Consider the following 549,072-nt stretch of genomic DNA (forward strand, 5'->3'; position numbering starts at 1 on the left):
GGGAGGGCAGTGATCAGGTTCCTCTCATCTCTTGGTGTCCAGAGCTTTGTATACAGTAGGTGCTCAATAAGTACTGAATGAAGAACTTGTCCACACCCACCCTGCTTCACTCCCAGCACAGTCTGACACAACTTCCCTCTCTAATGTAAGTCCATCATGAAGTGTGCAATGACACACGTGTTTCCAGAACCAACACAACAGCAGCAGCAGCACTTCTTGAAAATTCCTGACTGCAACAGAGTGGTGGGGAGGTAAAAAGGGGCCTGTGATTCATGGAGAAGTTTTCTCTGCTCAGAAAACTCTTGCTCTGGAGCAGGGACTACAGCTCTTAAAACTCCCAATGCCAAATTTAATCAGAATCCCTGGCAGTGAGACCCAGGGAACAGTATTTTTTGTTTTCATTCTCAATACACAGCCCATGTTGAGGTCTACTGTAACCTGCAACACAGAAATTTGCTCTAAACAAATTCAATGTGGAGTGACTCTGGATTTTGTGAAGGACTCCTCACTGGAGGTCCTTGGAATGCAGAGCTCCCCAAGGGACCATGAGAACGTTCACACCTTTCTCTACATCTCCTGTGGAGGGCAGGTGCACTGTCTGGGACTCTGACTGAGCTGGGGTTGCATAACTGTCAAGCCTGCCATAGATTTCTGGGCAAGACACTGGAACACCTATGTCCTCTCTCTCCACTCCTAGCTATGACCTCAAGCAAGTCAGTCCCTCTCTGTGGGACTCAATTTCCTTATTTGCACAAAAAGATTGCTCTAATGTCCTACAGCTCAAAAGTGTTATAATTCACTCTAGCCTCTCAAGGTGTTAAGAGGTGTTGTTATAGTTGTCTATACCAAAAATTTTTAAAAATCTTTTCATGTGTGGCAAGAATAAAATTAATTTTTAGGCTGTGAGATTTGAATTCTTAGCTGTTTTTTTGGCCACCTAATTAATTTCATCCAGCATTTGTACCTGTATCAATACAGAAACATTTACTTCCTGTTTTCTGAGGTGTGTGCTGGTGTGAAATGAATTATCCTAACTTGTATTTTCATTAATCAGAAAATAATTCTAGGTAAAGATGAAGTGCCTCTAAAAGAAAATATGTTCAACCTTTACCTAATAAAGCATTAAAATGAATTTCTTATATTTGAATTCTATTTAGATTTTGCCATAGAAGCAAAATAGCTGTCTGAGTCAAGTGGTTTATTCTTTTTTAAAAAGGGACAGTGACTTTAAGCAGTACCTGTTTATTAATCAGTCTTCCAAGTGAGCAAGAGGCAATTGAATGTAGAACAAATGGTAAGCTAGCACTACAACAGCAGTCAATAATTTATCCTTATAAGCTTCCCTGAAGTTCATTCTGTCTAGAATAATAATAGGTGACATATCATGCTTATTATGTGCCAGGCACTGTTCTAACTGAATGTATTATTAGTTCATTTGATCTTCACAACTGCCTTCCTGGAAGAATACTGTATCATCATCCCTCTTTTTTTTTTTTGAGACAGAGTCTTGCCCTGTTGCCCAGGCTAGAGTGCAGTGGCGTGATTTCAGCTCACTGCAACCTCCGCCTCCTGGGTTCAAGCGATTCTCCTGCCTTAGCCTCCTGAGTAGCTGCAATTACAGGTGTGTGCCACCATCTCAGACTTCCAAAGTCCTGGGATTACAAGCATGAGCCACTGCGCCAGGCCCATCATCCCTCTGTTACAGAAGAGGAAGCTGAGGTAAAGTAACTTGTCCAAGACCATATAGCCAGTACTTAACCATTGCACTGACTGCCTTGAGAAAGTTTATAAACAATTTTGCAGGTGAACAGATTCTGATAACTGAATGTAGATTTTTCGAGAATTATTCAAATTATTTAACAAGCCTGTACAATGCCTAGCATTGTGCTGGGACTGAGTAATCCCAGCACTTTGGGGGGCTGAGGTGGGCAGATCACGAAGTCAGTGTCAGGCCTCTGAGCCCAAGGTAAGCGATCGCATCCCCTATGACTTGCACGTATACGCCCAGCTGGCCTGAAGTATACTAAAGAATCACAAAAGAGGCCGGGCGCGGTGGCTCAAGCCTGTAATCCCAGCACTTTGGGAGGCCGAGACGGGCGGATCACGAGGTCAGGAGATCGAGACCATCCTGGCTAACACGGTGAAACCCCGTCTATTCTAAAAAAAAAAAACTAGCCAGGCGAGGTGGCGGGCGCCTGTAGTCCCAGCTACTCGGGAGGCTGAGGCAGGAGAATGGCGTAAACCCGGGAGGCGGAGCTTGCAGTGAGCTGAGATCTGGCCACTGCACTCCAGCCTGGGCGACAGAGCAAGACCCCGTCTCAACAACAACAACAAAAAAAAGAATCACAAAAGAAGTGAAAATGCCCTGCCTCGCCTTAACCGATGACATTCCACCACAAAAGAAGTGAAAATGGCCGGTCCTTGCCTTAAGTGATGACATTACCTTGTGAAAGTTCTTTTCCTGGCTCAAAAAGCTCCCCCACTGAGCACCTTGTGACCCCCCACTCCTGCCCACCAGAGAACAAGCCCCCTTTGACTGTAATTTTCCTTTACCTACCCAAATCCTATAAAATGGCCCCACCCTTATCTCCCTTCGCTGACTCTCTTTTCGGACTCAGCCCGCCTGCACCCAGGTGATTAAAAAGCTTTATTGCTCGCACAAAGCCTGTTTGGTGGTCTCTTCACACGGACAGTCAGGAGATCGAGACCACGGTTAAACCCCATCTCTACTAAAAATGCAAAAAATTGAGGGGGGCGCGGTGGTGGGTGCCTGTGGTCCCAGTTACTTGGGAGACTGAGGCAGGAGAATGACTTGAACCCAGGAGGTGGAGCTTGCAGTGAGCCAAGATCACACCACTGCACTCCAGCCTGGGCGACAGAGCGAGAATGTCTCAAAAAAAAAAAAAAAAAAGGTCTTGCATGATGCTCCTTGATCAAAGGGTTACTGGACCATTAAGTCTGGATGATGTCCTAAAGTTTACTCTGCTTTGGGAGATTCAGAATTACTTTAAAGGTTCTGAGAAGCCTTACAGGAAAGATATCCACGTGCTTACCTCAGCTTCACTAACCACATTTACCTCTGGAAATTCTCCTCTCCATCTCCTCTGCTCCACCTCTACTTCCTTTTGTAACACCTATAAATATAAGAGTTATTGTACCAAGCACTTAAGGCATCTAATGAGCATGGCTTCCTAAGCCTAAGAAGTGTGATGCTTATTATCTGCTAAGCGTTATACTGATGCTTTGAAGAACGGCTCTCGTTTCACAGCAGCTGAGTAACTTAACAAAGGTACGCTAGTTACTGGTAGAAAGGGGATCCATTGGGAGGGTGTGACTTCAGAACTCATGCTAATCCTAGCCACTACTCCATTGGGCCACCCTATATCTAACAACAGCTGAACATCTTACTTGGATGGGAATCTACCCTGCCCCATAACATAATGCCGTCAGCTGTGCTGCAGGCCCTGCTTTGGCCTCACATCATGGTTCTAGTCTTGCTCTCTAAAGCCAGGCCCTTCCCTGTCTCCCAGTCCCAGCAATTGTATTTCTGCCCCATCATTCACATGCATGTCTCTTTTTCCTTGGTACCCAGATCCCTGAGATAGGGGTCTAGCTTTGAATCTCAGTTGAATGGTTGATCCTTAGAAGCTGCAGCTGAATGTGCCTGATGCTAACTGCCTGTCCTTCCCATCTCCTGCTGTGCCATGCTCACAGGGCTCATAGTGACTCTATCTGGGCTTTCCCTGTGGCTGTTGGAACCCTGGTTATTGTAGTGCCAGTGCTCGAGGAAGCTAAACAGTTAGCTGAAGAGGCAGAATTCATGAACAGGAAACAATGTACAAAGTGCTAAAGGAAATGGAACTAACAAAAGTTCAAGACGGCCTGGGACAAAAAAGAAAAATAAACTTGAGCTGGATATGAAGGATGACTGATCTTCCAGTAGAAGGGACCCAATAGAAGAGTTTGGAGTGCAGGCAATTCTGCAGGGACAAGGATTCAAGAACAGGGCTGAGCATGTGTTGGAGACAGTGGGTGGAATCACCTGACTGGTTCTAATATGCTGGCTGGAGTGTACAAGAGTATGGTGGAACGGAGGATATGAAGAAAGGCTGGGAGCTCACAGAAGGTTTCCACTTCCAAAGAAGGCAGCATACCACAATAATTAATTGTACTGTTTCCTTCATATACAAGACTGAAGTCAAAACTGGCTGTCACTTATGTGACCTTGGAGAAGTCACAACCTAAGCCTGTTTCCTCATCTGACAAATGGGGACAATAGTACTAATAGCTATCTCATAGGGAACTGAGGATGCAATGTGAATTGAGAATGGATATCTAAGGCTTAGCACATTGCCTGGTGAGAGCATAGTACAGGGAGCCTTCGAGAGGGCTTTACCAATCCATAACAACTGTGTACAGGTTAAAAGCAGCTTCCTTTGTGGAGAACCATGAGTGTCCAGTTGGCTCCTCAGGAAATTACACGGACAACCTGACTTGGTTAGACTGCAGTACTTTCGTACTTGTTTCTTTACTTGGTCCTCCAGAGTGCTGCCACCTGAAGCCTGAGCATTTCCTGTTCTGCAGCCGGGACTTGTCACCTAGACAAGTAACTGGGAACTTTATGCAAAACGAAGGGACACTTCCCAAATGCTGAATGCTTGGTGCCTGTGAGAAAATGTCACCTTCTATGGAAAATATAGAAGGCTATCCATGCTGGATATATAAGGGTCTGGGGCCCTCCTTTGTGACCCAGAAACTTAAAATGAAAATGCATTCTTTGGCGGGGCACAGTGGCTCATGCCTGTAATCCCAGCACTTTGGGAGGCCGAGGCAGGCAGATCACCTGAGGTCAGGAATTCGAAACCAGCCTGGCCAACATGGTGAAACGCTGTATCTACTAAAAATACAAAAATTAGCTAGGTGTGGTGGTGCAGGCCTGTAATCCCAGCTACTTGGGAGGCTGAGGTGGGAGAATCACTTCAACCCAGGAGGCAGAGGTTGCAGTGAGCCGAGATGGCACCACTGCATTCCAGCCTGGGCGAGAGAGCCAGACTCCACCTCAAACAACAACAAAATGCATTATTGAGCTGGGCATCGTGGTACATGCCTGTAAGCCTAGCTCCTTGGGAGGCTGAGGCAGAATTGCTTAAGCCCAGGAGTAAAAACAAAAAACCCCAGCATTCTCACTCACTTTTTAAAGATTAGGGGACCCAAGGTAAACCATGCTGTGCTTCCTGCTTAAGTCCTATCCTCAGGTGAAGTCAAAGTTTACTTTGAAGGGAAAAGAAGTCCCCAAAGGTCAACAGAGAGTCTGAGAAACTGTAAAGAGATGGGAGGGCTTCCTGTCCACTTTGCCTTGGGACCCAGGTTCTGGGGTCAAGCTGAAAAGCTCCTCTGAGATCATCCTGTCCAATGGCTCACAACCATTTCCCACCTCTGACATGAGTTCCCTGTGGCTGTGACTCAACTACGGAGAGAAAGGTGGAAGTGTTGTTTGAAAAAGCCCTTCAGGAACGTGAAAGGCAGGCTTGTATCCTCCTTTGAGACTCACCAATTAGCAAACCTGTAATTTTACAGCTGAAGATCTTGAGGTCAGAGAGATGGAGTCTGCCCCAGCATTAGGATCAAACAGGGCCAGCACTAAACTCAGACCACCTGACTCCCAGTCCCTGACCCTTCCTCGACTTTCATAGTCTTTTATGGCAAAGACTGGCAATTCTTCCTTTGGAATTCTCTCCCCAATCTCCCACTCACAATATGAGCACAAACACTCCTAATAGTACACCTGGTAAGTGCTCCTGATACTCTACCACCAGACCTGTTCTCACAGAACTAGCAACGGGCATCCTGGCCGCACATGTGAGATTCCTGAATGAAGAGTCTAGACACTGGCTGGGTTACAATGGCCACTTTCAAAGTGCAGGCAACTTACTTTTGCCTGGTTTTAGCAGTGGCTAACAATGCAGGATCAAGTCTGGCTTTAGAGAGCCCTTGCTATTTCCACATCCTTGTACTCATTTGTGAGCCTGATAATGAGTATGCAGTGTCAACAGTCCATCCTAATGAGCTGTTGCAACTCAACAGCTAGGGCAGAAGGGGACTGGCTGAGGAATCTGTGTGCAGTTGGGTAGCTCACTGAATTCTCATGGTCACTCTTCCCAAATTCTCAGGTTTCATTTGAAAATTAGCCCATCGAGGCTCCCAAAAAATTTATCCTAATATTCCCAGGAAATAAAATTTGAGGCCTACTAAACTTAACTTGGGAAGTTAGTTCAAGATATCACGGAATCAAACCTCCAGGCAAGAGCATTTTAGGTCTAGTGTTCTCTGAGAACAAAAGTAATAGTTTACATTAACTTTACCTAATTGTAAATAAGCGGCCTATGTTTTATACTTAAAAGTAACAACCCAGAATACCTTGCCCACCCTAATATACCTCCTGAAGAGAGTATATAGCGTATCAGTTATCTATTGCTGTGTAACAAATTAAACACAGTTGCTTAAACCACAAACATTGATCATCTCAGTTTCTGTAGGTAAGATATTTGAGTGGGTTAGCTAGGTGGTTCTGGCTCAGGGCCTCTTATGAGGTTGTGCTCAAAGCATTGGCTGGGACCACAGTCATCTGAAGTTTGACTGGGCCTGGAGAATTGCTTCCAAGATGGCTCCTTCACATGGCTTTTGGCTGGAGGCCTCTGCTTCTCACTTCTAGGTCTTCTCCATGGAGTTGAGTGGCCTTACAATATGGCTGCTGGCTTTCCCCAGAGTGAATGATCCAACAGAGAGTAAGGAGGATGCAATGCCTTTCATTATCTAGTCTCAGAAGCGACATACCATCCATTTGTTGGAAGGGAATCACTAAACTCAGCCTGTACTTAGGGGGATTGAAGTGTCCTGTCTTAAAGAGAAGCATGTCAAAAATTTGTGGATAGGTTTTAAAACCACCACAGATGGCAAAGCATTATTTCCTTATTTGTTAACAATAACTTACCAGTGCTCACCCTACCTTCTAATATTTTCAGATTAATGCTTTTTAAACCAGCATGGTAAAGTATCTGTCATGTATTCAGGTAGAGAATTAAAATATACCAATATCTGAAAAGGCAAGTCTGCTTATGATAAATTTCCTGAAGATTAATTTCACATCATTAACCACAACCCCTCCCCCAAAAAGCTCAAAATATTTCTTAAGCAAGAGAGGCTAAAGGTAACTTACAAAGGAACAGAATAATCATAACTGCATTAACTATCTTTCTTTTTGCCAAATATCTACTAATATTCACTTCTTTCCTTCACAGAAGCCAATCCATGGTAAAATACTTTTATTCCATTCCTACTTAAGGAATACATAATCAATATAAAAATTGTACATCTTTTTTTTTTTGGAGACGAGGGTCTTGCTGTTGCCCAGGCTGGAGTGCAGTGGTGCGACAGCTTGTTGCAGCCTTGACCTCCTGGGCTCAAGTAATACTCCCACACCTCAGCCTTCTGAGTAGCTAGGACCACAGTCATGTGCCACCATGCCTGGCTAATTTTTTTTTTATTTGTAGAGACAGGGTTTCATCACGTTGCCCAAGCTGGTCTCAAACTCCTGGGCTCAAGCAATCCTCCCGCCTCAGTTTCCCAAAGTGTTGAGATCACAGGCGTGAGCCACTGCGCCTGGCCAAAAAATTGTACATGTCTTTAATGCGGGTCATACTGTACTGTAATTGTTTCCACCTAGTGGATGAAAATGGTACTAAGAGTTTGAAAAATATACAAAACTTCCCTCAGGTACTTCATGACTTACACATTTCCGTAATTTCTTACAATCATAACACATACTTGATGTATATAGGTAGCTTATTATCTCAATAAATCCTACAAATTCTTCCTGTAAAGCAAAAACTCTTTGTTTTATAGATATAAATTTTCATATTTACTGCCACCTTTGGAATTTTCCAGGCCAACAACCTGGAATATTGCTTAAGAACCAGGAAATAAGCCAGTCTCCTGGCAGCCAACAGGTGTCACAGTGTGCACATACTAGAGCCCTGTCAGACTGACAACTATAAACGCAGAGAATAGCTGGATGCCTGGCACATGAAACTCAATGAAGACCTGTTAAAGGAACCAATAAAGCTCATGCATTTTATTCCAAAGGAGTTCCTTCGGAAAAAAAAAAAAAAGAACCTAGTTCCTTTTCCCTACCTTAATACACAAGTCCTAGAAATCTTTCAGTATGAATTCTAATCTTATAGCAAAACAGAAGAAATGACTCAAGAAAGTTCATTTTGGTCAAGGTGTTGAAATTGACAACTGACAGCAAATAAGAAAAGTGCTGGAAAATACACAAAACCAACCACAGCATTCTTGGGGCTAGTCTGGGAACAAGCAATACAGTACAATTTGAGTTTATGATAATAACTGTGGGGTTATCAAGAAACGATTATTGGTCGGGCACGGTGGCTCACGCCTGTAATCCCAGCACTTTGGGAGGCTGAGGTGGGCGGATCATGAGGTCAAGAGATCGAGACCACGCTGGCCAACATGGTGAAACCCTGTCTCTACTAAAAATACAAAAATTAGCCGGCGCGGTGGCACACACCTGTAATCCCAGCTACTTGGGAAGCTGAGGCAGCAGAATCGCTTGAACCCGGCAGACAGAGGTTGTAGTGAGCCAAGATCATGCCACTGTACTCCAGCCTGGAAACAGACAGAGCGAGACTCTGTCTCAAAAAAAAAAAAAAAAAAAAAAAAAAGAATGATTATCATATACCATTTAAGAATGTAACATATTTTTGAAAGATGTTTAATAAACACTTTTTAAGTTTCATTGCTTAAAAGGATGGGCTCTTAATCATTTGGAAAATGTGGTTATTCAGAACAATCAGTTTCCTGAGGGCTCTGAACAATAAAAGCTTAATAGCATACTTTGAGCAGATTTCAACTAAAAAAATAATTTCACTAGTGTTATACACACTAAAATAAATGTTTTCAGTACAGTCACTCACATGAAACAATAAGGGTCCTCAATTAGCTGTGTTTTCTTTCCTTAATTTTTTTAAACAAATGAAGTTTTTTATGGGATAGCCAGGGTAGAGTAATCCTTAGCTCCACCCACCATGCACATATAACTCCATTGACATTAAATAAGCAAAAGGAATATTCTTGCTTGGAAAATTCAAAATTTACAGGAAGTTTAAAAAGTGAAATGTACAAGTCTCCCTCCTAGTTTCTATGTCCTCGACATTCAAACAGAACAACACAGACACACCCAGTCCCTCAGTCTCCTTCCTCAGCAACAGCCACTTAACACTTTGAGATGTGTTCTTCAAAAACAAGTATTAATGCACATAAACACATGTCCTTTTGGAAATACAGACTCCCGGAATTTACCCATTCCCCCATCATCAGTTTGCACTTTAAAACACAGGGTTTTTGGTGGATTTTTCTTAAGATGAGGTCTCCTCTTTTGCCCAGGCTGGAGTGCCATGGCACAGATAGCTCACTGTAGCCTTGAACTCCTAGGCTCAAGTGATCCTCCTGCCTCAGCTTCCCAAGCAGTTGGGACTACAGGCATGCACTGTTGCACCCGGCTAGCACAGAATTTTTTGTTTTTTGTTGTTGTTCTCTGTCTTCAAGTTCTGAAAATTAAGCTAAAAAAAAAAAAAAACCAAAAAACAAAACACCAAATTCTACTTCACAGGTTTACTTTGTGTTAAAATAAAACAAAAAAGCTACCAAGCGTATCCCAGTTTCAGGTATCGATGATTTTTCCAACTGAAGAGAAGAATAATTTCTTTTTCTCCTACAAATCTTGGTTTTTAACTATAACTTAGTCTTTCAAAGGGCAAGTCTGTCATATAATATTAGTTCAAAATTTAACTGAATATCTACTATGCACAAAGCACCATGTGCTATGTACAGGCTAAGACACAGCCCCGACACACGGAGAGCTTGCTGCTAATACCATAAAGGAGGGAAGGAAGGCAGAAGAGAGAGAGACTGAGAGGAGACAGAAGGAAATGCTATCATAGATCACTGAAGGCTGAAGATGAGGCTGGGGCAGTGCCCAGGTTAAATGGAAAAGACAGCAAACAGCTAATTGGAAACAACACACCTAGCGTTCACTCCTGCTTGCTTCTCAGCCTTCTCCCTGCTTCCTCTACATTCTTCCCACCTATCCTAAGCTGTCTGAGCTTGATTATCTCCAAATGATTTTGAACCCTCCTTGACAACAACAGGACTGTGAACTTAGATTAGGACAATAGTGCTTAAGCCCTGAAATTACAAAGGAAAGCCTAACAATAAACTGATGACTGTGCAGAGACTTTTACATGTGATTCTGCTTCTGTAATTCTTCAAAATGTTTTCTTCTTCCCTAAGGTAGGGTGGGGTGTAAAACCACGGTGGTCCCACCCATACCATGAAGGTAAAAAATTAAATTCAGATGCTTTAAAAAGAGTTGAGGAGGGATTTAATAAAGATACATGCTCTTCTAAACTCTAAAACCACATAACTCTGGAGAAGGTGCATATTCATCTGTTCTTCTTCAAGGCAAAGAAAACAGTATGACAAATACAACTTTGGCTTAAGTACCTTACAATAGTAATTATAAAAAGTCTATGTTGGCCGGGCGCGGTGGCTCAAGCCTGTAATCCCAGCACTTTGGGAGGCCGAGGCGGGCGGATCACAAGGTCAGGAGATCGAGACCATCCTGGCTAACACGGTGAAACCCCGTCTCTACTAAAAAATACAAAAAAATAGCCGGGCGAGGTGGCGGGCGCCTGTAGTCCCAGCTACTCGGGAGGCTGAGGCAGGAGAATGGCGTGGACCGGGAGGCGGAGCTTGCAGTGAGCTGAGATCTGGCCACTGCACTCCAGCTTGGGTGACAGAGCGAGACTCCATCTCAAAAAAAAAAAAAAAAGTCTATGTTTTTCAATCTAAATGAGCCAGAACTCTAAAGAACCGACTAACTTGTTCCTCCTCTCATCTCCATGGCTGTGGTCCTTTCGCAGAAGTAACAAAAGATCAAAGCAGGAGAAAAAGGTACAAAAGGTCAGCATGAGTAATATTTTCCCAGGCATTTACATATGTGAACATTATTTGCAAATATTTTAGGGAAATCTTTTCTTTGCTTTTAGGCTCAATCTGCAAGGACACTCAGCAGTATCCTTATGAAAACAGAAACAATATGAAACTGAAATGGTTACTATAGATGTGATATCAGGTTTTCCTAATTATATGAAAAGTCTATTAGTAAATAGCTTAGACTGCTTCTAGCTTCAAAATGTAATAATTTTAGATGTGAAAACTATCCATTTCTGATGAAAATTCTGGACAACATTAACATTGAATAAATATTTATTGTGATTTTTTCTCCTGTGGCATAAGGTTGTTTATTTTTCCTAGTTCTCCAAATGACACAGTTGCAGAACCTCTTTCAGCTGGTCTTGCCTGAAAATAATAAGGATTAAAGATATTAGAAATAGATAGATAATACACAGTCCCAACTAAAGTCATTAATGCTGTCTTATATTACCCCTTCCCCCCAGTTAGTAACAATAATCTGAACATGAACCCACTAAGAAAAGTGATCCACCTTAATAATGTTACCTGTGACTCATGATATTTCCATCCTATCATGTAATAGATCTGATATGTGGCAGGTACTGAACCATCCTCATTTCTGTACATTTCTAAAAAGACAATAATGGTTAAAGTCTGAAAAAATGCAAGTAGGAAAAAATTTCTCCTCAATAAAGGTCATGTTCTTCAAAAAGAAATGGGTACAGGATATTCATAAGATTCTGAGAACAACTTACATGAAAAATTATTAATACTTAGGGTAAGGAAATCGTAAAGGCTGTCTGGAAAAAGCCACAGGATTTGTGTTTTGAGAGGAAGGACACGAAGTCTGAGGGAGCCTTAATGGGAATGGAAAATACATTGGCAACGTGAAAGGAATCAACATGATACAGCACAAGTGCCATGGTGAGGCAGGTGAAAGAGTGGTCATCCCTTACCTCTGTACACGGCCGCAGCTGCCAGCATTGTGTCTCGATGCAGCAGAGCTTTTCTATTCCAAGAACAGTTACTCTCACCCATACCTACAAATACACTACAGGTAGTTTGAGATAATACAGCAAACGCCCTGAACAGCTCAACACCACAGACTTAATCCCATCTCATCTACCTGTCCTCATTCTCTAAGGGTCATGTAAACCTAAATCTCATTTCACTTTCAGATTATAGCCAGGCTTCTTAGTGACTCCAAAGCGAAACTACTTGAAACTTTTTGAATATTAAGACAGGCAAGTGACATTTCAGGAGGCAGCCCCACAATGCTTTACTTGCCAGCAATGGTCTAAAGTAAGCCCGCTGGGCAAAACCCAGGTGACTGCCACCCCAGGTGAGTTGTCAGTAGTTGGCGAGAACTTTACCAAGGATGTCACATCTCATGCTCCTTTCAGCTGCTCTTTGGAGGAAGACAGGTCAGTGCCACAATGCCTCACTCCTAAGCCATAATGTAAGTATGATTGTGAAACTTGGAAGATGGCTTTGAAACTCATTAGATAGTTACCAAAGCTACTATGTGTTCTCAGATTTACAATATTTTACTAATTTTCACTAATCTCACATTAGGAAATAATTATGTGCATTCTTTTAGAGGCACTTCTCTTAATGTTTTAAAATTTTTAGACTTCTTTCCTTCAAGTTGATGGTGAAAAACTAGGTTAAGCATTATCCTATTGTTCATTTAAGATTAATGTTGTATATTTGATTTTTCTTTATACAAATACTTAAATTTACTCTGAGCACATTTTAAGCCATTCTACAAAATTAAAAGAATTTCAGAAATAAAAATCCTTCATGTGTTCTCTCTATTAAACTTTACTACATGATCAAATGTTACCTTAGTTTTGTTTTTCTACTTTCACTAATCAAGAAATGAATAAACTTAGCAATATCAGTATTCTTTCAGTTTAAAAATAATAATCTATCACATTTTCAATAGTCTTATTAAAAACAATCAACAAATTAGCTGCACCTAAACCTTTTTCTTCTCTTCAATCTCAAAAGATTTCTACTATTCCCTAAAATAATGAATCTCTGCTACTAAAATCCTGTAAGTGCAACAGCCCCAATTCATGAAGAATGACAGACACAAACTAGTAGGTTAATTATCATCAAGAAAAAGGTGGACCATATTCTTGGTGTCATGAAGCAGCTGGATGACCTCGTGACAATCATCTGTGGTCTTCAAAGCCACCAGACTAGATGCTCCTTAAAGGCTTCTAGTGCTCACATTTTAACCATATCAAGTGACCAGAGGGAAACTGGGTCTCACATTGGAAAAGTCTGTTGCTCAGGTATGGTGCTTTCATTTTTGCTCAACTTCTTGCTGCTATGGCTTAATTATGCATTAGTTATGGACAACACCAGTAGAAAAGATAAACATGTGATGTACTATAAATTCTAAAATGCCTTCTAAACAATCAGTATTAGGATATACTAATTAAGATTAGTAGGTATAACACTCTCTGAAGGTCTGACTTACATCAGCCATACAGAAATTCAAGAGCACTACCGCAGAGCACAGGGCGTAACAGTGCAGCACTCCAACCTTCCCTCACAAGCCACTCACACTGCCACACTGAACCTCCCTTCTTGCTGAAGCAGTGTGAGGTGGTGGAAAGAGTGGACTTTGGGATCACACTCCCAGTTTTAACTCTTACATAACTGGGGGCAAAGTCATTCAACCTCTATTGAATTCCAGTTTTGCCACCTATAAAAGAGTAACACCTCCTAATGTATCATGGGAGACCTCTACTGAAGACCACCCAGGGAAAAACTGAAACTTTGGGACTTCCAACTCGCCCTGGGCTTTGAGATAACAGAAAAATCTGGCTAGCAGGTTAACTGTTTAAGACTCTCACAGTGTTTTTAAGGTGAAGTTCAACTGCTTATTAAAAATAAACCTAATTTATTATGGTTTACTAAAAACAATACTGAGTATTGTTTAAAAAAATAACTGAACTTACCTTAAGACCACTGTGAAAGCCTCGAAAATTTCTCATGCATTCATCAGCTGATATGCAGCTTGTTTTGTAAAATTAGGTCAACATTTTGGACTTTTCTTCTGTGAATTAATAATAGCAGCTTCAATGAGACACACCACAACCATTAAGAAAAAATATATACCACAAATGTAAAATACCAGAAACAAATTTGGAAGTAACATGATCTTCCAGTCAGCAGAAGAGCACACCTGAAAGTCTCCCACGGTCTCCCTGCCTCCATCACCGCCTGACTATGCTTCTTCCCATCTCATCTGCCTCTGACTTTTTCCATGGGAGAATGGCTAAGATTTCAGCATACAAATCAGGCTGCTTAACTAGGTTTAAATCATGGCTCTACCACTCACTAATTATTATCATCCGGAACAAGTTACTTAACTTCTGTCTGTGCCTGGGTTTCCTCATACATTTAAAAAAAAAAAAAACAGATTAACTATGTTAGCTCTAGTCTTCCCTTCCTCATAAACTATGCCTCATAAACAACGCTGGAAGGTGACCTTTCTAACACACACAAATCTGTCTCATTTTCTCTACTCTATGCAAAATTCTTCTAAGACATTACAATGTTAATCTGAAAAAAATGTAGAAACCTTTGATCCTATATCATTTCCCATCATCTCCCCATTCTACATACTCAAGGAATACTGGATTATGGTACCATTCCTTAATCAGGAGAGTGAAGGATGTGCATATCCTATTCTACCTCCATGTGGATGCAATGTTAGCTCTCTTAAACCTCAACCCACCTTTCATTCTCCGGGCAAACTCATTTTTGCTTAGGTGCTGCCTCTTTTGCAAAAGCATTCCTGACTCCCTAAGCAGATTTAGGGCCTTTTCCTCCTGTGTTTCTCCTTGTACTTTATTATAAATGATTTCATTTTCAGTTGAATGTATGAGTCTGTCTCTATCTTTGTGTGTTTCTTCTTCCCTACTACAATATAAGCTCCCTGAGATCAGGAACTATGTATTTCCACCGTTGGCTCAGCGGTTGGCACATGGGTAGATGCTCAATAAACGGTAAGCGAAGGTATATAAAACCAACCTGTTAATTATTGTATCTATTTTATTATCATTTTATAAGTTTAAATAATTCCTCTTAATATTCCTAAGGATAAGATGTATCAAAAACTAAGACATCTGATTTCTGTAACAGATGTTACAGTTAAAAAAAAAGAGAAGCACTAGGAAAGCATCTGAAAGTATTAGACCATAGATCCTGAAAATATATGGTCTATTTAAAACCTTTAGGAGACTCACACCTGTAGTCCCAGCACTTTGGGAGGCCAAGATGGGTGGATCACCTGAGGTCAGGTGTTCGAGACCAGCCTGGCCAACATGGTGAAACCCAGTCTCTACTAAAAATACAAAAATTAGCCAGGCATGGTGGCATATGCCTGTAATACCAGCTACTTGGGAGGCTGAAGCAGGAGAATTACTTGAACCCAGGAGGCAGAGGTTGCATGAGCCAAGATCGTGCCGCTGCACTCTAGCCTAGGTGACAGAGTGAGACTCCATCTGAAAAAACAAACAAAACCTTTAGGAAAAGAGGAGGTTATCAATTTGGAAGGAGCACAAGGCGACCTTCTGGGAGACTGAAAATGTTCAATATTTTGGTCAGGATGATGGTTAAAACACAAGTAGCTGTACCTTTAAGATTAATACATTTCGCAGAATACACACGTTAATCTGAATTTAAAGAACCACATACATATCAAATATGCAGTATAGGACTCTGAATTCAAATTGTGACTACAGATTCAGTGTGACCATGGACAAGATACTTAACTTCTTGATGCCTCAATTTTCTCACAGGTAAAATTAGAGTATTAGAAAAACCTCAGAGAATTAATTGCACTGAGCACAGAGTTAAGTGGTGTACATATGTTGAAATCAGTGGGAAGTAACCTTTTCCAACGGATAGGTCTAATTTCTAGTATTTTTCTCTTTTCTTTCTTTTTTTTTTTGGGACAGTCTTGCTCTGTCGCCTGGGGCTGGAGTGCAGTGGCCGGATCTCAGCTCACTGCAAGCTCCGCCTCCCGGGTTCACGCCATTCTCCTGCCTCAACCTCCCGAGTAGCTGGGACTACAGGCGCCCGCCACCTCGCCCGGCTAGTTTTCTGTATTTTTTAGTAGAGACGGGGTTTCACCGTGTTAGCCAGGATGGTCTCGATCTCCTGACCTCGTGATCCGCCCGTCTCGGCCTCCCAAAGTGCTGGGATTACAGGCTTGAGCCACCGCGCCCGGCCTTCTCTTTTCTTTCTTGAAATGAATCATGAACACAGACTCTATAGCAGAACAAAAATAAATGCTGTATTTGAATAATATTTTTATCATTAGAGCCCAAGTGATAAATCATCAGCCCACCATCATTTCTCAACCCTTTGGATACGGTGGCTCCTTGATTACATCAGGTAAGTCCTTGGGATAGTGCTGGGGAAGGGGTGTGTGTGGCTTATTACTGATCCTCTGTCATCTTGGCCATGCATGCTATTGGCTGCCAATCTCTCTATTAATGAATGAAAACTGACGACAATGGTAAGATTTCAGTTACACATCTTTCCGTTTGCAGAGTGACAGAAGCTCCACACTCAGAGGAGGCTGCATGATAGGTAAAATGAACCTTGTTACGGAAGGGCAATTACAAGAAGGAACAGGGTCAGTTCAGACAGTGCCAGGGCAGAGTCAAGAAGCATGAGTTTGGCAGCTAATTCTGCCACTTGACAGGCAACTGTTCTCTTTGGCCCTAATTCTTCTCACTCGTAACTTAAGGAAGCAAGTACAACAATGCTCACAAAAGACTATAAATCTGTAAGTAAAGACTAGATACTTATTTGTATAATCCTCTTTCTTTAAATCATCTTACAATTTTTCAGGATCCAGATGAAGGCTCCCCTAGGTAAGTGTAGTTCTGGATTCACAGAATATACCTTTAACCTCTCTAGCTTCCCCCATTCATCGAAACTATTTTTGATGTTAATTTGTATATATAAAATAACCGCCTCAAAGGAGGCGGTTATTTTATTCCCACAAAGGAGGCAAGTTGAAGCTCTCTTTTGAGGAAACTGCTTCTCTAGCATGCCTTTCAAGTAACTGAGTTTATTTTTGCATATCTAACCTCTTTCAGAGTTTGGTCTATGTCTTTCTTACTCCTTGAAGCCTCTTCCAGGCCATTACTTCTCTACCCCATTAAACACCTTCACCCTGCTGAGGCCCCACACCATAAGGCTGTAATCTTCTCCTGACTCCTGCTTGCTGTCTGACATCAGGTTAGCCATTCCCCTCATTCATTGAAAGGTTTGGCACTTGGCTCAGTTTTCCTCTACACTCCCAGTACTGCCACCATCCTGGGTGACTTCATGTTAATAATCAGCAAGTTAAGATTTTAAAATCTCATCTCTAATCAACCACTCCATTACGCCACCTCTGCCTTGATACCTGAGACATGTCCCAAACTAAGTTATCACTTGTAACTGCTTTACTTCCAAAATCATCAAATATCTCATTTTCTGACCATATCCTCCTGTCCCTCCAGTGTGTGCAGGAACTCCAACCATGACCATTCCCTGACCACCTTGGAATCACCTGGGCACAGCTCTTCTTTTTCCTCCCAATTTATCGGCTCACTCTTTTTTGTTTCCACTTCCCTTTTCTTCCAGCTAAGATTCTTTAACCTATTATTTCAATTATACTCCTAAAATTATCTTTTACCTTTGTCACAAAACCCCAACCCAAACTAATTCAACTACCTGATTTTTGTGCCTTGTCCTGAGCTACTACCTACTGCTGATGGTCAGTTCACCTTCTCATTCCCTATAATGACTACTTCAAATGGTTCCATTCACTTCTCAAAACTCTGACTCTTTCATTCTTAGCATATATTACTTCCTGTTTGACCAAAAAAAAAAAAAAAAAAAAAAAAAAAAAGATCCACAAGATGGGAACTTCTTGCTTTCAAACATAAACACCTACACATCCTCTGGTGCTATCTGTTCTCCCTTCCTGCTATCTGCTATAACTCTGCCTCTCCCCTTAGCAAGGTCAACCCCTCCACTGGCCCTTGTATTGCACCCTTCCCACCTTCTCAGACACCTGTCATCATCAATTATCTTTTCCCTCTCTTCTAGAGTCACCTCTTCCAGGAAAGCACTTACATTCTTATAGTCAGCAGTTAAATAAAATCAAGTTTTAGAAAAAAAAAAAAAAAAAAACTCATCCCAACTCCTATTCCTCTCCTCTCTTCTGACACCTGTAACCTTTCCATCCTTCACCTCTTCTTCACCACCAGACTTCTTGAAAGAACAGCACACATTCACTGTCTCCAGTTCCTCACTTTCCACTTATTCCTCAACCTACTCCCCTTCTACTCTCCTCGCTCCAACAAAAGAGCTCTCACCAGGGTCACCAATAACCTTCTTGTTTCTAAATCTAGTGAACAACCTTTTCAGTTCATAGTTTGCTTTTAATGCTACTAAGTGCTCCCTCTGTTTTGAAACACTCTTTCTTTCCTTTGGTTCAGGCAATTCTACACTTTTCTGGTGTTTTTCTGGAACACCTTGCTGGCTACTCCTTCTCAAGTCTCCTTGTAGGCTCAGACGTAGTCTACCCACCTGCTAAAGGCTCAGTATCAAACTACTTTCTCTATTCACTCCATGTTCTTATCCTAGGCAAATGCTTTGAATGTCACCTATTCACAACTGACTCCCAACTTTTTAACCAAGCCAGTAGCTTCCTCTGAGCTACCTGCCCACATACTCAACTGCCTACTTGACATAACCTCTTAGGTATTTCAAAAGCACTTCGAACCCAATGTATCCAAATGTAAACTCAAGGGCTGTACCTGCCCACACCTGCTATTCTTCTATTGTTTCCTCTATCAGTGAAGAATACCATCTCTCCATGTGAGCTAAAACTCAGCAATTATGCTTCAAATGTCTTTCTCCTTCATCTGCCTACATCCAATCCACCAGCAGGAACTGCAAAATTTACCTCCTAAACATCTCTGGGATGCATCTGCTTCTCTTCATCTCCATTGCCACCACCTTAGTACAAACCACCATCATCACTCAGCAAGCTTTACTGATACTAATCTCACTACTAGTTTATCTGCCAATCTACTCCTTTCAAAATCCAAGTCTGATATTGTTATCTCTCTAAGATGCCTCAAGGAGCATTTTAAGATAAGGGCAAACAATTTTATCAAGGCCTATAAAGTACTTCCGCATTTGATCTGTGACTTCTGTTGACCCACAAAGGTCATCACTTAACTTTTTCCTTCTTACTCCCTGTACACCAAACAAAATGCCCTTCTTTCAGTTCTTGCTATGTTCATTCTCACAGGATGGCCTTTGCATATGCTGTTCTCCTTGCCTCGGACTCACTTGCTTACTCTGTCTACCCAGTTAATTCATCTCCATTTTTTTTAGAGCACAGCTCAATTGCTACTTCCTCAGATAGGACTTCTTTGTCTCCCAGATTGGGACATTTCCCCCTGACAAAACCCTACTTCTAAACCAACCCAACTACCTTCCTTCTTGAGCCTGTATCTCAGCTGCCAACTGTGGCTGAAGGAAGTCACCAATGTGTTCTATCATCCTCAAGTGCACTTCAAAAAAAAGTCCCGCCATCTTTTGACAAACAGCAGTGGCACTATATGCCTCTACTTCAGAGCACTGACCACAATTCTAATTTAACACTTATCTTTTTGACAGCTGCCTGGTGCCGGCCTCCTCCATTTTATATCAGAAGCTCCATGAAGACAGTCTGCTTTCTCCTCAACAATGGATCCCTAGTGCTTTGTCCAGTGCCTGCCAAAGAGCTGGCTCTCAAAATGTCTCTCTCAAATGGAGTCTAAAAATTCTTTTTTTTGGCCTACCTTTCCCAATGGAGTCTAAAAATTCTTTAAAGTACCTTACCTTGTAAATCTTCCATCAATTCAAACATTCCAGGATAGTTAACTTGAATTTCATCAGTGTCCTATTTAAAAAGAAAAAGAAATATTCATTTGACATTCATGATACAAAATTCCAGATTTAAAAAGAGGCCACAGAGACTACCCAGACCAATCTCCCATGCTAACTAAAAAATCTTTACAATATTCTTCACAGATGTCATCTGGCTTATGCTTGATTTATAAAGGTCTCTAATTGCTGATTAAATATCCTTTATTGTGACAGAAATCATCCTAAAACTCCATCATTGGTTCTAGTTCTCTCCTTGGGAACCACACAGAATAAAAGTATTCTGTACCCTACAAACCATCACCCTCTTCTCCAAGTCTTTGAAAACCTTCAGGACACAAAAATCTGTAGCCTCCCGAGTAGCTGGGACTACAGATCTGTAGATCCTTACATGTTCTGACTACATGTCCCTGGATAGTGTCAATATCAATCTTTCTTAAAATGGGGCATCTAGAATCAAAATATTTCATTCTACATCTAGTAATGCAGCCAATAGGAAATGAGCACATTGCTGATACATGTGGAGTTTGTTTCTCAAACGAACAACTGGGTAATGACTTCCTCTTCTTTTTGAAGCCTGATACAGGACTTTACTGTTCGTACAGTGGCAGAGACCACTGACGCTCTCCAAATATCCAGGTGCTCCTTGACACTTCCTAATCTCAAACACATATTTCTTTTGGCCAAAGAAAGGAGAGGCAAGACAGTTAAGAGCTAGAGCCTTTTCCAGGCCATCTCTTGCTGTGATGACCTTATAGAACACAGGGCCAGATAGCACAGCTACAAGACAGAGACGGGCTATCCCACCGGCATGCAGTTGTGATGTGATACAATTTTATTGTGTTAGGCACTAAAAGTAGGAGTTTGTTTTTATTGGAAACTAGCCTAAAATAAATTTTTTTTGTTTTGTTTTGTTTTAGACAGATTCTTGCTGTGTTGCCCAGGCTGGAGTGCAATGGCACGATCTCTGCTCACTGTAGCCTCTGCCTCCTGGGCTCAAGCGACTCTTGAGCCTCAGCCTCCCCACTAGCTGGGATTTCAGACACACACCATCACATCTGGCTAATTTTTGTATTTTTTTTGGACGGAGTCTCGCTCTGCTGCTCAGGCTGGAATGCAGTGGTGCAATCTCGGCTCACTGCAAGCTCTGCCTCCTGGGTTCACGCCATTCTCCTGCCACAGCCTCCCAAGTAGCTGGGACTACAGGCACCCGCCACCATACCCGGCTAATAATTTTTTTGTATTTTTAGCAGAGACGGGCTTTCACCGTGTTAGCCAGGCTGGTCTTGATCTCCTAAGCTCGTGATCTACCCGCCTCGGGCTCCCCAAGTGCTGGGATTCCAAGCGTGGGCTACGGCACCTGGCCGGAAACTAGCCTAAAATAAATCATTAATAGAGGACTGGTTAAACAAATTAAAGAACATGTATTCTATAAAATACTGTACAGTTCTCAAAAAATAAGGTAGACACATGTCTGTAGGAAAAAATCTCCGAGATATGTTATTGACTGGGAAAAAAAAAAAGCAAAAGAGGGTATGTAGTATTACATAAGTGGGTTTAAATGACTTAAGTATACTCTATGGGTCTATGAAAAAAAATTGATCTGAAAGGATATCTAAGACACAGCTAACAAATCTTTGGGGAAAGGGACCAGGGTTTGAGAAGTCAGGAGGAGGGCCAGGCACGATGGCTTATGACTGTAATCCCAGCACTTTGGGAGGCTGAGGTAGGAAGATGATGAGGTCAGGAGATCAAGACCATCCTGGCTAACATGGTGAAACCCCATTTCTACTAAAAATACAAAAAATTAGCCAGGCGTGGTGGCACACGCCTGTAGTCCCAGCTACTTGTGAGGCTGAGGCAGGAGAATCACTTGAACCCGGGAGGCAGAGGTTGCAGTGAGCCAAGATCACGCCACTGCACTCCAGTCTGGATGAAAGAGTGAGACTGTCTCCAAAAAAAAAAAAAAATTAGCTGGGTGTGATGGCACACACCTCTGATCCCAGCTATTTCGGAGGCAGAGGCATGAGAATCCCTTGAACCTGGGAGGTGGAGGCTGCAATAAACAGAGACCTCACTACTGCACTCTAGCCTGGGCAACACAGGGAGAAGTGATGAGGAGAAGACTTCATTTCACTTTACACCTTACTCTGTATCATTCTCTCCATATATTCATTTTTATTCTTCTTTTAAAAAAACATATACACGTATCAGGTTGTATATGCTTTTTAATGAGACCTCTGGGTAGTGAGACCATGAACATTCTTATCCATATACTTTTCTATATTAACAAGCTATTTTTAAGAGAAGATCCTAAGATTAAAAACAAAATTCCTTCCAGGCTGTTATGTGGCCATTAAGCAATATCCTTTGAAAACAATTCTTCAATGAAACCAACTAAAAGCACTATCTCTACCTCAATCAAAAGAATGCCACAACAGCTTTGCTGAAGGCCTTATCTAAATTAAAGGCGACTATATCTGCACCATTCTTTTTTTTTTCTTTTTGAGACGGAGTCTCACTTTGTTGCCCAGCGCCCAGGCCGGAGTGCAGTGGTGCAATCTTGGCTCACTGCAACCTCCGCCTCTCAGGTTCAAGTGATTCTCCTGCCTCAGTCTCCCAAGTAGCTGTGACTACAGGCACGTGCCACCACGCCGGGCTAATTTTTTTGTATTTTTAGTAGAGACAGGGTTTCACTGTGTTAGCCAAGATGGTCTCAAATCTCCTGACCTCGTGATCTGCCTGCCTCGGCCTCCCACAGTGTTAGGATTACAGGTGTGAGCCATGGTGCCAGGCCTTGCACCATTCTCTTAAAGTACTACCCTGGTAGTTCAATTCTAAAAAGGAAATCAGCTTTACTTAGAATGCCGATTCTCTGAAAATAATTCATTAAGATGAAAATACAATATTAAGATATAAATACAACTATGATACTAATTTGACTCGATTTCACTTTAAAAATAAAAATCCATTGTAGCGTGAAAGTAATATATCTAATGTATGCAACATAAACCTGTATAGCTGATTATACAAATGCTTTTTTGGATGGGAATTTTTAGAAAATGAATTAGAACACATATTATTATTTTTTTTTGGAGACAGGATCTTGCTCTGTCACCCAGGCTGGAGTACAGTGATGAGATCATGGCTCACTGCAGCCTCAACGTCCCAGGCTCAATCCTTCCACCTCAGCCTTCCAAGTAGCTGGGACTAGACAGGCCCAGCTAATTAATACATTTTTTTTGTAGAGATGGGGTCTCCCTGTGTTGCCCAGGCTGGTCTTGAAATCCTAGGCTGAAGTGATTCTCCCACCTAGGCCTCCCAAAGTGCTGGGATTACAGGAGTGAACAATAGTGCCTGGCCAGGACACAATATTAATACAGCACTTCAGAAACAAAACCATATACATGCCTCAAAGGATAAATGTAATGATTCAAGAACATATTCTTATAACTTATTAAATCAGCAACTCTCTAACTGTATAAAGAAAATTCTACACCAATATTTTTATATTAAAGTATTAGTCATTAGGGTCATTTTTAGAGAATATGGATAGTATTTTGAATTAGATTTCCCAATTAAATGTAGGCTTTTAAACATTTTAATATCAGGTTAAACATTTTTAGTAGAAGTCCTTCTAAAACTCATTCTTTACAACCATAGAAAACCATGTGCAGTTCACATAATTTAACTTTCTTCTGGTGATCAGCAGAAATCCCATTTTTTTCCTAATGGGCAATAACTTTTGAGTCCTGTAATATTGATGACTAACCTGTATGACCTCATATAAATTTTTTAACATCACCTCATGACAATGTGCACCACACCTCTCCACACCATCCCAGTCCTACACTCCTCTATACTTTTTAGAGGCTTTACATTCCCGGAGATTCTTTTTTCATCTCAATAACAGGTTGGAGACACAGCAATACAGAAGACGATTCTCAAGAGGATAGACTGTAAAGGAGATTTTTCCCATATTATAAGTAAAATAAATGTTATCGAAAAGGTTTTAAATCACTGGTTCCTAATCTATTTTTAGTTACATGAGGTCTCTCAAGATCTGATGAAAACCATGGGTACTTTCCTCCATTTATGAACACCACCACCACAAATTTTGTGTACAACATCCCAGTGTTATTAAACCGTCTAAAGTTTACCAACAGCCCTGCTATAAACCCAAAAACACCAGGCAGGGATTTGTTTTGTTCACTGCTGTATCTGAAGTACCTAGGATAGTGCCTGACACATAGAAGGTACTCAGTAAATGTTTGCTGCAAGACTGAATACATAAATGAATTTGTATAGAAGGATATTCACTGCAGCACTGCTACTACTGGCAGAAAGCTCAGAACAAACCTAAAGGTCATTTACAGGGAAATAGTTAAGTAAAACTGTGGTACATTCATACTAGGAAATAATATGTGGAAATTAAGAAGTGCAAACATATCCACACCAATTTAGAAAACTCTTATATTAACAATATATTAAAAATACATATACTGTTAAGAATTTAAAAAGTTTCAGAAATGTATGAATACATATGACTGTCTACATATAATAAAGTAGTTCTTGTTAAAAAAAAAAAGTCTGGAACGTTACACACTAAACTGATAATAGTAGCTACATCTAGGACAGCAGTTCTCCAGGTGTGGTTTGGAGAGTCCTGGGGTCCCTAGGACTTTTTTGGGGTCCACGAAGTCAAAATTATTTTCATAATAATACTAAGATATTTGGCTTTTTACCTCTTATTCTACAATGGGTTATTGCAGAGGCGACATGACATGACACGTGGTATATCAAGAGACTTGAATGCAGAAGCAGACATGAGAATCTAGCTCTCTTACTAAGGTACACATTAAGTGGCAAAAATGTGAAGCAATACCATTCTTCTCTTTCAATTATTTTTGTTTTAGAAAATATGGCCGCGCACTGTGGCTCACGCCTGTAATCCCAGCACTTTGGGATTTGAGGTGGGCAGATCACTTGAGGTCAGGAGTTCAAGACCAGACTGGCCAACGTGGTGAAACCCCATCTCTACTAAAAATACAAAAATTAACGGGGCGTGGTGGCACGTGCCTGTAATCCCAGCTGCTCGGGAAGCTGAGGCAGGGCATATCACTTGAACCCGGGAGGCAGAGGTTGTGGTGAGCCGAGATCCCGCCACTGCACTTCAGCCTGGGTGTAGCTTAATAGTTACAACCAAAATATATTTATGTGTTATTTATACAATTACAAATACAAATACAATGATCCTTCAACATACAATTGCCTGTATTAACAATGTTTATTTTCATTACAAAGTAGAGCACTCATATGAAGCAGTTTTCTGATTTCTAGCCACACAACCTCTCAGAATGCAGTTTCTATGGACTCAGGCCACTTAAAAGTTAACAAAAGGTCAATCCTAGACACAGGTGTGAAGCCTTCAGGGTTCTCTTCGGTTCCCGGCCTAGTCCTTCAGCCTGTTAATTCTTCCCGTCCCTGGAGGCTCCTTTCCAACATCAGGGGCCCTGCTTGTCCATGCCCCTTGCTTTCTATCAAAACAAGGAAGGATATGACACAATCTATTTTTGGTTGGTTGATTTCATGAATATACCCACACAAAATCATGCCAAACAGCTATTTTAGTGTTTAAGCTTATCATCTCTAATTATGTAGCGAGATGCTTTCTTCATCAAGAAGTTCCTATTTCCACTAATCAGGTTTAGGGATGTTTCTAGGCCTGAGGGGTTTGGAAATTCATAGTGAGTCCACTGGACTGATCGCTGAAGAGAGTAATGACATCCTTTAGAAAGACTGTTAGTGGGCCGGGGGCGGTGGCTCAAGCCTGTAATCCCAGCACTTTGGGAGGCTGAGACGGGCGGATCACAAGGTCAGGAGATCGAGACCACCCTGGCTAATACGGTGAAACCCCGTCTCTACTAAAGAATACAAAAAACTAGCCGGGCGACGAGGCGGGCGCCTGTAGTCCCAGCTACTTGGGAGGCGGAGGCAGGAGAATGGTGTAAACCCGGGAGGCGGAGCTTGCAGTGAGCTGAGATCCGGCCACCGCACTCCAGCCTGGGGCGACAGAGCCAGACTCTGTCTCAAAAAAAAAAAAAAAAAAAGAAAGCAAGACTGTTAGTGCACAAAAAACCCTTCAAAAATATCAATGAATACAGGAGCTGACTTTTTTTGAAAAGATCAACAAAATTGATAGACTGCTAGCAAGACTAATAAAGAAGAAAAGAGAGAAGAATCAAATAGACACAATAAAAAAATGACAAAGGGGATATCACCACCAACCCCACAGAAATACAAACGACCATCAGAGAATACTATAAACACCTCTACGCAAATAAACTAGAAAATCTAGAAGAAATGGATAAATTCCTGGACACATACTCTCTCCCAAGACTGAAACAGGAAGAAGTTGAATCCCTGAACAGACCAATAACAGGCTCTGAAATTGAGGCAATAATTAATAGCCCACCAATCAAAAAAAGTCAAGGACCAGATGAGTTCACAGCTGAATTCTACCACATGTACAAGGAGGAGCTGGTACCATCCCTTCTGAAACTATTCCAATCAATAGAAAAAGAGGGAATCCTCCCTAACTCATTTGATGAGGCCAACATCATCCTGATACCAAAGCTGGCAGAGACACAACAAAAAAAGAGAATTTTAGACCAATATCCCTGATGAACATCAATGCAAAAATCCTCACTAAAATACTGGCAAACCGAATCCAGCAGCACATCAAAAAGCTTATCCACCATGATCAAGTGGGCTTCATCCCTGGGATGCAAGGCTGGTTCAACATTCGCAAATCAATAAACGTAATCCAGCATATAAACAGAATCAAAGACAAAAACCACATGATTATCTCAATAGATGCAGAAGGGCCTTTGACAAAATTCAACAGCCCTTCATGCTAAAAACGCTCAATAAATTCGGTATTGATGGAACGTACCTCAAAATAATAAGAGCTATTTATGACAAACCCACAGCTAATATCATACTGAATGGGTAAAAACTGGAAACATTCCCTTTGAAAACTGGCACAAGACAGGGATGCCCTCTCTCACCACTCCTATTCAACACAGTGTTGGAAGTTCTGGCCAGGGCAATCAGGCAGGAGAAAGAAATCAAGGGTATTCAATGAGGAAAAGAGGAAGTCAAACTGTCCCTGTTTGCAGATAACATGATTGTATATTTAGAAAATCTCATTGTCTCAGCCCCAAATCTCCTTAAGCTGATAATCAACTTCAGCAAAGTCTCAGGATACAAAATCAATGTGCAAAAATCACAAGCATTCTTATACACCAGTAACAGACAAACAGAGAGCCAAATCAAGAATGAACTTCCATTCACAATTGCTTCAAAGAGAATAAAATACCTAGGAATCCAACTTACAAGGGATGTGAAGGACCTCTTCAAGGAGAACTACAAACCACTACTCAATGAAATAAAAGAGGACACAAACAAATGGAAGAACATTTCATGCTCATAGATAGGAAGAATCAATATTGTGAAAATGGCCATACTGCCCAAGGTAATTTATAGATTAAACGCCATCCCCATCAAGCTACCAATGATTTTCTTCAGAGAACTGGAAAAAACTACTTTAAAATTCATAGTGAACCAAAAAAGAGCTCGCATTGCTAAGACAATCCTAAGCCAAAAGAACAAAGCTGGAGGCATTATGCTACCTGACTTCAAACTGTACTACAAGGTTACAGTAACCAAAACAGCATAGTACTGGTGCCAAAACAGAGATATAGACCAATGGAACAGAACCCTCAGAAATAAAACCACACATCTACAACCATCTGATCTTTGACAAACCTGACAAAAACAAGAATGGGGAAAGGATTCCCTATTTAATAAATGGTGCTGGGAAAACTGGTTAGCCATATGTAGAAAGTTGAAACTGGATCCCTTCCTTACTCCTTATACGAAAATTAATTCAAGATGGATTAGAGACTTAAATGTTAGACCCAAAACCATAAAAACCCTAGAATAAAACGTAGGCAATACCATTCAGGAAATAGGCATGGGCAAGGACTTCATGACTAAAACACCAAAAGCAATGACAACAAAAGCCAAAATTGACAAATGGGATCTAATTAAACTAAAGAGTTTCTGCACAGCAAAAGAAACTACCAGCAGAGTGAATAGGCAACCTACAGAATGGGAGAAAATTTCTGTTATCTACTCATCTGACAAAGGGCTAATATCCAGAACCTACAAAGAACTCAAATTTACAAGAGAAAAACAACCCCATCAAAAAGTGGGCAAAGGATATGAACAGACACTCCTCAAAAGAAGACATTTATGCAGCCAATAGACACATGAAAAAAAATGCTCATCATCACTCACCATCAGAGAAATGCAAATCAAAACCACAATGAGATACCATCTCACACCAGTTAGAATGGCGATCATTAAAAAGTCAGGTAACAACAGGTGCTAGAGAGGATGTGGAGAAATAGGAACACTTTTACACTGTTGGTGGGACTGTAAACTAGTTCAACCATTGTGGAAGACAGTGTGGCGATTCTTCAAGGATCTACTAGAAATACCATTTGACCCAGCCATGCTATTACGGGGTATATACCCAAAGGATTATAAATCATGCTGCTATAAAGACACATGCACACGTATGTTTATTGCGGCACTATTCACAATAGCAAATACTTGGAACCAACCCAAATGTCCGTCAATGACAGACTGGATTAAGAAAATGTGGCACATATACACCATGGAATACCATGAGGCCATAAAACCAAACACCGCATGTTCTCACTCATAGGTGGGAATTGAACAATGAGAACGCTTGGACACAGGAAGGGGAACATCACACACCAGGGCCTGTCGTGGGGTGGCAGGGAGGGATAGCATTAGGAGATATAACTAATGTAAATGACGAGTTAATGGGTATAGCACACCAACATGGCACATGTATACATATGCAACACATATACATATGTAACAAACCTGCATGTTGTGCACATGTACCCTAGAACTTACAGTATAATAATTAAAAAAAAAAAAAAAAACTGTTAGTGGAGGGAGGAGGAAGAGGGCAATCATTCTCTCCAGATGGCTGTCTCTTGGAAGCCTAGTTCTAGAAAATGCTAGGAGTAGAGTGATGGGGAAAGAGGAAGGCAGGAGCTAATGTAAGCTGGTACTGGTACTTCACACCCTTTATCTCTTTAAATACTAATAGCCACCTGAGGTGAGTAACATTTGCTTTTTTATTTTTTTCAGACGGGGGTTTCACTCTTGTTGCCCAGGCTGGAGTGCAATGGCGCAATATCAGCTCACTGCAACCTCTGCCTCCCGGGTTCAAGCAATTCTCCTGCCTCAGCCTCCCGAGTAGCTAGGATTACAGGCATGCGACACCACGACCGGCTAATTTTTTGTATTTTTAGTAGAGATGGGGTCTCACTACGTAGGCTAAGTTGGTTTCAAACTCCTCATCTCAGGTGATCCACTTGCCTTGGCCTCCCAAAGTGCTGGGATTACAGGTGTGAGCCACCGCACCCAGCCACACATTTGCATTTTAAAAAGAAATAAATGCTCAAAAAAGTAAGTTACTCAAATGTCCCTATCTAGCAAAGAAATAGTGTAAGGATCCAAGTTACTCCTGTTGGACACCAAAGTCTCACTGTCCTACTTCATCACTTTACCATGCTGACTTTATGGTTATTACTCACTGACTGCCTGTGGGTCTTCTCTTGATATTTCTCTAGCCCTAATGGAGTACAGCACCCTGTCCTACCTTCTCTAGCCTTGATCTCATCGTAGGCCTTGAGAACACACATTCTCTCATTTCTGCTTCATATGGCACTGTTTGCAGGTAGTTGTTGGTGGTAATACTACAGGTTCCCCTACTTATCCCCTTTTCTTCCTATCATCTGGAATACTCTAAGGCCCTTTTTACACCTAATTCTGGATTTGAAGATTCTGACTGAGTTGTATGTTTAGAAATTTGTCTTGTTATCTATGATACATTTTTTGAGCTACTTTTTAAGGTAACAAACAATAAAAAATTATACATTCCTACTTCATGTCAATTAAGATGTGTTATACAAACTAAGCATTGTCAATCAGAGCTTTTCCCTTACAAAAAGAAGGAAAAGGGGGAAAGAAAGAGTGCCATAAAACCATGAACACATACAGTTTTCTATCTTTAAAATGAAAAGAAGTTATTTCTGAACTGTGTAAGTAATGGGTTAATCAAACTTGATAGTTACCACAGTCAGAGTATTAAAGCCAGCTCTCCCAAGCAGATGTCCCAGGTCATTGACAGCAGTGAAAGGAGAAATGTGTGGAGAAAATCCTCCTTCCCTTTCTGTTTCCGCTAACTGTAAGGAACACCGAAGTTCATAGAGTGTGTCGCCTCCAAACATTGCACCGATAAATACTCCATCTGGTTTTAAAATATAATGAATCTGTAATAAATACAAGACAACAAAATGATTCAACTTTTTATATATATAAATGTTAAAAAATATATAGTGTCTAAATCAACATTTTATGACAACCATTCCTATTATGCCAAATTAATAATCACATAATTCAACAAATAACATCTAATGCAACCAACTGTCAGAAAATCATGATGCATAATATACTTGGAAAGACAACTATATATTCACTAATATTAATGCCTATAAAAACATGTTGTCTGTTTTCAAGTTTTCTAATAGGTACAACTTAGTTTTATAATCAGAAAAATGCTGAAAGAGAAAAATATCTTTAATTGGGGTAGACTGCAAAAATCACAAACCTCCCTGTATCTATGGCCTCTGAAATGTCATTTTCTAACAACTTTCATCAAGATAGGGAGTCTATTTCCCCTCCTCTTGAATCTTGGCTGGCCTTGTGACTTGCTTTGGCCAAAAGAATGCAGTGGAAGTGACAGCGTGCCAGTTTCAAGTCTAGGTCTCAAATGTGTTGCATGCTTCCACCTGCTCTCTTGGAGCCCAGCCCAGCCACAATGTGTGAACAAGCCTGAGCTGGCCTAGCGGAGGAGGAGGATGTGGAGCTGAGATCAACCAGCTGTGCACACCGAGGCCCTCCAAACCAGCTAGCTCCCAGACAATCTGGCAGCTGATCACAGACACATGGATGAGCCAAGCCAGACCCAGATTTCCTAACCAAATCCAACCTCAACTGCCAACCCACAAAATCGTGGGCTACACAGTTGTTGTTTTAAGCCATCAAGTTGGGGTGCCTTATTATGCAGAATAAGCTACAGAGAACTCATTTATGATTCACAGCATTAACCTAGAAACATATTAGTTTTCTTTAAAGAGAAGTAATTAATTTATTTTCCAGCTTTAAAACAAAACCAAGTTCTAATTGGTAGCTTAAGGAAAATAATGGCCAGAGTGAATTCCAGTATCACAGATTTTGCTCACTCTGACTACAAGCCGTAACTAGTTTGAATGACTATTCTCAGCAATGAGAACCATTACAGGAAAAGGTAGATTCTGAAGTAAACCAGAATCCAAATCACAGTAGGCTCTTCTAATAAAAGCACTGTCTTAAATGTATATTTAATATATCATGAAGCTATTAAAAGCAGTATTAATAATTTGTAAAGGCTATGGTTCCTTCCCTTCTTCACCTTTAGTGTTGCTTCCTCCTGTCATCAAACTCTACTAAACCAAACACCTAAGACTTAGTCCTCAGAAGTCTGCAGCCCCCACTCTCCCTCAAACGACTTATCAACTTCCATGATTTCACAATGACCACTTTCCAATCTCTAACTTCAGCTTGGCCATCTTCTCAGAAGTCTAAAATCATCTTCAACTGCCTATTCCCTGGACATTTGTCTCTCAGCACACTTACCGGCCCTGCTCCCTCCAACCACCACAAGGAAAACACCTACTTATCAAATCAATTCCCCTGTCCAACTGCCATATTTCTATCGCTATCTTCTATTCCCTTTATCTGACCATCAACATTCCTTCCCCTACTTTTACTAATCCAGACTCAAAACTTGAAAGTGAGCTTTGCCTCCCCCGTTTGATCTTCAGATCTAATCAGCCACTAAACTGTTGATTCTTTCTTTGTAGAGTCCTAAATACTCTTCCTTTTAACTCCTACCATTACCACCTAGATTTAGTTTATCTCCTTCTTGGACCACTGAAACAGTCTCCCTTCAATTTAACCAACTGCTCCAGGCATCAGTTTTTTGTTTGTTTGTTTGTTTGTTTTTGAGACAGAGTCTCACTCTGTCGCCTAGGCTGGAGTGCAATGGTGTGATCTCAGCTCACTGCAACCTCCGCCTCCCGGGTTCAAGAGAATCTCCTGCCTCAGCCTCCCAAGTAGCTAGGATTACAAGCACCTGCCACCAAACCTGGCTAATTTTTGCATTTTTAGTACAGGCGGAGTTTCACCATGTTGGCCAGTCTGGTCTCGAATTCCTAACCTCAGGTGATCCACCCGCCTTGGCCTCCCAAAGTGCTGGGATTATAGGCATGAGCCACCGCATCCGGCCCAGGCATCACTTTCTAATTAGCAAAACAAATATATCTTGCAGAGCTATTTAACACAAATATAAAACAGAGCACAGCAACTGGAAACTGGAAAATTATACACATTCAGATATGGCCATTATTATTTTGCCCACCAGCTTTGTCATGATGTCATTTTCCTCTTCAAAGTGCTCCAGTGGCTCTGAATTGCATAAACTCCAAATTTCTCAACCTGACACTCAAGTCCTCCTAAATACTGTCCCAATATATCACATTTCATTTCCCAGCACCATACTAGTCCCCCAAACAGGTTTCCTTTTTGTTCCTTAATGCTGATGAGGCTCTTCTGTCTCTCCACCTATCCTGCGATTTTCCCTTCTTAGAATGCCTTCCCAATCCAAATTTCACCTACCGTCTAAGGCCCTGCTCAAGTACTTTCCTCTTGAAGCTTTTCTAGGCCACGTCAAGCCACAGTGATCTTGTTCTCTCCTTTGAACACATACTTTTTACCTGCCTCTCACCTGTCTATTGAGACGTGTCAATCGATAAAAATTTACCTAGTACTCTCTGAGTATAAGGCATTGGGAAAATACAAATATAAATAAGTAGGTTCCTACTTACAAAAAGTTTATAGGCAATTAAACTATAAGAAACAAGAAGAAATCCACACAGAGAATGTCTTATGATATCAATATTATTTTGCACAGTTCCTAGCCTGTTGATAAATATTTAAAACTTATCTGTACAATTAGATTTCTTAAATTCTCAGGGAAAGGAGAGTTGCCCAATGTACTACTAATACGCCTAATGGCACTAGGTGATTTCACTGATTCCTTTCCCAACTGTCAGACCTACAAGTGAATAGTTTGTGAAAATGGAAACATCTGTAGGTTTCTAACAATAAAGAAAATAACACAAGATAGTTGAATGAACGTAAGTTTTCTTACCTGCTCAAGTGCTCTAGGAAGGTCATTCACCCAGTGCAAACTAAAATATGAGAATACAGATTTGTTTTAGCTTAATTGGCACAATTAATAAAATTATCACCAGGTTAATGATAACCCATAAAAAGGTGTTAATTTTGAAGTTTAAAATTGCATATCAAAATCCACTGATTGTTTTCATGCAAGTTTTAAAATTATAAATATTCCTAGAGGAAAACCTTCTTTGTGTCACACCAGAAAATTCCCCATGTCAATATATCACTTTGCTTAACTGAAAGAATCTGATATGATTATTTTCTAATTATTCATCACTGAATTATGTAAAAGTCATTCCTACTAAGGCATTTTATCTAAACAGTGCTATTCTGAGACCTTATTTGCAAAAACTAGTAAAAATGCTCAAAGAAGCTCATCAGTTAAATCAATTAAGCTACAGAAATATAATATTCTTCTAAGTCAGACTTTCTTAGGAAAAAAAAAATTATCTGCAGACCTAAATTTTTTCAAGGCAAATAGTATAACTCATCAAAAGTTTGATTCTGTGAGTTTTCCAATAATATACCATTTTTTTAAACATCAATTTTTAAGACTTTATTTTTAATTATTTTTTGGAGCAGTTTTAGGTTTACAGCAAAATTAAGAGAAAAACCCAGAGATTTTTTTACATACTTCTATTCCCACACATGCACAGCCTCCCCCATTATCAACATCTCCAGAGTGCGCATTTGTTACAACCGATGAACCTATACTGACACGTGATTATCCCCCCAAGTCCGTAGTTTCCATTAAGGTTCACTCTTGGTGTTGTATATTCTAAGGGTTTGGACAATGTATAATGTCATATATCCAAAATTATAAAGTATCATAGAGTAGCTTTACTGCCCTAAAAATCCTCTGTGCTCCACCTATTCATCCTTCCCCAACACAACCCCTGGCAATCACCAATTTTTTTCACTGTCTCCAGAGTTTGCTTATTCTAGATTGTCATAGTTGGAATTATACACCATGTAGCCTTTTCAGATTAGCTTCTGTCATTCAGTAATACGCATTTAAGTTTCCTCCACATATTTTAATGGCCTGACAGTTTCTTTTTAGTGCTGAATAATATTCTGTTGTTTGGATATAACAAAGTTTATCCATTCACCTACTGAAGAACATCTTGGCTGCTTCCAGGTTTTGGCAATTATGAACAAAGCTACTCTAAACATTTGTATGCAGGTTTTTGCACGGACATAAGTTTTCATCTCCTTTGGGTAAACACCAAGGAGCATGCAATCGCTGGATTGTATGGTAAGAGTATGTTTAGTTTTGTAGGAAACAACCAAACTGTCTTGCAAAGTGCCTGTACCATTTTACATTCCCACCGATGAACTCCACATCCTTGCTGGCATTTAGTGTTGTCAGAGACCTGGATTTGGGCCATTCTAGTAGGTGTGTGGTACATCCATTTTTTAAGGTGATAAAAACAAACAAAACCAGAGCTATAAACATTGAAACTTAATCTCTTACATTTTCTTTTTCTTTTCTTTTCCTTTTTTTTTTCTGAGACGGAGTCTTGCTGCTGGCCAGGCTGAAGTACAGTGGCACAATCTTGGCTCACTGCAACCTCCACCTCCCAGGTTCAAACAATTCTCATGCCTCAGCCTCTTGAGAGGCTGGAATTACAGGCATGCAACCATGACGCCCGGCTAATTTTTGTATTTTAGTAAAGATGGGGTTTCACCATGTTACCCAGGTTGATCTTGAACCCCTGGCCTCAAGTGATCCACCTGCCTCGGCCTCCCAAAGTGCTGCGATTATAGGTGTGAGCCACCATGCCCGGCCCTTGAATTTTCTTTTGACTCTACTCTCACCTACAGCGTAGTCATGTGTGACAGCAAAAGTCATACTCTCAGTCTCCTCAGAGTACGGTCACACTTTCCTGGTAGAACTGCCTCCCCTATGCTGAGTTTCAGGACAGAATTGAATGCCCATTTCAAACCATACTGTGTTAAGCTCATATTTATCCTTCCTAAAGCTTTTCGACTTTAAAAACTAAGGAGCTCATATTACATACTCTGTCATACTTACGGGAAAACAGAAAGCAACAGAATTAGTCACCTGCAAATAGCAAGCAGATGAGCTAACGCAAAAACTCAGGTTCTGACTCCCTGCCCAGGGTTCTTTATAGACCGAGGTTCCGCATATTTTTCATTTCATAACAGAATGTGAGTTTTCTAACTTTGTTCAGCACATCTAAAAAACCAGGGAAGGAATTACACACTTTCGAAAACATCAAGGGTGACCAGCTTTCCCAGAACACAAGACTTTCAGGCCAAAGGTGGCAAAGTCCTGGGCAGATCTTGATGACTGGTCACCCTAAAAACAGTTATCAAAAGAGTTGAACTGGACATGGAGAGCCTGTTGAACTTTTGAAAGGAAACCTATTTGACTATAAGAAGATAGGAGAAATAAGATACCACAAAGATATTTTTTCTCTGTTAGACTCTGAGTTATTTGAGGACAGGATCCCTATCTAATTCATTTTTGCATTCACCCAAAACATATGGCTCAACGCCCTTGTATCCTATAACCTATTTGATACACACTGGCAATACATGTTTGTGTAACATATGTGGAGGAAGATAGAAAACATAAAGGGAAAAGAGTAATCTTGAGAACTACATTCTGGTGCAGAATTATTATTATTATTATTAGAATTATTATTATTATTATATATAAGACAGGGTCTTGCTCTGTCACCCAGGCTGGAGTGCAGTGGCATGATCATGGCTCACAGCAGCCTCAACTTCCCAGGCTCAAGCGATCCTCCTGCTCAGCCTCCCAAGTAGCTGGGACTACAGGCGTGTGCCACCTTGCCCAGCTAATTTTTTAATTTTTTGTAGAGGTGGCGTTTCACTGCTGCCCAGACTACAGTGAACTCCTGGGTTCAAGCAATCCTCCTACTGCAGCCTCCCAAAGTGTTGGGATTACTGGCGTAAGCCACTGTACCCGGCCAGAAGAGTTAAGGCTAAAGGAAAACTAGCTGTCCTACATTTGCCAGAATGAGTTTATGATTGCTGGGAGCAGGAGTTTGAAAGAGTATATTCTATGCTCTCTGGTGGAGATAATAATATAATATAATATAATATAATATATATAATATAATATAATGCCTCAATTTCTTTTTTTTTTCCCCAACTTTCCACAACTTGCTCAACTCATCTGTGATAGAAGGGTTTTCTTCCTAACACAACTTATTATTTTGGAATTACGCTAACATTTGAACACAGGAGCCAATATGTTCTTTCAAACTCCTGCTCCCAACAAGACCAATTCCAAAATATTAAGATGCATTGGGGAGAAAAACCTATCACAGATGAACTTCAGGAAGTTGTGGAAAGTTGAAAGAAAAAAAAAAAAGTTGAGGCATTATATCATATTATCTCTACCAGAGAGCACAGAATATTTCCTTACTAGAGAAATCTCATAGTTTATAAACCAAGATAACTGGTTTGTAGTTTTTAAAAAAGTTATTAAGAATGTATTCCATTATCTATTTGCTTTACCTTGTCATAGCAAAACTTTTTTTTTTCTTTTTTGAGACAGAATCTCGCTCAGTCACCCAGGCTGCAGTGAGGTGGCACAACCTTGGCTCACCTCCGCCTCCCAGGTTCAAGCAATTCTCCTGCCTCAGCCTCCCAAGTAGCTGGCATTACAGGCACATGCCACCACGCCCGGCTACCTTTTTTGTATTTTTAGTAGAGACGGGGTTTCAACGTGTTGGCGAGGCTGGTTTCAAACTCCTGACCTCAAGTGATTCGCCTGCCTTGGCCTCCCAAAGTGCTAGGATTACAGGTGTGAGTCACTGCACCTGGCCTCATAGCAAAACTTTATGGCATGAATGATCTACTTATAACACACGGTTTTTAAAAAGTGGATTACCAACCTTAAACTGCTAACCACCAGGTCAAATGTATTTTCTCGGAAGGGAAGGAATTCTTCATCAGCTAAAACGCTGACAGTAGGAATTTCTGTTTCTAAGGAATTTTTCTAACGGTAAGAAAACAAAAGATTAAAAACACATTTATGTAGAATCTCAATTACTAACACAATCACTGTTTGTTAAATTGAAGTCAATGTTCTATTTACTTGGCAGTTTCTACCCCTCTTCCCAAAAATAGCACAGAGAAGGCACCCAAAAAGCATTTCTTAAATGACTTAACATCAGCCAGAAAAAATGGCTAATTAGTTGAAACAACATAAACAGGATACCCACCTCACACCAAAACAAATCTCAGAAAGCTGAAAGTTTGGCTGGGTGTGGTGGCTCACACCTATAATCCCAGCACTTTGGGAGGCCAAGGCAGGTAGGTCACTGAAAGTCAGGAATTCGAGACCAGCCTGGCCAAAATGGTGAAACTCCGTCTCTACTAAAAATACAAAAATTAGCTGGACGTGGTGGCACACACCTGTAATCTCAGCTACTCGGGAGGCTGAGGCAGGAGAATCGCTTGAACCCAGGAGGCAGAGGTTGCACTGAGCTGAGATTGCACCACTGCACTCCAGCCTGGGCAACAGTGCAAGACTGTTTCAGGGGGAAAAAAAAAAAAAGAAGGCTGAAAGTTTTAGTGAAACAACCAAAGTCCTAGAAGAAAATATGGATGGACTGGACATTTTACCCTTAGATGAAAAAGCCTAGGTAAACATAACTCAAAAGCCAGAAACTGTAAAGGAAAAGATTGATATATTTGATGATAAACTAATTAAAACTTTCTATTAATACAAATCAATAAACAATGTAAACAACTGAGGAAAACATTTACAACATACATTATGCAGGATTAATATCCCTAAAAACCAAGCTCTTACAAATTACCTAGAATAAAAACACACGACAGCTAAAGTAGATAAAGGACAAGGTGCAGGCATGTCACAAAATTATTTACAAAATTCACAAGAAATACCAATAGTCAAAAGACATCAGCAGCTGTCAGACTGATGAAGACAAAAAGGCTGGCCCAAGGAAAAAATAAATCAAACATACAATATGGCTTCACATAAGGATTTTCACTGCAGTGCTGGTTATTGAGAAACTAGAAATGTAACTGCCCTTCAATAGAAAGTTTAGCTAAACAAACTATGGAGTATTCATATATTAGAATACCATGTGGCCATTTAAAAAGATGATATATGGCACACATATGTATGAATTCACTGACAAAAAAATGATGTGCTATAAATAACATGGAATATTAGCATAGTAATGTTCATACACAATTGTGTGTTGTGGGGGCGGGGACAGTTACATGTCTGCAAATGTGGAGACCAAGTGCCACCAATGGTTGCCTCTGAATGGTAGGACTAGGGGTGATTTTTCCTTTGTCCTTGATATTTCCTGTATTAGTTCCTTTTCATGTGTCAGAAAAGATAGTTTGAAGGAAATAAAAATAAAGAAATTAAATATGAAAAATCACGAGATTAGAAACCAACAGTATTAAAAAGCCACCTACCAAAGCATTTTCTGCAATGTCGACTTGGAAGAACTTTCCAATAGTTTCCTGCAATGGAATAACTAAAGCTGAAACAAACAAATCCAGTCACAAACAACTGCTGACATTTCTAAAGGTAAAAGTATTAATTATATTTTAATTTTCAGCTTTGTAAGGGTATTTTTCTGCATAAAACCAGTATGGTACACAAACACTTTTAATAACACGTATCCTTTGTTTATTTAACTATATGTAATAAAATAGAGAACATGAGCATGCGTATTCAACATCCTGAGTTTACTACACTGGGTGAGGACTTCTATCTAAGTTTTCCATGGCATAACATGCTAAGAGCTAGTTTCCCCACTCTTGTGCCACAAAGGACCTGCAAAGGGTTTCACACCTTTCAGTTGTTTATTCAGAGTTTATAGAGTAAAGAAAGACTTACAGATACAGAGGCTTAGGGGTGAGGCTTAAGTGCTTCCATTTTCTGTGTTTCACCTACCCTCTCTCCCTTCCAAAAGGAAAGGAGACTACGCTATTTCTGCGCCAGAAAAACACTCTTTCCCCTCAACCCTCTTTTCTCCAGGATCCTGCTCCCTCTACCTCCATCTCTATCACTCTTTAGTCTCTGTCTTCTGTGTCTCCTTCCTTCACCTTACAACAGGCACAAGCTTTCCAAATACGAAAAAACTCCTCCCTCCACGCACCTTCTGGTTGTTTGGTTTATTATCCACAACTCTACTTATTCCTAGCTTCTTTCTCCCCATTCTGGGTATCTCTTTGCTTTTACAGCTCTCCTAATACTATCTGCAGTCTGCACTCACTGTTCCCAGTCCTGCTTCACCCGACCTCTTTGAAGCACAGCATTGTCAACAGCCTCCTAGAAGCTTCTTCAGAACCTTCTACTCTGGCTGCTCTCTTCTATTAGAGAAGCCAATCCTTTTTTACTTTACCCACACCCACTTCCCTGCCTGAAACTTGGAAAGATTTCACGCTACCAACATGATGTTGCTAAATATGGAGCTGGGAAGAGATGTGCTCAATGGCTCTCATGAGCCAGCTCCAGCACACTCCCGTGAGGGGTGAAGAATTAGATCAATAGGATTATCTATCCCTGTCTCTCACTTGAAAATTCGAACTAGGAGACTTCGAGATAATAGCAGAGGTCCCTGGAGTTGGAAGAACATTTAGACTTCAGGGTGGGGGCAGTGGTGCGCTGGCTCTTGGTTGGGGACTGCTTTGTATCATTTGCCAACTTCCATGGTATAAATATTCCCACCAGGGCTGATGTCAAGCTATCAATATGATGTCACAGAACAGAGGTTGGGAAGAGATGCTAACAATTGGCTCTCACAGGCTGGCCTAAGCTAGCTTCAGCTCACCATTGGGTGTAGCATATTCATATGGGGCCACACACACTGATGAACACTACTACGGATAGACCACAGGGAGTAAAAAGAATGAAGGCAACCAGACAGCATTTATGTAATACCAGAGTGCATGTGAACCGGAAGAACGTTGTTCTGGTGTTTCAAAATTCCCACCTCTTGTGAGGCCTGGCTCTGTTTCTGGATCCCTGAGTTACATAGGAGCCTCTCCGTAACAAATGTTTCTGTGTTTAAACTGGCCTCAGTGCATTTTTGCTTTCAACAATCAAAAGATACCTTACTAAGACACTTTCCAGCTTACTATTCCTGGCATCTTTATTGGCTCTTCCTCTTTCTCCCAACCCTAATTACAACTGCAGAAGGTTCTTTTCTATATTCTTGCCCTAGAGAGTTACCTATTTCTATGGTTTCAGCGGTTACTTCTGAAAGGGACTTCCAATCAAGAACCATAGCCTCCCCTTTGACAGGTTTACCTTGCCTTACTTAATCCTCTTACCAACCTTTTGAGATGGGTATTACTGATCATATTTTATAGAAACTGAGGTCTAGAGCAATTGATTGGCCCAGGTCCAAGTATACACAGACAGTGGCAGAGTTGAATTTTGAAGCCCTATCTGACTTCAAGTCAATGGTCTTAACCTCAATACCCCAGTTCCAGTTCCACATTTCCTACTACCTGCCAGCTAGTTATACTAACATATTCCACTGCCATCGCAAACTCGACATACCTAAAACAGGAATGATCCCGTGCTCCTTGCCACATCACATCCCTTGAATTTTCCAGTCACAAAAGGCATAACTTTAATTCTAAAGTTATCTTGCAATAGTCATTTAATAAACCTTCATTGTGATTTAGGTACTAGGATTTAGTAGTGATAAAAAATAAGCAAATCCAGCAAGAGAAGACACCAAATAAACATACATCAGGTGCTTGTAAGTGCTATGGAAACAAATAAAGCAATTAGTCAGCAGACAGCAGGGGCACTATTTTCTAAAGTAGTCACAGGAGGAATCTTTGATGAGGTCAGCTGAGTAAAGATCTGACAGGCGAGGAAGAGAGACACATAGTTACCTTGGGGAAGAGCATAGAGCAAAGCCCTGGCCTGTTTGAAAGACTGCAAGGAGGCCAGAGTGGCTGAAAAGTTGGGAGTGAATGGAAGATGGGATCAGAGACATGATAAAAAACCAGAATCCTAATGGTCTTATGGATTAGGACTCTGGATTACTACTAAATTAAATGAGAAACTAACAGTTAGTTCTGAGTAGAGGACTGACAATGATTTGTGTTTTGAGAGAATTACTTTGCCATGACAACAGACTGTCAGGGACAAAGGTAGAAGCATGGAGACCAATAGAAGGCTACTGCAATAATCTAGGCAAGAGGTGATGGTAGCTGAACAACATGGTGATGGTAAAGGTGGTAAAAAGAGGTAGAGTTTGGTTATATTTTGAAATGTATATAAAAGCTGCTGATGGATTAGATGTGGGAAAGAAGGATATAAGACGAATCAATAAAAATGTTTTTTGGCCTGAGTAACTAAAAGAATAGATTTGCTCTGCCTACCATATCTGATCACTCATCAAGTTCCGTTGATGCTTCTAGGTCTCTCTCATATATCCCATCATTTATATGTGTTGGCTCTCCATGGGTGGCAGGCCTTTATTTCTCATGCCTGCAATGCCTTTAACACAGCCTTCTAATGGGTTTCTCTATCCTTTCTCTTCCTCTTTCTCGAATGCCATCCCCAAATTAATCTTCCTTAAACATCACTATATCACACCCTATAGCATTCTACCTCTGTGTCTTTCCTCCTGCCATGCCCTGATTTCCAATGCTAGGAGACACCAACTCAAATTCTTTCAAATTCCAGGTCAGATTCTGTGCCCTCTGAGAAGCCTTGACCACATGAACCCCTACTGATTTTTCTTTTCCCTTAATTCCTGTTGCACTTTAATGACTGCACCATTTCTATGGCATTTACTATTACCAATAATAGTGTTTTAGGAGCCTCACCACCCCCTTCCTCACCCTGGCCCAAGTGTATGTTTTTATCTAAGCAGATTTTATGTAGAAATTTTACTTTATGGCCAGGCACAGCAGCTCATGCCTGTCATCCCAGCACTTTGGGAGGACAAGGCAGACGGATCACCTGAGGTCAGGAGTTCAAGACCAGCCTTGCTAACATGGTGAAATCCCATCTCTACTAAAACTACAAAAATTAGCTAGGCGTGGTGGTGCACCCCTATAATTCCAGCTACTCAGGAGGCTGTGGCTGGAGAATCATTTGAACCTGGGAGGCAGAGGTTGCAGTGAGCCGAGATGGCGCCACTGCACTCCAGTCTGGCCAACAGAGACTCCATCTCGGAAAAAAAAGAAATTCCACTTTCATCTTTGTGTCTAGCACAATATCGTATACACAGGAGCCAAAAGAATAAATTAATGTCTTTATGATCTGAATTATAAAGTGCAAAATAAAATGTTATAAGCACTAATAAAGCTACTTATATTTAATCATACAGAAAGACTTCTAGTCAACTGATAAAATTAATATTTTTCTAGCTAAAAGTTAGTCACATTTTCTGTATGGATGCCAATCTGATTTTTATGGTAATTATAAAAAATGTGAACAAAGTGGGAACAAAGAGAAATATCTTATACAGATTCAAATAAATTATCAGTAGAAACACAATATACAATGGATTCAGAGAAAAACCCTTTAAGAAAAAAATACTAAAGAGGGGAGAAAACCACCATTGTTTCTACCACTTAAAAAAAAAAACAAATTAACAATTCTGATATAATTAAAATCTAAATATGTTGCAAGCTAAACTGATTCCTAGGAAAGTCTTTCTTTAAAATTAGCCAATGTTACTTTTCACAGTAAATTAAGTCATCAAATACATATACCTTATTCAAATATTGTGCAATGTAACCTCTTCCACAACCAAGATCCAAAGCAAGGGGGAAAGCTCTAAAAAAAAAAAAAAAAAAAAAGACACAAAGGTTATGCTCTGTCCATGATACAGTCTATACGTTAAGAATTATTTTTTCTTAAGTAAAATCATTTCAATAAACACAACTTCCAGAAGGTTACATCATCTGTCTTTTCGGCCTCACCTTACAAGCTATATATACCAGAGCCTACAATACAAGGCAAGTCTGTCTGCTAGCTATTCACAGGACCTCATGATGAGCCAGCTTCCCACTAGCTGTCTCCATGATATGGACTCGAAGAACAGATCTAATGAGGATATTTTAACTCAATAATACATCCAGATAAAGAATGCAAAGAAGCTAATGTAAATTAACCTGAAAATAATTGACATACTTATCAATAATTATCCCTATTTCTCAGACTTGTTGAAGCAGTGGAACACTTAGAAATCATAATGTGAAATACCATAAGGTATTAATGTTAAACTAAAAAGAACTTAAATAATAAACTTTTACTGAAAACGTACCAGGTTCAAAGTACTGTGCTAAGTGTCTCAAGCTAAGTAAGCCAAACCAAGTACCTCAACTAATAAGCAGCAGTCAACACTTCAATTCAGTGAGTCTGAATCCTGAGCTGGAACTATTATCCTCCATGCCATGCTGTCTTCTCTAAATATACTATGTTATGCTACATTGGTACAGACATCTAATTGTAGGCCATAGGTTTTAAAACAAAAAACCTATAACGAGAAAACTTAATTTATCTACTAAGAACATTCTTCCCGAAAAACTGGAACAAAAAGAGCCCTTTGCAATTTGTTTTTAAAAAGCTTTGTCAAAATTATAGTACACGGCTGGAGAATCCCTGGTGGTAGATAAACTTATTTACCTAATGCCCTATAACTTGATGATGAACACAGGCAATATGGCACAGTTAGGTACAGAGGCTTTGGAACTAGTAAGCAAATCTTCCATTTTTGGAGCAATCTTTCTATTACTCGCTTTTGGCCAAATGAAGTGGATTCAGGCTTGGAGATAGATACGAGTTGTACTTCCACACATTCTTTTCTTTCTTCAGGCAACAATGAAGAAAACATTTGCTCTCCAGACAAGAAAAAGGAGTCTTACAGAGTGATTTAAATCACAGTCTGAGTAAATTCTTCCAAGTTCTGCCATTTCAGATATCAAGTTCTCAGCATTTAACCTGAATTTCCACTCAAAAGCTGATGGTATTGTATTATGATCACCACCACTTACCTGGGTATGTCATATACACGGTCTGCGATCCGACTTCCAACCTGAAGGATTAAAAGAGGCGTAGGTTAGCCGGGCGCGGTGGCTCACGCCTGTAATCCCAGCACTTTGGGAGGCTGAGGTGGGTGAATCACAAGGTCAGGAGTTTGAGACCAGCTTGACCAACACGGTGAAACCCGCCTGACCAACATGGTGAAACCCCATCTCTACTAAAAATACAAAAATTAGCCAGGAGTGGTGATGCACACCTGTAATCCCAGCTACTCGGGAGGCTGAGGCAGGAGAATCGCTTGAACCCAGGAGGCGGAGGTTGCAGTGAGCCAAGATCAGCCAAGATTGTGCCACTGCACTCCATCCTGGGTGACAGAGCAAAACTCCTTCTCGAAAAAAAAAAAAGAGGCATAGGTTAACAAGGAAGTAACACTCTTTCTCCAGTATTCAACAATCCACGGGTTACCTGTGTTTTAAAATAAGTACTTCCCTTTATCCCCTTTTCAATTTCACCACAGGAACTTTCTTCTCAAATCACCAGGAAACAAAATTGAGGCAAATTACTCCAGAAGTCAATTTTATGAAATCAAGACAAATATTCTTAAAAATACACACACACACACATATATATGTGGTCTTTACATTCCATGTGACATGAGATCACAAGGATGAAAAGCAAAAGGAATACAATGGGCACATTATTGTCCATGGATATTAGCATGAGGTACATAAAGTGAAAAATTAGTTGGGGTTTATTGTAGATGAGTATGTAAGTGGTCACTTAAGAAAAGCTGTATTATTTGATGACTAACAAATTTTGTGGAACTCATAAATGAACAACTTTTCTGAGTGACACTCGCAAGTTAGAAAAAGCCAAATCTGAGGAAAGTGCACCTCCCCTGCCCCAATCCTATCCCAAGTTAGGAGTCATAAGATAAACACCACCTTTTGCTGGCCTAGCTTCATCTGGTAGTAATATAGATGTGGGAGTCTAGTATTCCCCACATTCCATTCATTTCCTCATAAAGACCCCAGAGTTGTTACTAGGACTTAAAAGTTCCAAACACAGATGTACTTGCTTTTTGAGAGAAGGGAAAGGGAGAAGGGAGTATAGATGTTTTTTCCCAGGAGTCCACTTTGTACATCATTCCTAATATGAACACCCTATGTTTATTATAAAAAGAACTCTTCATATACTTTATCTTATTTGTTCTAGTCCCACAAATTGACAAGGCCTCAATCAAGTTGTAATCCATGTACTTTTTTTGGAGGAGAAAGGGCTACAAGCGCACATCTTCTAAGTACATGACATCAGCAGTGTAGTAGGTGCACCCTCCCTTACAAATGGGATCCAGAAAATTTATTGGTAGTAAACTTCCTACCTATACTAGACATTACCAGCCTCTCTAAGACTTCCTGAGAAACAGACACCCTATCAATCATCCGATCACACCTGTGCTTGCACAGAGCTCTGCTCAAGCTAGGCGTTCAGTAACTGTTGCATTTTACTTGACTCCAATTTTGTTCCACTCCTGAATAAAAATTTACTGAGGCCTGAACTTGGGAATGCGTGTCCTGAGAGTAGAAATCCTCAGTCTTTGGCCCATCTGGGCAGGGAGAAAAAGGATTCTCAAACGAGCCGAGACAAATCAGAGATCTTAATTTGATCTTCCTAAAACATAAATCAGATCACTGATTAAAAAGAACTTCATGGCCGGGCGCGGTGGCTCAAGCCTGTAATCCCAGCACTTTGGGAGGCCGAGACGGGCGGATCACGAGGTCAGGAGATCGAGACCATCCTGGCTAACATGGTGAAACCCCGTCTCTACTAAAAAATACAAAAAACTAGCCGGGCGAGGTGGTGGGCGCCTGTAGTCCCAGTACTCGGGAGGCTGAGGCAGGAGAATGGCGTAAACCCGGGAGGCGGAGCTTGCAGTGAGCTGAGATCCCGCCACTGCACTCCAGGCCGGGCGACAGAGCGAGACTCGGTCTCAAAAAAAAAAAAAAGAACTTCACATTCCCCTAGAGCAGTGCTAACAAAAAATGAGAGTCACATATGTAATTTCAAATTTTTCAGTAGCCACATAAGAAAGTAAAAACGAGAGAAATTTAATTTCAAATTTTAATTGAAATTTAATTTTAAATTTATATTTAATATATTTCATGGAACCCAATATATCAGAAATACCACTGCCAACATGTAATCAATATAAAAGCTATTAATGAGGTATTTTACATCCTTTTTTCATACTAAGTCACTATACTCGTGTGTATTTTACACTTACAACATCTCAATTGGACTAGTCAACTTTCAAGTGTTCAACAGCCACATGTGTGGCCGGCAGTTACCACACTGGCTGGACAGCGCAGATACAGAAGAAAATCCCACGTCCCTATCCTTCAAGGCCCTGATGATTTGGACCCTCCTGACCTCCTCTCCCACTCTCGCTCTCTGGAGCTTCACTGGAGGCCTCTATCGGCCTCAGAGACGTTGCCGAAATGCATGAAAGCACGTTACCAATATCCGAAGCTAGGCCTTGCGTGATTACAGTACAGGCCGAGAGAGGCAAGGCTGCTAGTCAAGGTCAGACGGCGAGGTGGGGTGAGGTCGGGGCCCAGCTGGAGCTCGCGGAAAGGAAACCAAGCCTCCGCGTCGCCCGCCCCGCCGCCCCGCGGGCTCACCTCCTCCTTCAGGTAGTCAAACTTCGTAGGCTCCGGCTGCCGGGCCGCCCAGTTCTTCTGTTTCCTTTTCAAATCCCGGTCGAAGATATTTAGCGGTCTGAGCGAGGTGCTCCCGCGGGGAGAGACACCAGAGGTGACTTCCCTACGGCCAGTCTTCTCCGCTGAGAACCTCGCCGCCCAAGGTCGCCAACATAAGCGCCAGAACCCTGCGGGCCGCACCATCTCCAGCTGCTACACCAATTGCAGGCACCTTTCTGTCGTGCGCATGCGCCAGAGCGGCTTTTGCGCGTACTCCGAAGATCACAGAGGGATCGTGCAAGTAGTTTGGCCTACTTCGCTTGCCATTACGGCGGAGCGCCACGCGGAGGATTGTGGGTGTGGGTTCCCATGTGAGGCTCGGGAAGGACTCTTCCGGACGGTAGGTGGGGATGAGCTCGAGTTGAAGAGCTCGAGTTGAAGAGCTTGAGGGGGCGTAGGGGTGGCGCGGGGGAAGAACTAGTCTCTAACAGGATCTCCTTCGGATCTGCGAGGGGTTTTGCCCCTCCTCCTGAGCCTTTTCGGCCTCATTCTTCAGACTTCATCGATCCTTTTCAGCGTTGCTTGTCAAATCAGTTTGTTAGCTGCCCCCCTGCGGTACGGGAGGTGGGAAGGAGACCCTCGTTCAGGGGCCAGCCTTGTGTTCGCATTAGAGAGCGGGCAGAAGGGGAGGGTGGGCTACGGGGCTGTGGGCGCATGTCGGAAGTGAGGTCCTGTCGCCTTCCCCTCTCGAATTATCTGACAACGAGTGCTTTCGTTGTAAACATTTACAATACATATATTACTTTTCCTTGTTGAGGTGGTACCTCGTAAGATTGCTCGGAGAGTTAAGTGCTGTAATAAATCGAAAGATGTTTAAATGCACCAGCGATAGCTTCAGTTTTTCCTGGTTAGTGTAATTAAAAGGACTTGATTTTTAAATAAGGAATACTGCCCTTTAATTTTTTTTTTTGTTGTTGTTGCGCTTAATAGCGACTTTTGGCTCTTTGCAAAATTCCCATGCAGAGATGCTAAACCATTAGGGACTATTCACAAGGGAGCAATATTAATTTATACATATATGTATATGTTCTAGTGTGTTTTGGGGGGATCAACTCATATGGGCCTTCATCACTTGTAGGATAAGATATTATAGAAATAAGTGATATTTATTAACTAGAGTGAGACTTTACGTGGAGACTCAAGTTTACTGTTTTACTTATTTTTAAACTTTTTATTACTTTTGAAGGATGATTGGATTTAAGGAGGGAACTTTGTGAGCTAAACCTGAGTTGATTTTGGTCTGTTTAGTTAGCATGCTAGCTTTATAGAACTAAAGGCTGTTGGCAGTAGCAGGAGATAAGGAGTAGCAGAATGAGAGCAGAATGTGAAGAAACAAATGAGGCCAACTGAGGCTAGGGAATCTTACTCTTTTTTTTGGTAGACAGGGTCTCGCTCTGTTGCCCCAGCTGGTGTGCTGTAGTGCCCTTAGGTTCACTCTAGCCAAGACCTCCCGGGTGGAAGTGATCCTCTTGCCTCAGCCTCCAGAGTAGCTGGGACGACAGGCGCCCACCATGCTGGGCTCATTTTTCTATTTTTTGTGGTGTTTTACCATGTCACCCAGGCTGGTCCTGAACTCCTGGGCTCAAGTGATCCACCCGCCGTGGCCTCCCAAAGTGCTGGTGAGCCACCTCGCCCAGTCTAGGGAATCTTAATTACGTTTACTTTCAATTAGTAACACATACAGGTATACAGATAGAAATTCTAAGTGAGAACAATGGACAAATATTTGTTACCCTCCATAAAGCCCTGGGATTCTGCTTTGTCTGCCTTAAGTTTATTTCTCTAAATGGTCTGTAATGGAAAGACGATATTTTGGTATGTTTATGCTTTCTTGCATGTGACCCAGAATAATTGGAGATATGAAGTTAGACTTGTTACCTTTATTTTACATACATTAAACTGAGAATATATTGTGAATTTATGTGTTTTAAAACATTTCGTTATGGTACTAACCATTATTACCATTAAAACATTTGTTGTATTTTTTAGTATTTGGTGTCTTCAAACATTTGGTCAAGATTAAAAATTTAAAATGTCATCCAAACAAGAAATAATGAATGACCAGCGGTTTAGACGGGTCGCAAAGGACCCGAGATTTTGGGAAATGCCAGAAAAGGATCGAAAAGTCAAAATTGACAAGAGATTTCGAGCCATGTTTCATGACAAGAAGTTCAAGTTGAACTATGCCGTGGATAAAAGAGGACGCCCCATTAACCATAGCACTACAGAGGATTTGAAACGTTTTTATGACCTTTCAGATTCTGATTCTGATCTCTCTGATGAAGACAGCAAAGCATCAAATCAAAAGAAAATAAAGAAGAAAAAAACCCAGACTAAAAAAGAAATAGATTCAAAAAATCTAGTTGAGAAGAAAAAGAAAGAAACCAAGAAAGCTAATCAAAAGGGTTCCAAAAATAAAACTGATTTAGATAATTCTGAAAGAATTAAAAAAATGAAAACCTCATGTAAATTTAAGGTAGATTCAAACATAAGTCTGAAGAACGATAGCAAAGAATTTACACAAAAAAGTGCGAAAGAGAAAAAAAACATTGTTCAACGTACTACAGACTCTTCTCTCGAAAAACGAAGGACATTAGACTCGGGCACCTCTGAAATTGTGAAGTCTTCCAGGACCAAGCGTTCTAAGACAAGAGGAGAAATGCAATCAGGTAGATTGGAAAAACTTAGAGATTCTTGGGTGTTGCATTATTTATTTTTATACTGATCTTTCAAAAATGTAAACACATTAATAAGTATTTTCATAGTATTATGAAATGGTCAAATGCTTATCTGGAAATACAAAGCTATAAAAGAAATATGCAGTGATTATTAATTTTTGATGTGGCGCTAGAAGACAGACATGAGAATTTGAATCTTGAAGTTAAACAGTGATTTTGATTAGTGGTGAGCCCTAGTGAGAACTATATTCTCTAAACAGATGTTGTATGTCATTACATGATAAGAGATGTGTTTAAAGAGGGTAAGTAGGCCGGGCACGGTGGCTCATGCCTGTAATCCCAGCACTTTGGGAGGCCATGGAGGGCAGATCACTTGAGGTCAGGAGTTCAAGACCAACCTGGCCAACATGATGAAACCCCATCTCTACCCAAAACACAAAAAATAGCCAGACATGGTGGCACACGCCTGTAGTCCCAGCTATTCGGGAGACTGAGGCAGGAGAATCGCTTGAACCTGGGAGGTGGAGGTTGCAGTAAGCTGAGATTGTAGCACTGCACTCCAGACTGGCTAACAGAGTGAGACTCTGTCTCAAAAGTAAAATAAAATAAATAGTGTAAGTAGGACTCCATCTCAAAAATAAAATAAGAGGGTAAATAGAGTTGAATACTCATTCATTAATTTGTTCAACTGCTTATTAACTAGTGTGTGGCAGACAGAATATGAGTAAGGCATTGTCACCCATCTCAGGGCTGTCGCTAGCTTATATGATATCTTTATGCAAATTAGAAAAAGGCATGCTCTCTGGACACACCGAGCTCCCAGGAGTCACACTTTGGTGAAGAGATGGCACCTTTGAAGCAACAGATTTTTTTGCCCCTGAGCAGACATAGCCCCCTCCAGAGTGCATGGCTTGGTAAGTGTAGGATGGCCTTGATTTTAGCCCTTCTTGTCCCTTAATAAATGCCCTTGTGCAGATAACAGCATGCTTAACTTTGTGCAGTGGCCCCTGTCTAAAGCAACATTATCCAGCAGAAATACATAATTTTGGATTTTCTAGTAACCACGTTAAAAAGTAAAATGAAACAGGTAAAATTCTTTTAAATAATATATTTTATGTAACCCAATATATCAAAATTATTTCAATATGTAATCAATATAAAAGTCAATGTGTATTTTACGTTTTATTTTCTACTCATTTCAAACTAACATCATACTATTTTCATATTAATGTCAAGTTAGACAAAACGCATTTCAAGTGCTCAGTTACCACATGTGACTACTGGCTACCATATTGGACAATTTAAGTCTAAAGTAGAAGAAAGTCAGAACCATAATACAAAGTGCAATAGTAGTAAGTGCCATAAAAGATGTTTAGCAGAAAGCCTTGGAAATCTGGAGGAAGAAGTCACTCAAGATGTGGTAGTCAGAAAAATTCACAGGGGACACACTACTTTGGGGTGTGGAAAAATTTAAGTTTGAGGACCACAGTGTTCTACATGGAAAGAACTTTTTGAGCAAAGATGTGATTGGGCATGTTCAGAAGAGATCAGTAGTCCCATTTGATTGAAGGGCCAAAATGAGTAGCAGCTAGAAATGATTGTTTGGAACTAGGTAAGAGACAGCTGGCTCTGTTTTGTGTTACGTGTTTACTAAACTTATTAAAATTTTATGTCACCTTCAGCAGCAAGCAATTTTGAGTGTTGATGTTGCTGATAGTTGATGATGTTCAAATGAGCCAGACCTGTCATTACAGGATCTAAGGAGGGGTCTTGATAGGTCAAGAGGTCTTGATAGGCCTAGAGGTCTCGATAGGCAGATATCACACTGGGAAAGTAGAAAGTATCAGGCAGTGGAGTGAATTCTGAATAGCAGGGACTAGGGAGTCAGTGGTGGTATCCCATTTTACATAAGTGAGCAGCAGACCTCATGAGGCATGGGAAGAAAGGATAGGAATCCGGTTACTGAAACTGAAGAATAGGATTGGAATGGGACCAGCAGCAAAGTTGATTTGGTGTTGAGTTAGTGAGGTAAGTTAGTCTAGGATCCACTTCATTTGGGGCACTGAATTAATATAACATGGCTGTATAATCCTTTAGATTGATTTTACAGACTATTTTTACATATCTTTTCTCATTTAATTTTCTCAGTTACCTTGAGCAATGAGGCTGTATCAGTGAACAAGGTTAAAGTGACTTGTGTAAGGACATGGAGACCTGGAACTGCAACTCAAGTCTTCTGATTCCTTCTACCCCACTATGTTGTTTGCAGTCATTTTGTTGGTTCCACAGTTTAGGAAAGGCATTATTCATGAATAAGGATTACGCAGCTCCGTATATAATCTTCTGTTCATTATCCATTCATCAGTTATCATTACAGCAATTACTGTGTGCAAGGGACTGTTTAAGTGCTATGAAGTAAAGGTGATGTGAGGACTTGGCAGTGTGATATTTGTCATTATAAAATGTTCATGCCTAGCACTTGCACTCCTAAATATCTGTTTTACATAAATAATTGGGTGTGTGCAAAGAATGTGCATTGCAGCATTATTTTTAAAATAAAATGGTAACTGACTGGGCATGGTGGCTCACATCTATAATCCCAGCACTTTGGGAGTGCAAGGTGGGTGGATTGCTTGAGGTCAGGAGTTTGAAACCAGCCTGGCCAACATGGCAAAACCTGGTCTCTACTAAAAATACAAAAATTAGCTGGGCATGGTGGTGCACAGCTGTAATCCCAGCTACTTGGGAGGCTGAGGCACGAGAATCACTTGAACCTAGGAGGTGGAGCTTGCAGTGAGCCAAGATCACACCACTGCACTCCAGCCTGGGCAACAGAGCGAGACCCTGTCTCAAAAAGTGAAAATAAAAATAAAATGGTAACATCATTAAGAGATTGATTAAATGTTATATGCAAACATCTATGATCTGTGAAGTTTTAAAAATAGGTTACAAAATAACAAATGATATGACCAGTTACTTAAAAAAAATTAGTATTTAAATCGGAGAAAGCAAATTTAGAGATATGGTAATATACTAAAATAACCAGTTATCTTTGAATGAAAAATTAGTAGTCACCTTTGTTTCATTTATTAACCATATTTTCCTAATTGTTTTTGGTTTCTAATGATCATTTATTATGTTTATAATTGGAGGAAAATGGTAAAGCAGTTTTTTTTTTTGAAGTTGCTGGATAAGTAGTAATATTTACTGTCACTACTAGAGCAATACCGTCTAGGAGTAGAGACAGCTATTTATATTTGTGTAACCCCACATTGTCTTGCACAAGGCTGTGTACATTGTGGGCTCTAAGCAGATACTTTCTGGGTTTTGTTTTTTGTTTTTTTGTTTTTTTGTTTTTTGGAGACAGGGTCTCACTGTACTGCCCAGGCTGGAGTGCAGTGATGCAATCACAGCTCACTGCAGCCTCAACTTCCTGGGCCTGGGTGATTCTCCCACCTCAGCCTTCCGAGTCACTGGGACCACAGGTGCACCCCACCATGCCCAGCTAATTTTTGTATTTTTATAGACACAGAGTTTTGCCATGTCGCCCAGGCTTGTTTCAAACTTCTGGGCTCAAGATCCTCTCATTTTGGCCTCCTAATGTGATGGGATTACAGGCGTGAGCCACTGTACTCAGCTGCAGATACTTATTGAATGAACAAATATTCTGAATGTAGTTGATATTGTTAAAAACATTAAAATAGAAGACCTCTTTAAGTCTCTTACGCAACACTTTATTATAATACAACCCAAAGCGTGGTATGTATGCCATTGTCATAAGTGAGAAGATTTTTGATGATACTCAAACTTTTAAAATATTAATAGTTATGTACTATGTCAGTATCTTAGAAAACGATGTAATTACCCCATCACTTCTGTGACTTCAGGAATATTGCTTAGAACAAAGCTAATTTTTAGAAAATTCTATTAAAAAATATATAAATGATATTTAACAATCATGAAAATATGATATAATAATTGACAATTGAGAAATATTGCAATACTAGATAGACTGGGTCTGTAAGATGTTATTTCTAAGCTTGTTGCTTAAAAGTGAATTCTGCTTACCTCGTAACTTTCAACGTTGTGTTTTTCTGATCTCATACACAACCTGTGACAATGCCTTCATTTTGGCGTTTTTTGCTTCTATTGGCTAGTTATTTTTTTTATTAACCCCTGCTTCCTTGTGGTGGTAACATAAAAGCCCATTTCCTGCTTTTCCTTCTAACAAAATACCTTTTCATTCAGTTAGTCTCAGGTCAAATTGTATCTTTGTGAAGCCTTTTTATAAATACTTCTTTGCAGGCAAATTTAGATGTTTCTCACTGTATGGTGATTGAGAAGATAGGTTTATAAATGATTAAACTGTTACCTTTTATTTATGAATCCATCAAGAGCATGAGATCATGTTACAAATCTCTCTTTTCCCTTATCCTAGCTCAATTCTTTGTATGTAGTAGATAATAAATACTTGCTCAATGAATGATTATTGTAAGATAATAGGACCAAGAGAACTTAGTTCCAATTTCATTCTTAATTCTCCAAACTTAGAGCTTGTAAGCAGAAACATAAGCTCCAATTTAAAGATGAATAAAACGTATAAGATATATCTACATACCCAGTAGACAGAAGTTTGTGATTGCTTTAGAAGTAGGAAATGAGCCCTTTCCGAGTTGTGAGGACTAAAATTTCCAACTTAAGCAAAAACAGTCTTTTAATCTTGGTGTATCGCTAATCATTACAGGTGATTACAAAGTTCAAGACCTGGCAGAAAAGTTGTAGATATTATTTCTCTGTCTTTATAGGTGATCTCATCCACATCACAGCTTCTGTTGTCAACTACAAATGAATGAGTCACTGATCTCCAACCCAGACTTCTCTAAGCTGTATACTCTTATTATTGATTCTTTCTTTTAGATGACTGAGTGGCACTTCATATTCAACATATTCAAAACTGAGCTCATGATTTCCCTCCACCAAACAACTAGTTCAAATCCAGTGTTCCCTTTTCATCTAATCCATCTTCTTAGCTAGCTGGCTGTGAAAGCTAAGAAGCTATGACTCATCTTTGACACTTCCAAAATTCTCATTCCCCATATCAAATCTCCAGTCAGTAATTATTATCGGTTTCACTTCCTAACTGACTCTGAGATCCATGTACTTCTCTGCATACATACTGCCACCCAACTTAGTGCTACCTTCGTTTTTTGCCTTGTGTACTGTACTACCTTTGCTATATTCACATCTGTTCTTCACTTTCCCCAGTCAAAGTGATCTCCTCAATATGCAAGTCTGAGGATGACAATAATCCAAAAAAAGATGACATCCTGTTTTTTGAAAATAGCAGTGTCTTCCCAGTGCTTTTAGGAAAAAATCCAAGCTCTCTATATGGTTTTTAGATAGCTTGGCCTCTACTTAACTCTTCATTTCCATTTGTTACTTGATTCTGTGCTATCTGTGATCTGGATATGATTGTTGGCTTTTTCCTATTGGCAGATTTTTACAGGTACCTTCCTTGCTGTTTTAAACAAATTTCCATCTATTAGTCTAACTTTTGACTGTTTAATCCTCTTCATCCTTCAGGTAACAGCTCAGTTATCACTCACTTAGGGACCCTGTTATATCCCCTTAGAAAACATTCTTTCTTGAATATCTTAGTTGTGATTTTAACTTTTTCTGTGTATTGATTTTATTTGACATCTATTCATATATTCTTTTCACTCAGCTAGAAGTTTCACTGAGAGCACTGTTTGCCTCTCTTTTGCCAACTATTGTATATTGAGCACTTAGCACACAGGAGGCACACTGTTAAGTATTGAGTGAATGTCTGGATCTACTTGCATGATGTAAGCATGTGTTAGGATTTCTGTTAAATAACTTGGTTAAGTGTCTACTGAATTTGTATTTTCCTTTACTCTGTTTCATGGAAGTTATGGTTAGGATTTCTATCATAAAAATTGACTAAGCATTTACTGAATTTATATTTGCCTTTACTGTGTTTCATAGAAATCATATTTTTACTGGATTTGATATCAAAATAATTTGGATTCAGTTTAATTCAGTGTATATCTTTTCTTAATTTCTTTCCCCTTTAATATTTTGCAGTGGTTCCACCTATAATGACAAGAGACAGTGATGGTTATGAAAACTCGACAGATGTTGAAATGTTTGACAAAGATGCTCTGGAGGAAGATTCAGAAAGTGTTAGTGGAAGTGATGAAGAATCTGAAAGTGAAATTACAGGTGTTGGTAGAGCTTCAGGTGATGATGATGATGGAAGTGAAGATGAAGATGAAGAGGATGAAGATGAGGATAGTGAGGATGATGATGAAAGTGACAGTGGCCCTGATCTAGCAAGGGGTAAAGGAAATATAGAAACTAGTTCTGAAGATGAAGATGATATGGCAGATTTGTTTCCAGAAGAATCTGGTTTTGAGCATGCTTGGAGAGAATTAGATAAAGATGCTCCTCGTGCTGATGAGGTAACCTTTTGAATAAACAAGATTATTTGTGAAAAACACAGTACAGGGAGCTTTTATGGGTGGTAGAATTGGTGTCATTAAGTGGGAAAAGCTTATTGGTAACAGTATTCTTGATGATTCTGATTAAAATTTGATATGGAATATAATTGTGTGAACTAGAAGATGTCCAAGCAGATAAGGAAGAAGCTCTACATGAATAATTAAAAGTTGCATGAAATTTTTAATACTTGTTTTGGCTAGTAGTTTATATTTCTGTTTGTACGGCACCTAATAGAAATGTTGCAGAGTAACATACTCAACTTCCTTACTCATGCATGCATGGCAAAATAACCTAACAAACTTGGTAGTTAAAAAAACAGCTCATGATCATGTTCTGATTTAACAAGAAGCAGGTAAGAGAAAGTGCTTATCTGTTACGATTTTACTGTTGTTTGACTCATTTGAAGTTCTCTTTTATATACTGAATTTCACTTAGATAACTACTATACTGTTAATTTCAGACCATAGGGGACAGAATTTATTACGTTTTTAGAATCTTTATCTTTCAAGTATTGAGAATGATATGGATTATGTACTATTTAATTCTCATTTCTCAGATTACATGTCGATTAGCAGTTTGTAACATGGACTGGGATAGATTAAAGGCAAAAGATTTGCTGGCTCTGTTCAATTCATTTAAACCTAAAGGAGGTGTTATATTTTCCATCAAGGTGAGAAATCATTTCATTTGGAAGTAAATGTTTCTAGGCATTTTAAGTTAAATCTGATTTTTTTTTTTTTTTGCCATAGTTTTCATTTTTAGGAAAATAATGTGGAAGTTGTCCAATACAATTGAATGTGAAGCTTATGTAACAGGTATAACTGTTAGAAAAGAAGAGGTGAAATTATTATTATCGATAGGTTATATGCTTGTTTACACATTAAAAACCCAAAGAAATAAAAGCTTAGTAAAGGGACAGGGTATAAGAACCGTGTTTAAAAATAAATTGCATTCCTTATTGCTAACACTGGCCAATTAAGGAAAAAAAAAATCTATACTAGAAACAAAACCATATAAAGTACTTGGGAATTACCTTAATAAACACAAATGACCTATGTGAAGTAAACTGTAACACTTGATAAATTTGAAAAACTTACATAGATTTGGAGACACCTTATTTCAAGCCAACCTAATGATTAAGAATCCAGGCTTTGCATTATGACAGACCTGGGTTCAAATCTTGATTCTCATAAGTGTTATGTGATCCTGGACATTTAATTAATCTCTCAAATATGTTTACATCTTTCTAATATATCCAAGTGGATATATAACAATAGTATTGGTGGTTGTAAGGATTACGTATAAAGGAGCTCACACTAAGTATTTAGTGCAGTGCCTGAAATAGTCCTGCCCTCAATCATTGTTAGAGATTGAGTCTTCCTTATCCAAAATGCTTGGGATCAGAAGTGTTTTGAATTTCAGATTTTGAAATAAGATTGCGTTATATATACTTACTGGTTGAGCGTCCCAGTTCCGAAATCTAAAATGCTCCAGTGAGCATTTCCTTTGAACCTCATGTTGACAGTCAAAAAGTTTGGAATTTTGGATTTTGGATTTGGGATGCTCAACCTGTATTACTGTTTAAATATTTAAAGATGTTATGTCTACAGTTCTAGTGTAATTTTGATCAAAATCCCAGTTCAAGTCAAAGTTAAGAAAAAGGATACCGATAATCATCTAAAAGAATAAACAAATTAAGAGTAGCTAATAAAGTTTTTAGAAATCATGTTAATATAAAAACTCACCCTGTCGCTTCTCAGCCTTTTGGCTAAGATCAAATATAAAAACTCACCCTACAAGTTACAATATCTAAACATTCTATGATGCTATGAGGGTTGACAGGTTTGAGTAAAAATGGGACAAATTGGTAGAACAGAATAGAGTTTATATGATAACTTAGATCAAAATAGGCTGCTTGAATATTTGGACAAATGAACAAGTCATTGGATGGAGAACTTGATTCAGATCTTTACCTCTTGATAGCCCCAACGAAACTCTAGATGAAGCAAAGGAAAAAAAATTAAAAGTCAAGCCAAAGAAACAATTTTTAAAACCTGTGTTTTAGGCGATAGTAAGAATTTCTAGACTTAGAAAAGAAGAAAAAAAAGAATCAAAAGATGCGACTATATATATTATAAACTTATGTATTAAACCTATTGTGTATATATATACAATTAAAGTTAGTAAGGAAAACTGGGATCATCTTGTTGACAAGTTGCATATTTTTCAGAAGTTCAAAAAAGCATGTATTCATTAACAAATGTGTATTAAGCCCAGTAGTATCAAAGCGATGTCATTACTACACTTATTTCTTGACTCTCAAAGTAGGCAAGATTTTAGAAAATACCACACCTGGTGAGAGTGAATCCTTTTTCTTATATCGAGACTATACCTAATCTGTATAAGGTTGTCATCAGTTCTGTTCTATTTCTTTAAAAGAAAGCACTGGGTAAGTGGTATGACAGAGATAAGTTGGTTATTACAAAATTGATTTTCATTATATGTTTATTTTTCTGTATTTCATGTAAACTATTTAATTTGCTCACTTTTCATGTATGTGTTTATATTCAGATTTCCTTGAGCTTAGCGTCTTGTTTTGCTTTTAATTTTTCCTTTGGGTCTTGGAGCCATTTGTTTTCCAAGCCTCGTATCTGTTAGTCTCCAGCCAAAGTGATCTATTTTTAAAGAAAATTTCTCGGGATGCTCTAGCTTCCTATAGTGGATTTGGAAGTGAGTCACCCTTGCTGTTTTCATTGAGTCAAGTTGTGACTTTTAGAGTTCCTGACCTCGACAGGTCTAGATATTTGTGTAAAGGAATGTACAAATTACATTGATCCTATTTTTTCTGTTTAGATATATCCTTCAGAGTTTGGAAAGGAGAGGATGAAGGAAGAGCAAGTTCAAGGACCAGTAGAGCTATTAAGTATTCCTGAAGATGCCCCAGAAAAGGACTGGTATTAAATCACTATAGAAAATAAAACTAAACCTCATAAATTCATGTTATTAGTTCAGAATTCTGGTCATCTTGATAGTTAAAACTAAAGTTTATGCTTGTGCCATTCATGGTTAAAACAGGTTGCAAAACAGATTTAAAGTCTGTTAAAAATGGTACATTATTCCAAGAAGATTTTTGTTTGTGTATATTTATATTTCTGTATTCATGAAAATAATTATTGCAGTTTCTGGAAAACATTTCATGATTAAACTGATTTGGAGTTCTTTTGAATTCTTTCAGCCTCGTTGCTCTGAATTAGTACGTTTTGCTTTTTTTTTTGAGATATCATTGAAGCTCTGTTTGCTTTCAAATTATATGATTTTTCTTATTTGAGAATCGAATAGAAAAGTGAAAGAATGATAAAACCTTTTTTAATCATCATGGTGCAATATAGAAAATAATTTAAGATAGTTTTTAAGCCACTAGATGGAGCTATATTTACACATAATAAAAATGAGGGTTAAATAGATTTAATGACAGAAGAGAGCAGATGAAGATCTTCAAAGAATGTGTTGTATCAATGCTTTGTGTGGAACTTAAAAAAAAGGAATGTGTTGTAGTTAAGCAAAATTAAACTTATAGACTCTAAATATTTTGCAAGATCAGGAACGTCTTTGTAGCTAATGCCTTGCTAACGTTTTATAATAGAATTATCTTCATTGGTTTTACTTGAGAAGGTGGTATGTGATAGCAAAATGAAATAACTATTCTGTGAGTTAAATTATAGATAAGCACATATAATTCCCACAGGCTCCTTTCCTAGATACCATATTCCAATCCAAATACTTGTACCTTGTGAGACTAATAAGTTGAGCTTAAGTAATGTTTATAAAGACAAAGTCATGAAGGAAAGATGGCTTGGTATGAAGGCCAGCTTATAATATGTTTTTCTTGAAAGAATTACATTTATTTTTTAAAGGGAAATGTTTGTGTTTCTGTATAAGTATGCTTAATTAGTTTTTCCCACTTTAGGACCTCTAGAGAAAAATTGAGAGATTATCAATTCAAACGACTGAAGTACTATTATGCAGTAGTAGACTGTGATTCTCCGGAAACAGCTAGTAAAATTTATGAGGATTGTGATGGCCTGGAATTTGAAAGTAGTTGTTCTTTCATAGATCTAAGGTAATCCAGTGTATGTATTACCAATTTAGTCTTTTAGTACAACATAATTATAAGAAGTAAAATATTTGAAATGCTAGTGATCTCTGTTTTATATTCTAAAATGATTTTTTTTGCTTTTGGGTTAACTCTATTGCATGGAACATCACTCCTAAGAAAGAAGACAAGAAAATGCTAAAGTATTATGTATGAATCATCCCCACATCTTTTTCCTTTCAGACATATTGGCTCTGTTTTTAAGATGGTGTACCCTACACAATGATATTTCCTTGCAACTGCTTTTTAGAGCTAGGAACCAAATAAAGTTAACTTTAAAAAATGCATGGAGGAAGGGGCGGGGGAATTTGCTAACAGACTGTTATCTCTAGATCCATGCTATCCAGTATAGTAGCCACTAGTCATATTTGGTTATTTTGGTTAAATAAAACTTAAAATTCAGTTGCATAGCCATATTTCAAATAATTAATGGTTACATTTTGGACAGAGCAGATATAGAACATTGCCCTTGTCACAGAAAGTTCTGTTGGACAACACTGCTCTAAATGTAAATGACTAAATGTACAATTAGAAAATTCTAAAAAAAAAAAAAAGAAAATTCTAAGAATCAACCTTAAGCTTTCACTTGTTTTCAGTGACACCTCATGTATATGATACTTTGTATTCACAATGCTTACCCTTTAATAATTATATTTGATCTTTAAAATATGATATAGCCAACTGGGCATAGTAGCTCATGCCTGTAATCCCAGCACTTTGGGAGGCCTAAGCAGGAAGATCGCTTGAGCCCAGGAGTTCAAGACCAGCCTGGGCAACATAGTGAGACCCTGTCTCTACAAAAAATTTTAAAAGTAAAAATTAGCCAGGCATGTTGGCACATGCCTGTAGAGGATTGCTTGAGCCTAGGCCGTTGAGACTTCAGTGAGCCATGATTATGCCATGACCCTCCAACCTGAGTGATGGAGCAAGACCCTCTCTCTAAAAACAACAACAAAAACATGTAGTCAGTGACTGTGCTGTCAAGTCTGGATCTTTTTGAAATGTGAGGGACCCACATGTGCTTGCACCTGACTCATTAATTGACTCCTAATGCAAGATTTCTGTCTATACAGCATTCTTTTAAATTTAGAGGAATTACAGAGTTATAGCTTATGAATTTCAGAAATTTATACAAAGATGAATTCATTAAGAAATACACAGAGGTTATGTCTAACATTGTCTCTTAAACGTGTGTCTTTTAGAAAGTTATATGTATGGTTGTTTATCACTGCAGTGTATGTTTAAATAAATTTTTTTCTTTACGTCTTAGGTTTATACCAGATGATATTACTTTTGATGATGAGCCTAAGGATGTAGCCTCAGAAGTGGATTTAACAGCATATAAACCAAAATATTTCACATCTGCTGCAATGGGAACATCAACGGTATTTCTTAACTTTAAAAAATATGTAGCTGGACTCTATTGCTTTTTGAAGAGAGTTTGTATATTATAGCATCTTTAAAAATGGAAAGTATTAATTTTTTGTTATTATTTTTTCTTGAGACAGAGTCTCGCTCTCTCACCCAGGCTGGAGTACAGTGGTATGATTACTGCAACCTCTGCCTCGCAGGATGAAGCGATTCTCGTGCCTCAGCTGCCCAAGTAGCTGGGTTTACAGGTGTGCACCACTACACCTGGCAAATTTTTGTATTTTTACTAGGAACAGGGTTTCGTCATATTGACCAGGCTGGTGTCAAACTCCTGACCTCAAGTGATCCTCCCGCCTTGGCCTCCCAAAGTGCTCGGATTACAGGCGTCGTAAGCTACTGCTGCCAGCCTCAAAGTATTCAAAATTTAAATGTATGGGTACAGATAGAGATGAGACACAAGTGTGTCTGCATCTACCATATCTGTGAACCTATTTTCAGATTCTTGTTATGCATTTAAGCCTGTGTCAGCTACCTGCTGATATTTCTTTTTTCTCTTCTGTCTTTCCTATACACTCTTCTGTCTTTCCTATACACTCTAATACATCAGTTATTAATATCCTAGGGAATAAGGGGAAGTGGATAATAAATTACCTCGCAGCACAGTTAAACAAAACTAGTGAAGATTTAAAATAGGAGTACCTTTTTCTGCAGATATGATTCAAAACTGTAAAAAGAATTGATGTGGAATAATTAAGATATAATAAATGTCACATTAATGCTTTGTAACAAATAACCAAAAGGTTTTTGTCTATTGAAATAGTTTATTACTTAGGTGACTACCTTCTCCCTTTTCTTTTTTTTTTTTAAATACAGAGTCTTGCTGTGTCGCCCAGGCTGGAGTGCAGTGGCACGATCTCAGCTCACCGCAACCTCTGCCTCCTGGGTTCAAGTGATTCTCCTGCCTCAGCCTCCCCAGCAGCTGGGATTACAGGTGTGCACCACCACACCCGGCTAATTTTTGTATTTTTAGTAGAGACTGGGTTTCACCATCTTGGCCAGGCTGATCTTGAACTCCTGAGCTCAGGTGATCCTCCCCCCTCTGCCTCCCAAAGTGCTGGGATTACAAGTGTGAGCCACTGTGCCTGGCTCCTTCTCCCTTTTCTTTTCTTTTTTTGGAGACTGAGTCTCACTCTGTCACCCAGGCTGGAGTGCAGTGGCACAATCCTGGCTCACTCCAACCTCCGCCTCCCAGGTTCAAGTGATTCTCCTGCCTCAGCCTCCCAAGTAGCTGGGATTACAGGGGCACGCCACCACGCCCAGCTAATTTTGTATATTTAATAGAGACGGGGTTTAACCATGTTAGTCAGGCCGATCTCAAACTTCTGACCTCTGGTGATCCACCCACCTTGGCCTCCCTTCTCCCTTTTCTTTCTTCCAATAACCCTTCTGTTCACAGCTGTACTCTGCAATAGCCCCACTAGCTTCCCTCTGCTTTTCCTATGTGATAAATCACCAGGCTTCTCTGAGGAGGGACTGGTAGCAGAGAGAATAGCTGTGTCTGTCACCTGCTGCACTGTGGTGGGCACTCTATGGCATTGATTAGTTACTGGGTGTAGTAAAACTCTACCATTACATAGTAAGCAAAGTCTAAAAAATTCAGTCACATGAAATTAAAGTCATGTTATTTTCAGGACCAAAATAATGATCAGGGCCAGCCTGTCAAGCCAGCCAGTGTAGAGTTCCTGGGTCCTGGCTGTATCATCAACATCTATCCTAAGTGCCAGCAGTGGTTTGGTGGTTATCTGCTCAGGCTTAATTATCAGAATAGGGATCTTCTGAATCCTATGACTAGCTGGAATTTCTGAGACAGGTGGCAGTGATTTTAAGGATCTCAATTAATTGCTGTCTCTTGCTATCCTTGTCTGGGGAGATTGGCCTGAGGGGAATAAACAAAAACCAAGGACGTGGGATCTATCCTATGATGAAGATAAAATATCTAGCAGGGCCTTATATGTGAATAGGGGCTATGTAGAGGACAGGAGCCAGTCATCACCACATCAGTCATGTCCTAGATGAATTCATGTATCATGGAGGTTTAAGCTATTTCCAACTAATAGATGCTTTTCTCATCAGTGGTTCTTAATCTTTTTTTTAAATGGACCCCACTGAGTTTGTATTGTTTTTTCAACAGATTTCATATAGTTTGCAGATCTCCTGAAATCTTAGAACTCCGGTTGAAAAACATGTTTTCACTAATTCATAATGTTAACTTTTTTTTTTTTTCGAGATGGAGTTTTGCTCTTGTTGCCAAGGCTGGAGTGCAATGGCGTGATCTCAGCTCACTGCAACCTCTGCCTCCTGAGTAGCTGGGATTACAGGCCTCCTGATTCTCCTGCCTCAGCCTTCCTAAGTAGCTGGGATTACAGGCACCCGCCACCACGCCCGGCTAATTTGTTGTGTTTTTAGTAGAGATGGGATTTCACCATGTTGGCCAGGCTGGTCTCAAACTCCTGACCTCAGGTGATCCACCCGCCTTGGCCTCCCAAAGTGGTGGGATTACAAGTGTGAGCCATCATGCCTGGCCCATAATGTTAAGTTTTTTACCAGTACATTTTCTTAGTTTTTTTTCGCCGTAATTAATTTATACACTGGTTAATTTTTAATGCCAGTAATGGAGTATCCTGTAGATAGCAGAGAATGGGGAGAAGGTACAGATTAATAGAAATGGTTCCCTTTTCACAAGTAGAATACTATTTATTAATCATATCATTCATGCATTTGTTTTAATGTGTCTTAACTTCTAACTTACTGTTAAACATCCAGGTTAATAGTATATATTCTTAACAAGTTTGAGTTGACATTTCCATTTTCGTGTGTTATTTTTTCTTATTCGTTGGTGAAAGGTGGAAATCACTTGGGATGAGACTGATCATGAAAGAATTACAGTGCTCAACAGGAAGTTTAAAAAGGAAGAGCTTTTGGACATGGATTTTCAAGCCTACTTAGCTTCCTCTAGTGAAGACGAAGAGGAGATAGAAGAGGAGCTACAAGGTATTGTTAATCTTTTAGTGACCATTAATGGACATAGGTCTTTGGCAGTAGCTTTAAAGGGAAGGCCAAATTCTGTCTGCAAATATGCTCACATGCACAGTATTATATATACCTATAGATAGTGATTGATTTAAAAACAATATCTTTTCTTTGCCTGAATTTCTTTAATTATAAACATTTTGTTTAAAATCCCAGCCTAACCAAGCATGGCCTTCTAGACTTGTTCTAATGCATGTGGTTGCACAGTTTCCTAGTAAACCAGTAAAACAATCTTTTAGGCACCCCCCCCACCCATTTGCCTTTTTAAAAATAAGAGCATCATTTAGATTGATTAAATATTTTTACAGTCCATGTTTTCAACTAGTTAAAAAGTAGACTCTCTGTTTCTATAATTATTCCTTTGACTGCTTTTAAAGTTTTTCTTTTTGTCTTTCTGCAATTTTACTATGGTAAGTATAAGAGTAGATTTCTTTTTGTTTATGGAGCTTGAGGTTTGTTGTTGGGTTTCATTTATTTGTAGAGTGGTATCTTTCTTCAGTTTTGGAATATTCTCAGCCATTATGTTTTCAGATGTTGTTTCTTTATCCTTTTAGGACATCAACTAAATACATGTTAGAGCTCGTCATTATATCTTGCCTATCTCTACTTTTATGTTTTTAATCTGTTGTCTCTGTACTGCGTTCTGGATGTTTTCTTCTGACCTATCTTCCAGATCACCAATTGTCTTTTCAACAGTGTTAAATCTGCTGGTAGACCTCTCCATTGAGTTCTTAATCTTGGTTGTTACATTTTTTACTTATGGAGGTTGTATTTGGCTATATTTCAAGTCAGAAACACTACTTTTTATATTTTTTACTCATAGTCTCTGATAGTTTTAATATTTCATGTATTTTCAGGTTGGTGTCTTATTTTACAAGGTATTTCTCTCTTGTTTACTTGTGTGCCTAGTGAACTTTGTGTGTTATTTTGATATTTAAAGTTAAGGTATCTTTGATCAGAGAATAATTTACTTTGGTTGGTTTAGAACCACATTTCTCCAAATGTTAAGACTTAGGTTCTCTGGCTTCTGCAGGTGATTAAAGTCTGTATGAGGGCTGGTTTACTTCAGATTGACCATATCCCTGGGAGTATATCCCTCTGGGTGGCTGCTTAAATCCAAGGTACTAATTGAAATTCCCTCTTTTGTTTGGCCTTTAACCTTTGTCTTCTTGGTTCTGAAAGGCTGCTAAAACCACAGTTGAGTTTCATGGCTCTTTGTTCTGTGGATCAGGAAACAGGAAATGATCTCAGAGCAAAACAGGTCTTTAACCCTGGAGTCATCCCTCTAATATTCCCTTCTTGTTTTTGACGTAGTAAGTCTTCTCTAACTTGACAGTTCTTTGAAACTTTTCTTTCTTTTTTTAACCTCTTTGAAGCTTTATAAAATATTTAATCCAACTTAATTCCAACTTAATGTCTTCAGTGAAAGAGTTAGTCTGAAGTACTTAGCTTGCTGTTAAGAAGTTCTCAAATTATCTTTATCTTTATTCAAGTTGTTTTTGTTTTTTGAGTACTGCTGTGTCACCCTGGCTGGAGTGCAGCGGTACAATCTGGGCTCACTGTAACCTCTTCCTCCTGGGTTCAAGCGATTCTCCTGGCTCAGCCTCCTGAGTAGCTGGGACTGCGAGTGCTTGTCACCATGCCTGGGTAATTTTTGTATTTTTAGTAGAGATGGGGTTTCACCATGTTGGCCAGGCTGGTCTCGAACTCCTGACCTCAAGCGATCAACCTGCCTCAGCTTCCCAGAGTGCTGGGATTATAGGCATGAGCCTCTGCTCCTGGCCTTTTTTTTTTCTTTTCTTTTCTTTTAAATGCTTGAAATGATTAATGGTGTACAAATGACTCTTGAACAACACGGGTTTGAACTGTGTGGGTTCACTTATGCCTGGGTTTTCTTCTGCGATTGGCACCCGTGAAACTATAAGGCCAGCCCCTCTTCCTGCTCCTCCTTAGCCTACCCAGTGTGATGATGACAGTGAGGATGAAGACCTTTACAATGATCCACTTCCATATAATGCATAGGAAATATATTTCTCTTCCTTACGATTTTCTTAGTACCATTTTATTTTCTCTAGTTTATTATAAGAATACAGTGTATAATACATACACAAAATATGTGTTAACTGACTGTATTATTTGTAAGGCTTCCACTGCACAGTAGACTATTTGTTAAAGTTTTGGGAGAATCAAAAGATATATGTGGATTTTCTACTGTGCCTGGAGTTGGCACCTCTAACCTCCATATTGTTCAAGAATCAGCTGTACTTTTAAATGTATATGCTCTTTGCTTAAAATAGCTCACTTTGTGGAAATAAAGCCACAAAACCCTTTTTCCCTGTATTTGATCTGTCTCTGTTTGGAAATTGGTTGCCTGGTTGTAATTTCATGTCAACTTTTGGTTGATACTATCTGCCTAATATCTTCACATCTTCATTCTTCTTATCTAATAGAAGAATTCCCAATCATGAACAATTATAAGAGATTTAATGCTGACAGAAAGTGAAGAACCCATAAATGTTAAACGTAGATATAAGTATTTTAAATCAGCAAGAATGAATATTCTCTAATTTGTGGCTTAACATTTTTCATAGCTTTTTTGTTTTCCTTTTGTATATATATTATTTTTATAGCCTAAATATCAAATTAAATAAATCCTAAAATGTTTCTTTAGTATGACCATAGTGCGGTTAAACCTTGAGTTTCCGAGATCCCGTGATTGGTCTGTCACTGTTTCTTTTAGATTCCTGAAGACAGTGCTTCATTTTTCTAAGCTTTTCATAAAATACTACTCTTTAACAGTATGGAAAATCATGTTTAATCATTCTGGTTTCTTTGTTCAGACATCTCATTAATACAACCACATAATTGCTTAAGTATTTAATACTCTTTGAAAATGTGTATTTGCAATGGGAGTTAAGTTGGATGCAAAGGGCCTCACGTTTTTTTTAAGGCCTTAGTGGCAGATGCTTGTTAATTTTTTTTGGCATTCCAAATAACTGGATGACCATTTTATTTTTTTATTGTTCACAGAACAGCTGAGTCATTTCTGCAATTATCCTCTGTATATGTCTTTTCTCCTCATAGATATGGAGAAAGACATAATGATTTATCAGTATTTCTTTTTTATTTGTATGCCTGTATGGGCATTTAGAACTTTTCTGAAAATTCTGAATAGTTTTTCTTCACATCAGCTGTAAAATAAAGGAAAAAAAGATAACTGTTTATGTACACTTGTGAAGATTGGATACAAGTTGTTCAAGTAGATTTCTGTTTTGGGAGAACCGAACTAAATTTTAAAATGACATTTTTGACATGAGGGCAGCTAATATTGTGAATAAATAAATAAGCAATAATTTGTTAATACATTCTTATTAAGAGCTTGGGCTCTGCTGGTTTCAGTTCTTAACTTCACTGTACATAGGTTAGGTTTACTGAAGCCCCTATATTTTTCTTCCATAACTGTGAAAAGAGGATCTAATAGTACCAGGCTTATGGTTGGAAAGACTGAAATTATGTACCTTGTATCTTGTATTTTTATTTCTGAAATCTTTAATAAATAGGCCGGTCGCGGCGGCTCACGCCTGTAATCCCAACACTTTGGGAGGCTGAGGCGGGCGGATCATGAGGTCAGGAGATGGAGACCATGCTGGCTAACATGGTGAAACCCCACTCTACTAAAAATACAAAAAAATTACCCCGGCGTGGTGACGGACGCCTGTAGTCCCACCTACTCGGGAGGCTGAGGCAGGAGAATGGCGTGAACCTGGGAGTTGGAGCTTGCAGTGAGCTGAGATTGCACCACTGCACTCCAGCCTGGGCGACAGAGTGAGACTCTGTCTCAAAAAAAAAAAAAAGAAATTTAATAAATAATGGCTTTTTGTTTGAGATACACCAAGTTTTTTTAAAGCATGTAATTTTCTTCTGTATTTTAATTGATTACAAATTTACTATAATCTGTAATTTTGTACCTCTCATAGATACATCAGCATATTTGAATGCCTTAAAGCTACTGAATGTTTCTGGTTATTGTTTATAAGAGAGCATAGCAGGGTGGCTTACTGTTAGAATTATTATTTTTTCACTCCTGATATAGTATTAAGGCTTTCACAAACTAGTGTCCTTGAATTGGGAAAAAACAGAGCTACATGACTTACCCCACATTTTAGAGCTTCAGAATGTAAAATTTCAGTACTGGAAAAAAATCAGTTTAAAGTAAGCTATCAGAGACTTACCACTAAAATTTCAACCTGGAAGGAGCTTGTTTCTAGTTATGTTTTCAGAAGTAAGCTTTTAATAGAAAGAAATACTTTGCCATTTGTTAATGTGTTCCTGATGTTTTATCCATTGAATTACGGGATACATGACAGAATTCCATCCAACATTATTATTGTGGCACAAAGCACAAACAGGAAAAAAATGAATTTCAGCTGTTTGAATGAAAATAAAAGTGTGACAGGATGGAAAGAATGTCCTGGACCATTTTTTATTTATTTTAAGAAAAAAATTTATATACATATAGAAATATTTATGTAACCAGTTTTTTTCCATATCACCTTTTTAATATATAAGGACATTGATTATATGAACTTGCTGAAAAAAGAAAAAATAAATGACTTTTAAAAATTAAAAAAGATACAAGGGCAATCTGTTGACACTGAAGTTTCCCAGCTAAATGCTTAATAATGTCAGACATTTTTGGTGAGCAGTTAGCCATAGGTTATAGAGGAGAGGGACTTCATTATTCTGCTAGTAGAGTTTCCTTTACTTGAGACAGTCAGTTCAGTAAGTCTGTATGTTTTGCATTAAAACCCAGGTTTCTGATTTGTTTTTGATTTGGAGACTTGCAGTGGAAATGTAGAACAAACTTTTTGGTGTGTTTTTTTTCTTGGGTATTTGTTGCCTGTGAATTTTATACTGTTTCTTTGTATTTTAATTATTTTTATAGAACTAGAAAGTGCAAATATGAATATTTTTCCACACAGTGAAATTAATTGAAGTAACTCCTAATTCATTTTTATTCTTAATGTATTAATGAGATCGTTGGAGTAAGCGTGCTTACTCAAAAATGGAAAAGTTCCAATATTCTTAGGTTTGGATTATAAACAACTGCCTTTATCTCTTCTCTTCAGTCTGAATAGCTGAATCTGCAAACCAAATTCATCTCAACAGTATTCAGCCTACATTTATTCAGCATAACATTTTAAAGCCACTGTGCTGGATAGTGGAGGACATAAAGAGGGATAAAATGCCATCGTCATTATCTTGCAACTTATAGGAAAGAGAAGCCCAAAGATGATATGTAACTGCAGAGTTATTATCCAATATAAATTTTAATGAAAAGGGGGAATTCCCAAGCGTACTACTGTGACAGTGCCAATTTATATTGCAACTGATTTTTATTCTACATGAGACCCTAAGGTCTTTCATTTAGTTTTCAGAAATTTAAGTCTGATTTTGATATCCTGTGGTCTTAGCAGCATCTCTTAGAAGAGAGTGACCATAAGATCTGAAGACTAGAGTTAGAAGTGAATTGTTTCTGTGTATTAAGTGAACTTTTCTTTTCTTCAGGTGATGATAGAGTCGATGTAGAAGAAGATGGGAAAACAAAGAAAAGTCAGAAGGATGATGAAGAACAAATTGCTAAATACAGGCAGCTCTTGCAGGTTATTCAAGAGAAAGAAAAGAAAGGCAAAGAAAATGACATGGAAATGGAAATTAAATGGGTTCCAGGTAAGAATTAGTTACTAAATGTTTTCTCTTTTTCCAATTTCAGTATATTGAGTACATTTTAAATATGAAGGAACTGGAAATGTTTTGGTGAGGACCTTAACATTGTATTTGCATACACCATTTAACGAACTTAATGACTAGCATTTTAGACTCTTACCAGCTTATTCTTAATTGGTTTCTTCGATTTACTAACTAAAATTATTCCTGTTCATTTATCAGAGTAGCCTTTCCTAGGTTTGAGCCTGTATTCTCAAGATATAGAAACTTGAATCCAGGCACCATGTATTCAAAAGTTACTACGCTTCTTTTGAATATGTTTAATTCTTTTTTTTTTTTTGAGACGGAGTCTCACTCTGTCGCCCGGGCTGGAGTGCAGTGGCCGGATATCAGCTCACTGCAAGCTCCATCTCCCGGGTTTACGCCATTCTCCTGCCTCAGCCTCCAGAGTAGCTGGGACTACAGGCGCCCGCCACCTCCCTGGGCTAGTTTTTTGTATTTTTTAGTAGAGACGGGGTTTCACAGTGTTAGCCAGGATGGTCTCGATCTCCTGACCTCGTGATCCGCCCATCTCGGCCTCCCAAAGTGCTGGGATTACAGGCTTGAGCCACCGCACCCGGCCTGTTTAATTCTTAAGTGACCTTTTCTTCCATAACCCCCAATAGTCCTTAATTCATGAGGTTTCCCTAACACAAAATATGTAGTACATAGTCTTCCATCTTCAGTCTTGCTGCAAATAATCAAATAAATATAGCATAGTAGAGTAAAATAATACTAATACAAAACTAATTACAACCATGTCAAAGCTAAACAAAGATAAAAGCTGGGATAAATGAGATCATTCTCTAGTAAACAGCAGTTGCCCCTTTTTCATGGTTTCACTTTCTGCAGTTTGTTACCCAGTATAGTGCAATAAGATACTTTGAAAGAGAAAGAGGAAGAGAGATTATATTCATATAACCTTTATTACAGTATAATTGTTCTATTTTATTGTTGGTGTTATTTATCTCTTACTGTGCCTAATTTATAAGTTAAACTTTATCATAGCTATAGATGTACAGGAAAAAACATACTATCTATAGGGTTCAGTACTATCCACAGTTTCAGACATTCACTATGGGTCATGGAATGTATCCTCCTCAGATAGTGGGGGACTACTGTACACATTTTTTTCAACAGTGCTGGGCAAATCACCATGGACTTTTGCAGCCAATACTGTTTTTGTAGGTTACTGCTGTTTATGTTATATATATGTATAACTTTTAAAACCAGATATATTTTTGGATAAGGGTTCAGTTCTTTAGCCTGTGTTAGTCTCTAGGAGAAAGAGTACTAACCAGTTGTAGGAATACCATTGCTTAAAACTTAAAAGTGTTCTGTTATCAATTCCATTTTTATAAGTAGCATGCTTTTATAGTGGAAATAAAACATTTTTTTACATGGGTTTTTGTTTGGAAAAAAATTAGTGTATTTTGATATTTGAGGATTGACTGGCTGTTGTAGTAAATTTGCTAGGGTGGTCTGCTGCATATTCCTACAGGAATGAAGTGCTGTGTTGCAACCCATTTGTTTTAAATGTTTGGCTTTTGCAGGAAGTAGTGATGAGAACAAATGAAGTTTACTGTTGTATCATATGACAAGTGGTTGGGAGAACTCAATTGATTTGGCCTGGAGAGGAAAAGTCTAAAAAGTGATTTTAACAGCTATTTTTAAATACTTGCAGAATATGTAAATGGAGACTTAATCTCTTTTATTACCTCACAGGTTAGCAGTACTGCCACTGGATAAAAGTTGAAGGAAGGTAGCTTTTAATGTAATAATATAAAGAGGAATTATCTATGTTATTAGAATTATCTCACAAAAGAACTGAAGGCTGCTTTAAGGGGTTGAGCTCTCTGTGTCAGTAAATCTCCACAATAAGGCAACATAATCATACCACTCAGAGATGTCTGTGAAGAAATATTTTACTTGAGTCCCTTGACTTTACGATTCCAAGAAATGTTAAATTCTGTCTTTTAAGTTGAATACATTGTAGTTTAATTCTAATCTTAGAATGAGCTTACTGAATATATTTTAATATGAGCATTTTTAAATTGAAGTGTTCAGTTGTCTGTTTGAGAAAGCAGATCTAAAATAAACTGGATTGAGGTGTTCTATAGCAAATATTTCAGAAATACATAATGCCAGTTATAAGGTACAGATATATGATATAGGTTCCCACACTGAGTGGACCACATCTAGATTGCATCTTTATTAACATAATTATGAGACTGGGCACAGTGGCTCACGCCTGTAATCCCAGCACTTTTTTGGAGGCCAAGGTGTGTGGATTACTTGAGCCTCAGATGTTTGAGACCAGCCTGAGTAGCATGGCAAAACCGTTCCATCTCTACAAAAAAAATACAAAAATTAGCTGGGCATGGTGGCGCACGCCTGTAGTCTCAGCTGCTGGGGAAGCTGAGGTGGGAGGATCACCTGAGCTCAGGGAGGTTGAGGCTGCAGTTATCTGTGATCATGCTACTGCACTCCAGCCTAGGCAACAGAATGAGACCCTGTCTCAAACAAACAAACAAAACATAGTTACCTAGGGCAAATACCTAAAAGTGGTATTTACACCTGTTATCTGTAACTGGAAAATATAAGCAATGCTTACGTTTCCTGGGATAAACCCCAACTTGGTTATGATACCTTATCTTTTTGTATATTCCTAGCCTAATTTAGTAATATTTTATTTAAAATATTTGTACTTGTGGCAAAAAGGAATATGATCTGTAGTTTTCATTCTTGTATTGGTTTTTGGTATTAGGGTAATGTTGACCTTATGAAGTGAAAATGTAAAATGAAAGAGTATCATCTGTAATTCCACTATCCTAATTCAACCACTGGTTAAGAAGATTACAGTTTAATTTACCATTTCTCTGTTGTTGAATATTTGATTAGGTTTCTAGTCTTTCACTATAGTGGACCTACAACATTGAAAAAAAAAAAAAACAGGACAGATCTCAAACCCTAAAATATCAAGCTTTTCTTAAATCTCTTCATTTTCATCAGCAGCCAAGTAATTGGCTTGCTTTTTCAGGGCCTTTTAATTTTAAAAACTTTTAAAACAAAGGTGTGTTGTTCGTCTCTTCCAGCCTAGAAATGTTTCCAAGCATGCCAGGACTAGTAGAGAACAACCAGGCTACAATGAGAAGCTGATGCTAGTATTCAGGCTTAACTCACCAGTTAGTTACGTGACTTCCTTGCTCACACAGCAACTTTACATGTGCTGTAGATCAACCTGTGGTTCTCTCACAAGCTGTTAAAACTACCAGTGTCAAAACCGCAAATGTTACATCTCAGATGCCAAGTATCTGGGATGTTATAAATAACCTATAACTTTTTCCATATTTTGAATTATTTTCTTAGGATAGTTTCCCAGAAATAGAATTACTAAGAAAGGGCAGAATACTTTTTGTGTCTTTAAGTTATTGCCAAATTGCTTTCTGAAAGTGTTGTACCAGCTTATAATACCTTCAACAATCAGTAAGAGTGTCAGTTTCACAGAATTATCGTCAACATTGGATATGTATTTTTTACTTTTAATTGAATAGGGGAAAATTGATAATGTATGATGAGTTTTCGAAAGTCTTAAACTGTAATATTTTGAAGGCCCCTAATGGGGTATTGGTACATGTACGCATGCACATACAAGTGTAAAGGGCTTTTCTGTGTAAGATATATATATATACACACACACACATGATCATTGAACACACACACATGATCATTGAACAGTCTTTCTGTACCTCAGTTTATTCGTGTGGAATTTGGAACTAATAATACCTTTTTTGCTTAGAGATACTTATAAACGTTATAAACAACAAAGTACTTTCATGACGTGTGTATTTCAGTGAATTTATGTCTTAAGAAATGTGTGTTTTTGGTAACAGTTACCCTGAACCTCAGGACTTTTTTGATGTTATACTTCAGTAAACCACAGAGGGTCAGTGTGAGATTATACCATATCATTCATTGGTTCTGTAGCTTGAATCTCCAAAATATTAACCTCTTCAGGAAAATAAGTGCTCTTAATCACTAACATTTGTTATGGTTTTGTTTGATTTTTCCAAAGAAATTCTAGTTTAGACTATTTAAACTTTCTACCTTTTTACATTGGGTTATACAGTATAGTACATGAGGAGTTTAATTTCTTTTAAGGGTAAGTGTTAAGGGAACTGATAGGTTCGTGGGTATAACAACTGGAATGAACTACTCTTTCTATCAATATTTTAGTTCCTATGGAAATGTAATAATACAGTTTTATTAATTAAGATTACAAATAAGTAAAAATGTTGAATTATAGAATTTTTAAAGAAAGTTATTCTTAATTATTTTGATGTATGTGGAGCTATATTTCCTATCTCAATGCATTGCTAAAGGTATCCTGCCAACTTAACTAATGGGTAGATAAGGTGATGCATATAATTAGCCAGTTGGGCCTTCATCAAGAAATATACCTTGCTGGGGAATTTGTAATACATGTATAAATGAAGTGTAATCAGTTTTCTCTCTTTATATAACTTCCCATGTATTAATAGTCCAGTTAATCTACATAATATTTTTTGTAGATAATGCAAGCTGAATATAAACTATATATGAAATTCCATCCAGAAATAAACAAATAATGCCATGTTTCTTTGTTTATAATCTTAAAATATTAAATATGATGAAAGTCCTGTTTTTCTTAGCTATCTCTGGCTTCATAGATACTAGTGAAATGGATAGCTGGTCTTTTTTCTACTCAGCATTCTCCAGAACCCCAACTTCCCTTCATTATTCCGTCAAGTACTTACTGAACACCTACCCTGTGCCAGGAATTATTCTATACACTGTGTGAACAAAACATAAAAGTCCCTGAACTCACAGATCTTATAATCTGGTGAAGGAGAGACCAAACAGGTGACAGATATATAAGAAACATATTTGACCAGGATCTAAAGGAAGTAGAGGTCAGGGAGTGATCCTGGCCCAGGAAGACTGTGTGAGCAGAGGAAGTAGCAAAGGAGTGTCCTTGAAGCTATACTTTGTCTCTTATGTTTGAGGAATCCAAGGAGAACAGTGTGACTAGAGTGGAGGAGAGAAGTAACTGAGATCAGAGAGGTAGTTTGGAGCCAGACATGAAGACCTTGTAGGCCATTATAAAGACATGAATTTCTGTGACTGAGATGAGAAACCACTGGAGAGTTTTGAGCTCAGGATCAGTCAAATCTGACTTTTATGTTTAACAGGATCACTCTTGCTGCTATAGATAAGTAGATTTAAGTGGGGGGCAACGACCAAATTGGGGAGATCAATCAAATGGCTGTTGGAGTAATTTTCAGATAATGAAGCTTGTGGATGGAACATGTTTGCAAGGGAGCATCAAGAATTCTTTTTTTTTTTTTCCATACATTGAGCTCAAGATGCCCGTTGATACCTAAACAGACATGTCAAGGAATCAGTTGGGTATACAGTTAAGAGTACAGGGCTGGTGGAGATATAAATTACAGAATCTTCATTGCATAAATCTCTGAAAGTGAATAAGAACAACCAGGTAGTGAGTATAGGTAAAAAAAAAAAAAAAAAAAGGAAGGTTCAAAGGCTGATCCTTGGAGCACTCTGGCATCTAGAGGTAGAGGACTTGAGCCTGGACCATTCCGAGCAGCTGGAGAGGCCATCAGAGAAGCAGGAATTCAGAATTGTGGGGCATTCTGCCTGCCAATAAAGTAGGCATTTCAGTGAGAATATGGGTCAATAAAATGCAGACTGAGAATGACCATTGGATTTAGCAGTGTGAAGCTCACTGGTGATATCGAATGGTTTTTGTGGGATGATGGGGAATGAAAGTGAGTAGTATGGTTTGAAGGATGGGAAGAGAGGAATTGGAGACAGTAAATACAGGCAACTCTTTTACTAAAATATTTGATAGAAAGTTGCAGGCACCATGACACTTTTAAAAAAAGCACTTCAAAACGTAACTTCCAAAAACTAAGACATGCTTCCATTATAAGCATGATGCCATTTTCACTCCAAGGGAATTGGTCAGAACTTTTAAAATAACCAGATGTTTAAAATTTTGAATCGAGTATAGGAGAGGGCATTAAATGGAAAACCTGAACTTAAAATAAATAAGCTAAAAGAATTTGTAGTTTGCCTCAGATTTTGGTGGTTGGGAGGAAACCAAGTCACAGTGCACTCTTGTAACTTGTAAGAAGTCACAGAGCTAGTAAGTGGCTAGAATTTTAAAACCTAAGCGTGAGCTCCTTCCTTGAATCATCCAGTTAACAGATTGACTCTGAAGAGTTTGTAAGGCAATAAGCTATAACTTCATCCTGTGCAAAAAAGATTGGAGTGATGTTTGAAATGTGTAAAATAAAAATGAGAAGCAGTTAGAGTTATCTAAAAATGATGCTAATGCATTTCCTCCATATGATTGCTGCTTATTTTCTCAGTGCTTCTTGAATTATTTGGTAGACTGTTTTCTTTCTTAATAATATTGATTTTTATTTTATTTTATTTTATTTTATTTATTTATTTTTCGAGACCTTCCCCTGTCTCCCGGGTGGGAGTGCAGTGGCGCTATCTCGGCTCACTGCAACCTCCGCCTCTCAGGTTCAAGTGGTTCTCCTGCCTCAGCCTCCGAAGTAGCTGGGACTACAGACGTGGGCCACTATGCCCAGCTAATTTCTGTATTTTTTGTAGAGATGGGGTTTCACCATGTTTATTGGCCGGGATGGTCTCGATCTCTTGACCTTGTGATCCACCCACCTCGGCCTCGCAAAGTGCTGGGATTACAGGCGTGAGCCACCATGCCCAGCCTTATTTTATTTTATTTTTTGAGACAGAGTCTTGCTCTGTCACCCAGGCTGGACTGCAGTGGTGCAATCTCAGCTCACTGTGAGCTCCGCCTCCCAGGTGCACGCCATTCTGCCTCAGCCTCCCGAGTATCTGGGACTACAGGCGTGCGCCACTACGCCCAGCTAATTTTTGTATTTTTTGTAGAGAGGAGATTTCACCATGTTGGTTGGCCAGGATGGTCTTGATCTCTTGGCCTTGTGATCTGCCCGCCTTGGCTTCCCAAAGTGCTGGGATTACAGGCAGGAACTACCACACCTGGCCGATTTGATTTTTAAAAAGTGACTTTCCAAGAAGCTTTTTAAAAAGATTTAATGCAAAAAGCAAGGATATTTTTATACTAGTAGTTTCAGAAAGTGCTATAATTGCAGTGCCTTATGAAGTTTCAGGTTAATTGATCTGGTTCCCTCCCACATCCCCCCACAGGAATCCAGTTAAAATGTGTAAATCAGCAAGATCCTCTGGTTGCAAAGATCTAGGATGATTCTGTTAATATGGTCCTTCCCGCTGTTTGCATATGTAGCCACTGTTTCTACACCATACTGTTAATACCTTTTTTTTTTTTATAACTGTGCCTTAAACTTGCAGTCTGCCCCAAGTGAGCTCAAGAAAAGAAAACTTGTCACGTGTATTGTTTTCCCATAGCCCACAGCTATGCTGATTTGTATGAATTCTTTGGTCTGGAAAGCAAAACTTTTGCTATTCTATTTGTGGTGGTCCTTCATCATTCCATCTGTATTCTAACTGCCTAACTAGTAAGCTGTCACTTTTCATTGCACGTGTTCCTCCGTGTGTGATTTTGACAGAACTCAATCATACTACTTGCTTTAACAGTTTCATTATTGCAAAATTGAAAAGTTGGGCCCTGATGTTATGCTGTAGGTTCTTCGTAAAGTTTTGCTAAATGGATAACATAGTAACCTTTTATTACATTTTCTCACAGATACGTTTTTGAGTATAGCATCTTTGTATCTCTTCTCAGTGTTATTTATTTATTTATCTTTTTAAGAGACAAGGTCTTGTTCTGTTGCCCAGGCTGAAATGCAGTAGTTCAGTCATGACTCATTGTTACCCGGAACACATGGGCTCAAGCGATCCTCCTACCTCAGCCTCCCAGGCATCTAGGGCCACAAGTGTGTGCCACCATGTCTACCTAGTTCATTTTTTATTTTTTGTAGAGCCAGGCTCTTACTACGTTGCTCAGGCTGGCCTCAAAATCCTGGCCTCAAGCTGTTCTCCTTCCTTGGCCTCCCAAAGCGCTGGAATTACAGACATGAGCCACCATGCCCTGCTTTTTGAAAGCATTGTATTAATTTGTTGTGCCAACTGGAGAACTTTCTATTGTTTAACTTTTGAAAGCTCAGAAATACTGATAAAATTATACACAAAATAAAATCTAATTTCTACCATAGTTTCAGGTTTTGGAGCCAAGTAAAGGATAGGGCGTAAGTACTTTACTTTTTTGTTTGTTTGTTTTGAGAGGGAGTCTTGCTCTGTCGCCCAGGCTGGAGTGTAGTGGGGCTGTCTTGGCTCACTGCAACCTCTCCCTCCCGCGTTTGAGCGATTCTCTTGCCTCAACCTCCCGAGTAGCTGGTACTACAGGCACACGCCACCACACCCAGCTAATTTTTATTTATTTATTTTTTTTTTGTAGAGATGGGATTTTACCAAGTTAGCCAGGCTGGTCTCAAACTCCTGACCTCAGGTGATCCACCCACCTTGGCCTTCCAAAGTGCTGGGATTACAGGCGTGAGCCACAGGGCCCAGCCTGGATAGGGCATAAGTAACTTTTCTGTAGATCTTTGGTTTGATACAAAATTTAATCTCACTCTGGGACCATATTGCCATTTTGTGTCCTCTGAAAAACTTGCAACCTTTCTCAGTGTCTTTTCAATTAGACTGTTGTAGACAGTTGCTCACTGTATTCAATATGCAATGGTAATTTTTGGCATTGAGGTCCGTGGTGAAGCCAGTAAAACCTCCTGTGGCTTGAACTGGTGGCTGGGCAAACTGAATCTGCTGGTTTTATGTGGGAGTGAGAGGGTACTTTCCTTCCTCAATTTAATCTTCACTGAGGGTGGGTGGTGGGATAGCTGTCATCAAATAGCTATCAAAAGATATACCTGGCTGGGCATGGTGTCTCATGCCTGTAATCCCAGCACTTTGGGAGGACAATGTGGGCAGATCACCTGAGGTCAGAAGTTAGAGACCAGACTGGCCAACATGGTGAAACCCTGTCTCTACTAGAAATACCAAAAATTAGCCAGGCATGGTGGCTCTTGCCTATAGTCTGAGCTACTTGGGAGGCTGAGGCAGGAGACTCTCTTGAACCCCGGCAAGTGGAGGTTGCAGTGAGCCGAGATCATGCCGCTATACTCCAGCCTGGGTGACAGAGCAAGACCCATCTCAGAAACAATTAAAAAATAAAATACATAAAAAAGATATATCCTTAGCTCAGTCTACTCATTCAGTGATGTGGAAAACTTTTATCTGTAAAATTCTTTAGCATGACCTTGAAAACCTGATCCTGTGTGTGCCCAAAGATGAGTAACCACTGAGTTCCCATTGGTGTTTGGAATGATGTGCTTTCGTAGTAAATTGAAGCATACACTTTAGAGGTATATGCTTTCCTAATAATTTGAAGTCTGGGCCGGGTGCGGTGGCTCACACCTGTAATCCCAGCATTTTGGGAGGCCAAGGCGGATGGATCACAACATGGTGAAACTCTGTTGCTACAAAAATACACACACACACACACACACACACACACACCACACACACACACACAAAATTAACCTGGCATGATGGCAGGTGCCTGTAATCTAAGCTACTCGGGAGGCTGAGGCGGGAGAATCAGTTGAACCCAGGAGGTTTAGGTTGCAGTGAGCCGAGATCATGCCGTTGCACTCCAACCTGGGCAACAGAGCAAGACTCCATCTCAAAAAAATAATAATCGCAAGTCTGTCTCTGTAGGACTTAACCACACTTTTCCTAAGCATTGTCAGCTTAGAGCGTCATAAAACATATTTTGTTTAGGATCCCATTGCTGTAAATGGGAATTTTAAAAATTTAATTCTTAGATGCATAATTTTGATCCAGAAGAATTACATTTTAAAATATCCTTTGAGGGGCCAGGTGCAGTGAGTCACGCCTGTAATCCCAGCACTTTGGGAGGCTCAGGTGGGCAGATCATGAGGTTAGGAGATCAAGACCATCGTGGCTAACATGGTGAAACCCCGTCTCTACTAAAAATACAAAAAAAATTAGTCAGGCATGGTGGCAGGCGCATGTAGTCCCAGCTACTTGCGAGGCTGAGGCAGGAGCATGGCGTGAACCCGGGAGTGGAGGTTTCATTGAGCCGAGATCACGCCACTGTACTCCAGCCTTGGGGACAGAGCAAGACTCTGTCTCAAAAAAAAAAAAAAAAGATCCTTTGAGGGAGGAAGGGGAAGTTTGCACTTACTGGTTGCCTGTGCTGCATCAGGAACTATTCTGGATGCTTCACACACAATATTACATTAAGTTATTCAAGGTGGTTAGTACCCCATTTGCAGAAGAGAAAACTGAGGCATAGACTTGCTTAAGATCATAAAACTAGGAGACAGAAGAACTGTCACAGATTTTTAGTAGATTCTGTCATCAGAGAATTGATAAGAATAGAAATAGAGCTTTATAAGACAAGCTGTGGAAAATGCAGTCATACCCTGTATAACAACATTTCAGTCAACAGTGGACTGCATATACAACAGTGGTCCCATGAGAGTTATAGTACAGCTGAAAAGTTCTTATCAACTAGTGCTGTCATAATGTTTTTGCACAACACATTGCCTTTTTTATGTTTACATACACAAATACTACTGTTGTGTTCCAGTTGCCTACAGCATTCAGTACAGTAACATGTTGTACAGGTTTGTAGCCTAGGAGCAATAGGTGATACGTATAACCTAGATGTGTAATAAGCTGTAACATCTAGGTTTGTGTAAGTATACTGTCTTAATGATGTTCACACAATGATAGAAAGGTATAACATTAGCCTGGATGTGTAGTAAGCTATACACCATCTAGGTTTGTGTAAGTATACTCTGTTTTAATGTTTGCACAACAATAAAAATGCCTAACACATTTCTCAGAAAGTGTTCCATCATTAGCTGACATGTGACTGTATTGAAGTCCTAAATTTTAATATTAGTTTGATTCTCTATTACCCTTATTCTATATTTTCTCTCTCTCTCTTTTTTTTTTTTTTTTTTTTTTGAGATAAAGTCACCAGGCTGCAGTGCAGTGGCACCATCTCGGCTCACTACAACCTCCACTTCCCAGGTTCAAGCAATTCTTCTGCCTCTGCGTCAGCCTCACGGGTAGCTGGGACTATAGGTGCCACGCCCATCTAATTTTTGTACTTTTAGTAGAGACGGGGTTTCACCATGTTGGCCAGGATGGTCTGTCTCTGTCTCTTGACCTCGTGATCTGCCTGCCTCAGCCTCCCAAAATGCTAGGATTATGGGCATGAGGCACTGCGCCCTGCCCTTTTTTTTTTCTTTTTTTAATATACAACTCATTTTTCTCCGGTATACTCTTTCAAATACTGTGTAAAGGACACTGCCAGTGAAGTAGGCAGTTAATTACAAATACAAAAGTTGAAAGAGTAAACCTTAAAGGATCACTATATTTCAAGGATTCCCAATCAGCCTACCACCAGTGGATGACAAATTAGCCACAATCTTGATCCCTTTCATCCTTAGGCCCACCAGAGCCCCTAAGCTGTTTTCTTTGGTTGCTTCCTCCGTTTTCTCTATCATGGTGTACAGACATTGTCATTGTGTCTACCATGTAGGAAAATGTTTGGGAAGGTACTGCTTTCTTAGTAGTTATTTGGAAAGTCTTTTTAAAAGTAGAGGAATTATGGTTAACTTATATAAACTCACTCTAATAAATATGGAAGAAAATATTTAGATTGCAACAAGAAAAATCAAGTTTGAATTTAGTTGTGACTGTTATAAATGTTCTTAAATATTTGATTGCTAGGGAAATTGAAGTGTTTATCATTTCTTTTTGTTTTTTATAACAAAGAAGTTTTTGAAATTGACTTAGAAATGCTGTTTTGGTTGTACCCCAGCCTCAGTATATCCTTATATATTCATAGCTTCCGTGGACGGGAAACTTCCAAGGAGGAAAACGATTAGGCACCCGCGTTTACAGGTGGACTTTTCAAATGCAGTCTGTAGGGCCTGCTTATAATGAAATTTGGGATAGCATTAACAGTTTATTGTGATTATGGAAAGAGCATAGAGGCCTTGAAGTCAGAAAATTTAGGTTTAAGTTATCATTTTTGATGGGGATTAACTGACAAAGAGGCAGGTGAAAGCTGTTTAGCACACAGTTGTCAAAGGGTAAACATTCTTTTACTGTCTTTTTAAAAATGTTTATGCTTCATTGTGAGGAAAAAGTCATAAAGAAATACAATATATATGTATATATTTGTATATTAAAATGTGTATTTAAAGTTTAAAGAAAAATAAAATGGACTGGGCGTGGTGTCTCACATCTGTAATCCCAACACTTTGGGAGGCCAAGGCAGGTAGATCACTTGAGGCCAAGAGTTCAAGACCAGCCCGGCCAGCATGGTGAAACCCCCATCTCTAATAAAAATGCAGAAGTTAGCCAGGCATAGTGGCGTACACCTATAATCCCAGCTACTCAGGTGGCTGAGGCATGAGAATCTCTTGAGCCTGGGAGGCGGAGGTTGCAGTGATCTGAGATCATGCTACTACATTCCAGTCTGGGTGACAGAGCGAGACTCTGTCTCAAATAATAATAATAAAAATAAAATGAACACATGTAGCCACAGACATTACCAGTGTCTGCAGTCGTCTGTGTGACTTCCCAGTTATGTGTTAATCATTCTTTTTCTTTTCTATGTAGTTTTACCACAGATACATCTATCCCTAAATAGTCTATATGTAGTTTTGTTAATTTTGAACTTTATAAAAGCATCCTCTGTGTATTCTTGTCATTTGCCTTTTTAAAATGTAAACATTCTGGGCCAGGCGTCATGGCTCACGCCTATAATCCGAGCACTTTGGGAGGCTGAGGTGGGCACATCACCTGAGGTCAGGAGTTCGAGACCATCCTGGCCAGCATGGTGAAACTCCGTCTTTACTAAAAAAATACAAAAGTTAGCTGGGTTTGGTGGCAGACGCCAGTAATTCCAGCCACTTGGGAGGCTGAGGCAGGAGACCCGCTTGAAACTGGGAAGGGAAGGTTGCAGTGAGCCAAAATCGCACCATTACACTCCAGCCTGGGCCACAGAGCAACATACCATCTCTAAAAAATAAAAAATAAAATTAAACATTCTGTTTTTGAGAGTTAGCCATATCCATATATGTGTATATGCTTCATTAATTTTCATGGCTACAGAGAATTCCATTGTATAACTATATCACAATGTATCTGTTCTATTGCTAATTATTATACTTTATTTCGGTCATGAAACCGTGCCTTTGTGAATATTCTTGGACTTATCACGAAGATATGCATGGAATTTCTTGGATATATGTAGAATTTCTTGGTTGTAACATGCTCATAATTACCTCTACTAGGTCATGCCAAAGTGTTTTCCCAAATGCTTGTGTCATCTTATACTCTCATCAGTAGCATGAGTTCCCATAACTCTTTATCCTTACCTTTAACTGATATTATCAGGCTTTTTCTTTTTTGCCGTTTGAGTACGTAAGTAATGGTGTCTCATGGTTTTAGTATGTGTATTCCCAGATATTGAGAGTTCCTACTATGTACCAGACTCTGTTCTTGTCATGGAGTATTGAACAGAGTAGACAAAGGTCCAGGCCTTCAGTGGGCTCTGCATTCTATTGTGTGTGGTCTGGGGAGGAAGAGAAGTTAGTAAGCCAATAGGCAAAATATATGCCATCTCAGGTGGTGATTAAAGCTTGTGGAAACAAAAGCCTAAAGCCTACATGGGGAATAAGAAGTTTATGGTGGGAATGAGTAGCAATTTAAATTGGACAGTCAGGGAAGGCTTCACCGAGACAGTGACACTTTAACAAAGACCTAATAGAAATTACAGTAGTCACCATGTGTTATGCTAGGAAAGGACATTTCAGGGAGAGGAAACAACAAATACAAACGCCCTGAGGGGGAACGTGACTGATGTGTCCAGGAATAATAAGGAGGCCGGTGTGACTGGAACACAGTTAGCCAGGGTATGGAAAGCAGAAGAAGAGGTCAGAGAGGCAGCCAAATCACAAAGCGTTTTCTACACCCCTGGATGGACTTCAGCTTTCACCCTGTGTGAGATGGGAAATGGAGATGATGTGACCTGACTTCAGTTTTTAAAGAAATACTTAGGCATTTACCTGGTTACTAATTGTTTTTCCTCATATGTGAAATGTCTATTCATGTATTCTTTGTTTTATTGATTCTGATTCCTAGGAGTTCTTCATATATTCTGGGCTGGTTTTTTATCAGTAATGTGCTTTGCAGATGTCTCTTCCTGGTTTGTGATTTTACTTTCTTTATATTGTCTTTTGAAGAACAGAAGTGTGATATGGTCAAATTCTTTAAACTTAACCTCTTTAAGTATCTCTGGTGTACATAATTGGAGTAATCATAATCTATAGATTAAGACAGTCTCTCATCAATGGTCCAGCATGGGCCTCTTTTTATTGATTGGTTGGTTTGTTTGTTAGAATGAATAAGTGAACCCACCACCCACTACGAAAGCTAGAACCTTGCAATAACTTATATTTACCTGTTTGATCCTCCCCTGCCACTCTATACTTGAGGAAACCATTATCCAGATTTCAGTATTTATTCATTTACTTTCCATTGTATATAGGTTTTTGAAAATATTTAACTGACAAAGATTGAATATATTTAAGCTATACAGTGTGATGATTTAATATACATATACATTGTGTAATGATTACTACGTGATATTAACACATCCATCACCACCCATTCTGTACACTAGATCCCAGAACTTATTCATCTTGTAACTGAACATTCCTATTTTTTGACCAACATCTCCCCATTTTCCCCACCCTCAAGCAAACCCTTGACAACCACTGTTTTACTCTCTGCTTCTGAGTTTAACTTTTTTAGATTCCACATATAAATGAACTCTACTAGGTATTTATCTTTCTGTGTCTGGCTTCACCGAACATAATATGTTCTCTAGGATCATCTGTGTTGTCACAAATGGTGGGATTTTCTTTTTTGTAGCTGAATAATATTCCATTGTATATATTTACCACTATTTATTAATTCATCTGTTGATGGACACTTAAGATTGTTTCCCTATCTTGGTTATTGCGAATAATGCTGCAATGAACATAGGGGTTCAGATGTCTCTTCAAGATACTGATTTCATTTCCTTTGGATATACACCCAGAAGTGGGATTGCTGGATCTTATGGTAGTTCTGTTTTTAAGTTTTTGAGGAACCTCCATGCTGTTTTCCATAATAGCTGTACCAATTTATAATCCCAACAGTGTAAACACCCTCACCAGCATTTGTTATCTCTTGTCTTTTTTATAATACCCATCCTAGCAAGTATGAAGTAATACCTCATCATGGTTTTGATTTGCATTTCTCTGATGGTTAGTGATGTTGAGCACCTTTTCATATACCTGTTGGCCATTTGTATGTCTTCTTTGGAACACTGTATATAGTTTTATATCCTTGATAAATATTCTTAAGAGATATGGGTACATCAAAAGGAATGAAATGCTGATGCATGCTACAACATAGATGAACCTTGAAAATACTATGCTAAGTGAAAGAAGACAGTCAAAAAGACCACATACTTTATCAAAAGTATCCAGAACAGGGAAATCTATAGAGACAGAAAGTAGGCTAGTGTTTGCCACAGGAGGGAGGGTCGGGGACAGGGTTTCTTTTTGAGGAGATGAAAATGTTCTAAAATTGTGATATTTGCACATATCTGTGATATTAAAGTTGTTAACTTTGTTAATGTGGGAGGAAGTGTGGGTGTGTTTGGGATACTTTTAAATCATTTTGGAACTGATTTTTTTTTTCACTTTATATTGCTAAGATTTATTTTGTGTAGCTGTAGGTCATCCATTTCTTTTGTTGTTTGTTTGTTTTTGTTTTTTCTTTTTGTTTGTTTGTTTTGAGACGAGTCTTGCTCCGTCACCCAGGCTGGAATGCAGTGGCGTGATCTCGGCTCACTGCAAGCGCCGCCTCCCGGGTTCACACCATTCTCCTGCCTCAACCTCCCCAGTAGCTGGGACTACAGGCGCCCGCCACCATGTCTGGCTAATTTTTTGTATTTTTAGTAGAGAAAGGGTTTCACCGTGTTAGCCAGGATGGTCTTGATCTCCTGACCTCGTGATCCACCCGCCTCGGCCTCCCAAAGTGCTGGGATTACAGGTGTGAACCACCATACCCGGCCCATCCACTTAACTTCTATACTATAGTTTATATGTTCATTCTCCTGTCACATTTCAGTTGTTCTTAGGTATTACTATGATGAATCATGCTGTTGGGAACATTTCTATGCATGTGCCCTAGTACAGGTTTAAGATTTTCTGGGTATTTGTGTAGGAGTATAATTGCTGAGTCATAAGGTATATGAATGTTGAAATTTTTTTTTTTTTTTTTTTTTGAGACAGAGTCTCACTGTCACCCAGGCTGTAGTGCAATGGCACGATCTTGGCTCACTGCAACCTCCGCCTCCCGGATTCAAGCAATTCTTTTGTCTCAGCCTCCCAAATAGCTGGGATTACAGGCGCCCGCCACCACGCCCAGCTAATTTTTTGTATTTTTAGTAGAGACAGGGTTTTGCCACATTGGCCAGGCTGGTCTTGAACTCTTGACCTTAGGTAATCCACCCGCCTTGGCCTCCCAAAGTGCTGGGATTATAGGCATGAGCCACCATGCCCAACCATGAATGTTGAACTTTATGAGGGTGGTGATATTACTTGACATTTCCACCAGCAGCGTTTGATTTGCATTTCTCTTGTCACCAATGAGACTGAACATACATGTTTCCTTCTCTGTGAAATACTAGTAGATGTTTTTTGACCATTTTTCTGTTGTACTGTTTGTGCTTTTCCTGTTGGCTTTTAGCAACTCTTTATTTACTTCTGATACTGATCCTTTGTCTTATACAAGACAGCAAATATCTTCTAATTTGTAATTCCTCTCTTCTCCCACTTTCTTCTGTCATCTAATGAACAAGAATACTTGATTTTAATATTGTCAGATTTATCGTTTATAGTTAATATTTTCTGCTTTGTCTGAGAAACTCTTTTTTGTCCAGATGAGAAGAGTGTCCCCTTTGATTTTTTACTGAAAGATGTAAGGTTTGGGACATTTAAGTCCTTGATCCATCTGGAGTTGTTTTTTTTTTTTTTTAATATGAGGTAGGGACCTGATTTTATCTTGTGCCATATAGAAAACCTTTTTTATCTTGTTCGGTTTGTGGAATAATCTCTCCTTTCCTCTAGTAATCTGACATGTCACCTCTCACGTACCGGAGTTTCAGAACTGTGGGTTTGTTGCTTGGCTCTGTGTTTTACTGGTCAGTTGGTCTGCCTATCGTAGCCTACACCAGTACCACACTTCAGAAAACTGGATGAAGAACATTGATGACCACCACATCTAGCCCACCTCTAGGCCAGTGGGTATGGGGGTTCTGTGAAGAAAACAAGCTAAAATACAACCCAACAGCAACAATTGAAAGGACTGTAGTATGCAGTATCCTTGGTAGAGGGCCAGGCTTCAGTTAGAACAAGATAAAGAAAATGTTCAGAGATATAATGAGATTCTGCTGATGGTGTACTGTGAATTCTTCAGAATTTAGTGGTAGAGAGTTGGCAGGGAATGGGGCAGAAGAAAGGATGTATCGTTACCTTCTGGGGATGAGAACATGGGATATTAGGGGGAACATGATGATTAGGGGCTTTTTGCAGTGACCAAAATGAATAGTGAGAAAAGGCATAAAGAGATTATTCCTAGTGGGATGATTTCTGGGGGCAGATTGTGATAGTGAGGCTGTGAATATTGAGGATTAGGGAGGGAAGGGTATTATCTTGGATGCACCAAGCCAATCCCCCTCTTAGCCTCTTTCTGGGAAGGGGCAATTTTACTGTGAGCTCACAAGACTTCTTGTTGACTCCTGTGCAAGTCAGGAAGCCAGTGTGACTAAAAAACAAGTATTTTAATCCCTCGGGGCCCACTTTTGAATCCTGTCAGGAGAGATGTGGTCTTGCCCTACAGTGCTGTCTTGGGTACCTGGCTTTTAAGATATTTTCATTGTCTTAGGTGTTCTAGAGTTGCACTCTGAGGTAGGTCATTTTTTGCTGGTTAGCTTTAATCTTGCTTAAAATTAAATGCCCAGAATTCTGAAGATTATCATCTTTCATTAGTTCTGAAAACTTTTCCACCATTTTCTCTTGAAGTATTACATTTTCCCAATCTTCTCTGTTTTCTCCTTCTAGAAATCCTGTTTGATATGTGTGGTACATTCTAACTCTGAATCTGGTAACTCATATTTTCCATCCTTTTGAATCTCTACATCTGGGTAATTTCTTCACTTTTGTTTTTCAGTTCATTAATTCTTTCTTTACCTCTGTCTGGTGTGCTGTTTATTTTTTTTTCTAGTCTTATCCTTTTGTTAGTCTGATCTTTTGATTTCCTCTTTTGTTTTTTAAAAGTGCTGATTTATATCCTGTATCTGATAATTCCAATATTCATAGTCTTTATGGTTCTTATCATTTGTTTCTGTGAAATTTGATTGTGATCTCATTGTTCTTGAATCTTTCTTTACCTAAGGGAATTGCAGAAGCCTGGGTCAAAGTACTTCTTTTAAAAAATATTTGCCAGATTCCTAAGGGCACTTCCAATCCAACACCAATTGAAGCTGAGTTTTTGGATTGGATTATTTTGGGCCACACAAGTAGTGTGAATTCCAGCCACAAACCCAGGGGTTTGTGGTTATAAATTCTATGGGGAAAAATGTATTTTTACTTCCCTCTTTCTGCCCATAACCAAAGCCCAAACAGGCATGTGTTCTCTCTGATTTGTAAGGGAAGAGACATCACCCACTGAGAGCACCCTTAAGCATCTTGGCTTAATGTAGTGGTCTCTGCTGGGACCTCCCACCGTGATCAGGCTTCAAACTCTGTGTCTTGGCTTCTTGGCCAGCAATCCATTACAACCAAAGATCCCTATAAGACCATAGCAGATTAGTGTTTGTCCCCAAGGGAAACTCCTTGCATCTAATCTAGTTTAATATTTCTGTTTGAGCTTTCTTACTGTGACTGGATTCCAAGAAATTCTTTTTGTTTCTTTACATTTAAAAGTGTTCATTTATTTTCTACCTTGTCTGTAAACATGTATAAAAATAACAATAGAACAAGTAGTTCTTCAGTCTTCTTTGCCATAAATGAATTAGCAGAATGGCTTCGCCAGTCTTGGCCAGAATTTTAGTTTGTCAGTACTAGGATAGCTTGATATTGTGTACATTGTGATTACAAACTACTCGAAAGGCAAAGAAAACATACAAATAAAGTACAGGCAAATACAGGAAACAATAGCTCCCTAATGAGGCCCAAATGTTGTTTTGTATTTGAAGTTAGTTTTTAAGAATATTTGATTCTAAGAAGGGGCAGCTTGATTTACAGTAAACTGAATACGATTGTAAATGGAAGACATCATTTCAAGGGAGAGTAAAGGCGATTTGGAAGAAGAGTATGATAAGCCCAAATTCAAGACAAATGTAAAGCAATTTCTGCCCAGTTAAATAGCTTTTAGACAATCAGCAACAAAAAAAAGAATTAACATGTGTTCATTCATCGCATACCTTGGGCGATACATTGCATACCTTTTTATGGATACTTCATTGAATGTTTTGGAAGATACAGAATTGAGGGTTATATGAGAAGCAATCGCCTATTCTAAGCAGCTTCCTGTCCCCTTATCCTTATTATCCTATGACTGTGTGTGTTGTTTCCATATAACACTATTCTCATAGTGTTAAGTGCATCCAAAGAGTATTTGTTGGCTCTGGCTGATTGGTCATTTATGCTATTTACTATTGTTCACAAGGTTAGTTGTTATTTTACTTTTTAATTTTATGCATTGTTGTTCCTAGACTGTAAGGTTGGGAACAAATTTGACTCATTTTTTTATTTTTATTTGTTCTTTTATTCAGCAGACATTTATAAGGTGTGTGCTGTATGTCACACCTTTCACTGGCCACTAGAGTTACCGTCAGGAGAAGAACAGGCTATATGACCTTTGCCCTCATGGAGCTTGCAACCTATTAATAATAATTTTTTAAATTCCACAAATAAATATATAATTGCAACTGTGACAAGTGCTAGAGAATAGAAGACCATGGTACTGTAAGAGTTTAGGAGAGCCTGGGCATGGTGGCTCGTGCCTGTAGTCCCAACACTTTCGGAGGCTGAGGCAGGAGGATAATTTGAGCCCAGGAGTTCAAGACTAGCCTGAGCAACATAGTGAGACTTACATCTCTACAAAAAGTAAAATAAATTAGCTGGGTATGGTGATGTACACCTGTGGTCCTGCTACTCAGGAGTCTGAGGTGGGAGGATTGCCTGAGCCTGTGAGGTCAAGGCTGCAGTGAGCTGTGATTGCACTGCTGCATTCCAGCCTGGGCAACAGAGCAAGACCCTGTCTCCAAAAAAAAAAAAAAAGTTTAGAAGAGAGGGATTTACAGAAGTTTATACAAGAAATTGTAAGATCCTGAACCAAGTTCAAAACACTTCAGATCTTCACATTTCTTATTTGAAAGATTGATCACTTGGCTTATCCAATATGCTTTAAGGATATCTTATGCACATAGTCACCCTACTTTACCAGGGAGGAAAAAATGGCCCTGACAAAGATCCTGTTTACTTTTCTGGACCAAATATCCTGTGACCCCTGTTATGAGAGTGAATGTATTGTTCCTTCTCCCCAAACCATTGGAGTGGAGAGTTTGAAGGAGTGCCATTGATGACACTGTTCTTCAGGGCATGGCCAGTGGTTTACCTCTAAAAAGCCAAGCGTGGTGGCTCATGCTTGTAATCCCAGCACTTTGGGAGGCCGAGGTGGGTGGATCACCTGAGGTCAGGAGTTCAAGACCAGCCTGGCCAACATGGTGAACCCCATCTCTTCTAAAAATACAAAAAGAAATTAGCCAGGTGTGGTGGTGTGCACCTATAATCCCAGCTACTAGGGAGGCTGAGACAGGAAAATCACTTGAACCTGGGAAATGGAGGTTACAGTGAGCCAAGATTGTACCATTGCACTCCAGCCTGGGTGACAGAGCAAGACTATGTCTCAAAAAAAAGCCTTATAATCAAAGTGGATTCCAAATTTGGAGTTTTGGTGGCAGTAGTGATGGCTGGTTAGATTTCAAAAGCTACTTTTGGAATTGAGTGTTACACAGTCAGGTTTAAATAAAGAGCGCTAGTTTCAGCCTATATCAGAAATGTTTAAATGTACATTTTGTTTTTATGACCAAAACCAATTATAGTACCTAGTGGAGTTATTTTAAGTTATTGATCTCCTGCCCTTTGAAGACTTTTCAGATATTTTAAATGAATAAGGTAGGAGGAATGTATACTGTTATTTTTGTGGGTTTTGCAAGGATATTTAATATTTTTATATGTATGCAAACTGCCAGAATAATTCTCAATGGATTGTGCTTACATTGTTATTGTCATAATTGAGTCATCTATGTTTGTGGTTGACTTTGAGAGAGATTTTTGCCCCTTGTTTGTAGGATTATTGATGTTATTTTTAACTAATTCAGAAGTCCTTGGATATGCACTTAAAATTTTTTGACAAATTTGTGCAAAACTAAAAACAGTTATAATGAAGTTGTTTTTCAGTCACATAGTGGCTGCTCTCAGAGGCTAAAACTGTCTCTGAAGAATGTTCTTGTACTTATGCCAAGAGGCTTCTGGGATGGGCATATTTTTAAGAACTTAGAACATAAACAACTGTGATCTGTGGTAAGAGATTTAAATGACCTCATGATGACAACAAGAACAAAGCATTTTTTAACTTATCATGGTGGTGTGTGAATTCATTTCCATGTGTTTCTTATGCTACTATTTGGGTGTATTAAGTGAGAGCCAGGCAAAAAAATTACAGACTGTATTAAACTGAAGATACTGTTTCTTTATTGTTGTAAACAAAGTACCAGAAAAACATTATTTTCTAAGAATAAACATTTCATGAATTATTTTAGAGCTATAAGTCCTTTTCTTTTTTTGTTTTTAACCACATGAACCACTTGGGGATGAAGGCCGTTTATTTCGATCCTACAGTTTTGATTCATTTTCTGTTGGAGAGAATATATTCCAAACATGAAAGATCAAACAGTTGGCTTGAAATAAGAGTCTTTCCTTTAAGACAGATCAATTAAGTGTTTATTAAGTATTTACTATGTGTCTGGCACTATGCTAAATATTATGGAATACTAAAGAAGGTGACTTTAAGCTGCTTTTGGTCTAGTTAGAACAAAGGACTGCTCAGATGAAACGTATAAATTAAGAAGACATTATGTAATCAAGCACCAAATAAGATACCATCACTTATGTGGTTCAAATATTGACATAGCCCTTTTTTTTAGAAATGATTTTTAATCATTGTCTAGAACAGTGATTCTTAACTAGAGGTAATTTTGCCCCCCAAGAGGATATTTGGCAATGTCTGGAGAAATTTTTGATTGTTACACCTGGGGCTACTAGCATCTAGTGGATAACCAGAGATGTTGCTAAATAACTTCCAATGTACAGGATAGCCCGTCACAGCAAAGAATTATCTGGTCCAAAATAACAATAATGCTGAAATGAGACAATTTCTGATGTAGAACCTACAAATGTCAGTGCTGGTAATCTTCAAAGTTATGGTAATGGACTTTCATCTTCCCCCAAGCTAGACCTGTTCAGCTCCTATAAATGTTCTTTACCTTAAGCTCTTGGATCATACACAGAGATGATCTTTGGATATCATAAACCCCCTGAACATTGTATGCAAGTTTTTCCAGTACAGTGCTAGAGAGAGAGTCCATAACTTTTATCAAAACCTCATGCTACCCATGCCTCCAAAAAAGGTTGAGACACATCAACCCAGTCCTCTAGTCATCTAAGAGACAACAACACAGAACCCTCCTTAGCATCATGGTGATTTAGAAGAAGAGCTTGGATCAAAATCCGAAAATAACTTTTTTGGTGAAAGAATTTCTGTATTAATTTAGTATTTTGAAGTAATAAAATCTTAATGCATGAGGAAATTATAGTAGGATACTTTCAAAGATTATTAAACATCATATGTAATGATATATTACTGTACATTTAAAATTTTAGACTGAACTGATTGCTCACCTACAGGCAGAATACATAAATTATTTTGTTATTTGAAATCAACTTGTTTTATCAGAATTTGCTGCTTTCTCTCAAATGAAGATCCCAGTTTACTTTTCTTAGATGCTGTTTATCTGTTGAATCAGAAATCTAAACATGGTTTTATATTACACATTTCTCCTGAAAACTGTTTACTAAAGTGAATTGTGTTTTTCTCATAAGAAACATTTTTAAATTGAGAATTGCCTTCTGATTTCGCATCCTGTAAGTTAGAGATCCTAACAGCAAGTATGTCATAAAAACAAATCTATGTTACCTTGGGTGTGCATGTAGGTTAACATTAATACTTTTCTAAGCTATAGAAATTTGGAGATTAAGTGTTGGGTTAAAAACCAAGGAAGGTCTTAGAGATCTATTTCAGCTGTTTGAAACTCTTTGAAGATCAAGGCCCAAAAGCACTACTTTTAGTTGTTTTATATATTTTTACTTCTACCAAATGAAGTAGAAGAAATGAGGGGGAAAAATCAGTGCATGTGGGAGGAAAGGGTTGCATACTTCTGATCTAAACCATTCATTTTGCAGATAAGGAACCAGAGGCCCAGAGTTTTAGATTTTATTATTGGGCTATATATTTCTTCATTCTGTAGGTCGAACTAGCATTTTAGATGTATCTGATAATAGTAGAGAGGATGACCAGGAATTCAAAATTTAGCTGTGCAGCTTCCTACCTCCATGTTCTTAGACAAATTGCTACATGTTCTCAGTCTCTATATACTCATCAGCAAAAGAGAATTATATTTAGTATAGTTTCTACTTTCTTAGAATTTGGAATGTGTCTGAGAAGATGATCCGGACTGATCACGTCTCATTTTTTTTTAATGAATTTTGTGTCATCTAAATATTTGAAGATCCACCCAAGTATGTCCTCTAAACACTACTACAAAATAAAAAAACATCTTTATTATCAAAGGGGACAGCACAGTATTTACATTTCCTTTATTTTGGCAATAATGAGGGTCTTTGTAAACTGATAGATCAGACTTAGGGCTTTTTCTCCCACCTTCTTACCCCTTCTCGTTATTGCATAAGATACCTAGAAACGTGAATTGGGAACAGCAGATTGTAGGAAGAAAGACTTTTTGAGATGAAATATAAGAGCAAGTAGCAGCATTGAAAGAACTAAACCATATGAAATAGAATGTGAACTTGGTGATCCTTTTGATCTTTTCTCTGTGGCCTCACAGGAGTGCTTGAGAAAAGATTGAGAATCCTTTACTCATGGGATAGTTCAACAGGGATTCCTTACTAAACAATTTTTGTTCAAAACCAGTAGTTTGCAGAGAACACAGACTTTCACTTGGATGACAGAAGCACGTGGGGTAATTAAAGACAAGAGAAACCACTTGTCTTTTGCTACAAAAATTAATTAGTATCCTGAGAAGAATTAGTTCAGAAGTTTTCTTAGCATCTCAAAACAAAAAAGTTTAGAGAAATGAAGCCTGAGCCTAAATACAGTGTTTTTCTTTAGTTGCTTGATCATGTATCAAATTGCTAGGTTTGTTTGGTGGTTTGTTTTGATTTTGTTTGGTTAGGTTTATTGTTGTTTGTTATTAGGAAATAACTTTTATACAAGTTGGTCCTATGTCAGTGTGTGATATTGGGGTATTACAGATGTCTACCATTGCATGTTATCTTTGTTACTCTACTAAATATGCATAAATTATATTTTTCTTTATAAATTATATGTTTAAGTGATTGCCAGACAATAAGACATTTTAAGCTAAACTATTTGGATTTTTTCCTCAGGTCTTAAAGAAAGTGCAGAAGAGATGGTCAAGAACAAATTGGAAGGAAAAGATAAACTGACCCCTTGGGAACAATTTTTAGAGAAAAAGAAAGAGAAAAAAAGGCTGAAAAGGAAACAGAAGGTATCAGCGATAATTTTGACCAAATGTTTATTGAATACCAACCATGTATCAGATGGTACCAGGTGCTTGGGATCCATTATCTCAAAATGTAACCACTTACTGAAGTAGGCCTTGTCATCATCCCAATTTTAAGAAAGAGGAAAGTGAGAATGCAGTAAGTTAAGTATTTTCAGCATGGCCACCTAATGGCATGCAAAGCCCAGTCACAGTCCAGAGCCACTTCAACTGCTGCATTCTGACATTTTACATCTACATACCACCTACATAAAACACATAGTTCAGTTAATATCTAGATATAAGCAGTATGATTCTGTTCGGTGTTTCTGAGCAAAAGAGGTACATACAGACTTTTTTTCCTTGAGGATATGTGCACATAGAGGTTTTTAACATGAGTGAAATTATGCCATACTTTCCATCTCTCAACCTGCGTTTTCACCTTGCAATATTATCTTATGGCTCATCTATCACCTTATTGTCATTAAATTCCTTTATCAAGAGTATTTCCTGGGCGGGTGCGGTGGCTCATGCTTGTAATCCCTACACTTTGGGAAGCCAAGGCAGGTGGATCACCTGAGGTCAGGAGTTCGAGACCAGCTTGGCCAATATGGCAAAACTCCGTCTCTACTAAAAATACAAAAATTAGCTGGGCGTGGTGTCGCGCATCTGTAATCCCAGCTACTTGGGAGGCTGAAGCAGGCGAATCACTTGAACCCAGGAGGTGGAGGTTACAGTGAGCCAAGATCGCGCCACTGCACCCAAACCTGGGCGACAAGGCAAGACTCTGTCTCAAAAAAAAAAAAAAAAAAGTGTTTCCTCTGTGTTAACATGGTGTCTGTGGACAATATAATTTGACTCATGTTGTTCAGGGAATAACATCTTTTGCAGAGTTTTCCAGAGTCCTCAGTAATAGCACAGATCACTTAGGTTTTTGCCACTAAAAATGCTCTTGTCACTGAAATGCAGCATTCTGGTGGTGGTGTGCCTTAGAGCGTTATCACTGATAAAGACAAAATTTTGCAACTTGGGGAATCTTAAAATTATTAATTCTAGTCCAACCCTGTTTTACAGTTGAAAAAAAAATTAGCTGATTAGTCTGAGGTTACATAGCATACCAGTGGCCAAGCTGAGACCAGAATCCACAATTACTCAGACCAGTGTTCTTTCTTCTGTTCTCTACTATACTGTTTCTATACTGTGTGCTCTTATAATGCTTTCGGTACAGCTTTGACTTTTAGTGCTGTAAAGGTAGAGAGATGCAGAGCTGGGTGATGCAGTGGAGTAATTTTTATACTTCTATTGTAGTCAGTGTTTGTGGAAATGGATAGTAAAATGGAGAAATTGGGTGTTTTGGGAAAAATTCTTTCAGACTGTGTTTTTCTTCTGCTCTCACATTACAGCTGTCAACACAGAAGAAGACTTCTGTGACCAAATGGGTAGGGAGATTTCTCCACACACTAATCAGTGGACATCAACTGGGTGTCCTCCAATTCCAACACTACCTGGAGATAGTTTCAGATCCCATAGGTTGGAGGCTCAGTCCCCGAGACTGTGTCCACCCTTTCAGACACCAGTCCGAAGTCTGAACATCCAGAATTTCCGACTGACTGGCTTTAAGTTGGGGTTCCCATGACCCCCTCTTTAGGTTCAGTTAATTTGCTGGAGTGGCCACAGACCTCAGGGAAACACACACATTTGCTGGTTTATCATAAAGGATATTACAAAGGATACAGAGGAAATAGGATAAGGTATGGGGGAAGGGGTGTGGAGCTTCCATGCCTCTGTAGGCACTCCACCCTCCAGGAACCTCCATGTGTCTGGCTACCCAGAAGCTCTGTGAACTCATTTCTCTTGGTTTTTTATGGAAGCTTCGTGATGCCAGCTGTTTTCCCACAGAGTACAGGGCAGGACTCTGTCTGGGAAAGGTCTTAAGACACACAATCAGAAAGGTGAGGGAAGAGTACAGTCCTGCCCTTAAGACCGAACACAAAGGACTGTAGCAAGGGCTAAGGAACTTACGAGCCAGAACCCATGTATGAAAACAATATACATGTAACACCACATGGGGTAAGAGCCCTGCTCCCATTGTTGTGCTGACTAACTCTCTTCTTCCCTAGAACTCCTTTTCAAACTCAATAGGCTGCAAAATATCTTTTAAATGAAATAACTCCACAAGTGTTAAGCTGTCTGTTTACTGGAAATGTCTCAAGTGGGGCCTTATGGGGTCAATAAAGTAGTCACTCTGAGAATTGTAGCAGGTATTCTGTTTGATTTTCATTTGCAGGGAGCTTCAAGCTTATGCTTTTACTTTTTCCGTTCATTTGGGCTAAGTCTGGACTCGTTTGTCAGCAGCATTCAAAATATGTTGTTGAGTGTCCAGGGTGTTCTATACCCTACAATACTCAGTACTGGACTTGACTCCAACAGATCCTTTCCGACTCCGCAGGTTCTTTGTATATAGAAGAGTTTCAAGAATTTTCTTCAAGTTAAAAATATTTTTGCCCCTTTGTCCTTCAGTGGTTTCAATTTTGATACTGAAAAATTATGACTGAAGAAATGAATACATGTTATATGCCATGTTATCTAGTATTTTGATCTAGCTGTTGTTTAGATCTATAAGCAGTTAAAGAAATGTGTGAGTAGATACATAGCAAGTATTCTTCGTTAAAAATATGGTACTGCTGAATCCATATAGTAGTTTGGTTAAAAAAAAAAATTCTTAGAAGCACTTATTCTGGCTGGGCGCGGTGGCTCATGCCTATAAACCCAGCACTTTGGGAGGCCAAGGTGTGCTGATCACGAGGTCAGGAGATCAAGACCATCCTGGCTAACACAGTGAAACCCTGTCTCTACTAAAAATACAAGAAAATTAGCTGGGCATGGTGGCGGGCGCCTGTGGTCCCAGCTACGCGGGAGGCTGAGGCAGGAGAATGACGTGAACCCAGGAGGTAGAGCTTGCAGTGAGCCGAGATTGTGCCACTGCACTCCAGCCTGGGCAATAGAGTGAGACTCCATCTCAAAAAAAAAAAAAAAAGAAGCACTTGTTCTTGGCCGGGCATGGTGGCTCACGCCTGTAATCCCGGCACTTTGGGAGACTGAGGCAGGTGGATCACCTAAGGTCAGGAGTTCAAGACCAGCCTGCCCAACATGGTGAAACCCCGTCTTTACTAAAATACAGAAAATTAGCCGGGTGTGGTGGCAGACGCCTGTAATCCCAGCTACTTGGGAGGCTGAGGCAGGAGAATCACTTGAACCTGGGAGTCAGAGGTTGCAGTGATCTGAGATCACGCCACTGCACTCCAGCTTGGGCGATGTGAGTGAAACTCTGTCTCAAAAAAAAAAGCCAGAAGCACTTGTTCTTAAAAGTACATTAATGTCAAAATAAATACTCTTTAGGGCTTGAGTGGTTCTTTTTGCATGCAGGATGTTTAGCAATAATGGCATTCTAAATATTTTTGTTTAAATGGCTAGAGATGTTTTAGATTCCTAGAGATAAATTCAGTCTGGTTAGCCTGATCTTAGTTCACGTATGTTCTATTTATTTTATAGATTTGATTGCTTTATTTAAATTTGCTAATTTAGTAAAGAGTCTGTTCAAATTAGATTAGGAAAAATTTAACCAGCAGACTTACTTAAAAATAGCCTGACAGTTTTTAGGGGTAGCTTATAGATAAAACAAGATAATTGTTAAAGTTGGGTGATGAGAACAGAGGGTTCATTACGTTGTCCTAAACAACTTTTATGTCTGTTTTAAATTTTCATAATAAAAATTATTTTCTTTAATTAACCAACAAATAAATTGTTGTAACTAGTAATTTAAGAGATAATTCACAATGCACTATTTCAAGTTATTCAGTCACTGTCATTTTTCAGTTTTATGAGAGAAAAGGCCACCTCTCATCACTGATCACTCATCTAAAAGTATCCTTCTCCTTCAGATCTTCTCCTTCAAATGTCTGCATCACTTTGTCTCTCCTAACCCTTCCTATCTTGAATTATTTTTATTTGTGTATTTGTCTATTTATGTATTTATGTGTCTGATTTTCTTTAATAGATAAAATTTTTGAGAGCAGAAACCATGTATCTGATAACTTCCATTTCTCCCAAAAGGCTTATGTGGTTTCTTGCATTTATTAAGTATTCTATATTTGTTTGTTTGTTTGTTTTGAGACGGAGTCTCGCTCTGTTGCGAGGCTGGAGCGTGGTTGCACCATCTTGGCTCACTGCAACCTCCACCTCCTGGGTTCAAGCGATTCTCCTGCCTCGCCTGCCAAGTAGCTGGGATTAGAGGTGCCCGCCACCATGCCTGGCTAACTTTTGTATTTTTAGTAGAGACAGGGTTTCACCTTGTTGGCCAGGCTGGTCTTGAACTCCTGACCTCAAGTGATCTGCTCACCTCAGCTTCTCAAAGTACTGGGATTACAGACGTGAGCCACTGCGTCTAGCCTCTGTAATTATTTGTTGAATGAACAGAATAATTTAGGTGGGAGTTGTTTATAAACTGGTCCATTTAAAAACTGGTTTACTTTATTATTATTATTATTATTATTTTTTGAGACGGAGTCTTGCTCCGTTGCTTAGGCTAGAGTGCAGTGGCATGATCTTGGCTCACCACAACCTCCGCCTCCTGGGTTCAAGTGATTCTCCTGCCTCACCCTCCCAAGTAGCTGGGACTACAAGTGTGCACCACCATGCCTGGCTAATGTTTTTGTAGTTTTAGTAGAGATGGGGTTTCACTGTGTTGGCCAGGCTGGTCTCAAACTCCTGACCTTGTGATCCACCCGTTTTGGCCTCCCGAAGTGCTGAGATTACAGGCATGAGCCACCACGCTTGGCCACTGGTTTACTTTTAGATTGAACTACTTGGTTTAAAAGAAATGCATACAGTTTTTCTTGGTATACATTTATTATAATTCTTATAATAATGAAATTTTGTATTTTTATATTCAACTTTAAGGCTCTTGCTGAAGAGGCCAGTGAGGAGGAACTTCCCTCTGATGTTGATTTGAATGACCCATACTTTGCTGAAGAAGTTAAAAAAATAGGTAAGCCAGCTCATATCTGTAGTTTTCAATTAGAATCTAAAGAAAAAGATGAGGTGCATGGAAGCAATATAAACTAATCATTCTTTTAAAATTGCTAGTATTTGTGCAATTTAGTGACTTACAAGCAAGTCTGTCCTGTGGCATACAATCATTGATCTGATTGGGAAGGGCCAGCTCATCCCTTCTACATATAAGGGGTAATTTTAATATAGGAGGCTTTTGATAATGTGGGTAATAATTTACTAGGGATTCCTTTCTGGGAAATATCCTTATTGCCAGTCAGATCAACTCTGTAAAAGAAAGAGAGGAAATAGAAAGAGGAATAATTATTTTCTTGTGTGCATTCTCTGATTTTTAATAGCATATCCATTCTAGGTCCCTCTCAGCAAAGTCTATCAAGAATTAAAAGTATGAAACGAATTTGTTTATATGTGCATGTTGATATGTGTATAATTTTTTAAATTTATGCATGAAATTTCATATAAAAGCTTTTTCTGCTGAAATATACCAAAGCATCTATGTTTCATTTTATCCCTTTTGTACTCATTATGCTTAATTATAGTTAAAAAGCCAGCTTTCCTTACTCTTTTTCCTTGAATCCCTAAATTATCTGATATCTGATTTCCTGTATCCAGGGAGCCTTGTTTGCACCTCATATGCACTACTCATTCTTTCTTTCCTCCATTATGTGGAGGAAATGTGTATGTGTAAATGTGTTTGGTAAGGTTCAGGCCATACTTGAAAAGTCAGTACAGAAATCACTGTAAGCACTTACCATTTGTTCTCATGCGTTTTGCCTTCCCCTGATCATTATACCACACACAAGAACCCCAAAAGGCTTGCTCCTGGAGCAGCTCCAAGCTGGCATTGTAAAGAGAAGGATTTTATGAAATTTCCCTGTTTCTTTTACACTTGTGACTAGTGGGCCAGAATAGTTCTCAACAGGAAAGTCAGAATTGCTCAAAATTATTTCCTGATTGTTATAGCTTTTTAGTACTGACATTTTATTGATGAGAAGGAGATTAAGATAAATAAAGTGTATTATAGAATATGAGATTCTTGGGAATTGGACAGAGAAGTGGAAACTTAGCATATTCTGCTTTTTATCATACCTGAGTGGTCATTTCTAGATGATGGATTTTAGCCTTATCCTCTGGTTTCAGGAAACCAGCTTTATAATGGAGAAATGCTAAGCATTATAGTTTCCTTGTTCTCTATCCAAAATGTTTCTTTTGGCATGTGAAGTCTGGTCAAAATTGCAGAACTCAGAATAGGATTCAAAGAGTAAGTTAAATGGTTTGATGGCTTGGGGTAGCCAGTTTCTTGGAATTAACTCATTTACATTGAGAGTAAACTTTCTCTAAAGTTATTATCAGAAGTTCCAAAGAAAAAAGGTATAGATAAAATTTGCTTGCTTTTAATTTACTTTTGATTTCAGAATGTTCCCAGAGGGTAATTGTTTCTATTTGGGCTTTTCTTTTTTGTGTGTGTGTGTTTTGTGGTGGATTTTGTTTTGTTTGGAAAAAGAAAAACAGCAAAGCCAGAATTTTTTACATAAAATTTAGGACAAAAAGCTAGTGTCTTGCCATGTTTGTTTATTCATTCTATAATAACTATTTTGATTGCCTACCAAGTGCTAGGCTGTCTGCTAGGCTAGAGATACCGTAGTAATACAAACAGGATTGCATCCCTCATGGAGTCTGGTTTGAAGGAAGACATGTTAGATAAATAGTATGAGGGTATGGTAAATGTTTTAAAGGAAAGAAATAGAAGATATAACTGGCTAGAAGTAGGAGATATGGAAGTTTACATTGGGTAGGCAAAGAAGGCTTCTCTGAGATGATGACATTAGAGCTGAGACCTGTGGAATGAGGAGTCAGGCATGAAGAGCTGGGAGAAGAGCATTGCAAATGAGGGGAGAGTGGTTAGACTCCAAGGTGAGAAACTGTGCACTGTGTGGTGTTAAGAATTGAAAGACGTCAGTGTGGCTGGAGCATTGTCGGAGAGGGAATTGGTGTGAGGACAGGCTGGAGACTCAGTGGAAACTACCCCTGTAGGGCTTTGTTGTCCTGACAACAAATTGAGATTTTACTTTACTGATAGTGGAAAGCCCTAACGGTCTTTAAACAAAGATGAGACATGATCTGGTATAGATTAACATATTACTCTGGTGCCTGTAAAGAGAACAGTTTGAGGACTGGTGAGAGCTGCAAGTCCAGACTTTTGCCGAGCTCTAGACAAAAGATGATGGTTGTTTAGCTGGCATGCCACTCGTGGAATTGGACGGAGAACAGAACTCTAGATATATTTTGGAAGTATACGTGCTAAATCAGGAAGAAATTTAGCATAACTCCTATTTTTGGTTTGAGTCTATGGAAGAATGTTCTTCCATTTACTGAGTTAGGAAGAAATGTGGGAACAATAAGTTTAAGTGGGAAGAAAAGTAAATAGGTCCATTTGTGGCATAATCACTTTGAGTTGTCAATTAGATATACAAATGGAGGTGTTTGGTTGATATTGAGATATAAGTCTGAGAGATGAGCAGAGAAATCAGAGTACAAACACACACTTAAGGATCAGGAGCATATAAATAGTACTTCAAACCGTGGCAGTGGGAGTAGAGAGCAGTGATAAGAGAAGAGGATGCAGGATGGGCCCTGAGGTCAGGTGAAGTCTACATGAGGCACCGTTAATCTGACATACTAGAGGAAGTGCTACTTGAAAGGATGGGAAAAGCTTAAGAAGCCGAGAAGGAGCGGCTGGGAAGTAGGAGGAACAGTATTAATGTAGTGGCTCACAGACACTTGGTGAGGTGATAGAGGTTTCAGTAGATTAGTGTGGGTTAAAGTTTGAGGTGAAAGGTGGGCATTCTTTTTTCAGAAGTTGCACTGTGAAGGGGAGCAAAGACATGGAGCCGTACCTGAATGTACGTAAGGAGAAAGTATTTTTTTTAAAGATACGAACTTTTAGGGCATGTTTTCTTTCCCTTGGGATTGCTCCAACAGAAAAGAAGTTACTAAGATACAGAAAATGGGGCAAATAAAAGTAAATATAAATGCAGGTAAATCTATATATTTGGTGTCAGGAAGATGAGGGATTTACCTGATTGGTTTATGGATTTATACTGTTTGTTCATTCACTTGCAGAACCACAGATAAATCTGCATGAGCAGATAAGGTAGGGACCTAGAAACAGATCACTGGAGGGGCAGGGTGCGGGAGGTTACTGCCTAAGGCAGTTGATTAAATGAATTGTCAAATTTAAGGAGACTTTTCAGTCTGGATAGCCAAAAATGGAGAGATGGGGCGTATAAATCTGAAGGCCAGGCCAGATACAAAACCATAGAACATGCGGCAAGAGCAGCGGTATGGGAGGCCTAGGCAGAGAGAGAACTAGCTGAGCCACAGAAGGAGCATGTCCCTTTTAAATCATGCTGGACATGGCTTTTCAAAGGCACATTACAAAGCTGTGTGCTCCCGTTTGTGTATGTGGTTATTCAGTCAACAATTATTGAGTGTCAGAATCACCCAGTCCTCCCATATGACTTTCAGCATGTTACAAAATATTTAAATAAATGAGATTGATACAGTTTTCCCATACTTTACATTTTAATCTGACTACCTATGGTACAATGGACTTTTTAAATATGTGTTAGATATATATCTATCATATATATGCTCGAGTAGATGTTAATGACAAGTTTTTACTCAATTCTGAACCTTTTCCTCCCCAGCAAAAACTAAATTTGTGCTTAACAGTATCCAGAAGATATAAAGAAGAATATACTGAATGTTAACATTTTCTACTCACGATCCAGGCAGATGGTTTTAAGGATAGGTGGAAGCATGCTTATAACTTTAGGCAAATGGATTCCCACAGGGAGTCAGAAAGAAGTTGGAAGTTTTTTGTGTGCCCTCCAGATATAAGGATCTATAGTAGGTACTCTTAAAGAGAGTTGGACTTTGGTTTAAAATTTACCAGTTTGTAATTTTTATTTCTTTATTTTTTAAATTTTATTTATTTATTTATTTATTTTGAGACGGAGTCTCACTGTGTCGCCCAGGCTGGAGTGCGGTGGCGTGATCTCTGCTCACCACAACCTCTGCCTCCTGGGTACAAGCGATTCTTCTGCCTCAGCCTCCCGAGTAGCTGGGACTACAGGTGCATGCCACTGTGCCCGGCTAATTTCTGTATTTTTAGTGGAGACAGGGTTTCACCATGTTAGCCAGGCTGGTCTTGAACTTCTGACCTCAGGTGATCCGCACGCCTCGGCCTCCCAGAAGTGCTGGGATTACAGGCATGAGCCACCGTGCCCAACCAGTTTGTAATTTTTAAAATGTAGAAATAAAGTAACTCAGATGACCTACGTTGGTATATTAATTTATTGCTACAGTATTTACTTCATTATTAGTTTGTCAAAATAGTTTTGGATTTTAGTACCTCGGAAATGAAATATAGTCATTATCTAAGGATATAGACCTTGCTTTTCAAAAATACTTAAGATATAATGAATTTCGCACACTAGTGTTTGAGTATATAGTTCAAGTTCTGTAGTTAAACAGGACAAAAACATTGTAAACCAGATGACTTGGGTGCGTTTATAACATTTTTGCTGTAGGCAAAATAGAGCTAAACTTATATGCCTTCAAAATGTGGAGGAAATGAGTTCATTGATGCCAGACCTGGTGTTTGGCTCAGATTAGGTGCCAGGGTGAATGTTAGAGATCTTTTATAATTTTTCTTTGATTTCCTTCTAAATTGCAAACTTGGTGTCAAATGAGAGTTTTTAAATATACATCTAGGATGAGTACATTAATGAGATGAAAATGAAATGAAATATTAGAAAAATTTGCTAGTTTTCCAGTGGTAGTTGGTAGAGTCTAAGTCCTAGTGGGCTTCCTTTATTTTTTGTAATTCTACAAGTAACATTGTAAAGCAGTGTCAGAATGTATATGCATACAAAATATTATTAACCCTAGAGGAAGATTAACCCTAGAGGGAGATTTTCCTTAACAGACTGCATCTGATTATGGGCAGCTGATGCAGAAACTTGCTACAAAAGAGTAAATCACTAGGGTGCTTACCACTCTACATCTGGTCGGTACTGAGACCACATCCATCTGCCCTCCAGTGAACTTTCTTAGCTTCTCTCTCACATGAATTGCTCAACTAAATCCTCTGGAAGAAGTTTATTATGGGAACAATTCTCCGACATTATAAGTAACGGGAGATGAAATGTCCTTTACAGATGAATTTTTTTTTACACGCTATCTTTTTCCATGGATGTATTCTGTTACATTTTTTGCCTAAAAGGATTCTAGCCTGAGTAAGGATTGGTTAGATTTATTTAACTGTAAAACTCTATTGTCTGACTTGGAGTCTTTGTTAGTATTGACTTAATAGAATCAATCCATATGTATTTTTTGCAGCAGTCCCAGGAGATGTAGTTTTTTTGTTGTTTCTGTTTTTGTTTTTTTGACAGCGTTTTGCTCTGTCACCCAGGGTGGAGTGCACAGTGGTACCATTATGGCTCACTACAACCTCGAACTCTCCTGGATTCAAGTAATCCTCTTGCCTCAGCCTCCCAAGTAGCTGGAACTACAGGCACACACCACCATGCCTGGCTAATTAAAAAAAAAAAAAAAAAATTGTGGAGCCAGGGTCTTGCTTTGTTACCCAGGCTGGTCTCAAACTCCTGGCTTCAAGCAATCTTCCTTGCTTCAGCCTTCCAATGTGCTGGGATTATAGGTGTGAGCCACCATACCCAGCTAGAGATGTGGTTTTTTACTTGACAAAAGATTCACTGAAAAATAAAGATAATATTTTAGAATGCAAACTTTCATTTCCCTAGTACTATTCATCTAACTTAAGTCTGAAAATTTTCCAGGGAGGAAAAAAATGTTGTTTCAAAAAATAAAGATGTGACCTCTTAATATTTGATCTTGTTAACAGTGCAGAAGTGATCTGTATGCCTTATTTATCTTTTGACTAAACAATTCAGTCTAACATCTTAGTAAATTCTTTGTTAGCAAAGAAATTTTCATCATGCTAAAACTGGATATCATGTTTAGCCCTATCTTGGGGATTTTTTTTTCTCCCTTATTACAGTCCTCCTTTGAAGTTTATTTTTAAGACTCTTCACCAGGTTTTTATAAAATCTGAAATAGTTTATTGTGGGCTCTTTGAAATTGTTTTCCACAGCTGTATGTGAAGATCTTTGTCTGCTTTAAGTATTAATTATATACAGTCTAATTTTCTCCCTGCTACAGAATAATATTTTGCATATGTCATTTGTCCATTCATTTCAAAAGGAGCTCTTGGCTTGAGAGCATAGGAGCAGTGGTAAACTTAGGGAATGGGGGTTCATACCCTAAGCAAGTGGAACCTTGATGATATTTATATGCGTAAGGACATACACATCCATTAAGACAGAGAAAGATTATACTCTTAAGGTTAATATATTCTTCCCTGAAAAAAATTTCAGATAGGACCAGTGATGAGGAACATTTTCTCTAGGGAGAAGGGCTGCATACAATAAATATTTTTTCTTGGAAGTGCAAAACAAATGGCTTGGTAGCACCGATAGGTGAGCCTGGCAGCACTTCTATGCTGGCATGTTATCTTAGCTGGGCATGTCTACTGGACAGGTGTGCAAGAGTATTAGCAGGGACTTAATACACACAGAGGAGTTTCTAAAGCCTCTTTTGACTTTAGGTTTTGCTTATCCTGTTATCCCATTAGCTGCAATTCTTCAACCATCTTGACCATTCCCTTCTCCTGCCACACCCTTCTTCAAGTGTTCTCACATATCACCTCCTCACTTCATCCAGGTCATTATTTGTGTGTCACCTTCTTGAAGAGGCCTTCCTTTACTACCCTAACAAAACCAGCCTCCCCATTCAGTCTCCAACCCTTTTGTCCTGCTTTGCCTCTGTCTTTCCCAATTTGAAGGGATACTGCATGAGAGATTTTAACCTATTATTCACGGCTTGTATCACCAGCACCTGGAGCTGTGCTCACAACATAATAAGTGCTCAGTTAACAATTGTGAGATAGGTGAAATAATTTCCTTCTGTTTATTGACGATTTGTTTTCGTCTGTGAATTCTCTTTGTTCTGTGTTAATATTTTCATTTACATGAAATCTCTGTAAGTGAAAGATAGGATATCTTTCAATAGCTATAATAGAAGCAACCATTTCTTTTCTTTTTTTTATTGAGACAGAGTCTCGCTCTGTTGCCTAGGCTGGAGTCGGGTGGCACAATCTCTGCTGACTGTGACCCCTGTCTCCCAGATTCAAGCGATTCTCCTGCCTCAGCCTTCTTAGTAGCTGGGACTATAGGCGCTGGCCACCATGCCTGGCTAATTTTTTTGTTTTATTAGTAGAGACAGAATTTCACCATGTTGGCCATGCTGGTCTCAAACTCCTGACCTCAGGTGATCTGCCTGCCTCGGCCTCCCAAAGTACTGGGATTACAGGTGTGAGTCACTATGCCTGGCCATTTCTTGTTTTTAATTATGAAAATTTATACATTGAGAAAAATTGAGAGAACAGTACAGTGAACAGCACCTGTGTTTCACAGTTGTTAACATTTTGCCATTTTGTTTTTATATGCATATACTTTTATGGCATATCATAAAAATATATTTATACAAGATATTACTATATAATAGTCATATTTAGTAGTAGTCTTTTTAGTTCAACTAGAAGATACCATATACACTTCCCCTTCCCATAACATTTGCCTTTCAAGAACCCAGGCTAGTGATCTTTTGGAATGTCTTATATTCTAGATTTATCTGTTCCTTGCCACTCGGTCCCCTATATATAGTTTCCATAAACTGGAAGTTAGACGAGTGGTTCCATTAGACTCATGTTGAACGGTTTTGGCAAGCATACTTCATGGACAATGCTATATCTTTCATATTATATCACATCTAGGGGCATAGGATGTCATGTTGTTCCAAAGGTCACTTGCTGAGGGCGGCACAGTGCCCAGTGGGGGATTTTCGTAGGCTCTCTAGGCGGTCAAACTCAAAAGGCTTGAGTGGGTCACACTTGGCTGTCACAGGTAGTCAGGCCAGGAAACACAGCAGGGCAGTGTTGGGTGTTTCTCTTCATCGCGTCTTCACGGCAGTTCACTCAGCAGTATAGCTTGGGTACAAGGAAAGGAGACACAGTGTACAGTAGTCACCCTGGGCTAGAAGTCTCATGTTCCACACAGGAACTGTATTACTTTGGATGTGTATTACAAAGAAATACATTACTCTGAAAGAAATTCTTCCTTTATAACATGCAGTCACTCCATGCAGAAGCATTGTATTTATTCCATTCATATACCCACAGTCGTCTTTCAGTAACATGTTTTTTCTCCCTTTAGTTTCAACACATTTATTAAGATTATTCCTAGATATCTTGTATTTTTGTTCGTAGCATAAACAGAATGTTGCTGATAGTCCTGTAATTTTTCCCCTCTTATGTTGGTTTGTTGTGCCAGGTATAAAGAAAAAATCGGTAAAATCTGCAAAAGATGGCACATCTCCAGAAGAAGAAACTGAAGTAGAAAGACAAAAGGTAAAATGCGGTTATTGTTACATGCTCAGGGGATAATGCATAGGCGCAATTTAAATGAAGTTGTACATGTCGCTAATTTTCAAAAACAACTTATTTTAGCAGTGACATTTATAACTAAATTGTGAGAGACTTAATTAAATATTTTAGCAGCATAGTTTCTAAATACAGTGTGTTTTTATCAAACATAATTTCTCCAGCTCATACAAAGTTAAAATTTACCTCAAACTCAAGGGTATTTATTTTCCTTTACAAATTAGGAGGAAATTATCTCACTTTTAAAAACGTTTACTATACCTGGGACAGAAAATACCCTTAAAACCTCAAAGTAATATTGCCATAAGTTTTCATTCAAACTGAGTCTGTCCTGTAATAGAGTTTGTGGTTATGGTTTGCCAAATGCAAATTTCTGATTTTTGTATTGTGAATACATATATTTAACGTACAAAATTACATTCTTTCTTGGAAATGCAGTGAACCTATGCTTCAGTGACCCACTATGTCCAGAGTCACACGTAGTTTTGGCACAGAGTCATATGTGCTTTTGCTGAGGCAGGAATTGAAGGCAGCAGTGCTCCTAGGGCTGATGTTCACATGTCGCTGCCAGAAGTGTGCCTGACTGGCCACCTAAACTCTGCATCTTAATGTATCTTCTATTCTCTATTCATTGCATATATAACAGTACTCATAAAGTTATCTAAATAGCAACAAAGCAAATCAATTTTTGTGGAAAATGTCTCTGAAAAGCCAGCTACAAGTGCCAGTGATGAAAGGAAATTAAGGTAGTCTAAAGTGGTAATATAGGAAGATCCATAAAGGTCGAGAGCATACTCTGTATTTTTACTAGTGTATATGGTTATTTACTTGATTTTTTAGGGTTCCTGTTTAATCCCATGGTTGGTAGAAAATACCCATTTAGTGTAAAAGACATTTACTAGATTTCAGAAACAGATACTAAGATCCTACCTTCATAGAACTGTATCAGTATCGAAATAGTAAAGGCCAAAAAAAGCAAACAGCAACAACAACAAAAAACCTACTTGTTATAAAGTTACACATTTAGAAAGTATAATTTGCATCACAAAATAACCATTTGCTAGATTTAGTGTCATTGCACAAAAAGAACCAAGTGAAAATGAGAACTTTTTATTTGAGGGTACTTGGGGACTCTTGTTCCTGCAGCCTACTAATGAGTCACACTAAGTGAAATGGGGCCTGGTTTTTAACTACAAGGTTTTATCTCTCCTGCTCTCAGTAATGTTGCTTCCAGAGATTCTACCTTATTGCTATATAAAGATCTCTTTGTTTTGGTAATCCACAGTCAGTTCACAGATGACAGGTGGTACCCCAGAGTTTTAGTGATTGAGCCTTCCGTTCTAGAAGGGATATCTTGTGCCCTATACTCCTTTTGGGGGGTAAAAAAAGCACTGTTGTACATTTGAATTTTTTTTGCTCTCCACAGGCTGAAATGGCTTTGCTTATGATGGATGAGGATGAGGACAGTAAGAAACACTTCAATTACAACAAGATTGTGGAGCACCAGAATCTGAGCAAAAAGAAGAAGAAGCAGCTCATGAAAAAGAAGGAATTAATAGAGGATGACTTTGAGGTAACCATGGACACCAGGCACTAGTCTCTTAAAGCTGGAATTGAATCTAAAGTCAGCTCTGCAGATAGAAATTGAGCATAGTCAGAGTTACCCTTGAAAACATCTTAGGGGCCAGGTGCAGTGTCTCATGCTTATAATCCCAACACTTTTGGAGGCTGAGGCATGAGGATCACTTGAGTCCAGGAGTGAGACTATAGGCAACATAGTGGGTCCCTGATCTCTATGAAAAATTTTTAAAAATTAGCTGGCCAGGCATGGTGGCTCACTCCTGTAATCCCAGCACTTTGGGAGGCCAAGGTGGGCGGATCACAAGGTCAGGAGATCAAGACCATCCTGGCTAAAATGGTAAAACCCTGTCTCTACTAAAAATACAAAAAATTAGCCAGGCGTGGTGGCGGGCACCTGTAGACCCAGCTACTCAGGAGGCTGAGGCAGGAGAATGGCGTGAACCCAGGTGGCGGAGCTTGCAGTGAGCAGAGATCATGCCACTGTACTCCAGCCCAGGCGACAGAGCGAGACTCTGTCTCAAAAAATAAGTAAATAAATTAGCCAGGTATAGTGGTGCACACCTATAGTCCCAGCTACTTAAGAAGGCTGAGGTGGGAGGATTGCTTGAGCCTGCAGTGAGCCATGATCGTGCCACTGCACTCCAGCCTGGGTGACAGAACAAGACCCTGTCTCAAAAAAAAAGAAAATGTCTTCAGAAAGACTGATGGTAGAGCCAAAGCTACTGTCTTTTAGTCCAGCACAGCCAGTTCATCCCAGGGTAGATGAAATCATTGTTTCTTTGGTTGAGCACCAGGTGCAATAGTTGACTTGTATTTTGGTAGCCATGTTGTACCAAAAATGTGTAGTTTTTAATGTTAGAATCACATATAGTGAACCTCAGACCAGCAAAGGTATGCTTGAATAGCAGGTTCATGTCACAGCTGGTCCCACTCTCACTGTGTGCAGTGGCCAGTGCAGTAAGCCATGTTTTCTCTGTTGCTGTGTTTTTTGTTTCCATTACTCCTGTCTCTTTTTGTTGAGTACATATTCCTAATGGCTGCAGAGTCCCCTAAGCATGAGTTTGAGCCCTCTACCGAAAATCTACAAATAGCTATTAGAAACTGCTTAATGACTTCCAACCATTAATGTGGAAGAACTGGCCCTGAATAAGATGGGGGAAATTTGGGAAATTTTGAATTTGTTCAAACAATGGAGGGTAGAATACAGATGGCTTCTAAGTCCTTACAGAATGATTTGGGGGCTACTCTGTAGCTTCTGTTATTTGAGTCAGTTTCACATGTGCTCCCATTCCAGGGAGGTTTTTTTTGAGTTAGTTTCCTTATGAAAAGCAAAGAATGATTTGTAGTCATTCTGCCTTCATATATTAATAATCATGCTTATAAATATTTTTTGTGGGATTTTTTCCTTGTTCTGGGTATTGAGTCTCTTGTCCTCATGATAACTAAGTAGAGCTACAATCCATCTCCAGGTAGACTTGTGTTTCCTGTGTTTCCCTTTCTTGCTGGTTACCCATCTGCCTGGCAACCCTCAAAGGCTGGCTGGAGTTAAGGGTATACTCTTAAATGTGGAACCACAAGTTTTTATAGAAAGAAGATAAATTTGGGGATTGTGTCTGACCAGACCTTGATCTCGGATGGATTCTTTGCCATAGTGGTCTTTAAATCTTTTGATCTATGGATCACCTTCAATAGTTCCTTATTTTTGGCACCAAGATTAAAATTTTTAAAAATGTACTCAGAGTTCAGGGCCTCCAGCAGCAAATGTTCTGATTGGCTTATTTATGCTGGTGAGAAATTAATTTTGTGCTGTAAGCATGGGAAAGCCCTGCCTCACAAACCACTCCTACAGTCATTTTGTCTAAGTGATCGTTGTAGTTACCAGCCATAATATATATATATATGGCCCACTGTAATTCCCTTTGAAATACATTGTCCTTGCATGATAAGAACAGGGTGCCCCACAAGTTGTGGTCCAAAGGTAGGCCATAAAGATCTATGGAAAAACAGTTTCCTAATGAATCAGTACAAACGCTCAGCTTTGTATTTTATATAATCAACTCACCAACTTTCTAAATTTGGCCCCATTTCTGGCCTTTTGCTTTAGTAATTTTGTTTAATTAATTAATTAATTTTTTTTTTGGGATTTGCAGGTAAATGTTAGCGATGCGCGGTTTCAGGCAATGTACACTTCCCACTTGTTCAATTTGGACCCCTCAGATCCCAATTTCAAGAAAACGAAAGCTATGGAAAAAATCCTTGAGGAGAAAGCCCGGCAAAGAGAACAGAAAGAACAAGAACTTACACAGGCAATAAAGAAAAAAGAGAGTGAGATTGAAAAAGAATCACAAAGGAAGTCCATTGATCCTGCTTTGTCAATGTTGATTAAATCTATAAAAACCAAAACAGAGCAGTTTCAAGCAAGAAAAAAGCAAAAAGTCAAATAACTGGATGTTACTTATTTTTGAATTGAATACATCTTTTCCTAAAATGTACAGAAATAACAGGAGGAATATTTATTGGGAACAAAGTTATTTTTCAAGAATAGGAATAAAATATTTTTCTGACATGGTAAAATTTTTCTCCATAAATAATTATGCTTAATTGTGGATGACTGACAAATTTGTATTGTGTATTCCTACAGATTAGTCATAATTAAATTACCTGAATTATAGGGTTTATAAAATTTTTATATTTTACGATGTTCAATTCTAACTAGTGGAAAGTTACTCTAGCTTTTTAAAAGGCTATTTACAATTCTCTGTAAAAATAGAGCAGTATCTACTCAAGTTTATGTAAACGTTAGGGACAATTTGAAAAAACATATTTAGTACATTAATTTCTCTGGAAGCAGGAGGCATGTTTAAATAACTATTAAAATAATTTATTTTTCTAGCCGTAAAGGATGGAAGTCAAGAACTTTTTGTTGTTTAGTCAAATATAGTCTGTTTATGAAATTAACTTGCAAATAAAAGTGTAAAATATTTTCATTATTTTGTATTGCACTGATTTATTCCATTTTATGCATCTCAAAGTACTCTCTGGAAAAAATACCTGAAAACTGATTTTAACTTTTTAAGGGGACAACTCCATTTAAAGGCAGTTCTAGAGTTGCATTGCTCATAATTGCATTTGAAATATTCATGAGCTCTCCAGTGGTTTTTCCTTTCGGTAACAACAGAAAATTCTTCTGTCTGTCCTTCAGATTTTTGGAATACTTCAGAAGGGTGGATATGCTGCTGTAAAGTTTAAGGATATCTTAATTCTTCTTAAAACACATCTAGGGCCTTAACACTCTTGGATCTCATCTATAAACAACTGACCACCTGAGACAGTCAGATTAGATATGCTGTATAAATAAATGTAAATAAAACCAACATTGTAACTTGGAGCAAATTATAAATATGGTAACTTCTGAAAGACAACAGGAATTTGACAAGGTTTGTGGTTAATAGTAAACTTGACATTTGGGGTATTAAAAATCAAAGCTACTGATCAGGCAAGGTGGCTCACACCTGTAATCCCAGCACTTTGCGAGGCTGAGGCAGGAGAATTGCTTGAGGCCAGGAGTTTGAGACCAACCTGGTCAATATAAAAGACTATAGGCTGGGCATGGTAGCCTATGCCTGTAATCCCTTTTGGGAGGCCGAGGCAGGCACATCACTTGAGGTCAGGAGTTCAAGACCAGCCTGGCCAACATAATGAGACCCCATCTCTACTGAAAGTACAAAAAATTAGCCGGGCATGGTGGCCCATGCCTGTAGCCCCAGGTACTCAGGAGGCTGAAGCAGGAGGATCGCTTGAACTTGGGAGGCAGAGGTTGCAGTGAGGTGAGATTGCACCACTGCACTCCAGCCTGGGCTGGACCCACGCTCAAAATACATGGACGTCTCAAAATATATGTGTGTGTGTGCGCACGTATAACAAGCCAAGTGTGGTGGTGCATACCTGTGGTCCTTGCTACTAGGGAGGCTGAGATGGGAGGATCATTTGAGCCAAGGAGTTTGAGTTTACAGTAAGCTGTGATTGCACCACTGCATTCCAGCCTAGGTGACAGAGCAAGACCCTGTCTCTATTTAAAAACAAAACAAAACAAAAAGTCACCAATGTAGCGTATATTTTAAAGACTAAAATGATGGAAAAGAGTGATATCAAAATAATAAGGGAGTATAAATGGTGTCTGTAAAGGGAAGAAAAAAGGGACATTTAAATTATTATAACAGAAAAATGCCCAGTATCCAAACAGGGAACTGATTTTATCATAAAGCACTGACGTTGTTGGATGATTCAGCCAAATAAAACATGATTTCTTTAGATACATCTGTGAACTCCCCACATTATCACTGAAAAGTCATGAATCTTAATATGTTTATGAGTATGATCTATAAACAAATTTATGTTTCATATTTCATTCTCTGCAGGGGAAAAGTTTTGTTCTCTTTAAACTATTTAATTATAATGTAATAATTGCACAAAAATCAAAATCAGAGTCTGATTTTAAGGTTTCTGTGAACCTGAGCCATTGGGTTTGTTTTTTCTGTTTTTGAGCCCATAAGTCACTGCATTTAATTGTAAAATCTCATTTTACTAGTCAAGCACATAATTATAACAAAAAAATTGTTATTAAATTGTTATGACTTAAATTACATAAGTCATACAAAGCCCTGGCTCCTTTTCTCAAAGAGTTGATATTTTTTAGGTAGGAAAAAAAAATGAGAACAGCATTATCAGGTGTTAAATATTCTACACCAATAACTTTAGGGTTCTCAAATTATTGCCAGTAGTGAAATTTAGGATTAAAAAGTGGCCACCATCATAATTCAGCAAATAAGTGAGGGTAGTTTTGATGGGTCTTAAGGTCACATTTAGACATTTAGTTGGAGTTTTTATTGCCATTGAGACCATGGAGAGTAGGTCAACCCTGTAGCATCTAGAAAAAGTCGTAAGTAACTTAATACTGGTGAAGCTCTGATTTGCTTCACCAGCAGCAAATCTTGGAGATCAGCTTGATACACAATATTGTCACTACATATTCTCTGAGAGAGGTACACTAGAGACACGAGCAGGAGAGTGGCAACTGCACTCGTTCCATGTTCGTTACCAAGCAGATCAATATATTAGATAGGTAACATCTTTGCTTTTTCTGTTTTAGAATCATTTGGTATGTCAAAAACCCCTAGTGGCCAGGCTGCACCTCATACCTATTAAATCATATATCTACCAGTAGTATCCAGATTTTTTTTTCTTTTTCTTTTTTTTTTTCGCGACGGAGTTTTACTCTGTTGCCCGGGCTGGAATGCAGAGTGCAATGGTGTGGTCTCGACTCACTGCAACCTCTGCCTCCCAGGTTCAAGGAATTCTGCCTCAGTCTCCTGCCCAGTAGCTGGGATTATAGGCAAGCGCCACCATGCCCAGCTAATTTTCATATTTTTAGTGGAGACAGGGTTTCACCATGTTGGCCAGGCTGGTCTCAAACTCCTGACCTCAAGTGGTCCACCCACCTTGGCCTCCCAAAGTGCTGGAATTACAGGTGTGAACCACTGCACCCGGCCCAGATGTCATTATTTTTTAAAGCTACCTAGATAATTCCAGTGTTCAGCAAAGATGGAGAACCACTTTTTTACTTTGCTTAGAGGCAAAGAAGGCAGGCCCAAAGAATTTACTTTTGGGTCCACCAGATTGGAGACAAATTAACTTAATATCAGCTATATCTGTTAGCTCTTACTGCTTAACAAACCACCCAAAATCTAGTGGCCTAAAATGGCATTTATTCCTTCTTATGAATCTATAGTTTGGCTGGGCAGTTAAGATCCAGCTCAGCTGGGGCTTGATGACTCTGCATGAGGACTCCGATGGTTCTAGGGTGGCTAGAGGATCTCTCATCTAGTAGGCTAGTCCAGGCCTTACATGTGACAGAGGGTTCCCAGCTGCAAGAGAGAATAAGTCCCAATGCACAAACATTTTCAAGCCTCCAACCGTGTCACAGTTGCGATTGTCCCACTGGCAAAGAAAATCACATGGCCAAACCCCAAACCAACAAGTGGCAAAGTCACAATGCAGAAGGGTATATGTACAAGGAGGCATGAACAAACTGTTGGTTATTGTTAAAACCATCAACATATTACTTAGGTTTCCTCTTCTGTAGAAAAAGTATTTACCATCTATTGGTCTAAATAACACAAAGTTGTTTGCAGTTTTTGGCAATTACAAAGCTGTAATTAATGTATAGGTTGTTGTGTGAAACATAGGTTTTCCACCTAGGTCATATGGTAAGTTTATATTTAGCTTTATAGTAAACTGCAAATTTACTTACCAAAGTGGTTGAACCATTTTACATTCCTATATATGAGTTCCAGTTGCTCCACATCTTCACCAACACTTGATATTGTCAGTTTTTGTTGATGCTCATTTTGGGCTACTGTGTTTTTGTTTTATTTGCCATTCTAATAAGTGTTTACCTGTATCTCATTGTGGTTTTAATTTGCATTTTGCTAATGACTAATGATGTTGAGCATCTTTTCATGTGCATATTTACCAACCGTATATCTTCTTTGGTAAAGTGTCTGTTCATGTCTTCTGCTCCCTTATTTTAAAATTGAGTTGTTATTGTTTTCAGAATTGTTTATGTATCTTATATACAAGTCCTTTGTCATGTATGTGATTCGCTAATATTTTATCCTTTTCTATGGCCTGTGTCTTTTCATTCTTTAATCAGTGTCATTCACAGAGCAAAAATGTTTTATTTTTATGAAGTCCAATTTATCGGTTTTTTCTTTTATGGACTGCCTTGGTATCATATCTAAGAACTTTCTTACAAAACCAAGGTTACAAAGACTTTTTCCTATATTTTCTTCTAAAAATCTTAGAATTTTATGTTTTACATTTAGATTCATTTTACATTTTAAAGTAATTTCTGTATAAGGTGTTAGGGTTTGGTTGACACTCTTTTTTTGCATATAACTGTTAATTTATTTCAGCATTGCTTATTGAAAAGTTTGTTCTTTCTCCACTGAATTGCCTGAGTACTTTTATCAAAAATGAATTGGTCAATCACCAAAAGTCAACCACATAAAATCCATAACCCAAATAGTCCTATAGTCATTAAATTAATTTAGTTAATTAAACTCCCAAAAAAGAGATTACCAAGTCCAAATGACTTCACTGGGGAATTTTAACCACTATTTGAGAGTAATTAATGCAAATTTCATACAGTCTCTTTGAGAAAATGAAGAATCAACACCTCTCAACTTACTTTATGAGACCAGTATATCCTTGACAGCAAAATAAGACAGTATAAATACAGAAAACTACAGGATGATGTTCACTGTTAGTGTATGTGATTGATTCCAGAGAGTCAATCTGTCTCATGAACTTAGACACACAAATTCTCAAAAAAGTATTAGCAAATCAAATACAACAATGTATGCAAAGAAATATACACCAGGACAAAGCAAGATTTATTCCAGGTGTGCAAAGCTGACTCAGCATTCAAAATCAATCAATGTGTGCCATATCAACAGACTTAAGAAAAAAACATATGATCATATCAATTGATGAGAAAGGTATTTGACAAAATCTAACATCTATAAATGATAAAAAACTTCTCAGGCTGGACACAGTGGCTGAGGTGGGTGGATCACCTGAGGTCAGGAGTTCAAGACCAGCCTGGACAAAATAGTGAACCCTGTGAGGCCAGCCTGGCCAACATGGTGAAACCTTGTCTCTACTAAAATACAAAAAGTAGCCAGGTATGGTTGCATGTGCCTGTAATCACAGCTAGTCAGGAAGCTGAGGCAGAAGAATCACTTGAACCTGGGAAGTGGAGGTTGCAGTGAGCTGCAGTCATGCCACTGCACTCCAACCTGGGTGACAGAGTGCAATTTCATCTCTAAATCAAACAATCAATCAATCAATCTCTTCAGCAAGTTAGGAATAGAGGAGAACTGCCTCAACTTGGTGAATAGTATCTACAAAACACCTGTATCTAACATCATACATACTTCATAGTGAAAGACTAAATGCTTTTCTTCTAAGATCAAGGCAAAGATGTTCACTCTTACCACTCTTATTCAGCACAATAGTGGAAGTTCTACCCACTGCAATAGGGCAAAAAAATTAAAACCATACAGATAGAAAAGGAAGATGTGGAACTCTGCATACTTGCAGATGACATAGTTATCTACATAGAAAATCACAAGAAATTGCCAGGCGTGGTGGCTCATGCCTGTAATTCCAGCACGTTGGGAGGCCAAGGTGGATCACCTGGGTCAGAAGTTCGAGACCAGCCTGGCCAACATGGCAAAACCCCATCTCTACTAAAAACACAAAAATTAGCAGGGCATGATGGTGGGTGCCTGTAATCCCAACTACTTGGGAGGCTGAGGCAGGAGAATTGCTTGAGGGGTAGGTTGCAGTGAACCGAGATCATGCCATTGAACTCCAGCCTGGGCAACAAGAGCAAAACTCCACCTCAAAAAAAAAAAAAAGAGAAAAAAGAAAATCACAAAGAATCTACAAAAAGCCTCAAACTAATTGGTGGGTTCAGCAAAGTCACAGGATAAAAGATCATACCAAAATCAATTTTATTTCTGTATACCAACAACATATAAAATGTTACTACCACTCTGGAAAACAATTTGACCATTTCTCACAAAACTAAACTTGCGATAACCATGCAACTTGGCAATTGCACTCTTGAACATTTATCCCAGAAAAGTGGGAATTTATATTCATACAAAAACTTGTACATGAATATTCATTGCAGCTTTATTTGAAATAGCTAAAAACTCAAAAGAATCGAGATGTCCTTCAACGAGTGAATGGTTTAACTATGATACATCCACACCATAGAATACTACTTACTCAGCAATAAAAAGACTGAACTCTTGATTCATGCAACATGGACACATGTCCAGAGAATTATGCTAAGAGAATAAAAACCAATTCCAAAGGATTATGTACTATAAAATTCCATATATATAATATTGTTGAAGTGACAAACTTGTAAAAATGGAAAAGAGATTAGTGGCTACCAGGGAATAAAAAAAGGAGGGGTGTGGAAGGTAGTGAGTGTGGTTACGAAAGGGCAACATGAAGGATCCTTATGGTGCTGGAAATGTTCTGTGTCATAAGTGTGGTGGTCGCTAAACCCATTTACTCATGGAATAAAATTGTATAGAACTAAATATGAACACATACATACAGATGAATAAAAGTGAAACATGAAATATGAGTAACGTCAGATGATTTGTATCAATGTCATTGTCCTGTTTGTGACATTGTACTACAGTTTTTTAAAACATTACCATTGAGGGAAACTGGGTAAATGAAACACAGAATCTGTATTATTTCTTAAAACTGCATGGACATCTACCATTATCTCAAAATAAAACTTTTAATTTAAAAATCTGGCCAGGCACACTGGCTCACGCCTGTAATTTTAGCATTTTGGGAGACTGGGGTGGGACAATCACTTGAGGCCAGAAGTTTGAGACCAACCTGAGCAACATAATGAGATCCCCCTCTCTCTCTCTCTCTCTCTTTTTAAAAATTATACTTTAAATTCTAGGGTACATGTACACAACGTGCAGGTTTGTTACATAGATTGCTTTTGGTGTTTTAGTTATGAAGTCTTTGCCCATGCCTATGTCCTGAATGGTATTGCCTAGGTTTTCTTCTAGGGTTTATGGTATTAGGTCTTACATATCTTACATACCTTTACATTACTAAAGTCTTTAATCCATCTTGAATTAATTTTTGTATAAAGTGTAAGGAAGGGATCCAGTTTCAGCTTTCTACATATGGCTAACCAGTTTTCCCAGCACCATTTATTAAATATGGAATTCTTTCCCCATTGCTTGTTTTTGTCAGGTTTGTCAAAGAACAGGTGGTTGTAGATGTGTGGTGTTATTTCCGAGGCCTCTGTTCTGTTCCATTGGTCTATATATCTGTTTTGGTACCAGTACTATGCTGTTTTGGTTACTGTAGCCTTGTAGTATAGTTTGAAGTCAGGTAGCATAATGCCTCCAGCTTTGTTCTTTTTGCTTATGATTGTCTTGACTATGTGGGCTCTTTTTTGGTTCCATATGAACTTTAAAGTAGTTTTTTCCAATTCTGTGAAGAAAGTCATTTGTAGCTTGATGGGGATGACATTGAATCTATAAATTACCTTGCATAATATGGCCATTTTCATGATATTGAGTCTTCCTATCCACGAGCATGGAATGTTCTTCCATTTGTTTGTGTCCTCTTTTATTTCGTTGAGCAGTGGTTTGTAGTTCTCCTTGAAGAGGTCCTTCACATCCCTTGTAAGTTGGATTCCTAGGTATTTTATTCTCTTTGTAGCAATTGTGAATGGGAGTTCACTCATGATTTGGCTGTTTGTCTGTTATTGGTGTGTAGGAATGCTTGTGATTTTTGCACATTGATTTTGTATCCTGAGACTTTGCTGAATTTGCTTATTGGCTTAAGGAGATTTTGGGCTGAGACAATGGGATTTTCTAAATATACCATCATGTCATCTGCAAACAGGGACAATTTGACTTCCTCTTTTCCTAATTGAATACCCTTTATTTTTTTCTCTTGCCTGATTGCCCTGGCCAGAACTTCCACCATTATGTTGAATAGGAGTGGTGAGAGAGGGCATCCCTGTCTTGTGCCGGTTTTCAAAGGGAATGCTTCCAGCTTTTGCCCATTCAGTATGATATTGGCTGTGGGTTTGTCATAAATTGCTCTTATTATTTTGAGATACGTTCCATCAATACCTAGTTTATTCTTTTTTTTTTTTTTTTTTTTTGAGGCGGAGTCTCGCTCTGTGGCCCGAACTGGAGTGCAGTGGCCAGATCTCAGCTCACTGCAAGCTCCGTCTCCCAGGTTTACGCCATTCTCCTGCCTCAGCCTCCCGAGTAGCTGGGACTACAGGCGCCCGGCACCTCGCCTGGCTAGTTTTTGTATTTTTAGTAGAGACGGGGTTTCACCGTGTTAGCCAGGATGGTCTCGATCTCCTGACCTCGTGATCCGCCCGTCTCGGCCTCCCAAAGTGCTGGGATTACAGGCTTGAGCCACCGCGCCCGGCCTAGTTTATTCTCTTAAACTAGTTAAGAAATTAGCCGGTTGTGGTGGGCTACTCAGGAAGCTTAGCAGGGGGATTGCTTGAGCCCATGAGTTCAAGGTAAGCCATCACACCATTGCACTCCATCCTGGGTGACAGAGTAAGACCCTGTCACTAAAAATAAAAAATAAAAATAAATTGGTCTTTTTTTTGTTTGGGTCTATTTCCAGATTCTCCAGTCTGTTTTATTCATCTATTTGTCTATCCTCTTTCCAATGCCACGCTATCTTCACTACTGTAGCTTTACAGTAAGTCTTCCAACTTTGTTCTTTCTCAAAATTGTGTTGGCTGTTCTAGTTTCTTTGCCTTTCCATATAAAACCATTTAAAAATCAGCTTCTTCATACCTACAAAAAAGCCTGCTGATATTTTGTTTTAGAAAGACGTTGAAGCTATAAATCAACTTGTGGAGAATTGACATCTCAATAATACTGAATCTTTCCAAACCATGAACATGGTATATATCTTTTATAGTCTTTGGTTTCTTTCACCAGCGTTTTCTGGTTTTTCGTATACAAACCCTGCAGATATTTTTAAAAATTTATACCTGGCCAGGCGCAGTGGCTCAAGCCTATAATCCCAGCACTTTGGGAGGCCGAGACAGGCGGATCACAGGGTCAGGAGATTGAGACCATCCTGGCTAACATAGTGAAACCCCATCTCTACTAAAAATACAAAAAATCAGCTGGGCGTGGTGGTGGGCGCCTGTAGTCCCAGCTACTCGGGAGGCTGAGGCAGGAGAATGGTGTAAATCCAGGAGGGGGAACTTGCAGTGAGCTGAGATCTGGCCACTGCCCTCCAGCCTGGGTGACAGAGTGAGACTCTGTCTCAAAAAAAAAAAACAAACAAAAATTTATACCTAAGTGTTGCAATATTTTCTGTACTATTGTGATACTTTTAAATTTCAGTTTCTAATTGTTTATTATTAGAATATAGAAAAACAAATAATTTTGGTATATTGACCTTGCATCCCACAAGCTGGCTAAACTCATTTATTAATTCTAGGAAGTTTTTCAAGATTTTTAAAAAAATTTTTAAATTTTAAAAAAATTTTAAAAGAATTTTTAAAGATTTTTCTCCAAAGATAACCATGTCATATATGAAGAGAGACATTTTAATTTCATCCTTCTGTATTTCCATACCTTTTATTTATTTTTTGTGCCTTAGTACAACTGCTACAACTTCCAGTATAATGCTGAATACAGGTGGTGAGAACAGATAATGTCTTGCTCCCCATCTTCGCTTGATCTTAGCCAAAAGGCCAATGTCTGGACGGAGGGAGGGAGGGAACAAAAAGAACAAAGGGACTAAAATGGCGCATTTCCAGGTTCTTCATTGTTAACTTTCCTGCCCCCGGGAACGACACAGGTGGACTGCACAGGCGCAACCCGACCTCCCACGGAGAAAAACCGGAACCCGCCTAGCCACGCCTACCGCCTGGCCCCCGACCGCCTATGTCCCGCCCACTGCCCGCCCACTCCCCGGCCCAGGACATAAAAGCCGCTCCTGGCGGGCGCGCCGCGCGAACTTCCTTGCGAAGTTCCATGGTCCTTCCTCCTGTGCGGACCTAGAAACCTCGCCCGAGAACGCTGGAGCGACTTCATCGGCCTCCACCGCCGGAGACCGGTGAACCTCGCCCCGCCTTCACGTTGGCTTGTAAATAAAGTTTTCTTTTACTTTGCCTACTTGCCTATTCTCTGGCATTTACTCTGGTGGTCGTCTGGAGCAAATCAGCCAACAAGTGATCTTGCTCCCCATTTTAGGAAGGAAGCATTCATTCAGTTTTTCACCAGTAAGTATGTTACCTGGAGATGCCCTTAATCAGGTAAAGAAAGTTTCTTTCTTTGCCTAGTTTTGTGCAAATTTTTAATCATGAAAAAATGTTGCATTTTTTTAAATGCTATTTCAGCATCTGTTGTTTTCATGTGTGGTTTTTCTTTTTTAGCCTGTTAATATGGTAAATTACATTTATTGATTTTGAAATGTTTAGTCAGCTTTGTATTCCTGGGATAAACTTCATTTGTTGTGATGTATTATCTTTTTAATATGTTATTATTTGAATTTGATGATATAATGTCATGGTTTTTTTTTTTTTTTGAGACGGAGTCTCGCTCTGTCGCCCGGGCTGGAATGCAGTGGCCAGATCTCAGCTCACTGCAAGCTCCGCCTCCCGGTTTCATGCCATTCTCCTGCCTCAACCTCCCAGTAGCTGGGACCACAGGCGCCCGCCACCTCACCCGGCTAGTTTTTTTGTATTTTTTAGTAGAGACGGGTTTCACCGTGTTAGCCAGGATGGTCTCGATCTCCTGACCTGGCGATCCGCCTGTCTCGGCCTCCCAAAGTGCTGGGATTACAGGCTTGAGCCACCGCGCCTGGCCTGTCATGGGTTTTTGAAACAGTATTCATGAAGGTTACTGGTCAACAGTTTTCTTGCAATGTTTTTGTCTAGTTTTGATATCAGGGCAAAATCTACTTCATAAAATGAAGTTAGTAGTCTTTCCCCTTGTATTTCCTGGAAAACACTGTATTGAATTGGTGTTATTTTTTCCTTAAGTGTTTGGTAGAATTTGTCAATAAAACTATCTATCTATCTATCAATCATCTATGTATCTATCTAAACCCTTTTTGGTTTTTTTGGGTTGTTTTTGTTTTTGTTTTTGTTTTTGTTTTTTTGAGACAGAGTCTTGTTCTGTCATCCAGGCTGGAGTATAGTGGCATGATCTTGGCTCACTGCAACTTCCACCTCCCGGGTTCAAACTATTCTCCTGCCTCAGCCTCCTGAGTAGCTGGGATTATAGGCACCCACCACCGTGCCCAGCTAATTTTTGTATTTTTAGTAGTGATGGGGTTTCACCATGTTGGTCAGGCTGTTCTCTAACTCCTGGCCTCAAGTGACCTGCCTGCCTTGGCCTCCCAAAGTGCTAAAATTACAGACATGAGCCACCGCACCTGACCAAAAGCATCTTTAAATGAAACCACTTTTTTTCCATAGGAAAGTTTTCAACTAAAAATTCAATTTATTTAGTTTTATAGGACTATTCAGGCTATCTATTCTTCTTGAGTGAATTTTGATAGTTTGTGTATGTCAAAGAATTAGTCCATGTCATTCAAGTTGTTGAATTTATAGGCATAACAGGTTTTTTTTTTAATTGAAAAGTAAACTTCAACATCAAAAATGCAAACTTGGGGAGGGGAGAAAAATCACACACAAGGTTGTCACTTCACACTTGGAGAGTTACACAGCGGCCAGGCAGAGGTGCTCCTCTCTTCCCAGATGGTGGGTGGCCAGGCAGAGGCGCTCCTCACTGCAACATAATGGATGTTTTGGTAGTATTTCCTAATTACCATTTTAATGTCTGAAGGGTTTGGTGATATCTCTTTTTTAATTTATAATATATGATAATTTTTGTCTTTGCCATTTTTTTTTGTCATTCTAGCTAGAGATTTATTAATTTTCTTGATCTTTTTAAAGAACCAGCTTTTGGTTTTATTCATTTCTCTCTATTGCTTTTCTGTGTCCTGTCCAACTCCTGTGGAAGGTTTCTCTCCTGCTCTCCAGAAGCCAGATTCCCAGCAAGTCCTGCCAGTGTGGCACCCCAGTAACTTCTCACAGTCCAGTGTGCTACAGCTGCTCCCTCACCAGTGAAGTTCGGACCTCAACCCACAGGGATGAAGAGGCTTTTCCAGATTTGCCTCTCATTTGAATGTGCTATCTCAGCACTAGGTACAGTGCATGTTCCCTATATCCATGATTCCTATATTCTTTAGAGTTCTCTCCCCAACCCCCAGTTATTCCTTTGTTGTCAATTCTCTGTTACTCTAATCCAATTATAATGAATAATTATCTAAACTTACCTTATTCAAGTTACTGTTTCTGTCTACTAATTGGATCCTGACTGATATCCAAGTGTACAAAGATAGTCTAGTCACCTGACCTGTATTAGATCCTGAAAGGCCCTCCTGTTCCTCAATGTATATTCCAGTACACATTAAGGCCCAGCTGTATTGTGCTTCCTGACCATGGATGTTTCCTTGAGTTCTGACAGTTCTTGTTACTCATTTTTATAGCCCCAAAAGTTCACAGCTTAAAACAACTACGATAATATGTTTTCTCAAGAATGTTTGATTTGCAAAGGGCTATAGGGGAAGGCTCACCTGTTCCCCACGTGGCATCAGCTGAGGTGGCTACCCTGAAGGCTGGAAGATTCGCTTCCAAGATGGCTCCTTCACATGTGTTACAAGTTAGTGCTGGCTGTCAGCTGGGAGCATAGGGCTTAGTTCCAAAGGTGATGGAAACTATTACCTTTTTTTTTTTCTTTTGAAACGGAGTTTCACTCTTGTTGTCCAGGCTGGAGTGCAATGGCATGACCTCTGCTCACTGCAACCTCCGCCTCCCGGGTTCAAGCAATTCTTGTGCCTCAGCCTGCCAAGTAACTGGGATTATAGGCACCCACCACCATCCCCTGGCTAATTTTTGTATTTTTAGTAGATACAGAGTTTCACCATGTTGGCCAGGCTGGTCTCAAACTCCTGACCTCAGGTGATCTGCCTGCCTCGGCCTCCCAAAGTGCTGGGGTTACAGGCGTGAGCCACTGAACCCAACTGAAACTATTACTTTTTGTGACCTTGACTCAGTAGACACAGAGTATCACTTCTGCCATTCTTACTTTATCAGTCACAGCAATCAAAAAAATCTTCCCAGGTAAGGAAATACACCCCTTAATGGGGGAATGGCAAAGTTCTGAAATGGATTTCTGGAGATGTTTTGTAGTCATATTGGAAAAATGAGATCTGCTTTATTGGCCATTTGATGAACATCTACCTCCCACCTTTATAAAGTGTATTACATTATAGTAAATATTCTATTATTTGAGATTACCTGAGTGAGTCTTTATTCTTTGCAAACAGAACACCCCAAATCAGCAGAGAAAGCTCTCTACCAGCAGTTGGGCCATAGTACATAGGATCACTGAGCAGGTCAGACCAGTAGAAAGGTTATGCACGCTCTCCAAGGAACTTGAAGTGATAGTAAGTGAGAACAATGGTTGTTTCCAAATATTTGTTCTCTCTGTCTCCCACAGTAATAGAACCTGTTAGCTGAGCATAGGGCTTTCCATAATAAAGATTATTTTACTCATTCTTCTTTGTATCCTGGTGTATATGCAAATGACAGCTTCTAGGGATCTTCCTTTGAAGTCATCAGACTAGTTAATTTTGCCTCTTGCCTTCTTCCATCCTTTTACTCTACTGCCTGGAATGCAAATGTAAAAGCTAGAGCTTTAGCAGTCATCTTAGGTCCTGAAGACAAAAGCCACACTTCTTAACTAGGAACACTTAACGAGGAACAATGGATGGTAGGCTAGAAGAAGCCAAGATTACAGCGGATTTTGTAGAGCATACCCACCATTTCATCCATGGACTTTTCCAAAAGTTCTATGTGATAGAAAAATTAAATCCTATTTTGTTTATTTTGTTTAAGCCCTTGTTTTCTCAGGTCTCTGTTACTTGCTGTTCTATCCATATCCTACCTAATATAAAGACAAACATCATGGCCTTTGGCTATCATCTTTGTGGGTTATCTTGCCTTATGTCGAGACCATTGCAGATCATTTCTCCATATTCTTAAAGAAACTCTTTATTTTGCGTTGTAGTCAGAGTGCTTGCATCTTGACATTCCTGGAATAGAATACTCAACACTGTAAGGTTCCCAGCTTTCTGGATGTGAATATGAGTCAAGAGAAGTGAGACAAGCCCCCTTAGAAGGCAATTGGGACCCTCTGTTCTACAAGCACTACTGGCACAAGAGTTACAGACTATTTTCAGCATCTCTGGGTTCACATGATCACCTTCCTCTAAGAGTTTATGAAGGAGTAGTTGCCAAGAGCAAACCAGAATCAGGCATAGGGGAAAATGAAAATGTGTGAGTGAGAGTCTGTGCCCAGCCTTAAGTGTGGGTTCTACATTACCCAAATTTGGCCAAAATGTGGAGATGAAAACTCCATGCTATCTGACAGTGCCAAAGCAAATAGACCAACAAATTATATTGTGTTGGGGCAAGTTGTGAGAAATTCCTGCCTTGGGGCTATGAGCTGTTTTTATGAATTTTTAAAAAATAAAATTGAGTCATTCATTATCCTTCATCACTACACGTGCTTTTTGTCTTGAGCAGTGCTACGGTTTGATTTGTCCCCACCAAAACTCATGTTGAAATTTTATCCCCAGTGTGGCAGTGTTACGTTTTGAAATGTCTTTTTACTAAAATCTGAAATTAATTAGCACTGTCTTTTCTCTTGAATTAGTAGAAATAGTGTACTCAATCATACTTCAAAAAGTTCATCTGATGAGCAGGACAGGAAATGGTCAATAAAACGGATTAAAATTTTTAATTTTTTATGGAAAAATTATTAAACTCAAACTAAGAGTTAGGAAAGACATTTTAGTTAGAAGTGGAACAACTCTAAAAGATGGAACAGGTTAACTCTGACAACAGCTCATTTTTCAACTAAACAAAAACTCTGAAAACAATTACTTGATTTACGTATTTTCCTCCATTTGGATGCATAATTTAGACTTATAGGTCTGTCACAATCTTTCAGTTATTCTGGAGAGCTCAAGCAGTATCAGAAACCATGTGGGGGCCAGGCACGGTGGCTCACGCCTGTAATTCCAGCACTTTGGGAGGCCAAGGTGGGTGGATCACCTGAGGTCAGGAGTTTCAGACCAGCCTGGCCAACATGGTGAAACCCCATCTCTACTTAAAATACAAAGATTAGCTGGGCATGGTGGTGGGCACCTATAATCCCAGCTACTCAGGGGGCTGAGGCAGGAGAATCACTTGAACCTGGGAGGTGGAGGTTGCTGTGAGCCAAGATCATGCCACTGCACTCCAGCCTGGGCAACAGAGTGAGACTCCATCTCAAAAAAAGAAAAACAACAAAACCATATGAGAATTGTGTTTCTTCAGATTTCTTTGGGCTCAAGTGACCCTCCACTTCCCTATCCATATTCTTAGGAATGTTGCACATAACAGAAACCAACTCAAACTAGCTTAAGAAAAATTTAAAAAGACATGAGCATGGATATTTATTAGAAGGATACTGTGGAGTCTTATAGCACAGAATCCAAACGCAAGAAAGCAATCAGTGCTCAAGAAAGGACTGGGAGCCAAAACTAGAATGTCCTCAGAAACGCTCCTCCCCTCATCTCTGTTTCCTGTATTCGTATTCATATTCGCTAATATTGCTGCCAGTGCGTCTCTCTCCTTAGCCTGTTGGGCAAGGGGAGTAAGATAACCACATCAGAATTTCACGTTTTAAGTTATAGGTCTGTTTTCGATGTTATTAAAAAAATAGCTGGATGTGGTGGCTCTTGTCTGTAATCCCAGCACTTTGGGAGGCTGAGACAGAAGGATTGCTTGAGCCCAAGAGTTGAGACCACCCTGGGCAACATGGCAAGACCCCATCTCTACAAAATTAAAAATTAGCTGGGCACAGTGGTGCACACCTGTGGTCCCAGCTACCCAAAAGACTGAGGTAGGAGAATCACTTGAGCCCAGGAGGTCAAGGCTGCAGTGAGCCATGTTTGCACCACTGCACCCCAGCCTGGGTGACAACAAGATCTTGTCTCAAAAATAAATAAAAAAATAAATAAATAAAGAGTTTGTGCCTTATATTTAAGATTCTGGAATAAAGTTTGAATGTTTCACCTTGATGTCATTAAGATAAAAACATTATTATATAAATAAACTTACATTACTGTACATAATGCAACATTAAGAACTGCTTAGTAAGTTTACTTGTGAATATTATATATCAACTAACACAATTTTTTTTTTTTTTTTGAGGCAGAGTCTTGCTCTGTCGCCCAGGCTGGAGTGCCGTGGCCGGAACTCAGCTCACTGCAAGCTCCGCCTCCCGGGTTCACGCCATTCTCCTGCCTCAGCCTCCCGAGTAGCTGGGACTACAGACGCCCGCCACCTCGCCCGGCTAGTTTTTTGTATTTTTTAGTAGAGACGGGGTTTCACCATGTTAGCCAGGATGGTCTCGATCTCCTGACCTAGTGATCCGCCCGTCTCGGCCTCCCAAAGTGCTGGGATTACAGGCTTGAGCCACCGCGCCCGGCCAACTAACACAATTTTAAGAATAATTTTCACACTACTATTTTATAGCTTAGGTAATAATCTGGAAGATGTTCCAAGCATTTGAAAGAACTAAATGACAAAGGATCCTTATTGTCTACAAAGAGAGAAGTAAAATGTCAAATGTGTGACAATAGAAGAATTTTTATCTTCTCCAAGTGAATAGTGATTTTTATGTTACCAATTTGGGTAAATATATTCACTTAGAAACTCTTTTTAACCTTTGTCTTAATGGCAAACAATAAAGTTCTTAATAAACATTCAACATTCTTAAAAGAAGAACTGCTAGATCTGATTTTATTTTTCCCTGAACTAAGAGAGGCTTACACATCCCTCTTCAACAACGTACACAACTGTGCTTGTGTATGGTAGATGGTCAACGGTCTAGAAGCATGCATGAGACACTGGTAAGAGGGATTGCCTCTGGGCGTCACACGGGAGGGAAGACTTACTTTTCCTTGAAAATCTGTTTATATGGCTTTGTTTTACTGTGTAACACTTTCAAAATTCTTTAAGTTGTATAAGCCCTAATGAAGAGATATGTAATGAATGATTGTGAACTGGATCCTTTTACTATAAAGGACATTATTGGGACAGGGGTGGAACTTAAATGGGGCCTGAGGATTAACTGGTAATGATGTATTCATGTTAATTTCCTGATTTTGTGGATTGCATTTTGATTGTATGGGAGAATGTCCTTTTCTGAAGGAAATAAACACTAACCTGCCCAAGAGTGTTGGGTCATTGTGTTGGTAGCTTACTCTCATATGGTTTAGAAATAAATAGATATATTTGGCTGGGTGCATTTTGGGAGGCCCAGATAGGAGGACCGCTTGAGCCCAGGAGTTTGAGACCAGCCTGGGCAACATAGTGAGACCCTGTTTCTACAATAAATTTTTTTTTTGAATTAGCTGGGGATGGTGGCTTGCCCCTGTAGTTCCAACTACTTAGAAGGCTGAGGTAGGAGAATGACTTGAGCCCAGGAGATGGAGGCTGCATTGACCCATGATCACCACTGTACTGTACCCCAGCCTGGGCAACAGAGCAAGACCTTGTCTCAAAAAAAAAAAAAAAAAAGAAAGAAGAAAAATAAGGAGAAAAGAAAAAAAATCAAATATATTTGTACTGTCTTGAAACTTTTCTGAAAGTTTGAGCTTCTTTTTCAAAATTTTAAAACATTAAAATTATTTTTAAAATATTCTAAGCCCTAAATTTGCAGAGAGACCATATGATTGGGCAAAGTTAAGGCCCAGCTTATATCTGCTGCTCACCCCATTAGCTGTGATCAGTGGGAATCAGGAGGCAGTTCTCCGAATAGTTTCTAAAACAGAGAGATTGGGGAAAAGGCTCCAACAGATGTCTGCTGCACTAACAAGAAACTATATCATGGTTCACTGGTTTTATACTACTGGATTTTTCTTTCTTTTTTTTTTTTTTTGGTAAGTGATCAGTATTTAATAACTTTGTTAATTCTCTCTTTTCCTCTTTGAGGAAGTGTGGGAGGGTGGGGGATTAGATACATGAAATGCAATGAGAATCCAAGACCAGCTAGAAAGAAGTGTCCAGACTGTGGTCACGCTGGTTGCCTTTGCTCGCCTGGTGAAAATCTCATTCCAATGATTGCAGATGACATTTTATCATATTCTCTGCCCTGGACAAGAACTAACCTTGACTATTAACATTGACAATGGAACATTTTGGAACATTACGGAAATGGGAAAGCTATAAAGGTTTCTTCCTTCATTCATAGTACTCGGGCAGCCATAAGTTATGCCTTCTTCCGTCACCCCCACCCCTTTACATTTTCTCTGAGGGTTCCTTTCTCGTCTCCCTGGGAGTGTTGGACAATGCTACATAGTGGGGACTTTCCTTCTCTCAACTTTTAAGGGAAACTTCAAGAAATCATAATCTTCACTTGACATGTTTCATCATCAATGAAATATTTTAAAATTGTCTGATATAATGAAGTGTGGCCACTTAAAACTACACAAGAAATTTCCCTTTCAAGATGGAAAGATCCAAATATGTTCCGAAGTGTCCCTTTCCCTCAATTTATCATCAATGTGGAAGATTTTCAGGCAGTCTTTGGCATTTCAGTATGTTTTCTTCCCTCTCAGAGGGAAGGCACAAGAAGGAAAGAAGTGGGTACTTTAGTACCTTCATTGTGATCAAGTCTCTTTGACAAGCCAGCAAGGTAGTCAGTAGTCTTGGTCGCTCTGTTTCTGCTCCTCCATCTTTTGGGCACAAGGAAGTCAATGTTCCCATACATTTACATGTGACCACGTGCTTTCTTTGGTCAATGAAATAAGTGCAGGGAGAAGAAAGTACATCACTTCCACATAGAAATGCAAAGAACCAGTACAGAATTCACCACATTCTCTTCCTCACTACATTCTCTTCCTCTTTTCCAGGGTCACTCCCAAGGTAGCCAAATGAACATCCAACTGACATTGTTCACATAGCATAAGTAAAAAGATAAACCTTGTTTTAAGCCATTGACACTGGAAAGCATTTGTTTCTGCAGCATAACCTAGCCCATTATATCTGATACAGACACCTCATTCTCCATCTGGGCTCAGTTTCCTCATGCTGGCCTTTTATGCACGTCAACAAGGAAGAAGTTCTCTTCTCTGAGAACTCAATGTTAAAAATGATGTATTATTTGTTATGATTGTTCATATGAATTTTTTTGTGATGATCCACTTGTGAGATATCTGCCACTATCGTATCAGATTTACCCTCCTTTTGAGATGACTTTGCTTGTGACTCAGAGAAGGGCTATATTATACTATGGTAGGCAGATACTGGGATATGTTCGACAGTGCCAAGACATTGCAGTACAGTATCCAAAGGTTTGAAATATATGACTTTCACCATGCTAGCAGTACACTTTTTTTTTGTTGTTTGTTTTTTTTTGAGACGGAGTCTGGCTCTGTCGCCCAGGCTGGAGTGCAGTGGCCAGATCTCAGCTCACTGCAAGCTCCGCCTCCCAGGTTCATGCCATTCTCCTGCCTTAGCCTCCCGAGTAGCTGGGACTACAGGTGCCCACCACCTCCCCCGGCTAGTTTTTTGCATTTTTTAGTTGAGACGGGGTTTCACCATGTTAGCCAGCATGGTCTCGATCTCCTGACCTCGTGATCCACCCGTCTCGGCCTCCCAAAGTGCTGGGATTACAGGCTTGAGCCACCTCGCCCAGCCGCTAGCAGTACACTTTAAGATGCAAGACAAATAATGGGGTCCCCACAGTGACTGGCATGTAGGAACTAGCATCATGGCTAACTGTATCCCAGATCTGCCATTTACTAGTAATAAGTGATTTGTAACCAGTGATTTAGCTCTTTGAGACCTGATTTTCCAACTTTAATATGGTGATACTAACAATACCTATGTCCTGGAGCAGTTTTAAGGATTGAATGAAATATTTAACCTTATTATTACTATTACATGTCAGAAAATATTCTCAATGCCTTCCCTTCCCCAACAACTCATTTCATTTTGACATAAGGTTGGCAAGTTTTTTATTGGAGTTACCCTTGACTGGGAGTGTGGTCATTCCTTTGAAGGTAATTTTATGTGAATTCAAATGTGAAAATGTTGGCCAAACTCATTTAAGGTCCTAACTTAGTATTGTTGAATGGTGCAGAATAAGAAAAAGGGAAACTTCATTTACATTTTAGATCTAGGAACTAATAATATAGACTACATAATGGCCAAGGCCTCCACCATACATAGAGATGAGTATTTTGGAAGCGTGTCACAGGTAGAGTTCGCTAGCTCCTTGGTGTCCACAATCTAGCTGGTGAGATTTAGAGGCTCAGAAGACAGATTGCCATGCCTGGAAGGCCTTGCAAAGACTTGCTGTGATTGGCTGTTCTGAGACCTTCTGTCTTTCCACTTTGACTGCCTTGAGAGGGAGAGAGAGGCTCTCCTCACTTTATCCTATCTTCAGATTAAGCTGACTCTCTCCATCTAACCTTTGGGCAAAGCTGGGTCTCATTTCTGGGCCTCATTTCATGGCTTGCAAGTAAATAAGAGATTTATTGGTGGAATCATGCACAGCTAGTGCATTCAAATGAAACACTAAACAATCTGCCAAATAACAGGACTCAGGTGCCCCGAGGAATCTTAGTCAAAAGTACCTTGAAAAACTTCTCCCAAAGGTGCCGCTCCTAGAGGTCTCAGAAACAACTGATTTGGCAGCTCAACTCAAGTGGTACATGGGACAGAAATTGTGATTGGTCTAGCTTGTGTCAGGTGGTTCCAACTACCCAACTTCCTTGGTCCCCACTGCTCACTGACTAGATGTGGGAAGGGAAGGTTGGGTCTTTTTCCAGAAGAAAGAGAAGGCAAAGCAGACCAATCCGATAGCCACAGCTTTCTTTTCTTTTTTTCTGAGAAGCAAAAAAAGCATTGGTGGTTAGCAAAACCAAATGAAAAAGAAGACAGAGATGTCCTTTTTTGTTCTTGATTAACCTCACCAAAGCTACGTTGTGTCTATGCCAACTCAGGGAGGCAGTGTGACTAGAGGGACTTGGGAAAGACGAGGCAACTTGAAAAAAATACTGAACTCCAGAGCTATTGTGTGGCAAGAAGGCAGGTCAATGGTCGGCATGGTGTGCCAGGGCCTGCAGCAATCCCTGCCCTTGTTCTAAGTCCAGGCCCATTATTCAGAGTGATTACTGAAAGTGTAAGTCAGACATGCAGGGATATAAGATTGCATGTTGAAACCACAAGAGGTTCAGATTTGTAAAGTAATTGAAAGAGATGAGATAACCAGAGCCCCACAGCCCCACATGATTGCTGTAACTCCTGATTTCTCAAATTAATTATATTGTTTCCAATTAATTGTGACAGTTGCCTTTCCTCTCTCTTTTATATATTTGGGGCTTCCAAAAATAACCTCAATAAGCAACACTACCACATATTTTAAGTAACCAGGGTAACAGAAGAACAAAACAATGGGCTGTGGTGATGTCTTCCTGGAGTGTGACTGAAAGTTTGTAGCAGGACTGGCTGTGTGCAGTGGCTCATGCCTGTAATCCCAGCACTTTGGGAAGCCGAAGCGGGTGGATCATCTGAGGTCAGGAATTCGAGACCAGTCTGACCAACATGGTGAAACCCTGTCTCTACTAAAAATATAAAATTAGCCGGGCGTGGTGGCACATGCCTGTAATCCCAGCTACTTGGGAGGCTAAGGCAGGAGAATTGCTTGAACCCGGGAAGCAGAGGTTGCAGTGAGCTGAGATCATACCACTGCATTCCAGCCTGGGCAACAAATAGTGAAACTCCATCAAAAAAAAGAAAGAAAGAAAGTTTGTAGCAGGACTGAAGCCACAGCAGAGACTCTAAGCCTCCTCTTCTGCATGTTTGGCAAGGAGGGACACATGGACGGGGTAGAAAGGAGGGAAGGTGAAAAATCAAACAACTTGTCGGCTGCTGATCCTGAAGCTGGAAGCTGGAAGAGGGGAGGGGATGGCCATTGATTTGTAGGCTGAAGCACAGAATAAGGAGCAGATCTGCCTTTTTATCAGTCAAGGCCCAGCAGGAAACGGAATTCATCTCAGATGGTTCAAAGAAGGAGGCTGTAGCAGAGGGACTACCTACCAAGTGAACAAGAAAGAGTGGGGAACAGACTCAAAGAGAAGTGGCAGTGGGGAGCTGTCACCTCCCTATTGCTAAAGGGTTGTGGGGGAGGAAAGGGAGTCGTGGGAGCTCAGGAGAGATGGCGCCATGGAACAGGGACTTCCTCGTGGAATTGCTGGTGTGGGGCAGGTTTGCTGCTACCATGCATGGAACCCAGGCAGACTGTGTAGGTAAACATTTAGCAGCCAGCTCCCTGGCAGAAAAATGGCCCTGATTTGTAGTGTTTGCTAATTTCCTTGGTGTAAATACTCACAGCATGCAGATCCAAGCCACCAACCTGATGTCACCAAACCGGGAGTTGAGAAGAAATGGATACAATCAGCTCTGGAGAGCCACTGTGAGCTGGTTCCAGCAACCTCTGGATGGGGCAAAAGGGCAAGTGGAGACCCACACACCCTACATCTAAATATTTAAAAGTTATGCGAGAAAATAACACATTGTGTGTGTTCTTTCCTCCTACCTCGGCAACTGTATTAGTCCATTCGTTTTGCGACAAAAGAACACCTGAGGCTGGTTAATTTACAAAGAAAAGAGGTTTATTTGGCTTATGGTTCTGAGTCTCTCTCCAGTCACTGGCCCCCCTACTGAAGGGAGCTTCCATGTCCAAGACCAGGCCACCCTCCCCCGACCAGGGCGTTGTGGGGTACAAAGGCCACTCCACCTTGCTTCAAGTTGGGACAATTTCCAAGATGCTCAACTCCCCATGGGCTCAGCTGAAGTCTTTGCTGTCACTGCACACACAAAGGCTGTAGCCAAGAAGTGTGGTGCCAGTGTCTGCATCTGGTTAGGGGCTTAAGAAGCTTCCAATCATGGTGGAAGGCAAAGAGCCGACACATCACATGGTGAGAGACAGAGCAAGAGGGAGAAGGAGGGGTGCCCGGCTCTTTCAAACAACTAGCTCAGGTGAAATAATAGAGTGAGAACTCATTCATCACTGCAAGGACAGCACCAAGCCATTCATGAGGGATCCACCCCCATGACCCTAACACCTCCCACTAAGCCCCACCTTGAACCTTGGGATCATGTTTCAACATGAGATTTGGAGGGGACAAACATCCAAACTATAGCATCAACCTTAGTAGATACCATGATGCATCACCCGCATCCCTTGTGTTAGGGTTCTCCAGAGAAACAGAACCAATAAGGGGTGTGTGTGGTGTGTGTGTGTGTGTAGATAAAGAGAGAGAGTGAGAGAGAGATCCACTGTTTTTTGTTGTTGGTTTTTTGTTTGTTTTTGAGACGGACTCTAACTCTGTCCCTCAGGCTGGAGTACAGTGGTGCAATCTCGGCTCACCACAACCTCTGACTCCCAGGTTCAGGTGATTCTCCTGCCTCAGCCTCCCGAGTAGGTGGGATTACAGGTGCCCGCCACCATGCCCAGCTAATTTTTGTGTTTTTAGTAGAGAGAGGGTTTCACTGTGTTGGCCAGGCTGGTCTCAAGCTCCTGAGCTCGTGATCTGCCTGCCTCTGCCTCCCAAAGTGTTGGGATTACAAATGTGAGCCACGGTGCCCAGTGGAAAGCCTTGGCCTCCCGAAGTGCTGGGATTACAGGCATGAGCCACCGTGAACAGCCCATATTCAGTATTTTCAGAGACAGTCAAATGGTATTAGTTCTTAACAACTCTCTTGGTAATTTTGCCCCTGACATGAGATGTGAGTTTGTTGAAAACACTACATCTTCACAAGAAAATTGTGTAAATCATTCTAGGAACAGATAAAGGTTTCCATGTAAGTTAACTTCAGTGGGTTCTGTCCAACTAACCTAATTTCCTATTCAGATGCTAAAATAATAGTAAATAAAGCTGAAGAGTTAAATTCCTACCCGTTTCCACTTTGGAGCAATTTCATACAGTACTGCTATAAACACCTTTAAAGTGCCTATGGTGGACATAGACAACCATTTCTGCTGGGTACATACTAAGACAGGATTTGCTGGGTCACTAGGTACACATATACATAGATCCATATATCCCTTGGAATGACGGAAAATGAGGAAAGCAACGCCTTTGCAGGGCAAAGGACAGGTTGTTATTAGTAGCTTCCCAAGCCTTATCGGACTCTTGAAAGAGGCACATGGCTACCTGAAGGCAGGATTTAGATTTAGGCGTATGCGGAAAAGAGATGTGTTTTTTACTTTTAAATCATAAAGCAACTTGACCAAAAAGAGAGTTTCTATAATCCCAGGACTGAACTTTGCCTGGAACAATATAAACAAACCTCTTTCTGCTTCACTGTACATCACAACATCCAGATTCCCTGGAAGCAGGTCCCATTAAATTACTTCCTCTGCTTGGAAAACTTAGATCTGGGTGGCTGACTCCCAGTGTTTCTTTCTTTGTTTGACTTAGCATTAGGCTTTGTTCTGGACAGCAGAGACTATTTTTCATAATTTTTTCCTCTCCGGAGTTTTTTGGATCAAAGATCATAAGCTGGGAGTTGGCAACACACAGTAGTAGAAATACCATCTCCATTAGGATTGCCATGGTGCCATGGAGAAACTCTGCTTCCAGTTGGATTGTATTGTTGTGCTTGATTCTATTTTAACAACCAAGGGTACATTAGACAGGATAAACTGTTCACTGAATATCTCTGGAGGCACTGACATTGCTTTCCATCTGAATATTTTTCTCTCTGTATATCATTCATGCGGCCCTAAAAGACATCAGAGAGTCTTAAGAGAGTATAGGCCACCAATTTTTAATAACTCTGGAAAACAAGTAAGGTACGTATTTTTATTCTCATTTCACCAGTGGGGAAACTTGAAACTTGGAGAAATTATGTAATTTTCCCCAGATCATACAAGTAATTCAGAGCAGAATTGGTATTAAAAGTAACACCACCTCTCTCTATCCACCAAATCACTGTGAAATGCCCCAAAACAGAATTTAAGCATGCTGGGTCCAGGTTATCTCATCAAGCATGGCCATTTGGCCGGAATCAACTATATTCATTTTTCAATATTTATTAAGTTTTAATGATGTGCAGAGACCCATTTTAATAGTTGGCCAATGTGGGGCCAAACCCTCAGATTGATTATGTTCATAGACACAGTGATATTCCATTTCTTCCACTGATCAGTTTTGTTTGCTTCAGTGGACAATAGTTATCTTTCTAGGCGTGGTAGAGCCTCATCTTGTAAATCAGCAACACTTCCCTCAAAATTCTTTAAGAAAAATATTCTATCATTGTGGGAATATTTTTAAAAAGAAAGAAAAACAAAATGTCTTTTAGAAAAATACTCCTTGCAAGTCCTTTAGGAAAATTATCTTTACAGTCTTTCAGAAACATGCTACTTTGGAGAGTAACATATTTGATAAGTACTGCTTGGCCAGTTGTTTCTCCAGTCATTTCTGTTGCTTTTGTTGAGTACCAGTTAAAGCTGGTGTAGGGCCCTCTTTTATGAAATGTATACTAGAATCATATTATAGTTGGCAAGATGCTCATACCACGGGAGGAAAGACAGAATCAAGCTGGTTAAGGGAAGAGCCATTCACAACTGCCATCGCAGATGGGGGGCAGAGCTACCCAAGTAATTTACACTGTTACTGTCCTCTTATACGAGCTAAGTGTCCATGTGATGTAACTTCACTGTGTTCAACTTTTCCCCTGAAACTGAGGCCACGGCTGTTTTTCCTCTTTTCACTATTCTAGTGCGAGGTCTTAGTGAACACTCTTTGGCTAGAAGTACAAGAAGCCAATTCAAACTAATATAGATTAAAAGGAGGAATTATAAAGATATAGAGTCATCTGGCCAAACTGGAAGATCAACATGATGGACATTTGTTGATTTTCTTTCCAGCATATACTTCCCTTACCAATAGATCTAGGTTTCTTTTTGGGAATCTGTGGGCATCTGGGGATGCTGACTCCAGCTCTAACTCTAGGGATGAAACATGTGACCTAGATCCATCCAGTCAACACAATCCATCCCATTCCCCCACCCTCACTGACCATAGTGATTGATTGATGCAGAGAGAGGCATGTGACCTACGTCAGTTCAATCAGGGGGACTCATTGAACTTCAGTGGGAATTCTGTATCTCTTTCCTCCTAGATAATAGAAAGCTAGAATATAGCTCTGAGGGCTTGTGGCAACCATCTTGACCTTAGCATAATGAAGAGATGCAAAAACATCAGGTCCCTGGGGATATCTTTGATCCACTTGATCAAGTTTCACCTGAAATGAGATTCCTCTGTCTCTTTAGTCATGTAAGCCAGAGGTTCCCAATCTTTCTGGCACCAGGAACTGGTTTCATGGAAGACAATTTTTTCACTGAACAGGGCTTGGGGCATAGTTTCAGGATGAAACTGTTTAACCTCAGATCATTAGGCATTAGATTCTTATAAGGAGCGTGCAACCTAGATCCCCTGCATGCACAGTTCACAATAGGTTTCATGCTCCTCTGAGAAACTAATGCTGCTGCTGATCTGACAGAGGTGGAGGCTCTTACTACTCAGGTGGTAAGGCTCACTCACCCCTGCTTACCTCCTGCTGTGCGGCCTAGTTCCTAACAGGCCAGGGACTGGGACCGGTCCATGGCCCAGGGATGGGGGACCCCTGACATAAACCAACAAAGTATTTTTCTTTCTCTCTTCCTGTTCTCCCTCTCTCCTTATTTCTCTCTCTCTCTTTTTCTCTTCACCTCTCTCTCCCCTTCTCTTCTGCCCCTCTTCCTATCTCTCTCTTCTTTGTCCCCTCCTCTCTTTTCCCCTCTCCTTTTACTTTTAAGACCATGTTCACTGACCACATAGCCAAACATAGTTCCCCCAAAGGACTGAAAGTTCCTAAATTCACCTCAATTTAAGTGACCATCCACATTTAATTAGAATGTGTTGCACCAGTCTCACATTTCTAGAAGCAAGAATTTGATTGGTCCAATCCACAGTATTCTGGAGGAAAAAATAAGAGAGTGAAGAGATTTGAGAGGCAGAAGGAAATACAAACTCCTTTGCTGGTCCACCACAGCAGTTACACAGAGGGAAGCAGGAAAGAGCTCAGATTAAACTGGTATCCTGATTAACCGGGTGAGTCAAGAACCCCCAGATCAAAATGACCTGAAGGTGATATAATTTTTTTTAGGTTGTCAGCAGATACATTCTCTCATTACTTGGCTTTTCTTCAACAAAAATGGAGGAAACAACGTGCTTTTGAAGAAGTGTATGCAGTGCAAGATTTCACCAAGTAAACCAAAGGCAATTCCTAGAAGCCTTTCAAAAAGAAAATGCTAAAATTCCTGTGACCACAAGAGATGAAAGATGGATGGCAGGAAGCAGACGGTGAAAGAAGTAAAGAACAGTGTTGGTGTTTTCGGACTTCTGTTCAGATGGGTTGCAAAAAAATGATTGCCTGTTGATTTAGGAAAGGTTTGGTTTTAAAATTAGAATTCTTTCACAGTTACAGCACTGTGAATTTCTTTAAATCTGGCACACACAAAAACACTTCTGGTTCAAGACCCTGTATTATGATTATCCTGTTGCGGTCGCAAACACTGTTCAGGAATGTTCTGTGCTTAGCTGAGCTCATTCTTCTATTTCAGAAATGTTTCAGATTCTCATTCATTTCACATTTCCTTGGGGACAGGAGAGCTTTGAACTTCAGAAAATTTTACTTGGTCTTGTTTCAAAAAGTTATTGTTAATGAGCAAATTTTTTCCGTAGATCCTAAAGACTGCATTTTGAAAGATATTTAAAAATTTTGTGGTAGTCAGGATTCTTTCAAGTTGACAGAAACCCAATCTAAACTAGCTTAAGTACAAAAAGGAACTTACACATCTGAGAAGTCTAAGCTTCATATTATTCATAGGCTTTCAGAGGGGACTTATATTTTAAGTCATAAATAGACACTAACAAACATCAAGTTTTCATATGTTCTGATACATGTTTACGGCAGCACTATTCACAATAGCTAGAAGGTGGAAACAGTCATAGATACATCAACAGATGAATGGATAAATGAATTGTGGTATATCCATAAAATGGAGTATTATCTGGGCCAGGCACGATGGCTCATGCTTATAATCCCAGCACTTCGGGAGGTCAGGAGTTCGAGACCAGCCTGGCCAACATGGCAAAACGCCATCTCTACTAAAAATACAAAAATTAGCTGGGTGTGGTAGCGCATGCCTGTAATCCCAGCTACTTGGGAGGCTGAGGCAGGAGAATCACTTGAACCCGGGAGGTGGAGGTTGCAGTGAGCTGAGATTGTGTCACTGCACTCCAGCCTGGGTGACAGAGCAAGACTCTGTCTCAAGAAAAAAAAAAAAAAGGCCAGGTGCAGTGGCTTATGCCTGTAATCCCAGCACTCTGGGAGGCCAAGGCGAGTGGATCGTCTGAGATCAGGAGTTTGAGACCAGCCTGGCCAACATGGTGAAAACCGTCTCTACTAAAAATACAAAAATTAGCCGAGCATGATGCTCAGTGCCTGTAATCCCAGCTACTTGGGAGACTGAGGCAGGAGAATCGCTTGAACCTGGGAAGTGGAGGTTGCAGTGAGCCGAGATCGAGCCACTGCACTCCAGCCTGGAGGATAGAACAGACTCTATCTCAAAAAAAAAAGGGAATATTATTCAGCCATAAAAACAAATGAAGTACTGATACATGCTATAGCGTGGATGCACCTTGAAAACATGCCAAGTGAAATAAGCTAGACACAAAAGGACAAATATTGAATGATTCCATTTATATGAAATATCCAGAATAGGCAAAGTCATAGAGACAGAAAACAGATGTGTAGAGGCTGTGAGGAGGGGATGGGGATAACTGGAACACTTGGCATGGGGTTTCCTTTTGAGATGATGAAAATGTTTTGGAATTAGGTAGAAATAGTGCTTACACAACATTGTGAAAGTATTACATGCCACTAAATTATTCACTTTAAAAATGGTTAATTTCATGTGAATCTCACCTTGACAAAAAGGAAAAGGAAAGGAAAAGGTTTTTTTGTTTGTTTGTTTGTTTTTGTTGTTCATTTGTTTGTTTTTGTTGTTCGTTTGTTTGTTTTTTGAGATAAGAGTCAAGCTCTATTGCACAGGCTGGAGTGTGGTGGGACAATCTTGGTTCACTGAGAACTCCATCTTCCAGGTTCAAGCCATTCTCCTACCTCAGCCTCCCAAATAGCTGGGATTACAGGCGTGTGCCACCATGCACAGCTAATTTTTTGTATTTTTTGTAGAGACAGGGCTTGACTATGATGGCCAGGCTGGTCTCGAACTCCTCAAATGACTTTAAGTGATCCAAAAGTGCTGGGATTACAGGTGTAAGCCACCATGCTCAACCAGAAATAGATTTTTTAATAGTTAAAAAATACTATGAATTGTGATCATAATTATACATAATTATACCAGTGTTCTAATAAATAGTTTATTTCTTTATTTTTAATTTTGAAATAACATTTCAGACTTACATTAAGATTGCAAGAATGGTCTATAAAACTTCCATATGCCTTTCATCCATATTCCCCAACTGTTAAAATTACACCACAATCCCCCTGATTTCTTCCTCCCTCCCTTCCTTCCTTCCTTCCTCCTTCCTTCCTTCCTTCCTTCCTTCCTTCCTTCCTTCTTTTCTTTCTTTCTTTCTCTCTGTTTCTGTCTTTTTCTTTCTCTTCCTTTCTCTCTCTTTCTTTCCCCCTTGCTGTCTCTGTCTCTTTCTCTCTCTCTGTCTCTTTCCTTCTTTCCCTCTGTCTCTTTCTTCTTCTTTCTTTCTTTCTCTCTTTCTCTTTCTCTCTCTCTCTCTCTCTCTATATATATACCTATACATACAGATACCTATCTAGTATGTGTGTATGTTTATATACATATTCATGTTATTATTTTATTTTTTAGGAGGCTGCACCTCTGGTATTCTTTAATTCTTTGAATAATGGTGGAAATTGAGAGGGAGGGGCAAGCAAAATATAAATCATGCTATGGTCTTAATGTGTCACCTCCAAAATTCAGGTGTTACCAATGTGAAGGTATTAAAGGTGGGGGCTTTCAGAGGTAATTAGGCAATGGGAGTTCCTTCCTCATGAATAGTGTTAAGGGCCTTACAGAAGAGGCTTCATGGAGTGCTCGGCTAGCTTGGCCTTCAGCCTTCTGCCATGTGAGGACGCAATAGGAAGATCCTCAGCAGACCAAATGCCAAGCCTGGATCTTGGACTTCCCAGCTTCTAGAATTGTGAGAAATAAATTTCTGTTCTTTATAAATTATCCAGTCTCAGGCATTTTGTTATAGCAGCATGAATGGAGTAAGAAATTCTAACAAGTCACTGCCTTGTCAAGTGCACCCTAAATGTGTGGTTTGGGGGAAGAGCAGCAGAATGGGGGAAGGGTGAGAAGATGTGATGAGAGAGGAAGTTCTCAAACTACCGTGCCAGCGATGGGTTGTTGCCAAGATGACAGCTGTGGCCACCAGCACGGGAAACAGAGAACATGATGGCTCTCGTCCAGCTCCCTGAGTATGCTGGCCAGCTAATCAACCCACCAAACCCTTCAGCCCACATTGCTGGTGCTTCTTTGTGCTGTGTTTGCTGTCCTCTGCTTTTGAAGATGACACTGCCAGTAATTCTCCCCAGCTGGGAGTGCAGGTGTCGCTGATAGGACCAGTGGGGCCCAGCAGTCTTCCCCTACTGGGAACATATGGTGTTTACTCTGTTTTGGGGCTATGGTTGCCACACAAAGTCTGGTGTTGGATGAAGTTGATTTTAAGACTCGAGAGTTGGCTCCTTATAAGTCATCTCATTTCTCATCCTTCCATGTGCAGGAGCCTCTCTAAGCCACAGAAAATACTTTTCCACCATCGCAACATGTTCTGTGGAGCTCTCAATCATTGTGTGGAAATATATTCCAGCTTCATTCATACCAGTGCTGTTTATGCAATTGATTCTATAAAGGTGCACATACTTTCAGCTGTTTTAAGGCAAGATTATGTTTACAGGTGCTTTAATCGTCTAACTACAGAATCCGTTGAAGAGTTATTTTTAAAATAAACACAATTGTGTGTGGAATAAAATGAAGAGCTTAACAATATTAATTCATCGTGAGACTAGCCATCACAGCTTTCGTGCTTGTAAAATGTGCATTGATGACTTGAGTTTAAACCACTTCTACCAGTGACAACTCAGCCATGTCCTGCTTACAGGCAAATCACACAGAGATTTGTGTTTACCAAGCATTGGAAAGGTGTAACTTTCTTTAGTTTTACTCCCTTAGAAACAGACCCTGAGATAGGAATCTGAATGACAGTAGTCTGTTGGCAATGAGATTCCAGGAAGCACCAATAGAGGAGTAGGGGAGTGTGTCAGGGAAGAGAAAAAAGCCAGCAAAGGATGTGTTTGTTGACAGGCAGGTTACCACTGTAGGCAACTAGGGCTTAATCCTACTAGGATGTTCTCTCAGAGAGTACAGAACAACTGCTTTTAAGTGATCACACCTGAGGGCTAAGGTATTGCTGTAACATTACTTGAGGGCTGCTCAGGAGCTTGCCTGACTGCCAGTAGAGTGAAGCAGAAGCTGATGTAGCCAAGAAGTCTTCAGTCAAAGAGATTTGAGATGTTGGTTGCTGAAATTTAGGTGAGCCTACACTGGTAGAAATGCTCAAGAGAATATGTTTGTATCTGCTACATAAGAGGTAGCCTGGGTTTATAGCTTGACCATTTTGCTGCTTGAGAAACAAGTTTAGAAACATTTAGTGACTTTCTCAAGGTCATGTGCAAGTTCTTTTATTTGAAATCCAACTCAAAAACACTGGCACAAGCAAAAACCATATTGGCACATGTAACTAAAAAGCTCAGGGATAGGTTGTCTTAGTCCGTTTTGTGTTGCTATAACAGAATGCCTGAAGCCAGGTAACTGAGACACAATAGAAGATTATTTGACTCACAGTTTTGGAGGCTGGAAAGTCTGAAGGTACGGTGACAGCATCTGGTGAGGGCCACATCCATGGTGGAAGGCTGAAGGGCAAGAGAGGGTGAGAATGAGACAGAGAGAAGTCAGGTTGATCCTTTCATCAGGAGCCCAGTCCCGTGAAAACTAACCCACTCCACCAATAATGACATTAGTCCATTCATGAGGGTGGAGCCCTCATAACCCAATTACCTCTTAAAAACCTCACCTCCAGAGGCCGAGGCAAGATAATTGCTTGAACCCGGGAGGCGGCGGTTGCAGTGAGCGGAGACCATGCCATTGCACTCCAGCCTGGGCAACAGAGCGAGACTCTGTCTCAAAAACAAAAACAAAAACAAAAAACCTCATCTCCCAATACCATTTCATTGGCAATTTAATTTCCTTCCTTCCTTCCTTCCTTCCTTCCTTCTTTCTGTCTTTCTTTCTTTTGACAGTTTCGCTCTTTTTGCCCAGGCTGGAGTGCAATGGTGCAGTCTGGGCTCAGTGCAATGGTGCAGTCTGGGCTCACTGCAACCTCCGCCTCTTGGATTCAAGCAATTTTTCTGCCTCAGCCTCCCAAGTAGCTGGGATTACAGGCACCCGCCACCATGCCCAGCTAATTTTTATATTTTAATAGGGACGGGGTTTCACCATGTTGGCCAGGCTGATCGCAAACTCCTGACCTCAGGTGAGCCATCCACCTCGGCCTCCCAAAGTGCTGGGATTACAGGTGTGAGCCACCACACCCAGCCGGCAATTAAATTTCAGCAGGATGCTTGAAGGGGACATTCAAATCATAGCATAGTTATTCAAGTTAGGTGGGATTCAGGAATTCAAACCATGATATTAGCACCATAGTCTAACCACTCTCTTCTGAATACTTTTATATATTAAATCAACAAATATCTACTTCCCGAAAACTAAAACAAAGAAGTAGTCGGCAGGACACTTTATAAAAATAACTCCTCAGCCAGGCGCGGTAGTTCATGCCTGTAATCCCAGCACTTTGGGAGGCTGAGGCTGGTGGATCACCTGAGGTCAAGAGTTTGAGACCAGCCTGGCCAACATGACAAAATCCTGTCTCTACTAAAGATACAAAATTATCTGGGTGTGGTGGCAGACGCCTGTAATCCCAGCTACTCGGGAGGCTGAGGCAGGAGAATCACTTGAACCTGGGAGGTGGAGTTTGCAGTGGGCTGAGATCGTGCCACTGCACTCCTGCCTGGTGACAGAGTAAGACTCTGTCTCAAAAATAATGATAATAAATACATAAATATAACTCTTCATTCCTGTAATCCCAGCTCTTTGGGAGGCCAAGGTGGGACAATTGCTTGAATCCAGAAGTGCAAGACAACATAACAAGACCCTGTCTCTGCAAAAAAAATACAAAGAATTAGCCGGGCATAGTAGCTCATATCTGTAGTCCTTGCTACTCAGGAGTCTGAGGCGGGAGGATCTCTTGAGGCCAGCAGTTTGAGGTTGCAGTGAGCTATGATTGTGCCACCACATTCCAGCCTGGACAGACAGCCTGGACACTGCCTGTAAAAAAAATAAATAACTCAACGGAGAAAGTGAATTTTCTGTGGAGAAATTAGAAGTTAATTTAAAATAATTAAATACTAGTAAGAAAATAAATAGTAATAAAATAATGTGAGCATATATCTATTTACAAGTTGAGAAGCTGTGATAAAAATCAAAAACTTGAATGAATTTGTGCAAAAAGCAGTCAATTTTGAAAAAGCAAACAAACTACATCTTCTTTTCCATCTAAGTTTCATCCATGCACCTCGCTAACTGTACAGTGCCCTCTCTGGTATTTCAGCAATGACTCAGCAGTTCAAAGGCTCAGTCACAGAATTTCAAGCAATGCCTGTGTACACAGGTGCTGCACCATATCTTCTGTCTTGGATTATGATTACCTCATTCCAGGGGACCCAATGGCTATTTCAGTATGCTACCAACATACATTCTTTCTGTTCATCCAACTCAGACAGAGGATCTGGTTCTTGCCCCATCCCAAGGTTCAAACGTCATGGTCCAAAAGATAGAACCTGGGCTAGCAGGATTTAGCAGGTAATCGGAGTGTGTTTCCTGGTGATGAGTCCAGCAAAATGGTTGGCATGGCAGATTCTGAAAAACCCTGGACAGAAGAACAGGTTATCAACTAGTTCTGGGGAAAGTGGGTGGAGGTGCCATCAGCCATTGGGAACTGGGAAACCCAGAAGCATTGATGAAACAAGAGTGAGGCCGGGCGCGGTGGCTCACGCCTGTAATCCCAGCACTTTGGGAGGCCGAGGCGGGCGGATCACAAGGGCAAGAGATCGAGACCATCCTGGCCAACGTGGTGAAACCCCATCTCTACTGAAATTACAAAAATTAGGTGGGCGTGGTGGTGCACACCTGTAGTACCACTATTCAGGAGGCTGAGGTAGGAGAATCACTTGAACCCGGGAGGCGGAGGTTGCAGTGAGCTGAGATCACACCACTGCACTCCAGCCTGGTGACAGAATGAGATTCCATCTCAAAAAAAGAAAAAGAAAAGAAACAAGAGTGAGATGAAGGAGCGCATTCCATAGGTTGGGTTCTCTGAGAAGCAGATGCTGAGATGGAGTTTAGTGTACAAGATGTTTACTGGGGAGTGGCCTTGAATTTAATGCCTGAGGAGAGGAGGGGAAAGGAGCAAGGATAGACAGCAATGCAGGGCTAATCACAGACTCAGCCAGTGTATGAGAAGCTCAGAAGCCAGAATGGGCCTTCAGGGTTGTCCCCAGTCCCGCTGAGATGTGGGGCTTTTGTACTCCAGCATCTAAGTCATTGGATATGGGCTGCTTCAGAAACGGGTGACCCTGAATGAAATAGCTCCCTGTAGCTGCAGTGATCCTCAATACATGAATGACTCAGGTATCTCTTCTGAGCTACAGATCTGCATACAGCTGCCAACTTGGCCAATCTCTTTGCTGTTTCAAAAGGAATGAAGAGATTGGAAGCCAGGAGTGGGAACATAAAGAGCAAGGTGGTGATGGTGGCTATAGAAAGGTCACAGAAGGCAGAGGCTGGGACATCAAAGCATGTGACACCCCTTTCACAATTTTCCCAAGGGCAGATCCTTATCCCAGAAACAGCTCCATGAAGAGAGGACCCCAGATCTTCACACATTCCTTTGACCTCCTCTCTTCACTCAACCGCCCCCCACCCTCAGTGAGGCACTCCTCACATTTCACACTGTTGTGTAGATATTTTTCCCTTTTGCCTTGAAAGTTGATTTTCCTCCTCTTCTTCTTCTGCTTCTTTTTTTTTTTTTTTTTTTTTTTTGAGACGGAGTCTCACTCTGTCACCCAGGCTGGAGTGCAGTGGCACGATCTCAACTCACTGCAAGCTCCACCTCCCAGGTTCACACCATTCTCCTGCCTCAGCCTCCCGAGTAGCTGGGACTACAGGCGCCCACCACCATGCCAGGCTAACTTTTTTTGTATTTTTAGTAGAAACGGGGTTTCGCCGTGTTAGCTAGTATGGTCTCCATCTCCTGTCCTTGTGCCTGTCAAAGTGCTGGGATTACAGGCGTGAGCCACCGCACCCGGCCCCTCTTCTTCTTTTATTTATTGCTCAGTGTTTATAAAAAGGCCTTTAGGAATTAATAAAAGACCAACACAATTTAAAGATCTCAAAGCCAAAATACTTTGGAAGAAAGTGTTTAAGGCCTTTGAAGCATAGATGGCAGCCAACAGCTTGAACTATTGAGATTTTCTTGGGCAAGAAAACTTTGGAATACTGCAATAAGACTTTTCCTCTCTCCTTCCATCCTCTGTCTACAAATTGTTCCATAGGTCAAATAGAGAAATGGAGGAGACCTCAAATTTTATCTCCAAAACTACAATTTATCTCCAAAAATGTAGAGGAAGGTAAAACAAAGAAAAAAAAAACAAAAGAGTGAAACTGTATATTCATGGTATATGGGAAAGAGTACGGGGTTGGAAGCCAGGAGACTTGGATTTCTGGTCCCAAACCTGCCACTGAAAGTGGCTGTGTGATCTTGAACAAGGAACTAACAATTTCTAGGCCACTTCTGTAAAAGGAAGAGGTTTGGGCATGGTTATCTTTAAGTCTCCCCCCGCCCCCACCCCCTACCACCAGCTCTCTGCAAAACACACACTACCACCATTACCTTCGTCTTTTTTTAAAACTTGTAAAGCAGCTGTATTCCTGGTTCTCTGTCATCCCTTAAGTCTACCCAGTGAAGCTGGGCTGTTTTCTATCCCTGGAAAACCTGAACGGGCTTTCATGGTTGTTTAGAGTCCCACTCTGGTAGCCAAAGTAATTTCTTTGATACCTTGTAAGATTTCAGTTTCCTAGTCTAATTTTCCTTTCAGTGATAAGCTCCTATTATTTACATAGCTGTGAGTAACAATAGCTCACACACTGGCAGAATTATGTTGAAGTCAGCAATGTGCTTCCGTATATAGTTACTCATTTGAGCCTCCTCACAAATGTTAACATCTATTGAGGTAGGCTGAGAAGACAGTAAAAGTTCTACTGTCTTGTTGCTTGAGAAAGAAGTTTAAGGATATTTAGTGTATCAGGGTTCTTCTAGTTGCAAGTTTTTCCTAGAAATCCCACTCAAAACTGGCCCAATAAAAAATGAGAGCTTAAGGCCGGGCGCGGTGGCTCACGCCTGTAATCCCAGCACTTTGGGAGGCCGAGACGGGCGGATCATGAGGTCAGGAGATCGAGACCATCCTGGCTAACACGGTGAAACCCCGTCTCTACTAAAAATACAAAAAATTAGCCAGGCGCGGTGGCGGACGCCTGTAGTCCAGCTACTCAGGAGGCTGGGGCAGGAGAATGGCATGAACCTGGGAGGCGGAGCTTGCAGTGAGCCGAGATCGCGCCACTGCACTCCAGCCTGGGGCACAGAGCGAGACTCCGTCTCAAAAAAAAAAAAAAAGAGCTTATTGGCTCATGCAATCATAAAGCCCAGTGTAGGTCTTCAGGTTCAGTTGGATCAAGGAGCTCAAACTATGACATTAGTACCTTGTCTCTCTCTATGATCTAACCACTCTCTTCTGTGTATTTTTATTAATTGAATTAACAAGTCTTTATTGAACATCTTATATGTGTTAATCATTGTTAGAGGCACAAGAGGTACAGTGAACAAAGCATTGTGTTTAAAACAGTGACTAAACACATAGCTGCATTAACAAAATCCATAGAATTTACATTCTTACATTCCTGGGAATATTCATAGAACTTCTATACTAGTGATAGGAGAGTCCATAAATAAACAGATACATAATATGTACTAATGGAATAATCTATGCAAGAAAAAATGAAGGATTGTAACAGGATAGTGGAGGCAATGAAAAATAATTGGATTTGGATGTTCTTTGAGGGGAAAGCAGAAACAGTTTTCTGATGGATTGGATGTGAAATAAAGAGAAGAATCAAGGATAACTTCATAGTGTCTGGTCAATGGTGGAGCCATTTATGGGATAGAAAAGACTATTGGAAAAGCATATTTGGGATGTGTGAATATCAAGAGTTGTTCTTGGACATACTAAGTTGTAGCACCTATTTGACATGTAAATGGAGATGTCAAGCAAACCATTGAATATACACCTCTGGCTTTTAAGAGAGAGTTCTAGCTTTAATCTGCAACGTGGGGTGTGTCGGCTCAATGTATATGAAGATTATATATGTTTTGTTGCTTAGCTATTCATACCCCAATTCCAGTGGAAGATAAAATGCTTATTTTTTAGTCATTGAAGCAGAAGTCTGATATAGCTTGGTTATCTTGGATCATTGCCATCTCTAATCACTGTGGCTGGGGAAAGGGAAGCTCTGATTGGCCAAATCAGTGTGTCCAAAATTCCCCAATTGAGCCAGGGTGGACTGGGCACATTCACTAAAAGCAGAAACGGTCAATTTCTCAGAGAACTGCTACCAGAAGTTTGGTGGGAACACCAGGAGGCCAGAAATCATGAAAAATAGGTGGAAAGATCTGAACCTCAAAGCAGATTTCATCTCTCTTAGGCAGTAGCTCAGAGGGAGACTCATGTTTTTGTAGTAAAATTTTAATAGAAAGAAAACCCCATGAAACAGGTTAGTATGTGACACTAAGAGAAACAAGAAATCATCCAAGCAAAAAATCAAAGGCTGAAGCATTTGCACCCAATTCCCTGTTTTAGGACTCCACATTGAGAGCTCAAAAGCAGACAGTTCCAAACTTTATTCTACCACTGTTTCTGTTATCTGTTGCAGTGTATTACAAACCACCACAAAACTTCATGGCTTAAAACAATAAATGTGTTATTATACTTATGTTCCTATACATTGAGTAGCCTTAGCTGGGAAGTTCCTCTGGTCTGGCTTGGTTTACAGTCAGATGTGGCTAAGACCGGAGCCATATGGAAATTCAACCATCTGGATGCTGAGCAGTTGCATCTCTTTCTTTCTCTGTTGTCTCAGGACCTCTCCTCTTTACATGGCCTCTCTGTATGCTCTCTCCAACAGAGCAGCCAGATTTCTTTCTTTCTTTTTTTTTTTTTTGAGACGGAGTTTCACTCTTGTTACCAGGCTATAGAGAAATGGCATGATATCGGCTCACTGCAACCTCCGCCTCCTGGGTTCAAGAGATTCTCCTGCCTCAACCTCCTGAGTAGCTGGGATTACTGGCATGTACCGCCACGCCCGGTTAATTTTGTATTTTTAGTAGAGACAGGGTTTCTCCAAGTTAGTAAGGCTGGTCTCGAACTCCCAACCTCAGGTGATCCACCCGCCTCAGCCTCCCAAAGTGCTAGGATCATAGGCGTGAGCCACCATGCCCGGCCCAGAGTAGCCAGATTTCTTAAGTGGTAACCCAAGGCTCCCAAAGGTAAGTATTCCCAGAAGGAGAAAGTGGGAATTGCCAGTTGTCTTAAAGGCCAGGCCTGCAGTGTTATTTATGTTCATTCTATTGGCTGACACAAATCCCAGGCCAGCCCAGATTTAATGTGAGAATAAGGAATGGTAGCCATGGTAGCCATGGCTACCAGGAATGGCTCATTAGGGGTCACTCTCGGAGACAGATGCTGCAATCACATCATGTGAGACCCAGGGTGTTTGGTCTAGGCCAGTCTTGCCCAAAATGTGTCTACAGAACACTAGCCTCACAAAATGTTCATGAAAGAAAAAGTATTGCAATGTCAATAAATTTAGAGAATACTCCACACTATAAACAATTTTAGAGTATCATTGCTATCCATTAAACAATAAGGACTTAGAGAAGTCTGCACTAGAAAAACTAATTATTTCATCTGGAGTCTTAACCTGGGTTACTCTAGAAAGCAGAGCCCGAGACAAGGGTTTGTGTGTAAATAGTTTTTTTTGGAGACAGGGTTTTGCTCTGCCACCCACACTGGAGTGCAGTGGCACAATCACAGCTCACTGCAGCCTCGACCTCCCCGGCTCAAGAGATCCTTCCACCTCAGCGCACACCCCCAAGTAGCTGGGACTGCTGGAACATGCCACCACACCCAGCTGATTCTTTAATTATTTAGTATCTTGCTATGTTGCCCAGGCTGGTCTCAAACTCCTGTGCTCAAGTTCTCCCACTTTGGCCTTCCAAAGCGCTGGGATTACAGGTATGGCCTGACCTGGTTTTTATTTTTGTTTTTTTGAGATAGGGTCTGACTGTCACCCAGGCTGGAGTGCAGTAGCAAGATCTTATCTTGCTGCAATCTCTGCCTCCTGGGCTCCAGCGATCCTCCCACCTCAGCCTCCCAGGTAGCTAGGACTACAGGTATGCACCACCACACTGGGCTAATTTTTGTATTTTGGTAGAGACAGGGTTTCACCAGGTTGCCCATGCTGGTCTCAAATTCCTGGACTCAAGTGATCCATGTTCCTTGACCTCTCAAGTGCTGGGATTACAGGTGTGAGCCACCATGCCTGATCCTGTATTTGTTTGTTTGTTTGTTTGTTTATTTATTTATTTAAAGATGGAGTCTTGTTCTGTCGCCCAGGCTGGAGTCCAGTGGCACAATCTTGGCTCACTGCAATTTCCACCTCCCAGGTTCAAGCAATTATCCTGCCTCAGCCTCTCTAGTAGCTGGGATTACAGGCACACGCCACCACACCCAGCTAATTTTTGTATTTTTAGTAGAGACAGGACTTCACCAAGTTGGACTAGGCTGGTCTCAAACTCCTGACCTCAAGTGATCTGCCCACCTCGGCCTCCCAAAGTGTTGGAAATCCACACATGAGCCACTGTGCCCGGCTGTTTTGTTTTTAAAGTGATCCTGAGGAGCAGAAAGAGCAGAAAAGAGAAAGAAAAAGAAAAGCCAATCCAAGGGTGTGCTATTGAGTTGATAACCACTGTGGGGCTCTACATGGATGGTGCTCCGTGGAGGAGCTGTGCGGAATGCACCTCAGGATTTCCAACTGAGAGAAATGTTCCCTCCCTCCCTCCTTTCCCTTTCTTCCTTCCTTCCTTCCTTCCTTCCTTCCTTCCTCCCTCCCTCCCTCCCTCCCTCCCTCCCTCCTCCCTCCCTCCTCTTTCTTTCTTTCTTCTTTCTTTCTTTCTTTCTTCTTTCTTTCTTTCTTTCTTTCTTTCTTTCTCTTTCTTTCTTTTTCCGAGATGGAGTTTCACTCTTGTAGCTCACTGCAACCTCTACCTCCCGGGTTCAAGCAATTCTCCTGCCTCAGCCTCCCAAGTAGCTGGGATTACAGACTTCGGCCACCACAGCTGGCTAATGTTTTGTATTTTTAATAGAGATGGGGTTTCGCCATGTTGGTCAGGCTGGTCTCAAACTCCTGACCTCAGGTGATTCGCCTGCCTTGGCCTCCCAAAGTGCTGGGATTATAGGCGTGAGCCACCGCACCCAGCTGAGAAATTGTTTTCATTGGCTCCATCCCGCATTTATCAAAGCTTTCCCCTTAGATGTTACCTCTTTCACATGTCCAGGATTTTGCATGCATTAGAAGCACTCAACAGACTCCTGCAGGCATCCCAGCCTGCAGTAACAAAGAAGCCCTAAGGCAGAAAACAAGGGGAATACGATGTGACTGAGATGAAGTACCTGCCCATGGCTGGTTGCCACAGCAATGGCTGGAGTAAAACTGTGGGTTGAGGAGATGTGGCCTGAAGCACAGGTATGTTTGATGGAGGTAACATTTCTCAAACTTGTCTGCTTGAGGACCCCTATTTCAAATGGTGCCTATCATTATTTCATGTTGCACAGAACACACTTGTGAGTGCATAGGTCTAAATGCCCACCACAGACGGTGTTATACTAAAGCAATACAGACCACCTTCTCCCAGTTTTCATGCTTAATTTCTTCCAGACTGTGTTCTTTCTGACCTTCCTGCTGAGTCCATCTTAGCATTGAGCATCCATTAGAACACATGGACACAGAATCTCCTGCCCCATATGCACACTTGTCTGCAATTCTACCACTGAGGATTCCAGCTTGTGGGGGACATAGTTAATTGTCTACATATGTATTAGTTCATTTTCATGCTGCTGATAAAGACATACCCGAGACTGGGCAATTTACAAAAGAGAAAGGTTTAATGGACTTATAGTTCCATGTGGCTGGGGAAGCCTCGCAATCATGGCAGAAGGTTCAAGGCACATCTCACAAGGCAGCAGATAAGAGGAGAGAGCTTGTGCAGGGAAACTCCCCTTTTTAAAACCATTAGCTCTCATGAGACTTATTCACTGTTAGGAGAACAACATGGGAAAGACCCACCCCCATGATTTAATTACCTCCCACTGGGTCTCTCTCACAACATGTGGGAATTCAAGATGAGATTTGGGTGGGGACACAGCCAAACCATATCAATACAGCATCCATTTCTCATTTTCCCTTCCTAACAGCACCCCATATGTGATTTGGGTGACAGTGGTCCTATTCTTGGCTCGGGGGAGCAGGTGGTTTAAGGCAATTAGTGCATTTCATCTGCTGGCACTAGTGACTGGGTTATGATGTTCTGGATGTGGATGAGAGGTCATTTTGCCCCAGTTTTATTGATAACCACCTTGTGACCATAGAGAGAGCCATCCCTGAGGTGAAGCCAACACTGTGGCAGGTAAAGTTAAGGTTGAAAGACTCAGGGGCACCTGGGTCAGCATTTGCCTGAAGTTCAACTTACCACCAGCTGTCTTAGTCATGTATGCCAATAAATCTTCTTTGCAGCTTAAGCCATTTGAGTTTGGTTTTCTGGTTTTTTTTTTTTCTTTTTTGTAATTGATTGCATACTACTTAATTGTTTTGAAAAGGATAACTACATTTCAGATTCACATAGGCCTCAAAAGATCAGTTGCATGAGACCTCATTTTACAGTACGTTCCTAAACTACAGAAGAAATAAGTATTTATTTGGCATGATTTCATTATTTTTCCCCCGAGCATACATTTGCTCACAAGTGTAGAACCTCAATACCCTTCCAGAAATCTGGTCAGAGATGTGTGAGAGGTCATTTTCTTTTCTTTTTTTTTTTTGAGACGGAGTCTCGCTCTGTCGCCCAGGCTGGAGTGCAGTGGCTGGATCTCAGCTCACTACAATCTCCGCCTCCCGCCCACGACCTCGCCCAGCTACTTTTTGTTTTTTCTATTTTTTAGTAGAGACGGGGTTTCACCGTGTTAGCCAGGATGGTCTCGATCTCCTGACCTCGTGATCTGCCCGTCTCGGCCTCCCAAAGTGCTGGGATTACAGGCTTGAGCCACCGCGCCTGGCCGAGAGGTCATTTTCTAAGAAGAGCTATCCCAAACTGAAAGACAGTCTACAAAATAACTGGCCTGAAATAACTGACTTTTAGAAGTGCCAAGGTCATGAAAAATGAAGGATTGAGTAACAGCCCTAAATTAAAGGAGTCTAAGGAGACATCACAACTGAATGCAACATGTGATCCTCAATGGGATCTGGGACCAGAAAAGGGAGATTAGCAGGACAACTCATGAAACTGGAATAAAGTTTAACACTTAGGTAATAGTAATGAATCAATTAATGTTAATTTTTCTGATTCTGGTAACTGATTAACTAGTTATGTAAGTTGTTAACTTTGGAGGAGCTTGGTGAAGGATGTACGAGCATCTTGGTACTATTTTTGTGATGTTTTTGAGAGTTGGAAATTCAATTGAAAAATAAAGTACAGGGTTAGAGTGGCTCTTTGTTAATGCATTGATTAGAATTTCCACTGCTATGATATCTTACAAATACAGATAGAATGTGGGTCTCTAAAACTTCTCTGGCAATCCGTTCATTAGCAAGACTCAGACGTCACAGGTCTGGCCTGGAAGACACTAAGCTGAAGGCAAATCTATATTTTTCATGCCTTTTTAGGGAGATCTGACTTGGTCTTGGAAGAATGCAAAGAATGTTTTGGTATGGGAGTAAGACATATGTCAATCCAGAAAATTTTTTAAGAGCAGGCAATTGTTCAAATAAGACTTTTAGTCTCAGATTAGTGAGGAAAAGGATCTGGCAGAGAAATGCTGAGGAGACTCATCTGAGTGGGTTGTTTTGGCACCCATGAGTGAGTTGTAAGCCAGCATTTAGAATGGGTGAGTCTGGAAAGTAGATTTGGTGGAAAAAGAGGATGATTCACTCACCAATAATAATAGTAATAAATACTGCTGACAAGGTACTTTTAATTAGCAAATGGAAAATAAGCTCAAGACATATACAGCAAGTCCCTTAAAAGTGAGGTCAGAACAAATTCTCTTCAAAAAAAATGGGAACATTTGTAGTAGCTCCTGTCCCTGGAATTTACTGACCTTTTTTTTTTTTTTTTTTTTTTTTTTTTGGCAATGTAGGAGATACAGTCTCCTCTCTTTCAGAGGAAACCCAATTGCTTCCCCACTGAGTTAATGTGAAGATTATTCTGGAATGTATCAGAAGAGCACTGCACAGTATATTTCTTTCTTTCTCCAAGTACAAAGAAATAACTGAAGTTTTATTTTTCAGAATCATTAGCCGATTCATATTCTGTAATTGGAAAAAGAGGCCAGGACCAAATTCTGGGAAATGAGCTCAATCAAAATCCTTAATTCGGAAATTTGTTTGGAGAATTTCGTGCCTCAGAAAAAGGCATTGCCTGGGGTGGAGGGGATGTCACTCTCAGGACACTAGGAGAGAAGGGTTAAAGTTCTGTCCATAAAACCTTGGATGTCTTCATCAGAAGTGAGGCATCCTATCTTCCACAGGATCATTTCTGATTACCTTTTACTACCTTCTAACAACACATTCCCTAAAATTTCCTCTTCTATTCCTTTTGTTATCTCCCTTTTTTCTTTGTCATCTTCAGCTTTCTTTGATTCCCATCTGTAGAGTTTCATTTTGTATGATTCTAAGGAATAAGATGTTGGGAAAAGAAAGAAAAGAAGAAAGAAACAAGAAGGAGGAGGAAGAGGAAGAGGAGGAGAAGGAAGGAAGGAAGGAAGAAAGGAAGAAAGGAAGAAAGGAAGGAGGGAGACAGCAGACAATAAGCATTAAAAGTCTTCCTTCCCTTGAGGCTTTGTAGATTCTCCAACTCCAACTTCAGGTCCCATTCAGAGTTTGGTATAGCCACCACAAATCGTTATCATTTGGTCATTCTCCCATGAGCCATTGCTAATTTCCATCCTGGTTCCACCCATTGGTCCTTCTTTTATACCCTGGAGGGTCTGGGGCTTATTGGATCATTGTTTCCGATTCTTCACTGTTTATAATAGAATTTTTTGCCAAGTAACTTTCCATTGCCTCTCAGCAAAATACAGGCAGGAACTTCTGCTTTCTGGTCTGACGTGTAAGGATCTTAGGAGTCACCAATCTGTCCTAACAGCAAGTAAAAAGCTGAACAGAATGAAAAATCAACAACTCTTCATAGATATATCAGAAAAGTGAGGTCACAGGGCAAACAGCTGTCCCCAAAACTGAAGAGATAGATAGGCAGATACGGAGAATCACAACTTACGGGGCCGGAAACCTTAGCTGGCACCAGTACTAGGATGGGAAAATCTGAACTGTAATTGATGAATTGCTGGAGGCTCAATGTGGACAACGCTGAGATTCCAGGGTCCTCCTGGAGTTTAACAGGGTGGGGGACTCATAGTTTTGTGAGGGGTCAGGGGACCCATGGTTTTGTGAGTTTTACCTCCTGAGTCTCTACCAGGTCCTCACAGTGAATATTGGAGAAAAAACCCCTTGTGCTTCTGGCAGGTGGAGGAGAATAGAAACCATTTTAAAATACACCAGAGAATTCTGTTCTTTCTAAAAAGGCCTGCTCTCAAGAGAAATGATTTTATTAGAGTTCAACCTTTTGGGGCTTCATCAAAGCCTTATCTAATCTGAGGTAGGGGAAATACCCAGCTCCAGCTAGCTCCAGCCATCCTGTCCCACCTAAGGGTGGAGGGGTCCTGAGCAGCACTGTTGAAGTTCACAGTCTGGGGCACAGGCTCACCACAAGACTGAGACCTAATCACAGAATACAGAGCTTCCCCTCCCTCAACAGCTCATCACATTAGTAAAGGTCTATGTATTGCAGTTCCTCTTAACCAGTGCATCATATTTACCTTTCGACAAAAAAAATTACAAGACATACTAAAAAACAAAAACACAGTTTGAAGAGACTGAATATCAGAACCAGAATCTAATATGGCAGAATTTTAGAATTATCAGACTGGGAATTGTTAAAACACTATGATGAATATGCTAAGGGCTCTAATGGAAAAAGTAGACAACATACAAGAACAGATGGATAATGTAAGCAGAAAGATGAAAATTCTAATAAAGAATAAAAAAGAACTTCTAGGCTGGGCGAGGTGGCTCACGCCTGCAATCCCAGCACTTTAGGAGGCCAAGGCGGGTGGATCACCTGAGGTCAGGAGTTCGAGACCAGCCTGGCTAACGTGGTGAAACTCCATTTCTACTAAAAATACAAAAAATTAGCTGGATGTGGTGACACACACCTGTAATTCTAGCTACTCAGGAGGCTGAGGCAGGAGCATCGCTTGAACCCGGGAGATGGAGGTTGCAGTGAGCTGAGAGATCGTTCCATTGCACTCCAGCTTGGGCAATAAGAGCAAAACCCCAAACTCCTGAAAAGAACTTCTAAATATCGAAAGCACTAAAACAGAAATGAAGAATACCTTCGATGGGCTCATCAGTAGACTGGACATGGCTGAGGTAATCATCTGTAACATTGAGAATATCTGAGCAGAAACCTCCAAAACTAAAAAGCAAACAGAAAAAAGACTGGAAAACAAACAAACAAACATAGAACAGAGTATCTGAGAACTCTGGGGCAACTACAAGTGAGGCAACATACATGTAATGGGAATACCAGAAGAAGAAAACAGAATATGGAATAGACACAATATTTGAAGCAATAATCACTGAGAATTTTCCTAAACTTATGTCACACACCAAACCACAGATCGAGGGATCTCAAAGAATACCTAGCAGGATAAAGACCCCTCCCAACCCCCCCCAAAAAAAAGAAAGAAAAAGAAAACAACAACCAAGAAAACCCCTATACCTAGGAATATCATATTCAAACTTCAGAAAATCAAATATACAGGAAAAATCTTGAAAGATGCCAGAGGAAAAAAACACATTTTACCCACAAAGAAGCAAAGATAAGAATTACATCTGACTTCTAAGAAATCATACAAACCAGAAGAGTAGAATAAAACATTTAAACTGCTGAGAAAAGAAACACCAACCTAGAATTCTGTACTCTGAAATTATCCTTCAAAAGTGAAGTAGAAATAGAGTGTCTTAGAAAAACAAAAATTGGGGGAACTCGTTGCTAATAGCTCTGCCTTGCAAGAAATATTAAAATAAGCTGTTTAGGCTGGTCGTGGTGGCTCACACCTATATTCCCAGCACTTTGGGAGGCCAAGGCAGGCAGATCACCTGAGGTCAGGAGTTCAAGACCAGCCTGGGCAATATAGGGACTCCCTGCATCTACAAAAAATTTTTAAAAATTAGCCGGGCACAGTGGCATGTGTCTGCAGTCCCAGCTACTTGGGAGGCTGAGGCTACAGGATCCGTAACAACAAACCCAAAAAGAAACAAGAAAGGAAAGAAAAGGACGAAAGAAAAAGTCTGGAGTCTTTCTTTGGCGGTAATAATAGTGTCTTTTGTGAATAAGACCCTTTCTACTCTAACTAGATTATTTCAGAATTGATACACTTTCATATTATGAAGGGTGAAAATTACTAATCCATATCTTATGAACTAAATTCAGCTTAGCCAAAATAAAGACTGGCTCTGAAAAGATATTACAGGAGAGAATATTTGATGATTTGTAGGACTTGAGAATTAGTGAAATAAACATCAAAAATATAAAGGGAGCTGGGTGTGATGGTGTGCACCTGTAGTCTCAGCTACTTTGGAGGCTGAGGTGGGAGGATCGCTTGAGCCTGGGATGTCAGGCTGCAGTGAGCCAAGAGTTCACCACTGCATTCCAGCCTGGGCAACACAGTGACACACTGTCTCAAAAAGAATAATATTAATAATAACAATAAATAAAAATAAAATAGTCTGGGCGTGGTGGCTCATACCTGTAATCCCAGCACTTAGGGAGCCTGAGGCAGGCAGATTGCTTGAGGCCGGGAGTTCCAGACCAGCCTGGGCAACATGGCAAAACCTCGTCTCTACTAAAATTACAAAAAATAAGAGGATGTGGTGGCATGCACCTGTAGTCCCAGCTACTCAGGAGGCTGAGGCACAAGAATTGCTTGAACTCAGGAGGCAGAGGTTGCAGTGAGCCGAGATTGTGCCATTGCACTCCAACCTGGGCAACAGAGTGAGACTCTGTTTCAAAAAACAAAACAAAACAAAACGAAATAAAATACCACTATATGCCTATTAGAATCACTAAAATTCAAAACACTGACACACTAAATGCGACAAGGATGTGGAGTAAAAGGAATTCTCCTTCTTTGCTGGCAGTTTCTTACAAAGTTAAACATAATCTGACCCTAGGATCCAGCAATCACACTCTTCTTTGTCTACTCAAATTAGATGCAAACTATGTCCACACAAAAACCTGCACACAGTTATTAATAGAAATTTTATTAATAATTGCCTAAACCTGGAAGCAACCAAGATGTCCTTCAATAGGCAAATGGATAAACAAATTGTGGCACATAGATACAATGGAATATTATTCAGCAATAAAAAGAAATGAGGCCCAGCGCGGTGGCTAACGAGGGTAATCTCAGCACTTTGGGAGGCTGAGGCAGGCGGATCGCTTGAGCTCAGGAGTTCGACACTAGCATGGGCAACATGGTGAAACCCCATCTCTACTAAAAATGCAAAAATTAGCCTGGTGTGGTGCAGCACGCCTGTAATCCCAGATTCTCTTGTTGCTGAAGCAGGATAATCACTTGAATCCAGGAAGTGGAGGTGCAGTGAGCCGGGATCGTGCCACTGCACTCTAGCAATCTAGTTATCAAGCCATGAAAAGCCATGGAGAAAACATGTGCATATTACTATGTGAAAGAAGCCAATCTGAACAGAAAAGTCTACATACTGTATGATTCTAACTATATAGCATTCTGAAAAATACAAAATTATGGAGACAGTAAAAAGATCAATGGTTGCCAGGACCTTAGGTGTGGGGGTGGGGGACAGGAGTGAGTGACAAATAGATGAAGCACAGAAGATGTTTAGGTCAGTGAAAATACTCTGTATGATACCATAATGATGCACACATGTCATTATACATTATACATGTCAAAAGCCATAGAATTATAACACGAAGAGTGAATCCTGATGTAAACTGTAGATTTTAGCTAATAATAAGTATCGGCTGGGCATGGTGGTTCACGCCTGTAATCCCAGCACTTTGGGAGGTCAAGATGGGCAGATCACTTGAGGCACTTGAGGTCAGGAGTTCAAGACCAGCTTGGCCAACGTAGTGAAACCCCATCTCTACTAAAAATACAAAAACTAGCTGAGCACGGTGGTGCGTGCCTGTAATTCCGGTTACTTGGGAGGCTGAGGCATGAGAATCTCTTGAACCTGGGAGGTGGAGGTTGCAGTGAGCCAAGATCCATGCCATTGACTCCAGCCTGGGGGACAGAGCAAGACTCCATCTCAATAATAATAATAATAATAATAATAATAGGTATCAATGTTGGTTCACCAATTGTACCACATAGACATAAGATGTAAATAACAGAGACTACTCTGTGCAGAGGGAGAAGGGGTATGTGGGAACTCTACTTTCTGATCAATTTGTAATTTCGAATTTTCTGTAAACCTAAGATTTTTCTACAAAATAAAGTCTGCTTAAAAAAAATAAAGGCATAAAAACCATGCCTACCTATTCACCTCCTCAAATGTATGGCATATAGAAAACCAGCTCAATCAATCAACAAACCGTTATTAATCAGGGTGCAGAGACAAGGGGCAAAAGGTAACACAGATAAAGTATGCAAGATATTCCAAAGAGGGGCAATGGGTGAGTTCATGCCATTTGCCATTGTTGTTTCTGCCATGTGCCAAATCAGAGGGGCTTGAAAGAGCTGTTCTGATCAGCATATGACAAAATGAATTTGCAATTTGGAAAGAATTTGAAACTTGGCATCCAAAGACCAGGAGTCCTGGTTCCACCAGTTGAAGGCTCATAAGTCCCTTTCCCTCTCTGAGCCTCAGTTTCCTCATGTACAACGTGTAATAAATTGGAGGGGAAAATATTTTTTGTTTTGTTTGTTGTTTTTTTGAGACAGAGTTTCACTCTTATTGTCCAGGCTGGAGTGCAATGGCATGATCTCAGCTCACTGCAACCTCCACCTCCCGTGTTCAAGCAATTCTCCCGCCTCAGCCTCCTGAGTAGCTGGGATTACAGGCATGCGCCACTACGCCTGGCTAATTTTTCTATTTTTAGTAGTGATGGGGTTTCACCATGTTGGCCAGGCTGGTCTTGAACTCCTGATCTCAGGTGATCCACCGGCCTCGGCCTCCCAAAGTGCTGGGATTACAGGCGTGAGCCACAGCACCCAGCCGGGAAAATGTTTTAAAACTTTAAACAGCTACACAGAGGGAAGTTGTTGTTGCTATTACATTCTGAATATTCAGAATGTATTGCTATCCCCTATCTCCTCAAGGATGGGGGTAAAAAGAAAAACTTTATGGAAAGATTGATTGCTAGTGGCTGTTTCTGGCAAGAGGTGAACATTGCAGTAAGAGCAACAACAACAAAAAAATGCAGGCTCAGGCTTCTTGGGGTTTTTGGCTCAGTCCTCAGCTAATTATGACTCCAAATGCTGGCGAGCAAAATAACACAATCACGTTGAGTTAGAATCTTTTGCCATGTTATGGAACATGCATTGCAAAGAGCACCTGGGACTCCAAGAATGCTGCTGAGGTTCAGCCAGGAGAGGCTGCTGAGGCGTTCTAGTCATGTAAAGGGAGTACTTCTGTGATCCAAGAGTTTCCACTTGGCTGTACATCATAAAAATGGCCCAGCTAGTAGGAGGTGAGGGTAGTGTGCCTGGAAACTTAGACCTATCCTGAGTGACTTTTCATCGGAAGCACTGCCAGGCTCTCGGTGAATCACATGTCCTAAGACTCAGACTGGCTATGTTAGCTGTCTTTGTCTCCCGACTGCATCTTTCCAAAGTAAACCCTCATGTATAACTACTTTAATGGATGAGTCTGTTATTACAAATTAACAGACTCCCATTTACTTTTATTTTCATTTCATTTCTTTTGAGACAGAGTCTCACTCTGTCGCCCAGGTTGGAGTGCGGTGGAGCAATCTCGGCTCACTGCAACCTCCTCCTCCTTGGTTCAATCGATTTTCATGCCTCAGCCTCCCGAGTAGCTAGGAATACAGGCATGTGCCACCACACCCAGCTAATTTTTTGTATTTTTAATAGAGACAGGTTTTGCTATGTTGGCCAGGCTGGTTTTGAACTCCTGGCCTCAAGTGATCCACCCGCCTCAGCCTTCCAAAGTGCTGGGATTACAGGCATGAGCCACCACGCCCAGCCCAGACTCCTATTTAAAGCCAACAACCCGCCGGGCACAGTGGCTCAAGCCTGTAATCCCAGCACTTTGGAAGGCTGATGCGGGCGGATCACTAGATCAGGAGATCGAGACCATCCTGTCTAACATGGTGAAACCCTGTCTCTATTAAAAATACAAAAAGTTAGCCGGGTGTAGTGGCACGCGCCTGTAGTCCCAGCTACTCGGGAGGCTGAGACAGGAGAATCGCTTGAACCCAGGAGGTGGAGGTTGCAGTGAGCTGAAATAGTGCCACTGCACTCCAGCCTGGGCGACTCTGTCTCAAAAAAAAAAAAAGAAAGAAAGAAAGAAATGCAAGTTGTCAGGTTGCACTCCAGATGGACTGGATCGGAGACTCTGGGGGTGGGAGCCCTGCAATCTAATCTGTGTGTTTGCAGGCCCTCTGGGGGCATTCCGGCTCACACCAAAGCTTAGGAACCACTGCTCTGTACCATCTCCTACAGCCTGTTCAAGAACACAGGCCCAACAGTTCTTCCCTCTGCACCGATATCAATTTCTCCCTCTCCTTTTGATCATTCCTGTCAGCACATTTATTTGTGCTATTAATTTTCCTATTGTAAAAGAAACACTAGCTTCTCTTGCTATAGCTTCAATCTTTGCTTTGCTTCTCTTTAGTGTGGCTAAACAAAATTCCTCAAAAGATCTGTCTATGTTTTCCCCCTCCAGTCTCCTTTTCGCAAATTAGGCATTGCCATCAGAACGCTAAGAAAGTGCTGTAATCAAGGTTAACCGACGTCTCCAATGACACTAAATCCTCAGTGCGGACAAACCTCAGTCTGCTTCTTAGTTGATCACTTTCTCTTCCTGGGAGCACTTCCTCACTTGGGTTTCAGGTCTCCACACTCTACTGGTTTTCCTCCTACATCCTCTTTTTCTTTTCTTCTTTTTGAGACTGAGATTCTCTCTGTTGCCCAGGCTGGAGTGCAGTGGCGTGATCTTGGCTCACTGCAACCTCCACCTCCTGGGCTCAAGCTGTTCTCCTGCCTCAGCCTCACAAGTAGCTAGGACTACAGGCATGTGCCACCATGCCCAGCTAATTTTTGTATTTTCAGTAGAGACAGGGTTTTGCCCTGTTGGCTAGGCTGGTCTCGAACTCTTGACCTCAAGTGATCCACCCACCTCAGCCTCCCAAAGTGCTGGGATTACAAGCATGAACCACTGCACCCTGCCTGACTCATCTTTTTCAACCTTCCTTGTAGGTTCTTCCCATCTCCTTGACCTCTTACTGAGATTTTGGCCACTTCTCTATATCTGCACCCATTCCCTTAGGTTATCTCAATTTTATTCTCATGATTTTAAATATAAACTATATGTTTGTCATTCTAAGAACTATACTTCCAATCCAGAAATGTCTCCTGAATTCTAGACTTACATATTCCACTGCCTAGCTGATATCTCCACTTGGATATCTGTTAGGTATATCAGAATTAACATGTCCCAACTTGACCTGATCTCCCTCTACTCCACGAATAATCTTCTCCTTATTGTTTTCCATATTTCAATGACTGAACACGCCATCCTAGTTGCTAAGGCTAAAGAGCTTGGAGTCATCTTTTACCCTTTTCTTTCTGACATAGTTCATGTCCAGTCTAACAGGAAATCATCTTGGCTCTACCTTCAAAATATAACCAGAATCTGATCACTTCTCACTCCTGCTGCCCCCTAGCTCCAGCCATCAGCTCTCAGCTAGATTACTGAACTTGCTTCATGCATGGTGCCCCTGCTCTCTCTATTGCTCCTCTATAGTAGATTCTTAGCAACTAGGACAATCCATTTATTTATTTATTTAGAGATGGAGTCTCGCTCTCTCACCCAGGCTGGAGTGCAGTGACACAAATCTTGGCTCACTGCAACCTCCACTCCCCCAGGTTCAAGCAATTCTCCTGCCTCAGCCTCCTGAGTAGCTGGGATTACAGGTGTGCACCACCATGCCTGGCTATTTTATTTTTTATTTTTTTATTTTTAATAGAGACAGGGTTTCGCCATCTTGGCCAGGCTGGTCTCGAACTCTTGACCTCAGGTGATCCACCTGCCTCGGCCTTCCAAAGTGCTGGGATTACAGGCATGAGCCACCACGCCTGGCCAGACAAACCATTTAAAACATAATGAGGTCATGTCACACGTAATGGCTCTGTATTTTTCTTTCTTCTTCTTTTTTTGAGACAGAGTCTCGCTTTGTCACCAGGTTGGAGGGCAGTGGCGGGATTTCAGCTCACTGCAACATCTGCCTCCCAGCTTCAAGCAAGTCTTCTGCCTCAGCCCCCTGAGTAGCTGGGATTACAGGTGCCCGCCACCATGCCCAGCTAATTTTGTGTATTTTTAGTAGAGACCGGGTTTCCCCATGTTGCTCAGGCTGGTCTCAAACTCCTGACCTCAGATGATCCACCCACCTCGGCCTCCCAAAGTGCTAGGATTACAGGCGTGAGCCACCTCGCCCGACTACTTCCTATTTTTCATCTGGGGTCAAAGTCAGAGTCTTCCCATTAATTGCTTTCCTACTTCATTGCCTAACTCTCTCCCCCTTGCTCCTGCTCTAGCTACTGACCTTGCTACTTCTCCAACCCTCCAGGCTTGCTCTTCACTCACAGCCATGGAACTGGTTGCTCCTCTGTTTGAAATGATTCTCTCAATTTCTTCAAGTATTCTCTCAATATCACTTTTTATTTTTATTTATTCATTTTATTTATTTATTTATTTTTTTGACATAGGGTCTTACTCTGTCACCCAGGCTGGAGTGCAGTGGCACGATCTTGGCTCACTGCAGCCTCCGCCTCCTGGGTTCAAGCGATTCTTCTGCCTCAGCCTCTGGAGTAGCTGGGATAACAGACATGTGCCACCATGCCCGGCTGATTTTTGTATTTTTTTAGAGACGGGGTTTTGCCATGTTGGCCAGGCCGGTTTCGAACTCCTGACCTCAGGCGATCCACCTGCCTCGGCCTCCCAAAGTGCTGGGATTACAGGCATGAGCCACCATGCTCAGCCTCAAATACACTTTTTAAAGTGAGGCTTACCTTGTCCACCTGACGTAAATGGCAGCACCCCTACTTAATCCTGCTTATCCTGCTCTTTTATCTCATTGCACTTCACATCATCAACCTATTTTGCCTGTCTAGTTTATTGCCTACTTCCCCACAGCAGAATATAAATTTCACAAGGGCAGAGATCTTTGTCACAGGTGAATCCCCACAATCGTAACTATAGCAGTTTCTGGCACGGGGTCAGCACTCAATAGATACTTGTGAATGTTCAATCAAATGAATAAAGGAATAAGTTAGGGTATAAGTAATGCATATGGAATTATTTGGGGCCTTGGTGATAGTGATGCCATCACTCTGTGCCTTTGATCTTAATATATCTTGTCCAGAGGAGTTGGTAAATTTCCTCTTGTCATAAACCCATCTGTATTTCATTTTTTATTGCTATCATCACTGAACATCATATCTCCAAAGTCTCAAATGAAACAGACTGTAAAAACGGAAGGGGAAGCAGAAAAGGAAGCTGGATACCACAAAGTGTAAATTGCAAGGGGAATTGCCACTTCTAAGCTGGAAAATATTTATTATTATTGGTGTTAGTTTTGTACTGAGGCCAGAAGAAAGCAATAGCTTTTGACCTATGATTGCAGTAGAGCTCAAATATAGAAGACCCTGATGACAGCCATAAAGAATGTCAGGGCATTTCAAAGACAAGTAGGGAAGTCAAAATTGAGTGATTGACATATGAATTATGCCTGTGACACATGCAAAGGTTTTTAGTTTCTTCAGATGCAGCAATGAATCTGGAAAGCAGATGGTATATCAATTTCCTGTCATTGCTGTAACAAATTAATCATAAAATTAGTGACTTAAAACAACACATATTTGGCCAGGTGTGGTGGCTCAGACCTGTAATCCCAGCACTTTGGGAGGCTGACGCTGGCGGATCATTTGAGGTCAGGAGATCGAGACCAGCCTGGCCAACATGGTAAAACCCCATCTCTACTAAAGATACAAAAATTAGCTGGGCGTGGTGGCAGTTGCCTGTAATCCCAGCTACTCGGGAGGCTGAGGTGGGAGAATTGCTTGAACCCGGGAGGCGGAGGTTGCAGTGAGCCGAGATCATGCCATTGCACTCCAGCCTGGGTGACAGAGCAAGACTCCATCTCAAAAAAACAAAACAAAACAAAAAAACCCACACACACGAATTTATTATTTTCCAATTCCATGGTATAAAATTAGTATTACTGGGCTAAAACCAAGGTGTTGGCAGGGCTGTGTTCCTTTCTGGAGGCTCTAAGGGAGAATCCATTTTCTTTTCCAACTTCTAGAGGCTGTCTTCACTCCTTGGCTCATGGTCCCCTCCCATTTTCAAAGTTAGCAGTGGCCACTCAAGCCTTTCTCACATCCCATTACTTTTACACTGATATTCCTGATTCCCACTTCCACATTTAAGGACTCTTCTGATTGTATCACGCCCATCTAGGTAATCTAGGATAATCTCTCTATTCAAGGTCGTCTGATTAGCAACCTTAATTCCATCTGCAACTTCAATGTCCTTTTGCGGTGTGAAATTACATGCTCACAGATCCTGTGGATTAGGACATAGATATTTCAGGGGGATTATTATGCTGCCTACTACAGATGGTATCTGGATTATAACCATTACTTATTTATTTTGTTTTTTTTGTTTGTTTGTTTTCATTTGTTTGTTTAGAAATGAGTTCTAGGAAAAAGAAGACCAGCCTGGATAGCCTCCTTTTATATGTTTTTCACTGGCAAATTCAAAGTGCTGAGTACCCAGGGACTGTGCAAAAAAATATAACATGGCTGATTAGGAGGTAGGCAGTATTCAAAGCTCATACTCTGTAAATATTTATTGGATGAATGATTAAAAAGTAGAGTAGGAGGCCAGGCGCCATGGCTCATGCCTGTAATCCCAGCACTTTGGGAGGCCAAGGTGGGTGGATCACTTGAGGTCAGGTGTTCGAGACCAGCCTGGCCAACATGGTGAAACCCCACCTCTACTAATAATACAAAAATTAGCTGGTTGTGTTGGCGCATGCCCGTAGTCCCAGCTACTCAGGGGGATGAGGCATGAGAATCACTTGAACCCGGGAGGCAGAGGTTGCAGTGAGCCAAGATCACATCACTGCACTCCAGCCTGGGTGACAGAGTATGTCTCAACAAAAAAAAAAAAAAAAGGAAAAAATAGAGTGGGAATAGAGGTGCTTTTACTGGAAACCTCCCATATGAGTGTTTAGAATCTCTTGGGGCTGAAAACAAACCACTTCCTACCAGCAATTTCCTGTCGTGTTTTATGTTTGTAAGCCTTAAAGATAAAAAATAGGGCCAGGCGCGGTGGCTCAAGCCTGTAATCCCAGCACTTTGGGAGGCCGAGACGGGCGGATCACGAGGTCAGGAGATCGAGACCATCCTGGCTAACACGGTGAAACCCCGTCTCTACTAAAAAATACAAAAAACTAGCCGGGCGAGGTGGCGGCGGCTGTAGTCCCAGCTACTCGGGAGGCTGAGGCAGGAGAATGGCGTGAACCCGGGAGGCGGAGCTTGCAGTGAGCTGAGATCTGGCCATTGCACTCCAGCCTGGGCGACAGAGCGAGACTCAGTCTCAAAAAAAAAAAAAAAAGATAAAAAATAGAAAAAAGGAGAAAGTGATATTAAGAATCAAATAATAATGTTTAATAGTTTCTGGGTGAATGCTGTTAGACTCAGGTAAATCTTTGGATATTTTTCTACTGGCTTACTTCAGGTTGGAGTAGATGATTAACATAATTTTCCAATTAATCTTTATTAGGTTTCTCTCTTTCCCAGCTTCCATGAGAGTTGTTAGTGGATAATGCCTGAATGAATGCTGAATGCATGAGGTAATTCATGTACTTGTGACTGCTAACAACTTCCCCTGAACTCACAAACTGGCCCTGACAGAAGATAATGTGGGCCTGGGTCAAAAGACTGTCATTTCCACTTTCTTAGAGATTGGCACTTCTCCGTGCCTAAAGCATGCCCAGAACATGGTACATGTTCTTGACTGATAGATTGGGCTAAGCCTTGGTGAAGTGAAAGGATTGGAGCAGGTAAACTTCATCTCAGGTCTTACGTGGGGTTCTTTGGAAGCAGACCCTGAGATGAGGTGTTGTGTGCAAGCAATATGTTAAGGAAGGACTTTTGAGGGGAACAGATAAGGGAATGAAGGAGGAGATAGGACAGGCAATAGAAAGCAGCTAAGCAAGGCAGAAATTTCAGACAGAGCCCCAGACTCTACTTCATCCCACAGGGATGCTCTAGAGTCTAAATTACACTTCAGAGTTTGTACCCTCTTGAGGGAAGGGGGCTGGGCATTTATATTTCACCACCAGTCACTTGTTGGCCGAAGGCCATCCTGGGTGGATGTGAACTCCCAGGCACTTGTAGCTCTCCACAAAGTGGGCAGAGTGGCTCCAACAGGCCAACGGATGGCTTTGAAGAGTCACAGATGCTGGCTGTTAAAAGCAAAAACAGAAGCTAAGGGCAGGGCACAGAAATGGTAAAAGGCACCCAAGGGGATCCACAGAGTTTATCATAGTTTCTTCCAGCTCCACAGTTGTAGAAATATTGCTGTAAAGTACAATGTGTCACTCTTTGTATGTGTAAACAGTTACATTTTGAGGATCCTGAAAGAAAGATATTCCTGTACTTGAGATACATTTGTCTTTAATAAATATGGCTTTGCTCCCAGGAAATGTTTCCAGCGGTAAATCTGGCTTTAAATGACCATGTTATATAGAATTTCTCCTTTTAAAAATTTCCATTTTGTTGTTTCTAGGAATATTTTGGATTTTTTCTAGTCCAAATTCTACTACATTTGTAGAATTGGACCAGAAAAATGCAGTTGACCATCTATTAGATTCAAATGTCCCCTTGTCAGTTATGGTATTAATTTGGTTTAATATTGATGTTTTGGACATTATTCATGGCATAGTTAAAAAAAACCATAAAAATAAAATTTGAAGCATATGTTCTCTGGTTCATTTCTGAATAAATATCTCAATAATTAAAGAAAAGTTACATAAAATAGAAGAAACTGAAGATGCCCATTTTCTCATGATTTTGGAACCACTGAGGGCAGAATGGGAAGATTAGGACATTTCTCTTATAAAATTTTAAGTTAATCTGGTTTCCACTGAGGGCAGGTTAAAAAGGCACTTGAAAGCAGTGCAAAGTGTTGGTTTTGGATCATTTTAATGCTAAAACATATATTTAAACCATTTACACAAAATAAACTAACAATTATTTGGCTAAAGTGTTAAAAGAGCCCCATAAAAAGCCATGAATTGTTTGGGATGTAATTTGAGCCTGTTTTTTGGACAACAAAATTTGTGAAAGTCCAGCCTGTTTCAGTATAGGACCAGCTTGTTTCTGTAGGCTTACACGGCTTCTGTGTCTCCAAACTACTCTTAGAGCTGTTTGTCTAGAGAGTGCTGGCAGGATTACTGAGCTATCACATGGCCAAGAGAGGTACAAATGGAGCAGAGACCCCTCCTAGGAGTCTGTGGGATCCCCCTCCAGCTTGGAAATAAAGGAAAATCTTAAGTTCCTTCAAGAAAAATTCCAGGCACCTGGCTAGCCCTGAGATGTAAATAAGCAAATAGATAAGCAAGAAGTAACAGTAGCTTAAAACAATAGCCAAGGAAGCTAGAATCACAGGATTTTGGGTTTCCTATATAAATTAAAGGTAACATGTTCTCCTGCCTCAGCCTCCTGAGTAGCTGGGACTACAGGCGTGTGCTACCACATCAAACTAATTTCTTGAATTTTTAGTAGAGATGAGATTTCACCATTTTGGCCAGGCTGGTCACAAACTCCTGACCTCAGGTGATCCACCAGGCTCAGCCTCCCAAAGTGCTGGGATTATTGGCGTGAGCCACCACACCCGGCCTAAAGGTAACGACTATGTCCCTGAGTTGTTTTTTAGAAATCCAGACCCCCCATCAATTGGACCCACTGACTCGAAAATGAAGACCTCAGAAAAGGGAGAACTGAGGGCTGAACTCTGACTGCTGTTTTTTGTTCTAAATTTATTCCTGAGGTACCCGGAGAAGGTCATGTTATGCCCAGACCGTTTGTTCCCCGAAGAAGACCACCAGAGTCCAGAGTCAAAGCCAAGCGGCAAGGATCTTTAATGCAAGTTCGAACTTGGTCCCTCCGTTCTACAGCATACAAGAGGGCCTGGAACAATGCCTGCGCTTGCTTTTTATAGCTCGAGGTAAACAGGACTTGTCAGGTTACAGAGGAACAAGGCATTTCTCTAGGCTACAGCATTACAATTGGTTTACATGTTAATGTGAAGTTATGCTTTTAGCAGCCTTCTTATCGGTTCCTGCGCGCTTTTACAAACGGTTGTAACCTTATTGGAGTTTCCCCAGGTGTTGTTTTTCTTTTTTTTTTTTTTTTTTTTTTGAGACGGAGTCTTGCTCTGCCAGCCAGGCTGGAGTGCAGTGGCCGGATCTCAGCTCACTGCAAGCTCCGTCTCCGGGTTTATGCCATTCTCCTGCCTCAGCCTCCCGAGTAGCTGGGACTACAGGCGCCCGCCTCGTCGCCCGGCTAGTTTTTTGTATTTTTAAGTAGAGACAGGGTTTCACCGTATTAGCCAGGATGGTCTCGATCTCCTGACCTCGTGATCCGCCCGTCTCGGCCTCCCAAAGTGCTGGGATTACAGGCTTGAGCCACCGCGCCCGGCCAGGTGTTGTTTTTCTTAATGTGTTTGTGTCGGGCAGGCATATGGGGCTCAGGAAGTTGGGACAAAATAGAGGATTGTTGGTACTGGGCCCAGGACTAAGATATGTGGCAGACACTGGTAATTAGAGCAGGACAGAGACTTTCATAACGTTTGTCCTTACAATGTCTGGAGTCTATAGATAACCTTAATCGGTTAGGTCCGGGTGACTTGTTTTTTCTAAGACCACCAGAGCGGGCGCAAAGGAACCAGCGACTAGGCAAGGGTAGGAGCAAAACTGCAAGTTTATTTTGGTCACCTAGCTTCAGGGGAAGAAGGTGGGTAAGGAGAGGTCTGTTGGCCTCCGGCAAATGAGGCCCCCAGAGTTCTCCGTGCTGCTCTCGGACGGAGTTCCGGCAGTCCCGACCGCACCGCAGTGGGGAAGCTGGGAAGTCCGCGCGTGGCACTGGTCCGCAGCGGCTTTTCTGGGAGTGGGAGGGCGATAGGCGGGGCACGGGCGTGTCCGGGGGCGTTCCGCAGGTGCGACCAGGTAAATCTTGGTCTCTTCAGATTGACGTCACCTGGCGCATGCCCAGTTGGTCTGCACCTTCCCGGGCGTCGGCTGCATTTTCGCGCGCGCGGGAAAAGTTGGAGGGGGGGGGGATGAAGAACCCGGAAGTGCACCATCTTGCCTCCGCTCATCCAAACACCGGGGTCGATCTTTAACTAGGCGCAGGGCGCCGCCCGGGCTGTTTGCCTGTGGACTTCATTTCTGCCTCTTAGTCTCTTCATTTGATCTCTTTCAGTCACATTCACAAGCCAGGGCTGGCTTTTCTGCTGACTCCAATTTTTTTTTTCTTTTTTCTTTTTGAGATGGAGTTTTGTTTTTGTTGCCCAGGCTGGAGTGCAATGGTATGATCTCGGCTCACTGCAACCTCAACCTCCCGGGTTCAAACGATTCTCCTGCCTCAGCCTACCAAGTAGCTGGGATTACAGGCACCTGCCACCACGCCTGGCTCATTTTGTATTTTTAGTAGAGATGGGGTTTCACCATGTTGGTCAGGCTGGTCTCGAACTCCTGACCTCAGGTGATCCACCCACCTCAGCCTCCCAAAGTGCTGGGATTATAGGCATGAGCCACCGTGCCGGCCTGCTGACTCCAAATTTTTAAACAAAGCTTCTCTTCCTTAATCAATTGAAAATCAGAAAATCTTCAAATCTACCTATGACCTAGAATCTCCCACTTCAAGATATCCTGCCCTTTATAGGCCAAACCAATATGCAACCTCCATGTATTGATTTATGATTTTGCCTGTAATTTCAGCTGTCCTGAAACTTACCTCTGCCTTTAAAAACCCTTACTTACAAAGCATCGGAGACATTGGGTCTTAAACATGAGCTGCCTAGATTCTCCTTGCTTGGTGCCCTGCAAATAAACACCCTCCTTTCTCCCACTGCAAACCTCAATGTGGATGTTTGGCCTTACTGTGCCGGGCAAGCGGACCCCATTTTGGTTTGATAATGTATGTAAGGATTCAACTCACCTAAAAACCACAGTGACCAGTTGTTAAATATGCCACATGTTCTTGCAATTATATTATTATTATTATTGAGACGGAGTCTTGCTCTGTCGCCTAGGTTGGAGTACAGTGGCGTAATCTTGGTTTACTTTAACCTATGCCTCCCAGGTTCAAGTGATCCTCCTGCCTCAACCTCCCAAGTAGCTGGGATTATAGGCCCCGCCACCACGCCTGGCTAATTTTGTATTTTTCATAGAGACTGTGTTTCGCCATGTTGGCCAGGCTGGTCTCAAACTCCTGACCTCAGGGGATCCACCCACCTCGGCCTCCGAAAGTGCTGGGATTACAGGTGTGAGCCACCACACTCGGCCTGCTTTTCTTTATTTTCAAATTTTCAGCATGTTTGAAATGTTCATCATATAAAGGTGGAAGAAACACAAAAATAAAAGAACTAGTTTGGAAGTCAGGAGATCAATGATTGTTTACCACCTCTGCTACTCACCCACCATGGAAGCTTGAAAAAATTCTAAACACTATGAGAATCAGTTTCCTTATACAAACAAACAAACAAAAAAAAGGTTTGACTATGTATTTGTCAGGAGTCCTTTGGTTGAAACTGACACAAAGCCATCTCAAACTATCTGAGAGTGGCCAGGTGTTGTAGGCACAGTGGCTGACGCCTGTAATCCCAGCACTTTGAGAGGCTGTGATGAGAGGATCAATTGAGGCCAAAAGTTTGAGATCAAAACTGTCTAAGAGAGAGAGAGATAAAGAGAGAAAGAGGGAATGAGAGATTAGTGAATATAGCTGGGAGGGAAGGGGCTTCAAACAAGGCCATTTGAAATTTCTCCCCATCTCTGGCTCTGCTTCTCTTCATGTGTTGGCCTCAGTTGTTTTCAACTTTAGACGAACTTTCTCCATGCAAAAGAAAAAGGGAATGGCTACTCTTTCCTATTTAGTAACCCTACATGTAAAAGAGCATCTTCTCTCCAAAAATTGTTGTTGAAAATTTCAGGGAAGAACTTGGATTGGACTGGCATAAGTCATGAGCCCAGACTTACATGGCCCGGGGCATGGTATGTGATTAACTAGGGCTGGATCACATGCTCATACCTGGGCTGGGCTGCACTGTCACTGTGACTGGCAGACCCAGCAAAGCCACATAAAATGGAGATGCAGATAAGTTACCATAGTCCAAGTGACCGTTGTTATTGGGAACAAAAGGGAAGAGTTGCTGGAGAGAGACAAGGAAACAGATGCCTTATGGCCTAGGCTCTGTAAGGAATCTTCTATTTTTAACGTTTTACAAGTGCCAGTAAGACTGCTGTGTACATAACAGATGCTCAGAAAATATTTGTTAAATGAAAGAATGTATAGAAGCCATAAAATGACAAATTATTTAAAATGTTAATAATGAGAAAGTTCTTTAGTGATCAGCTAAGTCTAATGCCCTCATTTTACTGACAAAGGAAAATGAAGCCCAAAGAGGCTAAGTGATACTTCTAAGGACATGTGATTACTTCTACAACTCAGGCATCCTGATCTCCCATACTACTATCTGCATCTCTCTTTAAAGCAATCTCATATCAGGCCAGGAGTGGTGGCTCACACCTGTAATTCTAGCACTTTTGGAGGCCGAGGCAGACAGATCACTTGAGGTCAGGAATTCAAGATCAGCCTGGCCAACATGGTGAAATCCTATTTCTACCAAAAATACAAAAATCAGCTAGGCTTTGTAGCACGCACCTGTAAACCCAGCTACTGTGGAGGCTAAGGCAAGATGATTGCTTGAACCCGAGAGGCAGAGGTTACAGTGAGCTGAGATCGCACCACTGCACTCTAGCCTAGGCGACAGAGTGAGACTCCGTCAAAAAATAAAAAAAGATTGTCATTTCAAACAGATTTCCTTTGCTCCTAACTCTCAATAGATTAACTATCAGCTAATATTACCATGGGATAACCATCAGCTAATACCACCCCTGTTAGCAAAAAGAAAATGGAAGCTTTACAAAGAAAAAGGGGAAAAAAAAATCCTACCTTTGTTTAATTGTTATTCTAATGAGTTAAACATTGGCAGGCTCTCCTAATAGAAAAGAAGACAGATCTGTTGGCTGCCCCCACAACCAGGCTTGTGGATAAAATGTGTTTATACAGCTGGATTGGTCCAGAAGGAGCCAGGGCTGAAAACATTCAGTGAGCAGGCTGATGGCAGGCGACAGCTGGGAGCATCTGTTTCCCATTAGAGACACTGGGCTACAATAGTGCTGTCCTCTGACCTCTGGGTCCAGCTTCCCTGGGGGCCTGGGTGTGTTCCCAGGTCTCAAAGTGCTGACAGCCAATTCACTTGCTAACACATCCTAAGAGTACCCACGGGTTAGACGGCTCTAGTACAAGATTTAGAGGTAAAGCTTGGAATTCAGCTTGGGTGGGTGAAGTTTTTTTATATTCAGCCCCAAAAGCACACTTAAATTCTGTAGCAAAAACTGTGAGAAGGAAGAGCTTATTCATTTCCCTCTCCTCCTTCCTTTCTTCTTTCCTTCCTCCCTCTCTCCTTCCCTCCTTCCCTCCCTTTTAACTAAGCAAGAATATTGAAGAGAGTGCTACTCAATTTCTGTAGAAAAGCAAAATATTGGGAGGCCAAGGAGGGCGGATCACCTGAGGCCAGGAGTTTGAGACCAGTTTGGCCAACATGGCGAAACTCCATCTCAAACTAAAAATACAAAAAGTATCCAGACATAGTGGTGCACGCCTATAGTCCCAGCTACTTGGGAGGCTGAGGCAGGAGGATCACTAGAACCCGCGAGGCGGAGGTTGCAGTGAGCCGAGATTGTGCCACTGCACTCCAGCCTGGGCAACAAAGCAAGACTCTGTCTCCAAAAAAAAAAAAAAAAAAAAAGAGCAAAATAATGCTGCTCCTACATAATACTGTTCTCTACAGCAGTTAATTACATCGGCCAACATCTTGAAAAAACATCTTGAGTTATGTCTGCAAAATGAGCTTTATATAAATCAATATTATATGTTGCCAGTAACCAAAAGATATGCCTGGATAAAGGATGCCTGTCTAAATTTGGGTTCCCGTGAATACAAACCCCTAGACAGGAGTGTAGGTGCAGGGAGTTTTTTGGGAGGTGATTGCAGACAGCAAAGTGAGAGGCTATGAAGAGTAAGGCACAAAGGAAGGAAAAGCCAATGTCAGGACTCTTGATCCTTTGCTTCAAGACTCAGTATCCCAAGAACTCTGAGAAGTTTACAGTTTGCCTCTCAGAATTGGCCTGAAGGGTTTAAGGCTGGACCATTTAAATCCCCTCTTTGGTTGAGGGTGAACACCTCCCTTGGTGGGCGCTCACTTCCATGTGCCCCAAGGTTATGCTTGGGCATTGGAGCCGGCTCTGGGACAGAAAGCAGAAGGCCAGGAAAGCTGACAGTGCAGGCTGGAGCTGCCTGCCAGAGCTGAGACTAGAGGTAGCCAAGTAGCTGCAATCTGGGCACCAGCAGCATCTGCTAACAAAGTGTGAGCAGTCAGAATAAACTCAGATAAACTACAGACTAATTGGCGACTGGAACATGGGATTTCATTCAAAAGGAAGGAAGAGTGAATCAATGCTGTAAACTTCATTGTTGTCTTATTTATTTATTTAGTTTTTTGAGACGGAGTTTCGCTCTTGATGTCCAGGCTGGAGTGCAATGGCATGATCTTGGCTCACTGCACCCTCCGCCTCCTGGGTTTGAGTGATTCTCCTGCCTCAGCCTCCCAGGTAGCTGGGATTATAGGCACCCGCCACCAGGCCCAGCTAATTTTTGTATTTTTAGCAGAGATGGGGTTTCACCAGGTTGGCCAGGTTGGTTTCAAACTCCTGACCTCAGGTGATCCACCCACATCAGTCTCCCAAAATGCTGGGATTATAGGCGTGAGCCACCGCACCTGCCCCATTGTTATCTTAACAAATTTAAAAAATGTTTCCATAATGGGCCAGGTGCGGTGGCTCACACCTGTAATCCCAGCACTTTGGGAGGCCGAGATCACCTGAGGTGATCACCCGAGGTGATCTCGGGTGGATCACCTGAGGTCAGGAGTTCGAGACCAGACTGGCCAATATAGCAAAACCTCATCTCTACTAAAAATATGAAAATTAGCCAGGTATGGTGGCACATGCCTGTAATCCCAGCTACTCAGATGACTGAGGCAGAATTGCTTGAACCTGGGAGAGGAAGGTTGCAGTGAGCAAAGATCACGCTACTGCACTCCAATCTGGGAGATAGAGCGAGACTCTGTCTCAAAAAAAAAATTAATAATAAAATGTTTTTCAAAAGTTAGTTTAGGGCCGTGTGTGGTGGCTCATGCCTGTAATTTCAGCACTTTGGGAGGGCAAGGTGGGAGTATCACTGGAGCCCAGGAGTTTAAGACCAGCCTGGGCAATATAGTGAGACCCCATCTCTAAAAATAAAATAAAATTTAAAAAAAGTTAGTTTAGAATACAAATTACATCCCTTCAATGTTATCCTCACACTTAAGAGAAACATTGAAATAGAAGTTAAACACATTTTTTCCCCAAGAACTATCAGGTACACTCTTCTTCACTAAGATCATAAAGGATGGAGAAATGTTGTTAGTTCTAAACTATATAAAATAACAATGGTTAATAATTCCAAACAAATAATATATTTTTAAGTTTGGTGAAACTTGACTGAATTCACAGACGTAGATAACATAGTATATAGGCAGTTTTTTTTTTTTTTTAAGACAGAGTCTTGCTCTGACCCAGGCTGGAATGCAGTGGTGTGATCTTGGCTCACTGCAACCTCCACCTCTCGGGTTGAAGCGATTCTCCTGCCTCAGCCTCCCGAGTAGCTGGGACTACAGGTATGTGCCACCATGCCCAGCTAATTTTTTGTATTTTTTTTTTTTTTGAGACGGAGTCTCGCTCTGTTGCCCAGGCTGGAGTGCAGTGGCCGGATCTCAGCTCACTGCAAGCTCCGCCTCCCGGGTTTACACCATTCTCCTGCCTCAGCCTCCCGAGTAGCTGGGACTACAGGCGCCCGCCACCTCGCCCAGCTAGTTTTTTTTTTTTTTTGTATTTTTAATAGAGATGGGGTTTCACCATGTTAGCCAGGATAGTCTTGATCTCCTGACCTCGTGATCCACCCGCCTTGACTTTCCAAAGTGCTGGGATTACAGGTGTGAGCCACCGCGCCCAGCCCGGATTTTTTTTTAAGGGATACATATGGAGTTGGGGAAACCCTTGCTGGTCCTCTATTTTAGGTAAAGTTATACCCAAAGCGTCCTGGACAATGAGCATCTGTTGTTCTGCAGCCTGGCATCCATGTTTCTTATCTTGGAAAGTTTCTTGATTTCCTTCTCCCATTTTATGCAGTTTTAGAGGGAGTATGAGTTCAAGGATCTTGTCCTCTCTTGGACAAGGTGCAAACACATGATTCAATTATGCAATAAATTTTTTTTTAGCTTGGAATTTGAGCAGGAAGACAAAAGAGAAACACAAAAAGTTGATTAATCCTGTGGCTATACCTTGAAAACATGTCCATTAGAACTTGCTAGCTAGAACTCCTTTAGTTCCTATCTTTTCTGAGAGTCTTCTTTTTGATTTTGTGGACTACTCTCATCCTTTTAATAAATTCAATTTTTTTCTTGCTTTAGTAACCAAAGGGGATGCTGGGGACATGCCACCATTGAACCCTTACTGAGTGTGGCAATTTGTCTCCAAGAATGCCACCATCAATTCCTTTCCTCCCTATAGACACGTGCTACTCTGCCCATCAAAAGGTGGTCTCAGCCAGGCGCGGTGGCTCACACTTGTATCCCAGAACTTTGGGAGGCCAAGGCAGGAGGATCATTTGAGGTAAGGAGTTTGAGACCAACCTGGCCAAAATGGTGAAACCCCATCTCTACTAAGATACAAAAGTTAGCTGGGCCTGGTGGTGTGCTCCTGTAATCCCAGCTACTCAGGAGGCTAAGGCAGGAGAATCGCTTGAACCCAGCAGATGGGGGTTGCGGTGAGCCAAGATCGCACTGCACTCCAGCCTGGGCAATAGGGCAAGGCTCCATCTCAAAATAATAATAATAATAATAATAATAATAATAATAAGAGCCAACCCAATAAGAGCAAACCTATAGCCAACATCATACTGAATGGATAAAAGCTAGTAGCATTCCCCTTAAGAATGAGAACAAGACAAGGATGCCCACTCTCACCCCTCCTATTCAACATAGTATTATGCTAGAAGTCCTAGCCAGAACAACCATAGTATTATGCTAGAAGTCCTAGCCAGAACAACCAGGCAACAGAAAGAAATAAAGGACATCCAAATAGAAAGAGAGGAAGTCGCACTATCTCTCTTTGTGGATAATATGATTCTGTACCTAGAAAACCACAGTCTTGACCCAAAAGCTTCTAGATATGATATGATAAACCACTTCAGCAAAGTTAGTTTTTCTTTCTTTTCTTTTTTTTTTTTAGAGAGAGTTTTGCTCTTGTTGTCCAGGCTGGAGTGCAATGGCACGATCTTGGCTCACTGCAACCCCCACCTCCCTGGTTTAAGCAATTCTCCTGCCTCAGCTTTCCAAGTAGCTGGGATTACAGGCGTGTGCCACCATGCCCAGCTAATTTTGTATTTTTTTTTAGTAGAGATGGGGCTTCATCATGTTGGTCAGGCTGGTCTTGAGCTCCTGACCTCAAGTGATCCACCCGTCTTTGCCTCCCAACGTGCTGGGATTACAGGGGTGAACCACGGCGCCCCACCTTGCAAAGTTTAAGGCTATAAAAATCAACATACAAAAGTTAGTAGCATTTCTACATACCAATAATGTCCAAGCTGAGAGCCAAATGCAGAAGGCAATCCCATTCACAATAGCCACAAAAGAATGAAATACCTAGGAATACACTTAACCAGGGAGGTGAAAGATCTCTACAATGAGTATTATAAAACCCAGCTGAAAGAAATTAGAGACAACACAAACAAAACATTCCATGCTTATGGATAGGAAGGATCAATATTGTTAAAATGGCCATACTGCCCAAGGCAATTTATAGATTTAATGCTAATGCTACTCCTATCAAACTACCATGACATTTTTCACAGAATTAGAAAAAAACTACTCTAAAATTCATATGGGATTCCAAAAGAACCCAAATAGTGAAAGCAATCCTAAGCAAAGAGAACAAAGCTGAAGGCATGACACTACCTGACTTCAAACTATACTACATGGCTACAGTAATCAAAACAGCATGGTATTCATACAAAACAGACACCTAGACCAATGAAACAGAATAGAGAGTCCAGAAATAATGCCTCACACCTGCGACTATCTGGTATTCAACAAAGCTGACAAAAACAATCAATGAAGAAATGACTTCCTATTCAACAAATGGTTCTGGGATAACTGGTTAGCCATATGCAGAAGATTGTAACTGGACCCCTTCCTTTTACTATATACAAAAATCAACTCAAGATGGATTAAAGACTTTAATATAAAACCCAAAACTATAAAAACCCTAGAGGAAAACCTAGAAAATATGATTTTGGACATAGGCTTTGGCAAAGATTTTATGATGAAGTATTCGAAAGCAATTGCAACAAAAACAAAAATAGACAAGTGGGAATTAATTAAGCTAAGGAACCTCTGCACAGCAAAAGAAACTATCAACATAGTAAATTGACAGCCTCCAGAATGGGAGAAAATATTTGCAAACTATGCATCTGACATAGGTCTAATCCAGAATCTGTAAGGAAATTAAACAAATTAACAAGCCAAAACAAAAAAACTCCGTTAAAAAATGGGTAAAGGACATGAGCAGACATTTCTCAAAAGAAGACAAATGTATCCAACAAGCTTATGAAAAAATGCTCAACATCATTAATCATTAGAGGAATGAAAATCAAAACCACAATGAGATATCATGTCATACCTGTCAGAATGGCTATTACTAAAAAGTCAAAACAACTGATGCTGACGAGGTTGTGGAGAAAAGGGAATCCTTATACACTGCTGGTGGGAATGTAAATTAGTTCAGCCACTGTGGAAGGCAGTCTGAAGATTTCTCAAATAACTTAAACAGAACTACCATTCAACCCAGCAATCCCATTACTGGTATATGCCTAAAGGAATATAAATTGTTCTACCATAAAGACACACATGCATATGTTCATTGCAGCACTATTCACAACGGCAAAGACATGCAGTCAACCTAGATGCCCATCAATGATGGACTGGACAAAGAAAATGTGGTACGTATACACTATGGAATACTATGCAGTCATAAAAGAGAATGAGATCATGTCCTTTACAGCAACATGGATGACGCTGGAGGCCATTATCCCAAGCAAACTAACGCAGGAAGAGAAAACCAAATATCACATTTTCTCATTTGTAAATGGGAGCTAACACATGGACACAATGCAGGGAACAACAGACACCTGGACCTACTTGGAGGTACATAGTGGGAGGAGGGTGAGGATCAAAAAACTACCTATCAGGTACTACGCTTATTACCTGGGTGACAAAATAATCTGTACACCAAACTCCTGCAGCACACAATTTACCCGTGTAACAAACCTGTACGTGTACTCCTGAACCTAAAATAAAAGTTGGAAAGAAAAAACAATATAATGGATAAATTATCACAGTGAAATACCACATGGCAAGGAGAATAAACATCCAACGTGGACTCATCTCAAAGTATGACATTAATGCACATAAAAGAGTTTTCATACTGTAAAATTCCATTCATATAATGTTTAAATATAGAGAAAATGGATGTGTGGTTAGATGTCAGCATTACCCCGGGGCCAGGTCATGATTTTTTTCACTTGGTCTGAGGAATGGTTATACACTGTGTTTACTATACGAAGAATCACCAAGCTGTACTTTTCTGTATTTATATTTAACATCAATAGAATGTTTTTTTCTTTTTAAATGTCTGTCCTAGCTGGGTGCAGTTGCTCACACCTGTAGTCCCAGCTACTTGGGAGACTTAGGCAGGAGGATGGCTTGATCCCAGGAGTTTGAGGCTGCAGTGAGCCATGGTAGCACTGCTACACTCCAGCCTGGGTGCTACAAGACACTGTCTCAAAAAAATAATAATAAATAAAGATAGCCCCATCTTTATGGAACTGACTTTACAGGAGAGATGATTAATACACTAAATGAATGGGGAAAATTTTAGATGAATGGGGAAAATTTTAGAGGATTAGTTGGGGCTGTGTGCTACTGATAGAGATAAAACAGGAAGGAGAACAGATAGGGGAGTGTGATTGCAATTTAAAACAAGGTGGTTAGGAAAAAGTGATTGAGAAGCTGACTCTGGTTCTGGTTCAGAAAATTGTATTTAATGTTTATAACAAGCTTATAAGAATGGGGGGACACTCTACATGTTACAATAAAAAAACTAAGAGATTGCAGAGAAAGGTGTTAAATCACAAACTGGTCAGTTTGTTGTGCAGGAAGAACATTTATATTGCCCTCTGAATGGGGGATGACAACATAGCTGGCCAGATAATTGACAGACAACAAGGATGAAACCAGAAATGGCAGGTAGGCCATGTTTCCTCTTACCAGTCTTTGTCAGGGCTCCGAAGACAATGTGTTGTCATCAGGGCTTGACATGTGAGTCAAGTAATCTCTGGATTATTTGTCTTGCTCAAAATTTTATAAATTAAAGAAGAAAAAATGAATTTGTTGGAAGGATAGGGAGTACCTAAGATAACTGAAAGAAAAACTAAGGAAGCAGGTTTGGAAAAATACAAGCACTGGAACAGTAACAGGGAACCCTGTAACCTTGGTTGAATAAACAACTGCTTTTACTCTTTGCATTATTGCTGTCAGTTTTCAAATTCCAGGCAAGAAGCAGCTTTAGCTTAGCATGGGTCAGTTGATCATCCCATGGAGCATCCTGATGGACAGTCCAACTTACACTGGGTACAAGTGGTGAAGGACAATCACTGGAAGTGAAGTTGGGTGCTGTTAGGAGAATAAGAAGGAAATTTATGCTGGGCAGGCGAAACAACTGCTGTCTACCATAGGACTGCTTGAAGGGTTGTTGTAGTCCATCTATAATTGAAACTTTCTTTTTTCCATGTGGTAGGCAAATTTTTTTTCCACGTGGTAGGCAAATCTTTTTTCCACGCCGTAGGCAAAATTCTAAGATGGCCTGCAAGATTTCTGCGCCGGTGCACAGACACTGTATGATCCTCTCCCCTGGAGTGTGGGAGAGGATCATACAGTGGGAGAATATGAAGGCCATCCCTCCTGAAACTTGACGACTAATCATTGACTCTGTGTTCATCAAAGGAGAGATTATCCTGGGGGACCTGACCTAATCAGTTGAGTTCTTTCAAGGTGGAAAAGTGAGAGAGGACTGCTCCTCCTGACATTGAAGAAGACGAAAGTGGCCAGCTCTATATCTGCAAGGATTTGAATTCTGCCAATCACCTGAATGAACTTGGGGAATCGCTCTGGGCATCCCATGAGATGGCAGCTCTGGCTGACATCTTGATTTCAGCCTTCTAAGATCTGAGCAGACACCTGGACACCTGATCCACAGAAACAGAAATACTACATTTGTGTTGTCTTAAGCAGCTGAATTGGTGTTAACTTGCCGAACAACAATTGAAAACTATCACTATTGTTATGCTACATTTCTGACACATGTGTTAAAGCAAGAGTGTTTTCCAAGAATACAAAACAAAGGGAGACCCCCAGGGAACCAGGAGAGAGGGGCTTACTTAGAGTACAAAGATCAAGATGCAGCAGACATGATTATTTGAGATAAAGGAAGTAATTCCTCAGCTTGCTGCTCTTCCGGGTTTGGGAGAGGTGTGAACAGGAAGAGGGAGGCCATCAGATTTTTTTCTGAAGGAGATTTACTAGTATAGACTTTCCTTTCATATTTAACATGTTGAGTGAATCAGATAGATATTACAACTGTTGATTGTTAATATTTCAAAGGATCTCATTGTTACCATACCCAATGCAGGTTAAAAATGTTAAAAATTGGGTCTGGGCCAGGCGAGGTGGCTCATGCCTGTAATCCCAGCACTTTGGGAGGCCTAGATGGGTGGATCACCTAAGGTCAGGAGCTCGAGACCAGCCCGGTCAACATGACGAAACCCCGTCTTTACTAAAAAGACAAAAATTAGCTGGGCGTGGTCACAGGCACCTATAATCCCAGTCACTGGGGAGGCTGAGGCAGGAGAATCACTTGAACCAGGGAGGCGGAGGTTGCAGTGAGCCGAGATTGCACCACTACATTCCAGCCTGGGCAACAGAGTGAGACTCTGTCTCAATAACAATAAAAAAGGGTCCAAAGAAATTGGTTACTTTTACTTGAGCAGTATTCGCCTACCAGAGGATGGCCTGTGTGGCATCTGGGTGTGATACCCAAGATAAAAGTATACAGAGCAGCACTGGGAGATGATTATTATAATGTAGTTAAATTCCAGGACAGTAGGTAAGGATGTTGCCTAAGAAAGGGAAGGGAACATGTCTATGTCTTTTTAAAACTTTAACATCTTTTCTTTTATTCCTGCTCGTTCCAGTTAATATTGCTGTGTAAAAATCCATTTCAAATTTAAAGGTGCAAAAGAACAACTATTTTATTATGCTGATGGATTCCGCGGGTGAAGTATTCAGAAAGGGCACAATGCGGATGGTTTGTATCTGCTCCCTGATGCCTGCGCCAAACTTTCTGGCACTAAATAGCAAGGGCCCCATTTTCTCCAGCTACTAATAACATCTTCCTTAGCTCCCTTTAAGTCCTCATTGGCAGCTTCCTCAAGTCCTTTTAGACTCTTGTTAATACTTTGGTTCCCTTCCCGCTCTTGCTGCTTCACCTAGTTCCAAAGCCAATGCCACATGTTTTACTTTTATGATGTTATTATGTTATGTTTTGTTATAATATCCATCCTACTTCTATGTAACAAAATCGGTTTCTGTTACTATTGCTATATAAAAACTGTTATTCTTACTATGTAATAAACTTCTTCCCCTTGCCCCGCCCTAAGAAGTCAGTGGTAGAAGAGAAAGAAAAAAAAGCTCCAAGTTACATAATAAAACCACATAGGCTATATTTATAATAATGGTATCAGTGGTTCTCCAACTTTTTGGTCTCAGGATACCTTTATACTCCCCCAAATAGTAGGGAACACTCCAAAGCTTTTGTTTCTGTGGGTTACATCTATTAATATTTGCTATATTAAAAATTGAATACAAAACTGAAATGTGGCTGGGTGCGGTGGCTCAGGCCAGTGTAATCCCAGAACTTTGGGAGGCCAAGGCAGGCGGATCACCTGAGGTCAGGAGTTCGAGACCAGCATGGCCAACATGGTGAAAACTCGTCTCTACTAAAAATACAAAAAATTAGTCAGGTGTGGTAGCGGGCGCCTGTAATCCCAGCTACTCGGGAGTCTGAAGCAGGAGAATCGCTTGAGCCATCTGGATGTATACGTGCAGGTCACAGGGGATATGATGGCTTAGCCTGGGCTCAGAGGCCTGACATTCCTGTCATCTTATGTTAATAAGAAAAATAACATAAAACAGTGTTGAAGTGTTGGAGCAGTGAAAATATTTGAGGGATGGTATGGAGAGATAATGGGCAATGTTTCTCAGGGCTGCTTCAAGCAGGATTGGGGGAGCGGGGGGCGGGGCGGAGGTTGCAGTGAGCTGAGATCTTGCCATTGCACTCCAGCCTGGTTGACAAAGCGAAACTCCATCCAAAAAAACAAAACAAAACAAAAACAAAACCTGAAATATTAAAAAGTTATTTAAAATAACAATAAGAAACCATTATATGTTAATATAATTAACACATTTTAATGAAGAATAAATTTTCCAAAAACAAAAAAATGTGGTAAGAAAAGTGTTATCTTTTGCATTAGTGTAAATTCCTCTACATCTGGCTTAAAGAAGCCAGGTAGATTCTCATTTCTTCCTTTACATTCAGTTCGACCTGATGTTTTGGTTGAAGTATAAGGAAAATCCATCAGTCATGGGTCCTGGGGAAGGGTCGTGCCCCAACTCCTACAAGCAATCCAGGTAGGACCTTAGTTTTCCCTACCATGTAAGAGTGCTGTAAGGATTGAAAGAAAGTAAGCTCTTAAGCGACACCTAGATAAATGATAGTCAGTTTAATTTCATTTCTTATCACAGTATTAGCCAACCACTCACATACAATCATATCCTGCGGGCTTATTCAGGGGCGGGGGGTGGGGGAGCGAGAGATAGGCAACAGCGCATGCGCAGCTCAGACCGAAGCCCCAGGTGTAGCTCGTGCTCAGACCGAAGCCCCAGGTGTAGCTCGTGTTGCACCTCTGAGGCCAGGTGAGCCTCTCTGAAGGGGAGGGCGGAGTCAGAGCAGCCTGTGGAAGCCTGCTTCCGGCCACGTGGTACCATGAATGACCAATGGGAAGACTTGATGTCACCCCCGCTTCCTCACCCTGGCAACGGGCGGGTGACTACTTCCGGTGCAGTGAAGGCTCGGGGCTGAAGCGGGTGAGTGTCCCTCTTTCCCACGCTGTCCGCGCCGCTGCCGCCTCCGTGCTGCTGCCTCTGTGTGTGGGCCCCGAACGCTCGCTGGGACGTCCTCTCCGGGTCCGAGACGGGGCGGCGCGCAGGACACCCCTTGCCCGGGGCGGGGCTAGAGGAGGGGGCCAGGATGTCCCTAGTTCCCTAGTCTTGGTCGCTCTTGGCCCCGTAGTCCCCCTTCCCAGCCTCATCTCCGGCTTGACGTCCTCGTGGCCATCGGGGAAGGACTGTCTGTGCGTGGGGAGGTCTTGCAGTCCTTCACCCACTTTGCAGTCTCGGTCTGGAGATGTCTCAAGAGTCCGAGGTTCGCAGAGAGCCGAGAATGTGCGCCTTGTTCTGGGTGGCGGGTTGGGGCCAAGGCAGCCCCTTACTTAGTAATAGAGGCCTGATGAGAGTCCTGCGGGTCGTTAGCATTTGCTACTCAGGAGGAAGAGGAAGAGGAGAAGGAGGAGGAAAGGACCGAGAAGATGGAGCAGCTGGAGAGGAGGGAGAGAAGCAGGAGCTGGAGGTGTCCTGTAAATCGAGGGCATCATGTTTCCGGGAGGAGGGAGTTCAACTTTCCTGGCTTCTGTAGGGGAGGGGAAGGAAAGGTATTTTAGGGACCATTAGATTGCCGAATTATTATTATTCTTTATTAACTAAGGAATTTGTACTTATATTCTTGGGAGTTTAATAATTTATCTTTTTGTTTGTTGTAAATAAAACTTTTCCCCACCACTTAAAAAAAGCAGTGCTTATTAAGGAATATCTGGAAAATGCAGAAATAGTTATAAAGAGATCACCTATAGTTCTGCCAACCCAGCATTTTGATCTTTTTCTAATATTTTATTCATATTAACCTATTTGTGATCATAACGTATGCATGTAAAATGCGGTTATAACTAAGAGGCACAGTTACATACATTGTATTCATTGCACGGATAGATTGTCTCTTTTCCTCTTGAGAAAGTCTTATTAAGGTATTCATACACCATATAATTTATTCCTTTAAATTGTAAATTTCAGTGGTTTTTCTCATATTCACAAAGTTATACACCCATCACCACTATCTACTTTCAGAACATTTTCATCACCCCCAAAAGCAATCCTGTACTCATGACAGTCACTCCCCATTAGATTCTCCCCTTTCTCTCCCAGGCCTTGCAACCACTAATCTACTTTCTGTGTCTGTGGATTTTCCTATACTGGCATTTCATGTAAATGGAATCATAGAATATATGGCCTGAGTTGTCTGGTGTCTTTCGGTTAGTATGTTTTCAAGTTCATCAATGTCTGTGTATCAGTGTTTCATTCTTTTTTATGGATGGGTAATGTTCCATTTTGTGAATATACCACATTTTGCTCAACCATCATCAGTGGATGGACATTTAGGTTGTTTACAGGTTTTGGCCGTTTTGAATAATTCTGCTATAAACATCTGTTTACAAGTTTTTGTATGGACATATGTTTTCAGTTGTTTTGGGTATATACCTAGAAGTGGCATTGGTGGGCATATGGTAACCCTATGTTTAACTTTTTGAATAAGTGCCACATGTTTTCCAAATTGGTTGCACCATTTTACGTTCCCACCGGCAGGTTATAAGGGTTCTGATTTCTTCATATCCTTGGGAGCACTTATCTTTCTTTTTGGTTATAGCAGTCTTAGTGCTTATAAAGTGGTAGCTCATTGTAGTTTTGATTTGCATTTCACTGATGGCTAATAATGTTGAACATCTTTTAATGTGCTTATTGACCTTTTGTATATCTTTGGAGAAATGTCCATTTACTTCCTTTGCCCATTTTTATTAATTGTCTTATTTTAAAGTTGTATGAGTTCTTTCTATATTCTAAATGTAAGTCCCTTTCCAGATACATGCTTTGCAATATTTTCTTGCATTTTCTCCCATTTTATGTGTTGTCCTTTTACTTTGTTGAATGGTGTCCTTTGAGGAACAAAAGTCTAAAATTTTTGTGTGGCAGCTCGCACCTGTAATCCTAGCACTTTGGGAGGCCAAGGCGGGTGGATCACTTGAGGTCAGGAGTTCGAGATCAGCCTGGCCAACATGGTGAAACCCCCATCTCTACTAAAAATACAAAAATTAGCCAGGCGTGGTGGCGGGCGCCTTTAATCCCAGCTACTTAGGAGGCTGAGGCATGAGAATCCCTTGAATCTGGGAGGTTTAGGTTGCAGTGAGCTGAGATCAGGCTGCTGCACTCTAGCCTGAGCAACAGAGTGAGACTCCGTCTCCAAAAAAAAAAAAAGGTTTAAAATTTTGGTGCAATCTGATTTATCTATTTTTTTCTTTGCTTGCTTGTGCTTCGATGTCATAGCCAAGAAACCATTGCCAGACCCAAGGTCATAAATATTTACCCCTGTGTTTCCTTCTAAGAGTTTTATAGTTTTAGCTCTTACATTTAGGTCTTTGATCTACTTAGAATTTTTTTTCAAAGACTTGTCAAGTGCAATAGGGAGGATATTTAGAGTTAATTTTTCTGTATGATGTGAGGTAGGAGTTCAGTTTCATTCGGTTGCATGTAGATATCCAGTTTTAGCATCATTTGATGAAAGGACTGTCCTTTCCTCCACTGAAAGGTGTTGACACCCTTGTTGAAAATCAGTTGATCATAAAAGTGTTGGTTATTGTTTTCTAAACCGTTTTTCTGTATTGGACATTTAGGTTGCTCCCAGATTTTTGTTACTTTAAATTATCCTTTGTTAAACACAGTATAAAAGGCATAAAACCTTTTGTCTATTTATTTTGGTAGAAAGTTTTCTCAGAAGTGGAATTACTGGTTCAAAGATGAATTTAAGTATGTCCTGGAGTTCATTTAATGAGGCATTAAACCTTCAATATCATGATGTTAAAAGCAACAACACAAGGCCGAGCGTGGTGGCTCATGCCTGTAATCCCAGCACTTTGTCTCTACTAAAAATACAAAAAATAAAATTAGCCCGGCATGGTGGCGTGCGCCTGTAATTCCAGCTACTTAGGAGGCTGAGACACAAGAATCGCTTGAACCTGGGAGGCAGAGATTGCAGTGAGCTGAGATCACGCCACTGCACTTCAGCCTGGGTGACAGAGTGAGACTGTCTCAAAAAAAAAAAAAAAAAAGCAGCAACACAGTTATTTATTCATGAGTTATAATAGCTTAAGAACTGGATTTCTGTCAAAGCCCTTTGCTGTAAGATGGATGAATTCCATGACTTACTTCCTTTTTCAACTGCTTCTTAAAGAATAAGCAAACCTACAGCGAAAAACTTTACCACCACAGCAACAGGACACGTGGTAGTTTTCAAAGTGGTGTAAAGAGAAAAAAAATAGTGTCATCACATACAGTAGGAAAATAAAACAATCTTTTAGAGAGATGAGACAAGATTTAGACCTTAAAATAGTGTCATGAAAGTCCCTGCAGAAAGAACAATGTTATAGTCTGCATTTCTCTCCTGTCCTTGATAATCAAATTAATGTTAACTCATCTTGGTCTCAGAAACGGCCACCTTAAATCGTCTCTTTTGGTAGATAGTACCAAGTAAAAAAAAAAATTGCAAATGTAAGAGGCTATTAGGAGAAGATTAAGTTTCCGTTTCATCCTTGCCCCTCAGTCGGCTAGTTCTCCTTAAAGGCATCTTCTCTTAAAGGCATCTGTGGTAATTTGTGTCTGTATAGACTTGTTTCTACATAGAGTATCTCTGGAAAGATAGTATATATACACAAAATTATACATTTAGAGGCTCTTGATACTTACAAATTCTTTTTCAAAATGGTTATATCAGTTTATGGTGCCAGTACAGTGCTAGTAAGGAAAATTTCATTTTGGTTTGTATGTTTTTGAATATTATTTCTCTAATATTGGATACCTAGTTTAAATGTCCTCTTTCATGTATTGCCTGATCATGTCTTTTGGCCTGGTATTTGTTTTGATTGGAGTTACCCTTTATGAGCTTTCTTTTGGCAGCCTTTTTTAGATGGTTGTTTTATTATAGCCTGGATTTGGTAAGAAAAGTTAACATGCCTTTTGTAACATGCTAAGAGAGGTATATGAGCTGAACAAGAGTTGAGCAAAAGGAAGTTAAATGCTTTAGGGAGAGATCTGTGGGATTTGGAAAGTTGAGAGCAACCCAAACTGACTTTAAGGTGAGATAGAAGTGGGTAGTGCTATTGAGAAAAAGGAGTAATATGGAAATAACTAGATTTTGGGGAAAGATGAGCGTGTTTTGGTTAGGCCAAGAGTGAGGTGGACCTAGACTGAGCTATCCATAAAACTTGTGGCTGTAGTTAAGACAGAAGATAAAGTTAGGAATCATCTGATTTGCTGAGAGGATAGTTTTGAAAGGTTGGCAGTAGATGAAATTGCTGAAGGTTAGCTGGGAGTGGTGGCTCACGCCTGTAATCTCAACACTCTGGGAGGCTGAGGTGGGTGGATCACCTGAAGTCAGGAGATCAAGACCAGCTTGGCCAATATGGGATTCCCATCTCTACTAAAAATACAGGAATTAGCCAGGCGTGGTGGCACGTGCCTTTACTCCTGGTCACTCAGGAGGCTGAGGCAGGAGAATTGCTCGAACCCGGGAGGCAGAGGTTGCAGTGCGCTGAGGTTGCACCGCTGCACTCCAGCGTAGGCGACAGAGCAAGACTCCGTCTCAAAAAAAAAAAAAAAAAAATTGAAGGAAACATTTGTGATTGGGGTCCGAGGTGGGTTATGAACTAGGATAGTAGATTTGTGTTGCCAAGGAAAGCAGGTGATCAAGAGAATCAAAGGTTGCAAGCAGAATATTAAGAAAAGGCCACTGGGTTAAGTAACTTGGGAAAGGTACAATTTATGGGAAAAAAGACTTTTTAAAAAAACAGGTTAATAAGATCAATTTATCCATTAAAGTCTACCCAATGTATCAATTTGCCCATTCAAAGTGTACAGTTCAGTGGTATTTAGTGTATTCACAGAGTTGTGCAACCATTACCAAATTCAACTTTAGAACTTTTTTTTTTTTTGAGATGGAATTTCATTCTTGTTGCCCAGGCTGGAGTGCAATGGTGCGTTCTCTGCTCGCTGCAACCTCCACCTCCTGGGTTCAAGTGATTCTCCTGCCTCATCCTCCCAAGTAGCTGGGATTACAGGCACCTGCCACCGCGCCCGGCTAATTTTTGTATTTTTAGTAGAGATGGCATTTTGCCATGTTGACCAGGCTTGTCTTAAACTCCTGACTTTAGGTGATCCACCCGCCTTGACCTCCTGAAGTGCTAGGCTTACAGGCGTGATCCACCGCACCTGGTCCTAGAACATTTTTATCAGCACAAAAAGAAAGTGCTCCCATTAGCAATCCCTCTCCATCACCCTACCCTCCTTCCCCCCAGCTCTAAGCAATCACAAATCTACCATCTGTCTCTTTAGATTTGCTTATTCTGGACATTTCATATAAATGGGATCATACAATATGTGGCCATTTGTGTCTCTTTTTTTTCATTGTTTCAATATTCTTTAATGACATAGTGTGTGTCAGCACTGTATTCCTTTTTGTGGTTGAATAATGTTCCATTGTGTGACTATACCACATTTTGTTTATCCATCATCAGTTGATGGACCTTTGGGTTGTTTTTGGGTGCTGTGAATAATATTGCTATGAATATCCATGTATAAGTTTTTGTGTAGCATATGTTTTGAGTTCTCTTGGGTATATACCTAGAAGTGGAATTCTTGGGTCATAGCATAACTCTGTTTAACTTTTTGAGCAACAGTTGCAGAGGATAGACAGGTTGCCAGTGTTATTTAGAGATAATCATGATGAATTTTAATATCATTACTAGGGGGAAATTGCAAAATGTCTGTGTTCAAACATTTCAGAAATAAAGCCGTTATGAAAATGATCTATAGAATTTTTTTTTTTTTTGGTCTAAACCTATTATGTGCCTATGTTTCTCTTTTCGTTGGAAACGTTTTGTGTTGAGTGTTACCTCAAAGGTTAGCTGAAGTATTAGACATTTTTCTTGTGGATCTGTGTATTGATTTAAGTACACTTAACCAGTTTCACTTAATGATTTGTTACAATGATTACAGATACGATGAAAACGTCACAGAGATATTTGATGATAATCTCCAGTCATGATGTATTTTTCTCCCTCATCTTAACTGTAAAGATCAAATACTATGATTTCCCTCCCCTGCATTTGGATTTCCTGTAGTTTATGCATCCCAGAAATTTAATATTCAGAGAAACATGCTTGCCCTATTTTGGTTCTTTGGCTTAGCTCATTACCTAGTGTTCCCGTAAATGAATAAATGAATAAAAACTTTTTTGTAAGTAATTCAGATGGTTCAAATTTGAAAGGTTCAAAGGAGTGAACAGTGAAATTTCTATCCCATCTTTTGCTATTAGTTATCCACATCTCCTTTGGTAATCAGTATCGTATGACTTTTTTGTTTATCCATCCAGATTTGTACTTTGCATATGGTACTGCAAATACTTCTGTACCATACCTTAAAAAATTAGTTATTTCCATTCCTTTTTTACGTACCAAATATGTTTGAGACTGTTACATATATTTTTATCAAGTTTTCTCGTTGTTTCCAGTGCTGCTTTTATTTTTAACCACTTCCATCAAGACATTTTTGGGTCTATATCTTAATTTTGGTTGATTTTGCCAAATTGCTATTGTTGAGTCATACCAATTTATACTGCCACTAGCAACTTATGAGAGCTCCTGTTTTTCTGTACTCTCAAAACATTATCTTTTGATATTTGACAATCTAAGTTAAAAAATGGTACTTAAGTGTAGTTTTATTTTGCATCTTTTTTTGAGTGAGATTTAGCATTTTTTGTTCAGTTAAGCTATTATGTAACTTTTCTGCAAACTGAGATTTGTCCATTTGCCCTTTTTTTGTCTTTGTCTTTCGTTGGCACTCTTTATTTATTAGATGTCAGACCTTTAATGAGTTCTGAGTTAAACAAAAACTCATGTTGGAGTAGAAGTTGCTTCATTTCTAACTGAATAAAAAATATTTCAATAACCATTGGGAGTCGGAGGATAGAGTCATATATTGATAGTTAATTTAGTTGAGCTCCTTTCCCAGTCCAGTGGAACTTTAGGGCCAGCATTTTTGGAGAGGTTTGTTGAGCTTATATGTTTGCTAAATAAATATATTTCAGATAGTGTCTGAGAGAGGGTAGATTGCTCAAGAAATGGAATATTAATCACCTTCCACATTTTCTTTTTAGACAATGTTGAGAAGCAATGTTTTAAAATCTCTCATATATATTAAAATCCCTGTTACATCCAACTGTATAAAATGTTGATGTTATAATTATGTTTGTATTTTCTTTCTTTTTTTTTTGAGACGGATTCTTGCTCTGTAGCCAGGCTGGAGTGCAGTGGTGCGATCTCTGCTCACTGTAACCTCCGCCTCCCGGGTCCTGGTTCAAGCAATTCTCCTGCCTTATCCTCCTGACTAGCTGGGATTACAGGAACGCGCCACCATGCCCAGCTAATTTTTGCGTTTTTAGTGGAGATGGGGTTTCACCGTCTTGGCCAGGCTGGTCTTGAACTCCTGACCTTGTGATCTGCCTGCCTTGGCCTCCGAAAGTGCTGGGATTACAGGCGTGAGCCACTGTGCCTGGCCAAAAAAATTGGGAAATCTGTACTTTTTTTTTTTTATTTTGAGACAAAGTCTTGCTCTGTTGCCCAGGATGAAGTGCAGTGGCATGATCTCAGCTCAAGGCATCCTCTGCCTCCCGGGTTCAAGGAATTCTCTGCCTCAGCTTCCTGAGTAGCTGGGATTACAGGTGCCCGCCACCATGCCTGGCTAATTAGTAGTGATGGTGTTTCATTATCTTGGCCAGGCTGATGTCGAACTCCTGACCTCGTGATTCACTGGCTTTGGCTTCCCAAAGTTCTGGATTACAGACGTGAGCCATCGCGCCTGGCCAGTATTTTCTTACCAAATATAACTATTGTAATTTCTTATTTATGAAAAAATAGATGACAGTGAGTCAAAGTAGTGTGAGGTTTCATAATCCATACTGCTTAGATGTGTTTTCATTTTAGCTGAAGCTCTTAATTTTCCAAAGCCTGAGTTTTCACTCAATCTGTGTTTGTGCTTCTAGACTAATGGTCCCAAGCTCATTTCTTGGCTGGGCCAAATATGATGGCATGATATAGACATGATGGCATTATAGGCTGACAGATGAACCCCTAAATTCACTTTGTCAACTCATACATGGCTAAATGATAGCCTATTTCAGAGAAATATTGTGAGAAATAACCAAAAGAAAATAAAAGTAATTGAGGCAGATTCTTGTGAAGTTTTTGGAAGAAAAACATGGTTAGGAAGGCAACCACCACCACAAAACAAAAACAAAACCAGGCATTTAAATTTACTGTTACTTAATAAAAATCGGCACTTTTGTAATAAAAATGTTTTCCTGCATTTATGAATCTATGTAAATATTTGAATGCAATGGTGTGTATATATGATTGATTTTAAACTATTTGTCTTATAGATAAAATGTTATATAATAAAAATTAAATAGACTCTTAAACCAAGAATTAAGGGAATTTAAAAATGCCGCATAGCAGTGCTTCTCAGACTATCTCTGTTATAAAAGACCAGCTTTCAAAAATTTTCAATCCATTGTGGACCAATAGTTACGTAAAATACAAACAAAAACTCCCCAAATACCACCAAAAACCAAACATTCAAACAAATTTGAAACTTAAAAATAAAAACTCAAATTTTTGCTTGATTTAGCAGATAAAATTATTTTAAAAAAATGAGGAACTAGAAAAGAATTGTGAAAACTACACATATTGGTTATTGAAAATGTGCTTATAAAGCAACTAACATGAATAAAATAATACTCTCTTGTGGACTGGTAATAAACACTGGGATGCAGACTGTGTTCTGAGTAACCTGCTTTTTTTCTTTTTTTGGAATAGGCAGCTAAGTAACTTCTTTATGTTTCTTTTCTTTTCTTTCTTTCTTTCTTTTTTTTTTTTGAGATGGAGCTTACTCTGTCTCCCAGGCTGGAGTGCTGTGGCGTGATCTCGGCTCACTGCAATCCCTGCCTCCTGATTTCAAGCAATTCTCCTGCCTCAGCCTCCTGTGTAGCTGGGATTACAGGCGTGTGCCACCACACCAGCTAATTTTTTGTATTTTTAGTAGAGATGACGTTTCACCATGTTGGTCAGTCTGGTCTTGAACACCTGACCTCAGGTGATCTACCCGCCTTGGCCTCCCAAAGTGCTGGGATTACAGGTGTGAGCAACTGCGCCCGGCCCCAAGCAGGTACTATCAGTGGACAGAGAGATTTAAATTCTAACCCTTTTATATTACCCAATTAAATAATTTTATCCAACTTCAATGGGAATAAGAAAAAATAATTTTAATAAATAACTTTGATACCTTTTTTGTATTACCCAATTAAATAACTTAATAATAGGATTTTTGAATGTTATCTTTGCGTGAATTTGTGTAAGTAACTTGTGTATTGGTGGAAAGAATGTATACCATCTTTGCCTCTTTTATTCTAGGGTAATTCCTCTCCTGCAGTTACTTTTGGATGGAAGTATGCCCCTTTCTCAATAGAAGATGGTAATCTTGGAGAATGACCATGGAGAAGGGGATGAGTTCTGGAGAAGGGCTGCCTTCCAGATCATCTCAGGTTTCGGCTGGTAAAATAACAGCCAAAGAGTTGGAAGCAAAGCAGTCCTATAAAGAGAAACGAGGCGGCTTTGTGCTGGTTCATGCAGGTAAGCTTTGTGGATAGCTTGGAAGATGCCAATAATGTCGATTTTTCTTTTTCTGCCTTGAAGTACACTGAGAATCACATTTCACACTTGGAGGAGGCAAAACTTCCAGAGAGGAATTGGAACCAAAGCGATTGTTTGACTTTGATATAGTGAAGACCTTTTTTACTCCCTATTTAGAAGATCTTAGAATGGCAGCTCTTCCTTGGTCTTCACTTCCCTACCCCATTATCTACTGTAACTCTGTGTAATAGATGTATTTAGGTTAGGTAGTATTAAAACCACACAAAGTAATTTTTAAACTCTCGTTTATGTTTTTTTAAAAAGAATGTTGCTGCGGGAGGCTGAGGCAGAAGAATTGCTTGAACCCAGGAGGCAGAAATTGCAGTGAGCCGAGATTGTGCCACTGCACTCCAGCTTGGGCGACAAAGCGAGACTCCATCTCAAAAAAATAAAATAAAATAAAATAAAATACTGCTGAAAAAATTGTATTGATTCTTGTGTTAGACTGTAGGTATATTAGGGCATAATTACACAATTTTTGAGCTAGCTCACCTTCCTTTTTTTTTTTTTTTGAGACGGAGTTTTACTCTTGTTGCCCAGGCTGGAGTGCAGTGGTGCGATCTTAGCTCACTGCAACCTCCACCTCCCAGGTTCAGGCAATTTACCTGCCTCAGCCACTTGAGTAGCTGGGATTACAGACGTCTGCCATCACATCTGCTACATTTTTGTATTTTTAGTAGAGACGGGGTTTCACCATATTGGCCAGGCTGGTCTCGAACTCCTGACCTCGGGTCATCCACCTGCCTCGGCCTCCCAAAGTGCCGGGATTACAGGCGTGAGCCACCGCACCTGGCCCACCTTCTTAATATTTTAAGTGAGGAACCTTAAGACCAGAGAAATTAAGTGACTTAAGTGACTTCAGCCACATTGCTGGTTGGTGTTAGAGCCAGCATAAGAAACACCTAAATAGGCCCTTATGTCTCAGTCTAGTGCTTTTGATGCTATGTCAGCCTGTGATCTTTTCTACTTCAGAAGACCATGAGGACAGACAGAGTGAAGTTCATCCCCTGGGTCTCTCATCTTTGAAAGGTCTTGGGTTACAGAGCAGTGCTGCTCTGCCCAGGTTTCCTCAGCAGGCTCTTTTTCCTTTGGCCATTTTTATTTTCTTGCATTCAGAGTCTACTTTCCATGACCTCCATGAAGAGAGAAGGAATGTCTGGGTTTCCTTTTAACTTTCTCTGGGTAGTCAAGCAAGATGACAGCAAGATTAGCTTTGATATGGAATGAGGAGTAGAACTGTTTCTTCTTGTGAGACTGGTGTCCTGCCTGGCCATTAACCTTTGGCCATATCTAGACTGGGCAACCTGAGAAGCCTTATGTGAATGTAATCCAGAGTATCTAAAAAAATCCAAAAAAACAAAAACGAGGTTTAATTCCATTTTCTCACAGGTGCTTTTACAAGGAGGTGAGGTATATTTACAGAAATAACCCAGTTAAAAGTAGACCTGGAACTAGAGCTTCTGCCTTTAGACTCCTAGTCTGTGTTCTCTCCACTACACTATGTTGATTGTGCATCTTCCATGATCTTCCATGATAACAGTGAGTTACCGTATTCAGAGTGAGGGTTTGGAAAGTGTAAAAGAAAAGTCTGAACGTTGTAACAAGCAATAACATAAAGCTTCAATTAGTTGGAAAGCCTTACTTCCTATAACTATCATGACCCTGTCCCTCCTCTCTTAGACAAAGACTAGATGATAATGGCCCTGCCAACCTTAAATAATGGAATTCAGAAGCTGTGATTCAATGTAGAGCTTATTCCTGCACAAAGCTTGAGCATGCCCACCTTGGAAACACTGACTCCAAACAAACGGGGTCAGTGTTCCAAAGTGGAGAAGTTAAAGTTTCATTTATATAAGTAAAGATAGGAAAAGTTTAGCAGGATAATAACATTTTCCATAGGAGACCAGTGCATAAGTTACAGCCATTTGATTGGTTACAGATTGCTACATCCTAAGGAAGATTACTTTTTACTTTGTGAGAAGGGGCAGTGATTTGAGAGGATCTTATCTCTGGTATTGTTTGGTCTTCCTAATTCTTTACAGGAAAAAGGCAAAAGTTGCAGCTGCATGTTGTGTGACTCAGGCTGCATAGCCACCTTCCTCTGAAGGCTCAGAATGATGTAATGGTTCAACAGTTTTTTTTCTTCTTTTTTTTGAGACTAAGTTTCGCTCTTGTTGTCCAGGCTGCAGTGGTGTGATCTTGGCTTACTGCAAGCTTCACAATTCTCCTGCCTCAGCCTCCTGAGTAGCTGGGATTACAGGCATGTGCCACCATGCCCGGCTAATTTTTGTGTTTAGTAGAGATGGGGTTTTACCATGTTTTTTTTTTTTGTTTTGTTTTTTGAGACGGAGTCTCGCTCTGTCGTCCGGGCTGGAGTGCAGTGGCCGGATCTCAGCTCACTGCAAGCTCCGCCTCCCGGGTTTATGCCATTCTCCTGCCTTGGCCTCCCGAGTAGCTGGGACTACAGGCAGCAGCCACCTCACCTGGCTAGCTTTTTGTATTTTTTAGTAGAGACGGGGTTTCACCGTGTTAGCCAGGATGGTCTCGAACTCCTGACCTCGTGATCCGCCCGTCTCGGCCTCCCAAAGTGCTGGGATTACAGGCTTGAGCCACCGCGCCCGGCTGGTTTTACCATGTTGACTGGGCTGGTCTCAAACTCCTGACCTCAGGTGATCCACCCTCCTCGGCCTCCCAAAGTGTTGGGATTACAGGCGTGAGCCACCGCGCCCAGCCAGTTCAACAGTTTTAACTTTAAATTATTTAATTTCATACTCTCAGGTAAAAGTTGGTGCTGGGGGCCAGCAAGAAGAGTAGGAACTCTTGAGTTATGGTAGGATATTGTGTGAATTAAGTGACCCTCACTATTATTAGAAAGTCAGAGTGATTGATTATGTAGAAGTGTGTATCTTGCACATTTAAGGGTCAAAAATTCATGTCCTCATCCAGTGTAGAGCAGTTTTTTTAGCGCTAGAGTAGACTTGCCCAAACTTTTGTGATTCATGTAGTAGATTCTTATATTTTCCCACTGCCTATACTGTTTTATCTAATATTCAAACAACTAAACACTTTTTTATCTTAACATTTGAAAGATGAAGTTTATGGTTACTTAAATGAAATAGCAGTATCACTTGCCATGAAGAGAAAATAACTTTAAACACAGTGCAGTCAAAACACTGTAATTAAATTTTAACTAGATCCTATTTGTCAGTGGCTTGGATCCTGAGCCTACCTTTCCATTGCTAAACAGGGAAATTAGCAAGTGTTAACCAGGACTTAAAGATATACGGGGGCTCTGCTGATACTTTTCTCTTATTATTTCAAAAGGATTTACATGTTAAGGCTATTAAATGCCCCTGTCCATGACACTAAAGTCATCTCTTTGGAATAGTATCCCATGCTTTAGGAAATGCTGCTGAAAGACTGCGGCCTCTGAGATCTAAGACAGCCAACTTGAGATCACCTATTCTTATAGAACAATGAAGGGAGGCCTGCTAAATATTGGCACAGGCTCTGTGAATGTTCAGAGTTCTCTTGAAAAACAGGTTTAGGATTTGGGTATATTGTGGATTCTGGTGGCTTGGGCATCTCTGCTTTCCTGACTCCTTGTAGGACATTTTCGTGGGTGAGTGCTTTCTCTACCTTGAGGAAAGGTGGGTTAGGTTTGTGTCAGAGTCTGCAGACCTGTAGGAATTCTAAGGCCTAGAGATGTAGCTTTTTTGTTTTTGTTTTTTGTTTTTTTTGAGTCAGAGTCTTACTCTGTTGCCCAGGCTGGAGTGCGGTGGCACGATCTTGGTTCACTGCAACCTCTGCCTCCCAGGTTCAAGCGATTCCTGTGCCTCAGCCCCCTGAGTAGCTGGGATTACAGTCATGTGCCACCATGCCTGGCTAATTTTTTTGTATTTTTAAGAGAGACGGGGTTTCTCCATGTTGGCCAGACTGGTCTCAAACTTCTGGCCTCAAGTGATCCTCCCACCTCGGCCTCCCAAAGTGATGGGATTATAGACATGAGCCACTGCATTTGGCCTAGAGATGTAGTTCTTAACCTTCCTTACATTGGACTCCTATGGGGCTTTCGGGGTGGTTCAGTGCTCTGTTAACAAATTTTGATTAGAGAGAGGCCTAATTAAGAGAGTTTAAGGGCTCTTGTCTTTGTCTCCTTCTTGTTTAGATTATTCTTAAGTCCCTAACTAAGCAAGTTATGTGTCCTTGCAGGGAAACCATTTTATTCAGAGCCATTCTCTTGAGAAAGTTCTTGGGTATTTGATTAAAAGACAGAGACCACCAGGAATTCTAATAGAGAGTCATGAATGTGCTGTCACTTAGCTTTCAGAGACACCCTCAGCTACATTCTGGCAGGTGAGAGGATGTGAAGTGTTTGGTTAGGAATGGTGGTGGTTGTGGACATGTGAGATGTAAGATGCCTCAACTTCAAATGTTGTTCAGAAGCAATCCAGCTTTCTGAGTTATTCTTATGAATTCCGGATTTGAAACAGTAACTTCCCAAGTGGCAGGGGCTTTCTGACGGTTTGCAGAGAGGAACCTGGAGGGACCCTGTCCCTGACACCTTCTGGGTTATTAGCTCCAGATCAAAAGAATTCTTGGTTTTAGAGAAAGGTTCTTGAAAAGAAGAGGGGAGGTGACCTTGGTGAAGCCTCTTTGGGGACATGAGCTATTTTTATGGCTTTTAGCAGGAAAAGAGCTTTTGAAAACGGAGATAAGGCATGGTATTAAAAAGGCTTACATTGGAGAAAGACGTTATTAAACTCCATACAGGTAGGGCAATAGTTTTGTTTTTTACTAGGACAGCATCAGTTTATATGGAGTATTTTTATAACGTAAGTAAGGTCTCTTGATATTTTAATAATTAACAACTGGATTTTATTTTCTACTATAGGTGCAGGTTATCATTCTGAATCCAAAGCCAAGGAATATAAACATGTATGCAAACGAGCTTGTCAAAAGGTATGAACACAATGTGTATGATCTAAGCATTTCAGTTTTGAACATAAAGCGATTTTACCTTGAAATTCAGCATTTAAAAGTTTCATTTCTAGGACAGGCTTCTGGTTTGGACTATGAAATTATTTTGCTCATTTTTGTAGGGGATCGTTTTGTGTTGTTTTGTGTTTTTCTCCACATGATGCTTAGCTCTTTCCCCTCTTTCCCAGATTAAAGTCTGTATTTTTGTAATTGCGGGCACACAATCATATCTCTTTTAATCGTTGCGGTGATGTTGAACTTCTGTAGACAGAAGGATAGAGAAAACAGCTTAAAGACAGTCAATGTGTTTTTCCAAGAAGGGAAAAAAATAAATAAAAAAATTAAAATGGGTGCTTTTTTAAGAGAGATTGTCCTATACTTTTTCATTCTGTTTTTCATGACATAGTTTGTATCATAGCAAGTTCATTGTCATTCCAGAGTTCAGCTTTGCCCTTGTACTCAGTTGTGCTTTTTTTCCATTGGTTTTTGAGGTTTTGCTAAATTGTTGAATATTTAATGTGGGGACAGGAATGGACTCAGAAGAAATGTTTGTTTTTATTTTGATTCTTACTGGTCTTGTAGGCAAACCTTCCATGACTTTTTATGCAAACAGAATCTAGTTGAGTATTGTATATCAAGTAAATATGGGTCTCTCTCTGCTCTTTTCGTTGATATTTACATAACATTAAAAAGAAGATTACACTTTGTCAGAGATTCAAGCCTTTTCTTATGAATGAAGTCCTATAAATAAGAATATTTTGTTACGGGGATTTTGTTCTTTTGAAATTTATAATAATAAAGCTATAAGTTCTCTAAGCTATTTTATATTTTTTCTTATTTTTCAAAGTGTGAAATTTTTCTATCATCTGAAAATAAATGGGTTTTATATAACTATAGTCCTAGAAATCTAATACATTTGAATTGTATACTTAGCCTTTTTAATATTTACAATGAATAAACTTCTTAAAAGTTTAGGAATACAGTTCTTAGTTTTTGAGCTTTCTCTTTGTTGACTAAATTGGAATGTTAATAATTCATTTATAAATGACTTTCCCTTCTCTCTCTTTTCCTCTCCTAATTTATGCTCAAGACCAGGTGATTTTATAGAGCTTTACTCTGTGTAGTTTATATTACAGAATAATATGATATGTCTTGATTTAGAATTTACATTATAGTATCCAAAATGTTTTTGTCAAATGTATGCTTTTATCCTCAGATTCTGGCATGCCCCTGTGACTGAGAGTCACTTCTTTTTAGGTATGGAGAGCATTAACAGTGGGAGGAGAAATGATTCGTTTGTGATTTAGTTATCTATAGAAAATATGAATTGTCAGGATATTTGAACCAAACTGGGTCATACAATTTCTGTGGCTATTTTGAATTGCCTTACAATGAATGAAGCTTACTAAATTCCTTGTACTTTTCATTTAATAATTAGATTTTATTGTTTTAATTTGAATAATATTAAGTGAGCCATATTACCAATTAACCTAGATAGAAACACTTGCTTGTTTTAAATCTGAGTAGTTTGTGCCTTAAAGTATGGAATGGAACTAGTGGTCAATTTTTATTAATCTGAGTGTCTCCCATACTTTAAGCTTTTGGAAAGTTTGAGAAGTTGTGATTTTGCAATGCATAATCTCTCCCCTTGGTTTCATAGGCAATTGAAAAGCTGCAGGCTGGTGCTCTTGCAACTGACGCAGTGACTGCAGCACTGGTGGAACTTGAGGTATTTCTTTTCTCTGTTTTATTTAAAATATTTGTGAGTTTATCTTTATTGTTCTTTTTTTTTTTTGAGACGGAGTCTTGCTCTGTCGCCCAGGCTGGAGTGCAGTGGCCGGATCTCAGCTCACTGCAAGCTCCGCCTTCCGGGTTCACGCCATTCTCCTGCCTCAGCCTCCCGAGTAGCTGGGACTACAGGCGTCCGCCACCTTGCCCGGCTAGTTTTTTTGTATTTTTTTTAGTAGAGACGGGGTTTCACTGTGTTAGCCAGGATGGTCTCGATCTCCTGACCTTGTGATCCGCCCGTCTCGGCCTCCCAAAGTGCTGGGATTACAGGCTTGAGCCACCACGCCCAGCCTCTTTATTGTTCTTAAATGACATGAAACTGTTGAGTTAGTCAACCATAAATTATATGACCAGTGTTTCCCACCAATATTAGCAAAGTTATGAAGAAGCCTATGATATTGTTTTTTTCATTGGTGACTTTTCTGAGTAATATAGAAGTTGGTTAAATTCCTTTCTTTTTTTTTCTTTTTTTTTTTTTGTGAGATTCATGAATACAAAAGTTAATGATTGGATGCTTAAGTTTCACATTTTCAGTAGGAAAATCCTTGAAGTTAACCCCCCAAAAGTGATGTATGTTCTGTTGGTTTAAAATAAAAAAAAATTCCAACTGTCTAGAAGTGCCTAAAGCAGAAGGGGAAGATTCTTCGTGATCCTAACAGATACATACTGTGAAATTGTGTGCTGTGACGTGTGCCTTGTCCCAGTGTTATGGTTAGGTTTGTCCACAATTTACTATGGACATCACAGAATTGAATGGGCAGGCTCTTTTGCCATAATTTTTTATATTCTAGAGAGAGGCTCTCTCAGTTCTCTTGATTTGGAACTTTGTTGAATTTGTGCAGGGGATATTGAGGGCTTCAGAAGATTGACTTACTGCTCAAACTTGGAGAAGATAGATTTGTGTCAATCAATTGAGAAGATTATTGTGAAAAATATTTTTCCAGTTGAGAATACTACTTAGGGAATCAAGTAAGACATGATGACAAAAACAATGATGAGTTTGAGGGAGGAGATGATAGTTAAAGTTAACATTTCCAGGTTGACTGGTTTGTGGCCCTTGTATTTGGGCTCTCATGCCAAGGCACGTACCCTTTCATGCCTTTCCTTGTGAAAATTGCCCAGGTGTTTACCAAAAGTTCTAGCTGTGTTTTCTGTATATTCTCATGCTTAATTGTGGACCTGAGCTTTTGATCGTGCTTTATAGATTTTAATTTCTCTTGGTAGTGTCAAATTGGTCCTAATGTAGTCAAGAAAGGTGAAAGTATATGGTGGGCACCTACTTCTATTGAATCTGACATGGGGATGTGTGATGTCCTCCTAATATGACTGATACCATTTCATACCAGCTCTACCAGTCATTATCCATGTGTCCCTGGGTGTGGCACAGTCTGTCCTTGAGTCAGTTTCCCTATTTATAATATAAGGATAATAATTCCCACTTCATAGAGTTGTGAAGATTAACTGAGTTAGTATATGACTGATATATGACAATCTCTTAGAACAGTGTGTGGTACGTAGTAAGCACCCCATAACTGTTAGCAATTATTACAGTTATGAGATGCTTTGGAAATGGTATGTATGAGGTGAATATTTATAGTAACTATTAATGACAATTTTTATAGCATCAAAGAGAGGTTAACTATATGTTAAGGATAAGAGGAGAAAAATGACAGAAGAAAGAAAATAGATGTATTTACCACCAAATGTTACCTTTACTCAAAACAGACACACAAAGAGGGCTTAATCTAACTTAACTAATTCAATTGTTAGTTGAAAATTACTAGCATGGAGTCAGTGTAGGTCTGGGAGAGAAAAGCTGGAGAATATACTAGAATGGCAATTATGAATGTAAAACTGAATAAAATAAAGTTTCTCTTTTCATCTTAGAATAACTTTACTTCTCCTAAGTCATACTTACATATCATGTTTAATATTTCATTCTATTTTCCCTTAGTGTTAAATCCTACTTTTAAGAGGTTTACTTATTTATACTTAAAAATGATAACAATACATTTTGAAATAATGAATTTCTCCTGAGTAAGTGAACTTATAGTTTCGAATAACCTGTGTTTTTTTTTTAAGAGTGTGGATATGAATTTAAAGGAAAAAGAAAATTCTTGTTCTGTTATTTTTGATTGGAATAAGTCATAAGGATAATGGTAGCATAGAATTCTTCCCCAAGTGACTTTATTGCATCCCACACTTCAACTTTTAGTTATTTTTTTTTTTAATGTATATATATTTTTGAGATGAATTATCACTCTGTAGCCCAAGCTGGAGTGCAGTGGTGCGATCTTGGCTCACTGCAACCTCCGCCTCCCACACTCAAGCAATTCTTGTGCCTCAGCCTCCCGAGTATCTGGGACTACAGGCATGCACCACCACACCCGGCTAATTTTTGTTTTTTTTTTAAGTAGAGACAAGGTTTCACCATGTTGAACAGGGTGGTCTTGAACTCCTGAGCTCAGGTGATCCACCCACCTTGGCCTCCCAAAGTGCTGCAGTTACAGGCGTGAACCACCCTGACTGGCTTCAACTTTTAATTATTAAATTTGTGGAAGAATTTCAATTAATTATCTTTAACAATTTTTCTATGGACTCTTTGATTGAAATATATGTTAATACTTCAAGGTTAAGCTTACACTAACTGGAAGAATTTTCCTAAATCTTAAGAATTACGTTGGAAATCATGCTTATACTGCCCCTGCAGTTTCTCTCACCTTGCATAATTGTGATTCATTACCTTGCAACAGGAGAGGTTTTCAGATGGAGATCAGCTGGGGAAGTATTGTAATAGCTTGGGTCAATGGAAGGATGTGTAAGAAGATTGGATCCTAATATTTGCTGTACTTCAAGAAATATAAGTAGCAGTATTGAGTCCTTTCAGAATACTGAAAAGTGCTGAGAAAAATTCTGGAGAGCCTTCTTTATTATATTTAATTTGAGAATAAACACTTATCTTTAGTTTTGGTCAGTCTATTCAGTTAAGTCATGTCTGAATTATTGAACAGATGCAAACAGTCATTATTCTTTTTTTTTCAGACTTTGGGATATACTTTTTGATTTAAAAAATGATATTCTTGCCACTGAGCTTAAGGAAACAATAAATAAACATTTTTAAAACTTGCCTGTTATATTATTACTTAGGCAGATGTTGAAATTGATGTGAATTCCTTAAATACTAATTGTGGATTGAAGTGACTGAAACAGTTTAATGGTCTTTATTGCCTAGAAAGAGTATCTGGCCATATATTTTAAAAATGTGATAATTTGTATTTTCCCAAATGGTGAAAAAGTACACTGATCTTAGCTCCGTGTGGTGGAGGAGGAAGAGACCAGGGAAAAGAAATTGTGTGTGTGTGTGTGTGTGTGTAAATACCACACACACACACACTAAAGGGACTTATGCAGACATATCATTTTTTAGCTTTTCTTAGAAACTGATAATTTTGTGTTTTTATTTTTCTTCACCACCACTGCAGACTTGTGGTATCATCTTAAGACTGTCGCTTCTGGGCACCAGAATGAGGTGTTTTCTTCATTTAAGTAAAGGAGGGGCGGGTGCAAAAATTCTAGCTATTAAATTGACCACCTTCTCCCTTTAGAGTTATGGGAGGGATGGCGGCTGCTCCTGTATGAGAGGTTTTCTGCAGTGTGGAAATGCAAATGATATTACTCCAAAGTATATTTTGTTTATCTTCAAAATGTAGGGAAGGAAATGGAAAGGTCAGTTGATAGATCATATTTTAATGATTTATTGGTAAATTGATTCATTCCTGTTGTTTCATATAGCTTTTCTGAGATTATCTTAATAACTGGTGAGAAAGTGAATTCTGTTTACTGGATGGTACAACTCTGGTTTCACTCACAGCAGAGAAGATTAATATTGTGAAAGAATTTGGTCTTCATATTTGGGAGTATACATTTGGATGACAGTTGCTTTTTTGACTGCTTTCAAAATAGTTTTGGATCAAGTAGTGACAGTGGATTTAAGATTCCAGACCATAATTTTGCATATTTCACATGGTATAACTTCTGATGTGAATTTCTTTTTTGAGAAAATTGGATATAGAACTGGGTGAGTCATGATGCTACCATTTTCTTAGGATTGTTTCTAAAGTAGAAAGTGTTTCATGGATTCTGATAGAAAATGAACTATTTATAAAATAGTGCCTGAAGCTCGTTTTGCACATTGGTGTTTTTCTGAAAAAGTACGAAGACCTGGTTTAAAAAAGTCTAATGAGTAATAATAGGTGAAATATGAATGACAGACTTTTGGGAGGTAATTTATAATCTTTCATGAGAAAACTGATGAATTTGGCAGATATTTTGAAGATCTTGTTGTAACCTTTGAGAAATTTTGGTTAATTCATTCAGAAAACTGATTATTTTGGTAGGTAGAATACTGTGTATTAAGAATAGTGATGGGGCCAGGCACGGTGGCTCATGCCTGTAATCCCAGCACTTTGGGAGGCTGAAGCGGACACATTATGAGGTCAGGAGTTCAAGACCAGCCTGGTCAATATGGTGAAACCCCGTCTCTAATAAAAATACAAAAATCAGCTGGGCATGGTGGTGCGTTCCTGTAATCCTAGCTAGTTGGGAGACTGAGGCAGGAGAATTGCTTGAACCAGGACCTGGGAGGCAGAGGTTGCAGTGAGCCGAGATTGCGCCACTGTACTCCAGCCTGGGGCTGCGGAGTAAGACTCTGTCTAAAAAAAAAAAAAAAATAGTGATAGTAATAGCTTTTACATTTTATATAGTAAAAGGCAAGTTATACAGATTCCTTTGTTAAAAATCTTTTGTTGAACTTATGTTATTAAAAATGGACTGTGAATTTTTTTGTTCACTTGATTCATGCTTTAAAGCTCCCTATGGTCGGGGAAGATGCTGATTCATGCTTAAAACTCATGTATTGTCCAAATGCTTTAGTGTTTATAGAGCAGATTATATTGGGCCAAGTTTTTAGTCATTCTTTTAAAAACAGTTCATTGTCTTTGGATCTCTGTGTAATACAAATATTGCTTGCTTGTAAACTCTAGGGAAGTCCTTTAAGAATAACTTCGTATTCAGATGACTGATATTTTGGTATGTAAGAGAAAGAAAGTAGGTATTTTCATTATATACTTATATTATTATATATAATACTGTTATACAGTTGTCTGTATCTCTACATTTTTGTTGTTGTTGTTGTTGTTGAGACACATTCTTGCTCTGTCACCCAGGCTGGAGTGCAGTGGTATGATCTTGGCTTACTGCAGTTCTACCTCCTAGGTTCAAACGATTCTCGTGCCTCAGCCTCCCAAGTAGCTGGGACTACAGGTGTGCGCCACCACACCTGGCTAATTTTTTTGTGTTTTTAGTAGAGACGGGGTTTTGCCTTGTTGCCCAGGTTGGTCTTGAACTGCTGGCCTCAAGTGATCCACCTGCCTCGGCCTCCCAAAGTGCTGAGATTATAGGTGTGAGCCACCGTGCCCAGCCAGGTCTGCATTTCTTTAAGGCAGGCATCTCCAGAATGGGAATGTTGGTCACACTTGAGTAGTTCCTTGTGAGTGGACCCCAGCCCAGGCCTCTTGTGCAGCTGCAGGAATTGGCCATATTCTCTTCCCTGGGCTTTATACTTCTGGCTGAAATTGTCTGTGTGCCTCAGGGAGATAGAAAAAACTTCTAAGGACTGCCAGTCCTTGAAATGCCTAGTGATCATGGAGATGGTGTGGCTTCCTGATGGCATGTGGGCATACCTAGGATGGAAGGGGACATTGGAAAGGGCTGATACATTTCCCTTTTCCCTCATGAAACTTATAACAAGTTTTCTTGTGAGCAGATGCTTAACCACACCCTGCTCCCAACCCTACTTCAGTCATTTGGTTTTTATTGCAAAAAAGGAGGGTCATCTGCTTTAAGGTCATTTCTGTAATTTGGGAAGTTTAAAATCATTTAAATAAACGAGCATCTCCAGTTTCCTATACATTTTTAATGTTGTAGAAATTATATTTTCATAAGCAGAGTGGTCCCTTGCTCTTTCCCCAGCACCCCCTGCCCCCCAGTAGAGCTGACCACATTGGAAAGACAGCTTGATGCATTTAGCTCACATTTACGTAAGTGCTCATTAATTATGATGTGGCTGGTGAGTCTAATTTTAGATCTACCACCCTTGAAAATCTCATTTTTCTCTTTCATTGATAATATCTTTTATTCTCTGTAAGAGGGGGCATGTTTCTATGTATGTGAAGGAGAAGATTTACCTTTTTTCTTTTGTAGTACTTACAGTGTTTTCCTTGCATGAAATTTGAGTTTTGACCTTAGGTGCTCTTTTTTCCTTTTTTTTTTCTTAACTTGATATTATTGATTATTTCAAAGACCCTGTTTTGCCTGTCTGTTTAGCAGTATTCCCAGTGGTGCTTCAGTATTTCTGTGTATTCCAGCTGTTTATGGAGTCTTTATGTTTCTCTGCATTTTTTGTTTTATTTTTTGAGGTGTACACACACAGTTACACTTCATGGAGTTGCATCCAGCCAAGTATCCATGTTCTTCTTGTGAAGAGGCAGAGAAAATCACCTCTCCCAAGAATTTCCACCTTCTGAACAAGGGAAATGTGTCCTGAAGAGCTGTACGCAGATGGGAGGCAACTTGTTTGCTTGTTCTGCTGCTAGAGCATTGATTTAATTAGAAGACAGGCTGTGGGTGGCCATGTGCAGACAAAGAAGCACCAGACAGAGCCCATTTAGCCTGGGACAGTAAAAGTAAGTTACGCTCTTTTTAAAACACTTTTTTGAGTACTGATGCTGATTCTTGCCTTTAGTACTAAGGGGCAACTTGTAACTTACTGTTTGTGTTTACACATAGATACATCTGTTCTTTTTCTGAGACCCTAGAAATGACACATGCTCTCTAGCACAAAGTACCTGCTTAATGGAAAAGCAGTGATTTCTTCCCCAACGACCTTTTTTTTTTTTTTAAAGAATAAAAAGAAAACGGAATCAGTGATTACATTCTAGATTAATTTTACACTGTAGCAAACCTGGTGTCAGCTTTTGACCATGTCAAAACACTTGAGTATACAGCTCGTCATGCTTTTACTTTGTAGTAATGGGACCATGAAGAACTATTTTAGCCTTTTCCAGCCATTTCTTGATGAGGTATGTGGATCTCATCAGATATATTCATTCTGGCTGAATCTAGTAGAAGAGAGGGTCCAAGATCAGACCTAGCAATTCCTGAGGAGCATGGAACTCTATATGTGTGCCCTTGTTTTTCTCTGGGAGTTGTTACTCTCAAAAATATACTTCATTTTGGAATTCAGTTTTGAGCTACAGAAAGCCACATATGGTAGTGTGGTGGAGTTAGTGGAAATCCTGTGTTTTGACTATGTGGAAGCAATTTAGACTTTTGGATTTTTGAGTGTAAAATGTCTTCTAGTCCTATATTAATAGGGATATTACACAAAAGGGATTTAATTAGATTCATTGGTCTTAGAATTTATAGTGTTGTGATTTTTGAATCATTCTGTGTGTGTGCGTGTATGTGTGTGTGTGTATTTGTGTTTGTTTGGATCTGTATCATTTGCAGCATTAGGTTTATACCTTAACATCTACTGTTTTTGTTTGTTTTGCTCTTGGTAATGAAGGAGGTAGGCTAATAAGATTTTTCTGTGTTTGGAAAATCACAGGCTGGTATGATGGTGTTTAATTTCAAAGACTACCTTTTGATTTTAAGTTTTTTTCCATCTCTCAAATCCACCCCTTTATTCAGAATCTGGAAAAGAAAGAGGAAGAAACTTAAGTTACATAATTTTTAAGATTCTCATCAAGATTCTAAATCTTGCTCTCCTCTCTCTCTTTCATGTGTTCTTTACCTAAGTGTTAGAATAATGAAGGATTGTACCTCACTATAGAAATCAGCTTAAAGTTGAATCTTAGACATACCAGTTGACAGAAGTTCTTTGGCCATTCCCATTGCCAGGCATATTTTACTGGCAGTCATTCTCGCTCAGGGTCCAGCCTCCTGCATGGTGTACACATTTCCTGACAGTTCATGACACGCATGTAGTGTAACACAGGGCATCAGCGCTGTAACACATTCAGAGTGGGGAATTTATTTACGTTTCCCTTTTCTGGAGTATGTGCAAATGTTAGCGACATTTTCTAGTGGGTTGGAAGTCTTTTTGTTAAAAAAAGCTTAGTAGAGGACTTAAAAGTTACCATTATCCCTCTTTCCTCTCCAGTTCTGACCATGTTATTTGATAAAAGGATGGTTTAAATTATCATAATTCCATGGTCTGTTAGGTTCTTTTTGAGTGATTTTATTGTCAATATGGTTAAAAGGTATACTTATTTAGGTTGAAGGGAAGTATAAGTGGCTGCCAAATTTGGCAGTACTGGAGAAACAGCTACATTTGTCTTTTCTATTGTAGCTCTTGTGGAAAGGACAATTTCAGGTACTGTGTGTGCTAACCTCTTCCTGGACATCATAAATAATCCAAGTAAAACAAAGTTTAAAACTATTTCAGATGTGAAAGTTTATTGAAGCCAATATTTTGTTTTAGAGATTTGTGTTATGTTTTTGACAAGTAACTGTACTGTAATTCTGTGACTTTCAATTAAAAAAATGTGAAAAACTGTTGTGATGTCATTTTTCTGCTTAATAATGTTATATGTGTCTTTTTAAATTAGGCAGATTAGTAATAGAAAGGAGGTGAGTGCAGATGTGCAGTGCCTTTTTATGAAAATATTTTAAATAATAAAAATATTATTGAGCTCATAGTGGGCAGTGCAAGAAAAAGTAAAAAAAAGTTTCCATTTTTGGACAGAATATTTTATGTCAGATTAACAAATGCTGTAATGAACAAATATTAACATTGGTTCAATTTTTTCTGACATTTCCAGAAAAGCTTGGGCACTTTAAGAAGATCATAAAAAGCCTTAGTTTCTACTATATATGTTGCTGTGTGAGGGTTTTTTTAAAAATAAAATATGTTGTCTTTTATAAATTGAATAGTTAAAAAAAATGAACTGTCACAGAAACTAAAACCTGGTATTCAGCATACTGTATTTGACTCAAGTGTTCACAGAATGTGATGCAAACAAATGTTCTCTCAGCTTACATCCAGGATAGCTAAAATATCACTTTAACACATATTAAAAGTAGAGTGCTCGAACTATTTGGCTAGATATAATTCCAGGCTGTCTAAGTTGAGTAATTTCCTCAAACATTCCAACTTTGATCAACTGCAGCAAGAACCTTTAGCATGTCTGTAAAGCAGCCAGTGCATCTGTAAATATGTCCTGAGATAGGGAGAAAAGAGAGAATGCCAAAAAAGAAAGAATACCTTGTCGTTTAGGAGCAGTAACAGAACAAAAATGGAAAGTTTTTTGTTTCCTTAGGAACTTTTTTTAGATAATTGAACCTCAGATTTCCAAGTATGCCCTGTGGTTCTGTATTAATGAAGGAAAGATACTTCATTTGGACCCAATAAAAGTATTTTGTGGCTAACCCTGCTGAAACTTATTGGTTAAAGTTCATTAATTCTTGAACTTTTTACACTTTATAAATGTAATATTAATTGGCTACAACCTCAAACATAATAATATATAGCTCACTAAAGCATGTCTTAATTGTTTATAATTGGCCAGTATTTGGGTGAAAATGTTCTTATGTGACTGAGAATAAGTCTAAGAACAGGAAGCATCGCTACAGAAATAATCTCATGTGCCTTTTTTTTCAATACATGGCTGAAAATAGGCTTTCTGGCTTTAATTTTCAGTGATCCGAAAATGAGTTTGCAAATATCTACTACTTTTCCTATACAAGCATTAACTTGAGAGTGTTTATAATGGCAAATCACCCTCTGCTGTATGAGAACTGCATGTTTTCTGTGTTTTTGGCACAACATGTTCATATTCACATGGATATAATAACTTCCCTGGAAATATTTTAAGCTGCAGTTAGCAACTACTTGCAAACTGGATATTAAATTGGATGTTAAGTCTAGCTTCTTTCTGACCTTGCTTTCTGTAGTCCCATGATAACAAATAATGTGACTTCCAGTTAGCTCCAGTTATGAAAATTCTGTTTTTAGATCAATCTCGTACCAAAACTTAGAAGGAATTAATAATCCTCTAGTGGCTTCTATGTTGCAGATCTCTATTATTGTCCATATTCTCTAATTACTTTGTCATGGAAAACAAAGTTAACACAGTAAATTTATTACTAATAAAAATTGTTTTGCCGTAGTTTTACCTCCTTTTCATTGAGCATTTTTTCCAGAACTGAACAAAGTGCAGTATAATTGATAGATTTACATTCTTCAAGCCCATCCTCTATATCCTAAAATAAGTGCAGAGAAATGGTGAATGGGCACGCTGGGAGAGAAGATGGAAGGGCAAGTCCTGGGTCTAGTAATTTTAATTTCCTGGGCAGGGTACTTGAACAGATAATGTGAGTTGGTTATCTTGTTACTGTATCTATGTTTACCAAATAATTTTTCTTCTGTAAACCCTGTCCATTTGGATGCCAGGATTTCTTCAAAATTTAATACTTATTTTATGTCATGTGCTTACTTTCTTGATCTTGAAGTCATTAACGTTCATAGTGGCAATGGAAGAGTCAACTTTTGCCTATGTGGGGGCTGGTTATCTAATTTATAGACAGATTCTTATTATCCTATAATTATTTTACCTGATTATATCTTTGCCATTTTTGCATGTTACCTGAACATTATAGCCCTACCTCCCATGCACTTCTGTGTATGGGGAATGTGTATGTGTGTGTGTTTGCTACAAATTACTGGTTCTAAAAAAAGTCATGTTTTATCTTGATAGGCAGTCTACCACTGGGTAAAGTTGTAGATGAAGTTGTCTATACTAATGATATTTGAGAAAAATACCATGGTATTTTATTAGTTTTCTGGTATTTGAGAAAAATACCAGGACTTCCTATGGACTCTGAGTAGAAAGTTCATCTGACTCATTTTGGAGAAGGAAAAAGGTATTACAAATTTTGTTTGTTGTAATCAGAAGATATGCAGCATTTCTGACCACTAATCTGGCTCTTTTTAGTAAAGGTGAGTGGACTCTTGGTAGACTGCAGTACAGGTTACTTCCATATTAGTTGTTTCTTTAAGTAGCAAGAGGTAATTGAATATTTTAAATATTTAAGCATGATAATAAAATTTGTTGTTAGGACTGTCATTTGTGTCAGAGAGCTACTTTCCCTGAAACCTGAATTGTATGGAAAACTGAAGACTTATGCAAGCATAGATTTTGCACTGGAGAAGCTTGCATCTGGACCTTCTTAATCTTACAAAGTGATGTAGGCCAGAGATTGCAAAAGAGACATTTCACAGATGCGTGTTGATTGGCCCATAGACTAGCTTTTAAAAATTGGAGTTTGTTGTCAACATGTAAAAATGAGGAGACTAATATAAGCATCTGGACTTCTAAATTCTCTTGGCAAAAATGAGATCTGGCCTCATGGAGCATGCATTCTCTCAGGCCTACAATCTGCCAGAGCTGAGTGACAGCTGGTTCTTTTGAGTGTAGGAGCTTGTGTAGCACTGTACTTCATTTTAAGGTACAGCTGGAAATAAGTCTTGGACAGAGATGCCAACTTTTGTCTTGTTGCAAGGGCCAGGGAAATGAATGTATGGTTTAATGCTCATTAATTTAATGATCTAGAGGTTGCAAATTGTTGTAATAGGGATTTCTACCAAACTAATAATAAAGCTGGAATGAGCTTGTGATTTAATTTTTCAGAATAGGAATTGGACTTAAATATTAACTTCTTATTTTGAAAATGAACTTCAAATCAAACTAGACTTTTCAAAAAATCCTCATTGAAACAATTTGAACTAACACCAAAGTATATCACTCCAAAGAATTTTGACCTGAGGCCAAAGCAGATCCCAAACCTCTGTGATCCAAATAAGGTTGAACCAAATTGTTTCTTTATTTACCTCTAGTCTCAGGAGTGAAATATTGTTTTTACTGTTTGTGATGAAGGAATATACTGTAAGTCCAAGCATACTGCACTGATTTTCACACTTTGTCTTGATAACTTCCTAAAGGATATTAAGCTTCCAACGTCATTTATCTTATCTTGATTGCATTACATCTTAATGGAAAACATAAGGAAAGTCCCTGGTGTGTGTATAATATGTATGGCTGTATTTGTGATGATTGCCCAGAAAGGTTTCTATGTCTGTTTACCATTGACTGTCTCCCATTTTATTAACTTTTCTCCAGTTCATCTAATTTTTTTTCCGGGGTTGAATCCTAGCCCCAGAATGGTTAGCTTTTGTAGTCTCTCATGGATCATTTGTAGCTTTTTTACTCCCAATATCCTCTGTGCTGTTGCGATAGATGCCTTTACAAGCCCCCTCAAGATGTGGTTCATGGAGAATGTGAAGTTAAGCAGCTGATGAATTCATTTAAGTTGGAGTTCCTCAAGGTGAGGGCTGGATTAGAATTGTTGGAGGTAGCTTATTTTAAAAAATGATGATTCCCTAGCTTTCAACTCACATGGCCTGGACCAGAATCTTTGGGGATGGCAGTCTGGAAATTTTAATTCTTTGACTCTTCAAAAAAAACTTTGTGAGTTAATTGTGGATACATGCAGGCATAAGAAATAATACAGAGAGATCCTTTGGACCCTTTAATTCACAATGGTAACAGGTTTTTAAAAATTTGCAATCTTATTTTGAGAATTTTATAGTCTCAAAACCTTTTTTGTGTGTATACATACGGAAAACTATACACATTTATTTTAAGGGGACTGCTCCATGAATTCTTTTCAGAGTGAACGTAGTCCTGTGCCACTAGCACCCAGATCAGCAAACGGAACATTTCTGCCCTCCAGAAGGCCCCCTGTGCCCCCTTCAGTCACCTCAGGGTAACACCTGTCCTGACCTCTATTGCCATATGTTAGTCTTGCCTGTTCTAGAACTTCACGTAAATGGAATCATATATTATGTATTCTTTTGTGTCTGCCTTTTTTGTTTAATTGAAGTGAAATTCTTATAATACAAAATGAGGCATTTTAAAATGCATAATCCCATGGCATTAAAATGTTCACAGTATTGTGTAACTACCACTTTCAGTTCCAAACATGTTTATCTCCCCAAAGGAAGCCTCATACTCATCAAGCAGTTGCTCTTCATTCTTTTATCCTTTCTCCCTTGTTGACCACCAGTCTGCTTTCTGTCCATGGATTTGCCTTTTCTCGATATTTTATATAAATGAAATCATGCCATTTATGTGGCCTTCTCTGTCTGACTTTTTTCACTTAGAATAATGTTTTTGAAGTTTGTTCACAGTGTGGCATGTATCAGTACTTCATTTTTTGGGGGAGCAGTATTCAACATTATTCATGTATCTGTCACAGTTTGTTTCATTCCAAATCCATTCATCCGTTGATGGACATTTGAGTTGTTTCTACCTTTTGGCAATTGCACATAGTGTTGCTGGGAATACTCTTATATAAATATTAGAGTAACTTTTTTCAATTCTTTTGGGTATATACCTAGAAGTGAAATTGCTAGGTCATATGATAATTAATTCTATGTTTAACTTTTTTTTTTTTTTTTTTTTTTTGAGACGGAGTTTTGCTCTTGTTGCCCAGGCTGGAGCAATGGCACCATCTCAGTTCACCACAACCTCCGCCTCCCAGGTTCAAGCGATTCTCCTGCCTCAGCCTCCCGAGTAGCTGGGAGTACAGGCGCCCACCACCATGCCCGGCTAATTTTTAAAAATATTTTCAGTAGAGATGGGGTTTCACCCTGTTGGCCAGGCTGGTTTCGAACTCCTGACCTCAAGTGATCCGCCTGCCTCAGCCTCCCAAAGTGCTAGGAATACAGGCATGAGCCACCGCGCCTGGCCTTTTGTTTAACTTTTTGTTGAACCTTTTTCTATGGCAACTGAACAAACCCTTTTTGCATTTGCAGCAGCAATATGCAAGGTTATAATTTTTCTACATCTCTGTCAGCACTTGTTATTTTCTGTTTTTGTCATCATAGCTGTCCTTGTGGATGTGAAGTAAAATCTTTGTGGTTTTGGTTTTCATTTTTCTGATGGCAATGATGTTGAATATATTAACATGTGCCTGTAGCCATTTGTGTATTTTTTTGGTAGAAATGTTTACTTATGTCTGTTCAAGTCTTTTGCCCATTTTCAAATTGCCTTTTTTGGGTTGTTATTGAAATTTGGAGATCTTTATATAGTCTAGATACTAGACTATTGTACTTTTCTGTAAGTCTGAAATTATGTCCAAAAAAAAAGGAAAAATAAATTGTAACTACTGCTATAGTTTTCTTTTTAATAAAAGCCCTCTGACCATCCCCAGTACTCCCATCACTTACCTGTTTTATTTTTTCACTCTCTTGTTTACTTCTGATATGTTATCTAATGTATTTAATTTCTTGTTGTCTCCCTTGGCTAGAATTGAGGCTCCATGTAGGTAAGAATGTTTTTCTGTTTCGTCCACTGCTATATCCCCATGGTTTCGATCAAGGATTGGCCAACTATGGCCTGAAAGCCAAATCTGGGCAGATGCCTGGTTTTGAATGGCTTGCAAACTAAGAATGATTTTCACTTTTTTAAATGGTTGAAACAAAATCAAAAGAATAATAATATTTCATGACACCAGAAAAGTATATGAAATTCGTATCTCAGTATCCATATATGAAGTTTTATTGGAACATAGCCATGCTTATTCATTTGTGTATTTTCTCTGGCTGCTTTTGTGCTACAGTGGCAGAGCTCAGTAGTAGCATTGCCTATGTGGCCCATGAAGCCTGAACTAGTTTATATATCTTGCCTTTTACAGAAAAGATTTGCCTGGTACATTGGTGCCCAATAAATTTTTGTTGAATTAATGACTCTTAATCTATACTACCACAGAGGAATCTAAATTGGAAATCTTTTAACCATTCAATTATTGAAAATTTGAACTTAATTGGCTGCTAAACAACAAAAAAAATCCCCAAATGATTTTTTTTGGTCAGTAATACAGTTTCATTGGCCTCCATTCATCTTGTAAATGAAAACTGATGTTGAGATTCCAGAAAATTAGTAATTCTTAGAGTAGTGCTAGCTAAGATAGGCATATTATACAAGTTTTACTAGTGTTAGTTTGAAAAAGAGTATAATGACATGGAGTACATATCCTGTTTTTGTAACCCTTTTAAAAAGATGCAAGTAAGTTCATTTCAAAAGCTTTTCCCCCACCTTTCTCGGGTTTTGAAGGTTAAAATACCTGCTTATCAATGAAGTTAGTAATTAAAATGATTTTTTTTTTTTTTTTTTTTGAGACAGTCTCACTCTGTCACCCAGCTGGAGTGTGCAGTGGTGCAGTCTTGGCTCATTATAGCCTTTACCTCCCAGGTTCAAGGTTCAAGTGATTCTCCTGCCTCAGCCTCCCGAGTAGCTGAGATTACAGGCACCTGCCATCACGCCTGGCTAATTTTTGTATTTTTAGTGGAGATGGCATTTCATCATATTGGCTGGACTGGTCACAAACTCAATTAAAATGATTTTGATAGGACACTCAATTTTTAACAAGAGTTATATATTCTACTTTATTTCATGTATCTAATGATGTGTTTGTTGAATTTGCACTTGACTGACAGAGTGTAAGTACTAACATATTAGTAATTTCCTGTTAATGTCTGACTTCTTCTTAAGGGAAGATTGGAAATTGGATAAACACAAATCATTTTATATAAAAATGATTTTATAATGTGCCAGTCTAGTTTTTGTACAACATTTGAAAACTAAATTGTTTGCATCTGTAAGAGCTGTTAATAGAGGTCTCATAATAGATCCTCAGAGGTACAGTATACCTGGAGCCTTGCAAACAGTTCTTATATTATTTTATGCTTTCAGCGAAGGACTTTAAATGGGTAATACAAGTTGTGGTTTATAGTGAAAGAGTAGATTTCTTTCAGATTTCTTGCAGATTTTTGCCTTGGCTTGGGGTTCCAAAATTTCATTAATAGGAAAGGGTTTCCATGTCGTTGTGGGAGAGTAGCTCCTGACTTGCCTTTTGGCCTTTCTGCCCTCTCTTTGCTGCATTGATTAGTCAAAGAGTGTCTCACTTTTTAAAGCTGTGTCTCCTTGAAAAGTTATGAGTAAACTTAAAATATATTTTGCTTTTAGAATTCCAGTTTTTAGAAATAGAAAATACTGTTGCCTAAGTTTGTTTAATTTCTCTTGTTTTAATCATGAAAAGATTAGATTCTTAACACTCCGCTACATTTTCCTGACATTTCTCTATAGGAGCAATCTATAAGAATTAATAAGTATCAACTTGCTTAAGGGGTTATAGCTCACAATAATTACTCTGTTTATATCTAGTCACAATTAACTGCTATTCATTCATTCTGCAAATACTTACTGATTACATACCTGCCATGTGCCAGGCATTGCCTTGCATATTGGGATATAGCACCTAAAAAGACAAATTCTTATGTTTAAGGGGCTTACATTCTATTTGGAGAGGTAGACAAACAAAAATTATGTATAATGTCAGGTAGTGGAAAGTGCCACAAAGAGGAATAAAATAGAGATAAGAGAATGGTTGGGAATGGCTGGGGAAATGCTATTCTAGGTAAGTCAGTAAGGAGAGGACTCTCTGATAAAGCTGGGTTTTGAACAGAGACGTGAATGAAATGGAGAGAGAGCCATATGAAGATGTTGGGGAAGGGAGTTCTTGTTCAGGGGGAAAAGTACCCCACTGTCCCTTCATATTCCACTTCTTCTTTGTAATACTAATCACCATGGGACCTCAGGTATTTATGCATACATGTACATGCATCTTTATACACACACAAACACACATGCACACACACATGCAGTATATATTTATGGGCCCTCTTCTTTCACTAGAATCTCTCACGAAGCTCAGCATCTCAAAGGAATGAATGAATAATAGATGCAACAGCCCTGAGGTAGGGGTGTTCTTGGTGTGCTCAGGGAATCGCAGTGTGGGTTGGAGTGTGGTAAGGGAGAAGAATACGGAGAGTAGATTGGAAGAGAGAGAGAAGGGTCAGATCATATAGGGCCTTGTAAATGTTGAAAATTAGGACTTTGGATTTTATTCTAAGTGTGATGGGAAAGTATTGTAGGTTTATGAATAGAAGAGTGACAGAGTCTGACAGATTTTAAAAGGATCACTGGCTACTTAGTGGACATGATTATTAATTATGCAAAATGAGTTACATCAGAAGATCAGATGACCACTTAAAACATTTATGTATATTATTTTATTTATTTTTCTTTTTTTCTTTTTTATTATACTTTAAGTTCTAGGGTACATTTGCACAATGTGCAGGTTTATTACATATGTATACATGTGCCATGTTGGTGTGCTGCACCCATTAACTCGTCATTTACATTAGGTATATCTCCTAGTGCTATCCCTGCCCTCCCCCTACCCCACGACAGGACCCGGTGTGTGATGTTCCCCTTCCTGTGTCCAGGTGTTCTCATTGTTCACTTTGCACCTATGAGTGAGAACACGCAATGTTTGGGTTTCTGTTCTTGCGATCGTTTGCTGAGAATGATGGTTTCCAGCTGCATCCATGTCCCTACGAAGGACATGAACTCATCCTTTTTTATGACTGCATAGTATTCCATGGTGTATATGTGCCACATTTTCTTAATCCAGTCTGTCATCGATGGACATTTGGGTTGGTTCCAAGTCTTTGCTATTATGAATAGTGCCGCAATAAACATATGTGTGCATGTGTCTTTATAGTAGCATGATTTATAATCCTTTGGATATATACCCAGTAATGGGATGGCTGGGTCAAATGGTATTTCTAATTCTAGATTCTTGAGGAATCGCCACACTGTCTTCCACAATGGTTGAACTCGTTTACCGTCCCACCAACAGTGTAAAAGTGTTCCTATTTCTCCACATCCTCTCCAGCACCTGTTGTTTCCTGACTTTTTAATGATCGCCATTTTAACTGGTGTGAGATGGTATCTCATTGTGGTTTTGATTTGCATTTCTCTGATGGCTAGAGATGATGAGCATTTTTTCATGTGTCTGTTGGCTGTATAAATGTATTCTTTTGAGAAATGTCTGTTCATATCCTTTGCCCACTTTTTGATGGGGTTGTTTGTTTTTTTCTTGTAAATTTGTTTGAGTTCTTTGTAGGTTCTGGCTCTTTGTCAGATGAGTAGATTGCAGAAATTTTCTCCCATTCTGTAGGTGGCCTGTTGACTCTGATGGTAGTTTCTTTTGCTGTGCAGAAGCTGTTTAGTTAAATAAGATCCCATTTGTCAATTTTGGCTTTTGTTGCCATTGCTTTTGGTGTTTTAGACATGAAGTCCTTGCTGATGCCTATGTCCTGAATGGTATTGCCTAGGTTTTCTTCTAGGGTTTTTATGGTTTTAGGTCTAACATTTAAGTCTCTAATCCATCTTGAATTAATTTTTGTATAAGGTGTACAGAAGGGATACAGTTTCAGCTTTATACATATGGCTAGCCAGTTTTCCCAGCACCATTTATTAAATAGGGAATCCTTTCCTCATTTCTTGTTTTTGTCAGGTTTGTCAAAGATCAGATGGTTGTAGATGTATGGTATTATTTCTGAGGGCTCTGTTCTGTTCCGTTGGTCTATATCTCTGTTTTGGTACCAGTACCATGCTGTTTTAGTTACTGTAGCCTTGTAGTATAATTTGAAGTCAGGTAGTGTGATGCCTCCAGCTTTGTTCTTTTTGCTTAGGACTGTCTTGGCAATGCAGGCTGTTTTTTGGTTCCATATGAACTTTAAAGTAGTTTTTTCCAATTCTGTGAAGAAGATCATTGGTAGCTTGATGGGGATGGCATTGAATCTATGAATTACCTTGGGCAGTATGGCCATTTTCACAATATTGATTCTTCCTATCCATGAGCATGGAATGTTCTTCCATTTGTCTGTGTCCTCTTTTATTTTGTTAAGCAGTGGTTTGTAGTTCTCCTTGAAGAGGTCTTTCACATCCGTTGTAAGTTGGATTCCTAGGTATTTTATTCTCTTTGAAGCAATTGTGAATGGAAGTTCACTCATGATTTTGCTCTCTGTTTGTCTGTCATTGGTGTATAGGAATGCTTGTGATTCTTGCACATTGATTTTGTATCCTGAGATTTTGCTCAAGTTGCTTATCAGCTTGAGATTTTGGGCAGAGACTGTGGGGTTTCTAAATGTATACACTCATGTCATCTGCAAACAGGGGCAATTTGACTTCCTCTTTTCCTAATTGAATACCCTTAATTTTTTTATCTTGCCTGATTGCCCTGGCCAGAACTTCCACCACTATGTTGAATAGGAGTGGTGAGAGAGGGCATCCCTGTCTTGCACCAGTTTTCAAAGGGAATACGTTGAGTTTTTGCCCATTCAGTATGATATTGACTGTGAGTTTGTCATAAATAGCTCTTATTATTTTGAGATATGTCCCATCAATACCTAATTTATTGAGAGTTTTTAGCCTGAAGTGCTGTTGAATTTTGTCGAAGGCCTTTTCTGCATCGATTGAGATAATCATGTGGTTTTTGTTGTTGGTTCTATTTATATGCTGGATTATGTTTATTGATTTGCATATGTTGAAGCAGCCTTGCATCCCAGGGATGAAGCCCACTTGATCATGGTGGATAAACTTTTTGATGTGCTGCTGGATTCGGTTTGCCAGCATTTTACTGAGGGTTTTTGCATCAATGTTCATCAGGGATATTGGTCTAAAATTCTCTTTTTCTGTTGTGTCTCTGCCAGGCTTTGGTATCAGGATGATGTTGGCCTCATCAAATGAGTTAGGGAGGATTCCCTCTTTTTCTATTGAATAATTTCAGAAGGAATGGTACCAGCTCCTCCTTGTACCTCTGGTGGAATTCAGCTGTGAATCCATCTGGTCCTGGACTTTTTTTGGTGGGTAGGCTATTAATTGTTGCCTCAATTTCAGAGCCTGCTATTGGTCTATTCAGGGATTCAACTTCTTCCTGGTTTAGTCTTGGGAGAGTGTATGTGTCCAGGAATTTATCCATTTCTTCTAGGTTTTCTAGTTGATTTGCGTAGAGGTGTTTATAGTATTCTCTGATGGTAGTTTGTATTTCTGTGGGATTAGTGGTGATATCCCCCTCATTGTTTTTTATTGCATCTATTTGATTCTTCTCTCTTTTCCTCTTTATTAGTCTTGCTAGCGGTCTATCAATTTTGTTGATCTTTTCAAAAAACCAACTCCTGGATTCATTGATTTTTTGAAGGGTTTTTTGTGTCTCTGTCTCCTTCAGTTCTGCTCTGATCTTAAATATTTCTTGCCTTCTGCTAGCTTTTGAATGTGTTTGCTCTTGCTTCTCTGATACTTTTAATTGTGATGTGAAGGTGTCAATTTTAGATCTTTCCAGCTTTCTCTTGTGGGCATTTAGTGCTATAAATTTCCCTCTACACACTGCTTTAAATGTGTCCCAGAGATTCTGATATGTTTTTTCTGTGTTCTCATTGATTTCAGAGAACATCTTTATTTCTGCCTTCATTTCGTTATTTACCCAGTAGTCATTCAGGAGCAGATTGTTCAGTTTCCATGTAGTTGAGCAGTATTGATTGAGTTTCTTAATCCTGAGTTCTAATTTGATTGCACTGTGGTCTGAGAGACAGTTTGTTGTAATTTCTGTTCTTTTACATTTGCTGAGGAGTGCTTTACTTCCAACTATGTGGTCAATTTTGGAATAAGTGTGATGTGGTGCTGAGAAGAATGTCTATTCTGTTGATTTGGGGTGGAGAGTTCTGTAGATGTCTATTAGATCAGCTTGGTGCAGAGTTGAGTTCAATTCCTGGATATCCTTGTTACCTTTCTGTCTCTTTAATCCTGTCTGATGTTGACAGTGGGGTGTTAAAGTCTCCCATTATTATTCTGTGGGAATCGAAGTCTCTTTGTAAGTCTCTAAGGACTTGTTTTATGAGTCTAGGTACTCCTGTATTGGGTGCATATATATTTAGGATAGTTAGCTCTTCTTGTTGAATTGATCCCTTTACCAATATGTAATGGCCTTCTTTCTCTCTTTTGATCTTTGTTGGTTTAAAGTCTGTTTTATCAGAGACTAGGATCGCAACCCCTGGGTTTTTTTGTTTTCCATTTGCTTGGTAGATCTTCCTCCATCCCTTTATTTTGAACGTATGTGTGCCTCTGCACGTGAGATGAGTCTCCTGGAAATAGCAAATTGATGGGTCTTGACTCTTTATCCAATTTGTCAGTCTGTGTCTTTTAATTGGAGCATTTAGCCAATTTACATTTAAGGTTAATATTGTTATGTGTGAACTTGATCCTGTCATTATGATGTTAGCTGGTTATTTTGCTCGTTATTTGATGGAGTTTCTTCCTAGCATTGATGGTCTTTACATTTTGGCAGTTTTGGCAGTGGCTGGTACCGGTTGTTCCTTTCCATGCTTAGTGCTTCCTTCAGGAGCTCTTGTGAAGCAGGCCTAGTGGTGACAAAATCTCTCAGCATTTGCTTGTCTGTAAAGGATTTTATTTCTCTTTCGCTTATGAAGCTTAATTTGTCTGGATATGAAATTCTGGGTTGAAAATTCTTTAAGAATGTTGAATATTGGCCCCCACTCTCTTCTGGCTTGTAGAGTTTCTGCCGAGAGATCTGCTGATCGTCTGGTGGGCTTCCCTTTTTGGGTAACCTGACCTTTCTCTCTGGCTGCCCTTAAGATTTTTTCCTTCATTTCAACTTCGGTGAATCTGACAATTATATGTCTTGGAGTTGCTCTTCTCGAGGCGTATCTTTTGTGGCGTTCTCTGTATTTCCTGAATTTGAATGTTGGCCTACCTTGCTAGATTGGGGAAGTTCTCCTGGATAATATCCTGCAGAGTGTTTTCCAACTTGGTACCATTCTCCCCATCACTTTCAGGTACAACAATCAGATGTAGATTTGGTCTTTTCACATAGTCCCCTATTTCTTGGAGGCTTTGTTAATTTCTTTTTACTGTTTTTTCTCTAAACTTCTCTTCTCACATATTATTTTAAATTTATTTTTTTTTTAGGGAAAGGTCTCATGCTGTTGTCCAGGCTGGAGCGCAGTAGTGCAATCATAGCTCACTGTAGGTTAGAGCTCCTGAGCTCAAGCAGTCCCCCTGACCTCTGTCCCGAGTACCTGGGACTACAGGCATGCACCCTCATGCCCAGCTATTTAAAATAAAATTTTTGGAGAGATCGGGTCCTACTGTGGTGCCCAGGCTGATCTTGTACTGCTGATCTTAAGTGATCCTCCTGTCTCACCCTTGAAAAGTGACTTTATTATTTATAAGGGGCAAGTTAGTATATAGGCTGATTAGTTTATGTCAAGTAATAGGCATACTACTTTTTTGTCAACTTTATTGGAGTATAATTTACATGCAACAAAATTGATCAGTGGTAAGTGTACAATTTAATGAGTTTTGACAAATACATACAATTGTGTAACCACCAGTACAGTCATGATATATAACATTTCCATTACCCTCAAATTTCCCTCATACCTATCCACAGTGAATCCTCTCCATCAGTGTCCCCTGGCCACCATTATCTGCTTTTTGTCATGATAGATCAGTCTTTTCTAGATTTTATTCTAAATAGAATTATACAGTTTGTGATCTTTTGTGAATGGCTTCTTTCACTCACATAATGCTTTTGAGATTCACCCATATTGCTGGGTGTATCAGGAATATATATATATCTTTATGTAGACTTTATGTGAATTTATGTGAACATATGATTTGATTTCTCACAGGTAAAATACTTAGGAGTAGAATTGCTGAGTCTGTGGTGAGTGTATGCTTAACTTTAAAGAAAACTGCTAAACAATTTGCCATTTGCGTTCTCACTAGCAATGTATATAATTCATTCAGATTTCCATAGATAGATCTGCAGTTTTGCCAATACTTAGTTTTGTCAGTCTTTTAAATTTTAGTCATTTTAGTGGTTATATAATGGTATCTGGTGGTTTTAATTTGCATTTCCCTAATGACTACTGTTAATGAAATAATAATTTATGACCCTTGTGAAAGGTAGTAAGGCAGACTTTTTTCAAGGGAGGAACTATTGTGATAGCTGTAGGAACCACTGCTGTATTAGTTGCTTTTGCGTTGCTATAAAGGAATACCTGAGGCTGGATAATTTATAAAGAAAAGAGGTTTATTTGGCTCTTGGCTCTGCAGGCTGTACAAGCATCTGTCATCAGCTCAGCTTCTGGTGAGACCTCAGGAAGTTTAAAATAATGGTGGGAGACAAAGGAGGAGTTGGTATATCACATGGTGAGAGAGGCAGCAAGAAAGAGAGGGAAGAGGTGACAGGCTGTTTTAAACAACCAGATCTCACATGGACTCATACAGTGAAAACTAACTAATTGCTTTGAGAAGAGCACCAAGCTATTCATGAAGGATCCGCCCCCATGACCCAGATACCTCCTACTAGGCCCACCTCCAACATTGGAGGTCCCATTTCAGCATGAGATTGGAAGGAGACAAAACATCCAGACCATATCAACTGCTATGGGATTTTCTAGTGAGGAAGAGAGATTGGGCTCAATTCTGAATACAGCATAGACAAGTGACAATTTATAGCTAAAAAGCTGGGTGAGGGTCAGTGGATGGAAAATTACCAAGAGGAAACATCACAGGTAAGGGGAGATTCTGGCTAAATCGACATCGACCTAACAGAATTCTTGCTGGACACAGACCACAGTGATGAGATGTCACTTGGGGGATGGTGGAGAATGAGGAATCTGATTAAATATCGAGGATGACCAGATATCAAGGGTGGGAGTATCTTGTCAGACTGATTTAGCAAGATTCTTATTAAAGTTGAACAGTGCAGAGATAAACATGGAAGTCCAAAAGTCTAGCCCAGTTGAAAAATAGTTCAGGATAATTTGAATAGAGTTTGGTCAATAAGAGACACTTTATGGCTAATGATGCTAAGCATGTTTTCATGTGTTATTTGCAATCTGTGTAAAACTGCCCCTTAAAAACTTTGGATTGTCTTACTGCATTGTATGGATTTTTAAAAATAAATTCTGGATAGAAGTCCTTTAAGAGATAATATGTTTGATAAAATCTTTCTCCCAGACTGTGGTTTGATTTTTCTTTAATAAAACTTATTTATTTTCATTTTTTTGAGACAGGGTATTGTTGTGTTTCCCAAGCTGGAGAGTGGTGGCATGATCATGGCTCACTGCAGCCTCCACCTCCCAGGCTCAATCGATCCTCCCACCTCAGCCTCCAGGGTAGCTGGGACTACATGCTTGTACCACCATGCTTGGCAAATTTTTGTATATATATATATATATATATATTTATTTTTTTTTTTTGTAGAGACTGAGTTTCATCATTTTTCTCAGACTGGTCTTGAACTGCTGGATTCAAGCTGTCTGCCCCCTTCGGCTTCCCAGAGTGTTGGGATTAGGTGTGAGTCACCATGCCTGGCCCATTTTTCTTTTTCTGGGATGGAGTCTCACTTTATCTCCCAGGCTGGAATGCAGTGGTGTGATCTCAGGTCACTGCAACCTCCACATTCCGGGTTCAAGCGATTCTCTAGCCTCAGCTTCCAGAATAGCTGGGATTACAGATGCACACCACCATGCCCAGCTGCTTTTTGTATTTTTAGTAGAGACAGGGTTTTACCATGTCGACCGGGCTGGTCTTGAACTCCTGACCTCAGGTGATCCACCTGCCTCGGCCTCCCAAAGTGCTGAGATTACAGGCATGAGCCACTGTGCCTGGCCCCATTTTTCTTTAATAAACTTATTTTAGAACAGTTTAAAGATTTACAAAACAATTGTGAAGATATTTTAGAGCAGGGATTCGTAACCCCAGGGCCCCGAACTGGTATCAATCTGTGGCCTGTTAGGAACTGGGCCACACAGCAGGAGGTGAGTGGTGGGTGAGTGAGCATTACCGCCTGAGCTCTGCTTCCTGTCAGATCAGCAGTGGCGTTAGATTCTCATAGCAGCAGGAGCCCTATTGTGAACTGCGCATATGAGAGATCTAGGTTGCACGCTCTTTATGAGAATCTAATTCTTGATGATCTGCGGTGGAACAGTTTCATTTTAAAACCATTCCCCACCCATCCATGGAAAAATTGTCTTCCATGAAACTGGTCTCAGTGGTGCCAAAAAGGTTGGGGACCTCTGGTTTAGAGAATTCTCATATGCTAATATCCAGTTTCCCTAATTAGCGTCTTAATTAGCAGGTATATTTGTCATAATTAATGAACCTATAGTGATACATTATTAACTGACATCCATACCTCATTCAGATTTTCCTAGTTTTTGCCTAATGTCTTTTTTCTCTTCCAGGATTCCATCCAGGATACCACATTACATTTTTAGTTGTTGTGTTTCTAGGATTCTCTTGCCTGTGACAGTTTCTCAGACTTTCCTTGTTTTTTTTGCCCATTTCCTTTTTGAGGAGTACTAGTCCAGTGTTTTGTGGAGTGTCCCTCAATTAAGATTTGTATGATATTTTTGTCATGATTACGGGTTATGGGTTTTTAGGTGGAAGGCCTTAGAGATAAATTTTCATTCTCATCATACGATATCAAGGGTACATATTATGACCATGACTTATTGCTGTTGATGTTGACTTCTGTCACATGCCTTACACAGTGTAGTGTTTGCTGGGTTTTTCCACAGTAAAGGTATTCTTTATTCACCCTACACATTTACTGTATTCTTCAAAAAGAAGTCAGTATACATACCTCACACTTAAGGAATGGAGAGTTATGCTTCACCTTTTTGAGCATGGAATAGCTAATATTTTTGGAATTCTTTTGCAAACATTTTCTTTTTCCTCCTATTTATTTATTCATTCAGTAATGAATCTCTATCAGTATGGACTCATGGATATTTTATCCTTTTAGTTGTAGTCTAATACTGCTTTATTTATTTTGTTGCTCAAATTGTTTCTGCTTTGGCCATTGGGAGCTCTTTCAGTTGGCCCTTGTGGCCCTTTGATATATCCCCATCATTGTGAGTTCTTTTTTTAAATTTTTGAGCACTTCCATACTTTCCGGTAGTATAAGATGCTCCAGGCTTATTTCTTTTTTTTTTCTTTTGAGAGTGTCTCACTCTGTTGCCCAGGCTGGTGGAGTGCAGCGGCATGATCACAGCTCACTGCAACCTCAGCCTCCCAGGCTCAAGTCATCCTCCCACCTCAGCCTCTCAATAGCTGGGACTACAGGTGCTTGCCATCACGCCTGGTTAATTTTTGTATTTTTTTTTTTTTTTTAGAGATGGGATTGCACTGTGTTTCCCAGGCTGGTCTGGAGCTCCTGAGCTCAAGTGATTCTCCTGCCTGGGCCTCCCAGAGTGCTGGGATTACAGGTGTGAGCCACCACACCCGGCCAGGCTTACCTTGTACATTTCTTGCCTCAGTCCTAGAATCATCCATTTCTCCAAGGAAGACTTTTAACTTATTGGAGAATAGTATTAGAATCCAAGACTTGGGTGCTAGGTGTGCTTATTGGAGTATCATTGTTTATGGGGCCTCTCAGCTGACAGAGCAAGGAAATATATGTTTTTGTACTAACCTATGTATGTATGTATGTGTGTGTATACATACACATATTTATGTATATATATAATGGCTTGCTTTTTCTTAATAATTGCTTTTTAACAGTAAAAAAGTAATTGATAAAATTCAATTATTTTTTCTTGTATAATTTATGTTTTTCTGTGTAAGAAATCCTTGCCTAATGTAAGGTCACAATACTTTATCCTATTTTTTCTTTTACAGTGTTTATAGTTTTAACCCCTACATGTAGGTGTATGGTCCTTTTCAAAAAGAATTTTTCCTGAATTCTAGTGTGAGGTAAATGTCTTTTATTTCCTTTGTATATTTTTCTAGTACAATTTCTTGAAAATATTATTCTTTCTCCATTGAATTGCCTTGCCACCTTTAGCGAAAATTGACCATTTCTCTGTGTGTCTATTTCTGGACTCTATTCCATCTCTTTCATCTATATATGTAAATTTATGTCAATACCACACTCTTGAAATCTTGAAATTAGGCAATGTGAGTCCCTACATTTCTTTTCCAGAGATTTCTTTGCTATCCTAGTTTCTCTGCATTTACATAAGTATTTTAAAACTGACTTGTCAGCCTTTACAAGAAGAGAAAGACTGTTGGAATTTATATTGGGATTGTATTAATATTGGAATTTACATTGGAATTTATATTGTGTTGAACCTGTTAATCAATTTAATAATACTGAATTTTCCAATTGATGAACATAGTATTTATTTCCATTTATTGAGATTTAAAAAATATCTCTCAAGATTATTTTGTGGTTTCCAGTGTACAGATCTTGTATATATTATGTTTATTCCCAAGTATTTCATGTTTTGATGCTATGATAATTGGTATTAAAAACATTTAATTTCCAATAGTTTGTTGCTACTATATAGAAAAAGTTTTTGTTTATATATTGATCTTGTAGCCTATGAGCTTACTAACTCAGTGATTCACTTAGCTTGTTTTTAAAATATAGACAAACAGATATAGGGATAACTGTTTGTTTTTCATAAATAAGTTTTTATGTGGTTGAGAAAGTTCCCTTCTATTCCTTGTTTTCCAGGATCCTTTTTTTCTTTTTTTCTTTTCTTTTCTTTTTATTTATTTTTATTATACTTTAAGTTCTAGGGTACATGTGCATAACGTGCAGGTTTGTTACATATATACTTGTGCCATGTTGGTGTGCTGCACCCATCAACTCGTCAGCACCCATCAATTCATCATTTATATCATGTATAACTCCCCAATGCAATCCCCCCCCCTTCCCCCTCCCCATGATAGGCCCCATGTGTGATGTTCCCTTCCCAGTCCAAGTGATCTCATTGTTCAGTTCCCACCTTGAGTGAGAACATGTGGTGTTTGGTTTTCTGTTCTTATGATAGTTTGCTAAGAATGATGGTTTCCAGCTGCATCCATGTCCCTACAAAGGACGCAACTCATCCTTTTTTATGGCTACATAGTATTCCATGGTGTATATGTGCCACATTTTCTTAATCCAGTCTGTCACAGATGGACATTTGGGTTGATTCCAAGTCTTTGCTATTGTGAATAGTGCCACAATAAACATACGTGTGCATGTGTCTTTGTAGTAGAATAATTTATAATCCTTGGGTATATACCCAGTAGTGGGATGGCTGGGTCATATGGTACATCTAGTTCTAGATCCTTGAGGAATCGCCATACTGTTTTCCATAATGGTTGAACTAGTTTACAATCCCACCAACAGTGTAAAAGTGTTCCTATTTCTCCACATCCTCTCCAACACCTGTTGTTTCCTGACTTTTTAATGATTGCCATTCTAACTGGTGTGAGATGGTATCTCATTGTGGTTTTGATTTGCATTTCTCTGATGGCTAGAGATGATGAGCTATTTTCATGTGTCTGTTGTGGCTGTATGAATGTCTTCTTTTGAGAAATGTCTGTTCATATCCTTTGCCCACTTTTTGATGGGGTTTTTGTTTTTTTCTTGTAATTTGTTTGAGTTCTTTGTAGATTCTGGATATTAGCCCTTTGTCAGATGAGTAGATTGCAAAAATTTTCTCCCATTCTGTAGGTTGCCTGTTCACTCTGATGGTAGTTTCTTTTGCTGTGCAGAAGCTCTTTAGTTTAATTAGATCCCATTTGTCAATTTTGGCTTTTGCTGCCGTTGCTTTTGGTGTTTTAGACATGAAGTCCTTTGCCCATGCCTATGTCCTGAATGGTACTACCTAGATTTTCTTCTAGGGTTTTTATGGTATTAGGTCTAACATTTAAGTCTCTAATCCATCTTGAATTAATCTTCGTATAAGGAGTAAGGAAGGATCCAGTTTCAGCTTTCTACTTATGGCTAGCCAATTTTCCCAGCACCATTGATTAAATAGGGAATCCTTTCCCCATTTCTTGTTTCTCTCAGGTTTGTCAAAGATCAGATGGCTGTAGATGTAGGTATTATTTCTGAGGACTCTGTTCTGTTCCATTGGTCTATATCTCTGTTTTGGTACCAGTACCATGCTGTTTTGGTTACTGTAGCCTTGTAGTATAGTTTGAAGTCAGGTAGCGTGACGCCTCCAGCTTTGTCCTTTTGACTTAGGATTGTCTTGGCAATGCGGGCTCTTTTTGGTTCCATATGAACTTTAAAGCAGTTTTTTCCAATTCTGTGAAGAAAGTCATTGGTAGCTTGATGGGGATGGCATTGAATCTATAAATAACCTTGGGCAGTATGGCCATTTTCATGATATTGATTCTTCCTATCCATGAGCATGGTATGTTCTTCCATTTGTTAGTGTCCTCTTTGATTTCACTGAGCAGTGGTTTGTATTTCTCCTTGAAGAGGTCCTTTACATCCCTTGTAAGTTGGATTCCTAGGTATTTGATTCTCTTTGAAGCAATTGTGAATGGAAGTTCATTCCTGATTTGGCTCTCTGTTTCTTTCTTACTGGTGTATAAGAATGCTTGTGATTTTTGCACATTAATTTTGTATCCTGAGACTTTGCTGAAGTTGCTTATCAGCTTAAGGAGATTTTGGGCTGAGACAATGGGGTTTTATAATATACAATCATGTCATCTGCAAACAGGGACAATTTGACTTCTTTTCCTAACTGAATACCCTTGATTTCTTTCTCTTGCCTGATTGCCCTAGCCAGAACTTCCAACATTATGTTGAATAGGAGTGGTGAGAGAGGGCATCCCTGTCTTGTGCCATTTTCAAAGGGAATTTTTCCAGTTTTTGCCCATTCAGTATGATATTAACTGTGGGTTTGTCATAAATAGCTCTTATTATTTTGGGTACGTTCCATCAATACCGAATTTCTTGAGCGTTTTTAGCATGAAGGGCTGTTGAATTTTGTCAAAAGCCTTTCCTGCATCTATTGAGATAATCATGTGGTTCTTGTCTTTGGTTCTGTTTATATGCTGGATTACGTTTATTGATTTGCGAATGTTGAACCAGCCTTGCATCCCAGGGATGAAGCCCACTGATCATGGTGGATAAGCTTTTTGATGTGCTGCTGAATCTGGTTTGCCAGTATTTTATTGAGGATTTTTGCATCGATGTTCATCAGGATATTGGTCTAAAATTCTCTTTTTTTGTTGTGTCTCTGCCAGGCTTTGGTATCAGGATGATGTTGGCCTCATAAAAAGAGTTAGGGAGATTTCCTCTTTTTCTATTGATTGGAATAGTTTCAGAAGGAATGGTACCAGCTCCTCCTTGTACCTCTGGTAGAATTCAGCTGTGAATCCATCTGGTCCTGGACTTTTTTGGTGGTAGGCTATTAATTGTTGCCTCAATTTCAGAGCCTGCTATTGGTCTATTCAGGGATTCAACTTCTTCCTGGTTTAGTCTTGGGAGAGTGTATGTGTCCAGGAATTTATCCATTTCTTCTAGGTTTTCTAGTTGATTTGCGTAGAGGTGTTTATAGTATTCTCTGATGGTAGTTTGTATTTCTGTGGGGTCGGTGGTGATATCCCTTTATCATTTTTATTGCGTCTATTTGATTCTCTCTCTTTCTTCTTTATTAGCCTTGCTAGCGGTCTGTCAATTTTGTTGATCTTTTCAAAAACCAACTCCTGGATTCATTGATTTTTTGGAGGGTTTTTGTGTCTCTGTCTCCTTCAGTTCTGCTCTGATCTTAGTTATTTCTTGCCTTCTGCTAGCTTTTGAATGTGTTTGCTCTTGCCTCTCTAGTTGTTTTAATTGTGATGTTAGAGTGTGAATTTTAGATCTTTCCTGCTTTCTCTTGTGGGCATTTAGTGCTATAAATTTCCCTCTAAACCCTGCTTTAAATGTGTCCCAGAGATTCTGGTATGTTGTTTCTTTGTTCTCATTGGTTTCAAATAACATCTTTATTTCTGCTTTCATTTCGTTATGTACCCAGTAGTCATTCAGGAGCAGGTTGTTCAGTTTCCATGTAGTTGAGCGGTTTTGATTGAGTTTCTTAGTCCTGAGTAATAGTTTGATTGCACAGTGGTCTGAGAGACAGTTTGTTATAATTTCTGTTCTTTGCCATTTGCTGAGGAGTGCTTTACTTCCAATTATGTGGTCAATTTTGGAGTAAGTGCGATGTGGTGCTGAGAAGAATGTCTATTCTGTTGATTTGGGGTGGAGAGTTCTATAGATGTCTATTAGGTCCGCTTGGTGCAGAGATGAGTTCAATTCCTGGATATCCTTGTTAACTTTCTGTCTCATTGATCTGTCTAATGTTGACAGTGGAGTGTTGAAGTCTCCCATTATCGTATGGGAGTCTAATTCTCTTTGTAAGTCTCTAAGGACTTGCTTTATGAATCTGGGTGCTCCTGTATGGGGTGCATATATATTTAGGATAGTTAGCTCTTCCTGTTGAATTGATCCCTTTACCATTATGTGGCCTTCTTTGTCTCTTTGATCTTTGATGGTTTAAAGTCTGTTTTATTAGAGACTAGGATTGCAACCCCTGCTTTTTTTTGTTCTCCATTTGCTTGGTAGATCTTCCTCCATCCCTTTATTTTGAGCCTATGTATGTCTCTGCATGTGAGATGGGTCTCCTGAATACAGCAGACTGATGGGTCTTGACTCTTTATCCAGTTTGCCAGTCTGTGTCTTTTAATTGGAGCATTTAGTCCATTTACATTTAAGGTTAATATTGTTATGTGTGAACTTGATCTTGCCATTATGATATTAACTGTTATTTGCTCGTTAGTTGATGCAGTTTCTTCCTAGCCTCGATGGTCTTTACATTTTGGCATGTTTTTGCAATGGCTGGTACCGGTTGTTCCTTTCCATGTTTAGGCTTCCTTCAGGGTCTCTTGTAAGGCAGGCCTGGTGGTGACAAAATCTCTAAACATTTGCTTATCTGTAAAGGATTTTATTTCTCCTTCACTATGAAGCTTAGTTTGGCTGGATATGAAATTCTGGGTTAAAAATTCTTTTCTTTAAGAACTTTGAATATGGCCCCCACTCTCTTCTGGCTTATAGAGTTTCTGCCGAGAGATCTGCTGTTAGTCTGATGGGCTTCCCTTTGTGGTAACCCGACCTTTCTCTCTGGCTGCCCTTAATTTTTTCCTTCATTTCAACTTTGGAATCTGGCAATTATGTGTCTTGGAGTTGCTCTTCTGGAGGAGTATCTTTGTGGCGTTCTCTGTATTTCCTGAATTTGGATGTTGGCCTGCCCTAGTAGGTTGGGGAAGTTCTCCTGGATGATATCCTGAAGAGTGTTTTCCAACTTGGTTCTGTTTTCCCCCTCACTTTCAGGCACCCCAATCAGACGTAGATTTGGTCTTTTTACATAATCCCATACTTCTTGCAGGCTTTGTTCATTTCTTTTTCTTCTTTTTTCTTTTGGTTTCTCTTCTCGCTTCATTTCATTCATTTGATCCTCAATCGCTGATACTCTTTCTTCCAGTTGATCGTGTCGGTTACTGAAGCTTGTGCATTTGTCACGTATTTCTCGTGTCATGGTTTTCATCTCTGTCGTTTTGTTTATGACCTTCTCTGCATTAATTAGTCTAGCTGTCAATTCTTCCACTCTTTTTTCAAGATTTTTAGTTTCTTTTCGCTGTGTACGTAATTCCTCCTTTAGCTCTGAGAAGTTTGATGGACTGAAGCCTTCTTCTCTCATCTCATCAAAGTCATTCTCTGACCAGCTTTGATCCGTTGCTGGCGATGGGCTGCGCTCCTTTGCAGGGGGAGATGCGCTCTTATTTTTTGAATTTCCAGCTTTTCTGCCCTGCTTTTTCCCCATCTTTGTGGTTTTATCTGTCTCTGGTCTTTGATAATGGTGACGTACTGATGGGGTTTTGGTATAGGTGTCCTTCCTGTTTGATAGTTTTCCTTCTGACAGTCAGGATCCTCAGCTGTAGGTCTGTTGGAGATTGTTTGAGGTCCACTCCAGACCCTGTTTGCCTGGGTATCAGCAGCAGAGGTTGCAGAAGATAGAATATTGCTGAACAGTAAGTGTACCTGTCTGATTCTTACTTTGGAAGCTTCCTCTCAGGGGTGTACTCCACCCTGTGAGGTGTGGGGTGTCAGACTGCCCCTAGTGGGGGATGTCTCCCAGTTAGGCTACTCAGGGGTCAGGGACCCACTTGAGCAGGCAGTCTGTCCCTTTTCAGATCTCAACGTCCGTGTTGGGAGATCCACTGCTCTCTTCAAAGCTGTCAGACAGAGTCGTTTTCGTCTGCAGAGGTTCTGCTGCTTTTTTGTTGTTGTTATTTATTTGTGCCCTGTCCCCAGAGGTGGAGTCTACAGAGACAGACAGGTTTCCTTGAGCTGCTGTGAGCTCCACCCAGTTCGAGCTTCCCAGTGGCTTTGTTTACCTACTTAAGCCTCAGCAATGGCGGGTTCCCCTCCCCCAGCCTCGCTGCTGCCTTGCATTAGATCGCAGACTGCTGTGTTAGCAATGAGGGAGGCTCCGTGGGCGTGGGACCCTCCCGGCCAGTTGTGGGATATATTCTCCTGGTGTGCCCGTTTGCTTAAAGCGCAGTATTGGGGTGGTAGTTACCCCATTTTCCAGGTGTTGTGTGTCTCAGTTCCCCTGGCTAGGAAAAGGGATTCCCTTCCCCCTTGCGCTTCCCAGGTGAGGGGATGCCTCGCCCTGCTTCAGCTCTTGCTGATCGGGCTGCAGTAGCTGACCAGCACCAATTGTCCGGCACTCCCCAGTGAGATGACCCCAGTACCTCAGTTGAAAATGCAGAAATCACCGGTCTTCTGTGTCGCTCGCGCTGGGAGTTGGAGACTGGAGCTGTTCCTATTCGGCCATCTTGCTCCCGACTCTCTTTTTTTTCTTTTTTTAAATCACGAATGGATGTTGGGTTTAATTAGCCTCTTTAGCTGTATCTACTGAGATGATCATATGGTTTTTCCCTTTTTCTCTTAATATGGTGAATTACATTGATTTTTTAAAAAATTATACTTTAAGATCTAGAGTACATGTGCACAACATGCAGGTTTGTTACATAGGTATACATGTGCCATGTTAGTTTGCTGCACCCATCAACTCGTCATTTACATTAGATATTTATTCTAATGCTATCCCTCCCCTAGTCCCCCACTGCCTGACAGGCTCTGATGTGTGATGTTCCCTGCCCTGTGTCCAAGTGTTTCATTGTTCAGTTCCCACCTATGAGTGAGAAAATGCTGTGTTTGGTTTTCTGTCCCTGTCATAGTTTGTGAGAATGATGGTTTCCAGCTTTATCCATTTCCCTGGATGAACTCATTCTTTTTTATGGTTGCATAGAATTCCAGGGACATGAACTCATCCCTTTTTATGGTTGCATAGAATTCCATGGTGTATATGTGCCACATTTTCTTAATTCATTGATGGACATTTGGGCTGGTTCCAAGTCTTTGCTATTGTGAATAGTGCCAAAATAAATGTACGTGTGCAGGTGTCTTTATAGTAGCATTATTTATAATCCTTTGGGTATATACCCAGTAATGGGATCACTAGGTCAAATGATCTTTCTAGTTCTAGATCCTTGAGGAATCGCCACACTGTCTTCCACAGTGGTTGAACTAATTTACATTCCCACCAACAGTGTAAAAGCGTTCCTATTTCTCCACATCCTCTCTAGCTTGTGTTCTAATTGGTGTGAGATGGTATCTCATTGTGGTTTTGATTTGCATTTCTCTGATGGCTAGAGATGATGAGAATTTTTTCATGTGTCTGTTGGCTGCATAAATGTCTTCTTTTGAGAAGTGTCTGTTCATAGCCTTTGCCCACTTTTTGATGGGGTTCTTTGTTTTTTTCTTGTAAATTTGTTTAAGTTCTTTGTAGATTCTGGATATAAGCCCTTTGTCGGATGGGTAGATTGCAAAAATTTTCTCCCATTCTGTAGATGGCCTGTTCACTCTGATGGTAGTTTCTTTTGCTGTACAGAAGCTTTTTAGTTTAATTAGATCCCATTTGTCAATTTTGGCTTTTGTTGCCATTGCTTTTGGCGTTTTAGTCATGAAGTCCTTGCCCATGCCTATGTCCTGAATGGTATTGCCTAGGTTTTCTTCTAGGGTTTTTATGGTTTTAGGTCTAACATTTAAGTCTTTAATCCATCTTGAATTAATTTTTGTATAAGGTGTAAGGAAGGGATCCAGTTTCAGCTTTCTACATGTGGCTAGCCAGTTTTCCCAGCACCATTTTTAAAAAAGGGAATCCTTTCCCCATTTCTTGTTTTTGTCAGGTTTGTCAAAGATCAGATGGCTGTAGATGTGTGGTAGTATTTCTGAGGGCTCTCTTCTATTCCATTGGTCTATATATCTGTTTTGGTACCAGTATCATGCTGTTTTGGTTACCGTAGCCTTGTAGTATAGTTTGAAGTCTGATGGTGTGATGCCTCCAGCTTTATTCTTTTTGCTTAGGATTGTCTTGGCAATGTGGGCTCTTTTTCAGTACCATATGAACTCTAAAGTAGTTTTTTCCAATTCTGTGAAGAAAGTCATTGGTAGCTTGATGGGGATGGCATTGACTCTATGAATTACCTTGGGCAGTGTGGCCATTTTTCACGATATTGATTCTTCCTATCTATGAGCATCGAATGTTCTTCCATTTGTCTGTGTCCTCTTTTATTTCGTTAAGCAGTGGTTTGTAGTTCTCCTTGAAGAGGTCTTTCACATCCCTTGTAAGCTGGATACCTAGGTATTTTATTCTCTTTGTAGCAATGGAGAATGGGAGTTCACTCATGATTTTGCTCTCTATTTGTCTGTTATTGGTGTATAGGAATGCTTGTGATTTTTGCACATTGATTCTGTATCCTGAGACTTTGCTGATGTTGCTTATCAGCTTAAGGAGATTTTGTACTGAGATGATGGGGTTTTCTAAATATACAATCATGTCATCTGCAAACAGGGACAATTTGACTTCCTCTTTTCCTAATTGAATACCCTTAATTTTTTTCTCTTGCCTGATTGCCCTGGCCAGAACTTCCAAGACTATGTTGAATAGGAGTGGTGAGAGAGGGCATCCCTGTCTTGTGCCAGGTTTCAAAGGGAATTTTTCCAGTTTTTGCCCATTCAATATAATATTGACTGTGAGTTTGTCATAAATAGCTCTTATTATTTTGAGATACGTTCCATCAATACTTAGTTTACTGAGAGATTTTAGCATGAAGGGCTTTAGAATTTTGTCAAAGGCCTTTTCTGCATCGATTGAGATAATCATGTGGTTTTTGTTGTTTCTATTTATGTTATGGATTACGTTTATTGATTTGTGTATGTTGAAGCAGCCTTGCATCCCAGGGATGAAGCCCGCTTGATCGTGATGGATAAGCTTTTTGATGTGCTGCTGGATTTGCTTTGCCAGTATTTCATTGAGGATTTTTGCATCGATGTTCATCAAGGTTATTGGTCTGAAATTCTCTTTTTCTGTTGTGTCTCTGCCACGCTTTGGTCAATCAGGATGATGCTGGCCTCATCAAATGAGTTAGGGAGGATTCCCTCTGTTTCTATTGATTGGGATAGTTTCAGAAGGAATGGTACCAGCTCCTCTTTGTACCTCTGGTAGAATTCGGCTGTGAATCCTTCTGGTCCTGGACTTTTTTTGATTGGTAGGCTATTAATTATTGCCTCAATTTCAGAGCCTCTTGTTGTTCTATTCAGAGATTCAACTTCTTCCTGGTTTAGTCTTGGGAGGGTGTATGTGTCCAGGAATTTATCCATTTCTTCTAGATTTTCTAGTTTATTTGCATAGAGTTGTTTATAGTATTCTCTGACGGTAGTTTGTATTTCTGTGGGGTCAGTGGTGATATCCCCTTTATCATTTTTGGTTGCATCTATTTGATTCTTCTCTTTTTTCTTCTTTATTAGTCTCGCTAGCGGTCTATTCTCCAGGCATAGGAGAGAATCTCCTGGTCTGTCAGTTGCTAAGACTATGGGAAAAGCACAGTATTTGGTCAGAAGTGTCCCGTTTTTCCAGGTGTAGTCTGTCACGGCTTCCCTTAGCTAGGAAAGGGAAATCCCGATTCCTGGTGCTTCCCAGGTGAGGCGATGCCCCACCCTGCTTCAGCTCACCCTCCGTGGCCTCCATCCACCATCCTTCCAGTCTCAGTGACATGAACCAGGTACCTCAGTTGGAAATGCAAAAATCACCCATCTTCTGTGTTGGTCATGTTGGGAGCTGCGGACTGGAGCTGTTCCTATTCAGACATCTTGGAATGGAAGGCGATTTTTTTTAAACTGTTAAATCAGCCTTGCATTTCTGGAATAAATGCTACTTGATTATGATGTATTATCATTTTTAAGTTAATTAAGGAAATTATCTTCTATTCCTAGATTTCTGAGAGTTTTTAACATCATGAATGGATACTGAGATATTTTTAGGATGTTTTTGCAGCAACTATTGATATGATCATGTGATTTTTCCTAGTCTTTTAATTGATTTTCTAATGTTGGACTAGTCTTGTATTATTGGGATGTATCTCACTTGGCTCTAATCTATTTTTTTTTATATATTGCTGGATTACATTTGTTAATATTTTGTTAAGGATTTTTGCACGTATATTCAAGAGGGATGATGTTCCTCATTCTGAAGAAATTTGTAGCATTCAGTGCTTGCTAGAAAAGAAGGAAGATCTGAAATCATTTTAAGAAACTAGAAAAAGAGAAGCATGTCATCCAAAGTATGCAAAAAGAAAAAACAGATATAAAGATGAGAGTAGAAATCAATGAAATAGAAAACAGAAAGTCAACCAAACCAATAGTTAAGTTAGTTCTTTAAAAGATTAATAAAATTTATCAACATCAAGCCAGACGGATTAGGAATGTAAAAGAAGAGTGAGACATCACTAATATGAGCAATGAGAGAAGGGATGTTTTGATATATTTCTGGTAATATCTTCTAATATGCTTTTACTTTTAGCTATCTGTGCTTTTATAATTAAGGACAGTTTCTTATAAAGTTTTCTGACAGTCAATGAACCTCTAATTCAAGTCCTTAGACAATTTGAATATAATGTAATTTTTTTTTTTTTTTGAGACAGAGTTTCGCTTTCATTGACCAAGCTGGAGTGCAGTGATGCTATGTTGGCTCACTGTAACCTCTGCCTTCTGGTTTCAAGTGATTCTCCTGCCTCAGCCTCCAGAGTAGCTGGGATTACAGGTGCCCGCCACCGTGCCCAGCTAATTTTTGTATTTTTAGTAGAGATGAGGTTTCACCATGTTGGCCAGGCTGGTCTTGAACTCCTGACCTCGTGATCCCCCTGCCTCGGCCTCCTGAAGTGCTGGGATTACAGGTGTGAGGCACTGTGCCCAGCTGAATTTAATGTAATTGTTGATACGGCTGCATAGAAAGCGATCATCTTGTTATTTTCTATTCCTTTCGTCTCTACTTTGTTCTTATTTCTTCTTCTTATGCTATCTTTTGAGGATTTTTTAAAAAAGAACTATTTTTTCCTCCGCTTTTATTCTATTAGCTCTACACTTCTTTTATTTTTTATTAGTTGCCCTACCATTTGCAAAATATACTTTTGGATTATCACAGTCTACTTTCAAATTATATTAATATTATAGACCTTCATGTGTAATGTCAGAAGCTTGTAACAATACACTTCCATTCATTCCTCTCAATCTTTGTGCTACTTGTGCCCTATAGTTTGCACCTGTATATGTTATAAACCCCATGGTACACTGTTATTATTTTTGCTTTAATCAATTATCATTTGAAGCACTTTGAAAATGAGATAAAAGTTACTTATATCTTCCCACTTATTTAGAGTATTAATCACTTTCATTCTTTTGCAGATTTACATGTGGTATCTTTTTTGTTTGACCTGTAGAATATCCTTTAACATTACTTATAGTGTAGGTTTGCTGGTGAAAAATTATCCCAATTTTTGTGTGCCTGAAGAAGTCTTTATTTTGCCTTTACTTTATGAAGACATTTTGTAGGTTTCTCAGTTTTTAGTTTGTTTCCTCTCTTAGTTCTTTAAAGAGATTACTCCATTGTCTTCTGTCTTGCATTGTTTCTGACCAGAAATCTTCTTTAATATTTTTGTTCATTTTCACATGTGTCTTTTTGCTCTTGTTGCTGTTAAGATTTTATTACTGGTTTTCAGCATTTTGATTATGATGTACTCTGATGTATTTTTATTCATATTTTATTTGGGGATTGTTGAGCGTCTTGAATTTGTATGTTTATAGTGTTTATTAAGTTTGGATAATTTTTGGCTAATATTTTTACTGTTCATCCACTTTTCTACTTTCTTTTGGGACTCCAGTTACATGCATGTTGGATCATTCGATATTTCCCATTTTTCTCCAGTACTGTTTTTTTCTTTCTTTTCCTCCTCCTTTTTTTTCTTTTCCCTTTTTTCACTTTGTCATTTAATTTGGATAATTTCTATTGCTATATTATTACATTTATTGCTATTTTCTTCTGCAGTGCCAAATTTACTGTTAACCATTTTCAAATGCCTTTACCTTAAATTATTGTCTGTTTCATCTCTAAAAATTTTAATCTTTTTTTTTTTTGAGACGGCGTCTCGCTCTGTCACCCAGGCTGGAGTGCAGTGGCATGATCTCAGCTCACTGCAACCTCCACCTCCCGGGTTCAAGCGATTCTCCTGCCTCAGCCTCCTGAGTAGCTGGGATTACAGGTGAGCTTCACCACACCCAGCTAATTTTTGTATTTTTAGTAGAGATGGGATTTCACCATGTTCACCAGGCTAGTCTCGAATGCCTGACGTTGTGATCCTCCCTCCTTGGCCTCCCAAAGTGCTAGGATTACAGGTGTGAGCTGCTGTGCCTGGTCAAAAATTTTTATAGTTTTTTTTTCTTTCCTTCTTTTGCTAATACTTTCATATACCTACCTGAACATATAGAGTGTGTTTATATAATCTAGTTTAAAATTGTTAGGTAACATTAACATTGTTAGCTAACATTAAAATTGTTTGCTAATTTGATCATTGATGTCATTTCTACGTTTGTTGTTATTATTTGATAATTCCTCTGGTTGTGGGCCACATTATTTTGCTTACTTGCATGTCCGTACATACTTGCCAACATGTGTTGTTATCTGTATAATTATGGCCATCCTTGTGGGTTTGACGTAGTATTTTGTTGTGGGTTTTGATTTGCCTTTTCCTGATGACAAAAGATGTTGAACATTTTTCTTTTTCTTTTTTTTGAGATGGAGTCTCACTGTGTCACCCAGGCTGGAGTGCAGTGGTGCATGATCTTGGCTCACTGCAACCTCTGCCTCCTGGGTTCAAGCGATTCTGGAGCCTCAGCCTCCCGAGTACCTGGGATTACAGGTGCCCACCACCATGCTCGGCTAATTTTTGTATTGTTATTAGAGACAGGGTCTCACCATGTTGGCCAGGCTGGTTTCGAACTCCTGGCCTCAAGTGATCTGCCTGCCTCGGCCTCCCAAAGTGCTGGGATTACAGGTGTGAGCTACCATGCCTGGCCACATTTTTCTATTTTTAGAATTGGTTTTTATCTATTTATTTTTTAGAGACAGGGTCTCACTTTGTTGCCCAGGCTGGAGTGCAATGGCATGTACATCTTTTCATGTGCTTGCTGTTGATTTATGTATCTTATTTGGAGAAATGTTAATTCATATTCTTTTCCCATTTTTAAATTGTGTCATCTTTTTATTTTAGAGTTGTAGAATTTTAAAAAATATATATATTCTGGATATAAACTCCTTATTAGATACATGGGTTGCAATTTTTTTCTTCCATTTTGTGTTTTTTTCTCCTATTTTCTTTATGGTGTCCTTTGAAATAAAAGTTTTACATTTTGATGAAGTCCTATTTACCTAGTTTTTTCTTTGGTTGTTTGTGTTTTTGGTGTCAAATCTAAAACTATTTTGTTACCCAAGATGATGAACATTCGTTGTTATATTTTCTTTGAAGAGTTACGTAGTTTTAGCTATTACATATAGGCCTTTGGTCCACTTTGAGTTAACTTTCATACATGGTGTGAGATAGGGGTCCAACTTCATTTTCTTATATATGGATATCTAATTGTCCCAGTACCATTTATTGAAAAGACTATATCTTCTGGCCAGGCGCGGTGGCTCATGCCTGTAATCCCAGCCTTTTTGGAGGCTGAGGCGGGTAGATCACAAGGGCAGAAGATCGAGACCATCGTGGCTAACATGGTGAAACCCCTGTCTCTACTAAAAATACAAAAAATTAGCCGGGTATGGTGGTGGGTGCCTGTAGTCCCAGCTACTCGAAAGGCTGAGGCAGGAGAATGGTGTGAACCCGGGAGGCGGAGCTTGCAGTGAGTGGAGATCACGCCACTGCCCTCTAGCCTGGGCCATGAAGCAAGACTCCATCTCAAAAAAAACAAAAGAAAAAAAATTATTTATTGAATTGTTGTGGCAACCTTGTTGAGTTGATTTTAAGTATAAGGGTATATTATTTCTGGATTCTCAGTTCTATTATATCAATTTATATATCTATCCTTAGCTTTTTGTCTATATTACACTGTCTTGATTACTTTACTTTTGCAGAAAGTTATAAAACCTAGAAGTGTGAGTCCTTCGGTTCTGTTCTTTCCAACATTGTTTTGGTGATTCTGGGTCTCTTGCATTTCCATATGAATTTTAGGATCAGCCTGTCAGTTTCTGCCAAAAAAGTAGCTAGGATTTGATAAAGGATTATTTTGAATTAGACTGATTTGGGGAGTATTGCATTGTAACAACAGTAAGTCTTCTGGTCCATGTACATAGAATGTTTTTCCACGTGTTTAGGTATTGAATTAAAAATTTTTTCAATGTGTTTTACAGTTTTTAGCATACAAGTCTTATACTTCTTTTAAAAAATGTATTTCTGTTTTTTGTTTTTGATGTTACTGTGAGATTTTCTTGATTTCATTTTCAGATTGTTTATTGCTAATATATAAAAATCCAATTGATTTTTGCATATTAATCTCATATCCTGCAACCTTCCTAAACTTATTAATTCTAATTTTTTTTAGTGGAGTCTTTAGGATTTTCTGTATACAGGATCATGTTATCTTGAAACAGTTTTACTTATTCCTTTCCAATCTAGATGTTCTTTCTTTCTTTCTCTCTTTCTCTCTCTCTCTCCCTTTCCTTCCTTCCTTCCTTCCTTCCTTCCTTCCTTCCTCCTTCCTTCCTTCCTTCCTTCCTTCCTTCTTTCTTTCTTTCTTTCTTTCTTTCTTTCTTTTTCTCTTTCTTCTTTTTGTCTAATTGTCTGGTTAGATTGTACCGTATATTAGTGAATAGGTACTGAGAGTGGATATCCTTGTCTTGTTCCTGATCTTAGGGGACGGCATCTAGTCTTTCACCATTAATTATAATGTTAACTCTGGACTTTTTTTTTTTTTTGGCATAATTATGATTTACTCGAGCCTCGATCTCCCCGGCTTAAGTGGGACCTCCTCAGCCTCCCAAGCAGCTGGGACCACAGATGCACACCACCACACCTCGCTAAGTTTTAAGTTTTTTTGTATAGATGGTGTCTCACTGTGTTGCCAAGGCTGGTCTTAAACAGCTAGGCTCAAGTGATCCTCCTACCTTGGCCTCCCAAAGTGTTGGGATTACAGGCGTGAGCCACTGCTCCTGGCCTGGCCTTTTCATTGATCCCCTTTGTCAAGTTAAGAAGTTCCCTTATTTAGTTTTCTGTTTTTCTCATGAAAGGGTGTTGGATTTTGTCAGGTGCCTTTTTTCTGTGTTTTTTGTTTTTGATATAATGTTTTTTTCCCCTGTATTTTATTAATACAGGGTATTACACTGATTTTCAGACATTAAACCAATCTTACTTTCCTCTTGTTTGTGATATACAATCCATTTTATATTTTGCTGGATTTGTTTTGTTGGTATTTCTTTGATAATTTTTTTGGGTCAATATTTATAAAGTATATTCATCTGTACTTTCCTGCTCATATCTTTGTTGTGTTTTCACATCAGGGTGGTATTGGCATCATACGATGGGTTGGGAAGTATTCTCTCACCTTCTAGTTTGTAGAAAATTTCATGAAGGATTGGCATTAATACTTTTTTTAAGACTAATATTTTAATTTTTGTTTTTGTCTTTTAGGATTCTCCTTTTACAAATGCAGGAATGGGATCTAATCTAAATCTGTTAGGTGAAATTGAGTGTGATGCCAGCATAATGGATGGAAAATCCTTAAATTTTGGAGCAGTTGGAGCACTGAGTGGTATGTGGGCATTATGACCTACTATCTTTGGAGAATCATGCACGTGACCGTTTCATGCCTTCTAAAGATGATTATGGTCTTTTTCACCATTACTGCTTGGAATAGTGTTTAAAACAAATATTCTTCTTTTTTTATTGAATTTAAAACATACAGTCTTAGTTATAAGTAGTTTTTGGTTTGAATTTGATCATTCTCCTGTATCCCTTGAAGAGATTAAAGACATTTAATACTTGATTTAGAATATTAATTTTACAATTTGAAATACACACTGTAGTTTTTGTTGTAAAAAATTTCAGGTAATGTAAATAAAGTTTACCTTTGATCCTCCAAATCTTTTCTTTCTCATTTCCTTTCTCCCTGGGGTCTAACCAGTAAAAATCCAGTGCTTTTATCTATATTTTTATGTAATAGAAACACAGTTTTATTTTGTGCCTGTATTTGTTTTCTTAAAAAATAAATGTGTTAATTATTATAAACTTTTTAGATTTAAATATAATCTTTGGAGATTTTTTCCACATCAGTACATAAAAGATATGTCTCATGTTTTATACTTCATTTTTTAAAGTAAAATATACATGAAATATGTATTTTATGTGTACAGTTTCATGAATTTTTAGATGTAGACGTCATATAAGCCGCCACCTAGATCAAGACATTCAACATTTCCATGTCAAAATGTAGAACATTTTCGTAATCCCAGAAAGGCCCTTTATGCTTCTCCTCGGTCCATACTTCTTGTGCTCTCTTCCCCTATGCTAACTTTGGGTACCATAGATTAATTTGCCTGTTCCTAAAACTTACATGAGTGGAATCAGACACTTCTGTGTCTGTTTTCTTTTGCTTAATGTTATGCCTGTGAGATAGATCCATGTTTTGTATCAGTAGTATTTTATTTTTTACCGCTTAGTAGTATTTCATTGAGTGAATATACCATAACTTCTGTATTTAGTCTCCTCTTAATGGGCATATGAAATTTCTAGTTTTTTACTTTTTTGAGTAAAGCTTCAGTGAATATTATTTTACATGTGTTTTGGAAGACATATGTACTTCTGTTTTTTTTTGTTTGTTTGTTTGAGATGGAGTCTCACTCTGTCACCCAGCCTGGAGCGCAGTGGTGCGATCTTGGCTCTTTGCAACCTCTGCCTCCCAGGTTCAATTGATTCTTCTGCCTCAGCCTCCCAAGTAGCTGGGACTACAGGCACCCATCACAATGCCTGGCTAATTTTTGTATTTTTAGTAGAAACAGGGTTTCACCATGTTGGCCAGGCTGATCTTGAAGTTGTGACCTCAAGTGATATGCCGGGCTCGGCCTCCCAAAGTGCTGGGATTATAGGCGTGAGCCACCATGCCTGGCCACATATGTACTTCTTTAGGTACATATGCATATATGTTTTGTTTTAATAGATACTGCTGGTTTTCAAAAGTAACTGTTGCAATTTATACTCCCACTAGCAGTGTAGGAGCTTTTCAGTTACTCTGCATCCTTGCCAATTTTTGGTATTGTTATTGTTTTTAAAATTCAGCCATTTTGATATGTGTATAGTGGTATTACTGAGTGTCCCTAGTGACTTATGTGTGTAGTGGTGTTCAATTCGAGTGTCCCTAGTGACTTATAAGAGCCTTTTCATATGCTTATTGACCATTTAGATATCCTTGTTGAGAAGTGCATGTTTGCACCTTTTGCAGATTTTTATTTGATTATATCTTCTGTTGATTTGTTGGAGTATTTTAAATATTTTACATACAAATCCTTTGTAAGATACATGTATTATGGATATCTTCTCCCAGTCTATGGTTTGCCTTTGCAGTCTCTTAATGGTGTTTTTTGATGAATAGAAGTTTCTGATTTTAATGAAGTTTAAGTTCATTAAAAGCAACCTTTTCTTTTATGATTAACTCTTTGTATTTTAAGAAGTTTTTGCCTGTTCAAAGTTATGAAGATAGTCTTCATTCTTTTCTTTCTGTAATTTTATTGTTTTTATCTTTCACATTTAGCTTTCTTATCAAGCTCGAATTAATTTTTGTATATGTAACATAGGGGTCAACATTTGTTTATTTTTTCCTCATATGGATATCCAAATGGTCCATTGCCCTCTATTGAAAGGAAGTCTTTTCCTCATAGAATTGTGTTGGGAAATTAGGTGGCTGTGTGATAATTTGTTTCTGTGCACTGTTACGGCTGCTTTCAAAAATGAGTTGGGACCTGGGAGGCGGCGGAGCTTGCAGTGAGCGGAGATCGTGCCACTGCACTCCAGCCTGGGTGACAGAGCGAGACTCTGTCTCAAAAAAAAAAAAAAAAAAAGAGTTGGGGATTTTTTTTTCCTATTCTTTGAAAAGGTTTGTATATGATTGGAATAATTTCTTTTTAATTGTTTGAAAGAATTCATAAATTATTTCAAATTAGTGGGATTTTCTTTGTGGGAAGTTTTAAAAGTAGGATTCAATATTTTTAGCATTTATATGATTGTATTTTCTTTTTCATGTGCATTTTTCTCGGAATTTGTCTATTTAATATGAGTTGTCAAATTTGTTTGCCTAAAGACATTTTTGTTAGCTTTCTTTATTGATTTCTAGTTTAATTCCACTGTGGCCAGAGAATGTACTATGTATGATACCAATCCCTTGAAGATTTTAGAGACTTGCTGTATGGCTCAGATTATGGAGTGTTTTGGTAAATTTCCATGTGAACTTCAAAAGAATATGTATTCTGGAGTTGTTGAGTACAGTGCTCTATATGTGTCACTTAGGTCAATTTGGTTATTTATTTGTTCTGATGTTTTCTATCATTTCTTTTTTGTGATAGTTAAGAAAGGGTGGTTCGTTTTACTTTTACTTTTTTTTATGATGAAGTTTTATTGGTATTTAATAAAATTTCATGTGTTTGAAGGCCATTAGGATTTCTCTGGGTACTACCTGTTCATACCTGTTGTGTGGCTTACCTTTTAACTCTGTTTATAATATCCTTAATCATATTGCAATTAAAAATTTTTCTTTGTCCAACTTACTGCTTTCTCTTTTGTGGCTTTTGTATTTTGTATTTCTTAAAGTCTCTTATAATTTATAAGCGTAATTTACTTGTATTTTCTTCTAACACATGTATAGTTTATTTTTCCTTTACCTCTTGAATGCGTTTTTTTCCTGAAATGACTGAAAATTGTTCCTACATAGTTAATTGAATAAGTACAGTTTATTAAATGACTCTAATACTGTAGGCATTGTTCTACAGTGGTTTACATATTTTATTTATTTATTTATTTATTTATCTATTTATTTATTTATTTTTGAGACGGAATCTCGCCCTGTTGGCCGAGGTTGGAGTGCAGTGGTGCGATCTTAGCTCACTGCAACCTCCGCCTCCTGGGTTCAAGTGATTCTCCTCCCTCAGCCTTCTGAGTAACTGGGATAACAGGCGTGTGCCACTATGCCTGGCTAATTTTTATATTTTTGGTAGAGACGGGTTTCACCATGCCGGCTAAGCTGGTCTTGACATCCTGACCTCGGGTGATCCACCTGCCTCAGCCTCCCAAAGTGCTGGGATTACAGGCGTGAACCACTGTGTCCAGCCCAGTGGTTTACATATTTTAAATCATTTAGTTCTCACAATACCCTTATGAGGCCTATGCTTTTATCCTGTGTAATACCATTATGAGGTCTATGCTTTTAAATCATTTAATTCTCACAATGCTCTTATAAGTCTGTGCTTTGCAGATGAGGAAACTGAGACACAAGAGAGATTTAGTAGTTTGTCCAAGGACATTGTATTATTCTGGGTAAAACTAGAAGACAGAAACCGTACCATAGTTTAAATAGAAGTTTAATATAAAGAGTTATTAAGCAGTGATTAGAGAGTAACTCTGTAAACATGCGAAGAGAACTCAAAAATGTATCCTAGGGCAGAGGGAGAATACCTAAAGAAGAACACATTTGGCAGTAGGTTTAGACCTCACTGAAGAAGGTGTGGCTATCATCCACTGTATGCAGAGAAGTTGCTGAATTACCCAGGCCAGAGCTAGTCTACAGTTATTGTGTGAGTAGGATCAATCCTGTGAGGCAGAGGCAAGCTCAGGCTGGTAGGTGAGCACACAGAGGTCAAGATGCTGTGAGAATTAAACCTCCCTTGGGCAGGATAAAGATTGGCCTTTGGCTCACTGCACAGGCACCCTGTGGAACACTTGCTATGTGTGCCTGTGGGGCTGAGCATTGGGTGTGGGGATCAACGTCCTGAACTGGAGTGTGGTCTCATTCTTTCTGGAGCTCTCAGCTATGCTGCTGTGGCACCAATCAGGAGCTGGAGAAAACATGATGTTCAAATGCTGGAGAAAGCTGCTCCCTGTGGGCACTTAGCACAGGAGAGTACCACATTGGCCAAAGTGAAGCCTGGTGAGCAAGATACCCTTTCTTCCTACAGTGTTTCTTTAGTGTCCTCTACTGACAAAGCTTACCCATTGTGCTAGCTGGCAAAGGAAACATACTTAGAGGGCCCATATCCATTTTCACACATCAGGCAACAAAGGGTGAATTTGTAGCTGAGAAGCGATAAACTGATTAACTGGAACAGTTACAAAGTAGTCTGACTCCTAGGCTTTTACCTTTGTGTTCTTTCTCCCTCTTATATGTAGTTAACCCTTTTCCTACTGATTTGAAATATTAAACACCTAAATTCACAAGTGTCTGTTTCTGAACTTTAGCTTTATTCTATTCCATTGACATATTTGTGTATTTTGTACTCAAACCACTCTTTTTTAATTAGAATAGCTTCAAATAAAAAAAGATATCTTGCAGGGTAAATACCTCTTCATTTTTCTTTTTCAAAGTTTTACTTTCCTGATTAAGAGTCAGCTTCTCATGCATCATGGAAATCGTTTTGTGGTTTGATGGAGAATTGGATTTATAAGTTATACATTGGATTTATAAGTTATAACTTATACATATATAAGTTGTATAATAAACATATAAGTTGTATAATAAACATATATGTATAAGTTATAACTTATAAATCCAATGTATAACTTATAAATTGTTAATTTATAAATAATACATATAAAGTTACAAATTGGATTTATAAGTTGAATTAAAGATTTGGATTTATAAGTTAACTTGGAAAAGATTAATGTCTTTACAATATTGAATCATCACATCCAGAACTATATTGTTTTCAGAACTAGGAGACCTGATTTGGGCTTTTCTTTATCTTGTTTTGTATTTCATACTTTTTTTGTGGAAGATTTGGTATTGAGCTACATTTCTACAATTGGTTTTGCTTAGAGTCGATCTGTTAGCCTTAATTTAAATTTTTGTAGTCTCTTTATATATCCCACTGATGATTTGTGTGTATTATTAGTGTCCTGAAAGGCAGGCATAGATTAATGATGAAGGGTATGGTCTTCAATATTAGCTGCCTCCGTGTTAAAATTCAGTGCTGTGATCATGGGCAGGCAACTTAACTCTCTTTATAAATGTTTTCTCATTAATCAGATAGGATTAATAAGTGTTGGTTATATGACAGAATTGAAGGATCAGCGAACTCATCTGATACATTTAAGAATTTGGCACTGGGCCTGCAGCATATTAGGAAATAGTTACTTTCATTGCCTTCCACCATCATCATCATTGTTGTCATCACTGTCATTGTCTTTGTCATTGTCATCTTGACAGTGTTTATCACACTCAAACTGTCCTGTCAGTTCTCCTGGATAAGCACCATCACCTCACTTGTACATACTGGTTGACCTCTTGGAAAGAATCTGAACCACATTTTAGTTTACAATCTTTTGTACAGTTGGCCTCTTCTCCCACCCTTACCCAATTTGAAGGACATTTCCCCGTTCTTTCTCTCGTAGGTGACATTGAAAAGTTTTGGCTTATTTTTCCCCATTAATTTTTATCTCCAAGGTCAACTTGAAGCTGTTTATAATGATGTTTATTCTTTAAAGGGAGTTTATGGTCTTGTGGTCACTAAATGCCTGGAGCATGTATATAGTTTTGATAGTAAGATAGTATCACATTTTAAGTTCATTTTAAACGCTCTATTCTGAAATCTATTAAAAAAGGAACCTAATTTAAATATGTAGTATTTCAGTTCAGCCTTTGCTTCTGTAGCACATGACAAAACATGAGAATATGTATTTTATATTTGTTCTTTTCTTGCTTCTAGGTTTTCATTTATTTTTTGATTTAACTCTTATGGCTCATGGGTATTAAGGGTTTTCATTAGTATTACTTGATATATCAAAAAAGAATTTCCAAGATATATTCAAGTTGTTTTATTGAAACAACTGCAAAACTGAGTGGGAAACTGAAAGACATTTCTGACATCTTTTTTGCCAATTTTTTTTTTTATAGGAATCAAGAACCCAGTCTCAGTTGCCAACAGACTCTTATGTGAAGGGCAGAAGGGCAAGCTCTCGGCTGGCAGAATCCCTCCCTGGTAACCACTTTGTTCTTCCCAACTTTCCCTGTCTTTAGTGCATTTCTATCCACAGAAGGCTGATGCTGTTGGTTACACACCAGGTAGCATGCCTTTGAAGAAGAAGATAAACTGTGTTCTGTGACCATGGAACATTTTGTACAGCTGATAAAGTTCTGGATGGAAAAGAATATTATGAATTAAAGCAGAAAGGGGGTCAGTGTTCAACTGGGCTCATTTTATTTTGAAACTTAAAAAAAAAAAACTTACGCATTGTAGTCTAGAGTCTAAAGTAATTTTTAATTTTGAGAAGTTCTTAGCATAAAAGTACATGGAATATAGTAAATAGCCCTTATGAACCTGTGATCCAGCTCCAGTAATTACCAGTGTTTTGTTCTTATCTGTCTCATGCATCTCAGGTTTTTTGCTATAGAGTTTTTTGTTTTTGTTTATTTTTATTTTATTTTATTATTTTTTTTTTGAGATAAGGTCTCACTCTGTCACCCAGGCTGGAGTGCAGTGGCACAGTCATGGCTCGCTGCAGCCTTGACCTCCTCTGCTCAAGAGATCTTCCTGCCTCAACCTCCTGAGTAGCTGGGACTACATGCATGTACCACCATTCCTGGATATTTTATTTTTTGTAGCGATGGGGTCTTGCTGTGCTGCCCAGGCTCATCTCAAACTCCTGGATTCAAGCAATCCTCCTGCCTTGGCCTCTCAGATAGCTGGGATTATAGGCATGAGCCACTGTGTCTGGCCCCTATAGTATTTTAAAGCAAATCCCCGACACCGTAGTTTACCCTTAAATAGTTTTGTAAGTAATTCTGTGTTTGCAAAACATAGCCACCATACTGTTAGCATGCCTAACAATATTAAAACTTATGCTTTAATACCATGTTATACTTAGTCTATACTCAGGATGCCTGGTTATGGAGTTTACATGAATGTTTTGTGTTCAAAGTTGTGGTGACAGTGCTGTAGGAATCACTTTGATTCTACTGTGTTTTGAAGTCACAGAAAATAATATAGTTTAAAAAAATCTTAAGTCCTTTACCCGGATAGATTTAAGATTTTAATTATATATATCCCAGTTTAATTATGGCACTAGAGAGTCAATTATGAAAAAATTCTCAAATATTAATTTTTAATATGTGTTTTTGATCAAGCAGTGGTAAGGGGTAGCAAATCTGATTTATTGAGATCCTTTCTAATATCTGTTGGATTGACTTCAGTAAGTTTCCTGGTAACTCTGAAAGTGAGAAAAGTGATTTAAAAAATCTTCCCTCATGATTTATTAAAAAAATACTTCTCTCCTGATTTATGTTAAACCAATGCTGTTTTTTTTAACTGGTATGAGATTATCATCTAAAATTTTCTAAGTATTTGTTTAGTAGGTACATGTGGAGTCCTTCTATCCATACCTTTTTAAGGGAGTAATAAGTGCAAAGAGATTGTCTCTGGATTTATATTCTCGGTAATGTACATTTAAACATGACTGCGTTCTTTCACCCAATATTTTCTATTGTGTGTAGAACCTAATTAACATGAACTAAACAATTTAGAAGACATGTACACAATAGAGAGAAAGAGATGTAGTTGTTTGGTTGGCAAGAAAAATAGCATCAACAGTGTAAAAAGCATTTGGAAGTTCACCTACAAGTCTACTATAATCCTGTTGCCCCCACTCCTCATGGCGTTTACCAAGCAGATTCTCAAATTTATATGGAGGAACAAGTGTAAAAGAATAGTAAAGACAGTTGTAAAACAGATGAAAGAGTTGGACATACTTAATGGATAGCATGATACTTTTATATAATACTATAGGAATTAAAACAGGTTGATATAGGTATAGATAAAAAGATCAGTAAGAACTGCAAGTCTAGAAGCTGACTCAGTGCATGAGGGAATTTGGTCTGTGACAACAGTATCATCTCAAATCATTGTGGGGAAAAATAATGGTGTATTAAATAAATTGTGTTGGGACAGTTGACCACCTAGTGCAAGAACATTAAATTCTGATGTCATATCACTAAGAAAATGCCCAAACCCAAAAGTAAACAAGTGTAGCATAAAAATATTAAGAAAAAATATGGGAGAGTATTCTTATGACTATGAGGCAGCAAAAAATTTATTAAGATAAAAAATAAAGCTAAGTATTGAAACATATGACAGGTGAAGATGTTAACGGATTATACAACTGAAGATACTACGATCAGAATTAAAAGACAGTATGTCCTTTGGAACTGAGAAAAATTATTTGCAGGATATGTAGCAAACAAAAGATTATCCAGAGTGTTTATGAACTAAAAAATATCAATAAAAAGACAGCTCACATTTTAAAAATCGGTAAAGGATACAAATAGGCAATTTATGGGAAAGAAAATATTAATGGGATATAAACATATGAAAAGATGCCCAATAATATTAATCAAGGAATTGTTAGTAATAAAAAATATGATATTTTCACCTTTTTCAAGTAGCAAAATTAACAAAGACCAACAATATGCAGAATTATTCAGGGCATAGAAAAATCGGTTCTTTTGCTATTGATGGGAACATAAACAGCTGGTTGAGAGACAATTTTATATTATTTATTAAGTACAAATTAAAAATGCATGTTGTATGCCCATCATTTCTATCCTGAGACAAAATGCCTTCACAAGAAGGCTCATACAGCACAAGAAGGCTATAGCATTGTTGTTTGTAGAATATACAATTGTAAGCTCCCGAAATATCCATCAATGGCTAAATAAACTGTTTTCTAGTTATATTATTAGATATTCGGTGGCATTAGAAAAAAGGAGAGAAACATTTATGTATAGTAACATGGCTTACTGTTAGAATTAATTTACTTGGGCTGCTTTAACAAAATACCTTAGATTCAGTGGCTTAAACAGTAGAAATGTGTTTTTCACAGTTCTGGAAGTTAAGAAGTCCAAGAACTAGGTTCCAGCCTGTTTGGTTTCTGGTAAGCGTTCCTTTTCTATCTTGCTTTCTCACTGTGTCCTTACACTAGAGATAGGGGTGTAGGGAAGGGGTTGTTGAGAGAGAGAAAACTTTCCTTCTTATAAAGACACTAATAGCATCACGAGGGCCCTACCCTCATGACTTTATCCAACTCCGATGATCTCCCAAAGGCCCCATCTCCAAATATTATCATATTGAGGGCGAGGGCTTCAACAAATGAATTTTTGGGTGGACACGATTCAGTTCAGAAATAGATCTCACATTGTAGAGTAAAAAAATCAAGTTGCTGATGATATGTTCATTTTGACTTCTGTTTTCTTAAAAAATTTGCAAAACAATATGATGCATACCTGTTTCCTGACACCTAGGATAGGAAATAAAACACCACCAAAAGATTTGGAGCTGCCTAGACTAAACTCTGCCAATTTACATTTCTGCCCACAATGTCTTGTGATCATTCAACCAAACACTTAACAGGAGTAATATAATATTTTAAAAATCTTTCCAAAGTTAAAAGGGAAGAGTTTTAAAATGTACTCCTTGTTCCTTCCACTGTCTCACATGCTCACCCTGACCCCCATCTCTGCCCTACCTCTAGGTAACAATAACCCTGATTTTAAGCTTTTCTCATTGCCATATATTCTTTCATATTATTACAGCATATTAATTTTCTGTGGCTACATAAATACGTGCATAGATGTACAGAAAAGACTTGTAAAGTAGGTTACGAAGCCCGCTGTGATCACCTCAGGGAAGGAGGGAGGAGGGAGTAAGATGAGGCAATTGTCCAAGGGGACATATGCAATATTTTAATATTTTACAAGGAGAAAACATACAGGTGAAAGTGATGGCTACCTCTTTATTAAAATGATATTATATAATAATGGTACACCTGTCTGGAAGTAGCTGGTTTTCTCACAAACATAGTTTTCAACTTTATGTTTTGAGTATTTTGATATTTTAGGTATTTAACATTTTCATATGAATTTTAGAATTAGTTTTTCCATTTCTGTAAATAGCCTGCCAGAATTTTGTTTGCAATTCTAATATATGCATTTATTAAGATTTTTAAACTCTCTCAACTGTTTTATAGTTTCCAGTGTATAGATCTTGCACAGCTTTTATTATATTTATACCTGGCACTTCTTTTTTTTGATGCTGTGGTAAATGGTGTACTTAAGCATGTTAATTTCCAAGTGTTCGTTGTCAATATGTAGAAATATGATTGATTTTAACATATTGACATTCTATCATGGGAATTTGGTAAATCCATTTGTTTTAGTCCCAGTTTTTATAGATTCCATAAGATTTTGTTTCTTTCTTTTTTTCTTTTCTTTTTTTTTTTTGAGATGGAATCTTGCTCTCTGTGGACCAGGCTGGAGTGCAACACATCTCAGCTCACTGCAATCTGTGCCTCTCAGGTTCAAGCAATTCTCCCGCCTCAGCCTCCTGAGTATCTGGAATTACAGGCATGCACCACGATGCCCTGCTAATTTTCGTATTTTTAGTAGAGGAGGGGTTTCACCACGTTGGCCAGGCTTGTCTTGAACACCTGACCTCAGGTGATCCGCCCGCCTTAGCCTCCCACAGTGCTGGGATTACAGACATGAGCCACCGTGCCCAGCCAAGATTTTTTACATAAATATTATGTCTCCTGGGAATGAATATCGTTTTATTTCTGTTTCTAATCTAGATTCTTTTGACTGATTTTTTTTTGTGCTTTATTGCATTGGCTGGAACTTCCAATGCAATGTACAGTAGAGAAGTGTGAGAATGGACATCCTTCCCTTGTTTGTGATCTTAGGGAAGAAGCATTTGGTCTTTCACCATTAAGTCTGATGACTGCTGCAGGTATTTAATCACAGATGCTCTTGATCATGTTGAGAAAGTTCCCTTCTTTTCCTAGTGTATTAGACCATTTTGATACTGCTGTGAACAAATACCCAGGACTGGGTAACTTATTAAAAAAAAAAAAGAGGTTTAGGCCGGGCGCGGTGGCTCACGCCTGTCATCCCAGCACTTTGGGAGGGCGAGGCGGGCGGATTACGATGTCAGGAGATCAAGACCATCCTGGCTAACATGGTGAAACCCCATCTCTACTAAAAAATACAAAAAATTAACTGGGTGTGGTGGTGGGCACCTGTAGTCCCAGCTACTCAGGAGGCTGAGGCAGGAGAATGACTTGAACCCGGGAGGTAGAGCTTGCAGTGAGCCGAGATCACACCACTGCACTCCAGGCTGGGTGACAGAGCGAGACTCTGTCTCTTAAAAAAAAAAAAAAAAAAAAAAAAAAGAGGTTTAATGAACTCACAGTTCGACTTGGCTCGGGAAGCCTCACAATCATGGCAAAAGGCGAAGAGGAGCAAAGGCACATCTTACATTACATGGTGGCAGGCAAGAGAGCGTGTGCAGAGGAACTGCCCTTTATAAAACCGTCAAATCTCATGAGACTTACTCACTGTCACAAGAACAGCATGGGAAAAACCTGCTTCCATGATTCAGTTACATCCCACTGGGTCCCTCCCACAACACATGGGTATTATGGGAGCTACAATTCAAGATGAGATTTGGGTGGGGACACAGCCAAACCGTATCACGTGGTGTGCTGAGAACTTTAGTAGGAATAGGTGTTGTACTTTGTCAAATGCTTTTCTGCATCTATTGAGATGATCTTATAATTTAAAAAATTTAGTTAGCTAATTTAGTGATTTGTTGATTTTTGACTGGTAAAGAAGCATTCCTGGGATAAATTCCACTTGGTCATAATGTATTATCCTTTTTATATATTGTTGGCTTCAGTTTGCTAATATTTGGTAAAGAACTTTTACATCTATGTTAATGAGTGATACTGGTTTATGGTTTTCTTATAATAACTTTGGTTTGGGTTCATTTTGCTTTTTGGTTGTGTGGGGGTATATATTTCATCAACTTTGGGAAAAAATTGCTCATTATCTCTTCAGATATTTTTTTCTGAATCCCTGTCTCTTCTATTCACAATTCTGATTGCACATAAGTTCAGCCCCTTGTAGTAGTTTACACATCACTGATGATTTGTTTACTTTTTTCATTGTTTTCTCTGTTTCAGTTTGAATAGTTTTCATTGCTGTCTTTAAGTTTACTAATTATTTTTCTGTCTAATCACTTAATATCTTGCTGCCTGCTAATCCCATTCAGTTTGTGTTTTACTTCTGACATTGTTATTTTTATCTCTACAAGTTTGATTTGCATCTTTAAAAAAATGTCTTCCATGTATCTACTTTACATGCCTAAGCTTTCCTCTAGCTTTGTGAACATATGAATAGTGTTATAACAATTATTTAAGTATCTTTGTTTGCTAATTCTGTCCTCTTTGTTATTTATGGATTGTTTTCAGTTGATTTTTCACTCATTATAGGTTACCTTTTCCTCCTGTTTTGCGTGCTTGGTAATTTTTATTGGGTTTCAGACATTGTGAGTTTTACCTTTTTGGGTGCTGTGTATTTTTGTATTTTAAAAACTATTCTTACATTTTATTCTAGGATGTGGCTAAGTTACTTAAAAACAGCTTGAGCCTTTCAGGTCTCGCTTTAAACTTTGTTACACGAGATAAGAAGCATTTGGCCTTGAGCTAATTTTGCCTTGCTATTGAGGTGGAATCTTTCAAAGTATTATAACAGATGCACCTAGAATGAGACCTTTACTTTGGCTGGTGGGAGCAGGAGCTGTTGTTCCTGGCTGTCTGAACTTGGAGACTTGGTTTTTTTTTTTTTTTAACTTTCATTTCATTTGTTCCAAGGCTTTGGGTAATTTCTTCTTACGCATACACTGATCTCTACTTAGCTGAAGACTAGAGGGATACTCTGCAGATCTCTAGAGTACTCTCTATATGCAGTTCTCTCCTTGCTGGTACTCGGTCTTATGAACTGTGGCTACGTGGCCTCTCTGGATGCCCAACTATGTCACTTCAACTCAGAGATACTGCTGGAGCTCCTGTGCTGTGGTTTAGAAACTCTAGGCAATAATGAAGGTGAACCCTATGATTGCAGTAAGACAATCACAAGGTTTACCTTGTTTCCTTTCTCTCAAGGATCACTGTCCTGTGTTGCCTAATGTCTCAATGTCTGAAAACTGCTACTTTCTATATTTTGTCTTTATTTTTTTCTCCATCTTGTCCAGAAGTGAAAAATCTCTCATGTACCTGGAAGTTCACCGTCTAAATTATAATAGAAATGAGATGACTAGAAATATTTGGATCACATGTAAATAAGCTTGAAGTAAAAACGTTATAAATTTGGTTATGCTGATTTAGGGTACTCAGGGAAAATTTTGTTTGACTATATTACATTTAGACAGTGAACTCTAGAGAGTTTCTGCTATAACAAAACACCTTAATACTGCAAACTAGGTGGCTTATAAACAATAAAAGTTTCTCACAGTTTTGAAGGCTGGGAAGTTCAAGATCAAGGAGCTGGGGAATTCAGTGTCCCATTAAAGGGGGCAATCAGGAGGGCTAATCCCATTCAAGAGGGCTTCACCCTCATGACCTAATCACCTCCCAAAAGGCCCCACCTCCTAATGCCATCGCAATACTTGGGGGTGAGGTTTCAAACTATGAATTTTGTGGGAATACAGTTTTATATGTTAGAACATGGCATAATGTTTAGAATGCTTCAGGCATTGTTCGAAATGCTTGAGATATGTTGATGAAAAAACGAAGATCTTCACCCTTATGAAGCTTGAAGCTTTTAAGGAATTTATGCCAAGATAAACTAACAGATAACCATGTGTAAATTTATCAATTATATAATATGTTAGAAGGTGGCAAAAGGGAAAAGGAGCAGAATAAGGGGATTGTGAGTACTGGGTAGAGAAGTGCAGGGTATTGGGATGCATTTTTAAGGAGGCCTCATCAAGGAGGGATGTTTGAGCATGTGAAGGAGTTTCCCATTTGGGAAATTAGGGAAACAGCCAGACAGAGGGAACAGTCAGGGTGAAGACCCTGAGGCAGGAGCCTCCTTGATATGTTTGTGGCTTTACGAGACATTGAGTAGAGTACACAAGGGGGCAAGAGGAATAAGAGATTAATTGGGGAGTGGGGAGAATCAGATTCCATGGGAGCTGATAGATTTTTAAAAAGACTCTAGTTTTTGCACTGGTCCTCACAAGAGGTTTTACAGGATTTTGAAAGAGGAGTGCCATTACCTGAATTGTATTTTACAAGGATTTTAGTGGCAGGTGTATTGAGAATTGTCTGGGATCAGGGAATAGAGGGCAAGGCAAGCATAAAAATAGTGAGGCCACTGCAGCATTGTGGGTATCAGATGATGGTGGCTCAGACCAAGGTGATAGCAGTGAAGGTGGTGAGAAGTGGTCAGATTCCAGATGTGTTATAAAGATAGAGTCAATGGGACTTCGAAGTAGATTGGCGTGAACCTTGTCTAAAAGCTGCCTCCTTGGAGAATCAGAAGAATGCTTGAGAGAAGTTTGAATTGGTACTGCATTTAATGTTTGGGAATGTGATTTTTTTTTTTTTTTTTACATGTCAGTACAGTTTTTAGTAAAAGCTTCTGCTAAAATGATTTCAAAAGCAATTATATGATATTTTGTGCGATGATGATCTACTATACAGTAATTTCTTATTAAGAAAAAGGGAAGATATTTAGTATGCTTATCCATAAGATGACATCCAACTATTTGCCTCCCTGTGAATATTTTACAATGTCCGAAGTATTTAAAAACTTAAATAGCTGACAATAGCAAATTGATTTTACTTAGAATCAAACCTTTGAATGATTAAAAAATATATAAAATAAAGCTAAGAATATTTTGTAAAATGCCCCTCACTGATTCCAGATACTGGAATTGAACCCCAAATGACCAATGGGAGTGCTGAGAATATTAGATTCAACTCCAAACTTTTGTCTTGATCATTTAGTTTACTACTTCAGCTTCTCTTTTACATCTTCTCATGAAGAGAATTATTTCTTTTATCAGTTTTTGTTTTTCCTAGAAGAAGGAAATGGTAAAAATGCCATCAGGACAGTTCAGATTTGCATCCACACTCCTATTTAAGTTATCTTAACATTTAAACTTTATGTGACAGCTTTTCTTTGCAGTGGATTTCATTTCTTACAAGAATAGGAAAAACTGTTTTCTGTTGTTAGAATCCTTTCAAATTTTTTTTTTTAAATAGAATTTTAAAGAGGTAAAGTTGTTTATTCTCATTGGCCTTCTCTCCTTTCTATTTAAAATAGTGCCTCCATCCCCATCTTTATGTATGGTTTCATAACTGCTTTATGAAAGCAGTTATTGTGGTTAACCATTTGGTTTCCCATTGGAGCCATTTGGGTATGTTTTTGAGGATCTACTTAGATTTTGTTTTGCCAGTCTGTCACTGGTCTTATTAACAGTCAGATCTTAAGACTTCAATATGTATTACTTCGAGTTTTTAGTGTTGGAATGATTAAAATAACAGAAACAAAAAATAGGGAGTGGAAAACTAGCAAGTAGGCACAAGTTCAAGGAATCCATTACTAGCTGGCTGAGATCTTTAAGTAGTTGGCTATAGAAGAAGATGGAGTGATTAATTATTATGGTAACTGCTTGCTATTACTATTTGCTTAATCAAAGTATTGGCCGGGCGCGGTGGCTCAAGCCTGTAATCCCAGCACTTTGGGAGGCCGAGACGGGCGGATCACGAGGTCAGGAGATCGAGACCATCCTGGCTAACACGGTGAAACCCCGTCTCTACTAAAAATACAAAAAAAAAACTAGCCGGGCGAGGTGGCGGGCGCCTGTAGTCCCAGCTACTCGGGAGGCTGAGGCAGGAGAATGGCGTGAACCCGGGAGGCGGAGCTTGCAGTGAGCTGAGATCCGGCCACTGCACTCCAGTCTGGGCGACAGAGTGAGACTCCGCCTCAAAAAAAAAAAAAAAAAAAAAAAAAAAATCAAAGTATTTAGGGAATGGGATAGTTAATTATCCTACATGCTATTTGAAATATTTGAAAACAAGTCTTTTATATTTAGCTATCAGTATCCTTTTATCCACTTTGTTATGTTAAAACTTGCTGTTTAGGACTTAAAAAGTTACTTTTGAGACATACCATAGTACTTTACTTACTACAGTACAAATGATTCTGAGGGTTATGTATATATTTTTATTGCATCAAGGCTTAGAAATGTAAGCATACATATTTGAGCATCTCTAGATGTACCCACTAATTTTGGATAGATCCAGGTATTCTACTAGGTAATAATGCCAAATCTGAAGGCATTCACTTAATTGTAAACTGTTAATTTGATTAATCAATCTTGTGACATTAACTGAGAACCCTGTTGGTCCAAGATAAATCTTAATATTTTCTACTGAGAAGTCAACTATTTTTACATCTTATTATGTTGAGTTTTGCCAATTTTTACTAATCAGTTATTGCAAATGGTATTGTAACATTTCAATTGTAAAATTTCTAATTTGGGGAAAAATTTTCAGGAATTTTTTAGCATGCAGTCATCTTATTACTTTGAGGTAAATCAGGAATTATGTCCATATGCAAGACTTTTTCTCAATTGCCTTACCATATTACCTATATTTATTGAATATGTAGGAGAAGATGACACTGAATTTTAAACATAATTTTTCTGTTGTTAGCTTTTTAGTTGGAGAAGGAGCCTACAGATGGGCAGTAGATCATGGAATACCCTCTTGCCCTCCTAACATCATGACCACAAGTGAGTAAAAACTTAAAAAAAATTAAGCTATATGAGCATATATACCTGAAAGTATAATATTGTTTCTGTTATTACCCACGTAGTACAGATATTTATGGAAGAAAACTTACATGTTGAAAGATTTGTGGTTAAAAGATATGTAGAAAGTTATTTCATTTTAAGCCACCTTTATATCCCCAAGGTCATCTCACTGCTTCTTTATGCTTTTATAAAAGTATTGCTAAAAGATCCCTTTTAGAAATTACTTAAAATAACTAATAAAACCATAATACCACCCTTCAGTGAGAGAGAGAGAGATGGAGAGAGAGAAAGGGAAGAAAATATAGGTCAGTACTTAACAGTCCTTGAGCTGAGGGAAGGACTTTTTAGATACAAGTGCAAGGGAAGTTTCGGAAAAACAAAGGTGTGACTACATAAGAGTTAAACTGAAAAACAGTTATCACAAATATGACAAAGGGATAAATATCCTTAATCTATGAAGAAATTTACCAAATTTACCAAATTAAAAACAGCACAAGTACAAGTAATCGCCCAATATAAAAATGATCAAAAGTCCTAAGTACATAATATAACCTAACAGGCAAATTCAAATTAAAATGAGTACATGTTAAATTTGTTCCCTTTTAACTTTTACTTTTGAAAGATTTAAAACATATTATTCCTGGTAATTATTGGTTAAATAATCATAATACATTGTAGGTATAAATGTAAATTGGCGGAGATTTTAGAGGACAACTAAGTAGTACAACTAAGTGTTCTGCTTCTAGGAACCTGTCATTGGAGATAGACAAAGATTTATATAGAAGGGTGCTCAAGTGAGCATTATTAAGAATATACAAAATTTTGAAAAAATCTTATACCCAACACAGAGGAATATGAGTAAATAAATGATCATATATTCTTAAAATGAAATGTTATGAAGTAACTAGAAATTATTGTGAAGACTAATCTCTGATAATGATTAAATCTAATGACTGAAAAAAGTGAAAAATGAAGTTATAAGTATGTATGTTTGTGTATATTATATGTCTATTTTAAAAATATTTGCATAAATGAGAAAGAAATATTAAAAATATACACTAATTTTTTAAATAAAAATTTTATTTTTATCACCGAAATCTGTGAATATAATTTAAATAATCAAATGAAAAAATGAGGATTAACTCCAAGGAAACCAAGTTAGTTAAATAGGGTATAATTAGCCAGGTGTGGTCATGCACTCCTGTACTCTCAGCTACTTGGGAGGTTGAGGCAGGAGAATCCTTTGAGCTTAGGAGTTTGAGGCTGCGGTGGACTATGATTGCACCACTGTATTCCAGTTTGTGTGACAGAGCGAGACTTTGTCTCTAAAAAAAAAAATTATATTCGGAATGTATATTCATGTAGTGCTAAAAGTTGTAATGTAGGGAGGCTAGAGGGAAGAGAAATGTGTGTGTAGCAGTAGGGCTGGATTATGAGAGTTTGAAATTCCTATGATTCCTGTCACTCATTATGTCTTACAGTCTTTCCAATGGAACTTATTTTACAGTTCTTATATCAGGCACACAAATTAGGTCATCTGTCAGTTCCCTTTTTTTTCCCTTGGAAACAGGCCACCTGGCACCTTCCAGTCTAGAGTCTTACTAGGTCTGCTGCATGGCTGCCATCCTGGACTGTGCCTTGCTTCACCTTGTGATGTCCTTCGCCTCTCTCCAGTATCAGGTTCTCTGTTTCCTGGATCTCATGTGTTTTTCTTCCTTTTTTATTCCTCATTCAGTACATACGAGACTGAAAGTCAGTTTCCCTTAGGTTTTTGAGGAAATTGTTATCTTATTGTCTGGTTTCCAGTCTTGCTGTTATGCAATAAGACTCACAAATGTTTTAGTGTATTTTTTCTGTTTCGAAGGAAGCTCTTAATTCCCATGTTTTGATGATCACAATGAAGCATCTTGGGGCATTTTTTTTTTTTTTTATTCTTTATGTTGAGTGCTCATTTTGCACATTCAGTCTGGACATTTATATGCTTCAAATTTGGAGAAATTAAAAGAAAATTTTGGGATAATTTCTTACTTCACATTTTCTGTATTTTATTTTCCTAATACTTATTTTTTAAACACTTTTAATTTTAGGGGCACATGTACAGGTTTGTTATATAGGTTAACTCACGTCACAGGGGTTTGTTGTACAGACTATTTAGTCATCCAGGTATTAAGCCAAGTACCCTTTAGTTATTTTTCCTGATCCTCTTCTCCTGTCCTACCCTTCACCCTCAGTTAGGCTCCACTGTCTTTTGTTCCCCTCTATGTGTCCATGTGTTTCCATCATTTGGCTCCCACTTATAAGCTACAGCATGTGGTATTTGGTTTTCTGTTCCTGTGTTAGTCTGCTAAGGATAATGGCCTCCATCTCCATCTATGCTCCTGCTAAAGACATGATCTCATTCTTTTTTATGACTGCATAATATTCCATCTTGTATATGTACCATATTTTCTTTATCCAGTCTATCATTGATGGGCATTTAGGTAGATTCCATGTCTTTGCTATTGTGAATAGTGCTGCAGTGAACAAATGCATGCATGTGTCTTTATGACAGAACAACTTGTATTCCTTTGGGTATATACTCAGTAATGGGATTGCTAGGTCAAATGGTAATTCTGTTTTTAGCTCTTTGATGAATTACCACACTGCTTTCTACAATGGCTGAACGAATTTACACTCCCACCAGCAGTGTATAAGCACTTTTTCTCCACAACCTCACCAGTATCTGTTATCTTTTGACTTTTTATTAATAGCCATTCTGACTGGTGTGAGATAGTATCTCATTGTGGTTTTGACTTGCAGTTCTCTAGTGATCAGTGATGTTATCTTCTTTCCCACCTTAACCCCTGATAGCCACTAATATATTTTACGTTTGTATAATTTTGTCATTTCAAGAATGTAATATAAATGGTATCACACGGGCTGTAACCTTTTGGTATTTACTTTTTTTTTTTTTCTGCTCCTGACTCTAACTCTCTGGAGATAACATCCACATTGTGTTTGTCAATAGCTTGTTTTTTTTTTTCATTCCTGAGTGTTCATGGTATGGAGGTACTACCACTGTTTAGCCATTTGCCCATTTATGTCTGGGTTGTTTCCAATTTTTGGCTATTATGAATAAAGCTTCTGTAAACATTCTTGTACTTTTTTTGTGGTTCTTTTTAAAATTATGGTATCATACACACAACATAAAATTTACCATCTTAAACATTTTTAATGGTATAGTTCAGTAGCTTTAAATACTTTCTTACTGTTATGGAACTAACACTATCATCATCTATAGAACCCTCTTCATCTCGTAACACCCAAACTGTACCCACTAAACAGTAACTCCCCATGTCCCTTACATTTAGTCTCTGGCTAGTTTCATTTTTGTCTCTATGAATTCTGCTTTTATAAGTGGAATCATAGAGTACTTGTCCTTTCGTAATTGGCTTATTTCACTTAGCATGACTTCTTCAAGGTTCATGTTGTAGCATGTGTCAGAATTTAATATTTCATTGTATGTATATACCACATTTTGTTTATCTACTCATCCATTGATGAATACGTGGGTTACACTACTTTTTGGCTGTCATGCATAATGCTACTGTGAACATGGCTGTACAAATATCTGTTTGAGTCCCTGCTGTCCATTTTTTTTGGGTACCCAGAAATGGAATTGCTGGATCACATGGTTATTCTATTTTTATTTTTTGAGAAGCCACCATATTGTCTGTTTTCCATAGTGGCTGCACCATTTCATATTCTATCAACAGTGCACCATGGTTCCAATTTCTCCATATCCTTGTTTTTTCCTTTACTTTTAAAAAAATAGTTGGCATCCTAATGGCTGTGAGTTGGTATTTCATTGTCATTTTGATTTGTAGTTCCATAATGATTATGCTGTTAAAGTGTCTTTTCATGTGCTTATTAGCCATTTTTATATCTTTCTTAGAGAAACATATATCCTAGTCCTTTGCCTATTTTTCAATCAGGGTTTTTCTTGTTGAGATAATAGGAATTCTTCATGTGTTCTGGGTATTGACACTTGTCAGATATGACTTGCAAATATCCCATTCCATGAGTTGCCTTTTCACTCCATTGATTGTGTCTTTCACTCATTGTGTCTTTTAAATTTTTATCTTTTTTTTTCTTTTATTGTCTATGTTGTGGTGTTATATCCAACCTTTTCTCCTATGTTGTTTTCTAAGAGATTTATAATTTTAGCTCTTACATTTAGGTCTTTGATCCATTTTGAATGAATTTTTGTATATGGTATAAAATGGGGTCTAATTATTTTGCATGTAGTTATCTAGTCTTTCAGTTTGTTGAAGACTGTGGTTTCCCTATTGAATGGTGCTAGTACCCTCGTGAAATCATTGACCATACATGTGAGAGTTTATTTCTGAACTCTTTAATCTATTGCATTTTTCTGTGTAATAGCCTTTATGCCATTTCCATACTGGTGTTTTTGAGGTGGAGTCTCACTCTGTTGCCCAGGCTGGAGTGCAATGGTGCGATCCTCTGCTCATTGTAACCTCCGCTTCCCAGGCTCAGACAATTCTGCCACAGCCTCCCTTGTAGCTGGGATTACAGGTGCCCACTACCACGTCCGGCTAATTTTTTGTTGTATTTTTAGTAGAGATGAGGTTTCACCATGTTGGCCAGGCTGGTTTTGAACTCCTGACTTAAAATGATTCGCCTGCTTTGGCCTCCAAAGTGCTGGGATTACAGGCATGAGCCACCACCCCTGGCCTCCATGCTGTTTTGATTGCTGTAGCTTTGCACTAAGTTTTGAAATTAGAAAGTGAGACTTCCAACTTTTTTTTTTGTTTCCAAGATTGTTTTGATTATTTGGAGTCCCTTTAGATTGTATATGAATTTTAGGATTGATATTTCTATTTCTTAAAAAAAACACTATTGGGATTTTGTTAGGGATTACACTGAATCTGTAGATTGCTTTAAGTAGTATTGACATCTTAATAATATTAAAGCTGGCTGGGCGCGGTGGCTCAAGCCTGTAATCCCAGCACTTTGGGAGGCCGAGACGGGCGGATCACAAGGTCAGGAGATCAAGACCATCCTGGCGAACATGGTGAAACCCCGTCTCTACTAAAAAATACAAAAAGTAGCCGGGCGAGGTGGCGGGCGCCTGTAGTCCCAGCTACACGGGAGGCTGAGGCAGGAGAATGGCGTAAACCCGGGAGGTGGAGCTTGCAGTGAGCTGAGATCCGGCCACTGCACTCCAGCCTGGGCGACAGAGCAAGACTCCGCCTCAAAAAAAAACAAAAAAAAAAATAATATTAAAGCTTCCAATTCATGAACATGGATGTCTTTTCATGATTAACATCTTTAATTTCTTTCAGCAATGTTTTGTAGTTTTCAGCATACGAGTCTTTTGCCTCATTGATTTTTGTTTTTTCCTAAGCATTTTTATACTTTTTGATGCTGTTGTAAATGGGATTGCTTTCTTAATTTCTTTTTTAAATTGTTCATTGTTAATTTATAGAAATGCAACTGATTTTTGAGTATTGATTTTGAATCATACAACTTTGCTGAATTTGTTAGTTGCAGTGGGTTTGTGTGTTTGTGTTGGGGGGCGGGGTTAGAGATCTTTAGGATGTTCCAAGTATAAAATCAAGTCATAATTTTATTTCTTCCTTTCCAATTTGAATGGCTTTTACCTCTTTTCCTTGACTAATTGCCTTGGCTGGGACTTCCAGTACTTCTAGGACTTCTTGTTCTAGTACTTCTAATATTAGGTTTGGACTTCTAGTACTAGAAGTGGTGAAAGTACATATCCTTGTCATGTTTCTGATTTTAGGGGAAAAGCTTTCAGTCTTTCGCCATAGATATGATGTTAGCTGTGGGCTTTTCACATTTTGCCTTTTTGTGTTGAGGTAGTTTCTTTCTATTTCTTTTCTTTTTTTTTTTTTTTTTGAGACGGAGTCTTGCTCTGTCACCCAGGCTGGAGTGCAGTGGCCGGATCTCAGCTCACTGCAAGCTCCGGCCCCCCGGGTTCACGCCATTCTCCTGCCTCAGCTTCCCGTGTAGCTTGGACCACAGGCGCTCGCTACCTCGCCCGGCTAGTTTTTTTGCATTTTTTAGTAGAGACGGGGTTTCACCGTGTTAGCCAGGATGGTCTCGATCTCCTGACCTCGTGATCCGCCCGTCTCGGCCTCCCAAAGTGCTGGGATTACAGGCTTGAGCCACTGCTCCTGGCCATTTCTTTCTATTTCTAGTTTGGTGTGTTTATTATGAAATAATTTTGAATTTTGTAACATGATTATTTGTGCATCCATTTATGATCATGCTGGGTGGAGTGGCTCATGCCTATAATCCCAGCACTTTGGGAGACTGAGGCAGGAAGATCACTTGAGGCCAGAAGTTCAAGACCAGCCTGAGCAACATAGTAGAAAAAAAAAAAAAAAGAAGAAGATCAAAAGGCTTTTTCCCTTCATCCTGTTACTGTTGGTGTATAACATTGATTTTCATATGTTGAACGACCTTTGCTTCTTAGGAATAAATTGCACTTTGTCGTAGTGTATTATCCTTTTAATATGCTGCTGCATTTGGTTTGGCAGTATTTTGTTGAGGAATTTTGCGTCATCGTTCCTAAGAAGTATTGGTTGGTAGCTTTCTTACGGTGTCTTTGTATGGTTTTGGTATTAGGATAATGCTGGCCTTATATAATGACGTTGGAAATGTTTCCTCTTTGTTACTTTTTTTGGTGTTTGTTGTTTAAATGTTTGGTGGAATGTGAAGCCATGAAGTCTGGGAATTTTTTTTTTTTTTTGCCAGGAGAGTTTAGATTATTGATTCAGTCTCCTTACTAGTTATGGGTTAATTCAGATTTTCTGTTTCTTCATGATGCAGTCTTGGTAGGTGTTGTGTTTTTGGACTTTGTTAATTTCATTTAGGTCATCCAATATTTGGGTACCCAGTTTTTCATAGAACTCTCTTATTTATATGTGTGTACATATATGCATATATATATGCACGTGTATATGTATACACACATATATATACACACATACATACACACATATACACATACACAACACACACACATACACACATATATATGTATATAGAGATATAATTTTTTTTTTTTGAGACAAGGTCTTGCTCTGTTGCCCAGGCTGGAGTACAGTGGCACAAACATGGCTCACTGCACCCTTGACCTCTTAGACTGAGACGATCCTCCCATCTCAGCCGCTAGAGTAGCTGCAACTACAAGTGCATGCCACCATGCCTGGCTAATTTTTTGTATTTTTGTAGAGACAGGGTTTCACCATGTTGCCCGGGCTGGTCTCAAACTCCTGTATTCAAGTGATTTACCCACACTGGTTTCCCAAACTGCTGGGATTATAGGCATGAGCCATTGTACCTGGCCTATAATACTTTTTATTTTTGAAGAATCAGTAGTAATGTCCCCACTTTGATTTCTGATTATAGTAATTTGTCTTTTTTTCTTAATCTAGCTAAAGATCTTAAATTTTGTTAATGTTTTCCATGAACCTTTGGTTTTATTTGTTTTTCTTTTTTTTTTTTTTGGTATTATCTATTTTATTTATCTCCACTCTGATCTTTATTTCCTTTGTTCTGCTAGCTTTGGGTTTAATTCTTCTTTTACTAGTTCCTTAAGTTTTAAAGCTAGGTTGTTGTTTGAAATCTTTTTTTTCTTTTTAAATGTGTTTATAGCTGTACAATTTTTTCCTTCATAAGGCTTTTGATGCACTTTGTAAGTTTTGGTGTATTAATTTTTATTCACATCTAAGCGTTTTCTAATTTCCTTTGTGATTTCTTTCTGTATTTTAGTTTTCACAATTTGTGCATTTTTCAGTTTTCTTCTACTATTGATTTCTAACTCCATCCTGTTACAGTTGGAGAAGATACATTGTACAATACCTGTCTTTTACCTCTATTGAGATTTGATTTGTGCTCACGTACAAATGGGACATTTTGGAAAAATATCTCAAGTGAACTTGAGAAGAATGTGAATTCTGTTGTTGAATAGAGTGTTCTGTTTATAACTTTTAGATCTACTTGGTTTATTGTGTTGTTCTTTTTTCATTTTCTTTTGTGTATATTGTCTTGCCTTTTTTTTTTGTGGTTATGATGGGGATTACATGTAACATTCTAAAATTATAACACTCTAATTTGAATTTAGACGAGCTTAACTTCAATAACAAATAAAAATTCTGTTCTTAAACAGCTCTATCTCAACCCTCTTTTACAAAATTGTATCTTTTCCCTTTGTCCCAAAACAGACTGGTAGTGTTTTAATGCTTTAGTTTCTAAAATCATGTAGAAAATAAGCTAGGCATGGTGGCTCACACCTGTAATTATAACACTTTGGGAGGCTGAGGTGGGCAAATCACCTGAGCTTAGGAGTTTGAGACCAGTCTGGCCAACATGGTGAAACCCTGTCTCTACTAAAAATACAAAAAATTAGCCAGGCGCTGTGGTGCATGCCTATAATCCCAGCTACTTGGGAGGCCAAGGCAAGAGAATTGCTTGAACCTGGGAGGCAGAGGTTGTAGTGAGCCCAGATTGTGCCACTGCACACTAGCTTGGGCGACAGAGGGAGACTCTGTCTCAAAAAATAAATAAATAAATAAATAAAATCGTGGAAAACAAAAAGCATAGTTAGAAATCAAAATTACAATAAGACTAGCTTTTACAGTTGTCCATGTATTTGTCTTTATCAGAGATCATTGTTTATTTACTGCTTTGAGTTCTGTCTAAGGTTCTTTTATTTTAACTGGAAGGATTTCCTTTAGCATTTCTTGCAGGGTAGGTCCAGTAAAAAAGAACTGTCTCAGTTTTTGTTTATCTGAGAGTATTTTAATTTGCCCCTCATTTTTGAAGGACCGTTTGGCCACAGCCAGGGTTCTTGGTTGATGCTTTTGTTGTTTCAGCACTTTGAATATATCAACCCACTGTTTCTGGCTTCCAAAGTTTCTGATGAGAAATCTGCTTATAATTTTATTGGGGATCCCTAGTAGGTGATAATCTGCTTTTCAAGATGCTCTCTTTGTCTTTGGTCTTTGACAATTTGATTGTAATGTGCCTTGGTATGGATCTCCCAGTTTTCCTACTTGGAGTTCCTTGAGCTTCTTGGGTTTTTATGTCTTGGGTGTTCATATCTTTCATCAAAGTTGGCAAGTTTTCAGTTATTATTTCTTCAAGTTAACCATCTTCTCCTTCTCTCTTTTCCTTCTGGGATTGTACAGTGTGTATATTTGCAAATCTATGCAAGGGCCCCATGAGACCAAAAGTTTCTCAGAGATAGTTTTCTTTCCCCACCTCTTTCGAATACTTTGTTATTTCTTTTTCTCTGCCTTCTCCCTGTTTTCTCCCACAATCTTCTCTCAGTCTCATGCTCTGCTATAATCTGGGACAATGTTGACTGCATGCATTTGCTTTTGAGATAGAGGGAGTAATGGACTTAGTTATGGATTAGCTTTACTCTAAGAGAATTAGCCCTTTAAATTCCCAGTTTATTGTGGGGAGTGTCTCCTATAAAGCTCTCTACTCTTAATGGGCTCTGGGCTTGATGTATCCCTCTCCTTGATGCCATTTAGTCAAATGCAAGTGTGCTAGTGTTGGCAAATGTTCACAGTGCAATAATCCACAGTTTACCCAAGAATTTAGCTTAGTACTTGTAAAGTTTTGAGTGCTTTTAAGGTGGTATTTTAAATATTTTACCCAACATTTTTAGGAATATTCCATGGATAATTACTCTGAATAACTTAGTCTGCCATTATCAGAAAACTTTACTCAGTAACTTTGTCAGTGTTATGTTCCAGTTTGTAATTTCTCTTATCAGCTGGATCTAATTGGCTGTTAAGATTTGTATATCAAGTTTTAAAATTTTGATTATTTTATTTATTGGTGGATTGAAGCTCTATTTATTCTTCAATTCAGCCTGGTCAGTTTATCATCTTGCTGCTTAATCCTATTTTTGATATATTTCTTTTATTTCTCTGAGGATAAACATACGTTATATTCTTATCTGATTCTTATCTGATAATCATGTTATATTCTTATCTGATTAAATCGTATCTGAGATTTTTGCAGTTCAGATTATGCTTTCTGATATTTGGCTGGCTTTTATTCTTGATAATTTATCTCTTACTTGTTTTGTGAATTTTTCTTTTAAAACTATGAGCACATGTTGATTGAAACATAGGGGTTCTTTGAGGTCTGGATAAGTTAAGGCCAGTTTGTTTTTCTAGGGAGTATTTGCATTTGTGTTTGGAGGCCCTTTGAAGCACTGTTACACTGAGATCACGTTTTTACCCTGGGGTCTCACAGGTAATAAGAATTCTACTCGAAGCCTATCTAAATGCCCTCATTAGTCATGAAATTTCTAGGGAGATATTTCCTCTTTACATCTAGAACCAAAGCTGAGACTTGCAAGTTTTCTGGTTTAAAAAATGTTTTATTTACTTTTTCTTATGTTTTGGTGCCTGGTGACTTTTTTTCTCATACTTCTATTCACTGGGCATATCAACCTTTGAGACTTTCTCCTTTCTTTGTGGATAATCTCCAGTGTGTTTTCTCATACTGCATTGTGCCCAGGTTTCGTCTCTTACCTCCTATGCGCAGAGACCTTTAAAACCACAGTTGGAGGAGGCATGCATCAACAGATACTGAGAGGGTAGTGTCTACCTTCAGGACTCCTTTGTTTCTCTGGGTTTGACCTTTTTCTTAATTTTAAAAACTTAGTTTATATCTCTTATTTTCCTACTATCCCTGTATACCTTGAAAATACTTTTTAAGCCCTTAATTTAATATTCTTAAGGATTTTCTTCTGGGAAGGCTCTTCAGGTATCTTATTTGACTCATTGCCCTAGTATTTCTTAAATGTTATATTTAATGTCTTTTATTTTATTTTATTTTATAGGATTCAGTTTAGCTGCATTTAAAAGAAACAAGAGGAAACTAGAGCTGGCAGAAAGGGTGGAAACAGATTTTATTCAACTAAAGAAAAGAAGACAATCAAGTGAAAAGGTCAGGAGATGTTTGAAATATTCAAATTAATGTATCATAATGATATATCTTCTGCATTTAGATACAAGCTTTAGGACAGTACTATTCAGTAGAAATAGAATGTGTGCCACATATATACTTTAAAGTTTTTCAGTAGCTACATTAAAAAAAAAAATGTTAATAATATTAGGCTCATAAAAGAGAAAAAGAAAGTAGAAAAAAACAAGGGAAATTAATTTCAATAATATATTTAAACCAGTGAATCTCAAATATAACTTTGAAATATGATCAGGGAAAAATTATTAATGAGCTATTTTACGTGATCTTTTTTAGTATTAAGTCTTCATAACCAGTTTAAATTTTCCACATTTCAATTATAACACTAAATTTTTATTAGAAATATTTGATTTGTATTTATATTTCATAAAAATTTACTGTGAAATAGTAAATTTACATTCCAAGTTATTACAGGTATACTTAAATCTTTCTAATAGTTTAATATATTATAAATTAATTAAAAAATTATAAAATTAAAAATTCAGCTTTCCATTTGTCCTTGCCTCATTTTAATTTCTGAATAGCTGCATTTGGCTCGTGGCTACTGTTTTGGTTGTTACAGCTCTATATAGTGATTCTTAACATGACTGTTTAGGGAGTAGAGTATGAGGATAAGAAAATATACATATTGTATTCAGATGTTTTTAGGGATAGAAAGAAGTTGAAAACTACAGCATTCTTGCCTGTGGCTTAGGGGTTCCTTAACACACAACTCATGATGGGTGTCCCAGGTCACATAGTCATTTTATGTACCTTAGCATTCATCAATATTCCTTATTGTTTAGTTCTTCTGTAATGGCTTACATACTGTTTTGTCCTTTGTGTCATACTTTTATATGGTTTACTTATGTATAAATGCATAATTCATCATCTTTTGTAGTTATAGATATTTTCTTGCTGTGTTGCCACAAGACACTCAGTTTGGTGCAAACCTTTTTAATTTTCTGCCTGCGAAGAGTAAGAATTTAGAAGGCAGATGAACAAATTAATAAGTAGATCTTGATATGATGATGAATAGTCTATTTCTTGGGTTTCTGCATCGGATGTGATGTGCGAGTGAATGAATTTAGGACTTTTTTGCCTTTTTAAAAATTCATGGTAGGCTGGGTGCAGTGGCTCATGCCTGCAATCCCAGTACTTTAGGAGACTGAGGTGGGTGGATTACTAGAACCTAGGAGTTGAGACCATCATGGGCAACAAGGAAAACCCCATCTATACAAAAATTTAGCTGGATGTGGTGGTGCATACCTGTACTCCCAGCTACTCGGGAGGCTGAGGTGGGAGAATCACCTGAGTCTGGGGAGTCAAGGCTGCAGTGAGCCATGATTGTGTTACCGTGCTCTAGCCTGGGTGATGGAGTAAGACCCTGTCTCAAAAACAAAAAAAAATTGTAATAAAATTTGAATAGTGTAAATGATTTAATCGGTTTTATAAACATATATGCCCATGTAAACCATACACCTATCAAGTTATAGAATATTTCCAGTTCTTTTGTGCTTATTTCCAGTTAATCTCCAACTTATAGGCAGCCACTGTTCTGATTTTTATTATAATAAATGCTTTTTCTTGCTCTGAACGTTATATAAATGGAATCATACAGAATGTACTCTTTTCTGTTTGGCTTCTTTCACAAAAAACTTTTATTAGACTTTGTATTACTGATTTATTCTTTTTTATTACTGAGTAATATTTCCTAATATAAATACACAGTAATTTGTTTATCCATTTTCCTGTTGATGGACATTTGGTTTTTTTTCCCAGTTTTTTACTATTACAAATAAAGCTGCTGTGAAATTCTTATACCGTTCTTTTTGTGGAGATTAGAGTAGGATTTTTGTGTATAGAAATTTCACTGCATCTCATAGAGAATATTTTCAGCTGGAATTATTCAAGTAGTTCATTTTTCCATTCAGGAAATTGTACTGAACTGGATAGTAAGAAAATGATGGTGAACAAGATGGAGGAAGCTCGTGCTCTAATGAGACCTTACCTTTTAGCAGAAGGAGACATATTAGCATATAATAAGATAGTTACTCTGGTAACTGTTATGAAGGAAAAAAAGAACAAAATGTTGTGATTTAGAGTAACTTGGATGTGACAGTCTGAATGAAGACTTTATTAAATAGGATGATCAATGGAGACCCATATGAGGAGAAAACATTTGAGGTGACATCTGAAAAATGAGTGGCTTTTATGAAGAGTCAGTGGAAGAGTGTTCCAGGCAGAATGAGCTGCATGTGCAGAGGCCCTGTGGGAGTTTTAGCATATTAGAGAATGGAGAGGAGAGTCAGTGTGCCCAAAGCAGTGAGCAAGGGGAGACTGGTACGGGATGAAGCTAGGGAAGAAGGTATGGGCTGGCTTCTTTAGGACCTGGTAGAGCATGGCAAGGAGTTTGAATTTTATTCAAGAATAATGGCTAGCCATTGAAGAGTTTAAAGTAGGGAAACAGTGCTATCTCATTCACATTTTGCAAAGTTCTTCCTGGGCTACTATGTGAAGAATCAGTCCAGGGGAGAGATAAGAATAGAAGTTGGGAGACTAGTTACAAAGTCATTACAGTTTGGAGATTGTGGCACGTTGGACTGTAGGTGATAGGGATGGAGGTGACGATAAGTGAATATATCCAGAAAATATTTTGAAGGTTTCTAGAAAGACAATATTGATGCCTTACTCATTGGTAAGAAAGAGAGAGGAATTAAGGGTTTTAGCTGAGCAGAGGATTTAAGGATTTTAGCTTAGCAGCTGGATATTTGCCATTTACTAAAAGAGTAGAGCTAGGGAAATACGGCTTTCTGGTGGTAGAAGCAGGCAGTGGAAACCAGTAACTTTCTTAACCCATCTCCAACTTAATGGGCTCAGATTGACCAGTGCTTTTCCGTTTTCACCATAAAAGCCAGTAGCTTGATGCCAGTAGCACCTTAAATATCCAAAGCTAATAGAATACATTTTGGTGTACCGTCCGCCTCTGTTCCTTTCATTTGAATTATATGCCACCAAGATCCTCATTCTGCTTGCTGTTTTAATCACTGTTATTACATAATTCATTGTCTCAAGTAAACTGATGAGTAGTGAGTTTAAAAAGAGAGTTTGTTGGAAAACTAAGAGAATTGTCTGAAAACTAACTTGGAAAAGCGAGTTGTTTTATGAAAAATTGCTGTAGAATTAAATATGGGCATGCCTGTTATAAAAGGTTGAGAACAATAATAAAAATATAGAAGCATTCTGTATTTAGAATGCTTTGTTGGTGTCTTTATGTTCTTGTTCTATTTAAAATAAAATGACACTTGAAATCTTGGGACAATTCAGTGTGTTATAGTTTATGCAAGAAAGATGATATGGAGTATTTATTTGTGGACCCACATTCAAAGAAAACGCTTTGGTCCTCTATGAAGAGATTGACAAATAGAATGACCCTTTGTGTTTTAAATAAAAAGAATATGTGTAAGATATACATCTTTTTCTTCTTTTGAATGAGTCTCTGCTTCAGACTGAGAATTTTCAACTTTTAAAAATTTTAACCAAACTTTTATCATACTGGATAAGGGGATTTCTGATAAGCTTCCTATGGCAGGCAGAAACATTAACTCTGGAGTTGGTTATCTGAGCACCTCCATGCACATGGATGGAAGCTCCTGTTTTATGGGCAGGTTGGGAGAGAGATACCCATTTGGAAATCATTGACATCAAAAGGAATATCAACCAATGTCACTAGGTGAGATCACTAAAGAGTGAGAATAGACAGTGGTCTGAAAACTGAACCTTGGGCCAGTTTAATATGTCAAGGCTGGGAAGAGGAGGAACCAGCAAAGGAGAAAGAAGGAGCAGCCAGCGAGGCAGAGGCACAACCAGGAAGAGTGTCTAGGAAGCCAAGAGAGAAACATTTCAAAGAAAGTCATCACCTGGTCAAATGCTGCTGAGAAGACAGCTAAGAGCACAGATGACTGGACATTGGATTTGGCACCTGGAGACCGTTAATCTGGATAGGGACAGTTTCTGTAACATAGTTGATTATAGACTGGTATGAAATGGGATGATTATGGAGAACAAGGATAGAAATAACTCTTGAGAATTTTTGCCATGGAGTGATAAGAGAGAGATATGTGGGGTAAGAGATTCTACCATTGCCAGTTAATTTTGTGAATTAACTGTCAGTTGGTTAGTTCTGTGAATCCAGTGAGTAATTTAACATTTGAAGCCTCAGTTTTTTGTTTCTAAATGAAAATAGTGATATCCTGTTCCCTTAACAGGACTTTTATAAGGGACAGAAGTGATAATAGATGTTCAAGTGCTTTGTGATTATCATTGAGTGAGTCATAGACACCATAGTTTTTCCCATTGAGGCTTTCATCTTTTAAGTCACTCAGCAAGAAACCTGCACCTGTGTTGGTTACCCTGGGTAGAATCTTGTAGTAGAAAAAGGGAGGATGGTGAGAGAGGTAAGTTTTGGGGAGAGATGTAAGTTGTGGTGAGTGGAGAGACTGGAAGTTTATTAATGTTTTAGGGATATGACAGGAAGGGACAAATCACTGTTTTCTAAATTGACTTATGTTCATTTGTTTCTCCCTGTCCTGTGTGTATAGTTTTAGTGTAATATTAGTTAGCAAGCATGTGGACTAAGGCTCACTACTATAGTTTGTTGTGGCTACATAAAAGCAGCTATGAGTTGGATATATAAATACTATAAAGGTTATATAAAAGTAGCTATGAGTTGGATATATAAATATAATAAAAGGAGTAGAGTATTTGGTAAGGTTCCTAATGTTTACATTTTTGAAAGAGATTAGCACTGAAGGGGATGTATTTCTTCTCTTGTTTTTTTTTTTTTTTTTTTTTGAGATGGAGTCTTGCTCTTGTTGTCTAGGCTGTAGTACAATGGCGTGATCTTGGCTCACTGCAACCTCTGCCTACTGCAACCTCTGCCTCCCAGGTTCACGCCATTCTCCTGCTTCAGCCTTCCTGAGTAGCTGGGATTACAGGCATGCACCACCCCGCCTGGGTAATTTTGTATTTTTAGTAGGGACGGGGTTTCTCCCATGTTGGTTGGTCAGGCTGGTCTCAAACTTCTGACCTCAGGTGATCCACCCACCTCAGCCTCCCAAAGTGCTGGGATTACAGGCATGAGCCACTGCTCCTGGCCAGACATACACTTCTTAAAAGAAGTATATAGTAGGTCAGTACAGATATACCTCATCTTTTCTGTGCTTTGCTCTCTTGTGCTTTGCAGATATTTTTTTTTTTTTTTACAAATTGAAGGTTTGTGGCAATCCTGTTTTGAGCAAGTCTATTTGTGTAATTTTCCCGACACCATGTGCTCACTTCATGTCTCTGTCACAATTTGGTAATTCTTGCAGTATTTCAAACTTTTTCATTATTATATCTGTTATGATCTGTAGTCAGTGATTGTTGGTGTTACTACTGCAATTGTTTTGAGGCTCCAGGAGCTGCACCCATATAAGATGGTGAACTTAATCAATAAATGTGTGTTATCTGACTGCTCTCCCGACTGACCAGTCTCCTGTCTCTCTCCCTCTCCTCAAACTTCCGTATTCCCTGAGACACAACCGTATTGAAATTAGGTCAGTTAGTAACCTTACAATGACCACTAAGTGTTCATATGGAAGGGAGAGTCACACATCTCTCACTTTAAATCTATAATAGAAATGATTAAGCTTAGTAAGGAAGGCACGCTGAAAGCCAAGATAGGCCAAAAGCCAGGCCTCGTCTGCCAAATAATCAGCCAATTGTGAATGTAAAGGAAAAGTTCCCAAAGGAAATTGAAAATACTACTCCAGTGAACACGTGTGAAAAGAAAGCAAAATAGCCGTATTGCTGATAATAGAGAAATTTTTAATGGTCTGAGTGGATCACCAGTCACAATATTCCAGTAAGCCAAAGTCTAATCCAGATCAAGCCTCTAACTCTCTTCACTTCTGTTAAGGCTGACAGATGTGAGGAAGCTGCAGAAGAAAAGTTTGAAGCGGCCGGGCACGGTGGCTCAAGCCTGTAATCCCAGCACTTTGGGAGGCCGAGACGGGCGGATCACGAGGTCAGGAGATCGAGACCATCCTGGCTAACATGGTGAAACCCCGTCTCTACTAAAAAATACAAAAACTAGCCGGGCGAGGTGGCGGGCGCCTGTAGTCCCAGCTACTCGGGAGGCTGAGGCAGGAGAATGGCGTAAACCCGGGAGGCGGAGCTTGCAGTGAGCTGAGATCCCGCCACTGCACTCCAGTCCGGGCGACAGAGCAAGACTCCGCCTCAAAAAAAAAAAAAGAAAAGTTTGAAGCTAGCAGAGATTGGCTCGTGGGGTTTAAGAAGCCATCTACCTAACATGAAAGTGCAAGGTGAAGGAGCAGGTGCTAATGGGGAAGCTGTAGCAAGTTATCCAGAAAATCCAGCCAAGATTATTGATGAAGGTGGCTACACTAAACAACAAACAGATTATTTATGCAGGCAAAGCAGCCTTCTATTGGAAGAAGATATCTTCTAGGACTTTCAGAGGGAAGAAGTCAGTGCCTGGCTTCAAAGCTTCCAAGAACAGGCTGACTCTCTTGTTAGAGACAAATGCAGCTGGTGACTTTCAGCTGAAGCCAGTGCTCATTTACCATTCCAATAGTCCTTGGGCCCTTAAGAATTATGCTAAATCTACTCTTCCTCTGTTCTGTAAGTGGAACAAGAAAGCCTGGATGACAGCATGTCTGTTTATAGCATAGTTTACTGAATATTTTAATTCCACTGTTTAGATGTACTGCTCAGAACTTTCCTTTTAAAATATTATTGCTCATTGACAATGCACCTTGTCACCCAAGATCTCTGTTATTTTCATGCCTGCTAACACAGCCCATGAATCAAGGGGTGATTTCGATTTTCACGTCTTAATTGCTTGAGAAAGACATTTTTTAAGGCTAAGGCTGCCATAGATAGTGATTCCGCTGATGGTTCCGGGCAAGGTAAATTGAAAACCTTTTGGAAAGGACTCACTCTTCTAGATGCCATTACGTATATTGGTGATTCATGGGAGAAAGTCAAAATATCAACATTCATAGGCGTTTGGAAGAAATGGATTCCAAGCCTCATGGATGACTTTGAGGGATTCAGGACTTCAGTGGAGGAAGTCGCTGAGGATGTGGTGGAAATAGCAAGAGAACTAGAATTAGAAGTAGAGCCTGAAGATGTGGCTTGAATTGCTACAATCTCATGATAGAACTTTACAGGTAAGGAGTTGCTTCTTGTGGATAAATAAAAAGAGTGATTTATTGAGATGGAATCTACTCTTGATGAAGATGCTGAATGCATTGTTGAAATGAGAAAGGATTTAGAATTTTTTTTTTTTTTTTTTTTTTAGAGGGAGTCTCACTCCGTCACTCAGGCTGGAGTGCAGTGGCCACGATCTTGGCTCACTGCAACCTCTGCCTCCCAGGTTCAAGCGATTTTCCTGCCTCAGCCTCCTGAGCAGCTGAGACTACAGGCGCCCGCCACCACACCTGGCTAATTTTTGTATTTTTAGTAGAGATTTGGTTTTACCATGTTGGCCAGGCTGGTCTGGAGCTCCTGACCTCAGGTGATCCACCCACCTTGGTCTCCCAAAGTGCTGGGATTACAGGCCTGAGCCACCGTGCCCAGCTGGGATTTGAAATATTCAGTAAGCTTATTAATAAAGCAATGGTGGAGTTTGAGAGCTGAATCCAGTTTTGAAAGAAGTTTTATGGGTAAAATGCTGTCGAGTAGTATCATGTACTACAGGGAAGTCTTTGGTGAAAGGAAGGGTCATTCAATGTGATAAAATTTCATTATTAGTTTGTTTTAAGAAATTGCCACAGTCACCTCATCTTTCAGCAACCGCTGCCCTGATTAGTCAGCAGCCATCAACATTGAGGCAAGGCCCTCTACCAGCAAAAAGATTGTGAATTGCTTGCTAAAGGTTCAGATGACTGTTAACATTTTTTAGCAATAAAGTATTTTAAAGTTAAGGTATGCACATTGTTTTTTTAAACATAATGCTATTGTGTACTAAATAGACTACAGTAAAGTGTGAACTTAACTTTTATGTGCACTCAGAAACCAAAATATTTGTTTGACTGACTTTATTGTAATATTCGCTCTATTGTGGTGGTCTGGAACCAAACCTGCAATATTTCCAAGATATGCCTGTAATTTAAAGTGTGAAAAAAACTAGATAAATTTAGAATTTTTTTTATTGCATTGATGTTTCTTGTTTTTTTTCTTTTTTTCTTTTAAAGTAATTGTACAAACATTATCACAGTACAAGTAGAAATACAAATTGAAGCAGGAAGAATTTATTCTGCTTGGTATTCTACCTCTATAAATTAGAGCACTCTTGTTTTCTTTAGTCTTTGACAATTTATCCTTACATTTGATTAGTTTAAGAATTATTAATCCATGGAATGCTTTTGGCTGCAAACAATGGAAAACCTGACTGTGGTTTAAGAAATGCATATTTGTTCCCTTGCTCTCTGGCCCTTAGCCACATAGTAATACGTTTGGAGGTGGTTGGTTGCTGGCATTAGTTTAGGTTTCTGATGATGCTAGGGCCAACATATCTGGTATTCTCTTGGGCCTTTTTGTTATACCTTTTGCCTCATGGATGTGATATGGCTCCTGAAATTTTAGATGTCACATCTGCATTCAAGGTGAGAGTGAGGTGGGATGGCAAAGGGAGTAGTGCCAGATGTATGTTCCTTTTTTATCTGGGATACAAAATTTTTCTGGAATCTCCCTCAATAAACTTCTCCTTAGTTGAGAAGAGGGCAGAATTCAGTCACTTGGCTCAAAGGAGCCTAGGAAATTGAGTGAGTTGTCATAATTACCATCTCATAGTTCATGGCTTGAGGATAGACATTGTCTTCCCAAACAAAATAGCAGTTTTATTACCAATGGTAGTGGCTATTCGGTAGGTAATTTACAGTGTATAGCATTAATAGAGATAGGTTTTTATAATTTCCTTCCCCACAGTTAACATATCCCTTGTTACTACAAAGTAATATTGAGCTAAATAGCTAATCTATACATAAATTGAATAAAAGCATATTTTATCTCTACTTTTAGGATACATAGATTTTAAGATAAAATATTTTAAAGTGAGGAACATAAATTCTTAGTTATCCATTCTTGGTAACTGGCATCTTTGTTTCATCCTTGCTTATTTCTTTTGTTATTTAGAGGGAAGACACGATGGAGAAGGAAAAGATGACTATTTAGCTGTAGTATTATATTGTGAAATAAGAATAGTAGTCCTTAAGTTCTGTTCCCCTTCACTCTCTGGGTAGACCTATCTCTTCTGGATTTTTCTTTTATCTCTTTCTTATTTTTATAGTATATAGACAGTCCATACTTTGCATGGTAGGGCTGGACCATAAAATGACCATGCAAGCTGAATCACGCAGAGCGGTCTTAATGGCGTAAATTTAGCTTGTTCCAAGACCTTTAAATATTATTGCCAAAACATTAAAAACTCTTGGCTGAGTACAGTGACTCACACCTGTCATCCCAGTGCTTTGGGAGGCCGAGGCAAGAGGATCACTTGAGGCTAGAGTTTCAAGACCAGCTTGGATAACATAGCAAGACCCTGTCTCTCTCTATATAAATACAAAAGAAAAACTAGCGGGGCATGGTGGCATGCACCTGTAGTCCCCATTACTCAGGATGCTGAGGTGGGAGGATGGCTTGAGCCCAGGAGTTTGAAGTTACAGTGAGCCATGATCATGCTACTGCACTCCAGCTTGGGCAGCAGAGTAAGACTCTGTCTCAAAAAGAGGAAAGAAGAAAAACGGAAGAAAAAACCCAGAAAACTCTTTTACTGTTGGTTATAAATGTGTATGGAAATAGAAAAAAGTAAAACCAATATTTAGTACACTAAAGCATTTAGAAGCTTTAACAGTGTTTTATTTAGGATAAAAATTTAGAATTTGAACAGTGCTTGCCTCCTCAGCATGTAACTTATGATATCACACGAACATCTTTTCTATGTGGTGGTGAATTTTCATACTCCTTTCTAATTTTGGATCAGCCTTCAACATTTTACCCTTTGCTCTTTCAGTGTCACCACGTAGCTGCCAGTCTTCCTTTAGTGTGAAATTTTTGTTAATGTCACTTCCTCTGGGACATCTTCATCCTTTTTGTTACAACTCCACTCCTTGATAAGATCCTCTTTCATTAAGTTCCTCTGTCTGTATATCTAGAACCGTAATGGCAGCAGTGTCAGACATTCCCATGGTCACTTATTTGTTGTATAACTTCATTTATCTTGCATTTGAATTTCACTTCCAGCATTATCACTTTTTTTTTTGTTTGTTTTGTTTTTGCTTCACTTTCTTCTGTAGATTCATCACTTAGAGACAGAGAGGCAGCATTTCCACTTGCTGTCTATGCACAGTGACATCACTGACAGCCTTTCAAAGAATGTCATGATTGGTCACTGATGGTGATGTGCATCACTGATGTTTGCCGTGGTTTGTGAACCCAGGAGATGGCGGGGAGTTTATATTTCAGGGAGAGTTTATATTTCATGCAATTACTCAGAGTTAATATACCATGGTAATTGAAATTTGAACCATGTTGTTGAGGAAGTGGTGTGATTTAAATACACTCTGGTAATTGAAATTTATATATATTAGGGAAAGCAAGGACTATTTTTCTGTCAAGTAACCTGGACTGTTTGTCCTGTGATGTTTCCTTCAATCTGAGTTTTGCTCATTGTATATACACAGTGCAGTTCAGCATGTTCCTGTATCTTCCATAATTTCTGCAAATCGACATCTGGATCTCCCCTTACAAAATTGCCATGGCCTCTCATTGTTGGAGTACTTATCAGTAAGTTCATGTTGTGTATGTGATGAAGTGATTACCTGTTTTTAATTTATTGTTTGCTTTGTTTTGACACAAAAAGAAAAGAGTAGTTGTATTGTTTACTAATCTTTATCATGTTTGGAAGAGGAAACCTTGCTTTTGGAATGAAGTGTTTAATTCATTAACTCATTGGCCATTTGCTGTACTTGGCTTCTGCTACAGAACTGACTGAGTTGCTACATGACTGAGAGTTTCTTGCTAGAAGAGGAGACCCTCGTATTGGGAAAACAAACTGAGTGAATGCATGGCATGATCTAGATTTCATAAATACCAGTGTCAAACAGCCAGGCCTGGATATGACTGGAAAGGAGTCTTAGAGGATTAAAAGAGGTTGGGGGTATTGTTTGATCTCAACATTTTTGATGTTTCGAGCCTTTTTTTTTTCTTTCTCTTCATTTTTCACAAGCATATTGTTGAAATAGTTTCCATCTCTTTTTCTTTAATAACAGATTTTACAGTTGAATGTACATAATTATTTGCTTCCTCCCATGATTTTTACAAAGTAATTTAAGTTTTTAATGAATTTCATTGGTGTTTAGCAGTACTTACATGGGATGGTGAAATGAAAGTTAATCAGACATTTTCCATTGTGTGAATGAATATCTTTCATTCTTTGATTTTTAATAAACAAGTTCAGAAAATTTTGCAATGCTTTTGGTGCTCTCATACAATGTTGTGTGTTCAAAACCACTCGAAAGAGATGCTACAACTTTTAATTTTGTGTTCTTTAGCCACCACACAGGGACATCAAATTGGCCACATGTTTCGGAAAGGAAATGTTGGGCTATGTTTTGTACCCTTCATATAAATATATTTTATTCTTTTGAAGTATATTGTGGGTAACATTTTCCCCACCATCTTGAAATTATTATGTAAACGCTTGACTGTATCATACTAAATCATTTTAGTTTTTGGGTGAGAGGTAGGCTAAGACCAAAGAAAGTAAATGCGCAAAAAACAACATGTTTTCCTCAGATTGTTCCATTCAAACTTGTGTACATGTCTGTACTTGCTAGAAGAGGAGACCCTCACACTGGAAAAACAAACTGAGTGAATGCACGGCATAATCTAGATATCATAAATATGAGTTTCAAACAGCCAGCCCTGGATATGACTGGAAGGGACTCTTAGAGGATTAAGAGTGCAGGGAAAGGAGTAATTAGTCTTCTCTAGAAATTGGCTTTGCATGGTCTGGAGTTTTGTCATATTGCTCAAAAAGTTGATTAGTACATGAATATGTGAGTAAACCGAAGTAGGAAACTTCTTTGACTTGTCTTTTACATAAAGAAATATACTTTATGTATTTTAAAAAAATAAAACCAAAAACTCATTCTGTGAAATGATTGTCTTGTATTTGAAATTATTTTTTTTTAGTTGTAGGTAATATACTGAAAATTACATTTGCCTCACATAAGACTGTTTTGATTACTGGATGAGCCTACAGATTTTACATGTAAATCAGTAGATAGGTCAGTAACTTAATTAATGTATTATTGGATCACCCCCATCCCATGTGTTTATTTAGGTTATAAAGCCTGATGATTGGCATTTGTTTTCAGTATAACTCGAGGATTTTCTAAATGTTTATGACTTGTAGTACTTTATGCCAATCATCAATATCTGAGTGTAAAACTTTCGACCTTTGATGGTTGGACAATTTGCAGTCTCTCTCTCTCTCTCTCTCTCTCTCTGTATTCCTGATTTAGGAAAAGTTTCTAATTTATCATATAAAGATTCAATACCTGGTAGATTGAGTCTCGTCCCTGGTCTTCCTTAAATCCACACCAAGCTGTACCTTAAATCTATATGAAGTCTTAAAGTTATAAGTAAGATGAAATTGAGGCAAGAAGGTAATGTTAACAAATCTTTTTTTTTTTTTTTCTACCTCGGGAGCACAGATTACAGGGTGATTATTATTTTGGTTCAACATATAGAACAAGGAAGTGGCACACATGGATACAACTGTGCTTTAGAGAAAACCTCTGCCAGGCCTCTTGGGTCTTTTTCTCTCCTGCTGCTTTAACAGATGCCTCCCCTTGTTGTCCAAATACTGTAAAACTCTGAGCTTGTAAAGAGAAAACGTGGCATTGAGTGTGCCGAGGTTTTAGGTGCTCTTTTGTTGCCATGACGCTGATTATTTTCTCGTTCTCCCCAAGCTCCTCTGGTGTCTTCATTTGCTTCCCTTGAAGAAAAGTTCTTCTTGGTTTTCCTAATCCCTTTCTACTGGTATTCTGAAGACACCACGAGAGACCTGGGCACACTCTTTCTTTCTTCTCAGTTTTTCCCCACTCAGAGATGACATGATTGCAGACATGACATCCATGAGCTCAAAGCTCTCATCTCCAAATAAACATTGAATTCAGCCAAACATTGGTCAAGCACCTACTGCCAGCAAACATGTATGTTAGGAGGATATTTGGCTGTAATCCCAGCCACTCAGGAGGCTGAGGCAGGAGAATCGCATGAACCTGGGAGGTGGAGGTTGCAGTGAGCCGAGATCGTGCCATTGCACTCCAGCCTGGGCAACAAGAGTGAAACTACATCCCAGGGCGGTCTGGCGAGTGGCGGGAGCCTGAGGGGGATGTTAACAAATCTTAACTACTGTTTTTATTTTGTGATCGAAGTAACCTGTGGTTTGTCAGGATATTTGTAAGTTGACATCAGATATTGTCAGCCTTGTAAATCCTTCCTAAATTTTGAGTGTTTAATAGCTCTGTGGAGACTTAAAATTTCTAGTATTTAATGAAATCAATGGAGAGGGAAAAAAGGAACATTTCTTACGTTATCATTGGAATAGTCCCAGCTGATGATGTTTATAGTATCAAATCACCACCTTGTAGCTTTCCTAACAGGAAATACCTTCAGTGAATGGAATCTCACTGGGACTACAGATAGAAGCCTTTATATCTGGGAATTGGCTCAGATTCTGGTGTTAAGAACATCAGATTCTAAGTTTAAATATGTCTCCATGTGATATTGTATGATATCATCATACACTAATGACCTGATTTGACCTATCGTAGACATGGTGATGGTGACACATGTATAGCTAATAAGACAGCAGAATAAACCAGTGCATTAAGAAAACCAACATGTTCTCACTCATAGGTGGGAACTGAACAATGAGATCACTTGGACTCGGGAAGGGGAACATCACACACTGGGGCCTATCATGGGGAGGGGAGAAGGGGGAGGGATTGCATTGGGAGTTATACATGATATAAATGATGAATTGATGGGTGCTGACGAGTTGATGGGTGCAGCACACCAACATGGCACAAGTATACATATGTAACAAACCTGCACGTTATGCACATGTACCCTAGAACTTAAAGTATAATAATAAAAAAAAAGGAAACCAAATGTGTGTACACACACACACACACACACACACACACACCAATTACAAAGATATTTTAAGATCACAAGACAAGAAAGAACCAGTGCTTAATTAGGTTGTTGGATAACTGTCTGTAACTTTTTAAAGGCTTGGTTCAGCTGTCTCTTCTCTATTCAGCCTAGAATATTTTAAATACGTAGGTCCCAGGAACTATTTGAAATTCAAGACTTGAGACTGGAATTACTTGAGGAGTGGAGGGAATAGGGTAAGGTGAGAGATGGCGTATAAAGGGTCAAGAGTTGTATCTGGGTCCACCATAAGCCAGTCCAGAGACTTTGGGCAAACGTGGAACCTCTCTAGACTTTAGTTTCCTCAGCAGTAAAGTCAACATGTTGAACTAGGTGATTACCATGGTCTTTTTTAGCTTGATAATGCTCTAATACATATTCATTGTCAACATAGAGTATGTCCAAACTCCCTTGATTCTCTTTTAAGTAATTCTTTATTCTAGTGGATCCTAAACCTGGCTGACCATTAGATTCACTTGGGGACTTTTAAAACTACAGATTCTTAGGCTCTGCTGTAAACATACCAAATCATAATATGCAGGAATGGGTAAGCTATTGGGCCAGCATTTGAGATCATTGCTTGTTCTTCCTAATATGTCACAGTGGGCTTAGAAAAGCACCCATTGCTTAAACAAACATGGAACATTTTAGATAAAGTGGGATTATATGATTGAATTCAGTTAGTGACTTCATGTCCAGCGTCATTCAGTTAGCTTGCCTCCAGGTAGTCTAGAACTCCCTTCTAGGAGTTGCAGCTCTTCCTCTTTGCTTCCAGGATTTGCCTCAGGGTCACTTTCATTGTTCACAGTCAAGCCTTCACCAAGCAGCCAATTCTCTCAAGTCAGGCTCCTTGCTCTTTGTGTTCCCCTGCCCACCAGAGTGGCTAACACATTAGCAGCTATTTAATGAAGGTTTGTTTGAATGGATGAATCTCTATGTATTTTTCCATTTCCTTTTTTTATGTCCCAGCCTGTTCCAGTTGCCTGTTTTCCCCTGCCTATTACACACTTTCACTTGTTTGACCCGTCACAGTCTAACTCAGCATGTTTAGAATCATGCTTCACTCACTCTTCTAGATGATTGCAATAGCTTCCCGCCTATCTGCCCACAACTACCTTGCCCTTTCAGTCATTTCTCTACCCAGCATTCTTGGAGTCTTCTAAAAGTACAGTTCGATTTTGTCATGCTCCTGCTTGAACCCTTAACTCTCTTCCAGCTGCTCTTAAGAATAAAGTAATGTTCCCCTTCCCGAGTCCAAGTGATCTCATTGTTCAGTTCCCACCTATGAGTGAGAACATGCGGTGTTTGGTTTTCTCTTCTTGTGATAGTTTGCTAAGAATGATGGTTTCCAGCTGCATCCATGTCCCTACAAAGGATGCAAACTCATCCTTTTTTATGGCTGCATAGTATTCCATGGTGTATATGTGCCACATTTTCTTAATCCAGTCTGTCACAGATGGACATTTGGGTTGATTCCAAGTCTTTGCTATTGTGAATAGTGCCGCAATAAACATACGTGTGCATGTGTCTTTGTAGTAGAGTAATTTATAATCCTTTGGGTATATACCCAGTAGTGGGATGGCTGGGTCATATGGTACATCTAGTTCTAGATCCTTGAGGAATCGCCATACTGTTTTCCATAATGGTTGAGCTAGTTTACAATCCCACCAACAGTGTAAAAGTGTTCCTATTTCTCCACATCCTCTCCAACACCTGTTGTTTCCTGACTTCTTAATGATTGCCATTCTAACTGGTGTGAGATGGTATCTCATTGTGGTTTTGATTTGCATTTCTCTGATGGCGAGTGATGATGAGCATTTTTTCATGTGTCTGTTGGCTGTATGGATGTCTTCTTTTGAGAAATGTCTGTTCATATCCTTTCCCCACTTTTTGATGGGGTTGTTTGTTTTTTTCTTGTATATTTGTTTGAGTTCTTTGTAGATTCTGGATATTAGCCCTTTGTCAGATGAGTAGGTTGCAAAAATTTTTTCCCATTCTGTAGGTTGCCTGTTCACTCTGATGGTAGTTTCTTTAGCTGTGCAAAAGCTCTTTAGTTTAATTAGATCCCATGTGTCAATTTTGGCTTTTGCTGCCGTTGCTTTTGGTGTTTTAGACATGAAGTCCTTGCCCATGCCTATGTCCTGAATGGTACTACCTAGATTTTCTTCTAGGGTTTTTATGGTATTAGGTCTAACATTTAAGTCTCTAATCCATCTTGAATTAATTTTCGTATAAGGGGTAAGGAAAGGATCCAGTTTCAGCTTTCTACTTATGGCTAGCCAATTTTCCCAGCACCATTGATTAAATAGGGAATCCTTTCCCCATTTCTTGTTTCTCTCAGGTTTGTCAAAGATCAGATGGCTGTAGATGTGTGGTATTATTTCTGAGGACTCTGTTCTGTTCCATTGGTCTATATCTCTGTTGTGGTACCAGTACCATGCTGTTTTGGTTACTGTAGCCTTGTAGTATAGTTTGAAGTCAGGTAGCGTGACGCCTCCAGCTTTGTCCTTTTGACTTAGGATTGTCTTGGCAATGCGGGCTCTTTTTTGGTTCCATATGAACTTTAAAGCAGTTTTTTCCAATTCTGTGAAGAAAGTCATTGGTAGCTTGATGGGGATGGCATTGAATCTATAAATCACCTTGGGCAGTATGGCCATTTTCACGATATTGATTCTTCCTATCCATGAGCATGGTATGTTCTTCCATTTGTTTGTGTCCTCTTTGATTTCACTGAGCAGTGGTTTGTAGTTCTCCTTGAAGAGGTCCTTGACATCCATGGGGAGGGGGGAGGAGGGAGGGATTGCATTGGGGAGTTATACATGATATAAAAGTCATGCACATGTACCCTAGAACTTAAAGTATAATAAAAAAAAAAAAAAAAAGAAAAAAAAATATGCATTAAGCTTGACTCAATGCATGGCACATCAAAATACTTCATTTTCTTTGAATGGGTAATCATGAAAATCTATCTAGTTAATATTCCGTAGTACCCTCTGCCCAAAGAAGAGTCAAAGAGTAAGATATTTCTCTAAACCTTATTCAGTTTTCTATATGCTATTCTATGATTTAACTCCTAATGGTGTATTTCTTTTGGTTTCGTTATGAGTCTTTCAATAAATGGTTTCTGTGGTTTTCACTGTAAAAAAAAAAAAAAAAAAAAAGAATAAAGTATAGGCTTCCCAACAGAGCCCCCAGGACCCTATGGAGCAGACATGGCTGTCTGTCTTTCCAATCTTTTGCCATCTCACTCTGGGTCACATTGTCAAGATTCTTTTGTGTCAAGGTCTTCACACCTGTAATTCCAGATCCAGGGAATGTTGCCTGTCTCCTTCCCTCTTCTCTCTCTTTAATCTATTGTGCTGCTCCAATTGTCTCTCTGTCATTATTAGTGTGGTTATTTGATGTCTTTATCTTCCAGTAGAATGAGGGTCCAGGAGGACAGTTATTGTGTCTTATTTACCATTGTTTCTCAGCTTGACATAAAATAAATGCTCAATAAACATTTAGTGAATACATGCACTACTGTTATTTTTCTTGTTTCTTTTTAGTAGATTTACCACCAGTAAGCCTTTGTCTTTTCACCCTCGATGGCTGGACTGTTGCAGTATCTTCATGCCTGGCTTCTTTGCCTCTAGTCCTGCTCCATTCCATTTTAATTCTGTGTGCTATTGGAAGATACATTTCCTAAAAATACCTGCATTGGTTTTTATCTCTCTCCTGGAAGAAACTTTAATAGAATCTTTACTCTGTGGGTTAAAACCTAAACTTTTAAGCTGAATTTTATAAACCCTCTTGAAACCTAGCTACAAGCTACTTTTCCATTATTTTCCTTCTGGAATTATCTTTTTTTCTCACCAAATATATTTCTCTTTTCAGTTTTATTTCTAAGTTTTTGTTCTTATTCCTTCCCTTAATGGGATAAGCAATAATTAATAATGGAATATTAGCTACTTCTTTGTTCCCCAAAAATTCTAATTAAGCTCTTTCTTTATGGGCCAGCTCTAATACCGTGCAGATCAGATTTCTTTCTTTTGCTTGGTGCAGATGATAGGTACTTAATAAGTGTTAATTGAACTGAATTATCTGATTTACACATTTGCCATTTTGAGGTTGGTGTATGTGGTTATTTGGTTTGTGTAGGTCCATAGAAGCATGAGCATTTTGTTACTTTATCCTTATCACAGTCTCTAGAAATAGTGCCTTTACTCAGTTGACATTACTAATTTAAGCATCTACAGGTGATGATTTGAATATTAATTTTGAAAGAGAAAATCCATATAATGATATTTCCTCTTAATAGTAAATTTTGCAGTCTTTCAATAGGTTTAAAATCTATCATTTAAGGGCTTCAAACATACATTAGTCTAAAAACTATGCTTATTTTAATAAGCTTGTATTTGGGGAAATAAAAGGGATAGGTTATCTGAAGTATTACCAAATAACATTATTATTCTTACTCAACATCATAGAGATGTAAGATAATATGTAAGTAAGGGAGGGAAATGAGTGTTGAAAAATAGTAGCCTTGAAACAGCCCACAATCTCCACTGGCCATTCCAAAGAGGTGAGTCAGGAAGTGCCCACAAGGGGGCGTGCCCATCTAGAGAAACTTGACCAAGTGCCTTTTCTGTTAACGCAGGTAAAACTGCCTGTTTACAACTGAGCTTTTAGACCATGTCTTCCCCCCACCACCAGGAAAAAGAATGGACCCTCATCACAACAAGAATTCCTATCCATTTTGTAGCACATGTTTATTTTGGATGTGTGATTTTCCAAGGGAGCTAGAGGTCTTACAGAATGGAAGTATGAATTGCCTTGTGAGCTCAGACAAGTTTATGAAGCTTGTGATTGTGCCTTTTTTTGGCTGTGCTGAGAGCATTTTTATTTTGTAAGCATTGTCGTCTTTTCTGTGAAGAAGGGTTAAGGTTTGTGAAATATCCTTTTTGGATTATTAGCCCAAGGAATAGGCAATGCTCTCTTTTCACTGCTTCATCAGTTTGTGTAGCTTGAGGAACTACCAGCTAGTCATTTGGAGAAGTGCATGGGCTTTGATTGGTGTTTTTTCCACCAGAAGTCATGGCTTCTTGCAGTCTTTATTTTTTCTTTTCCAGTCCTCTTTCTTTTTTTAACCTTTGGCCTCAACATTATCACCAACAAACATTTATTGAATGCTATTTATGTACAGGCTTTTAAATAGATCTTAGAGAATGAGTAGAGTATATGGCACCTAGACCCTGCCCTCTATATATTTGATCCAAAGGAATTAAACAATAAGAAGAAATCATGCCATTTGGTATGTGTTAGAACAAAATCATCAGTGAGAGCCACAGGAATTAACTGGATAGAGAAATCACTCTAAGCTCTGCTAAGTTTCACATGGCAGCCTTAATGGAATTGGAGGAATTTAAGCTGGATGTTGGATAAAGGGTCAGACTTATATGTCTGGGTAGAAAGACAGATAAAAGTCTTGGGTTCAGAGGCCTGCGAATGGATGAGTTTGGTTGCACCTCAGGTTTTCTGCAGGACAGTGGTTTCAAACTCAGATGCCAAGGGTGCCAGGCAGGCAGGCAGCCTAAATGTGTGAGAAAGATCTAGAGAGGTGGACAAGTAGAAGAGAGTGGGGCTGACTGGCCATGTGGGTGTGTTCCATTGTAAGGTATTTAAAAAAAAAAAATGTGTAACACCAAACTACACTTTGCTAGTCAAACCAAACGCTGGTTTTAGCAGCTTGTAATTCCTGGTGGGGGAATGTCAGTTGATAAAGTTAAACTCTGCAGAATTTAGCAAAGTAAAATAGGCCATAGAGGAATTATGACCATAGCTAGAGTCCCCTTGGACATTTGCTACTTTTATTTGTGTTATTGAATTTCTGACCAAATGAGGGGAATATTTTGAAATAGGTATGAATGGCCCATCCTCGTGGCTATTTGAACTAAACCAGGCTTTTGGTTATTTAGAGTCTCTGAAAGTATCACTGAGATTAATTTGAATGACGTTCGGTTTTCTAGGATATGGCACTATCACAACACTATCACAATGTAGGTTATATTTTATATCCTAGAATATACTTAACTCCTTTCCTACTCTCTCAATTCTTTATTTTTACTTTCTAATGAGATCTATTGAGCAACAAAAGGATAAAGAGTATAATAGATACTTTTTCTTTCATTTTGCTTTTCAATATGCTTATCTTTAATTGGTATGTATTTGTGATTTTGAATATCAGTTTCTATTTTCATGGGTATATTCATAATTATGTGGCCATTTGGTGATATGCATAGATATGCTCTACTTAAAAAATTTCATGTTAAATAAAGTAACTTATTACTGTATTAAGTCAATGTTAAATACTGTTCTTCAGTCTGGAAAGGGTTGAATTTAAATCCAAGTTAAGTGGTCCATCCCAATGGTTATGGTGTTTCATTGGAAGGAATAGAATCCAGATTGTCCATGCTACCTTCCAGTCCTTTATCTGTTATTCCCCACTTCTTTAAGACTCAGTTTAAAGGCTGGCAGAGCTCTCGTATTTAAAAGGGAAAGTGTAATTTTATCTAGAGAAGATAAATATGTGCCCTAAAATGAAAGAAAGACCAGAGGTCCAGACCATAGCCAGGTGTTTTTGAAAAGAGCCAAATTGGACAACTAAATTGGAAAAGGTTGCCTGCATTTATAAAGGAGATTTTCTTGCGATTTATTAATAATTAGCAAGGTCTTAGCTTGTCTAGCTTTGTATTTTTAAATCTGCCCAGTAATGAATTCATATCCTATTAGTCAGTATGTTAGTAGCATGTTGTGTTGTTTCTGTCTTTGAAGTATTAATGCTATGATACTCATGCCTCTATGAAGTAAAACTACCAAATAATCTTGGTTCTCGTCTTCTCTCTTGAATATATTTCCCAGACAGTGGTGACTGATTACAGTGAAGGATGAGCAGCTCTCCAAGTGGGAGAAACAAAGTTAGAGCTAAAGTGTAGTATGGGCATTGCTTATTCTCACTTTTAGGAAATCAAGAAAGTTTGGAGTAAAATAGAACTGAATTAGTAAAAAATGAGTAAAGTGTGATCCAGTACCAAATGACCTCATAGGATGGGAGGGCAGTAAAGAATTGTTACAAAAAGGAAACACTGAATATAAGAATGTGGGACCAATATCAAGAAATATAATTTTTTTATAGATAAAGTGAGAGGCTTAATGTTTGATGGTTTTAGTCTTAGAAGTTTGTTTTGAACAGTAGACTAAAGGGCACACAAAACTTCCAGAAATAAGGACTACTCCCATATTATGAGAAATGGGTGTGGATTTCGGTTTGGTTATTATGGGGACTAGCCAAATATTTCACGACAGTTGTTTAAGGATGTGCTTTTGGGAACAAACTCATTTAAGAGTGATGTACAAAAACGTTACATTTAGGGAAGATCTAAATATGAAATAATCAGAAATGTGAGGTAATAGAAAACTGCTTTAGTTAAGCTGAGTTTGGATCACATGTCCAATTGAGCAAGATGCAGTTTCAGAGGGAACACAGTTTGAGTTATTGATGAGATTCAATTAAAGAATATTAATTTTATGATACTTTGTTGCTTATAGACGCATGAGGGGCAAGATAAGCCAACAAAGATCCTGCGTAGGTCTTCTTGTACTGGGGAGAAATGTGTGTATTAGAGGTTGAAAGGTGCAAGGGCCTCCTGTTTGGTCGGGAAGTGATTCAAGAAATCTTTGTTTTTGAGACGAAGTCTCGCTGGGTCACCCAGGATGGAGTGCAGTGGCGCAATCTCAGCTCACTGTAGCCTCCGCCTCTGAGGTTCAGGCTATTCTCTTGCCTCAGCCTCCTGAGTACCTGGGACTACAGGCATATGCCATTGTGCCTGGCTAATTATTTTATATTTTTAGTAGAGATGGGGTTTCTCCATGTTGACCAGGCTGATCTTGAACTCCTGACCTCAAGTGATCTGCCTGCCTTGGTCTCCCAAAGTGTAGGGATTACAGGCGTGAGCTACCGCGGCTGGCCAAGAAATCTTTTTCTGGAATCTTTTGAGCCTGTATCACTCTGAAGATGTGTAGTACTTGAATGTGTGGTGTGGGTGGGGTAGGGATGAGGTAGGGGTGGAAAGTACATTTGCACTGTATGAAGTGCAAGTGAGGCAGAGATGCCAGTGTCTGTTATTACTTGAGAGAGACGAGGCTACTGTTGGAGGACAAGGCAGGACGGATGGGCTTTTGCTGAGATTTAGGTGATACACAGAGAAAGTGATTACCAATCAGACTGAATTCATTCAAGTATTTTTCCACAGAACCAACTTTGCCTTTTTTGGTCTCTTTATTTAAAGTTTATATCTATCTCTTTCATTGATTTTTCATTTTTTCTTTGTTTTTTTTTCCCCCTCTTTTCTTTGTGTTTATCTTGTTCTCTTTCTAATTTCTTTTGTTGGATAGTTAGCTTATTAATTTTATCTTCTTTTCTGATGTTAAAATTTTGGACATAAGTTTCCCTCTCTGTACTACTTTTACTGTATCCCACAAGTTTTGAAATGCTACATTTTTGTTATTCATTATTAAGTATTTTTGTTTCCATATTGATTTATTTGATCCATAAATTATTTAGAAGAGTTTTTTAATCTTTTAATTTCCAAATTTTATCTACTGTTGTCTCCTAAGTTAATTGTATTATAGTCAGAGAGTGTATTCTGTTTGATACTGTTTTTTGAAATTTGTTAATGATTTAGTTTATGATTTAATGTGCGATCAGTTTGTGCCTAAAAAGAAACTTTCTTTTCTAATATTGGGTACAGAGATCTGTCAGTGCTATCAAATCAAGCTTTTTAATATGCTATTCACATCCATTTCTTACTGATTTTTCCTACTTGACCTCTTCATAATTGAGAGAAACGTTTTAAAATATCTCATTGTAGAGTATGATTTGTTGATTTCTCTATTTTTACTTTACATACATTTGAGGCTTTTAAAAAATACATACAAATTTAGAATTATTGTATTTCCTTGGTGACTCCAAGCTTTCAGCATTTATCATGTAAAGCCCTGTATCTCTATTAATGCTTTCTGTCTTAACATTTATTTTCTGTGATGTCAACATAGTTTCATTGTTTGGATTGATATCTGCTTGGCATATCAGTTTTTTCTTCCCCATCCTTTTACTTTTGACTTTTCCATATACTTATGCTTTAGGTTTATCTCTCATAAATAACATCTAGCCAGATTTTAAAATCCAATCTGACATTCAATAAAACATTATTATTTTTAAAGAATTTTTTTTTTTTTGGAGACTGAGTCTCGCTCTGTCGCCTAGGCTGGAGGGCAGTGGCACAGTCTCGGCTCACTGCAACCTTTGTTTCCCAGGTTCAAGCAATTCTCCTGCCTCAGGCTCCCGAGTAGCTGGGACTATAGGCACATGCCGCCATGCCTGGCTAATGTTTTATATTTTTAGTTGAGACGGGGTTTCACTGTGTGTTTTAATTTATATGCAGGTTTGCCATTGTATTTCCTTACCCATTTCTTGTTGCGTGTCTGCTTGTCCTCCTTCATTTATTTCCCTTCTTCTTGAAATATATCATTTATTTATTTATTCATCGATTCAACAAGTGTTTACTGAATGCCTAAGAGGTGTCAAGTGCTTTTCTGGGTGCTTGGCATATGTTAGTGAATAAAATAGGCAAAGGTTCCTGCCTTCATGAAGCCTATCATCTTGTCAGAAAGATAGGCAATTTAAATGATATGAGCATTGTATCATTTTAGAAGGTGATGAGATGTTATGGAAAAAAATATAGAGAAAGGAGAGTAGGTGTGCTTGTGTGTGGATGGTAGGGAGGATGCAGAAGGAGGACAAGTTGTGTTAAGTAGAATATCCCTTACAAACTTTATTAAATGCAGTCCTCCTGGCAGTGAACTCATTGGATTTATTTATATATTTATAAATGTCTTTAATTTTGTTCCTAAAAGGCAGTTTTGTTGAATACCATTTCTAAGTTTATAGTTACTTTTCTTTGAGGATATTATACCAACCTTCTGGCCTACTGAGCTTCCAGGAATTTGGCTGTCGTTCTGTTGTAGGTGACATCTCTTTTCTATCTGGCTTTTTCCGTTTTTCTGTGGCTTCCTGGAGATCAGGATTCTTGTTTTCTATCAGTTCTGGAAAATTTGAGCCATTTCGTCTTTAAATATTTTCTCTCTTTTATTCTGTGTATTCTCTCTAGTTAGCCACAGATTAGACTTTGAGCCATATCTCTTAATATCTCATTCATATTTTTCAGGTTTTCCCCCTTTTTCTTACAGTTACAGCCAAATGTGTATTAAATATGCCTTATACCAATAGAAAAAAGTTGAAAAGTTTGTTCACGATCTGATGTTTTGAATATTTGGTTTTGTTTCTTAAGATAATACATTGCTATTGATTTTTTTTTTGCCTTTTTTACAGGTAAAATTTACGTACAGTAAAATGCATGCATCTTGAGCGTGTAATTCGATGAATTTTGACATGTGTTTATAACCATATAATCAGTACTGTAAAAATATAGAATATTTTCACGACTCCAGAAAGTTTTCTTGTGCCCCTTCGTAGTTAATGCCCTCCCCAATGAAGATAACAATTTTCTGTTTCTTTTTCACCATAGTTTTACTTGTTCATTAAAATGGAGTCTGCGTATTCTTTTGTGTGCAGCTTCTTTTGCTCAGCATATAAGATTATTTGTAATGTTCCATATAGCATGGGCTCCTTTTTATTGCTCAGCAATCCTCCCGTATTGACAATATCATAATTTGGTTACCCATTCCCCTGTTGATAGACGTTTGGATTATTCCCAGGTTTTGGCTATTGCAAATAAAGGTGCCATGAACACCCTTGACAAGTCTTTTTGTGGTATACATTTTGACTTCTTTTTGGTAAATACTTAAGTATTTCATTGTTAGGTCATAGATTGGTTTATGTTTAATGTAGAACTTATAAATTTTGATTTAGAATTATAAAATTGTGATTAATATTCATTTCAGACAAATAAGCCAAATTGGACATATTTATCATTAAATATTTAAACTAATATTTGAAGTCCTTGAGATGTGTTCTGTAAGTATTTTGATAGGATGAATGCAGTTTAACGACCTAGTTAATGTCATCTTAAGGAACTTGCTGTAATTTTTATTTCAACTTCAGCATATCCTAGGTTCTCAATCTTTAACCAGTGGTTCACTATGGGTGTAAGTTAAGTGATGTTAATTAAACTGCATATGAGTGAGAATAGAAATGATTTAAAGCTGCATAAAACTCCTTTTGTGATGATATTTACTGTCTAGCTATGTAATAATTTAAGCCATGAGTATGTTCGTGTGATGTCTACTATCACTTACACACACTCATTCAACATGGACTCTGAGACCCTTCAAACTGTTCCATTTTAAAGAGAAAAACTTACATTTCTTTACGTTATTTAAAAGATTATCTTAAAAACCAAGATGAAAACCATTGCCTTTTCCACCTTTAATGTTGCAAACCCCAGAACATTGTATAGGAACTCTACCAGTTAGAAAACATTGTCCTTTGCTATCTTTGAGGATTCAGAATTTTTAAGTAATCTTTTTTATAGTATGAATTTAATTCCTCTAACCCAGATATGTTAAATCCCCTTAAAAGCGTGGTTCAAGCACTTTATTTTTATTTTAACCTGAAGATGCTTCTGTTAATTTTTGTCAAGTGATTTAGGAAATAAATAGTATAAAGATTTTATTGTTTACTTTTTACTTGTTTAGAGACAATGTCTTACTCTGTTTCCCTGGCTGGAGTGCAGTGATGTGATGATTGCTCACTGTAGCCTTGCACTCCTGGGCACAGGGGATCTTCTAGCCTCAACCTCCTGAGTAGCTCAGACTACAGGTGTGTGCCACCATGCCTGGCTGATTTTTTTATTTTTTGTAGAGACAGGGTCTGCTATGTTGACCACTCTGTTTAAATTTTTATATAGTATACAGTTTTTTCCTCTAGCTCCGTAAATATATTTGGTACCAATTTGTGTAGTGTTGCAAAGCCATTTAATTCATACCCATTAAACAAAGAAAATAAAGGATTATTTAGAATAGACATCTTGACTATAGTTTATAAGAAACATCATTAATAGTATTGGGCATCAGAAGATGATTTTCTGAAGAGGGAAGATAATATCATTGAGTGTTCCTATGTTGAGATTTTTTCTGGTTTCATGCAGTCCACATAGGTGAGAGTAAATAATTCTAGCTAAATTATTGTTATTATTTTTTGAGACAGAGTCTCTCTGTGTCACCCAGCCTGGAGTGCAGTGGTGTGATCTCCGCTCACTGCAACCTCCACCTCCTGGGTTCAAGTGATTCTCCCAGTCTCTGAGTAGCTGGGACTACAGGTGCACACCACCATGCCCAGCTAATTTTTTTTTTTTTTTTTTTTTTGGTATTTGTGGTAGAGACAGGATTTCACTATGTTGGCCAGGCTAGTCTCGAACTCCTGATCTCAGGAGATCCACCCACCTTGGCGTCTCAAAGTGCTGGGCTTACAGGCGTGAGCCACCCAGCCCGGCCTAGCTAAATTATACTTTGTTTACAGATAGTTGATAAACTGTAGCCCACAGTGGCCCTGCTGTTGGAGGGCTGATTTGTGAGAGATATAGAACTAGGTTTAGATGTTCTGTAGCTGGAGCCATCTCTCTATGTTTAGGATACTCAGAGATGTGAAAGCTTTATGATGGCATTGTTGTACTGTCATGTTAGGGTATAAGTCATCTGCATTTCTCAAGTGGAAGCTCATGCCAGTTATAATGCTGCTCTCAAACCTAACAAAGGTATATGAGGAGGGGTTGGTATGTTTTCAAAGAATGCATTTCTGTCTTTATCATTATATTAAGATAATCCCATAATAGACCTATTTTAGAACGCACTTATACATTTAAGGTTTATTCTTATATTTTAGCTACTTGATGTTTGAGTAATTCTGGACGGAAGAAAGACCGAGTTAATAAGATAAAAGACTAGTAGCTGGGGCTGGGCATGGTGGCTCGCCATGCACCGAGGCGCCGAGGCAGATGGATCGCCTGAGGTCAGGAGTTCAAGACCAGCCTGGCTAACATAGTGAAACGCCGTCTCTACTAAAAATACAAAAAAATTAGCTAGGTGTGGTGGTGGGTGCCTGTAATCCTAGCTACTTGGGAAGCTGAGGCTGTGAGCCAACATCATGCCATTGCACTCCAGCCTGGGCAACAAGCGCAAAATTCCGTCTCAAAAAAAAAAAAAAAAAAAAAACTGCGATGGGTCTCTTGGCAGATTTCAGAGAGTGCAGATTAGAAGCTTAATTTTCTGGTGGCAAGTGCCTTAACTTTGTATTAAGGGATTTATTCCTTTTAAAGTAGTTTACATGTGTTAATTTAATTCTTATAATAACTACATAATAGCCATCTTTATTTGGAGCAGAGAAAACAGGGACTGCTTATTTATTGGTTTCTTCAAGAAAGTTTTATTTCAGTGTTTTCTTTAACACATATAACCTGTATGCTAACTTTCTATACATCCTTATTTTGAAGAGGACTATAGTTTTATACAGTTGCTTTTTAGTTACAACTTTATCAAAAAAGTAATAGAAATAGCATGTTTTAGTCAAGGACAATAGGTATATGTGTGTCCGTGTAGTGCATATATTTTTAAGTATTTATAGAGTGTAAGAGTGTAATAGTAGCTCTGTATAGTAACAGTCATTGTATGTTTTTTAACCTTTCTAAGATTTCATTCCTGTACAAACAAGCTCTGTGAAATTATTATGGCCAAAATACCAATGTTTGTCTTTCACCTAATTTATCTGCACTTCATAAAAATGTTTAAATATTACTTCATCATCCTTAAATTTGCTGTGCAGTATGTGAAGTCTATAACTAGTTCTTGAATATTTATGAAGTAATTCTGATTTTTTTTTAGGTGTTACAGGCGCTTAGGAATATTTAGCTTAATTTGGAACAGGATTCTCTATTATTTGCTTGATTTTTCATTTTTGAAAACCAAGTTAAGAGTAAATCCATCTATGTATAATCCAGTTATACTGACATCAGTTTTTGTATCTTTCTGCAGGAGTTTGGTTAGGCATAACAGTTCTCGTGCTTCACAATATCCTGATTGAAATGCTAGGAAAAGTGCTTTACAGATAATGCATAGCATTGTGTATACGTTACTTATCCCCTGTATAAAATTCTGTTTTACAGAATGCATGGGTAGTATCAGCAGTTGCAGTTTATAAAAAAAATACCCTTAAGAGAGTAGATTGTAAGCATTCTCGCCAGAAATAAATGATTCTGTAAGGTAATGTATACGTTAATTAGCTTGATTTCTGCAGTCGGTACCTGTGTCAAAACATCATGCTGTATACCATAAATATAGATAATCTTTATTCATTAAAATAACTAAAATGTAAAAAAGAGACATAACTGTCCCTCAAAGGTTAGACAGTGAAATAGGATGAAAGTCCCAATTTGATTATTTACCGGAAGCAGTCATCCTTATCTGGTAGGCCTGATGGAGACAGTCACTTTATGCCTTACTTGGGCTAGGGAAAAAAGTGTGTAAAAATTTTCAGAATTTTAAAACAAAGAATAAGGGCAAAAAGTACTGGCATATGTCTCTCAATAAAAACTCAGTATTTCCAAAAAATAATCTTAAAAGAATACCCTTTCTTGACTTTTCTGTTATTGTTGAGGAAAGTTATTTTACAGTTTGTTTATTTGTATGAGATTTGTTTGCTTTTTAGAGGTGTAAGATCAGTATTTTAAAATATACATACCAAATCCATGTAGTATAGTAGTGGTGATAAGCTCAGTTGACAGTTGAGCAAGATAGAACTTAAATCTTTTATACTGGCATAGTGTTAGCCTTAGGTAGTTTATGTTTCTCCTTAAGCAGATTTGTACCTGTAAATAGTTTGCTTCAGAATGAATGGGGCAGGTATTTGGTGGATAATGATCCCCTGGGGTGGGATGCTGTTAGACCATTAGCATACTGTGGAATATTGTTAGATGTGCAGTCTTGGATAGTTCCCAGATTGCGCCATCAGAATCTGCATTGAAACAAATTCTCCTGATGATTTGTGTGCACATTAAAATTTGAGAAGCCTTCCTAAAGAAGACATCAAATTTGACATCTGGGGAATTAACACTTCTCTACTCGAGATTGCAAGAATATAAAGATTTAGAAATTATTTATTAGAATTATAAAACAAATATTCCTCTTAAAAGTATATTTCTCTTTAAGATTATCCATCTTTTCTGGAATAAAATGAATAAAATGTTTTTAATGCATTTCTGTACTGCTGTTCTTAATCTTACCTAGCAGAGAAGATAGACTTTGCTTTGTCCAACCTGAATGAGCGAGTCTGGTTATTGTTAAGTCTTCCCTAAGATAGTGACAGCATCTGGATTTACATGAAGCCAAATCTTGTGAAACAGAAGTAGAAAACTGGCCCTGACACTGGGATGGCATTGCATGTTATTCACTATTGGGCATGTTTTGTAACACCAGGGATACAGACATCCTGCATCCTAATTAAAAAATAAGTATGTCCTGAGTGTCTATTGAATTCAGTGTGATATGGAGTGGGTCAAACGCTTCCTCAGGGACTGTATGGCCAGGTTAGGAAGTATTCTTGAAGGGCATATGCCTTGAGCAGAACTATGGCATTCTGAGATATGATCATGTGGATCCATTGTCTAGACTTTCTCCAGCTGTGGTTAAAAGAGGGATTAGGAATATAGCATTCTTTTCAGCCAGTTCAACATTTCCTATCAAAGTAAGTACTGTCATAGTGTATCAGTATATTTAAGGGAAATTAGAATTTAGAGCAAGAAATATAAATTCTAGATGTAAGTACCTTTTCCTAACAGACTTAATGTAAAATTTTGTTGTGGCACACTCTACTTCTGAGTTTTCCAGTTTGCTTCAGGGAAAAATCTCTTGTTTGAATTCTGCTTCCAGTATTAGAAACTCTTCAATGTTGCTCAGCTTCTGAGATGGCCCCAGGAACTCATTGACTTTTCTGGTGATTGCTTTAGTGTGTCATTTTGCTTCTTGTGGATCTCTCAGTACCAACCAAGTCCTGCTCAGTAGTGTGAGCAATAAACCACACAGGATGGGGAGCTGTTCATGTTGAACCCTGCGTTGGGCCTGGCTCTTACATGCATACTGGTGGTGGGGGTAAGGGTGGGATCTAGGGTTGAGGGGCAAGGTTTGAAAACCAATGCCCTAGCATGAGAACACTACCATGACTACTATTAACCTAAAAACCTACCTTAAGCCCCCTTTTTAATATATGAGACTTCTTCCATGAATTTTTTTCTTGCCTCCCTTAATCATTATTTCTATCCAGTAGTGTAGTGTTTGTCTCTCTTGCACAGGTGACCAGAAACTTTGGAGGTAGGAGACAGCTGCTCATAGTCACTAAATGTCACTAAGTGCCTTAAACATGTGGAACCTGGAACAAAACATCGAAACACAAAGATGCCTTCCAAGAACATACACTTTTCTGCCATACAATTGGCAAGCATATTACTGTTATAGGAGAGAAGGGAACTTGCCATGAAGTTTCTCACAAACAAGGAACTCTAAGAGAAAAATGATAGTGTGGTATACTTTAAGATTGTAAATGCCATTTTCTTAATTTATTGTGTGGAATGTATTTCTATTAGATGTTTGTGTATAATACTTAAAGAAATACTAACAAGGGTATTTATTGGTTCATTTATGCCACAGATCTTTTCCTCTACACATTCTCAAACATGAACTTAATTCTTGAGAATGAAGAGACACTGCTGTATACTGTAATTTATATTAAATTGTGATATGTCCTCCATTAAAAAGACAATATAGCCTTATTATTAGAGAAAAGCAACAGGACACCTTTTGTTCGGGATTTCTCTGTGGAAAATACATTTTGACTTAAATAGGATTTAAATGGCAACTTGATAATAGATAATTTTAGGAGATTGCTCAATGTTCCACTTAGGGATTAGTTTAGATTTTGTTGTGTCATGATTGTACAAAAAAGTGCTATGTAGTCATATCAGATTGTCCCACGCCATGCCTAGTGAATACTTGTGCCACTTTTGCTCTACAGGAAAATGACTCAGGCACTTTGGACACGGTGGGCGCTGTGGTTGTGGACCACGAAGGGAATGTTGCTGCTGCTGTCTCCAGTGGAGGCTTGGCCTTGAAACATCCAGGGAGAGTTGGGCAGGTAAGTAATTATGGGTTTTTTAAAACTAGCCTTTCAAAGTAAAGCATGGAATTTTTAGCTCACATTTTTCTTTTTTTTTTTTTTTGAGCCAGAGTCTCACTGGAGTCTGTCTGGAGACTCTTTCCCCAGGCTGAAGTACAGTGGTGTGATCTCGGCTCTATGCAAGCTCCGCCTCCCAGGTTCACACCATTCTCCTGCCTCAGCCTCCGAAATAGCTGGGACTACAAGTGCCCGCCAACACGCCTGGCTCATTTTTTTGTATTTTTAGTAGAGACGGGGTTTCACCGTGTTAGCCAGGATGGTCTCGATCTCCTGACCTCATGATCCACCCGCCTCGACCTCCCAAAGTGCTGGGATTACAGGCGTGAGCCACTGTGCCCGGTCCAGCTCACAATTTTTTAACCAGTGGGAACATTTTTTCTTTAGAAAAAAATGAATATAATTGTTTTTTAACATCTAGTATGAATCATCAACCAAATACCTTTTTAAGATTCTTTTTAAGAAAACCTATCTCATAGTTATTGGTTTGTTTCTCATCTTTACAATGGGTGATCCTAGTTTTGCCACTTTCAGCAGGTTGGGCACTGGCCTGGGTATTTAGTAGAAATTTCATAAATGTATGCCAGTTTCCATTTGCTCTCTGTAAATATCACTCTCTTTAGGAATAAGGTCTACTTGACTATCCTGCTTGCTTTTTAGTTAGATAAATGATTTTAGAGTTACATTTTTTATTTCCTCTATTCCATGTATAGTGACATTTGGCCCTTTACATCCCTCCTCTGATCAAGCATTTCAGCCATTTTATAAAATAACCAGTATTTCAGGTCACCAACACATGGTACCACTTAAAAAATCTAGAAAGGGGGATGCTCTAATTTATGTAAAATTTGCTTGTCCCCAGTTCATTTGCACATCCTCTTCACTTTGCCCCTCCCCCCATCTCCCATCTTTAGTTTTATACTGAGAATGAAATTTAACAATCCATTTGATCTAGGAAGATTTCTGAGGATAAGCCAATTTTGGCACATTACTTGTGGGCTTAATAAATATTTGTTGAGTAAACAAATGAATTGGATACTCTCATGGACTAGTTGCAAGGGTTCATTTAAACTCAGTATTTGGGTGGCATCTTATACATGGAATGTGTCTTGTTCTGCTTTGTGTACTTTGTCACATTTGAAGAAGAGTCAATGTCACAGTTACTTTGTTCATGACGGTTAGTTACTATTTGAAGCAGAGAGATCTAATTCATGGAGAATATCACTGCACACCCCAAAGTGATGTTGCTTGATCTGCTCTAAGCTGCTTACATTCCTAGACTAGGAAAAAGGGGAAGGGAAGAATAATGAGTTTTGTGCTACTCTGCCTAGTGTACAAGGGGCTGTATAGGGAATGATTACTCCACGTGTGTACAATGCTTTGAACTCATTGTAAAAGCCTTTGTCTGGTCATGGTATTTTTCTTACGTTATAAAGTCCTGTGTATTTGTCAAGTTTGCAATAGGAAAATCAAGCTTGGCATATCAGATTTGGATACCCTAGTAGAGAAGGTGAGAGAAAAGCCAGCAGAGTCACCTTTGATGCATTATAGTCCCCATGACTTTCTCACTGCTTTCTGTTTGTTTTGGTTAGCAAAATAGCAACAACAGAACTAAGGATGGTTCTGGACTATGTTAGCAGGATATTACGTCTAACAGTCTTGAAGCTATTCTGCCCCTGCACTTAGAACTGTCCTGAGCAAAAGAAATACTTCTGTAAAATTTATGTGTTGATTTGCCTCACTTGGCTAGTTTATGAATATCTAGCTTCTAAGAGTTATAAAATCAGGAAAGAGTTTGAAAAAAGAGTAAAAGGGCTTATAGGAAAATGCAGTTGCTTAATTGGATTATAATGCTTGGATAGAGGAGATGTAATAAACTTGAACCTATGTAAGTATCAGATGAGAGGTAAAGAACAGTTCTTTTTGACAAGCTCAAATGAAACAAAATACAAAAGTAAGTTGTATCAAAGGCTAATTATTTTTTAAAGTGTGCTGAAACTAGATACTTTTAATGTATGTTAAATGCACAATTAACTATTTAAAAATTTTAGCATATTACTCTGCTGTAGATATGTGATAGCAGTGCAGATGGTGAATGGCAATTTGAGGCCAGGCGCAGTGGCTCACTCCTGTAATCCCAGCACTTTTGGAGGCTGAGGTGGGCAGATCAGTTGAGTTCAGGAGTTCAAGACCAACCTGGCCAGCATGGTGAAACCTCATAGAGAAAGAGAGGTAGAGAAGGTGAGAGAAAAGCCAGCAGAGTCACCTTCAATGCATTATAGTCCCCATTACTTTCTCACTGTTTTCTGTAATCCCAGCACTTTGGCTCATGCCATCTCTACTAAAAATACAAAAATTAGGCCAGATGCAGTGGCTCATCCTGTAATTCCCAGCACTTTGGGAGGCCAATGCGGGTAGATCACTTGAAGTCAGGAGTTCAAGACCAGCCTGGCCAACATGGTGAAACCTGTCTCTACTAAAAACTACAAAAAGTAGCTGAGCGTGGTGGTGCAAGCCTGTAATCCCAGCTACTTGGGGGGCTGAGGCAGGAGAATCACTTGAATCTGGGAGGCGGAGGTTGCAGGGAGCTGAGATCTCGCTACTGCACTCCAGTGTGGGTGAGACTGAGACTCCATGTCAAAATAAAACAAAAATTATCTGAGCATGATGGCTGACACCTGTAATCCCAGCTACTTGGGGAGGCTGAGGCAGGAGAATTGCTTGAACCTGGGAGGCTGAGGTTACAGTGAGCCAAACATGCCACTGCACTCCAGCCTGGGAGACTGAGCAAGACTCTGTCTCAGGAAAAAAAAAGATAAGAAATGGGAATTTGAATTAGAACTTATTTGCTTCTTTAGCTTACTGTAATTATTTGAATTTATAGTTTGGACATGAGAAAGGAATTATTATATTTCACTTGTCCCCCTAAACTTCGCCTCACCCCCACACAAATAGGCAGTTGAGTTTACTGGTTAAGTGTGGACTTTCGATCCAGGTAAACCTCTATTCTAATCCCACCTCCCCACTTACCATGTCCCTTACTTTGAACAAGTTACTTAACATCTTTCAGCTCCACTTTCTACTTCTGTAAAATGGGGATAACCAGCTACCTTACAAACTTGTAGAAGATTCAATGTCAAAATGCATTTAAATTACATATTATAGCCCTTAGTAATAACAGCTAGAGCTAGTGTTAATTAAGCACTTGCTGTGTTCAGCAAATATGTTAATTCACATGATCCTGTGACAATATGAGGTAGGTATTTTCATTATCCTTATTGTATAGAAGAGGAAACTATGGCCCAGAGAAGATTAATAATAATATCATTTATATGACCTTATTTTACTGCATAATAGCTTTAATAAAATTTTAATACAGTTTTACTACCAAAAAGAAATAAGATTTTAAAAATTTGTTTTTAAAGGCTTGCTTAAGCTTGCCATATTTTATCCAAAGAAGTGGATAAGAGATGGACAACCTCTAATTCTTTTATCTTACCTATCACTGTCTTAGCCCAGTGAATTTCAGAAGGTTAAGAAGGAAGATAGTTTTAGGTCTTGAGACTAAGGAAGAGTATCATAAAGGGAATTTTCTTAAAGGGAAGGAACAAAGGGTAAGTGTAAATGTTCTTTTCTAGAAAGGTGACCTTCCCTGGCTTTCTAAGAGGTGTCCTTGGGACCTTATTTACTATTTTTTGAGTGCAGGCTTCTGGTCATGTTAATTGTGGGAAATGTAAAAGATCATGATGATGGGCAGTTCAGAGTTTTCAGTGAAGGAAGAATGGGTCCTTCCATTGATTTCTTGTGTTCTCTGAGACTTTGGCTGATCCAGCACTTGCTTTAGGAAGTACCAGTTGAATAGTTATCCCACAGGTCTGCTAGTTTATTTATAAATTCATATTCTAAGTCACTTCTGAAGGGCTTTCAGTTGCCACACTGACCCTGAGCCAGCATGTATTTTAGAAGCATGGTGTTTTCAGAGGCAGTAAACAGATTTCCCACTGTCTATCATATTGAGAGTATCCTGCTCAGTTCTTGGTTCTACTTTTAAGAGGGGTATTTCAGTAACATCTGGAGACAGCAACTGTGGGTCACATGAACATGGGAGACTTCATCTCTGGTTATCCAGGACACTGACTTATTTCTCTAGGAGGGTAATTATGAGAGAGTGGTGGGTTTGTGCATCGCAAAGTCTTGGGAACAGCTCACAAATTTGGGTTTCTTTGGGTTAGAAAAGAGAACTAGAATAGCTGTTTTTAAAAAATTGGAGGACTTTCTGGGGAGGTTACAGTACTTCCAGAGAGCAGAGCCAGGACTAGTGGTTGGAAGTTATGATACAGCAGATATTTGCTACCAGTGGAAAGTGTCTGAAAATGGAATGTGTTCCCACATGGGGTAGTGAGGTTCTCAGTGTCAGAAGTGCCTCGGATGTTTCATGGAGGTTCCTGCTCTGGGTAGAATATTGGAGCTAATGATTTCTAAGATCCTTGTAAAAAATAACAGAATATCATAGAAAGCTGAAGTCTGCTCACCATCCCCAGTCTTAGCCTATTCCCCAGTCCTCAGAATGAACTCCTAGGAAATATCAGTACTGCTTTATGGGAGTATCTTTTTCCTCCATCAATGGCAGGGAATACTGAATGTATTGTAGTTTGCTTTTTTTTCCCAATTCAACAATATGTTTGGGAGATCCTTCTATATTTGTTCTTAAAGATTTTTTTAAAAGCTTAATTCTTTAATTTTTAACCTTTGCAATGAATTCCACGTACTGCCATGCCAGAGTTTATTTAGCCATTTCCTTACCGATTGACATTTAGGTTGTTTCAAGTTTCTCATTCTTATCAACCATGTAGTAATGAACTGTTGAGCGTGCCTCCTTGTATTTTTCTATGATAGCTAGCTAGCTAGGTTTTTTTTTTAAATTTTAATTTCTACTTCTTACTATGGAGTGGAAAAGTTATTAGTTGTGATTTCCCTCCTAAAGTCAGAAAAGTCATTGTGGATATTGAAGAGAAATAGCATTATTAAAACGAAATAGGAATGATCGTCCTAATCTTTTATAAAACCATAGTAGCTTATTGTGTTCCTGATGGTTTCAGGTGTATAAATCTGCTCTACCACCTAACAAAGTGATGAGCTTGAACAAAAGAAAGGAGGCTTTTTTGCCTCCCTAAAGCAAAAAAAAAGCCTCCTTTCTTTTCATCTGGCTGACTCTAGCACAATGGTGAGTGTATATTGGACCCTTTGATACAGGACTGTTTGTACTTCCTCTTGTGTCAGTTCAACACAGACATGGAAAAGGCCCTTTTGAAGCAGGATTTCCTAGAGCATGGCAGGAGGACCAGCTGCATCCCAGTACCCTATGACCCCGGTTAACAGTACTGATTCCCAGGTCTTCCCCAGACACTAAATCAGAATTTCCAGGAATCAGCGTTCTTATCAGTAAGCTCCCCCAGTAATCTGACACACACCTAGATTGAAAACTACTATTTTAAGCCAACCACATTGGTTTTAAGGGGCCAGAAGAACAACTAGCTGACAAATTACAAAAGGGAGAAGTTTTTCAGGGAAGGAAAAAATTACTGCTGATGACACTAAGAAACTTTCTTTTGCTATTTTCTGAAAGTTTTTAGATGAATGGAATATCTGAAAACATAGTTTTGATAGTATTAAAAGCATCATGCGGGTGGGTCATATACAACCTCTGGTATTATCACCTAGTTGTTTTATATCATTATTAAACCAGGCTTTATTAGATGGTATGATTTCTGTTGAAAACTAATAATTACATATGATATTTCTGAAATATTATATCTATTTTCTTTTTTCCCCAGGCTGCTCTTTATGGATGTGGCTGCTGGGCTGAAAATACTGGAGCTCATAACCCCTACTCCACAGCTGTGAGTACCTCAGGTATTTGCTGCTTTCATAACCATTTCTCATAACTTCAACCTTGTCAACCATTTAATGATTAAAAGCAATATTTATAGGTAAACATAGAGCATGTGCTATGACAGTGTATGGATGTGGGACAGATCTTCAGTATTTGGGAGGTTTTAAGGGTTGTTTAGTATCACAGTGTAAATACTATACTTTGCTAACATTTTCTTTTCTTTCTTTTTTTTTTGAGTCAGAGTCTCACTCTGTCCCCAGGCTGGAGCAGTGGTGTGATCTTGGCTCACTACAACTTCTGCCTCCCGGATTAAAGTGATTCTCAGTTTTCCAAGTAGTTGGGATTATAGGTGTGCACTACCACACCCGGCTAATTTTTTGTATTTTTAGTAGAGACCGGGTTTTGCCATGTTGGCCAGGGTGGTCTTGAACTCTTGACCTCAAGTGATCCGCCCTCTTTGGCCTCCCAAAGTGGTCAGATTACAGGTGTAAGCCACTGCGCCTGGCCCACTAATATTTTCAGTACAACTCTGGAGTTAACTATGGTTAATTATATTTTTATAGATAGATATTTTTTCTAATGATCCGTGATGCTGCCAAGTTTAGACAACAAAAGACATAAAAGTAGCAGGTCATTTCAAAAATTAACAGATAATCTCTTGGGTAAAATGTTGATGTAAAACTTACAAGGTGCATTTCCAAATATATAGTTTATGACATTCAGTCCTTGAATGACGCTTTCATTGTAATACAGGTCCTCTTTTTATATCTGTATTGTAAAGGCATTATTTAGTACAAAGTGTGTGTGTGTGTGTGTGTGTGTGTGTGTGTGCAGGAGATGGGGAATGGTGGACATGGAGAGTTTTAATAGGCAGAATGGTTGTTGTCTATTTCCATACTTTAATCATACCTGTGCCAGATGTACATAAAGCCTTTTCTCATTATGTGGTGATACCTCTGGACCTCTGGTTGACAAAATAATATTGATTCATTCCTGTTTCATGTTATCCTTCAAGTTACAGTCCTATCCCTTTCTCTCTAACAGTCTCAGGCTTTATTGGGAGAGTAGACAAATATGGCTTCTTTTCCTACCTTTCTCTCTCCAATTTCTTATCACATTGGTCTCTGCCCCACCACAGTAACAAAGCACCTAGTCCAGTGGCCCTCTTATCCTGTTTTCTGCCTACTCTTTCTGCGATCTCTGATGCAGGTGACTTTTCTTTTTACATGTAGCACAGATCCTGGAACCCTCTTGGTTTGTCTGCCTCTCTGACCTGTTCCATCTTGGCCTTCTTCACAGATTCTTACTCCTCTGTCCTCCCATTACCAACAGCCCCAGGGTTGGGTCTTTGGTGAATTCTGTGCTTTCTTCTGCTGATTTCTTGTTATTTCTGCGTTCTCATGATTTCAGCTGTTCTCTCTCGGGATTGGCTTCCATGTCTGTATCTACTTTGGACTTTTGAGGTGCAGTGAGTCCTTTCTGACTTCCTGGTGGACATGTTCCTATAGGTGCTATGTATACATATCAGACTCAGGTTCAACAGAACATTTCATTCTTCATCCCACCCTGTGCCACCTTTCTCCTGTGTCCTCTATCTCTTTTATTGCTCTTATTCTCCTATCCTTTGCTCAGACTTGAAATCTTGGCACCATTCTCATATTTGTGGTTTCTTTCTGTTTCTTCTTTCCTGACTCTGTTCTTTCAGACTCGTGTTCCTATGCCTGCTTGTCTTAGCAGCCTCCTGACCTAGCTCCATTTCTTGCATCAGTGGAAAAACATGGTTGTGAGCCGTTGGCCTCTCAGGAGAAGTCTAAAGATGAATTAAGGTTGAATCGAATCCATACTACTTTAATGGTCAAAAAATTGTTTTTAGTCATTTTTTAAGAAATGAGCATAATATAATAATGAGTTAATTTTTAAATTTAATTTAATATTCATGGCACATGAAAACCTTGATGCATAATGTTTACAAATTAGGCTGTGAACATAATTTAGTATGGCCCTGTGTCTATGGAAAATTGTAGTATTTGAACAAACCAAAGACAAATTCATCGTTTCATTTGGATTTTCCCAAAGAAATCACAGTTGGAATCATGTATTATAAGAGTTTTATTTTGGTCAATATGTTGTTCAGTGAGATAGGTTATTGTTTAGACATTACTTTCATATCTAGATGTTAGGAGAATTGGATTCTATTCTAAACTGAAATCCTGAGAGCCTGCCTGCTTGTGTCAATTTGGAAAAGAGATTTCCAAGTCCACCACTCCCCTACTCTTATTTTAAAAATAGGTGATGTGCAAGTTGGAATAAGAACATACTGTTCTCTCTCGGGATTGTTCTCTCTCATGGATTTGATTCTATTAAGTAGAATGCAAAGAATGGGTAGATAAAGTTAAAATTGTAAAATTGAGGTTTTTCTCCATTCCTTTTGAATATTTCCTCCTTTGCCTATCCTGTGTCAGTTGAAGATAGTTTTATATGACTAAAGATACCTTTAGCTTTCCAGTTCATGACATCCAGTGTAGCTTTTTAACTTAGATACCCAGCTTGTCATGTTATACGCTTCCCAAGCTAAAAGACTAACCTTCATCAGCCCACAGAACCTGGGGATGATAGACTAAATCTCCAGTCCCTCCTGTCCATTGGAGTTTGTGTGATTGCTTCACTCTTGTTTCTCATGGGGCTGTTGCTAAGAAGTTGACAATGGAAACACATGGCAGAGTTGGGTGATCAAGTCAGAAGAAAGGTGGAGCACTGGATTTTGCAACTGTTTGGACAAAATAGAGAAGACTTGTGCCTTAGGCTGCTGCAGAAAATCCATTTTAGGTTTATATATATTAGAAGGTGCTAATTGAAAAGCAGAGAAAAGATAGTTAGTTATGGTTAGGATAGGGCTCTCCCAAGGCCAGATGGGTGATTTGGTCATTAGCCTGAGGGATAAACTCTAGCATCTTGTTCTCATCACTGGGTGGGGAGAAATGAGTAAGGACTGGAGGAGAGGGGGTGGAGTAGCAGGAGCTGACCTTTCAAGCTCTGACTAATGTTCTGGCATCATAGGAATTTGCCTAGCTAGGGATAGAGTAGAGCAGACACAAGGATTCCTGTCCAGACTCTTCCAGACCCACTAGCTGTGGAGCCTGGGCAAGGGGTTATTTGTAAAACCAGAATAATATCTACCGTTACTGTAAGGGATAAGTAAGTTGACATACACACGGCTTTTAGTGCATTTCTTTTCCCAGAGTAGGGGCTCAATACTTACTGTATTCCATTGAATCTGAGTCATCATCCTTTATCAGATACACTGTAATTTTTATACCACTAAGGAAACGAAAGACTGTCAATTAAAGTATAACACACTGCCTTGTCATCACTTAATGCATAGTGGTTGCTTTACAGGAAAATATAGAATTAGGAATGTTCTACCAGTGAGAAGTATTTGCTTCACTGATAACAAAGTCATGCCTCATTGCCATTTCCATACCTTTCTATGTGTACAATTATTTTTAATTTGAATTCTATATCATACTGTAATCCTTCTGAACACATTTTGAACAACAGTTTAACTCAACACATGTAGTTCCAACATGGCACATAACTGACGGGTCAACACTTGCAAACTGCTTGCATCTAGAGTCAGTGGCAGCTCTGTCACCACTGCAGCCTGGAGGATAACATGGGAGGATGCATCAGTTATAACACACCTCCTGAATCCAGAAGTTTAAAAATGTGAAAAAAGTATATTTTAGAATTGATAAATTATAGTAAAAGCTTTTCTTATTCTCAGCTTTTTCTTGAAAATAAATAATTTGTTTCAGACTCTCTTGAGGCAGTAAGATAAACTCTTAAGGAAAGGAGGGCTGTGGGTATATTTGTGTCTCCTGAGTGCCTGACACACAGCCTTATATAGGGTGGGCACAAATAAAAATTAAGAAATGTATGTGTGGGTCCTTCCTCTGAGAAGAATGCTTACTTTTTAAAACAGATTATTCACCATGGACTTTCTTTAAATAGGATTTTAAAATATGATTCAATTTACCAAATTTGGATTCACACATAATTTTTCAGTAACACAGCAAATGCATAATGTAAGATATATCTGGGATCTATCTCTGGCTGTGGAAAGGAAGAGCAGATTGAAGATTAGAAGAACAGAAGGAGGGGAAAAATGCAAGAGATTAAGTTCATGCTTTGGTTTACCTTAACATTGCTTTTCTGTTACTTGTCCATACAGTTCTTTTTTCTTTCCTTTTTTTTTTTCTTTTTCTGTTTTTTTAAAAAAAACAAAAACCTCCTTTGCCTATCCTGTGTCAGTTAAAACAAACAAACAAAAAAAAAACCCTCTGTCGCCTAGGCTGGAGTGAATGCAGTGGTGTGATCATGGCTCGTTGCAACCTTGGACTTCTGGGCTCAAGTGATCCTCCTGCCTCAGCCTTCCAAGTAGGTAGGACTACAGGTGCACACCATCACACCTGGCTAATTTTTAATTTTTTTGTAGAGACAGGGTCTTGCTATGTTGCCCGGGCTGGTCTTGAACTCCTGGGCTCAAGTGATCCTCCCACCTTGGCCTCAAAAAGTGCTGGAAACAGTGAGTACAGGGGCACTGATGGCAATTGACTAAGATCAGAAGATGTAGGTGTCATTCCCCCTCCTTAAAGTGTTCTGGCATGAAGAAAGACCTGCTACCTTGTTTCTGCCGTGAGGCCAAAGGATTTCTGATTTTCTCAGTTCTTTGCTTTCCAAGGTCTTGGCTCTGGGCATTTCTAGAAACCTGAGGACCGAGAGGGCTGTGGTCAGGACTTGCCAGGAGTAGCTTAAAAGTAGATGGGATTAAAAAAATACAAAAATTGAGAACAGCCTTATGCCTCAATATTTCTGAGCTAGTGATTAGTTTCTTCCTCAAGGGCTAGGAGAATATGCCATTCCTTTTTGATTTCTCAACTTAATGAACAGCCAGAGGTCTTCCTCTGCCCCTCTGTGGGAGATTGTCTATGGGACTGTGTTAGAAAACTCGTGCCCGGGGACCTGTGTCAGGAGGGCACAAGACAGCCTTCTCTGTGAGAGGGGAGTTATGTGACAGCAGAAGCTGATGGGAGACCACTGCTGAGATATTTACAGATGCCATGTGGCCATTGCTGTTTAAGGATATGTGGAAGGCAGGCAGGAATCCATGCTTCAGCTTCTATTTAGCAGCAGTTATTCTTGTACTGTGTGTGTCACAGGCACTCTTGGTGAATACAAGGCCTATTCTACTGAGGACTCAGTGCAGGTCACCTAGGGTTCCAGTCTTCCTTCTAGCCCTCTCCCCGTTTCTTAGCAACCCTTCAAGGTGAAACCTCAAGGAATTTTCTATACTCAAGGTTTATTATTTTCTTTAGTTCTCTCCTCTCACTCACTTTTATTCTACTTCAGTCGGACCTCTCCTCTACCACTCCATCAGTCTGTTCTTGTCAAGATTAACAGTTACCTCTAAAGTCATGTGATTATAAGTAGCATTTGACACGGTTGCTCAAGTAACTTGCTCCTCCTGTAAATACTGTCCTTAATAGACTTCCAGGGACCACACTCTCCTGTTTGTCCGGCCACCTCACTGGCTGCTCCTTCTCAGTCTCCTTTGTTAATAGTCCCCACCTCTTTGACCTCTCAGTGTTGGAGTGCCTCAGTGCCTGGTCCTTGAACCTCTTCTCCCTTTCTTTGTGTGCCTGCTCCCTTTGTGTCTCATCCAGTCTGATGGCTAAGTACCACCTATGTGCTGATGATGCCCACAGTTTTATCTCCAGCCTGGGCCTCTCTCCAGAAATGAGTTATAATTCAAGTGCTTGGTAAAATCTCCACTTGTATGTATAACAGACATCTATTTAGCATGTCCGAATATGAGCTCTTGCCTAACCCTAAACCTGTTCTCTTGAAATATTTTCCCCACAACAGAGTCAATTCCAGTGGCTCAAGTCAAAATTTTGGGTTCATCCTTGACCCTCTTTTCTATCTCAGTCACATCCAATTCAGCAACAAACTTTGTCTGCTCTCCTCCCTGAATATATTTAAAATCTGACCACTTCTCAGCACGTTAATGGCCACCAACAGTTCTGTGGTGCCATTATCTCTTATCTGGATCATTGCTAGCCTCCTAGCTGGTTTCTTGCTTTTTGCCCCTTTCCCCCTTTATTTGGTTCTCAACCCTGGAGCTGGTGTTCAAACCGAACTCAGATGATGTCATACCTCTATTTTGAACTGTTCAGCCACTTCCCTTCTTAATAAATGGGAAAGCCAAAGTCCTTATGAAGGGTCTATAAGGCCTTGTTGGAGATACTTCTCAGCTTCCCCTCAGAAGCTCTTGCTTTTCTTCCCTTGCTCACACAATTCCAGCTATGTTGGCTGCCTTGCGGTACTTCACACATGCCATGCACACTCCCGCCTTAGGGCCTTTGTCAAGCTGCTGCTTCTCCTTCAGCTCTTCACCCTCAGTGTCTTAAGCCCCCCCCTCATCTCATCAGGCCTTTATTCAAATAAGTCACCTCGATGAGCTCTTCCCCAGCCATCCTATATGAACATGGAGTTCTTCCTTCAGCCAACATTTCCCGTCTCCCTTTCATATTTTGTTTTTTTCCCATAGCAAGTATGATTATCTAATATTTTATATCTTTAAACAATTTTCTTTTAAAAAAATTGGTTTTATTTTCTAATTTGAGTTGTTCCTTTATTTTTCTTTCTTTTAATTTCAACTTTTACTGTAGATTCATGGGTACATATGCAGGTTTGTTACATGAGTATATTGCATGATACTAAGTTGTGGTATGATTCATCCCATCACCCGGGTAGTGAGTCTGGTACCCAGTAGATAGTTTTTCAACCCTTGTGCCTCTTCTTGTCTCCCTACTCTAGTAGTCCTCATTGTCTATTGTTCCTATCTTTATGTCCATGTGTACCCAATGTTTAGCTGCCATATATAAATGAGAACATGTGGTGTTTGGTTTTCTGTTTCTGCATTAATTTGCTTGGGATAATGGCCTCCAGCTACATCCATGTTGCTGCAGAGGATATTTTTTTTGTTCTTTTCTGTGGCTGCGTAGCATTCTATGGTATATATGTACCACATTTTATGTTTTTAATTCACCATTGATAGGTATCTAAGTTGATTTCAGGTCTTTGCTATAGGGAATAATACTATGATGAACATGTGAGTGCCTGGTCTTTTTGGTAGAACAATTTATTTTCCTTTGAGTATATACCCCATAATGGGATTGCTGGGTCAAATGGTAGTTCTATTTTTAGTTCTTTGCTATTTTCTTTTTATTTTCTACCCTGCTCTAAACTCCTTAGGGGTTAGGATTTTCATCAGCTTTGTTCATTGATGTGTGAATGTTGCTTATTACCTAGAACTGCTGAATGAGTGTGAATGAATATGAATGACAAACAAATACATTGCGGTGGGGTGAGCCAGTGAAACCCAGATGAGTGAAGGCTGAGAGGAAGGCAGATGAGGGGCTAAGAGTGGTATATTCTGGATAAGAGCAGAGGATGCCTGAAGAAGATGATTGAGTGTGAGGTGTATGGGGTTTAATTTGGGGACTTAGGTGGTGGTGGTTAGACATTTTCTTTGGTATGAAAGGGGGACTCTTGAGTAGGGAGATAATCATACTTTTAGAAGATACATGAAGATAGCTCTTTCTTCTCTGAGAATGTTCTGGCACGGTGAGCAATGATCCAGACTCTGAGAAGCAAAACTAGTCAAGGAGTTAAATACATTGCTCTTGGTCCTGGTGGTGACATCCAGAATCTTTAGTCCACTTTGATTCCTTAATCTGCCTTGTTGGGCAGGCTGACACTGGCTTCTCAGAAGTTTCTTGTCCTTGTGAAAGAATATACCTTCATAATTTTATCACACTCAACAAGATTCTTAAAATGCTGAGAACTAGGAGCTGCCACTGGAGCTGAAATACTTTGAGACATGGTATGTGGGGGTGGGAATAATGCCATGGGAAATCTTCTTGTGACTTATGACTTCTAGATGTGAGCCTAGATAAAACCCTAACGTTTGTAAACATTATCTTAAAAGCACTTGACTCTTTGGACTGTTTGGTTGTTGGGGGTGGGAAAAATAATATTCATTTCCAGATAACAGAGTATATAAACTAGGAGCACATTTCTAAGAACTGAAGTAATTATCTGGAATGGGAATTCTATTCTGAGTTTGTTGCATACTCTAATTAGGTCACTTCATATCTGATTAACTTTTAATATATTGCTTCTTGCTCTTTATATAAGTAAAGTCACTGATGGTGCAAAATTATGTAGAATTCTGAATTATGCCAGACGATTTTCTAAGAAACCAGTTCAATGTGACGGCAATTGATATATCTTAGAGATTTTAAATGAGTGGATTTTTTCCTTTCATTCAGTGCGACATGTTACGTGTATCTTAGAGATTTTAAATGAGTAGATTTTTTTTCCTGTTTGTGAAATAATGCATGCTCATTGATAGAATTTGGAAAATGAGACCGATAATTTTTGCCATCCTGTGGTAGTCACTATTAATATTTTCGGTGGACTTTTGCTATTAAACAAAAGTGGGAATACTGCTTAGCTTGTATTGTGCTTTGTTCATTTAATATTTTGTAATGAACATTTTTATGTATTATTATTCTTCCAAACATAATTTTAAAGGATATGAAGGATGTCTTTCCACGCATCATGAGTTCAGGTATTTTGCTCCTCAGCAAGATGACTTGTAATTGGCCTTATGCAATAAAGCAGCAGCTGTTTTAAAGGCTCTTATTCTATGATCTAGCCTGGTTATGATAAAAGAGAATTAAAAACATAGTCCTTGTCCTCACAGGACATGGAAGCTGGGACCTTGGTAATATAGGAAACTTTCTTGCCAATGTAGAAATATGTTGACATATTGGCTATAGCAAAAGGCTTATTAGCACCGAATGAGGCTCTGCTGCATCCATTCGCCTAGGGAACGTGCACTGTGGTGCTTCCCAAAGGATCACTTGCAGGTGCCTCCGTGTACCTGATGGCTTGACTGTTGTTGTAGCCATCAGTACATCTCCTTTTCTTGCTACCTTTCTCTCCCCAAATCTCACCAAAACCGGTTGTTTTTAATCTTAGCACTACCCATCACTCTCCTACACTCACTGAAATGCCTTCAGCCCCTAACCTCTGGAAGAGCTGAGGACATCCTGGAGGGACGGTAAGTCTTTCTCTGGAAGAGATTGTAGACCTGGGACATAATGGATAAAGTGATCCCCAAGATGTACTTTTGATGTTTTAATTTCTCAGATTTTTTGCTAGATACTTACTTTGCATTGCTTTGTTGTTTTGTGAAAGAACAGACTTCTAATTTTAAAACACAAGGTGAAGAAATGGTAAAAACAGAGACATAAGATCAAGTGATGGGTTAAAATGCCAATCCTGCTATCCTTGATGTAGTTCTCCCTTTGATTGTTCTCACTTGAAAGAATGCCTTTTCCTTCCTATTGTGGAGTACTACCTGCTGTCAGTTGGAAAGGGGGTAAGTTGAGCAACCTGTCAGAGACTTTCTAAGCTCCCTTCATATGGTTCACAGAAACAGGGCTGGATTTTCATTTCTTCTTTCATTCAACAGGAGTCTCTTTCATGTTTGAAAATTGAAAACGCGTGTTTTTCAGTGTGGAGCGAGGATGTGTGTGCCCTCTGGCACACCTGTTTCTAATTTCCTGACTTGAAAGCATAACCCATCAAAAGGAGGAGAAAAACAATTTCTTTGTGACATGCTGCTTCGTGGCCCTTGCTGGACTCAAGGCCTTCATGGGTTTACCGCCTTGGTTCCCTCTGTAGAAGGTTCTTGTGAGAGGCAGAATTCACTAAATACAACTAGTGCCTTTTATGGCACAGGGCTGTTTTTGGTGTTATTTTGTTGTAGTTCTTTTCAGCTCAGGAAATTTACTTGAAATAAGATTTATTTAAAAATATATTAAATTTAGCTGAGCAGTATATGTTGGAAGGATATCTGTAAGCTGATCAGTGAGCCGACTGACTGGCTAGGAATAGGGTTTGGTTGAGCATACGAATGTTTAAATTCCATAGTGCTGTTTAACATAAATCAAATAGTTCCAATGGGCTGCTTCATGTTTGTGTGTACTTTAAAGTCATGCCAGCTTAAATGACTGTGAGGTACGATGTGTTGACTTTGAGTTTTGTAAATTGATAATTTGTTGCTATGAAAGTTGTACATGGTATAACTCATCACTTCCTGAAGGTACTTAGTATGTCTGATACTGGCAAGCTGTCATGAAAGCCCAGGGAATTCCGGGCTTTTGCTTTCAGATGCTTGAAATGTAGATATTTAGTTCTTCTTAAGATTTCCCTGGACATTGTAAGTATAAGGTGTATTGATCTTTAAACACAAACTTCAGTTTGGGCTCCTGTTTCTCAGCTTTCTTTGGGATAGTAATCTGAATGGTGTATTCTCGAGGGTTTTTTTTTGTTTGTTTTGTTTTTGTTTTTTTTAAGTGCATGAATCACCTTGGGGATCTTGTTAAAAGGCAGGGCTGTGATCCAGTGGGTCTGGAATGAGTCCTGGGATTGTGCATTTTCCCAGGCTCTCGGGTAATGACAGTGCTGCTGGTCCACAGACAGTACTTTAAGCAGCAAGACAACACTTTGATGGGCAAAGTGGTGCTGTGCAACACCCATCACATACAAATTACCAGTTGCTTTCCTCATTGTGTTTTGGTGCATCTAAAGCTAAGATGATCTGGTGCATATTCTTGACGCTTGGGTATCCCTGTGAGCATTAATGAATAGTTTAACAACTGACCATTTGGGCTAGCATGGATGGGGACTACCAAGACAGGCTTATTGTGTTGGAAGAAGTGATGCTTATGTTTTCAGATTCTTATGGAATATACCAATTCCTGTATGTTAGCCAAGGTTCTTGCTGCAAACAGAAGTGAATACAACAAACTGCTAACTTGAAAAGGTGCTGATAGAGGGGTTAGAAAGGCATAGTGCTGAATCAAATGTATTTATTTTAACTAGCTCTGTTCACGATGGCTGGTTAATTTGGGAAAAAAGATTTATTGATGAATCATGGAGAGAAAGTGGGAACATGTAAATACAGAATGCAGAAAGAGTTTGCATTTTTATTAACTTGTTATTGAATATATGTCATGGTTCTCATTAGTGAATTGCAGCATGATCCAGCCCACAGTATAAAATGCCATGATTAAAGGTACCTTACATTTTCATTTTCAGAATATTTTGTTCATATCATGAAAAGTACACTTATTTGTATATTTTTCTTTTAGCTTTGATAAAAAAGAATTGAAATAAATACTGACTAGTAGAAAGCATGGATAGTCGTTTAAAAAAATCTGAGTTGGATATTGAAGAAATAGAGACTCAACTAAAATTCTACAATGGTATTTTAGGTCTGCCTGTACCTACATTGAATTGAAGAGCAAGTACACTTAGGGGCACATTGAGGTGAGGGATTTATGGGCTTTGCAATCAGACTTCAGCTTGAATCCTAATGGAGGGAGCAGATTGGAAGGATTGTGCCCATCCATCCCAGGATTGGGACACTTTTCCTTATGGAGGAGAAACACATGCTATGCCAATTCTCATGGATGTTCTCACTTTGCACCATTGAATTTCCTATTAGTTGGGACTCTCTTATGGCTGTGTTTAATAATGCCGAGGAGTTCTGGTTTCTCCATTTCTCTCTCTCTATCCCAGCCCTAGAAGATTTTACTGGTTCTTCAAAATTTCCTTGTAAATTATATATGTTGTAACCTATCATAATTATCACTGTTTACTAATATTGACGATAGAATAATTAATAGGCTCCCAATTGAAATCTGCTAAGATGATATAGTGATGTGTTTTCAGAAATATAAAAGAATATTTACTGCAGTATAGCTAAGATAGCTCGTAAAATTCACCTGAGAGGATAATAAGGATTTGAAGATTTGCTGCACATTTGTTTCACCTGAATTCTTTCTTGTCCTTAAAATTTAGATTTGCCTGTGTTCTACCTGTTATGCTTTCCTTCTCATGCAAAAGTAAATTTTGTGGGAAATGGAAATGTAATATTCTCAAGTTAAAGATTTTTTGTCTTTGTTTTACATATCCTCCTTTGTCAGACTCATCTTACTTGTTTTGATTTTATTCTTCATCTTAGTAGCAGGTCTTTCTTTATAGCTTTTCATATCAGAATTATAACATTTGTATCTGGAATAAGCATAAGCAATGTAGTCCTGGACTTTCCTCAGAACCACCTTTGCAAGTTCAACCCTGCCTGTGCCATCAAGTTTTCAGCAACTCGCTACAGGAATTACACAGGTTTGTCTTATTAATCTACAACTCCAGGCAACTCTTATTTAATAGAAAGTCCTAGCTACTATCATTCACTTTATTTTTTCTTTCTGCTATAATTGCAATATAACAACTTAGCACAATTTCTTGAGGAGGAGTGCATGTTTCTCTTTTGCTCTTGTTTATAATCCCTTCCCTCCTTATCCATGTGGTGAAGCCTGAGGTGAGCTCAAATATTGTCTCTTTTCTGCAGCCATTCTCCCTCCCTCTCTCCCCACTTCTTGCTCTCCCTTCTGTCTCCCTACCTCCCTCCCTCTTTTCTTTCTTCCCATGCCCAGCTTCAAAGATTTACTCCCTCCAAGATCAGTGGTGCCATGATGTGGAACTTACACTACTCGTGGTTGTTCTTCTCCCCAAAGCCTAGGAGGTCCTTGAGGACGAGACTATTGGCTTAAAGATGTAGTAGGTACTCAATAAACATCAGTTGAATTGAATTCAGGAACCTTTACCTTTTTTGAAGCACTGTCAAACAGATTCTGCTTGGCAAAATGACTGACTTTTTCCACATTGGTAAACTGGAACTAGTGTTCTTGTTTGTTTAGGAACTTAAGGTATTCATGGTAGAGGCTTTGTTCTGTGAAGTGAAGAGTAATTTAAGTTTGGATGGGTGTGGTTTTGATAAAATCTATTACCGTTTTCTCTTACTGTAGTGATTAGGGTGCTTTGGGTTGCAGTTAACAGAAATTACTACACAAATTGGGTTCAGTAATAAGAAAATACATGATTTTATGTAAGAGAAAGTTCAGAGGTAGGAAGACTCCAGGGTTAATTGGTTCAGGGGCTCCATTGATGACATCAAGGACCTGGTTCTCCACGTGTCTTGCTTGCTCCATTGCCATCATTGTTGGCTTCTTTCTTGGGCTGATAGCCCAATGGCTGCTGCATTACCAGAAAACTCATCACAAAAAGATCTCCAGAGGAATTTTAAAAAATAATCTTTTTTTAGTTTTTTTTTTCCTCTTAGGAATGAGGACCACTTTCTTGAGAAGCTCCCCAGCTGACTTCTCAATCGATGTTTTGTTGATTGGCTAATGTCGTATGCTTATTTCTGGATCAATCACTGACAGAGGAACATGGGATTACCCATGAACCAGTGATGGGTACACGGCATGCCTATGGGTTATGTACCTGACTGTGGGTGGGTGGAAAGCAGAAGGAGATCAAATTTCATTCTGGAAAGGAGAAGGGAGTAGATGTGTAGGTGGTAGCCACTGGTATCCTACTAAACTTGACACTTGCCATCATTTTGTGATCAGTAATAAGGGTGAACCAAAAACTAAAAAAGATAATAATAAGGATGATAACAGTAGTTAGCATCTGTTGAGCATGTGCCATGCTCAGGTACTGTGCTGAGTACTTTTTACATAATGATTCTCATTTTCAAGTAGATTTGTAGTTCAGAGATGTCAAACAGTGCCTGAATGCCCAAGGAATATAATATGTCTTCACTCAATGAAGGTGGAATAATTTGAGAAGGAAGAAAGGCTAAATTTAAGTTTAATTAGCTATTTTTATTCTTACTAGAAAAGTTATAGATTAGGTATTTAGAGAGTTAAAAAAAAAAAAAACATGTAATTGTCATTTAAATCTGTTCTTACCAAAGCCATGCATCCTTTATTTTTGGCTAACAGAGAGCTGGCCATAGAAAATGGATGTTTTTGTTTTGAAAAATCGAATACACTCGGGAGGCTGAGGCAGAAGAATGGCGTAAACCTGGGAGGCGGAGCTTGCAGTGAGCTGAGATCTGGCCACTGTACTCCAGCCTGGGCGACAGAGCGAGACTCCGTCTCAAAAAAAAAAAAAAAAAAAAAAAAAAAGAAAAATCGAATACAGTAGATAAAAAAATGCCACCACAAAGTTGGTTTATATCTTCATTTCACTTAAACTGAGTAGAAGAAATGGAATCTGGCCTTTTTCATGTTGTTTATGTTCTGCTTTGCTTCTTGGTTCTGGGGGCAAGATTCCTAGTTGTGTTTGAATTTGTTTTCCTCTCAAGTATCATTTGCAAAATTAGTGTGGGAATTAATAAACTGTTTCTATTCAATAAGTGTTGTAATTGTCCTAATATGACATAATATAATGCTGTTTCATTAGCATAATAACATTCAAATATGTGCTCATTTAGCCCCATTCTACTGTTTTTTTTTTTTAGTCTAGAAAAGAAGGAAGGTGCTTTGCATAAGTAACCAGTATAATCTTTATTTATTAACTTTCATTTTAGGTTCAGGAGTACATGTACAGGTTTGTTATATAGGTAAATTGCAGGGGTTTGGTGTGCAGATTATTTCATCACCCAGGTAATAAGCATAGAACCCAGTAGGTAGTTTTTTGACCAGGAAGGTGAAAGATCTCTACCACAAGAATTACAGGTGGCTCACACCTGTAATCCCAGCACTTTGGGAGGCCAAGGCAGGTGGATCATGAGGTCAGGAGTTCGAGACCAGCCTGTCCAATATGGTGAAACCCTGTCTCTACTAAAAAGTACAAAAATTAGCCAGGCGTGATGGCGCGCGCCTGTAGTCTCAGCTACTAAGGAGACTGAGGCAGGAGAATTGCTCAAACCCAGGAAGGGAGAAGTTGCAGTGAGCCGAGATCACGCCATTACACTCCAGCCTGGTGGCAGAGTGAGACTCTGTCTCAAAAACAAAACAAAACAAAAGCAAAAAGCATTACAAAACACTGCTCAAAGAAATCAGAGATGACACAAACAAATGGAAAAACATGAGATGATTGCCACAATGAAGCTAATTAACATAATCCATCAACTCACATTGTTACCTTTTTTGGTGTGGTGAGAATAAAGATCTACTCTCTTAGCAAAGTTCAATTCTACAATACATTATTATTAACTGTAGTCACAATGCTATATATTAGTCCTCCAGAATTTATTCATCATACAACTGTAAGTTCATACCCTGGGACATTATCTCCTCATTTTATCACCCTGGTAACCACTCTTCTATTCTCTGTTTCTATAAGCTTGACTTTAGATTTTTATATATAAGTGAGGTCATGCAGTAGTTGTCTTTTTTTGTTTGACTTATTTCGCTTAGCATGATATCCTCTAAGTTCATCCATGTTGTAACAAATGACAGGATTTTCTTGGTTTTAAAGGCTAAATTACACACACACACACACACACACACTTTCTTCATTCATTCATTCACTGATAGACACTTAGGTAGTTTCCATGTCTTGACTATTGTGAATAATGCTGCAGTGAACATGGGAGTGCAATTGTCTGTTTGAGGTACTGATTTCATTTCCTTTGCGTATACAACCAGAAGTGGGATTGCTCGATTATATGGTAGTTCTGTTTTTAACTTTTTGAGGAAACTGCATGCTATTTTCCAGAATGGCTGTAGTAATTTATAATTCCACCAACAGTGTACAAGGGTTCCCTTTTCTCCACATCCTTGTCAACACTTATCATTTTTTGATGTTTTGATAGTAGCCATCCTAAGAGGTGTGAGGGAATACCTCATTGTGATTTTGATTTGCAGTTCCCTGATAGTGAATGTTGAACAACTTTTTCATATAACTACTTATTCTCTATTTGTGTATCTTCTTTGGGAGAATGTCCTATTCATGTGCTTTGCCCATTATAAAAAATAAAGTTATTTGCTTTTTTTGCAAGTGTATTATATAAGGTCCTTATATATTTTGGATATTAATCCCTTATTGGCTACAGATTGAGTATCCTTTATCTGAAATGTTGGGGACCAGAAGTTTTTTGAATTTTGGAGTTTTTCAGATTTTGGAATAATTGCAGAATACATACCAGTTGAGCATCCCTAATCTGAAAATTGGAAATCTGAAATGCCCAGTGAGCATTTCCTTTGAGTATCATGTTGGCACTCAGAAAGTTTCAAATTTTGGAGCATTTCAGCTTTTAGATTTTTGGGTTAGGTATGCTCAACTCATATTTTGTTTGCAAATATTTTTTTCCCATTCAATGGATTGCTTTTCATTTTGTTGATTGTCTCCTTTGCTGTGCAGAAACCTTTCAGTTTGATATAGTCCTACTTGCTTATTTTTGCTTTTGTTGCCTGTGCTTTTGTTGTCATGTCCAAAAAAAAAAAATCATTTCCGAGACCTTTGTCATGGAGCTTATACCCTATGTTTTCTTCTAGGAGTTTTACTCCTTTAGTTTTACTCTTCCAGGAGTCTAAGTATTATGTTTAAATCTTTAATCTATTTTGAGTTGGTTTTTGTGTACGGTATAAGGATCCAGTTTTATTTTTTGCACGTATTCAGTTTTTTCAACCCGATTTTTGAAGAGAACATCCCTTCTCCATGGTGTGTTTTATTGCCTTTGTCAAAGATTAGTTGACTGCATATGTATGGGTTTATTTCTAGGCTTCCTATTCTGTTCCATTGATCTGTGTTTCTGTTTTTATGCCAGTGCCACAACACTATTTTGGTTACTATAGCTTTGTAATATAATTTGAAGTTAGGTCACATGATGGTTCCACCCTTGTTTTTCTTGCACAAGATTGCATTAGCTAATTAGGATGTTTTGTGGTTCTGTATGAATTTTAGGATTGTTCTTTCTATTTCTATGAAAAACATCATTGAAATTTTGATAAGGATTACATTCAATCTGTGGATCACTTGGGTAGTATGGACGTTTTGACAATATTCTTTCAATCAATGAACACAGAACACAGGTATCTGCATTTATTTTTTTCTTCAGTTTCTTTATGATTTTATACCTTTTATTTGTTGTTTTTTTTTTTTTCTTTTGAGACAGGGTCTCATTGTGTCACCCAGGCTGGAGTACAGTTGCAGAATCATGGCTCATTGGAATCACCTCCTGGGCTCAAGTGATCTTCCCTCCTCAGCCTTCTGAGTAGGTGGGACTACAGACATGTGGCACCATGCCCGGATATTATTTTATTTTTTGTAGAGATGAGATCTTGCTATGTTGCCAGGCTGGTCTCAAGCTCCTGGACTCAAGCGATCCTAATGCTTTGGCCTCCCAAAATGCTGGGATTATAGGAATGAGCCACTGGTTCCAGCCCACTATTTTATTTTTTTTATTTTTTTTATTTTTTTATTTTTTATTTATTTATTTTTTTTGAGACGGAGTCTTGCTCTGTCGCCCAGGCTGGAGTGCAGTGGCCGCTCTCAGCTCACTGCAAGCTCCGCCTCCCGGGTTCACGCCATTCTCCTGTCTCAGCCTCCCGAGTAGCTGGGACTACAGGCGCCCGCCTCGTCGCCCGGCTAGTTTTTGTATTTTTTTTAGTAGAGGCGGGGTTTCACCGTATTAGCCAGGATGGTCTCGATCTCCTGACCTCGTGATCCGCCCGTCTCGGCCTCCCAAAGTGCTGGGATTACAGGCTTGAGCCACCGCACCGGCCAAACTGGAGGTGCCAGGGATTGAACCAGGACCTTGTACACGCGAAGCATGCGCTCTACCACTGAGCTACACCCCCTGACTCAGCCCACTATTTTATTTTTTTTATTTTTTTTATTTTTTTATTTTTTTATTTATTTATTTTTTTTGAGACGGAGTCTTGCTCTGTCGCCCAGGCTGGAGTGCAGTGGCCGGCTCTCAGCTCACTGCAAGCTCCGCCTCCCGGGTTCACGCCATTCTCCTGTCTCAGCCTCCCGAGTAGCTGGGACTACAGGCGCCCGCCTCGTCGCCCGGCTAGTTTTTTGTATTTTTTTTAGTAGAGGCGGGGTTTCACCGTATTAGCCAGGATGGTCTCGATCTCCTGACCTCGTGATCCGCCCGTCTCGGCCTCCCAAAGTGCTGGGATTACAGGCTTGAGCCACCGCACCCGGCCAAACTGGAGGTGCCAGGGATTGAACCAGGGACCTTGTACACGCGAAGCATGCGCTCTACCACTGAGCTACACCCCCTGACTCAGCCCACTATTTTATAGTTTGGAGTGTACAGGTCTTTTATCTCCTTCGTTAAATTTATATCTAAATATTTTATTCTTTTTGATGCTATTATAAATGGGATTTTTTTCTTAATATCTTTTTGGATGTTTTATTGTTAACATATAGAAATGCCACTGATTTTTGTATGTTGATTTTGTGTCCTGCAACTGTACTGAATTTGTTTATTTTAAGAGTTTTTCGATGAAGTATTTACAGTTTTCTATATATAAGATTTTGACATCTGCCAATGGTAACAGTTTTACTTCTCCCTTTCTGATTTGGATGCCTTTTTGTTTAGACAAACAAAAATGGAAACAGAATGTACCAAAATTCTCTTTTTTTTTTTTGCCTAATTTCTCTGGTTAAGACTTGCGGTACTGTGTTGAAAAGAAGCAATGAGAGTGGGCATCCTTATCTTGTTCCTGATGTTAGAGGAAAAGCTTTCAACTTTTGACCATTGAAGTTGAGGCCTTTATTGTGTTGAGGTGCATTCTGTACCTAATTTGTTGAGAGTTTCTTTTTTAATCATGAAAGTATGTTGAATTTTCTCAAGTGCTTTACTGTCTCTATTGAGATGATCATATGGTTTTTGTCCTTCATTCTATTAATGTGGTGTGTCCCATCTATAAATTTGCATATGGGAGCCATCCTTACATTCCAGAGACAAATCTCACTTGGTCATGGTGAATGAACATTTTAATGTGCCATTGAATTCAGTTTGCTAGTATTTTATTGAGAATTTTTGCATCTGTGTCATCAGGGATATTGGACAGTAATTTTCTTTTTTTTCTTTTTTTTTTATTATACTTTAAGTTCTAGGGTACATGTGCATGACGTTTATATCATGTATAACTCCCCAAAGCAATCCCTCCCTCCTCCCCCCCTCCCCCTGATAGGCCCCAGTGTGTGATGTTCCCCTTCCCGAGTCCAAGTGATCTCATTGTTCAGTTCCCACCTATGAGTGAGAACATGCGGTGTTTGGTTTTCTCTTCTTGTGATAGTTTGCTAAGAATGATGGTTCCAGCTGCATCCATGTCCCTACAAAGGACGCAAACTCATCCTTTTTATGGCTACATAGTATTCCATGGTGTATATGTGCCACATTTTCTTAATCCAGTCTGTCACAGATGGACATTTGGGTTGATTCCAAGTGTTTGCTATTGTGAATAGTGCCGCAATAAACATACGTCTGCATGTGTCTTTGTAGTAGAGTAATTTATAATCCTTTGGGTATATACCCAGTAGTGGGATGGCTGGGTCATATGGTACATCTAGTTCTAGATCCTTGAGGAATCGCCATACTGTTTTCCATAATGGTTGAACTAGTTAACAATCCCACCAACAGTGTAAAAGTGTTCCTATTTCTCCACATCCTCTCCAACACCTGTTGTTTCCTGACTTCTTGATGATTGCCATTCTAACTGGTGTGAGATGGTATCTCATTGTGGTTTTGATTTGCATTTCTCTGATGGCGAGTGATGATGAGCATTTTTTCATGTGTCTGTTGGCTGTATGGATGTCTTCTTTTGAGAAGTGTCTGTTCATATCCTTTCCCCACTTTTGATGGGGTTGTTTGTTTTTTTCTTGTATATTTGTTTGAGTTCTTTGTAGATTCTGGATATTAGCCCTTTGTCAGATGAGTAGGTTGCAAAAATTTTCTCCCATTCTGTAGGTTGTCTGTTCACTCTGATGGTAGTTTCTTTAGCTGTGCAAAAGCTCTTTAGTTTAATTAGATCCCATTTGTCATTTTGGCTTTTGCTGCCGTTGCTTTTGGTGTTTTAGACATGAAGTCCTTGCCCATGCCTATGTCCTGAATGGTACTACCTAGATTTTCTTCTAGGGTTTTTATGGTATTAGGTCTAACATTTAAGTCTGTAATCCATCTTGAATTAATTTTCGTATAAGGGGTAAGGAAAGGATCCAGTTTCAGCTTTCTACTTATGGCTAGCCAATTTTCCAGCACCATTGATTAAATAGGGAATCCTTTCCCCATTTCTTGTTTCTCTCAGGTTTGTCAAAGATCAGATGGCTGTAGATGTGTGGTATTATTTCTGAGGACTCTGTTCTGTTCCATTGGTCTATATCTCTGTTGTGGTACCAGTACCATGCTGTTTTGGTTACTGTAGCCTTGTAGTATAGTTTGAAGTCAGGTAGCGTGACGCCTCCAGCTTTGTCCTTTTGACTTAGGATTGTCTTGGCAATGCGGGCTCTTTTTTGGTTCCATATGAACTTTAAAGCCGTTTTTTCCAATTCTGTGAAGAAAGTCATTGGTAGCTTGATGGGGATGGCATTGAATCTATAAATAACCTTGGGCAGTATGGCCATTTTCACAATATTGATTCTTCCTATCCATGAGCATGGTATGTTCTTCCATTTGTTTGTGTCCTCTTTGATTTCACTGAGCAGTGGTTTGTAGTTCTCCTTGAAGAGGTCCTTTACATCCCTTGTAAGCTGGATCCTAGGTATTTGATTCTCTTTGAAGCAATTGTGAATGGAAGTTCATTCCTGATTTGGCTCTCTGTTTGTCTGTTACTGGTGTATAAGAATGCTTGTGATTTTTGCACATTAATTTTGTATCCTGAGACTTTGCTGAAGTTGCTTATCAGCTTAAGGAGATTTTGGGCTGAGACAATGGGGTTTGGACAGTAATTTTCTTTTCTTACAATGCCTTTGCCTAGCTTTGGTGTGAAGGCAATGCTGCTCTTGTAAAATGAGTTTGGAAATATTCCCTCTTACTTGATTTTTTGAAAGAGCTGAGAAGGATTGTTATTAGTTCTTTAAACATTTGATAGAACTCAGTAACAAAGCTGCCAGGTTCTGGGCTTTTCTTGGATGAGAGATTCTGGATTACTGATTCAATTTCCTTGCTTCTTATTGGTCTGTTGAGATTTTCTTTTTCTTCATGATTCAATGTTGGTAGATTGTATGTTTCTAGGAATTTACGCATTTCTACTAGGTTATATAATTTGTTGGCATATAATTGTTCATGGTAGTGTCTTGTAATCTTTTGGATTTCTGTGGTAATGTGTCTTTTTTCATTTATGATTTTATTTTAGTCTTTTTTCTTTTATTCTTAGTCTAGCTAAACATTTGTCAATTTTGTTTCTCTTTTCTAAAAACAGCTCTTAGTTTTGTTGATCTTTTTTATTGGTTATCTAGTCTTGATTTTATTTATTTCTGCTCTGATCTTTGTTATTTCCTTCCTTCTACTAACTTTGGCTTTAGTTTGTTTTTCTTTTTCTGGTGTATTGAAGTATAAAATTAGGTTGTTTGTTCGAGGTCTTTCTTTCTTCATGTAGATGTTTATTGCTGTTAATTTCCCTTTTAGAACTGCTTTTTCTGCACCCATACATTTTGTTATGTTGTGTTTCCATTTTTGTTTGTCTCAGATATTTTAAAACTTCCCTTTTAATTTCTTCCTTGACCCATTGTTTCTTTCAGAGTGTGTTAATTTCCATATATTTGCAAATTTTCTAGTTTTCCTCCTGTTATTTCTAGTTTCATTCTATTGTGGTTGGAAAAGATTTGGTATGATTTCAGTGTTCTTAAATTTGTTAAGAGTGTTTTTGTGGCCTAGCACATCCTGGAAAGTATCCTGTATGCACTTGAGATGTATGTATATTTGGCTGCTGTTGGATGGAATATTCTGTATGTGTTAGGTCCATTAGATCTAACATATAGTTCAAATTTAATATTTCCTTATTAGTTTTCTGTTTGCGTAATCTATCCATCGTTGAAAGTGAGATATTGAAGTTCTCTATTATTTTATTGTTATCTGTCCTCTTCAGATCTGTTAATATTTGTTTAGGTATTCTGACAATGGGTACATATGTATTTACAATTGTTATATCCTTTTGGTGAATTAATCACTTTATCATTCTGTAATGACCTGCTTCATCTCTTGTTACACTTTTTGACTTGAAGTCTATTTTGTTTTACTGTAAATATAGCTACCTTGCTGTCTTTTGGTTTTCATTTAGATCTTTTTTCATACCTTCATTTTTAATCTATGTGCGTCCTTAAAGCTTTAGTGAGTGTATATAGTGCATATAGATGGGTCTGTATGCCACTGTTTGCCTTTTTATTGTAGATTTTAACATATTTATATTCAATGTAATTATTGATAGTAGGGATGTACTATTGCCGTTTTGTTATTTTCTGGGTGTTTTGTAGATCCTTTGTTCTTCTTTTCTTTCTTTGTGTTTTTATGATTTTCTGTAATGTGCTCTTTTGCTTTGTAGTTACTATGAAACATACATAAAAATCTTATAGTTATGAAAATCTATTTTAAGCTAACAACTAACTTTGATTAGATATAAAAACTCTATAGTTTTATCCCCCCATCCATTTTATGTTTTTGATACCACAATTTATGTCTTTTTATATTGTGTATCTGTTAACAAATTATTGTAGCTGTAGTTATTTTTAAATATTTTTGTCTTTTAACCATTATACTAGAGTTATGTCTTTTATATACCATCAGTTCAGTATTAAAGTATTCTAAACTTGACTATGTCCTTTCCTTCACCAATGAGTTTTATACCTTGATATGTTTTCATGTTACTAAATAGCATCCTTTCATTTCAGCTAGTAGAACTCCCTTTAGCATTTCTTGTAAAACAAGTTTAATGGTGGTGAACTCCTTCAAGTTTGTTTTTCTGGGAAAGCCTTTATTTCTCCTTTTCTGAAGGACAGCTTTGCCAGGTAAAATATTTTTGGTTGGCAGGATTTTGTTTGTTTGTTTTTGTTTTTAATTCTGTCACTTCAAATACATTATCCTACTCTCTCCTGGCCTGCAAGGTTTCTACTGAGAAATCCGTTGATACCTTTGGGAATTTTCTTGTATGTGATGAGCCTCTCTTCACATACAAGAGAGTGTATGTGGTTTGATGGTTTTTTTTTGATGGTTTGATTTTAATGTATCTTGATGAAGTATGTTTTCGGTGGAAGCTGTTTAGAGAGACATTTGAGCTTCATGTATTTGGATGCCTATATCTCTCCCCAGATTTGAGTAGTTTTTAACTCTTTCTCTTCTCCTGTTCAGACTTCCATAATGCTAGATGGTACTCCATAAATCCTGTAGGCTTTATTTCTTTTCATTCTTTTTTCTCCTCTGATGGAATATTTTTAAATGACCTGTCTTTGAGTTCACAGATTCTTTCAAGTCTTTATCAGATTGATTCTTTATCAAGTCTGCTGTTAATGTTCTCTATTAATTTTTTTCACTTCATCGATTGTGTTTTTCAGAATCTGTGATTATTTTGCATGATTTTTATCTTTTTATTATATTTCTTATTTTGTTCTTGTATGTTTTTCTGATTTTTATTTTTTTTTTATAGCTTGCTGAGCTTCCTTAAAACAATTATTTTGAATTCTTTTTCAGACAATTTGTCGATCTCCATTTTTTTGATCAATTAATGGAATATTATTATGTTTCTTTGATAGTGTCATGTTTCCTCAACTTTTTGTTCTTTGACATGTTGCATTACTGGCTTTGCAGTTGAAGAAGCAATTACATCCTCCAGTCTTTACTAACTAGTTTCAAGAGAGAAACACCTTCACCAGTCAGCTCAGCTAGGGGTTCTGAGACTCTCTTAAACCGTTTTTTACGCCTATTCCACATCTCTTACTCCCTTTTGTTTTGGGGAGGTATTCTTAATATTTTATGCCTTTTCTCAATCCTGCAGAGTTGAGCTGGCTCTCTGCACAAGACATTTCTATTTGCCATCCATGGGGTCATGCTTGGGGAGTTGGCCTTGGGGAAGGTGTTGTGAGTAGAGAATTTGGGGTGTCCATGGGGCTGTTTAGGGGTGTTACACAGGCAAGGCATCCCACATGGCTTGTGTGCAGGCTTTCTGAAGGAGTCATGGAGTGGTTAGTAGCATCATGGCCTCCCTACCCTTCCTTCTCCTAACCTCCTCAACTACTTGATTATGCCAATCACTTCAGTATTCTGGGTGGGGCAAGAAAGAAGTGGGCTTCCGGGACAGCATCCTGCACAACTGGGGTACCCAAGAGCTTACTCACTGCACTCTCACTTTCCATTGTGAGAGAAATTGTGGGTGAGGGTATCTCTGTAGGCACTGAGCTGTGCCACGTTGGGATGGGGGCAATGAGGGTCATCACTCTTACTCATCCTCTTCTTACTCTCTTCAGTGCATTTATTCTGGATCTTGTGAGTTCCAACTGTGTGCTAAAACTTCTCTGTTGGACTCTGGATTCACATAGATATATTTTCCTTTGTAGGTAGTTATCAAATTGATGCTCCTGTAGGGTATTGATGATAGAAAGCTTCTATTCCACCATCTTGCTTATGTCAATCTGATTAATAATACTGTTGCAGCCTCTTCTACCTTGTCACAAATTCTTCTCCATGGGTAACCACCATTCTGAAATTTGTGTATCATTTCCTTGCTTTAAACAGAATGTTTAATTGTGTATGTATGCATCCCCAAATAATATATTGTTAATTTTATTGACCTATAGGACTATGGTATCATATGTTATATAGTCCTGTGTGTTTTACTTCTTTTACTAAATATACTTTTATAATTGTCCATGTAGTTGCCATGTCACTCTAGTGCATTTATTGTAGCTATTGTTTAATACCCCATTGTGTGACTATAGGCCAGAGTTTTATACATTCTCCTGCATTTGTTAACTGTAATTTTTATAAAAAGATGACCTTTTGCTTATCATCCATTTGACTACCCAGAGGAATAGTTCATAAAGTAAAAGCAGAAAAGATGTTCACATCTTCTTTTAATATAGTTTTTCAAAACAATGAGATGATGCACAGATAATCTCCTAAGACATCCAATTATGTATTTTGTGTATTTTATGTATTTTTAAAAAAATTTCCTATTTATTTATTTGCTCATTTGTAAAATTGCTAATTTATGATTTTTATATATTTGACATATTACAATCTGCTACATCCAATATATTTTTTCCCGTTATTTAGCTGCTTTGTTGCTAAGTGTACACACATTTAGATTGTTATGTCTTCTACTAATTGATACTCCCATAATTGACACTTTCATCATAAAATATTCTCTTTATCTCTGGATAATTCTCTGTTTTTATGTAACTTTGTTTAATATTAATATAGTCAGAGCAACTTTCTTATCCTTAGTACTTGTCTGCTATTTTTTAATCTGTTTTACTTTTAGCCCATTTTGTTTGTATAGTAAAGTATATTTCTTATAAACAAACAACAATTGGGTCTCCCATTTATTAATAAAAAGATTATTCTAGATTGATAACCTGTGCCTTTTACATGGAGTGCTTAGTCCATTTACATTTAATGTTAAGTATTGATGTAATGAGATTTGCTTTTTGTTTTCTATTCTTTCTTTTTTGTTCTTTTCTTCTCCATGAATATTTTGCTGCTATTCTACGTATTATAGTTGCTGTAGGAAATTATAATATGCACCATTAATTTACCATGGTCCACTTAGGATAGTATTACTTTATGACAATGCAAGGAACTTTAAAAAGTATAAGTTCATTATTTCTTTCCCATCCTTTGAGCTCTGGGCATATTATGTAATAAGCTCTAAAATGTATTATTGCGTTAGATAGTCAGTTGTCTTTTGGCTCAAGCTGTAATCCTAGCACTTTGGGAGGCCGAGACGGGCGGATCACGAGGTCAGGAGATCGAGACCATCCTGACTAACACGGTGAAACCCCGTCTCTACTAAAACTACAAAAAACTAGCCGGGCGAGGTGGCGGCGCCTGTAGTCCCAGCTACTCGGGAGGCTGAGGCAGGAGAATGGCGTGAACCCGGGAGGCGGAGCTTGCAGTGAGCTGAGATCCGGCCACAGCACTCCAGCCTGGGTGACAGCGCGAGACTCCGTCTCAAAAAAAAAAAAAAAAAAAAAAAAAAAAATTTACACATGTATTCACACACACTAAATATATATACTTTTAAACTTACTGAATGAGTACCACTTTCTGGTGCTTTCTTTTAAAGAAAGAGCTCAGGGTTCTTTCTGGTGTTGTTTTCCTTTAACCTGAACAAATGCCCTTCAGTATTTTTATATTTCATGTTTCCTGATGATTAGTCTTCTCAGCTTTGTCTATCAGAAATGTCTTTCCTTCCCCTTCACTTTTGAAGGATGTTTTCTCTGCATAGAGATTTCTGTGTTGGCTTTTTTCCTTCCATAATTAAAAAAATGTCATCTCACTATCTTTTTGCATCCATTGTTTCTGGTGAGAAGAACCTGTACTGATCTCTTTGTATGTAATGTATCCCTTTTTCCCCATCTGTTTGTAAAAGGAGTTTTACTGTGGTGTCCTTAAATGTGATAGTGTTTGCATTATCCATTTTGGAGTTTTCTGAGGTTATTGGGTTGTTAGGGTGGAAAATTCTTAGCTATTGTATTTTCAGATATTTATTCTGGTGTGTTCTCTCTTTTACTTCTGGGACTGCTGTTACATGCATTCGATATTTTCTATAGATATTGGGTACTGCATTCCTATTTGTTCATTCTTTCCTCTTTGTATTTCAGTTTGGATAATTTCTCATGACTGTATCAAGTTCAACCATCCTTTTGTTTGCTGTCTTTTGCTTGCTCTAAAGCCCACTGAATGCATTTTCACTTTTGATACTTTTTCATTTTATGTATTTCTTTTTGATTTATTTTAATAGGTTTTCTATGTTGGAGTTTCCCATCTTTTGTGAATATTTTTCACTTACATAAATTATTTTTCATTTATAAACCTTATCTGATAATTCTAACATCTGGACTACTTCTACTTCTGTTGCCTATTCCTTCTCTTGTTTCCCACATTATTTCTTACTTTTTCATATGTCTTATAATTATTGATTGTAGACTAAACATTATATTTGAAAACAGAAGAGACTGCAGAAGATAATTTGCCTCTAAAAAAGGGTACACTCTTTCTTACTCCATGCATCTAGTATGACAGATTGAGTCAATCTCATCCATAGTTGAGTTCGAACTGGGTGTTCTTGCAGCAGTAGATTCAGTTCACTTTGGCTTCAGATATATATACATATATATGTGTGTGTGTGTGTATATATACACATAAATATACATGTATATATGTATGCATATGTATATGTTTATGCATATATATACATTTATATAGAAATATATATAAATGCTTTATACATATAAACATATGTAAATGTTTTATAGATATAAAACATTTCAGCCCTTTATACATATAAGACCTTTACATAGATGTTTTTGTTTTTATGGGTCCAGGGTGTGTGTGTGCAGGTTTGTTACGTGAATGTGTCACATAATAGTGAGGTTTGGGCTTCTAGTGTATCCAACATTCAAATTGTGAACACTGTGCCCAATAGGTAATTTTTCAACCCTCATCCTCCTTTCACCCTCCACTCATTTGAAGTCCTCAGTGTCTTTTATTTCCCTCTGTATGTTCATATGTACTCATTGTATGGCTCCCATTTATGAGAGAGAACATACAGTATTTCATTTTCTGTTTTTGAGTTATTTCACTTAGGATAATGGCCTTCAGCTCCATCCATGTTGCTGTAAAAGATGTGATTTTTATTCATTTTTATGGCTGCGTAGTATTCCATGGTTTATATATACCACCTTTTTTTGGCTTAAATAACAAGCTTTGTTACTTCATAGGAGAGATTCTAAAGAAAGGTTCTCTAGTGGTTGGTGGTTGGTTTATTCGCATCAAAGACTTCGTTCCTTTCCATCTTTCTGCTCCACCATCCTCAACTCTTGGCTTTGGTACTCAGGCTTGCCCCTTTATGGTCATAAGGTGGCTGCAAATGCTCCAAGTATCACAGTCTATTCAACAAAATTCAAAAACTGGGTAAAGTAACAGCTTTACCTGTGTCACCTTTTTTTTTTTTTTTTTTTAAAGTAATTTCAGTTTTTATCTTAGATTCAGGGGGTACATGTTCAGGTTTGTTACACTGGTATATTGTGTGACACTGAGTTTAGGTGTACAAATGATCCCATCACCCAGGTAGTGAGCATAGTATCCAGTAGGTAGTTTTTCAGCCCTTGCACCCCTCCGTCAGTCTCCTCTGTAGTAGTCCCTGGTGTCTATTGTTTTCATATTTATGACCATATGTACCCAGTATTTAGCTCCCATTTGTAGGTGTGAATATGCGGTATTTGGTTGTCTGTTTTTGTGTTAGTTTGCGTAGGATGATGACTTCCACCTACTTTTATGTTGCTGCAAAGAGCATATTTTCATTCTTTTTTGTATCTATGTATTTTCCAGGGCGTATATATACCACATTTTCTTTAATCCACCATTAATAGGCACCTCGGTTGATTCCATGTCTTTGCTATTGTGAATAGTCCTGTGATGAACATATGAGTGCATGTGCCTTTTTTGTAGTACAGTTTATTTTCCTTTGGGTATATACTTGGTAATGAGATTGCTGGGTCAAATGGTAGTTTTGTTTTTGTTCTTCGAGAAGAAATCTCCAAACTGCTTTCCACAGTGGTTGAACTAATTTATATTCCCACCAATGGTGTACAAGTGTTCTCTTTTCTCCACAGCTTTGCCAACACCTATATATATATATATATATTTTGCCTTTTAAACAATAGCCATTCTAACTGGTGTGAGATGGTATCTCATTGTGATTTTGATTTGCATTTCTCTGATCAATAGTGATGTTGAACATTTTTTTTTTTGGTATGTTTGTTGGCCATTTGTATGTCTTCTTTTGAAAAGTGTTTGTTCAGACTGGGCATGGTGGCCCACGCCTGTAATCCTAGCACTCTGAGAGGCCGAGACGGGTGGATCACTTGAGGTCAGGAGTTCAAGACCAGCCTGGCCAACATGGTGAAACCCTATCTCTATTAAAAATACAATAATTAGCTGGGCATGGTGGTGGGTGCCTGTAGTACCAGCTACTCAGGAGGCTGAGGCACTAGAATGAATTGAACCTGGGAACCTGGGAGGCAGAGGCTGCAGTGAACTAATACTGCATCACTGCACTCCAGCCTGGGTGACAAAATGAGTCTGCATCACACACACACACACACACACACACACACACACAAAGAAAAAGAAAAGAAAAAGTGTTTGTTCATGTCCTTTGCCCACTTTTTAATGGGATTATTTGTTTTTAGTATATTAAGTTCTTTATACATTCATTAGACATTTGTCAGATTATACATTAGACATTTGTCAGAAACATAGTTTGCAAATATTTTCTCCCATTGTGTGGGTTGCCTCTCTACTCTGTTGATGGGTTCTTTTGCTGTGCAAAAGCTCTGTAGTTTAATTGGATCCCACTTGTCAATTTTTGTTTTTATTACAGTTGCTTTTGAGGTCTTAGTCATATATTCTTTGCCAAGGCTGATGTCTAGGATGGTATTTCTTAGGTTTTCTTCTAGAATTTTTATAGTTTTAGATCCACCTTGAGTTAATTTTTGTGTATGGTGAAAGGTAGGGGTCCAATTTCATTCTTCTACATATGGCTAACCAGTTATCCCAGCACCATTTATTAAATACAGAGTCCTTTCTTCATTGCTAATTTTTGTCAGCTTTGTTGAAGATCAGATGGTTGTAGGTGTATGGCTTTATTTCTGTGTTTTCTATTCTGTTCCACTGTTCTATGTGTCTGTTGTTGTACCAGTACCATGCTGTTTTGGTTATTGTAGCCTTGTAGTATAATTTGAAGTCAGATAATGTGATGTCTCCAGCTTTCTTCTTTTTACTTAGGATTGCCCTGGTTCTTTGGGCTCTTTTTTGTTTCCATATGCTGGCTTAAGATATTTTGATGGTAGTGTCAAGTCTTACTATTCAGCAAAGGCTGGGATCCGAGCACCAGCAAAACTCCAGGTATCTCTTTATCTCTTTATCTATTTATAAACTGGCTGTCAGCTTTAGGAATCATGGGGGAACTTCTCTCTTTCTCTTGCCTTCTGTCTTTTACAGTCTAACTTTCAGCTTATTGGGTCTCTGGGGATATTTTTACTTTCACCCACCTATGAGATCTTCCTTTGTCTTACCACTCTGGTCTCACACTTTGGAGGACAATTACAGTGCACTTAGGAAAGATCCAGTGTTCTTCTGAGGGATTTCTCTCAGCTCTTTTTTACTTTTCCCATTGTTTGGTAGCTGCTGCCTTGCAGTAAGTGATGGATGGCTCTGTGCATCCAGTTTGGCTCTTCTCCTTCAGCTCTCCTGTTGTGTTTCCAGACTTCAGAATGCTGCTGCTTTTCACTTGCCAAAGGACTTGTGCACCTCAGGTTGTGGATATCTTTCAACTCTCCTGCTCTACCCCACATTTTTTGAGCTATTAGTGAAGACCTGTAGGAAAGAATTGATGATTGGATTCAGCCTTGTTTAGTGAATGGGATTTCTTTCGATTCTAATTCATCATGTTAGCTCACATGTAGTCCTTTAAAGTTTACTAAAGTTCAACTAGTTTCTTATCCTCATATGCAGCATTTATTCTTTTTCCAATGCTTCCTTAGGAATACAAGAGACCATGGCTCAGTTTTCTCATAGGAAAGGCTTATCTCTTTTGGGAATTATGTTCATTGAGATATTTGTGTGGTTTCATCAAAAAAACCCATGGCTTTGTAGCTTATCTGGCTTGCTATTGTTATTACAGTGGGAGTGATGGACTCTTGGAAGTTTATTCATCCTAACTAGAAGTGGAAATTTCAGGGATCTGTTTTGGAGGCTTGTGAGACACATTTGGAACCATTATTTTAGCTGGTAAAATTGTCCATCTTTTGGCAATGGAGCCCCTTTATGTTGGTTTCTGTGATCTCTGACTTTACTATCTTTGGTAATTTCCTTGTTTTTAGGTAGAACAAGATGCCTCAGACTCCTCTTGAATACGTCTTTCACGAGACCTAGAGACCCAGAACCAGTCATTTCTCCAATGATCCTACTCCTCCTTTTTTTTTTTTAAATAGGAATGTGATTTTCACATAATAATCTAGTTTCCAAATTTTTACTGCAATTTTCTTTCTTTTTTTTTTTTTATTATACTTTAAGTTCTAGGGTACATGTGCACAACGTGCAGATTTGTTACATATGTATACATGTGCCATGTTGGTGTGCTGCACCCATTAACTCGTCATTTAAATTAGGTATATCTCCTAATGCTATCCTTCTCTACACCGCCCCCCCCACCACAATAGGACCTGGTGTGTGATGTTCCCCTTCTTGTATCGAAGTGATCTCATTGTTCAATTCCCACCTATGAGTGAGAACATGCAGTATTTGGTTTTCTGTTCTTGCGATAGTTTGCTGAGAATGATGGTTTCCGGCTGCATCCATGTCCCTACAAAGGACACAAACTCATCCTTTTTTATGGCTGCATAGTATTCCATGGTGTATATGTGCCACATTTTCTTAATCCAGTCTGTCACTGATGGACATTTGGGTTGATTCCAAGTCTTTGCTATTGTGAATAGTGCCACAGTAAACATACGTGTGCATGTGTCTTTACAGCAGCATGACTTATAATCCTTTGGGTATATCCCCAGTAGTGGGATGGCTGGGTCAAATGGTATTTCTAATTTAGATCCTTGAGGAGTTGCCACACTGTTTTCCACAATGGTTGAACTAGTTTACAGTCCCACCAACAGTGTAAAAGTGTTCCTGTTTCTCCACATCCTCTCCAGCACCTATTGTTTCCTGATTTTTTAATGATTGCCATTCTAACTGGTGTGAGATGGTATCTCATTGTGGTTTTGATTTGCATTTCCCTGATGGCGAGTGATGATGAGCATTTTTTCATGTGTCTATTGGCTGTATAAATGTCTTCTTTTGAGAAGTGTCTGTTCATATCCTTTGCCCACTTTTTGATGGAGTTGCTTTTTTCTTGTAAATTTGATTGAGTTCTTTGTAGGTTCCGGATATTAGCTCTTTCTCAGATGAGTAGATTGCAAAAATTTTCTCCCATTCTGTAGGTGGCCTGTTGACTCTGATGGTAGTTTATTTTGCTGTGCAGAAGCTCTTTAGTTTAATTAGATCCCATTTGTCAATTTTGGCTTTTGTTGCCTTTGCTTTTGGTGTTTTAGACATGAAGTCCTTGCCCATGCCTGTGTCCTGAATGGTATCACCTAGGTTTTGTTCTAGGGTTTTTATGGTTTTAGGTCTAACATTTAAGTCTCTAATCCATCTTGAATTAGTTTTCGTATAAGGAGTAAGGAAAGGATCCAGTTTCAGCTTTCTACTTATGGCTAGCCAATTTTCCCAGCACCATTGATTAAATAGGGAATCCTTTCCCCATTTCTTGTTTTTGTCAGGTTTGTCAAAGATCAGATGTCTGTAGATGTGTGGTATTATTTCTGAGGACTCTGTTCTGTTCCATTGGTCTATGTATCTGTTTTGGTACCAGTACCATGCTGTTTTGGTTACTGTAGCCTTGTAGTATAGTTTGAAGTCAGGTAGCATGATGCCTTCAGCTTTGTTCTTTTGGCTTAGGATTGTCTTGGCATTCCGGGTTTTTTTTTGGTTCCATATGAACTTTAAAGTAGTTTTTTCCAATTCTGTGAAGAAAGTCATTGGTAGCTTAATGGGGATGGTATTGAATCTATAAATTACCTTGGGCAGTATGGCCATTTTCACAATATTGATTCTTCCTATCCATGAGCATGGTATGTTCTTCCATTTGTTTGTGTCTTCTTTTATTTCACTGAGCAGTGGTTTGTAGTTCTCCTTGAAAAGGTCCTTTACATCCCTTGTAAGTTGGATACCTAGGTATTTTATTCTCTTTGAAGCTATTGGGAATGGGAGTTCATTCATGATTTGGCTTTCTGTTTGTCTGTTACTGGTGTATAAGAATGCTTGTGATTTTTGCACATTCATTTTGTATCCTGAAACTTTGCTGAAGCTGCTTATCAGCTTAAGGAGATTTTGGGCTGAGATGATGGAGTTTTCTAAATATACAATCATGTCATCTGCAAAGAGGGACAGTTTGGCTTCTTCTTTTCCTAACTGAATACCCTTGATTTCTTTCTCTTGTCTGATTGCCCTGGCCAGAACTTCCACCATGTTGAATAGGAGTGGTGAGAGAGGGCATCCCTGTCTTGTGCCAGTTTTCAAAGGGAGTGCTTCCAGTTTTTGCCCATTCAGTATGATATTGGCTGTGAGTTTGCCATAAATAGCTCCTATTATTTTGAGATACGTTCTATCAATACCGAATTTATTGAGCGTTTTTAGCATGAAGGGCTGTTGAATTTTGTCAAAAGCCTTTTCTGCATCTATTGAGAGAATCATGTGGTTTTTGTCTTTGGTTCTGTTTATATGCTGGATTACGTTTATTGATTTGAGTATGTTGAACCAGCCTTGCATCCCAGGGATGAAGCCCACTTGTTCATGGTGGATAAGCTTTTTGATATGCTGCTGGATTCGGTTGCTAGTATTTTATTGAGGATTTTTGCATCGATATTCATCAGGGATATTGGTCTAAAATTCTCTTTTTTGTTGTATCTCTGCCAGGCTTTGGTAGCAGGATGATGTTGGCCTCGTAAAATGAGTTAGGGAGGATTCCCTCTTTTTCTATTGATTGGAATAGTTTCAGAAAGAATGGTACCAACTCCTCCTTGTACCTCTGGTAGAATTCAGCTGTGAATCCATCTGGTCCTGGACTTTTTTTGGTTGATAGGCTATTAGTTATTGCCTCAGTTTCAGAGCCTGCTATTGGTCTATTCAGGGATTCAACTTCTTCTTGGTTTAGTCTTGGGAGAGTGTAAGTGTCCAGGAAATTATCCATTTCTTCTAGGTTTTCTAGTTTATTTGCGTAGAGGTGTTTATAGTATTCTCTGATGGTAGTTTGTATTTCTGTGGGGTCGGTGGGGATATCCCCTTTATCATTTTTTATTGCATCTATTTGATTCTTCTCTCTTTTCTTCTTTATTAGTCTTGCTAGCGGTCTATCAATTTTGTTGATCTTTTCAAAAAACCAACTCCTGGATTCATTGATTTTGTGGAGGGTTTTTTGTGTCTCTATCTCTTTCAGTTCTGCTCTTAGTTATTTCTTGCCTTCTGCTAACTTTTGAATGTGTTTGCTCTTGCTTCTCTAGTTCTTTTAATTGTGATGTGAGGGTGTGAATTTTAGATCTTTCCAGCTTTCTCTTGTGGGCATTTAGTGCTATAAATTTCCCTCTACACACTGCTTTAAATGTGTCCCAGAGATTCTGGTATGTCGTGTCTTTGTTCTCATTGGTTTCAAAGAACATCTTTATTTCTGCCTTCATTTTGTTATGTACCCAGTAGTCATTCAGGAGCAGGTTGTTCAGTTTCCATGTAGTTGAGCGGTTTTGATTGAGTTTCTTAGTCCTGAGTAATAGTTTGATTGCACTGTGGTCTGAGAGACAGTTTGTTATAATTTCTGTGCTTTGACATTTGCTGAGGAGTGCTTTACTTCCAACTATGTGGTCAATTTTGGAATAATGCGATGTGGTGCTGAGAAGAATGTATATTCTGTTGATTTGGGGTGGAGAGTTCTGTAGATGTCTATTAGGTCGGCTTGGTGCAGAGTTGAGTTCAATTCCTGAATCTCCTTGTTACCTTTCTGTCTCGTTGATTTGTCTAATGTTGACAGTGGGGTGTTAAAGTCTCCCATTATTATTGTATGGGAGTCTACGTCTCTTTTTAAGTCTCTAAGGACATGCTTTATGAATCTGGGTGCCCCTGTATTGGGTGCATCTATATTTAGGATAGTTAGCTCTTCCTGATGAATTGATCCCTTTACCATTATGTAATGGCCTTCTTTGTCTCTTTTGATCTTTGATGGTTTAAAGTCTGTTTTCTCAGAGACTAGGATTGCAACCCCTGCTTTTTTTTGTTTTCCATTTGCTTGGTAGATCTTCCTCCATCCCTTTATTTTGAGCCTGTGTGTGTCTGTGCATGTGAGATGGGTCTCCTGAATACAGCAAACTAATGGGTCTTGACTCTTTATCCAATTTGCCAGTCTGTGTCTTTTAATTGGAGCATTTAGTCCATTTACATTTAAGGTTAATATTGTTATGTGTGAACTTGATCCTGTGATTATGATATTAACTGGTTATTTTGCTCGTTAGTTGATGCAGTTTCTTCCTAGCCTCGATGGTCTTTACATTTTGGCATGTTTTTGCAATGGCTGGTACTGGTTGTTCGTTTCCATGTTTACTGCTTCCTTCAGGGTCTCTTGTAAGGTAGGCCTGGTGATGACAAAATCTCTAAGCATTTGCTTATCTGTAAAGGATTTTATTTCTCCTTCACTTATGAAACTTAGTTTGGCTGGATATGAAATCCTGGGTTGAAAATTCTTTTCTTTAAGAATGTTGAATATTGGCCCCCACTCTCTTCTGGCTTGTAGAGTTTCTACCGAGAGATCTGCTGTTAGTCTGATGGGCTTCCCTTTGTGGGTAACCCAACCTTTCTCTCTGGCTGCCCTTAACATTTTTTCCTTCATTTCAGTTTTGGTGAATCTGACAATTATGTGTCTTGGAGTTGCTCTTCTCGAGGAGTATGTTTGTGGCGTTCTCTGTATTTCCTGAATTTGAATGTTGGTCTGCCTTACTAGGTTGGGGAAGTTCTCCTGGATGATATCCTGAAGAGTGTTTTCCAACTTGGTTCCATTTTCCCCGTCACTTTAAGGCACACCAATCAGACATAGATTTGGTCTTTTCACATAATCCCATATTTCTTGGAGCCTTTTTTCATTTCTTTTTAGTCTTTTTTCTCTACACTTCTCTTCTCACTTCATTTCATTCATATGATCTTCAATCGCTGATACTCTTTCTTCCAGTTGATTGAGTCAGTTACTGAAGGTTGTGCATTTGTCATGTAGTTCTCATGTTATGGTTTTCATCTCTATGAGTTCTCTCAAGGACTTCTCTACGTTGGTTATTCTAGTCAGTCATTTGTCAAATCTTTTTTCAAGGTTTTTAGTTTCTTTGCGCTGGTTACGTAGTTCCTCCTTTAGCTCTTAGAAGTTTGATCGACTGAAGCCTTCCTCTCTCAACTCGTCAAAGTCATTCTCTGTCCAGCTTTGTTCCGTTGCTGGCGATGAGCTGCATACATTTGGAGGGGGGAGATGTGCTCTGATTGTTTGAATTTCCAGCTTTTCTTCACTGCTTTTTCCCCATCTTTGTAGTTTTATCTGCCTTTCGTCTTTGATGATGATGATGTACTGATGGGATTTTGGTGTGGATGTCCTTTCTGTTCGTTAGTTTTCCTTCTAACAGTCAGGACCCTCAGCTGCAGGTCTGTTGGAGTTTGCTTGACGTCCACTCCGGACCCTGTTTGCCTGGGCATCAGCAGCGGAGGCTGCAGAAGATAGAATATTACTGAACAGCAAGTGTTGCTGTCTGATTCTTGCTCTGGAAGCTTCGTCTCAGGGGGATAGCCAGCTGTGTGAGGTGTGAGGTGTTGGTCTGCACCTAGTGGGGGATGTCTCCCCTTTACGCTACTCAGGGGTCAGGGATCCACTTGAGCAGACAGTCTGTCTGTTCTCAGATCTCAAGCTCCATGCTGGGAGATCCACTCCCCTCTTCAAAGCTGTCATACAGGGGCATTTACTTCTGCCGAGGTTTCTGCTGCTTTTTGTTTAACTATGCCCTGTCCCTGGAGGTGGAGTGTACAGAGGCAGGCAGGCCTCCTTGAGCTGTGGTGGGCTCCACCCAATTCTTGCTTCCTGGTGGCTTTGTTTACCTACTTAAGCCTCAGCAATGGCGGGCGCCCCTCCCCCAACCTCACTGCTGCCTTGCAGTTAGATCTCAGTCTGCTGTGCTAGCAATGAGGGAGGCTGCGTGGGTGTGGGACCCTCCGGGCCAGGTGTGGGATGTAATCTCCTGGTGTACCGTTTGCTAAGTCCCTTGGTAAAGCACAGTATTAGGGTGGGAGTTACCCGATTTTCCAGGTGTTGTGTGTCTCAATTTCCTTTGACTAGGCAAAGGAATTCCCTTCCCTCTTGCACTTCCCAGGTGAGGTGATGCCTCGCCCTGCTTCAGCTCTCGCTGGTGGGGCTGCACCCACGGACCAGCGCTGACTGTCCGACACACCCCAGTGAGATGAACCGGGTACCTCAGTTGAAAATGCAGAAATCACCCATCTTCTGTGTCACTCATGCTGGGAGCTGGAGGCGGGAGCTGTTCCTATGTGGCCATCTTGGGTGCGCCCCCCTTTACTGCAATTTTCATGTTAGTCTCTAGGCAATGATAGTGTCACTGTAGTTCATGGGTCTAGCAGCAGTATTAAAAATCAAAATCAGACTGGGCTGGGCGTGGTAGCTCACTCCTATAATCCCAGCACTTTGGGAGGCCAAGGCAGGTGGATCACCTGAGATCAGGAATTTGAGACCAGCCTGGCCAACATAACAAAATCCCATCTCTACTAAAAAATGCAAAAATTAACCAGGTGTGGTGGCAGGCACCTGTAATCCCAGCTACTCAGGAGGCTGAGGCAGGAGAATGGCTTGAACCTGGGAGGCAGAGGTTGCAGTGAGCTGAGATCGCACCAGTCTACTCCAGCCTGGGCAACAGAGCAAGACTCCGTTTCAAGGAAAAAAAAAAATCAAAATCAAATTGAAACCTTAGCCTACAGGTTTAAAGTCATATGCTTATAGATTTTTAAATAAAATTACAGCCATGTGGTTTCTTAATTTGGGATTTGTAGACCCTATGGAATCTACATATGGGCTTTTATGGAGCATTCTGTGAATTTCCTGAGACTATATGAAAAATTTTAGTCAAAGATATGTCTTTTTCTTATGACCTGAAAGAGATTAGGAAGCACAATCTTAGGTAATTTTGAATAAAATTGTAAATTAACTTGCTGACTAAAATAAATTAAATAAATACATTTAACGAGTAATACAAGTTGATGTATTTCCTCCTTTTCCTGGTATTATTTCTTAATAATAGTGTCAAGTTAAAACCTTGAAGAGTCCCAAATTTTATATTGTCTATTTGTCTTTTGTTACGTGACTTATTTGAGGTGGCCTTCCTGTATTTTGACCCTTTCTTCTTTTATCTGCTTCTTTCATCAGATAATTTTTCTAGTTTGTGGTAAGGACAACTTTTGGACAATTTCTGTATTGATATTCCTTAAATTCTACCCAGATTTAGAGAATAAAATATGATTACCATTTTCTCCTTCCTCCTTCAGAACAGTTGTGTCTTTCCCCACGCTCAAAACTTCCCTTGATACTGTATTGAATAGAGAAAGGGATAAGCAATGAGTGGTGAGCAAATTTAACACTTTTTTCTGTGGTACTTTATTTGGCCTCTAAACACTGAATGTTGTTTTTAAACTTTGGGTACAGCTTTAAAACTGATGAAATGATTTATATTGCCTCTCCTTTGTACAGAGGAATTTATTGAAAAATAACATCAGCGCAGACTTCCTTTTTAGCTTTTAAAGATATCAAAATGACCCCAATAAATTACTTCCAAATTTTAAATCATTAAGAAAATTATTAATTAAATATTTAATATATATGGCTGGCTTAGTAGTTATAGGTTAGATTTATGATGTAGTATAACTATCTTGCTTATGTTCTTTCTGTTTGTGGGCTTTATACCATGTATATAATCAATATGTATAGTGGAATATTTATTTTACGTGACATCTACATATTTGTAGACGTATATAACTGCATTTTGGCTTTATTTATTTTTGGCTCATGAAATGCACACCATGCACACCATGGTTTAGAGGCAAAATAATATCTTTAATTCTATTTCTTTGTGATGTGCTTGGCGACTTACTATTTATAGGACTTTCTGGTTAAAATTGGGGGCTATCTACAGTCCTAACTGTTAGTATCAGAACCTGTTGTGCTCCTTATTTGCAGATAATTATTACTATGTTCTTGTCCATGTTCTCAGATTTTTGGGGCTTTGGATTTTCTTTGTTTGTATCTCCTTTATTCATGTGATGATATTAGCCTGGTTTCTGCAGTGACTGTTATGGAATGAGCATGTTACTAGGAGTCACAATACTTGGATCTTAGACTTTCCATTCTTCCAAATCACTTTTCTTGTTTGTCAGATGGGGAGATGACAGTACTTTCCTTGCAAGATAATTGTAAAACCCCAGATATACAGTAGTTAATTATTTAATAGGGAATCAGTGAGGCAGTGACCCTTTTTCCCTAAAAAAAAATTAAGTTTTCTATAGTTGAATTCAATCTAAGTATACTTTTTCATTAATTAACAGCTTTTTAAAAGGGTTTTTTAAGTCATCTGCCTATTGCAAGCCTCTTAACTAAATTTCAACCAGCAAGTTATTAAAGTTCTAAAACTACATTCAGGTATAAATATTTTGTGAGGAATATAAAACTATTAAAGCTAAGCCATTTAGTTTTTCAAATGAGGAAACTGAAGCATGGATGTCATAAGTGACTAATTTCAGGTTCTACAGCCAGAGCTGGTTCTCCTCGTATGTGATCCTTCTCTTTGATGGAGCAGGAATTCAGACAGAAGATTGACAAGAGCATCAACTGAACATTACAAACAGTGTTGCTTCTTTTATGGCTACTTTCCTAATGAAGTTCTCAGGTGTGGATAAGTCTAATGCTTATACATATACTCTTGTTTCCCAGATAAATACAATGTAGTGATACAATCTTAGTGCACCACCATAGATAAGAGTACCACTTTTACTGGTAATGGTTGCGTCTGATTTTTTTCCCTCCTTCCCTGGGTTCATTTGTCCCTGATACTCTAATGAGAGTGTTATAATTTAGATAACTAAATTTAAATCATCTAGAACAGAAAGCAAGGTTCTGCTTTATCATCTGTAGTCACACTCAAAATGAATATTGGGTAAATTTCTACATTGAGATGTGTATTAGTCAGGGTTCTCCAGAGGGACATAACTTATAGGATATTTATGTATGTGAAAGGGAGTTTATTAGGGAGAACTGGCTCATGTGATTACAAGGTGAAGTCCCACGACAGGCCATCTGCAAGCTGGGGAAGAAAGAATCCAGTAGTGGCTCAGTCTGAGTCTGAAAGCCGCAAAACCAGGGAAGCTGACACTTCAGCCTTCAGTCTGTGGCCATAGACCCAAGAGCCTCCAGGAAACCACTGGTGTAAGTGCAAGAATCCAACGGCTGAAGAACCTGGAGTTTGATGTCCAAGGGCAGGAGGAGCAGGAGGAAGCATCCAGTATGGGAAAGGGAAAAGCTAGAAGACCCAGCAAGCAAAATTATCCCACCTTCATCCACCTGCTTTGTTTTTGCTTTGCTGGCAACCAATTGGATAGCACCTACCCACATTGAGGGTGGGTCTTCCTCTCCTAATCCAGTGACTCAAATGTCAGCCTCCTCTGGCAGCACCCTCACAGACACACCTAGAAGAGCAAGGAAAAGAGAGTGCCTTGTCAACTGCAGATATCCTCTGACATGGTAGATTTGATGAAGGGTTTTCACTACTCATGTTTGTTGAAGGTTTTTTTTTTTTGGTTTGTTTGGTATGTTTTAGTTTTTCTTCAAAAAGGTTTTTATCTATGAAAGTATTTGCATTCATAAAACTGGAACCTTTCCTATTTATGGAGCTACTTATTTAGACAGTTGGGATTTTTTTGTATGTGTGTGTGATTTGGTTATATCCTCTCAATAAAATTGACAATAGTGATAAAAACTAATATATGTATAAAGCACTTAGTGTATGTACTATATGTCTAGCACCATGCTCTAGATATCTGTGTTTAATCATAACTGTGATAATGTATTTCTCAATATTAAAAATAATTATGAAATGCTAATACATTTGTCAATCACATCCTTTGTAAGAGATGATATCTCTAGGAGATAATTATGAAATTGATTTTTCTTTTGGTTATTATTTATCACAGAAAAAATGGAAAAGCTTGAGTTGTTTTTGATAGATTATAATAAATATCCAAAGCATGAGACAAGTTATGGATTACAGAGAAGTCTGAATATTTGGGAAACACTAAATATATGTTGGTGAGCTGTAACCTTAAGATGTGACTGGATTAGACATCTTGACTACTTATTCCATCTCTTTATGAAGCTCCTTATGTTTTCCCCTTGTGTATAATAGGTTCCAGATTTGATAACCATAGGGACACTGTGAAGACCGAAATCATGTGTGTCCTATCACTTTTAAGGTAGCTCTCTCTTTAATTTCACAAGACAGGCTTGAAAACCAGAAGTAACCCAATTCCAAAATTGGCAGTAAATCCTTTGACAGGGAAAAGGTGACGTACTGTGTAATAAATTCCATTGTTGAAAAAGAGATGTTGCAATACTGGAAACTGAAGTACCAAATGTTTCCTTTTAAATTTGGAAAGGCCCTTTCTTATTACTTATCTGTCCCTGTGGACTTCTAACAGGGGATGTGTTGAAAGATTTTTCAGATGCCCACTAGCCACAGTGAGAGTGAATGGCAGCATTTATAAGATGACATAAATACTTCAAAATCATCAGTAATCCTTGGAGACTGTGGTGTGCCAGGGGTACTGAATGTGAGCTTTTGTTGCTGTCGAGCCTGTGCTTTTGGAGGAGGCTGCCTAGGAATGTGGGTTGTGTCTCTCCTATGAATGCAACTTCACTTTTTCCCCTCTGGAGGCTCTTCGTATTAGAATTGAGGTGGGAGTGGGTTAGAAGACAAAAAGTCTGCAAGAATAAGAAAGATCTGTGAGATTATGAGTTACATTTTAAAATCCTAATCCTATTTTGAGGTCCTGTGGAGAAATTATCATCCTCAACCATTAGAACACTACATTAATAACTGGACACATAAAGGTCTTTTAATTTTCATTTTGTAATAATGGGGCTCATCCCACCACTGCTGCTGCTACTACATGAGATGAAGACAAAAAAGATAGAAAATAATCTAGAAATGCAATGAAGCTATATCTTAAATGTTAGCCAAGAGTTAGTAAATTTTGATGTTTCTCTATTCTTATTGCAAAAGCTTTTTAGTTTGTTACTTTTACCTTTTGGAACTAAAACTTGATTTGACAATATGATTTTGTTGGGCTGCCACAATCCCTATATTTAATTATCTTGTTTTGAAGGATGCATCTATCACTAGAGCTGAAGTTAAAAAAATTTATAAATGTGTGATGAAGGTCAGGCAACATAAAACACCTATGGCATCGGTTCATGTTCACTCTGATCAACTCGTGTACTCAAGATACAGTGAAGTGAAGTGAATGGGGCCAAATTCCATTATGGGAAACTTTGCTTTCCCCTTTACTAACTAGCCTTAAGAGAAAGTACTGTGAATGCAGGAGTGTAATCTTAAGTCGGGCAATAAACCTGTTGGAGAAAAAAGTAGGTATTTATTTTAGATACTGGGGAAAATAAAAGGAATAAATGAGAAAAATCAAGCATGATCCACAATCTCTAGATAACCACAGTTAAAATGCTTCCTGCCAGACTAAGAGAAATCTTTATCATACTATTCGTTTTGTTTTGATAATGGGAGGTTTGCCTAGGTGGTCATTTTTACCCTATGTGAAGACTTAGCTTGATTTGAAGCAGTAGCCTTCATTTAGAATTACAAGGCAAAGGATACACTTTTAAATTCTATTTTAGGCTCTCTCAGTGACGATTGTTAAGCTAGCCGGGAATCACTTTAATAGAAGGAACATACAGAGAATAGGATGAGAGGCAGGAAAGTAGTAGAAAATTTTTCTTAAGATGGTTGTTTTCTTCATTGTAGTATTTATTAAGTGCTTACTCTATGGTCAACTCCATGCTAAATGCTTTATGTGATTTTTCTCATTTTGTCCTCAAAACAACCTGTGAGGTAGTTGGTATCCCATTCCCCATTTTACAGCTATGGAAACTGAGCCCTAAATAACCCAGAGTCACCCTGCTGGATTCAAACATGAGTCTGACTGCAGAACAGATAATATTAACCCTTACCCTATAGGCCTTAAGGTAGGGGTGTGTGTGTAAGAGGGTAGGAGAGGTGAGGGAGGGAAGAGGAGAGAAAATAGATTGAATGAATTGAGTAAATAAAATGTACAAGCTGTCCTCTTCTTTAAAAAGACCCTGCTTCTTGACACAGAAATCTCAGATTTCTCGTATTGTAAAGATACAGAAGCTTTTTGTAATGTAAGCTAATGTATCCACTAGAGAAATAATGGCATTATTGGAAGGATTTAGATGACAGGAAAATAAAGATACTTTATTAATTAACTCTTCTAGTTTTCTTGGGGTTTTGCCAGCTTTTTCTGGATTCCAGACAAATCCAAAAACATGATTTAAAGGTAGCTTCACTGAAGTGGTGTCACATGGTTGAGCAAGTGATCATTCTTTAGATGGATAAAAGGTGGTTTTAAAATATGCAGGACTCCGTTGTTCAGACAATATAAAGCATTTAATCAAAGTACTCTTTTTTTATCCAAATGAACTAAAAAGAAATTCTGTAGCTGGATGCAATTAAATATATCCTGGGTTTCCCCCCTAAAAAGATCAGTTAAATATTCTTTTTTTTGTATCGCTGCTAATGGCATCTGATAAATATATGTATATGAGCTTATCAGAAATTATGTTTGAATCAACACAAAGTTGCTTGTTTGAATTGGAAAAAGTAGCTAGAGGTCATCTTCTTTCAGTGTAAAGTTTTCTGAGCCATTTTCAATCACCAGCAAAGAGTCACGTATATAGGTTAAGAATGCGTTTGGCCCCATGTATTCATTGACAGATGAATGAATAAAGAACATATGGCATATACATACATACAGTTTCCATTTGGGAATATGAAAAAGTTCTGGAGCTCGATGGTGCTGATGGTTGTACAACAGTGTGAATGTACTAATGCCACTGAATTGCATACTTTACAAATGGTTAAATGGTGATTTTATATTATTTATGATAGGAATGGATGTAGCCTTAAAAAAGAGAACTGAATTGCAGTTGCTAAAGAGGCAAGTTTTTAAATTTAAACTTAAATTTAAAAATCTCATGTAACAGATGCCTAGGAAGAGACTGCGTCTAGTCAGGCTACCCAGCAGTACCCTTTGGTTTTCAGGTCTGTCCTTTCTCTCCTGCTGTTCTCAGTGAATGGTGTTTTCTTCCTTCCTTCCTTCCTTCCTTCCTTCCTTCCTTCCTTCTCCTTTCCTTTCCTTTCCTTTCCTTTCCTTTTTCCTTTTTCCCCTTTCCTTTCCTCTTTCCTCTTTCCTCTTTCCTTTCTTCTTTCTATCGCACTCAGTGACCATGGATGGGCCTTGATGCTCGTGCATGTCATCCCTCATGCTGCTGTGCCTCACGCTTAGCTGTGCAAGTGCAGACATGGAAAGTTGGATTTAGTCAGATATGGCAGAGACATTCACCTTAATGCTTTCTGAAGATCCATATATTCCCCTATATCTCACAGAACCCTTGTAGTTGCCTAAGAACATATAGCTCTTTCTGGCCAGGGACTGGAATGGTAATGATATTTGTCACTTTCAGGCTAGGGTGGTAAAACAGCCTTCTGGAACAGCAGGGTGGCCTCATTCTGGAGGCCTCATTGTGGAGGGGAAGTATGTGATTCAGGTAGTGCATTTACAGGTGATGGAGTCTCCATCTGCCTAGGTTTGTTCCTTTCACCTAGGTTTGAGTGAGTGTGTGAAGCAGATCTTCAGGTGATCCAGGTATGACCTATAACATTAATGAGAAATGTATTTTAAGTAACTGAGATTTGGGCATTGTTTTTGCAGCCCAGTATAGCTATTCTGACTGTTACTCGAGGGTGGGTTTTTGCCAGACATGTTTGATGAAGAATTAATGGATGGCGGCTTTTGGTGAGATGGAGGGAATGTTGGAGTTGGAGTGCCCAAGGGAGGGAGCTGGAAAGATAGGAGTGAGATGATTCCAATTGAGACGACTGACTTGTTCACGTTACTGCTGAAGATGGGTGTGAGTTTATTAGGTAGTGTGGATAACTGGAGGAGAGGATATCAGAATACCAAAAGCCGAGATATTGGGAGAATCATCTAGGTAAATATTAAATTCAGCAAGAATGATGACAAGGAGTAGTGTTGGGCAGAGTAAAAGTGAGCTGAGAGTTAAAATCTCTAAGAAATGAATTTGTCTCATTTGTTACGTGTCTGAAATGGTCTCTATTCACCCTCACTCTAGAATGGTAGTTTAACTGATTCCAGGTTGGCAGTGTTTTTTTCTGTTTGCTTGTTTTTTTGCCGTAGCATCTTTAAAATACTAGTCTTGTGGCTTCTTTTGTTGCTTGAAGATATTTAGTTAGTTTAATCTAAACATTTTTGAATTTTTTTGTAGGTGAAATTTTTCCCTTTTCTTTTTGGTTAGTTTTTAATATTTTCTTGTCGTCTTTGGTCCAGAGCTTCAAAATGATACAACTAAGGATGGATTTTTATTTTTATTCCTCTTTTTTGGAACTCTATGTGGGTCTTTAACAACTTAAATTCTGGAAAATTCTTATTCATTATACAAATATTAGTGCTTTCTTCTCCTTTCTTTCCTCTCTTTCAAAATGCCTATTAATGCATTGGACATTATCATTTTACACTTTGGGACTCTTAACGCCTCATTTTCTTTCTCTTTATCATTCTAGGCTCCGTTTCTTTCTCTTATTGTACTACAGTTTGCTCTGTTTCAGGGATAGGCAAACTATGATCTGTGGGCTAAATCTGGTTCATGGCCTGTTTTTGTATAGCTCATGAGCTAAGAATGATTTTTTAGTTTTTAAAACTTGTTGCAAAAAAAAATTAAGAACATTTGATAGAGAGAAATTACATGTAGCATTCAAAGCCTAAAATACTTACTATTTGGCCTTTTACAAATTTGTTTTCAACCGGTGTCCAATTATTTTCATTTCTTGAAATAGTTTTTTTTTTGTTTTTTGCTATTGCTCATTCTTCTTTATGGTTGTACGTATATGTGTGTTGAAGTTGGGGGTTGGAATTTTTTATTGAGAATTCATCTTCAGTGTGGGTTTTGAAAGTTTAAGAATACCCACAAGAGAAGACCTATATTATCTTTGAGCATGGGACATGCTGAATTCTCAGCAACAGGAAACATACTGGGAAGGTGTGAGCTGGGTCTAGAGTAAGGGTTAGGATTAATGTGAGATGACCTGGCCATAGAGACTGGCACTTCTAGGGCCATGGGAATGTCCAGGATTCCTGCTGAATCCAGGGTTTTTACATGAATCCTTGAGTTGGTGTATAGAATACACAGTCAGGGCATTGACATCTGGACTGGCCAGAATGACAGTTAAGTGAATACTAAGTAACCAAGCAGGGGTCTGACACTTTTGGGGAGGTCTGACAATATATAGTAGCACTCCTGCCAACTGCTGTGTACTCTGGGCCTACCACAGAGTAGGGACTCAGTAACAGCTTGGCAAATGAATGAATGGGGAAGGAAATGAAGGTCAGGTCCATATTTTGAGGACTAGTAAATACCAGGCAGGTATCTTCTGCCAGCCTTTGTCTTAGACTAACCAGACAGGAAGAATATGGAGAGATACCTCTAATAGCTGTTTTGTAGATCCTTTGGGATTTTCTACCTAGAAAATTATATCATCTGTGAATAGAGGCAGTTTTACTTCTTCCTTTCTATTCTTTATGCCTTTTTCCCCCTTGCCTTATTACAACGGCTGAAATCTCCAGTACATTGTTGAAGAGAAGTGATGAAAGCAGACATTATTGCCCTATTTCTGATCCTAGGGAGAAACAATTGAGCATTTCATCATTAAGTATGATGTAACTGTAGGTTTTCTTGCAGATGTTCTGTATTTCTGGAAATTGATAACTTAACTTAGAGGCCTAATCAGATTCAAGTATAGTTTTTTTGGGCAGTGGGCAAGACTACATAGGTATGATTTTGTCAAGAGATACATAGTGTCTGGTATCTTTCTGTGGTATTAGCAGCCACTGATGATTGCCTCTATCAGTTATTACATTATGGGTTACAAATGGTTATATTCTAATTCTATTAATTTCTTTTTCGTTTATTATCTGGGATACTTCTATAGAGAAAATATTCCTTCATAAATTGTTTGGTTACTCTGGTATATAGTTCCTATTGGAAGGACAGAAACATGCTTGCTTGTTTTCTTGTTATCAGTTTTCAGAATAGTGAGTTGGTTTCATAGCATCCTCCAAAGGTGATCAGTGCTTTTAAAAACATAAGTTATGAATTTATTATGTGTTTTAATCTATTCATTTGTTGTACTTATTGATGCTAAAATTTTTCTTTTTTAAGAACTCGATATGTTTTACTTCTAGGCATCTTGCCAGGTCTTTTATAATCCATGTTTTCTGCTAAGATGTAAGAACATACACATACTCTTACTTGGAAAAGTAAGGACAAAAAGAGGATATAATGAAAGGCGTATTTCTAATATTGGTGAATAAAGAGTGGAACTGTTTGCCTTTGAATCACACTTCAGCTCTATGGCAGCATATTCTATGAAACCTTGGAATTTTGTAGGTAAAACCACAGAAGTCAAACTTTCTTTGATTGGAACCTACAGGAGAATAAACTTGGGTTTCATGGCTCTTTGTTAAAGATGATCAATGTCACAGAATATAAGTCATAATTTTTAAAGTTTGTTGGTAAAAAGATCAGTCATTAGAAAGCCCTATATGTATATTCCTGTATAACAACAGAGCAAGGTCTTTCTGACATACATTATATATTTTTGATGTAATGTGAACTTCATGTAGTTTGGCTTTTTGACTTCAGGCATGTGTGTATAACCTTCTGAACATTCATTTAGTTTATAAAATGCCAATTTCCTAGCAGTTATTATTGTCCTAAAGTGTAACATTTCACTATCCAATGTCAAGTATGTGCACAAAGGGAACTAAACTTTATGGCGTTTCATGAGCTAAGCACAATGTTTGTGCATAGTAAGGGTCCAGCATGGTTTCTGTTAGCTTTATTGTCATCTTTTTCCCGGTTACAAAAACAATATTGTAAAAATTTACTGAATAGGGAATGCCACAGAGTTATACACTGGATTATGAATGTAGATCTTCCTCAAAGTGTAGATATTCATTCACAAAGAGATATTTAGATCCTGAAGGATGTTTGCATTTACACTTTACCAAAAATACAGGGAAGCCATTTCTGGCAAATATCTGGCAATTTCTAAAAAAAAAAAAAAAAATCATACTTTTTTTTTCTCTTTTAGAAGGCCTTTATTTATTTTTTTTACTGAATAGGTGAACAACTATTTCAGAATTCCCATTCTTCTATTGATTCTTTTTCTTTCCTCTCATTTTCCAGTCTTGCTGAATACTTTTCTTAAAACATCCACTTCCAACACTGGAGAGGAATGTAATCTTATTTCTAATTGACTGTTTATAATATGACATATTTCTAATCTACTATGACTGGTGTAATAGTCAAAGGCAGTGTTTTACCTATTCAGCACATTTGTTTCTGGTTGAAGAGGGCATTTTTTTTCCTTGAAGGTCCTAATGGCTCCTGTTCTTTTTTATTTTACTACTTTTTTTATTATACTTTAAGTTTTGGGGTATATGTGCGGAACGTGCAGTTTTGTTACATAGGTATATACGTGCCATGGTCGTTTGCTCCACCCATCAACCCGTCACCTACATTAGGTATTTCTCCTAATGCTATCCTCCTCTAGCCCCCACCTCTTGACAGGCCCTGGTGTGTGATGTTACCCTCCCTGTGTCCATGTGTTCTCATTGTTCAACTCCCATTTATGAGTGAGAACATGCAGTGCTTGGTTTTCTGTTCCTGTGTTAGTTTGCTGAGAATGATGGCTTCCAGCTTTATCCATATCCCTGCAAAGGACATTAACTCATCTTTTTTTATGGCTGCATAGTATTCCATGGTGTATATATGCCACATTTTCTTTTTCTTTCTTTCTTTCTTTCTTTTTTTTAATTGAGAAGTCTCGTTCTTGTCCCCCAGGCTTGAGTACAATGGCTTGATCTCGGCTCACTGCAAATTCTGCCTCCTGGGTTCAAATGATTCTCCTCTCCCTCTCAAGTAACTGGGATTAAGGTACCTGCCACCATGCCCAGCTGATTTTTGTATTTTTTAGTAGAGATGGGGTTTCACCATGTTGGCCAGGCTGGTCTCGAACTCCTGACCTCAGGTGATCCACCCACCTTGGCCTCCCAAAGTGCTGGGATTACAGGCATGAGCCACCGCACCTGGCCTATGTGCCACATTTTCTTTATCCAGTCTATCATTGATGGACATTTGGGTTGGCTCCAAGTCTTTGCTATTGTGAAGAGTGCTGCAGTAAACATACATGTTCATGTGTCTTTACAGTAGAATGATTTATAATCCTTGGAATATATACCCAGTAATGGGATTGCTGGGTCAAATGGTATTTTCAGTTCTAGATCCTTGAGGAATCGCCACACTGTCTTCCATAATGGCTGAACTAGTTTACAGTCCCACCAACAGTGTACAAGTGTTCCTATTTCTCCACATCCTCTCCAGCATCTGTTGTTTCCTGACCATTTAATGATCGCATTTCTAACTGGTGTGAGATGGTATCTCATTGTGGTTTTGATTTGAATTTCTCTGATGACCAGTGATGATGAGCATTTTTTCATGTTTGTTGGCTGCATAAATGTCTTCTTTTGAGAAGTGTCAGTTCATATCCTTTGCCCACTTTTTGATGGGGTTGTTTGTTTTTTTCTTGTAAATTTGTTTAAGTTCTTTGCAGATTCTGGATATTAGCCCTTTGTCAGATGGATAGCTTGCAAACATTTTCTCCCATTCTGTAGGTTGCCTGTTTAGTCTGACGGTAGTTTCTTTTGCTGTGCAGAAGCTCTTTAGTTTAATTAGATCCCATTTGTCAATTTTGGCTTTTGTTGCCATTGCTTTTGGTGTTTTAGAAATGAAGTCTTTGCCCATGCCTGTGTCCTGAAAAATTCACACTTTTATGAACTGATGGTATTTGTGGCAATGAATATATATCAAAAAGTACCAATGTGGTTTAACAATTACGCATAATATTTTTTAGGGGTTTTTTTTTTTTAGTGCCTAACACCAGTCATAACACATATTAGTTAAACAGAGAACTATGTATAATATTAATTTGTGTTGGTTTGTTTTGATTGATAAACTTTGTGTTTAGTTTCTGCTGAATCTCTTTACTAAAATTACCAGATTGCTCATGGAAGTCATTTCATCCCTCACTGAATTATTTTCCCAGCTAACTACTCTCTTAAATGATGCATAAGGATATTCTAATGCTATGGAAATAAGCAGGGTGTTCGGTGCTGCTTTTCCTCAACTGTTGGTTTCCTTGGATTTCTAGGATGTGGAGAGCATCTTGTGCGCACCATACTGGCTAGAGAATGTTCACATGCTTTACAAGCTGAAGATGCTCACCAAGCCCTGTTGGAGACTATGCAAAACAAGTTTATCAGTAAGTATAACGTTAAGAAGATTACATTCTTCCAAATATAGATTATTTCACTGCTATAAGCACTATGAGTCAGGTACTCCATTTGTATTTCTAGACCTACCTCTAGAACCTAGCAAAGAGAAGGACCCACAGTTAATACTGATTGTGAAAAGAAATTCTACAACAATAATACAGCATGAAATCTTTCCTATAACTAGGTTAATCCCCAAGTTGTAAGACACTGACAAGGCTCATGGTGCTATATAGTAAAATAAATACATAACCATATGTTAATATGTTAATAAGAATTTCCCAGTGGCAAAATATGAGCTGAGAAGTGAGTCATGAATAGGCATTTAAGGTCTATCTCTAGTGATTTTTCAGAAAAAGATTGATTATATTCATGTACTATCTCCTCAAATACATTAGAATCAGACTTAGGTTTTATTGTTATTTTAACAATTACTGTTGTTGAATGCTGTTTTAAAAGAAAACCAAATTCTTCGGCTTAATAGCATATGCGATTTACATAATTGTTATGAGTTATTAGATGCATTCTCAGAATGTTAATGAGAAGGTATAGTAAGAGTAGAAAACTAGATGCTCATCAAAAGTTCACTACGTAGAAAGATCTCTGTAACTAAAACTATAAAACACCGATGAAACGAAATTGAAGAGGACACCAAAAAATGGAAAAATACTTCATGTTTATGGATTGGAAGAATCAATATTGTTTAAATGTCCATACTACCAAAAGCAATCTAAAGATTCAGGGCAATCCCTATCAAAATACAAATGACGTTCTTCTGAAATAGAAAAAACAACCCTAAAATGTATGTGGACTCACAAAAGACCCAGAATAGCCAAAGCTGTCCTAAGCAAAAAGAACAAAATGGGAGGAATCACATTATATAACTTCAGATTATATTACAGTAACCAAAATGGCATGGGACTGGCATAAAAACACACATAGACCAATAGAACAGAGTATAGAACCCAGAAACAAATCCACACACCTGCTGTGAACTCACATTCCACAAAGGTGTCAAGAACATACTCTCTGGAAAACTCTTTTCAACAAATGGGGGAAAACTGGATATCCGTATGCAGAAGAATGAAACTAGACTCCCATCTCTCACCATATACAAAAGTCAAATCAAAACGGACTAAAGACTTAAATCTAAGACCCCAAACTATGAAACTACTACAAGAAAACACTGGGGAAAATCTCTAGGACATTAGTCTTGGCAAAATTTCTTGCCTACAAGCGCAGGCAACCAAAGCAAAAACGGACAGAAGAGATTATATCAAGTTATAAAGCTTCTCCATAGCAAAGGAAACATCAACAAAGTGAAGCGACAACCCACAGAATGGGAGAAGATATTTGCAAACTATCCATCTGACAAGGGATTAATAACCAGAATATATGAGGAGCTCAAACAACCCTATAGGAAAACATCTAATAATCTGATCAATAAATGGGCAAAAGATTTGAATAGACATTTCTCAAATGAAGACATAAAAATTGCAAACAGGCATATGAAAAAGCACTCAACATTATTGCTCATCAGAGAAATGCAAATCAAAACTAAATGAGATGTTAATTACAAACAGGCATATGAAAAAGTGCTCAAATTATTGCTCATCAGAGAAATGCAAATCACAAGTACAATGATATGTTATCTCACCCCAGTTAAAATGGCTTATATCCAAAAGGCAGGCAATAACAAACTCTGGTGAAGATGCAGAGAAAAGAGAACCCTGGTACACTGTTGGTGGGAGTGTAAATTAGTACAACCACTATGGAGAACAGCTTGGAGGTTCCTCAAAAAACTGAAAATAGAGCTACCGTGTGATCCAGCAATCCCACTGCTATGTATATCTCCAGAAGAAGGGAAGCAGTATATTGAAGAGATATTTGCACTCCCATGTTTGTTGCAGCAGTGTTCACAATAGCCAAAATTTGGAAGCAACGTAAGTGTCCAGCAGATGAATGAATAAAGAAAGTGCGGCACATATACACAATGGAGTACTATGCAGCCATAAAAAAGAATGAGATCTTGTCATTTGCAACAACATGGATGGAACTGGGAGAGATCATTATGTTAAGTGAAATAATCCAGGCACAGAGGGACAAACATCACATGTTCTCACTTATTTGTAGGATCTAAAAATCAAAACAATTGAACTCATGGACATAGAAAGTAGAAGGATGATTACTAGAGGCTGGGGAAGGTAGTGGAGGACTTGGCGGGAGGTGAGGATGCTTAACAGGTACAAAAAATAAAAAGAAAGAATGAATAAGACCTACTATTTGATAGCACAGCAGGGTGACTATAGCCAATAATAACTTAATTATACATTTTAAAATAACTAAAAGAGTGTAATTGGATCATCTGAAACACAAAGGACAAATGCTTGAGGGGGTGGATACCCTGTAGTCGATGGTGTGATTATTTCACATTGCATTCCTGTATCAAAACATCTCATGTACCTCATAAATATATATACCTACTATGTACTCACAAAAATTAAAAATTAAAAAATAAAAACATTCAGTTCCTAGAAACCCTGTGATGGATGTATAATTATGGCACGTGGTAACTTTATGGTTGTTGAGAATGATCCCAAGTACTTTACTGAGTCTAAAACTACAGATTAGCTAGTTCTACTTCTCCAAGTTTGGGTTTATGCTAAGGAGTTCCTGAATTCTGCTCTGTTCTGTTGCTTTGTATAACTCCATAAAACCGTTCATGGAGTTGACCTGCAGTATTTCATCTTGCCACTGGGATCCATTACCTAATACATACTGAGCCATATCTTAGAAATTCCAGACTCATGGAAAGGAGCAAGAAATGTCAGAGCTTACCTAATTGACCCTGTTCCTTTAATGGCTGAAACTTAGTTTGCAAGAGTTCAGTGACTTCCCAAAGTCATCTTGTTAGCCAGTGGGTGTTTGTTGTGCAAGAACACACTGCCTTTTATTTAAAAAATAAAAAATGTAAAATGGTATGAAATACAGAAGAACAGTGTTCTGGGAGTCAAGACAGTTGTTTCCACTCTCAACTTTGTGTCTGTCTCATTGGTTAAACAAGTTGCTTCAGCAGTTTTGTTAAGAATAAAAACAAAAATGTTAGATAAGAGGCAGTTTCTAAATGCTTTTGCCATGCTAAGCTCTATGTTGTCTCTTCTGGATTCAGCACATAAATGTGAAATTCTTTTCAGGCAGATAATTTGGAAATGGGATTGAAAAAGGAAAATTTTCAGGAACTATTTAGGAAGCACAGATGATATTTACAAGGTGAATGGAAGGAAATAAATTGAATTTACCGGAGGACTAGACTAGAAGCAAGGAGGTTGAGTTTTTTTCTCTTTTTAACACACTGATGGTGTAATTAGTTGTCTGTTTTAGGACAAATCTCTTTATTCTTAATTTCCTCATATGTAAAGGGAGGGGGCAGATACAGATGGTTCCTAAAATTCCTTCCAGCCCCCAAATTGTATTTGATCCTTGATTTAGTTCACAAACCAAACTAAACTACTTGTATGAAGAATAGTTGTAGGCTGGGTGCCATGGCCTGTAATCCTAGCACTTTGGGAGACTGAGAGAGGCAGGTGGATCACATGAGGTCAAGGAGTTTGAGACCAGCCTGGCCAACGTGGTGAAACATTGTCTTTACTAAAAATACAAATATTAGCCAGATGTGGTGGCCAGCGCCTATAATCCCAGCTACTTGGGAGGCTGAGGCAGGAGAATCTCTTGAACCTGGGAGGCGGAGATTGCAGTGAGCCAAGATCGTGCCACTGCACTTCAGGCTGGGCAACAGAGCAAAAACTATGTCTCAAAAAAAAAAAAAAAAAGAATAGTTGTAAGTCAAATTAGCCATTAAATGAAATTGTTAATTAAAACAATTAATGGTGGATCTCAAGTTTTTATTTGAAATGATTTGGTTGAAATCCTTTCAGCCAATGATGGAGGTAAGCTAGCAACCACTTTGTTAGTTTTGTGGAAACCATAATCTTCCCTTTTGCTTCCTTTGCTTTTTCTTTTTTAAAGAAGATTTGTATAAATAATATATCTAGGGATTCTCATTACAATGCATATGTAGAAAAATTGTATATGATAATTAAGTTCAATAACCCCTTTTCATTCATTCTGAGTCTCATTTCTCCTGCCAGAAAGAACCACTGCTAACAGATTGGTATGTATATTTATGGCTTTCCCTCACTCCTTTCCTGCCATCCTCCCTTTTCTTTTTGTCTTTCATCATTTTAAACAATTATATAGAAGAGATTTTTAATGTATTGTTTTGCAGTATGCTTTCCACTTACCATAGCTTAATGCTCTTAATATATCAGTGTGTATATAGCTTGATAGTCAAATATTTCATGGTTCCGTTAATTTATTCATTCCTCTACTGAAAGAGATTTGTCTGTAATTTTCATCTGTATCATTTTACTGCATATGAATGCTTACTTCTGTATATTCTTTTAACTAAACTTTTTATATGATTTCATTGTCTCTCTCTTTTTTAGCATATCAGTTATGCATTTTTAGTGGTTGCTCTAGAGTTTGGAATATATATTTACAATTAACCTAAGTTCACTTTTTTTGGGTAAACATTTAAGGGGTACAAGTGCAGTTTTGCTATATGAATGTATTGTGTAGTGGTGAAGTCTTGGCTTTCAGTGTAACGGTCACCTGAATAATGTACATTGTACCCATTACATAATTTCTCATCCCTCATTCCTCCCCAACTCTCCCACCCTTTTGAGTCTCCAGTGTCTACTATTCCACACTCTATGTCCATGTGTACACATTATTTAGCTCCCACTTATAAGTGAGAACATTTGGTATTTGACTTCCTGTTTGTAAGTTATTTCAGTTAAGATAATGGCCTCTAGCTCTATCCATGTTGCTTCAGAAGACATGATTTCGTTCTTTTTTGTGGCTGAATAGTATTCCTGTGTGTGTGTGTGTCTGTGTGTGTGTGTATGTATGTATGTGTATCATATTTTCTTTAGTCTTCTGTTGATGGACCCTTCAGTTGATTCTATATCTTTGCTATTGTGAATAGTGCTGTGAATGAGTGCAGTTTTTTGTATAATAATTTTCCTTGAGTGGACACCTATTAGGTTGGTGCAAAAATAATTGCGGTTCCAGACTGAATTTTAAATCATTGTAACTAGGCTCAACCATGATTACTTGTGGGTCTAATAATTTGCCTTTATGTATTTTTCCTAAAGTAGCCAGTAACTTACTAAAATAAAGATTTTTTTCTCTTATTGCAATTTGAAACAAACTCTGCAACCATCTTAAATGTAGGGTTTGTTAAAATCTATTTTTGATAAACAAGACTAATGTCATAGACTGAATGGAGGAAAATTGAAAGGCATTTCAGAGATTGAAATGTTTTTGTTTCCACTTGCGTTACCTTATGCCAAGATCAGCCCTTTGTTTTGACTTAATATTGGAAGTATAAAAGAGAATAACCAATCTGTACATTTCTTTAAAAACCACTCTTCATGTAACATACAAAACTCATAAAAATGGGTACGTTAATAATACTTCATGCTAACCAGCTGATTATAGATGGAATGCTTAGTTAAGTGGGGGAAGAAATAAGTAGTTTCCTTTTTAGTTATTCTTTTTAAAAGATTACACATATATACACATATAAAACCTCTTTCAGTGATTCACATGTGACTTTTCCTCTTCATGGTTATTTTTAAACCAACTTGGTTTTGTGAATTATTCTTTTTGATGCAAACCTTGGCTGAATGTATGGTATGTGAACTGTGGGGCAGCATTATAGATTCCTGCTCACTACTTAACGACTAATATCACAGTACTTTTTTTTAGCTAGCTTCTGTTTATTACTAAATATAATGATTGATAAAATGTTATCTGTGAAAATGACTTCTTTTTTTTTCTTTGAATTTCTGAGCTAAGCTACTAGTCTTATAAACCTACAATCTTTGTGACTATTGTTGGAAAATTCCATGTGGAGTATAGTATTATGATTTTAAAAAGTGATTTTTGCTCTATATTTTACTTCATTCTTTTGGGGAGATGTTCTTACATTGTCATTGACATCAGAGGTTCACTGTCAGTTGTAGAGTGCTGTTGAAAATTGAGATGGAGGCCGGGCGCGGTGGCTCAAGCCTGTAATCCCAGCACTTTGGGAGGCCGAGACGGGCGGATCACGAGGTCAGGAGATCGAGACCATCCTGGCGAACACAGTGAAACCCCGTCTCTACTAAAATACAAAAAAAAAAAAAAACTAGCCGGGCGAGATGGCGGGCGCCTGTAGTCCCAGCTACTCGGGAGGCTGAGGCAGGAGAATGGCGTAAACCCGGAGGCGGAGCTTGCAGTGAGCTGAGATCCGGCCACTGCACTCCAGCCTGGGCGACAGAGCAAGACTCCGTCTCAACAAAAAAAAAAAAAAAAAAAAAAAAGAAAATTGAGATGGAGTCCCCTCTTATGCTTTTCTGCCAAATAGAGAAGTTATATTCAATTAATGTTTTCTTTTATGTGAACATTAGCTCTCATAGGAAGAACAAAAGTACATTGTCATTACACATTTAGCCTCTGAGATCATCATTTCATAAATTTCTTAGTAATTTAGAATATTTAAAAAATATAATGTTCTCTTTTCCAGGGCAATTTGTTTTATAAGACTTTGTCTCGTATTTGATATGCATATTTCTTTTTTTCAAACACTAAAATCTTTTTTCTTTGTAGCTATCTGGGGCTTGAGGGACTCCTAAGAAAATTTATTCTTTTTTGTCTATTAGAAAAATCAAAGTTGTTTCTCCTTCACTGTTACAAATGCTGTGATATTTAGCTGGTTATACTCACATGTCCAAACTGCAAAATAAGGAAAATATAAATTAAGCATCCCTCTTCGGGCATTATTTGCCACTAATTCTTGGGCCCTAGGCTTTATATTTTCAGAATTTTATTTGTCTTTTTATTTAACAATTATTGATTGACAGCTATGCATGTATAAGATACTTTGCTGGTTACTATGAGAGATTCACAGATACATGAAACAGCCTTGCTGTCAAAAAAAACTTGCATTCTAGGGGAAGAGAAAAAAACAAATGCATGTAAATAAAATATAAGGTGAATAAGCACTGTACTATTTTATTTAAGCATGTACTATTTATGTTTCTATTTAACCCCTCTTGACTTATTCTGTATTTACTTGTTATTATTGTCTGTCTCCCTTAAGCAGGGCATAAACGCTAGGAGAGCAGAGATTTTGACTATTGTTTTTAACCCCATTGCTAGGAAAAGAGTATCCTTTGAAGGGGATAGAAAAGAAAGGAAGAATGAGGGAAGAGAAAGGGACACTTGTGATTTGGAAGCCAGAGATAGAAGGAATTTTTTTTTTTCTTCCATAACTGAAAGGATTCCAATGTATTTAGAGTTGTAAATAAATATGCAGAAAAAACTTTTGGGGTTAGGCATTAAGAGGGTGCCAGTCAACTCTGAAGTTTGTGTAGTGGCAGGGTAAGAAAAGAACTCTGCTGAGCAGCTGGGAAAGAGAGAGGATCAGAAATGATGAAGAAGGGGACAAGTTAGATGGTTTAGACTCCAAATCATCTTGTCAGCAGGTGACCGACATCCACCACCTTTGCTTCTAAAACGTGTACAAGTTAGTACACAGATGTATACCTTGCATTTTATCTTATTTTTTGTTTAACTAGAGTACAGATTACAGAGGGTCACAAAGTTGCAAAATAAATCATTTTTCTTTCCTTGTGATATAAGATACATATGTATAATTCCAGAATGGTTTTAAGTGTATAGAAATTTTATGAAATGTATAGAATGCATTAAGTGAGTAGGTGGATTGGGAATAAAAGGACAAAGAAAAGATGGGAAATGTCTATAAGGATATCAGTCACTTAGAAAATGAATGTGGTTTTGTAAAAGCCTTCAAGAATATTTATTAGGAAGCTTGTGGTAGAACTGAATGCCTTTTGCTTACCCCTTTCTAGGGTGTTGTTATGGAAAGCTCTGAAATACCTCTCAGAGTGTCCCCCCTACCCCTTTTTAAATTGAGGCATAAGAAATAATTCATTTAAAGCAAGATGCAGAAAGCTTGTGTAGGAATGTCAGGAGGTTGAAAAATAGGAAGAGTGATTAGAGAGATAATACTCAGTGGAATTATTGAAGGTAATAGACATTTGAGACGTTTTTCATTTGGATAGAATGAATGATTAAAAATCCCGTTTAGAAACCAAGGCAGGCAGATCGTTTGAGGTCAGGAGTTCAAGACCAGCCTGGCCAACATGGCAAAACCCCGTCTCTACTAAAAATACAAACATTAGCCAGGCGTGGTGTCAGGTGCCTGTACTCCCAGCTACCTGGGATGCTGAGGCAGGTGAATGGCTTGAACCCAGGAAGCAGAGGTTGCAGTGAGCCAAGATCATGCCGCTACATTCTAGCTTCGGCAACAGAGCAAGATACCGTCTCAAAAAAAATAAAAATAAAAAAAAATAAATAAAAATAAAAAGAGACATTTATTGACCTGGACAACTGTCATTTGAAAATAAATAGTTCATCTGCGTGTTATATTGAGTTAACACCTGAATTTGACTTTTTCAGTACGTGTTGATTCTGAGAAACAACCATCACAATTTCCAAAGAACCCAGAAATTACCTTCTTTGACTGGTGGATGCACTTTTATCTTGGGATGATACTGAGTCGGTGTGTGTGGGAAGTTCAATTATTTTTCTCTTCTTCCTTTCTTCTTACAAATATGAAAAAGAGAAAAAAATTACTGCATTGAATTACTAACAGTATTGATCAGCAGCAGAGTAATAAGATGGACTTAGGAATCAGTGGAAGTGGGTAGCTGGCAGCAAGAGAATAACTTCTTTTGATTTTGGACTCTCAAAATGGAAGTTGGTTTTTTCCCTGTGGCTGAGGTTTCCTGTTTGCAAGAAAGCCTTCTAGAACCTGGAAGTTTTGTACATTTTGTATATTTGGAGCTTTTTAAGTAGCAGAGATGATTGTATCAACCACAGATATGTTTTTCACCCAGGCCTTTGGGGAACCAAACCAAAAAGCCATTTAAAATAGCTACTAAATTTTGATAACTGGAAATAATTTGGTAACATTATTTGGTTGGAAAGCAAATAATAAGCATAGTACTAACAAGGGCAAAACAAAAAACCAAACTTCCAAACTCTGTAAACAATCTCACGTTATGTTAAAAAGGACTATTGTTTTGTTACTGCTTTATTTGATTTTAAAAGTGGCCAGTTTGGGGGACCAAGGATGTGATTATAAAGGTTGGTGCAATCCCACCATTGGGAGCTGCTGAACTATTCACAATTGGTACTTTATTGAGTTTTATGTTAAAAGATGTTTATGAAGTATTGGGATGTAATTAAAACCATACAAGGAATTTGTTTCATCTCATGCAAAAAAAAAAAAAAAAAACACACACGCAAAGCAAAAAAACAAAAATTCTTGTTTCCATATTAGCAATTTTTTTTTCTCCTAAGGATACTTATTAGGTGATCAAAAAGCTTTTTGTCTGTTCCTTTATTTTGTGAGCATTTGGGGAAAACCACTAATATTAGTTACAGTAAACTCAAAGCACATAATTACAATGTTGCAAGAAGCAAAGGGAAATTAAATCATATGATGCTGAAGGTTGAGTTGCACAGTATATTGACTTATTAGTCTGAACAGGGCCTAAGCTACATTTAGTGGATTAGGTGAATAAATAAATCCATAATTATTGTAATGCCTATAACATAATTTAGGATTATTTTTATAGTTGTGAAGTTCCCCTTATTATAATCTCACTTTTTAAAACCTATCAGATATTTGAAAATAACTATGACTTTTGAGCCTGTGAAAACCACACATTCATGAGGGAAGAATGAAGTGTATTAAACAATGTTATTCTTAACCTTTTATGAATGTGGTAAAACCCAGTCCGTTCATTAGCATCAACGGGGCAGCTTATGCAGAGTGCTTCTCAAATAGTCTACCTGAGGCATAATGACATTGGTGATTTTCTGGTATTTTACCACACTTCTGAGTTGATTTTTAGTTTCAAATTGGATAAGCTCAGAGTGTCTTTGTTTGTTTTAAGTAGGAAGATTTCTAGTCATTGAAACGACTTAAACAAAATCAAGTAGCAGGCTTCATTTGAATTTGTGATTAGGAATTCTGTAATTGTATTTGTTAGGAAAATTTTCAATGTGTTTGCTGTAAATGTGTGTATGTGGTTTTGTTTTTTGTTTTTTGTTTTTGTTTTTGTTTTTTGAGATGGAGTTTTGCTTTTGTTGCTAGACTGGAGTGCAATGGTGCAACCTCCGCCTCCTGGGTTGGAGCGATTCTCCTGCCTCAGCCTCTGGAGTAGCTCGAATTACAGGTGCCTACCACCACGTCTGGCTAACTTTTTGTATTTTTAGTAGAGATGAGGTTTCACCATGTTGGCCAGACTGATCTCGAACTCCTGACCTCAGGTGATCCACCCATCTCGACCTCCCAAAGTGCTAGGATTACAGTCATGAGCTACTGCGCCTGGCCATGTGTATGTGTTTTTAGGGCACCTTTTTTAAAAAAGGTCAAGAATAATCCTGTTTGTCTTCCTTCCCTTCTTTTTCTTTTTTTCTTGTAAAATATGTACAGTATTCCAAAGAACTTCTTATATTCTGTAATATTTAGAGACAATTGTGCAAAATAAATGACTCTGTTATTAATATAGAAGCCAATATTTAAAGAATCCAACCAGAGTACCAATTGACTGACCACCAGTACTATAGGTAAAAGTTAGCTCCTTTGGTCAAATAATTATGAAACAGTGACGCTTTAAACAAAACAATTTGGGAGTAATTAGCTTTTTTTTTTTTTTTTTAAGGAAGACATTTTAAAGATAGTTGAAGAAATTTTAATAGATTAGAAAGTAGTTTGAATTACTACTTATTTATAGTCTTAGGCATGATAATATTACTGTGGTTTAGGTAGGAGAATGTCCTTGTTCAGGTGATATCTTTAGGATGAAAGGTTACAATGTTTGACAATTACTTGCAAGTGCCTCAGAGCAAAAAAGTGTTTGTCCTATGTGTGTGTGTGTATTGTATGTGTGTTAATTTCAATCTCTATATCTATGAGAAAACTCAAATGTAGCAAAATGTTAATATGAGAATCTAGGTGAAGAGTATATAAATCTTCATTGTATTACTTTTTCAGCTTCCCTGATGATTTGAAACCTTAAAAAGCCGTAGGAAAATTGACTTGAAAAAGTAGTATTAATGTTTCTTGAACATTTTTTAGTTTTCTTTTGAAGTCATTTCTATGGCTTAAAAAAGCACAGACAAGTCTGCTTTGCCTACCTCACAAAGTTAGTATTGATACAATGAGATTAGGTTTATAAAAGCTGAGAAAATTCTGTACACATGTGAACTGTTACTGCTGTTCTTCACGAGATGGTCATGTCCACATTTTAGTAGTATGATGTCCTGATTTCAGTCTCTGATGAAGAATAAGGAAGTGGCTTTTTTTTTTTTTTTTTTTAAGCTGGAGTCTTGCTTTGTTGCCCAGGCTGGAGTGCAGTGGCACCATCTTAGCTCAGTGCAACTTCCACCTCTAGAGTTCAAGCTCTTCTCCTGTCTCAGCCTCCCAAGTGGCTGGGATTACAGGCGCATGCCACCATGCCCGGCTAATTTTTGTATTTTTTTTATTTTTTATTTTTATTATACTTTAAGTTCTAGGGTACATGTGCATAACGTGCAGGTTTGCTACATATGTATATTTGTGCCATGTTGGTGTGCTGCACCCATCAACTCGTCAGCACCCATCAATTCATCATTTATATCATGTATAACTCCCCGATGCAATCCCTCCCCCCTCCCCCGTCCCCATGATATGCCCCAGTGTGTGATGTTCCCCTTCCCGAGTCCAAATGATCTCATTGTTCAGTTCCTACATATGAGTGAGAACATGCGGTGTTTGGTTTTCTCTTCTTGTGATAGTTTGCTAAGAATGATGGTTTCCAGCTGCATCCATGTCCCTACAAAGGACGCAAACTCATCCTTTTTTATGGCTACATAGTATTCCATGGTGTATATGTGCCACATTTTCTTAATCCAGTCTATCACAGATGGACATTTGGGTTGATTCCAAGTCTTTGCTATTGTGAATAGTGCCGCAATAAACATACGTGTGCATGTGTCTTTGTAGTAGAATAATTATAATCCTTTGGGTATATACCAGTAGTGGGATGGCTGGGTCATATGGTACATCTAGTTCTAGATCCTTGAGGAATTGCCATACTGTTTTCCATAATGGTTGAACTAGTTTACAGTCCACCAACAGTGTAAAAGTGTTCCTATTTCTCCACATCCTCTCAGCACCTGTTGTTTCCTGACTTTTTAATGATTGCCATTCTAACTGGTGTGAGGGTGGTATCTCATTGTGGTTTTGATTTGCATTTCTCTAATGGCGAGTGATGAGCATTTTTCATGTGTCTGTTGGCTGTATGAATTCTTCTTTTGAGAAATGTCTGTTCATATCCTTTGCCCACTTTTGGATGGGGTTGTTGTTTTTTTCTTGTATATTTGTTGAGTTCTTTGTAGATTCTGGATATTAGCCCTTTGTCAGATGAGTAGATTGCAAAAATTTTCTCCCATTCTGTAGGTTGCCTGTTCACTCTGATGGTAGTTTATTTTGCTGTGCAGAAACTCTTTAATTAGATCCCATTTGTCAATTTTGGCTTTTGCTGTCGTTGCTTTTGGTGTTTTAGACATGAAGTCCTTGCCCATGCCTATGTCCTGAATGGTACTACCTAGATTTTCTTCTAGGGTTTTTATGGTATTAGGTCTAACATTTAAGTCTCTAATCCATCTTGAATTAATCTTCGTATAAGGAGTAAGGAAAGGATCCAGTTTCAGCTTTCTACTTATGGCTAGCCAATTTTCCCAGCACCATTGATTAAATAGGGAATCCTTTCCCCATTTCTGTTTCTCTCAGGTTTGTCAAAGATCAGATGGCTGTAGATGTGTGGTATTATTTCTGAGGACTCTGTTCTGTTCATTGGTCTATATCTCTGTTGTGGTACCAGTACCATGCTGTTTTGGTTACTGTAGCCTTGTAGTATAGTTTGAAGTCAGGTAGCGTGACGCCTCCAGCTTTGTCCTTTTGACTTAGGATTGTCTTGGCAATGCGGCTCTTTTTTGGTTCCATATGAACTTTAAAGCAATTTTTCCAATTCTGTGAAGAAACTCTTTGGTAGCTTGATGGGGATGGCATTGAATCTATAAATAACTTTGGGCAGTATGGCCATTTTCACAATATTGATTCTTCCTATCCATGAGCATGGTATGTTCTTCCATTTGTTTGTGTCCTCTTTTATTTCACTGAGCAGTGGTTTGTAGTTCTCCTTGAAGAGGTCCTTTATATCCCTTGTAAGTTGGATTCCTAGGTATTTGATTCTCTTTGAAGCAATTGTGAATGGAAGTTCATTCTGATTGGCTCTCTGTTGTCTGTTACTGGTGTATAAGAATGCTTGTGATTTTTGCACATTGATTTTGTATCCTGAGACTTTGCTGAAGTTGCTTATCAGCTTAAGGAGATTTTGAGCTGAGACGATGGGGTTTTCTAAATATACAATCATGTCATCTGCAAACAGGGACAATTTGACTTCTTCTTTTCCTAACTGGATACCCTTGATTTCTTTCTCTTGCTGATTGCCCTAGCCAGAACTTCCAACACTATGTTGAATAGGAGTGGTGAGAGAGGGCATCCCTGTCTTGTGCCAGTTTTCAAAGGGAATTTTCCCAGTTTTTGCCCATTCAGTATGATATTAGCTGGGGTTGTCATAAATAGCTCTTATTATTTGAGGTACATCCATCAATACCGATTTCTTGAGCGTTTTTAGCATGAAGGGCTGTTGAATTTGTCAAAAGCCTTTTCTGCATCTATTGAAATAATCATGTGGTTCTTGTCCTGGTTCTGTTTATATGCTGGATTATGTTTATGATTTGCGAATATTGAACCAGCCTTGCATCCCAGGGATGAAGCCCACTTGATCATGGTGGATAAGCTTTTTGATGTGCTGCTGAATCCGGTTTGCCAGTATTTTATTGAGGATTTTTGCATCAATGTTCATCAGGATATTGGTCTAAAATTCTCTTTTTTTGTTGTGTCTCTGCCAGGCTTTGGTATCAGGATGATGTTGGCCTCATCAAATGAGTTAGGGAGGATTCCCTCTTTTTCTATTGATTGGAATAGTTCACAAGGAATGGTACCAGCTCCTCCTTGTACCTCTGGTAGAATCAGCTGTGAATCCATCTGGTCCTGGACTTTTTTGGGGGTAGGCTATTAATTATTGCCTCAATTCAGAGCCTGCTATTGTCTATTCAGGGATTCAACTTCTTCCTGGTTAGTCTTGGGAGAGTGTAAGTGTCCAGGAAATTATCCATTTCTTCTAGATTTTCTAGTTGATTGCGTAGAGGTGTTATAGTATTCTCTGATGGTAGTTTGTATTTCTGTGGGGTGGTGGTGATATCCCCTTTATCATTTTTTATTGCATCTATTTGATTCCTCTCTCTTTCTTCTTTATTAGTCTTGCTAGCGGTCTATCAATTTTGTTGATCTTTTCAAAAAACCAACTCTGGATTCATTGATTTTTTGGAGGGCTTTTGTGTCTCTATCTCCTTCAGTTCTGCTCTGATCTTAGTTATTCTTGCCTTCTGCTAGCTTTTGAATGTGTTGTTCTCTGCCTCTCTAGTTCTTTTAATTGTGATGTTAGAGTGTGAATTTAGATCTTTCAGCTTTCTCTTGTGGGCATTTAGTGCTATAAATTTCCCTCTACACACTGCTTTAAATGTGTCCCAGAGATTCTGGTATGTTGTATCTTTGTTCTCATTGGTTTCAAAGAAATCTTTATTTCTGCTTTCATTTCGTTATGTACCAGTAGTCATTCAGGAGCAGGTTGTTCAGTTTCCATGTAGTTGAGCGGTTTTGATTGAGTTTCTTAGTCCTGAGTAATAGTTTGATTGCACTGTGGTCTGAGAGACAGTTTCTTATAATTTCTCTTCTTGTACATTTGCTGAGGAGTGCTTTACTTCCAATTATGTGGTCAATTTTGGAATAAGTGTGATGTGGTGCTGAGAAGAATGTCTATTCTGTTGATTTGGGGTGGAGAGTTCTATAGATGTCTATTAGGTCCGCTTGGTGCAGAGATGAGTTCAATTCCTGGATATCCTTCTTAACTTTCTGTCTCGTTGATCTGTCTAATGTTGACAGTGGAGTGTTGAAGTCTCCCATTATTATTGTATGGAGTCTAAGTCTCTTTGTAAGTCTCTAAGGACTTGCTTTATGATCTGGGTGCTCCTGTATTGGGTGCATATATTTAGGATAGTTAGCTCTTCTGTTGAATTGATCCCTTTACCATTATGTAATGGCCTTCTTTGTCTCTTTTGATCTTTGATGGTTTAAAGTCTGTTTTTCAGAGACTAGGATTGCAACCCCTGCTTTCTTTTGTTCTCCATTTGCTTGGTAGATCTTCCTCCATCCTTTATTTGAGCCTATGTATGTCTCTGCATGTGAGATGGATCTCCTGAATACAGCAGCCTGATGGGTCTTGACTCTTTATCCAGTTTGCCAGTCTGTGTCTTTTAATTGGAGCATTTAGTCCATTGACATTTAAGGTTAATATTGTTATGTGTGAACTTGATCCTGCCATTATGATATTAATGGTTATTTTGCTCGTTAGTTGATGCAGTTTCTTCCTAGCCTCGATGGTCTTTACATTTTGGCATGTTTTTGCAATGGCTGGTACCGATTGTTCCTTTCCATGTTTAGGGCTTCCTTCAGGGTCTCTTGTAAGGCAGGCCTGGTGGTGACAAAATCTCTAAGCATTTGCTTATCTGTAAAGGATTTTATTTCTCCTTCAGTTATGAAACTTAGTTTGGCTGGATATGAAATTCTGGGTTTAAAGTTCTTTTCTTTAAGAACGTTGAATATTGGCCCCCACTCTCTTCTGGCTTGTAGAGTTTCTGCCGAGAGATCTGCTGTTAGTCTGATGGGCTTCCCTTTGTGGGTAACCCGACCTTTCTCTCTGGCTGCCCTTAAGATTTTTTCCTTCATTTCAACTTTGGTGAATCTGGCAATTATGTGTCTTGGAGTTGCTCTTCTGGAGGAGTATCTTGTGGCGTTCTCTGTATTTCCTGAATTTGAATGTTGGCCTGCCTACTAGGTTGGGGAAGTTCTCTGGATGATATCCTGAAGAGTATATTCCAACTTGGTTCCATTTTTCCCCTCACTTTCAGGCACCCCAATCAGACGTAGATTTGGTCTTTTTACATAATCCCATACTTCTTGCAGGCTTTGTTCATTTCTTTTTCTTCTTTTTTCTTTTGGTTTCTCTTCTCGCTTCATTTCATTCATTTGATCCTCAATCGCTGATACTCTTTCTTCCAGTTGATCGAGTCGGTTACTGAAGCTTGTGCATTTGTCATGTATTTCTCGTGTCATGGTTTTCATCTCTGTCATTTCGTTTATGACCTTGTCTGCATTAATTAGTCTAGCTGTCAATTCTTCCACTCTTTTTTCAAGATTTTTAGTTTCTTTGCACTGGGTACATAATTCCTTCTTTAGCTCTGAGAAGTCTGATGGACTGAGGCCTTCTTCTCTCATCTCATCAAAGTCATTCTCTGACCAGCTTTGATCCGTTGCTGGCGATGGGCTGCGCTCCTTTGCAGGGGGAGATGCGCTCTTATTTTTTGAATTTCAGCTTTTCTGCCCTGCTTTTTCCCATCTTTGTGGTTTTATCTGTCTCTGGTCTTTGATGATGGTGACGCACTGATGGGGTTTTGGTATAGGTGTCCTTCCTGTTTGATAGTTTTCCTTCTGACAGTCAGGACCCTCAGCTGTAGGTCTGTTGGAGATTGCTTGAGGTCCACTCCAGACCCTGTTTGCCTGGGTATCAGCAGTAGAGGTTGCGGAAGATAGAATATTGCTGAACAGCGAGTGTACCTGTCTGATTCTTACTTTGGAATCTTCCTCTCAGGGGTGTACTCCACCCTGTGAGGTGTGGGGTGTCAGACTGCCCCTAGTGGGGGATGTCTCCCAGTTAGGCTACTCAGGGGTCAGGGACCCCTTGAGCAGGCATTCTGTCCCTTCTCAGATCTCAACGTCCGTGTTGGGAGATCCACTGCTCTCTTCAAAGCTGTCAGACAGAGTCGTTTTCGTCTGCAGAGGTTCTGCTGCTTTTTTGTTGTTGTTTTTTATCTGTGCCCTGTCCCCAGAGGTGGAGTCTATAGAGACAGGCAGGTTTCCTTGCGCTGCTGTGAGCTCCACCCAGTTCGAGCTTCCCAGCAGCTTTGTTTACCTACTTAAGCCTCAGCAATGGTGGGCGCCCCTCCCCCAGCCTCACTGCTGCCTTGCGGTTAGATCGCCACAGACTGCTGTGTTAGCAATGAGGGAGGCTCCGTGGGCGTGGGACCCTCCCGGCCAGGTGAGGGATATATTCTTCTGGTGTGCCCGTTTGCTTAAAGCGCGGTATTGGGGTGGGAGTTACCCGATTTTCCAGGTGTTGTGTGTCTCAGTTCCCCTGGCTAGGAAAAGGGTTCCCCTTTCCCCTTGCACTTCCCAGGTGAGGCGATGCCTCGCCCTGCTTCAGCTCTCGCTGGTCAGGCTGCAGCAGCTGACCAGCACCAATTGTCCGGCACTCCCTAGTGAGATGACCCCAGTGCCTGAGTTGAAAATGCAGAAATCACCGGTCTTCTGTGTCGCTCGCACTGGGAGTTGGAGACTGGAGCTATTCCTCTTCGGCCATCTTGTTCCGCCGCCCCAATGTTTGTATTTTTAGCAGTGACGGGGTTTCACTGTGTTGGTCATCCTGGTCTTGAACTCTTGACCTTGTGATCTGCCTGCCTCAGCCTCCCAGAGTGCTGGAATTACAGGCATGAGCCACCGCGCCCAGCCAGAAGTGGCTTTTTGATTTTAAAGATGGCTTATATAACTGGATTTCTGTAAGGTGATCAAAACTGGAGTTTACTGATTATTTGCATGGTTGCTGTCATCAGTGTCAAAATAAAGGTGCACAAGTCTTATTTTGTGATAATAGCTGCTCAAAATAAGATTTCACAGGTTTTTGTGAGTTTTTAATATACATTTTATTAGCTTATTTTTCTTCCTTATATCAACTTGAAGAATATTCAGTGCAGGTTTCCAATTTGAAGGTTTTTTTTTTTAAATTAAACTTTTAATTTTGACTTAATTGTGGATTCACATGTATTTGGAAGAAATAATACAGAGAAATCTATATACCAGTTACCCAGTTTCTCCCAATGTTAGTATCTTGCAGAATTATAATAGAATGTCACAACTGGGCTATATGATATTGATACAACTCTCCAGTGTTACTGATTTTTCCCCAGTTTTACTTGTAGTTTGTATGTGTGCATGTGTGTATGTGTATTTAGTTCTGTGCAATTTTATCATGTGTGAGTTCATGTATTCACTACAAGTTATGATACAGAACCCCTTAATCATCACAAGGATCCCTCATGTTCGCCCTTTATAACCACATCACCTCGCTATCACTCACCCACCCACCCTGACTTTAATCCCTGTCTACCAGTAGTCTCCTGTCTCTATAATTTTGTCATTTCAGAAATGTTATGTAGATGGAATAATTCAGTATGTGACATTTTAGGATTGCCTCTTTATACCCAGCAAAATTCTCTGGAGAGTCATCCATGTTTTGGTGTGTATCAATAGTTCATTTCTTTTTATTACTGAGTGGTATTTCCTGGTGTGGACACACCATAATTTGTTGAACCTTTTACTCGCTGAAGTACCTCTGGGTTGTTTCTAGTTTTTTAGTATTATAAATAAATTAAGTTTGAGTATTATAAATTAATTACTGTGAGTAATAGTGTACAGATTTTTGTGTTCTCATGAGTTTTCATTTCTTTAGAATAAATGCCCAACAGTATGTTTGCTGGGTCTTTGGGTATTTAAGGAACCACAGAGTTGTTTTCCAGAATCGCTGTAATAGATCACATTCCCAGTAGCAAGGTATGAGTGATTCAGTTTCTCCACATCTTTGCTAGGTTTGTCACTGTTTCTTATTTAACTATTCTGATAGATCTGTAATGATACAGTTTTTGTTCCTAGTCATCTGCTTTTTAAAAAAATTGTGGTAAAATACACATGGCATGAAATTTACCATTTTAACCTTTTTTTTTGTTTTTTTTGAGAGCGAGAGAGGGGGTCTTGCTCTGTCGCCTAGGCTGGAATGCAGTGGCACCATCATGGCTCACTGCAGCCTTGACCTCCTGGGCTCAAGCGATCCTTCCACCTCAGCCTCCCAAGTAACTTGGACTACAGGCATGAGAAACCTTGCCTGGCTAATTTTTTATTTATTATTATTATTAATTTTCTAGAGATGGAATCTCTCTATATTGCCCAGGCTGGTCTTGAATTCCTGGCCTCAAGCAATCTTCCTATCTCGGCTTTCCCAAGTGTTGGGATTACAGGCATGAGTCACCGTGTGTGCCTGGCTTTAACCATAAGTGTACAGTTCTGTAGTGTTAAGCATGTTCACATTCTTGTGCAACCAATCTTCAGACTCTTTTCATGTTGCAAAACTGAACTTCTGTATCCATTAAACAACTCCCCTTTCCCTCCTTTCTGCAGCTCCTGGCAACTATCATTCTACTTTTTGTCCTAATGAATTTGGCTACTCTGGGTACCTCTTGTAAGTGGAATCATGTAGTATTTGACCTTTTGCAACTGGCTTATTTCACTTAGAATAATGTCCTTAAGGTTCATCCAAGTTGTAGCATGTGTCAGAATTTCATTCCTTTTTATTTCTGAATATCTTACTCCATCTGTATTTTGTTTATCACATTTTGTTTGTCCATTCATCCATCAGTGGACATTTGGGTTGTTCCTTATATTAGTGTGCTAGGGCTCCCATAACAAAGTACCATAGACTGGGTGGCTCAAACAACAGAAGTTTATTTCCTCACAGTCAAGGAGGCTAGAAGTCCAAGTTCAAGATGTCAGCATGACTGGTTTCTAATGAGATCTCTTTCTCCTTCCTCTGTGAGTTTCTGTGTCCTAATTTCCTCTTGTAATGACACAAGCCATATTGGATTAGAGCTCACCCTAATGACCTCATTTAACCTTATTTAAGCCTTTAAAGACCCTGTCTCCAATACAGCTATATTCTGAGGTACTGGGGATTAGGACTTCAAAATATGCATTTGGGGAGCAGGAGATACAATTTAGCCTGTGGCTGTTGTGAATAATAGCTTTAGCTATTGTGAATAATGCTGCGATTAACGTGGGTATACAAATATCTCTTTGAGACTTTGCTTTCAGTTCTTCTGGGTAAATATCCAGAAGTGGAATTCCTGGATTGTATGGTAATTCTGTTTTTAGTTTTTTGAGGAACTGCTATACTGTTTTCCTTAGGAGCCGCACATTTTACATTCCCACCAACAGTGCCTTCCGATTTCTTTACAGCCTCACTGACACATGTTATTTTGTGGGTTTTTTCTTTTTTTGATAGTAGCCATCCTAATGGTATGTGTTGGTATCTCTTTGTGGTTTTAGTTTGCTTTTTGCTATTAATTAGTGAATTCCGTCTTTTCGTGTGCTTATTGACCATTTGTGTATCTTTGAAGAAGATGCGTATGAAGTCCTTTGCCCATTTTTTGATTAGTTGTTTGATTTGTTATTGAGTTGTAAAAGTTCTTTGTATATTGTGGATATTAACCCCTTATTAGATATATGATTTACAGATATTCTCTGTTATTCCATAAAGCATGTCCTTTGATGCATGGAAGAACTTTTTAATTTTAATTTTGATGTAGTCTAATTTGCCTGTTTTTATATTTGTTGCCTGTGCTTGTGGTGTCATATACAAAAAGTGATTGCCAAATCCAATGTCAGGAAGCTTGCTCCCTGTATTGTCTTATAGGAGTTTTATAGTTTTTACTCTTATGTTTAGATCTTTGATTCATTATGAGTTTATTTTTGCATATGTTATAAAGCAAGGGTCCAGCTTAATTCCTTTGCATGTGGATATCCAGTTTTCCTAGCGTCAGTATTGAAAAAGACTGTCCTTTCCTCATTGAATGGTCTTGACACCCCTCTTGAAAAATCATTTGACCGTGCATATCAGTGTTCATTTCTGGGCTCTCAATTCTATTCCATTGATGTATATGTCTGTCTTTATGCCATTACCATTCTCTTTTGGTTACTGTAGCATCATAGTAAGTTTTGAAATCAGGAAGTGTGAAGACTCCAATTTTGTTCTTTTTTAGGATTGTTTTCACTATTTGGGGTCTCCTGAGATTCCATGTAAATTTTTAGATGGGTGTTTTTATTTCTGCCAAAAATGCCATTGGGAATTTGATAGAGATGGCATTAAATCTGTAGATCATTCTGGGTAGTATTGACATCTTAACAATATTAATTGTAGTCCATAAACGGGATGCCTTTCCATTTTTTTGTATCTTTAATTTATTTTTAAAAAGGTTTTATAGTTTTCAGTGTACAAGTCTTTTGCCTTTTTGGTTAAGTTTATTTATAAGTATTTCATTGTTTTTAATACTATTGTAAATGGATTTTTCCCCTTAATTTCCTTTTCAACTTGTCTGTTATTAGTGTATAGAAATCGAGTTCAAAGTTTTAAGAACAAGCATGCATTGATTTCCATTTCAGATTGTTCATTGTTGGTATATAGAAATCCAGTTTAAAGTTTTGAGAACAGGAATGTATAAGCTCAACATCTCTTGTGATGCCTAGAAAATCTTCAAACCAAAAACACTGCTCACTGCTGGGTGTGGAGCAAGAACTTGGCAGATATGTGGGAAAGGCAGCTATTCCCTTTTTACCATGCTTAGGAAAATAGGGTTCATGCCCTTCAAACTACTATCAAAATCAGTGTCTATGTCTTATTATACTTTGCTTTTCCTTAACAAACAGTCAAAAGCCATGCTGTCCCATATAGTAGTCATTAGTCCCATCTGGCCATTTAAATTTAAATTAACTAAAATTAAGTACAATTAGAAATTCAGTTTCTCAGTTGTACTAGCCACATTTCAAATGCTCAGTAGCTGCATGTGACTACAGGCTAATGAAATGGACAAGTGCAGTGGCTTTTAAAATCTTGAATGATTCATTTCTCTCTTTAAAAGCTACTTATATGGCTTAATCAAAGATGTATTTTCTGTCTTTAAAAACCTCTCTTTGGCAGCCACATATCATGGATTAACAAGAGAGGTTTATTTATTTTTTTCTCATAATAAGATGTCCAGAGGTCCTATGTGCTAGCTTCACAATACCTCTGATGGTCCTGCCTCCTTGTGTCTTATTGGCCGGAACTGTGTCCCATGATCACCTCTAGTTACAGAGAGACTGAGAAACGATTTCTTAGCTGGACACATGACTGTCTCCTCCACAAAATGGGGCTTCTTTTAGATGGAAAGAAGGAGAGAATGAATATTGTGTAAACATCTGCTGTCTGCCACAGGGGTTGGACTAGATGATCCTTGATCTAGACTACTCTTCCTAGCTCTGGAAGTTGTGAACTTTGTTTAATAAACTCTGGGAGAACTGGTGATTAAGGCTTTAATGCTCATGCAGTGGAATAACCTACACTGGGGGTTGGCAAACTATGGCCTGCAGGTTAAATCCCACCTACCAACTGATTTTTTAAACAAAATTTTATTAAAACATAGCTATATTCATTTGTTTACATACTGTCCATAACTGCTTTCATGCTACAATGGCAGAGTTGAGTAGTTGTGACATAGACCATATGGCCTACGAAGCTGAACATTTTACTGCCTGGCCCTTTATGGAAAAAGCTTGCCAATTCCTGGCCTAGATAACCCTGGAGAGCCCTTCCTTCGGGGTGGCTCCAATACATACATTTTATTATTATTCAGTAAGGATTTGTGCATACACTGTGTTTCAGGCATCAGACCAGGTACTAGAAATACAACAGTGAATAATAAAACAAAGTCTATATTCTTATGGAATTTATATTTTATCAAGTCAGGCAGACAATAAATAAATAGGTAAAACTTAGTCTATCGTATAGTAATACAAGCTACAGAGAAAAATGAAGTACAAAAGGTGGATAGAAAATGCAGGAGAGAAGCTTGTAGTTTTTGAGCATGGTCAGGGTAAGTTTCCCTTAGAAGGTGACATTTGAGCAGAAATCCAAAGGTGATGGAGAGAGCCTTGTGGCCAGTGGAGGGAAGACTGTACCAGACAGAGGGAACAGCATGTGCAAAGGAGTTAGCAATGTGTCTAGAGTGGCTGAGGGATGGCAGGAAGGCCGGTGTGTCTGGAGCAGTCTGAGTAAGGGGAAGGATGGTTATGGATGAGCTGGAAGAGGTAGTAAGGGTCATGCAAGGCCTTACAAGCCATCATAAGATGGGAGCTTTGAAGAGTTTTGAGAAGAGAAATAATGTGGCCTGACTTACATTTTAGTGAAGCCATTCTGGCTTGGGTGCTGACAATAGATTTTGGGAGGCAAGAGTAGAACCTAACAGACTAGATAGGAGGCTATTAGGCTAATTCAGTTAAGAGATAGTAGTGGCTTGTACCAGGGTAATGGAGGTAGACGGGAAAGTGATTGGATTCTGGATAGTTTTTGAAGGTAAAGCTAACATGATTTGCTAATTAATTAATATAGGGTGAAAGATAAAGAGAGGAGTCAAGATGACCTGAGGATTTTGGGCCTGGACAAAGAAGAGAAATGAGGTTTCTGTTTACTGATCTAGGAAAGCCTCCAGGAAGAGTAAGTCTTGTGGGGAAAGATCAGCAGTTCCAAGAGATGCTTGTAAAATGAACAAGTAGAAATGTTAATTAGGCAATCGCATATACGAATGTCAAGTTCAGGGATAAGGCCTGAGCTAAAATAAATTTGAGAATCAGTGGTGTGCAGATGATATTTTAAAGTGATAAATGATATGAGATCAGGGAAATCGATGCAGATAAAAGAAGACCTTGAAGAGCTGTGGAACATTCCAAAGTTAAGGTCAAGAGATGAAGATGAACCAGCAGTGAGATTGAGGAAGAGTGGCTGGTGCTCCTCCTGGAGAAAATCCAGGGGTTTGTGAAGTCCTGAAAGTCAAATAAAGTAAGTGCTAGAAAGCAGCAAAGCACGATCAGCAGGTCAAACTCTGCCGATGAGCAGTAAGAAGAGGACTGGGGAACTGATCACTGACTAGCACCCTGTGGTGGTGATGGATGACCTTTCACAGTGGGTTTTGGATGGAGTGGAGGGGATAAAAATTCCAATTTGTGTGGGTAAGGGAAGAGACTGAGGAGATAAATAGGAGATAGTGAGTACAGACACATCTTTTAGGGAATTTTTCCTTTCCTGAAGAAGATAATGGGGTGGTAGCTGAAGAGGAAAGTGGTTTTTTGTTGTTGTTGTTTATATAGAAGACAAATGTGTATGTTTTCCTGTAGATGAGAAATTAAAGCAGGTAATCCAGGACAATGATTCACAAAAGAGACAAATTAATGATATGTGTGTTCAGGCAGAAGTGAAGGTCCCTAAGGAGGCAAGAAGCAGTAGACCTACTCAACAGGTGAAGCTATTGACCTTGGAGGAGCGTGAGCAATTCATCTGTAGTAACAGGAGGCAAGTCTTGAATCAAAATGTGGTGGGGGTTAAGAAAATTCTTTCTGCTTCTGTCTCTCCCAGGGAAAGACAGCAGCAGAGTTCCAATGGAGGAGGAAATATTGGAAATTTGAGGAAAACAAGAAAGTATAGGTCAGTACTTGGGAAATGTATTGCCAGGCAGCTTGAAGGGTCCAAACTGAAGTTAGTGACCATGAATTTAAAGAAGGCATGGTCAGCATGGTAGTGTAACTATCTTCAGCAAAGTTTGGTTTATGGGTGCAGGCATGGAGTAAGATTTAATTATGGTTGGCATTTTGTCAGGTGAGTATAATTGGGCAAGAGCAGACTAGTTTAGCTGATGGTTTCTGCAGGGAATTAGTTGTAATGATGGATAATGGACTTTGGCCACTTAGGACCAAAATGAGGACTTGGGAGGGAGGTTGTTGGAGTCTGGGAAGGTATGCACTGTGTAGTTAGGGGGGGTTAGTGAGATTCTTGCAAGTGAGGTTTAGCGGAAGAGGTGATGTTACTGGTAAATCACAAGGACTAGGGGACGATAAAAGGAGTGAGTGGCTAACGTAAATAAAGTAGAAGAGATCAAGAAATTGAGAAGTCCTGGAGTTGGAAGGATAGTCTCCGTGCACCGTGAAGTCAACTAGGAATTACGGCAGGATGGCTATCAGCCAGGGGCATATATCTTTGAGGGGGTGATGGAGAGTGACCTTTAGGGGCCAGTAGATGAACTGCCACACAAACTTGTCTCGTGACATGAAATCCCAATCTGGTTTTAGAAGACGCTATCCTTCAGGCATGACATGAATATCGTTTCCTTAAACCTCATTTACATTTGCATAAATTTCAAGCCTTATATAGCCTTGTTTGTCACAATTAGAATATGAAAGAAAAATGCAGAGTGCTCTGAACCCATATGTACTAATGTTGTATGTTGGCAGGTTGACCTGCTTGTCCCCAGATCAGTTGTTTTTTCGCTGAGCTGTGGCGTTAACTAACATGAACATGCAGCAACCACAGGGAGTCCTGGGATGGAGCCCAGCTGGATGGGTAAAGAAAGTGAATGATTTTTTTTTATTTACCCCAGAAATTGATAATTAAACTTAACTGTGGACCGGGAGCAGTGGCTTATGCCTGTAATCCCAGCACTTTGGGAGGCCGAGGCAGGTGGATCACCTAAGGGTCAGAAGTTTGAGACCAGCCTGGCCAACATGGTAAAACCCCATCTCTACTGAAAATACAAAAAATTAGCTGGGTGTGGTGGCAGGCACCTGTAATCCCAGCTACTCGGGAGGCTGAGGCAGGAGAATCGTTTGAACCCAGAAGGTGGAGGTTGCAGTGAGCCAAGATTGTGCCATTGCATTCCAGCCTGGGCAACAAGAGCGAAACTCCGTCTCAAAAAAACAAACAACAACAACAAAAAAAACTGGAAACTGAAAATTTGAATTACTGGCACCCTTCTTCTTCCTTTAGGGTGTTCACCATCAAAACAGTCACTCAATTGAGTGTATAGAACTTGCTCTTGTTAAAAATGGCTCTAAAATAAATGTGCTGTTTTGAAATGTTTTGGATTGACTATTACTTCTAATGTTGACCTTTTTGTTTACACACTAGATACAGGTTTTGTGTACCACTACTGTCCTGACTATATTTAGTACTATCAATTAAGGTTTTGTGTACCACCACTGACTAGGCTTTATGTAGTACTCTCTTGGTGACAATGCAATAATTGAAAACTTACAAATGAAAACATCCTTCTTGAAATTTGGAGTTTTTAAAAAATGAGTTTCACGGTGATGCTTTACTTCATTTTTACACTGTCAGGCAATTCTGTGGGTGTAGGGTCTTTTTGTCCTTTAGTTACTAGCCCCTTCTGAGATATGGATCCTGAACAGACCCTGCTTATATGGAATCACTAAAATTAGTGTGATAATTCAGTGTTTACCCCAGCTTATTAACATAGCTCTATTAGATTGTGAATGTCTGTGTTTCTGCAATTTGGATAAACTTGCTCTTCTGTAGGTGGACTTCCCAAAATTCTTGAGAGTGACATTTTAGCCTTATCACAGATGATTAATGACTATTTAAGAAATTGTATACTTCCTGAATCTAAAAGTTGAAAAATGAAATAAAATTTTTTAAAAAGACATTAAAAAGTTGTGAGTTTATCTATATGTGTATATACAGAAAAAATCTATAAAATATGTTTCTTCATGTAATTTAGGTTAATTTAAATGCTTTAAGTATACAATAAAGTTTTGTAGTTTTATTTCTTTCTTACAAAAATTCTATAAAATAAAAGTTGTTTTGAGCATAAAGCATTATTTATTGATTTAGACTTCCCTAAAGCCATCCTATTGTATATATACCATCCTGCTTTTTACATTTTATTTACCTGAATGATTGGGTTTTAAAATAATGTATATAATTGATAGGATCCCATTTTATTTTATTTTTTTAAATTATACTTTAAGTTCTAGGGTACATGTGCACAACGTGCAGGTTTGATACATAGGTACACATGCGCCATGTTGGTTTGCTGCACCCATCAACTCATCATTTACATTAGGTATTTCTCCTAATGCTATCCCTCCCCAAGCCCCACACCCCCCAGTAGGCCCCAGTGTGTGATGTTCACTGCCCTGTGTCCAAGTGATCTCGTTGTTCAGTTCCCACCTATGAGTGAGAACATGTGGTGTTTGGTTTTCTGTCCTTGTGATGGTTTGCTAAGAATGATGGTTTCCAGCTTCATCCATGTCCCTGCAAAGACATGAACTCATAGGATCCCATTTTAAAACATTTTTCCTTCTTGTCTGTTATGGACAAAAAGATAAGTCTGGCTTGTGGGTTATTCTGACCATTTTTTTCCTACTAGATACTTGCTTTTGTATTTGGTCCTTTTCTCATTACAAGCTTTTTATTTTATTTTATTATTTTATTTTTCCTTATAGTGACTTAAGTTTGGCTGTCATGTGCTTACTCCTCTATAAATTAAGACAAAGGTGACTGACAAATCAATTTGGTCTTTTAATGCCATTGATGTCATGTGAACGGACTTCAAAAAGTTCATGAAAAAATTGAATTAAAAATGTAAACTTTATTTCTCAACTAAGCTTCAGCCAGTTAAAGACACTTTTGTAAGCAGTAATACCAGCCATTTAGTCCATTCTGAAAGACCTGAGGGTCCTTAGCATTTAATAGTGTCAATGCAGTCTTTTTTACGTCACTAATTTAAGAATAATGGGCACGCTTTACAGGTTGTTTTTTTTTTCTTTAGGTTAGCAAACAAAAAGAAGGAGCCACATCAGGACTATATGGTAGAGGGCTGATGATTTTCCATCAAAACTTTCACAAAATTTCCCTTGTTTGATGAGAGGAGTGAGCAGGATGTTGTGGTAGAGAAGGACTCTCTGGTGAAGTCTTCCTAGGCGTTTTTCTGCTAAAGCTTTGGCTGATGGTCTCAGAACACTCTCATAATAAGCAGATTTTTCATTCTTTGGCCCTCCAGAAAGTCAGCAAGCAAAATGTCTTTAGCATCCCCAAAAAACTGTTGCCATGACCGTTGCTCTTGACTGGTATGTTTTTGCTCTGACAGGATCACTTCCATCTCTTTGTAGCCATTGCTTTGATTGTGCTTTGTCTTCAGGATCCTATTAGTAAAGCCATGTTTCATCTGCTGTTATAGTTCTTTGAAGAAGTACTTGAGGATCTTGATCCCGCTTGTTTGAAATTCCTATTGAAAGCTCTGCTCTTGTCTGCAGCTGATCTGGTTGCAACAGTTTTGGCACCCAGCGAGTGTAGAGTTTGTTCAACATAAATTTTTCAGTCAGTATTGTGTAAGCTGAAGCAGTTGAGATATCTGTTGCCTTGTGAAAAGTTTCTGGGGACAGTGCCCCACATAAATCAGCAGTTTACAAATGGATAACTCGTTTTAAGAAGGGATGAGACAGTGTTGAAGATGAAGGGCGCAGCAGCAGACCAGGGTGTTGGTTATGGTTTCTGCTGTTAATTTTCAGTCGTCTGCATTCGGGGTATGAACAGGATGAATTTTTTTCCTTGCAAATTGATGTGGATGGTCTGCTGCTGCAGGCTTCATCTTCAACATTGTCTCATCTCTTCTTGGAACGAGTAATGCATTTGTAAATTGCTGATTTATTTGGGGCATTGTCCTGTGAACTTTTCATAAAGCATCAGTGATTTCACCATTCTTCCACCCAAACTTCACCATAAGTTTGATGTTTGTTCTTTCTTCAACTTTAGTAGAATTGATGTCACTAAGAGAGGGGCTTTTTTCAAACTGATGTCTTATATTTCTTAGTGCTTCAGACTAGATCTCTTTCAGACGTGTTATAACAAGTTAGTGTGAGTTTATTTTCGTGCAAAAATTTTTGAAATCCATGCATAGTTGTTTCATAATGCATATTTTCTATGAATTTTTTGAAGTCCCCCTGTGTTCATTCTGGTAGAGACATTTTTACCAATACAAATGAAGGAAAGGAGCTGATAATTTTCAGTTACTCTTGCTATCTTATTAGCCATTTTGTCAGTGATAAATGATAAGATTTACTCTCCAAAAATGTTTTTAGAAACTTTAAAAGTTAATGGCTCTCATTTTTCCCTATTGTTTTTTTAAGAAGGCATTTATTGTTTGATCCTGAAGTTCCTTATTTTCATTTTATTTATTAGACACAGTAAAAGATTCTCCACAGCCCAAGGCTCCTAGACATGTGTAGAATGTAAAAATATGCAATTAAATCAAACAGGGCAGCTAAAATTCCACCACAAAGTGAAAAAAAGTTCAGGGCTTTATTTAGTAAAAAATGACAAGCTATAAAGTAGATCCTGCCCAGTACCCTAAGGTTAACAATTTGGAGCTCTGCTAAATTAGAATGACGGGGCTTCCAGGGATAAACAAGACCTCCAGGGACTGGCACAGGAAGGAATTCAGAGCCTCAGACCTGGGAAGGAATTTAACAGGAAGTGGCCTTGCTGTGCCCAGAATTCTCTGACAACTGTCCTTAGGGCACTGCACTTGATATTACATAATGACAAGGGGACATATAAATAATCTGGTTGAAATGACAGGTCGAGGTCAGTAACCACTTGCACACATTTGGCTGTGGTACGTGGGCCCCCAATGGGCAGCAGTAACTCACATGCTCTCTTCGGTAGAGCACCTGGCTTCAGTCCTCAGTCACATTTCTTCTTGTCCCACTTCTCCTCTAAGCAGCATATGCTATGGCATATACTAAGCACTGTGGGGAGGGTTTAGCTCATTCAGCCATGCTAGGATACCTCCCTTGATCAGGGGAAGGGAGGCCATCCAGGGGATATGGAGATCTCTCCACATTCACCAAGGAACTCTCCCTGAAACTATCACAGACGTTTCCTAAGCAGTCTTCCTGCCTCTTCTCTTGACTAACTACCCCCACCCATCATTCTCCACAGAGCAACATGTTTCAATTCATTCTCTAAAGATTTTATTTCTGAAGATATAAATCCACTGTCTTATCCCTTGATGGCCCTCCACTGAAAAGAGGATAAAATGCAGACACTACCTCATGGTTTCCAGTGTGATTACTGTCTGTCTCCTCAACATCATCTCGGGTCACTGTCTTGCTCAGGACACTGGTCTGCTTGGTTTCTTTTCCCTCAATTCCTAGGTTCCTTTACTGGCATGTGCTATTTTCATCTGGAACGTCCTTCTCTCCAACCTTCATCTTCCTCATCTTTTCCAATCTTCCTTCTTCCTTATCTTTTAGTCAAAATTGAAATACCACCTGCTCTGAAAGACCATGCAGTGGTGGGTTCCTCTTGGCCTATCAGCCTCCCTCGCAGCCCCTTGTTTGTTTCCTCCACGGGACTATTACTGCTGTAAATGGTGTGTATGTGTATATTTGCTTGCTTGGCCACTTCCGCCATCAGAATGTAACCTTCCTGTGAGCTGGGACCATCTGTATCTTGTTTACTGATGTAATCCCATCATCCAGAATGGGGTTCAGTATGTAATGAATAGTACGTAATAACTCGCTAAAGGATAAATGAAGGAAAAGTAATCATGCTCTCCATGCACTCTTCTAGGTGATGAGTCACCTTTTTATGATCTCCCTCCCTTTCAGTTTAGGCTCTTAAATCCCAGTGTAAGTATGTGCCATTCCCAAGTGGGAAGAAATGTTTACAATGTGAGTCTTCCTCCATGAAAACTCTAGGTCTAGCAGTGCTTGCTTGACTTTTCAAAACATCTAAAAATCATATTGGAATTTCATTAAAAAGTTAAGTCCCTGATTAATGTGACCATTGTGTCATCAACATGCTAAGTAGATCTTGAAGACAACACCACTCTCTTGAACATCTTGGCCACCAGTTGCTGTCTTTTATAGCAATTACCTCATCCATTCTTCTCTTTTACCACAAGATCCCTCGGGTGTGTTTCTTACTCTGCTGTTCCGATTTCAGCGAGTTCCCCTGTTCTGCACCATCCGTTCCTTGCCATTCCTGTCTGATGTTTCCATTTTAGTCCATTTGATTTTTCTTTTCATGTTGTTCCTCCTCCTCCATAGATCTCAGTGGTCTCTACGTTATGGTCACTTGGACTTCCAGATTTTTTCCCGTCCCTTCTCTTCTTGGCTCCTTTCATTAATTATTAGTTCCTTGATTTGACAAAACAATTCCATGTCTAAACCCAGTTGGCTCTTTTCCCAGTGCTGCCTGTTAGGGACATCATCTTTCCACACGTCCTGGCCACGCAGCCTTTAGCCTTTCTCTAGATCCAGATCATGTAGTGGATACTAAGTGTCTGCCATATTCTGAGCACTCTTCTTTGTGACCTTTATCAAGGTTCACATTGTCCAAATAGTCAAGAGCTGTGACTGATTGATTACGTAGTGTTTGCTCAGCACCATGATGTTGGACCAAGTTCAACCCATTATCCGAGGGCAGATTTTCCTTCTTTTCTCCATCCTGAGGCCTTTCCTTAATAAAGTGAGTATGCCCTTCTCAGATTCCAATAAATGAGAAGCTATTGGGCTTCTCATTTATTTACTTAACAAGTATTTGTTGATCACCTACTATGTGTCAGACACCGTTCTGGGTGATCAGTGGTGAACAGATAGTCTAGTTGCCTGTAGAGTCTAGTGAGACATGTACATATTTATAGTATGTGTGGAATATGTATATATATGAATTTGTATATCTAAAAATTTAAAATATATTACTATGTGCTGTTTTCTAGCTTTATGTAAGTAAATTGTGTCTGGCCAAGAGAGTTGTAAGTTTTTCGGGAACTTTTTTTTTTTTTTAATGTTTGTGTATCACACTGCCTGGGAGAGCATTGAGTACAGAGCAGGTATTTAGTATGTTCAGCGAGTTCACTAAGAATGGAATAGAGGTATACCTCATTTTATTATGCTTAACAGATACTGCATTTTTCAAAACAAATTGAAAATTTATGACAACTCTGCATTGAACAAATCTATTGACGCCGTTTTTCCAACAATGTATGCTCACTTTGTATTTCTATATCACGTTTTGGTAATTCTTAAAATATCTCAAGCTTTTTTGTTGTTACTGTATCTGTGATGATGGTCTTGTCATCAGTGATCTTTGATGTTACTATGGTAATTGTTTTGGGGTGCCACAAACTGTGGTCATAAAACACTGTAAATCTAACTGTGTGTGATAAATGTGTGTGCTCTGATTGCTCCACTAACCAGTTGTTTCCCTGTTTCTCTTGCTGTCCTTGGCCTCCTTATTCATTGAGACACAATAATATTGAAATTAGGCCAATTAATGACTCTGCATGTTCAGGTGAATTGAAAAGTTGCAAATCTCTCACTTTAAGTCAAAAGCTAGAAATGATTAAGGTTAGTGAGGAAGGCATGTCAAAAGCTGAGATGGGTCAAAAAGTAAGCCTCCTACACCAGTTAGCCAAGTTGTGAATACAAAGGAAAAGTTCTTGAAGGAAATTAAAAGGTGCTACTCTAGTGAACACACAGATGATAAGGAAGTGAAACAGCTTGGTATGGGGATAGAACATCTGACATAACACTCAATGTTAAGGCCTAACACTCCCTTAACCAAGATCCCAATCCAGAGCAAGATCCTAACTCTCTTTAATTCTGTTAAGGCTCAGAGAGGTGAGGAAGCTGCAGAAGAAAAGTTAGAATCTAGCAGAGATTCATTCATGAGGTGTAAGGAAAGAAGCTGCCTCCATAATATGAAAGTGCAAGGTGAAGCAACAAGTCCTGATGGAGAAGCTGCAACAGGTTATCCAGAAGATCTAGCTAAGATCACTGAAGAAGGTGACTGCACTGAACAACAGATTTTCAAGGCAGACAAAATGGCCCTCTATTCGAAGATGGTGCCATCTAGGACTTTCATAGCTGGCCAGGAGAAGTCAATGCTTTGGCTTCCGAGAACATGCTGACTCTCTTGTTAGAGACTAATGCAGCTGGTGATTTTCAGTTGAAGCCGGTGCTTATTTATCATCCAAAAAATCCTAGGGCCCTTAAGAATTACACTAAATCTACTCTTCCTGTGCCTTATAAATGGGACAACAAAGTCTAGATGACAGCACATCTATTTACACCACAGTTTATTAAATATTTTAATCCCACTGTTGAGATCTACTGCTAAGGAAAATATACTCCTTTCAAAATAGTTTTGCTCTATGACGATGCACGTGATCATGCAAGGGCTCTCATGGAGATGTACAAGGAGATTAATGTTTTCATGGCTGCTAACATAACATCCATACTGAAGCTCTTATTATTCAAGGAATACATTTTATAAGGCTATAGCTGCCATAGATAGTGATTCTTCTGATGAACCTGGGTTAAGTAAATTAAAAACCTTTTGAAAACCTTCTCCACCAGGACTTGTTGCTTTTGAAATCTGGGTCAAGTAAATTAAAAACCTTCTAGATACCATTGGGAACATTTGTGATTCACTGGAAGAGGTCAAAATAACATTCACAAGAGGTTGGAAGAAGTATATTCTAACCTTCATGGATGGCTTTGAGGAGTTTAAAACTTCATTGAAGGAAATCACTGTAGATGTGGTAGAAATATCAAGAAACTAGAATTAGAATGGTGCCTGAAGATGTGACTGAATTGCTGCAGTTTTATGATAAAACTTTAACAGATGAGGAGTTGCTTCCGTGGATGAGCAAAGAAAGTGATTTCTTGAGATGGAATCTTCTCCTGGTGAAGAAGTTGTGAACATTGTTGAAATAAGGAAAAGAATTAGGGTATTGCATAACTTATTTGATAAAGCAACTTCAAGGTTTGAGAGGATAATTTTGAAAGGTCTACTGTGAGTAAAATGCTATTAAACAGTATTGCATGCTACAAAGAAATCTTTCATGAAAGGAAGAGTCAATTGACGCTGCAAACTTCATTGCCATCTTATTTTTAAGGAATTGTTACAGCCACCTCAGTCTTCATGAGCCATCACTCTGATCCATCAGCAGCCTTCAACATCGAGGCAAGACCGCCCACCAGCAAAAGGATATGACTCATCTGAGTCTCATAATCATTAGTATTTTTTGCAATAAAGTATTTTTTAAATTATTTACTTTTTTAAGACATAGCACTGTTATACATTTAGTAGATTACAGTATAGTAGTGTAAGCATAACTTGCATATGCACTGAGAAACCAAAAAAACTTGTATGACTCACTTTATTATGGTATGCCATTTATTGTGTTATTTGCTCTGTTGCGGTTGTTTGGAAATGAACCTTCAGTATCTTCAAGGTATGCCTTTATATAGAGAAGTACATTCAAGTGAGATGCAAAAACCTATATATCATTGTACTGATACATTGTACAATTGAATTATAGCTTTCTATGTAAATGTCCTCCTGCATTAATGGATGACTCCCTATTATAGGGTTCAGGATACAGTGATTCACTATATAGGGATATATGACAGTTTCATTGCAGTATTTCTAGACCTAGAGTTGTAAGTTCAAGTATAACAATATGCATTTAGAATTATATAACTATATAACCTCAGTGCAATCATCAAAGTGAAAAATATTGAAGTATCCAGAAACTTAACAGAAATTGGAATATCAGCAATCACCATTTTATCAAGCTTCCCACACAGCAGCTGTGCAAAGCCATTGTTGTTGCAATAAAATAGATTTATTTATTTACTTACTTAAAGACAAAGTTCATGAGAGCACACAAAGCTACATTAAATTGATTTTACGTCAGAATTAAAACCATGCTAGAAGGCTTCTATGTTATGTGCTTCTGCACAGTAAGTGGGATCTGACCATACAAAGTAAAAGTGAATAGAGTTGCTCTCATGGTAAAACTGGGTATGTAAGGAAATAACTCAGAGAAGGAAACACAATGAGCAACAACAACTAAATGTATAATGTTCTTTAAAGTCTGATGTCCTTTGAAGGTCTTCAGGCAGTGACTGGTGGAGACAGTCCCATGTACCCCAGGTTGCTCACCTGCATTATTTGACCATATCAACTTTGTTTACCACGTCCACATAAAAGATACCAGCCTAGTCCTCCTGAAGCAAAAGGCATTGCTCAGGAGCTCTGGTGCCCTTGGGCGATACTGTAGATACCATAAGATTGTTAGCACACATAGAATCTAGAATTTAATGAGCAAGCATTCTGTTCATCCAGAAACAAAAAAAAAAAGTTTTAATGCTATACATGTTTTAAACACTGAATCAGTGAATTCTTCTATATACACATGATTGATTGACCTAAAAATGTACCAGTCCTGGGTGTTTTTACCTCACTCAAAGACAACTTGCCATCTAACCCCTCTTAGAACTAAGGGTTTTTGTGTTGGTTTGTTTTGCGTTCTTTTTGTCCTATTTTTTTTGGGAGTAGGCTGAGGGTTGCTGAGAATTATTTTGTTGGAGTATTATGGATGGTGATTATAGCCTGTGGCAAATAAAATAGATTAGCAGAGCAAGAACTGACCATGAAAAAAATGTTGCATTTCCTACTGTGTGCATCTCAGAAGACATTCTACAAAGATACTTATTTGATCAAAGGCGTAAGAGATCCCTTTAAATTATGTACAAGTCTACTTGCGCATTTTATTTTAGGGTACCACGTGACATTTCTTTGTGTGAGAATACACGATCCCAGAATTTTGGAGTGACAAGGCTATAATTGACTCTGCCTTTAGGTTTTCCTGGGAAAAAATTATCAGGACATTCTGACCCTAAAGCAAAATCACAGTTAATTAAATTATGACCATATGAAAATTCTAATTAAAGCGAAGGCAAGAGTATTTGTCAAGCCAGTGTTTAAGATAATGTGGGAAAATGATATGAAAGCAGCAAAGAATATTGTGAAAATAAAGCCACTTGAAATCAATATAGGAATAATTTCATCAATGGAACAGGTTAATCTAGGTATACATGCAAATACATATGGGAATTTACTGTGTGATTAAAAATGTATTTCAAATCAATGGATAAGAGAGACCTTTTTCAAGAAATTTATGTTGGGCAATTGGCCGACCATTTAGGGATATAAAACAGCAACAAGATCTTCACTACAGTCTTTATACCAAAATTAAGTCCAGAAGAACTGACGTTCTAAAATTAAAAATTGTCATTGTGAAAGCACTAATAGAAAACATGGGTAAGTTAGTTTCATAATTTTTTATTAGGGAAGACCTTTCTTGTAAAACTGCCAACACAGAAGCCTTAGAAGAAAGAGACTACGTATTTTGATTACATAAGCATTAAAAACTTCGGTATTACAAAAAAGGTCGTAGATAAAATTAACAAATAATATGACCAACTGGGGAAAAATATTTGCAGCACATAATAGCCAAGGACTTACTGCCTTAATAAATAAAGAGTATAGCAAATTAGTACGAAAAATATACAAGTACCCAATAAAGATACAGATGAAGGAAATTTTCAGTTTGGGATTATCTTGATAGGACAAATCCAGACAGAAGGGCTTAACAAAATGAGGGCTTTTATTTTCTCACATAAAACGTCTGAAAGCAATCCAGCCTTTCAGCCTGGCACACGCTTCATAGTGCATTTGGGGCTTAGCCTCTCTCTGTTTGGCTATCTTTAGTAGGTGGCTTTATTCTTCATGAGAACAAGATAGCTGCTCCACTTCCAGGAATAAAGTCTGAAGCGGATGGCAGCAGCCAATAAAGTTTGTGCTAGTCGAGTCTGCCCTTTAATAAGCTCTGCTAGAACACTTTGCCACTTAGCTAACCAGCCACAAAAGAGTTTGGGAAGCTAGGCACTTTTCTACCCCAAACAAAATTGGGGATTGCCTTACTGTAAGGAAGAAAGGGAGAATGGATAATATGTAGGCAACCAGTTGTGTATGCCGCAGATGTGAAAGCAACTCACAGATAAACACAAATGGCTTGTAAACATATAGGTAATTAATTTATTCATAAATAAATGCAAATCAACACAATAGTGTGATACTACTGTTTTTCATGTATCAGATTAGTAATAATCAAAAAGTTTGCTAATACCTAGTTTTTGTAAGGCTGGCATTTCCCCATCGGGAAAATAGGTACTCTCAAACACTGTTTCTTGTGGGTGTAAATATTTTTAGAGGAAAGTTTAGGAATCTGTAGCAAATAAATGAGTATGCTGATTGATTCATCAACTCTATGTTTAGAAATATATCCTATAGATATATTCATACACGTGTGAAAGGTAAATATGTCCAGATGTTCGCTGTGGCATTACTTGCAATGGCAAAAAACCAAAATTGGTAACAATCTAAATGTCCCTCAATAGAATACTAAATAAAGAAGTGATGGCATCTGTGTCCAAGAGCATATTCATTGTTGAAAAGTCTAAGTGAAATTTGTGTGTGCTGAGATGGAGGATCTCTGAGCTATATTGTTGAATTTAAAAAGTCAGATTGAGAATAGTGTGTAAAACATGGTCCTATTGAATGAAAATTTTTTTAAATGCCCAGATTACATGTGGATAATTTCAGAAAGGATATACAAAGAACTCCCTTTTTTCTGATTAAAACTTTCTATTTGTGACTTTATTGATAAGAAGAATTTTTTTTTTAGGGCTAAGTGACAGTGAATATAGTGCATTGAAAATTGCCTTGGTGTGGCTTTTGTCTACAAGGAACTCTTGATGGTACTTACATCTATAGATAGGCCCTGGAGTGAGATAGATGCTTTCATTTTATATTATTTTGTGGGTTTTTTGTTATCATTTTGTTGTTATTTAAAACCTACAGTGGTAGTTTCGTAGTACATTTCTTAGAAGAACAGTAATTTATTGAAAATGTACTTTTTGTCATGGGGTAGTCAAGATGGTTAACAACCATTAAGGATACCAACTGTTAACAATCAGCTGAATACCATCCAGCCCCTCCTTTTCTTGATGTAAACTGACGAGCATACCTGGTCATTGGGCCTAGTATCTGTATTATATATATTGTCTATGGAGATGTATTTCTTTACCACACTGGAAGCATTTTTGTCTCAAGCGTCCAATACCTATGTTGTTTGTTCTCTTACTTGCTGGAGTTTTTCTCGAAATTTTACTTTTATCAGAGAGGCCATCCTTGACCATCCTGATTAAACGACTGTCTCCCTCCATACCTGTCATACAACTGTGTCTCTCTTATCCTGCTTGGTTTTCCCTTCTAGCATTGATTGTTTATTGATTGTCATATCATAGATGACTTGAGACCACCGATTTTGCCTTATTCAGTATTACACAATGGTTGGCACAGAACTGATTCTTAAATATTGTGAAGTGAATTTTTATAAAATATGAAATATTTGTTGAATGAATGTTGTACTTCTCAAATTCATGGCTTCTACTTTAGTATTAATGTGCAAATATGCATCTATACCACCCCACCTACTCCCACAAAGGACAGTTTGCCTTCTGCCACTATCTGGCTTTATTTTGCCCTCTTCTATTTTGTGATGCTCGTGGAGATGGAGGTCTAGCAGCTGGAAACAAGGGAAAGGAAGGTGTTCACTACATTCTCCTGCATCTAGGGGTTGGCAGGGTAGTAGATTCTGAAGGCAAAGAACTTCTTCTTACCTAAAAGTTAACCATGGAGAATGCTGGAACTAGGGCTAAAAGCCTAGGCCATTTGGCTTCCCCTCCACTGAGTCTTCAGTTCTGTGTTGGACATTCCCACTTGCTCCCTTGGTCAGCAGTTCTCCTGTCTCAACCCATCATTGTTTCTGGACAATGGGTTTGTGGGATCCCAAGCCTCTCCATTTGCAGATGGAATGCTGGGATGGAACATTCAGAAAAACAAGATGCCTTCTGATTCTTCTTAGACTGCTTTATGAATTTCAAAATATGTTGTTTTTTCTCAACTGAATTATGTCATTGAGGACAGAGACCCTGTGTTAAACTTTTTAAAAACAACAACAAAAAACTGTTGTCTCATTTCTAGTACAGTATTAGGTACATATACGATCGATTAAATCAAGAAGCCAAGGATTTAATTGAATTCTCAGTCTAGTTTGGTTTCTTACTCCTAATCTTTGTGGCAGAGTCAGTAAATTTATCCAAAGATTGAATATCTCTCCCATATGTATATGGGATTATAGTTTTGATTATAGTTGAGAAGTTTGGAATTTTCTGTTCTGAAATAAGTTGACTCTTCCTGTCTTTTAAATTTTGTTAGATAAGGGATTTCAAAATGGTTATTGGCCAAACTTAACTCGGTTTTCAATTCAACTCTCCTCTCCTCTTTAAAAGTTAAGTTGGAGACCTTGAAATTCTGCTTTTCACCAGAAAACGGAACACAGTGATGATATCCGTAAGCTGAACTGGAGGTGGATTCTAATGCCCAGTTCCCACTTCTTCCTTGTGTTTCTGTAGGCTCATTTACCTCCATGTGCCTGAGGTTCTTTCTTTGTTTCCTTTGGCTTCTCTTCGTGAATGTAGTGAACATCATTCCACTGGGATTTTTGTAGGAGCAGCAAATGGTAGAATGCAGTTAACTTAATATATATCTTATAGGATGATAGAGACAATCTTGTAGACTTAGGTGCATCTTAAGAGAAAAAGTCCTTGATCTTCCAGGAAGTATAAACTGTTATCCTACTTTGGTATTTAAATAATATATTTATAATCTCTTGTTCTGGAGTTGGGGTATGTGTTTTCAGTAGGGAATATTCATCATTCCCCAGTTCTTTATTTTCTTGCTCACCTGACCTCCAAACTGTCTCTGTGTGTCAATGTGTTTATTTTTATCAATAGGCATGTAATTCCTCCAAGAGAGAATGGCATTCAAGTGATTTGGCACATAGGAATTAAAAAGAGAAAAGCAATGCACAGAAATACATTGAAAGGACAGACATTCTTTATTAAATGTAATGGGAAGGTAGAACACTAGCAGCTACCTTCTAGCTACAGAATGACCCTCTTGATAAATTGCCATGTGTTGAAGAGGAAGCTTTGTGTCAGGTTTTGCAAAAGGAACTCTGATATTTTGGCTTGTCTGGTATCAGGTAATGCTGGTTGCGTTCATGGGTAGAGATGAATCTCTAATACTGAAAATACTCCTAACACTATACATGCACATCAGAGACTATTAGTCCAGTGTCTAATTTTTCAGATGAAGGAAGAAAAGCATGGTTCAGAGAGATAAGGTGTCTTGTTCAAGAATACAGCATCAAATCTGGAACTCTGATTTCCTGGTTCTCTGGCTCTATGTTCTGTCCGTTTGTGTGTTGTGGACATCTGTGGATTTGTTTGTCTAATCCTAACTCCACTCCACTGGCCTTGTGGTTCTAGTTGATCATACCAGGGTTAACCCATTTGGTTTTTTTCCTTTTAGATTTTATGGGCTGGCAAATTCCCCTTGCTGCTTTAGATTTTTCTATTTAGGAATCTGTTACTAGCAACCAAAATAATATGCATTCAAATTCTTGTTAACTTCTCTGTTTTCATCGTGATCCTCCTCTCAAATTTCTTCAGTGTTTTCATCCTTAAAGATTATAGCACAAATACAATAAGTGGGTCTGTAATTTGTATATAGTCTGGATTTACAACCTAAGTGAATGTCCAGATTACATACATTTAATCACAGTGAGTGTGTCTCACCATCTGTAATTACAGTTTCATTCCATAGCAGTTACAGACTTAGGTATTTAGGGGATCTAGTTGAGATTATTATAGTGAATAAAGTTTGGTCTTCTTTCTTACTTCTTTACTAATCCACTTATTTTTTGCAGTTGCTTGCACATATGTTAATGGAATTTAGGATTGTCTTAGTTTATTAGTTTTTGTCCCCGTTTCCCTCTGTGGGTGTAGAAAGTGCTTAGGCAGTGCCCCACATGTCACTCCATGTTAATTTTTCTTTCTCTCTTTTTTTTTCTTTACTAGTAAGAGGAATAAATAATGTCTTCTTTTATATAGACACTTTAACATTTTTAACTAGGGAAATTGATACCCTGTCACCACCACCATCTAGTCAGCTGAGCACTGGTTCCAGCTGTTGTAGGAGATTAACTAGGCTGGTATAGTAATACATCTTGTTCCACGTGATAGTTTTTGAAAACCAGCAAAATGCTCAACGATCCTTACCATCAATGTTACTGCCACCAAATGTTTGAATAGCATCTTAGAAGCCATAAAAAGTTCATACATAAAAATTCAGTCCTCAACAGCCTTCAAAAAAGCTTGAAAAAGCTGAAGAGTGCAATTTAAAAAGTTATATCTTAATAACACATAGTTGCTATCACAAGACTAAAACAAGGTTTTCTGTCTGTGTTAGTGTGTTTCCGGCAACATGGTGATAATATAAAAATCTTAGTATTTTCCACAAAAAATATGGAATCTTGAAATGCACTCTAACCGTACTTTCATTAAATAATTGGACGAGCTCATACCAAATGCAGCGCTGACATAAGCTTGCATAGTAGCCTGGGCCCCTGCTCCCTTTCAGAGTACTTGTGTAAAAGTGCCATTCTCTTCTTTTTTTTTTTTTTTTCCTGAGACGGAGTCTTGCTCTGTTGCCTCACCCAGGCTGGAGTGCAGTGGTGCAATCTTGGCTCACTGCAACCTCCACCTCCCAGGTTCAAGCAGTTATCTGCCTCAGCCTCCTGAGTAGCTGGGATTACAGGTGCCCACCACCATGCCCGGCTAATTTTTGTATTTTTACAAATAGAGACAGGGTTTCACCATCTTGGCCAGGATGATTTTGAACTCCTGACTTCGTGATCCACCCGCCTTGGCCTCCCAAAGTGCTGGGATCATTTTCTTCTTTCTTGCCATTCTCTTTGCCACACTACAGTGATGTAGGCAGGAGTGTGTGTGTGTGTGTGTGTGTGTGTGTGTGTGTGGTGGAATTATTTTGCTAATAACTAGGGGGCTTCAAAAGTGAATGGAATACCTTTACCCCAGAAAGTTTGGATCTGTATAAAAGGCACTGGAGCTGAAGAACAGACTCAGTTTATCAGGGGAAAGGGAGCCAGGAAGGACAGTTCACAACCAGGGGCTCAGGGGGAAATCTTAGGGGAGTAGAGTATGGGAAGTACAAATGATGTGTAAAATAAACAGGGTGATAAGATTGGGAAGGATAAGAAAGGCTATGCCAGACTAAGGAATTTGGGCATCATTCTACAGGCGGTTGGGAGCTATTACAGGTTTTTCCGTTGTTTAATGATATGTCCGTGGCTGGGTTGCATATCTCTTTTTACAGTAAACTTTGTAGTCTCTGTTTCCCATGCCTCCGATGTCCCTTCCATGAACAACTCTGTTAGTTCTACTTGCAGAATATATCACAGACCCAGCTTCTGTAGATAGCCTCCACTGTCACAAGGCTCACCCAGTCCACTGTCACCTCTCAACTGGGCTGCCACAGCAGCTTGGTTGTTGCTTTTATGCTTGCCTTGCCATTACATTCTGCACAGTTAAGTAACTTTTACAAGTCCAAATAAATGTTATCACTGTCTGTGACCTGGCCCTGCCCCTCTCTTAAACTCATGTTCTATCCTTTCTTCCCCTCCCTCCCTCAACTCAGAGTCTCTGCATTTGCTGGTCGATCTGCCTGGAATGGTCTTTCCTCAGATTATCACATGGTTAGCTCCTGACCAAAAGAGGCCTTCTTGCTCTTTGATGTAGACAAGGCTCAGCCCCAGTGACACTCTCCATCATTTACCTGGTTCATTTTCTTCATAACACTTACTGCTATTGGGTGGATTTCCATATTGGTTTGTGAGTTTAGTACTTGTCCCCCAAGCTGCTCAACTGGATGTATACAGGGGCTTTGTTGACTTCTGTATCCCCAGTGCCTAGAAGAGTCCTGGCACTTACTACATTTTTATTAAATTAATTAATTTAGAGATTTGAATGACTAGAGCAGCAGGCCAGATTAGAGCTGCTTGCAGGGTTTCTTGGACAATGAGAATACACTGAGGGTCTTGTCAGTGGGAATGAAGGGAGGGGGCAGGCCAAAATGAAGTCATAGGGAGAACTAACAGATTTGACATGGTGTAAAGTGTTGACTTGTTGGAGAGGGAAGAGGTAAAGGATTTTGAGCTTAGATGAGCTATTGGAGGCCAGGAGAAGTTTCTGGATTTGGTGGTAAAAGGAACAGTTGTAGAGGTACCATGTTTGAGTACTGTTGGGATGGAGGTTTCCAGCACACAGTTGCATTTTGAGGTTATTCAGAGATTTGTTTGCTACCTGAGAGGCATTGCTACAAATGAAGCCAGGATCATGGCTCAGAAGATGCTGGGGGAAGCCATATTTCCTGCTGAACTATAGCTTGGCTGTAGCAAGTCATTGAACCTCTCTGAAGCTCAGGTTCTTCATCTGGAAATGATAATAACAATTGCATGGCAGCGTGGTTCTGAAAATTAAACTCAAAATGTCTCTGGCAGGATGGTTCTGAAAATTAAACTTTTCTCAGTGTATTATATTTCTCCCTCTTTTTTTTTTTTTTTTAGCTCATCAGTATGAGAGTTTATATTTGTTTACTCTAGCGATTCACATCCTAGCTACATAGTATACTGTGATTCCATTTCATTTCTTGTACAAGTCTTATTATTTTTTTGGTATTATTTTTCATCTCCAATCTTTCCTCAAAATCTGGAACATTTTCTCTCAGTAATTTCAAATCAACAGGTATTCAGTCAGTTTATTTTTCCCTCCCCTTAGAATTACCTTTCCTGGCCTCCTCTGACTTCATGCTCCAATTCAGAGTTTGCTCTCTCAGCTTGCTGCATAGCTCTGTCATCTGGAATCCCATTATCTTGTCTTGTTTTGGATCCTCTGTATCCAGATCTTATTTTCTTCCTCATTATTTACTGCACTTCTTCATTCTGTCAAGGAACATTCATCCTGTAGCTTTCTGAGAAAGAATGCATAGGAGATAATCTCTTTGAGACTTTGTAGAGCTTTATTCCGCTTTCATACTTTATTGACCTTTTGGCTGAATATAGAATTCTAGGTTGGAAATAATTTTTCCTCAGCATTTTGAAGAGAGTGCCTCATAATTTTTTAGCTTCAGGTATTGCTGTTGTTGAGAAATCTGATGCCATTGTAATACCCTTGCTTTCCATGTGATCTTTTCTTCCCATTTGAAAGTTTTTAGACCCTTCTTTCCTTCCTTAGTATCTTAATATTTCATAGTGATAAATCTTCATGGGGTGCCTTTTTCATGAGTTGTATTGGGAGGTTGATGGACCTTTTCAGTTTGAACACTCATCTAAAATTCTTGGAAATGTTTTTGAATTATTTCTTAGAAATTTTACTCCTTTTATTTTTTCTAGTCTCTCTAAAACTCCTGTTATTCACATATTGGATAGTTCTGGCCTAGTCTTGTGATTTTTTTATATTTTTCACTCATTTTTCATCTGTCTTTTTAATGTTTTTTGTTGTTGTTGTTGTTGTTGTTTTGTTTTACTTTTCTTCTGCTCAGTACACTTGCCCAAATTTTTCCTGTATAACTATTTTGTTTCTTTTGGTCTCTGTCTTTCCTAAAACAGAGGCCTAACTAAAACAACTAATAATCCTAGATTGTCTGTACTAGTTACATATCAATGGTTTGGTATTAACTATTTAATAGTTAAACGCCAAGCTGAACTAAAATCCTTTTGTGTATGAGTCATACTTGTCATCTTGAAGCCCTCACCCTAAGGCAAGGACATGTTTTCTTGCGGGCATCTCTCAAGTAGGTCTTTAGTCTTGAGTTGGCTGGGTGGCTGGAAAGGGACTATCTAGTCTCTTCTTGGAGTATATCAGTTTGATTTCTTGCATCCTGGGAGCTGGTTATTTCACTGTTTAGCATAAAGACATACCTCAGCTCCCTGTTTTCAGTGTGTAGCCTCTTTCCTGCCCTGGGCTAACCCTGATGCTCCCAAGTCTCAACTCTCTCTGGTTCACCTTCTCTAGAGAGTAAATATCCTGGCTTCTTCAGGGTTAGGGAGGAGTCACTTCCTTTTTGGAAAGGAACTGCAGTTCTGATCTCCTGTTCTAGATCAGGAGTTGGCAAAGTTTTTCTGTGAAAGAGCTAGAGAATAAAGATTATGGGCTTTGCAGCCTGTATCACGGTCTGTGTGGCATGTTGTCCTCCTCCTCTTCCTCCTCCTCCTTTTTTTTTTCTCTTTTAAACAACCCTTTAAAAACTAAAAACAAAACAAAATGATGGCATTCTTAGCAGGACAACCTCTGATCTAGAGGATTCTTTTGGACATTGTCAGCTTACCATCTTTTATCATCTCTACCCTGTACTCCTGCCTTCAGAGGAACTTGAAGCCTCCAATTTCTGAACCTTTTTGCATTTTATGGCAAAACTGGTTTGGTTTCCTGTGGGTATCCTCCACTCCAATTTTCCCCTGCCTCACGAAAACTTAGGTTTCAGCTTTTGTGGGTTTGCTAGGTGAGCAACCACTTATCTGTCTTCTTACCATTTTCCAAAAGGTCAGTTTTTTCCTTGTCTGCCTCTTTCTCTGCCCTTATTGGGCTATGGCTTTTTTCTTCCTTTCCCATCAGGTCAGTAGGGTTTGGGGAGGGAGGGAGAAAAATACATGTATTTAATATAGTAAGTTTAACCAGAAGCTCCCACCAAATCCAATTTGGTTGGGTTTGATTTTTTACTACTCTCTTTGATAGTTCTTGGGTTAATTTTGCATTTGTTCTCCACGTGCTCACTTGCTATGCCAGATGTTTGAAGAAGATGTCCTTGGGGAAGAAAAATGAGGGGTTTTAAAATATAATGTTCTTGAAATGCTCACAGCGGTTCAGTCTGTGAGATCTCAAAGAGGCCCAACTCTTTCTAACCACCAGACTCTCATCATACAAAAGCAGTTTCACCCTTATTTGTGCGAACCATCAGAGGCATTTAAAAATGTTTATAATAAAGTTTGTGGCTTATTGTTTCAAATTGCATTTAAGGTAGTAAACTGAAGCTTTTGGTAGTGTGTCCCTGACAGCAGGGAGAGCCTGTGATAAGTGATCCCTAAGAGCTGATCAAAGAGAGTCGTTGAGCATTTTTTCCTGTATTTCTGTTTTGGTCCTTTAATCTGGTAGCGTTTCCACTTCCATTCGGAATACAGTAATGCACATTCCCTCCCCCACTTACATCTTCCTGACAGCATGTGGCATTTTCTTTGCCAAATGGCCCCTGTTTAGGCATAAACCTGCCTTTGCCATCAAGTATATAATGAGGTATGAACAATGGTGGTTGTTAGAAAATGGGCATCTTTCAAGATCTTATTCATGCCACATTTTTGTTCTAATAATCAAATGAAAATTGAAAATTAAAAAAGTAAAATTCACTGAAAAATGACTACTAGTCCTTTCTGCCTAGGTTCACCTTTCCTCGCCAGTGAAGATGGCGTGCTAGGCGGAGTGATTGTTCTCCGTTCGTGCAGATGTTCTGCCGAGCCTGACTCCTCCCAAAATAAGCAGACGCTTCTAGGTAAGTGAGACATGTGCATTGTGTGCGTCTTTCTCTTTTATTTTATTTTTTCAAGAAAAAATGAAAATATGTATACCCTTAAGTCAATAATTTTAAACGGCGAGAGGGTCGGCATTCTTTATTGCTATCTGAACCTCCCTGTTCTGCTGATCGTTTTCCGTAGGTAAGCTTGTAAAAGATGAACATTCATTTTTTAAGTACACACTTAGAGAATACATTTCAAATAAGCTTAGAACCAAGGACCTTTACTAAAGTCCAGTATTAACAACGTTGGACCACGTATTCATGCCCTATCTTATTCTGCAAAGCACTTAAGGTGACCCCATAACAAGGCACACAGTAATAGAGAGAGAAGCTTCTTCCTGTTCCCATTCCCCAAAAGGAATGAGAAGCGTGTGAAGAGCTACTGGCCTAGAGGTCAGTCCTGGCTCCGTGGCTCGTTAGCCATGACACCTTCGTGCGTCGGTCTTGCTGTTCCATGCCATTTCCTCATCTGTAAAACAAGGACGTCTGCCCTCCCTTCCTCATAAAGCTGTGGTGAGAGAGGGTCAAATGAATGTTTTTGCAGATTTGCAGATGTCCATCCAGATGTGTGGTTTTGTTTCCAGCCAAGCACCAGTGGGATGAAACCCAGCCCACCCTCTGTTTGTGAAGGCACAGAGTTGTGGGGTGGCCACTGACCACAGGGTTGCCTTTTTCTAATCCATCTCTCCAGAGGGGACACATTAAAAAAATCTGCATAAAGGTGACACATACACTAGCAGGGGCACCATATGTTATTTTTTTAAGTTAACTTTTTAACTGAAGCATACGTACATTTTTAGAAAAGTGTACAAATCATAACTGCAACTGCTTGATGAATTATCACAAAGTGAACCCACCCCCCTGTAACCAGCACCCAGATTTAAAAAAAATAGAACTTTACCACAACCCCAGAAGTCCCCTTTTGACCCCTCTGATCTCTACCACCTCCAAAGTTAAACAGTATGCTGACTTATAACACCATGGTTAGTTTTGCCTGGTTTTATTTATTATGTCAATAGAATCAGGAGTATGTATCACTTGTGTCTAGTCTTCAGTCAGTATTTAAGCTTGTTAGATTCATCCACGTTACATGCAGTAGGAGTTTGTACATTTTCATTGCGATAGCTCAGTGTACTAGTCCATTCTTGTGTTTTTTGTTGCTTTTGTTTTTTTAAATACAAGCACTATAGGTCATCCACGGGAGTTGTGGTAGTTTAACCCTTCCTGTAAATTTCCTTACAGAAAGCGTGAGTGGTGCCTGATGTATATTGTGTGATTGTTGTCAATTGCTATAGTACACATCCCTTCATAGTTTATGAAGTAGAAGACTGAGTGTTTTTTATGGGTATAAAAATACTTTTTCTATAGAAGCCTAAAACATTTTCATAAAATCTCTTTGTTCATTCCTCAGAGAAAAAGTACACTTTATATAAAAGGCCTTTTTCTCCACCTGGATGCTAACCACCAGCTATATATATATATATATATATATTTTTTTTTTTTTTTTGCCATAGTCGTTCCTTCTACCCTCTGTACATAGTACCTAGGTTACATCAAGGAGATGTGCTTTTAACAGTCATGTTTTGTTAAACCAAGACAAATACTAGTTTTATTCTTTGGTATCTTAATCATTGTTGAATCCTTTGAATGTTCTTCCAGTTAGATAGTTAAACCCAGTCTGGTTTGTTTTAAACATATGCGGAGGATGGACATGGGGTTTCCATAAAACCTTTGCAGGGGCATGGATGAAGTTGGAAACCGTCATTCTCAGCAAACTTAACACAGGAACAGAAAACCACAGCCCCATAACTGGGAGTTGAACAGTGAGAACACATGGACACAGGGAGGGAAACATCACACACTGGAGCCTGTCGGGGGGTAGGAGGCTAGGGGAGGGATAGCATTAGGAGAAATACTTAATGTAGATGACAGATTGATGGGTGCAGCAAGCCCTCCATGGCATGTGTATACCTATGTAACAAACGTGCACATTCTGCACATGTATCCCGGAACTTAAAGTATAATAAACCAAACAAACAAAAAACCTCAGAAGAACAACCCTTAGTGTTTGGGCAGCGGTGGGTTGCAGGGGGTCATTAAAATTGTTTCATCGATTATTCCTAAAAAGGAGTATCACAGTACTCTGCTGAGCCCGGACTCTTACCTATTTGTGTTAACTCTGAAAACTGTAATGTCTTTTTGGTTGGCTTTTCATTTTTGGTGGTACAAAAATGCATATTTAAGGATAAGCCATAGTATTTTAGCTCACATTATATAGTTTTTATTACCAATGTAGTGATATATAAACTCTTTATTTCAAGAGGAAGCATTAAGTGTGAAGTACCAATTTATGAAATAAGTGAAACCTTGCCATTCGTTAACTGGAGGCGTTGATGCTTGTGAAGTTTATCTACTAAAACCTGGTGAACATAGGCTAATGTCAATTTATAGATGCTACCAATTGTGTGAACTTTCTATAACAAGTATGAATGTTAAGTATGTGGTAAGAAAATAAATTCAAACGGTATAGAAGTAAAAAACAAAGTAAATTCAAACAGTATAGAAGGACAGGAATCAAAGATGTGAAAGTCACCTTTTATACTCCATTTCCAGAGCCACCAGTCAGTCTTTGGTTCTGGTGTTCTCACGGGAAACACCCTCACTCTATAGAATGTGCTCACACATCTATTTCTTGATTAGTCAGCAACTTGTGACCCCTTGCTGTGAAAAAATTAAAAACCCAGCTGACACCATATCCCACTTCTCTTCCTTCCTGATTTTTGTTGGAATTCTACTCTAACTTGAAATAATATTTTAAATTTTATTGCACTTCAACACACTGTTTCTTGATCCATTAACTTTATATAATGTCTATCAAACATTCTTCACCACTTCAACTATGTAAGTTGAGGAAAGTTCATGCACTGTTTTCTGTTAGTCTGTTTTCATGCACTGTTAGTCTGTTTTCTGTGGCTTATGACAGAATACCTAAAACTAACAGAATACCTGAGTGATTTGTAAAGAAAATTAATTTATTTCTTATAGTCGTGGAGGCTGAGAAGTCCAAGGTCAGGGAGCTGCATGTGATGAGGGCCTTCTTGCTGGCGGGGACTCTCTGTGGAGTCCATAGGGGCACAGGACATCACATGGTGAGGCGGCTGAGTGTGCTAGCTCAGGTCTCTCTTCCTCTTCTTATAAAGCCACCAGTTCCAGTCCCATGATAACCCATTCATCTGTGAAGGTTCTAATCCATTCATGAGGGCACAGTCCTCATGACCTAATCACCTTTTCAGGGTCCCACATCTTAATACTGCCATTTTGGGGAATAGGTTTCAACATGGATTTTGGAGGAAACAAACATTCAGACCCTATAGCACTCACTTTTCTCCTTTTCTCTTCCTCCTTCACTCTCCTACCTCACCTCAACCTCTGTCAACAATACCATTGTTATGATTATTAACATGTGCCTTCTTATATCTATACTTATCTCTGTAGTTTGATCAGGGGTTGACTCTAAATAGTGTCAGTGACCAGCATTGACAGCGTCAAGATTATAGTATAAATAGTGCTCACTGCATACCCTAGAAGCAGAAGATCGGACCCGTAGAGATCAGGGTTTGTCATAAACCTCTGCCTGTGAAAGGAGACTGTTTCAGTCATTGAGATCAAGTGGATTCTCCTTTCTGTCAATTGCTCAAATTAGCTCTAAATTAATTTGCTTCATGTTTGGACCATGACTTCCATTTATTGCTTTTTCACTGTCATAAGAGTATAACTATAAACTCATGGCTCCTGGATGCTCAGTAATTTCTAGTAACGAGAAAGCTCAGAAGTCTTTCTTTTCTACACATCCAAATAAAACAAAACAATTTCCAAAATTAAAAAAAAAAACTTAACTGCTGTATATTGTTAATCACTTTTTTGGTCCCAAGAATAATATAACCACATAATCTCCTCCTTTTCTGTGTCCACTTTCTTTTCTCAAAATCATAAATATTTTTCTCATTACATCACACAAGCAGTTTCAGTCAAACCTCATTGCTGCTTGATGGAGTTTCCTGGAAGCCGTTAGGTAGACTCTCCTCTTGACAAATACATTAGTTAGCAGAGCTCCAGTGGGCTGCTTCCAAGGTGATATGACTCAAGGAATGGACACTTTTGAGGTTTGCCCTTTGTCTACTGATTCATGAATAGAATCGGAGAATCTCAGATATGAAGGAACTTTCAAAGTCCACTTGTGTGACCTTGTTACAGGTGCTTTGTCCATAGTTTGTTGAATACTCCTCCCTTCGAGAGGTGAAGCTCAATTCCCCTGCCCTTGACTGTGAGCCAAACACTGCAAGACTCGCTTCCAACCAATAAATTTATGGCAGAAGTGACAGTGTCCGATTTCTGAGACTAGGTCAGAAAGGCATTGTGGCTTCCTCCTTGGGCTCTCTGTTGAATCACTCCCTCTCAGTGAGACCAACTGCCATGTCATGAGAACACTCAAGCAGCTGTGTTTTGGGGAAGCCCACTTCGCAAAAAACTGCGACCTCCTCCCAACAGCTGCTTCTGAGGAACCAGGGCTTCCTGCCAACAGCCTCAGAGATCTGAGTGAGCCTTCAGATGACAGCAGTCCATGGCAGCATCTTGACTGAAATCTCATTAGAGACCCTTTGAAAGAACCACCCAATGAAGCCACTGTGGAATTTCTGACCCACAGAAACTGAGATAATAAGTGTTTGCTGTCTTAAACCACCACATTTTGAGAGAATTTATTATGTAGCAGTAGATAACTAGTAAGCCTTTTAAGCCCTTCTGCCTAATTAGCTGTGATGACAAATCAAGGTGCTCTGTTGCCATCTTTAGGCAGCTTTTGGATTTTTGTTTCTATCAGTAGATCCTGATTCTTTTTTTGTGTACCCTCTAGGACAAATGTGATGTGTGTCCTCTTCAATGCAGTCTCTAATCAAGTTTCCCTCACCTCCAGCCTTTCCTTCTCTATTTGTCCCCTCAGTCCCATCTCCATTATTGTTCCCCGTGTTCTTTCTATATAACAACTGTGCAGCTGGCCCAGAGAACATAGCCATAGGTCCCAAACCAGGGGCAGGAGAGAAGACTTCCTCAAAGAAGAAAGGGCAAAAATGAGAACTTGACCTAGAGAGCCACACCAATCCCAAGATCAGAAGGACACTATTCAACCCAACAGTGACATAAATATATATAATTAGTTTACTCTATGTCTAAGCTAAATGTTGAATCTTCTTATGTATGCTAAAGTAAAACAAACATTGTATCTCTTACTGTTACTTCCATGCTCCTTACCTTTAATTTTTCAGCAGGCAGCACACACGCATACACACAGACACACACACACACACACACACCCACACCCACACCCTCTGCTGGTGAATTTCCTGGAGCACAGATGGGAGCTACCTAACTTGATGGGAAGTGGCATCCCCTGATCTGACCTCAGAATATGCTTTCAGTGTTATTTCTGACTAGTCCTTTAAAAAAAATTGACAAATAATTGTATATGTTCATGGAGTTCAACTAGTTTTTCTTTTCCTTCATTCATACTCAATATCTTAACTCTGGCCACTCCAAATCACTTGGTCTTCCAAAGAGTTATTTTTGCTTTCTCCCCCAATAACTTGCATATGCTCTTGCTGTGCTAAGCTCTGGGCCAATAAAAGTCTTTAAAACCCTGATCAAATGTGAATCTTCGAATCCTCTGGAAGTCCTCCCCCCCCAGGTAATTTGCTCCTTCCTTGTTCTCTGTTAGCACCATGCAGTTGACATTCCTTCTAATAATGACTGTGACACATCCTAGCCCCTTCTTGTAGGCCAGCACTTCTTAATCTTTTTTCCGAACTCAGTTATTTGAGAGGAATAAATCACAGGTCTTTGAGCTCCAGTGACACACACAGGGGTTATAGAGGTTTGAAATATTTTCCTAGGCACTGGAAAATTCCACTGCTTCTAAGAATCATACCACCAGATTGTGAGCTATTCAAGGGCAGAAGCCACGTCATATTGAACTTAATAGGCTCCCAATAATTATTGGATGGATCAATTAGGTGCCAAATGGAGTTTCTTTATTGATTATTTAGCAGAAACTTTAAAAGAAGTTGACTCTTCTTCTAGAAAAATGAAATATAACAGAATATATCCTCATGCTCATAAAAAAACAAACAATATTGGTTGGAAATGTTGGATAATGAGGAGCATCCAAGAACTAGATGATTTTGAGGCAGTTTAAAGGGATCACAGAGGAAAGTCTCCACAAATAGCCTTGTAAAAGGACAGACAATTAGTATGTGAACATGTTTGCAACACCCATCCTGCGACCTCCTACCTCCAGATCATGAGATGCTGACAAAGCCCAGCCTACAAATCGCTGATTTAACGCAAAGCAAATGCTTGTCCCTGGAATGAAACAGCTGAAAAGAATTTTCTCTCTGCTTTTAGAGAAAAAATAAGCCAATATATTTTTACCTGCTGAAGTACAATTACATGTGCTTTCCAGGCCTCTACAGAAGTGCTTTATTGAGGCTGCTGTATATAGTATGGTTAATAAATGATAAACAAAGGCATATCAAATCGAGTCTTCTGGTGAAAAAATGAGTTCTTTACCATTTTAAGCTTGTAATTAGATACAGGTAATTAGAATATATGCAAATATATAGCATAAACAGCCAATCTTAGTATATGGGTTAATTTCCTGTTTTGCACCTTGTACCAAAACATGTGTTGTTGGGAGCCTGGTAAACCCTATGAAGTTCAGGGGTGTCTGCCAGGGAGTGGTCAGTAGGAAGCAGTGAATATGGGGATCAATGAGAAACACATTCCATATATTTAAGAAAAATCTTAAACAATTCAGGGTAGGAGGCATATGGGCTCTTAGAGGTAAAAAAAGGCTGTGTGTTTAGCCAGTGGCCTTTGTGCCAAGCTTGTGTTGGAGTTCTTCATCCTAAACAGATTTGAGGCCCACAGTTCATCCAGAGCCTGATTATGCGATGAGCACACATGGTAATTGTTACCTTGCCATTAAGTTAGCCCCACCTTACCCAGAGAATAACTTCAGGTTCTTTCCTATCGACAGATGTGTTCATAATGCTAATAATTAACTTTCGTACATGATACTGCTTCCATTTGTGCAGCTACCCTTTTATCCAGTTTTGTTTTCATCTTTTACTATGAAATGTTTCATATATTTTTAAAGGAAGGACATAATAAATTTGTAAGTTATGAAGGACAATAATAAAATGAACACCTGTGGACCTGCCACCCAGCCTAAGAAATTGCCCATTACCCATATGTTTGAAGCCCCCATGTGGGCCTCTCTGATCTTACTACTGTGCTTTCTCCCCATCCTTTACTTTATGTTTACCCCCTGCTTTTCCTGAAAGCTTTTTTCACACTTTTGTATATCTCTAAATAATACATTGTTTAGTTTTCCTTGATTTTAAACTTTATATAAATGGTATATCAATCGTATGATTTATTATATGAAAATTTTTGCATGTTCTCACATAATTACCTGAAAGGATAAGGAGTTATTTTATCATTGTAGACATAGCTCTGTCAAATCAAACTGTTTTACTGTGGCCAATTAGAACTTAAATGCAGTGTTTTTCTCCCTCTTTTCAGAATAGGCAAAGTTCTTCATCGAGTGCTTTGTTTTGTTGCTGTTACCAAAGTATGCTGTGGTTTCAAAATAAAAAATGTTAAATTGAATTGGTGCTTCCTGGAATATTAAAAAGATAAAAGGTTATTTTACTGTAAGTTAAAATTCCAAACCGCCTTTTGGTTTTACTGGTATTAAAAATTTGGCGAGCACATATAAACACACGTACTTCAAAGGAGCTTCATTCTTAGGGCACCAGCAATATCACTTATTTCCATTACATGGCACACGCCACAGTGAGCACTTATGACTAGGCATTTCTGCTGGGCTCACATGATCATAAAAATAACTGTCAAAGAGAAGGCAAATTAACTTTTAGACTGGTAGTGGGAAAAGAGGTACTTATAGATGTTTGTCTGATGTTAATAACTTTATCTTAAAAATGGTTTTAAAACTTTGTTCTACGTGACAGTCCATTGTCATGGTTGGAAGCTCATTTCTTTAGTGCCTCAGCAATGTTTTGGAATTGTTACATCTTCACTGTAATGAAGATATCTCTTAAGAGATAAGCCACATTTTAGTTCTTACTTAAGGATCAGGTGAAAAGAAAAACATTAAATAATTTAGATGCAAGGTGAATAAGGCAGACATGATATTTAAACTTTTCAACGATGAAGTATTAATCTGATGAAGTAGTGCTCTGAGATTAATATTTTCAGAATTAGTTTTGGTTTTATAATACAAAGATGTTGATTGCAAGTATCTATAATCTGCCACTTTGTTTATACCAGAACTTTCTTTCCTTTAAATCATGAACGTATCTCTATACATTGTATCACTAATATACTCTGAATATTGGAAATAGATTTTCATCTGTAATTTTCTTTTCCATCATGAGAAGTATAGTTCTAGCGATTATCTTGCCAAGAATTATTATTTTTTGGCTCACAAAGTTTTCCAACTGAAATATAGAATACGAACACTTATGAATAGAGTTCTAGTGACTATGTAATTCTTATTACACTCAGGAAATTTTATAGTCAGTTTCATCTGCTCAAAGGGTAATAGAGTTTACCATGAAATAAATCCTAAAAAAGTATTTGTTGAATGAATAAAATTGTGTTTTAATAAAACTTGTTTTACTGAATGGTTTTGTGTTCACCAGAGAACTTCCAAGTCCCAACCAAGTGGCCCTCTGTTTCCAGCAGTTTCTAATACAATAAAAGGATAAAACAGGAAGATAATTGAAGTGTCCTCCAGGGCTTATGTTACTATTTGACCCACATCCTCCTCTTTTCAGTCAGCATCCTTCATTATTTAGTCTTGAACAAATCTGAACAAGCCTTGGAAAGAGGTAATGATTATTTTCTTGGCTTAGTGTAACCAGGATTCTATGGAACTCAATCCCCATTGCTCCCAAGACAGTTAAGTGGTGAAAGTTTTTCAGGGAAGCATGCCAAGTCAAAGTTTCTTCACGGCCGTAATGGGACATGCATTATATGAGTCCTAAGGATTCCACGTCAAGACGGTAAAGCGTCTTTGCATTTTTTTTTTTTTCCTAAAGATAAACCTCTTACTGGTTATAAAGACCCTAACAACCAGGGGCAAAAATCTACAGCCATAAGAGGAGACTGTGCTATTTACAGTGCCTCATTCTTCCCGTTTAAAAAATGAATTTCTTTATTCAATAAGGAGTAACTTAAATACTGTGCAGAATGGCCTAGGGCGTGCCATTTGACCTAAGGCTCAGGAGTGACAGCTTACTTGGCAACTGCCCAGCCCAAGGCAGTTCTGATTTTAGAGTTCTGTTTTCCTTGCAAGCTAGTCTGGGATGTGAAGCCAAGCACAGAGGTTTTAAGTGGGTGTGGGAGCCAGTGCAGCTGGGGGTTGTTAACAACAATTGGAGGACAATATATGTATATATATCTTTAAAGAGGAGGAGAGTGGCTGATGACTTCTTTCTGATCAGAAAAATGAATTCATTTGGATAGAAAAAACTTACTTGCAACCTGGTAAGGAAACTGTTTTGTCTGACTTAATTTAAACAGGATGATATGCGGATGATTTTGAAAGAGAAGTATCCTAGGGAAAACATCATGAGAGAAGTAGCTTTTAGCTCTTTTAACCCATAAAGCTGGTGACTTAAATGCCACTAGGAGGCAAAGCCTTGCATTGGGGATTAAGGGCTGCTTTATATAGCAGAGCTCCACCAAGACTGAAGTTGTACCACTGTTGGACATATACATTTACTTGTTCCAAATTCTTAAATACAACTTTCTGGAAAGCCTAGCTTCTAAGATGAAGTACAAATACATTGTGAAGGTTCTTATAATGCAATTAATCCATCATTGATGAAGCGCACACGTACAGCTCATCCCTATCTAAGCCATTCTCCAACGTTGGAACAGGATCAATAGTGTGTACCTTTTCTCACATTGCATTTGTCTGACATGATGTGGTAAGAAGCCACTCGTTAGAGAAGAATTCTGCCGAATCTGTGTCCATGTTTCACATGTTGAACGTACTCAGGAACTTATTTTAGTGTGTTGTTAATGTTTTCTGATGAGAATCTTTTCATGGTCTGGGCATTTCTAGAAGTCTCGAAAATCCCTGGGCTTTGGCCTTCTAAAGAACCTAAGCATTTTTCAATCAGTAGTTGAGGTTATAAACAGTTACTAGTCACTACCAAAGGAAAATGGTAGTTACTGAAAGGCTAGAAGCTTCTCTAGATGGAAATAAGCTTGAGCTTGACCACACCAAGACTGTTATAGCCAGTGCTTTCACAGGCTCCGATGTGTCACTTCAGGCCACTCATTTACCCTGCATGTTGCCTGAGTTCATGGTCTCCCTCATGTAATAATTATACCTTGAAAAATTCCAGTGCTATGAAGTAGCGTTTCCCATGTTTGCTGTATTATTATAATTATCTTTTAATACTCTTACCATAAACTTCAATTTTCAGTATATGGAAGAATTTCAGATTAAGTACTCAAAATCAGGAGATACATTATAGACTCCCAGATATCACTGATAGTAAATGCTACTCTTTTTTTTTTCTCGCCCTGTTGCCCAGGCTGGAGTGCAGTGGCGCGATCTCGGCTCACTGCAAGCTCCGCCTCCTGGATACATGCCCTTTTCCTGCCTCAGCCCCCCGAATAGCTGTAACTACAGGCATCTGCCACCATGCCCAGCTAATTTTTTGTATTTTTAGTAGAGATGGGGTTTCACTGTGTTAGCCAGGATGGTCTCAGTCTCCTGACCGCGTGATCCACCCGCCTCGGCCTCCCAAAGTGCTGGGATTACAGGCATGAGCCACCATGCCTGGCCAATATATGCCACTCTTTTACTGAAATTGTACATTTTTATGTGTAACCGTATTTGAGCAAACTTTGTACTACTCTTTGCTGAGTTTTAATTATAATTTATATTTAATTTATTTATATATGATATAATATATATAATTTATTTATATATAATTTATTTATATATAAATTAAATATAATTTATTTATATATAAATTAAATATAATTTAATTTAATTATGAATTAGGACTTAACTAACAATACATTTTGTGTATTTGTGAGCAAACTTTAGTCACAAATGTCTCTATTTATTTTTAAAAAACATAATGATTTTGACCTTTTTAAATTTCTGATGGAAAAGCAGCTTGAGGAAGTTATCAGGTACAGTGTGTGTTTTGTTCTATTTGTTTTGATTGCTCTTCGAACATAGCAGATTTTGCCTTAAGTATATGTGTTCAGTGTAAATGGAAGTAGGGGCTTCTTCATGCCCCATCCTAAGATTTGCTTATGCTTTAGATAATCATGAGACAAGAAACAAATTGGAAACTTTAGACTAGTTTCACATCATGATAATATATTCTAATGAAGGACAATTAAAATATATGGTAAGGTCAGAATGTCATCATCTAAACAGGTAAGAAATTATTCATAGATACCGTAGATTAACTGGGTAATCAAGATTTTTAGAGGCATTAAAAATAGGAAATATATGAAAACAGGATGAATTGAGACGTTTCAGAAGGTGGTGAAAAATAGATTGCCCTTCACTCAAGTTCCTTACTCAACTAGTTCCCTCTACAGGAGCAACCATTGCTGCCAGTTCCTAAGATACTTTTCCAGAGAGACCCTGTGTACTTACAAGCATGTTCATACATGATCCTCTTTTATTTTATTTCACATAAATGGCAGCACCATCTCTATACATTATTCTCCACCTTACCTTTTTTTTTAGCCAGACTATCTTGTAGATTAGTGTTTTTTTCAAACTGTAGCATGTCACATTAATGAGCTCTAAATCAACTTAGTGAGTCAGAAGCAGAATTTTTAAAAAGCAATAAGTAGACTATAAAGAACACAGAAGAGAGCAATACATTGCAAGTAGAAGAGCAATTATTACTTTGTGAAATTTTAGTTATAAATATATGTGTGTAGTAAATGGCCATGTGTGGGTTTTTGTTGTTGTTGTTGTTTGTTTTGATTTGGTTTTGGATTTTACTGTGATTTGTGATCAAAGAGTTTGAAAAACAGTGTAGTTGGTTCCATATCATCCATGTAGAGCTTCCTCATTTGTTTTTAATTGTTACATAGTATTTCATTGTATATAGTACCATAGTTATACATATGCCCAATAGGCAATTAATTCGTTTCCAGTTTCTTGCTAATTAAAGCTACTTTGATGAAGATTCTTATAAATATGTTATTATATATGTATAAGGGCATATCTGTGGAATAAATATCTAGAAATAGACTTGCTAGGTCAAAGGGTGTGTAATTTTGATAAATAAAGTCAATCCTCAGTTATTCCTGGATTCTGTATTTGTTAATTTGCCTACTTGCTAACATTTATTTGTAATACACGAATCAGCATTTCAGCACTCTCATAGTCACTTTTGGACATGCGTGAAGTGGTAAACATTTTGAGTCACCTGATGTGCACATTCCCAGCTGAAGTGAACAAGACGATGTTCTGCCTTCCTGTTTCAGATCTTGTACTACAAATGTGTCCATTTTGTGGTCTGTTTTGTGCCATGTTTTCCACATTTTTGCACTTTTTAATGATGATTTTGCCATTTAAAATTGCACCAAGCATAGTGCTGAAGTGCTGTCTGGTGTTTCAAAGTGCGAGAAGGTGGTAGTGTCTCGTGAGGGAAAACGTGCATTTTGGATAAGCTTCATTTAGGCTGAAATTATAGTGCTATTAGTGGTGAATTCATTGTTAATAAATCAACAATATGATACACCCAGATAAAAGAAGAGGAAACTCACTGATCTGTATGTGAGACTGCTGCAGAAGGTGCTAAAGTAACATCTATATATGCAGCAATGGAAAAGATGGAAAAGCAGCTTAATTAGTGGATTCATGGAATGGTGACCAATAAAAAAAGCATAGAGGATAGCATTGTTGCGTAACTTGAAAGCCAAAGAAATTTATGGGCGTGTTACCCAGCATCAGGAAAATGTTAAACCCTTCTTGGCTAGTGTTTATGCATATAATTATTTGCAAATGAATAAATATTTTTAAAAGATTAAACAGAAACACATATAAAATAAGGTTATTTGTTGATACGCTGTTAAAAATGTTTTGACCAGAGATTTGCAGGAACCTAGCTCCGTGTTTTCCCTACCTGTAGAGGCTCATTTGTTTGCTAATTCACTGTTCATCAACATTATAGAACATGATTACCCCAGATAAAGAGAATGTTCTTCCAGACGGCCATGCTCCCACAATTGCTGTATGAATCTGCTCTTTTCTCCACTCCCAGCTAACACAACGTTGTTTCAAACTTTTTGATATCTGAAACCTGGTAGTCTGATAATAGTCTGAAACCTGATAACAGTATCTTGTGATTTTAATTTGCATTTCTTTTAGTATGAGTAATGTAAACTATCTTTTCATATGTTTTAGAGCCATTCATATTCCCTTTTGTTCATATCCTTTTTGCATTTTCTTTGGATATTTGTCTCTTATTGATTTGTAGGGGATCTTTATATATTAAGAAAATTAGCCTTTTATGCTATGAATTACAAATATTTCCCCAAATTTGTCATTCATCTCTTGACTTAAATGGCAAAAACAAACACTATAAACAGGCCAGGCAAGGTGGCCCATTCCTGTAATCCCAGCACTTTGAAAAGCTGAGGTAGGCGGATCACCTGAGGTTAAGAGTTCAAAAGCAGCCTGGCTGACGTGGTGAAACCCCGTCTCTACTGAAAATACAAAAATTAGCTGGGCATGAGAATCGAGAATCGCTGGAACCTGGGAGGTGGAGGCTGTAGTGAGCTGAGATTGTGCCACTGCACTCCAGCCTAGGTGACAGAGTAAAACTCTGTCTTAAAAAAAAAAAAAGAAAGCACTATAAATATTTTTTAACTAGTCAAATATATTGATCTTGGCCATCTTTTATGGTCTCTGGGTTTCGTTATAGTTTAAAAGCTTTCCTTAAGAGAGATTTAAAATGTTTTAAGAGTTGTGTTTGGTGTTTGTGTTTGATGTTTCGTGTCTTTTGGTGTTTGTAAGGAATTTAGTCTTCTTCTTGAATTAAGTATAAATCCTTATACTTGTTACACGCTTATAAATACTTATACTGAGTAGATTTCAGAGTAATATAACAATGAAATACCACAGGCTTTGTGATTCCAGAGTCCAGCTTGAAATCCAGTCTGTGCGCCTAGTAAAATGACTTAAGCCATACTGCTTCCTTTCTCTGAGCCTCAGGTTCCCCATCTCTGCTTTGCTGAGTTCTGCTATGAAAGAGAATGCCTGGCACATCATAGATTCTCAGTGTTAGCTCCTCCTTGTCCTACTTCCCTGAAGTCTTCCACTAAGAAATAATTTGTTAAATTAACTTGCATTATGCATGTACTACAAGTAATGAAATAATTTCTCTTTGAAAGTGTTTTGTAATTTAAATCCTAGACAATTTCTTCTGATATTTTAAAGCTAGCATGAATTAATGACTGATAACTGGTTTGAATTGTCATTATTAAAAAATGTGTCAGTACAATGCTTTGCCTTTTACTGGCTGATGGGATAAATGTTTGTGAAAACAGTGAAGAATGAATTTTTAGACATGGAGTTATTTTCTTTAAAAACTCCTAAACACTATATCTAGAAATCTTATTGAAAACTATTCATATAAAAATAATTATTGAATGAAGGTAATCAGTGTACCCTAATTTATCCTCTTTTGTAAGTCTAAATTTTTATGTTTATTCCATTTTTTGAAAGCAGACTACATTTATAGGGAGAATAATACATTTAAAAATCATCAAAATGATCTTTAAAAAATAAAGGGTAATGTCTTTATCCTTTGCTCTCATGGTCATATTGGCTATATTTTTATGATTTTTCTTGGCTAATTCCTGAGGAGTTGCCCCCTTAATATTTGGGACATGAGGAAAAGGTGCAGTTTTAGAAATGCTTTAACTTTGTATTTGAATAAAATTTATTGTCACTACTCTAGGAAACTTCGGTAAGACTTGAGTGCCTTTCCTCTGTTAGGCAAGTTAGACTATCCCAGACCTTGCTCTGGATGTCAAGATTTTTGAAGTTCAAAGCAGATGTGTGTGGATGAAAAAACATCTGGTGAAGAGAACTTGCTTCATTGCATGACACTTTTCCTGCACTCTTCAGTGGAGCGTCTGTTGAGCAGGTTGGCAGGTTTGATAACTAATTAATGATGAGGAATGAGCCATGTAACTGAGGAACTCCATTTTGCCCCTTATTGTCTCTTTCTTCCCCATATGTCTGGCAAAGCCTTCAGAGGCTAGGATCATGGATCACACAGTTGGGTCTCAACTCAAACACTTCTCTCCAGGCTTAACTAGCTTAGAGATATAAACAGATGGATGGCCTGGGGGACAAGGTTTAGTGTTGAGCAATGCCGTTTTATTATCAGGGACTTTTGAAATTTTTATTGGAGTACATTACAACTTTAAAAATGCCTTCGAAAACTCAGAATTTTGATGCTATGTACTTGAATGTGACAGAGCTTTGTGTGCATCCCTGGATGTTTATAGTTTTCTTTTTGTAACTTTTTATTTAGTTATAATTTTACATATATAGAAAAGTTGCAAGAATAGTGCAAGGGACATCCATGATTCCTTTTCCCAGATTCAACCAGTGTTTTCCTTTTCTTCCATTTGTTTTCCCATCCCCACACACTCCTCCCTCTGTGCGCACACAAGCACGCACATACACACATACACACAAATAAGTAAGTGCATTTTTTCCCCTGAACTATTTGAGGGTGAATTGGAGATATCGGGCTCCTTTATTCCTAATACTTTCATGAGTATTTCTTAAGAACAAGGCCATTCTACTAAATAATCACAGTACAGTTATCAAAGTCATGGCTTTTAGTATTGATATAACACTACTGTCTAACTCATAGTCCCTTTTCCAACTTTATCAATTGTCTATCATAATGTCCCTTACAACATCTCCCCCCACCACTGAGTCCAGGGTACAATCCAGGATGACACATTGTGTTGAGTTGTCATGCCTTCTTTAAACAGGAAGTTTCTCAACTTTGTGTTTTCTGATGTTGGCATTTTTGAAGAATTCAAACCAGTTATTTAGTAGAGTGTTACTATTTCAAGTCTGTTTGATGTTTCCTCATTCAATTCTGGTTATGCATTTTTGTCAGGAATACCAAATACCACAGAAGTGTTGTGTCTCAAGGTATCTTATCAAAAGGCACATGGTGCTGATTTGTGCCTTAATTGATGGTGGTAGCTTTGTTCATTGAGTTAAGTTGGAGTCCATCAAGTGTTTCCACAGTGAACTAACAGTTTTTCCTGTTATAAGAATTTTTTGGAGAGATACTTTGAAGCTATTTAAATAGCCTGTCCCTCTTCAGATTTCCACCTGCTAGTTTTAGCAACCATTATCTTCTAACTCTATTATTTTTTCTATACTTATTAGTTGGCATTCTGCTGAAGGAAGAGCTTTGTCTTCTCCTCCATTTATTTGTTTGGATCAGTATGGGCTCGTAGGTTCCTACTTTGTTCAGTGGTTGTAACTCATTACTCTCATTATTTATTTTGACAGGCACAGATTTTTGCCAGTAAGAGCCCTTCGAATTGACCCCTGGATCTTTTTGATAAGTCCCCTTTACTCTTTGAGCATTTCCTTACTTTTCTGGTACAACAAGATGTTCCAGATTCATGTTATGTTTTCTCTGCCCCAGCTCTGGAAGGGACATTTCTCCAAAGAATGCTGGTTCTTTTTTTTTTTTTGTAGAGAATGGTATTTAGAAATTAAGGGCTGGGTGCAGTGGCTCATGCCTGTAATCTCAGCACTTTGGGAGGCCAAGGCAGGTGGATCACCTAGGGTCAGGAGTTCGAGACCAGTCTGGCCAACATGGTGAAACCCCGTCTCTACTAAAAATACAAAATTAGCTGGATATGGTGGCACATGCCTGTAATCCCAGCTACTCAGGAGGCTGAGGCAGGAGAATCACTTGAACCCAGGAGGCAGAGTCTGTAGTGAGCTGGGATTGGACCATTGCACTCCAGCCTCGACAACAAGAGCGAAACTCCATCTCAATAAAAGAAGAATTTAAGATGGGTGTGTGTGCGTGTGCGTGTTTTAAAAGAAACCACACTATGGAATATTACATTTACTAAATCACTGTATACCGTATGTATGAATGTGTGTGTGCATTTAATGTTACAAGAGTCAAACAGAAGAGCATTTATTTTACATGTAATAATCATAAGTTTTGACAGGAAAGAAATACATTTTTCATTTCACAGTAAATGGCATTACACAGTTTTAGTGATAAATCATCTTGACATTTATGAAGGAGCAAATGGAAAGTGGGGAACTGAGTGTGTTAAATATAAAGCTATCTTTACCTGTTCTATTGAAAAGCAAAGATTTATTTTCCATCTGTGATCTGAATGTGCCTATTTGTGTTCTCTTTCACGGCAGTGGAATTTCTGTGGAGCCACACGACGGAGAGCATGTGTGTTGGATATATGTCAGCCCAGGATGGGAAGGCCAAGGTAAGCGGGAAAAAACTGGGTCATAACCTGAAAACCTTGTAGCCATTGCACAAACCTCTAACCAGCTAAGTTGATGTGGATGAATTTTTTCAGCTTTTCTTGGGCAGTAGCTCTATGATCTTTATAAGAATCTGAATAAGAACAGTTAACAATGCTAACAGCTCCAGAGAAAACCAGCATGTCTATTTTGCTTTTGGTGACATAGCAAGGGAGCATTAGGAAAAGGCTGCCCACCTTCCCCCACAGCCCCCAGCTTCTTCCTTTTTGCCCATTGTGAATAAGTAGAAAAGAGCAAACTGGGATTTGGGAAGAGAAAATGGGAGTGAAGCTGATGAGATGATTGCAGATGGATGATTCTGCAAGGAGTGTTGGAATAAAGGAAACTGAGTCAAACAAGCTTTGACCCATCCTACATGTTTAATGGCACAGGTGGCTGACAGGCTTGCAAGTATGACCCATCTGATCTTTCAGTGTGTTCTGTCATGCCCTGACATGGTGTCTTCGTGGGCAGAATCAAAGGTCTTTGTCCATGTGCCACATGCCCGTGGCACTCATCCCTCAGTGAGTTACGGTAATCACATAGGCATCCACATCCTCATTGAGTTACGGTAATCACATAGGCATCCACATCCTCATTGAGTTACGGTAATCACATAGGCATCCACATCCTCAGTGAGTTACTACGGTAATCACATAGGCATCCACATCCTCAGTGAGTTACGGTAATCACATAGGCATCCACATCCTCAGTGAGTTACGGTAATCACATAGGCATCCACATCCTCAGTGAGTTACGGTAATCACATAGGCATCCACATCCTCAGTGAGTTACGGTAATCACATAGGCATCCACGTACCGTCTCCGGAGTTGCTTGGCTTCCCTGGACTCATGATGGTTGAGCCTGGAGTAAGCAACTTGATTTGTGGATTTTTTTTTTATATTGGCCTCATGTTCTTCTTGTTCATAAATTTTTTAGAAACAGCTGTGGCCTGTGATGTTTACTTGGCATTAAAGTCCCTCAGTTCTAAAGCTGTGAAGCTGGGCAGCCTTGTTTTTAAAGGAAATGATTTATTTTGCACATTTTGACATATAAAATAGGAAAACTTCTGATATGAACTGTCTGATACAGATTGAATCATAGATAAAGGATAAATATAATAAAGAACACTTTATTGCTTATTTGTCATGTAATACCCATCCTGAGCCAGCCTGTAGTTCCACAGAACTTTTGTGAGTAGGATAAAGAACATTTATTCAGACAAGGATTGGCTTATCCACCCTCCCCCTTTGCTTCACCTTCACCTGGTACAATATTCATATTGTGTTAGTAGACCTATTTTCTAAGAGAATACGTAAAAGATTGCTTTGTTTCATAATTTATATAGAATGGAAATACAATTACCTATTTTAAAGGTGATTTAAGGGTTTAGAACAGCACTGTCTAATAGAATTTTGTGTGATGTAAACATTTTATATCTCTGTTTTCCAACAGGGAAGCTACTAGCCACATGTGGTTATTGAGCACTTAAATGTGGCTAGTTTGATTGAGGACCTGAATTTTAAATTTTACTTAATTTAAATTTAAATAGTCACATGTGACTCATGGCTACCATATTGAACAGCACAGGTTTAATGAATAAGTATGAAAATGGTTATTCATATTTTCAGATTCATTTCTTCTCAGTGACAAAACAGTTCCCATACGTGAAACAAGCCTGATAAACCCCAAGAATCCTTGCATACGAGTAGCTTGCAGCCATTTCAGTTTCTCTGTCCCCTTACATAATGACTCAGAACTAAGATTGCTTTTTAACACAAGAGCATGTTTGAAGTGGACTTCAGCACTGAAGCCAGTCTGGTCGGGTATGATTATGTTATTAAGTCCCTTGTGTGGAAATTTTTTGTTATCCTTGCTGGTGGCCCGTGAAAAACACCTTACTATTTAATGTGAAATATAGGTAGTAAAGAGTGGAGAGTCCTGCTATGAGCCCGAAGATATTTGGCCTCCAGTTATGTTGCTTGACATCTGGTAGACATGGTTTTCTTATTGTTGGTAAATTCTCCAGCTGGTAGTCAACTGGGCCAGCAGATACAGCTGGTCCTCTTGCCTCTCTTGTAAGTTATGTTTTTGACCTTCCTTGAGGAGAGTTAATCCCTCTTCCTTCCTTTCCCCTTTGAGCCTGTGACTACAAATACTTTCAAGAAAAAAAAAAGAAAAAAAGAAAACCTGAAAACAAAAACACGAATGATTTGGCTGCCAAATTCTATTGATCAAAAAGAAAAATTACCTCTTTTGTTATAAATGCTAGAATTTTTTTTTTGTATTGCAAGTAAGACAAAGTTGTAGATGAGAGGCTGAGCTCAAAAGCGAAAAGGGCCTATAACAATGTTTGTATTCTGTTTAAGCTTTGGACCTTCTCCCTCTGATTTCCTCACTTCTATAAAAGAATAGTTGAGCTAACTAGTGGCATACTCATTCAGCATCGTGACTGGTTTCCGAAGCACGTTCCTCCATAATGTTGAGAGCCATGGTAGCACAATGAGTAAGAAGGCATCTTAAAATATTTAAAATTTAAAAACTATTTTAAAAAGTTAAAACACTTGTCCCCGGCTTTTCAAAAATTGTCTTCCTTCTGCTTGTTACCAAACTCAGAAACTGAAGCCACCTGGCCATTTGAACATGTATGAGCTAGCTGTGTTTAATCCAAGTTAAAGCCTTGAATTAAAGCTTAGCTAAAAATCATATTGCTTAGAAAAGGCTGGATGATAATCAATATCATTGTAACCAGAATGCATATATAATATGAATAGAGCTAGGTTCTTTTACAAGTCTCCTTTTGAAAAGAATGTTATTGCAATTAAATCATTTAATTTAATTTCTAAACTGCTTTGATAGCATAAGGTGAAGATTTCTTTCTAAGGAGTCAAAATTAGGGCATCGGTACCAGTTGGATTTTAAAACCAGATTGCCCATATCCTACCCAGATAGCAGACAGTTAATGAAGAGTTTTTAATAAACACCCAGTGTGCATGGACTACTGTAATAGAAACAGATGTTAAAACTGGCATGGAACTTACTCAACTATCATACATGAAATTAGGTTTCTTTTATTATGTGGAGGTCACTTTTTATAACTACAGTGAAAATACTGTTATAAAAATTTCCTTGACGAGGAGCAGACTATTTTATAGTCTTTAAGTGTCTCTCCACAGACTTCCTATTAGTTGTAGGGAAAAATAATAACTATATAATGGAGAAACCAGGCAACACCTTGACCATGTGATCAAAATTAATACCACCAATGAGGGGCAGATGGACAATATGTGCCTCTGGCTATGATAACTTGAGGATACAGTATCACTTGTCTAGTATTCCATCTGGAAATATATAACCTGAACCTAACTGTGAAGAAACATCAGACAAATTTAAAATGAGGAACATTCTGTGAAGAAAGAAAAAAAGAACCGTGTTCTTCAATAATATCAATGTCATAAAAGACAGAGGCTGCAGAAATATTCCAGAGGAAACAATACTAAAGAGATGTGACAGCTAAATGCAGTAACTGGTCCTAGACTAGATCCTATATCGGAAAAATGCTATAAATGCATTATTAGGTCAATTTACAAAATTGGAATATGGATAGTAAAAAGTGTCATATCATTGTTAAACTTGCTGAGGTTGGTTACTGTACTGTGGTGTATAATATTTTTATTCTTAGGAAATATATACTAATGCATCTAGGGGTACAGGGCTCTAATATAGGCAATATTTTCTCAGTGGTTCAGAAAAATATATTATGTGGATGAATGGATGGATAGAGCAATAGCAAATTGCAAAGCAAATGGAGCAAAATGGAGCAAAAGTAGGTGAACCTTGGTAAAGGATGTGTAGATCTTCCCAGAACTATTCTGTAATTCTTAAATTATTTTCAAATTTAAAAAATTTAAAATTTCACTCTTGGGTCTTGTGGCACATTTGATTAGTTCTTTGGGCCTTGTACTTGAAATGATGCAGTTCAAAAAATATCACCCTTGGTTTATAATTAAGTCTGCATTGGATGAATGATTACATTCCCCCAAACTATTGCTTTTTTCTCGTTTTGAATTCCTGACTAGAATGACCAAAATTCAGATAATAACACATCCCATTACAAATATTTTGCAAAATATTTCTATAATAGTTCCTTGTTTTCCAGTGGGATCTAAGAGAGATTAAGCCTTTTCATGATCAAGGTACTGTCCTCTTAGGATGTTTTTTGTTATATTACTCAGCTTTTCTAAAAAAAATTTTTACTCAACAAATTTTGTCGTTGTTGTTGTTGTTTTGAGATGGAGTATCGCTCTGTCGCCCAACAAATACTTATTTGTGATGCTTCTCTGCCTTGTGTGACAAACCCTGTGTCATACTCTGACACATGCTAATGAAACAGGACAGATGTTGCCCAAACCATATTTCCCTAACCTAGGGAAAGCACAGGGCACTGGGTGGTAACTCAAGGATATTTACATTTTGTTTTTAACATTTTCTATTTTAATGCCATGAAGTCTTCCAAACCTCATGACGTCGTGCCAGGATTTCTATTATTGGTACATCTGACTAGTTCTTTGGGCCATGCAGTTAAAATAAATAAGTATTGGGATGGGTGCAGTGCCAGGAAGTTGGAGCCTGGGTTGCCTTCCCACTCCATGCACACTGTGAGCTGTGGTTTGATCACTCTGCCTCTGGATCCCAGAGGCCTCATCTGTCATATGAGCATAAGAAATCCTTAGTTCGCCTTAAGCCCTTCCTGTGATACGATATGATAAGAATGAGGAAGCAAAACCTTATCTGTCTCAATACAGATGACTAGACCCCATTAAGTCCTTGATGTTGCTTCCAGTCTGCAGAATTCCAAATTCAACATTCCAGATTACATAAACAAATATGTTGCTATTCAATTTTCAGTAGGAGTTTTGCAATACCAATGTAGTATCTACTGTGTTCTAACATGTTTTATCTTCATGAAGATGGTTTCCAGGACTCTTTTTAAAAACTCAGTGAATGTATATTTACAAAGGATATCAGAGATGAGATTTCTGAGTGCTTTTTGCTAGGCTTAAAACTTACCTCTCACATAAAGCCTTAGGAGGAAGACTTAAATATAAAACATGATGTACACAAGAGGGGGTTATCAAAAGAAGTGAAAAGAAACTCCACTTCTAATTAGAATGAAGAAAGTTACAAGAGACTGTTGCTTCTACTCCCAACTATGTGAATGAGCTGCATAATCTATAGAATCATAATTTTTAAAAAAGTATCCAGAGAACTTAATATGTAGAGAAAAACTTAAGTAAACTAAATTCCAGAAAGAGACAAGCCCTTGCTAGGAGACAAAAACCTCCAATTTCTTTATTCCCTGGCAGAGCAGCAGGAGGAGGAGTCAAACTCAACACAGAGGTATATAAAGATAAATCAGCCAAATTTTTAATGAACTCTTTATGGCCATGTATGAGCTGGTGTAATAGATTAAAATCCTGAGACACTCCATTCACAGAGAGCTTATACACACCACCAGTTTTTCTCTATGAGGCCTTCATCAAGTGGCAACACACCAAAAGCTTGGAGCAGAGCAAAGAATTGTGAGTGTTTCATTAAGGTGCATAAGATTTTCACCAAATACATGGCAGTGGCCAAAGAAAGACTAGAGGCATAGCAAGAGAGCCGCAAGACAACTCATAAGCAATAGTGGTTCTTTATCAACTGCAACACAGTTGCAGCAGAAGGCTGGGTTAAAGCAAAAGAGAGTTTTAAAAACCTCTCCTGCTCCCAGCATGTATAGGGCCTTCATCAAGGGCAAGGCAATGTTGTACCGAAGCCTAGTGCCAGGGTAAGAGAGTGAAAAAATACTCCATGGCACAGAAATCTGGAGGAGCTTACAAAGAGCAAAATGAACACCTTAGCATCATGGAAAGCTGATGGCTTGCCTATAAACAAAGAGAAGTCTCCCATGGTTAGAATGCTGGTGCCTGGACTATAAGAATGGAGAATTCTCTAGAGTCTCACCTGGACTCAGATCCCAAACCTTGCTTAAGGGAAATTCCTGATCCAGGATACAAAATCAACATGTAAAAATTAGTAACATTTTTATACACCAATAATGAACTGCCTGGAGAAAGAAATCAAGAAGGCAATCCCATTTACAATAACTAAAAAGAAATACCTAGTAATAAATTTAACCAAGGAGATGAAAGACCTCTACTAGGAAGACTGCAAAATATTGATGAAAGAAATTGAAGAGGACACAGACAAATGGAAAGACACCCCATGCTCATGGATCAGAAGAATTAATATCTTTAAAACAACCCTATTGACCAAATACCAATTGTATTTTCCACAGTAATAGAAAAGACAATCCTAAAATTTATATGGAACCCCAAAAGAGCCCAAATAGCCAAAGCAATCCTTGGGAAAAAGAACAAAGCTGAATACTTCACACTACTTTACTTCAGAATACCTTACAAGCCTATAGTAACCAAAAGAGTATGATAAAAACAGGCATATAGACCAATAGAACAGAATAGAGAATCCAGAAATCCATACCTTTATAGCCAACTGATTTTTCACAAAGGCTCTAAGAACATACATTGGGGAAGGGACCCCCTCTTCAATAAGTGGTGCTGGAAAAATTAGATATTCATAAGCAGAATAATGAAACCGGATACCTGTCTCTCTTCGTATCTAAAAATCCATTCAAGATTGATTAAAATCTTAAATGTAAGGCCCCAAACTATAAAACTACTAGAAGAAAACCTAGGGAAAATACTTCAGGACATTGGTTTAGGCAAAGATTTTTATGGCCAAGACCTCAAAAGCACAGACAACAAAACCTGAGATGAATAGGACTCTTACTAAACTAAAAAGCTTCTTCACAGGAAAGGAAACAATTGACAGAATGAACAGACAACCAGTTGAATGGGAGAAAATATTTGCAAACTTTTCATCTGACAGAGGACTAATAATCAGAATATACAAGGAACTCAGACAACTCAATGTTTAAAAAAACAAAACAATCCCGTTAAAAAGTAGGCAAAAAACGTGAGTAGATATCTCACAAAAGAAGACATACAGATGGCCAACAGACGTGACAAAATGCTCAACATCACTAATCATCAGGGAAATGCAAATCATAAACACAGTCAGATATTATCTTACCCCACTTGGAATACCAGTTATTAAAAAGACAAAATATGGCAGAGCAAGATGACCGAATAGGAACAGCTCCAGTCTCCATCTCCCAGCGCGAGCGACACAGAAGACCGGTGATTTCTGCACTTTCAACTGAGGTACTGCGGTCATCTCACTAGGGAGTGCCAGACAATCGGTGCTGGTCAGCTGCTGCAGCCCGACCAGCCAGAGCTGAAGCAGGGCGAGGCATCGCCTCACCTGGGAAGCGCAAGGGGGAAGGGAATCCCTTTTCCTAGCCAGAGGAACTGAGACACACAACACCTGGAAAATCGGGTAACTCCCCGCCCAATACTGCGCTTTAAGCAAACGGGCACACCAGGAGAATATATCCCACAACTGGCCGGGAGGGTCCCACGCCCACGGAGCCTCCCTCATTGCTAACACAGCAGTCTGCCATCTAACCGAAACAGCAGCAGCGAGCCTGGGGGAGGGGCGCCTGCCATTGCTGAGGCTTAAGTAGGTAAACAAAGCCGCTGGGAAGCTCCAACAGGGTAGAGCCCACAGCAGCTCAAGGAAACCTGCCTGTCTCTGTAGACTCCACCTCTGGGGACAGGGCACAGATAAACAACAACAACAAAAAAGCAGCAGAACCTCTGCAGACGAAAACGACTCTGTCTGACAGCTTTGAAGAGAGCAGTGGATCTCCCAACCCGGAGGTTGAGATCTGAGAAGGGACAGACTGCCTGCTCAAGCGGGTCCCTGACCCCGAGTAGCCTAACTGGGAGACATCCCCCACTAGGGGCAGTCTGACACCCCACACCTCACAGGGTGGAGTACACCCCTGAGAGGAAGCTTCCAAAGGAAGAATCAGACAGGTACACTCGCTGTTCAGCAATATTCTATCTTCTGCAACCTCTGCTGCTGATACCCAGGCAAACAGGGTCTGGAATGGACCTCAAGCAATCTCCAACAGACCTACAGCTGAGGGTCCTGACTGTCAGAAGGAAAACTATCAAACAGGAAGGACACCTATACCAAAACCCCATCAGTGCATCACCATCATCAAAGACCAGAGACAGATAAAACCACAAAGATGGGGAAAAAGCAGGGCAGAAAAGCTGGAAATTCAAAAAATAAGAGCGCATCTCCCCCTGCAAAGGAGCGCAGCCCATCGCCAGCAATGGATCAAAGCTGGTCAGAGAATGACTTTGACGAGATGAGAGAAGAAGGCTTCAGTCCATCAAACCTCTCAGAGCTAAAGGAGGAATTACGTACACAGCGCAAAGAAACTAAAAATCTTGAAAAAAGAGTGGAAGAATTGACAGCTAGACTAATTAATGCAGAGAAGGTCATAAACGAAATGACAGAGACGAAAACCATGACACGAGAAATACATGACAAATGCACAAGCTTCAGTAACCGACTCGATCAACTGGAAGAAAGAGTATCAGCGATTGAGGATCAAATGGATGAAATGAAGCAAGAAGAGAAACCAAAAGAAAAAAGAAGAAAAAGAAATGAACAAAGCCTGCAAGAAGTATGGGATTATGTAAAAAGATCAAATCTACGTCTGATTGGAGTGCCTGAAAGTGAGGGGGAAAATGGAACCAAGTTGGAAAATACTCTTCAGGATATCATCCAGGAGAACTTCCCCAACCTAGTAGGGCAGGCCAACATTCAAATTCAGGAAATACAGAGAACACCACAAAGATACTCCTCCAGAAGAGCAACTCCAAGACACATAATTGCCAGATTCACCAAAGTTGAAATGAAGGTAAAAATCTTCAGGGCAGCCAGAGAGAAAGGTCGGGTTACTCACAAAGGGAAGCCCATCAGACTAACAGCAGATCTCTCGGCAGAAACTCTACAAGCCAGAAGAGAGTGGGGGCCAATATTCAACATTCTTAAAGAAAAGAATTTTAAACCCAGAATTTCATATCCAGCCAAACTAAGTTTCATAAGTGAAGGAGAAATAAAATCCTTTACAGATAAGCACATGCTTAGAGATTTTGTCACCACCAGGCCTGCCTTACAAGAGACCCTGAAGGAAGCACTAAACATGGAAAGGAACAACAGGTACCAGCCATTGCAAAAGCATGCCAAAGTGTAAAGACCATCGAGGCTAGGAAGAAACTACATCAACTAACGAGCAAAATAACCAGTTAATATTATAATGGCAGGATCAAGTTCACACATAACAATATTAACCTTAAATGTCAATGGACTAAATGCTCCAATTAAAAGACACAGACTGGCAAACTGGATAAAGAGTCAAGACCCATCAGTCTGCTGTATTCAGGAGACCCATCTCACATGCAGAGACATACATAGGCTCAAAATAAAGGGATGGAGGAAGATCTACCAAGCAAATGGAGAACAAAAGAAAGCAGGGGTTGCAATCCTAGTCTCTGAGAAAACAGACTTGAAACCATCAAAGATCAAAAGAGACAAAGAAGGCCATTACATAATGGTAAAGGGATCAATTCAACAGGAAGAGCTAACTATCCTAAATATATATGCACCCAATACAGGAGCACCCAGATTCATAAAGCAAGTCCTTAGAGACTTACAAAGAGACTTAGACTCCCATACAATAATAATGGGAGACTTCAACACTCCACTGTCAACATTAGACAGATCAACGAGACAGAAAGTTAAGAAGGATATCCAGGAATTGAACTCATCTCTGCACCAAGCGGACCTAATAGACATCTATAGAACTCTCCACCCCAAATCAACAGAATAGACATTCTTCTCAGCACCACATCACACTTATTCCAAAACTGACCACATAATTGGAAGTAAAGCACTCCTCAGCAAATGTACAAGAAGAGAAATTATAAGAAACTGTCTCTCAGACCACAGTGCAATCAAACTAGAACTCGGGACTAAGAAACTCAATCAAAACCGCTCAACTACATGGAAACTGAACAACCTGCTCCTGAATGACTACTGGGTACATAACGAAATGAAGGCAGAAATAAAGATGTTCTTTGAAACCAATGAGAACAAAGATACAACATACCAGAATCTCTGGGACACATTTAAAGCAGTGTGTAGAGGGAAATTTATAGCACTAAATGCCCACAAGAGAAAGCAGGAAAGATCTAAAATTAACACTCTAACATCACAATTAAAAGAACTAGAGAGGCAAGAGCAAACACATTCAAAAGCTAGCAGAAGGCAAGAAATAACTAAGATCAGAGCAGAACTGAAGGAGATAGAGACACAAAAAACCCTCCAAAAAATCAATGAATCCAGGAGTTGGTTTTTTGAAAAGATCAACAAAATTGACAGACCACTAGCAAGACTAATAAAGAAGAAAAGAGAGAGGAATCAAATAGATGCAATAAAAAATGATGAAGGGGATATCACCACCGACCCCACAGAAATACAAACTACCATCAGAGAATACTATAAACACCTCTACGCAAATCAACTGGAAAATCTAGAAGAAATGGATAATTTCCTGGACACTTACACTCTCCCAAGACTAAACCAGGAAGAAGTTGAATCCCTGAATAGACCAATAGCAGGCTCTGAAATTGAGGCAATAATTAATAGCCTACCCACCAAAAAAAGTCCAGGACCAGATGGATTCACAGCTGAATTCTACCAGAGGTACAAGGAGGGGTTGGTACCATTCCTTGTGAAACTATTCCAATCAATAGAAAAAGAGGGAATCCTCCCTAACTCATTTCATGAGGCCAACATCATCCTGATACCAAAGCCTGGCAGAGACACAACAAAAAAAGAGAATTTTAGACCAATATCCCTGATGAACATTGATGCAAAAATCCTCAATAAAATACTGGCAAACCGGATTCAGCAGCACATCAAAAAGCTTATCCACCATGATCAAGTGGGCTTCATCCCTGGGATGCAAGGCTGGTTCAACATTCGCAAATCAATAAACATAATCCAGCATATAAACAGAACCAAGGACAAGAACCACATGATTATCTCAATAGATGCAGAAAAGGCTTTTGACAAAATTCAACAGCCCTTCATGCTAAAAACGCTCAATAAATTTGGTATTGATGGAACGTACCTCAAAATAATAAGAGCTATTTATGACAAACCCACAGCTAATATCATACTGAATGGGCAAAAACTGGAAACATTCCCTTTGAAAACTGGCACAAGACAGGGATGCCCTCTCTCACCACTCCTATTCAACATAGTGTTGGAAGTTCTGGCTAGGGCAATCAGGCAAGAGAAAGAAATCAAGGGTATCTAGTTAGGAAAAGAAGAAGTCAAATTGTCCCTCTTTGCAGATGACATGATTGTATATTTAGAAAACCCCATTGTCTCAGCCCAAAATCTCCTTAAGCTGATAAGCAACTTCAGCAAAGTCTCAGGATACAAAATCAATGTGCAAAAATCACAAGCATTCTTATACACCAGTAACAGACAAACAGAGAGCCAAATCAGGAATGAACTTCCATTCACAATTGCTTCAAAGAGAATCAATACCTAGGAATCCAACTTACAAGGGATGTAAAGGACCTCTTCAAGGAGAACTACAAACCACTGCTCAGTGAAATCAAAGAGGACACAAACAAATGGAAGAACATACCATGCTCATGGATAGGAAGAATCAATATTGTGAAAATGGCCATACTGCCCAAAGTTATTTATAGATTCAATGCCATCCCCATCAAGCTACCAATGAGTTTCTTCACAGAATTGGAAAAAACTGCTTTAAAGTTCATATGGAACCAAAAAAGAGCCCGCATTGCCAAGACAATCCTAAGTCAAAAGGACAAAGCTGGAGGCGTCACGCTACCTGACTTCAAACTATACTACAAGGCTACAGTAACCAAAACAGCATGGTACTGGTACCAAAACAGAGATATAGACCAATGGAACAGAACAGAGTCCTCAGAAATAAAACCACACATCTACAGCCATCTGATCTTTGACAAACCTGAGAGAAACAAGAAATGGGGAAAGGATTCCCTATTTAATCAATGGTGCTGGGAAAATTGGCTAGCCATAAGTAGAAAGCTGAAACTGGATCCTTTCCTTACTCCTTATACGAAGATTAATTCAAGATGGATTAGAGACTTAAATGTTAGACCTAATACCATAAAAACCCTAGAAGAAAATCTAGGTAGTACCATTCAGGACATAGGCATGGGCAAGGACTTCATGTCTAAAACACCAAAAGCAACGCAGGAAAAGCCAAAATTGACAAATGGGATCTAATTAAACTAAAGAGCTTCTGCACAGCAAAAGAAACTACCATCAGAGTCAACAGGCCACCTACAGAATGGGAGAAAATTTTTGCAATCTACTCATCTGACAAAGGGCTAATATCCAGAATCTATAAAGAACTCAAACAAATTTACAAGAAAAAAACAAACAACCCCATCAAAAAGTGGGCAAAGGATATGAACCGACATTTCTCAAAAGAAGACATTCATACAGCCAACAGACACATGAAAAAATGCTCATCATCACTCGCCATCAGAGAAATGCAAATCAAAACCACAATGAGATACCATCTCACACCAGTTAGAATGGCAATCATTAAAAAGTCAGGAAACAACAGGTGTTGGAGAGGATGTGGAGAAATAGGAACACTTTTACACTGTTGGTGGGATTGTAAACTAGTTCAACCATTATGGAAAACAGTATGGCAATTCCTCAAGGATCTAGAACTAGATGTACCATATGACCCAGCCATCCCACTACTGGGTATATACCCAAAGGATTATAAATTATTCTACTACAAAGACACATGCACACGTATGTTTATTGCGGCACTCTTCACAATAGCAAAGACTTGGAATCAACCCAAATGTCCATCTGTGACAGACTGGATTAAGAAAATGTGGCACATATACACCATGGAATACTATGCAGCCATAAAAAAGGATGAGTTTGCGTCCTTTGTAGGGACATGGATGCAGCTGGAAACCATCATTCTTAGCAAACTATCACAAGAACTGAAAACCAAACACCGCATGTTCTCACTCATAGGTGGGAATTGAACAATGAGATCACTTGGACTGGGAAGGGGAACATCACACACGGGGCCTATCATGGGGAGGGGGAAGGGGGGAGGGATTGCATTGGGAGTTATACATGATATAAATGATGAATTGATGGGTGCTGACGAGTTGATGGGTGCAGCACACCAACATGGCACAAGTATACATATGTAACAAACCTGCATGTTATGCACATGTACCCTAGAACTTAAAGTATAATAAAAAATATATATATATATATATAACAGGTCCTGGTGAGGATGCAGGAAAAAGGAAACGCATACACTGTTGGTAGAAATGTAAATTCATACAGCCACTATGGGACACAGTATGGAGATTTCTCAAAAAAACGAAAATAGTACTACCTTGCAATCCAACCTTTCTACTACTGGGTGTTTATTCAAAGAAAAGGACATCAGTACATCAAAGGGATACCTGCGCTTTACTTGCATGTTTATTGCAGCACTAGTCACAGTAGCAAAGATATAGAATCAACCTAAGAGTATATCAACAGATGAACGGATCAAGAAAATGTAGTATATATACACAGTGGAACATTATTTGGGCATATTACGGAATGAAATCATGTCATTTGCAACAAGGATGGAAGTGGAGCTCGTTATGTTAAGTGAAGTAAGGCAGGCACAGAAAGACAAATTTAGCATGTTCTCACTTACATGTGAGAGCTAAAAAATGCTGATCTCATGAAGATAGAGAGTACAATGATAAATACCAGAACTTTGCAAGGGTGTGTGAGTGGGAGGAGGGAATGAAGAGAGATTGGTCAATGGGTACAGTTGTACAGTTAGATAAAAAGTATGAGTTCTACTTTTTGATAGAATAAGTTGACTGTAGTTAACAACAATGTATTATATATTTCCAGTAGCTAGAAGATGGAGCTTGAAATTTTCCCAATATATGGAAATGATAAATACTCAGGGTGATGGATACCCCAAATACCCTGACTTGATCATAACATATTGTGTGCATGAAGCAAAATATCACGTGTGTCCCATACATATGTCAAATATTATGTGTCAGTAAAATAAAATGATTAGTATGTCATTTGAAAAAATTAAAAACATAAAATAATTGACATTGGGTATATTCACATCATTTAAAAGATAATTTCAAACCCAGGAAGGATGAAAAATAATAGAAAAAGTTCAATGAGATAAAAACTAGAAATAAAATAATTTTCAAAAAGGAAAACTGATATGGCTATATTAATGTCAGCATAGGAGATATGAGATAAAACAGGACGTTTCATATTGAAAACGTGGTCAATTCAATTAAAAAGGTATAAAACTTCTAAATGTATATGTGCCTAGTAAAAGAAGCAAAAATTGAGAGTAATAAAAGTACTTGACAAATCTACAATCATAGTTGGAAACTTTAACATCCTTCTTTCTCTCAGTATGAAGTAAGACATACAATAGTAAATGACTTGAATAAAAATTAATAAGGATATGAATAATAGACCCAACTTGACCAAAGTCTTATTTATAGAACATTACATTCAACAAGTTATTATTTTCAAGTTCATAAGGAATATTTACCAAGAGAAAGTGGCAGTTATTTTCAGCTGAATGATAATGAAAACAATCGATCAGAATTTATAGGATGCAATTAAAACATTAAAAGGAAAAGTATGTCCTTAAATACTTATGGTAGAAAAGAAAGTTTAAAGTAAGTGAGTTAAGCTGTAATCTCAAGAAGCTTTAAGAAGAATAGATGGAAAATAATCAAAATAAGAATGCAAGCAATAACATAGAAAAGAAATTTTAAAATGGAGAAAAACAAAGCTAGGCAGTTCTTTGAAAAAAAAATTAGTGCAATTGATAAAGCTTTAGAAATAATGATTAGGAAAGAAAGAAAGAAACCCTCAAATATACGAACAGCAAGAATGAAAAGGAAATAGTAATGCAGGATCACTGATTCTGTAGGCATTAAATGGCTAACTTCATTTCAACAGAGGCACCAACTTGGATGAAATTTATTAATTTATTGAAAACAACCAACTTAACGAACTAAACACACACAAGAACCCAAAATTTAAATAACCATTTACATATTTAAGAAATCGAATTTCTATAAGCAAACATTCTCATAAAGTAAACTTTATGCCCAGATGGTGTCACTGGTATCTTATATCAGACGTTTTAGGAAGAAATAACATTAATCTTATGCCATTTCTTTCAGAAAACCAAAGCAGAGTTGTTTTCCAACCCATTTTATGAGACAAGGGTAACCTCAGTATTTGACAAAGATGTTACAAGGAAGGAAAACTACAGACCAATAGCTGTTATGAATATATGCAGAGATGCTTATTAAGTTATTATTTTGGGATGAGAAATCCAGCAGCATTATTGCGTGTGGACACCAAATAAGGTTTTTCCAAGGAATGCACAGTTGACTTAACATTTCAAAAGTCAGTCGTTGCCAACAAATGATACTGGAACATAAGGATATCCACATGTAAAAGAATGAAGTTGGGCCCTTTATCCCATATATAAAAACTAACTCAAAATATATCAGGAACCAAAGTGTTAAGAGCTAAAACTATACATTTCTTAGGAGGACTTAGGAGTAAATCTTTCTGTCTTTCGATTATGCAGTTGTTTCTTAGATATGATCCCAAAAGCACAAGCAACAAAAGAAAAAATAAATAGGACATCATAAAAATTTAAAACTTTTACACTTCAAAGGATACCATCAAGAAAGTTTAAAAAAAAGCTTACAAAATAGGAAAAAATATTTGCAAATCATATAATTGGTGAAGAGCTTGTACCAGAACATATATAGAACTCTTACAACTGAACAATAAGAAGGCATAAAATGGGCATGAGGTCTGAGTAGACATTTTTCTAAAGAAGATATACAAATAGCCAGTAAGCTCAGGAAAAGATGCTCAACATCAGTAGTCATTAGCGAAATGCACATCACAACCACAAGTAGATACCACTTCACATTCAATAAGACGGCTATGATAAAAATTGTGAATAATAACAAGTATTGGTGAGGATGTGGAGAAATTGGAACCCTCATATATCGCTGATAGGAATGTAAAAATGGTGCTGCTACTTTGGACAGCGGTTTGGCAGTTCCTCAAAAAGTTAAACGCAGAGTTACCATGTGACCCAGCACTTCTGTTCCTAGGTATATACCCGAGAAAATGAAAAGATATGTCCACATAAAAACTTGTGCATAGATACTTACAGCAGCATTATTCATAATAGCAAAAAAAAAAAAAAAAAAAAAAGAAACAATCCAAATGCCCATCAACTGATGAATGGATAAACAAAATGTGAAATTTTCACACAATGGAATATTTTCAGCTATAAAAAGGAATGAAGTGCTGATACATACTGTAGTTTGGATGAACCTTGAAAACATTATTCTAGGTAAAAGAAGCCGGACACTAAAGGCCACATAATGTATGATTTTTGTTTATATGAAATGTCCAGAATAGGAAAATCCAGAGATAAGGTAGATTAGTGGTAGGGATAAGGGAATGGGGCGTGAGTGCTAATGGGCACAGGGTTTCTTTTAGAGGTGATGAAAATGTTCTGGAATTAGAACATTGCACATTTTGCAAATATATTAAAAACTACTGAACAGTTATTTAAATGGATGAATTTTATGATATATGAATTATATCTCAGTAAAGCTGTTAAAAATGTTAATTGATATAATTTACTGTGTTACCAAAATAAAGGAGAAAACCCATATGTTCCTCTTGATTCCATATGATCATCTCAACTTGCGTGAATGATAAAAATCTCAAAATATGAGATATCCAAGGAAAATTCCTCAATGTGATTAAGGGCATCATCTATCAAAAACCTACAGCTAAAATCATACTAATTGGTGACACACTGAACACTTTCTTTCTAACACGGACAGCAGGCAAAGAGGCCATCCACTCGTCACTTCTATTCAGTATTTTATTGGATGCTCCACTAGTACAATAAAGCAAATAAAAGATAAAACTTGGAAAAGAAATAGTAAAAACCATAGTTACTCTCAGAGGACATGAAATGAATCTAACGAATGATGTGCAAGACCTGTTCCCTGAAAAGTACAAAACCTTGCTGAGAGAAATAGAAGACAACCTAAATAGAGAAACGTGCCATATTCATGGATTGGAAAACACAGTAAGATAGTCATTCTTTCCACATTCAGCTGTAGATCCAAAGCAATCTCAATAAAAATTCCAGCAGACATTTTTTAATAAGAAATTGACAAGTTGATTTGATAATTTGTATGGGAATTTAAAGGACCTAGAACCGCAAAAATCAACTTTAAAAAACATCAGAGTTAGAGGACTTACAGTACCAGACTTTAAGACTTACTGTTAAGCTACTGTACTGTAATCAAGGCAGTGTTCCTCCACAGAAGAGGCAACCCTAAAAATCAATGTATCAGCTTTGAAATCAGCAGGAATACCATCCAACTATTCTGCAGTTTCACAGCATTCTGAGGGAAGGGAATTGCCAGATTTGTTGATGCAGCAGGGTCCACCAAACACTGCAGAAATTATTAAATACTGTCTCAGAATTATAGATGGAAATTTTTGTCGCAGGAAGAAACCAGCTGGGCGTGGTGGCTCATGCCTGTAATCTCAGGACTTTGGGAGACTGAGGCAGGTGGATCATGAAGTCAGGAGATCGAGACCATCCTGGCTAACATGGTGGAATCCTGTCTCTACTAAAAATACAAAAAGAAACACACACACACACACACACACACACAATGAGCTGGGCATGGTGGCATGCACCTGTAGTCCCAGCTACTTGGGAGGCTGGGGCGGGAGAAGTGCTTGAACCTGGGAGGCGGAGGTTGCAGTGAGCTGAGATCGCGCCACTGCACTCCAGCCTGGGCAACACAGGGAGACTGCGTCTCATAAATAAATAAATAAATAAACAAACAAATAAATAAATACATGAAACCAAATTTTATTCAATGTGGAGGGCCAGAATAATCACCGGCAGTGTGGATATTGTTTGTCTTCGGATGAAAGAATTGTCTTTACAATAAAGATTTCCAAAATGGGAAATTATACATTCAACAACCTTAATAAAACATTCTTTTAAAAAAATGAAAGAGGAAATTTAGATGAACACTTGTGTCTCCTGATGTATGTATTTTGGTCAGCTTCTTCACAAGCTTGCCTAATTGCTTACGTACCTTAAACTGTGATTAAGTATGCATTTTAAAATATTATCCTATTAATTTACTCTTGGCCTTCAAGTATTACCAGTGTTAAACTACTAAAAGCACGCAATATCTAGTAAACTGCCATAGGTTTCTCATAATTTCACTTTTCTTTCTGTCTGTTTAGGGATATAAAGAATTTTTCAGGCGAAGTTGCTGCTTTAGGGAAGTGATTTTTCTGAAATTGGATGAGGATTACTGAAATAGTAACACCCTTATTTGTTTTTAATTCTCAAATGTTTTATTCACAAGGTTATTGGGGCATAACTGACTTAATAAGTGTATCCTGCTCTTAAAGATAAAAATATAACCAAGGTAAAACAGGTGACTTTGTGGTATCAAGACTAGGGCAGTAACACAAAAGATTATTTGCTAAAAAGATTTTATTGTGTGTAACAAAAGATTATTTCTGAACAGAGATTCAGAAAAGAAATGTAAATGAGAGATAAATTAAGAAATCAAATTTGATGTAGGAATAGATGTTTGTCTGGAAATTGCAATTTATTTGAGATATTTTTTCTTTCATTATTTTATCATTTTGAATGTGATTATGTATGTATGAATCTTGATGACTATTAACTTTTCTCAGCTTTAATGTCTGAAAACCTCATAAAATCATCCTATTTACCTAAATAATGCAATTTATTTACTTTAGAGACAGGATCTCACTCTGTCACCCACTCGGAGTGCAGTGGCACAATCATAGCTCACTGTAACTTCGAACTCCTGGGCTCAAACGATCCTCCTGCCTCAGCTCCCCAAGTAGCTAAGACTATAGGTACACCTCTAGGCCTGGATAATTTTTAAATGTTTTGTAGAGATGAGGTCTTGCTGTGTTGCCCAGGCTGGCATAATCTCAAACTCTCGGCCTCAAGTGATACTCCCACCTCGGCCTCCCAAAGCACTGGGATTACATGTATGAGCCACTGGACACTTGGCCTATTTATAAAACTTTAATAAGATCTTCTTGGGCCAAGGGTAAACCCTCACAAAGCTAAATAATTTTCTTCCATAACTTTAACTTTGTTCACAAAGTTATGTTGAGTGAACAAAGCCAGACATAAAAGAATACTAAGTGAATTATTCTATTTATATGAAGTTTAATAACTGGCCCAACTAAGCTATGGTGATAGAAATCAGAAAGTGATTGCTTCAAGAAAAGGGCACGAGGGAATTTGGGGGCAGTAATAGAAATGTTCTGTGTGGAAAATGTTCTCTTTAGGATTTGGTTTCATGGGGGTAAAAATCATTAAAAATCATCAAACCCTTTGCTGAACATCTGTACACTTTATTGTATGTAAAATCATACCTCTATTTTTTTAAAGTCTTAAAAAAGGTATTAGCAAGATTATCTTGGTTTGTTTTTGTTTTTTATGAGACAGGATCTTTCTCTGTCATCCAGGCTGGAGTGCAGTGACCCGATTATGGCTCACTGTAACCTCAAATTCCTGGGTTCAAGAGATCCTCCAGCCTCAGCCTCCCTAGTAGCTAGGACTACAGGGGCACACCACCTCACCTGGCTAATTTTTATTTTATTTCTTGTCAAGACAGGGTCTTACTATGTTCCCCAGGTAAGACTGTCTTTAATGAGGCGTGTAATGATCGACAGAATGGGCTTTAGAATTAGTCAGACTTGGATTTCAATCCTGGAGTCCATGCTTTGCAACCCGGGGCAAGTTACAACTTTGATCCTTAGTTTCCTCATCATTAAAGTGGGAATACTATTAATGCTTTGATAGAATTCTGAAAATTAGTTGAATAATAAAAGTGAAGTGTGTGTAATAGATGCTACATTTGTTATGATGGGTGGTGGTGGCAGCAGTAGTTGTGGTAGAGGAAGAGGTGATGGTGGAAGTTGTAGGAAATCTCTCAGGACCATCACACCACAACTCCACAGGTCCCATTTACACTGCAGTTATGCTCCCAAAGGTGCCATTTGTATTGACTATGACAAGAGTGATGCCACCTGAATTTTCACCCTGCTCCTTTGGTGGAAATGGCAGTGGTTATTACATTTTGTCAAAATGCAACTCTAACTTGCAAGTTAATGTTACTAAGTTACTAAGTTAATAAACCAGCTGGCAAGTGAATTCAGAGTTCCCAGAACAGAAAAAAAGAAATTGTTGGAAGCTGCAAGAAAAGACATTCCTCCCTGAACCCTGCAATTCAAGCCAAAATGGTGGCAAAAGAGCTCTTTCTAAAAACTATCTGATAGAGGTCTACCACTTTGACAGCACCACAACTTAGGTTTTTAAATCAAACCTAAGGTGTGCCTTCAGCATTTCTTTTAAGCTCACCCAGCCAAATAATTTTCCTTTTGAAAGGAGAAGGGAGAATGTTGCTTACTAGCTATGTTAAATTTCTCTTGTGTGAACCTTGGTTATAAGCAGTCTTCTCGTATTCCACTGAGCACTGGACAGTGGAACACCTACAGGATGTATTGACCATGAATCCCTTAAAAGAGACTTCAGTTTCACAATAGTGGCCAATGGCATTTAGTCATTGAATGGATGTATTCAGCCAAATACGTTTATTGGACCATATTTTAGATTTGACAGGAACCACCTAGATACAAATTGGCCTCAGTCTTAACCAAATTCTAACTGCTTTTGATAATCTAATTCTTTTTTTTTTTTTTCCATTGAGACGGAGTCTCGCTCTGTCGCCCAGGCTGGAGTGCAGTGGCCGGATCTCAGCTCACTGCAAGTTCCGCCTCCCGGGTTTACGCCATTCTCCTGCCTCAGCCTCCCGAGAAGCTGGGACTACAGGCGCCCGCCACCTTGCCCGGCTAGTTTTTTTGGGTTTTTTTTTTTTTTTTGTATTTTTTAGTAGAGACGGGGTTTCACCGTGTTAGCCAGGATGGTGTCGATCTCCTGACCTCGTGATCTGCCTGTCTCGGCCTCCCAAAGTGCTGGGATTACAGGCTTGAGCCACCGCGCCCGGCTGATAATCTAATTCTTATATTATCCAACAACTAAAGGCATCTGATCCCTGGCAGGAAGCCAGCTGCCTCGGGATGGTCGTTAAGGCGCCACCAATAAACCTGTGTACTAAGAAAACAGCCAGACAGCTAAGTTTGGCAAGTGCACTTATAAACCACAGGAAAAGTGGCTAATCACTGATTTTACTTGTACCTTTTAAGTTTGCCTAGAATTTCAAATGTAGAAACTTGTGTTTCTTTTCCATGCTCTTAGGGCTGCCAGGATAATCCATTGGGTCTATTTAGAAAGTCATTTACACAAACAGGAAAAGATTGCAGAAGACTGAATATATGAAAAACAGTTTCCTCAGCCTCAAGTTAATTTCTAAGAGTCATTGATAATTTTATTTTTGCCTAATTAGTCTTATATCATTAATTTCTTCCAAATGATTCATTCAACATTGCTCCAAAGCAATAAATAGAAAAACAAAGAGGAAATTTACTGTGTTGTTAAGAGTATAAGTCTTCTCAGGGGTGCGAATAATATGTATTCAGATTATTCTCATTTTAACCATGGTGTAGGGTAAGATCTTTGCAAAGATAAATATCTATTTTAATCTGTTACTTGACTTGTAGACCCTCCATGTTAGTTGAAATGAAGTGAATACACTTTTTTGTTTTAGCAACATGAAAAGTAATGAAAACATTAATTTCTGTATCTCTACATACATATGTAGTTATCAGTCACCGATGTGAACTTAACTTAGAGTATCACCTTGTTACCTTCTAGTACCCAACATTTTAGATAAATATGTACCTTCCCAGCCAGAGTCATGCCTGCTGTTTGCTCACAGAACATATAACCATGACATGTAAATGAGACAAATGTACTTAAAAATGATTGACTTTATTATGAACAGGAAATGAGTAATGATTACCTATGATGTTTTGTTTTTGGATTGGGAAGCAGTAGCCAAATGATGAAAGGATTTTCTCTTGTTTTTTCAATCTCGAGACAAAAAAAAAACTATAATCTTGGTCATGTCATTCTTGTTTCATGTTCACTTACTAACTTGAGAAAAGATACTGGTTTCTATGATTGTAAATATTAAGAATCCCCCATTGTTTTTATGCTGTAACAACTTTTATTACATTATTTCATTAATTGGGTGAGTTACAGATATGGAATCTACTAGGTATATATTATATGTGCAGGTACTAATGACAACACAGGGCCCAACACATAGTAGGCATTTGGCGGACAGCTCTTTAATGAGTGACTGCATGTTGAGCTTCACGGTAGAACTTTGAGTTAGGATGGTGCATAGATACAACATTTTGTTGTCACTGTCCTTTCTTCCCAGTAATCTCCAGATTTGAGCTCAAAAGCTGTATTCATCATAGCAGCTTTGGAAAAAAATTAAATCTATATAAAATACAAATTATATGGAAAAATTGTACACAGATTTAAACTTTTAAAATTTTATGTTAAAATATGATTTTTAAGTTCTGGTTTGTTTTCTCCTATAAGAGCAGATGATTTGACAACACTGGGACCCACTTCCTATGTGGCAGTGATTGGTTAGAACCAGGTGGTAGCCGCCCTGTTTGGTGAAGCCTGGGCGCTCCACTTCCACAGTCCTACACCTGGCCTGCTTCACAGGCATTTGAGACTAACCGGTGTTGTAGATTTTGAACCCTAAGCCAAGTCTATCTGCTAGAATACGTTTTCATTCCAGTATGATTCATTCAAGTAATATAGTTTATGTTTTTTAAAAAGTCTTCATCTTGGAGTCCTCGTTCTGTTTAATCCTAAGGATTAGAATTCGTTTATGATAGTTACAATGTATGACTTTTATGTTCCAAAAGTAAAGCAATACTGAAAATTTGTGAAAACTTAACATTTTAGTATTAACTAATTGAGACATTTGGCCATGGTTGAGCTGTTCTTTCTATTTACGTTTCTTTCCAATACCTCTGGATGCAGTACGTGGTAGGCACTGACAATTTGCTTTTATGCTCTGGAGCTGTCATCACTGTACTGTACATGTTTGGACTGCACTGTCTGCTGCCATGTTGAAGGGTAAAATGAAACTTAATTTAGGATGAGGGTTATATTAACAATTCACTAGTAGGAGATGCTCAGAGTACTTGGAAATAGATTTTTCTTCACTTGAAATAGAAAATTAATGTTATTTTAAATGTGCTTCCTAAAACAGATTAGAACCCCAATAATTCTTTGATTTCTTCCATTGATGGCTTTTGTGAATATCATGGTAAAAGTTTGAACAGTTAAGAGTTAGGGATATTACAGTAGCTAATAATGACTGACTAAGAAGGAAGCCTTATTACTTGGCTTGAGATTTCAGCTATTTGAAAAAACCTCAGTTTACTTAGGAGTAAAAGTTTGATAAAACACAGTATCTCATTTTTTGAATGAATTATTTATTAAACAATCATCATTGAGTGCCTTCTATATTCAGGCACTTTTCTGGGGACATCATAGTGAATGAAGCAGACAAGAATCCCTGTACTTGAGAACTTACATACTGGTGGGGGAAATAATGAACAAAATAAGGCCTATACTATGTTTGTGATAAGTGCTGAAAAGAGATGTGAAGCTAGGAAAGGGGTTAGGAGGTAAAGTGGTTCCAATGTTAGGTAGGTTTCACTTCAAAGGTGTCATTCAAGTAAAGTCTTGGAGGATTTATGGGAGCAAGGCAAGAACCTGTTCCAGGCATAGGGAACAGCAGGTGCAAGCACTCTCAATTAGGTGTGTGCCTGGTGTGTTGCAGGGGTAGTGAGAAGGCCAGTCTTAGTGGGTCAGAGTAGGCAATGGAAGGCCAGATAGATTACATAGTTTTTTATTCATGGTCAGTATTAGGGCTTTTCCTCTGAAATGGGAGCCATTGGAGAGTAATGAGCAGTGGAGTGATATGAACTGGCTTACATCTTAAGAGGTGACTCCAGCTGCTGAAAGGGAGGCCGGGTGGAAGGTTGTTGCCATAGAGATGAGTGATAATAATGACTTGGACTAGAGCATTAGTCACATGGGTCATGAGAAGTAGTTGGCTTCTGTGTGTATTTTAAGATAGAGCCAATGGGATTTACTGATGGGTTGGATAGAGATGTGAGGGAAATAGAAAAGGCAATGATGACTCTTAAGATTTTGGCCTAAACAGAAGAATGGAATTGCCATTTACTAGGGTGAGGAAGAAGGTGAAGTGGGGGAAAAAGACTTGGGGGGGAAGTAGTAGAAACTCAGTTTTGCACATGTTAATTCCAAGATGCCTGTTAGGCATCAAATGGGGAGGCCCAAAAGGTAGCTGGATATGTGTGTCTGGAGTTTAGGAGAAAGGACCAAGATGGAGATACATATTAGGGAATCTCAGCATATAAATTTTTTTTATTATTATTATACTTTAAGTTCTAGGGTACATGTGCACAACGTGCAGGTTTGTTACATTTGTAGACATGTGCCATGTTGGTGTGCTGCACCCATTAACTCGTCATTTACATTAGGTATATCTCCTAATGCTATCCCTCTCTCACCCCCTACAATAGGACCCGGTGTGTGATGATCCCCTTCCTATGTCCAAGTGATCTCATTGTTCAATTCCCACCTATGAGTGAGAACATGCGGAATTTGGTTTTCTCTTCTTGCGATAGTTTGCTGAGAATGATGGTTTCCAGCTGCATCCATGTCCCTACAAAGGACACAAACTCATCCTTTTTTATGGCTGCATAGTATTCCATGGTGTATATGTGCCACATTTTCTTAATCCAGTCTGTCACTGATGGACATTTGGGTTGATTCCAAGTCTTTGCTATTGTGAATAGTGCTGCAATAAACATACATGTGCATGTGTCTTTATAGCAGCATGACTTATAATCCTTTGGGTATATCCCCAGTAGTGGGATGGCTGGGTCAAATGGTATTTCTAGTTCTAGATCCTTGAGGAATCGTCACACTGTTTTCCACAATGGTTGAACTAGTTTACAGTCCCACCAACAGTGTAAAAGTGTTCCTGTTTCTCCACATCCTCTCCAGCACCTATTGTTTCCTGATTTTTTAATGATTGCCATTCTAACTGGTGTGAGATGGTATCTCATTGTGGTTTTGATTTGCATTTCTCTGATGGCGAGTGATGATGAGCATATTTTCATGTGTCTGTTGGCTATGTGATTGACTTCTTTTGAGAAGTGTCTGTTCATATCCTTTGCCCACTTTTTGATGGGGTTGTTTGTTTTTTTCTTGTAAATTTGTTTGAGTTCTTTGTAGGTTCTGGATATTAGCCCTTTGTCAGATGAGTAGATTGCAAAAATTTTCTCCCATTCTGCAGGTTGCCTGTTGACTCTGATGGTAGTTTCTTTTGCTGTGCAGAAGCTCTTTAGTTTAATTAGATCCCATTTGTCAATTTTGGCTTTTGTTGCCATTGCTTTTGGTGTTTTAGACATGAAGTCCTTGCCCATACCTATGTCCTGAATGATATTACCTAGGTTTTGTTCTAGGGTTTTTATGGTTTTAGGTCTAACATTTAAGTCTCTAATCCATCTTGAATTAATTTTCGTATAAGGAGTAAGGAAAGGACCCAGTTTCAGCTTTCTACTTATGGCTAGCCAATTTTCCCAGCACCGTTTATTAAATAGGGAATCCTTTCCCCATTTCTTGTTTTCCTCAGGTTTGTCAAAGATCAGATGGCTGTAGATGTGTGGTATTATTTCTGAGGACTCTGTTCTGTTCCATTGGTCTATATCTCTGTTTTGATACCAGTATCATGCTGCTTTGGTTACTGTAGCCTTGTAGTATAGTTTGAAGTCAGGTAGCGTGACGCCTCCAGCTTTGTCCTTTTGACTTAGGATTGTCTTGGCAATGCGGGCTCTTTTTTGGTTCCATATGAACTTTAAAGCAGTTTTTTCCAATTCTGTGAAGAATAAATATTTTTTTAAAAAACATTTGGATGAGATCACCAAGGACGTGAACACAGACAGGAGAAAAGATCCCTGGGGAACTTTTGTAGTTATAAGTTAGGGAAGCAGCCAGAGAGACTGAGAAGTTACAGTCATAGAGGTCAAAGGAGAACCAGGTGACAGTGGTGTCCTAAAAAACAAGGGAAAAAGGTGTTTCAAGGAGATGCAGGTGATCAACTTTATCAGATGCTGTTGTTGGACCTTGTGAAATTAGATCTGAGGACAGGCTGTTGGATTTGGCATTGGAAGTCATTTCTTATTTCAATAAAGAGGGGTTTTGGTGGAGAGGTGAAAGCGAAAAGTTGATTATAGAGGGCTTAAAGAGAAAATGGAAGGAAAGAATTTGAGGTAATAGGTGTAGAGAACTCTTTGAAAGAACTTTGCTGTAAATGGAAGTAAAGAAATGGAGCGGCAACTGGAGGGGGAGGTAGATCTATAGAGTTATTATTCTTACCTCAATTTTCAGTGCAACCAGATGCTTCACTTTATATCCAAAACACTTCATAGACATTTTTCTTTAAAATGAGTGGAAGAAAGTGGTCTGTTGTGTCTTTGGACACTCCAACATTTAGTGGTTGGGGAGATGAGGAAGAATCAGCAAAGGAAAGTGAGGTTAAGTTTTGGAGCAAAATAAAAGGAAAGTTTCAGCATATTATTTGTAGTAGTTCCAGGTACAGCTAGTATTAAAGGAAGGCATTCCTTGACATTTGGGATGAACTAACTTTACAGAGTCACACAGGTCTTTTGAATGCAGGATGTCTGAACCTTTCTGTGCTCAGGTGCCTGTCTAGCTCTAAGAAGGGTAGAACAACGTGGAGCAGTACATTTGCAGCTTTTGCCCATGCTCCCGCACTGACCCCCGCTTTTTTAAAAGAGAGAGCACTTCCCAGGACCCAGCAGAAGTCAGCTTGAGAAATGCTGCTTTCTGGGTTGCAGTGCCTTAACAGTTCTTTGGGGGCACGAGTCAGATCAGTAAGTCAGGAAGCACAAGATTTTGACAAAGAGAACTTTCTTCAAATAAGTTGTTGGTGGTTTGTATTTTTCCCCTCCAAAATTCCTCACTGACAGATTAACTGAGATTCTCAGGAAATTGTCCATTACACAAATGGAGAGTGGCCTCATTCTTAATGATAGTTTAAGTGTTAGTCTTTCATTTCTTTTCAAATAGAAGATGCTCTTTTCAAACTATAGTAAGATTCCTGTTACCTGGCAGCTTACCAACCAGAAGACCATAAATGACATTTTGGGTTTCACCTAGTACAAATCATCAGGATGTTGAGACCAGGTTCCCTATGAGGAGGAAACTGTGCTGTCTTGACCAAGGAAATGGTGACCCAGAGCCTCCCCTTACAGACCTGAAAGAAAACCCTCAGTAGTAAAACTCTGTAGAATGTCAAAATCAGAAAGAACTCTGAATATAACTGAGTTGAAGTTTTTCACTTTTACCTACAAAGACATTGAAACCCAGAAAGCCAGTGATTTCCAAATGCAGAAACTATCTAATCTATCAACAGAGAGTTGAGGCTCAAACCTATTTCTCTGAGTCTCAGAATCGTCTTGAAATTTGTCAGTAAGATTTGTGCCAGTAGCTTCCCTGAGCAAGCCTTGTTTCACCCTGAAAACCTGCTTTTCCAAAGCCTCCTGCAGTTAGAGGCATGTCTCTTAACAGAGCCAGATTTAGAATCCTTCTTCATGGTAAGTCTTCAGGGGGAGTCAAGATAGCCCTAAATTTGGAGTGCAGAGGCTTTCATTCACATTTTTCCACTTCCTCTCTGACCATAAGCAAACCACATTACCATTCTGAGTCTCATTTGTTGTTCTTTTTTTTAATCTGAAAAAAAATAGGTGTAGTATACATCTTTCTGTCTGACGTGGTATTTTGAGGAGATCTCATTGTTTTAGAAGCACTATGGAAACTAAAGCATTATGCAAAGATAGGGACTTATTGTGAAGATTTCACAAGGAACTAGTTTCTATATCCTGCAAAGACACAATTGCATTCAGAGCAAGATCCATGTGTTTCATTCTTCTGTTCCCCCATAATAACTTGCAGAATAAATATTTGTTAAATAATGGAACACTTCTATCACCTGTAGCAAGAGGGAATATTCATGATAATTCTCCACGTGAGTGGTGGAATAATAGGTATTGTGGAGCTTGCCATGTTTATGTGAGTATCTTCACAGGGCTTTTAACCTAAAAATAGGAGGGAACTCTTGTCTGATGTTGCCTCTGACTGAAGTATGGTGTCAGTGAGCCTGGTGATAGTAAGAACCAAAGTGGCCTTGAGGCTGGTACAACGTGCTGCTCTCATCAGACAGCATTTTAATCGTATTTTAAGGCTGCTTAAACATGATATGTACATGTGAGAACAATAGAACTTTTTGCCCTCACATATCCCTGTTTCAGGGCTAACAGTGAAATTTACCCGAATGTCATCTTTGTGTTTCATCCACATTTGCTAGTGATCTTTTATGGCATCCTTGTTTTCAATGTGGAGAATGAGGTATGAGTGACACACAGTAAGATGAATAACATATGGCATTCCTTTCTCATTCTGTTGATATTTCTGATCGGTTGGTTGAACTTGGAAATTATATCTTCAGAATTGCTCTGACCTATTTAATACTTTAAGACAATGAGAAAATAGAAGTAAATACTTTTTTTTTGATTCATTAACAATGTATACACAAGCTAAATGAAGTCAGCATCAGAGATTGTCCAAACTCTGAAAAGATGCTCTAGAGACCGTCTAACCCAGTCTTCATTTTCCATTGCCCAGCATCACACAGGCTTAGTAAGTGGGCATCCAGATCTTTTCACCTATAGTTAATGGATTTTTATTCTATAAAATATACACATTATTCCAGACTATATTAAGAAGGTTCATGTGAAACTGTCAGCTAGTTGAGTACATCTGCTTTCAGGATGAAGTCTGAAGACCAAATTCTATTTTTAGAGCAGTTAACTACATTCCAAGGTTTAATGCTACACACAAAGAATGCCTAGAATATACTTATTCACAAATTTGTGTCTCTTTGAAAGATAGCTCTTAAAAAGCAATGGGCAGGGAACTTCTGGGAAAAGGATGGGGGGTCGGTGGCAGTATCTCCTGATTCAACTCATTAAGACAGAAAAAAATTTAAAAGCCCACAGTAGAAACAAGGCAATAAAATCCAACCAGACACACTTCCCCAGCCCTTCTCTTGCCTTTCTCTCTGGACTTAGTCATTTAAGGTATATCACATTTGTGGCACTAAAAGAAAGATGAGGGCAGTGGCTCATGCCTGTAATCAGCACTTCGGAGGCCGAGGCGGGGCGGATCATGAGGTCAGGAGATTGAGACCATCCTGGCTAACATGGTGAAACCCCATCTCTACTAAAAATACAAAACAACAACAACAACAAAAACATTAGCCAGGTGTGGTGGCATGCACCTGTAGTCCCAGCTACTCAGGAGACTGAGGCAGGAGAATCTCTTGAACCTGGCAGGCAGAGGTTGCAGTGAGCCAAGATCGAGCCACTGCACTCCAGCCTAGGTGACAGAGCAAGATTCCATCTCAAGAAAAAAGAAAAAAAAAAAAGCTGAGGATGACTATTATCACGTCAGGCAAGAATTCACAATGCAAGGATATAAGGTAGTACCCAGTTCACAGTACAATCTCACAGTACCATATTTACATTGCCCAAGTAGTGATGAATACAGAAGAGAAGCTTAACTTGTTGTTAAATGGATTTTTATTGTATAAACTATACACAATATTCCAGATTATATTAAAGTTCATGTGACATTGTTAGTGAATGAAAAATTAGATGTTTTCTATTACTCAGCAATTTGAACAATAAGTAACAATTAATGGGAGAAGGGAAAGTGGTAGAAAAAAAGGATCTCTGTTTCTTCAAAAGTACATGGTAACAGCAAATTGAGCTGAACACACTTGTGTCTCAGAAGGCTAGAGTTTTTCCAGGAAGGAAAATGCCCATGCAAACAAGTTTACCCTAGTGTTTTTCACGTTCCTCCTGGTGTTGGATTTGTCAGAATGTTATTAATGCAGCATAACACAACAAACGTACGAGACTCAGGACCCCCATTTGACTACTGTTTATGTTGCTCATGCCTCCAATGGTCTCTCTCTGGAAGCAGACTTTTTAAATTAAGTCCTGTGCAGTTTTCTTAGAAACCATACAAGAGCAGTTTCTAAGGTGGTCTTAAAAGATCTTAACATGGAGTATGAATGATAGGACATTTCAGCTATTACTTAGATTGTGATTAGGTTATCAGGTAATTATACACTTTCTATATTACTTTTAATTTTCTTATTTTAGAATCTGAGCTAAATTTTTTAATCCAGTGTATTTGATTTTATAAAAAGATATAGCCCTAATAATATTGGTTTTGAACAGTCAGTTTAATTTATAAGTTGATAGTTTTTCAAGGGGTGTTAACCTCAAGAATCTGTGCTTCTCTGGGAATTAGCAACAAAGCAGCAAATTATAACTACTACATGGCCAATGGATCCCATTGGTGTGGAGCTGTCTGCATCTGAGAATCTAGAGCTCCATCTCTATTCTAACAGCACCATCACTTGGAAGGTGGAGAATTTTAGTTAGTCAGTACTTAAAAATAATCTAAGTTTGTTTTGTTTTGTTTTGTTTTGAGACGGAGTCTTGCTCTGTCGCCCAGGCTGGAGTGCAGTGGTGTGCAAGCTGGGCTCACTGCAAGCTCCGCCTCCCGGGTTCACGCCATTCTCCAGCCTCAGCCTCCCAAGTAGCCGGGACTGCAGGTGCCCACCACCACGTCTGGCTAATTTTTTTTGTATTTTTAGTAGAGACAGGGTTTCACTATGTTAGCCAGGATGATCTCAAACTCCTGACCTTGTGATCCTCCTGCCTTGGCCTCCCAAAGTGCTGAGATTGCAGTCGTGAGCTACCATACCTGGCCTTTTTTTTTTGAGAGGGAGTGCTGGAGTGCAGCAGCACGGTCTTGGCTCACTGCAACCTCTGCCTCCTGGGTTCAAGTGATTCTCCTGCCCCAGCCTCCCGAGAAGCTGAGATTACAGGCATGCGCCAGCATACCCAGCTAATTTTTTTGTTTTTTTAATTTTTAGTAGAGATGGGGTTTTGCCATGTTGGCCAGGCTGGTCTCGAACTCCTGACCTCAGAGGATCCGCCCACCCCAGCCTCCCAAAGTGCTTGGATTACAGGCGTGAACCACCTGCACCCGGCCAAAAAAATCTAAGATTAATCTTTACTATGGCATACTAGTGTGACTGACTTTTCAACCAAACAGATTGGTCATATCAGTTAAAACACTTAAAATTTTTTCCTTTTCTTTTTTTTTTTTTTTTTTGCCTGAGCACAGGGAACTTTATTCATGGCATACAACAGGGTGAGGCTCCCTAGAACCCTCCCTCTTCAGGGTGTCTGCGTGGACATTGTGTGGAGGGGAGATTCTCAGCATGGTAGGGGACTGAGTGTGGACAGGGACTCCCAGCAGCTGAGGGTCTCTCTCTTCCTTTCATGATGTCGCCGGGTTTGGTGGTCCAGGGATCTTACTCCTTGGAGGCCATGTGGGCCATGAGGTCCACCACCATATTGCGGTAGCCAAATTCATTGTCATACCAGGAAATGAGCCTGACAGAGTGGTTGTTGAGGGCATTGCCAGCCCCAGCATGGAAGATGGAAGAGTGGGTGTCACTGTTAAAGTTGAAGGAGACAATCTGGTGCTCAGTGTAGTCCAGGATGCCTTTGAGGGGCCCTCTGACACCTGCTTCACCACCTTCTTGATATCCTCATATTTGGCAGGTTTCTCCAGATGGTAGGTCAGGTCCACAACTGACACGTTGGCGACGGGGACATGGAAAACCATGCCAGTGAGCTTCCTGTTCATCTCAGGGATGACCTTGCCCACAGCCTTAGCAGTGCCAGTAGATGCAGGGATGATGTTCTGGAGAACCCCACAGCCATCATGCCACCATTTCCCTTGGGGCCATCCACAGTCTTCTGGGTGGCAGTGATGGCGTGGACTGTGGTCATGAATCCTTCCATGATGCCTAAGTTGCCATAGATAGCTTTGGCCAGGGGTGCTAAGCAGTTGGTGGTACAGGAGGCACTGCCTACGATCTTGAGACTGTTGTCATACTTCTCATGGTTCATGCCTATATGAACATGGGCGCCTCAGCAGAGGGGGCAGAGATGATGACCCTTTTGGCTCCCTGCTGCAAGTGAGTCCCAGCCTTCTCCATGGTCGTGAAGGTACTGGTGGACTCCACAGTGTACTCAGCATCAGCATTGCCCCATTTTATTTTGCTGGGATCTCACTCCTGAAAGATGGTGATGGGATTTCCATTGATGACAAGCTTCCCATTCTCAGCCTTGATGGTGCCATGGGATATGCCATGGGTGGAACTATACTGGAACATGTAGACTATGTAGTTGAGGTCAAGGGAGAGGTCATTGTTGGCGAGAATATCTACTTTACTGGAGTTAAAAGCTGCCCTAGTGACCAGTGCCCGATACTGCCAAATCCTTTTACTGTGGCCTTCACCTTCACCAGGGATATGGCTAGCACTGCACTAGAAGATGCGGCTGTCTCTTGAATGGGAGGAGCAGAGAGCCTTAAGATTCTGCATGTTTACATAAACATAGCCCTAGAATGGTCTGTTTCACTCATTTACCCCCTCAGCATTTCCAGAGTGGTGTGCTTCTGTGTGAAACACACGGTCAGGTACAGGGAAACTGAGATGTATGTAACACAAGCTTCTGCCCATAACTGACTTTCAATTACAGAAACCTAAAAACTCAAAAGCAAGACTGGATGAGAAGTGCTCATATGGGTGCTATAGGAGCTAGAAGAGCTTCTAAGTTGAGTGGGGTGCCTGGTCAAGGCTTCCCTTGAGAAAGAGCCAGAGAAGGGTGTTAGAGACATGGCATCCAGCGAGGAGTGGAGGGAGATGACCCAAAATGGATGTCTGCTGCTTTTTCATGTATCATTTTAATGTGTTATTTCCCATTATTCCAAATTCCTATAAAAGTGCATTGCTATTTAAATATTGTAAAGGTACCTTGTTAAGTTCTTCTGCTTGTGGGATACTCTAGAGTCTACACAGTCCTTACCCATTTACTCAATGTAAAATAGTTTATTGCATTTTTTATGCCGACATCCTGGTTTGTTGTAGAAAGTGGTCTGTTTTTAGGCTAAAGAGAAATTTAAACTCACTTCTCTCAAAAAGAACTCTGGAGATAAGTTCATATAAAACATTATCTTCAACAGCTCCCACTGTTTATATGATTTGATGCCCCACTGAGTCACCACAGGAAGCTTCAAACACGTCTTGGCTCACACTTTTTCAGACCAAGGTTACTTGTCTTCTGATGAGACTCCCCAGGGTTTCAGTACTTAGGAAAAGCTCATTTAGAGAAACAAGTAGAGAGGATTGCCTGAAGTTTGTGCAGCCCCTCTTTCTTCTTAGACATGCCAGACATTTATCTATCCTTGGATTAAGCCAGATCACCAAAAGGAGGAATTCTTGACTGACCTCATCCTGACCCCTCATGAAACAGAGTGAAGTGCTTACTGTCTTCTACCAGAGCCTCCAGCCCCAGCCTCCTCTGAGTGATGTTGTAACGCTCAGCCTACAAAACTCCCTGTTGTATAGCTGATGTCTTCACTCAGTCACTAAACACAGGGCCCTCTTTACAAAGACCTATAGGAGAAATGAATCCTTGGTCTCAGTGCCAGGAACAATTGTTCTCATCCAAGCAATGAGTTTGCTGTGATCCTTATGCTACATGAACCACCAACCTGATCTCTGTTGCTAGGAAACTGAGAGACAGGGCAGCAGGCTTGCCTCTGGCACGGGTACCAAACTTCTCAGCTTAGGATTTCTTTGTTAGCCCCACTTCCGTCTTTCCCTTATTTTGTAAGCTCTTGTTTTTCTTCTCATTTCCTCTCCTATTTTAGGCTATTGAATTACCAGAGTTTTTGTAAGCTACTGAAATTCTTTAAGGAATAAATTTGGGATATAAACATGAATTAAGTATCCTTAGTTACTCTGTTTAGAGGACAAAACATATACAATTACTAGTTTTCACATAACAACTATACTCAATAGAGCTGGCATTAAAACTGCTACTCTTGTGAATATGACTAAACTATACATTCTGTGTCAGGGGTCTTGACTAACTTGGTCACCTCTGTATCTCAGTTGCTAGTGCTGTGCTTGGCATGTAGCAGATGCTCAGTAAATATTTCCTCAGCGATTTGAACAAACGATCTTTCAGTAACTAAAGTTTACCAGTGGTACAGTCTGTGGATGCTCAGAAGCAAAGTGAAAGCCTAATGCTCTGGTGTTTCCTCTACCTTTTTTGGACACGGGTGGGGGTGTAGGACACTGCTGAACCCCCTGATGCTCTCCTGTCTCTGTCTCTCTGCAGACTCACATTTCAAGACTCCCTCCCGGTGCGGTGGCAGGACAGTCCGTGGCAATCGAAGGTGGGGTGTGCCGCCTGGAGAGCCCAGTGAACTGACCCTTCAGGCTGAGCGTGAAGCGTCTGAGAGGCATTTCAGATCCTGAGCTTTTTGGGATTTTTAACTGAAGTTGACTGTTTTATCTTTCTTGTTTTATAATTCCTATTGCAACCTCGTGCACTGCTCGAGACACAAGTGCTGCTGTAGTTAGCGCTTAGTGACACGCGGGCCTTTGGCGGGTGAGCGGGACTGTGTGTGTGTGTGTGTGTGTGTGTGTGTGTGTGTGTATGTGTGGAGTGTGTGTGTTTGCTTCTCCCTGGATGAAATAGAAACTCCTCATTGTGTGACCAGTAATGGTTAAATCATCTTTACAAAATGTGTGCTTTAACTGTTTACAAGTAAAACCTAAAGTTGCAGGAAACATTTTTTATTTCGTAAAGAGGTACCAACTGTCGCTGATGTAATGTGTTAGAACTGAAGAGTAAATCTACTTGTTTAAATGACTTGACAGTGGTAGTGCTTCATTTAATAACAGTGATAAGTAATAAAGTGTTTTTATTTGTTAACCAGTTTAAGTGGATCCTGTGGTAACTTAAACTGTTGTTCTCATCCCTTTTACAGGGCATTTTTCTTTAACAAAGAATGGTTTCAGTGAAACAATCTAGCAGAGAATTAATGTCAGAACCTTTTTAAATAATAGTCTGATTGATACAGTTTGTACTTCTTTCATCAAGCTTTTCTAAGCTTAAATATTGCATAGCTTTGAGCTGTATGGACTATATTATGAAAGAATATGTAAAGAGAACATACAGTAATGCACAGTCCTTAATTTGTGTATAATGGAATGTTATTTGCAATATAACACTGTAAATAAGAAAGCAAAGTTTATGGGAAAATTCAATATTATCTTTGTTTTTGTTTAAATATATTTTTAAGATAAAGGCACAAAAATAAAAGAAGTGTATTACCGGGTATAGTATGTGACTCCTCTTCTCAGACTAATAAATTATCTTTTGAATCCTTGATTGGACAGTTGTTATTTATTTTGTTTATAAAATGTTCTCCCAGAAATCATACCACTATTCATCTTGCTGTTATTCTAATTGTTCCAAGGCCAGTCTTAAGCAGTTAAAGAAGACACTGGCAAGATGAAAGTTGAACTTAGTACATGACTGAATGGTCAATATGGAAGTCCCAAAATTTCTGTTGCAATTTGATAAAAATAACAAAGAGAAGGAATAAGAACACTTTGCTTTGAAAAATTGTAGTGGCAGCTAAAAGCTCGATAGTTTCAGTTGATAAATTACTTCTAAATGTTATATTCAGGGATTCTGGAGCCACGTAAGAAAACCGAGAATTTCCTTTTGATTTTTTTTTTTTTTTTTTAATGTAAGAAGTGGTTATCAAGAAGATACTAAAGATAGAATCACTAAAGGGGAGGAAGTTCCCTGCACCATGTAATCATGGCTCTGGGTGGTAACTGATAAAGCCCAGATAAAATTATACACTTGACATCAATGTATGGCCAAATTATAAAGGAAAGACAACCAAAATGGAGTGGGTGTAAATATGAATAATTTGAGAGTTGCCTATTTGTATTCCTGGTACAGGCAATTACATTTGTCTTGCTGTGCTCTCATAGACAGGTTGGTGCCATGGTATCTGTTTCTCATTCTTAATCAGGCTGAGAACTTAGTGAGAGATGGGCTGGCTGGTGGGGAGCCTTTGGCTTCAAAAGCTTTCGAAGACCTGTTACCTGTTGGCAGAGATTTTTCAGGAACTGGATTGGATCACATAAAACTATCAGGACACTTTGGAGTCTGAAAATCGTCTGACCAGTTTCACCAGGAATGCCACTTCTTTCATCTCCTTTTGCCTTTTCTCCATTTATATTTAAAAGTCTGAGTTTGTTAAGGACCCCTTTTATTAAGAGTTTAAAAACTGGCCAGTATAAAAGAGTACAGCCTCTCCAAGAACAGTTTGTCAAGACTTTACTCTCCAATTTTCTAAATTTTTTTAAAGGAATATTGTGAAACCAAGAGGGGGAATATAGTGGTATTCAGAATCATGGAGGCAAAAATGTAAGAGGTAATATAAGTTTCTTCCTTATCAGATCAGATATTAAAGATCAGCTACTGGAACCAGAGAATACTGAGAGATGTAAAGTCAACTTCATTTCACACTAAAGTAGAAAAGGTAGAAAGAGATAGGGAAATAACCTCATTCTCTAGTCTGGCTTATGTCACCAAGAACCTGAAGCTGTGTATTAAGTTGCCCACTTTTAACATGGATACTTTTAACTGTGGGCCTATATTTGATTTCTTTGTAAGGTCTGAGTGCTGGATATCTGGTTCTCTTGAGTACAATTAAGCCTAGTCTGGATTCCTCAAGGTGGTCACTGACCTAGCTCTGGGTTTGGAAACAGGGGCATCTTCAGGGCTTGGGGAGGAGGCAAGAGCATGTGGTTTTGCTTAAGGCACCTGGAGTGCCTGTGCTGATTGGGCTGTCTTGTCAGCTCTGCCACTGCTTTCTCTGCCTTCAGTATGTCTGCCTATGGCAGGCCCTTTCTTACCTTCTAATTACCACTTCTGAATGTGAACTTGATGTGGAGAAAGGAAAACACTTATACTCTGCTGGTGGTGATGTAAATTATGTCAGCCACTGTGGAAAGCAGCCTGGAGACTTCTCAAAGAACTTAAAATGGAAATACCATTCAACCCAACAATCCCATTACTAGGTATATACCTAAAGAAATGTAAGTCATTCTGCTGTAAAGACAGTGCATGCATATGTTCATTGCAGCACTATTCACAATAGCAAAGACATGGAATCAACCTAGATGTCCATCAGCAGTGAACTAGGTAATGAAAATGCGGTACATATACACCATGGAATACTACACAACCTTAAAAAAGAACGAAATCGGCTGGGCACGTTGGCCCACGCCTGTAATGCCAGCACTTTGGGAGGCCAAGGTGGGCGGATCACCTGAGATCAGGAGTTTGAGACCAGCCTGGCCAACATGGTGAAACCCCATCTCTACTAAAAAATACAAAAACTAAGCTGGGCGTGGTGGTGGGTACCTGTAGTCCCAGCTAATTGGGAGGCTGAGGCAAGAGAATCACTTGATCCTGGGAGGCAGAGGTTGCAGTGAGCCAAGATCATGCCATTGCACTCCAGCCTAGGTGACTGAGTGAAACTCCATCTCCAAAAAAAAGAAAAAGAATGAAATTGTGTCCTCTATGGCAACATGAATGGAGCTGGAGGCCATTATCCTAAGCAGAGAATCAAATACTGCATATTCTCACTTACAAGTGGGAGCTAAACTAAACACTGAGTTCACGTGGACTCAAGGAAGGGAACAGTCGACACCAAGGCCTACTTGAGGGTGGAGGGTGAGAAGAGGGTAAGAACTGAAAAACCACCTATCAGGTCCTATGCTGATTAACTGGGTGATAAAATTATCTGTAAACCAAACCCCCACAACACTCTACCCATGTAACAAACCTGCACACGTACACCCTGAACCTAAAACAGAAGTTGGAAAGACAGAAAATTAATGTGAAATTGAATTTGGATATCAATATATGTTAGAAGTTTTTACAAAGTGTGTATAAATAGGTCCTAGATGCTAGTCTGAGGGGCTTGTCTGTGAGCAAAGTGAATGAATTTTGGTGTATGGATATGAGGACATCTCTCGACGCTACTCAAAAGCCTTTTTTGCATAATTCCCAGTTTTCTGCCAGATTTGAGAGTGGTAGTATTGCATACCAGTGACCTGCAGACGAGTGAGGTCACTCTGTTTTAACACTGGATGGAAGGAGGGAAGAAGGAAGGGAGGGAGTGAAGAACAGAAGATTTAGAAAAGAGCATCATTGTTGAATCTTGAGATTGTATTAATAATTGTGGGATCTTTTATTTTTTGACTTGGCCATTTTTATTACAAAGGTAGTCTGTGCTTATTATAGGAAAGAAATTAGAAAATAGATAAGGAAAATTTTTAAAATTTAAATTTTAAATAAAAATTTAGCTCATACTCCTACTTCCCTGGAGGCAACCCTTAATAAACACCCTACAGATAGATTCTTTTCATGCATGAATTTTCTATGTATTTTTAACACAAAAAAAGGGCGCTATATTGAACTCCCAATGGGGTTCTATAGCCTGCAGTTTTCATTTAATAATATCACAAAAAGATGACCAGACCTCCAGGTTTACACAATCCCTCATTTACTGCTTCCCCATACAATGCTGGCTCAGCCTAATGATGCCCAGTATATATATTTGTATCCTTAAACTTTTGGGGAAATCTATGACAGTGCTGAGCAGAATAACCGATGTCTGTATTTTCAGGCTACAGGTGCATACAACAAGCACTGTGGTAAGGTCTCAGCCAATGAAAGCCAGCCTGGAAGGCATCCTAGAGCAGGCCATGGTCATTGCTCTTGGACCTCACTGTTTCAGTCTCCCCTACACAACTTCGACAGGCCTTTTCCAGAATGATGGAAAGCTGTTCTGTCTCTGGGTGCTGCAGGCCACAAATGCCAGGGAATCAGTACTCCCTAGAAGTTGGTGTGTAAATTGGCCAGCTCCTTGCTCCTTGGGTGCAATAATACTAAATATGTGTTTTGCAGTTTTTGACAGAGTTCCCCCAGGAATTCAGCTTCAGTTCCCCCTCTGGTAGTTGACTTAGTACACCTTGCATTGGCTTTCTTCCCTTTTCTGGGTTCCTTCTCTTCTACCTGGGTTTACTGAAATCATCTCCCAAATGAACTACTTGGAGTCAACTCCTTATCTCAGGATTGCTTCTGGAGGACTTCAAACGGAAACACACTCCACTCCACATTGTCTTGGCCACTAGGGTTTTAGGCCTCCACTGAGGGTGGACTCACCCGTCTGTTTGTGCCCCTCACTGGGGCTCTCTTCCTGACATCTGCTCCTGCTCAACCATTTTCGTCCATAACATCGGAAGTACCTTCTCCAAGTGATAAGGCTGGTTTTGCCACAAAAGTTTGTGAAGAGTTTGCAACTAAGTCAGTGTTAACAGGCACCAGACTGCTGGAGACAGACAAACACCTTTAAGGATATGGTGAAGTAAACAGAAGCTAAAGAGCGACAGTTCTTCAAGGACTGGTGGATGCCTTCAAGGAAATGACCTGGAATTGAGTTAACAGTAGTTGGAAGAAGTTTTAGCCAAAGGCGTTTCATGACTTTAAGAAATTCGAAGAGGCCAGAATAGTGTCCTGTGTCACGAACACATTTTCACGATGTGCATGCCGTGGCAGCCTCACACAACACCCATTTCCAAAAGGGCATCTCTCAAGTCTGGCTGTTCAGAACATAATTTCACAGTAAATTTTTTAAAATGTCTTCCAAACTGTTTCTTAAAACTAAATGTTTAAGTAAGGCACATCAGCTTTGTTCTGACATAAATCCTATAAACGCTCAACACTGGGAGTCCCCTCTGGCTGCAAAGCCCAGTCTTCCTGTTCACCTTAAGGTTACAGTGGCTGGTGGCTGGTGGAGGACCTTCAGAGGGAACAGAGGTGGAAGCCACTCCCTGTCCCAGGAACACTGGCCCAAGACAAGGCTGAGCCCAGCAGCAATGAAACCCTGCGTTTATGATTAATGTATATGATTACTTTGTCTTCCTTTATATTCTAAACCTTTCCCGGAAGCTGATTAACCAGGGGAAAGAGGTATGAGTAGGTAAATGTAGTGGGCTATAGTGGGAGTGAATGGGAGTTTGGAAACATAAAGTTAATAATATCACATTAATATTTGTTCTGGGGCCTTAAGAATTCTTAAGGAACACATCACCCTTCCCCAGCACTTAATTTGCATTCAGGTCCGCAAGGTATTGGCCAGATGTCTATGATCAGAAACTCACAGGCCGACCAAATTGACCAGGCAATCTTTTTTTTTTCCCCCTATGCTTCTGTCTCTAAAGTGTTTGGCCACAGGAAGGATTAAATCTAAAACTGGCAAGGGCTTCCCTCCAAGGCGGCACACTCAGCTTCCAGAAGACCATCAGCCAAGCCCAAGGTGGTTCATTATGACCAGTTGTGGAAAGCTGGGAGGGAAAGTGAGTTCAGTGGTTTCTCCTTTACATGGTGCAGTTGCTGAAGCCCTGAAACCACAGTGGCAATGCCAGAAAAACTTTGTGGGTGGGAGTTTCTTTGCCTTGAATTGCCATGGGGATTTCTTTGATTGTCAACAGAATGTCAGAAGCCTGACAGAAAAAAATTCAAAACAATTCCTTTAACCTCTGCTGTCGCTATTGTGATGGAGATCCAAAGAGTTACTCCTAAAATGATCTTTCCTGGCATCGGAAAATCCAGTAATGCTTATGAGGTAGAGGACATCTTCTAATATATTAAGAAAAACATGTGTTCTTTTCCATGTACAAGTAGTAAGATTTTATTATTTCCACCCCGGTTCTTCCCCCAAACCTGTTAACTAGCAGTCTTTCCCATCTGGTAAATGGTAGCTCCATCCTTCTGGGCACTCAGGCCAAAACTCTAGGGGTCATCTGTTTCATGTTCTATGGCTGAACAACAAATCACCCCAAGCCTTAGTGGCTTAAACAACTGTTTTATTTACCCACAATTCTGCAAATTGAGCTTGACATAACTTAGTGGTTTTTCTGCTGCTCTTGCTGGTAGTCACTAGTGTGCTGCATTTAGCTGGAAGGTGAGCTACGGGATAGGCCGAGCTGGGATGCTGGATGGCTGAGTGTCCTTCTTACTCCATGCAGGCTCAGAGCCTCTCGACAGCATCTTTCCACACCATGTCCCCAAAAGACAAGGCAGCTCAAGCTTCCCAGGAGCAGAAAAGCAGAAACTACCAGGCCTTCTACAGGTTTAGGTCCATAATGGCCCAGCATCACTTGTGCCACATTTATTGCTTACGTTAAATCACCTGGTTCAGCCCAGATTCAAGAGGGAGGGACAGCCTAAGGACATTTGTAGCAGAGGCTAGATTCATTGGGAGCCACCACCTGACATCCTTGAATTTTTACTTTCCTTCTGATTCCACAACCAATCCATTCACAAATCCTGTTGGCTTTCCTTTAAAGTGTATGCTGAATCTAACTGCTCCTTACCACCTCCACTGCTACAATCAGATTGTCTTTTACCTGAGTTATTACAAGAGGTTCTGCACTGGCATTGCTGCTTCCCCTCTTGTCCTGACAGTCACCTGTGCAATGGCAGCCAAAAGGAGTAAGATCATGGCAACTGTCTGCTCAAAACCTTCCAGTACACCTTGTCCCAGAGTTCCTACAAGGCCCTAGGATCTGAACCTTCTTGTTCTCTGACCCCATACTAGTTCTCTGGCCTCCTTGCTGTTCTTTGAGCAGCCCACACACCCTCCCATCTCAGAAGCATTGCACATGTTTGTACCCCCTGCTTGGCCAGCACTTTCCAGATGGCTTCACATGGGCTTGCTCTTCCCTCATCTCCTTCAGCTCTGCTGGAATGTTACCTTCTGGCAAGATCATCCCTGAGCACCCTCCTAACCACACCCCCTCCAGCACTGTACATTCCTTTTTTGCTTTATTTTTCTGTCACTTTTCACTTTCCACAAATATATGGACACTTAATTTTCAACAATTATGGCATAGCAAAGCAGTAGGGAAAGTGTATTTTTAAATGTTCCTTGGAGCAAGCAGATACACAAGTTAAAAAAATGTGAATTATATCTCATGCCATACACAGAAATGAATTACAGGTAAACTGTAAATCTAAATATAAAAGACAAAACACATTTATTTATTATTTATTTTTGAGACAAGTTCTCCCTCTGTTGCCCAGGCTGGAGCACAGTGGCACGATCACGGCTCACCACAGCCTCAACTTCCCAGACTCGGGCAATCCTCCCACATCAGCCTCCCAACTAGCTGGGACTACAGGTGTACACCATGACACCCAGATAATTTTTTATATTTTGTAGAGACAGGGTCTTGCCATGTTGCCCAGGTTGGTCTTGAACTCCTAGGCTCAAGCAGTCCTCCCACCTTGGCCTCCCAAAGTGCTAGGATTACAGGTGTGAGCCACTGTGCCTGGCCAAAACAAACCTTTAGAAGATAATTTGAGGATGTTCTACATCTGGGAGAAGCACGAGAAGCTTCACAGACTCCCACTTCCCAGAGTCTTTGGAAAATGTTCTAAGAGCATAAAACAGATTAAGAAATATGTATTCAAGAAAAAATTACTGAAACTGGCTAAAAACAGCTAGTTTGTGGCATTTAGGCTATGACTCACTCCCCGCCCCACAACTTCCAGCTCATATCGATAGAAGATTCACTCAGGTTGAGTGTGGCCAAGAAGACTGGCGCTGCCTCTCCTTTCACCTCCCAACCAAGTCCTACTGTATCTCACCAGGAGGAGCAGGCTGCTGGCATTTCTCATCCCCTCCAACTCCAAGTTGAAGAGGCTGGATCCTGGTGTGCGCATCTGAGAGGTTGAAGGCTACTTGCCTGTAGCCATCACTTATTCATAGGCAGAGACTCTACCCCAGGAAAGAAGTTTCTTTTCCCAAGAAAACTGAGGTCCCAATCACCCTTGCCCCCAACATGTATAAACCAGAGATTTCATTCTGGGATGGGCAAACAAAGAAGACCAGAGGCTACCGCCCTGCCCAGCACCCAGATTAATGGCTTAGCGAGTTTGCTGAGGGAGAGGCAGACTATACGAAAAGAGCACTGATGCTCTCTCCAAAGAAACTGAATGTATCTAAAACAGTGTGAAGTGCAAGCATAAGGGTGCTCCTGGTATTAAGAACAACAAGCCAAACAATATGCTAGCTAGTTCACCAGAAAGAAGCAAAAAAGAGTAAGAAGAGTCCTGTGGCATCAGAATAAACCTTAAAACTATCCTTAACAGACTTCTCAAGATGGCCAAATAGGAACAGCTCCAGTCTGCAGCTCCCAGTGAGATCAACACAGAAGGCGGATGATTTCTGCATTTCCATCTGAGGTTCCCAGCTCATCTCATTGGGACTGGTTAGAGAATGGATGCGGCCCATGGAGGGCGAACAGAAGCAGGGTGGCACATTGCCTCACCTGGGAAGCGCAAAGTGTCGGAGAATTCCCTTCCCTAGCCAAGGGAAGCCTTGAGGGACTGTCCCGCGAGGGGATAGTGCATTCTGGCCCAGATACTATGCTTTTCCCACAGTCTTTGCAACCCGCAGACCAGGAGATTCCCGTGGGTGCCTACACCACAAGGGCCCTGGGTTTCAAGCACAAAACTGGGCGGCCATTTGGGCAGACACCAAGCTAGCTGCAGGAGTTTTTATTCACACCCAGTGATGCCTGGAACACCAGCGAGAGAGAACCATTCACTCCCCTGGAAAAGGGGTTGAAGTCAGGGAGCCAAGTGGTCTAGCTCAGGGGATCCCACCCCCATGGAGCCCAGCAAGCTAAGACCCACTGGCTTGAAATTCTCGCTGCCAACACAGCAGTCTGAAGTCGACCTGGGATGCTTGAGCTTGGAGTGGGAAGGGGCATCCACCATTGTTGAGGCTTGAGTAGGCGGTTTTCCCCTCATGGTGTAAACAAAGCCACCAGGAAGTTCAAACTGGGCAGAGTCCAACGCAGCTCCGCAAAGCCTCTGTGGCCAAACTGTCTCTCTAGATTCCTCCTCTCTGGGCAGGGCATCTCTGAAAGAAAGGCAGGCTTTATCAAAATAGCCTAGCTAAGTCACAAAACAAATGAGCAAGGAAACAGCAATAAAAACAAGACCCAGAAAGGGAAGAGAGGAAGTAGTAACCAGAGTTGCTACAAAATGTTACCTAAAATGTCTACTTCTAAAAAAATTACAAGACAGCAAAAGAAACAGGTACAGTGACTCAGTCTCTCTGACGTACATCTGTCTCTCTTTCTCTCACACACACATACATGCTCACACACACAAAGTAGTCAACAGAAACTTCCTCAGAGAGGGACCAAATGTCAGATTTTATAAAGAGTTTAGCCATTATAAATATGCTCAAAGAATTTTTTAAAATGCTTAAAGAAGTACACTATGAAGACAATATCTCATCAAATATAGAATATCAGTAAAGAGATAGACATAAAAGTAGAACCAAATGGTAATTCTGGTGTCAAGAAGTACAACTGAACTAAAAAAAATTATTGAAGGGGCTCAACAGGAAATTTTTTACTGCCAGAAAAAAGAATAAGCAAATTTGATAGATTGATAGGGATTATAGAATCTGGAGAACAGTGAGAAAATAAAATGAAGAATAAAGAGTCTCAAGGAACTGTAGAACACCTGTAAATAAACTAACATATGCATAATCAAAGTACTAGAAGAAGAAAAGAAAGAGAAAGGAGAGGAAAAAGTATTTGAAGAAATAGCAGCTGAAAACTCCCCAAATTTGCTGGAAAACACACCCAGGAAGCTCAATAAACTCAAGTAGGAAGCACAAAGAGATCCATTATTGTCTATTTAACACATCATGGAAAAGATACTGAAGTTCAAAGACAAGCAGAAAATTTTGAAAGCAGCAAGAGGAAAATGTCATTAATAAAGGAACCCCAATAAAATGAACAACTGACTTTGTGTAAGAAATCATGGCAGTCAGAAGGCAATGGAGCAACATATTCAAAGTGCTGAAATAAACAGCAATCAACCAAGAATTTTACATCCTGAAAGATTGTCTTTCAAAAATGAAGAAAAAAATCAAGACATATCCAGAAAAAAAAAAAAAAAAAAAAAAAAAACCTGAAAGAATTTGCTGCTATCAGACCTGCCTTACCATAAATACTAAAGGAAATTGTGAGGCTGAAAGCAAGTAAACCCAGATGGAAATGGAGTCCATAAGGAAAAAAACAAAGAGCGCTGATAATTGCAATTATGAAAGACAGTATATATATTTTTCTTTCTTCTCTTAATTAATTTTATAAAGCAAGTGTATAAAATACTGCATGTATCATTGTATTGTTGGGCTATAATAGATGGAAAGGTAATATACTTGACAACAACCACATAAAGGAGATGGGTGGAAGCAGAGTTTTACTGGAGTGAGGAAATGATACTAGATGATAACTTGAACACATGGAAACAAATAAAGAGAGCCAGAAATGATAAATAAGAAAGTACATATAACAAATGCTACAAATATATACTTACTCTTTATCTCACTTTCTTTAATAGACAAAAATTACATTAAGTAATAATTACAATGATGTATTATTAGGTTTATGGCATCTATAGATGTAATATGTGTGACAATGATAGCACAGAAAGGAAGAATGGGTAATAGAGCTATATAGGAGTAACGTTAAGTTACTATAAATCTGAAGTAAATGCTGATGAATTCTGATGTATATGGTAAGCCCTAGAGCAACCACTGAGAAAATACAAACTAAATAAGTTTTAAAAAACCCTTAATAAAATTAAAATGTTACACTAGAGATACTGACAATGCAAAATAAAGCAGTAAAGTAGGAACAGAGGAACCAAATAGACACGAGACATATAGAAAACAATTAAATGGCAATATAAATCTAACTATATCAATAATAACATTAGGTATTAGGGTTATCCAGAAAAAAAGAACCAATAGCATATACATATATACACACATATATATATATATATAATTATATGTGTGTGTCTACCTATATAACATTATATAGTTTTATAAAATAAGTTATATATATATATAAAATAAGAATTCGGCTCAAGTGAATATAAAAGCTAGCAAATAAAAATCTGTAGAGTGAGCCAGCAGACTTGAGACTCAGGAGAGCCCTGGATACAGTTCTAGTCTGAAGATTAGCAGCCAGAGACCCAGGAAAGCCGATGAGTGCCGATGACGTCTGAAGGTGATCTGCTGGAGAATTCCCTCTTGCTTAGGGAGACCAGTCTTTTTATTCATTCAGGTTGTCAGTTCACTGAATGAGGCACCCACAGAATAGGGCAATCTGCTTTACTCAGTGTTCACAGATTTAAATGCTAATTTCATATTAAAGCACCCTCCAAGTTGACACATAAAATTAACCATCACAGATGTGAGTGGATTAAGCAAATCCAGTCAAAAGCTGAGAGGGTATCAGACGTGACTGAAAAACAAGATGCAATTCCATGCTGTCTGCAGAAGATATACTTTATATTCAAATATGTAAATTAGTTGAATGTAAAATGATGGAAGAAGATATATCATTGCAGACAGTAATCACATGAAAGTTGTAATGGCTAAACTAATGCCAGACAAAATAGATTTTAAAACAAAATATATTACTAGAGATAAAAAGGGCATACAATATAATGATAAAAGGATCAATTCATTAGGAATTTATAAATATTATAAACATATATGCACCTGACAGCAGAATCCCAAAATATACAATGGACATGATTGAGGGGAAAAACAGACAATTCAACAGTAATAGTCAGAGACTTAAATATTTCACTTTAAATATTGGATAGAATAAGGAGACATGGATCAACAAGGAAATATAAGACTTGAACAACACTGTACACAAAGCAGACCTAATAGACATCAATAGAACCCAACAACAACAGAATAAACATTCTTCTCAAGTGCACATGGCATATTCACCAGAATAGACTGTATGTTAGGCTATACGACAAGCCTTAATACATTTAAAAGGATTGAAATCATACAATATATGTCCTCTGATCACAATAGAATAAAATTAAAAATTAGCAACAGAAAGATTTGGGGAATTCACGAACTTGTGAAAATTTAACAGCACACTACTAAATAACCAATAGGTCTAAGACAAAAGCAGAGGAAAATAAGAAAATATTTTGAGATGAATGAAAACAAAGACACAACATACCAAAACTTAGGGGATGCAGTGAAAGCAGTGCTTACACTGCATAGTTTAAATGCCTGCACTAAAAAAGAAGAAAGATCCCATATCAACAACCAAATTTCTACCTTAAGACAATGGAGAAAGAAGAGCAAACTAAGCTCAAAGCAAATAGAAGGAGGAAATAAGGATTAGAGAGGGAGTTAATGAAATAAAGAATCAAAAAACAATAGAGAAAATGGACCCAAAAGTTGGTTTGTCAAAAAGATCAATGAAACTGACAAACTGTTAGCTAGAGTGACCAAGAGAAAAGAGAGAAGACTCAAATGTCTAAGATCAGAAATAGAAGAGGGGATGATACTGCTTGACCTTACAGAAATGAAAAGAATATAAAGGAAATGGCATGGATAACTGTATACCAACAAATCAGACAACTTAGATGAAATCGACAAATTCTTAGAGAAAACACCAACTACCAAAACGGACTTAAAAAGAAATAGAAAATCTAAATAGACCTATAACAGGTACTGATATTAAAGCAGTAATCAAAAAACCTCCTAGGAAGAAAGCCTAGTACTAGATGGTTACGCTGATGAATTCTGTCCTAATCTCCTCTTCTTATAAGGACATCAGTTATAATGAATTAGGGTCCACTCTAATGACCTCATTTTACCTTAATTACTTTTTTTGTAAAGGCTGTATCTTCAAATAAAGTCACATTCTGAGGCCCCAGGGCTTAGGACATCAACATGGATTTTGGGGGAACATAATTTAGCTCATAATACATTATAAATGTCATTTTAAAATGTTTGTTTGAATGAGAAACCCTTATAAAAGAAAAAAATTTTCAGTTTCCTTAATATTGACATAAATTATTTTAAAATAATGCCACTTCAAAACATACATAGAAAGGTATAAGCTTTTTATGCATATAGCTCTTGTATGATTATACATCTAAGTAGATTTCTAAGTGAATATAAGATTCCAGACCAATAAAGTTCATGTTAATAATGGTATAATAAATTATATTACACTATATTTTGTTTTACATTTAATTATTATATAATTTAATTTGGGTTATTGTGTTTTTAGCTCTATAATTTCCATGTGTTTTTTCTTCGTATCTTATATTTCTTTGTTGAGATTTAATATATTCCATTTGTTTCAAGCATGTTCAAACTTACTTGTTGACGAATTTTTATAATGGCTGCTTTGAAATCCTTGTCAAATAATTCTCTTATCTTTGTGTTGGCATCTGTTGACTGTCTTTTGCCATTCATGTTGCAACCCGCCTGGTTATCAGTATGAGTAGTATTTGATGGGATAGCTGAGGCAAAATGAAAATAGAACTCACCACCATACTGTTCCTCAGGTCCCACAGTCCCTAATTAGTCCATCTTTTTTTCTCCACCTTTCCAACTCTACTCATATTTGTTTTATATATAATGCCCAGTGTTGTAGCTACACTTAGTGGAGGGAATAGGGAAAAGTACCTGCACTTCATCTTTCCAGAAGCAGAAGGACTGCTTTTATTATAGAAGCATTTATTTGGAAACAGTATTTCATTAGTTGACTTGATCCTGTTGAGTTTAAACTTGATAGCCATCATCTGAGTTGTCAACATTATGATTGACATTGCACTTCCTTTTGGACAATACATTTGTTTTAAACTACCTACCCGTTACTTTTTCTCAGCCAATCCACTTAATAAACACCCTGGAAAATTGTGACACAGCCATTTCATGAAAAATTATTGGGAGTTGACTACTACATTTATTGCCAACCAAGTTTGATATATACATAGATGTGATCCATGCACCATCTCTGCTCAGAACATGAACATAAAGATAAGCCCACATAGGCTTTCAAAATGTTCAACATACATTTAAATATACATTATTTATTTATTTTTGAGACAGGGTCTTGCTCTGTTTTATGGGCTGGAGTGCAATGGCACCATCTTGGCTCACTGCAACCTCCACCTCCTGGGTTCAAGCGATTCTTCTGCCTCAGCCTCCTGACTAGCTGGAATTACAGGCGCGTGCCACCACGCCCAGCTAGTTTTTGTATTTTTGGTAGAGACAAGTGTTCACCATGTTGGCCAGGCTGGTCTCGAACTTCTGACCTCAAGTGATTCACCTGCCTCAGCCTCCCAAAGTGCTGGGATTACAAGCTTGAGCCACCACGCCTGGCCCTTAAACATACATTATTGATCATCACTCGATTTTTCCACTTTTTTCTTTTCCAACTACCTGAAATGTTCATTTGGCATCATCATTGCTACAACCTCAAATACAAATGCAGAAAATGAAATTGCCTATTATGACGAGTTACAAGGTCACCCTGAGTATATCTGTATTAATTTATTTTAGTTTGTCATCAAAATGAAAATTTTAAAAATTGTAGTATTGTCATTGAATTAATGGTTCTGGAGGCTACATCCATAGACCACAGGAGCCACAAACTCCAGTTTGAGAAACTCAAGTCTAGAGTATTTCAGGTCCAGCTGATTCATGAGAAGAGTTACTAATGTATTGCAAGCCATCCTGCAGGTGGCTGGTACGTATTAGGGTACAGAGGTTGGGGAAGGGGACAGGCAGGCACCATCTAACCAGCAGAGTAATGACAAAAATGGGTTTATCTTTTCATGTCTGCATCATTCACGACAGTTCGCGTTCATATCCCCTGGTCCCCACTGTTTCCAGTGTGGATCAGCTAATTTCCAACCACCACTATCTGCATCTGTGCCTACCTCAGGTTTCTCTCCAAAATGCAGAAGACTGCTCTGCCTGTGGCAGGACAGAAGTGACACTCCCTGGAGCAGCCCTCAACTCATGGCTCCCAGAAGTTAGTGTATAAATTCCCCCAAAGTGCTTTATAAAGTAGTTTTATTTTTGATGTCTCATTTGACCCATACAACAATTCCGGAAGGAAGGGAGTTATATCAAACAAGACCAACAGTGGAGTGTAATCCCTGTATTCTCTTTTGTTCTCTCATCTATCCCAAGAATACTGCCCGGAAAATTACAGATGCTCAATAAATAATTGATGAATAAAAGAAGAAACTGATGCTTCTGTGAGTAATTTAATTAAATTGCCTATGAAAGCACCAGGACTTGAATGCTGATCTTTTGACTCTAAGCACAGTGCTCTCTACTATACACCTGGGAGTTACTGTTCTTCATCCTATGGTCTCAAACCATGGTTTAGGAAGAAACTCAAAGATGATTTAAATATGCCAATATAATAGGCAGCTCCACACCATGGGAATGTCAATGGTTTCAGAGCCTATGGAATCAAAATATTTGTGAAAGTATTAAAGATATTTATGGCACAAATTGTCAAGTCTGCTTGCTTATGTATCACAAAATTTTGGGGGTCAATCATTCCCACAGTGGCCATTTGGAGATGCAAGACCCCATAAAATAGAAGCAACTAGTTTTTCTTAGCTCCAGGGTAGCTGGAACATATCCTGGCCCAGCCTTGTTTTTAAGTTTTTATTTTTTTCTCATCATCTGTGGTGTGAACAGTTAAAAGTCAATTTACTTGGAGGAATCTTCCTTCAGCATTCTAACTTGGACCTTAAAAAAAATCAGTTCATACCTTCATTAAGGATTCTAATGAGTGCTCTAATAAATAGTCACTTGTAGATAAAACCATATTTAGCAATATGAACAAATAAACAATACTCATTGCAATTAGCTATTAGATTAGATCTCACTCATTCATCAATTTTTACATAAGTCATGCATCTTTCCCCAAATGGATCTTTATTCTGTGAAACCATTTTGAGGCTGGAGCACTGCTTTCCCTAAACTCCTTAAAGTCATCAGGCACATTAAAGGATATCCAATTTCATTGGTCTAAGCTGAGTGATCGCAATTCATCAAGGCATGAAAAGTCTGTCCAGTCTTGTGGAATATCATTAAATGGTTCAAGGACGTTTCTAATCTTAATGATGGTCAAGGGGGAGCAACTATTATGATGATGAATGGGAATGAATAGCTGGAAAAAGTTCAAGGCATGTTATACTTACAAAGACTAATACATGTTGTTTATCTAAATCATCCAACTGATTAAAGAAACACACAAAGCCCAAGACAGTTAAAAGCAGAGAACCAAACAGGGTTTGACCTACCCTGGTGTATTTATCGCTAACCATGTCATGCGTGTAAAATGTATTACTCTACCAAGATGCTGTGTATATAAAATCGGGAGGGTCTTTTGAGGCTGATGTTGAGTAATATAGGCTGTCCAGTTTATTGCTTGGCTAAATATTTATATAAAATGAGTTCATTGATGATGGGGAAGCCTCCATAAAGGGAGTCTTTCAGTGTTACCAAATGATTAGCTACAATGCCCAAGGCTTAGCAAGAGCTGGATGGTGGTAGCATTTGGTACTTCCACTCCTAAAACCAATTCCTGCTCAAAGTTTTTAATTCCTGACCCAAGTTAGTGTGTGAGTGTGTGTGTGTGTGTGTGTGTGTGTGTGTGTGTGTGTATAGTCAAATAAGGCAAAACCCTCTTGGTACCAAGAGAAGTGTAGACTCTGCAGGGAAAGGGGAAATGCTTTTTGGTATGCAACTGTAAGAATGTTCTCTGGATCCCATCTTTTGTTGGAGAGAGTATATCTATTTTTTTTTTTTTTTTTTTTTTTTTTTTTTTGAGACGGAGTCTCGCTCTGTCACCCAGGCTGGAGTGCAGTGGCCGGATCTCAGCTCACTGCAAGTTCCACCTCCTGGGTTCACGCCATTCTCCTGCCTCAGCCTCCCGAGTAGCTGGGACTACAGGCGCCCGCCACCACGCCCGGCTAGTTTTTTGTATTTTTTAGTAGAGACGGGGTTTCACCGTGTTAGCCAGGATGGTCTTGATCTCCTGACCTCGTGATCTGCCCGTCTCGGCCTCCCAAAGTGCTGGGATTACAGGCTTGAGCCACCGCGCCCGGCCGAGTATATCTATTAAATGCACATTTTCTTAGTACAGGGAAGTCAACTCTGGGCGAAATGAAGAAGACCTGTGTCACATTATGCAGGGGACTTGTGTTTGGCTGACCTTTCCCTGGGCAGGAGAAAGAAAAATCAACCATGTAGGTGGCTAGGAGGATGTTGGGCGATGGTCCAAAGACTTAATCACAGTAAATGTCTTTTCAGTAGGTCTGGATGTGGTATGTTGTTGGGCTTAAATAGTGCAAACACTGCTTACAGGATTGTTTATAGATAAAAGGAAATTAGAAGTAAGTAGGAAGCAGTAGAAGGTTTAGAATTATAGGCTTTCTTCGCTTGAGTTCTTAGACACTTCATTCTTCGAGTGTCCTCATCCCTCCCTGGTTTCTCCTTTTCAGTATCCTTTGATGGTTTCTGTTCTCTTCCTGACCTCTGAACATTGGTGGTCTCAGGGCTTGGTTCTCAGCCCTCTTTTCTTCATAGATGATCTTATCAAATCTTATGGCTTTATCAAATATCATGCCTCCCAAATATCCAGCCTGAACTGCATCCAAACTCCAGATTACGTACTTGACATCTCTACTGTGACACCTAATAAAGCATTTCCAAATATGTCCAAAACATATTCCTAGGCTTCTATTTCCCTTCTGTCCACAACCTATTCTCTCCCTAGAATTCACCATTTCAGCTGATGTTCTCGCTTGCCCAGTTGCTCAGCTAAAAAATCTAAATGTTGTCTTTGAATCCCGTCTTTTCCTCACCTCTGCAAACATATCCTGAATTTCTATCTTCCTCAATATCCCTTCCACTGCCATTCCAGTTCAAGCTACCATCTTGTGTTGTCTGTCTTCTGCCTTCCAACTAGACTCCCTGCCTCCATTCCTTTCCTGTCCCCAGGCAGTTCTCCTCCCCACAGCCAGACTTTGTAAGACACACAAATTATCACATCTCTCCTCTACTTAATACTTTCCAATGGTTTTCCGTTCAATCGAAATAAACCCAAAACTTCTTACCACACCCTATAAGGTCTTCCGTGGCCTGGGGCCCTGTGCCTCTTCAAACCCAGCTCTTCTCTCTCTTTTTTGTCGACTCTCCCCTCACCACCACAGCCTTTCCTAGGCCCCCTCAACACACCAAGCTTATTCCTGCATTCGAGTTTTCACACCTGTCAGTCCCTCTGCCTGTCCTGATGCTCTTCTTTCGTTTCAATCATTCAGGCCTATGCTCAACTATCACCACCTCTGACAGGCCTTTGATAACACATCAAGCTAAAATTTACTCAGCGTACATTCCAATTACTCTCTATTTCGTTATCCTGTTTTACTTTTTATTATGACACTCACAACTCTCTCAAATTATTATCTTTATTTGCGTGTTCATTGTCCATCTTTTATATTAGAGTATAAGCTCTGTGAATCTAGAGACCAAACCTGTCTCATTCATTACTCAATTCCTAATGTCTAGGATAATTCCTGGCACAGAGTAGGTGATCAACAAATATTTATCAAATGAGTAAAGAACAAATAGATAAGTATAAAAGATCCAAGTTGAATATGAAAAGTTATGAAAATAAGAAACTTGAATTTGAAATCACGTGTAGGTTGTTGGCCAGATAAAGATCTGTTTGTTCTGAAACTTATCAGTCAAAATCCATCTTTTCACTTGCTCACTCATAATATTTAGGCATGCAACCATTTCAACTTGGCTCAGAAAAACAAAATAGTTTAATGGAGCATATTCGTGGCTGTAGCCAGAGTGGCAAACAGGAGAAAGTTCTAGTGCACATGCACAGAAACCTGCTGTGGGGCCAAGACATGATGAATACACTTACTTAGAAAGGGGCATTCTAATTTGGTCTTGGGAGATGCAGTAGGTACAGCAATCTAATGAATAGCAAACTACCCCTAGGTCACTTCAAGTTCTCTTTTCTTTGAATGGACACAGGTGTGTCAGGGGAGATACTAAATTGACCCATCTCGGGGGTCAGATGTGTAGACTTAGCTTCAGTCCAGCTATCTTAGGCCTACAGGCAGGCACACAGGGAAGGCTGCTATATATCAGGTGGACCTTGACTATCTGTCTGTCTTTGGTCACTATGGGGATAAAAGATGTGGGGAGAACTGACAGGACCTAATCAGCCTCTGCCACTCCTCCCATAGCCATGGGGCCATTGGTCTCTGGCTCTCCACCCCCTTCCTTCCCTAAGGAGTTACCTCCCCTTCCTGACCACAATTCACTCCTCAGCTCAGGACAGTTGGAATGACATCATCCTGTCTTCCACAGGCTCCCACACCAGCACATTCATATTTCTTACTTCATTTCTCATCATCAAACATTTTATAATGCAAAATGGGAATTCTTTATTTAAATGAAGGTAAAAACTTTTCTTATTATTATTAGAACTACAAAAGCAGTGCATCGATATACCAGAAAAATGTTAATCTGCAGGCAAGGAAGAGAATAAAATTCCTTTACAACCCCATCACTGAGAAATAATCACAATTTAAAATTTAAAAAAAAATTCCCTCTTTTGCAGTGCGTGTATATTTGGAAGAAAAAATATCCCAAACCTTATCTGGGATTAAACCTTTTTTGTGAGTTATTATATACAAATCTCATGGGAAGAAATTATCATTCTTGATAAATTGCATAAGTAGTTTTCTGGTGGATTCTGATGGGCTGGAGACATGTCCATTAACCCAAAAATTCCTTAACGCTCATTTCCGAGGAAAACCCAAAACTGTTTGTTTCCACTCACACACACTACTCAATGCAACACTTCTGTCATCAGATATGTGTGGGTTCCCCCTCCCTGCACCGCCACTAACAAGCAATTCTGCATTGGACATTAACTAGGTGTCCTGTAATTTAACTCGATTCTCACACTGTTACCTAGACCTAGAGCTAGATCAGATCCCACAGGTTGAAGGCTCAGTCCCACAAAACGCTTCTCCAACCCTGACTTCTGATGATAATTGCAAATTGCAAATACAGTAGTAGGTTGTCACTTAGACTTCTGACCAATTGGCCAGAAAACATTGGGGGTTTTCATGACTCCTTCTTTTGTTTCGATTAAGTTGCTAGAGTCACAGAACTCAGGAAAGCGCTTTACTTATGTTTATTGGTTTATTGATAAAGGGTATAATAAAAACTACAGATGAACAGTCAGATGAAGAGCTGTACAGGGCAAAGATCACTGAGCACAGGAGCTTCTCTCCTTCTGGAGTTAGGGTGCACCACACTCCTAGCACATGAATGAGTTGACCCCCCTGGAAGTTGTCTGAACCCCATAGTTTGAGGATTTTTATGGTGACTTCATCATGTATGCATGATTGATTATTAACTCCATTTCCAGCCCGTCTTTCTTCTCCAAAGAATGTGGGTGGAGCTGAAAGTTCCAAGCTTATAATCATGATTTAGTCTTTCTGGTGACCAATTCCAATTTTGGAGCCCAACAAGAGTTGTCTCATTGGAACAAAAGATGCTTCTATCACCCAGAAAATTTCAAGAGGTTTGGGAGCTCTGTGCCAGCTACTCCTATCACTCAGGATCACAAAGGTCTAAAGAGCAGTATGTTAGGATCTGGGGTCAAAGACCAAATATTAGAACAAAAGATTCCCCTAGATCACCCCAATCTACAAGGGTATTAGGGTTTCTGTCTCAGGAACCAGGACAGAGACCAAATATTAGAACAAAAGATTTTCTTAGCACCCTACCCCTATCTCTCAGAAAGTTATACAGCTTTTAGGAGCTCTCTCTCTATATATATTTCTTGCTATTTCACACCCTTTGCAGTCAATCTCCCTTTACTTCTAAATCTAGGTAACCGCTGATGTTTTCACTTTTTCCAGAATTTCATATAAACAGAATTGTGCAGTATGTATTCATTCTAGTCTGACTTTTTTATTGTGTTTGCGAGATGCATCCTTGTTGTTCCATGTAGTAGTAGATCATTAATTCTCTTTGCTGTGTAGTATTGCATTGAATGAATATACCACAGTTAATCCATTCTACTGTTGAGCACTGGGTTGTTTTCAGATTGGGGCTAGTAAGAACAGCAGGGCTGCAGATATTCATGTGTAAGTCTTTGTGTGGGTATGTATTTTCATTTCTCTTGGGTAGATATCTAGGAAAGAAAATTCTGGGCTGTATGGTATTTTACATTTATGTAAGACTATAAGCACTCTCCAGACTTTTTTGCCGAGTGATTAATCTTCCATTTTTATCATGACTCCTTCTTACCAGGGGTTTAAAGAACCTCAGAAAAAAGGGAGTTTAACAGTGAGAAAACATGGACTTGTTGTCTTCTCTCTTCAGTTATTTGAAGCACATTTGTCTTTCTTTTTCATTTTTGTGAAAAACAAGTAGCCAGAAGCAACAGAATAGTTATCTGATCCTGAAGATAAAGGAATTGAAGAGCATGCTAATGAATTAGTAACCTAGTTGCGGGGAGGGAGGATTGTTCCTTTGGGTTGGAATAGGTCTTCCTTCTTCCTTAGACTTCTCTGGAGATTACTCATTCTTCCTATCTCAGCCCCAATGGTCTAATCCTTTGCAGATCTTTGTAAGCCTATTAATTGTTTTTCTGCCATCTCACACTCTTCCTTTATAGCATTTAGCAAAATTTATTATCATCTATATTTATATGATTTGTTGATTTGTGTCTTCCTTCCCTAATCCGTGGAATGAGGAACCAAGCTTCTTATATCCCCTGGCTCACAGTAGAATTCAATAAACATTTGAATGAAAGAGTAAACAATGGAAAGAACTGGAAAAGGGGCTAACAGAGCAAGACTGCCAAGCTAACAGTTGTGACTCTACAAACAAGGGTGAAAATCTGCATGTGTTTGTCAACTGCCAACTCTACAAAAGACCACCGAAGTACCTCATTGATCAATCCAAGCTGGGTTTATTACTTACTGCCATGAGGGAGAGCAGCACTTTGACAGACTCTTGGTGGTATTGTAGAAGGAAGAGGTCAAGGGCAGATATGGATAGAGTGTCATATCTGGTTTTGAGTGGTTTAAGGCAGGCCTTTCAATGTGGGGATTTCATATGGGCAAAGTCCATGATTTAATAGCTTGGGCCTGAAGGACACAGAAAAGTTAAGTGTTCTAGAGCATCTCATGCTTTGATAAGCCAGTAGGTGTGCTCCATGGAGCAATCTGTTGGTCTGAGAAAGGAGGCTGATTGAGTAGCTCATTGTTGGAAAAAATAGATTTTTCGGAAGCTCTTGGGGCCAACCTTCAAGTTATTTACTGGGCAGGAATTTTCTGGAACAAACAGTAAAGTCATGTTGAGCTAGGCTTAGTTTTGATAGGTAAATTACAAAGCTGGGCTGCAGGCAGCTCCTCAGTTCCAAAACCCAGTGCCCTAAAACTGAGTATAGAAAGGTAGATTACTTCTCTGACATTTCCATGCTGAATGAAGAGACTGTGCTTTACAACAATTGCTCCTATTGTTCATTGTGAAATCTGGGAAAACTGTAGACCTGACTGGGATACCAGATGCTGCATTCACAACTCTTGTTTTAAGCCGTAAAACCTCTTAATATTATGTAAGATATTAACATCTCAACGGCACATCCTCAAATCAAGATATGGAATTGTGATGCTTCTCTCTTTTTGTCCTTTACTTTTTTATTAAGATTGCTTTACTAGACAAAACCATAGCCCTCCTGCCAAATATCCAGTGGGAATAAAAAGTGAGATGAAATCCCAACAAGGTTTTAGTATAATAGCAGATGACTGTAATGAGCTGTCACCATTTAGGAAGCAACAGTGGTTGAGTTACAAGAAAGTTTGCACATGGTATCAACATAGCTATTTTTTGGCCAATATGAGGAGTCCTATGAAATCTCCATAGGACTCTTTGGAACTGGGGGATCTCCTTGACCAAGATAAAACAGGACTAGGGGCTTGGGAGAGCAGAAAAAATTACACAGTGGCAGTTAAGTGCAGTTGAATTAAGTTGTCATTTCCCCACCATCAGATCCCTAGATATATGGATATATAGTGAACCATTCACCTGGCTGAAATGGAAGACAGAGCCAGTCCATGGAGTACTACAAAGCCACGGTTGCCATCACATTACACATAATTTTCAGCCAGGGCTTGACATACCAGTGTTGGAGAAAGCACGCTGAAGCTTGTGCAGTTCCTCAGTCACATGTGTAGTGGGTAGGGATGTAGGAAACTTTCTAGCCATGGAAAATAAACATCTCACCTTCAAAGGGTGCAGTCCTAAAACACCATGGAACAAAGATTTAGTATTGTGAGCTGAGCCAAGAATTTTCCAAAAGAGAGGGTGGAGCTTGGGCATGGTTTTCCCTCTCTTCCCTTGTGTAATGTCCTATCATCTGGAGGTAGTGTTGCAGAAAGGAGCCTTTAGAAAGATGGTTTTGCTGCAATTTATGAGTCCTCTCAGCAAGTAAATCTTTGCTCTCTGATCTACATCCCAGGAACCATAATTTCTCTCTCTCATTTTAAAAGTTTTTTTTTTTTAAATGACATATGTGGATATAATTTAAACATTAAATAAATGCCCCATAGTAGCAAGCTCCTTACCCCTTCCTATGCTCAAGTCTTACTGCTCAAAATTGTTTGCTTATATTCTTTCTAGATTTATCCATTTTAGACCCTATGAGCTAACTTCCTGCTGTGTTAAGACCATAATACCTCCATATGCCCGTTCCCCTTTTCCTTTCCCTCTATTCTCCTAACATTATAGCATCACAATTTTGAGCGAAATGAGTTGTCACTCTTCATATTATTATGATTGATAAACATGGTTTACTTTAGAACCAAGTAGGGAACGGTGATTCTCTTTCTCATACAATGTTTTAGTTCATTGTTGTTTTTCAGCAGCAGTTTTTGAGTCTCACCTTAATTTTATCCATTAGATCCGCCAATGCCCACTGACAGCTGTTCCAAAAGCTCAAACATATAATTTATTTGTTCCGTTTGTTTTTTCTCTGAAGACCTCCCTACCAGACCCCTCTGTCATCCTGTTTTGATGCAGTCTTTAGGGCTGCTGCACAGTTGACATCCTGAAATATTTCTTCACCATCACCTTGTGATCTCTATTTCTGGATTTCCACATCCTTCACTTTTCTTGGCGTGCTTTTTCCTTTTGTAGGATTATGTTCTTTAATGGTTTTCTAAGAAAGATCACATGAGAGGCAATTATTTTTTGGTTTAAGAATGTGTCTGGAAATGTCTTTATTCTTCCCCTCACAATTATTTGTAATTTGTCTGTTTGTAGCTTTCTGGTTAAAATTCAATTGTTTCATTGTCTTCTAGCACAGGTTGCTGTGACTAGTGCAATGAAAATCTCATTTCCAATCCTTTGTAAGTGACATTTCTCTTTCTGTGGGGTAGTGTTTAGAACCTTCTCTTTACTTCATTGAGTCTCAGAGTGCTGGTCACTTGGTGGACTGTTTTGATCTCAAGACATGTTCTTCAACATGGAATTTTTCTTTAATTATTTATTTGATAATTTCCTTCTCTTTCTTTTCTCTATGTCTCTGGAATGACTATTATTTGGATCTTGAATCTTTTAAATTATTTCTCTAAGACTCTCATCACTCTTTCTTAAAAAATTGCTACTATGTTCTGCTTGCTGGGAGCTTTCATCTACTTTATTTTCCAAGCTTTCTACTGATTTAAAAAAATTAGCTATCCTTTTAAAACTTGATGAGTTTTTTTCTCATTACCTAATTCATTATTTTCACAGTACTCTGTTCTTGTCTCATAGATGCAACACATTCTAATTTAAATCTAAGGATATTAAGTTTTGTGAGATATTTTGAAGTTTTCTTCTGATCCCCACATGATTTCTGTGTCTTTCATATTTCTTTGTTTCCTCTTTCTTTTTCTTTTTTTTTTCTTTTTTTTTTTTGAGATGGAGTCTTGCTCTATGGCCCGGGCTGGAGTGCAGTGGCCAGATCTCAGCTCACTGCAAGCTCCGCCTCCCAGGTTTACGCCATTCTCCTGCCTCAGCCTCCCGTGTAGCTGGGACTACAGACGCCCGCCACCACGCCCAGCTAGTTTTTTGTATTTTTTAGTAGAGACGGGGTTTCACCATGTTAGCCAGGATGGCCTCGATCTCCTGACCTCGTGATCCGCCCGTCTCGGCCTCCCAAAGTGCTGGGATTACAGGCTTGAGCCACCGCGCCCGGCCTGTTTCCTCTTTCTTTATTTTAGTTTCTATCTTTTATGTAGGAGGCATTCCCCAAATGTCTGGTGGTCTTTGGCTCTCTGTTACTATTTATAATGAAGTACTTAAAATAGGATTGAAAGCTTTATATGTAAGGGAGCTTCCCAGTAGAATCAGGCAGTGGTCCAGATGCTCTGAGGACTTTCAAATGTCAGAGCCTGGGCAGTTGATTTACCCAACAAACAGTCCTCCAATCCCCTGAACAGGACTTATGCGTTATTGCTGCAGCAGTAGGGGGTGGATCACCCACTTTCTGGAGCGGTAGAGGGCGGATCACCCACTCCAGATAACTATGGAAGTTGTTACCAAGCTGATGAATGTGTGCCACACTGGCACACATAACCTGTGAGTTTATGTTGGGGCATGAATGGCTAAATAGCTTTCCTTATACATATGTATATATTTACTTAATGTATGTTAGCAAAGATATAACTAGCATGTGAAACCCATGATGTCACAGATAGTATTGCTTAAGACAAACTAAGTAAATGAAGGTGAGCCAAATTAAAAGTATGAAGGTGAGTAAGAGTATAGGAGAGATGGAGACAAGGCACAAGATCATGAAGATGCTCAAATGACTGGGAGATACTCAGATGCTTGGGAACACTGCAACAGAGAGAGGGAAGGCATTTTGTTTGTTTGTTTGTTTGTTTTTGAGACAAAACCTTGCTCTGTCACCTAATATGTAACTTAGGCTGGAGTATAGTGTGCCATAATAGCTCACTGCAGCCTTGGGCTCATGGGCTCAAGAAATCCTCCTGCCTCAACCTCCTGAGTAGTTGGCACTACAGGTGCCCTATATGCCTGGCTAATATTTTATTTTGTTTTTTGTATAGACAGCTTCTTGCTATGTTGCTCAGGTTGGTCTTGAACTTCTGGCCTCAAGCAATCCTCCCATCATGGCCTCCCTGGGATTACAGTTGTGAACCACCTTGCCCACCCCAGGGAAGGCATCTTTTATCACATTAAAAGAGAGTAGAAAAGGAACTCCATGTGGAATTGACAGCCAAAGCAAGCAACAGAGGTACATGATGGAGAAATTACAAATTCCTCTGTAGATATAGAGAGTGGTGAGATGTGATCAGGACTGGATTGTAAAGAATCCTGTATCTCCTTGTGTATTATCTTAATATACTGGTTCAATGGTTCTGCAATGTCTGAGAGACAGCATGGTTACTTGTTATGGTCGACCCAAGCTAAAGTCAACATGCCATGGTTTGCTTTTGAATTTCTTATGACAATTAAATAGACTGGCTTCTACTGCCACCCAACAGGCTAGTGGTGTGTCTTCTGACTGCTCCGGCACACACAGGCCCATCACTTCATTGAATGTAATATGCTGAAGAATATAAATTTACTTGAGCCCAAATTTCAGAAAACTTTAATCTGCAAGCAACATCTGCTATAAAATCTAAAAGTTAATGCGTTTATTTGTTTTTTGTTTTTGTTTTTTTTTTTTGAGACAGTCTGGCTCTGTCACCCAGGCTGGAGTTCAGTGGTGCATTCTTGACTCACTGCTACCTCTGCCTCTGGGGTTCAAACGATTCTCATGCCGCCACCTCCCAAGTAGCTGGGATTACAGGCATGCTCCACCATGCCTGGCTAATTTTTGTATTTTTTGTAGAGACGGGATTTTGCCATGTTGTCCAGGCTGGTGTTGAACTCCTGACCTCAAGTGATCGCCCACCTTGGCCTCCCAGAGTGCTGAGATTACAGGCATGAGCCACTGCGCCTGGCCTAAAAGTTAGTGCATTCTTAACAAGCATACATGTAATGAATTTTTGATTTCTCATTATTCTAGATATTCCTGTTTTCTGCATCAGCATAAGTTGGATAAGCTCTGGAACACAATATAGAAATTGCAGTCTTCTGTGGGTGCACTGCCCAATAGAGTAGCTAGTAGCTATATGTGGCTACTTACAATTAAATTCAGCAAAATTAAATAAAATGAAAAATTCAGTTCTTCTGTCATGCTTGCTAGATTTCAAGTGCTTACTAGTTATATGAGACTAGTGGCTACAGAACTGGATACAAAATATGGAACATTTTCATCATCAAATGTTCTATTAAATAGCACTGTTCTATGGTGACACAAAGCTTACTTTTAAATTTGAAAAAGTTTCCATTTATATAGAGCAAAATTGACATTTTCATGTGTATACAGTACGCTACAAGTATAGATGTAAGTAACCACTACCACAATTATGGTACAGAGAGTTCCAACAGCCCCCCAGATTCCACAGTGCTACTCCTTTAGAGGCAAATTCTCTCCTCACCCCAAGCAACCACTAATCTATTCTCAGTTCCTATAGTTTTACCTTTTCACGAACATTGTATAAATGGAATCATATAATATGTAACTATTTGAGACTGGCTTCTTTTATGCAGCAAATGCCTTTAAGATCTGTCCGATTTGTTTCTTGGACCATCTTTATTGCTGAATAGTATTCCAAATTCACTCACTGAAGGATGTGTTGGTTTTTCCCAGTTTTGGAAATTTATTAATAAAGATGCTAAAACATTCATGACCAAGTGTCTGTGTGAGGATAGGCTTTCATTTCTTTAGGATAAATATCCAGGGATGGGGTTTTGGGGTCATATGGTAAGTAGATGTTTAATTAATTAAGAAAGTTCCAACTAGTTTTCCAGACTGGCTATACTATTTTGCATCCCTACTGGCAATGCATGCGAGTTCCAGTAGCTCTGCATGTTTGTCAAAACTTGGTGGTGTCAATTTTTTAAAGCCATTCTAATGTGTGTCTGATGGTATCTTATTGTGGACTTAGTTTGCTATTCCTTAATAGGTAATGATGTTTAGCTTCTTTTCATATGTTTATTTGCCATCCTTATATTTTCTTTGGAGAGGTGCCTGTTCAACTCTTAAAATTTAGGTTTTAAAAATTTAAAAATTAGGGTTTTTTCCTTCAATTTTGGAGACCAAGGTACGAGGATTACTTGAGCTCAGGAGTTCAAGATCAGCCTGGGTAACACAGTGAGACCTCATCTCTGCAAAAAAATTTAAAAAATTAGCTGGATGTGGTGGTATGCGCCTATAGTCCTATAGTCTCAGCTGCTTGGGAGGCTAAGGCAGGAGAATCTCGTGTGCCTAGCAGTTCGAGGCTGTAGTGAGCTATGATCACACCACTGCACTCATTCTGGGTAACAGACAGAGTGAGATTCTGTCTCTAAAAATGTGTATATATATATATATTATATAAATAAAAATCTAAAAGTCTTTTTGTTTATGTATTATTGAATTTTTTGAGAGTTCTTTATATATTATGATAATAAGTTGTCGGATATGTGATTTGCAAATATTTCTCTCAGTCTTAGCTTGTCTTTCATCCTTTTTCATAGAGCATACGTTTTAAATTTTGATGGTTCTCATTATTATTGCTTTAAAGTAAGTCTTAAAATTGTATAATGTGATTTCTTCAAGTTTATTTTTTTCAACATTTTTCACCTCTTTTAAGTTTCTTACTTTTCCATGTAAATTTTAGAGTCAGAGTCAGTGTTACTATATGTGCCAAAGATTGTTAACTGGGATAGTGATTGAAATTTAGTTAAATCCTTAAATCACTTTGTGGGAAAATTAACACCTTAATATTGTTGAGTCTTCCAGTCCATGGATGCAGTATATCTCTCCATTTACTTAGCTCTTCTTTGCTTTCATTAGTCTTTTGTAATTTTTATCATACAGATTCTGTATATATTTTAAAATGTATACATAATTACGTCTTGTTTGTTTTTGTTTTTGTTTGAGACAGGACTTTGCTCTGTCACCCAGGCTGAAGTGCAGAGGCACCATTATGGCTCACTGCAGCCTCAGCCTCCTGGGCTCTGCCTCCTGAGTGGCTGGAACTATAGGTGCATGCCACCGTATCTGGCTAATGTTTAAATTTCTTATAGAGACAGGGTCTCCCTATGTTGCCCAGTTAGGTCTCAAACTCCTGGGTTCAAGAGATCTTCCTGCGTTTGCCTCTGAAAGTGCTGGGATTACAGGTGTGAGCCACCATGTCCAGACTATGTAGTTTTTAAACCGTACTATTTTTTAAAATTTTGATTTCCAGTTGTTGATTACTAATGTATAGACATATGATTGATTTTTAAATGTTGATCTTATATCCCATGACCTTGATAAACTCATGTATTAATTCTGGTGCTTTTTTGTATATTTCTTGCAAATTTCTACATAGACTGTCATGTTATATGTGAATGGATAGAACCTTCTTTCTAATATCAGGATTTTGGTAACAATCTAATGAGAGATCAGATAAAATTTCAAATCACATAAAACAAAACTGGATATACTGCTCCTCTTCTTTTTTTTTTTTTGTTTCTTCCTGAATTAAACTCCTTTTAGATTATCTGTATACTTTCCCTCCCATGCCCCCAGTATTAAGGATTTTTATATAAATATTCTCCCAGTGAAATGGACTTATGGGAAGAGTGGTTTTGGTGACTCAGTTCTTGTGAAACATTATGCTAAAATCAAAATAAACTTTTCCAGCTATTCTGAAGAGTTTATATTAACTTCATACCCAAGAACTCCCTTGAAGAGTTATTTTTTATAGTCACTTGGGGATAAATGTTACACCTTTAGCACTAGCAGTGATAAAATGAAACTGGAACCAGACATCTCTGTGGTCCAGAGGCCTCCTGAGGGTCTTCAGATGCTGGAATGGAGAGCATCAGTCCCAGCTGTGAGACAGCCCGGGGAGCCAAGGAAGAAGGGAGCTGACGTTTCTGTCCCCTCAAAAGGCCCCAGGAACCAAACCACAGCTAGTATCTTCCAGACATCGAGGTTCCATCATTTGTTTATAGGAAAATGGTCCTCCTACCACTGGCTGATCCCTCAAGGATTTTTCAAACAGCTTAACCCACACAAATGATAGGCTGAAGTTAACCGTACTGCTCTAATTGAGGACTGTCAAAAATACCAGCATGCTGGGGGTGGCAGGACATGGGCGTTTTGCACATCAGAGTTGCTGGCTCTTCTGTGATGCACTTGATTGGCTGTGGGTCCAGAACTGTACTAGGGAATAAGAATAAAGGGAGGGAAATATTCCTCTAGGGCTGCCTTAGCTTACACGTGAATCTGGCAACATAACAGGAAGCAGCATAGATGCTCAGAGCCAAAAATAAAGCACCGGTTCCATGTCTGGAAGTCCTGAAGACAAGACAAAGGGAGTCTTTTAATTAGGACTGGCCAGCCATAATAAACCTATGGAGCCAGAACTAGATGCTCCCTGGCATACCCCACACCACCCATACGGTGGTGTCAGCAGCTAAAAATTCATACCATTTGAGTGAACAGAGAAAAAGTCAGCCAACATGAAATCCACGAGGCTAGTTCTCTAGGGACGGGTTGCCTTGCTAAGTTCTTTTTTAATAATGCATGTCTATGAGTAGACTCTATCAAATCCAATCTCTCTTCCTCTTAGTCACTATTTTCATTCCACGGGGGGTTCCAAAGAGTGCCAAGGGCTGTTGGTAAGAACCAGGTTTATTATTTTCTTTATCAATAGTCACAACATTTGGCCACATCTGAACTTTTGACATGCTATAGCCACTTTATCTTAAAATGTAAAAGTACCTTTTATTATTTTCCTTTTTAGTAAAACAACGTACAAATATTATAGAAAAATTAGAAATACAGAAAATGAAAGACAAGTTGCTGTTAACACTTTGGCATAGATCTTTAAAACTAGGGTTTCCCAACATTGTCAATACCTCAACATTTTGGGTTGGATGACGCATTGTGGGGTATTTTGTAGCATTTCTGGTCTTTTCCCACTAGATGCTGTTAACAAGACCCTCCTCAATTCCTAATCCTGTTGGCACAATAAAAAATGCCTCTAGATATTGCCAAATGTCTCTGGGGGGCAAATAGCTCTTGAAACCACTGCCTTATGCTGTTCTGAATTCAGGTGGGACTTGTTGACTGAATTCTACCACTCATTTCTTTTCCCCTCCAGGAGTCTAATTGGCACTTATGAGGAATTGAGGCAAATGGAATAAAAATTATCAGTTTTTTTTTGAGACAAAGTCTCATTCTGTCTCCAGCAGAATGAGATTCTGACTCCAGGCTGGAGTGCAGTGGCGAGATCTTGGCTCACTACAACCTCTGCCTCCTGGATTCAAGCCATTTTCCTGCCTCAGCCTCTCGAGTAGCTGGGATTACAGGCAAGTGCCACAAAACACCCAGCTAATGTTTTGTATTTTTAGTAGAGACGGGGGTTTCACCCTCTTGGACAGGCTGGTCTCGAACTCCTGACCTCAAGTGATCCACCTGCCTTGGCCTCCCAAAGTGCTGGGATTACAGGTGTGAGCCACTGCACCTGGCCAATACGCTTTGCTAATTGCTCAAATTGAGGCAACTGGGGCTCAGGGAGAGCATGAGTGTTTTCACTTACCCAAGACAATCTGAGACCCTAGAACTAGAACGAAGAGGTGTGGTTGGGCAGGAAAAGGACCTATGGCCTTCAGGGAGTGGATTGGAGAGCCCGGGAAAGGAGGAGTTCCTGTTTTAGGTTTTCAGGCACAATGACTCCCATCTACTTGTGTGCTAATGTCACCAATAGGTCATTCTCTCTAAATGGGAGGGTCTGCTCCCTGGTGGGCACTTCCTCCTTAGTACTTGAGAAAGCCAAAGAGTTAGAGGAAGCTCCTGTTTTGTGAGTTGAGGCAGGAATGTGGGAAGCAAAGGACTCCCCTCGCAGAGTTCTTTTCTGTGACTGTCTAAACACATATAGGCATTTTAAACAAAAGCAGCATCGTACTATACACAGTGTTTTGCAGTCATTTCAGGATCCTGCTATGCATACTGTTTCATAAAGTCTTTTCAGTTACCATGTCAACACTTTTCACATTAAATTATTTAGGACACAATTTTAAATGACTACATATTGCTTGTCGGTACATAATGTATTTAGCCAATTCATGTTTCACTCTTATGAACGCACTCGAACTTCTAAGTGGTTAAGATTGCACAGGCAGCCCTCATTATTGCCTAAAGGCAAATTATTAAAAGTGGAATCATTGGTTCAAATGGTGTGTATTGAAATGCCCTCCTGGAAAGGGGCCCCAAATTATATGTATCTTGAGGAACTAAGATAACTGTGGCATAAACCACAAAACAACGACTTAACAGATGCACCATATATTTTTCTGGCTTCTCTGAAGCCCTGATGACTGCTGAGGTCTGGGGCCCCCAGTTTCAAAGGCTCCAGCACTAATGTTGAGTTGTGCTGTCCCCAGCAGCTGACAACCTTGAGGCTGTCAGGAGGACTCTCTCATTCCATCGTTGGATGCACTGAACTCCTGGCACACCCTGTGGGCACTGCTGCCAGTGTAGTGCGGAATCTCTGCCCTCTTCCGGATTTGGCTTTGCTAATAAGGTTAGACACAGGCTCATTGGCTGTGGGCTCAGCTGGGGAAGACTATGGTGCAGAAAAACATCTTCCTGCTTTGTGAAGCTGATTCCCAAGGCTCCCAGTCTCAAGTCGTGGGGATTAGTCATCACTTGAGTGCTTTTGCCATCTTTACCAAGAATCCAGGTGTTGGCATTTTTATTTTTTGTTATCACCAGCCTCAGGACCCAAGGAGGAGGAGCTACTCGGATTTATCCACACAATCGCTTCTGCCTGAGAAAAACAGAAAAATAGTGGCCTTTAATCAGGGTGGATTTTGAACACTGGTACCAGTTAAATACTCTCTAGAAATCAAAAGCTCAGTTGTTCCAGGAGACTTTGTATCTTTTTTCCTTCACCTCTCTCTTTCCCAACTTAAACATGACCCCAAAAAGCACTGTGTAAGTCATGAAGCAGAAGACAGTCAGATTGCCAAGGTTAATATTTGTGTTTGGAAGCATGGCCCCTGTCAAATGGGCAGTAGCCCTCCAGCTGCCTCCAAGGTTTCTCTTAGCTAGTATTTCGGCCAAATAGTCCTGTTCTTCATTCTTTTTTTTTTTTTTTTTTTTTTAACCTACTGAGAGGAAGCTGAGTGTTATCACCAAAGAGACCAACTGTGCGTGAGGAGGCTGGGACAGCAGTGGGGTCAGTCCACTGGGTCCTGCTCACCATCCCCAGCTGCCCCCTCCAACCTCAAGCTGAGTTAGGAAAACCCAGCAGGTTTGGGGAATCAGTGGAACCGACGGGGGTTGGCTCAGCAAACAAGCATCCAGTGTTCCACTCACTCTGATTCCAGTGCCAGCGGCCATTCTCCAGAGACACTGACGGCTCTGTTCTATAGGGTACCAGCCTTGCATCACTCAGCTGGGAAAAGGTGTGTGCTAGACCTCCCTCCCTCCCCCAGTGTAGACATGCCAGGGAGCAGGGCTGGAGCCTTGGCATTGGATACACCCAAAGGTGTTCAACACAAGGATACAACTCGATTTTCCCCTAGTCACCCATGGAGGTCAAGGATGCTTAGATTGGCTCCAGGAGGGATGGAGGCGCTACAGTATTTGCCCTTCTCCATTGCCTTATGAGCTGGTTCCAGGGGCCTGGTGCTTGGATGTGGTCCTGCCAGCCATTTGTGAACTCCAGCACACAAAGGCCTTATAGGTCAGAAAATGCAACCGACTTGGAGAAAAAAGTCAGCCAACAAAATTCCCCACCTTCTGCTATTTAAAAAAATCAATATGCATACAAATCAGGACTAAACAGAAGTAAAAATAATTGGGTCAGGGTAGATGGACTGAAAATGATGATTTTTAACTCTGTTTTCTTCATTACCTACAATGTGGTTACATTGTCCTTCCAATTTTTTTTAAGGAAAATAAACACCAGTTTTAAGAGGTAGAATCAGGCAGGTTGATGTTTCTAGGCATCCAGCCTAGTGAATATGTGTAAATGTCCATGAGGCCGGGGAGGTGGGGGAGGGAGCAGTTTCACTGGACACATCCGCCTGGGTGAGGCTGGATTTCCTTACAGGGATCTGAGCTCAGCAGAGTCTGGAGAGACTGAGGGCCTTCGATGTGCTTCAAGCCAGAGAAACCTTGGAGACTGGGGCCAATTTCTGGGCCTGCCGTGGTCATGAATCATGTCAGCTGCTGAATGTGCTCAGCGTAGAGTGAACACACGGCCCACACAGATGGAGGGGGGCTAGCACTGTGGGCAAGGGGAAGGCACGTTGGAAATACAAGACCCTTGGGGGACACGAGGAAGGCAAAGGATGCTGGAGAAGTTGGCCCCAGGGCACTTCCACCTCACCTTCATATTGACCCTATGGGCTAATCTCACATTTTCTTCCAGGAGATAGGATGTTATCAAGTGAGGCTAGGAGATCTTTGGGAGAATAAAGAGAGCATTCCAGAAAACCTTTCCTGGGTACGGGTGTCTTTACAGGCAGATCTTTCTGTTAAATCCTGAGAATCTCTGATTTTTAGCTCTCTCTTTCCCATGAAGATGAAGGTTCTCTCTCCCACCTCTTCCCTACCAACTTTCCATCCCATTATGTAGACACCCTGCCTCCCCTTTGCCTCCGTTTACTTAAATTAATTGCATGCTTTTACCAGGATCTGAAAAGTCTAATTCTAAATGTTGTGTTGAAGGAAAACTTGCTTGGCAAATGGAAACTGCAGGTGAAAGAAAGGGGTGGATGCTGTAAGGAGGTGGATGCACAATTCCCTGAGTCCCGAGGGGGAGCTCCACATCACGGGACATGGGTGGGCCATCATTAAATCTGAAGCACGTTCCTACTGAGGAAAGCAGGAACCACAGTGCGGGGCCCCATCCAGCCGCCTCCAAGCAGTGGCACTGCAGCCCGCAGGGAGAAACGCATAGAAAGGAAGTGGGTGGGTTTTATTCCTTGTGCCTCTGTCTGGATATGGTGTAGGGAGTCTCCCTGGCTTTTGGATTTGAAAACTTTCACATGGGTGAGAACTGAACTCAGTATTGTCTCCAGAGCCAAAAACCAAGTACCTGGAGAATGAGGCCCAGTAGGGCCATTTTCCAAGAGCCGAGCTGTGCCTCCCTCAGGGGCTGCTGAACCTCTGTTCTTCCTGAGTGCTGGGTGAACCTGGCTGAGGTTTCTGGCCTCCAGACTTATCTGATACTGGCCTCCTGCCGGACCTCATTTAATACCTTCTGTGGGTGGAGAGAATTGTAGGAGGAATTTCTCATTTTTCCCACTCACCCAGGAATGCCACCGAGCGGGGCTCTGCCTGAGGCCAGACAGGCCGCAGAAGGGACATTTTCCCCCACTCGCCAGGACGCTTCTCGGAGCCTTCTGCATCGGAGCCATGTTGTGGTATTTCCTCAGGAGAAGGCTCCGTTCCCAGAGGCTCAGTCAGCAAAGTACATGAGAGCAAGTGTTTTTGCTCTTTTTGGGACATGTCTTCCTGTATCTCTGCCAGCCACGATCTCTTGTTTCTTCTTGTCCTGGCCCACAATGGGTTTTCGGAAGGGGTGAGAAGTGACCGAAGCAGGATAAGGACCCATCCTCTACACATCCCCATCTGGAGGCACCCTGTTGGGTGTGTGTGACCCCTCCTTGACCCAGTCCAGAAGGGAGGGTGTGATTTCATTGAATGAGGCATTCCAAGGCCCTTTGCAACCTTTTGTGTCTCTTGTAAAATCTCCAAATGTGCTAGCAGAGAAAACTTGAGCCCGACGTCATCTGAGGGCTGGGAGTTCCGCTCATTCCGCAGGCTGGGATTGTCTCTGATTAGCTGATGAGGTGAACATGCCCTGTCATCCCTGGCCTGGCTGGGCAACCCGGCAGGTCATGCTTGTGCCTTGTGCAACTTTGGCTGTGAAGTAGCTCCAGGCACCTAAGACTGAAGACCAGGATGGCCTCCTGTGCCCTGAGGCTGTCACCACCAGATTTCAGAGCCTCTGACTACAAAGCAATGCTGTCTTGTAGCTCATCTTAATACACATGGCAGACAGAACTGATTCATTCTCCTCCATGAAAGAAACATCCTGGAAATAGCTAAAAGTCAAAACAAACACAAAAACAAACAACCCACCCAGGCCTGCAATATGTGCCCTGTTGGAAAAACAAACTGTCTGGCTTTTTGGGCGGAGAAGACTTGGGAAGGCCAGCCCACATGTGTGGCTCCAGAAAACTGGCTGAGTAGCCTAATTGACTGCTAAAATGGCCACAGAGTCTTCCTAGGCTTGCACGTGACTTTGCAGCTCCTCTTATCAAGGGGTGGAGTCTAGTTCCTCGCCTGCTATACCTGGGCTGGCCTGGGATTTGCTTTGACTAATCAAATGCGGCAGAAATGAACATGTGCCAGTTCTGAACTTAGGCTTCAAGGGGTGTTGGGCACTTTCTCTCACTCTGTTGTGACCACGAAGGGAACCACCAGCCCAGACTAGCCTGCGGGAGGAGGAGAACACGTGCTAGTCATCCTGCAGCACTGATACCCATCCAACTACCAGATGTGTGATTGTGGCCATCCGAGAACAGCCAGCCGCCAGCTGTTCCTCTGTTTCATCACAGATGCATGAGAGAGCCTGGCCAGGCCAGCTCAGATGAGAAGAACCAACCAACTCATCTGCAGAATTTTGAAAAATGGTAAAAGTTTGTTGTTTCAAGTTGCTAAGGTTTGAGATGGTTTAACTCCACAGGGTTACTCTGAGGATCATACAAGATAAGGCCACGTTACAAGTCCACAAGAAATGTTAATTGAATCCTATTACAGAGTTACAGAATTGGAAGAGACCACTGAGAACATAAAAAATATGCCCCACTTTTTCAAGCTCACGTTTTCTCATTTAGTCCCCAAAACTTCCTTGAAATATTGTCACTACGTTACCCTCATATTACAGAAAAGAGGACTGAATCTTAAGAAGTTAACTTGCCAAGGGTCATGCCTAGTAAGTGGTGAAGCTAGATGTGAATTCAGCTCTGTGTGATTCTAAAGACCATGTTCTTAACTATTAGGATAAAAACATTGGTTCATATATTTAAAAACCATATTTGTGGCATATTCGACCAAATCGGTAAAAGAAATGGAAAAGGAAAGACAAAAGTATCTTTTTTCTAGAGGACTAGGAAAAGTTAGCATGCTTATTCTCTGTTACCACAATGACATTTGATGACATGATTATTCAAATCCTACCTCTAGCAGAACTCTCTATGCTCAGTCTGGGTGACCTGCTGAGAAGTGAATGTTGATCTCAATGTGGTTGATAGCTAGGCTGACTTTAGAACTGAGAGCTCTGTTTACTCATTCCCCAAGCTGTAGGTTTGCATATTTGCTAGAACTCACTGAAGAAGACTCAGCACATCATATTACTGAAAGAGGAAAGTATTTGTAGTCACAATACTTGAATTTAAGCCTCAACTACTTCTTGGGCAACTTAATCTCTCTGTGCTACATTTTTCGTACTTCCAAAATGAGAATTTAATTAATGAGATAATGAAAGCAAAGATGCCATGATAATATAATGTATTATTATCATTGTAAGAGTAAAATCATTACTGAAGTTGATTTCAATGGTAAATTTGTAATGTTTCAGATTAAGCAAAAAGACATGTATTTGACCTTCTGCAAAAGCAAAAGACTTTGCGATAATTTATTGTATATTTCAAAATCACTAAGAGAGTGGAACTGGAAGGCTTATAAACCTAAAACATGATGAATATTTAAGGTGATGGTTAACCTAATTACCCTGATTTTATAATTATACACTGTATGCTTGTGTCAAAATATCAACTACTCCTCACAGATATGCACATCTATTATATATCCATAAAAATAAAAAGATAACCAAAAGGTAAATCTAAGCAAAAAAAAAAAAGCCAAAGCACTTGAATATTGTATACTGGTATGATGGAGTTTTTGTTAGGTAATTGGGAGTATCAGTTAGAACGCTGCCTATTTCAGAAAATCCAGTCGGTAGTGGTTGAAATAAGTAGGCAGTGATTGTTTTACTTGATAAAACGTCTGGCGGTAGGAGGTTGCTGGCATTGGTTCGGTGTTGCAATGATGCCTGCAGGCCCACTCTGTCATCCTTAACATATTGACTGTCTTCCTCATGCTAGGGTGGCTAACTGTCTCATGGTTCCAAGATAGCAGCTGAAGCTTATATCAGGGAAGGAAGATGGGAGAACCTGGACTCTCCCCAGAGGTTTTTTTGTGTTTGTTCCTGTTTTTCCCTGTTGAGGTCTCATTAGCTAGAAATGTGTCATATGCCCACCTAACTTGCAAGGAGGCTGGATAGTATTGGTCTTTTTCAGACTCTATAGTGGAGACAGCCAGGTGAGAACATTGGAGTATTTATGGGTTGTTTGTTCTTATTTTACTTTGTGCTTGCTTGTGATTCCTGACATGTTGGTATAACAGACATACTTTGTGTTTCTATAATAAGAAAAAAAAGGACTCCAGACTACAGTTTTTATATATATATATATATATATTTTTTTTTTTTTTTTTTTTTTCTGAGAAGGAGTTTCGTTCTGTCTCCCAAGCTGGAGTGCAGTGGCACAATCTCAGTTCACTGCAAACTCTGCTTCCCGGGTTCATGCCATTCTCCTGCCTCAACCTCCCGAGTAGCTGGGACTACAGGCGCCCCGCCACCACGCTCAGATAATTTTTTGTATTTTTAGTAGAGACAGGGTTTCACCATGTTAGCCAGGATGGTCTCGATCTCCTGACCTCGTGATCCACCCGCCTCGGCCTCCCAAAGTGCTGGGATTACAGGCATGAGCCACCGCACCCAGCCTACTGTTAATATTTTTAAAGGAATCAAGCAAAAGACTTCAACCTACTGTTTTCATGTTGAGCGTGAGCTGGGACTACTTCGTTACATACATAATCCCTGGCTTTTGCGTCCCTCCTCTCGTCATGTAAACCAAGCAGAAGATGAATGTTCAACGCTTATAAAAGGTTGACACATTGTCACTTGTTTCATTTGGAGGAAGAAAGGCCATGTCTGCTTGAGTTATTCTGTATTATATCCTATGCAGATCACTTTTTGGATTATTGGTGTCTACAAAAAAAAAAAATCACATATAAGGCAAGAACAAAGCCCCCAGACATGTGGAAAATTAGTTCAAAATCAGTAATGGCTAAACGTCAAACTTTGGTAAGGATGAGGCACGAAGGAAAAGTTTATAATCAAAATTCTGTTCTCTGAGACTGGGGAAAATATCACCAGCTGTTATTGACAAAGTGGCTGCTAAGCAAATAAAGAAGGTGAAAAATGATGGTCCCAGGAGATGTTGCTATCTGCAACATGTTACAGATTAGCTGGCGTTGTCCTCACCATTTCAGGGAGAGGGTAAAAATGTGGCTTGATTTAGAGCTGATGATATCATGTGTCTAGTCACTGGAGATCAAAAGAAAGCTTGCCTGTAAAACATTGCTCATGAAATAGGAGCAAAGGCCAGACTCTTTCCTTGGGTGTGTCAAAGGGAAGTTTTGCTGTGTACCAGGCCAATGGGATTCAAGTCACAGCATACGCTCCAGGATGTAGCTGTGGCCACGTGACCTCATATTCAACTCTGTCAGTCCTAAACTCTGCAGATTGACCAATTGTGTTTGATCAATCAGTTTAATACCTGATGATTTGGTGGGCAAATGACTCTTTTCCTTTCCTATGATGTATGATTAGAGACTGCAGGTATTTTGTTTTGTGCTTAGAAAGTGGCTATTGTATGTATATGTGTGTGTGCATGGGTATGTGCATTTGTGTGTACATGTGTGTTTGTGTGTATGTGTATTGGTGATGGTGGTGATGGTGAAGCATGTGGAAAAGCAATTGAATTTTGAATTCTGACTCTGTAAGACCAGATTTGGAACAGCCCATCTGTGATGATTGCTTACCTTTTCCCTGAGATTAGAAATCAATACTTGGAGGGTGGACTGCATCTTTCTTGGATATCTTCAAGGAATGCTGGAGGCACTGTAAATTCAAGCAAGTCCAAGAAGTGAATGTCACATTCTTTGCAATGAGGAATTATTGTGAAGGATGTCAAAACATCTTTAGCATGAAACCCTACTGAAAGAAAATCCTTGCACCCTACTGTATTTTGGAGCTCAGAAGAACTTCATCATGGTAGGACTTATTATCCTGTACGTCAGAGGCGTTTGAACCAGAGCAATTCCATCTTGAACAGGGGCTGGTAAATAAGACTGAGACCTACTGGGCTGCATTCCTAGGAGGTCAGGCATTCTAAGTCACAGGATGGGCTAGGAGGTTGGCAAAAGGTACAGGTCATAAAGACTTTGCTGATAAAAGGGTGTGGTGAAGAAGCTGGCCAAACCTCACCAAAACCAAGATGGCGATGAAAGTGACATCTGGTCTTCCTCACTGCTCATTATATGCTAATTATAATGCATTAGCATTCTACAAGACACTCCCACCAGCACCATGACAGTTTACAAATGCCATGGCAAGGTCAGAAAATTACCCTGTGTGGTCTAAAAAGGGGAGAAACCCTCAGTTCCAGGAACTGCCTGTCTCTTTCTCAGAAAACTCACAAATAATCCACCCTTGTTTCACGTATAATCAAGAAATAACCATAAAAATAACCAACCAGCAGCCCTTGGGGCTGCTCTGTCTACAGAGTAGCCATTCTTTTATTCCTTTACTTTCTTAATAAACTTGCTCTCACTTTATGTATTTGCCTCGAATTCTTCTTTGCACAAGATCCAAGAACCCTCTCTTGGGGTCTGGATCAGGACTCTTTTCTGGCAATGTAAGGACAAATGCTTTCTTAAATTCAGTAGAAGCCATCAGCCTTGCTCAACTCCCTTTTGTAAGTTCCATGTGTACTAAATTTCCACCAAATTCCTATTTATAACACGGCAGAGATGCTGAAGAGCTCTCAGAGCCACACTCAAAGCTTAACTGAAGCACTCACATTTCCTTTCCTTTTGGCCTCTGGTTACTGAAAACATTTGCTGAAAATTGCTGTCCCACTCAAGAACTGTCAAAGGTAATTGTGTTGCACAAAAGTTACCAAGAAGAATGAAATAATATGGTTACCACCTGGTGACCAAGTTAATAGAACCTGTCTGATGAACCGCCAAGCCTGCCACATGTGAATTCCGCAGTTTCTGTCTGAAAGCCACGACAGCATAAATTGGTGAGGAAGACGTGGATCAGGGACCTCTTAGTGGCACTTTACTATACAAATCCCCATGTAAAGGGTAACTGTCGGGTCATCAAATCCAGTGAGGTGTGAGATTTGCGGGGGGCAGTGAGGGGGAAGATGTCGGGGGAGAATAAAATGCTTTGGGAATGAGGACCTGTGTGAAGCAAGTAGCAGTGCTTACTTCAAAGAGCAAGGTCTAGACTTGGCTCTTCTCACAGCTGGCAATGACCTTGGCATCTAAGAAAATGAAAATCGGAGACTCACAAGATGGGAGGGGCTTAGAGAGTCTGTCTGGGTCTCCCCTCTTCATTGCCTCTGGCCAAAACTGTGTCCTTCCAGGTGAGCCAGAATATTCCTCTTAAAATTCCCCAGAGAAGGAAATCCTCCTCATTCCTGGAAGCCATTTTCAGGATCTCAAACCCCACTTGAGATGGTTTTGCTTTAACTTGAGGTTACAAAACCCCAGAATCCCTCTGAATTCTGGTGCCTCTATTCATACATCAAAAACTCCACTGAACCTGGAAATCTCCTCATGGATTCCCTTGGAAACATCTAGTCCTGTTTGAAACTGTTTTATTTAATCAGAAATCATTGCGGGCTAGATGCCTGATGCCAGCATTCAAATCCAGTAGTCAGGGTGTGGCTCAGAAGAGACTCATTGAAACTGGGAATTTCCACTGGGAGGCCCAGGGTTCATACTGGAACCATTCTGGCATGGTTATACATCAACCAATGTTAGGAGTACCTGCTCTTTTTATCTTTGGTGATACTTGTAGTTGAGACTTTTGACATACAAAAAAAATAAATAAATAAAAAAACTCACTTTTTAGCCCCATCAGGGCTGGGTACATAATCTGTAGAGCCCAGTGCAAAATAAATACTTAAAAGTCTTTTTTACAAAGAACAGGAAAAAAGCTTTTTCCTTTCTAGGATGGTCTCTCTCAACCTTTCATGATGTTTCTAATTTGCTAGTTAATGCCTCAGGCTCTGGCATACTTGAGGGGTGAGTGTAGACCTTCATAGGCATCGGAGTCCTGACTTGTAGCTAAGTATGTAGGATGTGCTGGCTCAACCTCAATTCTTCCACAGGGGGCACAGGGCAGCAGTGATCTCTGGGTGGGGATAGGGGAGGAGGTAGCCAAGAACTGATGCCTGGGAGATAAGAGGAGGCAGGGGGCAGGACAGGGCATGAGCCAAGACTGCTCAGGGCATGTACTACTGTGCTGTTGGACTTCACTTACAAAACAAATTCAAATATAAAGGTATTAAGAATTTCAAAATGGCGGCCATACCATTAAAGCCAAGTGCGAGTCCCCTTCTGAGTGCGGGGCCCTATGTGATGTCACTGGTAGCACACCCAGGAAGCAGCCCTGGTTGAAACTCATTCTCCTTTGGGCCCCCTGGAATCTTATTGTTATTGAGAAGCCTGACGACTTTTGAATTCCTATTCTTTTCTACATAATTTGTTTTTTTCTTCCTGGAAGCGTTTAAGATCTTCTCTTTAACCGTGTTCTGAAATTTCTCAGTTGTGCACCTTGGTGTAAATTTTTCATCTTTTATTGTCTTAGACTCTCAGAGAACCCTTTCAGTTTGGAAATTTATTTTTTTATTTCTGGGAAATTTTCTTGCATGAGTCCTTTGACAATTTTCTCTCCTCTCTCTCTCTGTCTCCCTGTTCTGTCTGCCTCCAACTTCTCTTGGTGGTGGTTGGATTGATCCTCTAATTTGTTTTCCTTTCTTAGTATCTTTTTGCTTTTGCTCTTTGTCTTTTCTCTCTGGACTTTTTTTCAACCTTGTCAACTTCCTAACACATTTAAATCACATTTAAAAATATTATTTCAGCAATTAAATTTTTTACTTTCAAGAGCTCTTTTTTTCCTCTGTGTTCATTACTCACAACAGCATGATTCAATATCTTTTCTTATCTGAGAACACGAATGCTATTTTTAATATTTTTTATTAATTCCTACGTTTACTCTTTTTTCCTTTTTGATTTCATTCATTCATGTTGGAGACTCGGCAGATCGCTGGGGATATGTTCATATTCAAGAGTAAGACACTATGATTGGGTACTCTAAAATCATAGATGGGGCTTTTCTCCAAATTTCATCATAGGGTTATCAGGAAGTGAATCATTGGTTCCTTGAAGAACTTCCAAGTGTTATTATTTATAGGCCTTTTCCTTGTACTATTTGGAGAGAAATCGAAATCTCCTGCCAGGGTGTGTGTTTGTGCGTGTGTGTGTGTGTGTGTGTGCATAGGAGGGCAGAGAGTTCTGGAAGGAGTGTAGGGAAGGGAATGGTGGCGAGCGTCCACAGTAGACTTTTAGTTCATCCTTGCTTCATCTAAGCTCTTCTCTGGTCATGCTCCCCAAATACAATTACTCTAAAGAATAAACCTTCAACTTTCTTCCAGGAACCTGGGAAAGAGTTGTGTGGATGCACACAATGAGAGAGGAGACTTGGGCTCCGCTGTGCTGTGGTAGACTTTCAGCAAATGTCTTTTTCCACAGTGGGCCTTGCTCTCACTTTCCTCTTGAAATGCTCACCACTTATAAGAACTGAGCAATTCAGAGCTTCTGCAGAGTGAAGCTGCTCTGTTCTTGCTTGTCTGAGAGCATTTGGTTTTCCCTTTGCTTTATTCTGCCAAGGTAATTACCATTCTTCCATCCATTTCTCACCTTCCAAAAATGTGTTGAAAACATTTATGACAAATGGTTTCTCATTCTTTTGACCTTGCCTATGAATTTGTTTCTTAAAACTATTTGACTGTCATTTTAATGAGATTTGGGTAGGAAGAAGAAATAGTCACAGTCAATTATATTTTCAAGCAGAAGCTTCCTTTAGAAATTTTAATTTTTGTTGGATACTAGACCCGTATAGGCAAATCTTTGTTTTTCACTAAGTGAAACAGTAAGCAGTCTAGAAAAATAGTAAATTTCAGTCTATTTCTCATAGGCTATGTATACTTATTTAAATATAATACTAATAATCTTGGTTATTTAGTATCCAAGCTTTTAGTAGACTAGAAGCAGATTTTTAGTAGAAAGTGAGATGTAGATGCTACTAGAGTCATATACCCTGATAGCGTTAAGAAGAGATAGTTGGCAGACTAAAAGAGAAAGGTGACAGAATAACCAGTTAAAAGAACACATTAAATAGTACAACAGTTTCTATACTACGACAGTTTCAAACAGTCCTACACATTTCAAAACGCATTATTGCATTAAAGTGTAATTCAGGTGCCATCTTCCATTACCAAGCCTTCTACAACTCCCTGTGGTTTGTAGATATTAGTTCCATTCTCTCTCACTGCTCTGTGTATTGCCAAATATATGACCTGTGGTTCTAGTGAAACACCCTGCTCTATTTCACACCTGTGGATTCCTGCTTCAGACCCGTGAATTCTGTAGCTTGGCACGCCTTTTCTTACCATCACAGGTTATCCTTCAGGACTCATTCAAATTCCCATGATGTACTCTCCCTCCCTCATCCTTACGTGTTCCCATGGTACTTGTTTAGATTTATATAATGGAACTTGCTGGGTTCTGCCAGGAATTTTGAAATTATGCATCTGCCTTTCCTCTCCAATTGGGATCATAAACACTGAATAGCATTGCCATTTCTCTTGGCGTAATACCTTCCTGTGAGTGCTCCCTGAGTAAATACGTGTTGAATCCAGTTGGAAGTATCATAATTGATGTTTAACCTGACAATCTTTAGTCTTCAACAGAAGGTTAAATTGGATAGTGTTGAGGAGGAAAGTCAGTGTGTGATGCATTTTAAAAGATTCAAAAATAAAAAAAGTAATAAAAATGAAGCAAGAAATACATTTTTATGTTGTGTAAAGGGCATATTACATTTAACTTATTATAATATGTATTTTTTGTTGATAGAACAACGAGGTATTATTTTTCACACGAACAACAACTCCACTGTGGCACCAAGCTGTTTGAGTTTGAACATCGTAGCTTAGGTATGAAACATAAACTACATCATTTTAAAAGAAGGCAGTGTACAGAGTTTGTGGCAGATGGAAAAAACGTGAATATTTTTATTTAAATATGCTTTGGAGAGAGCAGCTCTGTGTTCCTTGACATAACTGACCTGTTCCCAAAATATTTGGGCTCAAATCCCATCTTGCTCTTGACTGATGTTGCAATTTCTAAGGTGCCTTTATCTTTGTTCTGGATTGATCTTTAATCGGGTGTGACTTGTCACACATTTGCTTTAAATTTCTCTCTCCTCCCCTGTCAAGTAGTTAATGATCTCAAAATGTCACACTTGATTCCACAAGTTTCCCAGGGAGTCAAGTGTGGGTAGAATAACAAAACAAATGGAAAATGAGGAATCGCTTTATTGGTAATTCCTCACGTACATGCCAGGCTGGCTACATGGGCATGTGACCCATGGGCAGTGGCACAGGGCCTGTGCTCAGAAGGACCCCATGCTTGGTGGAATGTTCTGCTGTTAATAATTTTAAGTTGTGTTGTGTAAGTGAAGTCTGATGGAGCCACGGAGCATGTACATGAGCAGAAGAGTTGTGTACAAAATGTGAATTTGTGTGTCTGCTCTTCTTTATGGTACATTTGCGTATAGTGTTACGATGGCCCCATTAGCACAGAATTCTGGCGATGCACAGGAGTTTAGGAAGACTCGAAGCATATTATACCCACAACATACAAATCAAGCGACAGCCCTGACAGCCCCAAAGGCCAAACTTTCCATTCACACGAGAATTTGCTTTGAATGCAGAAAGAATAAAATGGCATTGAATGAATCATGAATGATCAAAAAACTTTATCATAGCCTATATTAGCCAACCACATATGCTGAAAATGACGTAGAATGGAAAAGGTATGATAATCTATATTTTATTTTCCTTTCAGTCCTTCCTTATTCATCACTAATCCCCAGTTAGGAATGTTGGTAGAAGGTGAGTATATGAATAAGTAAAATAAAAACAGCCAAGTTAGTTTCATGCAGCATTTTCATTGGTCTGGTAAGAATGAAATACATATGCATGTATGTGCTGTAGATCCAAATTTTTTAATTTTGGTGATTCTTCACACACATTAAAAGCTCTTTATTTGCATTTAAAACTGGTGTTGCACAATATAAAGATGAATGATAAAATTCATGCTAAGAACTTAAAATTATAATTTAAGTTTTCTTTACTTAGAACAACATTAAACAGCAAATAAAAAATACCATGACAAGTCAAGAGGGAGACTGCAGAAGAAAGAAAACAGCTTTAGATTTCAGTACCTTTAATGGCATTTCCCCCCTGCTTTTTGACAGGGGCCCCACATTTTCATTTTGCACTGGGCCCCACAGCACACATAGTTGGCCCAACACACATGTATGGATCTTAATAGACAAAATTCATGTCTATTTTGAACACAGATTTGAAGTAAGTAATCTCTATATTCAAAAACCACAAAGAACATTGTCAGAAATTGTCCATGAGAGGAAAATCTTTTTGTGGTCTACAGGCACACAGTAAATGCATGCCATAGCCCAAGGAAAGAAGTCATATTGGAAATTACTTAAGAATCAGACCACTTAACGGTCATTTCTTCAATGAGACCAGAACATTAAAACATGCTCCAGTCTCATTATATTAAATGGGTCAATTAATCTATTTGCATCCTGACCCAAACAAATCCCAGCTGAAAACCAGAGACCTATCATTTAGTCAAAAATATGTACTGGTCACAGAATATTGCATGGTGAACAAGACAGTCACAGTCCTTGTCTTTGTGGAATTCGCTGACCAGTGTCATGGAAAACAAAGAAGGGAATAAAGTAAAAAAATACTTTAAAAAGCACTGGAGAGTTTCCTATTAGAGGAATTCATAATAGTCACCAGGACTCTTTCAGTGCAAGTGACCAAAAACAACAACAACAACAACAACAAAAACCCACAAAAAACACCCCCGAAACACACACTGTAACACCTCTAACTAGTTTCAACAAAATGGAAGTACAAGTTTACATAACACAAATCACAGCAATTATGCATGGAACAGAGGTGATTCTCCAAGGCAAAGCTGATACTTTTTTTTTTATCGGAAAGGGGGAATTGGGTGGTGCTTCAGTATAGAATTGTTTAATAAATCTTTTGATGATGTGAAGAATCACCTCTATTCTATTGGAAATGCATTTAAAAATTTGGATGTAATAACTTTTCTTAAAGCAGGAAACTCCTGAATTTTCTCGTGAATTTGAGCTATGTCTTGAATCTGGAGGACACCATCTATAGTTTGCTGGGAATGTCTGTCTGAGACTTCGATAAAATGTCTTGGAACAGGAAAATATGTTTAATAACCTCCCCAAAAGGTAGGAAAGTGGAATCAGAGAATTGAGAAAACAGAGAGAACAAACATAAATGAAAATACAACATATCAAAATTGTGGAATGCACATAAAGCAGTGTTTAGAAGGAAATTTAGAGCATTAAATGCTTATACTAGAAAATAAGAAAGGGCTCAACTCAACCTAAGCTCCAACCTTAAAACAAGAAAAAAAGAGCAAAACGAACTGAAAGCAAACAGAAATAAAATCATGGCTGGGTGCCGTGGCTCATGCCCGTAATCCCAGTACTTTGGGAGGCCGAGATGGGCAGATCACCTGAGGTCCAGAGTTTGAGACCAGCTTGACCAACATGGAGAAACCTCGTCTCTACCAAAAACACAAAATTAGCCGGGCGTGGTGGCGCATGCCTGTAATCCCAGCTACTCCAGAGGCTGAGGCAGGAGAATGGCTTGAACCCAGGAGGTGGAGGTTGCTGTAAGCCAAGAGCGAAACTCTGTCTCAAAAAAAAAAAAAAAAAAAGAAGAAGAAAATCATGCAGATATAGTAAAAACTTGGTAAAGTTGAAAACAAACAAACAAACAAAAATATAGCAAATCCGTTAAACCAAAAGCTAGTTCTTTGAAAAGATCAGTAAAATTTATGAACTCTGGCAAGACTGATAAAGAAAAAGGAGAGAAGACAAAAATTACTAATGTCAGGAATAAAAGATATAGACTCTGCAAACATTAGAAATATAAGAAAGAAATACTATGAACACCTTGATGCATATAAATTCTACAACCCAGATGAAATAAAACAATTCCTCAAAAGCCACAAACTATCTAAACTCACCCAAGATAAAATAGACACGTGAATAGTTCTATAACTATTAAATACATTGAAACCATAGTTTAATATCTTCCACAAAAGGAAATCTCAAGCTCAGGTAGTTTCACTGACATAGTCTACCAAACATTTAAAGAAGACATAATAACATTTCTACATGATCTCCTCTAGGAGATAAAGGAAGAGTCAACACCTTCCAATTTTTTTATAAGGCCAGTATTTTCCTGATACCAAAATTAAAGCCACTATAAGAAATTAAAACTACAGACTAATATCTCTCATAAATAGAGATGCAAAAGTCCACGTCACAATATTAGAAAATTTAATATAGCAATGTAGAAAATCAACTGAGGCTTAGCTACAAAGTGTAAGACTGATTCAGTATTCAAAAATCAATCAATGTAATTCTGCATGTTAACAATTGAAAGAAGAAAACCACATGACTATATTAATAGATACAGAAAAATAATTTGACAAACACTGCCAGGCGTGGTGGCTCACGCCTGTAATCCCAGCACTTTGAGAGGATGAGGCAGGTGGATAACTTAAGGTCAGGAATTAGAGACCAGTCTGGCCAACATGATGAAACTTAGCCTCCATTAAAAATACAAAAATTAACCATGCGTGGTGGCAGCCACCTGTAATCCCAGCTACTCGGGAGGCTGAGGCAGGAGAATTGCTTGAACTTAGGAGGCAGAGGTTGCAGTGAGCCAAGATTGTCACTGCACACTGGTCTGGGTGACAGAGCAAGACTCTGACTCGATTAAAAAAAAAAAAAATTTGACAAACATAACATCCATTAATGATAGACACTTTCAACGAACAAGGAACAAGATGAACATTCTCAAGTTGAGAATGATATTTACAAAATTCTCCACTGCTAACGTTATACTTAGTGGTGAAAAATGGAGGTCCACTCTTATCCCTCTTATTCTCCATTATACTGGAAGTCCTAGCTATTGTAATTGCAAAAATAAGAAATAAAAGATATGTCAATTGGAAGAAAAAAAAATTGTCCCTACTTGCAGATGGCATGATTTTCTATGTAGAAAATCCCCAGGAATCTTTAAGAATAAACTCCTAGGACTAATAGTGAATTTAACAATTTGCAAGGATACAAAGTAAACACATAAAAAATAGTTGTTTGTATTTATATGCAATGAACAATTGAAACTGAAACGGAAAGAAACCAAAAGCTTATTATTGTATTTATTTGCTGGGGCTGTAACAAAGTGCCACAGGCTGAGTGGCTTGACCAGTAGAAATCTATTTTCTCACAGTTCAGGAAGCGAGAAGTGTGAGATCAAGGTTTTAGTAGTGTTAACTTCTTCTAAGGGCTTCTTCTTTGATTTGTAAACGTCTGTCTTCTCCCTTTGTCTTCACCTGGTCTTCTCTGTGCATGTTTGTGTCCTAATCTCTTCTTACACCAGTCATATTGCATTACATCATTCTTTTCTTTTTCTATTCAATATTGGCAATATTAGTTGCATTTTCCTTTTTTTTAATTGTTTTTTATTATTATACTTTAAGTTCTAGGGTACATCTGCATAACATGCAGGTTTGTTACATATGTATACTTGTGCCATGTTGGTGTGCTGCACCCATCAACTCGTCAGCACCCATTAACTCGTCATTTACATCAGGTATAACTCCCAATGCCATCCCTCCCCCCTCCCCCCTCCCCATAATAGGCCCCGGTGTGTGATGTTCCCCTTCCCAAGTCCAAGTGATCTCATTGGTCAGTTCCCACCTATGAGCGAGAAGATACACTGTTTGCTTTTCTGTTCTTGCGATAGTTTGCTGAGAATGATGGTTTCCAGCTGCATCCATGTCCCTACAAAGGACACAAACTCATCCTTTTTTATGGCTGCATAGTATTCCGTGGTGTATATGTGCCACATTTTCTTAATCCAGTCTGTCACTGATGGACATTTGGGTTGATTCCAAGTCTTTGCTATTGTGAATAGTGCCGCAATGAACATATGTGTGCATGTGTCTTTATAGCAACATGATTTATAATCCTTTGGGTATATACCCAGTAATGGGATGGCTGGGTCATATGGTACTTCTAGTTCTAGATCCTTGAGGAATCGCCATACTGTTTTCCATAATGGTTGAACTAGTTTACAGTCCCACCAACAGTGTAAAAGTGTTCCTATTTCTCCACATCCTCTCCAGCACCTGTTGTTTCCTGACTCTTTAATGATTGCCATTCTAACTGATGTGAGATGGTATCTCATTGTGGTTTTGATTTGCATTTCTCTGATGGCCAGTGATGACGAGCATTTTTTCATGTGTCTGTTGGCTGTATGCATGTCTTCTTTTGAGAAATGTCTGTTCATATCCCTTGCCCACTTTTTGATGGAGTTGTTTGTTTTCTTCTTGTAAATTTGTTTGAGTTCTTTGTAGGTTCTGGATATTAGCCCTTTGTCAGATGAGTAGATTGCAAAAATTTTCTCCCATTCTGTAGGTTGCCTATTGACTCTGATGGTAGTATCCTTTGCTGTGTGGAAGCTCTTTAGTTTAATTAGATCCCATTTGTCAATTTTGGCTTTTGTTGCTGTTGCTTTTGGTGTTTTAGACATGAAGTCCTTGCCCATGCCTACGTCCTGAATGGTATTCCCTAGGTTTTCTTCTAGGGTTTTTATGGTATTAAGTCTAACATTTAAGTCTCTAATCCATCTTGAATTAATTTTCATATAAGGAGTAAGGAAAGGATCCAGTTTCAGCTTTCTACTTGTGGTTAACCAATTTTCCCAGCACCATTTATTAAATAGGGAATCTTTTCCCCCTTTCTTGTTTCTCTCAGGTTTGTCAAAGATCAGATGGCTGTAGATGTAGGTATTATTTCTGAGGACTCTGTTCTGTTCCATTGGTCTATATCTCTATTTTGGTACCAGTATCATGCTGTTTTGGTTACTGTAGCCTTGTAGTATAGTTTGAAGTCAGGTAGCGTGACGCCTCCAGCTTTGTTCTTTTGGCTTAGGATTGTCTTGGCAATGCGGGCTCTTTTTTGGTCCCATATGAACTTCAAAGCAGTTTTTTCCAATTCTGTGAAGAAATACATTGGTAGCTTGATGGGGATGGCATTGATTCTATAAATTACCTTGGAGAGTATGGCCGTTTTCACAAGATTGATTCTTCCTATCCATGAGCATGGTATGTTCTTCCATTTGTTTGTGTCCTCTTTTATTTCACTGAGCAGTGGTTTGTAGTTCTCCTTGAAGAGGTCCTTTACATCCCTTGTAAGTTGGATTCCTAGGTATTTTATTCTCTTTGAAGCAATTGTGAATGGAAGTTCATTCATGATTTGGCTCTCTGTTTGTCTGTTACTGGTGTATAAGAATGCTTGTGATTTTTGCACATTGATTTTGTATCCTGAGACTTTGCTGAAGTTGCTTCTCAGCTTGAGGAGATTTGGGGCTGAGATGATGGGATTTTCTAAATATACAATCATGTCATCTGCAAACAGGGACAATTTGACTTCTTCTTTTCCTAACTGAATACGCTTGATTTCTTTCTCTTGCCTGATTGCCCTAGCCAGAACTTCCAACACTGTGTTGAATAGGAGTGGTGAGAGAGGGCATCCCTGTCTTGTGCCGGTTTTCAAAGGGAATGTTTCCAGTTTTTACCCATTCAGTATGATATTGGCTGTGGGTTTGTCATAAATAGCTCTCATTATTTTGAGGTACGTTCCATCAATACTGAATTTCTTGAGCGTTTTTAGCATGAAGGGCTGTTGAATTTTGTCAAAGGCCTTTTCTGCATCTATTGAGATAATCATGTGGTTTTTGTCTTTGGTTCTATTTATATGCTGGATTATGTTTATTGATTTGAGTATGTTGAACCAGCCTTGCATCCCAGGGATGAAGCCCACTTGTTCATGATGGATAAGCTTTTTGATGTGCTGCTGAATCCAGTTTGCCAGTATTTTATTGAGGATTTTTGCATCGATATTCATCAGGGATATTGGTCTAAAATTCTCTTTTTTTGTTGTGTCTCTGCCAGCTTTGGTATCAGGATGATGTTGGCCTCATAAAATGAGTTAGGGAGGATTTCCTCTTTTTTTATTGATTGGAATAGTTTCAGAAGGAATGGTACCACCTCCTCCTTGTACCTCTGGTAGAATTCGGCTGTGAATCCATCTGGTCCTGGACTTTTTTTGGTTGGTAGGCTATTAATTATTGCCTCAATTTCAGAGCCTGCTATTGGTCTATTCAGGGATTCAACTTCTTCCTGGTTTAGTCTTGGGAGAGTGTAAGTGTCCAGGAAATTATCCATTTCTTCTAGATTTTCTAGTTGATTTGCGTAGAGGTGTTTATAGTATTCTCTGACGGTAGTTTGTATTTCTGTGGGGTTGATGGGGATATCCCCCTTTATCATTTTTTATTGCATCTATTTGATTCTTCTCTCTTTTCTTCTTTATTAGTCTTGCTAGCGGTCTATCAATTTTGTTGATCTTTTCAAAAAACCAACTCCTGGATTCATTGATTTTTTGGAGGATTTTTTGTGTCTCTCTCTCCTTCAGTTCTGCTCTGATCTTAGTTATTTCTTGCCTTCTGCTAGCTTTTGAATGTGTTTGTTCTTGCTTCTCTAGTTGTTTTAATTGTGATGTTAGAGTGTGAATTTTAGATCTTTCCAGCTTTCTCTTGTGGGCATTTAGTGCTATAAATTTCCCTCTACACACTGCTTTAAATGTGTCCCAGAGATTCTGGTATGTTGTGTCTTTGTTCTCATTGGTTTCAAAGAACATCTTTATTTCTGCCTTCATTTCGTTATGTACCCAGTAGTCATTCAAGAGCAGGTTGTTCAGTTTCCATGTAGTTGAGCGGTTTTGATTCAGTTTCTTAGTCCTAAGTTCTAGTTTGATTGCACTGTGGTCTGAGAGACAGTTTCTTATAATTTCTCTTCTTGTACATTTGCTGAGGAGTGCTTTACTTCCAATTATGTGGTCAATTTTGGAATAAGTGTGATGTGGTGCTGAGAAGAATGTATATTCTATTGATTTGGGGTGGAGAGTTCTGTAGATGTCTATTAGGTCCGCTTGGTGCAGAGTTGAGTTCAATTCCTGGATATCCTTGTTAACTTTCTGTCTCGCTGATCTGTCTAATGTTGACAGTGGGGTGTTGAAGTCTCCCAATATTATTGCATGGGAGTCTAAGTCTCTTTGTAAGTCTCTAAGGACTTGCTTTATGAATCTGGGTGCTCCTGTATTGGGTGCATATATATTTAGGATAGTTAGCTCTTCCTGTTGAATTGATCCCTTTACCATTATGTAATGGCCTTCTTTGTCTCTTTTGATCTTTGATGGTGTCAAGTCTGTTTTATCAGAGACTAGGATTGCAACCCCTGCTTTTTTTTTTGTTCTCCATTTGCTTGGTAGATCTTCCTCCATCCCTTTATTTTGAGCCTATGTGTGTCTCTGCATGTGAGATGAGTCTCCTGAATACAGCAAACTGATGGGTCTTGACTCTTGATCCAGTTTGCCAGTCTGTGTCTTTTAATTCGACCATTTAGTCCATTTACATTTAAGGTTAATATTGTTATGTGTGAACTTGATCCTGTGATTATGATATTAGCTGGTTATTTTGCTCATTAGTTGATGCAGTTTCTTCCTAGCATCGATGGTCTTTACATTTTGGCATGTTTTTGCAATGGCTGGTACCTGTTGTTCCTTTCCATGTTTAGTGCTTCCTTCAGGGTCTCTTGTAAGGCAGGCCTGGTGGTGACAAAATCTCTAAGCATTTGCTTATCTGTAAAGGATTTTATTTCTCCTTCACTTATGAAACTTAGTTTGGCTGGATATGAAATTCTGGGTTTAAAATTCTTTTCTTTAAGAATGTTGAATATTGGCCCCCACTCTCTTCTGGCTTGTAGAGTTTCTACCGAGAGATCTGCTGTTAGTCTGATGGGCTTCCCTTTGTGGGTAACCCGACCTTTCTCTCTGGCTGCCCTTAACAGTTTTTCCTTCATTTTAACTTTGGTGAATCTGACAATTATGTGCTTTGGAGTTGCTCTTCTTGAGGAGTATCTTTGTGGCATTCTCTGTATTTCCCCAATTTGAATGTTGGCCTGCCTTACTAGGTTGTGGAAGTTCTCCTGGATGATATCCTGAAGAGTGTTTTCCAACTTGGTTCCATTTTCTCCCTCACTTTCAGGTACCCCAATCAGACGTAGATTTGGTCTTTTCACATAATCCCATACTTCTTGAAGGCTTTGTTCATTTCTTTTTCCTCTTTTTTCTTTAGACTTCTCTTCTTGCTTCATTTCATTCATCTGATCCTCAGTCACTAATACTCTTTCTTCCAGTTGATCAAGTCAGTTACTGGAGCTTGTGCATTTGTCATGTATTTCTCGTGTCATGGTTTTTATCTCTGTCCGTTCATTTATGGCCTTCTCTGCATTGATTATTCTAGTTATCCATTCTTCCATTCTTTTTTCAAGATTTTTAGTTTCTTTGCGCTGGGTACATAATTCCTCCTGTAGCTCTGAGAAGTTTGATGGACTGAAGTCTTCTTCTCTCAACTCGTCAAAGTCATTCTCCATCCAGCTTTGATCTGTTGCTGGCGATGAGCTGCATTCCTTTGGACGGGGAGATGCGCTCTTATTTTTTGAATTTCCAGCTTTTCTGCCCTACTTTTTCCCCATCTTTGTGGTTTTATCTGCCTTTGGTCTTTGATGATGGTGATGTACTGAGGGGGTTTTGGTGTGGGTGTCCTTCCTGTTTGTTAGTTTTCCTTCTAACAGTCAGGACCCTCAGCTGTTGATCTGCTGGAGATTGCTTGAGGTCCACTCCAGACCCTGTTTGCCTGGGTATCAGCAGCACAGGCTGCAGAAGATAGAATATTGCTGAACAGCAAGTGTACCTGTCTGATTCTTGCTTTGGAAGCTTCGTCTCAGGGGTGTACCCCGCCATGTGAGGTGTGGGGTGTCGGTCTGCCCCTAATGGGGGATGTCTCCCAGTTAGGTTACTCAGGGGTCAGGGACCCACATGAGCAGGCAGTCTGTCTGTTCTCAGATCTCAACCTCTGTGTTGGGAGATCCACTGCTGTCTTCAAAGCTCTCAGACAGGGTCGTTTGTGTCTGCAGAGGTTTCTGCTGCTTTTTTTTTTGTTTAGCTGTGCCCTGTCCCTAGAGGTGGAGTCTACAGAGACAGGCAGGCCTCCTTGAGCTGCTGTGGGCTCCACACAGTTCGAGCTTCCCAGCTGCTTTGTTTACCTACTTAAGCCTCAGCAATGGTGGGCACCCCTCCCCCAGCCTCGCTGCTGGCTTGCAGCGAGGGACACTCCCCTCCCAGCCAGATGTGGGATGTAATCTCCTGGTTTGCTGTTTGCTAAGACCCTTGGTAAAGCGCAATATTGGGTGGGAGTTACCTGATTTTCTAGGTGTTGTGTGTCTCAGTTCCCCTGGCTAGGAAAAGGGATTCCCTCCCCCCTTGTGCTTCCCAGGTGAGGCGATACCTCGCCCTGCTTCAGCTCTCGCTGGTCGGGTTGCAGCAGCTGACCAGCACCAATTGTCTGGCACTCCCTAGTGAGATGATACCTCTGTTGAAAATGCAGATATCACCCATCTTCTGTGTTGCGCTGGGAGCTGGAGACTGGAGCTGTTCCTATTCGGCCATCTTGCTCTGCCCCCTAGTTGCATTTTCAAAGGCATTACACCATTCTAATTACCTCATTTTACCTTACTTACCTCCCTGAAAACCCTATCTCCAAATATAGTCACATTCTGAAGTACTGGGAGTTAGGATCTCAACATATAAATTTTTTTGTGTGGGGGAGGTGGGGGGGGACACAATTCATTCTATCACAATTATTAACAATAACTCCAAAAATATGAAATGTTTAAGTTACAAATCCAATATAACATGCAGGATCCTTATGCCAAAGGCTAACAAATGCTGAAGAAATAAATCAAAGGAGTCTTAAATAAATGGGAAAACATACCATGTTCATGGATTATAAGATTCAACATAGTATAATTTCAGTTTTACCCAGATTGACTTATATATTTCATGTAACTTCAATCCAAAAGACATCAGGATTTCATTTTGTGGATAAGAATAAGTATTCTAAAATTTATGGAAAATTAAAGAAACTATAAGAGCCAAACAGTTTTGGAAAATAATACATTTGGTAGATTTAACCTGATTTAAAGACAGTAATCAGACAATGTGGTATTGGAGACAGGGTACACTTATAGAGCAAAAAAACAGAATAGAGCATATGAAATAGACTGATACCAATGTGGTCAACTGATATTTGACAAAGGCACGAAAACAATTCAAAGGAAAAAGGGTAGTTTTCTTTTTTTCTCCAACAAATGGTGCTGGAGGAATTGGACATTCTATGCAAAAAGTGAACCTTGATCTAACCTCACACTTTAAGCAAAAGTTAACTCAAGATAAATCATGGGTCTATATATAAAATGTAAAACTATAGAAGTTTTGTAAGGAAACAAAGGAGAAAATCTTCCAATCCTCATATTTGATGAAGAGGTCTTAGACATGATGCCACAGCAAATAAAGGAAAAATATTGAGGAATTGGAATTCACCAAAATTAATAACTTTTGCTTTGAGAAAATACACTGTTAAGAAAATAAAAAGAAAAGCTATATTCTGAGAGAAAATATTTGAAAATCACATATCTGACAATCTGTATTCAGAGTATATAAAGAACTCTTAAAACTCAACAGTAAGAAAACAACCCAATTTTATTTTATTTTACTTTTAAAAATGAGGTTTTATTTAATTTTTGAAACTTTTTTTTAATTCAATTTTTATTTAAGTTCAGGGGTACATGTGCACAATGTGCAGATTTGTTACATAAGTAAATGTGTGCCATGGTGGTTTGCTGCACAGATTATCCCATCACCCATGTATTAAGCCTAGTTTGTTGGCCACATGTATGTCTTCTGTTGAGAAGTGTCTGTTTATGTCCTTTGTCCACTTTTCAAAGGGGTTGTTTGTTTTTTTTCTTGTAAATTTGTTTAAGTTCCTTGTAGACTCTGAATATTAGACCTTTGTCAGACGGATAGATTACAAAATTTTCTCCCATTCTGTAGGTTGTCTGTTCAATCTAATGTTAGTTTCTTTTGCTGTGCAGAAGCTCTTTAGTTTAATTAGATCCTGTTTGTCAAGTTTTGCTTTTGTTGTGATTGCTTTTGACGTTTTCGTCATGAAATCTATGCCCATGCCTATGTCCTGAATGGCATTTGCCTAGATTTTCTTCTAGGGTTTTTATAGTTTTGGTTTTACATTTAAGTCTTTAATCCATCTTGAGTTAATTTTTGTATATGGTGTAGTGAAGGGGTCCAGTTTCAATTTTCTGCATATGGCTAGCGAGCACTACCAGCACCATTTATAAATAGGGAGTCATTTCCCCATTGCTTGTTTTTGTCAAGTTTGTCAAAGATCAGATAATGGTAGGTGTGTGATCTTATTTCCAAGTTCTCTATTCTGTTCCATTGGTCTATGTATCTGTTCTTGTACCAGTACCATGTTGTTTTGGTTACTGTGGTCTTGTAGTATAGTTTGAAGTCAAATAGTGTGATGCCTCCAGCGTTGTTCTTTTTGCTTAGGATTGTCTTGGCTATTCAGGTTCTTTTTGGTTCCATATGAATTTTAGAATAGTTTTTTTCTAATTTGTGAAGAATGTCGATGGTGGTTTAATGGGAATAGCATTGAATCTACAAATTACTTTGGGCAGTATGCCCATTTTCATGATACTGATTCTTCCTATCCATGTGCATGAAATGTTTCTCCATTGTGTCCTCTCTGATTTTCTTGAACAGTAGTTTGTAGTTCTCCTTGAAGAGGGTTCTTCACTTCCCTTGTTAGCTCTATTCCTGGGTATTTTTTTCTTTTTGTAGCAATTGTCAATGGGAGTTCATTCATGAATTGACTCTCTGGTTGATTGTTGTTTGTGTATAGGAATGCTAGTGATTTTTGCACATTGATTTTTCTATCCTGAGACTTTGAAGTTACTTATCAGCTTAAGAAACTTTTGGGCTGAGATAATGTGGTTTTCTAGATATAGGATCATGTCATCTGCAAACAAAGATAATTTGACTTCCCCTCTTCCTATTCTAATACCCTTTATTTCTTTCTCTTGCCTGATTGTCCTGGCCAGAACTTCCAATACTGTGTTAAATAGGAGAGGTGAGAGAGGGCATCCTTGTCTTGTGCTGATTTTCAAGGGGAATGCTTCCAGCTTTTGCCCATTCAATATGATATTGGCTGTGGATTTGCTATATATAGCTCTTATTATTTTGAGGTATGTTCCAGCAATCCCTAGGTTATTGAGAGTTTTTAACATGAAGAGATGTTGAATTCTATTGAAGGCCTTTTCTTCATCTATTGAGATAATCATGTGAAGACAACACAATTTAAAAAATGAACAAAAGACCTGACCGGGCATACCATCAAAAAGGATATATGAAAGGCAAAGAAATACATGAAACACTAAGGAAATCAAACTAACAACATGATGAGATACTGCTATATACCTATTAGAATGGCTAAAATAAAAAAAAAATTCATACCAAGTGTTAGTGAGGATGTGTAGTACCTGAGTATGTATGGAACACTCACATATTGATGCTGAAGATGGAAATGGCACAGCCATTCTGAAAAATCATTTGGTAGTTTCTGAAGTCAAATATATACATCTACTTACTACATGACTGAACTGTCCCACTCCTAGATATTTACCCTAGAGAAATGAAATGTTAGGTGCACACAAAATCTGTACATAAATGTTTATAGCAATTATTTTCATAATTTCCCAAAACTTACAAACAACTTAAATATCCTGTAGTAGGTGAGTACATAAATAAGTTCTGATGCATCCATACATGGAATGCTACTCAGCAATAAAAAAGAATAAACTGCTGACACATATGGTAACTTGGATGAATCTCAAAGGCCTTATGCTGAGCAAAAGAAATCACTTACAAAAAGGTAACACACTGCGTGTTTCTTGTTACATGACATTTCAAAAACTGTAGTGACGGAAAATGGAAAACAGATCAGTGGTTACCAGGAGTTGGGAGGGTGGGGTGAAAGATGTGACTACAAAGAGGTAATAAGATAGGACTACCTCTTTGTAGGTACCACTTGTTTGGTGGTCGATGTGTGTTTTGGTGTACTATATGCACAAGGAAACCTCCGTTTTGAACTGCTGGGATTAAAGAACAAGTTTTCTTTTAAAGTGAATGTCAAATATTCTACTTGAAAAAGTTTCCGTTAAGAGTCAGTTCTCGGAGTAATTACTGGTATGTAAGAAAAATCAGGTTCAAATGGATGAACCTAGGTTATCAAAGGGAAGGAATGAATGGATATTACCCACATGTCACAGTTTTGATACAGGTGGAATTAATTGATTATTCTGGATCTGGCTTTCTTTTGAAAGGAGTTTCATCTTCTGAAGGGAACACAGGGGTTTTGTCTTAACCCATCATCAAGTCTCTGGGGACAATTAGGTAACTGTTCCAGGAAACAAGTTAGGGAAAGATGAAATATTATAATCCCCCTATTTCCTTTCCTGTAGCAGAAACTGTGGGCCCTCTCATGACATCTAATCACAACTCTCTTCTGCCTGTGTGGAAGTCAAAGTGACATATTTCTTCCCATTTTATTTACGGAGACAGATACCAGAAGAGCAAGCATGCAAGAGCTCAAAACAAATACATCTTAAGCACGAGGTTGGCACGTGTTGCAGATTTTCTTCCCCAATACAGATATGCAACCTCACATTTCAGAAGAGACCTGAGACCTCTAACTTCTTGATGGGAACAAAAGATAACAGTCTCAGTTGTGATACCACATGCGTTTCCCATGAGAAGGGAGACACTCCAGGGCCATCCCCCGACCTCAACCCATTTGTCGGGCTGTCCTGTGGGCACCCTCTGGTGGTCACTTAGGTTGAGTGGCTGTCCGTTCCTTGCATCCAGGAGCTCCCTGGCTGGAACACTACCTATAAAGCAAACAGAAACATTCTGATTTGTTTCTTTGAGGCAGCAATAGAGAAATAGCTGCACTAACAGGATAAGAAGCAGAAAAGAAACAGATTATTTTCTGATCAGATGGTGTTAAAATGTGGTCATCAAAGCTAGGGATCCTTGTATTTTTCTTCAGCTGCATGAGCCAGTCTCTTTCCCTTCCTGGGGTTTAATTTTCTCATCCAGAAAATAAGAAACTTAATCTAGGTTATTTCTAAGGGTGCTTCAAGCGTCAAATGTATATAATATCTAATAATTTGTTTAGTAGGTGCTTTCTGTAGTGGTGCTAGGTGCTGTTCCTGACACCTGGCTTGACACCAACCTCGAGAAGAGATTATGCCTGGAAAATGGAAGGCAGTGTGAAGACACTTTGTAGGCATCATCTTGTTTTTCATCTTCTAGCCCTTTCTACTCATTCCAGTGCAAGCTTCCTTAATATTTGAAATAGATGAGCATGATTAAGGCATAATTAAAGCCAACTGAAACTTAGTTTCTTACGAAAGGCTCTCATCTAATCACAGTTAAGACCTGTTAGTTTTCAGTGAGAAGTAAGGATGTAAATTAAAATTCTACACCCCTGCCTAAAATGTAGACAAGATCCTCTTTTCTGTACCTTTGGGTACTGCCTATCACTTTTAAGCTTCATAGGTTCTGGAGCTAGAAGTCATATTTAGAAAAACACACCTCACATTTAGTTGTATCTTGTAGCTAGCAAGGAAATTGTTCCCTACAACTCTGTGAATTTTTAAGCTAATTGATTCCTTGCTGTCATCTTCTGTTCCCTTACCTGTGAGGTGGGGCTGTGAGAGTCAGAGACAACCCATGGGGACATGCTTTATAAACAGCCACTTGTTGTAAACAGGTACACAAGCATTCGTGAGGGTTATGAAAGTTGATTTCACAACTTGGTCCCAGGGGTAGTACCTGAAAGTTACAGTGTGTTTTTATAGGGCACCAAGCAATTACTGCAAATACTTCTTGACTTATAATAATTTCACACCACTGCAAGTTGTTGTCCTTATAGGAAGGGAGACAGATATCATTTCTTAGAGAAGCACACACCCTAAAAGCAACTAACTAACAAAATAGAAACTCAGAAAGACTCACAAGAAAGAATGCGTTTCTTATCATTTAGGCTATTAAATTTTTTTTTTGGTCAGAGGAGACCAAAAATATTTTGGCCCATTTATTTATGAAAGAATAAACCAATGATTTTCTGTTGGTTGGTTTATTCTTCCATAAAGAAGCCTTCATTTCAAAATTCTGGGGTTGAAGAAGAAGGCTTTTTTTCTAAGATAAATGCTAAATACTCTCATTTAAGAAAATTCTTTTACTAACTAACTCTGGGAGTAGTCCATGGCATGTATAAGAAAAATCAGGTCTAAAGGAATAAATGCAGCTTATCAAATGAGAATTATAGTCATATGGTAGTTATAAAGATTAAATGAGATACTATATATTGCCTAACAACATAAATGGCCAAGGAAATGTAGTTTCATATGAATAGTATTTGAAGCATTTGTTTTTTGGCAGATATTGGATTTGGTAGGATATAAGCTACATTGGGAAAGGAACAGTGCTGCGTTCTTTCTCTTTTGTAACACACTGGGTTGGGGGAACCATGGTTCAATAGTCTTTTATCCAGGAAGATGAGCTCTTTCTACCTTTTCAGTGTGATTCCAACCTTCCTGCCTTGCTCCACTTGAGTCATTGTGTTCCCAGTAAGTGACCTCTCTTCCTTTGGACCAGTCCCTAGTCTTCTCAAACCCCTGTCTTTTCTTCAACACATTTCTTCAATGTATTTCTTCTGCTTTACAAGAACACACCCTACCCTAACCCTACCGACTCTGATTCTTTGCACGAAGTAATATTTGGGGACTGTAGCTCTGTTCTCTTGCCCTCCCTATTCCATGTTGTGGTCTGATTGCTCTTAGTTCCTGTTTTTCCTCTGAGATGCTGTGACACAATGCCTGGGTGGTACCTTCCCCTGGAGCATGGACCCAATTGTTCTGCGAAGTCAGGAAGGACTGTGGCGTTTTCTGCCTTGCTCTGTCAAATGTTGTCTCTTCCTACAGTAATCCCAGGGACTCTTTTTAACCCAGGATTTTATTCCAAATGGAATGTTAAGAGAGTTCAGATGCTGAGAGACAGGTCAGGGCAGCGGGGGTGGGGAGAGGTGTGAGCTTGTCCAGATCTGTGGCTTTGCCAGGACTGTTTTCAAGTTGACACAGTGCTAAATAAAAAGCCCCTCGCTTTGATCTCCGGGACTTCCTGAGTAGACTGTCTGATTAGATAAAGATCACATATCCCACCCCCATCCTTTAGGAAGTAATCTAAGCTTTGCAGTTATTCTTTGTCCTGTCTCCTTCTCAAAGTCTGTCTGTCTGTATCACTGGGTCCCTCCCTGGGTCTTGGGTTTTTCTTTCTGTTTGAGCAGGAAAAGGGAGCCTGAGAAAATAGGGCATGTCTTCCTCTTTGAAATCTTCTTAAGTTGTTTAGAAACAAAGCAAAAGCTTTGTTTGAGAACCTCATATGGACCTCGTCTGGTCCAGGGCATCAAAGGAAACTGATCTGTTTGCAATATGGTCAGCTGCTGAGATGCTATGAAGCAAGTGAGTTGGCAGGTGGAAGAGCTGGAGAGAGAAATACAGTCAGTGCCTGCACTGGGTTCCTTAGCCAAGAAAAGAGGGTGGGGGGTGTGTCGTTTTTCTTAGAACAACCCGTATCTCTTTAAGCTAGGTCTGGACACCCAGAAGATGCAGCACAAACTGCCTTTGAAGATGACAAACAGACTCACTCTTGGGAGTACAGCATTTTTAAGAAATGCTTGGACCTAAAAAGCTGTCAAATTGGAAGTCATCTAGGCTAGGTTGCAGCTTTTCAGCTCTGTTCAGGAGGAGAATCTCTTTATGACATTAAAAAATGACTTTGCAAAAGGATACTTGTACATTTAATATTTTGTTTTATTCGACACTGTGTGCCAATCACTATTCTAAGTGATACACATGCACAATTTCCATAATATAAATGTTGACTCATTAATTCTTCATGGAAACCCTATGAGCAACAGTACCATTATGATCACATTTTACAATGAAGAAACGAAGGCATGGGGAAGTTAAGTACCTTGCTCAAGGTCACACAGCTAGCAATCAGCCAGTTAGGGAGTCAAACCCAAGCAGTCTAGCCCAAGAATCTGACTGCTGCCTCTCCTGTCTCCACACACACTTCGACATTCCCTAGTAAAATACACATGAAAAGAAAAGATGTGAATTCAACACTACTTTTTAATATTTACATACACGTGAAAAATAGTTATGCATGTATGTGGGAGGGAGTTGGATGTAGCAGTCATTCATCAGCTTCACAAGCATGTCTTTGAGAGCTCACTGTGCATGCCAGGTCCTGGGCTAGAAGCTGAGGATCAAGTGGTGAAGAAAACACACCAAGTCCCTGTGCTCAGGCTGAGGCTTCAAGGCACCAGGCCTAGGCAGACAGAGGAAGGATTATGTTTACCTTGCAATGCCAGTGAGGGTTTTGGATGCTTCTGGGGCCAGAATCCTGGAACTTCCTGAAGCGTTTCTCCCCTTGGATCCAAGCAACAGTCACCTCTTACCTAGAAAGGCAGTAGGCTTCAGAGGGTTTCTGGTCTACCACACTAGCTGTAATAATTTCAACAATTGTCATCAGGATTCATATGGTTTAAGCCCCTGTGGACGAAACCGCTAATTTTCTTTTCAGCATCTTATTTGTCATAAAATCCCTTTTCTTTTCTTTTTTTTTTTTTTTAATGTGGGATACATGACTATTCTAGATAAAGACGATCTCTTTTTATTGTTTTGGAGACAGGGTCTCACTCTGTCACCCAGGCTGCAGTGTAGTGGCATGATCTCGACTCACAGAAACCTTCACTTCCTCCTGGATTCAAACGATTCTCATGCCTCAGCCTCCTGAGTAGCTGGGATTACAGGCACACACCACCAAGCCCGACTAATTTTTGTGTTTTCAGTAGAGACAGGGTTTCACCATGTTGGCCAGGCTGGTCTCGAACTCCTGACCCCAACTGATCCGCCAGCCTCGGCCTCCCAAAGTACTGGGATTACAGGCGTGAACCACTGTGCTCTGCCAATAAAGATGATTTCCACCATCACCTCATGCAACTAGTTGTGGCCATATGACTACGTTCTGGTCAATGGGGTGTAAAGAGAAATGGTATCTTTAACTTCTGGGAAGCCCTTTCCCACTCCCTCTTTTTTTGCTGGCTGAAATGTGAATGTGATGGCTAGAGCTTGGACAGTCATCTTAGACCATGAAATGGAAATTGCTTCAAGAGAAATATGGAACGGTAAGACTGGGGAAACCCAGAGCTTGTACTTACCTGGGACTGTCAACTTCTGTTTTTTAATGAGAGAGCAATAAGCTTCTATCTTATTTAAGCCGTGGTTACTTTGTTTTTCTCTCACCTACTGTCAAGCCTAATCCTAATTCACATAGCATCCTTCCTTAATATTTGATGTGGTTTTATATATTTGGATCTTTCTAAAGCCACCTAATATCTGTCCTATACGTCTTTTCTCTTTAAATTAACCAGAGTTCGGGTCTCTTGTTTTCAGCTTTGAGCCCTTTGGTACCATTTGTCTCTAAGTTCTGTCCTTTGGTTTGCAAACACAGTGTGAGGTCAGTGCTTTTAGGGTTAACATCCCTCCTCTAACACAAAGCTAATATACCACACAGAACTCTGCTAATGAGGTCTGAACTCATTTGGGAACTTAGGAAGTACTTTTGCTCAACTCACACTCTACCACTCTTCAATGAATACAAGTCTTAGTTCCAGGGAAAAAGACAACATCCCGTGCTCCTCCAGGGCCCGTGAGCCCCTTGGCAGGGTTATTGCTTACTTATAACCAGCAGAGGTATTGGTTGCTTCTCACAGGAGGGGACCCTGCTGTCCCTTTCTCTACAGCTTTACCTGGTGTCCCCCAGTTTCTGACTTTGGGGTGTTGGGTCACTTCCTGAAAGCAGGCAGTGCAGAGTCTCCAGCCACCAGCCCTTAGGTGGAGTTTTCAGAACTGCCTGTGCTTTCTTCCTTCTGTGTCATGCTGGTGGTGCTTCCCTTTCCCTGTTTTCCAGAAGAGCCCTCACAATCTCTGCAGGACCTGAGCTGGTTAGAGAGCCTCCTTCCTCTAATCAGCCTCCAGCCACAGCCACGCACCAGGTGCCCTGATGCTGCTGCAGACCCAGGGACGAGAAGGTCGACTGGTTGTCCCTGGGTCTCTCTCACCCTTTAGAGTGTGTGTGTGCAGTGGGGAGGAGGTTAACTTGCAGTAATCTTCAAATAGATACAAACATTTTCCTGTAGCCAAAACTTAACTCTCATATCTTTAGGTATTATAGCAACCTTAGAACTCTGGAAACCAATGCTTTTTGTTGTTTGTTTTGACAAATAAAGGAGATAGAATGTGGGATATACTTTTACAAGCTGCCATTTTGCCTGTCTTTTTTTCCTTTCATTCTCTCTTTTCTCTAATCTCTACCCTATCTAGCTCTCTTCTCTCCCTCTCTGGGTGACTGTTCCCTGTTAGGATCAAGTCAGGATCATTCCTCAACCCTTGGCCTCTGTGAAACTCAGATGCAATGTGACTCTGTGGGTCCTGTGTCTCTGAGCTCTGTCTTCTATAACTTCCAGTTTCTGATGAGCAGTAGAAACACCTGGGCTGCCAGGCACATGTGGCCAGATGCGTGTCTAGCTCATGCAGTAGGAGCCAGCAGTTGCTCATAGTCTAGTCGGCCTTGCCCTGTTTGGTTTCCTGCAATTAGTGCTGTTTTTTTTTCTATCTAATATTCACTTAAAAATAGACTAGTTTTTTAGAGCAGTTTTAGTTTCATAACGAAATTGAACAGAAGGAACAGAGATTTCCCAAATATCCCCTGCCCCCACAGAGACATAGTCTGCCCCACTGTCAGCATCCTCCACTAGAGTCATGCATTTGTTACAACGATGAACCTACACTGATGCATCATTATCACCCAGAGTTCATCAGGGCTCACTCTTGTTGTTGTACACTTATATGAGTTTGGACAAATGTATAATGACCTGTATTAAACATGATAGTAACACACAGCATAGTTTCACTATCCTGAAAGAGTTTCGTGCTCTGCCTATTTATCCCTTCCTCCCCTCAACCCCTGGCAACCATTGATCTTTTTCCTGTCTCCATAGTTTTACCTTTTCTAGAAGGCTATGTAGTTGGAATCATACTGTAGGTAGCCTCTTTAGATTGGCTTCTTTAACTTTTTTCACTGAGTTTTAAAAAATATTTTCTCATGGCTTGACAGCTCATTTCTTATTAGCACTGAATAATATTCCATTGTCTGTCTATCCAGATAGACATGATCTCGGCTCACGGAAACCCTCACCTCCTCCTGGGTACAAACAATTCTCATGCCTCAGCCTACTGAGTAGCTGGGATTACAGGCACGCACCACCACGACCGGCTAATTTTTGCGTTTTCAGTAGAGACAGGGTTTCACCATGTTGGCCAGGCTGGTCTCGAACTCCTGACCCCAACTGATCCACTAGCCTCGGCCTGTCTATCTGGATAGACAGACAGTGGAATATTATTCAATGCTAATAAGATATAGTTTATCCCTTCATCTACTGAAGGATATCTTGGCTGATTCCAAGTTTTGTCAATTATGAATAAAGCTGCTGTAACACGTGTGTGCAGGTTTTTTTGTGTGTGTGTGGACACAAATTTTCAACATTTTTGGGTAAATACAAAGCAGCACAATTGTTGGATCCTATAGTAAGAGTACATTTAATTTTGTAAGACAACATCAAACTGTCTTCCAAAGTGGTTGCGCCATTTTGAATTCTCACTATTCTCAATGAATAAGAATTCCTGTTGCCCCACATCCTTGCCAGCATCTGATGTTGTCAGTGTTTTGGATTTTGGCCATTCTAATGGTATCTTGTTGCTGTGTTAATTTGCATTTCCCTGATGACATATGATATAAAATATCCTTTTTTTTTTTTTTTTTTTTTTTTTTTTGTTTTTTTTTTTTTTGAGAAGGAGTCTCGCTCTGTCACCCAGGCTGGAGTGCAGTGGCCGGATCTCAGCTCACTGCAAGCTCCGCCTCCCGGGTTCACGCCATTCTCCTGCCTCAGCCTCCCGAGTAGCTGGGACTACAGGCGCCTGCCACCTCGCCCGGCTAGTTTTTTGTATTTTTTTAGTAGAGACGGGGTTTCACCGTGTTAGCCAGGATGGTCTCGATCTCCTGACCTCGTGATCCGCCCATCTCGGCCTCCCAAAGTGCTGGGATTACAGGCTTGAGCCACCGCGCCCGGCCTAAAATATCCTTTTATATGCTTATTTGCCATCTGTATATCTTCTTTGGTGAAGTGTCTGTTAGAGCCTTTGGCTCATTTTTATTTATTTATTTATTTTTCTTTTTTCAGGTGTCCTCAGAAACATTTAAAAAATCAGGTTGTTTGTGTTCTTATTGTTGAGTTTTAGAGTTCTCCATGTATTTGGATATTTATCTGATAGGTCTTTTGAAAATATTTTCTCCCAGTCTTTGGCTTGTTTTTTTCATGCTGACAGTGTCTTTCACAGAACAAAATATTTAATTTTAATGAAGTCCAGCTTACCAACATTTTTTTTTTCCCATGGATAGTGCCTTTGGTATTGCACCTAAATTGAACATTTTATATGATTCTATTTTCTCTCCTTTGTTAGCATATTAGTTATACTTTTTTAAAACTTTTTTTAGCAGTTGCTCTAGATTTTGCAACTAAAAAGTCATTGCCTAACTCAAGGTCATCTAAATTTTCTCCTATGTTATCTTCTAGGACTTTTAGATAGTCTTGTATTTCACATTTAGGTCTATGATTCATTTTGAGTTAATTTTTGTGAATGGTATAAAGTCTGTGACTAGATTCATTTGTTTTGCATATAAATGCTCACTTTTTCCAGTACCACTTATTAAAGAAACTCCTTTCTCCATTGTGTTGTCTTTGCTCCCTTGTCAAAGATCAACTGACTCTATTTGTGTAGGTCTATTCTCTGGCTCTCTAGTCTGTTCCATTGATCTATTTGCCTATTCTTTTGTCAATACTACACTGTCTTGATTACTGTAGCTTTGTATTATGTCTTGGAGTCAGGTGGTATGAATCCTCTACCTTGGTTCTTCTCTTTCAAGAAGAGAAATTTTGTTGACTATTCTGGGTCTTTTTTCTCTGCCTATAAACTTTAGAACCAGTTTGTTGGTATCTACAAAATAACTTGTTGGGATTTTGATTGAGATTGCCTTGAATCTGTAGATCAAATTGGAAAGAACTGACATCTTGACAAAATTGAGCCTCCCTACCATGGAATATCTCTCAATTTATTTAATTCTTTGATTTCTCGCATCACAGTTTTGTAGTTTTTTTTTTTTTTTTTTTTTTTTGGTGTAGATCTTGTATGTATTTTATTAGGTTTATACCTAAGGATTTCAATTTTGGGGTGTTAATATAAATGATACTATCTTTTGAATTTCAAATTCCACTTGTTCATTGTTGGCAGACAGCAATGAACATTTGTGTATTAACTTTGTATCCTGCAATGCTGCTATAATTGCTTATTAATTCCAGATTTTTTGTTGATTGTTTTGAATTTTTTACGTAGACAATCATGTCATCCATGAACAAAGACAATTTTATTTCTTCCTTTTCTTCTTTCTCAATCTATGTGCCTTCTATTTATTTTTCTTGTCTTATTGCATTAGATAGGACTTGTAGGATGATGTTGAAAAGGAATGTTGAGAAGGGATGTTTTTGCTTTGTACCTAATCTTACTGGGAAAGCTTTGAGTTTCTCACCACTACTTATTAACTGTGGGGTGTTTTGTAGATATTCTTTATCAAGTTGAGGAAGTTCCCATCAATTCCTAGTTTATTGAGAGATTTTAAAAATAATGAATGGGTGTTGAATTTTGTCAGATGCTTTTTTCTGCATCTGTTTATATAATCATGTGATCTTTCTTTTTTAGCAGTTGATATGTTACATTAATTGATTTTCACATGTTGAGCCACCTTTGCATATCTGGGATAAATCCTACTTGGTCATGGTGCATAATTATTTTTGTCCATTACTGGATTTGATGTGCTAATACTGTGTTGAGGATTTTTGCACTAATGTTCATGAGGTATATTGGTCAGTACTGTTTTTGTAATAGCTTTGTCTGATTTGGGTGTTAGGATAATGCTGCTCTCATAGAATGAGTTAGTAATAATTTCCTCTCCTTCTGTTCTCTGAAAGATATTGTAGAGAATTGAAATAATTTCTTTTTTAAATGTTTGGTAAATTCAACATTGAACCTACCTGGGCTAGTGCTTTCTGTTTTGGAAAGTTATTAATTATCAATTTGATTTCCTTAAAAGATACAGACCTTTACAAATTGTCTATTCCTTCTTGTGTGAATTTTGGCAGATTACGTTTTTCCAGGAATTGGTCCATTTCATTTAGGTTATCAATTTGTGGGCATAGAGTTATTCATGGTATTCCTTTATTATCCTTTTAATATCCATCAGAGCTGTAGTGATATCCACTCTTTCATTTCTGATACTAGTAATTTGTACCATTTCTCTGTTATTCACTGTTGGCCAGGGCAGAAGCTTATTGAATTTATTTACCTTTTCAGTGTTTCCCTTTAAGCACTACTTTTGCCACATCCTACAAATTTTGGTAAGTTGTGTTTTCATTTTCATTTAGTTCAAAATATTTAAAAGTTTGTCTTGAGATGTTTTCTTTGACCCATATGTTATTTAGAATTATGTTATTTAATCTGTAAGATTTTGGGATTTGTCAGCTTTCTGTTATTGTTTTCTAGTTCAATTCCATTGTGGTCTGAGAGTGGACATTGTAGGATTTCTATTCTTTTAAATTTTTTAAGGTGTGTTTTATGGTCCAGTATGTGGTTTGTCCTGGTGAATATTTCATATAAGCTTGAGAAGAAAGTGTATTCTGCTGTTGTTAGATGAAGTAGGCTATAGATGTCCATTATGTCCAGTTGATTAATTGTCTTGTTGAATTCAACTATGAGGGATGTTGGGGTGTTGAAATCTCCCAACTATGATAATGGATTCATCTATGTCTTTTTGTAGTCTATTAGTTTCTTTTTCATGTATTTTGATGCTCTGTTATTAGGTGAATACATATTAAGGATTGTTACATCTTCTTGGAGACTTGATCCTTTTATCATCATGTAACAACTCGTTTTATCCCTGATAACTTTCCTTGGTCTTAAGTCTACTCTGTTTGAGATAGTTACTGCTACTTTGCTTTGATTGATGCAAGCATATATCTTTCTGCATACACTTACTTTTCTAGGTGGCCTTATATTTAAAGTGGATTCCTTGTAGACAACATATAGTTGAGTCTTGTTTCCTGATCGACTCTGATAACCTCTGTTTTTCAATCAGTATATTTAGGCCATTTATGTTCAAAGTGATTATTGATATAGTTAGATCAATACCTACCATTTTTATTACTGTTTTTTATTTATCGTCCTTGTTATTTGTTTCTGTTTTTGTCTTCCACTCTTTTTCTGCCTTTTGTGGTTTTAATTGAGAATTTATATGATTCTATTTTCTCTCCTTTATTAGCATATTAGTTATACTTCTTTTTAAACTTTTTTTTGGCAGTTGCTCTAGATTTTGCAATGTACATTTACAACTAATCCAAGTCCACTTTCAAATAACACTGTACCACTTCATGGGTAGTATGAGAACCTTATGATAATTCATTTCACTTATACATAAGCATATATGCATATATAAACATATAGATAGATATAGATATGTGTGTAATTGAATAAATTATTGCTGTTATTATTTTGAACACACTGTTATCTGTTAGATCAATCAAGAAGAAGAAAAATAACAGATTTTGTTTACTTTCACTATTCCTTTTCTGATGCTCCTCCTTTTTTATGAAGATCTGAGTTTCTGACCTTTATCATTTCCCTTTTCTCTTAAAGAATTTCTTTTAGCATTTCTTGCAAGACACGTCTACTGGTAACAAAGACCATCCATTTTTGTTTGTCTGAGAAAACATTTATTTCTCCTTTATTTTTGAAGTCTAATTCAGAGGGCACAGGATCTAGGTGTTTGTTTTTTTTCTCTTTCTCTCTCTCAATACTTTAAATATTTCACTCCACTTTTTTATTGCTTATGTGGTTTCTGAGGAGAAGGTGGATGTAATTTTTATCTTTGTTCCTTCACAGGTCAGGTGTTTTTTCCCTTTGACTTCTTTTGGCATTTTTTTCTTTGTTTTTCCATAGTTTAAAAATCATATGCCTAGGTGTAGGGGTTTTTGTTTTTAGCATTTATCCCACTCATTATTCCCTGAACTTCCTGGATTTGTGGTTTTATGTTTGCCATTAATTTGAGGGAAATTCTGTTATTATTATTTCAAATATTTCTTGTGCTCTTTGTTCTCCTTCTTGTATTCCCATTATGTATATGTTACAATTTATAGTTGTCTCATAAGTCTTGACTGTTCCGTTTTGTTTCTTTCAGACTTTTTTTTCTCTTTGCTTTTCAGTTTTGGTGGTTTCTATTGAGATGTCCTCAAGTTCAGAGATTCTTCCCTCAGTCAACTCCAGTCTGTCCAAAAAGCCCATCAAAAGCATCCTTCATTTCTGTTATGTTTTTGATCTTTAGCATCCCATTTTATGTTTCTTTCTTAGAATTTTTTTATCCCTCTGCTTACATTGCCCATCTATTTTTGCATGCTTCCAACTTTATTCATTAAGGCCCTTAGCACCCTAATCCTAGTTGTTTTAAATTCCTAGTCTGACAATTCCAGCATCCCTGCCATATCTGAGTCTGGCTCTGATGGCTTGCTCTGTTTCTTTAAACTGTAGTTTTTGCCTTTTACTATGTCTTGTAATTTTTTCTTTATAGTTGGACATGATATATTGGTAAAAGGAACTGTTTAAAATAGGACTTTAGTGATGTGGTAAGGTGTGTTAAAAGAAGAAATGTAGACAAATTAAATTTAGTAGAGTTTAATTGAGCAAAGAATGATTTACAAAATCAGGCAGGCTTCCAAGCCAGACTAGGCTCAGAGACACTCCAACAACACTCCAGCCCTGCTGTGTGGTGGATGAAAAAGGAAAGTGTTGTACAGAAAATGGAAGTGAGGTGCAGAAACAGCTCGATTGACTACAGCTCCATGTTTACCTTATTTGAACGGGGTTTGAATAGCTGGCTACCTGTGATTGGCCAAAACTCTGTGATTGACACAAGAGTAAGCTACAGTCTGTTTACACATCCAGTTAGGTTACACTTCGCTATTTACAGAGAAACCTTTAGGTTGAACCTAAAATGTGTAAGGAGGCAGCCTTAGGCTACACTTAACAGGTATGGGGGGAGGGAAATTGTTAGGATGGAGTGTGAAGTTCTAGCTTCTTCCATACTAGAATGGAAGGCAAGGTTCTAATAATCTGCTATTAGTTTTCAGGGGGAGGCTGTAGAAGGGATCTGTGGGCAGACCTGGACGCGGAGTCATTGGTTAAGGTGGTGGGATGGAGCCCTAAGAAGAACTGACTGGTGAAGATCAGGAAAAAATGCCTTTTAGCTTGAGGGGACCTGCTAGAATTTGGAAGATGCGCAGATGAGGCTCAAATTTTACTTCCTCCACACCCCACCCAGATGCTCCTTGGGTGTAGGTAAGGTGAAGAAGAGGGAACAAAAGAAATCAAAGATAACATTTCCACATTTGAATAAAAAATGGGGAAAAGAAGACATGGATTTGGAGTCAGACATACCCAGGTTTAAATACGGATCTACTCTTGTGGTCATGGCAAGCCCACTCCCTGAGCTTCAGGGTCCTCATCTGTAAAAATGTTAAAGATGACTAAGTGTGATGATTTCTCGGAGTAGCACAAAGTAGGTGTTTCAGCCGGAGGTGGAAGCCAGGGGCCCCAGAGTTTGCTTTCTTATTATGTCTCCTTGGGTCCCTTCAGTCCACTGTCATGGCCCCGGAGGCAGGAGAGCAGGAGTGAGTGGGAAGTGTGATTCAGCAGGGCTGCAGCTCATTAGGGCTTGGAACTTGTTTGAGGCCTCCTGTCCAGTAAATGCTGAATTTAGAACATGGTTCCGAGTCTAGTGCTCTATTTATCTCAGACTGTGCATGAGGGAGAGGAATGGAGAAGTTGCGGGGCGGGGTGCAGGATGTGCCTCTCTGCAGCTCTTGGAGGAACCAGCAAGGCTGGGAGGAGTGGCTTCATTACCTGTGAGTGAGTGAGGAAGGATGTCTCACCCACAACATTTCCGTCTTCAACCCATCATGGCCACATGCACTGGCCACATGTGCTGACTGTGAACTCGCATATGCCATGACCTTGTATGATCCCATCTAAACTCACAACATAATTGTATTTTCCCTTTTAGTTTTGCTTACTTTTAGTACTTGGTTTAAAATATATCACATATACAGAAGATAATGTCGCAGTTGTACACTACCCAATACTCAGACTTAACTCGTATTAACACTTTGAGATATACACATATATATATGTTTATATATATATATTTACCTATATATGTATATATATAGATTCTTTTAAAAAATTAATTCTTAATTGACAAATGATTAATTGTCTATATTTATGGTATACAATGTGATGTTTTGATATGTGTATACATTGTGGGAAAATTAAGCTAGTTAACATATCAATCACCACATTCCTATCTGAGAATATTTAAAATAGACTCCCAGCAATTTTCAAACATGTAATAGATTATTAACTACAGTCATCATGCTGTACAATAAATCTCTGGAACTTGTTTCTCCTAACTGAAACTTTGTACACTTTAACCAACATTTCCCCATTCCACACCCGTTTACCCCTCCCAGGCCCCTGGTTACTGCCATTCTACTCTCTGCTGGTGTGAGTTTGATTTTTTTAGATTCCACGTATAAGTGAGATCATGCAGAATTTCTCTTTCTGTGCCTGACATATCACTAAGCATCATGTCCTCCAAGTTCATCCATGTTCTCACAAATGAAATAATTTCTTCCTTTTTAAAAGCTGACTAGCATCTCATAGTGTGTACATACCACATTTTCCTTACTTGTTTATCTGTATATGAACACTTATGTTGATTTCATATCTCAGCTACTGAGTATAATCCTGCAATGAACATGAGGATGCAGATATCTCTTTCACATACTGATTTAATTTCCTTTGGATATATACCCAGGAGTGGGATTGCTAGATTACATGGTAGTTCTATATTTAGTATTTTGAGGAACTTTCATGCTATTTCCCATAATGGCTGTAGCAATTGACATTCCCACCAGCAGTGTACAAGAGTTCTCCTTTTCCACAGTCTTATAAATATTTTATCTATCTATCTATCTATCTATCTATCTATCTATTTTTTTGAGACAGAGTTTTGCTCTTGTCAGCCAGGCTGGGTGCAATGGCATGATTGTGGCTCACTGCAACCTCCACTTCCCTGGTTCAAGTGATTCTCCTGCCTCAGCCTCCCAAGTAGTTAGGATTACAGGCGCCCGCCACCATGCCCAGCTAATTTTTGTATTTTCAGTAGAGATGGGGTTTCACCATGTTGGCCAGGTTGGTCTCTAACTCCTGACCTCAGGTGATGCCTCAGCCTCCCAAAGTGCTGGGATTACAGGCATGAGCCACCGTGCCTGGCCTCTTTATATTTTTTGATAAACATCATCCATACAGGTATGAGGTAATATCCCATTGTGGTTTTAATTTGCATTTGCCTGCTGATTAGTGACATTGAGCAACTTTACATATATCCGTTGGCCTTTTGTACGTCTTCTTTTGAGAAATGTCTATTCAGGTCCTTTGCCCACTTTTTAATCAAGTTGTTTTCTTACTGTTAGGTTGTTTGAGTTTTTTATTTATTTCGGATTAACCCCATATCAGATATATGGTTTGCAAATATTTTCTCTCAGCCCATAATTTTTCTCTTTACTCTGTTGATTGTTTCCTTAGCTGTGCAGAACCTTTTTCCTTTGATGCAAACCCATTTGCCTATTTTTTGCTTTTGTTGCCTACACATTTGGGCAGGAGATAAATCTCGGCCAAGACCAATGTCAATATATATATTTTTTCCTGTTTCCTTCCAGTAGTTTTACAGTTTTAGATCTTATATTTAAGTCTTTAATCCACTTTGAGTTGACTTTTATATATGGGATGAGCTAAGGGTCCAATTTCATTCTTCTGCACGTGGATATCCAGTTTTCTCAGCACCATTTATTGAAGAGACCACCCTTTCCCTATTGTGTGTTCTTGGCAAATGTGTCAAAGATCAGTTGACCACTAATCTGTAGATTTACTTTGGAGCTCTCTGTTCTGCTCCATTGATTTATATGTTAGTATTATGTTGTTTTGATTACTACACCTTTGTAGTATATTTTGACATATAGTGTGATACTTCCAGCTTTGTTCCTTTTGCTCAAGATTGCTTTGGTGTTTTAGTATTTTTTGTGGTTCCACATGAATTTTAGATTTGTTTTTTCTGTTTCTATGAAAAATGTCATCAGACTTTTGTTAGGGATTGCATTGAATTTATAGATTGCTTTGGGTAATATGGACATTTCTATGATATAAATTCTTCCAATCCATAAACACAGAGTATTTTTTCATGTATTTATTTTTTATTCAATTTCTTTCATTGATGTTATATACTTTTCAGTGTACAGATATTTCACCCATTTGGTTAAATGTATTCATACTTAGTTTTTTTGATGCTGTTGTAAATGAGAATGTTTTCTTGATTTCTTTTTTGGATAGTTTTTTGTCTATAGAAACATTGCTGATTTTTGTATGTTAATTTTGTATCCTACGACTTTACTGAATGTGTTTATTAATTCTATCAGCTTTTTGGTGGAGTCTTTAGGATTTTCTGAATATAAGATAATACCATCTACAAGCAGAGATAAATTAACTTCCTCTCTTCTGATTTAGAAGCCTTTTATTTCTTTTTCTTGCCTACTTGTTCTGGCTAAGATTTTCAGAACTGTGCTGAATATAAGCAGTAAGAGTAAGCATGCTTGTCTTGTTCCTGATCTTGGAGGAAAAGCTTTTCACTGATGGTTAAAAGCTTTAACGAACTTTTCACTGATGAGTATGATGTTAGCTGTGGGCTCGTGCTATATGGTCTTTATTGTGTTGAGGCGCATTTCTTCTATACCTAATTTGTTGAGAGTTTTTATTATGAAATAATGTTCAATTTTGTCAAATGCTTTCTTCATCTCTTGAGATGCGCATAACAATTTTTGGCCCTTATTCTGTTAGGCTTTTTTTTTTAAAGAAATAAAATGTTACCTCTAAAGTATCCCCTCCTCCACCCACTCACTGTCATTCATCTCAGGGGTAACTATTGTCTTGAAGTTGGTGCTTAGTTTTCCCATGCATAGTTTAGTATTTTTATTATATATGTTGGTGTCCAGATAGAATATAGCCTTGCATTGTGAGTTTTAAAATTATTGAAATTATATACTACTTTTTTTTTTTTTTTTGAGACGGAGTCTCGCTCTGTCACCCAGGCTGGAGTACAGTGGCCTGATCTCAGCTCACTGCAAGCTCCGCCTCCCGGGTTTACGCCATTCTCCTGCCTCAGCCTCCCGAGTAGCTGGGACTACAGGCGCCCGCCACCTGGCCCGGCTAGTTTTTTGTATTTTTTAGTAGAGACGGGGTTTCACCATGTTAGCCAGGATGGTCTCGATCTCCTGACCTCGTGATCTGCCCGTCCCGGCCTCCCAAAGTGCTGGGATTACAGGCTTGAGCCACCGCGCCCGGCCTATATACTACTTTTATATACTGCCTTAGTCAGTTCAGGCTGATATAACAAACTACCATAGACTGAGTGGCCTATAAACAACAGAAATTTATTTCTCACATTTCTGGAGGCTGGAAGTCTGAGATCAAGGTGCTAGCATGGCCAGATTTTGCTGAGAGTCCTCTTCTGGTTTATAGACTGTTGACTGACCTCTCGTTTTGTGCTTACATGGTGGAAAGAGGGCCAGAGAGCTCTCTTGGGGTCCCTTTTGTAAGGAGGCTAATGTCATTCATGTGGGTTCCACCCTCATGACCTAATAACCTCCCGTAAGCTGCACCTCCGAATATCATAACTTTGGGGGTCAGGATTTCAACATTTAAATTTTGGGGGAACACAAATGTTCTGTACATAACATATACCCATCTGCAATTTTCTTTTTCAGACAATATAGACACTTTTTTGACAGTACGAATAGTCTAGATTATTTAACAGCTGGATTGTATGCTCTATTATGAACTTAACATGGTTAATTTGTCCGTTCCTCTGTTGGTGGACAATTTAAACTGTTTCCACTTTTTGACAATACAAAAACAGGCCCTCAGGGGTAAAACTGGTGCATCCAGCTATGTGGCAGCTGCAACTGACTAGATATAGGCAAAGTACTCTTCAATTCATGTCAGTATAAGCGGTGATGGTAAGAGTTTCTGTTTCCTCATCACCTTGCCAAGACTTGGAATCATTGGATTTCTTTTCCTAAATAATAATGTATAAACTCTGGCTCACTAGTTATTACTGCTGTAATTAATCACACCCTCATTTGGTCCCATGGTACCATTTACATTGTATTACAAGCATCTGACTTACATCAGATTCACATTGTGTTACAGACACCCCCACTGGGCCATTCATTCATTGACGATGGATTCCTGTCTGTTCCTTTTTGTGTCCCCAGCACCCAGCACAGTGAGTGGGGCTCAGTATGCACGTATTGACTTAAAAGTAAATAATTAAGAGATCACGGAGTAGAGTGGTCAGGAAAGACAGTGAAGGGGTGAAATTGAGACTGGCTAAAGAATGGGAACTTTCAAACACTTCTAAATAGAGTGTCCACCAGGACAACTACTTTGGAAAACTACTGGGCAGTATCAACTAAACCTGTGCATGCCCTATGACCTTCTAATTCCACTCCCCATGGAAACGTGTGAATATGCACCCCCAAAAGCACACCCTGGACTGTCTATAGCAGCACTCCTTGTGAAAGCCCCAATCTAGAAACAACTCAAATGTTCCTCCATGGTAGCACTGTTAAATAAAATTGTGGTATATTCACACATTGGAAATGTGATAAGCATGAATGACTTTTAGGTGCAAGCAGCAATATGGAAGAATTTCACAATCCAATGTTGAGCAAAATATGCCAGATCTCATGGAGCAGGTGCTGTATGATTCCATTTACCTGAAGGTCAAAATCAGACAAAACTAATCTGGTGTAAAAGTCATGATACTGATTATTCTTGGTGAGGAGTGGGTGCCCCTTACTGGACAGGGGGCATGGGAGTGCTGGTTTTGCCTTATTTATTTTGTGTTGCGGTAAAATTTACATATGAAGAAATTCAGTTTTTAAAAAGTGTACACTTCAGTGAGTTTTGACAATGAAACCACACAACATATAGAACATTTCTGTAGCACCAGAGAGCTCCTTTATGAGCCTTATATTCTGTTTCTTGGTGTTGGTATGGATGGTGGTGACATGGGTGTGTTCACTTTGTGAAAATTCATTGAGCCGTGAACTTATGATACGTGTGTGCTTTTCTGAATGTATGTTCTACTTCTATAAAAAGTTCCAAAAGTACTTTTGAAAAAGACTGGCCCAAATGATGGCCAGTTGGCTATAAGAGGGTCAAATGCGCGGCCGAGGGGGTGGGAGGAGAGCTGTGGGAAGGGTGATTGGAATGGTGCTGTGTAGACATAGTGAAGCGTGGAACGGAAAGTGAGTTTGATGTCAAGCTTCAGCTTTCTACATTTGCTGCTGGTGAGTAGTGTGAACCAGCTTTTATCTTCCTGGCACTGGATCAACTGCTTTTGTTCTTTCTCTCTCCCTCCAATATCCTGTAATAGCAGGAGGGAGCCCTTAAGACTCAAAGGTGATCTTTTTCCTGAAACACGGAGCAGGTGGCCTTGGGCTCTACTCTCTAGGATCCCCAGGTGAGGATCCTGACATGTTCTTGACAGGAAATTCTGTCCTCTATAGCCACCAGCATGGAACACCTCATTCTTTCTTGACCAGAGTCCCCATTCCTTGGCTCTGAGACTTCAAACCTTTAGGAATCCCTTCCTGGTCTTTGCTGGGCCCTGACAGCCCTGAGGGAGAATTTGAAGGCTCTTTGGGAAAAGTCAAGTCAGTGGTATGAGTCTTTCTTGTCTTCCCTTTGCAAAGGCTTCCCTTTACTTATGTTGATAACACAGGGAGTGAGTGACTTTAGAGGCCCCATAGAGAGTTTTGTCCTGGAAGTCTTTATTTTCTTTGCTTTTTTTTTTTTTTTTTTTGTCCTTTCTCCTCCATTTTCTGAGCTCTCCAAAGGTGAAAACAGACAGACAAACAAACAAACAAAACCACCAAAATCTGGTAGAGAGGGAAATAAAGAAGGGTATAACTAGACAAGGTGAAACCTCATGTCTAATGGTGTGAAAATTTAAAGCGGTGCTTGTTAAAATTTGCTAACATTCCTTTTCACTAAAGAAATAAAAGTGTACTTCATTTAGGCTGTTCTCGTCCATGGCAAATAAACCTGATTTAGCCACGAACTTTGTGAAAAATAAACTAAACTGCATAGAAAAAAAAAATTCCCTTTTCTTTTTTAAAAGTCAGGCTTGAAATTTTTATATCCTTTGAGTCATATTCTTGAAGCAATTGGCTGATTAATTCAAGAAATGTTACTTTCCCAATTCAAACATGACATTTTGAAAATCATCCATGAATTACATGCCTCAAGAATGAAAGGCTTTTCTGTGCCATTTAAAAGGTTTTTTTCCATTTTGAGGGCAATCGTGAGTATCTATAAGGGCACATTTATTACTCCCAGAACAGAGAGAAAATTAGCAAAGTCATAAAATTCTTACCCAGCTTTGCTATTGCAGCTGTGTCTCAATCCAGTCCCCCACCCGTTCCCCTGCCACTAAAATAGTTAAGGATGATGTTATTTTTGCCATTACAGGCAAGGCACTGGTCTTTTTAGCTGGGCTTTTTAAATCTCTACACAGAGATTAAAAAGAAAAAATGTTATGCATTTAAACTTTGTTCTTTTGGTGGGATTCAACAAGGAATTGCTAGTCTCATAAATTAGTTCCTTAAAAATCTTACCTTCTGATCCTGGAATATGTCCTTCTCCTTCTAATCTCATACAGTAAACCAATACTAAGCCTCAGAAAAACAACTGGCTGTAAACTTTCTGCCTTAATTTACACTACCGTATGCAGGACCTGTAGACATGGATGTATGTTTCTGTATATACCCACCCAGTAATTACTGAGGCAAGCCTTTAATTTGTCTGAAATTGTGCAGGCATAATGGGGACGACCCACACATTTTTCCATTGGAAATTGTAAATGAATGACAAAGAGAGAACTCCGCCCTAATCCCCTCCCCACAACACTTCCTGGGAAGCTTATTTATAACTCTTTGTGCGCCAGGATGGAATTGACACTGACAGGGGTTTTGATAACTGTTGCTCAGTTGATTTGAACAGTCCCACTCCAAGTGTGGTCCTCAGAGTAGTATGCGCCTGTAGTTGGCAAGGAACTTAATTCTAAAATTAAGGAAAAGTGCTTAAAAATTTTAGAGGCATTTGGCAGATTTTCTGTTGAATCTAATCATAAAATCTAAGGTTTTTTTTGTTTTGTTTTGTTTTTTTGTAATAACCCAATGGTATTAAAATCTAGTAGGGCTCCTGTCTCTGGCCAGAATGAGATTGACTCTTTTTCTTTGGTAGATTTATCACCTACAGCAAAACCATCTTCAGATGTGTGCAATGAAATAAGTGCTATTCAAATAATACTGTTATTATTATCAAATATTAAATATCAAATATTAATAATAATATTTGAATAGCACTTAATAAGTATTTAAGCATGAAGTGATGTCTTGGTTTGGGGTCCCCTGGAAGCACACTCTGAGAGATGGATCTGAACAAGCTGCATATTTGGTAGAAGATTCCAGTGAGTACTAGTAGGGAAGTGGGGAAGAGAGACAGGGAAGGCAAGGAAGCTAATAAAGTGTGTGTTTTCAAGTAGGTTACTGCCATAGGCAACTGGAACTCAATCCCACTGGGAGCTCGAGGACTGGTATAAAACACACATTACAATGGCCCCACTCAAGGGGTGAGGGAGTTGGGGTATTCATTGACCAATGAGTGGAGTCTTAGGGGTTTACTGATTCCCCCAAGGTCACCAAACAGTTGACTGACAGGCAGTCAGTCTGTTGACTCCCAGCACTTCCAGTCTTCTGTGCAAGCCCAATGGGTTCCACAGATGATGGGAAAAGGCATTAGGCAAAGACATGCGGGAGCTGCTGCTTGAAAGTTTCGATGGTTTGAACAGATATGGAAAGTGCTGAGGGGATGCTTGAGATAGCAAAAGCACTGGACAACAGGTAGTTTGGACAGGTGGACTTATCCCAATTTATAGATAAGGAAACTGGGGTCCAGCTTAGCACTATAGTACAATGTGGAAGACAGTAGGGGAGTGAGAAGGATCTCTCCCCTTGACTACCCACTTTGGGTTCGCCCAGAGCCTCTTCTGCCACCTTTCTTTCCTGCCTTGTGGAATGGGTAGTTGGCAGAGACTGACTGGGTGCTCATACAGCCCATCTCTGCTTCCTGGACCCCTTGTCTGGACTTCATTTCCCAGCCTCCCTTCAGAAGGATGTGTCACGTAGAAGAGCTGAGGAGAGTGACTAGAAGTGATGGACAGTACTTCACTGCTGAACCCACAAAAGACTTTACAAGTTTTCTCCCTGCTTTCTACCTTTTGAACAGACTGGGATTGAAATGACCTCAGGGCATCCTAGAGAGTCACACCTTGATGGTGGCAGAGCCACAAGATGGAAGGAGTCTGGGTCCCTGGGTTGTCACTTAGAGGTGGGCCACTTGGCTAGAAACATACTCTTCAGAGTTTTTTTAGGTTAAGTCACTGTGATTTTGAGGATTATTTGTTACAGTAATCAGCATCACCTTAAATAATGTAACATCATACATGTGTGATCAAAAAACTTGTCTTTATATCACTTACCATAATCTCAGATTCTCCACTTATTTACTTATCCACTGTCTACTGTCCAAGAGGAGGGACTTTGATTTGTACACCACTGGATCCCTGGCATCTGGCATATGTATATGCTCAACAAATATCTGGCAAATGACTAAAGGCCAATGTATTAACTTGTCTGACAACTCCCAGCAAGCAAGTGAGAGACTCAGGATTGGAGTCCAGGCCCACTGAACCCTCAAACTGTTAAGCCTTCTGCACATTGCCTGACTATGTATGCCAGGTGCAGTGCTGGAACCTAGGCATGTAGGAAGGTTAGGTGCCTGTTAGGTTGTCCCTGAGGTCTACCTAACACACAGCAGTTAGCACAGGGCTTATGTGTGGTGGGAAAAGCAGACCCATCTTTATTCTCATCCATGGATCAGGCTATCTTTTAGAAATGTTGAGCTTTGTGACTTACCCAACCTGAGCAAGTGTTCAGCTATAGAACCACAAAATCCTCTTATGGACTATGAGATAACTGAGCAAAATACATAAAGCCAGATCCTCTTTGAACAATCTAAGCAAAGGCAGTGAGTCAGAAAAGAATGGATCCAGCAGAACTTGGGATGAGTTAGGAGGAGAGGACAGCACAGGTGTTAGGTTTAAGAGCCTGGGCTTTGGTGATCAGACACTGCTGGCTTCAAGGAGCTCTGTCATTTACCAAGTGGTCTGACCTTGGGCAAGTTAGTTAACCTTGTTGGACTTCTTTTCCTTATCTATAAACTGGATGTAATAATGCTGGTCTCCTGTGGTAAAATGATTAACACAGAGACACAAAGTGTGTGCTCAGAAGATGGTGGCTTGTATAGTACCTGTTCTTTAATCCCTGGTGTTAAGACAGAGAACTCTACCTTCTTGGCCACTAAGATATAAAGACTGAGGTGCTTGGGAGGCTACAATCATGGCAGTTACATGAACTGGGTCCCAAGAGGAAGCTATAGGCTGCCCTGACCTCTCCTCTACCCTTCCCATGTGCAGCCACTAGAGGGCCTTGGGCATCTCTGTTTACCACTGTTGTGTTCAGATGTGGCACCCAGGATGCCCAGTGAATTACTAGGGCTCTCTTTCCAGGGGAAGGCAAAAGAGCAGTGCACTCAAAGAGAAACATTTGAGCAGCTACTGAGGGGTCATATTTACAAGGGCTGCAATGAGACTGCAGACATCTTACTCTGCTGCAGGCAAACCTGGCCCTTGAGCAGACAATCTACTGCCCACTGAGTGAACTGCCTGGGGTTGCCTTAGCACCAGCTTGGGGCCTTGTGTTGAATGAGATAAGGATCTCCTTGTCTTATTAGACAATCGAGGCAGTGAGGTCTTGATTTCTGAAGATCACTCATTGGCCCACTAAAGCATTGGGACTGAAAATGAGCTCATCCTAATAGAGGTGGATTATAGTTTAGCACATTTCCAGAGGTTTGGAACCATCTGATGATGCATGGGAGACCAGGGCATTCTCAGTAGCCAGAGTCCTGGAGCCCTCCACTCCAATTCACCCCACCTTCCAACTCTCATTTCATTAGGTAAGCAAGGTCTGATATTAAAGCAAATAGCTCACATGGAAAGCATTGCTCACATCAGTCGTTTTCACCGTAGTATGAAAGCTCTCTGTTCTCTTTGAGATTTCATTCTAAATACTTAACAAAAACACCGTAGACATGGCTCCATAACTTGCCACTCTTGTTCCTCTGCTCATCACCTTAAACTCCCAGTTTTCAGAAAACACCAAGTACTTTCCTATTTCCTTGCCTTTCTCCATACTATTTTCTTATTACAAATACACCCACTTCCCCTTGCTCTTTTATGCTTTATAAAATCCCACTCCTTCATTAGAACCAACAGCTACTTCCCTGATTTCTGCCTCTATTTCTTCATAGTACTTTGTGCTTACCCTTAACAAAACACATCAGAGGGTTTTGTCCTATACATATTTGTCTCCTCATCATCCAGTTGAGCTGTTCATGTGAATAATCTCCAGCCTTTGCTTGAATACCTGTCCTGACAGGATACTCACAACCTCAAAGGCAATGCATTCCATTGCCAGCCAATTCTCTTTGTGAAAACATTTCCTCATTATTAGAATACAAATCTATTTGCCTGATACATGGACCCACTGATTCTCCTTACTAGTTCAGTTCATCTGTAGCACAAAATTGCTTCAGATGTGAATAAGGCTTCTCATTCCATGATGAGACACAGATCTTAAATATAAATATTCTGAGAGTGGGCAATACCTTCTAAGGTGTAAATAATTCATTGTAAGGTGTAAATGGCTGGGCATCGTGGCTCATGCTTGTAATCCCATCGCTTTGGGAGGCCAAGGCAGGCAGACCACTTGAGGCCAGGAGTTCGAGACCAGTCTGGCCAACATGGTGAAACCTTGTCTCTCCTAAAAATA

At 39.0% G+C, this 549,072-nt stretch overlaps 3 protein-coding genes, 1 non-coding gene and 1 pseudogene across 13 annotated transcripts; 2 read left to right on the forward strand and 3 right to left on the reverse strand.

The window, feature by feature from the left end:
• Window positions 1-11,328: 11,328 nt before the first annotated feature.
• On the reverse strand, window positions 11,329-47,501 carry NDUFAF5 (NADH:ubiquinone oxidoreductase complex assembly factor 5). Of its 5 annotated transcripts, XR_004431120.1 has the most exons (12): window positions 47,164-47,501; window positions 44,494-44,534; window positions 43,210-43,273; window positions 38,932-38,979; window positions 37,368-37,471; window positions 33,443-33,482; window positions 30,264-30,461; window positions 19,975-20,035; window positions 14,028-14,125; window positions 12,009-12,092; window positions 11,599-11,681; window positions 11,329-11,439 (listed from the first exon to the last, which is right to left on the reverse strand). XR_004431120.1 is itself a non-coding variant. In XM_033185579.1 (11 exons), exons 1-11 carry the CDS (start codon window positions 47,383-47,385, stop codon window positions 11,347-11,349), a joined length of 1,038 nt encoding a protein of 345 aa, XP_033041470.1. In that variant the 5' UTR covers window positions 47,386-47,501; the 3' UTR covers window positions 11,329-11,346. The 5 variants fall into 5 exon arrangements, 4 of the variants coding, with proteins under 4 accessions (XP_033041470.1, XP_033041472.1, XP_033041473.1 ...); XM_033185579.1 differs by lacking the exon at window positions 14,028-14,125; XM_033185581.1 differs by lacking the exons at window positions 14,028-14,125; window positions 47,164-47,501 and having other exon boundaries at window positions 38,932-38,999.
• ESF1 (ESF1 nucleolar pre-rRNA processing protein homolog) lies at window positions 47,449-114,169 on the forward strand. Of its 4 annotated transcripts, none has more exons than XM_033185575.1 (14): window positions 47,449-47,581; window positions 49,231-49,910; window positions 56,025-56,401; window positions 56,998-57,111; window positions 59,295-59,395; window positions 60,409-60,561; window positions 61,865-61,979; window positions 64,869-65,016; window positions 70,624-70,785; window positions 95,832-95,953; window positions 100,907-100,994; window positions 109,492-109,568; window positions 111,028-111,174; window positions 113,333-114,169. In XM_033185575.1, exons 2-14 carry the CDS (start codon window positions 49,274-49,276, stop codon window positions 113,624-113,626), a joined length of 2,535 nt encoding a protein of 844 aa, XP_033041466.1. In that variant the 5' UTR covers window positions 47,449-47,581; window positions 49,231-49,273; the 3' UTR covers window positions 113,627-114,169. The 4 variants fall into 4 exon arrangements, with proteins under 4 accessions (XP_033041466.1, XP_033041469.1, XP_033041467.1 ...); XM_033185576.1 differs by lacking the exon at window positions 47,449-47,581 and adding an exon at window positions 47,589-47,796; XM_033185577.1 differs by lacking the exon at window positions 47,449-47,581 and adding an exon at window positions 47,837-48,088.
• Window positions 114,170-188,573: 74,404 nt separating this feature from the next.
• Window positions 188,574-464,440, forward strand: TASP1 (taspase 1). Of its 3 annotated transcripts, XM_033185587.1 has the most exons (15): window positions 188,604-188,641; window positions 198,178-198,396; window positions 203,351-203,418; window positions 205,097-205,165; window positions 211,701-211,967; window positions 248,205-248,325; window positions 254,668-254,752; window positions 265,326-265,405; window positions 276,321-276,427; window positions 307,854-307,973; window positions 313,847-313,925; window positions 364,354-364,464; window positions 410,887-410,997; window positions 428,597-428,670; window positions 463,380-464,440. In XM_033185587.1, the coding sequence occupies exons 6-15, from the start codon at window positions 248,229-248,231 to the stop codon at window positions 463,470-463,472; spliced, it is 957 nt and encodes a 318-aa protein (XP_033041478.1). In that variant the 5' UTR covers window positions 188,604-188,641; window positions 198,178-198,396; window positions 203,351-203,418; window positions 205,097-205,165; window positions 211,701-211,967; window positions 248,205-248,228; the 3' UTR covers window positions 463,473-464,440. The 3 variants fall into 3 exon arrangements, with proteins under 3 accessions (XP_033041476.1, XP_033041478.1, XP_033041477.1); XM_033185585.1 differs by lacking the exon at window positions 211,701-211,967 and having other exon boundaries at window positions 188,574-188,641; XM_033185586.1 differs by lacking the exons at window positions 188,604-188,641; window positions 211,701-211,967 and adding an exon at window positions 188,664-188,978.
• Window positions 332,062-332,133, reverse strand: TRNAA-CGC. The gene has a single exon. It is a non-coding gene; the product is annotated as a tRNA-Ala (tRNA).
• On the reverse strand, window positions 460,496-462,063 carry LOC117069070 (annotated as a pseudogene).
• Window positions 464,441-549,072: the final 84,632 nt, after the last annotated feature.

This window comes from Trachypithecus francoisi, unplaced genomic scaffold (genome assembly GCF_009764315.1).
Source record: "Trachypithecus francoisi isolate TF-2019V2 unplaced genomic scaffold, Tfra_2.0 Lachesis_group21, whole genome shotgun sequence".
NCBI lineage: Eukaryota > Metazoa > Chordata > Mammalia > Primates > Cercopithecidae > Trachypithecus > Trachypithecus francoisi.

Coding starts and splice junctions, on each gene's coding strand:
- NDUFAF5 (XM_033185579.1), bottom strand. CDS start 47,385: ATGGTGCGGCCCGCAGGGTTCTGGCGCTTATGTTGGCGACCTTGGGCG. Junction 33,483..37,367: donor CTGGTGGTTAGCAGTTTAAG/GTTGGTAATCCA, acceptor CTCATATTTTAG/TTTGCACTGGGTGAATGACC. Junction 11,440..11,598: donor GGAAATATCATGAGTCACAG/GTAACATTATTA, acceptor TATTATTTTCAG/GCAAGACCAGCTGAAAGAGG.
- ESF1 (XM_033185575.1), top strand. CDS start 49,274: ATGTCATCCAAACAAGAAATAATGAATGACCAGCGGTTTAGACGGGTC. Junction 59,396..60,408: donor GATGCCCCAGAAAAGGACTG/GTATTAAATCAC, acceptor TTCCCACTTTAG/GACCTCTAGAGAAAAATTGA. Junction 65,017..70,623: donor GATAGAAGAGGAGCTACAAG/GTATTGTTAATC, acceptor TCTTTTCTTCAG/GTGATGATAGAGTCGATGTA.
- TASP1 (XM_033185585.1), top strand. CDS start 198,252: ATGACCATGGAGAAGGGGATGAGTTCTGGAGAAGGGCTGCCTTCCAGA. Junction 254,753..265,325: donor GCTGGCAGAATCCCTCCCTG/GTAACCACTTTG, acceptor TTCTGTTGTTAG/CTTTTTAGTTGGAGAAGGAG. Junction 307,974..313,846: donor ATCCAGGGAGAGTTGGGCAG/GTAAGTAATTAT, acceptor TTTTTTCCCCAG/GCTGCTCTTTATGGATGTGG.